Source organism: Sus scrofa, chromosome 14, assembly GCF_000003025.6.
Source record: "Sus scrofa isolate TJ Tabasco breed Duroc chromosome 14, Sscrofa11.1, whole genome shotgun sequence".
In the NCBI taxonomy this organism is placed as follows: domain Eukaryota; kingdom Metazoa; phylum Chordata; class Mammalia; order Artiodactyla; family Suidae; genus Sus; species Sus scrofa.
The window spans coordinates 38,675,957-39,200,978 of record NC_010456.5 but is presented as its reverse complement, the minus strand read 5'-3'; the positions used below and the strand labels follow the sequence as shown (position 1 = coordinate 39,200,978).

Here is a 525,022-nt window from a genome sequence, read left to right as displayed (position 1 = left end):
GAACCATGAGGTTGCGGGTTTGATCCCTGCGTTGCCCTGAGCTGTGCGTAGGTCGCAGACATGGCTCGGATCCCGTGTTGCTGTGGCTCTGGCGTAGGCTGGCAGCTACAGCTCCGATTGGACCCCTAGCCTGGGAACCTCCCATATGCTGTGGGAGCAGCCCAAGAAAGAGCAAAAAGACAAAAAAAAAAAAAGGGGGGGGACAGGGAGTTCCCTTCGTGGCTCAGCAGTTAATGAACCCGACTAGGATCCATGAGGATGCGAGTTGGAGCCCTGGCCTAGCTCAGTGGGGTAAGGATCTGGCATTGCCATGAGCTGGGGTGTAGGTCACAGATGGAGCTTGGATCTGGTGTTGCTGTGGCTGTGGCGTAGGCCAGCAGCTGTAGCTCTGATTCGACCTCTAGCCTGGGAATTTCCATGTGCTGCAGGTGTGGCCCTAAAAAAAGCAAAATAAATAAAAGGGAGACAGCTTATCAGTGCTTTCAGTGCTCTGTTTTTGGGCAGAAATTGGTGAAATTTCATGTAGTTCCTTGTGATGTTTGGCACAGAGAATGAAATAAAGTGGAAAATGAATGTAAAAAAAAAAAAATAAAATAAAGGGCAGAGCAGGAATCCCCATAACAATTCACTTGTGGACGGAGAGCTAAGGGTTTATTCAGCTTGGTCATCTTGTTCATGAAAAGCTTCTGAAGAAAGCACCTACTTATTATTGGATCAGATATATGTCTTGCATTCACCCATTTGCTTTGACTGTATGAGGTGAAGTGAAAAAAAAAAAAAAGGACTGTGACCTCGAACAGTTTTATTGCAGGTGTGTTCCACCCCCCCCCCGACCCCTGACCCCAGGAACCAGCTGAACGTCCAAACACTGCATTTGAGGCAGAAATAGAGATTTGCTATTTTGCCAATAGCAACAGTTGCCAATGAACTGATTGTCATGTCATTTGAGGTCCATTACTTATTTATTTTTGTCTTTTTAGGGCCACACCTGTGGCATATGGAGGTTCCCAGGCTAGGGGCAAATCAGAGCTACAGCTACTGGCCTACATCACAGCCACAGCAACACAGGATCCGAGCTGCATCTGCAACCTACGCCACTGCTCACGGTAATGCCGGATCCTTATCCTACCGAGTGAGGCCAGGGATCGAACCTGCATCTTCATGGATGCTAGTCAAATTCATTTCCACTGAGCCACGGCAGGACCTCCCAAGGTCGGTTTAAATCGCCAAATACCATCTTGATATAAAACATCATTACCAAAACAAGGGTTATAAGAAGGAATCTGCAGGCAGTTATCAACAAAGAAATTCATGTGTTGCTCAGATTTGATGTCATCTCTACCTGATAAGACCATAGGCCATTTGGGATACAAATTCTCTTTCATTTAGCGAAGATTAAATCCCCACAGGAGGCTAGGCACTGGGGAGTGAATGAATAAAACAGCTCCTGCCTTAGAGTTGTTCCGTGTGGTCAGGGAGACAGATGCATATACAGATAGTTATAATTTTGGTTGGAGTAGACAATGAGAATATTAACTAAAACTGATGGTTATATAGAGGATTCAGTTATGGAGGGGTCACTTATTCTTGACCAATGGGGAACGTGTGTGTGTGTGTGTGTGTGTGTGTGTGTGTGTAGAAAAAGAAGGAAACTGTCCTTTTGTTTTCTTGTGTGTTCAGTCAAGGCCGGTTTCTTTAGATGTCTTTCTAGAAATGAATGTGTAAGGCAAATAGCTTTTTCTCTGTTAACTCTTGCTTCTCCATTATCTCTGAGCAAAGGAGAATAACTCTCTGTCAAGATCTGTAACAATAGCAGTTCTAACACTCTTTTTGGAACATTTTGCAACAAAATATAGTATGTGTTTTATTAGTGTCTTTATTCTCTATTCATGCATCTGTTTACTGTATTTTTAACCATTCAGTTCTTGATGAAATATAAATTCACTCTGGATAATCTAGGCCAGTTTCATTAGGACTTCCTAGTATAATTTAGAGTGTAAATTACCGTTTGGAATGAGCCATTTCATTCTGAATGTAATCATTACTGAGATCACATTTTTCGAGGGAAAAATCAGGTTTATGTTGTAGGGCAAAGGGTTTTTCTTTTTAGCCTGCGTCGTATTTTCATATAAATTCACAAAGTCGATAAAGTTACATTGCATTTGAGTTTTACAATTAGTCTATGTCCTTTATTAAGAAAGATAACAGGAGTTCCCATCATGGCTCAGTGGAAATGAATCTGACTAGTATCCATGAGGACGCAGGTTTGATCCCTGGCCTCACTCAGTGGGTTAAGGATCCAGCGTTGCTGTGAGCTATGGTGTAAGTCACAGAGTTGGCTCAGATCCTGAGTTGCTGTGGCTCTGGCTGTGGTGTAGGCCAGCGGCTACGGCTCCGATCTAACCCCTAGCCTGGGAACCTCCATATGCCATGAGTGCGGCCCTAAAAAGACAAAACCTGATCCTTAACCCACTGAGGGGGGCCAGGGATGGAACCGACATCCTCATGGACACTAGTCAGGTTCGTTATTGCTGAGCCAAGAGGGGAGCTCCTCTTGTGTGCTTGTCTTGAGATTAGTTGTAAAATACGTATAACACAAATTTGACCATTTTAACCACTTTTAAGTATAAAGTGCAGTGACATTAAACATTCGCATTATTGTGCACCATTAACCACCATCCATTTCCAGAACCGTTTCATCTTCACACCTGAAATTCTGCCGTTAACCAATCTTTGTTTTTTAAAAATTCCCCCCCTTAGGCTTAAAGCTTTTCCGAATTTAAAAATTGTGTGTGTGTTTTTTAGTTAAAAAATTTGTGGAATTAGTGAATTTTATTGGATTTATAGGTGTACAACAATAATCACATCCAAATTTTACAGCATTCCATCCCAAACCCTCAGTGCATCCCCCCACCGCCCAACCTGTCTCATTATGTGTGTGTTTTTGAATAGTTAATACATTAACTAACAAAATGTGAAAGGTTCAAAAGAGCGCATCGTAGAAAATCTCCACACCTGTCTCACATGAACAGTATTTCCCGTTATCCCCAAGGACCGAGAGCAACTTAGAACATACTTTCCCGCTCTAAGTGCTGGTTCTCAGATTTTGCATTTGTTACTTGGGTATGTAAAGCTAAATTGTCCCCTGGTGAGGCTGAACCTAGTTCCAAGCCCTACCAGCCTCTTTCCTCACACCTTTACCAAAACTACCTTGTCAAACTTGAACGCTGACAGGTGAACAATGATGGTTCACTGTAACTAAATTTGCATTTCTCTTAAAAAGGAGGTGGGGCATCTTTTCAAATGCTTTGTATACCCCTTACTGTGAACTCTTTCTGTCGCTTGCCTTTCTTTTTTCTTTCGACTTCTGGATCTGTCTTGCTTTGAGTTTGGGATAACAGTATTTAATTCTCTATGGCTGACTAACTTGACTGGAATTACTGAGTCACCAGGATTGATTGCTATAAAATGCTCTTTGGGGGGGGAGTACACCTGTCTGTGCATTGTGGTTTTGGCCTTGCTATGATTGACATTCTTACTGGGGAACGAGGGACATCATTCTCGGCATTGACAGGATGCTGAAGCTCTATACCAGTCACCGTGTGAGACTAGTCTGCTGTAGCGTCACTTTGACTCCTAGCCTGGGATTTTCCGTATGCCGCAGGTGCAGCCCTAAAAAAGCAAAAAAAAAAAAAAAAAAAAAAAAAAAAAAAGCACCAGTTTGCATGCATGTATCTATTCAACCACTTTTTAATGAGAACAATGAGCTAGGTGCTGTGAGGAATGAAAACAAATGTCTGTCTTAAAGGACTTGATGGCCCATTTAGGGAAAAGAGACACACTCAGGCTGAATACAAGATGGAAAAAAACAGCTATGGATAAGGCTTGGATCAAGACTAAAAGACTAGAAGAAAATGATGATAATACCCATCATTTACTAAATGAGAGTTAAATGTGCCAAACTCTATCAGAGATGATTTCAAAACCTGCAAAGCAGGCACCATCTGTTTTGCTCACTGCCATATACCCAGTGGTAATTATAATCCATAACAGGGAGTTCCCGTTGTAGCTCAGCAGTAAGGACCCCGCCTAGTATTCATGAGAATGGAGGTTCAATGCCTGGGCTCAGTGGGTTAAGGATCTGGTGTTACCATGAGCTGCAGTGTAGCCCACAGATTTGGCTTGGATCCTGCACTGCTTTGGCTGTGGTGTAGGCCAGCAGCTGCAGCTCCAACTGCCATATGCTGCAGGTGCGGCCCTAAAAAGCCAAAAAAAAAAAAAAAAAAAAAGATAATCCAGAATAACCTCCTCATTTCAAGATCCTCAATTTTTGAAGCATATCGAAGTTCCTGGGCCAGAGATCAAACCTGTGCCACAGCCGTGACCAGAGCCATTACAGTGGCAATGCCAGATCCCTAACCCATTGTGCCACAAGTGAACTCCTAAAAAAATTTTTATTGTAGTTGATTTACAATATTGTGTTCATTTCTGCTGCATAGCAAAGTGATTCAGTTACATCTCTCTCTCTCTCACACACACACACTTTTTCGTATTCTTTTCCATTATGGTTTATCACAGGATATTGAACATAGTTTTCCGTGCTATACAGTAGGACCTTTTTTATCCAGTCTATATATACTAGATTGCATCTTCTAATCCTATACTTCCAAACCTTCCCTCCCTGATCCCCACACTCTCTTGGTAACAAATCTGTTATCTAGGTCTGTGAGTATGTTTCTGTTTTGTAGATATGTTGATTTGTGTTGTATTTTATTTATTTATCTTAAAAAAATTATATTTCTTTTTTTTTTTTTGCTTTTTAGGGCCGCACCTGCGGCACATGGATGTTCCCAGGCTAGGGGTCTAATTGGAGATGTAGCTGCTAGCCTATGCCGCAGCCACAGCAATGCCAGATCTGAGCCGCCTCTGTGACCTACACCACAGCTCATGGCAATGTGGGATCCTTAACCCACTGAGCGAGGCCAGGGATCGAACCTGCAACCTCATGGTTCCTAGCCGGATTTGTTTCCGCTGCGCCATGACAGGAACTCCTGATTTGTGTTGTATTTTAGATTCCATGTATAAGTGATATATAATATTTGTCTTTCCCTTTCTGACTTACTTCACTTAGTATGGTAATCTCTGGGTCCATCCACATTTTTGCAAGTGGCACTATCTCATTCTTTTTTATGGCTGAAAAAATATATATGTATATTTATATATATCATTATATATATTACATATTTTTTATCCATCTGTCGATGGCCATTTAATTCATTCCTATGTCTTGGTTATTGTGAACAGTGCTGCTATGAACACAGGGGTACATGAATGTTTTTGAATTACAGTTTTGTCTGGATATATGCCCAGGAGTAGGATTGCTGTCAAGATCCTTAATTTAATCAGAACCACAGAGTTCCCAGCCCATCTGCAAGTCAGAGGGTCAAGGGATCCACATGCTGCAGCCCATAGGGAGGAAAATGGATTGAGGGTGGGGACGGGGTGGAGCACATGGAGAAGAACAAGCCTACTGGAGCCTTGCCACTCAAGGTGTGGTCTGCCACCATCAGCATCACCTGGAACTGCTGGAGATGCAGGGTCTCAGGTGCTTCTTCAGCCCTACTATATCAGAACCTGTATTACTATCATTATTATTTTTACAAGATCACCAGAGGATGTGTGGGCATAGTGGAGATGCACTGAACTGGATGATTTCCATGTGGAGAGAAAGGCTGTTGGAAATTATACCCATGCTTGGGTCAGTTCACATCTGCAGACAGGGCTTTGGGAATCACCTGCCATCACAAGAATAGCCACAAAGAGTAAGAAAAAGCCAAAAACTGGAGCTCAAAGAACAAGACAAGCGTCATCCCATAAGGTCTTGAAAACAGCTTTGGATATTCTTAGACATTGCACCTACCAAAACCGAGTTTGTGAAATCCCCAGCATATGGTAAATCCATCAAACTGGGAAGAGAAAGGAAAAAAAATGTAAAGGAAGCAAACTCTAAAATTAAAGTCTGTTCGGGAGGTGACAGATGTCTGGGTCCTGATAGATTTCTAGACTTGTAAAAAGTAGGGTTTTTTTTCATCTTCATTCATATATGTTTGATCATTGCTTCCCCTATTACCATTAATTTTTTTCTCACAGGAAAAGAAATTTCCTTCCTTCTAAAGGGTGCGTTCTTGCAAGTGTTATTTGATATAAAGTCTTTAGAAAATTCTAACAAAGTTTTGAGTTATGGACAGGAAAGCCTCCGAGTGTCAGCTATACAAATGAGCCTCTTGCAGCGCCCTATTGTGAATTGACTTATTGGGTATAACTTTTCCAGGTTTGAAAGTGGGCTAAGAGCTCTGTTTGGAACCACAGAATTCCTATCTTTAGATATAAGAATAAACCATCGAGTTTTTGCTAAGGGTAAGTTAAAATACATGTTTTGGTTCAAGGTGTTAATTATGTTTGAGTTTTAGGCTCTAGAAGGAACATTCTGTTCCAGGCATGTGGATTTAGTGGGGAAAAGCAAGGCTTTGGAATCACACAGTCTTGAGTTTGTTTCTGGATTTATTACCTACTGGTAGGATTTTAGGTAAGTCAGTTAAGGCCTTTGATCCACAAATTCCTCTTTAGGAAGTCTGCCTTGTTGTGAAGAATTGTTGAGAAGTTTAATGGAAGTGGATGACTCGGCACATAGTAGGTGCTCACTAAACAGCAATGTTCTTCCTACAGGGCTTGGGAATGTCATGCAGGCCCTTGACATAGCCTGTTCCCTTGCTGTATGAATTTATCAGTTGATGGCAAAAAGTAGGAAGGATGTGAACAAAATTCATGGTTTGCATTAGAGTTTACACAGCCCTTCTAAGAGGTAATGGTTGAACAAAAACCTTTTACTTTTATTACGGTCAATTAGTTTCAGAAATCCTCAACCAGCTTTCCTCCCTGGCATGGGATGCAAAACTTAATTCAAACACACTTGGGAAGTACAAACATGCTTTTATTTGCTAACGGCTTTTAATCTTGGGAACAGAAATAGGTTGATCATTTACTCTGCTTTGGATAAGTGGGAAATTGCTTCAATTTGGGAAGGGGGTGATTTGAAAGCACTGAGAATGGGGAAAGGCTGAGAGTAAAGACTAGGTCATGAGTTTTGCTCTGTGACTTTGGTGAGTAACTTAACCTCACTGAGATTGGGGTGACAATTGTAATATACTACCTGTGCAGATAAAATGCGCTAACAGATGTACACAAGAGTGATTATTCATTTGTAGGAGCAAAACAATGGAAGACTCCCAAATACCCCTTTGCAGAGGAATGGATGGGATCAATTGTGGTGTTTTCTGTATACTGATTGATGTCTGATACAGAAGAGGAAAGCAGTGAGGTCATGTCAATATGCATGACTCCTACAAACAAGGGACAAGAAAATCATGGGAGAAGATGAAGGGGATGAGACCATTTATTTTGTGTGCTCGACCACATGCAAAAATAAACAATACAATGTTGGGAGAAAAAAATCATTTGCAATCAAACTCTAAAGGAAAACATGAGAATGATAATCCCTGCTTTCTGGATAGTTGTTGCTTTGGGCTGAGAAAGGGATGAGGTTGGAGCAGATCAGACAGGGCCAAGCAGGGTTCCAGTGGCTTCCAAGAGGCTTATTTTAGCTCAGTTTTTTCATGGAATTAATTTTTATATCTCATGTATCTATAGTAAAAGATTATATGTACCATATTTATGGATTTCATAGCATTTTTCCCATTTTTTTCTTTTTTGGCTTCCCTGAGGCATATGGAGTTCTGCTGGATCCTTTAACCCACGGTGCCGGGCCAGGGATCGAACCTGTGTCCTGGCACTGCAGAGACACTGCCAATCCTGTTGTGCCGCAGCAGGAACTCTTTTTTTTCTTTATATTTCCCATTTTTTAAATTGAAGTATAATTGATTTACAATTTTTTCAGCAAAGTGATTCAGTTTTACACACATACACACACACACACACACACACACACACACACACACACACACATTTTCAGCTGCATTTCCATGATAGGCTATTACAAGATACTGAATATCCTCTCTATATCATTTTTTTTCTTAAGAACCAGGTACAGACAGCATGACACTTCATCCTTCAACACTGCAGTGTGCAAATCCTAAACTTTTTTTTTTTAATTTTTTTTATTTATTTATTTTTTGTCTTTTTGCCATTTCTTGGGCCACTCCCGCAGCATATGGAGGTTCCCAGGCTAGGGGTCTAATCAGAGCTGTAGCCACCGGCCTACGCCAGAGCCACAGCAACGCGTGATCCGAGCCGAGTCTGCAACCTACACCACAGCTCACGGCAACGCCGGATGGTTAACCCACTGAGCAAGGCCAGGGACCGAACCCGCAACCTCATGGTTCCTAGTCGGATTCGTTAACCACTGCGCCACGACGGGAACTCCCTAAACACTTTCTCAATCTTCTTCATAACCACTTTTTTTTTTTTTCCTTTTTAGGGCAGCGCCCTCAGCATATGAAAGTTTCCAGGTTAGGAGTCTAATCGGAGCTACAGCTGCCAGCCTATGCCACAGCCACAGCAGTAAGGGATCCAAGCTGCGTCTGCAACCTACACCGCAGCTCACAGCAACACCAGATCCTTGACCCAATGATCAAGGCCAGGGATCGAACTGAATCCTCACTGAGCCGTGAAGGGAACTCCCGTTCTTCATAATTACAATACCCTGTTCACACTTAATGAAATTTAACACTGACACAGCACCATTGTCTAACATATAGCCAATATTTTAATTTCCCCAATCTTCCTCTAGATGTCTTGCTTCTTTGGGAACTAGGATCCCATTAAAGATCATGCGTGGCACTTAGTAGTCCTTTAGACTCAGGTCTCCGGGAACTGAGAATAGTTCCCTTCCCTCTTTACTTTTACAGCATTGGTCTTTGAAAAGCATGGGGCATGAAGTTCCCATCATGGCTCAGTGGCCAGGAACCCAACCAGTATCCATGAGCACATGGGTTGGCTCTCTGGTCTTGCTCAATGGGTTAAGGATCTGGTGTTGCCGTGAGCTGGGGTGTAGGTCGTAGGCATGGCTTGGATCTGTTATTGCTGTGGCTGTGGCCTTGGCCGGCAGCTGCAGCTCCAATTCGACCACTAGCCTGGAGACTGCCATATGCTACAGGTGCAGCCCTAAAAAGAGAAGAGAGAAAACAACAACAAAAAACAAGAAAAGCACAGGATATTTGTTTTGTATACAGTCTGTTGATCTGGATTTGTTTGATCTTTTCTTGTGTTTAGATTCGTGTTCAACATTCTGGGCAAAAACATGACATGGGCAAAGATGTGTCCTTCTTGATGCATCCCATCAGGAGGCATCTGTGTCATGGGTCTCGTTACTGATGACATTAACCTTGATCCCGTGGTTCAGGTGATATTCTTGTAAAGGAATCATTCTCCTTCATAAGGACCATCTGCCATTTTTAACTCAGGGTAAACATCATTTGGGAGAAGAAATCACGGAAGAGTGTAAAGAGGAAAAGACAAAGAGGTACAAGGGATCCTGTCTGGCAGACAGCTTGCCCAGCTTCCTGGTTATTACAGGTGTGGGTGTCACCAGATCTAACTGGTGTGTAGCTCACGGCTCCTTGCTTCATGACTTTATGTATGCAGGGCAGCATTCTCTGGCATCAACTGTGGGTTTATTGATTGTGTTACCTCTCCATGATTCGGTGGTTCTGGCGGGCTGCTGGGGACAGCAAATCTTGCCTTGCAGTTGCAGTAGGTTTCACTTCGTGTAGCTACAAACATAGAGCACGTGGCCAGCTTCCCCTCCTCTTGATGGTCTTTCCAAGGGCAGCTGTTTGGACCTGTGCCACCCTGTTCCAGGCCACCATCTTTTTCCCCTGATGATTATAATAGTCCCTGAATGGTCCCTCCAACATCTGCCCTGCTTGCTTCCTTACCCCAGTCCATTCTCCTTCAAGCAGCCCCAGTGAACTTCTCAAAATTCCAATCAGATTATTAACCCTCTCCTTCTTGAAACATTGCCTATTGTCTTTAGAACAAATATCTAAATACTTACTCTGTCCCACCCTGGATGGTTTGGCCCTTACCTTTCAGACCTTATTTTCTTCCACTCTTGCCTGTCACTGCACTCCAGCCATATGGTTTCCTTTCTATTTCACAAAAAGTCTTCTCAAAAAAAAAAAAAAAAAAAAAAAAAAGATTAAAAAAGGCTTCTGCCTCAGGGCCTTTGCATATGCTTCACTGGTCCACCTGAGATACTCTGTTTTCATTCTCCCACTAAGGTAACTACTTGTGTTATATGCTTTCTAGAAACTGGCCCAATTTCAGATATGGCTGGATCCAGAGGCTCTAATAGAGTTATCAGGGATTTATCTCTTGAGTCAGAGTTGGCTTTATTTAGGCTGTTTCTTTCCTCATGGAGGCAAGATGGCTGCCAATATCTCCAAGCCTACATCATACTCCCTCAGCAAATCCTATGAAAAGAAAGTATGTCTTTCTTGGAGTTCCTGTTATGGCTCAGCAGGTTAAGGACCCAACTAGTATCCATGAGGATGGGGGTTCAATCCCTGGCCTTGCTCAGTGGGTTAAGGAACCAGTGTTGCCAAAAGCTGTGGCATAGGTCACAGATGCAGGTCAGAACTGGTGTGGCTGTGGCTCCAATTTGACCCCTGGCCTGGGAAACTCCATATGCTGCAGGTGTGGCCCAAGAAAGAAAGAAAGGAAGGAAGAAAGAAAATAAAATCTTTCTTTTTTTTTTTTTTTTTACACCCAAGGCACATGGAGGTTCCCAGGCTAGGAGTCGAATCAGAGCTACAGCGTCTGGCTTACGCCACAGCGACAGCAATGCCAGATCCAAACTACGTCTGTGACCTACACCACAGCTGACAGCAATGCTGGATCCTTAAACTAAGGGAGGCCAGGGATCGAACCTGCAACCTCGTGGTTGCCAGTCATATTCGTTTCCACTGCGCCGTGATGGGAACTCCCCAAATATCTTTCTTAATAATCCTTATAAAACTCATGAGGTTGGTTTTAATGGGATCACCACCACAGCTCACATGCCCATTCCTGAGTAAATCCATATGGCCAGGGAGATGGAATATACTCATTGGTCTGGGCTGGGTCATTGGAAGGAGGTGTGCATTGGCTTTTCCCAAGCCTCATGGACTGAGAGTAGGGGGTGCTCAAAAGAAAAGGGTGCCGTAACCAGAAGGAAGGGTGTGGGTGCTGGGCAGCAAAATAAAACTGCTCTTACTGTTGTAAGGATTTAAAGAGATAACATTTGAAGCACCCCTAGCCCTTTTCTAGAAGATAATAAGCATTGCATAAAAAGCAAAAAGAGGGAGTTCCCGTCGTGGCTCAGTGGTTAATGAATCCGACTAGGAACCAAGAGGTTGCAGGTTCGATCCCTGGCCTTGTTCAGCAGGTTAAGGATCTGGCATTGCCATGAGCTGTGGTGTAGGTTGCAGACGCGGCTCGGATCCCGTGTTGCTGTGGCTCTGGCGTAGGCCGGTAGCTACAGCTCCAGTTTGACCCCTAGCCTGGGAACCTCCATATGCTGCGGGAGCGGCCCAAGAAATGGCAAAAAGACGGAAAAAAAAAAAGCAAAAAGAAATAAAATGAGAGTCAGGAAGATTTGGTGTAGTTTGTGAATGGATGTGATGGAGCCTCACGTCTTCAGTCTGGGTTCCTGGGAGGATGGTCTATTACCTTCAGTTAAGTATGTAGATAAATTTTGCCCTGTTAGAGCGTGTGTGTGTGTGTGTGTGTGTGTGTGTGTGTGTGTGTGTGTGGATGGTCTATTACCTTCAGTTAAGCATGTAGGTAAATTTTGCCCTGTCAGAGCACACGTGTGTGTGTGTGTGTGTGTGTGTGTGTGTGTGTGTGTGTGTGTGTGTTGCAAGTGGCAGGTCATTAGAGACCATTAGTTTCAATTCCCTGTATTTTTCAAATGAGGAATCCAGACCCTGAGAGAGGTAAAATAATTGGCTTACCTCTCACAGCGACAAAGCCCAACTCCTGGTTTCATTCTGCCAAGCCTAGCATTTTTATTTTCATTTTATTTGTTACTCTCCCTTTGTCCTGAGGAATGCACCTTTGAATTAATTTCAAAAGACAAAGGAGACTATTGCAGGCATTTTCAGTGACCCAAAACGTTGTGTTTCCTGAGGCTAACTGGGGCACTGATTGCAATCTACCAGTGTTCGTAAGCCCTGAGAGGGTTGCTAAAATCTTTGCTTTCACGGCTTTTTCATAAAGGCAGTTTAGAGAAGATGAAAATACTTGAAGATTCTGCAAATCATTTTGTGTAACATCCGTGGACTGCTTGTCAAGTTTTCGTGGAATTTTATAGAAGCCTTCTTTTGCATTTTGGGGCTTTATGTCCAGTGCTTGAAGATAGGAACCCACTTAGCAGAGCTGGACTGGGGCTCTTGGTTATCCACACTTAGGAGAGATTCCAGCAATCCTTGTTTAAAAAACTTCCAGAGTGGCTGAGAATGATCTCTGGATGAATTTGCGTGTGCCCTTGGGCAGGCCTCTTCTGTCTTTGGGACCTCTATTTGCCCCTGTCATTGGGAGGTAAAACCAGAGTGTAATAAAGTATATGATATGAAGATGATGGAGCTTTATATATCCCTGGGATCACCTGGTTAATGTGTTCTTCCTTGTTCAATTCTTTTTCAGTCTTTTCCATTACTCTATGAAGAAAAATTCACTGGAGTTCCCTGGTGGCTCAGAGAGTTAAGGGATCCTGCATTGCCACTGCTGTGGTTCAGGTTCCATTCCTGGCCTGGGAACTTCCACATGCTGTGGGAATGGCCAAAAAAAAAAAAAAAAATCAGCTTGGTGCTAATATGGTTATATCACCTGAAATTGGCTAATCTCCTTTTAACAAGGAAAAGTTAATAACATTGCTTTTCTTTCTTTTTTCACATAGTGATTCACAAGTTTTAAAAGTTATTCTCCATTTATAGTCATTATAAAACATTGGCTATATTCCCTGTGCTGAACAATATACCCTTGTAGCTTATTAGTTATTTTGTACATAGTAGTTTGTATTTGTGTGTGTGTGTCTTTTCAGGGCCACATCTGCGGCAGGTGGAGATTCCCAGGCTAGGGGTCTAATTGGAGCCGCAGCTGCCGACCTATGCCACAGCCGCAACAATGCCAGATCCGAGATGAGTTTGCGACCTTCACCACAGCTCACGGCAATGCTGGGTCCTTAACCCACTGAGAGAGGCCAGGGATCGAACCTGCCACCTCATGGTTCCTAGTTGGATTTGTTTCCACCGCTCCACAACAGGAACTCCATGTCTGACTTATTTTGTTAGGCACAGTGCCCTCCAAATCTATCCATGTTGTTGCAAATGGCAAAATTTATTCTTTTTTATGGCTGAATAGTATTTCATTGGAAATCTATACCAGATTTTCTTCATCCATTCATCTGTTGATGGGCATTTAGGTTGCTTCTATATCTTAGCTATTGCAAACAATGTTGTTATGATCATTGGGGGCATATCTTCTCAAATTAATGTTTTTGTTTTCTTTGGATATATACCCATAATAACATTGTTTCTATTTTGTGTTTATGTTTTCCTTTTCCTTCTCTCTATGTAGCCAGTGAGAACTAGTTTTCCATTTATTTTTAACACCAGTAACCACCACGACTAACACAGTGCTTACAAATTTAAGGAAATTTTCTAAAGATTTTACATAAATAACTCATTCAATTCTTGTAAGAGATAAGATACTATTATTTGCCCCACTTTAGAGATGAGAAAATCAAATCCCAGAGAGGTTGAAACATTTGCCCAAGGTCACACAGTTAATACATACCAGAAGGGGGATTTGAATCCAGGGACTCTGCCTCCAGGGACTGTGCCCTTAAGTATTCCACCTTGCTGATGCATGGCATATTTCCTTTTAAAATGTATATACAGGGAGTTTCTCTTATGGCAGTGAGTTAAGGCTCCAGCATTGCTACCGCTGTGGCTTGGGTCAATACTGTGGCATGGGTTCGATCCCAGGCCTGGGAGCTTCCACATGTTGCAGGTGCAGCCAAAGTAAAGGGGAGGGCAGAGAGTGGAAGTCAATTTAAAGGAAAGTATTAAATTAATAATAAAGCATGCATGAAAAAGATACAGCTAAATTGTGACCATGGCTTTGAATAACTGAATCTTGGGAAACGCTGGACGCTCTAGAAACCCAGAATTCTGTAAATGAGGAAAATGCTTGCATCAGGGAAGAAGCCAGATGGGGGCTCCTGAGTGTATTCTCAGCCACAGCGCTGGTAGCTTACGAAATTGCTTGTCTAAAATGAGAAATGTCTTCCTTTTGGAGCCACGGAGGCTGGTGACTTCCGCTAAGGGCGTCAAGCGCGCCAGACTCCTTCAATCTGACCTTGCTCCAGGCTGAAGTCTAGCGTCCTTTACTCGAAGTGCCGGCTGTCTCTTGAAGGACCATCATGTGACAGGTGGTTTAATGTACTGTCTGCAGAATGAGTGTGGGGTGTGCCGGCTGACCTTCGGCCAAAGTAATTAATGGGCTTTTTGGACAGTACAGTCATCTCACATCCCCTTGGGCGACAGAGGTGGGATGGAGGAGAGTGCATGCAGCTCCAGAGACAGTGGTGCCCGCTCTCCTTGCTCTCCGTGTCATCCCATCTCCCTTGGCTTTGCAAACAAATCCTAGCCCTAACCTTACCCTAACACTCAATTTACCCTTAACACTTGACCTAACCTCAACCCTAATCCTTACCCAAATCCTCTGCTTCTCCTCTATCCACTCGAGCATCTGCTCACTTCCCCTCCAGGTTTGCTGAGGTACTATTGGCCTGCATATTTTTATATTTAATTGCATGTATTTAAATTTTTATATTTAATTGCATGTATTTAAATATGTATTATTTTAAATATTTTTGTATTTAATTGCATGTGATTTGCTACACATATACATTATGAAACGACAACCACAATCAAGTTAATACATTCCTCACCTCACTCAGTTACTATTTTCATCCACTTATTTATTCAGTTGTTTTTTTTTTTTCACCCATATTTCTTGAGCACACACTCTATCAGCTAGGGTTCCAGCAGGAAAGAGAAGGCACACTTTGGGTAACTGAGGAGAGTTTTGGTAAAGAGACTATAATAATGTGGGTGTGGTCAAGAGAATTAAATCCCCCTCGAGTCACTGAGGGGCTAGAGGAGGGACAAGCTTTACCACCTCTGGGGCAAAAGGAGGGAGTGCAGTTGAGGGACTCACCGACAGGTGGCGCTGTGGAAAAGGGGCCACTGATACAGATGCTCCTGATAGGTCAGGAGATAGCAGTGGTTGTCATTGTTGGGAGATCCCGTGAAGAAGCACCCTGACCTCTTCCTCCTCCTGCCTTCCTGACATCTCCAAGATCACTTCCTATTCCCTCTGAACCTTGCAGATGGAGTGCCATTAATTGCTATGTATCAGCACATATGTGCTGTTACAGTAAAGGAGAAATGAAAATAACTTATTTTACCTAATGCCCCTTCAAGAGAGGAAGAACAAAAAGCAGATGGAGAGGCTTTGTCTTGGGAGCAGATGACGAATGAACATTTTTCGTTGTGGAAATAATGCTCTTCCTGAAGTTTATTATGCGAACGAAGCATGACTGTGACCAAAGAGTACTATCTAAGATGTCATTAGGAAACAAAGATATCTGATTTTGCTCCATATGATGTCTGGCTTCTGCAAGGAAGAACTCACTGTACTCATGGTAACTCATTTGCATCGAGGCTCAGAGAGGGCAAGTGGCTTGCTTTAGGACACACAGCATGTTGATCAATGCCGTGCTGGGGCTGAAACTCAGGCCTTCAGCTTCCTCCTTGTGTGCTTGTTCCATTTTGTCATCATCTCTCAAACTCTCCTCAATTACTACCTCTCTGGGGACAAGCCCGAGTCCTCACAGTCCCCGGGAAAAAGCACAGTGTTGTTCTTTAATCTCCTCTGTTGCGTTTCATCTTTTCCAAGTGTTAACAGCACTTCCTGTCATGCAACGCTCCAAGCAAACGCTGGTTATCTTCCTGGCCCTTTGCCAACTCAGAGAGTTCAAAAAATGGTGATTTTGTCATCTATCCCTGAATGCAAATTTTCCTTCTAGCAACCTGTGCCACAGGCAGCTTGGTCAGATCAGAACCTCTCATCTCTTGCCCTGCTTGGCTGCATACCCCAAATTTCCCATTTGTCAGGGCTCACTCAGGCTCCCAGGCTGTCAAACCTCAGATTGACAAGTTTTTGAATCTTTTCTCTTTTATTCCCTTTATCTCGGTCATTATAAACCCTGTTGCTTTTTGCTTTTTACCAAGCAGTGTAGACCAGTGGTTTCTTAAAAAAGGATGTGGTGTTGGGGAAATGGTGGCATCAGACAGGCATGGGTTCACATGTTGACTCTGCTATTTGTGTTTTGCTTGTGAGATGTTGGGCAGGTTCCATAACCTCATGACCCTCAGTTCCATGTGCCACCCAGATGCCCCTTCATGGAGGGTTTGTCGCCCCTGCTCCTGGGGGGCTGACAGCAGAGGGCCCTTAGCTGTTAATCCCTTCGGGGATACCTCAGCGGCAGAGCCTCCCTGCTCTTTCCCTTCCTGTCCTTTCACAGCTCCAGGGTGCTCAAGGTGGAGTATGAAGGCCTGGCCATCTAGACCCAGCTTTGAATGTCACCAAATGAACACCAGGCCTCCCTGTGCATGGGCTGCGGATGTGGCTGAACCTGCATCACAGCTCACCTTCCCCCTCTGTCCACTCTGCTTCCTTCTCCAGCCTTCCAGAGGGATCCATCCCAAGGGCCCTTCTTGTTAAATAGCCTATATGCTAAACTCTGTCTCAGAGTAGGTTTTCTGGGGATTCCAACTTGGGACAGTAGAGAATAATCACACCTATTCCCAGTGATCCAGTGGCCTTGGCTAACTGACTCTGTGACCTTGGCCACTTGATCTTGACCCCATCTGTAAAATGAGGATAGTAATGCCTACTGTCTCACTGTGGTGTGAGAACACATGCACTCAGGTATGTGAAGGGCCTGGGCACCAGAGCCTCCCTCTCCCTGGTCTTCTTTAGGCCTCAGTTTCCTGTTCTGTAAATCAAAGGGATGAGACTAGATCAGGGGTCCCCACATTTGGCTGCACGACAGGATCACCTAGGTAGCTTGTTCGGAAGATCTAAGTCCATGAGAATAGCGCCTGGCACAGAGTGGAGACTCAGTCCATCTTGAATGAGGAGTTCCTGTCGTGGCGCAGCAGAAACGGATCTGACTAGGAACCATGAGGTTTTGGGTTTGATCCCTGGCCTTGCTCAGTGGGTTCAAGATCCGGCATTGCCATGAGCTGTGGTACAGGTCGCAAACATGGCTTGGATCTGGCGTTGCTGTGGCTGTGGTGTAGGCGGCAGCTGTAGCTCCGATTAGACCCCTAGACCTCCATATGCCGAGGGTGCAGCCCTAAAAAGACAAAGACAAAAGAAAAGAATCTTGAATGAATGAATGAATGCTTCTTAAGTTCTTGAGGACGTTTGAAAACACTTCATTCCTTAAAAACATTTCCAATCTTATTTAAAAACACTGATATGAACTCTGAGTGAAGAAAACATTTATTAGATTTCAGTGGAAATTGAATTCATGAGGTGATGGTCAGGGACCCAGACAGTGTGGCCTGTGAAAGGGGCTCTGGATTCTGAATTAGTCAGAAGTTCTGAGTTTTGCCTTTTGCTCATATTCATATGGGTAAGCCTGGACCTCAGATGTCTATCTGCCGAATGGGGATAATGAATATCTGCCTGGCTTATCTCACAGCTTTGTTTTGAGGTTCAAGAGAATTGTAAAAGTTACTTGGAAATTATAGGACACCCTACCAATTAAGTGATTATTCATAAATTAGTGAATTTGTCATTGACTGCCCGTTTACTCTGGACCAGGCACTGGGCTAGATGCTGGAGATCAGGCTGTGAGCACAGTCCTGTCTTGTTGGAACTGACAATCTCCAATGGACAAAAAGATAAGACACAAATGAATATGTAATTGCATCTTGAGAAGGAAATAAATGGGCAGAGGCAGGGGAGAGGAAGTGTGTGTGTCCAGCAGAGATAAAGCATATTTAGGGAGTATGGGGTGGGAGGCACTGGTTTTAGGAGGTTGGGTCAGCCGGATGGGGCTGGGGTGGGGTCTCTGAGGAGGGGACTTGTAGAATGAAACCTGGAGGATGAGAAGGAAGCAGTCAGAGATCAGGGAGAAGGCATTTCTGGCAGAGGAAATTGCACCGACAAAGGTCCTGGGAGCCGTGCGCATTCTAGGAGTTACAGACATGGCTGTAGGATGGAGGGAGGAATCAGCAGCCTGGAAAGACACTGGAGAAAGAGAAAGGAGTCTGATCACTCGGGGAGGGGGAGTCGGGTGCCCGTGCGAGGCTGGTAGAAACAGGCTGGGGGTGAGATTTAGGCTGCCGCGCCATCAGTGAACAGGAAGCCTGGAAGCTGGGAGCATCACCAGCCAATTTCTTAAAAAACATAAAAAGAAAACCCTCTGGCAAAGGAATGGGGTTCTTATTAGTGGTATCAGCATCCACAGTAACAGTTATGGAGGTTGGTCTCGGTTGTGTCAGACATTCTGTCCTTTCCCCATTTACCCTGAGAGCTAACTTTTTTTTCAGGTGGTCTCCTCTTTACAAAACTGGGAGGGAATTCCATCCTTCCCAGTCTTTCCGAATATTTGGAGCTGTTGTTACAAGTACTCCTGATCTACAGCCACAACATCTGAGGGGTTTGTTTCCTGTGATTTGCAGGGGAATGACTCAGATTTATGCACAATTTTAGGAGAGAGGGATGCACAGGCAAACCTAATGTATGAAGAATCATCCCGCCGTGGACCGTTCAGGGCTTTAGTACCCTCAAGCTGCTCTTCCAGTGTCCCGATTATCTTGCTTCCTCCCTCCTGGTGCTCCACAGTGTGGTCTGCCCCGCCCCCCTCCCCAGCAAGTTCATCCAGTTGAGAGGATGATATTTGCATGATTTGAATAATAATTTTGCATAATAGAGGCTCTCATTTAAAGGATGTAAATTTCCTCCATCCTCCCTCTAGATTATTATTCATCCATTCAATGAGATCACTTTCAGGAGGATACACGAGAAATATTTACAAAAGACAGAGAATCAAGTGTGGAGGCTTTGATGATTTCCAGCAAAAATGAAAAAAAAACCCCATAAACCCAACCTTTGGCTCTGTCCTCTACCCCAAGGGGCCTCAGGTAGGTCCCCAGTTCACATGTCCAAGCTCTGTTTTCTACCCCACAACAAACAGCTGCCCCTTGGCCCAGGCAAGTGATGTCAGTGGGAGCAAGGGCCTTCTAGGTCCATTTTTCCAATCCTCCCTCTTGATCAGTCAGGGTCCCATCAGGAAACAGCTGGCAGGCCCTCGTCTGGATGAGGGTTTAATAAAGGGACTGTTTATAAAGGTGTGGACAGGCTCTAGGTAATCACCAGCTAATGCAGAACGTCAGGGCTAGTATAGCAGAGCTGTAACCATATCTACACTCAAAAGGCTGGGGAGAGGCGTTCCCATTGTGGCTCAGTGGAAACGAATCCAATTAGGAACGATGAGGTTGCAGGTTCGATCCCTGGCCTTGCTCAGTGGGTTAAGGACCCGGCGTTGCTGTGAGTTGTGTAGGTCGCAGAGGCTGCTCAGATCCCGCATTGCTGTAGCTGTGGTGTAGGCCAGCAGCTGTAGCTCCAATTTGACCCCTAGCCTGGGAACCTCCATATGCCATGGGTGTGGCCCTAAAAAAAAAAAAGCTGGGAAGAGAGTGGTTCTGTAATCTGGGATTGTTGGGTGATACAGAAAGGACCATGTGGGCTGGAGTTGGGGTTTTCAATGGAAGATTACAATGTGTCCTTGGTGAGCCCACAGGGCGATAGCCTGTGAAATAAAAAATCCCATTGCACGCTTTTTCTGCCTTCTCATCTTCTGTTGGCATGTCCCATTGGCAAAACCCAAGTGAAATCCAGCGGGCACGGGAGTCCATTGGCACTACCCAAGGCTCAGCCTCCAGGATGTGGAAGCGTTAAGTGACACATGATAGTACAAACAGTAACCGAGGTGTGATGGTAGGTGGTGATGGGTGCCTGCTCTTAGTGCTGGGAAATACGGGAGGTGGGGGCAAAGAGGAGTGGGCAGACCCCTTTTTGAGGACAGGAGTTGTAACCCAGCTCTGGCCAATGACTGCCCTGCAGGGGTGTGGGGCTGGTATTTCCAGGTGTTCTGAGTCTTGACAGCAGCAGGTAATTCAGATTTTTGAAAATATAACATTTCAAGATTTAAATGAGGAGTTCCCATCATGGCGCAGTGGTTAACGAATCCGACTAGGAACCATGGGGTTGTGGGTTCGGTCCCTGCCCTTGCTCAGTGGGTTAACGATCCGGCGTTGCTGTGAGCTGTGGTGTAGGTTGCAGACGTGGCTTGGATCCCGCGTTTCTGTGGCTCTGGCGTAGGCCAGTGGCTACAGCTCCAATTTGACCCCTAGCCTGGGAACCTCCATATGCCGTGGGAGCGGCCCAAAGAAATAGCAAAAAAAAAAGACAAAAAAAACCCCAAAACAAAACAAAAAAAGAAACCTTAACAACACAACAAAAAATCGAAAAATGGGCAGAAGATCTGAATAGACATTTCTCCTAAGAAGACATACAGATAGAGAGTAGGCACATGAAAAAAAAAAAAAAAGATTTAAATGCATTGGCGACTAATTAAAAAAAAAAAAAAAAAGATTTTAAAGAACAGTGCAGGCCCAATAAGTCCCATTCACAAACCAGATTTGGCCTAAAGCTGCCCTAAACAGAAATGAATTTGAGGCTATTGTCACCAATCCAAATCTCCTGGAGGGAGTGACTCTATTTGACCTATTGTGGTTCAGCTGTCCCTCTTTGGTCTAATCAGCCATGGCTGATGAGAGGTCATGTCACTCAGCAGGGGCAGAAGGGTCTGTCTAAAGCTGGGCAAGTTCCTTTCAGGGCAGCGATGGCGCGTGGATCTACCAGAAGCACTTATTCCCCAGTGATCGGGAGGCACATATTATTATTATTATTACTGTTATTTTTGCTTTTTTGGGGGGGGGGCGTAGGTGTGGCATATGGAAGTTCCCAGGGGTCAAATCACAACTGCAGCTGCCAGCCTACGCGACAGCTACAGCAAGGCCAGATCTGAGTCGCACCTGTGACCTACACCACATCTCAGGGCAATGCCGGAACCTTAACCTACTGAGCAAGGCTAGGGATTGAACCCTCATCTTCATGGATACTAGTGGGGTTTGTAACCCACCAAGCCACAATGAGAACTCCTGGGAGGCAGGTATTAGTTTCCTGCTGCCACTGTAACAAATGATCTCAAACTTACTGACTTAAAAAATACAAATTTATAATGAAATAATGTCATATGCAGCAACTTGGATGGACCTAGAGATTATCATACTGAGTGAAGTAAGTCAGACAGAGACAGACAAATTTGATATGGTATCACTTATATGTGGACTCTAATAAAATATGATACAAAAGAACTTATTTATAAAATAGAAACAAACTCACAGACTTCAAAACCAATCTTGTGGTTACCATAGGTGAAACCCTTGTGGGGGAGGGAAGAATTGGGAGGGCGGAAATAACCTGTACACTAGTGTATAAAATAGATGATTAACAAGAACCTACTCTATGGCACAGGGAAATCTACTCAATAGTTTGTAATAACCATACAGGAAGAAATAATGGATATATGTCTATGTATGACTGACTCACTTTGTTGTACACCTGAAAATAATACAATATTGTAAGTCAACTACACGCCCATAAAATTAAACCCCCCACAAATGGACAGTTTCACAGTGCTAGAGGTCAAAAGTCCAAAATGGGCTAAAATCAAGGTGTCACAGCAGGGCTGTGTTTCTTTCTAAGGCTCTAGGGGAGAATCCATGTCCTTGCCTTTTCCAGCTTCTGGGAGGATGACTACATTTCCTGGTGTGTGGCTGCTTCCTCTGTCTTCGAAGCTAGTGGCAGCTAGTTGAGTCTTTCTTAGGCCACATCACAGACACTGACTCTCCTGCCTTCTTAGCCTCCCCAGATAATCGAGAATAATCTCTTTATTTTAAGGTCAGCTGATTTGCAAACTTGATTCTGTCTGCACCTTCAATTCCCTTGTCATGTGAGGTCACATAGTCACAGGTTCCAGGGATTAGGATGTGAACATCTAAGGGGGACCATTTTCCTGCATATCACGAGCGGGTATATGAACTTTGCTGGTTATCTGAAAAACGAGGGTTGTTATGCTGCTTTGGAGTTGTTAAAGGGTTCAGATGATTGAACCCAGTCCCTGTTAGGCAGTAGGTACCGCTGATGATCTCTTTCCCTTCCCCTCCTTGAGCTATTTGCTTCAATCTGGATAAGTCTCAGTTTCTTCATCTGTTTAGTGGCAAGGATGTACCAGTCTCACCTACCTCGAAGGGTTGTTCCTTTATTCATTCTTTCCTGCATTCATCCACTCATTCAATATTTATTGAGGTCCTCCTATATGCCAATCATTTTGATAGGTGCTGGGACTGACAACAAATAAGGCAGACATTAGGTTTACTCTCAGGTGAAGGAGAAAATAGTAAATAAGAAAATAGACAATCAGGAGTTCCCATTGTGGTGCAGCAGAAACGAATCCGACTAGTAACCATGAGGTTGCGGGTTCGATCCCTGGCCTCACTCAGAAGGTTATGGATCCAGCATTGCCCTGAGCTGTGGCATAGGCTGGCAGCTGCAGCTCTGATTTGAACCTTAACCTGGGAAGCTCCATATGCCATGGGTGCGGCCCTAAAAAGCAAAAAAATAAAAACAAAACAAAGAAAATAGACAATCATAATTTCATGTAGTAATAGATGCAAGAAGACAAATAAAATAGGATAAAGGAACAAAGACTAATGGAGATAATGGGAGGGACAGTGAGGTGCTATTTTAATTCAGAAAAAAACGTCTGAGTGACATGTGGAATGACAGAATGTTTGTTGATTGACTTAATGACATTATGCTGATTTCTAGCTTGATTATGGCAGAAGTGGATAAGCTTAATTGTTGATAATCAGTGTGAATTATATAAGATTTGATCTGTAAGCATTTTAAGATTTCCTGGTTTCACTTTCTGTGTTGAATTTTACTTTTTTTTTTTTTTTTTTAAGGAAGTGACACAAAGGGCAGATTCATCCATCCTTTTAGAACAGCATGGACGTTTCTCTGAATTAGCTCATATTCCTCCTGGAGGGCTCTTGAGGCAGCAGAAAGAGAGACCCTGATAGCCCTGTCTATGACCTCTCCCCAGTGCTCAGCTGCTGGGAGTCTCAGCAGTCTCATTAATGTTGGAAAAGCACTTTGGGTTCCCAGCTGAAAAATACCAGGAAAGGCAGGGCATAATTATTTTGTTTTTCCCACATCTTCAGTGTGCAGAAAGGCCATCAGATGCAGCCAGAACTTTCTCCATCGAGAAGGAGAGGCTTCAGCTAATGGAGGGAGGAGAGGAGACTGGCAGAGGCAGAGAGAGAGGCGGAGGCTGGAAGGAGGTTTTCCTGGCCTCTAGCTGGGGATGGGTCCTGTGCTGGTGGTCGGTCCCCTCCTGTACCTGTGACCCATCATGTTTCTATGCTGCCAGTGACATCAGCTTCTTAGGTGCCACTCTGATCAGACCCATGTCGCTTTTCCACATCACAACAGGGCTCTGTGATGCCCCCGCTTTCCGGGGCCTCTAAATCTCTCTGGAGTGGTCAGTGGAACCACCAGGAGATGCACAGGGGCTGGAGCAGATGATAACAATAGCTGTGAGTTACTGTACACCAACTCCCTCACCGACTCCCCACCATAGCCCCTCACAGGAGAGATTATCCCCATTTTAGAGATGAGGCTTAGAGAGGGCAAGTGATATGCTTATGAAACTGGATGAGCTGGAATTTTTCTTTCTTTTTTTGCTTTATTAAAATATAGTTGATTTAACAATATTGCGCCAATTTCTGCTGTATAGCAAGTGACCCATTCATACATATGTATACATTCCCCCCTTTTTCTTTTTGGCTTTTTAGGGCCGCACCCACGGCATATGGAGGTTCCCAGGCTAGGGGTCCAATCAGAGCTATAGCCACCGGCCCACACCAGAGCCACAGCAACGAGGGATGTGAGCCACGTTTTCGACCTACCCCGCACAGCTCACGGCAACGCTGGATCCTTAACTCACTAAGCAAGGCCGGGGATCGAACCCTCAACCTCATGGTTCCTAGTTGGATTTGTTAACCACTCCATGATCTGGGATTTGAACTCAGCTCTATCTGGATTCAGCATAATCTATTGACCTCTACTACCTGCCCACTTTTCCCCAACCCCACTGCTATCACCTGGTCCAGCCACTATCACATCTCGGTAGCCTCTTCCCTGGTCTTCCTGATTATGTCCTTCTCACCACCCTCCACCCTCCAGTCTGTTCTCAATCCAGGAGCCCCCTCTGTGATGTCCCCCTCTGCTCAAAACTCTTCAGTGGCTCCCATCTCACCACGGTAAAATCCAAAATCCTCACCCTGGCTGACAAGCCCCATGCGTTCCTTCTTTGTTCTCATCTCCTGCCCTTTGGCCCTTTGCTCATTGTGCTTCAATCACAAAGGCCCCCTTGCTCCTCCTTAATCATACCAGGCGTGCTCTGCCCCAGGGCCTTTGCACAGGCTTTACCCTCTGCCTGGAATACTTTTCCTCCAATCTCTACATGGACTTGTTTCAAGCCTGCGCTCAGAAATCACCACATTGGCCCTTTCCGACAGCCCTTTTTATTTATTTATTTTTTTTGTCTTTTTGCCTTTTCTTGGGCTGCTCCTGCGGCATATGGAGGTTCCCAGGCTAGGGGTCCAATTGGAGCCATAGCTGCTGGCTTATGCCAGAGCCACAGAAACGCAGGATCCAAGCCGTGTCTGTGACCTACACCACAGCTCAGGGCAATGCTGGATCCTTAACCCACTGAGCAAGGCCAGGGACGGAACCCACAACCTCTTGGTTCCTAGTCGGATTCGTTAACCACTGCGCCACGACAGGAACTCCAGCCTACAGCCCTTTTTAAAACTGCAGTTTTGTATGTGTGTGTGTGTGTGACTTTTTTTTTTTTTAAATGGGGGCGTGTAGAAATTCCTGGGCTGAGGGTCAAACACTCGCCTCTGCATCAACCTGAGCTGCTGCATTCGGATTCTTGACCCACTACACCATAGCGGAAACTCCTAAAATTGCAATTCCTCCTACCGTGACCCCCAGTTCCTCCCTCTTTTCTTATTTTTCTCCCTGGCACTTGTTGTTATTTAACATACTTTATGTACGTACGTGTGTATTGCTTTTTAGGGCCACGCCCACGGCATATGGAAGTTCCCAGGCTAGGGGTCAAATTGGAGCTGCAGCTGCCTAGCCACAGCCAAGCAACACCAGATCCAAGCAGCATCTGTGACCTACACCACAGCTCTTGGCAATGCCAGACCCTTAACCCACTGAGAGAGGCCAGGGATTGAACCTGCATCCTCATGGATACTAGTCGGATTCGTTTCCACTGTGCCACAATGGGAACTCCTCTATCATTTATTTTTTTGTTGTTGTTGCTCACCCTTCCTCACTAAAAGGTCAGCTCCATGAAAGCAAGGTGTTTTGTGTGTTATGCTCTCTGCTGCCTCCCCAGCATCAAGAATAGTGCCTGGCACATAGTAGGTGCTCAATAAATATTTGTTGAATGAATGACTCCAAAGCTGTCTTTCTGTCCACCACACATATTGCCTTCCTGGACTGGCTTTCTTGCTTGTAAGAATTTCATATCCTTGGGAGTTCCTGGTGTGGCTCGGTAGGTTAAGAACCTGACATCATCTCTGTGAGGATGCAGATTCTATCCCTGGCCTCGCTTAAAGGTTCTGGCATTGCTGAAAGCTGTGGCATAGGTCACAGATGCAGCTCAGATCCAGTGTTGCTGTGGCTGTGGTGTGGGCTGCCAGCTGCAGCTCCAATTCGACCCCTAGCCTGGAACTTCCATATGCCTCATGTGCACCCCTAAAAAGAAAAAAAAAAAAATCACATTCTTGCCAACAGTGGCTATAGTCAGACATTTCAACATTCTCCCAAGCCTGGGTATAAAATAGTATCTCATGGTACATTTCCTGATGTGCCTGGGAGCCCAAGTGTTGACATGCCTGAGGGACAGTGGGTTTTTGTGTCCCCACATTATTTGAGTCCAGAGTTCCAAAGTAGACCATCTCTCGGGATTTCTTGCCAAAATGGGAAGTGGATATTTGTTTGGGGTTATAATAAGACAAGTGACTTATGTAAAACAAAAGTTAGCATTTGCTCAGCACACCGGCTTTAATATTTAGGGATAATTTAAATCCCAGGAAAAGGCAGAGTTATTAATAAACAGTTGAGGGGAAGTGTGAAGAGAGAGTATGAAAATCTTCAATTGAAAAAGCTACTGTAGTTAGCATCCAAAAATAAGACCATGGTTAGCATGCCGTTCTGCTCATTTGCAAATTAAGAGATGTATTGTTTTAAAAATAATGAAGTCTAATTTCTCATGTTTTGGGAGATGGCTCTCCACTGGCTTAAAAATCTTTATTTATTTGCAATGCTCTGAATACAGATTAATCTCCGTCACTAAACTAAGCATTTCCGGCTTTGCGTGCTTCCAAATGCTCACCAAGGGAAAGCTGGTATCACTAGGGAAGTGATATCCAGGGTCCTTAGAAGTTATATTTGGGGTCCTCTGTAGACCCCAGAATTCCTGTCATTTGAGAAGGAATCTTAGTAACCACTGAGACCAGTTTTCTTCATTTTTACATGTAAGGAAATGGAGGCTCAGAGAGGTGAAGGGACTTGTCAAAGCCACACAGCAAATCAGTGGCAGAACTGGGATTAATATGCAGGCCGCTCCCAGCTTCAGCAGTGGTATTTTCCACCTAACCTGCATATCCCATGCTTCAGTCACGCTTTTAACATATTCTTATACCCCTGTGCTGCTGTTCCCTTAATGTTTTTTCCTTTATATCCATTCACTTATAAAAATGCAAAAGTGTTTGTTTAGAAGAGAACCACTGCTCTAGTGCAAATGGAAAGTCTTATTACTCACCAAATTAGAAAAAAAAATAGAAAATTAATAGAAGGTAAACAAAATGTTATTAAGCTCTAGTAAGGCAACTGTGATTGATAAGACAGTGACTTGTGTGAAACAAAAGTTAGCATCTGCTCTGCCCATCAGTTTGAGTATTCAGGGATATTTAGGGCTACCGAGAGCTCTGTGCCGAGACCCCTCCCTCCTTTTAAGGAGGCAATAGCTAGTGAGAGTGGCATTCAGGACCTCTGGCATCAAACTGAGACTTCCTCCTTGTCATGCTCAAGGTTGGAAGGGAGAGGAAAAGGGGCACGTTCCTCTCAAGGTGATTATGAACTATGTAAAATCATCTCAAGCACCACCACAGTCCTTTATTTATTTATTTATTTTTTGTCTTTTATTTTTGCCTTTTCTAGGGCCGTTCCCGCGGCATATGGAGGTTCCCAGGCTAGGGGTCTAATCGGAGCTGTAGCCCCTGGCCTACGCCAGAGCCACAGCAACACGGGATCCAAGCCACGTCTGTGACCTACACCACAGCTCACGGTAACGACGGATCCTTAACTCACTGAGCAAGGCCAGGGATCAAAGCTGCAACCTCATGGTTCCTAGAGGGATTCGTTAACCACTTGGCCATGACGGGAACTCCCACACAGTCCTTACTTTAGATGAATCTGAACAGTGAGTGCTTCTATCTTTTTCTGTCTTTCCCTCCCTCCTCTGCAGTGAGATGATGCCCTGTAGTTGATGTAAAAGGGTCAGGTAGCAGCTTCCAGGAGCATTCTTAAAAAGACAACAGTTTGGACCCTTTGCTTTGATCTCTTCATCTTGTCCTCTTTTCTGCTGGATGGAATTTGGATGTGATGGCTGGAATTAGGCAGCCATAATGGACAATGAAGCGACCATGAGCATGGAGTCTAGTAGAGGAACAAGGGGAGACTGGCTCCCTGAGCCTCTGGATTTATTGCTTGCTTGATTAATTTGTAAAAGGGAAATGAGCTTCCCTCTTGTTAAAGTTCCTGTTGTGTTGGGTTTTTTGTTCATAGTCAAAGTTCATTCTAATACGAAAGGAGAACAGGTGAACTTTGGATCATGAATTTGACAACCTGGATTCTAGCCCTATTTCTCAAACTCATATTCCATGTGAATTTGAGGGTGAGAAAAAATGGTCCCTGCTTTACAATCCTCAGCACCCATTTTAAACTTCCATTGAGGTTCATCCATTGGGAACTCTCACTTCTGCTCAGAGTTCCGGTGTTTCTATTCTGAGGCAGTGATGGGGGCAGGGTGCCCAGGGAGGGAGCAGGGTGGGGACTGGTTTCCGCCTGAGTTTATCTCAGGTGTTACCCTGTTGAGTGGGCGACTGAGGTAACATTGGGACCTGGAGGTGTGACAACATTCTATGTTAGAGGGAAAGCAGTCCTTGATAACTGCTAAATAGCACCACACAGGGAGTGCATCTGTCCTTAAGCTGCCTTATCTCTTTCCTTCTGAACCACACCAGGCACGTATCCATAAAAGCACAAACAGCCTATTCCTCTCTTTCATAGCATTCTCAGCAGCTGCACAGTTGTTATGTATTTTAAATAAAGCGTTTAAAATCTCTCAGAATTTAGCAACAATCACCATGGATACTCATTACTGAAATCCTTTGTTACCATGGCAACATTCCACCCTTCACCCCACCCCCACCCCCACCCCCATCTTGCCTGTTTACCCTGAAACTGACACATTGGTTATGGTGAATGACAGGAAAAAATTTGAAAGGAACTTCCAAGGGCATAGAAGCATGAAATATCCTGCCAGAAAATAGGTATTTTTCCATTATTGTAATAAATATGTTTCACTCTCCTATTTTATCACGGATAGTTGACTACTATTATGGGGAGGGGGACAGAGAGGAAGAGCAATGATGAATGAAAGCTAAAATGTTCCCTTTTTTCATATCCTGTAGGTGTTTAATAGCCATTCTTGTTGTATTGAAAATGTGGTCAATAGCCATCCTGGAGTATTAAACTATTGGTACCATTTGACCCGCTTGCAGTTTTTGAAAACACTCCAAGACAACCCCTTAGAAGGAACAAACAATCTTTCCAAAGCACTCACAGCAGCCTTTATGGGAAGGTAAGAAATGAGAAACAACCGTGTGTTTGATGCTTGTGGAGTGGTTACGGGAAGCGGTCGTAATGCGAAGCAGTGCTATCTTTTGTAGCATTTACAAATGACACAGGGGATGTGGCTGTACATTTGCTGGTTCAGAGAAATAACATTAAGCAAATCGAGCAAAATACAGTTGATCCCATAACTATAGGCAAGTGCTCTGAAAAATGTTTGTAACCTTAAGTAATGGTGGGGAGAATCTGGAAATTCTGAACTCCCATGGGGTCAGTGACGTTTTAACAATTTGAGAATGCCTTGAACCATCTCTCCAGAAAAATCCCCAGACATACAATATTTTACATATAATTCTGGGAAATTTGTTGGTCCCTTGATGTCCATCAAGGGTCACTTCTCCCCACAATGGTTCATTAACTCCAGCTTTAGAGCATAGTGTTCATTTAGGTCAATCCTGGTCATTAAGTGATTTAATTCCATTAAAAAGCCAAACCCAAACTAAAACACGTTCAGAAGTTCCAGATATACTACCTGTTTGCTGTCTGTTCCCCTCACTAGACTGTAAGATCCATGCTGGCAAAGATTTTTCAAGATCTCATATACTGTCTGTATCTCCAGCACATAGGACAGGGTCTGGGACAGTTCTGGGAATTACTACTTGATATTTCTTGAAGAAAGGAATTATTTAATAGGATGTCCAAATGCAAAGTATTATTATTAGAATTATGATTTTGTATGAGATGTGTCCATTATCACATGTTGTTGTAAACTATTTGCTCACATTTCTAGACAAAGTACAATACTCCATTGTGTAAATTATATCACAATTTGTTCATTCATCCTACCATTGGTGGGTTGTCTCTGGTTTCTGTGTTTTGTTTGGATTTTTTGCTGTTATGAATAGTACAACCTTGAATACCCCAGCACACATCTTTTGTGAACAAAGGAATGCATTTCTCTTTGGAATATGCCTAGGAATGGAATTGCTGGATTAGAGTGTATATGTATGTTTAGTCCTCATAGATATTGTTGAACAGTTTTCCAAAGTGGCTGCACCAATTTGCACTCCTGTTCAGGTAACTCTGCATGCTTCTCCATCTCTAAGTCTATTGCATCATTCCATGGCCCTGTATTCCCTGTAAAGGCACTTGCGGACAGGATCACATCCCTTTTCTGACCCCTTCAGTGTCGTTTCTTTCTTAACTGTAATCAGGTTCATCTCTACCCATATGATCTAGCTCCTTGAGAAAGCTCTTCTTTCTCTACCAGTTTCCCTGAAAACATTCAACGCCGATGTCTGTTGAATACACGAGTGACTGATTCAAATCTTTTGGGACAAATCCCAAGCATGTGCTCCTCATGTTGATTTTTGGACCAGGTGTTAAAACGAACACTCTGAGCCATTTGAAAATACTGAATTAAAACCAGGTCACCAGCTGAAAGTGACCACATCGCTCCAATACTCAGCTTCTGGCACAGCAAGGAGGACAAAGATCTGGCCCTGGTGCAGCAGAACAAAAGGCGATTTCTGGAATTCGCTTGCAAAATTGGGTTGGGACATCATGTGGAATTCCAGGAACCTCCATGCTCCTTTTTGGCCCTGCAGACCTGAGAACTTTCAACAGCTGCACCTAAGATTTGCAGCCAAGGGCTTTATCTGGCTCTGTGTAGGGCAGGCTAGAAGTGTCAGGAGGCGACACCTCTGCCTTCTCTCCCAGCATGCCCAGCCTGCCGCAACTGATGACTGGTGATAGTGAGGGAATAAATACCTGAGATCCCTCACCCCTTGGTTGGGGTTACCTGGAGCAAGGATTTGGGCTCTGTTGCCTCAGTGGCAGTCTGCTCGGTGACACACTCCTTCCTTTGCCTTCCCCTCTCCTCTACCAGTGCTTCCCAAGGCCACCTTCCCAAATAATTTACTGGCACTCACATCTTTGTCTCATGGTCTGCTGTGGGAGGAGGTCATTGAAAGGACAAGACCACCCATTGACCTTCAATGTGCCCCCCAGCACTCAAAGCCCCCTCTCCCCCATGCCTGTCCTCAGAATGTATGTTCTGTCCACTGTTCCCACAGTGAGGGCCATTTTCAAGGACACGGCCTGGAGAGAGTAAGGTGTGGTAAGACCGTAGGTTGGCCGAGCCCAGTTTTGTCCTCTGTAACCTTTCAGATCTGTCAGGTCGGAGTGGCGATCTCCCCGTATTGTGTCTGCAAGACAAGCCTTGGAAGTGGGTTTCCTTGCTTATTAAAACTGCCACCTACCAGCCTGGAGTGACTGCCTCTCTCTTTGGTCTCTCCCTGCCCTCTGTGTATGGACCCACCTCTACTCTGGGGGGAACCCAAATTAGGATACTCCCCACCGCATTTAAGAAAATATCCGAACCTGTCCATCTACAGGGTAGGTGTGACCTGGTCCTTGCTGCTGTCTCCTCCAGGACTCCAGTGCGCTGGGCTTTTACCTCCTCAGACATGCTGAGATTCTGTGGCCTTGAGACCTTTCTACAGGCCCTTTTGTCCTTTTCACTTAGGAGCCATTTCCCAGAAGAGACATCTCTCACTCAGTCTGAATTTGTCACCCCGTGTGCTCCCCTCTGCCAGCTCCTGTTATTTTCCTTCCTAGCACGCATCACCATCCGTAATTATGTTTTTGTTTGTCTGCTTGTTTGTTTAATGCCTACATCCTTCCCCAAATTGTGAGCCTCTTCGAGGATAACCATATCTGTCTTATTCACTATTGTAAGCCCATATGTATTGTGCACCATCAGTACATATTCATTGAATGAATGAAGTCCATTGTCATCCCCATGTCACGGATGAATAAGGTGATGTTCCGAAGGGCTGAATCATTTGCTCAAGATTACACATTTGGAAAGTAAAAGGGTCTGGATTCAAACCCACTGTCATCTCTTGGGAAAATGTCCGCTTGGGGAATTGCTGAGTCATATGGTATCTCTTTACCTTTATAAGGGACTTGCAAACTGTTTTCCAGTTATTGAATCATTTTGCATTTCCACACATATGAAAGTTCTAGTTGTTCCATATCCTTGTCAACACTTGATGTTGTCAACCCAATTAATTTTAACCATTCTAGTACTGTGGTATCTGGTTGTGGCTTTAATTTCTCTTTCCCTCATGATTAATAATGTTGAGCATTTTTCACGGGCTTGTTGGCCATTTAGGTATCTTTTGTGAAATGTCTTTTGAAAAAAAACCCTTTATTTGAGTTCCCTGGTAGCTCAGTGGGTTAAGGACCTGGTGTTGGCACTGCTAGCACTCAGGTTGTTGCTGTGGCGCAGGTTCAAACCCTGGCCTAAGAACTTTTGCATGTTGCAGGCATGGCCAACAAACAAACAAACACACACACACACACACACAAAAAAAACCAAGAAAAACTCTGCAAAACCTTTATTTGCTGGGAAGATGGCTCAATCATGGAAGAGAGTGGAAGCAAAGTGTGAGATGGGAGAGAAGAAAGCAGGTCAACTTGGTGGGTGGAAGGAAAGAGGGAAGTTGTAAAATTTAAAAAAATAAAAGTTGAAGGAGGGAAAAGTATATCCCATATCCACGGAACAAGCTGGAGGCATGAGTAGGAGCAGGAGTCAGGGGGAGGTACTCTGGACTGAATGCTGTGACCTCCTAAAATTCATATGTTGAAATCCTAATCCATGCTGTGATGGTACTTGGAGGTTGGGGTGGGGGAGGCTCAGGTGATTAGCTTAATGGGACCCTACCTAATCTAATGGGATTAATGTCTTTTAAAGAAGATACCAGGGCTCTCTTCTCTGTGCACACACCAAGGAGAGGTTATCAGAGGACAGCAGACGGGCCCTCATCAAGAAGGCCTCATTGGAGTTCCCAATATGGCTCCCGAACCTGACTAGGATCCATGAGGATTCAGGTTTGATCCCTGGCCTCGCTCAGTGGGTTAAGGATCTGGCATTGCTGTGAGCTGTGGTGTAGGTCACAGACACGGCTCAGATCGAGTCGCTATGGCTGGGTGTAGGCTGGCAGCTGCAGCTCCGATTTGACCCCTAGCCTGGAAAATTTCATATGCGCAGGTACGGCCCTAAAAAGCAAGAAAAAAAAAAAAAAAAAAAGAAAGAAAGAAAGAAAGAAAAAAGAAATGCCTCCTGGTGTTCCCTGGTGGTCTAGCAGTTAAGGATCCGATCTTATCACTGTCACCGCTGTGGTGCAGGTTTGATCCATTTACATGCCCTCCCCCCCAAAAAAGAATGCCACCATACTGGCACCCTGATCTCAGACTTCCAGCCTCCAGCACTGTGAGAAGTAAATGTTTGTTGTTTAGGAAGTCTAGGCAATGGTCTTCTGTTAGAGCAGCAGGGAACTGTGAAAAATGCAGAAAGCATGGGTTTGTCTTCTGAGGAACCCACAGTCCTGCTCACCTCCCAGGACTGAGAAATGGCTGTAAAAAGACCCACAAACAAACACCCCATTGTGCATCAGTCTATGACAGGATCAAGAGAAAGTGCTATATAGCTATACAATTCAGCCATAAAAAGGAATGAAATACTGATTCATGCTACAACATGGATGAACCTTGCAAACATGATGCTAAGTGAAAGAAGTCAGTCAGAAGAGACCACATATTGTATGATCCCATTTATAGGCAACTCCATCAAGACAAAAGGTAGATTAATGGTTGCCAAGGGCTCAGAGGAGAAAAGGGAGTGGTGAGTGACTGCTTACTGGGTACACGATTCCTTTTGGGTGGTGAAAGGGTTTTGGAACTAGACAGTAAGTGATGGTTGCACCACATTGTGAATGGCACCGAATTGAACTCTGCTTAATTTTACGCCAGGTGAACTTTATTTTTAAAAGCGGGGTGCTCTAAATAGAAAAAAAAAATCTTTCATGGGGATTGTTGTGGCTAACGCCAGAGACCTTTGCAAGCTGGTGCCTGGTTCTCAAGTGGGGCCACTGCATTGCCCAGTTCTAGGGGCACCATTTATGTAATATTTCTTCTACACGAGTGGCACCCGCTAGAGTTGTGAGACCAGGCAGCTCTGCTTTTGTGGTCAGAACTGGATCAGACTTGCTGGAATCTCAGTGCCTCCCCCATCCAATGGCTTTCTTCTCTCTCCCAAAGGCTCAGGACCGCCCTAATGATCCCAACTCCAATTAGGAAAGCAGCATGAGAGGCTGGAGCACAGGGACCTGCAGGTGGCTGGTGAGAGTCTACAGGCAGCCCGGGAAGGATGGCTCCTTCCCTCTTTATAGAATCTCCATCCCCGGGCTGTTGGGCTGGTTCAAAGGGCAGAATGAGGAGTGCTTAGTAATTGCATTGAGCTGGGGAGCTCACTTCCCAATTACCGGGCGTTTCAAATTATTTGATGTGGGAAAAGTGTCTGCACCGCTGAACTGCCTCCAGGCTGCAGTGGGGACAGAGAGAGCACAGGTTCAGCGCTGAGATAGACCAGATGCCAACCGGAGATGCCTCTGTCCATTTTGGTGTTAGCAATTCCCTCCTGGGCCCAGCTGGCCCAGGATGGGGACTTGAAAATAATTGCCCGGATGGAAGTTCTTTGGCGGTGCAACTGGTTAAGGACCCGATGTCACTGCATCAGTTCGGGTTGTTGCCGTGGCGTGGGTTTGATCCATGGCCTGGGACATATGTGGTCAAAAAAACAACAGCCTAAAACCCCACCCTTATCAAAGTGTCGCTGACCTGCAATAATGCTAAAAAGAATCAGCTTTACAGAGGTGTGATTTCCATGCCAAAATGCACCCATTTTAGGTGGACAGCTTGATGGGTTTTGACAGATGTTTACACCTGTAGAACCACCACTCCAGTAAAGATACAGCAAATTTCCATCACCCCAGAAACTTTCCTCATATCCCTCTGCCCTAAATCACCACCCCCTCAGTCACAGACAACCACTGACTGATGAGCCATCTATCATGACAGGTCTCTAGAATTTCGTAGAAACGGAATCATACAATATATAACATTTTCTATCTGGCTTCTGGTCCTCAGCATAACTTTTTTTATGATTAAAAATACATTTTATAAATAATTTTTCCATGGAGGTGATTGAGGATTGTTGCGAACTTAGCATAACGTTTTTGATATTCATCCACTTTGGTGCGAGTATCAGTTACCTATTCTCTTTTCATTGCTAAAGATTATTCTGTTCCATGCATATACCAAATTTGTTTATCTATGCACATATTGATGGGCATTTGGGTCACTTCCAATTTGGGGCTATTATGAATTGCACTGCTGTGTGCACATCTTCATACAAGCATATGTTTTCATTTCTCTTGGGCAAATGCCCAGGAGTAGAACTACTGAGTCATATGATAAGTGTATGCTGAACTTTATAAGAAATTGCCAAACTCTTTTCCAAAGTTATCATACCATTTTGCATTCCCAGCAGTAGCTCATGAATGTTCCAGTTGCTCCATATCCTCACAGACACTCAATATTGTCAGTCTTACTAGTTTTAGCTAATCTGGTAGGTGTGTAGTGGTTACTTCATTGAGATTTTACTTTGCATTTCCCTGATAATTAGTGCTGTTTGAACACCTTTTCATGAGCTTATTGGCCATTTATATATCTTCTTTGGTGGACTGTCTGTTGAAATATTTTGCCCACATTTTAATTTGGGTATTTTCTTGAAATTGAATTATAAGATGATATATTCTGAAAGCGAAGGACAAAGTTATTCAAGATTCTCAGTGTGGTGGGAGGGGTTCCCAGTCTCCCTTTCTCTCTGGGCTCTGGCCAGGATAACAGAGAAGGGAACTTTTGGTAATGTAACTTAAGGTGGAGAAAGAGAGTTTGAAAAGTATAAATATCTGTAGCTTAAAGCATTCAAACTTCAGTATTCACGAGAATCACCTGGAGGACTTGTTACACTGTAGATTCCCTGGGAGCCCCACTCCAGAGCATTTGACTCAGTAGGTCTAGGGCAGAGCCCAAGAATCTGCATTTTTAACCAGCTCCCAGGTGATGCTGATGCTGCTGGTCTAGGGACCACACTTTGAGTAATACCTTAAAGATGCTTGAGGCTGAATACAGACCACAGTGAGGACCTCCTACTACCCCCTCTTCTGCAGTGTATAATCTCTGAAGCCCCTCCCTCTTCCTCTATCCACCTACCCATCCCACACTGCAGACTAATTGGACAGAATGGAATGATTGACAGCCCACATTGTTAACCTAGAGAGGATCAAAAGGGTCCACTGGCCGGAGGAGAAGAATTTTCCCCACCGACCTCCTAGGGGTGGTATACTGTAAGAGTCAAGAACAGAAGTCACCAACTAGCTGAATTTGGCCTGGATATGTGTCTCTTTTGGGGGAAGAAGAGAGTTGTCTCCACTGGGTTTAAGATTCTTCTGAATTAGTTATCAACATTTACAAATTGACAGTAAGTGTAGGGTCATTTTTTTTAGGGCCAATGGTTGCAACAAAATTCTTCTAAAACTTTGATTGAAAGGTAAAATTATGCTTATTTTAAAAACTTGTGGAATTCTTCTTGTGGCTCAGTGGGTTAAGGATCTTGCTCTGTCACTGGATTGCAGCTGTGGCTTGGATTCAATCCCTGGCCCTAGAACTTCTGTATGCCACAGGTATACTGTAGTGACTTTTGCTTAAGTTCAAGATCTTTCTTTTTCTTTTTAGGGCTGCAGGTGCAGCACATGGAAGCTCCCAGGCTAGGGGTCGAATTGGAGCTGTAGCTGCCAGCCTACACCATAGCCACAGCAATGAGGGATCCAAAGCAGGATGAGCGTTGGCTGGGGATCAAACTCGTGCCCTCATGAGTACTAGTCAGATTTGTTTCCACTGCGTCACAATGGGAAATCCCCCAAGATCTTTATTTATTTACTTTTTGGTCTTTTTTTGGGTCCTTTTTAGGGTCATACTAGTGGCATATAGAGGTTCCCAGGCTAGGGGTCTAATTGGAGATGTAGCTGCTGACCTAAGCCAGAGCCACAGCAATGTCAGATCCGAGCCACGCCTGTGACCTACACCACAGCTCACGGCAACACCGGATCCTTATCCCACTGAGTGGGGCCAGGGATCGAGCCCACAACATCATGGTTCCTAGTGGGATTCATTTCCACTGTGCCATGACGGGAACTCCCTCCCTCAAGATCCTTTTTTTTTTTTTTTTGTCTTTTTGTCTTTTTGTCTTTGCTAGGGTCGCTCCCATGGCATGTAGAGCTCCCCAGGTTAGGGGTCTAATCAGAGCTGTAGCCGCCGGCCTACGCCAGAGCCACAGCAACTTGGGATCCAAGCCGCGTCTGCGACCCACACCACCGCTCATGGCAACGCCAGATCCTCAACCCACTGAGCAAGGCCAGAAATCAAACCCTAAACCTCATGGTTCCTAGTCAGATTCGTTAACCACTGAGCCATGACGGGAACTCCACCTCCCTCAAGATCTTTAAATACAGCATTCGGCAGTGATACCTGGAGAGACATCAAGAGCTTATTAGGAGTGGGAGTGTATACAGATGTGTGTGTTTGTACACAAGCACACATTTCTTCTTATATGTGTGTTTATTGGCCCAAAAGACTGCACAGCCCTAATTGAAAACAAGAAAGACATTTTGATTTTGCAAATTACAAACTACAAAGAGTAAAAAATAAAGAACACCCCCCCAAAAAAAAATGAAACGGAAAGGACGCCCACGGTTGCCGGTAACTAGGGACGGATGAAATAAGAAATATTTTCGGTTTTAGTTAAAATTTTAGAATTTTTCCAAAGTGCTTAAATGAGATAAAAAGAAAAAGGAGGTGGAGTGAGCTGGGGAGAGGGCACTGCCAATTCAGATGAAGTTAAAAATTTAAATCCTTGTCAAACAATCCCAACAAATTGGCATTCAAAGCATGCTATTAATAAAAATGCTACTTTCAAAAAGATGGTTTGGTATAAACCACTTTTCTTCCTTTATGCTCTCCCTTCCCCCTCAGGCATTTGGGATATAAAGACTGGGTTTGAATTTCACTTTTGCCATTCACTAGCCGTGTGACCTCGGACAATTCACCAAACCTTTCTGATCCTCAGTTCCCTTACCTGTAAAATGGGGATAGTGACAATACTTTCTTGTGTGAACTGGAGAAAACTCAGGCCTTAGGCAGAACTCACAAGGTCCTCAGGGGCCAAGAAGACTTTGTAAATTAGCAGAGTGGGCCCAGTGAACCCTGAACAATAATAAGGAACATCTGTTTATAAGGAACACTGTTTCCAAGCTTCCCCCCTCCAGGAAGGTGGGCTCAGTGTGGCCCAAATGTTCTATTTATCAAAGAAGTACTGAAAATCCCCATACTTATGTGTTCTCTCAGTTTTTAAGTGTTGGCAAATAATTCACTTTTTTTTTTCCCCCTAAAACACGGGTAAATCAAACAGAACATATTCTGCAGGCTATGCTTGGCCACAATCCTTTGGTTTGCATCACTCGCCTTAAAGAGGAAGAGAAAGAGATGATTTGCACACCGGAAAGTTGTTCTTTTCCATTCTGGCTTTGGGGATAGGTGTCTTGCTGAAGGCAAGAGGCAGTAATAGGATAGCTACCCTGATTGAATGCCTACTCTGTGCCAGACATTATTCTAAGCCTGTTACATAAAACAATGCATTTAATATTTCCAGTATCAACTCTATTTGGTCACAAAGCGATTACATAAACTGGCCGAGAGTCCACTTTTGGCACCGTTTAAGTCATTGCTTAAAAATCCTGCTCATTTCAGCCAGCAGTTCCCTTAGAGACTAGAAATGAAGGTTGATCACCCCACCCCCTGGCCCAACTCCACCTTTCCTGATTTTTCCTTTAAGGACCCTTAGGAGAGGGGAAAAGTGCTCCTAGTAGAGGGATAGCAAGTGACACTCCCACCCCCACCCAGCCAGGTGGGGAAGACAACTGCGTCTTTGGGGGTCAGAAAAATGAGTGAACAATCATTCAGGTTGGATGGAGTGAGGACTGGCTGAATGGGTTCTCTTCATGGGGAAACCCAACTGCATAGACAACTTTTACAGCGACGGTGGTGGTGGAGGAGGGGAGGGAGGTGGTCTTTCTGACCTTTGAGCTCGTCTTATTAACCCTTTATGAGCTTCCCCTCGTCCAGTGCTCCCACATTTAAGGTCAGAGCGCGCGCGCGCGCGCGCGTGTGTGTACGTGTATGTTTGGGGGCGGGTTGGTGGGGGGAGGGAGTTGGTGATCGAGGGTCACGCGCAGGTGGCTCTGCCGTGGTGGTGGCGGCGGTCGCAGAGGCAAAAGCCGAAGGAGGAGGACGAGAGGCGTCAGCCCGCCGTCGCTGCGGGCAGGTAAGGTGGGGAGGGCGGGGGCTGCGGGGAACGGGGCGGGGGCTTTGGGGGTTGTCGGGGGCGGGGAGGAGGACATAGGTTGATGTCTCCCGGAGTGGGGCTGCTGGAGCTGGAGGATGCGGTAGAACTGAGGGTGGGGCGAGGACAGAATTGGAAGGTGCGGAGAAGGCACTGGAAGGCGGGATCCGACCGGAATTTGGGGGGCGGGTCCCTGAAAGGGTGCTCTAGTGGCAGCGTCTGCGCGCGGAAAACAGGTGGTCGCCGAGCGCTCCAGCGGTCTCTGGGGCGCAGCGCCTGGTGCCTCTGGCAGTGTTCCCTCTTCCCTAGGCGGGCAGGGGGTTAACACCTGGCCTGGGTGGCCATGCGGGTTGGATGTGAGCCTTTTCCAGCGGCCCCAGGGATTGCCTCTCCCTCCTTACGCCTTGGTCAAGGGTCTTTCTAAGGGATAGGAAGAAAGGAGATGCACAAAGTGCTGTTATCTGGATGCTTAAGAGACAGTTGGCATCTGCCAGTGTGTGTCAGATTTTTACCCCCATCTTCACTCCTCACCTCAGGGATGGTGGTTTTCCTAGCCAGAGGGGTCTTCCTGGCCTCATCCACTGACAATGTATTTTTATTTTTTGTATTTAAAAAAAATTAAAATACAGTTGCTTTTCAGTGTTGTGCCAATTCTGCTGTACAGCAAAGTGACACAGTCATACCTTTATACACATTCTTTTTCTCCTATCATCCCCTATCATGTTCTAGTCCAAGAGACTGGACACAATTCCCTGTGCTGTAAAGTAGGACCTCATTGCTTGTCCATTCTAAATGTAATAGTTTGCATCTACTAACCCCAAACTCCCCCTTGGCAGCCCCAAGTCTCTTCACATTGTCTGTGAGTCTGTTTCTGTTTGGTAGGAAGGTTTATTTGTGCCATAGTTTATTTTATTTTATTATTTTATTTTGTCTTTTAGGGCCACGCCCATGGGATATGGAGGTTCCCGGGATAGGGATTGAATCAGAGCTACAGCTGCCAGCCTATGCCACAGCCACAGAAATGTGGATCCAAGCCATGTCTGTGATGTACACCACAGCTCATGGCAACACCGGATCCTTAACCCACTGAGTAAGGCCAGGGATTGAACCTGTGTCTTCATGGATCCTAGTCAGATTCTTTTTCACTGAGCCATGACAAGAACTCCCATTTTGTGCCGTATTTTAAATTCCACATATAAGTGATATCTTTGGTATTTGTCTTTCTCTTTCTTTCATTTAATATGAGAAACTCTAGTTTTATTCACATTGATGCAAATGGCATTATTTCATTCTTTTTATGGATGAATAGTTGTGAATATATACCACATCTTCTTAATTCATTCATCCACTGATGAACATTTAGGTTGCTTCCATGTCTTGGCTGGACAACATCCTTTTAATTTCACCGTCTAAACTGGGGATTATAAACTCAGGTGCATACAAGGACCAGCAGATAAATAATGATCCCAGCATTTACCTGGTCCCAACTAGGTACCTGGCCTGTCTAGAGGGCTTTACATGTATTCGTTTACTTAATCCTCACAGTACCTCGAAGTTTCTACATGTTAACACTCCTAGTTCGTAGACAGGAAAACTGATGAAAGAAAGCCTCTTGCCCACAATCACATAGGTAGGAAATAGCAAGTCAGGACTGGATGGGCAGGATGGGTACAGACTCCAGGCTCTTAACTATTGCACTGTGGGACCCTAGGGACTGTGGGGCCAAGTGGAGCCCCAACAGGAAACTCATGTTGCCGGGTGGGATTGTGGGCCCAGTGTGGACAGATCATCTGATTTCTTGAGAAGCTAGAAATTGGGGCACTTATTCTGACAATTATTTTAAACTTAACCAATGCTTTTTATAATGAAAAGTTTCAAACATAAAGAAAATAGAGCAACTGGTATAATAATTTTTAAATTTATTTTATTTTTTAACTTAATGCATTTTATTCATTTATTTTATTCATGATTTTACCACGATCATCACAACCCAATTTTATAACATTTCCATCCCAAACTCCCAGCCCATCCCCCAACCCCCCAACCTGTCTCCTTTGGAAAGTCTGTGAGTCAGTATCTGTTCTGCAATGAAGTTCATTGTGTCCTTTTTTTAGATTCCACGTGTAAGTGAAAGCATATGACGGTGTTTCACTATCTGATTTCACTTAGCCTGATAATTTCTAATTAGCATAACATAGGTCCATCTATGTTGTTTCAAATGGAATTTTTTCTTTTCTTTTTATGGCTGAGTAATAGTCCATTGTGAATATGTACCACATCTTCTTCTTTTTTTTTTTTTTTGTCTTTTTGTCTTTTCCAGGGCTACACCTGCTGCATATAGAGGTTCCCAGGCTAGGGGTCTAATTGGAGCTGTAGCCGCTGGCCTATGCCACAGCCACAGCCACAGCCACAGCAACTCGGGATCTGAGCTGCGTCTTCGACCTACACCACAGCTCACGGCAACGCTGGATACTTAACCTGCTGATCAAGGCCAGGGATAGAACCTACAACCTCATGGTTCCTAGTCGAATTCATTAACCACTGCACCACGATGGGAACTCCTGTACCACATCTTTATACACTCCTCTGTCAATGGACATTTAGGTTGTTTCCATGTCTTGGCTATTGTATATAGTGTTACAATGAACATTGGAGTACATGTATCTTTTCAAGTCATGCTTTTCTCTGTATAGATGCCCAGGAGTGAGATTGCTGGATCAAATGGTAATTCTATTTTTTGTCTTCTGAGGAATCTACATACTGTTTTCCACAGTGGTTGCACCAATTTACATTCCCACCAGCAGTGTAATAGGGTTCCCTTTCCTCCACACCCTCTCTAGCATTTGCTGTTTATAGACTTTTTGATGATGGCCATTCTGGCTGGTGTAAGGTGGTATCTCATAGTAGTTTTGATTTGCATTTCTCTAACAATGAGTGATGTTTTTTGGCCATCTGTATGTCTTCTTTGGAGAATTGTCTGATTAGATCTTCTGCCCATTTTTTTGATGAGGTTGTTTGGTTTTTTGGTATTGAGCTGCAGAAGGTGTTTTGGAGATTAATCCCTTGTCAGTTGATTCATTTGCAAAGATTTTCTCCCATTCTGTGGGTTGTCTTTTTGTTTTGTTTAGGGTTTCCTTTGCTGTGCAGAAACTTTTAAGTTTGATTAGGTCCCATTTGTTAATTTTTGTTTTTATTGTCATTACTCTAGGAGGTGGATCTGAGAAGACATTGCTGTGGTTTATGACAGATAGTGTTTGGCCTATGTTTTCCTTTAAGAGTTTTATAGTATCTGGTCTTATATTTAGGTCTTTAATCCATTTTGAGTTTATTTTTGTGTATGCTGTTAGGAAGTGTTCTAATTTCATTCTTTTACATGTAGCTGTCTAGTTTTCCTAGCACCATTTATTGAAGGGGCAGTTTTCTCCATTGTATATTCTCACCTCCTTTGTCATAGATTAGTTGACTGTAGGTGCTTGGGTTTAATTCTGGGCTTTCTATCCTGTTCTACTGATCTATATATCTGTCTTTGTGCCAGTACCACTTGGTGTTGATGACTGTAGCTTTGTAGGATAGTCTGAAGTCAGGGAACCTGATTCCTCCAGCTCCATTTTTCTTTTTCAGGATGTCTTTGGCTATTTTGGGTCTTTTGTGCTTCCAAATAAACTTTAAAATATTTTGTTCTAGTTCTATGAAAAATATCCTTGGTAATTTTATATGGATTGCACTGACTCTGTAGTATAGTCATTTTGATAATATTGACTCTTCCAATCCAAGAGCATGGTATGTCTTTCCATTTGTTTGTGTCATCTTTGATTTCTTTCATCAGTGTCTTATAGTTTTCAGAGTACAGGTCTTTTGTCTCTTTAGGGAGGTTTATTCCTAGGTATTTTATTCTTTTGGATGCAATGGTAAATGGGATTGTTTCCCTAATTTCTCTTTCTGATTTTTTGTTGTTAGTATATAGAAATGCAGTCGATTTCTGTGTATTATTTTTGTATCCTGCAACTTTGCCAAATTCATGGATGAGCTCTAACAGTTTTCTGGTAGAGTCTTTAGGATTTTCTAGGTATAGCATCATGTCATCTGCAAATCCATGATAGTTTTACTTCTTCCTTTCCAATTTGGATTCCTTTTATTTCTCTGATTGCCATGGCTAGGACTTCCAAAACTGTGTTAAATAGTAGTGGCGAGAGGGGGCCTTCGTGTCTTGTTCCGATCTCAGCAGGAATTCTTTCAGCTTTCTACCATTGAGAATGATGTTAGCTGTGGATTTGTCATATATGGCTTTGATTATGTTGAGGTAGGTTCCCTCTATGCCCACTTTCTGGAGGGTTTTTTTTTTTTAATCAGAAATGGGTATTGGATTTTGTCAAAGGTTTTTCCTGCATCTATTGAGAGGATCATATGGTTTTTATCTTTTAGTTTGTTAATGCGGTGTATCACACTGATTGATTTGTGGATATTGAAGAATCCTTGCATCCCTGGGATAAATCCCACTTGATCATGATGTATAATCCTTTTACTGTATTGTTGGATTCAGTTTGCTAATATTTTGTTGAGGATTTTTGCATCTGTGTTCATCAGTGAAATTGGCCTGTATTTTCTTTTTTTGTGGTATCTTTGTCTGGTTTTGGTGTCAGGGTAATGGTGGCCTCATAGAATGAGTTTGGGAGTGTTCCTTCCTCTGCAATTTTTTGGAATAACTTCAGAGGGATAGGTGTTAGCTCTTCTTTAAATGTTTGATAGAATTCACCTGTGAAGTCATCTGGTCCTGGACTTTTGTTTGTTGGAAGTTTTTAAATCACAGTTTCAATTTCAGTACTTGTGATTGGTCCATTCATCTTTTCTATTTCATCTCGGTTTAGTCTTGGAAGATTGTACTTTTCTAAGAATTTTTCCGTTTCTTCTGGGTTGTCTATTTTATTGGCATATAGTTGCTTGTAGTAGTCTCTTATGATCTTTTGTATTTCTGTGATGTCCATTGATACTTCTCCTTTTTCATTTCTAATTTTATTGATTTGAGTCCTCTCTCTTTTTTTCTTGATGAGTCTGCATAAGGATTTATCAGTTTTATTGATCTTTTCAAAGAGCCAGCTTTTAGTTTTATTGATCTTTTCTATGTTTTTTTTTTCATTTTTATTTCATTTATTTCTGCTCTCATCTTTATGATTTCTTTCCTTCTGTCAACTTTAGGTCTTGTTTGTTCTCTCTCTAGTTGCTTTGGATGTAAAGGTAGGTTGTTTATTTGAGCTTTTATCTTGTTTCCTGAAGTAGGCTTGTATTGCTATAAACATCCCTTTTAGAACTGCTTTTGCTGCATCCCATAGGTTTTGGAGTGTTGTATCTTTGTTGTTATTTTCTTCTAGGTATTTTTTAATTTCCTTTTTGATTTCTTCAGTGATCCATTGGTTGTTTAGTAGCATGTTGTTTAGTCTCCATGTGTTTGTGTTTTTTGCAGTTTTTTCCTTGTGATTGATTTCCAGTCGTATAGCACTGTGGTCAGAAAAGATGCTTGATATGATTTCAGTTTTCTTTTTTGGGGCCACACCTCTGTCATATGGAGGTTCCCAGCTAGGGGTCAAACTGGAGCTGTAGCCACTAGCCTATGCCACAGCTACAGCAACACGTGATCCAAGCCAGATCTGCAAGCTACACACACAGCTCACAGCAATGCCAGATCCTTAACCCACTGAGTGAGGCCAGGGATTGAATCTGCTTCCTCATGGATACTAGTCAGATTTGTTTCCACTGAACCACGATGGGAACTCCTGATTTCAATTTTATTAAAGTTACTGAGGCTTGATTTGTGGCCCAGAATATGATCAATCCTAGATACAGCATATTTATGGGTCTTGTTTTGTGTGCTTTGAGAAGAATGTGTATTCTGCTGCTTTTGGATGGAATGTTCTATAAATATCTATTAAATCCATTTGGTCTAATGCATCATTTAGGGCCTGTGTTTCCTTGTTGATTTTCTGTCTGGATGATCAGTCCATTACTGTAAGAGGAGTGTTAAAGTCCCCCGCTATTATTGTGTTATTGTCAGTTTCTCCTTTTAAGGAGAACTGGTAGCAGTCGCCTTATATATTGAAGTGATCCTATGTTGAGTGCATATGTATTTATAATTGTTATATCCTTCTTGGATTGAGCCTTTGATCATTATGCAGTGTCCTTCTTTGTTGCTTATAATATTCTTTATTTTAAGGTCTTTTTTTTCTGATATAAGTATTGCTGCTCCAGCTTTCTTTTGGTTTCCGTTTGCATGGAATATTTTCTTCCATCTTCTCACTTTCAATTTGCGTGTATCCCTAGAACTGAAATGGGCCTCTTGAAGACAGCATATTTATGGGTCTTGTTTTGTATCAGTTCAGCCAGTCTGTGTCTTTTGGTTGGAGCATTGAGTCCATTTACATTTAAGGTAATTATTGATATGTATGTTCTTTTTTTTTGTTTGTTTTTTGTTTTTTGTCTTTTTGCTATTTCTTGGGCCGCTCCTGCAGCATATGGAGGTTCCCAGGCTAGGGGTCCAATCGGAGCTGCAGCCACCGGCCTACACCAGAGCCACAGCAACGTGGGATCCAAGCCGCGTCTGCAACCTACACCACAGCTCACGGCAACGCTGGATCGTTAACCCACTGAGCAAGGGCAGGGATCGAACCCGCAACCTCATGGTTCCTAGTCGGATTCGTTAACCACTGCGCCACGACGGGAACTCCTGATATGTATGTTCTTATTGCCATTTTATTAACTGTTTTGGGTTTGTTTTTGTTGGTCTTTTTTCTTCCCTTGTCTTGTTCTCTTCTCATCCGGTTTGATGACTGTCTTTAGTGTTGTGTTTGAGTTGCTTTTTCTTATTTGTGTGTGTATCTATTGTAGATTTTTGGTTTGCAGTTACCCTGAAGTTTTGATATAGGAATACACACAAACACACACACACACACACACACACACACACACACACACACACACAAGATTGTTTTAAGTTGTTGCTCTCTTAATTGTAAGTGCATCTCCAGTGTCCTGCATTTGTACCCTCCTCTTCTCATGATTTCTGATTTTGGTAGCATATTTGTGTATGGATGATTTCCTACCTTTACTATATGTATGCCTATACTGGTGAGCCTTGTCATTTGTAATATTTTTGTTTCTATTTGTGGCCTTTTCTTTTCTACCCAGAGAAGTTCCTTTAGTGTTTGTTGTAAGCTGGTTTAGTGGTGCTGAATTCTCTTAACTTTTGCTTGTCTGTAAAGCTTTTGATTTCTCCTTCAAATCTGAATGAGAGCCTTGATGGGTAGAGTAATCTTGGTTGGAGGTTTTTTCCTTTCATCACTTTAAGTATTTCATGCCATTCCCTTCTGGCCTGCAGAATTTCTGCTGAAAAATCTGCTGATAGCCTTATTGGGGTTCCCTTATATGTTATTCATTTCTTTTCCTTATCTGCTTTTAATATTTTCTCTTTAATTTTGGTCAGTTTGATTAATATGTACCTTGGGGTATTCCTCCTTGGGTTTATTTTATATGTTACTCATTGTGCTTCCTGGATTTGAGTGAGTGATTCCTTTCTCATGTTGGGGAAGTTTTTGGTTATTATCTCTTCAAATTTTTTTTCTGGCTCTTTCTCTCTTTTTTCTCTTAGATCTCCTATAATAAGGATGTTGGTGTGTTTAATGTTGTCCCAGAGTTCTTGTAGACTGTCTTCACTTCTTTTCAATCTTTTTTTCTCTTTTCTGTTCCACATCAGTGATTTCTACTAGTCTGTCCTCCACCTCACTTACTTGTTCTTCTGCCTCCTGTATTTTGCTGTTGGTTGCTTCTAATGAATTTTTTATTTCAGTTATTGTATTTTGCATCTCTGTTTATTTAATCCTTAAATCTTATATTTCTTTGCTCAGTGTTTCTTGCAGTTTCTCAGTCTTTGCCTCCAGTTTATTTCCAGTGTCTTGAATCATCTTCACTATCATCAGTCTAAAGTCTTTTTCATGGAGGTTGATAATCTCCAGATCACTTAGCTGTTTTTCTGGGATTTTTTCTTGCTCCCTTATCTGAGTCATAATTCTCTGCCTTTGTATTTTGTATAGATTTTTGGTATGGTCTTTTTGCAAACAATAGTGTTTTAGCCTCTCTTGCTTCTGATATCCGTCCCCCTTGTGGCTGAAGTCGGTACTGGGGCTTGCTATAGGCTTCCTGATGGGAGGGATGGTGCCTGCCCACTGGTAGGTAGAGCTTATTCTTATCTCTTTGCTGGGTGGGGCTCTGTCTCTGGATGAGATCAGAGGCTGCTGTGTGCCTCAGGGGTCTCTAGGCAGCCTGTTTGGTGATGGGTGGGGCTGCGATCCCACCTGGATTTTTGATTGGCTTGGGGGTTCTCAGCACTGATGGGTGGGGCCAAGTTTTTCCAAAATGGCCACCTCTAGAGGAACACACACTGATGATTATTCCAGACACCTTTGCCTCCAGTGTCCTTCCTCCACAACAAGCCATAGTCACCCCCTGTTTTCCCAGAAGATCCTCCAAGAACTGCAGTCAGGTCTGACCCAGATTCCTATCGAGTTTCTGCTTTGCCCTGGGACCCAGTGCACATGAAATCCTATGTGCGCCTTTCAAGAATGGAGTCTCCATTTCCCCCGGTCCTGTGGAGCTCCTGCGCACTGGCCTTTCAATGCCAAATGCTCTGGGGGCTCCTTTTCCCAGTGCCAGATCCCCAGGTGTGGGGACCTGATGTGAGGCTCAGAACTATAGGTGAGTCTTTGTGATACAGTTACTTTCCAGTCTGTGGGCTTCCCACCCAGTGGGTATGGGGTTGCTTATATTGTGTAATTGCCCCTCCTACCCACTTTGTCTTCTGGAGTAGGATATCTTTTTTGATAGTTTGCAATCTATTTGTTTGAAGATTCTTCAGCAGGGTTGTAATTTTCTTGCTTTTATGAGAGAAGGTAAGCTCCAGTCCTTCTACTCTGCCATCTTAATCCCATCTCAATATTTAATAATATTGTATGAGCCAAATAAGACACGTTCAGTGGCCATCTCTGCACTAAACACCTCTGGCTGTTCATTGTCCTCATCTGTGCCCTGGCTTTTCAAAGTGTGGTCCTGGCATAGCAGGGTCAGCATCAGCATCTCTTGGGAGCTGGTTATAAATGCTGAATATTATGCCCCACCACAGACATACTGAGTTAGACTCTGTATTTTGATGAGACCATGAGCTCATCCATATACATATTAAAGTTTGAGAAGCACTGCTCTAGACCTTTTTGTCTGGACAAGTTATATCAGCCTTCCTCCCTATAGGTCTTTCTGCCTCCAGGTTCATAATCTTCTCCTGATGTTATAGTTGAATTTCTTGCCTTAATACCCTAAAGTTCAGCTCTGGACCTGGATAATTTAGTGGAGGAAGCATTTTCTTTAGGAAGGTTTCATTACATTACACAATAGAACTGGCAGTGTTTGCTTCAGTCTTACCCTCTTGAGGGCCCTGAGCTGTTCCTTCTTGTAAATCTTTTTTTTTTTTTTTTTTTTTTTTTTTTTTTTTTTTTTTTTGTCTTTTTGCTATTTCTTTGGGCCACTCCCGCGGCATATGGAGGTTCCCAGGCTAGGGGTCAAATCGGAGCTGTAGCCACTGGCCTACGCCAGAGCCACAGCAACGCGGGATCCGAGCCGCATCTGCGACCTACACCACAGCTCATGGCAATGCCGGATCGTTAACCCACTGAGCAGGGGCAGGGACCGAACCCGCAACCTCATGGTTCCTAGTCGGATTCGTTAACCACTGCGCCACGACGGGAACTCCCCTTCTTGTAAATCTTAACAGAACTCTTTTGAAGATGAAATGAGGTAATATAAGTAAGAGTATTTGCATATATTTTTAAAAGCAAGGACATTTTCAGTAAAAAAAAAAAATAACTGAAACTTGCTTAGGCAAAACAAAGAAACAAACAAAAAGATACTTTACAGCTTGAAGGCTCAGAAAAGATTAAAGGGGAAGATTTCAGGCATGGCTGGATCCAGGGGCTCAAGCAATGAACTTGATCCCTTTTAGGAGACAGTAGGGGAGTGGGGGATATGTGGCTCACCTGGACCAAATAGCATGAGATTGGGAACATGATGTGGTGTTTACCTAAAAAAAGTGTGAATAAACCTTTGTCAGGGAAGTTCAGAAAAAATATGTAGTTGGAAACTATATTTGTTATCATTTTTTGAGTTTTTGTCTGATCTCTCTTAGTAGACTTCAAGTTCCTTGAGAATGGTGGCTCTGTCTTCCTCACCTTTGCATCCCCACAAGTCAGACATACTGCATATCACATAATGATGCTCAGGAAGTAGTGAATCAAATGTAATTAACTCAAGTAAAGTAGAGGTTCAGTCTCTTAGACACCAGCCTCAGGCAAGGAATTTCTCTCTCCCTTTGAGTCACAGTGGAAGTCACTGTTCTCAAGCTTGTAGGATAAAGAACATCACAGACTCTGACGTTGGTTGCCTTTGTTTTTCGCACTGCCACCCCTCAATTCCAAGTCATTTTGTCCCTTTGCAGGTGCCAAGCAGCTAGGAAAATAGGCCTAGCACGAGACAATTTCAAACTGCGCAGCATTTTATTATGCAAAGGTAGCAGGGTTTTTCTCAGCATGACCCCAGCAATAGTGACTGTCTGTGATTGCTACTTCAGAGCTAGGGAGGAGAAGTGAAGCTTTCAAAAGTATGTCAATCAAAGAGAGCTACTGATTCCCCATTTTCTTAGAGGCCAAGATTCTTTTGACAGGCAAAATGGTGATTGCCAGCAGCTAATAATTTGTCTTAAAAAAGCAAAACCAAAGTGGAAAAAGAAACAGACAAACAAACCTATAGAAAACAAACTCCTCCCAATCTGAAAATAAAATGAAAAGCTCCAAAATGAAAAAAACAAACCCCAACTAATCCAGAGCAAAGTAACAATAAAAATAGAACGTGGAGAAATCTGGGAAGCTCTGCAAAACTTTTTTTTGAGGTGGAATGCTTGGATTTCTGTTCTGTTGGTCCAACCTGAATGGGAGAGAGTGTAAAGAGTATAAATGCGGTGTGAGAGGAACTCAGAAATGTGTCTCCTATGAATTCCATCATTAGGGATTTTGATGGATTCAGTAAGCTCCTATTAAAAAGAACCCCACAAAACCATGCAAAAATATCAGCCACTCACATTTTAGTCTGAACTAGCCACTTTCTGACAGCTAGGAGTTGCAAACTCAATTGCTTTCAGGGTCTAGGCATGAACTGTCAAGTGCAGGAGGCCGGGCAAGGAAAGTACAAGAGTGGTAGGATGAAGTGATTTGCAGAACACATGCCTCATCTATAGGTGTTACAGAGCCCAAGTTCACACTGCTTACCACATGCCAGGCCAGTAAATTGAGGGATGAATTGTTGGGCCAAGGACTAGCAACTTTATTCAGAAAGCCAGTAGACCAAGAAGATGGTGAATTGTTGGAGAACCATCTCAAATCACAGAAGGAAAGGGAAGGGTGTGCTTTGGACTTCTCAGAAGATTTTGTTCCTTCTGAGGATTACTTGACAATAAAATCCTTCCTAAAGAAAAAAGAAAGAAAGAAAGAACAGTTTTACCAGAGTTAGAATTCAGGCTTCTTTAATGCTAAAAGGGAAGGGAGTGTGGGTGGTTCTTGCAAACTTCTTGGTGTCAGAATCCTTGGTTCTTACAGTTGTCCACCTAGGTCAGGAATGTTCCTGTAAACCTCTAAGAGACAGATGCTATTCTCTGGTCTGCAACTTTTTATCTCTGTATGATGGGAGAGTGTTAAACCTTGAAAGGTCAGAGCCTCAGACAATGGGCTATCCTGCATATTTCAGGCTGTAGGCAATATTTTTGACTTGTAACAAAAGCACCAGAATACAGAGGTTAAAGAAAAAGTGACAGATCCAACCTGAAGTCAACTTTGTTCTTCCCTATTCCTTGGGAGCAGCTGCAGCTCAGCTCTGGGCATTTATTACCACGAGAAATTACAGGCTAAATGTTATTGTCTTTGGGAGGGGGGAGACAGAAATTGGCAATCTAGATATTTTACATGAAATCTTTCCATTTTTAAAAAGATAAAAAATTTACCCTGTTTATTTACTAGTTCCTAACCTTTCGTCACAGCTTCTTTTGATAATCTGACGAAAGCCATAGAGCCTGGGAGAGTCATGCATACTTTATTTTTATTTAAATTTAAAAAAAAGTATAGTTGATTTACAGTGTTATGTCAATTTTTGCTGTACAGCAAAGTGACCCAGTCATATATATATACCTTCTTTTTCTCACATCCTTCATCATGTTCCATCACAGATGGCTAGATATGGTTCCCTGTGCTATGCAGTGGGGTCTCCACGCATACTTTATTTTGTAGACAGTTTCATAGAGCGCCTCCATCCAGTCCACTGTGAAACTCAAAGTCAGCACTGACTCCTAATTCTCAGAATTAGTTCACGAGGACCCAGATGGTTTGAACTGCATGGATTGTTGTGTGGAATGCCTCCTCACTGACGCCCTGCCCCCCGCCCCCGGCCCCCAATTCTCTTTCCATTTGGAAAACTTTCCTTCCTTTTCTTCTTATATTTTAATTTTTTTCTTTTTTTTTTTAATGGCCACACCCACTATAAAAAAAATAGAGGTTCTCAGGCTAGAGGTCCAATCAGAGGTATAGCTACTGGCCGACGCCACAGCCACAGCAACATCAGATCCGAGCCGAGTCTGCAACCTACACCACAGCTCATGGCAATGCCGGATCCTTAACCCGCTGAGCGAGGCCAGGAATCGAACCCGCAACTCATGGTTCCTAGTTGGATTCGTTTCCTCTGAGCCACTGCAGAAACCCCTCTTCTTATATTTTAAAAAATTCTAGTAAAGTCTAATTTTTTCTTTTCTTTTTACTGCTGCACCTGTGGCATGTGGAAGTTCCCAGGCCAGGGGCTGAATCTGAGCTGCTGCTGCTGGTCTACACCACAACCATGGCAACGCCAGATCTGAGCTCCATCTGCAACCCAAACCTTGGCTTGCAGCAATACCAGATCCTTAACCCACTGAGTGAGGCCAGGGATTGAACCCAAATCCTCACAGACATTGAGCCACAATGGAAACTCCATGACTTAATTTTTGTGATTTAATTGTGTTGACACGATGCATGCATGTCATTTAAAAGTCAGATTATAACATATTTATAACAAAATATTGATTTCCTACTTCTTTCCTAGTCCGTCCCTTACAAGCAACTACTTTCAGCTCCCTTAGCTATTTCTTATGGCACTTCACCATCTTTATACTTCTAATCTTGATTTGAACTATTTCTATTTGTTTCATTTGCTGTCACTCAATAATTAATTTATTGGGAGTTCCCTGGTGGTCTAATGTTTAGGACTCAGTGCTTTTATCACTGTGGCCCAGATAGAATTCTGGTCTGGGCACTGAGATCCCACATCAAGCTGCTGCATGCCATGGTCCAAAAAAAAAAGTAATTTATTAAGTAGGCCCCACCTGTTATGGGCCAGAGACTCTGCTGGGTGTTGTGGATAGAGGGATGAGCAAAAACAAATGCAATCCTTCCTTTAAGGAATTTTTCACTAGCAGAGGTTTTGTGATTAATCAAAGAATCACACAAAAATATGTAAAAGTGCAGCTGTAGTTAGTGAACCCAGGCAAGGTACATCATACTTTGAGAGAGCCTGATAGGGAACTTTGACCTGGCCAAGGAAGTCAGAGAAGGCCTCCTAGAAAAAAAGATGCTTAAACTGAGATCTCAAAGGTGAGCCTGTGGGGAAGAGGGGACGGAGGAAAGGAAAAGCATTTGGGTAGAGGGAACAGCATATACAAAGCCTTATTGAGGAAGGGAGCACGGTGGATTTCAGAAACCATTTCCCTGGCAACTTGAAACTACGTTCTTTAATTAAATGAACCTTCACAGCAGTGACTTGGAAGAGAGGCATTGTGATGAAGTCCTGGGTCATGGGTTCAAATGTTTTCTTCCCGACCCATTAGCAGGGTGCTCTTATGTAAAACCCAACTTCTCTGAGCCTCAGTTTTCTTTTTCTTTTAATTTTTAAATTTAAGAATAGTTGATTTACAATATTGGGTCAATTTCTGCTGTACCTACCTTTTCTTATGAAATGACATAATTCTTTTTTTTTTTTTTTTTGTCTTTTTGCTATTTCTTTGGGCCGCTCCTATGGCATATGGAGGTTCCCAGGCTAGGGTAAGTCGAATTGGAGCTGTAGCCACTGGCCTATGCCAGAGCCACAGCAACATGGGATCCGAGCCGCATCTGCAACCTACACCACAGCTCACAGCAACGCCGGATCGTTAACCCACTGAGCAAGGGCAGGGACCGAACCCGCAACCTCATGGTTCCTAGTCGGATTCGTTAACCACTGCGCCACAACGGGAACTCCAAAATGACATAATTCTTATAAAATTTTGGAGTTCCCGTCGTGGCGCAGTGATTAACGAATCCGACTAGGAACCATGAGGTTGCGGGTTCGGTCCCTGCCCTTGCTCAGTGGGTTAACGATCCGGCGTTGCCGTGAGCTGTGGTGTAGGTTGCAGACTCGGCTCGGATCCCGCGTTGCTGTGGCTCTGGTGTAGGCCGGTGGCTACAGCTCCGATTCATCCCCTAGCTTGGGAACCTCCATATGCCGCGGGAGCGGCCCAACAAATAGCAACAACAACAACAACAAAAAAAGACAAAAGACAAAAAAAAAAAAAAAAAAAAAAAAAAAATAAAATAAAATTTTGTTCCGTGCCTGCCCCGCATTCAGTGGTTAAAAAATGTTTGTGGAGCAGTTCCCTTGTGGTGCAGCAGCTTAAGGATCTGGTGTTGTCACCGCAGTGGCTTGGGTCACTGCCATGGCACGGGTTCGATCCCTGGCCTGAGAACTTCCACATGCCACGGGCATGGTGGAAAAAAATGCTTGCTAATATTATCGCTATCATTTTTTCCTGTCCCTGTATAACTATCAGCTGATAGAGCGACTCTAGGCCAAACCCTGAGGTTGTGAAGGCCAGTGTAGACGAGGAGGCCAGAAAAGCTTTGGTTTGAGCTAATGACCATATCTGATGTCTTTGGATCACAGTGAAGAGAGAACACATGGGTTTTGAAAGTCACCCCAAGCCTGGCATTTCTCTGGCCTGCAGCCTTTAGCCCTTATACTGTGAAGCCCTTCAGAGCTGTGTGAAACATTACTCTCTGGGCAGGAGGCAGAAAGTGGATGTTTTGAGGACCAGCTTGCCTAGAAAGCACCAGAAGACTACCTCTACCTCCAAGGCTCAGAATCTTGGGAGCCTAACCTTCTGCCAGGAAGCTGTGTTGGTCATTCTCTTCTTGGACCCTAACAATCCACTTTATTTTGACCTTGCCCCCAACCTTGGTGGACACCCTGAATCCAGGAGACAGGGTGTTTATGGTTTGTTCCTATGAAGATGACGAGGGCGTGATGTGGGCTTTAAAGTTGAAGGGAGACCAGCAGCCACCTTTCTCTTCCCCTCTTTCTCTGTGTCTGTCTGTCAGTTTCTTTGCCTTCCTGTCTGTCCCTGCCTCTGACTATCAATCTCCATTTCTCTCTCTTTGCCGCTATACTTCTCTATGTAGCAATCTTTTGTCTCTGTCTCTCTGCTTATCTCTCATTTCCCTCTGGACCTCACATTAAGTTCTCTCTCTTTTCTGGCCATGCCTATGGCATGTGGAAATTCCTGGGCCAGGAATCCAACCTGTGCCACAGCAGTGACCCAAGCCTCTGCAGTGACTATACCAGATCCTTAATCTGCTGCACCACAAGGGAGCTCCAAAGTCTCTTTCTCTTTTATCTCCCTGTCTCTTTCTCTCTTCCCGGCCTCCCCCGTCCCTTGCCACAGTACCTTTCCCATTAGCTCTTATTTAGCATTCTATGACTTTATGAAAATATTCCTCTCTAAATGAGGCCATTTTTAATCAAGGGCTTAGCTAACATCATTTTTGTATTTTGTATATGTAGGCGGGGGTGGGGGAGAGTTAGCTGGCTTGCATTTTGATCTACTTTAGTCAAGATAGCCTTTTTATTAGCAAATTTGTGCAGATTGGTTTGCAAGATGTGAGATGTGACTAAAATATTAAATTCCTGCACCATCAAAGCACTAATGGATTGGGAAGGTAAATTAGAGAAGCATGTTCTCCCATAGGAATTACACTGACATTCAAAATTAACTTTTCTTAATTCTGTGGCCACTGCATTACACGCTGGCTTTGAGGGAGAGCATTTAAATCCAGGTTCTTGGTGAGGCTCTAACAGACAAGAATAACAGTAATTAAATTAGAAGGCAACAATTGTCCTTTGGTTACTTCCTGCAAGTTTTCTTCCCTTGGGGAATATTAAGGAGATGAAATGTTTTGCAGAGTCTTGACAAAATTAAGATTATCAGCCTTTATGGAAATGAGCAGGTCCAGAGATAATTCAAAGTGTTTAGAAAAAAAAAAATAGGTAACTTGGGAAGAGTTTTAAGATTTTCCTTCCTTTCTCCCTCCCCCCTTCCTTCCTTCTTTTATTTCTTCCTTCCCTTTCCTTTTTCTTTACTTTTCCTCCCCTCTGTGTTATATGTGGGTCAGTAGCCTGCTGTACTTGAACCTGCAGTGACATTCAAGAAACCTTGGTTCAATCCTGGCTTTGCTACTCACCAGCTGTGTGACCTTGGGAAAGTTATTCAACCTCTCTGGGTTTCACTTACCTCTTCTGTTGAATGAGGAGTTTTGGACAAGATGACCACTAACATTTTTCCCAAATCTAAAATTCTGACACACACACACCAACAAATATTTAATTTTTAATTGTTTGTATTTGTTTCTATTGTAGATAATAAGACTTTCGTATGCTTTTCTTTTCAGTTAGCATTTGCGTGTGTGTGTGTGTGTGTGTCTTTTTAGGGCTGCACCCATGGCATATAGAGGTTCCCAGGCTAGGGATCAAATCAGAGCCATAGCTGCCAGCCTGCCCCACAGCCACAGCAGCAGTGCCAGATCTGAGCTGCTTCTGCGACATACACCATGACTCATGGCAATGCCAGATACTTAACCTACCGAGTGGGGCCAGGAATTAAACCTACATCCTCATGGATGCTAGTCAGGTTTGTTACCACTGAGCCACAACGGGAACTCCCTCAGCATTTTCCCCTAAGCATGTCTGTGTCCTTCCTCTCTTCCTGAGCAACATTTTTAATGGGCATATAATATTTCACCAAGCAGCTGAATTTACGTAACCACTCCCTAACTGGTGGCATGTTGGCTGATGCCAGCTTTTTCCTGGATGCTGAGTTAGAATGACTCAGATTTGCTTAAGGCTTCTGGTTGCATGGTTTTAGAGCTTGGAGAGAGAGAATTGGGGTGCTGCTTCACAGCAGCACCACTGGATGAATCTGGACAGCAGATAGGTTTTTTTCAACCAAAAGAGTTTTTAAAAATAATTTTAATTCTCACTTTAAAAAAATCTAAGAGATCTCATCTAAGCATCAAGATTTCCAGTGTCTCTTAGAAATTTAAAAATAATCCCAAGTAGCCATCTAGTAGCCAGGCTAGTAGGTGGTATTGAGGAGCAACTGCCTTTTCATTGGCAGTGTCTTCTTTGTCCCAGACCTACGAGACCACCTCTCTTGTTTGAGTTTGAGACCTCTGGTGAGTTTTACTGCACTTGAGCAGAACCTTCAGCATGGCCTGTGACATGCTGAGCTTTTTCCTCTCGGAACAGGACCTAGTAAATAAATCCTGGGCATTGTGCCATGTCAGGCTGTTTTTACAGGTGTTGTGGGAATTCTGTGGCTGAATGTCTGGGCTCTGCACTGTTTTTAGTCATTTGTGCTCAGAAATGAAATCACTGCTCAGATGCTGCGAAGCTGGACAATCGCTTATTTCTTTTTCTCTGTGGTTTTGTATGTGTTAGGTCTGTGGCCTTCTGAAGTCTTAATTCAGGAGCGTGGCCAAGCCATTCACAGTTAGACCCTCCCTGGCACATATTGGAGTTGTAATTATGTCCTTACTGGTGTGTGTTTCCACCACGGCTGGATAGTGATGCTCATCAAAGAGTCCAAGGGTGTCACCATCGTCTCAGTCCCCTTACACTTAAGTGAGCCATGCGGCTAGATCTGGCCAATGGTTTATGAGCAGAGTGTGTGTCACCTCCAGGCTTAAGTATGGGGAAGCGGGAATGAGTTCTCTTTTTTTGAGTTGTGCTTTTTTTCCCCCCTCTGCTGTGTGAATTGTGAAGGCCTCATGTCGAAAATGAGGAAATCAGAGTACCATTTTCACATGGATTTCTAAGTTACCTGGACCCACAGTGGACACAGTGCCAGGGAAGAGTCAACGTTTGTTGTATTAAGGCCCTGAGATTTTCATGTATTTGTTACGGCCACGTAACCTAACCTAAGCCTACTAATACATTCTCCATTAGAATCAATGAGGAGGGGAGTTCCCGTCGTGGCGCAGTGGTTAACAAATCCGACTAGGAACCATGAGGTTGCAGGTTCGGTCCCTGCCCTTGCTCAGTGGGTTGATGATCCAGCGTTGCCGTGAGCTGTGGTGTGGGTTGCAGACGCGGCTCGGATCACGCGTTGCTGTGGCTCTGGTGTAGGCTGGTGGCTATGGCTCCGATTAGACCCCTAGCCTGGGAATCTCCATATGCCGTGGGAGCGGCCCAAGAAATGGCAAAAAGACAAAAAAAAAAAAAAAAGAATCAATGAGGAGGGACTACCCAGCCATGTCTACAAAAGCTTTTGACAGATAGGGCTCAATGAATATTATAGAATAGACAAAGGAATAAATATGGCTCCCAACTCTTTTTCCTCAAAAGATGGCATGTTAGATTGGAAGGACACCTTCCTAGGAAGACAAAGAGAATGTTTATTTCTCTTTGTCCATTGTGTCATTTCTTTTCCCCATTTAAAGATGAGGAAAATGAGGTCCATGGAAATTAGGCAGTTTGCTCAGGGTCATAGAACTATTTAGTACATGGTTCTGCCAGAATGCTTCCTATCCATCTTTTCAGATGTCTTCAGATTTTTTTTTTAAGGCCACACTGCTTATCCAGTTGTCATCCATCCATCCACTCATACAACCATTCATCCATCCATATATCCCATCATCTACCCAAAATCCATCCAAACATCCATTCACATGCATTTATTCATCCAGTTACCTTCTCAATATCCATCTGTTCTTCAGCAAATATTTTTAGGGTGACTAATCTATGACAGGCCCTGTGCTGGGGTTCTGGGGGTCCAGCAGGAACAAAACAGATTCAGTTCCTGCCCTCCTGGTGCTCTCAGTCCAGTGAGTAGAGGGAAATTTCTCCTTAGTGGCTACTGACATGGGATGTTGTAATAATGTTTAGTGTAGTCAGCTGAGCTCTTTAGCTGATTTTATTGTATTGGTTTTTATATCCTCATGGATAAAATAATGCTGCCTTGTTTTTATTATTATGTATAAAGTTATTAATTCACCAATGTTTATTGAACACTTACTATATGCCAGGCACCATTAGGTGTGCACAAGATCCAGCTTACTCCCCAACTCCAGAGGGCACCACTTACAGTGTATTCTATGTGATCCTGGAGTTGCACAGTACAGTGGGGCTATGTATTTGTCACTGTCCTGAAGGGGTCCACAGCCTAGCATGGTGATGAAGAGCTTGGGCTCGAGGTCTGTACAGTCTGGCCTTGAGTCCCACTTCTGCCGCTGACTATCTATGCAAATCAAATCATTTCACCTCTCTGTATGTCAGTTTTCTCTGACATAGAATATGATAATAAGGATAGAATAAGGATAATAAAAACCATTAGTTCAGAAGATTGTTATGTAGCAAAGAGTTCACTTAATGTGAAAGTTCTCAGAATATTTCCTAACATATAGTAAGTGCTCAGTGAAAAGACTAGTGATCAGCTTAGGTATATCTCTCACTTGGGGGCTTTCTTCAACAGTTTTTCATATGGGGAAACTAAATCAGGAGGCTAACTGAGCCTAGCCTTATATGATCTGCTAAAGCCAGAATCTAAGATAAACCAATTAGTGACTACCTATTAATCTAAAGGGTATGTGATTTACCTACTCAAGCTGACACAAATCAAGTAGAATAGAGAGTCTGACTCTGTATTTGATGTTTGACAACCAACAGCTTTCAAGCCCCCTCCCTCCCCCTTCCGCCTTCACCCCATATCTGAGCAAGCCAGTAAGAAATCCTCAGTGCTGCCTTTTTGGGCACTGATGGGGAAGTTCAACTGTGTGTGTAGGAAATTTCAGCTAGTCCCATTCCCTAACCATTTTAAAACTCAAAGCCATCATTCCTCTCTTTGGTCAAGCCATTCCAGACCAGTTGGGTGTCTTCCCTGTTTTCCCCAGAAAGTCTCATTTCATTAACAGTAAGTCTTTATATATACTCCTGGTGCATGTTGGTGTCATCCATTTGATATCCAAACCAATTTTGGTTAATGTATTGATTCTACCCTTCATAGTCAACCATAAAACACAAATGCTCATTGGGAGTGAAATTTGGAAAAACCAAATATAATGGAGATGCTAATTGATTTGAAGAAGATGACCCAGTGATTCCACTTTGCGGACACTAGTGGAGAGAATATATTCACGTGGGCCTGGGGAACAGCTCAATGAACCATGATACATCCTGGCACAGGCCACTGGGGAGCCATTAAGAAAATTATATAGGTTGGTATGTATGCACAAGGGTAGATTCGCTAAACATCACTAAGTGAGAAAAGCAAGATGAAAAATATGTTAAGTATGTTTATGGTCTCTTTAGAATTAATTTTTCTGTATGGTGTGAGGTAGGGATTCAAGGTTTTGTTTCCTTTCTTGTCCTTATGGACAGCCAACTTAATCAGCACCATTTATTCCAATGACCCTTGCAAAATGCAGCAATACTTTTGTTGTAACTCTAGTGACTATATACTGCCAGACCTCACCTTATTGCACTTAGCAGATGGTGCCCTTTTTTTTTTTTTAAACAAATTGAAGGTTTGTGGCAGGCCTGCATTGAGCAAGTCTTTGGGACCATTTCTCCAAGGGCGTTTGGTCACTTCATATCTTTGTGTCACATTTTTGGAGTTCTCACAATTTTTCAAACTTTTTCATTGTTACTATATTTGTTACAGATCTGTGATCAGTCATCTTTGATACTACTATTACGACTTGCTGAAAGCTCAGATGATGGTTAGATTTTTTAGCAACGAAATATTTTTAAAGTAAGGTCTATACATTGCTTTTTTTAAAAGACATAATGCTATCACACACCAATAGACTGGAGTATATTAAAATATAACTTTTTTTTTTCTTTTTAGGACTGCACCCATGGCATGTGGAGGTTCTCAGGCTAGGGGTCCAATCTGACTGTAGCTGCCAGCCTACACCACAGCCACAGCAACTCGGGATCGGAGCTGTGTCTGCGACCTACACCACAGCTCACAGCAATGCCGGATCCTTAACCCACTGAGTGAGGCCAGGGGTCGAAGCTGCAACCCCATGGTTCCTATTCAGATCTGGTTCCGCTGCACCACGATGGGAACTCCTAAAATATAACTTTTATAACTTTGGTTTCTGGGAAACCACAAAAAATCACGTGACTTGCTTTATTGTGATGATCACTTTATTGCTGTGGTATGAAACTGAGCTTGAAATATCTTCACATATGCCTATGTGTGGGGTCTGCTTCAGGACTTTACTTTGTCCCCTCAGCCTATTTGTCCTTGTGCCACTATCACAATATCTTAATAACTATAGCTTTAAGTAAGGTTTGAAATCTAGGGGCATTAAAGTTTTCTAATTTTCTCCTCCTCTTTCTTCTATATTGCTTGATTTTGTTAGGTCCTTTGCATGTGCATATAAATGTTAGAATCTAGTAGATTTTTTGGGGGGAAAGGCTATACCTATGGCATGCAGAAGTTCCTCTGGCCGGGGATGGAAACTGCACCACAGCAGTGACCTGGGCCACTGAAGTGATAACACCAGGTCCTTAACCCATGTGAGCTACAAGGGAATGCCAGTAAATTTTGATTGGGAGTCCAGTGAAGCCATAGATCATTTTGTAGAGAATTAAAATCATAACAGTCCACAGACATGGGACATTTCTTTATTTACATACTTTTTTTTTTTTTTTTTTTTTTAACAGCCACACCTGTGGCATATGCCTTTGATTCCAGGCTAGGGATTGAATCTGAGCGGCAGCTGCCAGCTTACAACACAGTCACAACAAGGCCAGATCTGAGTTGCATCTGCAACCTATACCACAGCTCATGGCAAGGTCGGATCCTTAACCCACTGAGTGGGGCAGGGATTGAACTTGCATCCTCATGGATAGTAGTTGGGTTCATTTCCCCTGACCAGAGCAGGAACTCCTATTTATGTAAATATTCTTAAACTTTGGTCTGCCATGTTTGTAGATGTCAGTGTTGAAGTCTTGCTGTCTTTTGTCAGATTTGTTCCCAGGTTTAAAGCATCTTCTACTTCTATGGTAAACAACAATGCCTTTCAAATTTCCTTTTTCTATTGTTTGTTGCTAATGACAATATGTACAGAAGCTGCCATTTATGTTAACCTCCTCCGTCCCAAACTTTTTCCGTGACTTAATAGATCTGTGTAAATTCATAGGAAAAAGCCTGGAAATGTACACACCGAACTGATTAATATAGTAACTTCTGGGGAGAGGAAAGCGGGACTAGGATTCCTGGGGAAAGGTGGTATTCAAGATGGGCCTTACCTCATCTGTCATGTTTTAATTACTATAACTAGTAGAATGCTTTAATGTATTTAAAAATCTATTACAGGAAAAATGTAAATGACCCATCCTGAAGCCTGGATGGGAGTATGTGTGTGATTGATGAGCTGGGAGAGGCAAGGGACCCCTCCTCCCTGCGTCAGGAGGGTGCCTGGATGGGGAGTGTGATTAAAAACACAAAAGCCTGATCAGTTGGGTTGTCCTCTGAAGAAGGAATGTGTTTACTGAGGATCTATAGAAGTGGGTCAGGTTGATCAATGTATGTGTCCAGGACTGTCCAGAAAAGAGAGTTTCCAGATCTATAAGCAAGGGAAATTGCTTGTGCATCAGGCCAGCTCCTAGAAGGGAGGGACTCAATGTTATGATAGCCAACTGGCTCTTTTTTTTTTCCCCACAGCTGCACCTGTGGCATATGGAGGTTCCCAGGCTAAGGGTTGAATTGGAGCTGCAGCTGCCAGCCAATGCCACAGACATAGCAACATCACATCTGAGCCGCATCTGTGACCTATGCAGTTTGTGGTAACACCGGATCCTTAAGCCACTGAGCGTGGCCAGGGATCGAACCCACCTATTGGGTTCTTAACCTGCTGAGCCACAGTGGGAACTCCTGCAGGACCACCTACGGTGTCTGTCTTAGGCTGATTCCCCCCACCCAAAGGCAGACCCTGAGACAAGGGTTTCAATGCAAGGAATTTATGCGGCTGGTGATTCCACAAAGCACTAGTAGAGGAGGGAACTGAGACAGGGAAGGGCAGTAAGCAGTAGGGTTTTGCTGAGGGCATTGGTGGGACTGGGTAGCACATGCTTCAGCCTTGCTCCTGTGGTGCCAAGTTGTGTGGGTGAAGATGTACGTGTCCTTCACTCATACCAGTTGTCACTATAGGGCTACTCCTGGGGGCATTGTCTCATTGACACTTCTGACCTGCTCCACACCCTGGCTTAGCATGCTTTAGTGGCCAGAAAAAGCCCTCGCAAAGGAGCACAGGTGTTAACAGAAGTTGTCACATCAGTGTGCAAGGGATGGTGAGAGTGACCAGTGTGCCCTATGGCTGCAGGTAGATTTGTAACAGGAAGAAAATGTGCTTGGTGAAGATGAGCTTTTGTTCCCTGAGCACGTCTGGTTCTCAGCAGCAATCAATAAGTTGGCCCTCTGATTTCTACATTACGCTTTGCCAAGTTTGGCTGCTGTGAGTTGAGACTCCTCCTCTTGGGGGAGTACGTGGCAAAACTGGATTTACTTACAGAAACCCAGATCCAGTTTGGAAACCAAAGAGTGAAAAATTGTACCAAGCAGAGACCATGAATAAGCGAAGTGGGCAGGAGGAGGAGAATGCTCAGGAAGTGCTTAGCGTGGTGCCTGGCATATAGTATATGCTCAATAAAAACGATTTACAACAGCAGTAGCAACTATTTCTGGGGACAGCTTTAAGGAGCAAGTGGAACCGGAGTGTAACCTATTGAAAGGATGCCAAAGAGATTAGAAAACTAACCAGGAAAAGGTTAAGAAAGAAATCTCCTTGCTTAACCCTGGCCTCTTGTATAGACCTGGTAATTAGGATGACAGTCATTTTCTATTATTAGCAGCAATGGCAGTTTCTTAGCGGGTGAGGTTAATTGGTAATATGGGTGTGTAACATCTTCCTATCAGGTATTTTACATGCCAGTAATTAACTTTTCTCTTCCTGGGGTGGGGGGCTGGGTGGCCATTAATCATTTGTCTTCTTGGTGTTCTGCTATCAGCACTTTCCATGTTGCCTGCTGTGTGCGACATATTGGCTTAGACACATTAGAAGGACCAACACAGAGGAATATAAAAGCGAATCATCGTGTCTGTGTAGCAAGAGAAAAGTTGACTTTCTATTCATGTGGCTGAGATGAGATCTGGTTTATCCATCAGGTACTGTGAGGTCAGTGCTAGGAGCTTATGAGCCTTACAAAAGCCCATGGGAATATTTGCACCCTAAAAAGAAGAGTAGCCTCTGAAATATGAAGTGAAAACCATAAAATTGAGAAAATATTTTATTTTATTCTTTCCCTAGAATTACCCGAGGTGTAATTGACAAGTAAAAATTATGCATATACTCAGGTTGTACAATGTGATTTTAAGGTGTACAATGTGATGATTTAATATATGTATACACTGTGAAATGATTAACTCAGTTAAGGTAATTAACACACCCATGACCTCATACAGTTACCTTTTATTGTGGGTGTGATGAGAACCCTTAAGATCTACTCTCTTACCAAATTTCAAGCTGGACAGTACAGTAGTAATCATTATAATCACCATGTGGTATATTAGCTCCCTAGAACTTGTTCATAACTGAAACTTTCTATCCTTTGACTAATTCTCCTCATTTTCCCCACCCCCTAGCCTCTGGCAATCATCTTTCTCTCTGGTTCTATGAGCTATGGTACGTAATTGAAATTGATGTATGTTTCATTTCGTGAAACACTGTACACTTGGTAACATATGTCAGCTAGTTAATGAAACAGCCAGATGAAGAGGCTTCTGCCTCAGTGGAGATGGGATGTTACCACCCTCCCAGCATGTGGAGAGGGAAGCTCTCTGAACCCTGGGTTTAGGACTTTTATGGAGATTCCATCACATAGGCATGATTGATTAAATCATTGGCCATTAATAATTTTTCTTTTTTGGTCTTTTTGTCTTTTTAGGGCTGCACCTGTGGCATATGGAGGTTCCCAGGCTAGGGATCTAATCGGAGCTGTAGCCGACGGCCTACGCCACAGCCACAGCAACACGGGACCTGAGCCGCGTCTGTGATCTACACCACAGCTCATGGCAATGCTGGATGCTTAACCCACTGAGGGGGGCCAGGGATTGAACCCGCAACCTCATGGTTCCTAATCAGATTCGTTTCTCTGTGCCACAACGGGAACTCCGGCCATTAATAATTAACTCAAATCTCCAGGCTTTCTTCTCTCCCTGGAGGTTGGGATAGGTTTGGGGGCTGAAAATTCCAACCTTCTAATTATGTATTGATCTCCACCCCCCTTCTATCCTGACGCTCTCAGGGAGGGGGGTTGGACTCCCCCTCCCCCGCCCGTCGATTCAAGCACTTACCACTCCAGAAATTCCAAGGGTCTTAGGTGTCAGGAACTGAGAACTAAGCCCAGATATTATAACAAAAGATGTTCCAACACACACCTATCACTCAGGAAATGATCAGAGTTTTGGGAGCTCTGTGTAAGGAACTGGGAACAGAAACCAAATACATATTTTGTATTATACCACAGCCATTAACTATTCCAGTGACCTTAGGTAAGTCGCTTGACCTACCTGATGCTCAGCCTCTGGTGTATACCACGGGATCATAAGAGTTCCTGCTTCCTTGGTTGCTGTGAAGACTGAGTTAATGCACATGGAGGATTCAGTATTTATACCTCGTGCCTGCAATAAGTGCACACCATTTCTTTACCCTGAACTGTGAGCCTAGAGAACAGAGATTGCATAATACATATTTTGAATCACGGTAGTGCAGCTTCCCAGTGTTTGGGGATTTAGGGCACTCCCTGGGGGTATAATTAGAATCAGATTATGGGAGAGGTTGATCCACTCAGTCATCTATTTCCCTCCTCTTAATTTAAATATAGGCTAAACTGCAAGTTACTCTCCCCAGGTGAGCTGAATAATTAATGCCAGTTCTGATAATCCTGCCTGGCACAAAAATGGTTCATTATTCCTGTAACAGCAACTGTCATTTACTAAGTGCTTGTTCTATGCCGAATTCTGCCCTGAGTCCTTTTCTGGCGTGGGGTCTGGAGTTAAGCATCTTCAGGGAAATCTTAGTTCAAGTACCACTCTTGTCTCTTCCAAGAAATGTTTCTTCCGGCAAATTGCTTCCCCTTTCTCTGAGCCTCAGTTTCCTCATCTGTAAAATGGGATGATATAAGCTATTCCATCAACAAAGATGTGCTGAAGGTTAAATGCACAATAATGCAAAGCTCTTAGCCTGAAGCGGGGCAGGTTGTGAATGCTTGATAAATGTTAATTTTTATTATTACCATCATGTTCCTTAGTCCTTATGGGAACCCTTTGAGGTAGATATGACAAATGTCTGGCTCACGTCATAGGGCAAAGCTCTGAAAACCATGTGCCTTCAATGTGTAAATTTTTTTTTTTTTTTTGTCTTTCTGCCTTTTCTAGGGCCGCTCCCACAGCATATGGAGGTTCCCAGGCTAGGGGTCTAATAGGAGCCATATCAACCCAGGATCCGAGCCGTGTCTGTGTCCTACACCACAGCTCACGGCAATGCCGGATCTTTAACCCACTGAGCAAGGCCAGGGATAGAACCCTCAACCTCATGGTTCCTAGTCAGATTCATTAATCACTGTGCCACGATGAGAACTCCCAATGTTTAATCCCATTTCTTGTTTTAAGCTTTTTTTCACAATGTATTTGGGAGTGGGGATGTAAATTAGCCCCTATCAACTGGGCAGGGGATACATACATTAGATTTCTGCCACTGAAAGTGAATGAGCCAGGGCTCTGTGAATTAACATGTTTTCCTCCAGAAATATAATGTTGAGAGCAATAAAAGCAAGTTACCCCCAAATGCATATGAAATATAATTTCTATAAAGTATAAAACTATGCAAAGCAATTGAATAAGGTTAGGGATACATATGACACGCATGAGACTGAAAACACCAAATTCGGAGCAGAGGTTCCCTCTGGAGGGGCAGTGGGGGGTATGGTAGAGGAGAGATACCTAAGAACCTTCAGATATATTGGGGATGTTTCTTTCCTTTTTTCTTTTTTTAACTGAGTAGTTTTTTTTTTTTTTTTATTGGTCATGCTCAGAGCATGTGGAAATTCCCAGGCCAGGAATTGAACCTGTGCCACAGCAATGACCCGAACTGCTGTCATGACAATGCCAGATTCTCAACCTGCTGTGCCACAAGAGGAGGGATGTTTATTTCTTAATTTGCCATGGGGGGCATTTTTTATTCTTTATGCCCTTGGACATACATCTCAAGTTAGGTAATAGTTGTACGCTAGCCAAAGGCAAGGATTTTGGGGGCTCCCTCTGTATCCTTGAGGTTCCCCCAAGCCCATAAACCAGGTTCCTTAAACTTCCTGAATGCATAGCTTCTCTCCACCCACATCTGTTTCCTCCCTAGTGCTTCACTAACAAAGCCCCCTGCCCACCTGACTCAAAAACAGAGCTTCCTGGCAGCCAAATTCTGTTTACATGTTAAAGGTGCTCTTTCTAGCTTTCTCCAACTGCGTTTTAATTGCAGTTAATCTGCAGTTCAATCTGCCTGCCTCTAAACACGGCCAGACACCCACTGGCTCTTTTTTTGGGGGGGTGGGTAGGTGGGAGAAAAGGCAGGAGGAAAGAGGCACACTCGTTACTGCCCTGCCTCATCAGGGACAGGGCAGAGACAAGTCACGATACGTGATGGGGCTCCCCTACTCCAATCCCAACATCTTTGTAAAAGTGAAGTTTTACTAAGATGAATACCAACAGCAGTCTTGAAGTGAAAAGGGGATGCAATGTAATATACTTATCTCTTCCTCTCCATCATCCTGCCCGTGTGTGTGTGTGTGTGTGTGTGTGTGTGTTGGTTGTGGACGACACAAAGAGCCATATTTGCCAGGCAATCAGCTCTAGCCTTCATAACAGCAGATCCTTTGATCTGGAACCCCAAGGTAGGAGGAGCTCTTTTTTTTTGGCCTTTTTTTTTTTTTTTTTTTTTTTGTGCCGAACCCACAGCATATGGAAATTCCCAGGCTAGGGGTCAGATCAGAGCTGCAGTTGCTGGCCTATGCCACAGCCACAGCAACTCGGGATCTGAGCTGGGTCTGCGACCTACACCACAGCTCACAGCAAATCCAGATCTTTAACCCACTGAGTGAGGCCAGGGATCGAACCCATGTCCTCATGGATACTAGTCGGGTTTGTAACCCACTGAGCCAAGCAAATTTTCTTTTACATCACCTGCAAGGAGTTCTAAATAAGTACATTTTCCAGGTAACTGAAACAAACATATCCCCCAGAGGTCATCTATATTTAAATATAGATCATAAGGTTCAGAGAGGTTAAGTGATTTTCCCAAGGATACACAGCTGGTAAAGTCGCAGAACTGATACCTGGCACCTCAGTCTGTCTGAGGTGTCAACTTAAAAAAAATATGCACAACCTAAAAATTGAGAGTTAAGTTTTATTTGGGGCAAAATGAGGATTATAGCCCAGGAGGAAGCATTTCAGATAGCTCTGAAATACAGCTCCAAAGAGGTAAGGAGGGATATATGTGATTTTGGAGAAGGGGGGGTTATATGCAACCAAGTATACATTTTTACAGAAGGATGCTGCCAGTCTTGTGAAGGCTACTGCCAGTCATGAGGGGCAGATGTCACCATGAAGGATCTTAGTGCTTTTCTAGATAGGAGGAGATGCAAGAATTGGGCTCATAAAATCTTCTGAAAATATCTAACTATCTGAAGACGTGTTCTGCCAGTTTTCCCACAGCACAGAGCGCCTCACTCTTGATCTCCATCCTGAGCTCCTTTCAGGGGGGTGTTGAGGGTCAGCAGCTGCAGAGGCTCATGATTCAGTCCATGTACAGGCAGGTGGAAAGTGCCAATCTCCAGTTCACAGAGGGCAAGGGTTGTGTTTTTAACTATTTGCTAGTGCATTGTTAAAATTTTTCTAGTATACTGAGAGTGATTTTAATGGCAGTCATTCTAAGAATCACCCCCTTTAAAAGATTATTTTGCTTTTGAAAAGGGGGTACAGAGACAATTTAACTTTTCCCCATGTTATAAAATTCATCCATCCTTTCTGAAGTTGTACTCTCAGGTGTATTTGAGGAGCAGGTGGGAAAAGAAACTAACATGTATTTACTAACTATCATATGCCAGGCGTCTGTTAGATGTCTTACGTATTCTGTTCTCTGAGATTTTCCCCATTTTATAGATGGAGAAACTGTGGCTCAGTGTATTTTGTTATCTGTCACTGCACAACAAGTGAATAGCTTTAACCAACAAACATGTATGATCTTTCATAGTTTCTGAGGATTGGTGTTTCACAGGTATGGCTAAGCTTGGAGGTTCTGGCTGAGGATCTCATGAGGTTGCAGTCAGAGCATGGCAGGGGCTGCAGTTATCTGAAGGCTTGACTGGGGCTGGAAAATTTACTTCCTCTCACATGGTTGTTAGCTGGAGGCCTCAGTTCCTTGCCTCATGGATCTTTCTATAGAGCTTCCTTTGTGACCTCACAACCTGGAATGATCCAGGAGAGTCAGAGACCAAGATGGAAGCCGTAATGCCTTTTATGACCTAGACTCTATAGTTGGACACTGTCAATTCTGCTTTATTCTATTTGCTAGAAGAGGGGAGAATTAGGCTCTGCCTCTTGAAAGGGGTAGTATTAAAGTATTTGCATACATATTTTAAAACCACCACACTCAGGGAGGTAGCTTAAACTGCCAAAGTTCGTGGAGTTTATAAGTGGTAGAGGTTAGATTCATCCATTGTTCTAGATGGTGCCACACTCTTCTCTTTTCACAATATTGTGATTTCTTTCTGGCTGAGGAATAGAGAGCTATTTGCTCTTATGCTAATTAGCCCCAGGTTGCAAGCCTCTTTATTTGCTTTTAAAGCTCTTCCCCTTTCCATCTCTGCCTAACTATCATCTATCACTTCTAAGCAGCATTCCTCTTATTCCACATTGGCATTTTGAATCCCCTGTGGAATTGGGGAGCCTGGTAACTTTTAGTGCAGATCGTTTGTACACCAAGAGTTTGTAGGCTCTGAGTGAATATTTGGGGTTTCTCCTCTATCAGGTGTAACATTTTGGAGTACTCCGAGAGCTTTCTTCCTCTCTTCGTGATTCTTCACCTCTCAGATTACTGAGGTTGTTGGGTAACTTTTGGATGGAATACTAATAATTATAAGGGTCTGTTTTATTTATCCTTTGAATAACTCTTCAGAGTTTTCAAACGTCATTTATATGCAGCATATCACTTGATTCTTACATATACCCCATTAATAAAAGTGGGGGTAAGTAATATCATTTGGATAAGCTTAGTGTTGAGCCACCACTTATCTGGGTATGTTTGTTTTCTAGGTACCTGCTTGGCACTAGCCCCCTCTTCCCTACACATCACTCCTCTGTCTTTCTACTAGGGCTTACAGTAGGCAGAGCCATAGGAGCTTGTGGTCTTGGAGTTGTAGGGGAGGGAAAGCTTTTCTTCTACCCCTTAAATTCTGTCATGCAAGAATGCAAATTAAACACAAAAGGCAGATTAACAGGAGAAAAGACAGATTTTATTCATGTTAATTTTTTTTTTTAATGTTAAACTTTATTTATTTATTTTGTGTGTGTGTGTGTGTCTTTTTGCTATTTCTTGGGCCGCTCCCGCGGCATATGGAGGTTCCCAGGCTAGGGGTCGAATCGGAGCTGTAGCCACCGGCCTACGCCAGAGCCACAGAAACGCGGGATCCAAGCCACGTCTGCAACCTACACCACAGCTCACGGCAACGCCGGATCGTTAACCCACTGAGCAAGGGCAGGGACCGAACCTGCCACCTCATGGTTCCTAGTCGGATTCGTTAACCACTGCGCCACAACGGGAACTCCCCAATTCATGTTAATATTTTTATATGCACAAGGGCTTCACAGAAGTAAAAACCCAAAGAAAGAGATTAGACTCAGGGGTTTATATGCCATTGTAACAAAGAGTGATAAATTGTGGAGAGGTGACTAGACAAAGGAAAAGTAGTTTGGGCTCTAGGGGTGGTAAATTTGGGGAAGGGGATTAGGCAATATATGGCAGACAGGGGTTGTTTAGTAAGGTTAGTTATGCAGACTCAAGTCATCTCTGATGCTAAAAGCGGTTCTCCTTTTCCTGGTATGGGAGAGGGGGACACTTCTACAAGTGGAAATTTATGTCACCTCTACAAAGGGAAGTTTATGGCCTGATTTTAAATAGGAAAGGGAGGGCAGAGAACTCTTCTTGTGTTTGCTGTTTCCTCAGTACAGCTCAAAAGCATTCTTATGTCAAAGTGGCATACTTGGGGGTGGTATATTCTGATCCCCTTCAGAGTTAATATTCTAATTTGCATATACTCTTGTGAAAAGACCATAGGTGTTTATGTTAGCCTTGGGTTCCAGTTCCAGCTTTACCATTAACTAGCTGTGGGTTCTCAGGCAACTTGATTTCTTTGAATCTTGGTTTTCTCATCAGCAAATTGGGGATAAAAAACAGTACCTACATCATAAGACTGTTATAGGGATCAGATAATACATAAAAAGTGCTAAGCTCAGTGAGCACAAGACAGTCAACACCCGCAGGCACCTTACATTTCTAAACACATCTGCTCTTATAAACGCCAAGTCTCCCTATACCAAAGTCTCAGCTTGCTGTGTGACTTGGAGAAATTCCTTGGTCTCTTAGGCTACTTTCCCTTCTAAAATAAGTGGGTTCAATTGCATAATTTCTGAGGTTCCTTCCATCTTTAACAATTCACACCCTCAGATTGCCTATACAGCACACTCATACTATTCATTTTAAAAATCTATTCATTATATCCTGCTTGCCTTTGCTTGCTGTAATAATTTTAGATAATAGCTGCACAGAATTAATAGAAGCCAGAGGAATTGTTCAGAATTTTTTTTTAATGCAGGGATTGAGCAATATACTTATATACATAATTAGCTTTTTTTCCCCTTTGCAGTCTAAGAGGGCATTTTAAATATGCCCTCTCCTTTCCCTTTGGCTCAAGAAACTGGCTAATGCAGTTTTTTGTTCATTTGAAGACATGCTAAAAAGCATAGCTAAGAGAAAGAGAAGCCTTCAGTTATAAAAAGTGCTTTTTAATCATCCACCCGAATCTGGGTGTCTGATGGGTTTACAGGAAGGTCTGTGCCACCCCCCCGCCCCAAGGGACAGTTCCCTGCCCTCGCTGCAGAGTTGATGAATAACGGATCCCAAATACGGTTCAGAAAACACCATTGAACTATATTCTTCTTGACTTCTCTCTCCAGCTTCTCCTCCCCACGAAATGCTGAGCTGTGATTTTGGCCTGATCTCGTCTCTTAAATGCCCTGTTCTTGGCTCAGCAAGCACTTCATTTCACGGCTAACCAGAAAGGCAGTTTGCATTGAAGTCACTCTCCTCCCCCAAAACCTTCCATTCCTCCCTATTGCCTATGGCATTGAATACCAACTCCACGGCCCAGAATCTCTCTCTCTCTTTTTTTCTTCTTTTTTTTTTTAGGGTTGCACCTGAGGGATATGGAGGTCAAATCATAGCTGCAGCTGCTGGCCTACACCACAGCCACAGCAACACCAGGTCCGAGCCGCATGTGCCAACTATGCCGCTACTTGCAGCAACAACAGATCCTTAAGCCACTAAGCGAGGCCAGGGATTGAACCCACAACTTCATGGATACTAGTCGGATTCTTAACCTACTGAACCACAACAGAAACTCCAAAGGCAGTTTGCTTTGAAGTCACTCTCCTACTCTAAAACCTTCCTCGCCTCCCTGTTGCCTATGGTATTGCATTCTGACCTCTCAGCTCAGAAACTTAACTTTGCTAGGAAGCCAAAGCGGTTGACTTGAATCTCCCCATACATCCCTGGGATTTTCTTAAACTTGCCTCTATATGTTCATTCATTCTGTTCTCTCTACCTTCTATGCCTTTTTCCCCTAACCTATTTTTCTTCCCATCATTATCATACTCCAACTTCCAGGACCCAGAGACAAAGGAATTCTCTTTCAAGAAGATTTTGAATTCCTTCTCTCTCCTCTGATTCACTGTTCCATTTAATTTCAGGATCTCATTATCTAGTCAAGAGGTTCAGAGCATGGGCTTGTTCGTCAGAGAGACCTGGGATTGAATCTGGATTCTTTCACTTTCTGTGTTGTCTCGGCAAAGTCCCTTCCCTTCTGAATTTTATATTTAACATCCGTCAATGGGGATAAATGATGTTTACTTCCTTGTGCTGTTGTGGGGAGTAAATGAAATGATGCATATATGACACAGTATACTGCCTGGTTCGTGTTTATTTTCAGAAAGAGCGTTCATAATAATGGATTTTATATTTGTTTATATGTACTTCGTAGCACATACCACAATCAGTTGCCCACTTCCCTCCGTCCAACACTCCGACCAGAATGCCAGCCCCTTGCAGACTTAGCTCTGACTCACTGTCTGGCAAATTACGTCATGGACTTTGTTCCTTCTTTTATTAAATTTATTTTTTAAAATTTTGTTGAAGTATAGTTGATTTACCATGTTGTGTTAATTTCTGATGTACAGCAGTTATTCAGTTATACATATATATATTTATATTCTTTTCCATGATGATTTATCGCAGGATATTGAATATAGTTCCCTGTGCTATACAGTAGGACCTTGTTGTTTATCCATCCTATATATATGAGTTTGCATCTGCTAATCCCAAACCCCAGTCCTTCCCTCCTTCACCTTCCCCCTTGGCAACCACAATTCTTTTCTCTATATCTGTGCGTCTGTTTTTGTTTTATAGATATGTTGATTTGCGTCATATTTTAGATTCCACATATGTGATATCATATGGTATTTATCTTTGTCTTTCTGACTTACTTTATTTAGTATGATAATCTCTAACTGCATCCATGTTGCAAATGGCATTATTTCATTCTTTTTAATGGCTGAGTAATATTCCATTGTGTGTGTGTGCGTGTGTGTGTGTGTGTGTGTGTGTGTGTGTGTATGTGTGTGTGTGTGTACCACATCTTCTTTAACCATTCATCTGTCAATGGCCATTTAGGTTGTTTCCATGTCTTGGCTATTGTATATAGTACTGCAACGAACATTGGGGTACATGTGTCTTTTTGAGTGATGGTTTTCTACGGATAGATGCCCAGGAATGGGATTGCTGGATCAAATGGTAATTCTATTTTTAGTTTTTTGAGGAACCTCCATACTGTTCTCCACAGTGGCTGCACCAATTTATATTCCCACCAACAGTGTAATAGGGTTCCCTTTTCTCCACACCCTCTCCAGCATTTGTTATTTGTAGACTTTTTAATGATGGGCATTCTGATCAGTGTGAGGTGGAACCTCATTGTAGTTGTGATTTGTATTTCTCTAATAATTTGTGATGATGAACATCTTTTCATGTGCCTATTAGCCATTGTCTTCTTTGGAGAAATTTCTGTTTAGGTCTTCTGCCCATTTTTGGATTGGGTCGTTTGGTTTTTTGGTTATTGAGTTGTAGGAGCTGTTTGCAAATTTTGCAAATTAAGCCCTTGTTGGTTGCATCATTTGCAAATATTTTCTCCTGATCCATAGATTGTTTTTCATTTTGTTTCTCTTTATTCTTTCTTGTAGCCAAGCCCTTGGTCATGTGACTTTGCAGGGACTTGCTTTGGTTAACATTTTCCATTTTCAATGAGAGGGATGTAAACAAAAAATTAAAAGTATTTTTGGTAACTCTAAATAAGTACAAAAGAAAGTTAAATAAACATTCAAATATTGTAGTCTATAAGTCTGTAAAATTTATCCTCCCAAAGTTATTAAAGCTTAAAGCCACTCTAAAATTTTTGAGATACCATGTATTTCCCCACCCATGGACTTTGAGTTCAGCCAAGTATCTTGCTTGGGCACGAAGAGTGAGGAGGAAGTGATGGTGCTACTGGTCCAAAGAGAATGAGCAACATGAAGCAGAGCCACCAGCTGAGCCCAGACTTGATCAGCTGACTGCATATGGCTGAAACAACAAAGATTTGGGATGGTTTCTCACAAAACAATAGTTAATGAATACACACCATTAATTAGTGTCCTGCCCATGGTGGGGTCTTAATAAGTATTTATTGCACTAAATTAGCACATCCTTGTATTGTGCTTTAGAGAACACTTTTGTTCTCGAGGTTAATTATTTGTTTCATTAATTAAGGACTTCTTTCAACTGAGGTGTTACCTTATTAGGATATTTGGGGAAACTGGCTTCTAAGATGCTAGGACTTAACACCTGGCTGATGTTAGATGCAAAGTATTACATTTAGAATGAATAAGCAATGAAGTCCTGCTATATAGCACAGGGAACTATATCCAATCACTTGTGATAGAATATGATAGAAGATGATATGAGAGAAAGAATGTATGTATGTATAAAACTGGGTCACTTTGCTGTATAGCAGAAATTGACAGAACATTGTAAATCAACTGTAATAAAAATGTAAAAAAAAAAAAAAAGGGTTTGGCTGATGTGAGTCTGCTTATGAAAAGCAAGTGGTGGTTAATTCCTAAGGGCGTGAGCCTCCATATCAAACATGCAGTAAACTTTGCAAAGAGATGTGGAGCAGAAGCTTTTTTCCCTTTGTACTACATCTTTGAAATCTGGTGTGTATTTTACACTTACAGCATATTTCAATTTGGATGCTAAATTTCTATCAGGAATATTGGCTCTGGATTTAGATTTCATAAAGTTTACAATTGGCAAAGAAGGTTCACTTCACTAAGACCTCAACATAAAAAATTTCCATTTACTTGGTTTTGAAAGTAAAATTAAGTTGAACTAAAAATTCACTTTTTTTAGTTCCTTTGTGGTGCAGTGGGTTAAGAATCTGGTGCTGTCACTGCATAGCTCCCACCGCTGCTGTGGCATGGGTTCAATCCCTGGCCTGGGAACTTACACATGCTGTGGGCACAGCCAAAAAAAAAAAAAAAAAAAATTCACTATTTTAGTCACACTAGCCACAGGTTAAGTCCTCAACAGCCATATGTGGCTTGTAGCTACTGTATTGGACAGTGCAGGTCTAGATATTTCATGTGCATCATCTTTCCCAGTGCCTCAAGTGCCCCTCAAGTCCTCCTTACAGTGGTACTTCTTATCCAGAGGTACAACTGTAAATCTATAAGTTAGAAGTTCAAGTGTTATCCTTTTTGTATTTCTTTGGCCGTATCCACAGCATGTACCATTTCCCGGGCCGGACATTTGCAGCAACATATATGGACCTACAGATTATCATACTAAGTGAAGTCAGTCAGAGAGAGAAAGACAAACATCATATGATATCACTTATATATGGAATCTGAAAAAGGATATAAATGAACTTATTTGTAGAACAGAAACAGACACATAGACTTTGAAAACAAACTTATGGTTACCAAAAGGGGATAGGTAGGGGGAGGGATGGACAGGAAGTTTGGGATTGGCATATGCACACTGAGGTATATGGAATGATTCACCAGTGGGGACCTGCTGTATAGCACAGGGAACTCTAACCAACATTGTAAATCAACTGTATTTTAACAAAACTTAATTTTTTTTCCCAGGCCAGGGATCTAACCTGTGCCACAGCTGTAACCAGAACCATAGCAGTGACAATGCCAGGTCCTTAACCCACTGAACCACCAGGGAACTCCTCAAGTGTTATCCTCGACCTCTGCCTCTCCCCTTCCCAGCACCCCACCAGTCAGGAGTCCTGTTGAGTCCACCTCATCTCTGGCTTGCCAATCCATCCTCCACTCTCCTGTCAGCAGTGACACTTATCTACATGAGAATCCTGCTTTCTGTCCTACTGTCCTACTGAGTGACCATATCACTCTCCTCACTGAAGCCCCCATTTCCTGTGGTCACTCCACCCCCTGCCAGTCTGTTTTCCACCTGAGGACAGCTTGATCTTCCTAACAGGCAGATCTGGTCACTCACCCCTTCTCCTGTGGCTTGCATCTTTTTCATGGCTCCCTGTGTCCCCAGGGATGAATTCAAAGCCCCTTGATGTGGTTCATGAGGCTGTGCTGACTGCTCTGCTGTCATCTTCTCTGGTCTGTAGAAGTTGCAGTGCTGTCCCTTCAGTTTCGTCTGTGACCTCTGGGCCTTTGCACATGATATTCTGTCTATCTCGAATGCCATTCCTTTCCCCCTCCTCCCTCCTGCCTGTTATTCAGTTTACCTCCTTCCTCTAAGAGGCCTCCCAAATCCCCTCATGCCTGCATCAGGTGCTCCTTCATGGGTGCTCTCACATCTCTGGCACTTCCCCTCCCTGCCTCTTTCTGGCATTATTGACAGAGCTCTGTGTGGTGACAGACTGAATATGTGTTCTTCACTGCTTTATCCCCAGTCCCTAGAACAGTGCCTAGAATAGGTGCCTGGTAATACATGTTGAAAAGATTACAGACCTCGTTTCCCAAACCCACCTGCTGTCTTGTATCCTCTTGCTCCGTAGTAACTCAGTGATGACAAGCAAATCCAATACTACCTTCTGGAAAATAGACCACCACTACAAGTCTAACACAGAGTGAGTCAATAGTTTTGGTGACAGAACTGCTAACACGCCTCGCAAATTGTGTCCTTGGATCCATTGCAGTAGTTGCTCCACTTTTGCACTCTTGTTTGAAACCCATCAATTGCTTCCCAGTGCGTTTAGAATAAAGCTCAGGTTCTCCCTATAGCCTACAGAGAACTGAATGATCTGACTCTGCCCACTTCCCCTATGCTGTCCCCCCCCACTCCCCTTCTTCATTGTACCCCTTCCCTGGATCACTTGACTTCAGCTACACCATGCTGGTCTTCTCCCTGTTTCTGCCTCAGGACCTTTGCACTTGCTGTTCTTTCTGGCTGGCCCCTCTCCTCCTTCTAATCTCTGTTCAAATGACTCTCCCTTTGATAAGCCCTCGCTGATTTATCTAAAGTAGTCCCTTGCTCAGTCCCTCTGCACTCCTTTATCTTATTTTATTGTCTTTATAGTACTTATGGTGCTGAAACTCGGCCTCTGTAACATTGGCACTGAATTCAATGAAAAAGACAGAGTTTTGGGTGACCCAGAAAATAGTAGCTTTATTGCTTTGCTAGGAAAAGGGAGCCACAGCAGGCTAATGCCTTTAAAACTGTGTTGCATTCCAGGGGTGCTGGTGAGGAGTCTTATAGTGTACAAGGAGCAGGGCATGATCAGCTTGTGGACAGACTTCTGATTGGTTGGTGGTGAAATAACTAGGGATTCAGCATCATTGACCTTCTGGTTCCAATCAGTCTGGGGTCTACATGCTTGTGGGCAGCTTGCAGTTAACTTCTTCTACCCAGTGGGGGCTTCAGCACCTTCAAAACAGGTCCAGGGACATGGCTCAGAATATTATCTATAGTCTGTGAGGAAGAACTAAAGGTTCTTGACTTTGTTGAATGGTTAGACTATTATTAGTCTGTCTTTTTTAATCGGAGCTGTTGCTGCCAGCCTACACCACAACCACAGCAACGCCAGATCCAAGCTCTGTCTACGACCTACACCACAGCTCATGGCAACGCCGGATCCTTAACCCACTGAGAGAGGCCAGGGATCGAACCTGCAACCTCATGGTTCCTAATCGGATTCGTTTCTGCTGCACCAGGACGGGAACTCTGATTCTGTCTTGCTTAACCATGTTTTTCTTTTTGAATTTCCTTACTTCTCTCACTAAATTTATTCTTGACTAAAGTTTTTCTTCCTTCCTTCCTTCTCTTCCCCTTCCTTCCTTCCTTCCTTCCTTCCTTTCTTTCTTTCTTTTTCTTTCTTTAACAGATAACAGGCTGGTGGAGGACATGGGTGGGGTCTATTCTGGGAAGGCCCCATAGGATCCTGCTCAGTTACAGTTGGACTCATCTGAGATTGTTCTATGTACATATACTTTCTGTTACACTTTGCCTCTCCCTACTTGAATGTCATCTCATTCATGGCTCTTGCCCCAATGCCTAGAACAGTGCCTGAATCTAGTAGATGGTTAATAAATACTTATTCCCTGAATGTGCAATTAGAGAATTAAACTTTTCAGCAAGGAAAAATACTTCCAGGGACCAGTTTAGGCCAACTTGGAGCACTCTTTGTTCTTCCTTCCTATTTTTTATTTTTTGCCTTTTATGGCCACACCTGCAGCACATGGACGTTCCCAGGCTAGGAGTTGAATCACAGCTGCAGCTGCCAGTCTATGCCACAGTCACAGCAATGTGGGATTGTTAACCCACTGAGTGAGGCCAGGGATTGAACTGGTGTCCTCATGGATAATAGTTGGATTTGTTACCAATGAGCCATGATGGGAACCCCTGTCTTTTCATTTTTATGTAATAGACCTGGTTCAGGGTCCCATGGTTTTATGGGTTTAGACAAATGAATGTCATCCTGTAACTGCTACCATAGCTGGAGATGGTCAGCTGAGCATTCTTTTTACTCCTCCAGGAAAGGTAAGAATTCTGCCCTAGGAAAGTCCTTCTTGCTGCTCTTCTGGGAATGCTATATCCAGAGCATCTTGGAGAGAAATGGTTGTCATTATTTCTTCCTTTAATGTTTGGTTCTAGCAACCAGAAATACTCTTATATAATTGTTCTAGTCAGGGAGGAAGAAAAAAAAAAAAAAAACGGAAAAATAATTAGAGTCCTCACCATGAAATTAGCAGCCTACAGTAGGGTAACTGTCCTTCCTACTCCTTAATTGAAACGGATGTGCTTGTGGCTAGTGGTTGAAGTGTTTGTCAAATATAGGTGCACCGGCCAGAATTGTAGCTGTCGCTCCATTTCCCTCTGCTCTGCAGTGTGGCATTCTTGGAACTATAGTGAAACCTGAACTATAAAGATTCCGGTGAGGAAATAAAGTGGAAACAAAACAACCTCTTGCCTACCCACGCTCTGCTTTAAATAAGGAGCAATGTCTTTTGAATAATTCAGCCCCGCCTGTCAAAATATTTTTTTGGGGGGTGGGCTATTCATTAGGAACGACTCCAGGAGCTTTTTAATTATAGCCTTTAGTGCATTTTCAGGGCGGAAATGCATCAGCTCACTTCTTGTTATGTTTTCCCATCACATATCTGGACCTTGAAAAGCTGTTGGTGTGACTAAGGTTAAATACATTGTTACCTTAGTTCTTAGAATGCACACTCCTTTAATAGGGCTGGGAATCAGGATGGAAATCTCGGAATTGTTTTTCTCTTAGGAAGTTGTTAGCACTTCATATTTGTTCTGTTAAACATTTTGCCTGTGACTGGAGCTTTCTTGCCTACCCCTGGGGTTCTCTAAGAAGTGCCTGGGTCCTAAGAGAGTGTTTTGCTTTTTAACCTCGAAGATCTTCAAGGTGAAGTCCAAGGAGAGCAGCTGGGGTATAAATAAGATCATTCAAGGAGGGCTGACTGATCACAAAGTTCTACCTAGTCAATAAAATGATGGTGGTGATGATACTCCTCCTCCTCCTAATTCTTATCTATTGAACTCCAGCTCTGTGCTGGATCTGTGTTAAGCTCATTCTCGCCATAACCTCATTTATCTTGCCCAACAGCCCTGTGAGGGGGGGTCTAATCATGCCCACTTTACAGATGGAGAAATGGAGACTCAGAGAAGGCAAAGTGTATGCCTAAGGTCACAGAGCTGGTAGAGGTCATTGTGCAGATTGAAGCCCAGGACTGTCTGATCTCAAAGCCCGCTGTCTTCCTTGTTCTGCTGAATGTATGCTCCAGACTGGTGCATGAGAGTGCTCACCCGGGAGATCGGGCACCAGCAGAGTTTGTTTAGGGCCTGGCTTTATGGAAATCCCTGTGTGCTGGGTGGAGAGCCCAGGCATCTCCCGCTGGATGAGGTGTCAGGGGAGCTCTTGCTGGCCAGGTAGTTCACAGAATGGCCTCTGCAGTCAGGCAGATCTGGTTCTGCTACTTCTAGTTATGGAAGATTGAATAACAGCCCTTGAATATGTTCATGCCCTAATCCCTGGAACCTGTGAATATCCCCTTATGTGGCAAAAGGGAGTTTGTAGATGTGGTGAAGTTAAGGATCTTGAGATGGGGAGATTATCCTGGATTATCTAGGGGACCCAGTGTTATTATGAGGCACCTTATAAGAGAGGAAAGAGGGTCAGGTTAAGGAATATGAACATGTTTCATCCACTTGGGCTACTGCAGCCGAATACTACACGACTGGGTGGCTTATAAACAACAAACACTTACTTCTCATAATTTTTGAGGCTGGAAAGTCTAAGATCAAGGTGCCAGAAGATTTGATGTCTGGCAAGGGCCCAGTTCCTGGTTCATAGGTAGCTTCTTATTGCTGTGTCCTCACAGGGAGGAGGGGGTGAGGGACTCGCTGGGGTCTCTCCTATAAAGGGCACTAAGCCCTTTCATGAGGGCACCACCCTCATGACCTAGTCACCTCCCAGAGGCCCCATCTCCAAACACCACTGCACTGGGCATCAGGTGTCAACATATGCATTTGGGGGATACAAGCATCCAGTCTCTAACAAGACGGAGCAGAGATTAGGGGGACATGGTTTGAAGATGAAAGAAGGGGCTGCAAGCCAGGGAAGGGGGCATGCAGCCACTAGAAGCCAAAAAAGGCAGAGAAATAGATTCTCTCCTCAGAGCCTCTAGAGGGAACCAGTCCTCCTGTCACCTTGACTTTAGTCCTGTTAGACTGATTTCGGGCTTCTGACTTTCAGACCTGTAAGAGAATAATACTGCATTGTTTTTAGCTCCTAAATTTATGATAATTTATGATAGTGGCGATGGGAAATGAATACATCAGATGTTTGTCTTTGGATTAATGAATATAAACCTCTCTGAGCCTCAATTTCATTGTCTATGAGAAGGGGTTAATAGTAACAATGTCTACATCATAGCCTGATGCTGAAAATGAAATGAGCTGATGCATGTAAGTTCCTTCATGCTAGGCACGTAGTATGTGCTGATTAAATGTTAGTTATTACTATTACTACCACCACTATTATTATTATTGTTGTTTTTGGCTGCAGCATACAGCGGCTTGAGTGGGGATCTCAGTTCCCAGACCCGGGATTGAACCTGGGCACAGTGGTGAAAGTGCAAAATCATAACCACTAGACCACCAGGGAACTCCTATATTATTATTATTAATGTTAATATGAAAATAACCATGCCAATCAAAGAAGCTCAAAATGAAAACCAAACCAAGGGCTGTTTCTTGTTGGGCTAATTCACATCCTCTCTGCTAGAGGTTCTTACACTATTTTGTGTAGGAAACTTATTCTGTACTGGGGACTTATGGTTGAATTTCAAAGGATCTGTGCGTTGTCTATAATCATATCCCAGGACCCTGCATAGTATCTTGCACACAGTAGGTGTTGCGCAGATATTTACGACGTAATTAAAGACAGATAAAAATTGGCATTTCTGTGCTTTTTGTTGTCATCCTTGTTTCGTTTGTTTGTTTTTCTGTTTTGTTTTTTTCTGGTAGCTTTGAGGAGAGTCTGGCAGACCCTGGCACAACTAGTAACTTGCCTTATGGAGATGGGCTTGCCTCCTGCCCTCAGCCATCTGGCAAACCCTGGCACCATCTCCCCAGGGCCTCCAGCATTCACTCCCCTAACCCAGTGCCAGCCCTTTCCCTCCTCTGGCCACTGAAGACATAGTCTCCATGGTAACAGTTTCAGGGGCATTGGACCAACTGGAGCCAGAGGGATTGAAGAAGGAAAGGGTGTCCCTGCCAGCCAGCCCTTCTCAGGGACCCACTCAAGACAGGACGCTGTGTCTGCAATGGAGATCTCGGCTGCAGAGGGCAGCAGATCTGCAGCAGTTGGGGAATGGCTGGGGTTTGTCTTTCAGTGACTTCTTACCTTGCTCCCTCCTTTTGTCATGTCCTTTCTGCAACCTTGTGTAAGATCTCGGTGCCTCTGAAGAACCTTAAGTTGTCTGCTGTTGTCAACTAAAGTCTCTGGAATTTCAAGCTGGCTCCCTCATACACTGGTAGTGTGCCCTTGAGTAAGTTATTTAATCTTCCTGGCCTCGGTTTCATCATCTGTAAAATGAGGGTTTTGTAAACATAAATAGAGTATCCCTTACATGATTCCTGAAGGCTGGTAATACTCAACAAAGTTTACCCTATAGTCTCTGTTATTTGCGACGGGGAAACTGAGACCTGGATCCTGTCCCCAGAACTCTCTTGGTCATCAACTCTGTCCTCCCTTCTTCTGGGAGTAACTTTTTCCTTTTTCTTTTCCCCAGTCAATCCTGACCTGTCCTCTCCCATCATCAAGGCCCTGCTAAGCAACTGATTATTTAATTCTGATAAATGGATCCATTCTTGGATGTTCAAGTAAGATTTTTAAAGGGTTTTTTTGCATTTTAGAAGAGGATTCCAGTGATGACAGTGCCTTGATTCCAAGGCAAAATCTTGAGTGAATAAAAATTTCCAAGCACTAAACAGTGAGAGGATGTAAAATAAGAAAAAGGATGGTGTCACTGAAGCTCAGAGAAGTCAATTACCTTGCTCAGGGCCGGCCACACAGCTAGTAAGTAGTGAAGCTGGGATTTGAACCTCTGTTTGCTTTTCAATTGAGCTCATGTAACATTCTCCTTTTTTTTCCTCAATTGGTTTCTTAATTGTTTACCAGTAGTGATGCATACAGGAAAGGTAGATAGGCTGTCAGATGCTTTAAAACCAGAGGTCAAATGCAGATCCAGGAGCTGAAATTCAGGAGGTTGGAGGAGACAAACCTTATCAAAACCTTATGAAAACCTTATCAAAAATCTTATCAAAAACCTTATCAAAAACTTCCCATCTTCCCCAGGGGGATTTGAAAGGCATTTGTAATGCAGATCTGACTGTGGGCAAGGACCTAGCTTTCAACTGACACCTCTGGCTGAGCCATTTCCTTAAATTACAAGACATTTTTCCCCTCGAGGGTCCAGAGCTCAAGTTGAAAAGCCAGCCCCCTGCAGCCTGAGTCTTCTCTTCTTTCCTTTTAAAGAATTTTTTTTTTGTGTGTTTTTGTCTTTTTAGGGCCACACTTGGCGGCATATGGAGTTTCCCAGGCTGGGGGTCAAATGGGAGCTGCAGCTGCTGGCCTACGCCACAGCCACACAATTCGGGATCTGAGCCGAGTCTGCAACCTACACCACAGCTCATAGCAATGCCAGATCCTTCACGGGCTGAGCAAGCCAGGGATCAAACCCGAGTCCTCATGGATGCTAGTCAGGTTTGTTAACCACCGAGCCACCATAGGAACTCCTTCCTTTCCTGTTTGAAGCATATCTCTTACCCTTCTGCCTCTCCACCCCCATGCTTTCTCTGTGGAGCTGGATGTGTCAGAAGAAAAGGGGAAAAGAGTAACATTGGAGACTCTGGGGTCTGGGTTGGAGAACCAGTTGTTCCTGCTGGTCCCCTGCATGTAATTAAGACTTGCAAATCCATGTTGCTGAGGTGTTGGCGGCTGTATAATTAATCCCAGGCACCTCAGGGCACCCAGCATCTCCAAATGGCCACTTTGTCATTTAGCCAGTCTCAGTAGGGTGAGCTTGGGCAAAGGTAGGTGGGATTCTTTGTTGCTTGTGGGCATAGCCAAACTCATTCATTTACTCACACACTCCCCAGTCAGTCATTCCCCAGATAGTATTATTAAGTTCCTTTTATAGGCTGGGCACCAGAGATGAAGTAAACAATCTCTGTCCTCCAGCGCAACTGAACCAGCACTCCTTTGGATGGGACTCAACCCAGGTGCACTTCAGCTGGAACTCGAACCCACAGTCTTCTGGAACTGAAACCACACAACTCATCTCAGGGCTCAATGAAGCTCAGGTTCTTTATATCTCAGTGCAGAAGGAATTCAGCCAGAGGCAAAGTGATAGGCAAGAAATAGATTTATTAGTATCATTTGTAAAGAGGTTGCAGGAAAACGGGGCTTGAGAGGATGGTCCTGTCCCAGATCTCTGGTGAGTTTCTGGGACTGGCAGCCAGGTGAAGGTCCGTGCAGAAAAGAATTCAAGAATGAGCCAAGTGAAATCAGGTTTATTGAGAGAGACACACATCCCATAGACAGAAGCCAGACGGTCCAAAGCAGCCCTGAAAGATGGGGGCCTGGGTAATTTTATGGGCTGGGTAATTTCATTGGCTAATTACCCTATGTAATTAGGTGGGAGGGTTATTCCAACTATTTAGGGGAGGAGGGGGTGGGGATTTCTAGGAATTGGCCACAGCTCACTTTTTGGCCTTATAAAAGGTTGGCCTCAACTGTCATGGCGCTGGTGGGCGTGTCGTTTAGCATGCTAATGTATTACAATGAGCGCATAATGAGACCCAGCCCCCGGAAGTTGAACCTTCCGCCATCTTGGACCTGGTAAGTTCTAACTAGTTTCTACTGTGTCTTCGAAGCCTGCGTCATTCTTTTAAAGGTTGTGCCCTGCTCCCTCCGCTCCTGTCTCACAACCAGAACAGTTAATTTTTCTCAAGTGGCAAGTGCTGAAGCGGCAGAAGGAACAAAATTTAACTGCGATGCTGAGGAGAAATCCTGACGTGAGCCCCTGAGGCTTCTTGGAGGAGGTGGCCTTTGAGCGGACTTTTTTCTTTTTTTGCTTTTTTAGGGCCACACCCGCGGCATATGGAGGGTCCCAGGCTAGGGGTTGAATCGGGCTACACCACAGCCACAGCAACGCAGGATCCGAGCCCCGTCTATGACCACCCCAGCTCACGGCAACAGCGTATCCCTAACCCATTGAGTGAGGCCAGGGATCGAACCTGCAACCTCATGGTTCCTAGCTGGATTCACTTCTGCTGCACCACAACTGGAACTCCTGAGCTGACTTTTTTACCCTTTCAGAGTGACAAAATCGTTTATGCTCATGGTGACAAAGTCATACGAGGCAGAATTATGTAAAAGAAACAAATGAAAGTTTTCTTGTTCCTTGCTCTCAGTCTCATCTCCAGAGGTAACCACTGTTACTGATGTGGCATTTATCTTTTCCAAGTTCTTTCTGTGCTTATATGTCCCATATGACCTTGTGAACTAGAAATTGGCACTTGCCACCACTTGCCATCTACCTCTACATGTACTGAATCGTTGAATTTGGGTCCACTCACCCAAAGCCGATGCAAAGCAAATCTGCTGACTGTGCTGTGGTGAAGGAAGTACGGCGTTTACTGCAGGTGCCAAGGAAGAGCCTGGGAGACAATCCTCAGACCCACTCCAATGTGGTCTTTGAGGTAGGGTTTTTTGCTTTTTAAGGGAAAGAACAAAGAGGCTGGGGTTCATCACTGTCTTAGGATATTTTTGTTTTGTTTCTTAGTTGTAGTTTTAGGAATCAGGGTATCTGAGGCATCCTGCTTCTCTGGCCATGTGGTCTGTTGCTTTGGGGTATGTTAGCTCAGGTTGCCCTGGAGAAACAGCTTAAGTTGTTTGCTTTTTACAAATAGCTTTATTGAGATATAAGCTGCATGCCATAGATTTTATTCATTTCAAGTGTACAGTTCAGTGTTTCAAGTGTATTCACAGAGTTGTGCAACTTTAACCTAAATCATCGCCAAGTTAAATTTAGAACACTTTCCTCCTTCCTAAAAGAAACCTATACCCCTTAGCAGTCGCTCTCCATTTTCACTCACGCGCTTCCTCAGCCCCTGGTAATCTCTAATTCACTTTCTGTTTCTATAGATTTGCCTGTTTTGGACATTTCATATAAATGGAATAATATATGGGATTGGAAAAATAATTTTCCCTCTACCCTTCTAGGTTCTTGGCTGAGACACCTCTGTAATAAAAGACATTAACAGGAGAAAAACAAACTAATGTTTAATAATATAGATACCTCCTGTATGCATGGGAGAGACCTGGAAAAATTACAAGCTTCCCCAAATGGCCCAAGCTACCCAGAAAAATTTATAAGCTCCCCCAAATGGCCCAACATCTCTAGCTAAAGACAAAAAAAGATGTTGGTGGGGGGAGTCAGCTATGGAGGTTACTAGGAAAAACACAGTAAACAAGAGTAAAGTTGTTATGCAGGTATAAGTTATTTCCTTCTCCATCAATAAGAGTTTCTAGGGATTTAGAGTCACCCCCCTCCCTTCCTGGTACAGCATAGGAGACACCCTTACAAATGGAGATTTCCCTTATACAGGTTCACAGTCTCTTACAAAATGCTAACTTCTACTCAGTTTTCAGACCTTCCCCTAAGTCTGCTGTTTCTTAAAAATAATCAGCCTGAAATAATCCTTATGCCAAAGAGGCATATTTTGGGATTGTTTATTCTCCCCTTCACATACAAAATTTGTCCTTTTGTGTCTGGCGTCACTTAGCATAATATTTTCAAGGTTCATCTGTGTTGAAGCATGAGTCAGTACTTCATTCTTTTTTATGGTTGGATAACATTTTGTTATATGGGTAGACCACAATTACTTACGCATTTATCAGTTGATAAAACACTTGGATTTTTTCTGTGGAGTTCCCATTGTGGCGCAGTGGTTAACGAATCCGACTAGGAACCATGAGGTTGTGGGTTCGGTCCCTGCCCTTGCTCAGTGGGTTAACGATCTGGCGTTGCTGTGAGCTGTGGTGTAGGTTGCAGACGCGGCTTGGATCCCGCGTTGCTGTGGCTCTGGCGTAGGCCAGTGGCTACAGCTCCGATTCAACCCCTAGCCTGGGAACCTCCATATGCCACGGGAGCGGCCCAAAGAAATAGCAAAAAGACAAAAAAAAAAACAAAAAAAACTTGGATTTTTTCTACTTTTGGGCTATTATGAATAATGCTGCTGTGAACATTTGTGTATAAGTTTTTCTGTGGACATGTTTTCAATTCTCCTGGGAAATACACACACACACACACACACACACACACACACACACACACACACACACACACACACCATCAGGCAATGGTCTCCCTAGCTCACTATGATTATTTGTATATGACTTTAAGTACCATCTCAGTGTGTATTACTTCCAAATGTATTGTCTTCTGCTTCGTGGTTCCCCTGAATACTAGACTTGCATGGCCAATTGCCTACCCAACCTCTCCTCTAGGATGTCTCATAAGAATCTCAAACTTAACATGTTCAAAATCAAACTCAGTCTCCAGACAAAACTCTACTCCTTTCATGGTCTTCCCAATGCCATTAAATGGCAGCTCCTTCCTTTCTCTTGAACAGATCTCAAACCTGTCATCATCCTTGATTCTCTTTTCCTCTCATATCTCACATACGATCCATCAACCAATCCTGTCTGCTCCACATTTGAGCTGTTTCCAGAACTGAGCCCTTCTTACCGCCTCCACTCCCATCATCTGGGCCAGCCCACTGGCAGTCATCTCTTGCCCTCCATCAGCCTGCTCTCAACACAGCAGCCAGAGTGATCCTATTAAAGCCCATGTCAGCTTGTCATTTCTACTTATGTGCCATTGACTAAAGCAGGTCCATGGTCAAGGCCAGCAATCAAGGGGAAGGGGAACACTTCTTCTGTGGAGGTCAGGGAAGGGAGGGAGCAAATATTTGCTGAATAATGATTTATTCTACCCTAGGATATTTAAACTGTCCAGATAGGCTTATTGGATTCTACTATGGATCTAGGTACAGTAGGGAAAATAAGTGATAAATCCTGTAGCTTGGTCCCTCATCTCAGAACCACCAGTATTTATTGAGTTCTACTCGGTAGAGGCAGGCATGATTAGTACACATAGAATGATCAAAGAATTGGTAAAGTATTACATTGGACATGATAACATGCCAGCTTGCATGGCAGAGAGGGCAAATGCTGACCTCAGTTAGTAAAGGAGTCCATTGTTGAGGCTGGATTGATGAAAGAGTCTTCCAGATGACTTTGGTACTTGACCTGGGCTGGAGGGAGTGGAAGAGGAGGGTGTGGGGGCATTTGTGGGAAACTGGTAGGGTTGGTGCAGGAGGAAAAGAAATTTCAGAGCTTAGAAAGCTTGTTTTGGGCATGAATCTCAGCCATTAATTAGTGAATTGATTCCTTTAGTGAGTGTTTAAGGAGCAGCCATATTTTAATATTACTATTTATATTTTATACACTATATATTAATATTAGAATTATAACTACATTTAATAATGTTATGCTATATATGGTATACATTATAATTACATGCAATACATTATATATACTATGTATTGAATGAATTATTATGTTTTATCTGTTGTTATGCATGTGCCTCCCTCACATTCATATTTTGAAATCCTAACCTCCTAGGTGATTGTATTAGGAGGTGGGGCCTTTGGGAGGTATTTGGTCATGTGGGTAAAGCCCTCATAAATGGGACCGACATCCTTATAAAAGGGAGCTTCCTTGCCCTCTTTCTGCCATGTGAGAACAAAGGGAGAAGACAGCTATCTATGAACCAGGAATCTGGCCCTAATCAAACACTGAATTTGCCAGCACTTTGATCTAGGACTTTCCAGCCACTAGAACTGTGAGAAGTCAATGTTTGTTGTTTAAATTGCCCAGTCTATGATATGTCCATTATAGCAGCTTGAACTAAGACATATATATATAAAACATATGTTATAATGTAAATATACTGCACACATTTTTAATTATGTTATAATTGTGTGTAACATAATTATAAGCATATACTGATATTTCATTATTATACTTATAAATATATTACCACACATTTTACATATAATTATGTTATATATTATGTTATACTATTTGGTTTATATTATATACTATATTTAGTACAGTATTTGTCTATTGTTCCAGACGCTGTTCTGGGTGTTGCAGTTCAACAAAATAGAGAAAGATTCCTGCTCACATGGTGCTGACATTTTAGTGGGAGAGATGGTCATATATGGGGGGCAGTAATAAGGAGCTATGGAGAAAGTTTAAACTGGTAAAGGAGAAATAGGGAGTTGGGAGAGGGGTGGGTGTGTCTTCCATTTTAGACAGGGAAGTCAAGGGGTCTTCACTAACATTTGAGCAGAGACCTGAAGGAAGTGGGAGGGTGAGGCATTTCAATAACTGAGAGAGTGTTCCAGGCAGAGAGAACAGTAAGTGCAAAGGCCCTGAGGTCGAAGTGCCCCTGGAATGCTTAGGCAAAATCAGGGAGGTTGGTCTGGTTGGTGGTGGAGCAATCCGAGGGACAGGGGGAGAGTCATAAGAAGCAAATCCAGTGAGGTAATGAGGAGCAGATTGAGCAGAGCCTTGGGGCCACTGTGGGACCTTGACTGCCACTTCAGTTAACAGGAGGCTTTAGAACAGAAGAGTGACATGGTCTGACTTACATTTTGATAGGACTTCCGTGGCTGCTGTGAAGGGAATCAATCAATAGCAGTGGTGTGAGGGAGGAGGCGGAGGGACCAGGGAGGATGATCCTGACAGTTCTTTGGACCAGGGTGCTGGCAGTGCCCGGGGGTGGAGGGGGGGGAGGGGTGTTGGGGTCAAAGAGATAAACAGTACATCATGTGTCCTTGCTTGACCCACCAGGCTTGGCCCAGTGCCTCCCACTTTCAGCACTTCCTATGCTATTAATTGTTGGTGTTTAGGGCTAATGTGAAAACTTTATCTCATCTGCATGTAGCAAAACATAAATAATGAAAACAACTAACCACAAACCAGAGAGACCTGGAGACTCTTATCAATTAACTCTAGATGAAAAGGCCAGGCTGTGAAAATACTCATTGATAAACGTTTCTCTGGAGGTCTCAGGCTCACAGAATTCGCATAGGGCATCTTGCTGTGTGAGATCATTACTTTTTTCCCCAAGAAATTAACCTGATTTCTGTGTTGGGTTTAATTTTACCACAACAAGGAAAAGTTCACTTCCCTGAACCTAATCTCTCCCTTTTGAACAATTAGCTACTGGTGATTGCTTTTTTTCCCATTTTAAATGAGCTTTGCTTGTTTGCCTGTATTGTGACACAGTAGGGGGATGCAGTTTGTATTTGACTTTTTTTTTTTTTTTTGCTGTACCCATGGCATATGGAAGTTCCCAGTCCAGAGATCAAACTCGCACCACAGCAATGACCCAGGCAGCTGCAGTGATAACGTCAGATCCTTAATCTGGTACACCACAAGGGAACTCCCCGTTGGTACTGGTTGCCACTGAGTTTCTTTTTTTCCAGTGGGTTGAACAGTCCAGTTGGAGCGGTCCTCCAACTCTTTCTCAAAACTTCAAATCCAGCTCCTCACTCTTTCTTATGCCAAACAATTCTGCTCTGCCCCAACCGGGGCTCAAGCTTGCATGCCCCAAATCCATCACAGTGAATAAACCATATGTAGTCCTCTGAATGGTAGAACGTACTCTCGTTGGAGGGTAGGATGTGTTTAGAATGCTTCTGCTGTAGTGGCTTGTCAACATACATATTCAAACCAAAAACGGATACAACATTAGCTATATTGGTGCCCCCTCCGTCTCTGGGGGACATTTGGCAATACCTGGAGACATTTTTTTACTGTCATAACTGAGGAGGGTGGTACTCTTGGCATCTAGTAGGTAGAGGTCAGAAATGCTGAGGACCCTACAATGCATAGGACAGCCCCCTAAATCTGTCAACCAGTCCAGCAGGAGCATTTGGACAAGGGGGAGAGGGAAGAGGTGAAGTCTAAGAGGGGGATCCTTCTCGGCCATAGGAAGGCACGTATGTTTAAAAACGTGATCTATTCAAATAAATCTTTAAAAGAGTGATTGTTAGTTGTGTTTAACTTTATTTTCATAAGGAGTCATATTTTCATGGAAAGACAGCAAACCTTTCCTTATGATTTTGAGCTTGGAGACAATGTTTCTCAAAGTTTAGAACTGATGAATATCTCAAAATCCAGAGAAAGCCCTCGGGTCCAAATCTTGGTTCAGCCAGGTGGCCCTGGGCAAGCTATTTGAAATCTTTGGCTTCTCCCTCTAGACTCATATTGCATGTATTTCTTACTTTCTGATTGTCTGTGAGCTGGCATTCAAGTTCCAAGTCAAACAGTAAGTACGATCTTCCCAAAGCATGCTTCTCAGAGTAGCAGTGATGTTTATGGTTAAGGCCACTTAAAAACATAAACAAGGTCACCAGTTTGAGAGGATGGCATCCATGTCATCATTGTTTTCTTTGTGATTCATATGCACGATGTCCTTGCTTGGCGTGTGAGATGATTTTCGATGGGACGTGAGATGATTCGGGGCACTGTGTCACATAACCTCATGACTCACAAAGAGAAAAGCGTGTTCTCATTCCAATCACTTAATCCTCAGGTCGTGGAGGAAAGCTTAGTCCTGTGCTCTGGGCTCCCAGCACTTGCCCTAATCCCTCTCGTTAGCAAGCAGACAGCAGGCATTGGACTCAGAGCCTGGGCAGGTTTAACAGTGCTTGACTAGAATGTAATACCATGTTGTTTCCACTGTTTTTACATTTTTTTCCTTCCCTGCCTTTCAGTGAGTATTGGCTTTCCATTTATGGTAATGATAATACAATTTCTTTGTGGAGGAGGGGATGATGGTGGAAAATCTTTCCTTAAGATAATTTTATTGGAGTACAATGAGCTGATTTAAGAAAAAATAGTAAAAGACTAGATCAGGGGTCAGCCAACTTTTTCTATAAAGGGCCAGATAATAAATATTTTAGTTTTTTATGACCCATATGGCTTGTGTTACAGAGTCAACTAGGCCACTCTAGGCTGAAAGCAGCCATAGATAATAGAAACAAGTGGATATGGCCGTGTTCTAATAAAACTTTATTTACAAAAATCAGAACAGGATTTGGCCTTGGGCTGTAGTCTGCTAAGTCATGTACTAGATAATATCCTGGCAATATGACAGAGTAGTTAAGTGCTGGGCTCAGGAGTCAGATTTCTTGGGTTTGAATCTGGCTTTTCTGTTTATAAGCTGTACTTTCTGTGCCTCAGATTCTTTATGTGAGAAATGGAGATAATAATCCTAATTCATAGGATCTTTGTGAGGATTACATGAGTTTACTTAGAATAGTATCTTATACATTGTAAGGACCATGTAAATGTAACATTACTGTTATACACAGATAAGGACAAAAAATCTTGAACGAGATACATTGTTGCTTGGAGGTTGGGAAACACTAAATTTAATAGAAAATTTAATGATGTTTGTTATTATTCCTGAGAATTTATCACCACTCCTTTTAGTGCTTCCTTCAGATCCTGGGGTCTCTAGGGGGTAAATAAAATGGGGATGGATAGAGCTCCATCTGGCTTGCTGAACACTGGAGAACATATGGTCCTGGCTTTGAACAGATAAGCTGACTTCCTCTTCCCCAAGGCCTGACTCACTTTGGAAGCAGCAGAGGAAAGCATCTGATTAAGCAGGTGCCGCAAATGTTCATAACTAACCTATATCAACTCATGAAATCCATCAGAATGAGCTTGGCTATCCTAGGTAGTTATGTCCCCAGGTGGAAGAATGTAGGATAAAGATTCACAGACAGTTAATCCAAAAAAGGAACATCTTAAACAAAATAGAAGCTTCCTCTCTAACATAGGCTGGGTAGGTAGTCTAGGGTGGCTCTGTAGTCCCAGGCTCCTTCTGTTTTGTTGCTCAGCATCTAAAACATTTGGCTTTTACCTTATAGTCCAATACGGCTGCTTCAGCTCCTGCCATCATATTTGCATTCCAGCTAGTGGGAAGGGGGAATGCTAAATGGAAGCCTACCACTTTCCTTCAAAAGCAGGACCCAGAGTAGCACATATCACTTCTACCTGCATCTCATTGGCCAGAACTTAGTCATATGGCCTCACCTAGCTGCAAAGTGGCAGGTAATGCAATGTTTGGCTTGGTGATCTTGGGCCCATCCAAACATTTTATTATTACAGAACAGTGTTTCTCAACTGGAGATAAGACTAACTTCTTAGTGAGCATTTAGAAATGTATGGGGGCATTTTTGTTTTTTATGATGTCTAGGGAATACTCCTGGAAGGTCCAGACGCTGACCTTCCTGAACTACGTGGGACAGTCCCATGCGGTGAGAAATTGTCCCATCCAAAGTGCCAGTGGTACCTCTGTTGAGAAAGACTGCTATGGAAGAACTGAAAAACAGGCTGGGAGACAATTTGCCACCTGCCATACTTGGTTTACTTACAGTGATCAGAACTGTGCTGAAAAGCAATCTTGTAGAGTTTTTGAGGGTGCAGGCTTTGGTAGCCCTGACTTTGCCAAGTGATCACACTCTCTGTCTTCTCAGTCTCTTCCCAGACTACCACAGACCTTCTCCCAAGAAGATCTAGAACATCCCCTAGCTCTGGTCACCCTGCCCCAATTACTATTTTTCAAATCTGTGTAGAGCTTATTGTCACTCACGTGGAGGAGGGAGCCCATACCCAAGGCACCTGAGAGTGATGCCTCTACAGTTCAGCTTCCATCAGACCCTTCATCCTACTTCCCTTGCCAACCAAATCAATAGAGGTTTTATTGCATCTTTAAAATATTACAAATCGGTCTGAAGAATCATCTTGGCATCTTGTTTCCATAGCTGAACAACTCAGATCTTATTCATCAGCCTGCTGAACTGTTCCTTTTTCAGAAACATATATATCATCCCCAGATTTTCTGATATACTTGTTTTTAACTGTTGTGGCTTGCTGAATCAAAGAAGCTGAATTTAATACAAGTTCAATGTCATTTCCTTCAAGAATCAACTCATCTTTCTGGGTTTGAGATATTGAACAAGCAATGCCTGGCCTCATCCAAACGCTGTGGATGTATTTTTCACCCCCTCCCCCCAAATTTTGGATTTCCACAAGAGAACCGCTCTATTGAATAATGATATTGATGGGGAGGTAAGCATACACAGACCTTGTCTTGTAACGGAAGCCTAGTGTAACACACGTGATCATGTTGTGTACATGACTATAGATAGTAGGAACTGTTGCCACTTTCTATTTCCCCACCATTTGTCAACCTGGAGCCTCTTTTTCTTTCAGAGAAGACTGAGTCCTCCATTGATGTGGTTGAAGTCTCTCCTCAGGGTGCCTCTGAGCATCCTTTTAGAGTGATGTTGATGTTTTCTGGAATGTCAACCATCTGATGGCCGGGAATGTCTTCATTCTCGCAGTAGATGTGGCAAGAGGTCCACCTCACTTTGTTGAACCCTAACTATGCATCTCTTCTGGCCTTCCTCTTGCCATCCTATGTCTCCTAAATTCACTCCTTCATTGCATTTTATTTCTGTTAGCATAATATGAAGAATATTTCCAAACATATACAATCTTTCATAATTACATCTTTATAATCCTTGAAACAAAATATGTTTTTAAAAATTGAAGTATAGTTGATTTACAATGTTGTGTTGGTTTCTGGTGTACAGTAAAGTGATTCAGTTTATATAATATATATATTTAAAATCTTTATAAATATACAGATATATAATCTCTCTACATATATTCTTTTTCATATTTTTTCCATCATGGTTTATTACAGGATATTGAGTATAGTTTCTTGTGCTGTACAGTAGGACCTTATTGTTTATTAAACCAAATACATCACTCTTCTACAATGTTTCTCTTTATATAATCCTCCCCCAAACACTACTCATATAAATATACACTTTGTACTTTTTTATGGGCGATGTCAAACATGTGCCAAAGTAGAAGGAATATGATGATGAACCTATTACCTAGCTTCCATAGTTATCAACCCATGACCAGTGTTGTTTAATCTCTGCTCCTGCCCACTTCTTCCCTCCTGTGTTATTTTAGAGCATATTCTAGATGTGAATGGTATTTTTTGAATGTTGACTAAATCAACTTTTCTGGCTAGTAACTCTGTATCCATATTACATTAGTTTTTCCTTTTTCCTTTTTATTCAACCATTTCTTGTCACCAGCCATATCACACAATCATGATCAATAGCAAGGGTAGTGATGAAGTGAGCCTGAAGACGGTTTTTGATGATCCTTTCCTTTGGATTCTTGGCATCACGTGATAGAGGTGGTAGTACCTGCCAGTTGGCACCATAATATTCCCTGGATGGATCTCTTGTTGACTTATTGGTACCAAGTGTGCTTCTTAAACCCATGTATATATATATCACATCTTCTTTATCCAGTCCTCTGTTGATGGACCTTTAGAATTGCTTCCATATCTCGGTAAATGCAAATAATGCTGCCATGACAATGGGGTGCATGCATCTTTTTGAATTAGTGTTTTTGTTTTTTTTTTTAAATATATACCCAGGAATGGAATGCTGGATCATATGGTAGTTCTGTTTTTAGTTTTTTTGAGAAACCTCTGTATTGTTTTCCACAGTGGCCACACCAATTTACATTCCCACCAGCAGTGTTTGAGGGATCCCTTTTGTCCACATCCTTATTAACATTTGTCGTTTGTGTTCTTTTTGATGATAGCCCTTCTGCCAGGTGTGAGGTGTTATCTCATGGTGGCTTTGATTTGCATTTCCTGGATGATTAGTGATGTTGAGTATCTTTTCATGTGCCTGTTGGCCATCTGCATTTCCTCTTTGGAAAAAATGTCCGTTCAGTTCTTCTACTCACTTTTTAACTGGATTGTTTGCTTTTTTGATGTTGCGTTGTATGAGTTTTTTGCATATGTTGGATATTAACCCCTTATTGGTCATATCATTTGGAAATATTTTCTCCCATTCAGTATGTTGTCTTTTCATTTTGTGGATGGTTTCCTTTGTTGTGCAAACACTTTTAAGTTTAATTAGGTACCGTTTATTTATTTTTGCTTTTATTTCCTTCACTTTAGAGATGGAGTCAAAAAGCATTGCTATGATTGTGTCAAAGAGAGTTTTGTCTATATTTTCATCTGGGAGTTTTGTGATATCAGGTCTTACCTTTAGGTCTTTAATCCATCTCGAGTTTATTTTTGCATATAGTGTTAGAGAATGTTCTAATTTCATTCTTACATGTAGCTATCTGGTTTTCCCAGCATCACGTATTGAAGAAACTCTATAAGAATCTTGATGATTAGGAGTTCCCATCGTGACTCAGTGGTTAATGAATCTGACTAGGAACCGTGAGGTTGTGGGTTCAATCCCTGGCCTTGCTCACTGGGTTAAGGATCCAGCGTTGCCATGAGCTGTGGTGTAGATCACAGACATGGCTCAGATCCTGCGTTGCTGTGGCCCTGTCGTAGGCTGACAGCTACAGCTCTGATTGGACCCCTAGCCTGGGAACCTCCATGTGCGGCAGGAGCAGCCCTAGAAAAGGCAAAAAGACAAAAAAAAAAAAAAAAAAAAGAGAGTCTTGATAATTAATAACCCAGAAAAGATTTCATGGTTAAAAAAAAAAAAAGCCTGCAAAACATTGGGTTAAAAACGGTTCTTTGCTGCAGGACTTCTTAGAACCTTTAATATCCTAACGATGTTGGGAGGTTCCAAGAGAGGGTTAGCAAGGGATTTGCCCCACCTAATTTTACCCCTAGGACTCTTATTTTTAACACCACATCTCACAGGACCACTGCTTTGGGGAATGGGTATCCAGCAATGCCCCTTGAATCATCTATTCAAGTATCCTAGAGAAAGAATGTAGCTTATTGCCATATTGACCTCTGTTGAGATGAGGAAACTTGAGATGTTAGAGAAAGTGCATCAGTGGATCAAGTATAGGGTGAGGTTGGCAGCCTTTTCTGTTGAATGCTGGTATCCAGCAAAACCCCGCTTGATGGCTGCTACTGTTCCTAAGCATTGGCATATTGTTAGTTTTAGGGAGACCAGATGGCAAGTGATCACAGCCTTTAGGGAATGAGACTGATCTAGTTTAACCACCCTCCCCTACTCCCACCCATACCTTTATTTAATAGCTATGTGTTCTTGGGCAATCGCCTCAACCACTCTGAGCCTCTGTTAAGAAACTGATCCCAAGGCAAGAATTTCTGTGTTAAGTGGTTTATTTGGGAGTTGTGATGCCAGAAGAGTGTGGGAAGGGAAAGTCATTAAGATGGGGACAGCATTAAGCTAGTCTCCAGAGTGAAACTGGGAGTGGTAGATAGAAGGCTACCTCCTGGCTAGGGGTGGGACTGATGCCCTGGCACTTCCTGCTCCACTTGCTGACCAGAGTGGCTTCTGTAGTTCTGTCAAAAACCCCACAGAGATGCAGATGTTGGCAGTGGGAAATGTCTGGAAGACACAGACGGGCTAATGTCGAAGGATCAGTTCCAGCCCCACAACCAGATCTGCACACATTGCGCTGAGCCGTACCGCTGGCTTAAGTGGGGATGGGACTCAGAAGGGCTCAGCATGGGACCTGGTGACAGTCATAACATCTGCTGGTTATTAGGTACTGACTGTTGTACCAGGCACATGACTGAGTTTTCACAACAGCTCAAGCAGCTCTGGGCAATTATCTCCATTCTACAGTTGAGGAAATGGAAGCTCAGAGAGGTTTGGTACACTTCAGAGGTCACACAGCAAGGAGTAGTGAAGCAGTTGCTCAGAATCAGGCTCTGGTTAAAGGCTATGACCTCAACTACTACATTACACAGCCTCATTACATATGACACGTGGTACAGATGCCCATTCATTGTCCTTCCTCTTTTTTTCCCTTTCCTCTTTTCCACCTTCCTTCCTCTGCTCCCTCCTCCCTCTCGCGTCCTCTCTTCTCTCGCTCTTCTTAGGGTAGTTATCCTGGTGCACTCAAGGCCCAATATATATTTTTTGAATTGAATAGCACCACAGTTTGGAGCAATAGATGCTTAGTTCACTAAATTTTGATTGAATCAACTGTCAGAAAGATCAGAATTCGTGCAAGTTCTGCAGAGGTAGGGGATTATGGCCATGGAATTTAATACCCTTTGCAAATCTCAGTAACTTCCTGAGATTCTCTAAGGAACAAGGAGTGGAGGAGCATGAAGAATGATGAACGTGCCAAGTGGGAGTTCTTTAGTCTCTGATGTCTCCTTCTCAGTGCTGTAGATTTCCTCTCCTTTTCTTTGCCAGTTTTTCTCTCTCCTTTTCAGCATTCTCCCTCCCTCCAGCTTCCCAGCATGGCTGGTGGGAAAAAAAATAACTGCAGTGCAAATGCTGTCATTCTTGATGGGGCATTTGTATGTCTGGGGCATGGAAAGTGGCTGGGTAACATTGAACAGTCCAACATTGACAAAGAGGTCTGGGTGCAGTTAAGTTAGAGCACGTTCTGTTTCCCGTGCATTTAGAATTGTTTGACTATAAATCTACTAATCAGACCTGATAAATGTCTGGTTGCAGCCATGGGCTAGCATTTGCATCAGAGAAAGCAAATTTTGAAAAGGTCACCATTAAATTTTTGCCTCTTGCAGCCAGCCTGCACCTTGGCTCTATTAAATTCAAACCTACACAATAAATTCACTGTTCGCTTGTTTACTTTACTCTAGTGAGCATCTTTCAGGATTCTGGCTACTGCTGGAAACAGCATGCTTTAAGTGACCTGGGTCAGAGAAGAGTGTTACGTGTGTTTGAAAGTGGAGGTTAGACCCTTAATCTCAGAGAAAGGCTGGAAATTGTGGAGATCTGTGATTATATTGTTAAGACACAGGTAAATGGATTCTTGTATGGATTGAAATGTGGTAAAATACAGCTGCCCTCATGCACTCATTCATTCAACCAGGATTAGGTGAGCACATAACAGGAGCCAGGCACTAAAGGGTTTATATTTATTATTGACTCAGTTAATCTTTGCAATAATCCAATGCAGTAGGTTCTAATATTATTCTAATTTTCCAGGTGAGGAAATGGAGGCACAGAGAGATTAAATGACTTGCTCAAGGTTGCATAGCCTGTAAGTGATGGAGCTAGGTCTCAAACCCAAGGTGTTTGGCTTCCAAGCATGTGTGCTCTTCTCTGCTCCTTGCTTAATTCAGGGGCAGCACTAATGAATAAGACAGACAGAGTCTGCTCTCAAGGATTACCTTCTCTGTAAATAACAAAATATTATTTAATTCCCTGAGTATATAATTCTGGTTTCTATCATTTGTTTCATTGTAATGCTAGGCACTGCACTTCACATTTACTATGTTTTTCTATTCCTTGCAATAACCCAGTGAGGTAGGAATTTTTATCCAGAAGGTGAGGAAACTGCAACTCAGAGAGGTTAAATTAAATTGTCAAGTCATACATTTAGAGGGGTGCCAGCTTTAGCAAATAAAAATATAGGATACTCAGTTAAATTTGAATTTTTGATGGCAGATCATTTTAAAGTATAATTATGTTGCATGAAATATCTGGGAGTATACTTACCCCAATAATTCTTTAGAATTATTTGTTGTTTATCTAAAATCCAGTTTAACTGGGTGTTCTGTGTTTTGTCAGACAATATGCACATTCAATATATGGCACATTGGGGTTCAGTCGCGGGTCTTTCTGATTCTAAATTTTTCAGTTGGCCAATTGGGGTCAAGAAGAATGATTCCAAATGTGGTTTTAACCTTGAGCTTCACTAGTTGCTTTGGTCCACAATTTACCTGTAAATTTTGATAGAGCTGATAATAGTAATAATAATAACAATAATAGTAATAATATAATAATAATATACTCATCCAGTACTTACTATATGCCAGGCACTATTCTAAGATTTTCAATTATTTGGCTCATTTAATACTCACTAATTTCATGAGATATATTCCATTATTATCCCATTTTCTAGCAGTGGTTTTCAGTTGGGAGTGATTTTGCTCCCTGGGGACATTTGGCAACATCCAGAGGCAGTTTTCAGTTGTCTCAAGGGAGTACTACTGGCCTGTGCTCTGCAGAGGCCAGGAATGTTGCTAAACATCCTACAGTGAACAGGAGAGCCCTTCCCCCACCACAGAGATTGACCTGGCCCCAAATATCAATAGCTCCAAGGTTGATAAGTCCTGTACTAGAAGAACTTCAGGCATAGAGAGGTTTGGTAACTTGTCCACATTCACACAGCTAGTCAATGGACTATGTGAGATTTGAACCAAATCAACCTGGTTCTGGGATCTGGGCACCTCACCCAACTTACAGGTGAGGCTCAGAAGATTGCAATACCAAGGTCCCACAACCAGTCAATAGCAAGGTAGAACCACAACTCCTATATCTTTTTGTTTTCCTTTTTTTTTTTTTTAAACACAACTCCTATTTCTTGATTTCTAATCCATTCCTCTCTCTACCCTCAAGCACCATTATCCATAATTTCCCAACCAGTAGCTCAAGCATCTGTGTGTTTGTGTCATACTTATTTCAAAGTAGATTTTAAAGTTGACCCATTTTTTGTTTGATCTGTTTATTGATCCATTTTTCAGCCAACATTTTCCAAGCACCTACTATATGCCCAACCCCTGCTTGGTTAGTGAAGATACAAAGACAAGATATAGTTTCCACCACCGGGGGCTTTAAAAGTCCAGGCACATGTTCCATTCAGTTTAATATTCTATGATTCTAGGCTTATTTGCATTCATGCTTGTTTTAGGCAGGATTTCCACAGAAGTACACCCTGAGATTTGGTGCAGGTGGTCTATTTGGGAGGTGATCTCAGGAAAACACAGGGTATGGAGGGTTGGCATATGAGAGGAAGTCAGTAAAGGGTGAGGCATTAGGCTGATACACTGTAGGTGATTGGAGCCTGGAGCTCCATTCTGCGGAGGACTCTGGGAGACAGCAGAGAATACAAGCCTCAGAGTTGTCCCATCTGAGAGATGAGGAAGCTGAGGTGTTTATTTTCTAACACAATCTCTCCTTCTGAATTGATCGGGCTACATTAACTCCCTTTCGTTTCTGACCTGCCCTGTAAATGGGCCAAGAGAAGCCCTCAGATGCACAGTGACAAGAGCATGCTGTCTGACAAGTTCCTAGGGGATGTGGATGAACACTGACAGTCTCTGAACAACAGATTTGATTGAGCACCTACTATGTGCCAGGGACTTTCCAACATTAGCTCATTCTTCTGAACTCCACCAAAGATCCTCAAATCATTATCTTCCACAGCTTTTTCTCTGTCCTTGCTCATCCTCAGCTTTAGTTTGCTATGTAGGTGAGGTAAATATCCACAAAAAACTATCACAAGTGGGGAAGAGCTTCCCTCTCCACTAGGAGATAGGTGTGTTACCCTGAGTAATGGATTTACTGCAAGGAGGGACCTTGTTTAAAAATGAAGTCAGCACAGAGAAAAGCAGAATCATGACCAGGGAAAGACAGCTTTGGTCATATTATCTGAGTGCCTGGATCCAGCTTTACCTGAAGCAAAAGACTCCTGGTCATTTTATAACAGAAATGATAAATTCTCATTTGGTTTTTTTTATTTTAGGGGGGCTGTTCAGATATAACCGAAAGTCTTTCTACCCATAAGTCAAATATAGAGACATTGTAGAGCTGCAAAAATGAAGTTTACGAGATCTAGAATTTGAAATGATTATTCCTGGATCAAACTACAAGGCACCACTAATTTATTTTTATTTTTTTATTTTTATTTTTATTTTTTTGCCTTTTTAGGGCCACACCCATGGCATATGGAGGTTCCCAGGCTAGGGGTCGAATCAGAGCTGCAGCTGCCGGCCTACCCCACAGCCACAGCAACACCAGATCGGAGCTGCATATTTGACCTACACCATAGATCACTGCAACGCCAGATTCTTAACCCACTGAGTGAGGCCAGGGATCAGACCCACGTCCTCATGGGTCTGTTGGGTTCATTAACCACTGGGCCACCACGGGAACTCCAATCACTAATTTTAATGTCACCCCAGATTGCTTTGAGACCATAATGAAGGGTCACAATGTCTAGTATCAATCACTATGTCTGAGTTTCTGCCTGCTGGTTTCTTTGTTTTGTCAAGAGATGTTCTTATCTCTGTGGCTTTTCCTGGCTTCTCTGGATATAGATTGTCCAAGCCCTTTATTGGTCTATTCAGTTTATTGCCAGAAAGCCTTGTTGTTCTCTGAAAGGTGTGCTTTAAACACTTGAGCAAAGCACTTGAACTGTGTTTTAAGACTTTTATCCCAACTGAAAAAAAATTCTGCAAGCAGTGCTTGAACTAAATTGGGATCTCACTTTTGAGGAGGCAGGTGTATGATGTTTCAAAGCAGAGAGAGCTCTCCTCTGCAAATTTCATCTTTCCATTCCAGCTGGAGCTTGAATTGCCATCCTTGGGGGTAAATCACATCTGGTTTAGATTTCATAGTATGGCTCTTAAGTATCTTCACGGAATTGTTCAAAGATTGCAATTGCTTCCAGTAGGCCTGATTCATAAGCCCATGGCTGCAACAGCTGCTCTCTGAATCAACTTGTAAGTAAGAGTGGAGTTTTGAATGGAGGGAGCAGGCAGCCTGTGGACAGTCAAGGGAGGCAGTTTTATAGAAAAGTAGTGAAATACAAGGGCATCCACCCCAGGTTCGAATCCCCGCTCTGGCACTAGCTGTGAGCCCTTGGACACTTTTCATATTGTCTCTGAGCTTCATCTTCCTCTCTGTAAAATGAGGTTAATAACAGTGCCTGCCTCATGAGTTGCTGTGAAGATTAAATTTGGTAATAAATGTCCAATACTTAGCCCAGTAGCAGAACTCTGGTACCCTGTGCTGTGCTGTGGGTACATAGTAAATCCTCAATAAAAATTTTAGCTATTTGTTAACAAGTGCTGGAGGGGCTGTGGAGAAAAGGGAACCCTCCTGCACTGTTGGTGGGAATGTAAACTGGTACAGCCACTATGGAGAACAGTTTGGAGATACCTTAGAAATCTATACATAGAACTTCCATATGACCCCGCAATCCCACTCTTGGGCATCTATCCGGACAAAACTCTCCTTAAAAGAGACACATGCACCCGCATGTTCATTGCAGCACTATTCACAATAGCCAGGACATGGAAACAACCCAAATGTCCATTGACAGATGATTGGATTCGGAAGATGTGGTATATATACACAATGGAATACTACTCAGCCATAAAAAAGAATGACATAATGTCATTTGCAGCAACATGGATGGAACTAGAGACTCTCATACTGAATGAAATGAGCCAGAAAGACAAAGACAAATACCATATGATATCACTTATAACTGGAATCTAATATATAGCACAAATGAACATCTCCTCAGAAAAGAAAATCATGGACTTGGAGAAGAGACTTGTGGCTGCCCAGGGGGGAGAGGGAGGGAGTGGGAGGGATTGGGAGCTTGGGATTATCAGACACAACTTAGAATAGATATACAAGGAGACCCTGCTGAATAGCATTGAGAACTTTGTCTAGATACTCATGTTGCAACAGAAGAAAGGTGGGGGAAAAAAATGTAATTGTAATGTATACATGTAAGGATAACCTGACCCCCTTGCTGTACAGTGGGAAAATAAAAAAATTAAAAAAAAATTTAGCTATTTGTATCAATCAGAATGATTTTATTGGGACCAAAAAAAAAATCATGATTCATCTGACTTACTAAGAAAAATTTATTATCTCAAAAAACAGTGATTCCATGATTAATTCAGCACCTTGTTAATTTCACCAAGGACCAGTGTTCTCACATTTCTGCTCTGCCATTCTACTGTCTTATTTCCCCCTGGGGTCTTTAGAATATTTATCTTTTTTTAAAGATTTTTATTTTTTCTATTATAGTTTATTTACAATGTTCTGTCAATTTCTGCTATACGGCAAAGTGACCCAGTCATATAAACACACACACACACACATATACACAAAAAGAGTATATACACACATTCTTTTTCTCACAGTATCCTCCATCATGTCCATCACATGGCCTTGTACTATACAGCAGGATCTCATTGCTTATCCACTCCAAATGCAATAGTTTGAATCCAGTAACCCCAAACTCCCAGTCCATCTGGCTCCCTACCCACCCCACAAACCTGGAAACCACAAGTCTGTTCTCTAAGTACCTGAGTTTGTTTCTTTTCTGTAGATAGGTTCATTTGTGCAATATATTAGATTCCAGATATAAGTGGTACCATTTGGTATTTGTCTCTCTCTTTCTGACTTACTTCACTTAGTATGAGAGTCTCTAGTTCCATCCATGTTGCTACAAATGGCATTATCTTGTTCTTTTTTATGGCTGAATTGTATTCCGTTGTGTGTATATTCACACACGCACATGTACACACACATCTTCTTAATCCATTCATCTGTTAATGGACATTTAGGTTGTTGCCATGTCTTGGCCATTATGAATAGTGCTGCAATGAACATGGGGGTGCATATATCTTTTTCAATGAAAGTTTTGTCTGGATGCATACCCAGGAGTGGGATTGCTGGGTCATATGGTAGTTCTATATTTAATTTACTGAGATACCTCCAAACTGTTTTCCATAGTGGTGGTACCAATTTACATTCCTACCAACAGTGTAGGAGGGTTCCCTTTTCTCTCTCTCCAGCATTTGTTATTTGTTGACCTGTTAATGATGGCCATTCTGTCTGGTGTAAGGTGGTACCTCATTGTCATCCTATTGTCTTAATGTCAATAGCCCCAGTGGTCACAGGATGGCTCTCCCAGTTCTAGATGCCATTTTCAGATGCAAATTAATATTCAGTCATGGAATAAGTTCCATTTTCTTTTGTGTGTGTATTTCTCTCTCTCTCTTTCTCTCTCTTTTTTTTTGTTTTTTTTTTTTTTGTTTTTTTAGGGCCACACCCACGGCATATGGAGGTTCCCAGGCTAGGGGTCTAATCAGAGCTGCTGCTGCCGGCCTACACCACAGCCACAGCAACACCAGATCCAAGCCGTGTCTGTGACCTACACCACAGCTCATGGCATCACTGGATCCTTAACCCACTGAGCAAGGCCAGCGATCAAACTCGCAACCTCATGCTTCCTAGTCAGATTCGTTTCCGCTGCGCCACGACGGGAACTCTGTGAGTCTCTTTTAGAGAGCAAAAAAAGGCCTTTCTCTGAAAACCCCAGCAGACTTCTCCCTACAACTCACTGGCTAGAACCACATTGCATGCCTAAGCTCAGCAAAGGGAGTGGAACCAGAATGGTGATCCTGGAAGGGGGTCATTTTTACCCAAGAACTTGTGGCAGGTTGCATTTTCCAAGTTTTACAGCAGTATCTTCCATCTCAGATACTCTTCTCACGATGGGATTTTGATGGTCTCTTTGTTGAGTGGCAGTGTCTAGGTTTTTTCCCTTTGAATCTGGGTAAGCTTGTGACTATGGCAGAATGAAACCTTATATGACTTTTGAGGCTGGGTTATAAAAACCCAATAGCTTCATCTTATTTTCTTTGAAATGCTTGCTCTTAAAACATAGTCCCTGGCCCAGATTCTGGTCTGCCACTTCTTAGATATGAAATCTTAGATAATTTCCTTAAGTTCCCTTAGCCTCAGTTTCCTCATCTGTAAAACAGGAAGAAAAATATCTATCTTGTGAGTATTAAATATGAAAGCTCTGCAGAGGGGCATGTGATGGGCTCACAACAAATGCCAGATTCCTTTCCCCTTGGGGAGTAAAGTTCAAGAACCTGACAAATTTGCCTATTTGGAACATTTGATTCCTTCATGAGAATTGGTAAACGAGGTATATAATTTCTTGCTGAGAGATGTGGACACTTTGAGAGAAGATGGAAAGGAGAAAGTTTAGCAAATTTAAAAAATTTTAAAAATTGTTGTAAAATACACATCACATAAATTTTTCCATTTTTGCCATTTAAGTATACAGCTCAGCAGTGGCCAGTACATTCAGTGTTATGTAACCAGCCTCAGAAACTCTTTCATCTTGCAAGACTGAAACTGTGCCCATTTAACAGCAACCCTCAAGCTCACAATTTCCTGTAATTTCTCACTGAGTCTCTCCGTACCTGTCCTCATTTCATATTGGTCTTTCACTCTGGACAGGGCGCTCTGTGAGCACCGAGTCTGTACTTTGTCTTGGGCATCACTATATCCTGAAGGCCCAGATGATGTTGAGCATGTAGTAGGTACTCAGCACATAGTAGGTCTCTGCTGAGAGGATGAATGGGTGCATGAATGGGAGTGGGAGGGGACTGGGAAATGGGTTATACTGTTTTTTCAGAAGTCTAGAAAGGAGTTCCTGTTGTGGTGCTGCGGAAACGAATCCGACTAGGAACCATGAGGTTGTGGGTTCGATCCCTGGCCTCGCTCCCTGGGTACAGGATCCAGCATTGCTGTGAGCTGTGGTGTAGGTCGCAGATATGGCTCGGATCCCACGTTGCTGTGGCTGTGGTATAGGCCAGTGGCTACAGCTCCAATTCGACCCCTAGCCTGGGAACCTGCGTATGCCAAGGGTGTGGCCCTAAAAGGACAAAAAAAAAAAAAAAAAAGTCTAGAAAGAACGATAAAAAGAGTTTATCCCGCCAAAGTGGTGTGAAGGGAATGAAGGTGGGATGCACAAGACTGTGGCAATGTCAGGGTCTGGATTTTGTGTGCTTTGTGCCTGGGGGATCTAGAAGGGCAGCTAATGAAAGAGGCATGAATTTCTCCCCCAGCACCTCCCCCTAGACTCAGGAGCTTTTTAAACTCATGCAGAAAGCAAGCACCCCTGGGAACCTCAGCAGGCTTTCAAAATTAAATTTATTTTCTATTTGATGCTTCAAAGTTGGAAAGATCCAAAACTCAACTAGTTATTATTTCCCCTGAAAATCAGAGATGACTGTGTGAGTTAAGCACATGGATCTTCTAAGCACAGTGATTGAGGGTTCCCAGCTTGGAGTCAGACAGAAGTGGGGTGAAATCTGACTGTGTAGTTTCCCAGCTGTGTGATGCAACAAGCCATGCCACCTTCCTGGGCCTTCATTTCCTCACCTTGAGAATAGGGATAATTATCCTATCTCAGAGAGTAGTTAAGTCTTTGCCGCATGTGGGACAACTACTTCATTGATTCCCACAGCACCCCTATGAGTAGGTATTATTCCCGTCTCATTTGGCCAACAAGGAAACTGAAGCATACACAGAGAGGGTAAATATCTGGCTCAAGATCACACAGCTATCTGGTGGTAGAGCCAGGACTGGAACCCAGGAGTTCTGGTTTCAAAGCTTGGGCTCTGTCCTGTACTACCTCTGTGATACAAAGAAGGAGGAGTTAAAGCTTTTTCTTTTTTTTTTAATTTAAGAAAAATATTGAATGCAAATGGGAGATTTCCTTAGGCAAGAACCATATCTATTTTATTCTTGGAGGTAAATCTTGTATCTAGGCCAGGGGTTGGCAAACTGTGGTCTATGGGCCAGATGCCTGTTTTTGAAAATAAAGGTTTAGAGCACACCCATGCCTGTTCGCTCATGTCTTTTCTCCAGTTGCCTTCTCTTCTTCCTCCAGAGGCAGAGTTGAGAAGTTCTGACAGAGACCATATATCCTGCAAAGCCTAAAATATTTGCCATCTGGCCCCTTCCAGAAATTTGCTGTCCCCTGCTCTAGCTTAGCACCTGGGTTACTGGGCATGTGGCCGACTCTCAATAAATAGTTGTGCAATGGGTGAACTAAAATTAAATGCATGCAGATACCAGAGGTCTGTTTCTTCCTTTGAGGAAGGCTGGTTATCACTAGTCATTATTGTCAGCAGACTTTTCCCAGCCCCTGCTCCAGAGAACCCCTAGAGGCAGGTACAGCCAGCCCCATGATTCTGGGGGAGAAATGATGGCTCAGGGTGAAAGGTGACTTACCCAGGTTCACAGATAATGAACAGTGGCAGAACTGGGATTCAAAGGCAGGACTGGCCCCTGATCTTGACACTGGGAGTGTCAACAGATACATTCACTGTCTTGGGGTGGGAGTGGCTCAGAAAACCCAGGACAAGGTAAACTGTGAGCTGTGTCATCCACCATGCAGAGAGTAGTACCTCCTGTCTGAAATGCATAGTGTGAAAGCTTTAATCACAGTATTGTCCATTCCTGGCAGCAGCAGGACCATTGAAACATGGCCTAGTTAAGAATGCCTTAAGAATATAGCCTCATGTGATGGAGGAGCTACAGATTAAAACTTGGTTAATGTGACGATCCAGCTACCCCCTTTTACTTCATTATTGTATGAGTTTCCTATGGCTGCTGTAACAAATTACCACAAATGTTGTAGTTTAAAACAATACGAATGTATTCTTCTAAATTCTGGAGGTTAGAAGAATGAAAGCAAGGGCTTACCGAAAACTGAAACCAAGGACTAAAATCAAGATGTCACTAGGGGTGGTTCCTTCTGCAGGATCCGGGGGAGAATCCATTCCTTGCCTCTTCCAGCTGCTAGAGGTTGCTCCTGGCCCCTTCCTCCATCTTCAAAGCCAACAATGCAGCATATTCTTTTCTCTGTGACCTCCTGCCTCCCTTTTATAAGGGCTTTGTAATTACATTGGGTTCACCTAAAAAAGTCCAGGGATATTTTCTCTCCATCCCAAAATCCTTAACTTAATTTTATCTGCAAAGTCTTTTTGCTATAGAAAGTAACATATCCATAGGTTCCACAGATTAGGGTGCAGATATCTTTGGGGGGCAGAATTATTATTCACTCTACTGCAATTACCTAGTGTCCTTCAAAAGCCCATTGGATGGGAGTTCCCGTTGTGGCGCAGCAGAAACGAATCCATGAGGGTTCGAGTTCGGTCCCTGGCCTTCCTCAGTGGGTTGGGAATCTGGTATTGATGTGAGCTGTGGCTTAGGTCTTAGATCAGCTTGGATCCCGCATTGCTGTGGCTGCGGTGTAGCCTGGCAGCTGTAGCTGTGATTCGACCCCTAGCTTGGGAACTTCCATATTCTCTGAGTGCACCCTAGAAAGAAAGAAAGACAGAAAGAAGCCTATTGGATGGATCAGGTTCCCACTTGAGAATCCATCTTGCCAGTACAGGACCTGCAAGAGGCAGATGTTAGGAGACAATGAGGGGGGGTGAGTGCTTGTGAGAGGTGAAGAGGAGACAGGGCAGGAATAGAGTGAGATATGGGTCTGACACCTGTGAAAAGGGAGGAGCAGGAAGGAAGGTTGAGTGGAAAGAGTCTGAGACTCTGGTGCAGCCATGAGAAAGTCAGGGCCAGGCTGATGGGGAGCCCTGGAGCAAGGCTTGCCTGTCAAGGAGTCCTGTGTCTCTCTTGAGTGGCCCAGCTGTACTACTGTCACTGTGCTCAGTCAGAGGCTGGGAGCAGCCCTGGGAATGTGGGTCTCTGGAGTCTCTTGAAGGTGCAGCAGCTAGAGGCTATCAGCCAATCACACTCTGCAGATGAGCTTCCTTTTTCTCTACCTTAAAAACATCAAATGCACGGTAAGGTCTGGCTGTTTGAATTGTCCTTGTCCTGGCAGGAGAAACAATACTCCCTGGAGAGTTGAAGTGTCAAAAGGAACCAGCTGCCTGTTAGCTGTGTGACTTTGGAAAAGTGGCATCCCCTCTCTGAGCCTCTGTTTTCTCATCTCTAATATTCATTCCACTTCCAAGATTCATCTTTTGCTGATTGTCTGCCAGCTGCCACTTGAGGGTCTCAGGATTTGGCAAGGAACAGGACAGATGCGGTCCCTGTCCTCATGTTGCAGATGGCTGGCAGGAGTCCCAACCTGCAGGGTTGTTCTGTGACAGATGTGGAGATCATTTTGTAAATGGCCAGGTCTTAGCTGCCTGATCCCTTTTTCTAACACTAGAGGGTTCATATCTCATTATTTTGGGAACTACTAATTCTAGACCATGGGGAGCTCTGAAGTGCACATTTAGCCACAGATTAGCTTTGGTTCTTCCAGAGCCCAGGATACACCAAAAGTCAAGGCATCTGAGTTTGTTACACTTACACGTGCCAGTTTTTTTTTCTGGTTCAAATTTCATGCTTAATGAATGGAAGTTATGCTTCCCTTAGCCTGTCTTTCCTGAAGATGTCTCTTTAAAATCTGCTCCATTTCATCAATATGCTATTATTCTACTATCCTAAGCCATTTTGGGGTTAAGAATGTGGGTTTTAGAGCAAGATGGTTTATATTTGAACCCCTCCTCTGCCACTTTTGGCCCTATGACCTTGGGGCAAATAACTTAGTCTCTCTGTGCCTCAGTTTATAATCTGTAAAATGGAGATAATAAAGCTAATTACCTCATAGGATTTTTGTATTTATTCACCTTGTATTGAACACCTACTATGTGATAGGAGTTGTATTCTCAGTGCTGGAGGCAGCAGTGAACAAATCAGATAGATGTTCTAATAGGGGTGACAGGCAATAAACAAGTAAATGACATAATATGATGGGATAAGTGCCATGAATTAAAATAAACTAGAGTAATAGGACTAGAGAGGAAGGGTGTGTGCTGCTTTAGGTCAGATAGTTAGGGAAGGCCTCTCCAAGGAGGTGACACTTGAGAAGAGAGTGTGCAACGTGAGCCATATGGATGTATACCTGAGGGAAGAACATTTCAGGCAGAAGAAATGGCAAGTGCCAAGGCCCTGAGGTGGCACAGAGTTTGAGAAACAGCAAAGAGGGTAGCGCAAGTAGAACAGAGTGAGTGAGCAAAAGATTGAATTAATCTTTGACAAAGGAGACAAGGATATAAAATGGAAAAAAGACAGTGTTTTCAGCAAGTGGTGCTGGGAAAACTGGACATGTAGAACTGGTGCATCTAAACCAGTGAAACTGGAACACACCCTTATACCATGCACAAAAATAAACTCAAAATGGCTTAAAGAATTAAACATAAAACAAGACACCATCAACTCCTAGAAGAGAACATAGGCAAAACACTCTGACATCAACCTTACAAATGTTTTCTCAGGTCAGTCTTCCAAGGCAACAGAAATAAAAACAAAAATAAACCAAGGGGACATAATCAAACTGACAAACTTTTGCACAGCAAGGGAAACCATAAAAAAAAAGACAACTTATAGAATGGAGAAAATAGTTTCAAACAATGCAACTGACAAGGGCTTAATCTCTAAAATATACAAACAACTTATACATTTTAACAGCAAAAAAGCCAACAACCCAATGGAAAAATGGGCAAAAGACCTGAATAGACATTTCTCCAAATAAGATGTACAGATGGCCAACAAGCACATGAAAAAATGCTCAACATCACTGATTGTTAGAGAAATGCAAATCAGAACTACTATGAGGTACCACTTCACACCAGTCAGAATGGCCATCATTAATAAATCCACAAATAACAGATGCTGGAGGGGGTATGGAGAAAAGGGAAACTTCCTGCACTGTTGATGGGAATGTAAATTGGTACAACCACTATGGAGAACAGTATGGAGGCACCTCAGAAAATTAAACATAGAACTACCATATGACCCAGCTATCCCACTCTTGGGCATATATCTGGACAAAACTTTCATTGAGAGAGATACATGCACCCCTGTGTTCATTTCAGCACTATTCACAATAGCCAAGACATGGAAATAACCTAGATGTCCACTGACAGATAAGTGGATTCAGAAGATTTGGTATATATGCACAATGGAATACTACTCAGCCATAAAAAAGAACAAAATAATGCCATTTGTAGCAACATGGATGGAACTAGAGACTCTCATACTAAGTGAATTAAGTCAAAAAGAGAAAGATATCAAATGAAATCACTTACATCCAGAATCTAATATATTGCCCAAATGAACCTTTCCACAGAAAATAAACTCATGGACTTGGAGAACAGATTTGTTCTCCAAGGGTAAGGGAAAGAGAGTGGGATGGACTGGGAGTTTGGGGTTAATAGATGCAAACGACTGCATTTGGAATAGATAAGCAATGTGATCCTGCTGTATAGCACAGGGAACTATATCCAGTCACGTGTGATGGAACATGATGGAGGATAATGTGAGAAAAAGAATGTCTATATATGTGTTTATGACTGGGTCACTTTGCTGTACGGTAGAAATTGACAGAACACTGTAAATCAACTATAATGGAAAAAAATCATTAAAGCTTCATCTGAAACTGATCATATGTTTCTAACAAGACTTTTTTCTTTTTTTTAATGTGTAAAATTGTGTCTTCTCAGATATCAAATTCATCTTTTTTGGAAAAAAAAACACCTCATTTTGAGGGCATATCTAGGCTATGTGTTTTCCTGATATTACAAAATGCATTAAAAATAAATTTAGTTTTATTCTATGTTGAAAGGAATATATATTCCTCTCTATATAATATATATTCCTTTATGTGTATATATAATCATTCTAAATATATACACATATAATCACATACATGTATAATTATATATCATATACATATATAATCATTGTAAATAATTTGCAAAATACAAATGAGAGGACATATGGAAACAATCACCGTTAATGTTTTAGTGTTTTAGTGTATTTCCCACTGTCATTTTTTATGCCTAGTTTTTCATCAATCACAGTTACAATCACTACGGATACTATATGCAGTTCTATTTTTTTACTTGATTTGATGATATAAATATTTGCCATGATACAGATGTATCACAAACATACTTTGTTAGGGCTGAATAATGCTCTGCTGACTGTAACATGCTAAGCTAGTTGCCAGTTAATGGACAGTTAGGCTGGTTCTCATTTTTCTCTCTCTACATAATGTGCATAATGTTTTTCTCCCCTTTTACCCAGGGTTGTTTCCTTAGTTGACATTCTCAAATATGAAATTGCTGATTCAAAATTCAAGATGGTTTGTTCTTCACTTACCAAAATTTAAAACCTACAGTGTTGGAGTCCTCTTGTGGTGCAGCAGGTTAAGGATCTGGCATTGTTACTACAGCAGCTCAGGTTGCTGGTGTGGCATGGTTTCAACATGCTGCAGGAGCGGCCAAAAAAAAAAAACAAGGAAAAAAAATCCTACAGTGTTTATTTCGGGGATTATTTGATGCAGAGTAAATTAGATCTCTTGGTAGACTTCAGATAGTGTTACATTCCGTTTTATTCTTTTTTTTTTTTTTTTTTGGTCATGCCCGCAGCATGTGGAAGTTCCTGGGCCAGGAGTTGAACCTGAGCTACAGCAGTGACAATGCTGGATCCTTAACTGCTAGGTAACCAGAGAACTCCCTTATTTCCTTTTCAAGTTGGAAAAATTCATGTCCATTCACCTCTGAGAGTAATGAGATTTGCTGTTTGGTGCCCCTAGCATTTTTCATTTTAAATTATTAAAAAAAGATCTCTATCCAATGCTTTGTTGAGACCTTATGACTCTTGGTAATGCTGGAACTAAGGTGATGTAGTTAGTAAAAGCCATGGGGTAAAAGATGAAACTGCTAACCAGACCTGTGACCTGGGGCAAGTCTTGCCTTCTCTTTGGGCCACAGTTTCCCCACATGTAAAAAAGACCGCAGGACACCTGTGTTCTGAGCACCTGCATAATTTGCATTTACTGCCTCAAGTTCTAAGAGCAATTGGGCGCCTGCCCTTTGAGGATACTGAGTTAGACTGTGAATTCCCTAAGGTCAGATATCTTGTCTACTTTATTCACAAATGTGTCAGTCTGCTCAGGCTATCATAACAAAACAACACAGATTAGGGGGGCTCAGACAACAGAAATAATTAATTTCACACAGTTCTCGAGGTGGGAAGTCCAAGATCAAGGTGTCAGGAGCTTGGTTTCTCTTGAGAGCTCTCTCTGGCTTGAAGACAGCTGATTCCTCACTGTCTTCACATGGCCTTTCCTCTGGGCTGGTGCATCCCCGGTGTGTTTCTCTCTTTCCTGATAAGGGCACTGCCATATTGGATTAGGACCCCACCTCGTTGTCTTCCATTTAACTTAGTCACCTCTTTAAAGGGCTTATCTTCAAACACAGTTACATTCTGACGTATGAGGTGTTGGGGCTTCCACATGAAGAATTTGGGGGGACAAACTTTGGTCAATGTGCATTCAGCTTTTAGAACCAACATCATCATCATGTATTCAGCACCAAATAAATATCCACATCACCTTAGTACTTGGCACACACACTCTCAGAAAACATTTGTTAAATGAGTGAATGCATATATGAATGAGTGAAGGCAGCATCTCAGAAGTTTGGGAGAGCTGACATTTCCAGTTCCATCCAGGCAGCCAAGGCAGTCCCATTCGGCATAACCTCATCTCTGATATCACTCCTGTTCTACAGTTGAGGATGTTGGGCTGAAGGAGTTGAGACTCAAGTCCAGGCCTCCCTGATGTCAGGGCCGGAATGTCTCACTTTCCTGCCACACTGACAAGCTTGGCTTGATTATCGCCAAGCTCTCCTAATTTTAGAGTTTTCTAGAAATCTTCTCTTCTTCACTGAAAAAGACTTCCTTATTAGATTAAGAGGAAGCCAGGAAGAATTTCTTGCATGATCAGGGATGATTTGGAGGTCCAAAAGTGGAATCTTGCTCATCCCCTTTTATATATCTTTTTTTAAGAAAGTAAAAAAAGTAGCTTTTAAACTAGAACAGTAACACACATGGTTCAGTAACTCAAACAATACGGAAAGGCAAAAAGGATAAACAGCTCTTCCTCCTCATCTCCAGGCCCACTGTCAGAGGTAACACTGTAGACAAGAATACCGGTTCCACGAGACCTTGAGGTTTTGACCTGATTTCCCAGTTCTGTATCCTCCTACTGACAAGGGCTGGCACATACAAGGCATGCAAGAAATATCTGAATGTTTAAAAAATATATGTATTTGAAAGCATTCAATATACATGATAAGTGTTGAAGGTATTTAATAAGTATATGGAATGAATTAATGGATATATGTGCATTTAAATTTTTTTTAATTTTAAAAAATTGTATTGGTGTATAGTTGATTTACAGTGTTGTGTTAGTTTCAGATATACAGCAAAGTGATTCAGTTACTCATCTATAGACAATCTATTTTTTTTCAGATTCTTTCCCATCATAGGTTATTACAAGATTTTGCATGTAGTCCCTGTGCTATCCAGTAGGTCCTTGTTGGTTGTCTATTTTATATGTAATAGCATGTATTTGTTAATCCCAGATTCCTAATTTTAAAAATACAAATGGGTTCATATTATAAATATCATCTGACTTTTTTTTTCTACTTAACTGTATCTTGGTGCTTTCTTGCATTTTTTTTGCATGTTAGTACCCTAGATCCACCTTACTCTTTTTCCTTTCCTTTTTTTTTTTTTTTTGGCCATGACCACGGCATGAGGAAGATCCTGGGCCAGGATCCCTTGACACAGCAGTGACCTGAGCCACTGCAGTGATAATACCAGATACTTAACCTGCTGCCCTGCAAGAGAACTCTGTGATCCTACTTACTGTTTTTTTTTTGTTGTTGTTGTTGTTGTTGTTGTTGTTGCTATTTCTTGGGCCGCTCCCGCGGCATATGGAGGTTCCCAGGCTAGGGGGGGGTTGAATCGGAGCTGTAGCCACTGGCCTACGCCAGAGCCACAGCAACGCGGGATCCGAGCCGCCTCTGCAACCTACACCACAGCTCGTGGCAACGCCGGATCGTTAACCCACTGAGCAAGGGCAGGGACCGAACCCGCAACCTCATGGTTCCTAGTCGGATTCGTTAACCACTGTGCCACGACGGGAACTCCCGATCCTACTTACTGTTGATACCAGAGGCTGAGTGCCATGAAATGCATGAACTTTCATTTTTTTTTATTATGGTAAAATATGCATAACATAGAATTTACTATTCTAAACATATTTTAAGTGTATAATTGAGTTGCATTAAGTACATTCATGACATTGTGCAACCATCCCCACCATCCCAAACAGAAACTCTATGCCCATTAAACAATAGCTTCCATCCTGCCACTGGTAACCACTGTTCTACTTTCTGCCTCTATGAACCTGCATTTTCTAGGGACCTTATATAATTGGAACTAGACAATATTTATTCTTTTGTGTCTGGCTTATTTCATGTAAACATAATGTTTTCAAGGTTCACCCATGTTGTGTTTTTATTCCTCTTTAAAGGCTGAATAATACAGATTTTTATTCCTCTTTAAAGGCTGAATAATACAGATAAGACCTTTTGTTTATCCATTCCTCTATTGATGGACATTTGGGTTATTTCTGCCATTTGGCTATTATGACTAATGTTGCCGTGAACACAAGTTATTCAAACAAATAACTGTTTGAACTCCTGCTTTCAGTTCTTTGGGGAAATTTACCAAAAAGTGGAATTATGGGATCATATAGTCATTCTTTTTGAGCAACCACCAAACTGGAACCTTCATTTAAAAAACCAGTCACTTTTTGTATTTGTGTCCATAACCACAGGGCCAAAGGGGTGGGTAGGTGGTGGGGGAGTGCTGTTGAGTGACCCAAGAGAAAACATAAAGCTTTGGCCTTGGAGAGCCCCCATCATCTGGTGTGGTTCCTATGCATGTTTCTGCTCCTTCTTTCTTTCCTCTGCCCCATGCAAACACCCGTTCATTTATTCATTCCTTTTTCTTTTCTTTATTCTTTTTTGGTCTTTTTGTCTTTTCTAGGGCAGCACTCGTGGCATATGGAGGCTCCCAAGCTGGGGGTCTAATTGGAGCTGTAGCCGCCAGCCTACGCCAGAACCACAGCAATGCCAGATCCGAGCTGCGTCTGCGACCTACACCACAGCTCATGACATCGCTGGATCCTGAACCCACTGAGTAGGGAGGCCAAGGATCGAACCTGCAACCTCATGGTTCCTAGTTGGATTTGTTAACTACTGAGCTATGACGGGAACTTCCATTCCTTTTTCAACACATGTACATTGACTGATTTTGCCGTGTTTCAGATATAGGTTTAAGTACTAGGTAGGGGAGTTCCCGTCGTGGCGCAGTGGTTAACGAATCCGACTAGGAACCATGAGGTTGCGGGTTCGGTCCCTGCCCTTGCTCAGTGGGTTAACGATCCGGCGTTGCCACGAGCTGTGGTGTAGGTTGCAGACACGGCTCGGATCCCGCGTTGCTGTGGCTCTGGCGTAGGCCGGTGGCTACAGCTCCGATTCAACCCCTAGCCTGGGAACCTCCATATGCCGCGGGAGCGGCCCAAGAAATAGCAACAACAACAACAACGACAAAAAGACAAAAGACAAAAAAAAAAAAAAAAAGTACTAGGTAGGATATTTTGGTGCAAATAGGCATCCATTACTTCTGCCCTAAAGGAGTGAATATTATAATAATTGTAAATAGTCCAACAAACAAAATAAATAAATAACATAGAAATTTTAGAAGGTGACAATAGTTATGGGAAAAAATAAATAGGGGACTAGTGGGGTGTGCTGGGATGAGGGTGTTGCAGTTTTAAATAGGGGGTCAGATAAAGCCTCACTAAGAAGGTGGCATTTGAGCAAAGACTTGAAGGAGGAGAGGGGATGGTTATGTGGATAAGGGGAAAAGCATTTCAGACAGAGGGAACAGCCAGTGTGGAGACCCTGAGTTAGGATTCTCCCTGTGGGCTCTGGGAGCAGCATGGCTGGTACAGACTCTCCCCAAGAGGGAGAGTGGGAAGAGATGAGGTTAGGGAGATCAGAATATGTAGGGCTCATAGATCCCTGTGAAATCATCAGCTTTTGATCTGAGTGAAGTAGAGCAACTCTGGAAAGTTTTGACCAGAGGAGTGATAGGATCTGTTTTTTTCCTTTCCTTTCCTTTCCTTTCCTTTCCTTTCCTTTCCTTTCCTTTCCTTTCCTTTCCTTTCCTTTCCTTTCCTTTCCTTTCCTTTCCTTTCATCTCCTTTCTTTCCTTTTTCAAAAAAATTTTTTGCCACACCGAGGCATGAGGCATGAAGAAGTTCCTGGGCTGGGGACTGAACCTGCAGCACAACAGCGACCTGAGCTGCTACATTGACAATGCCAGATCCTTAATCCACTGAGCCACAAGAGAACTCCTCCTTTCTTTTATTTTTTAAAGCAGGATTATGTTGCCTATATGTTGAGAGTAGTCTGCAAGGGGGACCAGGGTAAAGGCCAGGAGACCAATCAGGAAGCTGTTACAATAATCCAGATGAAGACAAGGACATGTTCTGGGCTGTTAACTGTGGGAGGTTTAAGAAGTGTTTAGTTTCTGGATATATGTTGCAGCCTGAGCCAACAGAGTTTGCTGGTGGATTCTGTGACTCGTTTGTCGGTAAAACGCTCTAATGAAAACAAATGTTTGCTGCATCTGATGGAATGGCTGCTAAGTGTTTGATATATTGGGGCAAGATCAATTTGTTGATAGATGATGGCTGTTGGGCTAGTGCCCAGATGGTCAGATTAATTGACCTTCATCTGCTGGTGCCTCATGGTCTATCTACTCAGGTTCAGAGGAGGAAGAAGCAGCAGCTAATGATAATAGCTGATATTGATTGAGAACTTACTTTATGCCAGGCACTCTTTTTAATACTCATATCCCACAGAGTAGATATTCTTTGTTATATACTTAAGAGAAAAAATTATTTTTAATTTTTAATTTATTTTTAATTTAATTTTATTTTTGGCTGTGCCTGCGGCATGTGGAAGTTCTCAAACCTGGTATCGAACTTGAGCCACAGCAGTGACCTGAGCCACAACAGTGACAACACTGTATCCTTAACCCTCTGAGCCATTAAGGAACTTCTAGAAAAAATTTTGAGATAATCACAAAGCTATAAAAAAGTTGGGAATACAGTACCAATTTTTTTTTTTTTTTTCTGCTGAATCATTTGACAGTATGTTGCCTCACTTAGCTTTTTGGTGCCTCTCTTCCCTCTAGTGTAAAATTATTAGGATTTCAGCTCAGACCGGCCTACTTTCAAATCTTGGATCTACCATTGATTTTGTGGATGGCCTTGGGCAAGGCAGAGCAACCCTCCAAGCCTCAAATTCTTTTGAAAGAGGGGATGATTATAGCACCTGCTGTCTCAGATGGGGTCTGTGGATTTCATGGGGAGATGTGTAGATCACCTAGGAGAGAGCCTGGTTCGGGGTACGTGGCTGGTAAATGTACTTCTAGAGTCCTTTTAGGTCCCTGAAAATAGTGTTTCCTTCAAAAGGGGGAAAGAGTAATTAGAAATACAATTTAGTCTAATGCCCATGGAAGGTATCTTCATGGAAGTGAAGAGCCATCTTCCCCTTTTACAGATGAGGCAACTGAGTCCCACAAAGAATAAGAAGCTCTTGAGAGGAAGCAGCTTAACATTTTGTCTCAGGTTCAGTTTTCAGAATGTTCTGTTAAAAGTGGATGTGCTTCATTCTGTGAGCAATTAAGGAAGAGTTATTCTGAAAGCATTTCTGATTAAAATGAAAACACTTTGTTTCCACAGCAGCTTTAAACAAAACACCCCTCTGCCTCACCACCCCTCCCCACCAAAACAAGCAATCCAGTGCATTCTGGGTCAGTAAGCCACCTGCAGCTGTATCCGAACATCATGAGGTGTTTGAACATCAAAGCAGGGGCCATTCTCCCCTCTCTACACAATGGGGACAAAATTTGCTTTCTTCTGATTGAGGTGTAATTGCATCAAGATCTCAGTAGGGAGGAGGCAGGATGAAGTGCTGAAAGTCATTCTGTACCTTTACAAAGTAATTTACTCTGTGGTCATTCAGGGGGGCAGCTTTGCTTTCTTTGGGTTTCCTTTAGGTTTTTTTTTTTTTTTTTTTGGCTACTATGAATTGAATGCCTACTGTGTGTATAGCTCTGTATTAAACACTTTTTTTTTTTTTTTTTGTCTTTTTGCCTTTTCTGGGGCCGCTCCTGCGGCATATGGAGATTCCCAGGCTAGGGGTCTAATTGGAGCCGTAGCCACTGGCCTATGCCAGAGCCACAGCAACGCAGGATTCGAGCCACATCTGCAACCTACACCACAGCTCACAGCAACGCCAGATCCTTAACCCACTGAGCGAGGTCAGGGATTGAACCCGCAACCTCATGGTTCCTAGTCAGATTCGTTAACCACTGCATCACGACAGGAACTCCTTCCTGTATAAAACTCTTTATTGTACAGGAGCGTTTCCCTGGCATGTCTTCTATTCAACACGTTCCAGATTAACCATTTCCACAATGAAATCTAACTTCAAAGAAATGCAATACTGGGGAGTTCCTGCTGTGGCTCAGCTGCATTGCCATGAGCTGTGGTGTAGGTTGCAGACATGGCTTGGATCCTGCCTTGCTGTGGCTGTGGCTTAGGCCAGCAGATATAGCTCCGATTTGACCCCGAGCCTGGGAACCTCCACATGCTGTGAGTACGGCCCTAAAAAGCAAAATACAAACAAACCAACAAAAGCAATGCTGGACAAAGAAGTTTTAGTATGAGAATCTCTATGCATGCATGTATGCATCCATCCTTCCATCTGTCCATCTACTCATTCATCCTGTGAAGAAAGTTGTGTTATTTCCCTCTTATAGATAAAGAACCCAAAGCTCAGAGAGGTTGTGATATGTCTGAAATGATACAGCCAATAAGAGGAAGTACTGGGTTTTGCTATAAGCTTGAAGGGGAACCCACTCTTCTCTCATAGTCTATGGCAGTGGTCAGCAAACATTTTCTGTAAAGGTCTGGATAGTCATAATTTCAGGCTTTGCAGGCCATAGAATTTCTCTCATTGAACTTTGCCATAGCATGAAAGCAACCATAGACAATAGTTAAATGAATGTGTTGACTGCATTCCAATAAAACTTTGCTTACAAAAACAGGAGGCAGGCCACATGGGCTATAGTTGGCCAGCCCTTGCTCTGTGGTCCTGAGGGTTGTGAATCATGGTGACTCATTCTTCCTGAACCCCTAGCTACAGGGATGGGCACATGACTAGGCTGAGCCAATCAGAATCTTCTCTGGGATTGATAATGAAAGAGAGTTTCTTCATCTGTGAAATGGGCACAATAATTTTCCCTATCTCAGAGGTTGAACTTTGTGAAGATTGAGTAAATATAGATAAAGGACTTAAAATAATGCCTGGCACAAGGTTAGATAATCTATAATGTTTTAGTTATTATTTTTTGAATTTGAATGTTTGGTTGATTTTGGCTATTAGCAATCTTTCTTCAAATTTCTTTTATCCTCAGAGTTTATGGCCTATAAACAAAAACTTAATTACATAAGGAGATTACACTTATTTATTGGAACCTTGTTGTGAATTCATTTGAAAAAGAGGAAGCATCTTCTTACAATGCAAATAATAACCTTTGATTGTTTTTATAAACTCAGATTTTAAGAACATCAGATTTCCTGAAAGCTTCTTTGTTAGTGCAAAGCCTTCCTGAACCCCATGTGGCCTTTGTAGGGGGCACAGTAACTACAAAGGCAGAAAGCCACTTCCTGATCAGGTGAATCTAAGTGATTGAGAGTCAAAAGCATCAGGTTCAAGATTAGTAGAGCAGCCCCTTTGCTACTCATTTGGAGCCAGCATTGATGTATCAGACAACTCCAATTTCTCACATTTACCTGAACTGGGAGTCAGGTTCTGCAGATTCAGCCATGGCTGCAGTCACAATGTAGGTCACTGACAGGAAATTATCTTGCTGCTGTTTCAGGCGGAAATGGAACTTAATAGCTTATGTCTTTTTTCTCTGCTGTGTGGTGCCAGGGGCATTTTAATGGTTCAGGAAAAGTGGAGGTATGTCTGAAAGCCTTGTTTTGCAGGGTTCTGTTTCATCCACTAGATTGGTGATCATATTCTGAGTATTCTTCTCTGATCAGTCTTTAGCCCTCATTTTCAATTTTCCCTGCCTTTGGAATCACCCCGTGCCTCCCAGCTCTGACACCTATGGGGAAGGGGAGGAGTCTGTGTTCCTAAGTTTTCCAGTGCTGACCCTCCCCCCCACACACTTTCTTAGCCCCAAAGCAAAGGTCCCGAGAAGATATGCAAACCACATTTCTAGAGCCCAAATCTTAGTGTTATTGTCATAATATTTTTAGATGGGCTTTATATTTATATATGATTTATCTCTAGTCAGCAGGGACTTAATTTTAATCCATTCTCCATACCCTAACTGGCATAATTATTAAGAAATGCTGATCTGATTCTGTCTACCTAAAACCTTTTGATGCCTTCCAGGGCTCTTAAGATGAAGGCCAGAACCCCCTCTGTGGACTCCTGCTGCCTTATCCCTAGCCACTCTCTGGTTCTCTGCTCTAGTCACATGGGCCTTCTCCAAGTTCCTTGAAAGTAGAGGGTCTCACTCCCTTCTGCCACAGGGCCTTTGCACATGCTATTTTATCTATGCTTTATTCCTCTTTCTTTCTAGGTGATCTCATTCAGTCTTAAGGTCTTAAATACTATAGATGTGCAGGTAACTTCCAGATATGAATCTCTAGCCCCAATTTCTATCCTGCAATACCAAGGATATACCTAGGAATTTATACCTATATAAACCTACATCTTCGCTTGACTGTCTATTAGGAAGCTCAGATAATGTCAAAAATAGCTTTTGATTCCCTCTCCCACTCTTCTCCAAGTCTTCATCTCCGTAAAAAGAATTTACTCAGGCAGCAAAGTCAAGTGTCGTTCGTGATTTTTTTTTCCTTATCAGTCAGTATCATAGCAGGAAACATGTCATGTTCAAATAAGGATAATTTAATGAGGTGTTATTTATAAAGTGACCAGTTAGAAAGATGTGAATGAAGGTAACTTCTAGTAACAGTGTAGGAACCCAGGGGTAGAAGCAGAAGAGCTGTTAGTCCTAGCCCGAAACTAATGAAGAGAGAGGGTATTGTGTAGCATAGGCCACTTTGGAAGACCACTGAGGTCAGGGGACATAGTGATCCTGAGGAAACTTTGCAAAGAATGGGTGGGGAATGTATACTAACTCTTATGCTTCATCTGATCCCTTGCTCCCTATTGGGACAGTGGTTGGCCTGAGTAGGAACTAAAAAAATGTTGAATGAATAGATGGCAAGTCCTCCCCTGCTGCCTTTATCCAGTTAAGTCCTATACTTTCTTCAGACCTCAGCTCAAATGTCCCTTCCTCCAGGAAGCCTTCCCTAACCCTCCTAGACCAGATCATTCACCTAGTTATACACTTCCTTAGTTTCATTCACAGCCCCACCATGTTGTAATTATGTATCTGTGTGATTAAGTAGTTAGTATCTCAATTTATAGACCAGGCTTAAGATCTGGGGTGGCAGTGGTTGTATTTGTATCACTCATTATCCATCCCCTGCACTCAGCACAATGCCTGGCACACAGGTGCTTCCCCCCGCCCCCACACCTGCCACAGAATCTATGTGAGATGAATAAATAATAAATGAACTTTCTTTAAGACTGGTCCTCTTTAACAGGTAGGTAACTTTCTGTAAAGATCTCTTAGGGCAACCAATGATGCTTTTAGAAAAATCTCTCCCTGATTTGATTGCTCTGTAAACTTGAGTTTCCATGGGTTCATTTTTTATTATTTATTTATTTATTTATTTATTTATTTATTTATTTTTTGTCTTTTTGCCATTTCTTGGGCCGCTCCCGCGGCATATGGAGGTTCCCAGGCTAGGGGTCCAATTGGAGCTGCGGCCGTCAGCCTACACCAGAGCCACAGAACACCGGATCCGAGCCGCGTCTGCAACCTACACCACAGCTCACGGCAACGCCGGATCGTTAACCCACTGAGCAAGGGCAGGAATCGAACCTGCAACCTCATGGTTCCTAGTCGGGTTCATTAGCCACTGCGCCACAACGGGAACTCCGGGTTCATTTTTTAAAATGAAGGTGCACTTGGGCAGAGAATGAATTAGTACTGCAGAATTCTCAGGGCTTCCCTGATTTCACCCTCTCATATCTCCTTAGGGGTTTTATTCTCATGGGCTCAGAGCAGAATTCCAACATGGATATATATGCAGACATTTGTCTTCCCAGTGGCTTCATGTGCAATGAAAACTGAAGATTCTTTCTCCTTCTTTCTATTTCAGATCCCTAACTCCATCTAAATCCACCAAAGACAGCAATGCATCATTGATAACCAGGGTTGCTAGGTATATTTGTGTAGATTTCTCACTGAGTGAGTGAGTGGGGGTGGAAAAAGGACTCCTTTTCTTTTCTTTCTTTCTTTCTTTTTTTTTTTTTTTGTCTTTTTGCCTTTTCTAGGGCGACACTCGCGGCATATGGAGGTTCCCAGGCTAGGGGTCCAATCGGAGCTGTAGCCGCTGGCCTATGCCACAGCTACAGCAACAGGGGATCTGAGCCGCGTCTGTGACCTACACCAACAGCTCATGGCAATGCCAGATCCTTAACCCACTGAGCAAGGCCAGGGATCGAACCTGCAACCTCCTGGTTCCTAGTCAGATTTGTTAACCACTGAACCATGACGGGAACTCCAAGGACTCCTTTTCTTAATTTGTACAAAAGGCTATATGAACTAGCAGAGGCCCTGAAAGTAATAGTTGAGAACAAAGCTGGCCTGCGGTTAAAGAAATGTTAGCCAAAAAGCCTGATGAATGCATTGCCACCAACTCATTGTAGCCATTGCTGCCTAGAAGTTTTCCCTGTGGAGTTCCTGTTGTGGTTCAGCAGAAATGAATCTGACTAGATCCATGAGGATGCACGTTCAATCCCTGGCCTTGCCCAGTGGGTTAAGGACCCAGCATTGCCATGAGCTATGGTGTAGGTTGCAGATGTGGCTCAGATTCATGGCTATTATGGCTGTGGTATAGGCCAATGGCCACAGCTCTGATTCGACCCCTAGCCTGGGAACCTCCATGTGTGTGGGTATGGCCCTAAAAAGACAAAAAAAAAAGTTTTCCCTGTGATTTGTTTTTCTTTTTTGGTGGTACCCATGGCATATGAAAATTCTCAGACCAGGGATCAAATCCCAGCCATAGCTGCAAGTTCTGCTATAGCTGTGGCAATGCCAAATCCTTAACCTACTGCACTGGGCCAGGGATTGAACCTGTGTCACCTCAGAGACAATGCCAGATCCTTAACCTGCTGCACCAGAGTGGGAACTGCCTCTGTGATTTTTTTTGAATTACAAAAACAGTACCTATTTTTATAAATAAATCCAAATCACAAAGAAAGTAGAGTAAAATGGATCCCCCCATCTCTGCCAATCCCTTTAAGCTCCACAAGGCCAATTGCTATTAAGAGTTTGCTTGGTCTACTTCCAGATTTTTAAAATATTTCTATAAACATATTTTTCAAGAACATGCATTTGTCATTCATAATTTATATAAATGAGATAATACTAAGCATATTTTTCTGTTAACTTGTTTTCTTCATTAATATATCTTACACATTTTTTTATTCTTTTTTATTTTTTTCTGCTGTACAGCATGGGGACCAAATTATACATACATGTATAAATTCTTTTTCTTCCCATTGTTCTGTTGCGATATAAGTATCTAGACATAGTTCTCAATGCTACACAGCAGGATCTTGCTGTGAATCCATTCCAAGAGCAATAGTTTGCATCTGATAACCCCAAGCTCCCGATCCCTCCCACTCCCTCCCTCTCCCCCCTGGGCAGCCACAAGTCTCTTCTCCAAGTCCATGATTTTCTTTTCTGTGGAAAGGTTCATTTGTGCTGTATATTAGATTCCAGTTATAAGTGATATCATATGGTATTTGTCTTTCTCTTTCTGACTTACTTCACTCAGTATGAGATTCTCTAGTTCCATCCATGTTGCTGCAAATGACATTATGTCATTCTTTTTTATGGCTGAGTAGTATTCCATTGTGTATATATACCACATCTTCCAAATCCAATCATCTGTCGATGGACATTTGGGTTGTTTCCATGTCCTGGCTATTGTGAATAGTGCTGCAATGAACATGCGGGTGCATGTGTCTCTTTTAAGGAGAGTTTTGTCCGGATAGATGCCCAAGAGTGGGATTGTGGGGTCATATGGAAGTTCTATGTATAGATTTCTAAGGTGTCTCCAAACTGTTTTCCATAGTGGCTGTACCAGTTTACATCCCCACCAACAGTGCAGGAGGGTCCCCTTTTCTCCACACCCGCTCCAGCACTTGTTATTTGTGGACTTATTAATGATGGCCATTCTGACTGGTGTGAGGTGGTATCTCATGGTAGTTTTGATTTGCATTTCTCTTATGATCAGCGATGTTGAGCATTTTTTCATGTGTTTTCTGGCCATCTGTATATCTTCCTTGGAGAACAGTCTATTCAGGTCTTTTGCCCATTCTTACAGTTTTCTATGTAAGGACCTAAGGACCTAGCTCATTCTTTTTCATGGCTGCATGGTATTCCATTGCATGGCTATAGCATGATTTATTTAATGTCTCCAATTGATGGATAGTTGGATTGTTTCTACTATCAAGTTACATAAAAAATACTGCCTTGTTCGTCTTTGATACAGTTGGCCTTCTATATCTGTGAGTTATGTTTCTACAGAATCAACCAATTTTGGGTTGAAAGTATTCAGAAAAAAAAATTCCAGAAAGCTACAAAAAAGCAAACCTTGAATTTGCTGCATGCCAGCAACTACTTCCATAGCATTTACATTGTATTTACAACTATTTCCATAGCATTTACATTGTATTAGTTATTATAAGTGATTTAGAGGTGATTTAAAATATATGGGAAGATGTGTGTAGGTTGTATGCACATGCTATGCCATTTTATATCAGGGACTTAAGCATCTGTGGATTTTGGTATCCTCGGGGATCCTGGAACCAGTCCCCCATAAAAACTAAGGATGACTGTATTTAGACTTTAGTGCAGGCACAACTGTTTCTGTAGAATCTGTTTCCAGGAATGGGATTGCTGGATCAAAGGATGTATGCATTTAAAATGTTAGATATTACCAAGAGCCTTCTCAAAAGGTGATGTCATCCACCTGCAGGTCTTTGCTTCTGAGTTCTTGATTGGCACATGGAATAGGAAGATATACTGGTTGGCTGTTACACTGTAGCAAACCACCCCCCAAATTCAGTAGCTTAAAACAACAACCATTTATTTAGCTCATGACTTTGTGTTGACAATATACTTATTTATTTAAAAAATTTTTTAAATATTATAGTCGATAATTTACAATGTTCTGTAAATTTCTGCTGTATAGCAAAGTGACTCAGTCATATATATATACATTTTTTTCTCATATTATCTTCTATCATGTTTGATCACAACTGATTGGATATAGTTCCCTTTGCTATATAGCAGGACCTCATTGCTTACCCATTCTAAATGTAATAGTTTGCATCTACTAATCCCAAACTCTCAGTCCATCTCACTCCCTTCCCCTCCCCCTTGATAGCCACAAGTCTGTTCTCCATGTTTGTGAGTCTGTTTCTGTTCTGTAGACAGGTTCATCTGTGTCATATTTTAGATTTCACATATAAGCGATACCATATGATATTTGCCTTTCTTGTTTCACTTAGTACAAGAATCTCTAGTTGTATCCATTTTGCTGCAAATGGCATTATTTTGTTCTTTTTATGGCTGAGTAGTATTCCATTGGATATGTATACCATATCTTCTTCATTCATCTGTCGATGGACATTTAGGTTGTTCCCATGTCTTGACTATTGTGAATAATGCTGCAGTGAACATGGGGGTGCATATATCTTTTTGAATTATAGTTTTATCTGGATATATGCCCAGGAGTGGGATTGCTGGATCATATGGTAATTTTATATTTATTTTTCTGAGGAACCTCCATACTGTTTTCCATAGTGGTTTTACCAATTTACATTCCCATCAGCAGTGTAGGAGGGTTCCTTTTCTCCTTTGTTGACATTTTAAGCTAGACTAACTAGTTCTTCTGGTCTGGGCTCTGTTCTGCTGATCTTAGCTGGATTCTCATCTGTCTGTGGTCACCTGGGTGGTAGGTGATTTGGGCTGGTCTTGGCTGGGATGCATTACATTTGCTTTACCTAGTGTCTAGCTCTCTAGTCCAACCTTGCTCTCAGGATGACATGTCCCGAGAGAGAGGAGAAGGACACAAAATCTCTTGAGGCGAAGACTTGGAATTGGCACATATACTTTGGCTACATTCTATTGGCCAAAACAAGTCACAAGGCCAGCCTTGATATAAGTCTTTATATTTGTTAGGATGTAGATTTTGCTGCTATAATAAAGAGACCTAAAATGAGATAATAAATGTTTATTTCTTTCTCAGTAAAAGTCTGAGAATACAGTCCAGGATTGATGTGGTTGTTTCCCAATCATAGAATCCTAGGCAGGCAACTTCTGTTTTGTTTCTCTGCCATCCTCAAACTCATGGTTATCATTTCATGTCCCAAAATGGCTGTTCTAGGTCCTGCCATTATGTCTGCATTCCATCAGTAAGCAGGGAACAGGAGGTGGGAGCATGCCTCTTCCCTTGGAACTGCTCAAAAATTACACACATCACTTCTGCTCACATCTCATTGGTCAAGATTTATTAAAAAACAAATGAGCTAGGTCTAAGGGAAGAATAGTCCTTCGTTTGGGTGGTTATGTAACCAGTTAAAATTCAAGGAGTCTTTCACTAAAAGAAGAGGGGAAAAATGGATATTAAGGGACACGGTTTGTGTTCTTTTTTGTATTTTCCCCAGGTGGAGCAGAGCTTTATGAAGAATTATCAGTTGATGAACTAAAGACCAGAACTGTAGCATAGAAGTTAGAGATACTTTATTATTTACAAATTATAGAGTGCCAGAGAACATAAGAGCGCAGGCTTTGGATGCCAATAGACTAGGCTTGGTATTAGTGTTCTGCAAAAAAAGCAAACCCAATAAGGATCAGCCTCTCACTAGAGAGATTTTTTTTTTTTACTGTTAATTTTTTAAAAATTAAAATATATTAAAGATTAGGTGAAATAGGACACAACTGTCTGAGACTATTAGGGAATGAGAAGGGGGATCAACTAAATTAAGGTAGTCTTCCTTATGGTTATGTTAACATTTTCTTTTTAAAATTTCACATGGTCAGAGTTCCCACTGTGGCTCAGTGGTAATGAGCCCTAGCATTCATGAGGATGTGGGTTTGATCCCTGGCTTCGATCAGTGGGTTAAGGATCTGGCATTGCTGTGAGCTGTGGTGTAGGCCGGCAGCTGCAGCTCCAATTTGACCTACAGCCTGGGAACTTCCATATGCTGCAGATGCGGCCATAAAAAGCATTCAGTCATCAAAAAAATCAGTAAAGTTTCACATGGCAGTAAGAAAAACCAAAGGTAGAGAAGGTGAGAAATTAGTGGCAGCTGCCCACTGGGAAGTACGGGAGGTGGCGGGGGGGACAGAAATCCCTCCTTGAAGGATCCAGAATTGTGTGTATGGGGGCTGAGGGAGAGAAATCAGATGACAATCTTATATATTTGAACGTCTTGTTAAAAGACTTTGAAGAAACAACCCAAACCAGGAAGAGTACGTACACAGCCCTCATTCTAGGAACAAAGTCTGTGAGAAGCATGAATGCTTGAACAAACATAGGATGGGAGGGATGAGCTACAGAACCGAAGGGATGTCAGACCCAGGTGAGAGAGAGAGAGAGAGAGAGAGACATACAGACAGACAGAGAGATGGAGAGACAGAGACCCACAGAGAGATTGGTTGAGGCCCACCCACACTAGGGAGGGTAGTCTGCTTTACTCAGAATCTATTGATTTAAATGTTAATGACATCTAAAAGATACCTTCCCAGCAATGTCTAGCCTGGAGTTTAACAACCCAACTGGGCACAGCCTGGCCAAGTGGACACATAGAATGAAGCATCCCAGGTTTCAATTTGGTCTTGCTGGTGACTTGCTGTGGGATTCTCTGCACCTTGGTCACCTCCTCTGCAAGCTCACAGGGGTGTGCTGAGAATCAGCAAGATGCCTGGGGGGTGCTCAGTGCCAGGCTCAGCCCGAGGCATGTAGCAGTGCTGTTGCTTCCCTGCCAGGATCCTCTTAGCCCTCCCCTCGATTCCCAGGAGGCTGCTTGCTGTGAATACCTGTGACTCTGCCTCCCGGCTTTCATCGGACCCTGGGCCATGTGCACCTATCCTCAGGGTAGGCTGGCAGTTTCAGAGAGCTAGTGGCGCTGGAACAGCTCTCAGGTAGATTAGCTCTAGGGTGACCAGCCCTCTCCAAGTTCAGGACTGTCTCCATCTGCACATGGAAGGTCCTGCCTCCCAAGAAATCTTTTTGCCTCAGGCATCCCAGCTTGGGTGAGCATCCTCCGCTGGCTCCCAGGGTTCCCAACTTGCCTTTGCAACAGGCCAACTGGAAGTGTGATGGAGTCACAACACCAGATCAGCCCTCAACACTGATGGGCAGTTGGTGCGGAAGCATCAGCTGACTTACCCCTTGGTTAGGATTTCTTGTCCTATCTCATGTTCCAGATGTACTCAGCAGGAGTTACCCGAGGTGCCCGTGGCTCAGGACCTTCACGTTTCCTGGCTTCTTTCCTTTTCTGTCACACGTCCCAGCCCTTCCCGGATAAACCACTGTGGTGGTGTCTTTGTCTCAGCATCGGCTCCTGGAGGAAAGAATCTTGGGCAAAACATTTGAACAATTATTATTACCAGACATTTCCTCTCCATTCTCTCCTTTGAGCCTCCCAGTAACACTGTGAGGACCATGGCTTATTCTTATTCTTACTCTGGATGTATTACCATTTCTATATAGCAACTGAGAAAACTAAGGCTCAGAGACTAAGAGATGCGGGGAGCTTGCTAACAATTGAAGAGTGAGGAAGAGGAGCAGCTGAGATTTGAGCCAAGGCCTCCCCAAACCCAGGTGTCACCACCCCTGCCTGTCAGTATTTGCTTCTTGCACAATTAGTGAATTTTGCTCATATGGGCATCGCATGGCATGCAGAGGTGTCTGACAATGCTGGAAATCTCTTTTGTTGGATTTGCAACAAAACACCACCACGTGGTGGCAGTTTGGGCTGTGCCACCTGATGGGTTTATTTCGACAAAGGGAGTTCCTGACATGGCTGAGTGAGGGACTGTTTCTACTCTCCTGAGTGATACCAATCCTCCTGGGATAACTTCCTGTGAGCATCTAGAGGGAGAAAGTATGCATTTTTTTTTTAAATCTCTGACCTTGTCCAGGAATCCATTAAGATATCAGAATAAGTTTTCAGGAGTTCCCATTGTGGCTCAGTGGGGACTCCAAAGAAAACGTGGGTTAAGAACCCAACTAGTCTCCATTAGGATGTGGGTTTGATCCCTGTTCTTGCTCAGTGGGTTAAGGATCTGGTGGTGCCATGAGCTGCGGTGTAGATTGCAGATGTGGCTCAGATCTGGCATTGCTGTGGCTGTGGCATAGGCTGGTAGCTATAGCTCCGATTTGACCCCTAGCCTGGGGACTTCTACATGCCATGGGTGTGGCCTTAAAAAGAAAAAAAAAAAAAGGGTTTTCATCCCATACTAGGGAGGATCAGCTGTGCGTGTTTTTTCTTTAAGATGCCTCTGCAAAAGAGGTGCAGAAGCAGCAGGATAATTCATCCGATGGGGAATAGGAAATTATAAGTGGGGGGTTTATCTGGAAAAAACAAAAGACCCAATGGACCTTTGTGCTCAGGGGCTCTTCTTCCTTGGTTTATTTTAAACATCATAAGAGAAAGTCAGAGCTGGCTTTTCAGTTTTGTCACAGCAACGACAGACTAAAGAATTTTGAGCAGTGAGGTCCCACAGGGTAGATTGCAAGCCTGTAAAACAGTAGCAGTCTCTCTGGCTCCAAAGGGATGGCATTTGCAGAAGTGTCTTAGCTCAATCTCTTGTTCTTTCATCTCTCTCAAAGCGAAAACCACACTGGGTAGGTTTCATGTGTTAAAAGTTTTATTGTTTGCCACCAGAACTTGCTATTTCCCTGTTAAGGGAAGTTATTTTTTTCCTGATGATTTATCTCTAGAATTTTCTCAAGAGACACTATGTTTTTTTCTGAGGGGCTGAGGGCACCTTTCATGTTTCTTGAAGGCTCAGAAAGGACCAAAATGTCAGAGCAAGTGTCAAAAGTCAACTTGACATTCCCAGAATGCTTCTGTGGTGACTATAAACTTTATTTAGGTCCAGAGAACCAACATTTACATAACAGTTAACTCTGTGCCAGGAACTGTGCTCTGGGTTCAAGACAACCATAGGCAATACAGGTATTATTCTCCCCATGTTACAGTTGAGAAAACTGAGGCTCAAGAGGCTTAAATGACCTCTTCAAAGTCCTTCAGCTGGTGAAGGCAGAGCTGGGGTTCAAACCTAGGTTGGCTTGATTTGAATGCCCATTCAAGATTGATTGGAATTTTTTTTTTTAATCCTTGATCTCCATGAGGCCTTGATTTGCAGCATTGCCTCTGTCTTTAGGGTTGAACTCTTGGTGCAGATATTCATTGCTTTCTGTGAAAAAGAATGCATTCTTGAAAACCTTATATCTTCAGTGTTGTATCAGCCAGCGTCCTATTAGATTAGAAATGACTTTGAGTATTTAAATGGGAGAAAATTAAGTGTGGAATTGGTTAAACAGATGGCGGTGAGGAAATCAGAGACCAGCAATAGCAGGAGGCTGCTGCCATCCCTGGACTGGAGGCAAGAGAAAGGAGGAGGTGTTACTAGAGTCCGGGAGCTGAGATCTCCTGGAGGAAGCTGCACCCTGGGAGGCCTGCCCAGCCAGTGCTGAACCCACAGTGGAGATGCGGCTCCTTCCAGAGAAGCGGCCTGAGGCAGCTGCTTTTCCCTTCCTCTACCATGGTCTCCCCTCGGCAGAACCAACCTGAGGCCAGTTAGCAAAGGATTCTGGGAAATGTAGTCTGTGTGACACAGCAGAGTCCGGAAGGATGGCTCTGAGTGCAAACGGCCCCGGGCTAGCCAGACGTTCATAAGGCAAACTCCTTTTTCCTCCACCTTGCTTCCCTACTTTGTCCAGACTGTGTGTTGTTCCTGGTTTTCCCTTCATAGCCGTCAATCCTCTAGTACAAGGGCACTTGGCTGCTGACGACCCATCCAAACTGCTTTGGGCTCTCTCACCAAGCCGTTTCCTTGCTTCTTTCCCCAGCAGGGTTAAATGTACAAATTAAACTGTGATTTTGGTGTGACTTCATTTGATTTCAAAATTGGATTCTGGGCTCCAGATAATAACTTCAGATGCCAGTGAGAATGTGCTGGTTCTTCCTTTCAAATGCCATTTCATTCCCTCCTCTGGGCCGCCAGGTGCTCTTTGAGGAAAATCCGAAGGGGTGGGAGGAGATTGTGCAGGGGAAGGGCCCCTTTCCTGGGATCAGTTAATTATTCAGGTGCTCTAATGACATGGAGAAGGCCAGGCCTGGCTCTCTCTTAGAGCTCACTGCTGGAGCGTTAATGGTGGCTGGGAAAAAAGAACTTCTCTGCGCAAATGTCGGGAGACACATTCTGGTGTTGCCAGGAACAGTTCTCAGAGGCTGTGATGCACAGAAAGGGGACACTTGGAAATAAGATGACGATGTTAGGGAAAGAGGAAGAGAAGGAAGGCGGGGAGAAGTTGGCAGGAACCTCTCTGCACCCTAGTCAGCCTGGGATTTTTCCAATTCCTCCTGCGTAGAGTTCTTCAATTCAGTAATTACTGCAGGCTGCAGTGAGAGCTGGTTTTCTGTAATAGAACCTCCTCATGGGCTCATAGAAAGGCAGTTCCACTCTGATGAAGAGCCCATGAAGTCAGGCAACCAGAGGAAGAAGAATTACACCCAGCATAGTAACCCCCTAGTTTCTGGAGGCTGACCTATCAAAGCCCCCTTGGTAGGACGGGCCTTGCTTACAAGAGGGGGAGGGATTCCACCAGCTCTTGTCCAAGAGAACAATGAAAACAAAAACAAACCAAGCACTCTAAATATAAAAGTTTGCATGGATAAGCGACGAGGTCCTACTGTGGAGCATAGGAAACTATATCCAATTTCTTGCCATTGAATGTGATAGAAGACAGTATGAGAAAAAGAATATATATGTATATGTTTGCGTGAGAGAGAGATAGAGACTGGGTTGATATGCTGTACAGCAGAAATTGACACAACACTGCAAATCAACTATACTCTAATAAAAATAAAACAAAAAACAAACAACAAACCAAGCACAGTGGGACCAGGCCTTGAGAGCATGGGTTTCATCACAACGCAGGTGGAAGGGCCTGACATTTTCTCCCTGCGTGATCTTGCACAAGCTTTATAACCCCTCAAAGCTTCAATTCCCTCTTCTGTCAAATGGGAACATAAACAGTCACCACCTCATGAAGTTCTGGCTTCAATGGCAGGTAATGCTTGCAAGGCACATAGCAAGGGCCCAGCATATAGCAAATTAGTCATAGAAGACAACCATCATCATTGTTATTAATTAAATAAACCCAAGAAGGAATCCGCTCTCCAGGTGATAAAATCTATTTTTGGGTTTTCCGTAAAATTCAGAATCCAGAACCCCAAATTGCAGATACAATTGTAGCTATGAAGGGAAGAGGAAAGGATATTTGAAACTTGATCTGCCTTGGCTGTCTAAGATCTTTGCTCACTCAGCCTATAATATAGAGATAACAAAATAAATGCAGTCATCATCAACAGCAACAAAAATCAATGCCATGGAGGGTTTTCTATCAAGAAAAACACCTTTTTTCCTTCCTGTTTGGATTCATCTCATGTTAAAATCTATAAGGGTCTGGACATAGTTATTGTCACCTGTTTTGCAGAATAAGCCTCAAGGAGGGAAGAAATAAGATGAGGGATTTAACAGCCTTTCAACAAAAGATAATTGGGTGCCAACTCTATGTCAGGCATGTGTTCAGAGGGAAGAGGTGGAAATGGGAGCCAGCATCATTGTAGCATCTTCGTGTCTCCTTTCATAGCTGAGAGTCTACTCAGGGGAGCAGGACAGAAAACAAAGAGTCTTGGTTCTGGGTGATAGATTAGATAAGGGTCTTTCAGCCCAAGGAAAGGGGGTCCCGGTTCCCTGCAGTCTGATATTTTTCTACTGTTGCTTTTTGTGCTTTCTGTCTCCACTCTTGGACTGCCAGCAAGTCCACTTCCATTTTTCTCCTTTTTCAAACATCAGAATGCCAATTTATTCTCCACCAAGAAGTCTGGCTCTCCTGCAGGCTGTAACACACTCGTGCTGGCGTGATGCATTCCATTCTCTCTTGGAAGATAGAGTTTCATGCAGAAGCCACATTAAGATGAGAAGGCCCTTTGATGAACCTGGCATCCCTTCACCTATCAAGTGGTTAATGAAGTCCTGCTTGGCCAACTGCTTGAGATTCAAGGACAGGGGTAAAGCACAGGGTCATGCCCTCATGAAGTTCATAGTCCAACAAGGGCAGAGAGATGGACAAAACCTATGGAATACACATGTACATAATTCTAAGGAAATAAAAAGAGTGTTTGATAGAGATTGACAGTGGGTGGCTAGCTTTGGGGTGGGCTGTAAGGGAAGCCTGTGATGCGACATTTCAGGCAAGCTGTGCAAGACAGGGGACACCCAGGGACTGGAAGAGCAGTGGGAAGCGTATTCTAGGTAGAGGGCACAGCATGTGCAAAGATCTGAGGTGGGAATCAAAGAATGGGAAAAAAGTGCCTCTGGGGGCTCAGTGACATGCGTTGGGGAGAACTGAGCAAAGTAATGCTGGAGAAGTGGGCAGGCCTCAAGGGCCATGGTAGGAAGTTTGGACTTAGTTTTTATTGGAGGGTTTTAGGTGGTTGAATAATATGACCAGCCTTGGTTCTTAAAAGATTGCTGTGGCTGCAGGGTGGAAATTTTCTTCCTGCAATATTCAGGTGATCAGGAAAAAGTGATCTGTTATTAATAGCAGTGACACATTCACTCCATGGATGTGTCTTGAGCATTTACTGTGTCCCAACCACCCTAGGAAGTAGACACATTATTTCCCTCCCTCCCTCCCTTCCCCCCCCACTTAACAAATTTATTGAGGTATGCTTGATGTACAAAAAGCTGTAGATATTTAATCTCTACAACTCGAGGTTAAAATTTTGGTAGACACTCCAAATTGCTTTCCTAAAACATTGCTCTATTTTAAACTCCCACCAACAATATATGAGAATGTCCCTTTCTAATTACCCTCATCAGTTCTGCAAAGCTCTACCTCTTGCTAATCTGATGAAAAAACTAATTTTGATTCTTATTTGGTTATAAGGGAGGCTGAGCATCTGTTCCTGAGTTTGTCAGTTCTTTCTTCACTCTGCTTCCTTGCTCATTTTCTTTCTTGTTGATTCTTAGTTCTTTATGTATTATAGATATTAACCCATTTTCTATCACATGCATTGCAGATATTTTCTTCTGATTTGTCGTTTGTTGTTTACTTTTGTTTCCACTGTCTAATCTGTACAGAAAACAGTGTGTTCAAGCCTAAAACAATTTTTTTTCTTGATTTCTGGTCCAGTACCATGTTGACTGGCAAAATACTCAGAAGAGCTCTCCCTGGAATCCAGTTTAGCTACCATTAACAAATACCATATTGCCAGGGCAAATGAGAGAAATGACAGTGCTTTGGATGAGGAAGCAAGCCGGTGACTTCTGGCTGGAAATAAGAGGGAAGAGAAAATCTTCCTTATAAATGCACAACTTATAAGAGGACCTTTAGATTCTCTAGTGAAGCCTTCTGGATTAGAAGGGGAAGCTGGAAAGGGGCATGGGGACTACCTGTCTCCACGAGGCCAGGAAGGATGCCATCCCTGGGAGGGGAAGGATGGCAGGTTCCAGTTGGCCTTGGGGCCAAGAGACCTGGGCTTGCCTCTAAGTATCTGAGGCATTTATCACAGAGCACTGAGGCACTGAGGTTAAGTTAAGCACATCAGCATGTGCTCAGTTTTCACTTTCCCTGTAACAAGCTGTGTGCTGTGTGCTGTGTGCTGTGTGCCTCTGAGCCTCCGGGGCACAAATGAGAGTGATACTTTTACTTAGCAAATCCCAGTCATTGCTGTGCTTGTCCTTCTGTTTTCCCACTGCTGGGAGGAAAGGAAGATGGCAAATAGAAGTTCCTACCTCCTGCTTCTTTCAGGGGGGGTGATGTGAAATTCACTGGCCCTTATGGGGATGGAAATTTTCTGGACAACTTGGCCCCTGATACCAGTTAGAATCAAGTTTAGCTGCATGTATGAGAAAACCCAAATTGGTAGCTTATATTAGAAAAACGTGCACAGTTACTTGTACTCTTCACCAAATATTCTTGGCTCTTTGCCTTCAAGGCCCAAGGTGGGAACACTCTTCCCTACCCATTATGCAGTTGAGCATGTGAAATGTAAATACAAGGGACATAGAAGAATGCTTTAAAAACCAGGGCATGCAATCAATCAATGGAAAAATGGGCAAAAGACCTGAATAGACTGTTCTCCAAGGAAGATATACAGATGGCCAGAAAACACATGAAAAAATGCTCAACATCGCTGATCATAAGAGAAATGCAAATCAAAACTACCATGAGATACCACCTCACACCAGTCAGAATGGCCATCATTAATAAGTCCACAAATAACAAGTGCTGGAGCGGGTGTGGAGAAAAGGGGACCCTCCTGCACTGTTGGTGGGGATGTAAACTGGTACAGCCACTATGGAAAACAGTTTGGAGACACCTTAGAAATCTATACATAGAACTTCCATATGACCCCACAATCCCACTCTTGGGCATCTATCCGGACAAAACTCTCCTTAAAAGAGACACATGCACCCGCATGTTCATTGCAGCACTATTCACAATAGCCAGGACATGGAAACAACCCAAATGTCCATCGACAGATGATTGGATTTGGAAGATGTGGTATATATACACAATGGAATACTACTCAGCCATAAAAAAGAATGACATAATGTCATTTGCAGCAACATGGATGGAACTAGAGAATCTCATACTGAGTGAAGTAAGTCAGAAAGAGAAAGACAAATACCATATGATATCACTTATAACTGGAATCTAATATACAGCACAAATGAACCTTTCCACAGAAAAGAAAATCATGGACTTGGAAAACAGACTTGTGGCTGCCTGATGAGAGGGGGAGGGAGTGGGAGGGATCGGGAGCTTGGGATTATCAGACACAACTTAGAATAGATTTAGAAGGAGATCCTGCTGTGTAGCATTGAGAACTATGTCTAGATACTCATGTTGCAACAGAACAAAGGGTGGGGGAAAATGTAATGTATACATGTAAGGATAACTTGATCCCCTTGCTGTACAGTGGGGAAAAAAAAAAAAAAAAAAAAAAAACAGGGCATGATATGCCATGTTCTCTCCTCCCCTCTTACATGGTGACTAGCAATGTTCCAGATGGTGGCTGCCCTGCCACCCTGGATCCCAGAGTGAGTTAAACCATGATGCACATACAGAATGAATGAGAAATAAACCTAGACGTTTTAAGCCACCAAGATTTTAGGGGGAGCTTTGTTATTGAAGTGTAACCCTACTTACCTTGTCTGAAACAAAAGGTCTAGTCTCTCTCACAAAAAAAGAGCTAGGTCAGCAACACACCTGTGGTAACCCAAACTCCTTCTAGCTTCCTTCTCTAATATCCATAGCCTGTGGCTTTGATCCTCAAAAAATTTTTTTTTCTTTTTAGAGCGTCCCCTGTGGCATATGAAAGTTTCCAGGCTAGGGATAGAATTGGAGCTGCAGCTGTTGGCTTACACCATAGTCACAGAAATGCAGCAGGATCTCATTGCTTATCCATTCCAAAGGCAATAGTTTGCATCTGTTAGCCCCAGATTCCCAGTCTACCCCCTCTTGTCTTCTCTTCCTTGGCAACCACAAGTCTGTTCTCCAAGTCCACAAGTTTCTTTTCTGTGGAAAGTTTCGTTTGTGCCATGTATTAGATTCCAGATATAAGTGACATCATATGGTATTTATCTTTCTCTTTCTGACTTACTTCACTTAGTATGAGAGTCTCTAGTTCTATCCATGTTGCTGCAAATGGCATTATTTTGTTTGGACAGGCAATTCCTTTAATATCCTTGGCTAAGGTGCACATACCTTACAGTAAGCATCTGGCTACCATTCTCCAATTCTAGAAGTCTGCTCTCCATTCTGAATCTTGCCTCTGTTGTCTGTGCTGTGATCTTGGACTTGGCTTTCTTGGCTGTCTTTATCCAGACTGACCCTTACCCTTCTGTTTGTTCACAATCTGCTTGGCTCTGCTGAGTGGCCTCCAGGTCTGGAAACACAACATAAATGGTTTATTGATACTCCATTGCAATAGATGATAATATTATATATGGATAATTTTGGACATTATAAATGAAGATTCCACCTTCACTCAGTGATTTTCTAATTTTCTCCTTCCAGAAACAAATTATTACTATTTTTATTATTCTTAAAAGTATATTATTAAGTGACCTGCATACCTCCAGCCTCACAGATCTGTGACAACAATGAGATCACACCTCTTTTGCACATTCATTATTGAATGAGTCACCACCTGGTTAATTGCCAAAAATCAATGCCCTTTGAAGGATCCTCTAGCTTTTTCTGGGTATTTCCCAGAGTATGTCTAAAACATATTCATGAGGTCTTCATAGCCTTTGAGCTGGCTACTGATCCTCAAGGAATAGCTTTTCTCTGGGACACAGTTGTCTGTGACAGCAATCTCCTACTATGTAGCTCTCTGGTTGTGCCACCAGGGACACCACTAGCCCATATGGCTTGATCATGGGAGTTAGAGAAAGGTGCCCCTTTCTCTCAGCCCCCTACTTGCTGTCTTAGCTGGATACTTTTGTGCAGTGGACAACATATACAACCATATCTGGCAGTCCTATATGCCATTGAGTGCTTATGCTCTTCTTTGTCTACTCGATTCTCCATCCAAGTCCTGGTTACAAGTGGAAAAACTGAATCAGAGAGACATGTATCTATTCAAGTCTCTTGAATGCCTCAAACTGATCTTTTTATATTTTATCTCATTCTCTACCATTCCCTCTACACAATGTTTTTATCCTCATGCAATTCAAAGCACGAATACAATTTTTTGTAATTACTCAATGAATTTATTACGTTTGTAGTTGTACAATGATCATCACAATCCAATTTTACAGGATTTCCATCCCGCAACACCAGCGCATCCCCCCACCCCACCCCCCCAACTGTCTCCTTTGGAGACCATAAGTTTTTTAAAGTCTGTGAGTCAGTACATATACAATTTTGAAATACAAATGAAACAATGAAACAACATCTCTAAATTTGCTTTATTTGACTTAGGTGAGAAGTTGCACACTTAGAAATCCTTGCTGGTGACCTAAACAAATAAAATGATACAGGTATAAGAAGATAAATGGCGACTGAAAGTTGGTCATGGGATTGACAGACAATTAGGAATGGCGAGGACTATGGTAAACAGGAGAACCCTTATTATTTAAATCCAAGCTGGCATGGCCAAATGGCTGTATAAACCCAGGACTGTTATATCCTAAGATTTTTTTTCAAGAGAAGCCAAGAATCTGAAATGTGTGGAGTAAAATCTCCTCATTTGTAAATATTGAGAATAAATTCCAATTTAAGGCACTATGCAAGAGCTAAGTAAAACACACATGCCTGCCAAATTCAACTACCCAGACTGCTGGTTTATAAGCTTTGATATGGAGTTTGCCTTTTCATTAGGAAATTTGATATTTGATGATTTTCAGTTGCAAGATGGAAACCTGCATTAATTTTGGTCAGATAATCATCAGCTTCATTTTGTAACTACCCTTTGAAATTGATCGGAACAAAGATGAGAAAAAAAATTATCATTTGAGCACAAGCACAGACAATGCAATAATAATAACAAGGAGGCACGTCCAGCATGAGTGAATACTGGCTTTTGTCCTGGGCCTTTCAAAGGCACTTTGGAGCTGGGGAAAAGAAGGTGGGGGGAGACCAGAGAGAGAATTGATCTCTCTTGTTCCTGAAAATAAACATCTTTACAACAGAGCTGTAAAAGCAAATAAGGTAATAAAACATGAAGCTCAAAGATCAGGGTTTTTTTGGGATAAGGTTAAGTCTTGTGACCATCACACCATGGAGAAAGTCAGATCTGAACTTGTGGGTGCCATGCCTTTTGTAAAAGAGGAGACTCTTACCCTTCTGAAACATGGAGAGGGAACTTTTTCCTTTAGAATATTTTAGTTTTCTTCCCAAAATAAGAGGAGTCCTTATATCTCAATGGCATTGCCCCATCTAATTGTACATACCATCATCCTTTAAATTTATTTATTTTTGCCTTTCAGGTAACAAATATTACTTGCAGCAGAGTTGTAGAATATGGTTAAGCATAAGAAGAAAATATAAATTATCATATTCTTAGTTCCAAGAGATAACCATTTTTAAAATGAAGTTTGAAATATAGCCATCAGAATTTGTTCTATGTGCATTAGGAACCATTGTGAGCTTTGGGAAGCTTTAGATGGTATCTGATTACAGGACTCAGGAATGCCTAAACCAGTCTTCATTCAGCCACCCCTTTTCTCCCAATGTCTCAGATGGAGATAAGTGCACATGAGAGGGAATGAGTTGATATTTTATTTTTATCTGGGCTTGAGCTGAAAACCCAGTGCTGCTTTTTTTTTTTATTGTTGTTGTTTGTTTTGTTTTCATTCTGACATTTTAAATTTAACATTTTTGTACCATATATTTTTAAATTTTTGTTTGTTTTTTAAATTGTAGTTGATTTTACAAGGTTGTGCCATTTTCTGCTGTACAAAAAAGTGACACAGTCATACATATATATATATATACACATTCCCTTTCTTATATTATCTTCCATCATGGTCTATCCCAAGAGACTGGATATAGTTCCCTATGTTATGCAGTAGGACCTCATTGCTTATCCATTCTAAATGTAATAATTTGCATCTACTAACCCCAAACTCCCAGACCTTCCCACTCTCTCTTTCCTCCTACTTGGCAACCACAAACCTGTTCTCTGTGTCTGTAAGTCTGTTTCTGTTTTGTACATATGTTCATTTGTACCATATTTTAGATTACACATGTAAGTGATATCGTACGGTATTTGTCTTTCTCTTTCTTACTTCACTTAGTGTGAAAATCTCTAGCTGTATCCATGTTGCTGCAGATGACATTTTTGTTCTTTTTCATGGCTGAATAGTATTCCATTCCATTCCACGTCTTTTACTCTGCTCATCTGTCAATGGACATTTAGTTTGTTTCCATATCTTGGCTATTGTGAATAGTGCTGCTGTGAACATATGGGTGCATGAATTGTAGTTTTGTGTGGATATATGCCCAGGAGTGGGATTGTTGGGTCACATGGTAGTTCTATATATGGTTTTCTGAGGAACCTCCATGCTGCACAGAGGTTATACCAATTTACATTCCCATCAACAGTGTAGGAGTGTTCCCTTTTCACCACACCCTCTCCAGAATTTGTTATTTTAAGACTTTTTAATAATAGCCATTTTAACTGGTGTGAGGTGCTGTCTCATGGTCCAGTGCTGCTCTCTTTGGTAACCTGGGCTGGATCCATGGTTTATTACTAGGAGTTCTTAAGGGATCTTTGTCCTTGTCTAAGCCCAATATGAATCCTGGAATCTTATACACATGAGATAAGTGGCTGGAGGGAAGAGCCATGGTTAGGAGAGGATGACATAAGAAGAACACACTTCTTATGACATAGCTCCCATGCCCATCTGGGTAAACATGGGCTTATCAATGCTCTGGAGTCAAATCCAATGAGATCAGCATTTCGCTTGGGTTCTTTACTTCTCACCTGTTATGCAGCTCTGACTTCTTCACATTTGAAGTGACTTTTGGAAAACTTTCCTCCCTGCTGCCATCATTTACCCCTTTAGCCAAAGGCTCACTCTTGCACTTGGGGCAAGTTCACATTTCTTACCTTGGTCTGCAAGGTCCTGTGAGATTTGGCCTTTTCACACCAAACCAGCCTCAACCTCTTCCCCTCTCCCCTAACTCATTTTGCTCTAGCCACATTGCCTGTCTGTTCTCTCTTCAATCCCTTTTACCTACTCTTTCCTCTGTCTAGAATGTTCTTCTCCTGCCTCCTCACCCTGACCTTTGTTGGCTGGCTCCTTCTAATCTTTCAGGTCTCTGTTGAAGCCAGAGGTGCCTTCCCTGACTCTCTTTTCTAATGATGCCCCCTTTCCCTGTTCCCCATTATCCCATCAACTAGTTTTATTTTTTTTTCAAAGCACTCACTTCCAACTGAAAAAAATCATGCCTCCTTATTCACTTGTCTATTTGCTAATTGTCTGGCTCCTCACTAGAATGTAAGTTCCAGGAGAGCAGGAACCAGGTCTTTCTTGTTAGATGCTATATCCCTAGCATCTTGATGCAGCACCTTGCTCTGGGGCGCTACAGGTAGAAGATGCCCAATGAATATTTGCTGACTGAATGCCAGGAGTCCTGTGGTGGCCTCCTAATGGGTATCCAGTCTACCTTGCACATTCTTAGAGGAAAACTCCTCTTGAAGGTGAAGGTGTTTCATTAGCTGGTCCACAAGCTTTTGTTAGCACCTCAGCTCCTCTTAGCACAGCAGTTCCTTGTTCTGATACCTTAAGTGGTTCTTCTTTGCCTAAGGTGCTCTTCCATAGCTCGCTGTCATCTTCCTTCCAACCCCACCCCCACCCCAACTCCGACTCTCATCTCCATCTAGACAGACTTACTATTGTTGGGCCTTGAGCATATGGTGGAACTTGGTGGGAGGACCCAGGGGCTGCTTGAATCCTGCTCAGCCCAGCCACTCCATCTCCTTGCTGCAAGTTTACATACACAAGATGCAGTGATAAATGGGAAATCAGAGCTCTATTTGGTTATTAGCTGGCAAGTGCCCAATCCCTATGTAGGTTTTTCAGGCAAGTGACTTAATCCCAAGGCCTGAGTAGGACCTCTTCTTTCTTCCAAATGACAGGTTATCATGGGCTGACGAGCAAGCTGAGATGACCACGCAGTAGCAGCAAGGGGAAAGAAGGGACGGGAGAGAGAGGGAGAGGGAAAGAGAAAGAGCACTGCATAAGTGAGTGATCTAGGAAAGCACAGTGATGCAATTCATTAATAAAAGTGGTTCGAGCAGCATCCTGGGTTCCAGTGAGTCCTCAGGTCAGTAGCCACTCCCATGTGAGGTTTTGAGAAAAGTCTTCTTTCCTACACCCAGTACTGGGGCCAGCCATTCTCACTCTTGGACCCTCTCCTTCTGTTCATTCTTTTTGCTTGAAGTGGTCTCACATACCATGAAACTCTCCTAAATATTACTTTAGATTTAAGACAAACTGCTTAATCTTTCTCAGCCTCAATAGCCTCATTCGTAAAATGGGAGATAATGCCAACCCATATGGCTTTTGTTGAATGTGTGAATGAAGATTAAATGAAGAAAATATCTAAAATACCTAGCACCATCTATGAAATTCAGGAGTCACTCCATCTCTGCCATTCCCTTTTGAATTCTCACACCCTAGAAGTTTGTTGGAAGTTTTAGATGAAATTTGGGAATGAAATCCATAGTGGAGTTTTTTGATAAAATATAGGACTACAAGCTACATTTGAATTTCAGATAAGCAATGGATTTTTTTAATAATATGCCTCAAATATTGTAGGGCTCATACTTATAAAAAAGAATCCCAACCCTATTTATTATTTATCTGAAGTTCAATTTTAACTAGGCATCTTGTGTTTTTATTTACTAAATTAGCAACCCTTATCCATAGACAAGGACTGGGGATATATATTCTTAAGAGACTGGTGTTGCTTCTCATGTATACCCTATCCCAAATCCTTGGGACTGAGTGGCTTGTCAAATGCAAAAATGACATTTGCTCATTCCAGAGTAAGCAAATTAATCCTTATTTAAAAATTGAGGCCACTGCCTATCCAGAGTAATATAGGTCATTCAGAAGTTGATCAATAAAAAAACAAGTGCTGTAGCTTTGCAGGGAAATCAATTTTGAGTAAAAGGAACAAACAAGGATCTTAAACCTAGTTCTGATTTCTACCTTCAGTCATCAATCAGACTTTGTTGTTTGGCTCTGTCTTTGGTATTTATCCTCTTGTTTCATTTCCATGTAATCTTGGGAGACGGGTTGGTGTATCCTCATTTTATGAGATCCTAGAGGTTAATAAATTGGCCCAAGGACACGCAGTGACTGTTCACATTCATGGTGGATTTGCTATGTCCAGACAAAGTACTGTGCATACTACACCCATGTTTTACATCCCATGTATATATCTCAGCCTTGTGAAAACTGTGCTATTACCACAGGTCTTTTTACAGATGCATAAGTAGAGGTTCAGGGTGACCACATGTTAGTAAGAATTGCATTGAAGGTGAAACCTCAGATGGGTCTGACTCTGAGGCTGAGGCTCTTAATTGCTAGGCTGTGCTGACTTCTAATCCCCAGCCTTCTGATTTCAAGGACAATGTTCCTTGTCCTCTGTATACAGGGAAGACAGTTGAAGCAGAAGGAAAGAGAAGAATCTCCCCCATTGAAAAGATGTGCCACTCTAGATGACAGAAGTTATTTTTCCTTTCAAATAAGCATATATTCTTTTTGCCCCCTCTCTTTCCCAAACTCTTTCAGGCTCTATCTCTATCTCTTTCAGTGTCTAAATGATTATAGCAGTTACCTTGAGGGGAGGAGGATTGGTGTGATTGGGTCAGAGCATTTATGTCGTAAGATAAAGATCCTTTGGTCTTGTTTGCATGTTTTATGGTATATATTTATCTTTTATAATGTTAATAGTAACAGTGATACTATTCAAGATTTTCAAAAATGTTACGTGAACACATCTATGAAAAATCTACAATTAGCATCATACTTAATAATGAATGACTGAAAACTTTTCCCTAATATGGGACCAACACAAGGATGTCCCTTTTTACCACTTCTATTCAGTGTCATATTTTAGGTCCTAGCCATGGCAATAAGGCCAAAAGACATACACTTTGGAAATGAAGAAATAAAATTGGCTTTATTTTTAGGCAGCATGCTCATATATGTGGAAAATCCTAAAGAATCTATTTTAAAACCATTAGAATATGTAAGAGAATTTAGCAAGTTTGCAGGATACAAAGTTAATATAAAAGATGCAGTTGTACTATTATATACTAACAATAAAAATTGTAAAATGAAAAGTTTAAAACAATACCATCTAAAATAACATCAAAAACATGAAATGCTTAGGGATAGATTTAGTGAAATATGTGTAAAACCTACCCTATATTGAAAATGACAAACCACTGCTGAAAGAAAGAAAGGAAAACCTAATTAAATGCAGAATTATTCCTTATCATGGATTGGAAGTCTTGATATTGCTAAGACGTTGAGCCTCCTCAAACTGATCTATAGACTTAATCTCCTTCAAAATCCAAGCAGCCATCTATTTTTAGAAATTGACACACTAATTCTAAAAATTATATGGAGGTGTAAAGAGTTCAGAATAACCAGAAGAATTTTGAAAAGAACAAAGTCAGGGACTCATATTACGTGATTTCAAGACTTGATAAAATGCTGCAGTAGTCGATAACAATGAGATATCGGCAAAAGAATAGAAAGATAGATATAAATGGAGTAGAACAGAGGGCTGATTAATAGACCCATACAGATGTGGTCAATTTTTAATGAAGGTGCCAAGACAATTCAATAAAGAAAGAATGAATAGTCTTTTCAACATACTGGGTGAAGACAATTGGATATCCATGTGAAAATAAATGAACCTCCACCCATACATCACACCATATTCAAATATTGACTTGAAATGGATCACAGACCTGAATGTAAAGCCTGAAACTATAAAATGTCTTGTAAAACACATGGGAGAAAAATCTTTGTGAACCTGAGTTAGCCAGAGATTTCTTAGAAAGAACCAAAAAACAAAACAAAAAAAAAGAACCATGAAACTTTGATAAATTTGATTTCATAAAAATGTAGAACTTCTACACTTTGAAAAACACTGTTAAGAAAATGAGAAGGCGGAGTTCCTGTCGTGGCGCAGTGGTTAACGAATCCGACTAGGAACCATGAGGTTGCGGGTTCGGTCCCTGCCCTTGCTCAGTGGGTTAACGATCCGGCGTTGCCACGAGCTGTGGTGTAGGTTGCAGACACGGCTCGGATCCCGCGTTGCTGTGGCTCTGGCGTAGGCCAGTGGCTACAGCTCCGATTCAACCCCTAGCCTGGGAACCTCCATATGCCGCGGGAGCGGCCCAAGAAATAGCAACAACAACAACAACAACAACAACAAAAAAAGAAAATGAGAAGGCAAGGCACAGACTGACTCTTTGCAAAGCATGCATATATGTATACATATATATGTATGTGTATGTACATGTATATACACACATATATGCACCTATATAATCCCACCACACAATAATAGGAAACCAAACAAACCATAAAAAAAATGAGCAAAATATTTCAATGAATGAAATAAAATGTCACACAAACACATGAAAAAATGCTCAACATCACCAATCATTAGAGAAATACAAATCAAAATCATAGTGAGATACCAGTACACACCTACTGAAATATCTTAAAAACAGATAATTAATACTAAGGATTGGTGATAAAAAGCTACTGCAATTCTCATATATTACTGATGGGAATGGCACAGCACCTCCCCCCCCCCCGGAAAACTGTGTAGCAGTCTCTTACAGACTAGAATGTAGAATTACCATATGACCCAGCGTTCACACATCTAGGTTATTTATCCAACAGAAATGAAAACATGTAACCAGATTTATACAGAAATGTTTATAACAGTTTTATTCATAATTACCCCAAACTGAAAACAATCTGAATGTCTGTCAATAGATGAATGGATGAACAAATTGGGGCACATACATACAATGGAACACTACTGAGTGATAAAAATGAATAAGCTACTTATGCACAGGACAACATAATGAATTTCAAAAACATTGCATTGAGCAAAAGAAGCCAGACAGAAAAGAATATAATTCCATTTTTATGAAACTATAGAAAAGGCATTACTAATTTGTAATGACAGAAAGCAGACAAGTGACTGCCTGGTGGATTTGACTGTAAAGAGACATAAGAGAACTTTAGGGGGTAATGAAAGTGTTCTCTGTTTTGTTGGGGGTGTGGTTATACTTGTCAAAATTCATCAAACTGTTCATTTAAAAATCTATTCATTTTACTATATACAAATTATATTTCAAAAAGGTTAATATAAAAAATGAAAAATAGAAAATCTATATACACTTCCAGGAGTTGATAGGGTTTTCTGGCTTTTTCTCACTAAAAATTTCAGAAATTAATTTAACAATGATTTCTACTTTTTGTCTTATCCATTTCATTATCCCCTATGCCTGGCAACAGGCTTGGCACAAAAGAAGAGCTCAATATATCTTTGTTGGATGAATACTCCTGTTGACGCTTTTAAAATTTCCATTGACTTAAATGAATTCAACTTTATGAGATATTAATATGAGGATTTATTTTTTAGTCATCATAAATTGGCGAGGGAGGAGAGAGTTTTCATCCAAGCTTGTTTTCTTTCCATACTTGGACCCTTGTCATAGATTGAATAGTGGCTCCAAAAGACATGTTGGGAGTTCCAGTTGTGGTTCAGCAGGTTAAGACATAGTGTCTGTGAGGTTGCAGGTTCAATCTCTGGCCTCACTTAAGGTTAAGGATCGGTGTTGCCACAAGCTTGAATTCCGTGTTGCCATAGCTGTGGTATAGGCCAGCAGCTGCAGCTCCAATTCAACCCCTAGCCCAGGAACTTCCATATGCCCCAGGTAGGGCCCTAAAAAAGAAAAAGAAAAAAAGGACATGTTGAAGTCCTTACCCCTTGTTCCTGTGAATGTAAATGTATTTGGAAATAGAATCTTTGCAGATGTATTAAGTTAAGGATCTGGAGATGAGATCATTCTGGATTTGGGTTGGGCCTGAAATCCAATGACTGGGGTTCTCTCAAAAGGCTGGGAGATTCTAATCATATCCATAGAGACAGGGAAGAACAACCATGTGAAGACAGAGGTAAAGACTGGAGTGATGTGTCTGCAAGCCAAGGGACATCAGCATTACCAACAGTGAACAAAAGCTAGGGCAGAGGCATGGGATGGAGTCTTCCTTGGAGCCTCTGGAATCGTGAGAGAATAGATTTCTTTGTTTTAAGCCACCAAGTTTGTCATCATTCATCGCAGCCCTAGGAAACCAATACAACTCCTAAATCAAAAACTCCTATTAGAAACTCCTCCTATTCTCATATAAACTTCACAAAAGGGAAATCTATCTTGGTATTTCCTTCAAGCTTTTCTCACCTGCTACCATTTGGTTTCCCCAGCCCTCTATAGGAATCGCCTTCTCCAAGTTCACCCCTGATCTTCTAACAGCCAAGTTTGTTGGATATTTTCCATTAGTTCTTTTCTCAGACGTCACCACTCGTTTGACTCGCTGGACACCCCTTACTTCCCTACTCTCTACTCCTTTGGCTTTCATCTCACTAAATTCTCTTGGTTTTCCTGGTATCATTTCCGTCTCTGTATTACCTTCCCTTTACCTCTTAAAAGTTGAAGTCCCCCTAAATATTGTGCTTGTCTCTGACATCCTCACTCTTTTCAACCTCTTCAGGCAATCTTGTTCCAAATACCTTCTCTAAGCTGATGATTCCCTAATCTCCATCCCCAGCCCAAGCCTCCCTTCCAAGCTTTAGAATCTTATGTCCAGCCACTTGCTAGACATTTCCATTTGGTTGTCTCCAGACACCTCAAACTTGACTTGGCTCCACCTTGAATTCATGATCTCTCTTCCAAACCTGCTTCTCTCTCCTCCCTCTTGTAACTGATGGCTTCCCCATTCATTCAGTCGCACGAGCTATAAACTTGGATGTGAACCTTTCCTTCTCTTTTTTTGTTGATTCCCAAGTCCATTTCAATCCCCAAGGTAATGTGAGGGCAGGAAGAGATGGAGTGGAGAACATATGTGGAAGGGTTAGCTTTGAAAACAGAAAAGGAGGCGATTGTACTCTTCAGGTGTAAGGAAAGGGCATGATGATGGATTGGAGTGAGGATGGGGACCACATACAGGGTGAGGAGCTAAAAAAGATCGAGGCTCACAGCTTAAAATTTCTCAGTGAGGGGATGTGATAGTTGCTTTCTTATACCCAAAGGACAGCCCTAGGAGAGAAGGAATAAAGTTTGTAAAGACTCAGTGAACAGCGCCAGGGCTAAGGGAGCTGTGGACTGGTGAGCTGTGGTTTAACCTAACTAAAGTATGCCCTTAAGATCTCCTACAAGGGACTCTCCTGCTTTGAGATTTAGTGAGCTGTCACTGGCGGTGTTTCAGCAGAGCGTGGGGAAATCTAGCGGATTGATTTCAACTTTGGACTGGGGAGTGATGGAGAGGGCAAGATGCTGTGGTTGAGCTGAATGAGTTCGAATGTCTCTTCCAATCCAAGCAATGACTAACCCGTGGCTCAAAGGCACAGGACAAAGAGACAAGAATAAAATATATCAAAGAAGAGATGTGGTTAGAAGAAAGGACAACCAAGGTGCAAGAGCCCATCCTCACACTTCTTATTTTGAGAGTGTCCGCCCAGAAACTTACGCAGGTCCCACATCCCTGCAATTATGATGTCAACTACTCTGGGATACTAGTACATTAGCTGCAAAAAAGTATATATGCTGTTTCTCAGAAATGAGATGTCTCTCCCTTCCCCTTTCCCCTATTTTTGGGCTTAAGAACAAAAGGAGTTAGGGGACTCCACTTGGGATAAATGCTGGATGACCTCAGCAAGCACAGCCACCACCTGAATACCAACTAAGCTGCCTGTGTGTCTGGAAAAGTTTGGAGGACAAAAATTGCCATTGGATGCAGATGAATTGGCTCAGTTTCAGCATTTCTTGGGTTTGCTTCCCTTTCAACTTTATAGACATAAGTCACACCAAGGCTGTCTTAGGTTTCAGAATATTCCAGGAACTGTCCCCCACTTTTCTACTCCTCATTTGTCTTTGTGCAAGCAGTGAGATAAACAGCTTCCCCATTCCACCCTATGTCAAGGTTAAAGGAAATAGCCAGACTCCTAGACTTGCAAAAATTCCTCTTTGAGATAACTATGGGCAGAGCCCAGTATTAGGAGCTGGACTTGAGAGAAGCACCTTGAAAGATTTTCTCAGGAGCTCAGGAATAATTCTAGCATTCAGGAAGCATTTTTGCCAAGATGGTTTAATTTGATTATCCCAATGAAAATGAAGGAGAGAGATGAAGGCTGCTGTAATTGTATCTTTTATAATGAAGATATTGCAGCTTAAGGTGGTTGAGTGTCTTGCCCAAGACCACACAGCTGGTAAGGAACAGGTCTCCAGCCTTCAAGTTATTTCCCTTGTGCTATGCTGTGTTAAAGGACTAGCTGTAACTGTTGAGCAAAGATGGGTGACTGCAGAGAGGGGAGAAGAGCTGAGCTAAGATCAGCTGTGTTTGCCAAAGTCTCTGCGAGGAGCCTAAGCAACATTGGGGCAAACTAGTGTGGTCCCTGTCATCCACTGGAGATTTGAATATTAAAAGACCCACTAAGTGCCAAGATACAACTCCCTTTTACATCTAATTTTGCAGTGCTCTTTTACTCTGATGCTGAACCTCACTTGAGCAACAGAACAAGGTACCAGTTCTGAGCCTGTGCGTCAAGAGACCTGTGTGTTCCCACATATTCTCTTGTACCTTTGCTGTTGCCTTGAGCACCTGCTCCAATTAGTTGTTGGTTCAAGAGGGATGAGAAATAGATGGAGTTGAACCCAAACTAGATCAGCTAAATCTCAGCCGACCCCAGAGCGTGAGCAATAAATATTAATTACTTGCAGTTGTTTGGCATTATTGTGGCAGTAGATAACCAATACATAGGAAGTAATATTGTATTAATTTATTAATTATTAAAAGCATCAATGGTTTTCCAGTGGTGCTCCTCAGCATCCTAGGTGTTCTTTTCGCTTCCTTCAGAGTATGGCTGTATAGGAGGTGGGATGCAGATGCTCAGAGTTGTAAGATATTTGAAGAGAGTCTTCTGGTGCTAAAAGCCATCTGAAAATGAGCTAAATCTGACTTTGAATCCCATATTTGTCACTGATTAGCTGTGTGAGCTTAGGTGACTTAATTAGCCTCTCTGAATTGGTTTATCATACTTTTCTTCTTTCTTCTTGATCATCATCATCAACATCATTTACCTAAACATTGACTGTGGTAATTTTTTTTTCTTTTTGTCTTTTTAGGGCCACACCCTTGGCATATGGAGGTTCCCAGGCTAGGAGTCAAGTCGGAGCTGCTGCTGCCGGCCTACACCAGAGCCATAGCAATGTGGGATCTGAGCTGCATCTATGACCTACACCACAGCTCATGGCAATGCCAGATCCTTAACCCACTGAGCAAGGCCAGGGATTGAACCCTTGTCCTCATGGATACTAGTTGGGTTTGTTAACCGCTGAGCCACAGTAGGAAATCCCTGTGGTAATTTACTTGGATACATTCTGTTATTGACTCCCACAACAATACTTTTAGGCAGTTTTTTGTACCTTCACTTTACAAGTAAATTGGAAGTTGGGATCTAGGAAGTTTGCATCACTTGTCCAATGCCACCCAGTAGGCCACAGAACTGGGATTTAAACCGAGGTCTGACGTCAAAATTGTGGTTTTAACCACAAATAAAGTGGTTGTCAGAATAAATAAGAATGTATGTATATTGCTTAGCTCTGTGCCTGGCATATAATTGGCATTTAATAAATCGTAGCAATTATGATATTCATCTTGGTTACATCATTGGGTATTTGCGATCCCAGAATGTGACTGGGTCTTTGGGGACATTCAAAGAGCAGAGAGATTTTATATTCCCAAGAAGTATAGCTCATCTTAATTTCATTCACCTTTTTCTCCCAGGGGCGGTCAAGGTATTAATAGTACAGTCTAGGGCCAGGAGAAGAAGCAGCGCACATAATCTCACCAAGCTGTGCAGGAGGATGGCTGCCTCTATAAGACTATTGAGAAGAGAAAAGAGGCCAGCACTGGAACTGGTGTCAAAGATGGTAAACTGGCCATTAACGAGATGGCAAAGAGGGTGTATAAGGGATCTACTCCTCAGCAAGTGTTTACGGAGTGCCTACTGTGTGCTCAGCACTGTGTTAGGCTCAGTGGGTTGGGGGAGGTGGAGGGAAACGAAGAGATGGAGTTGTGGGTCTGTTTGCTTGTCCAGAGGGGCACCAAGTGATGCTCATCTGCAGTGATGAGCAGGGCCAGTACCCCTGGGCTCAGTGGGGACAACTTTGTGCCTAAAAGACTTAGTTGGTACATGAGTTTATGCATATCTAATCTTTGCCTTCGAGGAATTATCAAGCAGTTAAAGGAACAAGTTCCTCCATGGAAACCAAACTACCTAAAGTTGACAGGCACGAAGGATAGTGAACATGCTTGTTCTCATGAATGTGCTTCTTCCTCTTTGTTTCTTGATTTCTTTCCCTCCCAGACTGGATCCTATGAAGAATAAGCAAAAACTCTACTGCAGCTTTGATTTTTATTATCCTTTTTTGGAGTTGAGGATTATGCTATACAGGGAATTAAAATAAAGAGCAAGTATATGAAGTTTCTGTGAAATAATTCCCTTTAATTTTATGGCACCCCCCCCCCCAAAAAAAAAACCCAGACCAAACAACAGAAAAAAAACAAACCCTTAACCTCTTAAACTGTAGCCCAGTTTGATGGGTATGTATGCAAAGGCAACATCAGAGATTTTATTATGAGTTTTAAAAATGGACCTTGCAGGGAAGTTCCCTGGTTAGGACTCAGCTTTTACCTCTGTGGCCTGGGTTTGATCCCTGCTCTGGGAACTGAGATCCCACATGCTAAAAGTAAAAATAAATAAATATTAAATAAATAACCTCCCCAAATTAAAAAGAAAAACAAATCTAGCAGGATGTCTGCCACACTAGGTATTTAAGAAGTGTGCTGTGTAGGTTCAGAATCAATATTAGTTCTAATAATATTAAAGTTGGTAGCTTTACTCTGTGTCAGGGGCTGTGCTCTGTACTTGTCATTCATCCTACAAATATTTATTGAGCACCTGCTATGCCCCTGGCCCTGCACTTAGGATTGGTTGTCTTTCTTGTCCTTTAGTTGACACCTTGGGGGAGAGGGGCAGGCAGGGTGGCCAACTTGCTTTGATTTTCCTGGGACTTCCCTGGTTTTAGCACTTTAATTTCACGTACTTGGAACCCTGTCATTCCTGGACAAAGCAGAATGGTTGGTCATCCTGGGGTGGAAGGTTTGGCTGAGATAAAGCCAAGAGAACAGGGAGGGGAAGGTCTAAGTTCAGAGGAGAAAGAGAATGAGGAGAGAAGCTGCTCCGTGTGCCCCGTGAGGTCCCCAGGTGGTCAAGACATGTTCTAAGACACCAGTGCCTGGCCTCTGCTTTTCCCTTTCAGTCCCAATCATGTTTCTGGTGCTGTGACTCATCCTTAAGGCTCTTAAACGAGAAGCAAGAAATCCCTGGTGAGCATGCTCTCCAGCTGTAGATAACAAATGAGTTAGTTTTGCCTAGAGCTTGTCCTCTGGAAGAGAAAATCAAAAGGACCTAGGTACATGCTGCCGAAAGATATGTAAGGTAGTCATTATAAATCATGTACTATGTCTCCACTGTTGGCTGCCTGATGATTTTTAAAAATTCTTAAAATTTTTTTTCCTTCCTTTTTGTTGGTCTGTGTTTTTCTCTTTAATGTGTCCTTTTACCTCTCTCCATCTCTTCCTCCCTTCCTTTTATGGAGAACATGAGTCTCTTACTGTAACACAGTGTTTGGCACATAGTAGGTGCTCAGTATATATTTGTTGAATGAATAAATGAAGGAAACAGTTCTGTAGGCTGGCAACTCAAGTCACTTAGCTTAGAATGCTTTCTCAAGTTCAGAGTGAGTCCCTAGCAGCAGGCAACACTACTCTTTCGGGGTCAAGAACAGTGTTTGGGAGAATTCAGACAAGTTTTGGGATGGCCAGATCCTCCTGCCATGTTTCGCTTCTGCTGAAGTCCAAAAATTCCCTGCATCTGAATCACCTCAGATATTTGTTAAAAATGAGTAGTTCTTGGGCTCATGGCTGGACTTGTTGAATCAGAAGCTGGGTAGGGGCAGACATTCACATTTCTTTTTCTTTTTCTTCTGTTTTTTTTAGGGCTGCACCCACTGCATATGGAGGTTCCCAGGCTAAGGGTCGAATCGGAGCTGTAGCTGCTGGCCTACACCAAAGCCACAGCAACGCAGGATCCGAACTGCATCTGCGACCTACATCACAGCTCATGGCAATGCTGGATTCTTAACCCACTGAGCGAGGCCAGGGATTGAACATGCGTCCTCATGGATACTAGTCGAGTTCATTACTGCTGAGCTGCAACAGGAATTCTGAGGCATCCACATTTCTTTTCTTTTCCTTTTTTTTTTTTTTTTTTTTTTTTTGTCTTTTTGCCTTTTCTTGAGCTGCTCCCGCGGCATATGGGGGTTCCCAGGCTAGGGGGTCTAATCAGAGTTGTAGCCACCGGCCTACGCCAGAGCCACAGCAACGCGGGATCCGAGCTGAATCTGTGACCTACGCCACAACTCACGGCAACACCGGATCCGAGCTGAATCTGTGACCTATGCCACAACTCACGGCAACACCGGATCCTTAACCCACTGAGCAAGGCCAGGGATCTAACCCGCAACCTCGTGGTTCCTCATCGGATTCATTAACCACTGCGCCACAACGGGAACTCCAGCATCCACATTTCTAATCAGCTCCCCAGAGTGTTTCTTGTGTGCACTCAAGTTTTAAAGCCCCAACTGCCCTATATAAGCACAGTTTGTTTGCTTTGATCGTTAGTGCTGGAATCTTGGGCCTCCCTCCCTCTCTCTATTAATAAAGCTTTTTTTTTTTTTTTTTCCCTTTCCTTTAAAGCCTTGAGAAAAAAAAAGGAGCACATCTCTTTGGAGACAACTCTTAGTTGAAAAGAATTGAGAAGTGGGTGAAATGATGGCAATGCCACAGTTTTCCCATTATTCCTCTGTTCTTGGAATGAATTCCATTACTTGACATAAATAGATTTTTTTTTTTTGGGTACAGATAATGAAAGTCTACTCAAACACTTTAGAAATGAATGGCCTGTTTTGTATGTCTAGTAGAGCCTTCCTCATAGCTTTAACGGCCAAAGATTTGGACCTCAGGTAGTTGAGAAATGACAAATGACAGTTATTCCAGGCAGTTTGTTGGGTGGCCGCTGTTGACAGGACAAGAGGAGTGATAATCCACACTGATTGCTGCGGCAAATTTTTTCCTCCTTTTTGCTGTAATATCTCTTTTCCCATTCTCTTTACATTTTAGCTCTGAAAACTGTAGTTAATTGGAGTTCAAGAACACACACACATAAATCAGCCCACATCACCATTTTCTATTCTTAGTTATTCTTAACTGGGATTTTTTTTTTTGGAAAGGTTGATTGTAGATGAATTGATGCATTGCAGATCTGTATTCTATACTGATATATGAAATTACCCCCTTTGTAAGTCGGAAATGTTGAATGATGATGATTTCTTAGAGTTCATTCTAATAGAAACCATTATAAACTAATCTAGATGTCTATGTTAAAGTTATTATTTTAAATGTATGAAACATTCAGACATATAACAAGGTATAAAGAATAATGCACGGGACAGCCATGTACTCACCAACCAGTTTAAGAAACAGTACTCTTCGAAACAATTGGAGCCTCACCTCCCAATCGCCTTTCCCTTATGCCCCCACTAGAGGTAACCAACATCTTGAATTTGGTGCTTATAATTCCTGTCTGTGTGTGTATACATGTGGCATTTGGATGGTCGCTGGCCAAGGATCAAACCCTTGCCACAGCAGTGATCCAAGCCACAGCAATGACAATGCCAGATCTTTAACCACTAGGCCACTAGGGGAACTCTAATACTTGTGTCTCTTATGTATGTATCTCAAAATAAAACATATTGTTTTGCACATCACTTGATTTCAATGATAACTAGGTACACAGCTCCTTTTGTCCCTAGCTTTTCTCACTCAGGGTCATGGTTGAGATTCATTCATGTTGAGCTGCGTAGCTCTATTTTAATGTTATTTTCAAAAATCATGTAGCTGAAAGGATTTGCAGTAAAATCAACGGTGCGTGGAAAAGGAAGTACATTTCATTTTTACAATCTTTTCCCCAGCCTTCAACCCAAGATTGTTTCAACTATGTTTTCTGAAAATATTTGTATTGAGAAAGATTCTGTGAGATTTGCGGGATGAAAAATACAGCCTAACAATAAACAGCAGAGATATACCACCATCTTGGGAATCATGCTTTTGCAAGAGTAAGAGAATTTCCTGGTACAAAGTCAGGAAAGAGTCCCACCAGCTGTCAGTGCCTAGAATATGGTCGAGGGCCAAAAAATATTTGTTGCATGAACAAATTAAAGGGGCGAGGCACCCAAATTGAGAGAACTCAAGCGAGGGCAGAGGAAGCTCTGAATAGAAATCAGTTTTGTCCTTTGCTTTGAATTAGACTGTGTTATAGGATGGGGTAGGAGGTGGGGATGAGCAATAAGAGAGGAATTAAATTAGTGAAGCAGGACAACTGGGTTCACTGCTGAGGTCTGGGTTCAATTCCTGGCATTTATTAGTGACCATGGGCAAGTTGCCTAACCTCTTTGTTTGCCTCAGTTTCCTTATCTGTAAAATGAGGGTAATAAGAAGGTTTCATGGGGTTGATAGGAGAAATGTTCCGTGTGGGTTCTGACCCTTCATAAGTGCTCAGTCAATGTTATCCACGTGATTCTGTCCTGCCGTATCTACCCAGAGGGTCCAGATGGCAGGACAGGTCATAAGGCAGCCTCCTGGGAACTTCAGAACCCCTGAGAGCAGTCATCATTCAGGAGGGCCTGTGTGTCTGGAATTGGATCACAGCAGTGCATTTTGAGGCGGTGCCTTGAATGCCAAAGAAAATGATTTAGAATGTGATCCATGAGGCAAGGAGCTGGTGTGTATATGGAGATGTGGGAGGCCACACGGGTTATGGGGAAGGATTCCGGGAGTGGAGCCAAGGTTTGCTGGAACCAGACAAATTCAGCTTGTGCAACCATCACCATCAGAATGCCGGCCAGAGAGCAGAAGGGCAAAACCTCGGTCCAGTTTAGGGTCTAGGTCTCCGTTGTGCAGGGCTTAAGGCTGCATTTGCATATTACGGAGTAAGAGGCTCTTGCCTCAGTAGCTGGCAAGAAACTATAAAAGTCTAATTATGTTATTTTCAAGTATGGTTTCCCCTCCACCTTTCTTGGGCAGTAGAGGGATCCTTTAAATTCATTTGGCACTGACTCAGAGTTTTTGCCTCCTATACCACTTGATTGGAATTGATGGAGTGATGGGTGAAGATTTATGACCACACTCAGGCACTATAGGAAAAGTGCTGTGGTTGATTAGCAATGTCTGCCATGAATGAGGAAATGGCAAATAAAGGAATGCATGCTGACTGTCTGCCATCCCCATATCCATTTAAAGTAGAGCAGGTCCATTTTCCTTCTATACTATGCTCACCTTTCTCTCTCTTTTTCTAAAATTACTGCCCTTGTCTTTGCTGATCCCAGTCCCCTTCTGTCCTCTCTATACAGCTTAAGTTTCATCTCTTTCTCTGATGAATCAAATCCACACTATATTCTCCTTACATTTTTAGTGTTTGTACTATTTCATAAATATTTATATTAACTTTGCCTTCCCACTCCCCATATATTTTTTTTTCTGTCTTTTCTTCTTTTCTAGGGCTGTACCCACGGCATACAGAGGTTCCCAGGCTAGGGGTCTAATCAGAGCTGTAGCTGCCAGCCTATGCCAGAGCAACACCAGATCCAAGCCTCGTCTGCCACCTACACCACAGCTCGCGGCATCACTGGATTCTTAACCCACTGAGCGAGGCCAGGGATTGAACCCACAACCTCATGGTTCCTAGTCAGATTCGTTAACCACTGTGCCACGATGGGAGCTCCCAATATATATGTATTTTCTTTTAACCTCACTGGACTTCCTTCTGAATTTCAAGCATATTCAGCTTGCTCCTGCCTTAGGGCCTTTGAACTTTCTGTCCTTTCCACCTAGAACCCCCTTTCCCAGATCTTCACATGGCTAGCTTCTTTGCAGCATTAAAGTCTCAACTTAAATGTCACCTTATTGGGCAACCTTCTCTGAGCCCTCCATAGAGATTAATGCCCAAGTTCTCTATCAGACCACATTGTTTTATTTTCATGCAGGCACTTACTGCTGCTTGACATCTTCTTGTTTGTTTGCTTATTTGTTTGTCTTCTCTCCTGTCCCCTCCTCACTTGAACGTAAGCCCTCAAAGAGCAGGAATCCTGACTCTTCAACCCCCACCTACCTTTTTGCCATACATACCCATGGCATGCAGAAGTTCCTGGGCCAGGTATCGAACCCATGCCATGGCATCATGTTGAGCCACAGCAGAGGCAACGTCGGGTCCTTAAGCCACTGAACTACCATGGGACTCCTTACTCTTTACCCTTATTATATTCCCAGTATTTAAAACAGTGTCTGGCACTTAGAAGGTAGTTAAATAATAGTTCAATCAATGAAAGTTCTATGTCATTGCTTGCATTATCTCAAGATTTAATTTGTTTTTTTTTTAATTTTTTATTGATTTTTATTTTTTTCCATTATAGCTAGTTGAGAGTGTTCTGTCAATTTTCTACTGTGTAGCAAGGTGACCCAGTCACACATACACATATACATTCCTTTTTCTCACATTATCATGCTCTATCATAAGTGACTAGATATAGTTCCCAGTGCTATCAGCAGGATCTCATTACTTATCCATTCCCAAAGCAATAGTTTGCATCTATTAAGCCCAAATTCCCAGTCCATCCCACTTCCTCCCCTTCCCCCTTGGCAACCACAAGTCTGTTCTCCATGTCCATGATTTTCTTTTCTGTGGAAAGTTTCATCTGTGCCATGTATTAGATTCTAGGTATAAGTGATATCACATGGTATTCGTGTTTCTCTTTCTGACTTATTTCACTCAGTATGAGAGTCTCTAGTTCTATCCATGTTGCTACAAATGGCATTATTTTGTTCTTTTTTATGGCTGAGTAGTATTCCACTGTGTATATATACCACATCTTCTTAATCCATTCATCTGTTGATGAACATTTAGGTTGTTTCCATGTCTTGGCTATTGTGAATAGTGCTGAAATGAACATAAGGGAGCATATATCTTTCTCAATGAAAGTTTTGTCCAGATATATGCCCAAGAGTGGGATTGCCAAGCCAGGTCATATGGTAATTCTATATGTAGTTTTCTGAGGAAACTCCATACTGTTTTCCATAGTGGTTGTACCAATTTACATTCCCACCAACAGTGCAGGAGGGTTCCCTTTTCTTCACACTCTCTCCAGCGTTTATTATTTATGGGTTTATTAATGATGGCCATTCTGACTGGTGTGAGGTGGTACCTCATAGTAGTTTTGATTTGCATTTCTCTAATAATCAGTGATGTTGAACGTTTTTTCATGTGCTTGTTGGCCATCTAAAGATTTAATTTGTATGTTATTAAACTTTTTTTTACTTTAGATTTCCTCCTTCCCAACTACACTGTGAGTTTACAGTGGGCAGAGACCAGTCATAGACCCCTCGGCGCTCCTATAGCAGCTGTTAACAATGAAACATCCTTGGACGACTGAATGAAGGGACAGCATGTACAGTGGGCATCCATTTGTGTGGGTTAGAGTCTCGTTTACCTTTAACAAGGGCTTTAGGTAGATATAAATTTATTTCTTAACAAACTTGTGGTTGCCGAGGGGAAGAGGAGAGGGAGAGGGAAGGACTGGGAGTTTGAGGTAAGTAGATGCAAACTATTATATTTAGAGTAGATAAGCAATGAGGTCCTGCTATATAGCACAGGAACTATGTCTAATCAATTGTGACAGAAAATGATAGAAGGTAATATGAGAAGGAGTTCCTGTCGTGGCTCAGTGGCTAACGAATCCAACTAGGAACCATGAGGTTGCAGGTTCGATCCCTGGCCTTGCTCAGTGGGTTAAGGATCCAGCGTTGCCGTGAGCTGTGGTGTAGGTGGCAGACGAGGCTTGGATCCCGCGTGGCTGTGGCTCTGGCATAGGCCAGCAGCTACAGCTCCAATTTGACCCCTAGCCTGGGAACCTCCATATGCCATGGGAGCAGCCCAAGAAATGGCAAAAAGACGAAGAAAAAGATAACATGAGAAAAAGAATGTATATATATGTGTGTGTGTGTCACTTTGCTGTACAGCAGAAGTTGATAGAATATGAGAAAAAGCATATATATGTGTATATATATGTCACTTTGCTGTACAGCAGAAATTGATAGAATGTTGTAAATCAACTATAATAAAAGAAATTTTAAAAAGGAAAAAATATTTCTTGCTCATGAATAGTGTCTGCATATGGCAGGATGGACACCTCTTCCATTTTCATATGTCACTTTTATCTCTGGGTTCAAAGCAACGCCTCTAGTCCTGGCTCTCCAGCCAGCAGCCCACTCATCCTTTTAAGGGCACAAACTGGAAGGGTGCACCTTATATCCCCTGACACCTCATTGGTCATGTCGAGTCACTTGCCCACACTTGGCTGCAATGGGGTCTGGGAAATGTAGTCTCTAGCTAGGCAGTCATGTTTCCAGCTAAAACTCAGGAGTATTATTAAATAGAAGACAGATGTTGGGGGACAATTAGCAGTCTCTTCCCACAATATTTCAATTTGACAAAAATTTATTGATCATTTCCTCTGTGCAAACCATGGGACTAGGCACTGTGGTGTGTGTAGATAAACACTCTGTATGTTTCCTGCCCAATAGAAGTCTATAACATGGTAGACAAGGCAGGCAAGTAAATCTAATACTTGGAGCCTTGCCCAGGGTAAGGGTTGTTAAATGAATAATAATAAACATCAATTATTGAAGATTTATTACATGCAGGGCACTTTGTGTCTTGTTCTCATTTAATCCTTATGACAGCCTATGAAGGAGCTCAGATGAGGCTCAGACTGCCCTAAGATAGTTTGGATTTGTGGATGGGATAATCAGTGGAGAGACTACTCTCAATTATTTCGTTTTATTCATTTTAAAATTTATACAGAATAAATTTTACTTTTAATGGTACACAGGTCTATGAGTTTTGACACACAGTAATGCAACCACAGTCTCAATCAAAATCCGGAACCACCAACTTCCTTCTAGTTCCCTCACGCTGCCTCTTTGTAGTCAAACTTGTCCCCTACCCTTAACCCCTGGCAACCACTGATCTTCTCCTCATTCCTATAGTTTAGCCTTTTTCTAAATGTCATATAAGTGGAATAATTATGTATATATAATGAAAGGTGCAAGATTCAAAAGAATATATCTATTATCTATCTGTCTATCTACCTATCTATCTATCATCTATCTATCTCCTACATGTTTATATTTATCCATTCTCCACTTTAGTGACATTTTGGTTACTTCTAGTTCTTGACAATCATAATTAAAGCCCTTATAAGCATTAGTGAACAGGTTTTGGTACGAATGTTGAAGAACATTCATTTCACTTGTGTAGATGCTTAAGGATGGGATCGCTGGTTTGAATGGTAAATACTTAACTTTACAGGACATTGCCAAACTGTTCTCAACGGTGGCTGTACTGGTTTGCATCTCCTCCAGCCATATATAAAGGTTCCAACTGCTCTGTATCTTTGCTGGCCCTTGGTATTGTCATTCATTTGTTGTTGTTTTAAGTCACTTTAAGTGTACTATTGCCATCAATTTAAAAGACATTTTGGTCCCACTTTTAAACATGAACTTCTTCTTCAGGCAAACTCATTCTATGTAATTTCGTGCCAGCAGCTTTGATTCTCTCTATCAAATTGAGCCTGTCCTCTTTTGCTATCCACACTGGTAACAGGAGGGGAAATTTTTCCCTTTTCATTGTTCTTGGCTAATACAGCTCTTAGCTTTTCCAAGAAAAGAGTGCCATGAAAAATAAATTTATTTTAACCCAGAGCTTGAGAAAGATTTACCTTCAATTAGCCAGCAGTGTATGTTGACCTATTCAAATCAAACAGTCATAATTCAGGTCGCATTAAGTTAAAAACATATTTAAATACATATTTGGATTATTAAAGAAAATTGAATATATATATATATATATATATATATATATATATGCAAGGGCTCCATGCATAAGTAACATTCTCATATTTCCTAAAGGACAAACATAGAGAAAGAAAATTTTTTCTTCCTGAGGAATTATGTCTAGAGTCTTTAGCAATGATTTCTCAGCTGGGGGACAAAAGGGAGGGTGTCAAGTCTCTCAGGATTACATGCTGATGGGGGTTATTACATATGCACACATACTCCTTCCCCAGGATTTGGATCTTTCCATAGGGAAATGTGTGCCTTCCCTTCAGTTGAGAATTGTCATTATGCAATGCTAAGGGGAGTGGGTTGTACCTTCTGGCCATATTAAGGTAGAAGGAAGTTGAAGACCTTTTTCTAACAGTGTAATTCAATGCATGGATGGCAAAGAGAGCAACAGCACAACAGTGAATGTGATTCCCCCATACCAACTTCTTTCAATTGGCAATGGCTGCTGGCAGGGCTGCACAGAGAAAGGTAGAGGCTTAGAAGGAAAGAGGGAGAAGTTGATTGGTGATGTCTGCCTTGGGCATTAGCCAGGTGATTTGCAGGTCTGTACCATGCTCTCCTTAAAATAAGAATCTCCCAAAGCTATTTGGCTTCATTCTTTATACAGAATTTATGATTCTGCTTGATGCTGGTAGGTTTTCATCTTAGGGATGATTCTCTAAGGCTGGAGATAATTGGTAATGCGCTGTCCCAGTGGTTCTCACATGGAGGTGATTTTGTCCCCCAGGGGTGAATGATCAGGCAATGTCATTTTTGGTTATCATAACTGGAAAGGTGCAACTGGCATCTGGTGGGGAGAAGGATGCTACTAACTGTTCTGCAATGTATAAGACATCCCCACACAGCAGAGAATTATTATCCCCCATAATCAAAGATTTGAGGTTAAGAAATCTGCTCTGTCTCCCTTCTTATATCCAGTGCTCCTTGTTTCCAAGAAGGGCATTTCCTGTTTAGATGGCTGAGGGCAGGGAAGCTGGGGTCTGTGGATTGAAATATGGTTAAATTCATTCTTTTGGGGATTTAACATATGACCTGGTCTTCATTAACATTATGTAGAGACCACGAGAAGATATCCCTCGGGATTCCTGAGGATGTAGAATCTGTTCTTCACAGGCACAAGGTAGGAACATTTGAGCAAAAATAGGGCTCCAGGCACACTGAGCCCTTTCAGGAAAAATGTGGCGATATAACAATCCTCACACTCAAATCTTTGGTTGGACTTGGCTGTGAAGCAAATAATCTAGGCATGATTTCTCAACACCACTTCTTCCACTCTCCATTTAACTACCCTGATTTCCTCAAATCTGCCTCCATCTGCCCTTCTCTGTTCCACTCTCTACATGGCAGCAGTGTGAGCATGTGGCCTCCCCCACCCCACCACCGCCCCGTCCTGCTTAAAACCTTTATGTGGCTTCCCGTTGTCTTGAAGATAAAGTTCAAATACTTAATAATGTGAGAGATGGTAGAGTGTAGTGATTGGCAACCTGGGCTTGTACCCCAGCTCTGACACTCTCTTGTGTGACTGTGTGCAAGATACATACCCCCTCCGTGCCTTAGTTTTTTCATATGTAAAATGGAGATACTCAAGCCTCACCCATAATCACCTACCTCTATGGACACAATGCACACTGGCCCAGCTTCCAACTGCCAGCTCCTTCATTTCTTTCCCCAAGGTCTCTCTTTCCCTGTGCCCACCAGGGCTCACTCTTCCACCCCTGCAGCAGTCTAGTGCTGGGGAATTAATGCCAACTGGGAGCAACTTTTAAGTATTGAGTCTGGGGAATTGGTGTATACTTACCTAGTTCCTTTATCCCTTAGGCTGGATAACTGAGGCATTTGCTTCACATTGACTCCTGGATTTTCCCGGTAGGATTAAGCTCTGGTAGATGGTTTGACAATGGGCCCTTTATTGAATGCCTTCATTTTATTGTCTCACTTCCCCATTTCTTCTACCAGTGTTTCCTGGGATTGCCTCCTAAAAAAATACCTCAGGGTCTGCTTCTGGAGGAACCCTGCCTAAGACACATCCCTCTTCTAGAGCACTGTTTATTCTCTGATGGTAGCATGCCCTGCACTCTATGGAATAGCTTGTCTAATTGTCTCTCCCACTAAACTGAAAACTCCATAAAGGCAGGGACCATCTCTGTCTTATTCATATCTGCCTTGTTTACCATTGTAGCTCTGGCACATAGCAGACATTTGATAAAGATCTGTAGGGTGAGTGAATGATAAACAGACTCTTTGGGACCAGCTAGTCTGCATGCAAGAAAGCTGTGCAATAAATTAAGGCTGAGGTACCATAGCTGTTGGGTGGGATGTTACAACAGGAAAGAAGGGAGCAGCTGACCTATCTAAGTTTTTATGTTTTATTAAGGAATTGTCCATCTTGTACTAATAGGAGCTAAGTTAGATGCTACTCCAGAACTTCATGGAAATATCAGCCTCAACCTCTGTGTAACTTGAATCGAGCACTTCCCTGGTGCCAACGAAACTGGGAATGTTTTGGCGTCTTATTTAATGAATCTGACCACTACCTAGGTTTTCTTTCTTTATTCGTTTTCCCCTTGTGTATCACCTGTGTTCTGCTCTGAAGCAGCTTCTATTTGAACTTGCAGCTTTTTCCCTTTCTCTCTTTTCCTTATTGCTCCCAAAGACCTAGAAGAAAAGAACTGTTAGAATTATTGTCCCCACAACATATTTCAGGCTCATTCTGCACTCAGATTGTTTCTTGAATCTCTTTGCAATAGCAGAGAAACAGTTTGAAGTTTAAGGTTGACAACCATCTCCCTGATCTCCCTGATTGGTAGGGAGGTGTGTGTGTGTGTGTGTGTGTGTGTGTGTGTGTGTGTAGATTTCTGGAGGAAGTGATTAAAACCTACAAAGGTCAATTTCAGGCTAAAAGTTTCATGTAAATTAATCAAGCAATGCATTAAAACATAATGATAAATGACATGGGGCCAGTAGGTCTGAGGATATCAGATTATAGCAGGCAGGTGATATCTCCCCTATGTTGGTGGCTGTATAATGTCTTAATTCTATAAATATTAGTGGCTCACCCTGAATTAAAAGAACAAGATTTTCCTCCCAGCTATGATGAAATTCTATGATACATGTGAGAGAGTAAACTACGTTTTTTTTTTTATCAGTTAGCTATTGCTGTATAGCAAATGACCTAAAAATCTCAGTGGCACACAACGTTTAGTTTTTCCTCACAAATTTGCAGGTAGGTTGGAGTGGCTCTATTCCACATGTCTCTTATCCTCCTCCCGGGCCTAGCAAGGCAGCCAAGGCATAATCTTTTCTGAGTAATGGTAGAATTTCAAGAGGGACCAACTCTGCAGCACATTCCAAACCTATGCTGTCTTATCTGCATGCATTACATTGGCCAAATCAAGTTGCTTGGCCCAAAGTCAAGGGGCAAGGAAATACACTCTGTCTTTTGTGGGAGGAGCTGCAACATTACATGGCAGAGAGTATAGATTCAGGAAACGGTAAAGAGATTAATCTATTTCAGTGTGTAGAGCTGGTGTCAGGGAGATAGACCCAGATTTAAATCTTTTTTTTTTTCTTTTTTTTGGTCTTTTTGCCATTTCTTGGGCCGCTCCCGCGGCATATGGAGGTTCCCAGGCTAGGGGTCGAATCACAGCTGTAGCCACTGGCCTATGCCAGAGCCACAGCAACACGGGATCCGAGCCGCGTCTGCAACCTACACCACAGCTCACAGCAACGCCGGATCCTTAACCCACTGAGCAAGGCCAGGGATCGAACCTGCAACCTCATGGTTCCTAGTCAGATTTGTTAACCGCTGAACCATGACGGGAACTCCTGGATTTAAATCTTATAAAAGCTCTACCATTGACTGATTATGACTTGAGCAAATGACTTAGGCTTTTTAAGCTTTGGTTTCTCATCCATCTGACAAATGGGTATAATAAGATGTCCATACCTTGTTGTTGATTCACGGTTTAAGTGAAATAATACATATAAGCCACTTGTTAGAGTTTCTGGCATATGGCAAGTGCACAATAAATTGTAGCTAGAAACAAAAGCTGTAAAATGTAAAATAAACTCCTCTAGGGGTGTGCATATGAACTAGACATCTACTCTTGGCACTTGCCACCATGAAATTTACTGCTTCATTGCTCTTCCTGGAACTTCAGTGGCCTGAAGGAGTTTCTGAATCTCCAGTGATGCCTGGCTTGGGTCACAATGGATGATCTTAATATATCTGACCCTTGGAAATAGGAAGAGTGTTAAGCTTTACATTGATCAGCAGAAAAACAAACAACAGCAGTCACTTAGTATAGCAATATTTCTGGAAAGCAAACAGATGGAAGGCCAGATTGTGACTATACCACACCCTGAGGAATATATTAGAAACCATTAATGTATTTGTTCAAGTTAAATATATTAAACTTGCTGGGCTAACAATTGTATGCAAAATAATAACCTTTTATAAAAATATTAAAGTAACCCGCTGCGCTTTGATAGCTTTTGCAGTATAAATGAGTAATAAGATTATATCATGAATTTTTTTCTCATTATGGTCTACCTTATCTAGATATTCCATGGGCAAGAGCTGCTGATCTCAGTAATGCATATTATGGAACCCACCGTAGCCACGGTAATTGCATTCGAGATATGGCCATTTTAAATGTTGTAATCCCAAGTTACATGTGACCCAAGGAAATGAAGATGATAAGGCAGCTGAGAAGTGGAGCTTTTAATACTTTTTATCCTAGAGTTTTTGTCTCCAATTTTCATGCATTTCCCTGTTCCATTAACAAAAGGGAAAAAAAGCTCTTTTTCAGTAGAGTTGAAATAGATTTTTAAAAATAGTGAAACTTCCTTTCTCCAAACTCTTCTGAGATAAAATCTGTTTGCACCTGTGAAAATGTGATGAATGGACTCTATAAACGTGTTATAAAGTGTCAGGACTGGAAGGACTCAAAGAAATCTTCCATTCCCAAACTCCCTTATTTACAGTTGGGAAGACTCCTTGCTTTGGAGATGGATTAGAGCCTGACTGGGAGAACTTTGACCTGTTAGATTTGGATTTTTCTGGTAAGCTGTCTCTTAGGTTTGCCAAGGGAAGAAGGCGCAGGGCCAAGTTGGTAGAGCAAGAGAGATTTATGAAGGCATCAGAGGGGCATGGGCTGAGCTCAAGATGGCGCCAGCCCTGACTGTGAGGAGATGCTAGGCTTATAAAGGATCTGTGGTAGGAATCCGTGGTTGGAGTTCATGGCAGGAACGACAAAGAGGGAGGAGGGGAAGGTCAAGGGAGGGGTCGAGTCCCAAGACAGAGGGCAGTTAGTCCTTGTCAGTGGTTAATCTATGTAGGCAGTTGTTTTCCACAGGCCATTGTTTCTTGCTGCCCAACTTGAGCATCCACATTCTGGGAAAGTGTGTAGATCTCTGTGCCAGGCTGTACCCATGTCTGTAGTAGGTCTCCAGGGTGAACAGCCACATTCAGGGGGTGGTGGGGGGGTGCTCTGTCTCCATCTTCCTGGGAACCTATCACTTTCTTCTTCCTCTGATGTCTCTCTCAGAAAATGTGAAAGTTGGTCATTGGAATCATTTCTTTTGAAAGAGAATGGGTAGCTCTTCAGAGATGGTGTCCTAACTATGCTCTGTAGGTGGATCTGGGACTAAATGTGAACAGGCCAAAAAGAAATTCTCATTCAGGCATAAGGAATTCAGCCTATCCAAAGGCTGTTAGTTAGTGAATGGTTTAATAAAGTTGAAAATATAGTTTCTGGCGTTTTTACCTTCTGGGGAGTGCTACATAATACTCTACTAAGCTGGCTAAACTCTGAATCTATTCTCCACTTCTTAATCAGTAACAGACCCCTATATTGTTTGAATACCAGTATACTCAGCTGAAAAAATTATACTCCTCAACTTCACTTGTGGACAGGAGTGGCCAGTGAAATATAAGTGCTAGTGTTGGGTGGCACTTCTGAGAAAATGCTTTAAAGAATGCTGAACCAATTGGGCTATATAGAAATCCTTCAGCTATTTCATTTTCTTCTGGTTTTCCTGCCTGGAATGTGGATCTTGTGACTGGGGCTCCAGCCACCATTTTTTAACCATGGAACAACCTTGAAGATAAAAGCCACATGTTCAAGGTGGCAGAGAAGAAAGATAGGAGGAAACTGGATTTCTGCTGCCATAATAGCTCTGGACTCTCAATCTCTGGACACATTTTACACAAGAGATAAATAACCTCTATTTTTGGAGTTCCCATTGTGGCATAGCAGAAATGAATCTGACTAGGAACCATGAGGTTGTGGGTTTGATCCCTGGCCTTGCTCAGTGGGTTGAGGATCTGGCTTTGTTGTGAGCTGTGGTGTAGGTCGCAGACACATGGATCCCATGTTGCTGTGGCTGTGGGGTGGTCGACAATTTGACCCCTAGCCTGGGAACCTCCATATGCTGTGTGTGCGGCCCTAAAAAGACAAAAGACAAAAACAAACAGAAAATCACCTCTATTTCTTTTGAGCCTACCTTGGGTGGAGCAGAGGAATCCACTGCAATTCTGAGTATTGACTAGTGGTGTTAATAGAGTGGGGGATTCACTGCAAAGTGCTCAATTTATGACAGTTTGTAACCCAGTTAGTGGCTGTGTTGTCTTAAAAGTTGTAAGATCTCCCTTTCAATTGCAGTTCTGCTACTCACATCCTGTGTGGATGTGGGCCTGTTATTTAGCCTTTCTCTGTCTTATGGGTTGAATTGTGTCTCCCTTTGCCTCTCATACCTCCAAATGGGACCTTATTTGGAAATAGGGTCATTGGAGATTAGTTAAGACAAAGTGACACTGGAGTAGGGTGGGTCCTTTACCCAGTTTGGCTTGTGTCCTTATAAAATGGGGGAATTTGGACATAGACACACAGGTGTGAACACAAAATACAGGGTCTTGAGGGTTACAGCAGAAACTGAGGAACACTAAAGATGCTAGCAAACTACCAGAAGCTTGGGGAGAGGCATAGAACAGATTCTACCTTACAGCCCTCCCATACAACCCTGCTGACACCTTGATCTTGGACTTCTAGCCTTCAGAACTGTGAGACAAAAAAATCTTGTTTAAGCTCTGCATTTATGGTACTTTGTATGGCAGCCCTAAGAAGCTAGTACACTGAGTGAGGCAGACACAAAGATGCATGATTGGATTTGCTGTCCAGCTGCAGGGAGTGTGGCCAGCAGAGGGTCAGCCCTTCAGGGTTAGCCTCAGCTGCAGAGAGCCACCTTGCCTGAGGGCATGTCTTTCCTTAGAAGGTCAGCCTCCAGCATCTGATCCAGGTAGGGGCAGAAAGACCTGGCCATTTCAGCTTCATGTGGAATAACACTCATGGACAGTATTTATCCCAGAACTCCCCAGGGGGCTGGCATGGGAGGCTCAACTCTCTCTCTGCCCAGTCCTGCTTCTTCTCTTCCTTTGATAAGTGTTGATTCTTAATAAACATCTTGAACTTCCCAAGTCTATTTCAATGTCTGATTTTGGAGACTCCAACTGGTGACATGGGACTTCAGTTTTCCCATCTGTACCCCCTGAAAATCCCTGGCATGGCCCTTTGCCAATGTCAATGGAAGCCAGATCACTAGCCATTCCCTTCCCTCTGCCACCCAAGAAGGAAGTGAGAACCATGAAAAGGGCTTCCAAAGCCAAGGGAAGAGCCTAGCAGGGAAGAAGGCTGGCCATCTGTTCCAAGGTTGATTTACAGGGCATCTGGGGGCTCCAATCAGTGCAGTTCCCAGCTCCTGTGGGCTGCTACCCCATCCCCACCCGCTGGTGATAGGCTGGACAGGGAGGGTTTGGATGGCCTCGCCAAGAAATCCTCTGCAATTTCTGACCAGAAAAATTGTTGGGCAGTGTTCTAGAGTGACCCTGGCTTGCCATTAACCCTCTGTAAGAGGTTTGTGTTTGAGCCAGCTGTATTTTGAGATGTTAAATATTGAGGATTGGAGAATAATGAAGTGTTTCTCACTTTGGGGGAAGGGAAGTGCTAAGTTCTCTAGTTCATTTCAATTTATGGTGCATGTGTGTATGAAAGAGAGGAAGAAGAGGAGAGAGAGAGGGGAAGAAATTTCAAAGAGAGAAAGGAACGTGCTAATATATACATGCATAAGTTTGTATCACTGTCTTTTTGAAGATTCAGTGTTAGGCAGTCAGAGAGTCAGATAGTGACAGTCACTTTATCCATCCCCATGCATGTTACGAACTGCCAATCAGGTACAAAATATATGACCTATTATGCAGCATTAAATGTCCAGTTCTCTATTCCTTTTAAAATTAGAGGAAATGCCTGTCTTTTAAAAGCGTAATCACCCGAGGATGCATTTTAGAGACCTCATAATAAACGATGAATCGGGAAAAGATTTCTTAATTTCCTCTCTCCCCATCTTTGCTCTGTGGAAGGGGCTCTCAACAGCCTGCCTCCTGGTTCCTCCCAGTGGGTGTGTTTTGTGCTACCTCTCCACACTGAGCCCCACCCCCAACCCCAATTCAGTAGGCTCAGATGGAGGGATCATGTCATATCTGGTTGGGAGATTTCTCCCTTGAAGTTTTTCTAATTAAGTCTTCTAAAAAAATGACATTTCATTACGGAGCGAGGTTTTCTTTTAGTCCCAAAGACAGCAAATATTTCAATCAAATTGGTGCAGCCCTTGTACTTTTTTTCTCTTTCTCTTGCCTAGTGTGACAGTGGGGGAAAAAATCCATAAAGAAGCTACATGTTTTGTGTGTTTACTTGATGGCTTTGACAGGTTTCCAGTGGGCTGTGAAAAGTCTCAAGCTCATTCCTTGGTTCAGGCTTCCATCAGATAAACAGGTTTGATTAAACATCCCTTTAAAGCTGTTATCAGCTCGGCAGTGACTCCTTTCAAAATGACCTTTCCTGTTACCTGATTGGCATTCTTGGTTGGCTGAGGGTCCCACTGAGGCTCATTAGGGCAACAGTCAAGGAAAAGGCTGGGTTTGGGCAGTCAGGCGGCTGTGGCATTTGCCTTGCTTATTTGTGAGATTGGGGCTTGATTTTGAGACTCAGTTTGGAGGTGGAGAATGGCAACATTCATTTGCAAAGATGTAACACTTCAGGTTTTGAAGTCCCACACTCTTGGGCTTGTATCTCAGTTCTCTGTTTGCTAGAGCTGAGACCCTTGTGAACCCCAGATTTCTTATTTGCAACATGGGATGAATAATTCATGCCCCTAAAGTGGTAAGCATGCAGTGAGTTCCGGCAGGTGAATGCTTTTAGCACAGTTACATGGAGATGAGTCAGCAGAATGTTTATTAAGGAGACCTCTCTGTATCTACATCAGTGGGAGGGAGAGGGTGAGAACAGGAGAGAGCAGAGGTGGAGTGGGTGGCCTAGTGATGGCTCCAGTGGAGCCTGAGGGAGCTCTGGAGCTAGAATGGCCAAGATGACTGGGTCATCATTGGTGTGGGCCATCTCGGGATGCCTGTGGCCTCAGGTGTGGTGGCTCTGCACCTGGGGAAGCACATCCTTTCCTGTAGGGGGATGATGGGGGATGAGTCCCTGCATCTGCCACAGCTCTCAGTAGATGGTGGCTGCTCTAGTTATTACTGGGTCTGGACTAAAAAGTAATTTGACTTTTGAATGTTTTTCACATCTTAAGATGCAGAGCACTGTCGTCCTAGCTGTGTACTATATTATTGTCATCATTTCAGTCATTTATATAACAAATATGTATCGAGCAACTCCTACAATGGGTCAGGCACCATGCTGGGTGTGGGGACACCTCCATTGTTCACATGCATCTCACATTCAAGATGAAGGTCTCATTGCTGCATGGTTAACTCATTTGATTGACCAGGATGATTCCATGCTACAGGGAAGGAAACTCTTAAATATGTGCGTGCTCGCACACACACGCACACACACACACACACCATCTAGAGTTATTGTGAGGTGTGTTAGTGGATCCTCCGAGAAGCAGATACTGAGATAGAGTTAGGGGTGCAAGAGGTTTATCTAGGAGTTAACACTAGTGGAACATAAAAGGGGAGGAAGCAGGATGGTCAGGGAGAGCCTTCAGACCATGAGGCTAAATCTTGGCCAATCCAAGGTGCGGGGTGGGGGGGAGTTGCTCCAGAGTAAAGATCACCCATTAGAGGAAACCTACATTGGACAGAAGTAGTCAGACCCTGCTACCCCTGCCCTGCTGACATGTTGGTCGGGGCTGCCTGGGAAGAAGGTGACCTTGGCTTGAATGCTGCAGTGGATCCTGAAGGTTTCAGAGTTGAAGGAAAATCTTTCTTGAAGGAAAGTCTGAGCAACACATCTTCATGGCTGCCACATGAGGATCAGAGGAGGGCACATAAGCGCATAGTAGGTATGGCAAACACACAAAAGGACCTCGAGATATTTTTCCTTCCTATCCACCTTTTTCTTTTGAAATTTAGAAATTTACAAAATTTTTGTAATGTGTACAACTCTTTGGAATTTGTAGTAAGGAATAGGGGGGTATGAAAGCTTCTGTAGTGTTAGGTGGCTTGGTAATGGTAATATTATCACCATATAATCTATTGAGTGTGTATTACATGCCAACCACGACACTAAGCAGTGTGTCTGCATGGTCTCCATGAATTCTTACACAACTCTCTGAGTTAAAGACCTTATCATTCCCATTCTATAGATGAGGAACATGGGGCCACAGCAGAGCTCATGAGTCCCATCATGCTCCTGAAATGGAAACTCTATTGTTTGTGGCCTTGGCTGCCTCAGAGCAGAGATAAAGCCCTCAGGAAAATCACTCTGGGAGAAAACAAGATCTGAGAGCACAATATTGATTATGTGGGCTGATAGCAAAAATGGTGAGTAGCTGATTTGCTGGGAGGTTGGGAGTTGTCCATGACCCCTAGGGAGCTATAAGGCTTTCCACTGTGATCCTAAAACCACTTTGCAGACAAAGTCGATAGAAAGGCGGGGAGAAGGAACGAAGAGTGTTGAGGACTTCTTTGTGTCTGTGCTTGAGCCTCTAAGGAGAACTCAAATTAGACTGTCTTTTTACCTCCCTCATTAAGGGAGCAGGAAAAACTCTCTTCCAGATAAAAACCAGCTGGAAATGCCCAGAGGCAGGGGTTGGAAGTCTGCTGTGCTCTCTTTCCTGTTAGAGTCAGGATTTCCCAGGAAAGGCAAACATTGTCATTGCCACATTGGTGGAGGCTAATGGCTTTTTGAGTGTGTGCCTGGCAGAGTCTGGGTTGGAGAACCAAACTCTGAGGTTGGGCCTGCCGGAGATTAGATGCCCAGAATTAGGATTAACTAGTGACTGGGGCAGAGAAGGTGTGGGGAACCAGCCTGACTTCATGGCCTCTTACCCCTGGCTTCGTTCATACTCACTTAATTTTTCATACGAGATTATCATTCAGTTCTGACCCGTCTATTGTCCACTCTGTTCAAGTACCTTAAATGGCTCCCCATTGCTTACAGGATGAAATTTAAATTATTTAGTTTGGCTCATTGGGATCCAGCCCTACCCTACTTTATATACTCATACTGAGCTGTTCCCATTCTTTGAACATGCCTGACCTTTTACTTGCCTCCTTGCCTTTGGATAGGTTGTTCACTCTGCCTGGAATGCCTTTTCCCTCCTCTTCACCTAACAAACTTCTATACATCCTTCAAAGCCCATCTCAAATTCACCTTGACTTTGACTCTTTTAGCCTTTTTTCCAACTTAAGCATATTTTGGGATGGACATTTTTTTTGTTGGGGGACTCTCTTGGACATTGTAAGATGTTAAGCAGCCTCCCTGGCCTCTACCCAGTAGACACATTTATCTCTACCAGTTGTGACAACTAAAAAGGTTTCCAGACATTGCCCAATGTCCCCTGGGGTGTAAAATCACCCAAGTCTGAGAGCATTGCTTAGCCAATGCTAGCTGCTGCCTCTGTGTTCATATGGCACCTTATCTCACTGTGCTCTAATTATTTGTTATCTCTCTAGCTGCTCAGGGCTAAGAGCTCCTTTAGGCTGGGAGTTTATTGTATTCACTTTGGCAGCCTGGGCTCCTTGTATTGGACCCAGCACATAGTAAGAGCTGCATGAATATTTGTTGAACACATAAAGAAATGTGACATGGGATAGGGGGACAGCAGCTGTCTAACATATTTTTCTCCATAAATCCAAGGGCAACTTCTAATCCTAGTGGTGATAACAGTGACCACCTCATAGAGTCGTGTGGATTGGATGATTTAAAAGATTTAAAGCTCTCAGGTTAAGGCCTGACACATAGTAAGTGCTTAATGTGTGTTAGCTATTGTTATTGTTATTTTTCTTACTCTCCAGAGCACTCTGTTTCAGAAAGGCTGGTAATTTGAAGGTCACTCATGGCACAGATAAGGTGGAAATAGTAGGGAAGTTTCTTTTGAGATTGGACGCATTTAAATTTAGGCCATTTAAAAGGAAATAATTCTTTATAAAGTGAGCTTTAAATGGATATTATGCCAAAAGATGATACATAGACATCGTGTTTAAGGGTGAGGACTCTGGGCCAGAGTACCTGGGTTGGAATCTTGAGACCATTACTTACTTAGCCTCAGTTTCTTCATGGATAAGATAGGAACAGTAATAGTGTCTGCCTTATGAGGGTTACTGTGAGGGTGAATGAATGCACTTACGCAAAATGACACATAGCAATACTCTATAAGTCTTAACTATCACTGTCATCATTATTATCATAATTTTTAGATACACTCTTGAATGATGGCTCCAAAGTGGATCTTCCCCTAGGAGAAGCTGGAATGTTTTGGGGACTGTTTGAGAAGCATAGGCATACCAATACTCCCCATTTCAATCCCAGGCAGACATGACTAGTTGATCATGTAGTACTTTCTTCTCTGAGCCATGGAATCCTTCTCCAGACAGCCACTACCAATGGATCACTACATGCATACAGTATGAAACCTCTGCTTTAATTACCCCTCAGAGTCTTCATTAAGTACTAAATTCTTTTTTTTTTTTTATTTTCCCACTGTACAGCAAGGGAGTCAGGTTATCCTTACATGTATACATTACAATTATATTTTTCCCCCACCCTTTCTTCTGTTGCAACATGAATATCTAGACAAAGTTCTCAATGCTATTCAGCAGGATCTCCTTCTAAATCTATTCTAAGTTGTGTCTGATAAGCCCAAGCTCCCGATCCCTCCCACTCCCTCCCCCTCCCATCAGGCAGCCACAAGTCTCTTCTCCAAGTCCATGATTTTCTTTTCTGAGGAGATGTTCATTTGTGCTGGATATTAGATTCCAGTTATAAGTGATATCATATGGTATTTGTCTTTGTCTTTCTGGCTCATTTCACTCAGTATGAGATTCTCTAGTTCCATCCATGTTGCTGCAAATGGCATAATGTCATTCTTTTTATGGCTGAGTAGTATTCCATTGTGTATATATACCACATCTTCCGCATCCAATCATCTGTCGATGGACATTTGGGTTGTTTCCATGTCCTGGCTATTGTGAATATAAGTACTAAATTCTTAATGAAGGTACACCAAACCCTGGGGTCAATGGTATGAAGAAGAGTTTCCCTGGACCTCAGGGTTGAATTTGCTACCATCCCTTCTCCTGTCATTGTACTTGGGATACTGTCACCCGAAACTGCTCTAAAACGTCAGGTTCAGGTTCTAGGAAAGCCTAGGACATACAAGCTCCCTTGAGGGAGTCTAACTGCTGGAGAAAGATGGGGCCCAAATTCAAATTCATACTGCCTTCAGTCAGTGGTACTCAGAGCGTGGTCCATGTGCCCATGCTTGTCCTTAAACTATTTGTTACTGGGCTGTTGAAATAAATACAGAAACTGAGTGTGTTAGTGTCCAGGGGCTGTGGTAACAAATTACCAAAAACCAGGTGATTTAAAAACAACAGAACTGTATTCTCTCATCATTCTGAAGGCCAAAACTCCAAAATCACGGTGTTGGCAGGGCCATGCTCCCTTTGAGAGTCTGGTTAGAATACATCCTTTTCTCTTCCAGCTTCTGGTAGTTCCCAGCAGTCTGTGGCATTTCTTGGCTTGTCGAGGCATTACTTCAACCTCTGCTTTCATCATCACCTGACCTTCCTTCTTGCCTGTATCTCTGTGTGTCTTCACTTTCTTATAAGGATACCAGTCATTGGACTTAGGGCCACTCTAATCCAATATAATGTAATCCTAACCAATTACATCTGCAAAGACTTTATTTCCAAATTAGGTTACATTTAGAGGTTCTAGGTAGGCATTAATGTTGGTGGAAGGGACACAATTCAACATAGATCAGAGAGTAAGCATATATAATTATGCTCTCTGAACTATGTTGAATCACGTCCCTTCCACCATATAGTTGTATAGTCCAGAGGGTAAGCATATATAAATGTGTATATATATATATATATATTTAATATGTATATTTTATAGCCGCACCTGCAGCATATGGTGGTTCCTGGGCTAGGGTTTGAATTGGGGCTGTGGCTGTGGCAACACCATGCCCAAGCTGCATCTGTGACCTACACGCAGCTTGATCCTTAACCCACTGAGCAGGGCCAGGGATTGGGATACTAGCTAGATTCTTAACTCACTGAGCCACAATAGGAACACTAAGGGTAAGCATTTTTGAGACAATATTAAAAATTTTTTTTTAATTATAGTTGATTTACAGTGTTTTGTCAGTTTCTTCTGTATAGCAAAGTGACCCAAATACACACACACACACACACACACACGCATTCTTTTTCTCACATTATCTATGAGATGATAGGCAATATTGTCCCCACCTCATACACTCTATTATCTCATTGGTAGCTTGTGTTTCCCTGATCTCTTCTAAACCAAACGCTTACAACAGATCTACAGGTTCTGCGAGATGGGTTTGTTTGCTTTAGGTGCTTGGTTTTCTCTTCCCTGGTGAATAATTTTCAAAGAAAAGCAAAGAGGGTCATATGAGTGTGAGTAAATTCACTCATTAGGGAGAAGAAGCCAGAATAAGCAGAATTTCTGGCATCCCTAGGTAGTCTTTCCTGGGAGCAGCTCTAACTGTTAGTGAACTTGAATGAGTTTGCTTGATAGCAGAGGGGTCTCTGAGAGAATGCCCAGGACAGCTCTGTAGACATGACTGAGAAATTCATTTTTCTTCTCTGCCAGTCCTGTGTCCTCATGAGAGGGCCCTGCCTATAAATAGGTAAGTAGGTTACATAATATTGATGGTAGTGCTGGTGTAATTAGGTTCATTTTTGGAATACCTGCTGTGAGCCAGGTGCTCTGTAAATTTTAAATCAACTTTAGGAGGTGTTACTTCTATCACCCATTTTCCAGAGGAGGAAACTGAGGCCCAGAGAGGTGAAGATACTTGTTTAAAGTCACACAAGGAGCTGTTCTCTGAGATGGAGTTGGAACTCATGCCTCTGGGTAACCCCCTTGTGACTACAGGGAGCTTTGCTGAGAATCTAGAAGGCTCTCGTGAGCCTCCCTTGTTTCCATATGGGACTCCAGGTGATTCCTTGAAGAAATTCAAAGTTGGGTGCTGCATTCTGCCATGAAAGGAGCTGTGATTTACTGGGATGGATCAGATGTGGGTCAGATTCTGACTAAGGAAGGCTCTTACTAGCTCTCTTGGTCCTGGGGTTTCATCCCTGTGGGCTCAAGAGATGAACAGGACTTCCTTGTTAGCTGCTTCCTGCTGGGTCTGGCCAATGGGAGGCACTGGCATTACACTAAAATGTGAGAGGAGAGGAGAAACCAGGGTATCAACCCTCCTCCTTCTCTGCTTCCTTTAAGTTCCATTTCTACCAGGTGAACCTTGTCCCAGAGGCCCAGGAATACCACCTCCTCCCTCCATCCTGCCAGCCTAAGGGAAGAGCATCTCTCTGCTCTCACTAAGCTCTGGGTGGCCTGACCACACTTGCTCCCTTTTCACTGTGTAACCAATTCCTTGCATTGAATTCTCTCTGTTAAATGCTTAAAATCCCTATTGAGACACCAGCTAATGAATTCACTTCTCTGAGTCTTGGTTTCCCTGTCTGTAAAATGGGGATAGTAATAGTGCCTATCACCTAATGTATTTGTGAGGATTAAACGAGATAATTTTAGTTAAACCTTTGGCTCAGTTTCCAGCATAAAATAAGCATGGGTTTCCCGGCTCAGGGACCCTAGGCATGAGTTTCAGCAATTTAAGCAAATTAATTCTATAGTTAGCCACAGAGCCTTATTTCGTTTTACTTTTCTGAAAAGCCTTGGTTCTGGGTATGCATATTAATGAATGTCACCAGAAAAACACATTCCAGTGACTAAGGCTAGTGGTTCAATCTAACATCTTTGCCTTTCTCTTTTTCTTCGGCTTTTCTCACCACCCTGCAGAGCCAGGTGGCTGCAGAGAAAGTGCTGAACTTTCAGAATTTCTTGGGGCTCCTGAAAGGCTGCGTGTCATCATGAAACATAAGCTCATCTTATACATCTGTCTTTCATAGAAGCTTTAGTTACTGATGCTAAGTGTCAACATATCAGATTGTTGGCTAATTTTAGCCTTCTCACCCACTGTCTCTGTCTCGCAGACATGTAATTAACACCCCAGTTCGGCAGAGATTCACACATCTCTACTTTGCATTATGATTGTGAGGCCTTGACCATTAGTGCTCAAGTTCAAAGTCTGAAAGTGCCACCTGCATGTACCATTTGTCTCTCATTCCTCCACACTCCTGGGGAAACTTATCACTTTAAAGTAAAAATAAATATGGTCCAAGCCCCCATCCCATGTACCATGGGAAGTCCAGTGCCTTAGATATATCTGGGAAGTCTCAGAGTGCTTTTGGCCTCTTGAGCACTTCTTGTTTGGAATTCTAGATGGCTTCCTATGCCACGTGTCTTGCCTCCTGACAGTGTTATCTTCTCTTTGCTCTGCTTTGAGCACAATCCTTCTCTGTGCCTCAAAGAATTGCCAAAATAGGTGAGTTGTGTGTAGCAGACTTTTACTGAAATTTTAAGGGTGGCTAAGCTGGACCATAGCTCAAGACAGAACAGGTGGTGCAGCAGGTTAAGGATCCGGCGTTGTCACTGCTAGGGCTCCAGCATCAGCTGGGGCACAGGTTCTATCCCTGGCCCAGGAACATCCGTGTGCCTCAGCCATGCTCCCTGCCCCCAAATAACATAGGGCTATTTCTATTAGAGCAGAGTTGGAGAAATTAATAGGAAATAGTGCTGTATCCTGGGGGCTATTATTAGTGGGCGGCAGGGTGGTAGAAGTGGTGGTGTCATTATCCTTCCAGGTCTGAAGGAGAAAGTCAGGTTCTTGGGTAAATACTGCTCCTGATACCACAGTGCTGTAAGGACCAAGGGGGGCTGTGGGGTGGCATGATACATGCGTATTTGTGTCTCATGGCTGCTGTAACAAGTTATCACTGACTTAGTGACTTGAAACAATGCAGATTCATTATCTTAGAGTCATGCAGGCCAGAAGTCCAAAATGGGTCTCATGGGGCTAAAATCAAGGTATTGGCAGGAAGCTCTAAGGGAGAATTCATTTCCTTGTCTTTTCCAGCTTCTACCCACACACTTGCACCATAGCCTACAGCCAGCAATCAGATCACTCCAATGTCTTGCTCCTGTCATCTCCTCCCCTACTTCCTCTTCTGTAGTCAAATTTCCCACTTGTGATTACATTCTTGGCTCACTGGCACAATCCAAGGCAAAGGTGCAGTTTGGGGACCAGTGAGATTTCATGGGGAGGCGTGGGTGAGGTTTCCTTCTCATTCGCCTTCATCAGCCCTTTCTAATAATGGCACACACACATTCACATGCAGTCTTTTAGGTCTGATTATTTCTGAAACTCCCACTGTGACTAGCAATGGCCTTGCACATAGTAGGTATCAACTAAAATTTTAAGTAGGTGAGTCAGACTGAACTTGGCGAAAGCCACTTGACCTTGATAGCTGCAGGCTTCAGCTTCCTCATTTGTAAAATAGAAGGATTAGACTAGAGCACGCACATCTCTGTCTTTCTCGGTGGTATCTAGAATCCTGTTTCTTTACTTGGAGGGTATTTCCTAGTAAGACCCACATTTGAGAGGGAAGTCAGATGGAAAGATGGAGGATCTCATCCAACTCTGAGACTTTTAGCTTTAGAGCTGCCCCTAATGTCCTTATGGACCAGAGACCATGCTCAGACCTTGTGGTAGATTGCCTCATCAAATCTTCACAGAAATCCCATGAAGACAGGCACCACTGATAGTCCCATTTTAGAGATAAGGAAATTGAGGCTCAGAGAGTTGGGTGGCTTGCCCAAGGTCACACAGCCAGGGTGTAGAAGAACTAGGATTTGAATACAGCTCCCCAGGCCTCTAAAATCAGCCCTTGGAGTTCTTCATGGTGCAGCAGAAACGAATCCGACTAGGAACCATGAGGTTACGGGTTTGATCCGTGGCTTCAGTCAGTGGGTTAAGGATCTGGCATTGCTGTGAGCTGTGGTGTAGGTTGCAGACACGGCTTGGATCTGGTGTTGCTGTGCCTCTGATGTAGGCCAGCAGCAACAGCTCAGATTAGACCCCTAGACTGGGAACTTCCATATGCCATGGGTGTGGCCCTAAAAAGCAAAAAAAAATTTTTTAATAAATAAATAATTAACTAATTTAAAAAAATAAAACCAGCCCTTACCCTCTGCTTTGATGTTCACATTCTTCTAGTCTTTTTTTTTTTTTTTTTAACCACTAAATAACTCAGTGGGTACCCTAGGAAAAGATACTCTCTTACATAACCGTAATTCAGTTTTCAAAATCAGGAAATTTACCATCTCTATAACATGATTATTTAGTCCACAGTCCATTTTCAAATTTGGTCAACTGTCTCAGTAATATCCTTTCATTTTCTGTCCAGAATCCAGTCTAGAATTCTGCTGTACATTGAGTTGTCATGTCTTTTAAGCCTTCTCTATTCTGGAGTAACTCCTCAGCCCTTCTCTGTTTTTTCTTTTCTTCGCCTCTCCTCTCCTCTCCTCTCCTCTCCTCTCCTCTCCTCTCCTCTCCTCTCCCTTTGTCTTTTTAGGGCCGCCCCTGTGGCATATGTATGTTCCCAGGCTAGGGGTCGAATTGGAGCTAGAGCTGCAGCTGCCAGCCTATGCCACAGCCACAGCAACGAGGGATCTGAGCCACATCTGTGACCTACACCACAGCTAACAGCAGTGCTGGATCCTTAACCCACCAAGTAGGGCCAGGGATAGAACCTGGGTCCTCATGGATTCTAATCAGATTTGTTTCCTCTGAGCCATGACAGGAACTCCCCCTTCTCCATTTCTTGACCTTGACACCTTTGAACTGTTCAAGCCTGTTATTTTGTAGACTGTCCCTCAACTTGGGCTTCTCTGATGCTTCACTGAGATCAGAGTCAGACTACGTACTTTTAGCAGGAATAATGCAAATGCAGTGCTGAGTTCTCAGCAAATCATATCAGTGGGTGATGCTGTCAGTTTGTCCTACTCCTGGTGAGGGTCACCCTAATCTCTTGGTTAACTTGGTCAACAGGTAAGGTTGACTGATATAAGGTTGCTATTTTCCTCTTTGTATTTAAGAAGTCACGGGGAGATACTTTGAGAATTTGTAAAACTCATCAACCTTTTACCTATTAGTTTCACCATCCACTGAAGGTTTTCTAACTCCGTCACTCCTTTTATATCCCTTTGTTACATTCTCCTATAAGGAGGAGCTTCTTCACCCCCCCCCCACTTTATTCATTCATTCACGTTTATTATATTGACATGGGCTCATGGAGCCATCCCAGTCTTTATGAATTTGATCTCCCAATTGGTTGTTTTCCCGGATGAGTTCTCATTTTCTCATTTGTTCCCATTATCAGTTCTTTTATCCTCTGAAAATCCAAAGTTCTCCCACTGTCCAGAAATACTCAGTTTTAGCTGGAAAGGAGCAATTTCCCAGACTTCTACCCTAAGAAGGAAGAGGGAGAGGAGTGAACATGTAGGGATTTGTTGGGAATCAAGCCCCCAGGGAAGCTTGGGCTGGATTCAGAAAGTGTAGGAACTGGGCTGCTCACCTGTTCTCCTTCACCCTGTTGCTGTCACTCAGCCTGCACCTTGGGGTGGGGATGGGGGGCATGGCCACCCAGTTTTGGGGCCTTTATATGCTGGTCTTTCCTTCTTCTGCTCATGGTTGTGGATCTGTGGATGCCTCTCCAAGAGGCACAGAAATTTATAGCAAGTTCCTTGGTGGCTCAGTGGATTAGGGATCCAGTGTTTTCACTGTAGTTGTTCAGGTTCTATCCCTGACCCAGGAACTTCTGCATGATGTGGGCATGGCAAAAAAAAAATTTTTATGAACTTCCCTGGGGAACACGGCAAAGCCATTTTATACCCATCCTGCTGGCTTTCTCTTCCTAAAGATTTAATCCAGGAAAGGTTCCATCCCCTTGTATCCTATTCTTCTTGCTTCCTTGCCATAGTACTCATCATGTCTATAATATCATTTTCTTTCTTCGCTCTTTCCTTCCTCCCTCACTTCATCCTTCTCCCCTGTGCTTCTTTCCTTTCTTTTATCCCTCTTTCTCCTCCCCTTCCTTTCTTTAACAAGCCAGTACTTTTGAACACCTGCCATGTGTTCATCCGCAAGACAGACACACTTGTTCTCAAGCTCTCCTGTGAACATCTATTAAACAATTTCACAATTAAATATAGGATCACAAACCTTGATAAGTGCTGCCACAGAATGTCAGAGTAGGAAAGTATCCATGTGTATTACAAATGAAGAAATGGGCATGTAGACCTCACAGTCTCCTAGAGTCAGGGAGGGTCTAGAACTCAGGTGTCCTGATGCCTCCTGCCCTGTGTCCTTCACCCCAAGCTCCAGGCCATGGATTACAAACCTCACTGCTGGCTCTGCCCCAGCCAAGCACGGGTTGCTCTCAGGCTAATGAATAGTGCTCTTCTCACATAGGAGAAGTATTTGTAGGAGATCAAATATTTACCTTCTCAACAAATTAGGATAAACTTAAGTAAATGCAGACATCTATCTCTGTGTCAAGATAAAGCCCAGGAGGGTGTAGGGTCGGGGTGGTGGTGGTGCAGGGGGAGGTGGCTCTGCAGTGCCTGTCAGATCTTTTCTGCTTTGCTGTTTCTCCTGTTCTTTGTTTCTGTCTCAGACAGTTTCTCTGCCTTGCTCTGTCTCCATTATCTGTTTCTGCAAGTTTTTTTGTCTCTCTGGATTTCTCTTGGTCTGAATCTCTTTCTGTCTCTGTCTTTCCACTCATCACCCCCAGCCTCCCCCTCTATACTCCAGCCAGGCCCAATTACTTGAAGCTCCTGCAAACTGCAACTTCTCCCAACCTCACAGCTGTTGTGTGATGTACCTTTCCCCCTTCCAGGAGCCCTGATATCTATGCCCTGTCCCCATATTTCTGCCTACCTTATTCATCCTTCAGGTCTGAGTCTGAATGCCACCTTGTACTTTGAGGAGCCTAAACTCCATGAAGAGAGGGATTTTGGAGTCTTTCCTCTCTACTGTATCCCTTGCAACTTTTAAACAGGATTTGTATGACAGTTTCATTAACTGCATCTAGAACAGTGCCTGCTGCACAGCAAGTACTCAGTAAATACTTGTTGAATAAGCAAGTATGTGAATAAATGGGAGGCCTTCCCTGATCCTGCCCCCCCAATCTGGATTGTGCCCCGCAATATCTGATGCTATTTATGTCATAGTCTTTGTCTTTATTATAATTGCTTAGTGTATTGGTTCGGCTGCTTTAAAGGGATCTCAGTAGTTTAGTGATGACTGGTCTAGGTCAATAAGGGATCTTCATAGTTACTCACAGACCCATGGATCTGGGCTAACAGTGGCTCTGCCACCCTTAACCCATGGCAGGAGGAATCAGGAACATAGAAGTACAGACCTGGTGTGTTTCATGGGTCATTTCTGGCAGTGACACAAATGGCTTCTGTTCACATTCTCTTGGCCAGAATTCAGATTTATGGTTCTCTAATTGCAAAGGATGCTGGGATCTGGAAATTTAGTCCAGATATGCTCTGGAGGATGTTGAGGGGTGGAGAGAGGACAGCTTAGGTGAAGAGCTGGCAGCCACGGCCACATCTGGTTACCTATTTGGATCCCCCCTGGGCTATAAGCCCTGTGGGGGATAGGGACTACATCTGTCCTGGTCACTCTTGGTTCCCTAGTAGCTAACCCACAGCCTGGATCATTGTAGACTAACTTGATTGTACACTAGAATCATCCAGGTGTATTTAAAACATCCCGATGCCTGGCTCTCACTCCTGAACATTCTGTATAATTGGTATAATGTAAGACCTGGGCATTGGGATTTTTAAGCTTCTGAGGTGCTTTTAAAGTGTAGAAAGATTTAACGATCACTGCTATTGACCTCAAAGAAATGAATGTCTGCTTGAATAAATGAATGACCAGATCAGCCACCAAATGTTGATACCCAGTGCCAATAGTTACAAATTATATCAATTTGATATATGGGAGATTACGTGTTTTGTTTGGTTTGTATGGAGCTTAAATCTTTTATTTAAAACATTATGTCAGTTGCCAAGATTTAAAAGCTGAAAGATACCACGCAACACTTTTTTTACACCACAATTTGGACTTTTGGTCTCTCTTTAAAAATTTAGATGATCTGTCAGTGCTGGGATCCTTGAGATGGGCTCTTATGTTTTCCACAGTCCCCACCACTCCCTGAGGTGCACCTCCCACCTCTTCCACCCATTTGTTGCCTATCTGGAGCTTCAAGGCATTTACATTTGATATACCCATGGTATAAATAACCTTCTGTGTGTTATCTCAAGAATTCCAGTGCATCCCAGAATCAATCTCCTCTGAGCAAGAGAGAGTAATGTGTTTTCAAGGTCATTCTAGGCCAGGCATTTTTCCTGCCTCTGCCTTCAATCCATTTGATGGAACAGCCTACAGCCCTGTCTACTGGGAACAGAAATGTGTTTTTTCTGTTTCATCATTGCTCTGGGGTGTGGGCAGAGAGTTTAAAGGGACAAGCACTGAATTGGGAGTTAGAATGCTTTGGTTCTGCACTAACTCACTCAGTAATCTTAGAAATGGGGCATTTCTCTTTCCTGGCCTTCCGTTCTCTCATCTGTAAAAGGAGGCAGTTGAATTCAATCATCTTTCACTTCCTTTCCTACTCATATATTCAAGGAATTGGGCCTTATTTTAAAGAGTCTAGAGGTTTTTCCCTTCAAAAAGGGCCATTTCCGAGCTAGAAATCTGCTTAGTTTATGGCTCATCCCTGAAATGAGGCTGCTCACACATATTTTCCTGATAGAAATCAGCCATTTGCCAGTGCTGCATCCAGCCATGCAAAGCTATATGGCAATTAATTATAAATAAATGATTATCATACAAATCCCATTAACAGGTACAAAAGGGGAGATTACATCTTGGGGAGTGAACTTAAAAATTAATGTGTGGTATCTTTTGAGGAAGGGCTTCTTTTTTAATCTCTCAACCAGAATAATAGTTTGTTTATAGCAAATGCTCCCAGAAAAATATATACTAAAACCCCCAATTTACCAGGGGCTGAGTCAGTTTTTAGAGCTGTCTGTCTTTTTCCTCAAGGAATCTCGCCAAGGAGTCCAGATGTCTATGTCTGCAGGACAGTCTCGCAATGGGGTTCTTAATAATGCATTCTTGTCTGGTCACTGTTGAGGTAGTTGTGCGTGCAAAGTGAATTCTAAAGGAAGGGGGCCTCCTTTCTCCTTCACACTGAAGGTGAAGGAGGTAGCTTGGGGTAGATGTTGTTCTTTCATCAGTGTAGAGAGCTACCATATGAACATCTCTCCTTCTACAGAACACTGCAAATTTTTCTTTGTAGAAATGCTTAAATTGTGGAGTTCCCATTGTGGCTTGGTGGTAACAAATCTGACTAGCATACATGAGGATACAGGTTTGATCCCTGTCCCTGCTCAGTGGGTTAAGGATCTGGTTTGCCATGAATTGTGGTGTAGGTCTTGGACATGGCTCAGATCCTGCATTGCTGTGGCTGTGGTGTAGGCCAGCAGCTGCAGCTCCATTTAGACCCCTACCCTGGAAACTTCCATATGTCTTGGGTGCAGCCCTAAAAAGACAAAAAAGAAAAAAGTGCTTAAATTAGACAAAGACCAAAAACAATAATGTAGTGGACTTTGCAGTTGTACGACTGTCTTAGTTTGGGTTCCCAAGATGTAGACCCCAAGTCAGGGAGTCAAGTGTAAGTGGTTTATTTGGGAGGTGGTTCCAGGAAACCCTAGGAGGTATGTGGGGATAAGAGAAGGGAAGAGAAGGGGCCAAAAAAAAAGAATGAGTCACTAAGCCAGTTATTACTGTGGACAACTGGAGCTTAATCCCATTGGAAAACTCTGGGAGCTACTGTAGAACATGATGACCCACCTAAAGGGTGAGGGAGCTGGGGATTTATACACCTCCCCCATCATTATTGGTTGAAGGTTGTTCCTTGGGGATGTTAGTTCCCTGATACTTCTCCTTGCTGTGCACAAAGATAGAGGGGCATGTGGCTACAATGGTAAAGCCCAAGAGGAGAAGGCAGGGACACAGTAGTGTGTGCTGCAATCTAGTGTCCAGCCTTCCTTCACGCATGTCCTGACATTCATTCCACAGTTTTTCTCTTTAGCCTTTCTTTAGAGGAAGCTAAATCCACTGCTACTCTGGGTCTAGGAATGGAAATATGTAGCTCAGACCTAAACTTGTCATCATAGCCCTACCCCTTGAATTACTGGTTCAAGATTAGCATCTGGGGCAATTCAGGCCCCTGGGAAGCTGTGAGGCAAAAGGCAGTCTGGGAAATCTTTCCCACTCTTCTGAGAGGACGTCTAAAATCAACCTTCTCTTTTCTATCTAGACTTGGGGAATAAAGCACACAGCTTGGGGAATTGTTGGGGCCATCTTGAGACCTTGAAAGAGAGTCAAGTGGAGGATGAAGCCAGCACCCTAGGAGAAAAAGAGAAGGGACAAAGCCTGAAGCCTAGTCTCACCATTGTTCTGCCAAATCAAGTTGTCCTTGACATTTAGCCTTCCATAGGTCTTCCAATTATTTTGAACCAAATGATAAATCATTTTATTATTTAAGCCAGCTTGAGTGGAGTTTTTTGTTACTTTTGACAACATTCTCCCTACGTGATTCAAATGAGAATACTCAGTTTGGGTGAAGGGGGAGAAAGTGAGGACACAGGCTTTATCATGTGCTGTTGGGTGGATGAGGAAAGGATTGAACTATTCTGGAAGCCACATTAATAGCAGGCAGCACAGTGAAATGATTGTGAGCTTGCCCTTTGGAGAAATAAAACATCTGAGTTTTATTTCTGGCTCTGCCAGTTTTTAGGTGTGTCATATGGAGAGGTGATATATCTTTCTGAGTCTCAGTTTCCCCATCTGTAAAATGAGAGATAATAAAAAATACTAGCCTTATAGGATTATTCAGAAGAAGTGAAAGATTTGGAATGAAGTTCATGCTCAACAACTGATAATGCTAATGATTAGTCCTGTTATGGAGAGAAAATGTGATCGCAAGAATTAGAAGTCTTCAGAATGTGCAAACTTCTTCTTCTTTTTCTCTTTAGGGCCTTACCTGTGGCATATGGAAGTTCCCAGGATAGGAGTCAAATCAGACTGTAGCCACCGGCCTATGCCACAGCCACAGCAACGCAGGATCTGAGCTGTGTCTGCGACCTACACCACAGATCAGGGCAACACTGGATCCTTAATCCACCAAGCAAGGCCAGGAATCAAACCTGCAACCTTATAGTTACTGGTTAGATTTGTTTCCACTGCACCACAATGGAAACTCCAGAATGTGCAAGCTTCTTCACATAGCAAATCAAACTTTTAGGAATTTACCTGCTGTAAATAATCAGATAAATGCCTAAAGATATATGTATGAAAATTTTCTTTGCATCATTATTTATATTGCAAAAAATTAGAAACAATGTAAATGTTCAACAGTAGGATCTCAGACCAATTACAGTATAAAAAATGTGATATAATATATTGCGTCATTAAAATGATGATGTATATTGTAGTATTATGACATGCAAAGATATTATTTACATATTAAGATGGCCAGGGAGTTCCTTGATGGCTCAGCAAGTTAATGATCTGCTCACTGCTGTGGCTTGGGTTACTGCTATGGTGTGGGTTTGATCCCTGGCTCTGGAACTTCTGCATGTCACATGCACAGCCAAAAAAAAAAAGGGGGTGACAGATTGGGTTTTAAAACAGTCTGTAAGATTGGTGCTTCTTTTGTGAGTAAGGGTATGCACCCCAATGTTAAGATTCATTCTCTTTGGGGGTATAGTATGGGACTGTGGGTAATTTTCAATGCCAACAATGTTCTATGTTTAATTATACAATGAACACATATTACTTTTATAATCAGAAAATAACAACAAAGTTCTTTCTATTTTAAAAACACAAATGAGTTTCAATTCTCTTGACCCATCAAATTGTCAAATGCCCCTTTTATGTGCCTAATTTTCCTCAACACAAAGTGGATTTTTACTCTTCCCCACATAAGATATAGATCATAGAAAGGATTTTTCCTTAACCTTAATTTGTTTCTCATTACTAAAATACTATGTATCCCTAGTAAAAAATTCAATTGTAGGAATATATTACTTAGTTCCCACCTTCTGCTCTCCATTATTTCACTCCTAAATTCAGAATGCGTGCGTGTGTTTTAGCTTTTCAATGCATAGGCTTATCTTTTGTTTACTTTCTATGTATATGCTAATATATTTCCTTTGTGTTTCTTCTGTTCTAAATCACCATCATTGGTAAGCTACTCTTTTGCTCAGCCTTTTGACAAAACATGAAATGTTGCATTACATGAAAAGGCAAGTCTTAATTTCAATAACAATGTGAAAAATTGCTTCTTAAAATCAAAGAACTAGAAAGCATACATATATTGTTTTTCCTTTATTGAGTTATAATTCACATACAGTAAAATGCACAGATCTTAAAGTATACAGTTTGATGAGTTTTGAGATATATATAGATAGATAGATATAGTTTTTTTTTTTTAACATAGGACTATCCTTTTACACTTCCCTGCAACTTGATGATTTTACTTAGCAGTGTATCTTGGACATCTTGCCCCATCCATCCCATTCTTTTAATAGCTGCATAGCATTCCATCATTGTGACTGTACAGTCATTTATTTCCCCAAACCCCTACTGATGGACGTTTGGGTTGTGTCCAATTTTTTGGCTGTTACAAACAGAACAGTGAATATCCTTGTTCATCTATCTTTGTGCCCTTGTGGGAGAATTTTTCATAGGTGGATTGTTATTGATGTCTAAGCACGATCGATTCAGAATGCTTCACGTAGAATGTTCAAAAGATGTAATCTGTGTTCTCAAAAGGGCACAGCTAAGCAAACACCATCTCGCTCATGTTTCTCCCCACTGAGGTCCTGATCAGGGACCTCAGCTTTTATATTGGCTTCTCCCAAAGGTAGGGGATTCTGGGAGAGCCCACTTAAATCCTATCCATTGGATCAGGGCAGCTTTGGGCTTTGCATTCATTAAGGGAATGTTAGCTCTGTGCTGGGTTCTTTTGGGCTCTGGGACACTATGGTGTGATGGATATGTCCCCACTGTCCTAGGCTGACATTCTGGCAGAGGAGATAACAAGGAAACAAATGCATAATGGGCCACTTCTTGAAGCCTCAACTAACAGCAGGGGGAGTAGGGAAAATCCTGTGGTGCCCTACCTTAGAAATAGCCTTCCAGTTGGAAATGGGGGACATTTCTCTTTGGTAGAGCGTGTGTTATTCCTGTGTCTTGTCCAATCTGCAGAGAAACATGCTTCTCTCTTTTAATCTCTCTCTCTTTTCTTTTTAGGGCTGCACCCATGGCATATGCAAGTTCCCAGGCTAGGGGTTGAATCACAGCTGCAGCTGCCAGCTGACACCATAGCCATAGCAACACAGGATCCAAGCCACATCTGTGACCTCCACCCCAGCTCACAGCAATGCTGGATCCGCAATCCCATTGAGCAAGGCCAGGGATCATAACCCACTGAGCCACATGGGAACTCCCATGTTCCTCTCTTTGTAGACCCACAAAAGCCCTGGTATTAATGATGTCAGAGAAATAAACCCCAGATTTTGGGGAGGCAGGAAAGGGCAGTGAAAATAGCACATGATTGGGGGTTAGAGAGGCCTGGGTTTGAATCTCAGCTATGGTTGCCTGAGTAATGGGCACTCTAAACACATCCATGTCCTAGTTCCCAGAACCTGTTACCTTACATGGCAAAAGGGTCTTTGGTAGATGCCACTGAATAAAGGATTTTGAGATGGGAAGATTATTCTGGATTTTCTGGAGTTGGGGGGAGCAATGTAATCACAAGTGTCCTTATACAAGGAAAGCAGGAAGGCCAGAGTGAGTCAAAGGAGATGTGGCAATGGGAACAGAGGCTGGAGTGATGTGGGGCCATCAGCCAAGGAATGCAGGCAGCCTCTAGAAGCTGGAAAAGGCAAAGAGGTGATTCTCTGCTAAAGCTTCCAGAAGGAATGCAGCCCTGATCACACATTTGACATACATCTGACCTTCCAAATTGGAAGATAAATCTGTATTGCCCTAAGTCACTACGTTTGTGGTAATTTGTTATAGCATCAGTAGGAAACTCATACACCAGTACCACGGCTTACTGCTGTGTGTCTTTGACAAGCTATTAAACTTTCTGAGCCTCAGTTTATTTATCATCTGCAAAATGAGCTTAATGTTACCTCTCCTGTGGGTTTTCATTTTAAACAATTGGAGATAAAACATCTAAAGGGCCTACCTTGGTGCCTGGAGCATAATAAGTGATAGGCAAACAAATAGAAGGCATTGTTATTATTATTTTATTATTGATACTTTAATTCCTTCCTATCATAAAAAAATTGAGACATAAGCATCAATGGCAAAATAGAACCAATAACAAAATAGAAATAGAGATTCAGGATCAGCAAAGCAACAAAAAAGGCAGAAAGTCAATTCAGGGAAAAGATCATACATGTGTAGGCAATATGAATTAAAGAATTGCACCAGTTGAGTTTCAGATTTGGCACTGAGCTTCCTGGCTGCCAAAGTGAAAAGGGAATATATCATCTTATGCTTTTTATTTTTTATTTATTTAGGGTTTTTTTTTGCTGACTTTCTTTTACTCAAAATTATATTTGTGAGAGTCATCCACTTTGTAGAGTGTAACTGTAATCCATTGATTCTTACTGTTATACAGTAATTCAGTGGTTGAATATACTACAATGTATTTATTCTACATTATATATTCTATAATGTATTCTATAATATATTCTACATTATAACTTTGTTATAGTTTTTGTCTATAACAAAGAACGCTACTATAACATATTACTGTTATCTTTTTTTTTTTTTTGTCTTTTTAGGGACACACACATGGCATATGAAGTTTCCTGGGCTAGGGGTCAAATTGGAGCTGTAGCCACTGGCCTACACCACAGCCACAGCAACAGCAGATCTGAGCTGTGTCTGCAACCTACACCACAGATCATAGCAACGCTGGATCCTTAATCCACTGAGCAAGGCCAGGGATCAAACCTGTGTCCTCGTGGATGCTAGTCAGATTCATTTCCACTGAACCACGACAGGAACTCTATATTATGCTTTTTAATAGCAGAAAGAGGAAAAAAATTAATTATTCAAGGAAAGCAAAACTTTGCTTAGTACTCTAAGAAATCTATATATTTTTCCTTTGCTGTGCTTAGCCCAAGTGCATCCAACTAATAGTGTGATTATCTATTTAAATCTGTCTCCTCTTACTAGACTACAGTTATTCTTTTTTTTTTTTTTTTTTTTTTTTGTCTTTTTGTGTTTTTCTTGAGCCACTCCCGCGGCATATGGAGGTTCCCAGACTAGGGGTCGAATCGGAGCCATAGCCACCGGCCTATACCAGAGCAACAGCAACGCGAGATCTGAGCTGCGTCTGCAACCTACACCACAGCTCACGGCAACGCCGGATCGTTAACCCACTGAGCAAGGGCAGGGATCGAACCTGCAACCTCATGGTTCCTAGTCGGATTCGTTAACCACTGTGCCACGACGGGAACTCCCCAAGACTACAGTTATTCTTAAGCCCGAATTCACATTAAAATCACTTGGGACCTTTAAAAAATATCAATGCCTAGGTCCAGCTGAAGCTAATTACATCAGAATCTCTGGGAGAGGAACATGGCATTAGTATTATTTATTTATTTATTTATAAAAATTATATTGGAGTATAGTCGACTTACAATGTTGTGTTAGTTTCAGGTGTACAGTGAAGTGATCAGTTATACATATGCATATATCCATTCTTTTTTGGATTCTTTTCCCATATAGGTTATTACAGAATATTGAGTAGATATCCTTGTGTTATATAGTAGGTCCTTATTAGTTATCTATTTTATATAGAGTAATATGTATATGTTAACTCCACACTCCTAATTTATCCCTCCCTTGCCACGTTTCCCTTTTGGTAACCATTAAGTTTAATTTCAAAAATCTGTGAGTCTGTTAACTGTTTTGTAAATAAGTTGTTTTATATCATTTTAAAAATTAGATTACAGGAGTTCCCACTGTGGCTCAGCAGGTTAAGAACCCAACTAGTATCCATGAGAATGCCGGTTCAATTCCTGGCCTTGCTTAATGGGTTAAGGATCTGGCATTGCCACAGCTTTGACATAGGTCACAGATGTGGCTTGGATCCTTCATAGCTATGGCTGTGGCATAGGCCAGCTGCTGTAGCTCCAATTTAACCTCTAGCCCAGGAACATCCATATGACACAGGTGCGGCCCTAAAAATAAAAAAATAAAAATTAGATTCCACATATAAGTGATACGATATTTGTCTTTCTGTGTTACTTCACTTAGTATGATAATCTCTAGGTCCATCCATGTTGCTGCAAATGGCATTCTTTTACATGGCTGAGTAATATTCCATTATATATATACTTATATGTACCACAGTTTACAGCCATACCACCCTGAGCATGCCCAATCTTGTCTGAGCTCAGAAGCTAAGCAAGGTTGGGCCCGGTAAGTACTTGGATGTGAAACATCAGTAGTTTTTTAAAGGTGCCTCAGCTCTGGTGGCAGCCAAGGTAGAAAACCACTGAACCCAATGATTATCTACCTGGAGGCAGGACGTCAGATCTGTCTTATTTACAGCTTTATCCTCAGCACCTGGCCCAGCTGTCCAATATGTATTTAAAGATTTTTTTTTTTTTTTTTTTGCACAGGTAAATCCTTTATCTTATTTAAAAATATCAAAATACTTACAGTGGAATGTCTTCCTCCTTACCTAACCTCTACCTACCTGTTTCTCATTTCTCTCCATCTCCCAGTATAGGTTAACACTGTAACATTTTTTTGTCCAGTACACCTTTATGCAAAGACAGATAAAATTGAATGTATATATGTGTGTATTCACATAACATTAGATTCTGTTATTGGTCCCATTCTTCATTCCCCTCTGGTGGTATTATACATCCACACCCTTGCCATGGTCTCATGGTGGGTTTCTTTCACCCTCTTGACTTTTGACTTGGCCATGAGACTTGTTCTGGCCAATGGAATGTGAGCTGACAGGACGTGAGAGTCTTGAAATGTTTTCACTTGATTGGTCTTGCTCCCTTATGCCCCATGGTCTACCAAGAGAGGAGTATGCCATGGTTAACTATTGCCCCTTCACCCTGGCCCTTGAATGAGGAATGTGAAACAGATTCAAACAGGATCTGAAGGCAGCTCTAAGCAGAGCCACCCTGCTGAACCCAGCCAAGATCAGCAGAACCCCAACCAGCTCTTGGTTCCATGAGCATGAGAATGAATGATTACTCTTCTAAGTTTTTGGGGTGGTTTGTTAGTCAGTGTTATTGTGGGAATGCCATATCTGTGTGGAATGTCATTGTTTGGATATATCCTTATTTATTCAATTAGTCTTCTATTCAAAGCCATCTCTATTGTTCCCAGTATTTTGCTTTTAGAATTCTGAAGGGAATAACCTTGTACATACATTATGTTGCACAAGTCTAAACATCTCTGCAGGGTATAATTCCAGAAAGGAAATTGTTAATGTCAAAGAATACCTGCATTCATAATTTTGATATTTTCAAGTTACAAACCATAGGAACGCTCCAACTAGCAGTGCTTGAGAATAGCTATTTTCTCACAGCCTCCCAAACAAAGTGTGATGAATTTTGCCAACACAAAACCTTTTGAATTTTTGCCAATCTGATGGGGAAACTAGTACCTCAGTGTCTCTTTAATTGCATTTCTCTCTTTTTTAAATACGATTGAGCATCTTTTCCAACACTTTAGAGTCATTTGTATTTTCTTTTCTATGAACTGTCTGTTCATTACCTTTTAACCATTTTTCTATTAGATCGTCTCTCTTATTGATTCACTCAGTATGTATTTGCCGGATAAATGAATGAATGGAATAAGATGAATTTAAATACAGGACATGGAATGTCATGGTTCAGCATACCTAATAAAACCTGGTAGAAGTGAGAATAGATTTGATGTGGTTACGGTTATTCATTGTGTTCTTTGATGAAAAGCTGACTTTAAGCGTAACATAAAGGACAGCTCTGCCAGAGGCTGAAGTAACAAAGTCCAGGTAGGCAGTCTTATGGAGCCAAAGACTGAGAATATCCAGAGGGTTGTCTTGGTGGGAGTGGAACAGAGTGAGATCGTATGCTCCCCAGGCCTAGAAGACCTTATTCACGCTCTGAAATGGACAGTCTGTGCTTCATAGCTAGTTGAACAAGGGGCAGGTTGGCATCATAGTGTCAACACTAAGGTGGAGAATTGGGGCTCTCACCTGGATGGAAGGTGTAGTAGACCAGCTTATGTGCCTTTCATGAACCACGCACTTGTCTTGCTTTCTGGCCAGAGTGAGCTTAGCCATGGCTTATGCTATTCTCATGATGTTAGAGACGATGGTTTTTGCCACCGTTCTTGCTATTGTCATTCCTCCTCTAGCAGCTGCTCTGTCTGGTCCTTTATATCCCTTATATCCGCTGAGGCATGAGGCATTGTGAAGTTCAGTTGATTACCCACCTACTTAATCAAACTGAGCTTTCAACCCAGTTCCGCTCAGCTCCAAACTAGCACCTGTGTGATTCACCAGAATGGGTGTGTGTGTGTATCCTTTCAGAGATGTTCTATAAATATTCTGCTGTACGTGTCTTTATAGGACATCACTTAAAACACTCATATGACCCACACCCTGCTTAGAGATGGTTTCATTTTGGCGCATATCAATTGCCTCTCTTGTCTGAGTAGCATTTGTTGCATGGTATGGATGGACCATAAGTCATTTAGCCCATCCTCCATTGAGAGCAATCAGACTGTCATCTGCCTCCTGTTGTGCATTTGTAATTAGAGTGTCACTTGATAGATGAGAGGATAAGAAAGTGAAGGACTTGCCCAAGGTTGTGTAGCTCTTTGGTGGCAAAGCTAGGATTGGTACATAGGTCTTTTGACCCTGGCCCACCTTGTCTGCAGTTCCTCCACAAAGCTGCAGGGGCTCTGGGGAAAGGAAGGGCATGGCACTAAGCCCCAAAGGCCAGTTTAGTGACAAACCCCCTGCTTCTGGGTGGTGTCTCACTCAGCCATTCTCTTAATTCTCTGGCATGGTCACTGCCACCAACAACCTTCCTCCAGTGCGCCGTATGTCCCTCTGTTCCACTCCAGCACAGCAGCTCAGCAAGCCCCAGGATACCTCCCTCTGATGACAGGTAAATCATTGATCACTACTGAGAACCAGCTGAGAGCAGGATCTATTTAAAGAAGCACGTTTCCAGGTGCTGAGTCACATTGGGCTGGACAAAGCAGCCTGAGTCTAGGCAGTGTGGATGTTCATGGCACAATGGCCACTGCAGCCTGGCTCAGACTTTGGCAACCACCCCAAAGAGGCTCTGAGCTGAAATGCCACATTTAATGAAATGAAACATGGCACTTCAAGCCCACATCAATTTCTGTATTTCTCTGTTTTTGTTTTTGTTTTTTGTTTTTTGTTTTGTCTTTTTCAGGGCCTCCTGTGGCATATGGAGGTTCCCAGGCTAGGGGTTGAATTGGAGCTATTGCCGCCAGCCTACGCTACAGCCACAGCAACACGGGATCCAAGCTGCATCTGCCACCTACACCACAGCTCACGGCAATGCGGGATCCGTAACCCACTGAGCAAGGCCAGGGATTGAACCTGAGTTCTCATGGATGCTGGTCAGGTTCGTTAACCACTGAGCCATGCCAGGAACTCCATTCTGTATTTTAAATGTAGGTATTTTCACTACTTCCTCCCTGACCACTCCTCTTTATTATCATGGTGATCACTCAGCCAAAATTGCTGTCACAGAGATAGAGATTCAAATCCCAGCTCTGCTGGTTACTAGCTATGTGACCTTGGGCAAGTTGTATAGGCTCTCTGAATCTCAGTGCCCTCATTTGTAAAATGAGTTTAATAGCTACCTTGTAGAATGTAGAGGAAACATAAAGGCAGCAATATATGAGAAGCCTATATCATATATCATAGCACTGTGTATAGCATTCAACAACAAATAGCAAATTAAATTAAATACATGTTCAACACTATACTAGGCAATGTAATATAATGCCAGCTCTCATGAAAGTTGATTAAAGAAGACATAAATTTATGAAGCGATAATGAACTGATCTGAACAATGCAACATTCAGACAGTGAGAGTCTGCTTTGGTCCAGACAAGGCACTGACCAAAGGGATGCACAAATGGTTTGCATTCTCAAACAACTCACTATCTAGTAGGAGAGACATGCAAACATAGTTACAGCACAATGTGAAACTTTCTCAAATATATTGAAATTGGTCTGAGATACCAGGTCAAGAAGCAGCTAATTCTGCCTATAGGACATTTGGGAAAGGCTTCTGAAAGGAAAAAAGATGGCAGATACATGGCATATGTGACATCACTCCAATCTGTGTCCATGGCAGTCATTGGTCATCAGTCTTGGCACTGAGTGCAACATGCTGACCTTCTCAACACAGTGTTCCAGACAGCCATTACCAGTCAATCAACACTGATATGATGAACACTATCCTCCAGTCAGAAAGTGTTCAGGGGTAGGATAGAGATAATTAGAACTCTTGATCTCATGGAAGAGAATTAGCCTGGGGAGAGGTATGAAGACACTTGAAATCTAGTGTGGCTTTGACATTTTTTGTGCCATGTGGACCTGGGTCAGTTAATCTCATTGAACTTGGTTTCCTCTAAGAAACTCTGATTCTTGGAGATCTGAGGCAAGAGAGATGCTTCCTCTTTGGGTGTTCAAGGAAGGCTTACCACAAGAGGTGAGATTTCAGGGGCCTTTAAAGGATGGGCATAGTTTGCTTCAACAAAGAACTGTGTGTGTGCTGCATGCGTGCATGTTCTAAGAGTTTGAGGGAATCGGTGACTAAGAGTGGGTAGATTTCAGAATCTACTTCCATCTACCGTTTCCAAAATAAAAAGCAATTATACCCCTGTAGTCTATCTGTGGGGTGGGGAAACTACAGTTGGGGCCCAACTGCAATCCCCTCCAGGAGGCAGTCATAATCATGGAAAAAATGATGCTTTCCACTTTTTTTCTGGATGTGGGGAGGGATGTTGTGAGAGGTGGGGGCTGGTGGCAGCTGTCTGCTGCTCTTTCGTTTTGCATTGTAAATTCTCTGTCCCTCGACAAAGGTTCCATTTATCTTGTCTCCCCAGCAGGGCCAGGTCACCCCTAAGCCCACGAGGGTAGAAGAGCTATTTCCCATGCAGGCCTGTGACCCATAGCTATGCCCTTGGAGGGGCTGTCTTCCAAAATGAAACCAGGTTAGAGCCATTTATAGATTCAAGACTTGACATTCTGACTCCCCTTTCTTGTTTACTTTTCTCATTCTGTCTGTAACTTAACTGACCAGTCAGCAAAATGATTCCAGTATGTAGAATCCATAGTCACACTGCTCGGGTTCACATTCTGGCTCTGCCACTTCTACACTTTGTGACCTTAGGCAAGTGACTTGACCTCTCTGAGCCTTAGTTTCCTCACCAATAAATATGGGAATAAAAATAGTACCTATTTCATAGAGAGGTGTGGACTCATTGAAAAAACCTCGGTAAACACAGAGGAACTTAGCAGTGGGAGGACTAAAAGGTAAGCATCATGGAAGGGGTAGAGAGGAGGGTATGATGTTCCAACTGTGTGCACAAAACTGTTATGCCCAAATTCCAGTTTTTTTGGAATAAAGGCCAATTTCCCTAGATATGGACTCTGAGATGTTAGGGGTGACTTGCCAGATTATTTCTGCCCACAGCAAGGGTAGAAGCTGTTGAGTGGAGACTCTGCAGCTCTATGAGGTGCCTCACAGAACAGAGACAACAAGCTCAAGGGAAACTCAGTGCTTCAGACTGTGGCCCTTAGAGCCTATCACACCTAAGCTGGAGTGTGGGTTTTGCCATTTATCACACCATCCTCTTGTGTAAGGGACATAACATCTCTGAGCCTTCCTTTCCTCATCTGTAAGATGGAGCTAATTATAACATCCACCTCATGGAATGCATGTAAAGTGTTCTGTGTTGTGCTTGATACAACCTTCCATATGTATCTCCTATAAAGATTGGCTCAAAAAATAACTAAGTTCATCATCAGACTTGAGGTGGCCATAAATCTTTGGAGGGCTGGAACCATACTTTATCTTAGTATCTGCAGTGCCTGGCACATATGGGAATTAGTTTGGTTCCAAAGAGCAGAGATCCATTCAAAGTAGCTGAGATAAAAATGAAGGATTTTAGGTGAGATCAGGGAAATGTTTTAAAATTCAGTGGCAAGAATTATAACTGGACTTCATTACAACTAAAGATTTGTGATGACATCTTGGACCCTTCCCCATGCACACGCCTCTTGGTCTTCCCTCAAACTTTCTCTGAGTTTCCTCTTTCCCTCTATGAACAGATGCCACCTCTCCTCTTGCATCTGGTCCTTAGCAACCTCCCCACATGCCAGCTCCTCTCTCTTAGCCTGCACCACAGGTGGCATCATAGACTGATCAAGAGCCCAGGCTTGGAATCATGTTGCCTGGGTTAAAATCTTGGCTTTGCTGCTCACTGACTGTACAACCGTAACTCCATCACTTTCCTCATTCACAAATGGAGCCTGATAATAACACCTGCCTCATAGCATGTTGAGACGTAAATGACTTAATATGTGAAATACTTATAATACCTGGGTTAGGGCAGTGACATCCTAACTGGTCTACCTCTCCCTTTGCTCTCCTTCAGAGTATTCAGTGGTATGTGAGTTCATGTTCCTCCTCCTCTCTAAACTCCTCTATGGCTCCCGTCTCTCCAAGTGAAAACCCGAGCCCTTATAGTGGCCTGCAGGACCCTACACCATCGGGTTCCTGGCTTCCTCTCATAAGATCTCCTGGGATTCTTCACTTGGTCTCTCTGCTCCACCCATATTAGCCTCTTGCTGCCCCACAAACACAGGCTAGGTCTGTCCCTACCTCAGGAACTTTGCACTTGCTGTTTCCTCTGCCTAGATCAAACATCCCTTAGATACCAGGCTTGCTTCCTTCAAGGTGATGCTCAAACATCACCTTCTCAGTGGGACCTTCCATGACCACTCATTGTATTTAAAGTAGAAACCTCTTACCCGGTACTCCTTATTTACCTGCCCAGATTGTTATTACGTTTATTGCCAGAATGTCACAAAGGCAGGGTTTTCGTGTGTCTTGCTCACTACTGTCTCCCCAGCGCCTGACACTGTCAACTCAATATTTTTTGACTGAATAAATAAATGTTGGTGCATACTATAATTGCTAACAAACTTTCTGAGACTTTTGATCTTTTTATTTTCCTCTCACGGATGTCTCTTACAGATTTCAACCTGCCACTGTTTTGAGGCTTCTTTCTTCCTTCCAGCATATTCCTACTGGGTGTTTGTTTTAGAGGTAAACATTGTCCTTGTGGTATAATTACGAAGTTGCTCTAGAAAAATAGTTTCATCTCCCTTTGAAGTGAATCTTCTTCTTCTTTAAAAGGCATCAGAACCCCCTACTGAATTCTTTACCGTAGCAAAATTAGTTTCCTAAAGCTGATGTGGAAGCTAATTTGTGTATTGCTGTCAGTTGGAAGGCTTTGAAATTAATTGTCTTAGCTAACCTTGTTGAGATCTAACCATGTTATGTTTAGTGCATTATCTCCTCATTGGGTCTGGTGGGATAAGTCCTGCTTTATTCTCTCTTGAGCAGAGAATGTAACTTTTATTGGTTTCCAAATTAAGATGGAGAGCTAAATGGTTGTGGAAAAAACTCTCAGATTGGAAGGCAGATTTTAGAATTTCGATTCTAAAAATACCCCTGAAGTAGACTGACCTAGTGGCTTAGGGTCAGGCTATCCTTTCTGAACCTTTTGGAGAAGTACATCCTAAAATAATTTAAAATTATGGAAGTCCCTGCTGTGGCACAGTGGATTAAAAATCTGACTGTAGCAGCTTGGGTTGCTGCAGAGGTGTGGGTTTGATCCCCAGCCTGTCGAGGTGGGTTAAAGGGTCTGTGTTGTCACAGCTGTGGCATAGGTCACAGCTGCAGCTCTGATTCAGTCTCTGGCCCAGGAGCTTCCATGTGCCATAGGCACGGCCATAAAAAAAATAATAACAATAAAAATTTTAAGGGAGTTCCCATTATGGTGCAGCAGAAACAAAACTGACTAGTATCCATGAGGGATGCAGTTTTGATACCTGGCTTCAATCAGTGGGTCGAGGATCTGGCATTGCCATGAACTATGGAGTAGGTCACAGAGGAGGCTTGGAGCTTGTTTTTCTGTGGCTGTGGTGTAGGCCAGCAGATATAGCTCCGATTTGACCCCTAGCCTGGGAACTTCCGTATGCCTTGGGTGCAGCCCTAGGAAAAAAAACAAAAAACAAAAAGCAAAAAATTTTTTAAAGAAATAAAATAAAATTACACAAGTAATAGTGAAGTACATTTTTATAAAAATTTAAAATTTATGAGCAAAGCTAACATCCCTTTTGACCATAAATCTCCCACATACCCAAATTATCTTATTTGTTAGATGTTTATATTTCTAGACAGTTTTCTATGCATCTCTGTATGATTTTATAGTATTGTTACATGAATATCTTTTACCTAAGTGTACAACACTGTGATATTGTAATCATAACTGGCTTATTCCAGTTATGGGTCTTTAAGTTCTTTCCATGTCAGTACGTACATATGTTTTATACTTTTGAATGGCTTCATGGTACATCTATTAGTCAGCTCAGGCTGCACAACCAAATGCTATAGACTTGGTGGCTTAAACAATAGACATTTATTTCTCACAGTTCTGGAGGCTGGGAAGTCCAAGTTCAAAGTGCCAGATGATTTGATTCCTGATGAAGCCCTCTTCCGGCTCACAGCTGGCCTTCTTCTCTCTGCATCCTCACATGGCATAGAGGGTACAAGTTCTGGGTCTCTTTCCTAGAGTCCCCACCCTCATGTCCTCATTTAAACCTAAGTACTTCCCAAATGCCCCAATACCATCACACTGGGGGCTAGGGACCTAGCATATTCATTCTGGTGGGGGAAGGCAACAGACGTTCAGTCCACAGCGTATTCTCTAATACATTGCTTCCTTAGCCATTTTCTTGTTGATGAAAGTTTAGTCTGTTTTCAATTTTTCCCTAGTACAAACCATGCTGTAATGAACACCCTTGTTCAGACCTCCTCTCTCAGATGGACAGTGAGAAGGAATGGTTGTATTGTAGTTCTGTCATTCTTTTTTTAAAAATAAGAAAAAAAGTTTTTAGCCACGCCTGCAGCATGTAAATTCTCAGCCAGGGAATCAAACCCACACCAGTGACAACCCTGGATCCTTAACCCACTGAGCCACCAGGGAAGTCTATAGTATTGTTTTTTTACAGCCACACCAGTGGCATATGGAAGTTCCTGGGATAGGAGTACATTCTTTTTAGTGTCTTGGCTTGTTATCAGATATTATTTAGATTCTTTTGATTTCAGAGAGAGTTGTGTTCATCCTTATGGAGGCTGGCAAACCAGTTTTATTTCTGTTTAAAGGATGTAGGTAAAAGGTATAGATGGTTACAAAGTAAAAGGTAGAAAATGATATGAGGTTAAAATCCTCCCTCCCACATCTGTTCCCTGGCTCTCTTGCCAGAGAGTCATGCCCGCATTCCAAACTCTACATTCTCTTGTGTATGAAAGCAAATTAGCTTAAACATCAGTGGTGCCATACTGAACATAGTTCTGACACCTGTCTTTTAAATTTTTTTCTTTTTTTAAAAAAAGTTTTTTTAGGAGTTCTCATCATGGCTCAGTGGAAATGAATCTGACTGGTATCCATGTGGACGCAGGTTCAGTCCCTCGCCTTGCTCAGTGGGTTAAGGATCCAGTGTTGCTGTGAGCTGAGGTGTAGGTTGCAGATGCAGCTCAGATCCTACATTGCTGTGACTGTGGCATAGGCTAGCAGCTGTAGCTCCAATTCAGCCCCCTAGCTTGGGAACCTCCATATGCCGTGGATGCGACCCTAAAAAAAAAAAAAAAGACAAAGACAAAGGTGTTTTTTTATTATTATTATTATAGTTGATTTACAATGTTTTGTCAATTTCTGCTGTATAGCAAAGTGACCCAGTCATATATATACACACACACACACACACACATTCTTTTTCTCATATTATCTTCTATCATGTTCTATCACAAGTGATTGGATATAGTTCCTTGTGCTATACAGTTAGACTTCATTGCTTATCCATTCTAAATGTAATAGTTTGCATCTACTACCCCAAACTCCTGTTCATCCCCTTCCTTCACCTCCCCCTTGGCAACCACAATTCTGTTTTCCGTGTTTTAACTATGGAAAAATTCAAACAAATACAGGAGAACACAGTATATAAGTCCCTCTGTAGCCATTGCTCAGCTGAACAATTACCAGCATACTGCCCTTGCTTTTTCAACTCTAAGATACATCTTGGACCTGATTCCATTTAAGTTTGTGTAAAGGTGCCTCCTTTATGTTCATGGTTGCTTAGTATTCTACAATAAGGTCATCTTCTCATTCATTTCACCAGTGTCCTGTTGATGGACATTTATATTGTTTCCAATCTATATCACTATAAATAATACAGCAATGAATCTTCTTTTACATCCATCTTTGGGCACCTATGTAAATAAATTTGTGAGAAACTCCTGAAAGTGGAATTGCTGAGTCAAAGACATAATGCATTTAAAATGTTGTTATGTATTGCCAAGTGGCCCACTAATGGAACTGAATTAATTCTTGCTCTCCCTCATAGTACAGGAGAGTGTTCATTTCTCCTCATGTTCATCAACATAATGTATTATCACTTTTTTTTATGTTTAAAATACTCTCTGGTTGTATCTTCAGCAGTGTTTTTCAAGCAGAAAAGTGAGATCCAGTTAGTGGGTTGTGAAGTCAATTTAGTGGGTAGAAATCAGGATAGGATAGAATAGAACATATCAAAGAATATCATTTATATTAAGAGGAAGTGAGGAGATGGGATTAAGATGGCAGAATAGAAGGAATGGAACTCAACTTCTCTCCTAAAAACAACAAAATTTATAACCAAATGCTGAGCAATCTTCAACCAAATGGACTGGAAACTTTCAAAAAGATATCCCACTCCAAATGAAAAAGAGGAGGCCACATCAAGAGGTAGGAGGAGTGATTACACGATGTAAGCAACCCTATACCTCCTGGGTGGGAAACCCCACAGACTGGAAAGTAACTGGTTCACAGAGACTCACCTACAGGAGTGAGAGTTCTGAGCCCCACATCAAACTCCCATGTGTGGGGATCTGGCACTGGGAGAAAGAGCCCCTGGAGCTCTGGCATTGAAGGCCAGTAGGGCTTGTGTGCAGGAGCTCCACGGGACTGAGGGAAATGGAGACCCCATTCTTAAAAGGTTCACACAGACTTTCACATGCACTGGTCCCAGGACAAAGCAAAGTCTCCATAGGAATTTGGATCAAACCTGACTGCAGTTCTTGGAGAACCTCCTGAGAAAACAGGGGTGAATGTGGCTTATTGTGGGGGAAGGACAATGGAAGCAAATCTCTTTGGAATATTCATCAGCATGCCTTTCTCTGGAGGTGGGCCATTTTGAAAATCTGGCCCCTCCCATCAGTGCCGAGAAGCCCCAGGCCAAACAGCAATCCAGGTGGGATAGCAGCCCTGCCCATCAGTAAACAGGCTGCCTAAAGACCCCCCAGGCACACAGCCTCCTCTAATCTCACCCAGAGACAAAGCCCCACCCACCAGAGGGATAGGAATCAGCTCCACCTACCAGTGGGCAGGCACCAGTCCCTCCATCAGGAAGCCTACAGCAATCCCCCATACCAACTTCAGCCACAAGAAAGAGAAGACACCAGAAGTAAGAGAGGCTACAACTCTATTATCTGTAAAAAGGCCACCACACCAAAAACCTATAAAAATGAAAAGACAGAGAACTGTAACTCAGATGAGAGAGCAAGAAAAAAAAACCCAGAAAAACAGCTCAGCTTCCAGGAAAAAGACTGTAGACTGTTGATGCTGAAGATGATGCAAGACATTGGAAATAAACTGGAGGCAAAGATGGATAACTTACAGGAAACACTGAGCAAAGAGATACAAGATATAAAGCTTAAACAAGAAGAGATGCAAAATACAATAACTGAAATAAAAAATTCACTAGAAGCAGCCAACAGCAGAATACAGGAGACAGAAGAACGAATAAGCAAGGTGGAGGACAGGTTAGTGGAAATTACGGATGCGGAACAGAAAAGAGAAAAAAGATCAAAAACAAATGAAGAGAGTCTCGGAGAACTCTGGGACAATGTTAAACATACCAACATCTGTATTATAGGGGTGCCAGAGGAGAAGAGAGAGAGAAGGGGACAGAAAAAATATTTGAAGAGATAATAGCCAAAAACTTCTGTAACATGGGAGAGGAACCACTCACTCAGATCCAGGAAGCACAATGAGTACCATATAAAATAAACCCAGGGAGGAACACCCTGAGACACATATTAATCGAACTGACCAAAATTAAAGACAAAGAGACAATATGAAAGCAGCTAGGGGAAAAAAACAAATAACACACAAGGAAATCCTGATAAGGTTACTGGCAGATTTTTCAGCAGAAACTCTGCAGGTCAGAAGGGAGTGGCATGATACACTTAAAAGGAAAGGAAAAAACCCTCTAACCAAGATTACTCTACCCAGCAAGGCTCTCATTCAGATTTGAAGGAGAAATCAAAAGCTTCACAGATAAGCAAAAGTTGAGAGAATTCAGCAACAGTAAACCAGCTTTACAACAAATACTAAAGGAACTTTTCTAGGCAGAAAAGAAAAGGCCACAACAGGAAACAAAAATACCACAAATGGGAGTTCCCTTCGTGGCTCAGTGGTTCACAAATCCAACCATGAGGTTGCGGGTTTGATCCCTGGCCTTGCTCAGTGGGTTAAGGATCTGGCGTTGTCGTGAGCTGTGGTGTAGTTTGCAGACATGGCTCGGATCCTGTGTTGATGTGGCTTTGGCATAGGCCGGCGGCTACAGCTCTGATTAGACCCCTAGCCTGAGATATGCGTGGGTACCTATGCCGTGGGTATGGCCCTAGAAAAGACAAAAAAAAAAAAAAAAACCCACAAATGACAAGGCTCACCAGTAGAGGTATATATACAGCAAAGATACAAAATCATCCACACACAATTATGCCACCAAAATCAGAAATTGTGAGAAGAGGGAGGTACAAATGCAGGACACTGGAGATGCACTTGCAATTAAGAAACCAACAACTTAAAACAATCTTGTATATATATAGACTCTTATATCAAAACTTCAGAGTAACTGCAAACCAAAAATCTACAATTGATACACAAACAAATAAAAAAAATCAACCCAAATACAACACTAAAGATAGTCATCAAACCAGAAGAGGACAGAACAAGAGAAGGGAAGAAAAAAGAGCAACAAAAACAAATCCAAAGCAATTAATAAAATGGCAGTAAGAACATACATATCAATAATTACCTTAAATGCTAATGGACTAAATGTCCCAATCAAAAGACATAGACTGGCTGAATGGATACAAAAACAAGACACATATATATGCTGTCTTCAAGAGATGCACTTCACTTCTAGAGACACATACAAATCAAAAGTGAGAGGATGGAAGAAAATATTCCATGCAAATTGGAATCAAAAGAAAGCCAGAGTAGCAATACTCATATCAGGCAAAATAGACTTTAAAATGAAGAATATTTTAAGGGACAAGGAAGGTCATGATCAAAGGATCAATCCAAGAAGAAGATATAACAATTTTAAATATCTACACACCCAGCATAGGTTCACCACAACATATAAGGCAACTGCTAACAACCTTAAAAGGACAAACCAACAATAACACAGTAATAGTGGGGGACTTTAACACCCCACTTACAGCAATGGACAGATCATTCAGACAGAAAATCAATAAGGAAACACAGGCCCTGAATGAAGCATTAGACCAGATGGACTTAATAGATATTTATAGGACATTCCATCCAAAAGCAACAGAATACACATTCTTCTCAAGTGCACATGAAACATTCTCTAAGATTGATCACATCCTGGGCTGCAAATCCAACCTCGGTAACTTTAAGAAAATTGAAATCATATCAAGCATCTTTTCCGACCATAACACTTTACAACTGGAAATCAACAAGAAAAAAACTGCAAAAAACGCAAACATGTGGAGACTCAACAACATGCTACTAAACAACCAATGGATCACTGAAGAAATCAAAGAGGAAATTAAAAAATACCTAGCAGCAAATGACAACAAAGATACGACACTCCAAAACTTACGGGATGCAGCAAAAACCGTTTTAAGAGGAAAGTTTATAGCACTACAAGCCCACCTCAGGAAACAAGGAAAAGCTCAAACAAGCTAACTTTAATCTAAAGCAGCTTGAGAGAGAAGAACAGACAAGACCCAAAGTTAGCAGAAGGAAAGAAATCATAAAGATTAGAGCAGAAATCAATGAAATAGAAATGAAGAAAACCATAGAAAAGATCAAGGAAACAAAAAGCTGGTTCTTTGAAAAGATCAACAAAATGGATAAACACTTAGCCAGACTTATCAAGAAAAAAAAGGGAGAGGACTCAAATCAATAAAATTATAAATGAAAAAGGAGAAGTATCAATGGACATCACAGAAATACAAAGGATCATAAGAGACTACTATGTGCAACGATACGCTAATAAAACGGAAAACCTAGAAGAAATGGACAAATTCTTAGAAAGGTACAATCTTCCAAGACTAAACCAAGATGAAATAGAAAAGATGAATGGACCAATCACAAGTACTGAAATTGAAACCGTGATTTTAAAACTTCCAACAAACAAAAGTCCAGGACCAGATGGCTTCACAGGTGAATTCTATCAAACAGTTAGAGAAGAGCTAACAACTCTCCTTCTGAAATTATTTCAAAAAATTGCAGAGGAAGGGATATTCCCAAACTCATTCCTTGAGGCCACCATCGCTCTGATACCAAAACCAGACAAAGATTCCACAAAAAAAAAAAAAAAGAAAATACAGGCCAATTTCACTGATGAACATCGATGCAAAAATCCTCAACAAATATTAGCAAACCACATCCAACAGTACATTAAAAGGATTGTACATCATGGTTAAGTGGGATTTATCCCAGGGATGCAAGTGTTCTTCAATATCTGCAAATCAATCAGTGTGATACACCACATTAATAAAACTGAAGAATAAAAACCATATGATCCTCTCAATAGACACAGGAAAAAAAAAAGCCTTTGATAAAATCCAATACCCATTTCTGGTAAAAACCCTCCAGAATGTGGGCATAGAGGGAAGCTACCTCAACATAATAAAGGCCATATATGACAAACCCACAGCGAAATCATTCTCAATGGTGAAAAGCTAAAAGAATTCCCACTGAGATCAGGAACAAGGCAAGGATGTCTGCTATCGCCAGTACTATTCAACATAGTTTTGAAAGTCTTAGCCATTGGCAATCAGAGAAGTAAAAGAAATAAAAGGAATCCAAATTGGAAAGGAAGAAGTAAAACTATCACTATTTGTAGATGACATGATACTATACCTAGAAATCCTAAAGACTCTACCAGAAAACTGTGAGAGCTCATCCATGAATTTGGCAAAGTTGCAGGATACAAAATTAATACACAGAAATCAACAGCATTTCTATACACTAACAATGAAAGATCAGAAAGAGAAATTAGGGAAGCAATCCCGTTTACCATCACATCCAAAAGAATAAAATACCTAGGAGTAAACCTCTCTAAAGAGACAAAAGACCTGTACTCTGAAAATTATAAGACACCGATGAAAAAAATCAAAGATGACACAAATAGATGGACAGACATACCATGCTCTTGGATTGGAAGAGTCAATATTATCAAAATGACTATACTACCCAAGGCAATCTACAGATTCATGCAATCCCTATAAAATTACCAAGGACACTTTTCATAGAACTTGAACACAATATATTAAAGTTTGTTTGGAAGCATAGAAGACCCAGAATAGCCAAAGATATCCTGAGAAAGAAAAATGGAGCTGGAGGAATCAGGCTCTCTGACTTCAGACTATACTACAAAACAACAACCATCAAAACCGTATGGTACTGGCACAAGGACAGAAATATAGATCAGTGAAACAGGATAGAAAGCCCAGAATTAAACCCATGCACCTACAGTCAACTAATCTATGACAAAGAAGGCAGGAATATACAATGGAGAAAAGATAGCCTTTTCAATAAATGGTGCTGGGAAATCTGGACAGCCACATGGACAAGAATGAAATTGGAACACTCCCTAACACCTAACACCACTTTAGTCAAAGTGGACTAAAGACCTAGATATAAGACCAGATACTATAAAACTCTTATTAGAGGAAAACATAGGCCAAACACTCTTTGACATAAATGACAGGAACATCTTCTCAGATCCACCTCTTAGAGTAATGACAGTAAAAACAAACATAAACAAATGGGACCTAATCAAACTTAAAAGTTTCTGCACAGCAAAGGAAACCCTAAACAAAATGAAAAGACAACCCACAGAATGGGAGAAAATCTTTGCAAATGAAGCAACTGACAAGGGATTAATCTCCAAAATTTATAAACACCTTCTGCAGCTCCATACCAAAAAAAACAAAAAAACAAAAAACAAAAAAAAAAAAACAAAAACAACCTCATCAAAAAAATGGGCAGAAGATCTAATCAGACAGTTCTCCAAAGAAGACATACAGATGGCCAAAGCACACATGAAAAGATGTTCAGCATCACTCATTATAAGAGAAATGCAAATCAAAGCTACTATGAGGCACCACCTTACACCAGCCAGAATGGCCATCGTCAAAAGTCTATAAACAACAAATGCTGGAGAGGGTGTGGAGGAAAGGGAACCCTATTACGCTGCTGGTGGGAATGTAAATTGGTGCAACCACTGCAGAAAACAGTGAAGACTCAAAATAGAATTACCGTTTGATCCAGCAATCCCACTCCTGGGCATCTATCCAGAGAAAACCATGACTTGCAAAGACACATGTACTCCAGAGTTCATTGCAGCACTATTTGCAATAGCCAAGACATGGAAATAACCTAAATGTCCATGGACAGAGGAGTGGATCAAGAAGATGTGGTGCATATACACAATGGAATATTAGTCATTAAAAGGAATGAAATACCGGCATTTTTAGCAATGTGGATGGACCTAGAAATTATCATGCTAAGTGAAGTCGGTCAGACAATGAGACACAAACATCAAATGCTTCCACTGACATGTAGAATCTGAAAAAAGGACAGACTGAACTTCTTTGCAGAACAGATGCTGACTCACAGACATTGAAAAACTTACGGTCTCCAGAGGAGACAGTTTGGGGGGTCGGGGGATGTGCTGAGTTGTGGGACGGAAATCCTATAAAATTGAATTGTGATGATCATCGTACAACTATAAATGTAATAAATTCATTGAGTAATAAAAATAAATAAATAAATAAACCAGTGATAGAAACTCAAAATATATATATACTAAAAGGAAGTGTCATTTTGTGAAACTTTTGCTCAGCTGGGTGTGTGTATGTGTGTGTGTATGAAGTGGGTTGTGATGTAAAACAGTTTTTATCATGGGTCTTGGTCTAAAGAGTTTGAAAAAGATTTCACTACAGTGATGACAGACATTTTCTAGAACAATCTTCTCTCATTCTCTGCTCTCACTCTAAAATTAAAAAAAGAAGAAAGAAAATGCCCTCAAATCCTCTCTTTCTTGCAAGTCCCTTTCCCTTTCATCTCTGGTCCTGTCCTTTGAGAAAAATATACTGATGCAAATTCAGTTCAGCCTGTCTCCCTTCTGTCACCCGACCCCACCTCACCTCCTGTCAGATGTGAGCTGGTTTGTCTCACAAAAGGAGAGCTATTTACATTCAGAGCAGATGAGCCTTCCTGGTGAGGAGATGTCCTGTACATTACAGGGCATTTAGAATCCTTGGCCCCAGACACCAAATGCCAAGAGCTTTCTCCTAGTCCCTGCAATTAAAAATACCCCTTGTCCACTTTTCTGAGTTCTTTCTAAGAAGCTGTACCATCCCCAGTAGAAAGTCTTGCTGCTGGTTCTGGGGTGGTAGAAATAATGGCTGCAGATGTATGAACATATTTTGTCTCAGTCACCTTTGCTTTAAAGTCCTTCCTGCCTTAGGGACTGCAGCTGTGCTATTTCCCCTGTTTGCAACACTCTAAGCCCCCAATTCCCCTATGTGTGTGCACACAGGCAGTCAGACAGACACACACACACACATACCTTGGCCATTTCCTCCACTCGTCCTTCAGGTCAAAGTACCATTCATTTTCGGAGGTCTTACCTGTTAGAAGTTCTTTCCCTTCATCTTACTTTTCACAATTGCAATGCTATTCTATTCCTCATGTATTCTGTATATGACCTGATTCTCTCTTTAATGTTTATGCTCCTCCATGGGGGCAGGGACTGTGGTTGTCCTGTCTTCAGGTATATCCCAATGCTATGTCTAATATCCAAAAAGCAATCCATAGATATTTCTAGAGAGAATGATTTATATATGTTCTCATTTAATATCAGAGCAGGTGCTGATAGACTAATGACCATATCCTAAGGGTACTAAACATTCCTGCTTCCTTTGATGAGAGACTCTCTGCTATCTGTGAAGTGACAGTCTGAGAAAATTTTTGTATAGTTTATTTACAATGTTATGCCAATTTCAAAGTGACTGAATCACTTTGCTATACAGCAGAAATTCTTTTTTTAAATATATATTCTTTTAAAAAATATTATTTTCCATCATGTTCTATCCCAAGAGACTGGATACAGTTTCCTGTGCTGTACAGTAGGACCTCATTATTTATCCATTCTAAATGTAATAGTTTGCATCTATAAACCCCAAACCCTCAGTCCATCCCACTCCTTCCCCTCTTCCCCTTAGCAACCACAAGTATGTTCTCTATGTCTGTGAGTCTGTTTCTATTTTGTAGATAGGTTCATTTGTGCCATAGTTTAGATTCCAGATATAAGTGATATCATATGGTATTTTTCCTTCTCTTTCTTACTTCACCTAGTATGAGAATCTCTAGTTGCATCTAGGTTGCTGTGAATGGCATTATTTTGTTCTTCTTTATGTCTGAGTAGTATTCCATTGTATATATGTACCACATCTTAATCCATTCATTTGTCGATGGACAGTAGCTTATTTCTGTATCTTGGCTATTGTGAATAGTGCTGTAATGAACATATGGGTGCATGTATCTTTTTGAATTGTAATTTTATCCAGATATATACTCAGGATTTGGATTGTTGGATCACACGATAGTTCTATATTTAGTTTTCTGTGGAACCTCCATACTGTTTTGCACAGTGGTTGTACCATTACATTCCCACCAACAGTGTAGGAGGGATCCTTTTTCTCCACACCCTCTCCAGCATTTGTTATTTGTTTTTTTTTTTAGTATAGTTTGTTTGTTTGTTTTGCTTTTTAGAGCTACACCCATGGCATATGGAGGTTCCCAGGCTAGGGGTCAAATAGGAGCTATAGCTGCCAGCCTATGCCACAGCCATAGCAATGTAGGATCCGAGCCATGTCTGCGACCTACACCACAACTCATGGCAATGCCAGATCCTTAACCCACTGAGAGAGGCCAGGGATCAAACCTGCAACCTCATGGTTCCTGGTTGGATTCATTTCTGCTGCTCCATGATGGTAACTCCAGCGTTTGTTATTTGTATAGTCTGAGAAAATTCTGGAGACTTGTCCTAAGCAGGCCTGTCAGCGAGGGGCATGGCAGGAACAGACCAGGAACAGAGACACATTCAATCTAAAAGATCTGCAGAGTATGAAAGGCAGGATTTAGGGAATCTTCCAAAGATTGTGCAGCAACCCAGGGGCTTGAACCAGAAGGAGAAGGTTACCACCTCTAGTATTAAGGGGTGAGGGGAGGTAAAGTTGCCTGACCTTGAAAGAGAAAGTTTTAGAGGGGGCCATCTGACAGGGGCAGGGTGGTGTTTGGCTAAGGAACCTCACCAACCCATGGCGACCCTATTAGAAGTGGGCATGAGAATTAATATGTCAGCTCTCTTTCCTCCTAACCTCTGAGCTCTTGCCAGGGCCTCCCTGAGCCAAACCCAAAGGACAAAGGAGCCCAATGATGCAGTCAGTGTAGGTCAGCCTCCTGTGTGCTCAGTCCATACGCAGCAGGGTAGATAAGGGTGAAGGGTGTTCTCAAGGAGTAGAAGATGACTGAGACAGTAATTAATCTAAGGGGATAGTAATGCTATGGCCTTAAGAGCATATGGATGCCAGAGGCAATGTCCTTGGGCCTAAGTCCTGCCTCTTCTACCTCCTAGTAATGTCACTTCTCTCTGCCTCAGTTTCCTCATCTCTAAAGTGGGAATAATACTGGTGCCCAGCACCTCAAGTTGTGTGGGCCATTGAATATGTTATACAACAGGTCAAGTACTTAGACTAGATTGATACAAGGTGAGTGCTCAATAATCATTAACTCTCATTAGTATTGTCATTTGGGACATTGTCCTCCTAGGCTTGTACAGAAATTTAAAGGAGAGGAGAAAATAAATAAGAAAATAAATGAGAAATTTCTTTGAGGGATGGGGCTTTGCAGAAGCAAATAATGATGGTGGAATTGGTTCCCTGGTGTGGAAAAATCTTCTTCCTCTTTTCCATTATGAGGCTTGACCCCAGCTTTGAAATTTTGATTGCTAGCACAAATTGAGTTTATTTATCTTTTCTCACTTTCAGCACTGTCATCTTTAAAAAGAAATCTATAGGCTGATGGAACCTATCTGAAGGGAGAGATTAAATTAGTTTTCATTTGTTACTTTGAAATATTTTAATCCCCTAAAGAGAAAGATTAAAGCTCTTTACAGAGGCTAGGAGTGTATTTTTTTTAATTAATGTTAATATTCAGCATTTCATGGAATCTTCCTTCATTTCCTGGTGTCAGTGGATAAACAGTTTAGTTGCCCACATCACCACCAGGGGCTATGGTGAAAGAAGTAGGCATGGGGAAAGGACTGAGGGTGCTGGAAAAGAAAATCAGGTAATGAGTCTGCTTCTTAAAGAAAGGCATGAGGGAAGGGAAGGATACTGAGGAGATGTACAAAGCACATCCTGACAAAGGAAGCAGCCATGTTGTGAAAAAAATATACATTTCTATTTAGAGAATCTATAGATTAATTTGACTATAGAGATAGACATCTACAGAGTTAGACATAGGTGCAAAGATACAGATAAATATATAATCTGGATTAACACATTTTATTTATTTATCTTTTTGCCTTTTCTAGGGCCTCTCCCGAGGCATATGGAGGTTCCCAGGCTAGGGGTCTAATCGGAACTGTAGCCACCAGCCTACGCCAGAGCGACAGCAACGCGGGATCTGAGCTGCGTCTGAAACCTACACCACAGCTCACGGCAACGCCGGATCGTCAACCCACTGAGCAAGGGCAGGGATCGTTAACCCACTCGAACCCACAACCTCATGGTTCCTAGTCGGATTCGTTAACAAACGAGCCACGATGAGAACTCCCTAACACATTTTAAATAAGGGCAAAGTGTTTGGAATGAACAGAGAACTCTCTCAAGCATGAGAGACAAGGTCTCAGACTGTCACTACATACCAAATGTTATGATGATTAAATGTGAACAGAGTATTTATGAAGGAACACTAAAACTTGTCAAGCTGCCAATGCCCTGGAGACTTCAGAGAGCACTGAGTTGAGAGTCTAGAAATGTCTGTCTTTGGTTTATTGCCCTTCCAAGACACTGAGTCTTCTCAGCCTCAGATCCTGATTATACTCTCTCACTGCTTATCTTGCAAGGTTTGGATTAGTGACTGTGAAAATCCTTTTAAGAGTATAAAGTTGTATAAAGCACACAGTATATGTTCAAAGTGTAATAATAAGCAAATGATAAGTATCCATTCATAAAGCAGGATTTATTGTGTATGTACAGTGTGTCAGGTATTAGGCTAGGCCCTGGGGATATGGGGGTGACTGCTCTGAGGGAGAGAGAAAAACAGTGCTTGATGTGTAAGAGTGTTGATAGAGATTAGAATTTATTCTAAGATTTTGTTTTAGAGGAGGGTAGAGAAATGGATTCACTTTAGATTAAATCTCATGTGTATGTTAAAAAAATGGAAGGTAACCACTGAAAAATTAGAAAGAAAATATAACTTCCATACTAGCAGTGGAGGAAATAGAAAACAGGAGAGACAGAGGGAGGACTATGCAAAATGCAGGGCAAACAGAAAGCACAAAATAAGATGGTAGAGCAAAATTCAGGTATCTCAGTAATCATAATAAATATAAATGGTCTAAACTTTCCAGTTAAAAGATAGAGACCAAGGATGGAGGATGGGGAATATATATCTAACACATAAAAACAGGAAACATTGAATTGAAATAGATTCCCCCTACCACCACAGGGGTGGATTATAATTGTGTCCAACATTTTTTTATCACTACTTGCATTTCCTACTTTCTCTAGGGACTTCATAATAAAGCTGGGATTGAGGTAAATTTGCTGGGGAGAAACCAAGGGTGGCAGAGAAAAGAAATGAGAGAGCATCAGTTGAGTCAGTTCTGTGCTGGGTGGCTTTGAAAGGGAACAAAAATGTTTAGGATAGAAATGTAATTTCTGGTATAGCCTATTAGTCAAACACTCAAACTGTTGTGTTATACAGACCTGGACTTGGTTTCTAATTCATTTAATCATTCATTCACTCATTTAAATAATATTTATTGAATATCTACTATGTGATAAGAAATTTGCTGGGAAGGTGGTTTAATCTCTCCATGAATTACTTTCCTCATTGTGTATGTTATCTGTTTCTACAATAATGTTATGTATGAACAAGCATAAAACCCCAGTGACATATAGCAATAAACATTTATTACTGCTGACTAGTTTATGGGTAGCCTGGGTGGGAATGCCAATCAGGGCAGGGCTCAGCTAATCTTTCTAGGCTTGCTTAGGGGTTGTGGGTCTCAGGGAGCTGGCTGGTCAAAGATAACCTAAGCTGGGCTTAGTTTTTTCTCATGTGGACTCTTACCTTCCAGCAGGACAGTTTGGGCTTATTAGTGGGCAGGAGTTCAAAAGAGGAAGTAGAAGGTGCAAGGTTCCCTAAAGGGTAGGCTCCTGGCATTCTGTTGGCCAAAGCAAGACACAAGCCAATGTTATTCAAGGAGCAGAGAAGTTGACTCATTTCTTGATGGACAGAGCTGCAAAATCTCATTGCAATGTGAAGTCACATTGCAAGGGCTGTGAGTACAGGGAAAGGAAGCATTAGGGCCATTTTTGTAACCAATCTGCCACAACCATCTTGTTATGCTGAGATAATATTAGCACCTACTTCTTAGAGTTATTGTGAGAATTCAGTGAGATCATGCATATAAAGCAGTGATTTTGAGCCAGGCTTGCAGGAAGTGCTCAGCAAATAATAGCCATTTCTGCTGCCGTTGTTGTTGTGATCATTAATGTTATTATTGTTGTTGATCTGAGTTCTCCTCATCCCTGGGCATCTGCTCAGTGCAGTTCAGAGGTTCAGATCTTTTAGCCAAGCTTTGCTCCTGCATGCCTGATTGCTTTTCCTCTTAATAAAGGAGCAAGTCAGTTGATGGAAAACTTCCTTGATTTTGCGAACACAGATGCCACTGTGTGTTAGCATCCTTTGGCCATTAGCTGTCAAGGCAGCCGGGGCAGAGATCTATTTAAAGAACACATAGGTGCCTTTGCTTTTTGCCATCAAAGCTGTGCCAGGGATAGCGACACATCTGAAACAGGGGAAGAAGGGTCCTGATATGAGACAGACCTTTGTTTGCCATCTGCATTGACTCAGGAAAGAGGAATTAATTGCCTAGTGAGGTTTGGTCTCCTTGTATTAATTAATAATGTTGCAGCCAACTGTTAAAGGTTTGTTATTTGTTTTTATTTGCAAAGGAGAGAGATTGAGCCCCCAGATAGTAATGCCTCCCAGGCCACAGTTTTACTAAATTCTATAGTCATGCTCACAATGCCTCAGCAGGCTGGGTGCTCCTAGTTGAGCTAAGATAAAAGGGATCATTGAGTCTTGTTTTCTTGGGGTTCCTCTTTATTGCCGAGCAAAGAATGGCCAAGATGCTTTTCACCATGTGGGATAAACCTCAACAGTGGTTGTTATTATGGGCCCGATATTAGCCTCCCTTCCAAACGGGAGGCACTGGCATTTGCAAAAAAGAATCTACATTTAGGGAGAAGAGCAAACAACTTATTGATAGAAATCTCCACAAATTTTGATTTTTTAAAAGAAGGGAAACACCTTCTTTTGAGTTCCATCCCAAAACAGAAGAGCCAGAGATGAAATGTGTTTGTGATTCATCAGAAAACAGACAGATTTTATTTCTCTTATTTTTAGAAGTAGCTGTCTAGGTACTGGGTTCTGTCGAATGAGAGGGATTATATTTGGAAATCCTAATTGTGGAGAGGCTTTCTTTAAAAAGCAGCCTAAAGCCAAACTGGATTCCACTGATGCTTCTTTTGTTGTTTCTTTTTTCTCTTTAATCCTTCTGACACTCTGAAAGTAGTTCACACATGAAATTAAAGGAATCCATTTTGTCCATCCTTGATGTTTACTTGACTTTGTAGTTTCTCTCCAGAAGCACCAATCTTATCCTGGGTCATCACTTTGAATAGCAGTATCAGGAAATTTTGAATTCAGTTTTTTAGTTGGAACACTCAATTCAAATAGACTAAAGCAAAACAAAACAAAAAAGGAATGTACTGGCTTACATTATGGATAAGTATAGGAGCTTCAGGCATGGCTGGATCCAGGTGCTCAAATAATGGCAGTGGGAATCGATTTCTCACATTGCTCTCTCTTTTGCATAGATGTCAGTCTCAGGCTGGATGGCAAAGATGCCTCTCAGCAGCTCCAGACAAACACTCTACCAGCTTAGCAATCCAATGTAGAATGTACGCCTTCTTTCTAAGAGCACTAACAGAGGTTCAGATTGGGATCTTATTGGCTTGCATCAGGTTACATGCCCGTCTCTGTACCAAACATTGGCTATTGTGGCCAATCCAACAGATGATCAGTCAGGCTTGGGCATATGCCCACTCTTGGAGTAGAGGGAGGCATCACCTCCATCCAGACCTCATGGACCAATTACGGGGGGTAAGTGATTTACTTGAAAGGCACCCAGAGCCAAAGAAATGTATGCTTCTCAGGCAAAGGTAACAAATGATTTCTGGGATAATATGCTTGTCTGGGTCCTTTAGGAAGCAGTCACCAAGTTGAGATTAAATATGCACAAACTTAATTAGGGGAAACACTTATGGAAGAAAATAGAAAGGGAGCCAGGAAGGCTTGGAGAGCCTGAGTGAAGGGGAAAGGGAAGGTGTCCTAAACTCCTTTGTGTTGTAAAGAAGTTTCAGCGAGGCATCTGGAGCCCTTTCCTGACAGTCTCTGTCAGAGGAGTCCCATGTCTCTCCGATTAGGCCCTTTTAGTATTCCTGCTACATTCAGTTACTGGCTGGGAGTGGCCCTTGGGAAACATGGCCTCGTTTGCACCGATGGATTTGAAAGCACAACAGCTGGGGCCCTCAGTCAGTTAAGCTTCCTGTAGCTGGAGTTTTGTAAGGCACACTCTCATGGCTGCCACAGGTAATAACTCATATTTATAAAGTATATCCTAGATTAAAAGGTGCTATGATAGGTCTTAGCTTACTTAATGCCTATGATACATATAATATTGTCATCACCTTTTTAACAGATGGGAAAGGTAAGACAGGAGAGTTATTGATTTGTCCAAGGCCATTCCACTAGTCAGTGAAGGGCTAAACACAGATCCTGACCATTGCCTCCCACCTATCAGACCCCTTCTGCACTCAGTTGAATAGCATCCCCCAAATTCATATCCACCTGGAACCTCAGAATGTAACCTTATTTAGAAATAGAGTGTTTGCCGATATTATTAGTGAGGTTAAGATGAGGCCATATTGGATTAGGGTAGACTCTAAATCCAGTGTGACTGTTGTCCTTGTAAAAAGAAGAGATGAGGACACAGCCACAGAGGCCGTATGGTGACAGAGGTAGAGATTAGAGTGATGTAGCCTCAAGCCAACGATTACCAAGGATTGTCAGCAACCCTCGGAATGTAGAAGAGAAGCATGGGACAGATTCTTCTCTACAGTCTTCAAGAGAGAGCATGGCCTTGTTGACACCTTGATTTTGGACTTCTAGCCTCCAGAACTATGAGAGGATAAATCTGCTGTTTTAGCCATCCAGTTGGTAATTTGTTAGGGCAGCTCTTAGACACTGACACATCCTCTTAAAAGAACTTGTCACCTCTTTGGTTCTTCTCTCTGTTCATGCTGTGTGATTCTGTCCCCAGCTTAACCGCATGGGCACTACTGATTGGATAAATCCAAAATTACGGAATCTGTGGTTAGTTAGTAGAGGCATAGAAATACTGGGCCAAGAAGACTTGGGTCATAAGAAAATCCAAGGATAATGTCTGAAAAAGAGACATGATATCCTATACCTGCTGATGGGATGTGATGAGAAGGGATTCTTACTCAAAGTCCATAATTCCAGTTTAATCATGAGAGTCATTGGACAAACCCAAATTGGGGAGGTATCATACAAAATACCTGACTATTACTCGTCGAAAGTGTCAAGGGCAGAGTTCCCACTGTGGCTCAGTGGTAATGAACCCAACTAGTATCCATGAGGACATGGGTTCAATCCCTGGCTTTGCTCAGTGGGTTAAGGATCTGGTGTTGCCATGAGTTGCAGTGTAGGTCACAGATGAAGCTCGGATCTTGCATTGCAATGGCTGTGGCATAGGCTGGCAGCTACAGCTCCAATTCGAGCTCTAACCTGGGAACTTCCACATGCCATGGGTGTGGCCCTAAAAAGAAAAAAAAAAGTATCAAGGGCATGAAACATGGAAAGACTGAGAAATTTAGATTGGAGGAGACTGAGATATGATGACTAAATGCAACGTTGGATCCTAGAACAACCAAAAAAGACATTAGTAAAATCCAAATGAAAATAGTTAATGGTATTGTACAAATGTTAATTTCTTAGTTTTGACAAATATGCCATAGTAATGTAAGATGTTAACATTAGCAGAAGATGAATGAAGGGTATATGGGGACTCACAGCTTTTTCTGTAAATGTGAAATATTACAAGATTTTAAAACATTTATTTAAAAGAGAGAAAGACAAAAGGCAGAGAGGCAAAGCAAAGTACCTTAGGGCCATTTAGAGATAGAGAGAAAGTTTGGTTTACCACGTGCCTCTTCCAAATCACATGAGATATGGCTAAATTTCATATTCTATCCTTGGATATATCTGCCCATCCATCTACTTATCTACTCATTCATCCATCCATCCATCCATCCATCCATCCATTCATTCATTCATCTATCCAGTCATCCATTCATCTATCCATCTATCTAACAAATTTGTATTGAGCACCTATTATATGTCAGACACTATTCTAGGTCTTAGGGGTATAGCTGTAAAGGCTCTTAGGTGTCTAATCTCATGGAATGTATATTATAATAAGAGGGACAGACGTCTGTACAATTTAATAACAAACCATCAGATGGTGATCATGGCTATGCAGAAAACCAAAACAGGCAATGAGGGGGAGGTGATCAGAGAAGGGCTCTCTGAGAAAGTGACTTAAGCCAGACCTGAAGGACTGTAAGGAAACCTGCCATGCAAGGAACAGGAAGAAGTGCAGTCCTGGCAGAAGGAATGGATGGTGCAAAGGGTCTGGGATGGGAAAAAGCTTGGGAGTGGCCAGAGGACAAAGCATAGTAAGAGAGGAGAGCATAGTAGATGAGGGCAGAGAGGATGGGGTGGGAGTAGGGGATAGGTGGTGTAGGACCTGTAGGGCAGATAAAACCTTAAAAAAAAAAAAAGTACAGGGGGTACGTACCAGAGGGATTTCAAGAGAGGGAATGACATGTTGTGGTTTGATTTTGAGGATATGCCTTTGGCTGAGTGCAGGGAATGCACTGTAAGGAGCGATGACTGGAGGAGGCAACTGCAGTTTGCAGGTGAGTTGACAATGACCGAGAGGCTGGAGATGGGACTCCATGAGATCCATCTTTAGAGTAAACCTCTCTTTTCACCTCAGCCACTCAGAAGAATTTCTGTTTCTTGCAACCAAATACGTGCTGATTATAACTCAGGTCTTCTGATGCCACATCTCATGTCTCTCTAGTGTGCTGTGAGGTCTTCTGTGAAGTTAGCAAGTTTTTTTGTTAGTACTTACTTTTCTTGTTCCTCATCTCTACCCCTCTTTTCTCCCTTCTATGCAGCCAGCGCTGTCATAACATTTGTCTTTGTGGGGCTTGCTTTGGCCTGACCTCTGAGAAAATGCCTCATTTTCCTCTTCATCCTTTAACACTTATCTGCCCTGTGTCCATTCCATCAAGTTTCTTGAGAAGGATAGGCTGATAAGTATAATCTCAATACAGTTTTCCAGTTAACACTGGCCTTTCAGTGCTGATTTTTTACCGCCTTCAGACTCAGCAGGCATTCTTTGAACACTCACTGTTTACTGAGCTCTTTACTGGGTCTTTCATATGTTTCGATCCCCTTGGATCCTTATAAACATCTAGGAAGATAGATGCCTTTACTCCCATTTTACGGTGAGGATGGAGCACCTCAGACTCTCCTCTTCCTGTCTCTGCAATGAATTATGGTAAAATCAGGTTGAGCCAATGAGGAAAAATGATTTTGTGCATTGATGCCCCTCAAGGTTTACTTGAGAATGACATAAATTCTTATGAAAAGTACCCTCTGGAACTTATCTGGTTCTCCTGAAAAACCAGTAGGCATTTGCAAATGCAGCCAGACTCGTGTCCCCTGTGGCATTCTGTCTCTTTTCTGTGCTAGAATGGGCTGGCGTGAGGTTCCTGGGTTTGCTATCTGAGTGAGCAGGAATATCCCATGTGGCTGCAGCTTTAGAAGAATCAGCTCTGGGGCAGGATGACTTTCCCCCACAACCATCACCCTCATCTTTTCTCCAAGCCTCCTCTTCCATGGGTCCAGATCCATGAGCAGGGCCCTAGCTGAATGGGTAGCCTGAAGTTCTTTCTGATCAATTTCTTTGCAGTTTCCTGGGTGTGGTGAAGATGGTGGAAGGCTCAGTGAGCTATAAGCATCCAGCCCAAAGAAAGAACCTTTTATCCAGGAAATAAATAGCTGACAAAAACAATGTCACTTTTCATTCATTCATCAGCTATTTATTGGGTATTTTTCCTGTACCAGACACTGCATTAGGTGCATAAGATAGACATAGTCCCCTGTCCTCAAGGAAATGGCATCTGGATATAACCAGCCACACTGGCATTGATTTTCTGGAATGAGGGTCTAGTCTCAGTCCTTCTAAACTTGTTCACAGAGAGCAACATCTGAAAGACATGGGGCGTCTTGTAGAATCCATTTACTACTGATATATTCCCTTTAGGATAACTAAACCTGAAACATAGGGTGGTTGTATGTCTCCCTCCCCCAGGCCGGGGATCACAGGGAAACGAGATAGGCTGTTATGGTGGCTGGATTGTATGTACTGGGGGCAGAGAAGAAGAAGGTCCAACTGTGTTGGAAGGAGTTGGGAAAGGTTCTTAGCAGTTCCAGACCCAAGCAGGCTCTTCAGTATTTGCTCAACACAAACATGGTACTTAAAAGTATGGGCTCTGATGTCAGACAGAAGTGGGTTGAGTCCCTGCTTGGTTACTTGCTCATGTGTGAGTCTGAACAAATACCTTATCCTCTCTGAGCCCCGGTCTTCTCATCTGAAAAATGGAGATCAATCCTAGGATTTATTTTCCAGTATTGCTTAGTTATTAAGCAATACCCCACATATAAAGAACTTTGCTAAGATCTTAGGAAATTGCTATTATCATCCTTTATAAATTCTGGGATCAGACTACCAGGGATCAGAAAAGAGAAACTTCACTCTGGACTGGTGTAGTCAGAGAGGTCTCCCTGGAGGAGGTGATCTCTGAGTCTCTAAGCTTGGCAAGAACAGGGATGGTATTACTTTTGTATCATTCTTTATCCCTAGCGTCTGGCATATAATTGGTTCTCAGCATGTTTTTTGAGTGAATAAGTGAATGATTGGCCAAGACTTTGAAGGAGGGATGTAATGTGCATGTAGAAGGACCTTTCCAGCATTTCTTTCTTCCCAGGGACCATATTTATTAATGAGGTCAAACTATATATACCACTTTCTAGTATTTTTTAAAATGTAGAGATTACACATTGTGAGGGTTATACCAAAACTATCATGGCGTGGAGCTGCTTCACCTCCTTTGGTATGGAATATGATTTATTAAAAAGAAAAACCCTCCTGTTGTTGGACATTTAGATTGTTTCCAATTTGTCATCATTATAAGCAATGCCATGATGACAATCCTTGTACATTCATCTTATTATTTCTGTAGGTTAAATTCCTCAAGAGCGTCTCATGGGTCAGCATGGTAGGTGTATAAAACTTTTAAGGTTCTGCATGCAGAGTGCGAGATCACCTCCAGGAAGGCTGTGCCATTGTACCTTGCTACCCACCCATCAGCTAATCTGATCACGAGTCTGCTTCCTGAAAGTCACTCTCTCACTATTTCCATAGCACTTTTCACTCCTGGCCTGCTTGACCAAATGGGATTGATGGGGAGAGCTAGCCTCTTCCTTTTGGAAGCCTGCTGGATATCTGTCGTGTCATGTTAGGATTACATAAGTGTGATGTTGAGAAATCTCCTTAGAGGAGATGCTCCCAGATGTTGGAGCAAGTACTGGCTCAGGGAGGGAGAGATGCTTGGGGCACTAAGAGGTTGGTCACGTGGCATGCCTCCCTGCCACCCACCCGCTTCCCTGGTCTCCTGTGGAGGTAACCTTGTTCAACCTCTCCCCCTTCACATACACAACAGAAATAAGTGTCCTCTGTAGTTATGCATTTCACGGCTCTTTTAAAGTGCTCATCACACTGTTTTATAATCTGGGGATCTCTTTTCTATTTCTCTGGTTGGCCTGTAGCATGGAAGGGTAGAATCTTACTCATTTCCGTATCCCCAGAATTTGACAGAAAGTAATGATTAAAAATAAATAAATAAAATGAGAATAATAATAATAATAACTAATGTGTTGAGCCCTTACTATGTACCAAGCCTTTTACATATTGTATCTCATCAAATGATTCCCATAAAGGTATGTTGTAGGTATTATTATTTACACATGAGGCTGCTAAGGCTCAGAGAGGTGAAGTGACTTGCCCAAGGTCACACAGCCAGTGAGTGAAAGAAGTGGGACTCAAGGCTAACTTGCTCTTAGTCATTCTTCTAGATGCTTGGTGAATATCTGAGTCACTACTGGAGGAGCCAGCTTTCCATTTGCTCTCTCCCAATATGAACCAGACTAGGAGATGCTGACAGATCTCTGTTCCAGCAGAAGTGAGGAATCTCATTTATTTATTTCCAGGGAGAAGCAGACTGGGATTTTGAGAGGGTCTCCTTAGAGGCGTGCTTTGAAAGACCTAACCGGATATAGTTCTGCCTCTCGTGATCTCCCCACCTACAGTCAGTGCCTGGGATCCCTCCATAATGGATTCATTCTTTAAAAAAAAAAAATCAGAGCTTAAAACTTCTTATGAAAATGTGGATTCTTCCAGCAAATGTCAGCCCCCTCCATCCTTCACGCCTTGGTGGGCGTCAGGACAGCTGAGCTTTTTTCTCAAGCTGCTCTTCCTTACTCTACTCTTTTCTTCCCACTTATCCAAATTCAGCTGGTTCAAATCTCACCCCTCAGAGTTTCCTGGCTTCTCTTAGCTTGTTCTGCTCTCTGTCTGGGCAAGGCTCTAGCATTGATCATCTGGGGTGATGACCTAGCCCAGGTCCTCACAAAAGTATTCAAGGATAACAATATCTTCAAGATATGGGGCTCCTTGCAGAATCCCACCAACTGCTGACATGTCCCATTTATGATAACTAAACATGCAATTTCGGGTGGTCACATGCCCCCTTCCTGAGATTACAGTAAGATAAAAGATACAAGCATCAGATGGTCTAAGAATAACTCACTTATTCAACATTGACCAAATGTCACATTGGTTCTGGGCCCTGAAACCTTAGAGATACACAAGACTGAACTGTGTTCCTGCAATATCTAGTCTGATGAGAGAACAAGTTACAATGTAGGCTGGACCCAGGGGGAAGGTTAGGCTACACTGTAGGGGCTCAGATGAGGGAAAAACATTTGCCCGGTCTTCAGTAAGTATTATTTATTTATTATAGACCAGAAGCAGATTTTGGATGGGATCTGAAGAGGGTATTCTGCATGCTTCCTTTATTGTCTTGGCATTAGACTGTGCTTCTAGATTTTCTGGAGTAACTGGGAAACAGCCCCACTGAGAGATACAGTTGTTAGGAGTGGGGAGTGGTTAGGTAAATCCAGCACACTAAGAGGACTGATTCAGGGCAGATTATGCTATTGAGGTGCTGGAAATAAAGGAGAAAAATCAAATTTATTCTTGCCTCACATTACATCAACTTAAGTATATTTGCACTGAAGAAAACATTGTGTCACTACTTGAAGTGGAAATACATTTTTCTAATGCACTTTAAAATAGATATGTAACATTGAAACCTTAAAAATGTGGCCATACGCCACCTAACATCATCTTTTGTATCCCAGTTTAGCACCACCCTTTGGAAAATGCCTCTTTTCAGTACTAATCACAACACAAAAATAAACAAAGATGATACACTTAGGACTTCCCATATACCAGGCACTATTCTAAATGACTTACATCTGTTAGCTAACGTGATCCTGATGACAACCATATGAGGACGTACTGTTATTATCGCCACCTTACTGATGGGGACATTGAGGCACGGAGAAGTTTAGTAACTTCCTCCACCCACAAGTTTGTGTGCAGTAGAGCCATATTGGAACCTGGGTAGCTTTACCCTAAAATCTGGCCTTTTAACCATTTCATTATACTGTCTCTGCTGATGTTTCTTCCTGCAACACCTGTGGTAGTTTGGGCTGGATGCTTAACTACATTCCTCGAGGAAGTAAAAGTTAAGCACACAGCAAACAGTAGGTGCCTAATAAATGGTAGCTGTTATTTGTTATTTAAAGAATACAAAACTTGTCCAAATCCATTAGCTCAATGATTTGTCCTAGCCATATTGGCAAGTAGGTGGGAAAGGTGTTGCGGTCCCATTTTACAGTTGAGGAAACTGAGGTTCAGAGCATGCAAGTAACATGCCCATGGTCACACAGCTGCTGAGTGGGGGAGCCAAGGATCAAGCTCAAAACACCAGAAGGCAAGTCCAATTTCTTTCCTTAGAAAGCCTTGCCTGATAACACTGAATTGACTGATTAATAAATAATACTTGTTAACTTGTCTTAAAGGCATGTCTTGCCAAGACCTGCAGCACTGTCTCTGTAATTACCCTAGTTTCTCCTAAGGGGGCTAATGGCTTCCCCAAGACTTGCCCCTTTCCCAGTGGGACAGAATTTGTTGGAGCACATAGGCCAGGCTCAGGGTCTCAGAAGTTTTCTCTCTCTTTCTCTTTTAGCTCTTTCTCTCTTTTTCTTGCTCTCCTGTCTCTCTCCTCTCTCTACTTGTTTTGTCTTTGATTGATCCCCTATGATGAGTTGTACTCCTGGAAAGCTGCCCTGTGACATTTCTTCTCTTTTGTGTTCCTGATGATAGCATTCCCCTGGAGGCTCTTAAAAGAGAAGGAGGGAGTGAATAAAGCATGTCATGCCCTGACAGTGCCATCCAGCGACAGAGCTTGACAGTCTTGGCCTGATGCTTGGAGCATGAAGCTTTTCTCTTGTAGGACCTCCTGGTTTGGAACAGGCAGTGAAATGATTGAAGCACGGGGTTGTCTGGCCAAGAGGGAGCTCAGTTGTGATTCCTAAGGCGTGTTTGCTATGGCCTTCTCATTGGAGAGTCCTCTGGCAGAGTTGCTGTATTGGTGTCCCATGGCTGCTATAACAAATAACAAACTTAGTGGCTTAAAACAACGCGGGTTTGTTATCTTACAGTTTGGGAGGTCAAAATATTAAAATCAAGGTGTTGGCAGGACTGTGCTCCTTTTGGAGGCTCTAGGGGAGAATCAAATTCCTTGGATTTTCTAGTTTCTAGGGGTTATCCTCATTCCTTGGCTTGTGGCCCCTTCTTCCATCTTCAAGGCCAATAACAGAGTCTCTCTCTCTCTCTCTCCCTCTCTCTTTCTCTCTCTCTCTCTGTCCCCTGCACTCCATTATCACTTAGCTTTTCTGACCTCTCTCACCTCCCTTTCCCCTTATAAGAATTTTTATGACTACATTGGGCTCACCTAGATAATTCAGGGCAATCTCTTTATCTCAGGATCCTTCACTTAATCATAACTGTGAAGTCCTATTTGCCATATAAGGTAATATGTTCACCACTTCTGAAGATTAGGATGTGGACATCTTTGGGAGCCATTATTCTGTTCCACTTGCCAAGTGAAATGAGAACATTTGTTTCTTTCCAGGCTATCTCAGCTCCCATTCTTGGGAGACAGTAGAGCATGTGGGCCCTGAGACAAAATGTTCATATTCACACCTTGCCTTTCACCCTCTTCCTAGCTGTGTTACCTTAGGCACATCACCTGGTCTCTCTGTGTCTAATTTCCTCATTTTTGATGGGCTAATAATATAGTACAACTGCAATGCATTGTTATAAGTCATGAATAGTCCTGGGGTGATAAAGCATGTCACCCCTGGTGAATTATAAACACCCAAAATAAATGGGAAAGACGTTTATAATTAGGATGCCATATATCGTAATAGTTGTGAATTCACAGCATTCAAATACCAGTGCTACTACTTGTGAACTAAAGGGCTAGTTGTTTCAGGCATCTGAGTGTTAGTTTTCTCATTTATAAAATGGAAATAAAATGATTACCTTCTTAACACATAGGATTGTTGTGAGGATAAAATAATAATATGGTGCAGACAAGTCAACCAGAAAACAATGGATAGCTTTTGTTATAGCCATCACCACATCATCACTGCTTGTTTACTCTGAGGGCGATGGAAAGTCTTAATGGGCTGCCTCTGGCCTCAGCAGAACAAAACAGGGCAGCTTGTTGAATCCAGGGCCCTGAGAAATCCTTTTGCAGTTCTCCATCTTTGAGAGGATCAGAGCCTGGCTGGACTCACCCTTGGGTGTCTGGTTTCCAGGTGTCTCTCTGCTGCAGAGCTGTCAGAGCTAACGGAAGCAGCTGGTTCTTTGAATGAAGAGTTCTCCAAAAGCTCTCAAGCCAGAAGAGAGGTTTGGAGACGGTGGCCAGGGAGGTGGAGAGGGTGGGGGCAAAAACCCCCTGAGAAGGCTAGTTCCTAGACGGCATGGTCACCAGGGAAGGCGCAGTGCTCTGGTTTCAACCATATTATTATTTTTTAATTTTACTGCAAAGCTCTGTTCCAATGAAGGCTTGGGCAGATGCCCAGTATGCAAAACATTTAAAAGCACAAGTGCTCAGGTTGAAAACAAGGGAGGTAGAAGTCAAACAGGGGCCTCTTGAAGGAGCAATTTGAGAAAAAGCTAGCAGGGTGGCAAAAACCCAGGCCTTGGAGCCAGACAGATCTAGGATTTGCATCCCTGCTGTGTTACTCCTTGCCTGTGTGAGCTTTGAGGCTTTGCTCATCTGAGTCTCAGTCTTATCAATTGAAAAATGGGACAAGAATAGCTCCTACTTCATGTAGTTATGAGGGCTGAAGGCAGTAACTGAGTAACTGCTCAGTATAGGTGGTCTAGACTTGTAGCAAGGGGTAGTTATTTTCATTCCTTCAGGGTGATCTGAATTCATGATAGACCCTCCCAGAATATGTGCCTAATCCAAGGGAGCTGTGAGGTGAGGGGTAAACATTCCTTGGTACTGGGAGCCAAAAGGCCTGGGAATTAATTGGATTCTGACTCCACCACCAGCATCCTTTGTGACTTTAGTTCCTCTCTATGCTTCTTGATATTTATTTACTATATGTCTGACACTGTTTGGAAGCTAGAACACAGGTTCTAGCATCTGAAAGGCCTGAGTTCCAGACTCAGCTCTGCCACTTTCTAGCTCTTTGGCCCCGGGCAAGTCACTTGTCCCTCTCAGTTTCTCCATATGTGTAGTGAAGACTTTGAACCTATGTCATAGGGTCTTCCTAGAAAAGATTCAATGAGGTCCTGCCAAAAAAGTGTAGAATGCATTTGAACTTGACTTTGAGAGAGACATTCTGAAGCATGGGCTTTGGAATCATACAATCCCAGGTTTCAATCCTGTGTCTGCCACTTAACAGTGTAACCTTGTGCAAGAGACGTAATTTCTTGGGTCTCAGTTTCTTCATCTGTAAAGTGAGAATAATGATAGTACCCTCAAAAGGTACTGGTAAAGATTCAAGGAGATGACACCTGTGAAGTTCCTAGCAGAATGGCTGGGATCTAGTTGGTTCTCAGTAAATGAGAGCTGCCATCACCACCACCACCATCACCATCATCACCACAAGTCTATCACCACCACCATCCTCATCACCATTATCATGAGCATCTATAAAGTGAGGTTCTAAATGGTCTCTAATATCCTGACATTTTAGGTCCTACTTTATAAGGAGCGGAGGCAGATTAAGTGACAAATATGGTAGCTCACCCTGGGCCATCTAAGTGGGATGGTTTTGAGGAGTGTCACCAGTAAAGAGTTCCAGTTCACTTTGCAGAGAAGTTCTAACCAGATCTGGGTCTATTTGAGATTTCCTATCCTTTCTTCACAAGAAGCAGGAATAAGACCCTTGAAATCTGGAACATTGGAAGCCATGAGAATCAATTTCTCTTTGTATATTTCTCCTTTTAATGATTTTATTTTCTTGTCCATATAGTTATTTCACTTCAGAAGATTAGTCTGGATCTTTTGGGGACAGGTTTTTAGCCAGGGCTCAATTGTCTGGTTTAGACCTCTTATAATCTCCTAACATCATCCTATTCAAACCACAAGCCAGAAAGGTTAGGCTGGCACATACCATTCTGGATTGACTGTCAATTACTTTCTCCTTTTGGAAAAACATTTGAATCACAGGACATATTATGGATCATGAGATTATAGAAGCCCACAACTAGGTGTTCTTATTGTTGCTTTTTAACCTCTTGCTTCCTATCTTTAGGAAAATCAGATAGCAACATGCTCATTCTGCAGATGAGACTTGAAAACATTAAGTGACTTTTCCAAGGTTGTATGGGGGCTAGACCTGATTCCAGAAACCTGTCAAGTGCTTATTCAGCCAAGCCATTTTGCTCCATAGAAATTTCCATTTCCTAAGCCTCATCTTCCTGCTCTGAATTCCAAGGCACTAAGGCACAGGTCAGAAATCTGCAGTGAGCAGTGACAGGTCAGCTGGGCTGATTTTGAGAGGGGGGGAGCCACTTGGAGGCTCCCACGCTGGGGTCAAACTCTTTTCTGAGCAGAGACAGCAGTGAAGGTCTGGGGGCGTGTGTGGGGGGGAAAGGGGATGTGAAGTTACAGCTTTTTTGCTCCAAGAGTGAGCGACAAGATTAGAACAAGTGTGTGGTAGGTAGGCTGTCACTGACTTCACTGTGTGATGTCAAGAAGTCCTATATCCCCGCCTCCCCTGGACTCTCCTTCTTCTGCTCTAACCATCCAATAACTTAACTTCTCAGCCTGAGGGTTCGCTTCGCGCCGATCTCCTCCGCCGCCGCATTTTAGCGCTGTCCGCGGTGCTGATCGTCAATCTCCTGATTGCCGTTTCGACCAGCTGAATCTCTGGGCGCCCAACCTCTCCTCCCTGCCTCCCACCTCTCTTTCTCCAGGCACTTCACGCATAAATCACGGGTGGAAGGCAGGCTTGGTTCCCCCTGCGCCGGGAATCTGCTGCCCCCTTCCTTGTTCACACAGGGTTTTGCAGCAGTGGTGGCAGCCGCCACTGATTCCAGCACTGGGGAAACAATTGATTCGTCTATTGCCAGCAGCCCAGAGTTGCCTACGCGGACTACAGAGAGAAAGAGAAAGAGAGAGAGAAGGGGAGAGTAGAGGGGAGAGAGAGAGAGAGAGAGAGAGATCGAGATCCACAGAGCAAAAACCTTCATCCATGTGGAGGACAGTCTGAGGGAGCCACTGTCTTTACCTTGTCCACTGACTGGTCTGAGTTTTCTCATCTTCTGGCAGTGGTATTTCTTTTCATCTTGGTCCTGACTGATTTAGGGGTAGTGGTGTGTGTGTGTATGTGGTTGCTTTGATTTTATTTTGGGAAGAGTAGGAGAGTCAAATGAACAATTTTCTTGCAGGCACCTCCGCTGAGCTTTCAAACCAAGTCATTGGGAGTTAGCATCTTCCCACCCGACAGGGAAGAGAGGAGTTGGCAAGAATTTGGCTCACCCATTCCCCCTGCAATCCTCTGGTGAGGTGGTAAGTGATATTCTTCTCAATTGTGCAAATGGGCTGGGGGTATTGGAATCCCAGTAGTGATGAGGTGTGTTCATGAGCTGATGGGATAGAGGGTAGGTGGGAGGTGAGGGCTGTTGAGGAATGACCACATTTATTTGCCCACATTCTGCAGTGTTTGATTGCCTAAGTGGCACCCCAAAGCCAAATGAGATTTCGGCTGACTGCCCAGGGTGGGGGTAAAATATGCTCATGTTTTAGGCAATGTGATCAAAATTGTGGCTTCTTCCCAGTTTGTTCTCTCCCTTGCAGCAGAAGCTGTGGAAAGTAGCCGGCAGTTGTCTGAGTGAATTAACCCTTTGTGGGACTGGCCAGCCTGGCATGGAGGGTCTCCAAGTGTTCTGATCTCGGAGGGGGCACCTTGACCCTGGCTGGGAGATAGTCACCTAACACTGGGAGGTTAACCCTTGCTTAGGGTAATCTAGGCATACCAAGTGAGACTGGCATAGGACTGGGCTCAGATTGTACTATCTTCCAGGGACAGCTGAGTAATTTAATTGTACTATTGTTTTTTTTGTTTTTTGTTTGTTTGTTTGTTTTTTGCAAGCTTGGCTGTTCTAAGCTTCCTGGGATGAGAGACCTGGGAGACCACATTTTTCTTGGAATGAGTGGTCAGGCAGGCTAGAGGGGAGCAGCCAGCTGCCTGCTGAGCAGATAATGTTTTATTTTCACAGGTGGTATAACCTGTAAGTGATTATATAGAGGGTGCATCCTGGTGCCAGCCCAGGGGACTTCATCCTTGAGCCTATCCAGAGTAGAGAAAGAAGGGAATGAGATTTGTTCAGATTCTGGGGAAGGGCTCCAGGCTTCAGATCTATTCCAGGGCAGATTATACCTGCTCTAGTTTCTTTATTCAGATGAGATAAGCCTCACCAACCTGTTAGTGAGTGGGAAGGGGAGGTCCTTTGTAACTGAATCCAAAACTCACATTTAATTTTAAATGCCTTTGCTGCTAATCTGTAACCTATCAAAGGGGGATTTTCTCTGCTTCCTTCTTTGATTACATCTACCTTTCTGGAAATGAATGTCCTTATTTTTAGCATCTTTGCTATTATCTCAGGGGCCACTTCAGTCTTCTGCTCCCCCAAGGATTTCCTCTTTCAGTTCTTATTCTTAGAGGTGGGAGGAATAAAACATCAGCTGCAGAGACTGGCAAGCGTAAGCAGAGCCCACTCAGTCATTTTCTCCAACCCCAGAGCCAAGTGGGGACAGCAGAATCCTGGGGTGTATGACTCCTCAGGCAGGACATGTGAGGCAGGGGTGGGGGTTGCTTGGTGGTTAGTATCAAAGATTTGGTCCTCAAAATCCTCGGCTTTCCTTGCTAGGTGACCTTGAGTAGGAAGTTGCCTTAGTTTCCTCCATGGGAAGCCTAAATGTGAATGATGAATGTGGGGAAATTTGGTTCAAATAAGGAGCCACAGATCTGTCCATGGGTGATATTTAATATATTGAACTTCGGCACTAACTGGTCAGACTGGACCGTGGCTGGGGTGTTGGTTTGGGGATCTTAGGGGTCTCCTGATGTGCTGAGTGTTACCTCTTTAATTGCTGGATTATGGAGGGGTTTAGGGAGACAGGGAGTATCAAGGGAGCCACAGGGACCTCAATGCAATATAACCATCCAGGAGAGGAGTATTATAATATTTTATCAAGTGGTTCAGCCATGCAGTAAGTGCCAGCCCACCAGAGGTAGCTGGGACTGGGCTATCTACATATGGGTGCTTTTTGAACATCTGCTTGCTGCCTCCCAGCCTTACCTCCTTGGGGGTGGCTAAGATCCAAGAGGCTGCCCTCCCTCCTCCCTCATCACATTTGAATTGGTGCATTGTGGTGCACCAGGGAGAGGGAAACAGAAGCTTCTGGAAAGAGCCTTGGGCTTGGATCAGGAGACCTGGATTGCAGCCCCAGCTGCATCTCCCTTTCTGGGCCTCAATTTCCCTATCTGTTCAATGAGGTGGTCAGTCTAGGTAACCCCAATGCTCCTTTCAACTCTGAGGTTTCATGACTATGTGATGAGTGTGTATATGTGTATGTGCCCATTCATACTTCCAGGAAGGGTTACCACTGTGTTTGGGAATTTATCATATGTGTTGAAGAGATTTTGTTTGGGTGAATCAGGATGGGAATGGTCTCTTGTGAGAACTTTGCTAGGTTTCTAGAATCCTGTGCTCAGCTGGAGAGGGGTCTTCTTTGTTTATGGCTTCAGTTGTGTGAATGTACAGCTTTTGCAGCACTTGAAGGCCTTGTAGAGATTTATCCCAGGGAGGCACCCAGGACCTCTTTGAGAACATCTACTCTGAAAAGATGCATATACTCTATAGCCCACCTGAGCACTTTGAGTTCAAAGCCTCTGATCTGGTCTGAGACTTCAGGGGGCCCAGAGAGGGAAAGCAACACAGTAAGTCATGCACAGCAACATACAAATCTAGCATTATGAAGACAAGACATTATGTGCTCATTCCTGGCTTCAGCAACCCCTATTCCACCCCCAGCCCCCCTACTTCCAGCCTGGGTGTGGAGGGAGGACTTTTAGCAGCTCCTCTCCATCCTGTGCTGGTGATCAGGAAGCATAGCTGTGGAGACAAATGTGGACATTTCCTTTCTCACTGGTGGGAGGAAGGCAGCAGCCAGAGAGTCTGCAGTCCAAAACTGCCTGGGAAGTCAGTCTCCCCTCATTGCTCTGCCTTTTCTCTTTCTTGCTGCCTGGAGTACATCCTGGCTGCCTGTCCAAGACTGTGGATCTGGTCAGAGTGACTGCTTTGGGGGGTTATTTGTAAGATGTGGTATTTACTCTTTATTTAACCCTCTCTTCCTCTCCTCTCTCTGTGAGTCAAAAGAGAATGTGTGACTTTCTAATAAAAACCACCATGACATATGGACCTGTCTTCTGCTCTTTATCCCCTTCGAGTGGGAAGTTGGTCATAAATACAGACAAATCAGGAGTTGATGTAAAGGCGAGGGGAAGCGAACAGCGTGGTTTATTTCTGTTAAGCACTGTAACCTGGGATAAAAATAAATCCAGGACCCAGAAGTGGTGGGCTGGAGCTGACGAGCTTAAATTATTCAGCTGCCACCCCAGGATGGAGATCCTTGCTGTGCTGGGAGAATGAATGAGGCACCACAGAAATAGCCCCCTCTCCTTCCTGTTCCCCACCCCTGTCTGCTTCTTTAACCAGATTTTTGAACCTCCAAGATCTGTAGGGTGGGACCCTGGGAGCAGCCAGACCTGAGATTGAATCCTGACTCCAGTGCTTCCTTGCTGTGTGTCTTCAGGCAAGACCCTAAACCTCTCTGAGCTTCATTTGCCCTAAGTAACCACAGTGTGGTGGTTAAGAGTGTGGGCTCTGAAAATGAACCAATTGGGTTTAGATCTTGATTCTAGCACTTTCAAGTTATATTATGTCACCTCTCTGCACTTCAACTTCTCCATTTTTAAAGTGAGGATAATAAAAGAACTGTGAAAATTTTGAGTTACTGCCTGGAGAGTGCTTAGTCTGAGCCTGTCAAGGACTAAGCATCCAACAAATGTGAGCAATGGGGATGATGTTGGAGATCGTACCAGTGAAATCACCTCTGACAGAAACAAGACTAGGGTGAGATAGACGAAGGTGAAATCCTTTGTGCCAGGGATGCAGCTTTGGGTCCCAGGAGAGAGAGAATGTGCCTTGGAGACAGGAGACTTCCAGTCCCACTTACTCCCTATGTAGTCTTTGTGCAGTTGCTGAGGGTCCCTGGGCTGTAGTTTATTCACCCACGAAATGGGCATAATGATCTCCTTTCTTTAAAGCCTGTGAGGCCCCATGAGGCCCCAAGGAAACAGGGCCTCAGTGAGTATAGCGGGCAGGCTGTGGAGGAAGGCGTTCAGGAGAAACCTTCCGACTACTTAGGCTTTTGTGCCTCCAAATCCTTGGGAGGCTTTTGCTGAATCATCTCAACTCACCAGCTCAGAGCCTGAGGATTTTTCCCAGGAGACCTGTGTTTTCCCTCCCTTCCCTGCTATGGTGCCTTCCCTGTCATGGTGCTCCTGCATACAGCTCCTGAGATGCTATAAGGATAGATCCTTAAGGGCCAAGGCTGTGCCATCTCCCTTTTTGGAGTCTCGTTTGACACACAGCTGGTGCTCAGCAACAACTTGCATGAATGAATGAATGACACCTTGATGGTCTAGTGAACAGATCAACATAGGGAGGGGAGGTACCTTTGGTTTATGATCCAGCCGGAGGCCTGCATGCAGTAGGTGCTTAATTAGTGTTTGGTGATTATGATGAGTCATTGGTGAGGAGTTTAGAAGGGCTTGGCTTTTCATCTCAGATCTGCACAGGCAAAGGACTGACCCCTCTCTCCTCCTGCCAGAGCATTAATTGACATGTATTCATGCATCATACATTTATTGGATACTTATAGTATGCCTGGCGCCATGGTGGGCACTGGAAAAAAAAATGATGACAAAAACACAATCCCTTTGAGACTTAGATAAATAAGTGGCTGCTTACACAGTGTGATCTTTGGGGAGTTAGTACCAATAGACTTCCTTAGTTACCCTAAAACACTCAGCTCACAGACTTGTGAAATTCCATCTTTAACGTTTTGTTCTTTGTCTTCAGGCTTTGCTCTTGGATAAGGAGCAGATGCTTTGGGGTGAGATAATGCAGCTTTATTAGTCATTTACACTTTAGTGAGGAGAGGTTGTAAAATCCTTTCTGAAAAAACGAGAGGAGTGGGTTTTGGGAGTGGAGAGTGGACTTTTCAGGCTAAGCTTGCAGTCTTACCTGAGAGGGCAAAAGACAGAGAAAGACCAACATTGCTGGTTTCACATTCAGCTGTAAACCTCTCAATGCTCAAGAGACTGATGAGCCTGAATTGGGTGGTTTATCTAACTCAGTACTTCTCAGAGTGTGGTCCTCACCCACCACCTCACATCGCCACCCCCAGCAGAATCAATATCACCTGAGAACTTGTTAGAAAGGCAAATCCTTGGGGTTATACTCTGGACCTGTCCCATCAGAAACTCTGAGTACAGGACTCTGGGATCTGTGTTTTCATAAGCCTCCACTGATATAGATAAAGGAGTGTTTAAATGCAACCTTTACAGATGTTGTAACAGTTTACAGATGTTGTAACAAGTTCCCCCAAGTGGCTGAAAAGCAGGCCTCCTGCCTCCCCAGCACACACATTTCATGTGGGAGCACAAACTGGACCTAGCAGAGTTGACCCTATTCCCTGCTAATTTGAGTGCCTCCTTTCTCAGGTAGGACCCAGGGATTCAGGTTATAGGGTGGCTTATTGTCAAGGTGGCAAAGATGAGCCCTCCAGCCTGGCCAGGCCTTTGGTGCTTGAGGGAACAGACCTGATTCCTCTTATGTCAGCTCAGCTTCCCATTTGGGCCAGGGAAATGTGGGAGACCACGGTGCAGTGCTGAGACACCAGGCTGCCATCTGCAATGTCACTGTGGTTTCTTCGAAGTAATTGTCTTGCTGTCATTACTTCTAATGACATAATGCATGCTTAAATCTCATTGTAATGGAGCTGTGTCAGACTCTGGCTTAGGAATCCAGCTAGTGAGCAAGATAACATGCCTCAGGAAGCTGAGGTTTTTGCCCACCCCATGCAATTAATCAACAAGAGGAAATTCATCTGACAGCATCATAATGATGTTTGGTTTGTGAAGGATTTATTTGGAAAGCGGGAGGAAAAAAAAAAATCTCTCTGCATCTCTTAATATAGTCTTCATTCAGCTGCCTTTTTCTTTTTCATTTTTGCCTTTTCCTCTCTCCCCTCCTTTCTTTCTTCCTTTCTTTACCTTTCTTTCTTTTCTTTCTTCCTTTCTTTACCTTTCTTTCTTTTTCTTTTTCTTTCTTTCTTTCTTTCTTTCTTTCTTTCTTTCTTTCTTTTCTTTTCTTTCCTTCTTTCTTTTCTTTCCTTCCTTCCTTTCTTCCTCTTTCATTCTTTCTCTCTCTCTCTCTCTTTCTTTCTTTCTTTCTCTCCTTTCTTTCCTCTTTAATGAATCCACACCATGACAAGTAGTAACTTGTGACTGGAAGCCACTTTCAATAGAGAATATATTAAGTAATAAGCAGTTTTGGTGCCAGCCATTGATGATGAGGCAGCGTTCTGGGGCTGCTGAGAAGAAAGATGATTTCTCACAGTTGATTCGGAGGCCCTCCATGAGAGATGCCATCAGAAGGCATCTGTGTGGTGCATTCTGCCCCACAGCCTGCACTTGCCCTTGTTCCATCCTCCTCCACCGGTCAGTTTTTCCTCTGTCACCATGTGTCTCCAATTCTCTGTCTCTGTCTCTCTGGTTCTCTCTCTTTTCACACACACCCAATCCCTTTCTCCATTTTTACTCTTTAAAAATTTCCTTTCTTAGAGTTCCCATTGTGGCTCAGTGGTAACAAACCCAACTAGTATTCATGAGGATGCGGGTTCAATCCCTGGCCTCGCTTGGTGGGTTAAGGATCTGGTGTTTCTGTGAGCTGTGGTGTAGGTCAAAGATGTGGCTCAGATCTGGCATTGCTGTGGCTGTTGTGCTGTGGTGCTACAGCTCCAATTCAACCCCTAGCCTGGGAACCTCTATATGCTGCGAGTGTGGCTCTGAAAAGACCAAAACATTCCCTTTCTTTCTTGTAGTTCATCTTTCCTCCTCTTCTGATCTCTCCTGTCTCCCTGGCACTGACTTTCCTCTCAGTCTCTTTCTGTCTTCCTCCTCATCTCCTGCTCTTCCCCACCCCATCTTTAGCCTCATTCATGCAGGTATACCAAAGTGACTTGGGAAGGGAATGCATTTGGAGTCAGGCCTCCAAGTAGAGTGACCAACTGTCCCAGCTAGTTTGGGACTAAGGGGATTCTTGGCAGGCAGAACTTTCTGGGTTAAAACTGGGAGAGGTTCAGGCAAACCCAGATGAGCTGGACATCTTACTGCTAAGTCAAATGCTTGGGATTTTGTGGTGCTTTCAAAAAGCCAGAGACATGGCTTTCTGGGCAAAATGCCTGCCGTACTGTTCTGGGAGGGACACAGTGGTCTCTGAAGCCCTCCCTTTCCTTGGCATGCTCTGCCTGGCTCTGGGGCATGAAGACTACCTGGGCATGCAGAGGCCAGTGGTCAGTCAAGGGCACGGGGTGGACTCCTTCCTCCTTCCCTACTTCCTGACCACCCAGCCAGTTATGCACTCTTTAGTCACAAGAGGGGATCCTTGAGAGACTGCAGCAGTTCTATGACAGAGCTTGAGCCTGTGTCAGAATCCTTAGGAAGGCAGTTAAAACAGAGTTTCTGATTCAGTGGGCTAGGATAGGCTCAAGAATTTGCATGTCTCACACATCATTCCCAGGTGATATAGAGGCTACTGCTCCAGGCACCCCACTTTGAGAACCACTGCTTTCTGCGATTCATTCTCTTTTTCATTCATTTATTCCTTCTTTCATTCATTCTCAAATATTTATTGTATACTACATGTGCCAGGCACTGGGGACTCAGCAGTGAATGAAGCAGAGTTCCCTGCCCTCCTAGAGCTTACAGTCTAGTGGGGAACAAAGGCAATAAACAAGGAAATACATAAATGAGATAGTTTTAGATGCTAAGTGCCATGAAGGAAATAGTATGACATGATAGAAAATTACAGGCGATGGGGGGAAGCAGGGAAGAGAGCTATTAAAACTTAGTTATAAAAAGTATGGCCAGGGAATGGGAGTTCCTGTTGCAATTCAGCAGGTTAAGGACCCAACATAGTCTCCATGAGGATGCAGGTTCAATCCTTGGCCTGGCTCAGTTAAGGATCTGGTGTTGCTGCAAGCTGGGGCTCGGATCCGATGTTGCTGTGGCTGTGGCACAGGCCTCAGTTGCAGCTCTGATTCACCCCCTAGCCTCAGAACTTCCATATGCCACAGGTGCAGCCAGAAAAGGAAAAAAAAAAAAAGTATGGCTGAGGAGACTTTTGGAGGTGTGTGTTTGGATTGAGAGCTGAGTTTCTAGAAGGAGCCAGAAGGATCCAGGCTGAGGGAACAAACAGCAAGTGCAAAGGCAAAGATGACTGTGGTGTCTTGAGGGAATGGTAGGAAGGCCAGTGTAGCGGAATGAAGGTGAGGGGGAAGAGGTCAGAAGGGTGTGGAGGCTGTAGGACCTCCCAGGGTAGGCAAAGAATCTGGATTTTATTTCACTTAGGGGAAGAGTTTTAATTGGGAGAGTGACATGATCTGATTTACAATTTTGGTAATGGTTGCTTTGGTTTGAGTGGAGAGCAGATTGCAGGAAGCCGGAGTGGAAACCAGGAGATGGGTGATGAGGAGCAATCATGGGCCAGGAGGTGCAAGAAAGACTGTGGTCAGAATTGGGGTGGGTAGCTTGGTTAGGTCTTACTGATAGATCAGATGTGGGGGCGAGAGAAAAACCAGGGCCCACTCCAGGCGATGGCACTGGTCTTGGCAGTGGTTCAGTGGTCCTGATCCCAGGGACGTGGAGAGGGGCTCCTGGGTTAAGGGGCAAGACCAACAAAGTGTGCAGAGGGAGGGGCCTTCCTGGGAGGTCTGCAAATGCCCTTCCCACACTGGCTAATGTGCACCATCTCCCTCTTCCCAGAGGAAGAGGCAGCAGCTGGGGGCTTTTCTCCAGTGGATTAATCTGTCAGTGTTAAGCAGGATATTGGTGGAATTTGGCAAAGGCAATAAAGCCACTGGAAGTGGCTGCCATCACTGTGTCAGACTGGGGCATAAGGCAAGTCTCTCTCCCAAAGGTCTGGAGATTGGGGGCTTGTGGGAAAGGCTGTTGGACAGGATGGCAGACGTCTTCTGGGGTCTGCAGCCTCCCTTCCAATCTGTAGAGACCTACCTGTGACTTACCAGAGCCAGGAACCCAGGCCAGAGCAAATCATTGACACTGAACATGTGCTGAAGGGCCATCACAGGACCACCCTCTTCCAGGGGCGGGTGAAATGCAACATGAAGGCTAAGGACATGCTTCCTTTGCCTTTCAGAAAGGAATCTGCTGCTGTTTCTTTAGATTTGCTTGCTCACTCTCACTCGCTCGCTCTTCCCCCCCACCGCCTCCTCCACTTGGAAGGGTTGATCTGGCCAGGACCAACTCCATGTTATTCATGTATTCTCTCAAGAGCGGTCTGGCGCAAGGCCTCTTTTGAACAGTGTGTAAGCACTTTGGGGAGAAATCCCCAGACAAAAATAAATAGGACTCATCTGTTGATGGTCAGAAGAGGGCTTTGCTTCTGATTTTAGCGGGAGGACAGCTGGCCTCCTTCGTCGCTGCTCAGTTTTCCACAGAGAACTCATCTACTTTGTAAATTAGCAGGGAATTTTTGGGGGGCACCAGGTGCTGAGCGAAGTTATTCTTCTTTCTCATTTCCTAGTACATGACCATCACTGATCCTTGCAGGCTGCTTTCTCAGTTTTTCATTATTTATTCTCTTTTATCCCCATACGCCGCTCCCCTCCCCTCGTAGGTAACCCTTCTATTCTGTTTGACTATCATCTCTTTTGTTTTATATGTTCCTGAAAAACATGTATCTTTTTCTTTTTTTTTTTCTTTTTGTCTTTTTAGGACCACACCTGAGGCATATGAAAATTCCCAGGCTAGAGGTTGAATTGGAGCTGTATCTGCCAATCTACACCACAGCTATAACAACACCAGATCTGAGCCGTGTCTGCAACCTACAGCACAGCTCACAGCAACGCTGGATCCTTAACCCACTGAGTGGGAGGCCAGGGATTGAACCTGCTTCCTCATGGATACTAGTCGGTTTTGTTACTGCTGAGCCACAAGGGAACTCAAAAAACCATGTATCTTTAATTTATATGAATGGTAGGGTGCTATAGATCTCATTGTTTCTCTCTCTCTCTCTCTCTCTTTTTTTTTTTTTTTTTTTCCTCAGCAGTGTTTTTAAGATGTTGTGAGATGTGCATCTAATCTTTTGCTTCCCATTTCTATCCTTCAAAGCATAAATCCCACTTTCTTAAATTATGTTAGTGTCCCTCCAGCTATCCAGAACATTTCTGGAACTTTCCCTGCACTGGCTATACTTTCAGGACATAGAGACTCATTTTTAGTAGAGATTTACTGTCATTTGAGAGGTATGGGTTAATGCTTCTCTATTTTGCTTTTGATTATTTTCTCAACAAACATTTGCCCCAACTTATGATTCCGGACCCCTTGGGTATGTAGAGGGAAGCAGAGGTCAAGTCAATGGGATCTGGAGCCAGGGAGATCTGGGTTTGAATCCTGTCTCTGATACTCATTGGCTGTATGAACTTTGGCAAAGTGACTTTGTCTCTCTGAGCCTCAGTTTCTTCTGTGGGAATAATGATAGCATTCATTTTATAAGGTTGCTTGAAAGTGAAATGAGATTATATATGATGTGGTTTTTGTAATAAAACCCTTCTTAAATGACAGCCTGGGATGGGGTTGGATAAATAGATGTTTATATCCTCTCCACATTCTGCTGGATTTACCCTTTTTGTGGGGTGGGGGGCAGGGGCAGCAATTTCCTGTCTGAGGCTGAGGCAGTATCCACATATGGAGTAGTCATTTTCCCATTTATATGGAGAGACCCGGGTCTCATTCCAAAGTCAGCTATATGAGATGCTCCGTGCATTCCCCAGGGCCTTGGTTTCCTCCTCTAACACTGTTGTGGCCTCTGCAAGTGCACTGGTGGCAGCAGAAAGGCTCATCTTGGACCTGAATATGCTCAGAGGGAAAAATGCTACAGAGGCTGGTAGTTGGAGCCCTCAAATGGCCATAGAGCCCCCCAGAGCCACCTCAAAGCCCTGGGATTAAGCAGCTTCCGGCTCTGGAAACTTCTCCCTCTGGTTGTCATGGCAGCAGGTCTGGAATGGGAGCCTTTTTTCTCAATGGGGTAGCACAAGCTGTGATTTCTGGTTGACACAGACTGTAAGGGTGGCCGCAGGTCTCCACTGCAGGTGGAGAGCTCCCCACCTGCTTTCAGCATTCCATCACTCTCCTGTTAGAAAGATCTCTGAGCTAAAGTCTATCCAGCTGGGTTCAAGTTCCAGCCGTGCCACCTGGTAGTTATACCCTGGAGCTGTGCTTTCATATAGGAAGCAAATGGATGGGGGGAACTAGACAAAGCAGTCACTGGAGACTAGACCCTGTGCTTTGCATTCACATGAGTGATCACCTTTAATCCTCAGAAAGCCTTGAGAGGGAGGCAGTATTATTATGCCCATTTTGCAAACTAGAACTCTGAGGCTACAGAAGACCAAGAGGGTCATTCAGTAGAGGGTAGATGTAGCAACTCAAACCCAAATCTTTTGGACATTAAAGTCAAATTTTAATAGCAAAGAAATGGATTTCCCAGGGCCTCATTACCCTGCTCTGCAAAATGGGATGATTAGTTACCACTTCACTTACTATTCAGAGTTCTTGTGAAGATCAAGCAATTTAGGAAAAAAAATTTTAACACTAGAATTCTCTACAGAAACAGATTTCCTAGCCTTCAGCTCCTCCTGGTTTGTATCCAAAGCATGAATGTCATTCTTGTAAAAGGCTGGATCTCACTAACCAGTAGCAAGCAGTATGCTCAGTGGTTAAAGCACGGCCACTGCCTCTAGATTTCTTTGGAATTCATCTGTGCTACTTGCTGGCTGTGAGCTTGAGCAAGTTACTTGGCCTCTCTGCCCTCAATTTACTCACCTATAAGATGGGAATAATAATAGCACTGCCCTTGTAGAATTTCTGTGAAGATTATATGCATTAATATACACATGAAGCACTCAGAACAGTACCTAGTTCACGGTCAACTATATAAATATTAGCCGCTTATTTTTGCATAGGACTTACTTTTAAAATTACTTTTAAAGTCAATGGCATTTCACAATAACCTTCTTAAGAGGAGGGTGGAATACTACTTCCATTTGCAGATGAAGGAACTAAGCCCCATAAATGTGAAACAATTTCTCAAAGTCGCAAGGTGAGCTGGGGACTAAAAAAAAGTTCAGTTTTTTGAGATGACAATGGCTAAGCCACAAAGGTTTGAAGCAGAGCAGGTGTACCAGGCCAGCAACAAAGCATAAATCTAACAAAATGTGACAAAATGATGAAAAAGCAGATGGTTAAAACAGTGGCTTCAGCAACCTTCCTGATGGGCCCCAGCAGCTGGGGCTGTGAGCGCTTCCAGGTGGGGGCTCCAAGTCACAGAACACCTGGCCACCAGCAGGTGGCTGATATCCCATGAGGAGCTAGGAGTCCCAGGCTACTTCTCATGTTTTGGGGGAAGTTGGGTATCTCCCCGTCTGAGGCGTCTGTCCTTATCCCCCTGCACGTGCCATCAGCAAACCTCTGGGCTTTTTGTTTTTCAACACCCACCAGTTTGTTGGTTCAGGCAGGGGGTATGCATGTATCGGGCATTTGTAAAACCTGACTTGCTTGTGAGCTAGTCCAGCAGCTAGGGGCTCAGCATTGAGAACTAAGACTCCTTGGTTTCAAATCTCCACTTCATCACTTTCTAGCTGTACAGACTTGGCCAGTTAACAAAGCCCTGTATACCTCAGTTTTTTCCCAACTGTGAAGTGGGTATGCTGTTAATACAGCATGTATTTTATACGATTCTCATAAGACTCACGTGGGTTCACATGGGCAAAACTCCCAGAACACTAACGTTGTCACCATTGTTGTTACTTCTTGGTAGTCAGTACAAACTCATTCTCAGATCGTGGATCTTCATAATTCAGAAAGTCTCTTGAAGGTCATTTAACTTAATGCTAGTGGTTTCAGAATGTGGATCTGGCCTCTAATAAAAGGAGGACCCACTGGCCTTGATAAAAGGAGGACCATCAGGCCTGTACAGTTAGGCAAAATGTGGCCAACTAAATTTTTCTAGAAGAGATTTTCCTTTAGCCTGACATTGTCTTTAGGGGGATAATTCAAATGTGAATGTCTAGTCTCTGCATTGTAAGTTGGGACCTCCCGCAACCAACATACAATCAGTTATTCATTCAGTTGGTATTTATTGATTATCTACTACCATGTAGGCCAGTTGGCCTTAAAATCAAGGTGGACCTTCAGTTTTCACATTCTCCCAATGAAATGATCAATCCCCACCTGACTCCTACAAAATGTTTTGCTAGACTTAAATAAATAACCTATTAGAAACTGGAGGTAAGAAAACAAAACCTATTAGGGGTATAGAGGAAATGGTCATTTATGGTAATTGATTCATCAATTGTATTACACAAGTATACTTAAAGTCACATGTTATATAAAATTAGTTAATCCATATGGATTAAAAATAATCCATAAAACTATTTTTCTGCCACTAATACCTATTTTTAAAATAATTAACAAGCCAGAAAATAAGGAATGATTTATAACTTTAATAAACATCAGCTGCTGCAAAAACAGAAAATGGGGAAAGGAAGAGATACCATTTGGAGTTGCCTGATGGTTAAAAAGTTTAGAAAGAGTTTACTTAAATTATTTTGTTATTCAAAAAAGTAAATTGAAAGAGATGACGGGAGATGCTTGACAGTTTTTTTTTTAAAAGACATTTTAAGAGCCTGGATAGAAGATGGATTTCTGTTTTCTGAGGGGTATTTGCTTGGGGGATCCTTATCTTCTATACGGTCTTTTATAATATTTGTCAGGCACTGTGCTTACTGTTGGGATATATAGAAAACAATTTAGAGTTGGTACCTTCCCTCGAGGAGGTAGACGTAAATCAATAATGATACAAATGGATGTATAATTAAAACCTGAGGAAAGGGTTCTAAAGAGAGGAGCACAGGTCCATGAGAACATGTCACAAAGATATCCGATCTAATCTGGGAGGTCTTCCCCGAGGAAGGATGAATAGGAGTTAACAGAGTAAAAAGAAAAGAACGTTCATGGCAGTGAGAAGAGCATGTGTCAAGGCCCTAAGGAAGCATTCAAGGGTCAGAGAAGGCCAGTGGGTGAGCTCAGTGTGAAATGAGCTTGGGAGTACCTGCAGAGCCATGGTGTGACAACTTGTCTTTATTGTAAGAGCAATGAAGTTTTACAAGCAAAAGGATGGCCTGATCTGATCTTTTGAAAAGGGCTCCCTAGATGCAGCACGTGGTTCACACTACAAGGGAGGAACTTGGGGAGAATTGACATAACTTTGACCCAGAAAGAGTTTCATGCGTTGGTCAATCCCCCATGTCCCACCCTCTTTACAGCACTGGGTCCCTAGAAAGGAGGAGGACAGTGAGACCCCAACCAGAGAGAGATTGTGTTCTGCAACTAAGCATGGTATAGGGTCCCTTCCTGAAAATGAGGTGGTTGTGGTGGTAAGAGTGGAGGGAGGAGGTAGGAATAGTTGCTGGTCTGCCTTGGTTTGAATCCCAGCTCTGCTGCTGTATGTTTTTGAGCCAGCTACTAAAATCTCCCTGTACCTCAGTTTCTCCTCTGGAAAATGGGTATGACAATAACATCTACCTCCTGGGGTTGTCTTGGAAATTTAACAAGTCAATGTATATAGTCTTTGCTTGGACCAGACACAAGAGGTGCTCAATAAACATTAGTTATTGTTATATTGATGGTGATGATGCAGTCTCAGAGCTCACATTCTAGAGGGGGTCCTTTTAATCCTTTCCACTCTCTGCCACTGCCTCGCTGCCTTTTGGACTTTACTTAAAAATCACCTTCTCAGTATGGCCTTTTCTGACCATCTTATTTCCAATTACACCCCCTTCAGAATTCCACATCTTCCACCTCTGATTTATTTTTCTCCCTAGCACTTAGCACCTTGTGAAGCACAATTTTACTTATTTATTTCGTTCGTTGTCTCTCTCCCCCACTAGAATATCAGTGCTACCAACACTGGCATATTTGTTTTATTTATGACTGTAAGCTCAGTGCACTGTATCCCACAGCATCTGGCACACAGTAAGTGCTCAATAAGTGGTACGTGTTAGATAAATGAGCACTGACTGTGTCAATCTAATGCTCCTTGCTCTTGATCAAAACCTTACCCACTCCCCAGGCTGCGCTAACTCATCTTACGGTTCATTAAACAGCAAAAGCAGTGAAAGAAAAAACAATCCCCATGTTTTGGAAGCTGTGGGGGACAGTCAGGAAAGGTGTTGAGGCACCAGAGATCTTGGTGATGGAGAAGAAAGTGAAGGTCTTTTATAAAACCAGCTCAGCAACCTGATCTTTGCAACCCGATTAATCATATTAAGCCTTTGTCAATATCAACATTACCTCAGCCCTGGCTGTGGCAGCTGGTGGAGCAGCAAACTTATTCAATATTTAAGAAGACCTGCATTGCAGGAGAAAGGTTTGGGCTGCATGTGGAAGAACAAGCAGCAAATGCTCAGTGACAGACTCTTAAGTGGTGGATTATTTTTAAAAGGAGAGAAACAAGAGAAGAAAAAGCCCTAAAGCCCTCAGCCTCCCCCGATCTTCCTTGGTCTGGTAACATTTGCTCTGACTCAGAGCCAAGAGAGTGCTGTCAGCAGAAAGGAAACTGTGGACCAGGAAATTTGGTCTCCTGGGTTCCATATTTCTAGCATTGCATGCAGAGGTGGACCCCAGAGTGTGGTCCCCAGACCAGCATCATCAGTATCACCTAGAACTTAGAATTCAAATTCTCAGGCTCTGTTCCAGACTTCCCCGGATCAGAAACTCCAGGGCTGGGAGGTGGGCACAGTCTGCTTTCCTGAGCCCTCCAGGTCACTCTGATGTACATTCAAGTTGAAGATGCACTGGCCAGAGGAAAGGGAGCTTGGAGAGGGTATGGACTGGGGCACGTGGTTCTTTGCTGGTGGTTCTCAGCTCTGGCTGCATATCATTATCACCAGGAGGACTTTCAAAACATATGATGTGGGTACCTAGCATGAGCATCTTCTTTAGTTTGATTTGGTTGAGATCCTGGAATTAGCATTAACTCCTCTCATTCCCCCACCATGATTCTAGGGTGCAGCCAGGCATGTGATCTTTTGTTCTAAGGCAACCCCTCTGTTTGCCACTGATATGCCTTTAACAAATCGTCTTACCCCAGATCCTCATTTTGTGGGGTGTTGTTGTTGTTGTTGTTGTTGTTGTTGTTGTTTGGCCACACCTGCAGCATGTGGAAGTTCCTGTGCCAGGGATCAAAAGAGTCACAGCAGTGACCCGAACCATTGCAGTGACAACACAGGATCCTTAACCCACTGTGCCACAAGTGAACTCCATCAATTTTTGCATCTTTAAAGTGGGCCCTAAAACTCCCATCTTATGTGACTTGCAAGGAAATTACAATGCTTAAGAGAGATGCTCTCATGAAATCTTTACAGGGTGTTCAAATCTGTGCAAATAGGAGTGCAGATGGTGGTCTCCTAAGATGTGTCAGTGCCTTCTGGCTATTCTTGACCATTTCCTCTGGTTGCCCCATTGGCCCCCTTCACCATCTTGGAGATCTAGAGCCATGCTCACACCTAAAGATTTTTAAAAGAGCACTGAGGCCCCTAGTTTGGAGATTACTACATCTGGGAGAGGAAGGGTCAACACAAGGTACAGAAAAACAAACAAGAGGATGGGGGTTTAAATTCAAACCTTACAGGCTGTGGTTGGCCATGAGAACTTCATACTAGAAATATCATTCTGAAATGAGAGCTGCCAGGTACTGAGCATTTAATGTGGGCCAGCACCATGCTAGCAGCACTCCATGTCTGATTTCATCCAGTTCTTCCATCAGTTCTAGGAAGAAGGTACAATGATAAGCCCCATTTTCAAGGCAAGGAAAGTGAGAGGCCAAGGAACTCACCCAAGGTCAGGCTAGCAAGGGACAGAACCAGGACCAGAACCAGCCCCAGTCAGGTGTCTGGATTTAGATAGTTCATATCCAGCAGGTCCTTAAACTGAACACAGGTTGGCTTTGTAGGAGAGGTAGTTATTGAGGAGAAGTTCTGGAAATGTTTCCAGAAGCCCCAGGTGAAACGACGGTGGGAGGAGTTGAGCATTACCTCCTCTTCCTCTTGCCTCTAAATCCAGACTGTTAACATAGTGCCTCCTGCTGGCTTCAGCTCAACATTACAAGAGCTTGGTTTTTCACAGAAGACTTCTCTGTCCCCAGGCCCCACGAAGGCTTTTTGGGGCCACTGTACTTTCCTTTCTTGATTTTCCTTGCAGGTTGGCCAAGCAAAGACCAGACTAAAAACTCAGAAATAACCACAAAGCTTCGACTCTTTTTTTTTTTTTTTTTTTTTTTTGTGGCACCAGCAGCATGTGGAAAGTCCCAGGCTGGGGATCAAACCTGAGCCACAGCAGTGACAATGCTGGATCCTTAACCCACTAGGCCACCAGGGAACTCCTCAACTCCTCTTTTAGAGATAAATGACCTTCATGGTTTCCTTTCTTTCCTGAAGAAGGAACTGGAAATCAGGGCCAAGGGGACTCAATCCTCACTTGGCCTCAGCTTTGAAAGATGAGGACCGTCTTCTTCCCTCAAATCAGCCTCATCAGTGACCTATTTTATTGCAGAAACTGAGCTGGCAGCCTGGCTGGAGAAGAACCGCTTGCAAACACCCCTGGCTCACTGCCAGCCTTCCACCTCTGAGCATGCTCTACAGACGCTAGAAGCTGAAAATATACTTATAAGCCCACTTGCTCCCAGCCCTGGTTGGTTATCTGGTTAGACTCCAGGAAGGCTATGTACTAGATGATTCCTGCAAGTTTTCCATCCCCAGCGAATCCCCATGCCAATATGTTCAGTCTTGGCTCGTTTCCATTCTTCTGCTTCACCTCATTCTGCCCCAGAAAGGTGATGGTGTAGGAATAAGGTTTGAAATGCACCTTTGGTTTTTCATGGGAGAAACTGGCCAGGGAACAAGCCATAATGACAATGCTTTGTAGGTCCTTGGCACTTCTCCTCCCAGATTGCGTCTTTGCATCAATTATCTTATTATCTGCCCTTTGCCTCTATCAACACTCTGAAAAATAAAGTGGAAAACTGACCTAACTACTAAGCATTTGTCCCACTTAATAGACCTTATTATAAGAGGAAAGTGGAAAGGTAGGAGCGCCTGCTGATTAGTCTAGTATTTTATGTATATCTATGTTTACATATAATATGTGTATATATGATATCATTACATATTATGTATATTTTATATACACACACATATATATATGTACGTGTGTGGATGTGTATGTGTATGTATATATAGAGAGAGACAGACAGTTGATTATCATTTTTTTCCCATTTTTTATAGTTGATTTACAATGTTGTGCCACTTTCTGTGGTACAGCAAAGTGTCCCAGTCATATATGTATCTTCCTTTTATTATATTATTTTCTATCAAGAGACTAGATATAGTTTCCTGTGCTATACAGTGGGACCTCATTCCCTATCCATTCTAAATGTAATTGCTTGCAGCTACTAACCCCAAACTCCCTGTGCATCCCACTTCTTCCTCCTCCCCCTTGGCAGCCATAAGTCTGTTCTCTGTGTCTATGAGCCTGTTTCTGTTTTGCAGATAGATTCATTTGTGCCATATTTTAAACTCCACATAGGAGGTTTTTATCTTTATTTACAGTTGTTATGTTCTATGAAGTCACCATGATCCCTGAATTAGAGACTACCAGGCCATTGTTCCCAGGAAAATACAGGTTTAGGTTCCTGCAAGCTTCTGGTCACACTGCATCAACCAATCCATACATATCTTGTTTTGTGTGTGTTTCTGTTTAAAGACACCTTATTTAATATGTGTCTTAGTCTGTTCAGGCTCAACTCCCTTGGCCTGGGTGGCTTATAAATTACAGAATTTTATTTCTCACAGCTTTGGAGGCTGGAAGACCATGGTCAGATTGCCAGCATGGTCAGGTTCTGGGCTGCAGGGTGCTGACTTTTCATTATATCCTCATATCAAGAGCAGAGAGAGGAAGCACACTCTTTCGTGACTCTTTAAGGGCCCAGATCCCATCATGAAGGCTTCACCCTCTTGACCACATCTCTAATCCTAATTATCTCCCAAAGCCACACCTGCTAACACCATCATTTTGTGGGGTAGGGTTTCAACATACAATTTGGGAAGTGGGGGGACACAAACATTTGGCTCATAACAATGTATAATGTTGATTCATTGACGTTGAACTCATGGCTACCAGCATTATAACTTATGCTTAGCAAAGCTTATCTAACATGCATTTTCTCTATAAGGCGCATCACAGCTTTCTTGCACTTGGGAACACCAGACAGCACTTGAGCACTATGCCCAGGGGCATTTTAAAGAGCAAAATCCACTAACAGCACAGAAAATATGGGGAAAAATGGCACTAAATAGACCTCAAAAAGACTTGTTTTATGGGTTATTTTAAAAGAAGGAGAGAGAGAGACTTATTTACAGTATGAGAGCTGAAACAAGAAGGCAGAGAGTCCCCTCGGACTTCAGCTGGGAACATGTGCATTGGGTGAATCAATTCTTTTTCTGCTCTGTGCGTCTCTGCATATGACCATCAAAGAACTGCAAGTATTGCCTTTAGGGTTAAAAATAACTTTTAGTGACTAGGCAGATTCACGAATATGGAATTGACAAATATGAGAATTGACCGTGTGTGACTGTGAATCTGGACTGCACTGATGGCAAACCTAACTCAAACTAATTTAGGTGTGAGGAGTTCCCTGGTGGTCTAGAGGTTAGAACTCAGTGCTTTCAGAGATGCAGCCTGCATTCAATCCCTCATCTTGGAACTGAGATCCCACATCAAGCTGCTGTATGCCACGGTCAAAAACAAACAATCAAACAAACAAAAAACTAATTCAATGATACAAGGGACATCTACTGGCTAATGTAATTAAAGAGTCCACAACATAGCTGGGACTTGACTGGATCCCGCAGATTAACAACAGCTTGAGAGCTGACTTCTGATCATCTCTTAATTCTACTTTCTTCTGAGTTAGCCTCACTCTGAGGCAGGCTTTTTCTGCATGGTAGAACCTCACCAAGTCCAAATTTGTCTTATCCTATCTAAATCCCAGTAGGGAAAAAAAAGAGAGAGAAACTCCTTCCTAAGATTCCAGGAAAAGTTGCAGAATTGAGTCAAATAGACTAGTATTAGGTACTTTATACAACTCTGAACAGGAGAGGGGACTAGGCTGATTAGTCAGACCAGGCTCATGTGACTGCCTCTCAGGCTGGGAATTGAAGTCAGCCCCATCAGTATACCATGGGTGAGGTATGAAAAGGATGGTTCACTAAAACAAAAGAAAGGATGGTTCACTCCTTCTCCTGGAGTGTTGGTACCAGGAGAAGGAGGTACAGATGTCTACTCCCTGCCCCCTCCGTGGAACTTTCAGTCTTATAGAAGATGATTTCTGGGAACCATGGAAGGCTAACCCCTGAGTTTCTGAATTCCAAGTACATTAAAATTTCAGAGAAGAAAGGACTCAGGTGGCTGTAGAAGACTTTATGGGATGGTGAGAATTGAACTGGGATTTGAGGTGCTAAGTGGAGGAGCAGGAACATTTCAGGGGATGAAAAAAAGGCCTCTCAACACCATTCCATACCATCCTGGTAGCTTCTGTGCATGAACCTCAGGGAGAAAAGTGTGAGTCACATCATAAATTGATGATGTGTCCCACTTTTCAGGAAGTACATCAATGATTGCTTTCCTCTACACACACACACACACACCACACACACACACACACACACACACACATGCACACATTCATATATTCACTAAAACTGAGGAGAGGAGGAGTAACATACATGTACCACTGTCTGTGGTTCTGAACCATAGTTCTGGCCAAAGCTCTGCTGACATCTCCCCAATTGTTCTCAGGAATGAGGGCTTCTAGTTGGTTGCTGCTATTGTTTTCTGTTTCCATGAAATATATATGTTCTGTTGACACTGTGTCCATCAGGGTCCCAGAAGGAGACAGATGGCAATTCAAACTGTGTAATTTGGGGACAGTTTTTAAGAGGAACAAAGTATGAGTAGGATTAAGGAAAATCAACCATGGTTAGTGAAGCACCCTGAGGCTAGCAATGACAGGGAGCTGTTATGCCCCTATTCTTGAAGGGGGAGATAAATAGCATTATCAGAATTATGTGAGAGCTGGAGAAGTAGTTGTAGGAGAGGGCTTTCTGACCAGAGCTATGAACTTTGTTAGGGGAGGCAGCAGCCAGCCCATGACAACACTGTGGAAAGGGAGCCCTGACCTCACTCTCTTACCACCACCCAGCCTCCCCTAGTGCTCCCCATGGGAAAAAAATCTGAATGGAACCCAGAGGACAAGGGAGTTGATTGAAGTCATACATACAAGTCAGCCTTCTGCAGAATAGAAAAGGGTGGGTAGTAGATGTGGAGGGGCAAGCAGAAAATATGGCACATTACCCGCATCTGTTAACTATTGCTGCGTAATAAAACGCTCCAAAAGTTAGTGGATTAACACACGGCCATTTACTTACTTGTAATTCTACAGTTTGGGTGAGAATTAGTTGGGTGGTGCTTCCTGGACTCACTCATATGGCTACAGTCATCTGGAGGTTTGATAGCATAATACAAGATGGTCTCATGTACCTGTCTGTTGATTATCTGGGCTTTGGGGTGAGAACCTTAGTCTTCTCCCATGTAGACAGACTGGATTTCTAACATGGTGGTAGGAGCACTTTAGAGGGCAAGTCCCAAGAGGCAGGCACTTATCAAGCCTCTGCTTGTGTCATATTTACTGACTTCCTATTGGTGACAGAAAGTCACATGCTAAGCCCAGACTTAGTGTGGAAGGGACTGCACAATGTGGAGGCATGTTCATTGAGGACATCAATTCGATAGTCTGCCATACTGCCCCAGTACAAACTGAATCATGGCCAGTATTTTACTGTTTTGTTTTGTTTTGTTTTTGCTGCTGGTTTCATATGCTTTTGACAGTGCATGCAATTTTCTGACTATTAAAAAAATGACTCTGGTAAAGTTGGATGTTGAGAGGGTATGTGTGTCCATGTCTGTCCCTGGTGCAATATAGATGCTTCACTTTCCAGAGTGAGTATCTTCAGATCTAGTTTTGATATAATGTCTCTCCAGAAGGTCTTAAGTCAGGGAATGGATGATGGCTTATCTGGTATAGCTTAAAGTGGTTTGTGTGTGTGTGTGTGTGTGTGTGTTGGAACTGAAAGTGTTTGGGGTGTTGGTGCAGTGGGATAAATGCCCCTCTTTGCTCTGAGTATTTCATCCCTGAAGCAGAGGAATCAGGCCAACCCTCGTGGTCCCTGTGGCAAAGGACAGTTAGGGCTGCAGATAACTCAGTTCCAGCTGAGTTTTAATCAGAATGAGTGTCATTACAACTTGAGCCTGAGTGGCAGCCAGAGGCCATTAAGCTAAATGACTTGTTTTAATACATAGACCTGTCTAATAACATTTTCCTATTTAGGGCTGCATGTGTCTGTGCATGCATGTGCAAGTGCAGAAATCAATCCTGAGTTTTTCCCCTTCTCCTTGCTCACCACAGTGCAGTTGGAGCAGAGATTAGCTCGATCAGCAACACAACAAAGGCAGGTTCCCACTTTATCAAGGAATCAGGTAATTGGCTGGACTGTGCAAGAAGCCCTGAAGAGTGTTCTGTTAACAGTGCCTGCCTTTGCATTTTTGTGGCTCAGTATTTGGGTTTGTTGACTCGAGGTTCAAAGGGATTCATAACCCAGGGGAAGAAGGAATTGTTGGGGGTACGCCTGTCCAGCAGGAGACATTCTCCCCAGGAAGATCAATTCTGAATGCTCCGCCCTGCCTTTGGTGTGGGCCGCATATGTACTGCCGTGGACTCATTTCAAATGCATGTACTGTGGTGACTTACTGGCTGTGTGTCTTTGGACAAATGACCTTACCTCTCTGGGTGTCAGTTGCCTGATCTATAAAACTGGGTAATAAAAGATCATATTTTCTAGGATCATTATGAAGATCCAATGAGATGTTGCATGTGAAACAGCGCATTTCCTGGCCCATAGTGAGCACAAAGAGGAGGGTTAAGTTATGCCGTAGAGACAATCGTCAACATTTCAGGGGCTGAAACAAGAGAGATTTGTTTCTCACAGTTCCTGTCATGACTCAGTGGAAACGAATCTGACTAGTATCCATGAGGAGGCAGGTTCGATCCCTGGCCATGCTCGGTGGGTTAGGGATCTGGCATTGCTCTGGCTGTGGTGAAGGCCAGTGGCTACAGCTCTGATTTGACCCCTAGCCTGGGAACCTCCATGTGCAGCAAGTACAGCCCTAAAAAAAAGAGAGGGAGAGATTTGTTTCTCTCTCATGCTACCTGGATGGGGTTAGCCGGGGGTATCTGCTTTGCATTTGTCCTCACATAGGGACCCAGACTGAGGGGGGATCCATCTTCATACATCCATGATTGTCAAGACAGGAAAAGGGGAAAGTGGTGAAGTAGAGTTTCCATCTGGAAAATTTTATTGGCCAAAACAGTTCATGTGACCACTCCCAGCTTTCCAGGGGAGAGAAGGGCACTCCTGTCACATGAAGGAAAGCCAGAAATATTTAGTTATTAGTCAGCACTAATGACACCCATAGCACTCTCAAATGACTCTTTCTTTAATACAACTATGCCATTATTATCAAAGAACATAATACATTTTGTTGTTGGTTTTATTTCCATCATTCATCATTATCATGCTTCACGTACCTAATCTGGCTTCAAGAATTGTGAGACATTTCCTTCCAGTGCCAAAGTTGAGTTCCCATCTTTTTAAGAAGACATGACTGAGATTATTATTAATAATAACATAAATCAATGATAGCTCCCAATTGACAAGGGAGTGATTTGTGTCAGGTGCTAGACCAAGGATTTCACATATATCATCACATGTGATCTTCACAATTCTATTTTTAAATGTGTCTTATTAACATCCCCACTTTATAGATAAGGAAACTGAGGTGCAGGAAGGTGAATCCACTTGTCAGGCTCATCAGTGGAAGAATGGACTTGGCCCCCAAACCTATACCCAAGTTGCCTTGCTAAACTGTTTGCTAAGAATTTGTGGTCTTAGCCTCTGGATCTTTAAATTGAAGCACGGGGTAGTCAGGGTGAGAATGCTGGAACTGCTGTGCACTGTCGTTGTTGACCCACAGAAACAGGGGTTCATCACTGGGCCACGTTCTCTCTTTTCTGTCCTGTGTTCCCCTCCTTCTAGCCCTACAATCACCCCAGGCTCCATCCCCATAAATTTGTCCATTTCCTAAGCATACCATGCCCATCGAAGCCTTTGAACCTTTGCTCACTCAGTTCCCTCATCCTTTTCTCCATCCTTCATGTCTTGCACACCACAGCTTATCCTTCAGGGACCAGCCCCAATATCCCCATTTCAGGAGGACCCACCCTACCCCCACCCCTAAATAAAGCAAATCCCATAACGTATCTGCTCCCATGGCATTTTGTACATTAACAAATCTAAACCTTTCTAGTCTTTCTCTCCATCTCTCTCTTTCTCTCCTCCGCCCCCCCCCCACAAACACCACAGTCTTTTTAGAGGAGGGAAAAAATTAGTCTTTGTTTTTAATTAATGCCAGTTCTCTCATCCCGACTTTTAATGCTGCCACCTCATTTGTCTTATTAAGCACTTAGTTTTGCTTTTAATTAGTGCTGTTTATTGTCACTGAATTTTAATTGTCAGTGCAGAGTCTCAGCAGGCCTTGGTAAGGATGCTTTACAAATGTTTCTTGTCCTCCTGCACCACCTCAGCTTGGGTGGCAGTGTCTCTGAAGTAAAGGAGGGGGTTGATGGGGGATGGGTGAAGCTGGGTGTATTTTTTTCCAGACCTCAGCAAATTCTGGTTGCCTTTGAGATCCTTGTTTTCTCCAAGGTACTGGTCTATGAAAACACATAGAGAGAGCTCAGAGTGTTGCAGTGGCAGAAAAATCAGTTCAAATTTGTCTTCAGGAGGAAAAAAAATGGAACATATTGGTTCATATGTTTAACATATGGTAGCCAAAAAAGACCAGTATAAATTCAGGTGTGGCTAGATCCAGCATTCCAACAGCATCATCAAGAATCAGTCCCTCTCCATTTCTCAATTCTGTTTTTATCCCATGACAGATCTTTCCCATCTAGTGGCAAAAGTGACCAATATCAGCTCCAGGCATCTGTTCTACCAGTTTAGCAATCCTAATGGAAAGAGAATGCTTCTTTCTATATAGTTCCAGTAAAAGCCATAGGGCATGCCTTCATTGGGCCAGCTTGGGTCATGTGCCTATCCCTGAACCCATGGGATATAATATACTTATTGGTCAAAGGCAGATGATTGGTCTATCTCTAGGGAGCAGATCTGGGTTACAACCCCCCACCCATCTGAGCTAAGAGAGGGATGGTTTCCCAAAGGAAAATTGGAGTGCTGTTACTCAAAAAAAAAAAAAAAAGAAGGGGTAAATGCTAGACAGACAAAACAAGAAATTTCTACCCCAGGAAGTTCCAATTCTGGCTCAGTAGTAACAAACCCAACTAGTATCCATGAGGATGCAGGTTTGATCCCTGGCCTGGCTCAGTGGGTTAAGGACCTGGCATTGCTGTGAGCTGCAGTGTAGGTCACATATGCAGCTCGGCTCTAGCGTTGCTGTGGCTATGGTGTAGGCTGGCAGCTGTAGCTCCGATGAGACCCCTAGTCTGGGAACTTCCATATGCTGCAGTTGTGGCCCTAAAGAGAAAAAAGAAAAAGAAAAAAAAAGAAAGAAATTTCTACCCCAGATATCCACTGCCATGTGTTGTTACTCAGGCCTAAACATACACCTGGAACTTAGACATTTGTTCTCCTCCCCAGCCCCAACCTCAGATAATACTAACTGACCTCCTTGCCTATTACTTAAAAAAGCATTTTATATTACCAGGCCCCTGCACACGTTAACCCTTTGGCTCTTCCTAACAAACCTGCAAGTTAGGCATGGCAAGGATAGGAATTTTTATGTCTTCATTTTACAGATGCAAAAACTGAGGCCCAGAATAACTGACTTGCCAGGGTCACACAGGACATGAATAGGGGAGCTGAGGTTGGATCCCAGGACTCTGTGTCCAAAGCTGTCAATTGTCCTATGATAAGGGGATGCACTATCAGTCAGCTTCTGCTGCTTAACAAAGCACCCCATAGATTAGTGGACTAGAACAATAACCATTTATTTATCTCAAGATTATTTAATTCAGAGATTAGGTTGAGTTCAGCTGGATGGTTCTTCTGGTCTAGCCAGACTTGGATGATCTTGGCTGGGCTTTTTTATGTCTGTGATCAGCATGTGTGTTGGCTGGGACTGGCTGGTTTATGATGGGGCAGCTGCAGCAGCGAGGACAACAGTGCCACCGCCCCCGGCCCTGCCCCATCACATCATGGTCTCTGCAAACTTCCCAAGTTACAGAGCAGTGAGGGATGAGCTCCGTGCCTGCCTTAAAAACCTGTAAAAAGGGGACTGCCCATGGGATTTCTTAAACACTCATGGCAGGAACCATCTGTTATTGCTTTGTGGTGATGGGAGAATCACGGGGAGGTGACAGTGAATTTGCTCTCTTTCAAGGCCAGGCGCACAGAGGGGCCTTCATCTTGAGTGTCTCCCAGGCCTATTTCTGTCCTTGTCTTGGGACACCAACTAGCTCTGTGTGCCATTCCAGCCTTGGCCAGTTTCAAAGGAGGCTGGGGAGATCCTATTTGGCTCTAGGAGCAAAGAGAACCCAGCCAGCAGCCTGCACCCTCTGGATATTGCTAGATGTGTAAGGGATGCTGGTGCCCTGAGAGAAGATGCTGGAATGGGCAAAGCATGCAGACGAATGGAAGGGCACTCAGCTCAGTCAAGTATAGTAGGCAAGGCAGGAGACCTCCATTCCCCTCTTTGCTGGACAAGTGAACTTGCCTTGGCAAAGGTGGGTAGGAACCCTAAGTGCCTGGCAGATAGTTCAAGCTGAATGCATGATTGAGACAAAATAGAACATATTCAGCTCACTTCTCAAAGCCCTTCTGTGGCTCCCACATCACTCCATGTAGAAGCTTAAATAATCCTGATGATCTGACGTGCCTCCTACCCCCATACTGTTTCAGCTCCCACTCATCTCCCACTTGCTCACTCACTCCTGCCACTCTGCCCTCCTTGTCATTTCTCCAACTTACCAAGCACATACTCACCCCCAGGACTTTGCACTTGCTTTCTTCTCTGCCTACAATGCTCTGCCTCAGATAGCCACATGGCTCAATCCATACCCCCTTCAGGTCCTGGCTCAAATATCATCTCTCAGTGAGGATCCCTGCTGACCACCTATTTAAAATCAAACTTCCCTCTTAATAACCAGTCCTCCTTCCTGTTTTTCTCCAAAGTTCTCATTACCAGCTAACATGCTTTACATCTAACTTATTGTTTCCCCAGCAGAAGGTGACCTCCATGAGGACAACAATTTTCCTCTTTTTCATTGGTTTTAATGCTGTATCCCCAGTGCCTAGAACAGTGCCAGGCACATAATAATAGCTTTTTTTTGGGGGGGGGGTGTCTTTTTGCCTTTTCTAGGGCCCCTCCCGTGGCATATGGAGGTTCTCAGGCTAGGGGTCTAATCGGAGCTGTACCTGCTGGCATACACCACAGCCACAGCAACATGGGATCCGAGCTGTGTCTGCGACCTACACCACAGCTCACAGCAACACCAAATCCTTAACCCGCTGAGCAAGGCCAGGGATCAAACCCGCAACCTCATGGTTCCTAATCAGATTTGTTAACCACTGAGCCACAACAGAAACTCCAGTAATAGCTATTCTATAAATTTTGTTTTTATTCTTCTCATTTCTTAAGAGAAGCTGGCAATCTGTATTTTAAATTAAATCCTGTGCTTGTGAAATATTGGCTTAATTTTACTTTTGAAGAATACTGCTTTGGGAGTTTCCATCTTGGCTCAGCAGTAACAAACCCGACTAGTATCCATTAGGACACAGGTTCAATCCCTGGCCTCGCTTAGTGGGTTAAGGATCCGGCATTGCCATGGGCTGTGGTGTAGGTCATAGTCACGGCTCAGATCCTGCGTTGCTGTGGTTGTGGTGTAGGCCACGCAGCTGTAGCTCTGATTTGACCCGTAGCCTGGGAACTTCTCTATGCCACAGGCATGGCCCTAAAAAGACAAAAAACAAACAGACCAACTGCTTTGGCCAAACAAAACACCTTTTCAGCCTGGATCCTGTTGGTGGACTTCCCCCACCCCCACTCCATCCCCCTTTGGAGTCCTTGGTGTAAGTTGCATTTCCCACCCCATCAGATAGTCTGAGTGATTTTTTTCCAGATTTCTAATTAGCACTGTTTGACTGGACTCAGGGAAAAGGGAAGGGGAAAAAAAAGAGACAGAGAGATGGAACTGACTGGGCACTGTCCAAGTGGTGGCTGCAGGTTCTGCTGTGGAGCATCTGGTTTAATTCCAATACTGTGGGTCTGGGAGGCCGACTGTGCATTGAACTCCACGCAGACAGCTGCAGCTCTCACTGGTTCCCTGCAGAGCCCTGAAGTGCCACAAACAGCCCCTGCCAGCCCAGCCCTGCCCCACCACATCCTGCGTAGACACCTGCTGTGGCTCTGGAGCTAAATGGGCTTTCAGGGTTATTTATGCAGTTCAACAAAAACCAGCAGAAGACCTTGAAGATTCTGGGGCATGGAGGCACAGTTCCATAACAGACAGTGCTAAAGGGAGCCAGGGGAGACATAGGTAGGACAAAATGCAGAGGCAGAAAGGCAGGGTTCTGGAATCTGGCTTCTTTGGGCTTGGGACAGAGTCCTCGTGTTATTTTAAGATGCAGATGCCATAAGGATTAGTACCAAGCTGTGGAGGTGGGCAGATTTGTTACAAGGCCTGGCTCTGCCACTTATGTAGATTTATTGAGCTCCCACTGCACTCACTGAGCTCCGTGACTGGTGTGAAGATTTACTGAGCATCTACTATATACCACACTCGGGACTAGCTGAAAAGTGAAAATACAGGGTCCTTTGTTCAAACACTATAAAGAATTTCAAGATGATGACAGCAGAACATCAAGCCAAATATGGGCATCTAAGGTCCTACTAAGCTCAGGATCCTTCTATGCTTGGGGCCCTTTGCGACTGTATAGGTGGCAGGCCCATGAAGCTGGCCCCGAATGCACTAGAGTTACAACTGTTAACAAATATAGACCCAGACCCTGATCTTGTGGATCTTATGGAATAGGTGGGGAGACAAGAGCAAATAAAAAATAATAATAATTGCAAATCATGATAAATATTATAAAGGAAACAAATAGGATGCAATGAGAATAAGGGGTGAGAAGAGGTGACTTAAACAGTCAAAGAAGGCTTCTTAGAGGAGGTGACATTTGAGCAGAGACCAACAGAAGATGAGAAGTAACCAGCCATGTGAGAGTGAGAGGAAGATGCTATTAAGGCAGAGAAATAGCAGAGGCAAAAGCCTGGAAGCTGGAAAAACCGTCTGGAGTGTGTACTGGAGCATGGTCTGAGAAATAGAAAGAGTAGCAGGCAGAGGGTCATGACATTTCTTTGAGGTCACGGAAAGAATCTTAAATCTTTTTTTTTTTTTTTTTGTCTTTTTAGGGCCACACCCACGGCATATGGAGGTTCCCAGGCTACAGGTCTAATCAGAGCTGTAGCCACTGGCCGACGCCACAGCCACAGCAATGTGGGATCCGAACCACGTCTGTGACCTCATGGCTCACGGCAACAATGGAACTTTAACCCACTGAGCAAGGCCAGGGATCGAACCGGAGTCCTCATGGATGCTAGTCGGATTCTTTTCCTCTGAGCCATGGTGGGAACTCCAGAATCTTAAATCTTATAGGCAATGGGCAGCCACTGAAGCATGTTAGTATTTTTAAATTATCGTTTTTAAAAAGTCATTTATTTTTAAATAGCTAACATATCCACATGGTTGCAAACACTAAGGGGTATCATGTGAATATTCTTCCTCTTTCAGTCCCAGCTACCCAGTTTCCCTCCACAGAGGCAAACAATGCTGTCCATTTCTTGTGTTCTTTTCAGAGATACTTTTTGCATATACAACCCCAAATCACATGCACATATACTACTTTCTCTTGTGCACACAAATGGTGCTGTTCTGGAACATTGTCCTACATCTTGGCCTTTCCACTAGACAATTACTCTTGGTGATCAACCCACATCCCTCATAAAGAGTCTCATTATTCTTTACAGCTGTGCAGTCTTCTGCCATACAGATGCACCAACATCCAGCTAGCAGTGCTTATCATCAGGCATTTAGATTCCTTCATTGAAAGACTTTATGCTGGTCCTCGGGAATCCCACTTGAACCCCCTGTGACTCAGTTACTCATCTGTGGAATGGAAGAAGAACAACATGTACCTCCTGAGGCTATCATGAGGATTAAGGAAATAAAACCTGAAAGGCACTTAGCGAGTACCATGCCCTTGAATTTGAATCAGAGATTGTTGCTATTGTTGGTTTGGATCCTTGCACCAAGGTTGAGGGTGACCTGTGCCTAGGAGAAAGAGCTGGAGCTTCTGGCTTCCAGGGGAGGCAGTTCTTTTATTCCTTCTGAACTTGCAGCTGCAGTTCTAGCTTTAAGCCATGGCTTTGGCCCTGGCAGAGCCAAAGCATGTGATCTCTCGTCTCCAGGCAGGGGTCTGGGTGGGCAGGTCTCTGTTCATTGCTGAAGCTGAGAGACTGGAATGCAGCCGGGGCCCATGGCCACCAAACACTCATCAGAACCCAGCAATCTAAAGTCCAGGGAGAAATGTCCTACAGGTGTGAACAGAGTCATGCATAAGCCCACAGGCTTTGGAGACAGGTTTGAGGCCTCGCTCTGCTACTTGGTAGCTGTGTGATTTTGAGCAGGTTGCTTAGCCGCTCTGGGCCTCAGCATTCTCACCTGTAAAATGAGGATATTCCCACTTGCCTGGGAGTAAGATTGTAAGGATGAAAATGAATCATGAAGTTATGGAATTTGGCACATAGTAGATGTTCAGGAAATATGAGTCATTACTCTTGGATAAACTATAAGAAAAGTAGGAAAGGGAATTGTCATTCTACAAGTGCTTACTGTGCGTCAGGGTCAGTGGAGGTGCTTAAACTCATCATCTCATGGACGCCAAGGTTTTGCTGTGGTCCTAGGGCTGGGAGCCTAGACATTGCATCTGACACACATATCTCTACGCTCACTCCTGGGGTCAATGGCTGGTTTCCCTCTGCAGATCCTCCCTGGCTTCCTGTCCATCACAGTGATGCTTTCTCCAATGAGAAAGACGAGATGATTTGAAAGTGTCAGAGGCTCACCACTGGACTTTCTCTGTTTCTGCTAACTCATCCTCAAATCTGATATCTTGGCTGGACCTCATGGAGTATTATTTGCAGGCAGGCAAGCAGGGGATAGCTTAGGATCCCACTCTGTCAGCTTGATAATGATCAAGCAGCTTGCCCTGGGGAGGGAGTGACAATGAGCTTGGGGATCAGAACTCCACTTTCCTAAGATTCTCCCTTCTACACCCATGTGAAGAGAAGTCCTCTAGAAGTAGAACCTGAGGTGGGGTTTCTTGTGCTAGTGGTGGGCTCAGGGGAGCAGGACAGGGCAGAGGAAGATTTGGGGCAAAGTTGTGGCTTCACCTCGAGTCTGGCCCCAGCCTGATGCCATGGGGAGCTCTGGAGCATGCTGGCACCACATAGCTGTCCCACCATGAGACAGAGGCTGCACTTTATACCATCCCCTTGTTGGTTAGTCATTGGCTTTGCACTGCTCCCTGGGGTGGGGGTAGCCTCCTAGATAGCTCTGGGCAGGACAGCTGCTCTTGGCTAAGAACATTTCTCTGGAAAATGGGAATACGATAAGCCCCTAGTTGCTAACACTCCTAGAGGTTGGGGTAGTCCCTGTCACTCAGGCTTCCCTCTTCAAGGCCCTTGACCAGGGCAAGAAGTCCAGTCCTGGGATGTGACACTTTGAGAAGCCTGTGTGGCAAAGCTGAAATAAGGGCTTTCCAGCATGGCTTCTGGTCTGGGGACAGACAGGTGGTTTCCATGGGGGTGGCCAACCAGTGAGTTTGGATTTGCAGACAGAATTTTAATAGGAAATGAATTTGAATTCCTGGTGTGCATTGCTGAATACAAGAAAGGATGGGCAAGCCATGTTCTGCCTCGAGGGCAACAGAATTTGGAGATCAGATATCCCTTGTCCCAGCCGCCCCCCCACCCCCTGGGGATCCTCCAAGGGCAGTGTTGCATCTGCGCCTCAAATCAGGAGGCATTGAAAAGAACATTCGCTGTCCAGACCAAGGGCAGCTGAGGAAGCTCATTACTGGGACTGAGGCTCTCAGTACCCAGCAGGGGCTAGGGGTCCCCAGGGGGCCCAGGGCAGCCTCATTCAGCTCTTGGCACAGGCAATAATGAAACGTTAAGGTTGTTTTCAGCAGATTTCCTTCACAACAGGAGCCATCTCTCCTTTCTTTCTGTTTTCAAAGTGGAAACAAGGAAATGGCCGTATTAATCTGGGAAGATTATGTTAACCACACAGGAGCAGAGGAAATGGAGTTTCTGTAAGGGGCCTTTTCTTCCCTGTGTTCAACCATCAGCCCCCCTCTGGCCTCACTCACACATAGATTTAATAATTGCACTGGCTGCAGAACAGGAAAGACAGTTCTCTCCCTCTTCACTTTCCAACTTCTTATCTATTCAGCTTCTTAGAAAAAAGACTGTATTGTAACAAGACCTTCCGGGAAATCAGGACCCACTGGACACCATGATCTACCTTCTAAAGCTTTTTTAAAAAAATAAATTAAATGTAATCTCCATGGTCTCTTTCCCCTCACTCTTTGGCTAGACCTTGGGGGAGGGGAGGAGGGAAGGTTCAGAAAGGACATAAGCTTAGACGAGTTCAGCTGAACTTAGCATTGATGGAGACTCATGCATGCATTCAAGAAATATTTTTTGTAAGATTTTTATTTTCTCTATTATAATTGATTTACAATGGTCTGTCAGTTTCTGCTGTCCAGCAAAGTCACCCAGTCACACATTCTTTTCTCACATTATCTTCCATCATGTTCCATCACAAGTGACTAGATTTAGTTCCCTGTGCTATACAGCAGATCTCGTAAGAAATTTTCTTCAAGTATTATATACGTGATTGTTTATTTTTTCTTATTTATTTTTTAATTGTTATTTCCCCAATACAATTTTTTTTCTACTGTACAGCATGGTGACCCAGTTACACATACATGTACACATTCTATTTTCTCACATTATAATGCTCCATCACAAGTGACTAGAGATAGTTCCCAGTGTGACACAGCAGGATCCTTTATTAAGTGCCTTCTATGTGCCAGGAGCCATGCTAGGTGTTGGAGATTCAGCAGAGGACAAAACAGAAAGAGTTCTGCAAAAGGCTTACGTTTTAGCAGGAAGATTCCCACCATGGTGGTGCTGTTTTCACAAGCTGCAATTTATGTTTAAGATCTCGCTGGCCACTATGCAGAGCATGGATTAGAGCAGGGACCGAAGTGGGCCAAGGGTAGAAGCAGGGAGATCAGTGAAGAGGGTACTGTAGTAAGCCAGGCCGGGATAGTAGTGGTTTGGATTAGCAGAGTAGCAATTCAGGTAGAGAATATTGCGAAGATTCTGGATCTGTTATGAAGATTGAACCAACATAAGTTTCTGATGGCTTATGTGTAGATTATTAAAAAGAAAGGAAGGAGTTCCTGCTGTGTGCAGTAGGTTAAGAATCCAACTGCAGGAGTTCCTGCTGTGATGCAAGGGGATAGGTAGCATCTCTGTAGTGCCAGGACGCAGGTTCAATCCCCATCCCAGCACAGTTGATTAAAGAATCCAGCATTGGAGTTCCTGTCATGGCTCAGTGGTTAACAAATCCGACTAGGAACCATGAGGTTGCAGGTTCGATCCCTGGCCTCGCTTAGTGGGTTAAGGATCCAGCGATGCCGTAAGCTGTGGTGTAGGTCACAGATGTGGCTGGGATCCCTCAATGCTGTGGCTGTGGCTGTGGCTAGCAGCTACAGCTCCAATTAGACCCCTAGCTTGGGAACCACCATATGCCATGGGAGTGGCCCTAGAGAAAGACAGAAAGACAAAAAAAAAAAAAAAAAAAAAGAATCTCCAGCATTGCTGCAGCAATTAATTAATTATTTAAATAAATAAAAAGTTTTAAAAATTGAAGGAAGGGGTGACACTAGTATTTGCTATAAAACTCTGAGAGATAGGTTTGGGGTTTTGCGGGGGTTTTTTTGTTTGTTTGTTTTGACCTGATCAAGACCAAGTTGACCAGTATGTAAGTCAGATGACATCCTCCAGTAGAAAGACCCTGACGTGGAGTGAAGAGCTTTGACCCTCCCTCCTGGGTTTGTGGCTTTGCATCAACAATGAATGGGAGGAACATGGATTAAAGGATGGGAGCTCTTCGCTCTGATCCATTTCTGCCACAAGGGAGCTGTGACCCTTTCCATCTTGGGACCTGCAGGTCCCCATCTGGGAAGTGGAAAAGCTGGATAAAGTTCCATTTCTTCTCTGTATCCCCCAGAGTGCATGGCATAGAGCAGGGACCTGAGAAATAAGGAGAGATTGAATGTCTCTTTGTGTGATGACCTTTCTGGGCTGATGTTTTCCAGGAGCACCGGACTTCTGCCATGACTGACACTGTGTTCAGCAACAGCTCCAGCCGTTGGATGTGCCCCAGTGACCGACCCCTTCAATCAAAGTAAGTTGCTGGGTCTTCTTGAGAGTGGTTTGCTTTGGGGCAATGAGCTCCTGATTGTCACCTGAAGGAGAGAGAAATAGCAAGGAAAGAAATAGAATTTCCCTCCCTGGAGTGGGGGAGGAACCTGGTGAGGGTTTAGCCATGGAAACTTCTCCACTAATTTTACTGCTTTGCAAGGTGAGAGTAATAAGATTAAATTCTGATCTCCATGCCCTAAATTAGAGGCAGCCTGATGGAATGGAAAGAGTGCTGGGCCTGGTGGTTAGAATCAGACTTGGTTCCGGTTCCAGATCTGAACTAATTTACTGGGTGATCATAGGCGAATCTCTTTCCTTTCTTTGGGCCTCAATTTCTCCATCCAATGAGGAAGTTAGACTAGATCATAGGTTACAAACTGACAGGCCACCAGCTGACTCTGACTTTCAGAAATGTGTTTTTTATTTTTAGCCTAATCATTTAGAAATTGGGAAATTTTATACAACAGTAAGTTCACATTCTATATCCAGGAATTATTTATACCTAAGTCAGTGGTGTGCTGTAGCTGTTCCATAGTGGTTCATGAGAGCTGATGTTAAATTTTTAGGAATTTTGCAAGTCAGTTGTTAAACATGGCCATTGTTAAAAATTAAGTTGTATAGTTTTACAATTAAATTATATTAAATACGAAGGTGGTGAATGCTCAACATTAATAATTTCTTAATGATTTTGCTATATTCTATTATTCTCTATGTTATTTGTGTCTATTATACCTGTATGGTAGAATACTATAGAAATACTATAGAAAACATTGCATGTTTCTTTGCATTTAGTGACATCATGTAGGTACTCAAAATCAGCCACAATGGGGCTTTTTCTCCAGATTCAACTGTTAAACATTTATCAGCCCACCACTGCCTGAAGACCTTGACAATCTAAGTCTATTGTTTATTATTCCTGCAGATTTTCACTCATAGGATCTTGCTTCTTGAATGCTTGGTAACTTTTTTTTCCTTTTTTTTTAGGGCTGCACTTGTGGCATATGGAAGTTCCCAGGCTAGGGGTCAAATCAGAACTGCACCTGTGACCTACACCACAGCCACAGCAACACAGGATCCAAGCCGCATCTGTGACCTACACCACAGCTCATGGCAATACCAGATCCTTTACCCACTGAGCAAGGCCAGGGATTGAACACACATCCTCATGGATACTAGTCAGCTTTTTTGCTGCTAAGCCACAATGGGAACTTTGGTAATTTTTTATCGTGAGCTCAATCTGTGAGAATCTTGGAGATCTACCATGGGAATATTTTCTTCAGAGAGTTTTGCATTTGCTTCTGCCACTCTCATGTGTGCTTCTCACCCAGGATGACCTGAGCTCCCTTAAATGGTCTTGGTTCAAGGTGAAGTTCTCAAGCTCCCCATCTTATTAGGAGTTCAGAGTCACCCTTTGGAACACAACACAGGTGTTTACATTGGCTTACTGATCACAGCTTTCTGTTCTGGATTCAGCTTGCTGGGTTTTCCTTTACATTTTTAAAAAATTGCCTTCCCTGCTGCATAGTATAGGGAAATCTAATCAATGTTCTGTGATAACCTATATGGGAATGGATATGTATGTTATATGGCTGAATCACTTTGCTGTCCAGCAGAAATTAACAGAACATTATAAATAAACTATACTTCAATAAAATTAAATTTTAAAAATTGCCTTGTAAACATATAAGTAATATACCTCCAACAGTATACATTTAAAGTACAGTTTGATCATTTTTACTCATATGCATATACTCATTCCCCTTTGCATTCTCTTCTTTCTGGCCCTCTCTCTCCACATCCATCCCTAGGTAATTACTTCTTTATCTAAGCATAAGTTAGTCTGTACTTTTTAGAATTTTATATAAATGGAATCATTCAGTGCATAATCCTTTTTGAGGGGAGATGTCTCTTTTCTTTCACATGGCGTAATTATTTCATGATCCATCCATATTGTTTTGCATATCAATATTTTATTTCTTTTTATTGCTAAATCATATTTCATTGTGTGGCTATACCACAAATTTTTTATCCATTCATCTATTGATGGACATTTGGGTTGTTTCCAGTTTTGGGCTAGTACAAATAAAATTTGTATATATGCTTTCGTTTCTCTTGAGTAAATACCTGGGAGTAGAATGTCTCCCTGGTACAGCAGATGTATGTTTAACTTTTTAAGAAACTAACAAACTGTTTTCCAAATTGGTTGTACCACTTTAAATTTCCACTAGAAGTGTCTGAATGTTCCATCTCTCTACCTTTTTACCAACACCTGATATGATTAGTCTTTTCTATTTTCACCATTGTACTGTATGCAAAGTGGCATTTCTTTTGTGATATTTATTTATTTTATTTATTTATTGGCCACACTTGCAGTAAGTGGAAATTTCCAGGCCAGGGATCAAACCTGAGTCACAGCAGTGACAATGCCAAATCCTTAACCACTAGGCCACCAGGGAACATCCTGCTTTGTGATTTTAATTTGCTTTTCCCTAGTGGCTAATGATGTTGACTGTCTTCTTATGTAATTTGCCATTCATACAACCTCTTCACTAAAGTGTCTGTTCAAATATTTTGTCCATTTAAAAATAAGGTCATTTATCTTCTTGTTATAAGTTTTACAAGTTTTTTTCTCTCATATGTTGTAGATAAAAGTCCTTTGTTGGAGATATATTTTGCACATATTTTATTCTGTCAGTGACTTGCATTTTTTCATAACAGAATTTTTTGAAGAGAAACCTTTTTTATTTTGACGAAGTCTATTTTGCTTATTTGTTTTGAAGTGGGGTGGGGTGTTGGAGAATTCCCTTACTTTCTAGCAATCCTAGAACTGCATTTTAAAAAGGCTTGTCCTCTGAGTTCCCACTGTGGTGCAATGGAATCAGTGGCATCTTTGGAGCACTGGGTCACAGGTTCAGGTTTGATCGCCAGCCCAGCATAGCAAGTTAAGGATCCTGCATTGCTGTAGCTGCATCATGGGTCACAACTATGGCTTGTATCTAATCCCTGGACTGTGAACTCCATTTGCCACAGGGTGGCAAAAAAAAAAAAAAAAAAAAGCTTGCCATCATTTATAGAACCCCTAATTATATACTAGCGAAAGGTCTTTCAGAATATTTAGTCCATTCATATTCTCTGTGGCAAAAGCCCCTGTTTACTACTCCTACCAAAAACCACCTCTAGTTCTATGAGTTTCACAATTTTGAAGGCATTATTGAACTCTGTTGGTTTCCTTTTTGAAAGGAAACTTCTGGTTTCTAAACCCTTCCCATGACATCTTCTTGAAGCCAAACTTATTTGGCAGAGAATATTCTATCAGCCAAAAACTGAGTCTGTAAGATAAACAGTTGCCTGAAGGTAGATGGGATAAAATATTTATTTTATTTTAAAAATGTCAGTTAATTAAAATCCCATCCATCAGAGTTTACTTTAGTCAATAATGAAGCCAAACAATTTGCCTTACAATTAAATTAGAATTATTCAGAGTCTGGATGCAGTTTCATTAAAAGTGCTCCCGGGCTCCTATGAAACATATTGGCATTCTGAATGCATCCGGCCGGCTTGATTGCTACTGCATTTTCTTCAGATATTAAAATTATTTTCCAGTAAATGCTAATGGGTGAATTATAGTCATTGCACATGCTATCTAGTCTGCTGCAGTGCTGATGTGCTAATGCAGACACTTCTAATGTCTTTCTCCAGTAAATTAAGAAATCTAGTCTTAATTAACTGCTGGCTAACCAGATACACTTACTGCTTTTGTGATTTTCAAATGCCTTCCTCTCTCAGCCTCCTTGAATCTAACAATGGTGTTTGGAGCACAATTGTGATTGTGTTTGAATGTATCTGCCTCTTGCATGGATAGGGCAGTGTTTTAGCTCTCTCTGTTGCAAACACATGGAGAGAAATGCTGGTCTCTGATGGTTGATATTTCTCTATAGCTTTCAAGTCTGCAAGCCTGGGTGGAAACTGAGGCACAAAGAGAAGATATGACCTGCCTATGCTAACACATCTAGTAAATGGAGATGCTAGTCTCCTTTTTAGAAGGGAAGGACTTGCTTCCCCAAACAGACGCCCTGCAAGTTCTGCTATTGGATGATCCAGTTACTGTTCAGGGCTCATTGCCCCATCTCAACATACTCCTTATCTCCCAGTGTTTGAAACAACAGAAGCCAAGAGTGATAGTGGCCCTCTTATCATTAAGTGATACCTCTTTAGGACCAAAAACCATTGTGTAAATACATAAATAATCAGATGGGTTAATTAATAAGCTGAGTTCATCAATCATTTAAATCAAAGCCATGAATTATACAACCTTACATTGCAGCAGCCTTGTTTTAGATGAGCTGGAGTAAGATAATGACTGGGGGAATAAATGGAAGTAGGTCATTGTAATTTAAACTGTGTGGTTGTTGCATCCAGACAGTGTTGGTATTGTTATGAGATTTTTTCCCCCTAATTTTATTCATTTTTTTTTCTTTCTCTCCTTTCTTTGCCTTCCTCCAGTGATAAAGAACAGTGAGTATTTTATGCTACTTTTATTTTTCTACAGACTGAATTTTATCTCTTTTCTCATAAAAGTGGCTTGCCCCTAAAGAGAGATGGCCCAAAAAGGAGCTAGCATGTTTTACATATCTTTAAAAAAAGATCCAAGTTGTTTTTAAAAAAATGCACACCCCTCTTGAGAAAAAAATTACAAAATTTCAAAAACTTCTTGATAAAAAATGAAAATACCCCTTAGGAGAACTTTCCATTTAATTCTTATTAGCAATGTGTGGGATTCAGCAAGTTTATTAACCATGCTGTGTCTCTGTTTCTGTAACATTTTGCCTGGGAACACCATTCTTAGATAAAGAAAATATAACTGCTACCACTAATCAAGATGATGATGAACAGAACAGAGCTCGTGGGACCTTATGTACTCTACCTATGGTCTTTGTCACCTCATGGGAGGTCAGCCTGATTTTCCAGTGAAATGCCTTGGACTCAGAGGTCCTATCTTTGCTCATAACTTTTGTTTTAAATTGGATTCATTTTCTAAATACGCGTGACGGATTGGATGCTGAGCCCAATATACGAACAGAGTACAAAGCAGACGGGTCTTCAGTGGTGTCTACTCATTCAGAAGCTATGGAAATCATTTTTACCCTCCCCATGATGAGGAAGTTATCACAGAGCCATAATAAGAGCGCTGAGTCTGGCCTCAGAACACCCAGGTCTGAATCCTGCCCTGGGACTCAATGTCAGTGTGGCTTGGGGGATGTCCTTTACCTCCTTGAACCCTGGCCATCTCCTTTGTAACATGGATGTGAGAACCCTGCCCTTCCACCCTCACTTGGCGGGGATACAATCGAATGAGATGCATGGGAAAGTTTCGTAAACTGTAAAGCACCAAACATAGAGGAAGGTATGGACTTGCGTTACCCTTGTATGATCAGAATCTTACCAGCAACAACAGAGAATGCAAAACACATATCCTGTATATACATATACACACACACACACCTTGTACATATGCATTGGTGTGTGCGTATATACAGGATATGTGTTTTACATTCTCTGTTGTTGCTGGTAAGATTCTGATCATACAAGATCTTTTTATGAATATCATGAGTATTTCGTTCAGACATCCTGGGGAGAGGCACTGAGATGTTATCTGATTATAAATATGAACATCACAAGAGAGAAGTTCATGACTTTAGAGAGTCCCAAGCACTTAAGGCTTCCTGAATGCTGAAGGTTGAAAGGTAGGGTGTATGTCCATTGTCCTTCCCTCCCTCCTTCATCCTCTCCCTTCTCCCTGCCTCTCCTCCCTTTCTCCCTCTCTCCCTTCCTACCTTCCTTCCTTAACAAATACTTACCCACTGCTTACCACATGTCATGCACTGTGCTAAGACATGCATGACGTAGTAATTGTAACCTTACTACATGTAAATAAATACTACTTGTAGTAACTTGCTATAACCTTACTACATGTAAATTAGTACCACTTGTAGTAAGGTTACAAGGTTAGCCAAAGTCTGAGTGCACGTCCAGAGGGGTTTACAAGCAAATAAATAGCCAGTTATCAACAAATACACCTTACTGTGCAAGAACCTATAATAGCAGGATCACAGTGGCCCAAGGGAGTACAATAAGGGGCCCCTGGCCCAGACTTTGGAGTTATGATGGGAGGGCTTCCTGGAAGGAGTAATGTGTAAGCTGAGACCATGTAAATGAGGTTCAAGATAGAGAAAGGACAGAGGGGTTCCAGGTAAGGAAACAACATATGCAAAGTCCAAATAGAAGAGAGAGCGTGAAGTTTTAGAAAAACTGAATGGAATGTAGTCTGAATTAAAAATTAGCAGCAGCCTGAGATCCCCTTAGCTTTCTGAAGGGAGCTGGGGAAACACAGCATCCTTTTGACACCCCCTTTAGTCTGGTTGGGGTACATTTCATCCCAAAGGGCCTTATATCAGCATGGCTTATGTAAAATGTTTTGTGGTCTGGATGTCCCTCCTTCCACACCCTCCCTTCAGGATTCATTAAAATCTCATTCACTGAGGTGTAAAGAGACTTCCTGCTGACACTTGCTTCTGTTGGCATCCTGGGGGAAGGGAGGGGATAAGGAGAAGAAGGAAAGAAAAAGGATTAATTTTCTGTACACCACCACTGTTTAATGCTTCAGAGCATTTGTGCCCTGCATTTTCATCATCCCACTCCTTTGGGGAGTTATAATATATTAATAGAGACATCTGGTGGGTATTTATTACGTGACTATTGTGTGCATGAAATGAAGAATCAAGGTGGGAGGCAGGAAGAAGATGGAGTCTGCCCTTTGCAGTATTGTAGAGGGACACATCTGTGAGGGGCTTCTACCTGGAGTCAGGACTAACTTCCTTTTGTATCAGAGGCCACTGGTTCTGGTTCGGTGGGAACGTCCCTTCTGACCATCTCTAGATGCACCTAAGCAGGTACATTCACGTCGCAGATGAAGCACGTCCAGGATGCTGGTTTCTCAAGCCTCTGGCCATACTCTCTCCACACACCTTTCCTGCAATTCCTTTCCGTCTTCTGAGTGTTGGGCACCTGGAAGATGAGCAGGTCAACTGCAGTGATCTTCAGGTTTCTGTCAACAGCAAAATTCTTTCTTTGAATACTGTTTTATTAAGAAGCAAAATGCATAAGGCGGATAAAGCGTGGAGCTGGGTAAAGACCTTTAGTGGCTGAAAGCATTAAACATATCCCAGTATACTTAATGCCACTGTAAGTTAAAATAATACCAAACCATAAAGCAAATGTAGAGAGTTTAATAAGCATCACTTTTTTGTTGTTGTTGCCACAGTGGATAGTATATCAATTATCTTTTGCTGTGTAACAAACCACCTGAAAGCTCAGCGGCATAAAAAGAAACAATGATTTATTCTCAGGGATCTGGGCTTGGCTGGTGGTTCTGCTGATCTTGGCTGGTCTCCCTCTTGCATCAAAGGGTTGGCTGATCTAGGATGGCTATGGCTGGAATGCCTCAGCTTTGATCCACATGCCTCTCATCCTCCAACAGGCTGTACTGGCTTTTTGTCGTGGTGATGGCAGAGATGTAAAATAGTAAGCAGAAACATACAAGGCCCTTGTAAACATAGCTCCGGGAGGGCACGACATCTCTCTCCTGCATTTTACTGGCCGAATCCAGGCAGAATTCAAGGGGTAGGGAAATAGACTCTTACCTTTTGATGAGAGCAATTTCAGTTTCACATGGCAAAGGGCGTAGGCACTTCTAAGAGTGACATATGAAGGCCATCAGTGCAGTAAGCCACATTTCATGATTTTATTAAATATCAAATATCAAAGTCTTGATTTTTTTTTCTATTTTTTTTAAACTGATACCCTTGCTTTGCTAGTCTTGGGGACCCAGGATTGCCATCTGGGCTGAGGTGAGGATGGAGGGTTTCCTACCCCCTCTGTTCCTCTACAGTGCACTTACTTGCAGCCCTTTGAGACTCCCCTCCCCCCATGGAACTACAGACAACAGTTTGAAAACTATGGCTTAGGGAGTTCCCCTTGTGGCTTAGCAGGTTAAGAACCCAACATGGTATCTATGAGGATGCAGGTTTGATCCCTGGCCTCACTCAGTGGGTTAAGGATCTGTCATTACCACAAGCTGTGGCATAGGTTGCAGATGTGGCTTGGATCCTGCATTGCTGTGGCTGTGGTGTAGGTGCCTAGCCTGGGAACTTCTATATGCTACAGGTGCAGCCCTAAAAAGAAAAAGAAAAAGAAAACAAAACAAAAATAAACAAAACAAAAACAAAAACAAAACAAAACATGGCTTAGACAATTTGGGGGAATAGGAGGCAGGTGCCCTTCAATGATTCTCCAGGAAGTGTTGTTCTAGGTATGTGATTAAAAGCAGAGATGGACCAGCCCTCTTCGCCTGATCAGTCTCAATTGGTCTCGCCTCATGCAGCCACTGAGGATCATTAGTAGCCTCTGAGGGTCCCAGCAGGAAACAGACATGAAATCATTCCCATCTCAGAGATATGGAAACACATTCAGAGTGGCACAGAGCCCTCATACATACTGCTAATAAGCCACAGATCTGGGATTTCAGTCTTAAACTCCACCAGGTCAAGGAGGGCTCAGGTTGGCATACAGTAGGCCATCAGGGCATTTACTAGATTGAATACAATGCTCTAAGTAATTTGTCCAAGGAAGCAACACTTTGGTCTCCACCTTTGGTCTTTAACAAGATCCCAACACTGGTCTCCAGTCTTAAGGATGGGGAGCTGGAATCCTGTGCCCAGAAGCCCTTGGCAAGGGCACCCCATCTTGTAACAGGAGCATCTCAAGGCCCCCATGCTCACAGGTCTGGACAAGCCCATTCTTTCCCTTGAGAGCAAAGGCTTTGGTTTAAAAACCATCTCATTTCTCTCTCTTTGCTTTCGGAATTAAAACATAAAAATCCACGGGAGGGTTGTGAGTCCCCACTGAGACCAATCGGTGACATTTTCAAACACAGGATGAGCTGTTTGTCAACAGCATGCTTTGGAGCAGAGGAAGGGGGCAGGGTCTAGAGAGATGCCGACAGCCTCCAGCAGGCCTTCTGTTCATCTGCAGATAGAGGCAATTATCTTGGGGGCTTCTTGGGGCCCCCATTCCTGCTTATGTTTCTGGAGCTGTGCATTTTCCATGCATGCTGATCCCAGAGAGTTGTGTGCTGGGGTAACCAGCATTGGCTTCAGGTCAGACCCATGGCCAACTATACCCATGACCAGATTGTGAGCTATTGAAATGTGTCCTTGAAAGGGTCTCCGCTGGGTGTGAGGCCTAGCATCTCACCTGTGCTCTGTCTCTGTCACTGAGCTGCTTTGTCAAGGCAGGAAATAAAGGGAGGGGTATCAGAAGAGAATAAGGAAAGAAAAGTAGGGTGACAGAAGAAAGAATAGGGGCAATTGAGACATGCATTTCCATGGAAAACCAGAGGGACCTGGGGAGTTGGCTGGATGAGGTTATGACTAAAGCTCTTTGGAGAGGATGGGTGGTTTTCCATATGCTGCAGGAGTCCACTGTATCCTTCAAAATTAATGAGAAGAAAAATCAGGCTGAGAGATATTAGCATAAGGAAGAGCTTTCCAACGGAAAGGCACGGACCCCTTATGTGATAGTGAGGTGTTCATGACAGGGAGCATTCAGGCAAGGCTGAAAGGACCCCCGGAGGGGGGCTGTGTCAGACGGGCTTTCAGGTGACCCCCAACGTCCCTTCCTCCCTGGTGCTCATGCTTTTGTGTAACCTCCTCCCTTTGGGTGTGGGCAGGACCTGGGATGTGTTTCTAACTTAGAGAATACAGCAAACAGGATGGGACATCATCCTTGTGATTACATCATGTTATATAAGACTCTGTCTCATTTGACCGGAGCTGAAGATTCACCTTGCATACTTGATGAAGGAAGTTGGAAAAGTCTGCTTGGTTAGGAATTGTAGGCTGCATCCAGGACAGGCAGGTGACCTTTTGCCAATAGCCAACAAAAAGCTAGGGTCCTAGGTCACATGGCTGCCATGAAATGAAATCTGCCAACAACTCAAATTTACCTGGAAGCTGATTCTTCCCCAGAAAGCTTCTAGATGAGAACATAACCCAGATGACATCTGATTGTAGCCTTGTGAGAAGCTGAGCAAAGGACCCAGCCAAGCTGCGCCTGGGTTCCTGTCATGGAAACTGTGAGATATAAATGAATGTTGTGTAAAGCCCCTAGGTTGGTACCAACTTGTTCTACAGCAATAGAAAAAGAACACACGCACACTGTAGATGGGGCTTTGTGCCACCTCGTCTCCATCTTCCAGCTGGCCTGATTTTTCTTGTTATCTAATGCTGCAGAACAAATCACATCAAACTTAGTGGCTTAACAGAAACCGCTTATTACTTCCTGCAGTTTTTGTTGGTAGAGTGGCTTGGCTGGGTAGTTCTGGCACAGTTGTAGTCATATGTCAGCTGGGACTACAGTTATCTGAGGGCTTGAGAGGGGATGGAGGATCACATAGCTGACAAGTTGGTGCTGGCTGTTGGCTGGGGGCCTCGGCTCCTTTCCCCATGGGCCTGTCCACAGGGATATTTGAGTGTCCTCATGACATGGCATCTGACTTCCCCTAGATAGAATGACCCGAAATAGAGGCAGAAGTTGCCATGTCTTTTGTGACCTAGCCTTGGAAGTCACCCACTGTCACATCCATTGTATTTAACTGCTCACACAGGACCAGCTGGGATTCAGTGTGGGAGGAGATGACAGGGAGGGTTGAAAACCAGGAGGTAGAGATCACTGGGGACCATCTTGTAGGCTGGCTACCATATTAATCTTCCTTCACCTCCTTAGGCACACTCCCTGCTCTCTCAACTCCAGGCCTTTGCAAAGACCGTTCCACAGCCTGGCCAGTCTCTTCCTTTGCCTTCTGCTACATGATTCTATCTTATCTTCAGGATCCCAGTAGGAGCCAGCCATAGCTTTGGGGCATTTTTCACATGCTGTGGGCATAGCCAAAACATATATATATAAAAGAGGTAATGAGAGTTCTCTTGTGGTACCATAGTTTAAGGATCTGGCATTGTCACTGCAGTGGCTGAGATCGCTGCTGTGGCATAGGTTCGATCCCTGGCCCAGGGACGCCATGGATTTTGGGCAGAGAGGTTTGAGTATGTTTAGCATTTGCTCATCCTAGAGGCCCCTAATCCAAGGCAAGATGTGTTTCCATCAGAAATTACCCAGACTACCCCCTCCTCTTTCTTGCAACAAAACTTGCCCCCAAGACATCTGCTTCCTATTGCTTTCAAACTCGTCTTTCTCTGCTCCTCTGAACAAACCAGCTAAGGTGGGAGGATGGAAGAGGAGGTGGAGGGTGGGAGGAAGAGGAGGTTTTTAATTTCCAACTTGGAGTGTCAAAAGGCAATTTCATGCCTGCTGATGTGATTAGAGCAGTGGAAGTAATAGAGGCTGGCAGCTAATGGGGTGCTGGCTCCAGGGGATTCATAGTTAACTGATTTTTTTCCCTAGCAGGGACAAGAATTTCTAGTAGTGTTTAACCCTGCATTCCACTCGGCGATGCACCTCAGTGCCTTGGGGTATAGACTCTGTTATTAGTGGAGGTAATAATAATTTGCCATGGATCCCAACATGAGCTCTCTCCCTGGCAGCTTCTGATCTACTGCACCATCACCAGGACTATGCAGATAGGGATTCAATTCTCTCTGTAGGTTAAGTGTGCAGGCTTCCAAGGTCTGAATACCACCTCTGCCACTTCCCAGCCATTGACCTTGAGCAAGTAGGCCAATTTCTCTATACCTGTGTCTCCCTGCCAGAAAATAGACAATAACCATCCCTGCCTTGTAGAAATGTTGTGAGAACTAAATGAGATAATATGGATGCCCAGTAGGGCTGTTGTGAGGATTAAATGAGGTAATGTGGGGAGTTTCCACTGTGGCACGAGTTGGGTGGTGTCTCTGAAGTGGCAGGACACAGGTTCAGTCCGTGGCCCAGCACAGCTGCAAAGGTTGCAACTGCAGCTCCGATCTGATCCCTGGTCCAGGAACTCCATATGCCTGTGGGGCAGCCAAAAAAGAATGAAAGAATGAATTAATGAATGAATAGATTAATTAATTAATTAATGTGGGCACCCAATAGGTGCTATGTCAGTATTTGCTTAAAAAAAAAAAGTCAGGAAGAGCACAGGATGGAACTCAGCAGCTTTGGAGGCAGGAAACCTAGATGTTTATATGAAATAGAGAGATTTTTATAAAACTAGTTGGCAACTAGTTTAAACTTATTCTTTAGAATCTGTGGTCCACACAGACATATTTGTGCCAGGCAAGGGCTGGGGTCCACCTAGGATCCAGGGCTTCCGACCACCCTCCCAGAAATATTTCTACTCCAATTATAGAAGTTTACTATTCTGGGTTCTTTTCCTGAGAATGCCATTATCCTCCAGGTTTCCATGACCTTCCGCAAGTGCCACTTCCAGAGTGGCATTTAATAAAAATAAAAAAAAAAAAAAAAAAGTGGGGAAGTTCCCGCCATGGCCAAGCAGAAACAAATCTGACTAGGAACCATGAGGTTGCGGGTTTGATCCCTGACCTCGCTCAGTGGATTAAGGATCTGGCATTGCCGTGAGCTGTGGTGTAGGTCACAGACGCAGCTCAGATCTAGCATTGCTGTGGCTGTGGTGTAGGCCGGTGGTTACAGCTCCGATTAGACCCCTAGGCTGGGAACCTGCATATACCACGGGTGTGGCCCTAAAAAGCAAAAAATAGCAATAATAATAATAAATTCATCAGAACCCTATGAAGGAGGTATGAGTGTCCCATTGTACAGATGAGCAAACTGAGGCTCTGAGAGATTGAATTCTTTTGCACCAAGTCTCCCTGCAGGGATTTGAACTGAGGTTTACTGACTCCAGGGACTAGAGCCTGACCTCTACTCTAAATGGCCTCCTTTCCAGCCTCACACAGTCCCAAATTACCTTTCAGGCTCCAGACAGGATGGTCTGTCCACCCCAGCGGTCAGCCTGACAGACAGAGGAAGCAGGAAGAGCTGACAGATGAGGAGAAGGAAATCATCAACAGGGTGATTGCTCGTGCTGAGAAGATGGAAGAGATGGAGCAGGAGCGAATCGGGTAAGGCCTGCTGCTACTGATCCATTCTGAGAGCCATCAGCAGAAGGCCCTGCTACTCAGGGCAGGTGTGCTGGGGTAGGGCAGGGCTGCCTTCTAAGTCTGTGGTCTGTGATGGACCAAGCCACCCACTCAGGCAGAACTAGAGTCCTTGGTGCTTGAGATGGGAGAGCTGGAAGAGGAGAAAAGAGAGCAGAGCAGAGTGGGAAGGGAGCTGTCTGGGGAGGGGGCTTCTTGGCTGGGGTGCATTAAAGGAGAAGGGGGGAATCTTCTGAGAGGGGAATGGGAAGTTGTCACTGGAAGCTGGAGGTGTGGGGGGGGGCACAGGTGTTTTACCAATTCCAGGTGCATAGAAATGTGTTCTAGAGACATTGGCCATGCAGATGCCAGAATGTACAGCTAAGATACTTTAGGGGATAAAGTGTACATCAGAGAGACAGTACATAGGAGTTCCTGCTGTGGTGTAGTGGGCTGAGGATCTGGCATTGCCGTAGTTGTGGCATGAGAGCTAGGTAGTACATAAAGAGAGAGCACATCTGAGATGAAGTCTATGAGAGAATCGAAAAGTCCATCCAGAAGGAGAGCTAGCGTCAGAGTGAGGTAGCAGATGTTAAGCTGGTGGTCTAGACCCCAGGAGCCCTGGGTTTCCTCCCAGCTCCCCAGTTGCCGGCTGTGGATCCTGGGCATGCTGCTTCATCCCTCTGAGCCTCAGTTTGCTCACTCATAGAATGGGGGAAATGGGAGGAATTGTCCCACAAGATTGTCATACAGAGCAAGTGAAATGATGCATGTATGGTTCCCGGGCCAAGCCTGGTCATACTTTGTGTTTAATGAATGGTAGGAGGAAGGGAAAAGTGGGGCTTGGAGGGCAGCAGCAACAAAAACATGTATGGGAGAGAAGCATGGGAGGTAAGGAAGATGTGTGGTGTGTGTGTCAGAAGTGATGCCCTCACTGAGCCAGGGCAGTGATAGAGACGGGGAGGAGTGGTGAGTGGGCTTGGGAAGGGCTGAGTGGGCAAGATGTGGAGGTTCACCAGAGTCAGGGAAAGGGAGAGGGAAGGAGGGCCTGGGAAGAGAGTGAGTATGTGGGGGGCTCTTGGAGTTCCCATCATGGCTCAGTGGGTTAAGAATCTGGCACAACTGTGGCTGTGGCACAAGCCGGCAGCTGTGGCTCTAATTCAACCCCGAGCCTGGGAACTTCCATAAGCTGAAGGTGCAGTCCTAAAAAGAAAAAAAATAATAATAATTTTTTTAAAAAGTATGGGGGAGCTCTTGGCAAGGGGTGCAGGGGGGTCAGTGAGTGGTCCTCTCAGCCTGAACCTCAAATGGGAAGTAAGAGGGATTGCTAAGATGCCACCTCCTCCTCCTGCCTCTTCCCCAGACCCCTCTGCCAGGAGCAGCCTTTGCCAACTGCATATAACTGATTTGGACACTGAGGTGCCCTTTCACCTCCCTGCCCTCCCACTCAGTGGAGGGTGAACAAGGTTTTTGGATGGAAAATGATGTTATTATGAACACACAGGAAGTAATGCCTTTGATTCGAGCCTCTGCAGATAATCTTATTTAGGGTGGGCTGGGGAGATCAGAGGTGCCGTTGATAAATGACAACCTAGCACAGGCTGAGTCAGCTTTACGTCGACCTCCATCAGCTTCCTCAGTAGGTTGCTAAAGGGGTAAGGTCTTGAGGGGTCGCTTATAGGGTTGAGTTTTTGTTTGGCTTTTTAACAGATGCGTCAGGAGAGGGTTGGCCGGGCTGGAAGTCTGAGAGCGTGTGTGTGTGTGTGTGTGTGTGTGTGTGTGTGTGTGTGTGTGTGTGTGTATTCACTTCAACCAACAATGGGTCTCAGCCTTCCAGGAAGGAAGGATATGGATATTAAATTCTTGCTTGGAAGCAAGACCTCCTTTCAACCTTTTCCTGCCTAGTGCTTTCTACCAGCTAACACATTTTATATTTTATTTTGAGTTTGATTATTGTGTAGTCAAATCAAATCAATCAATCTCTCCTCATTAGATGATAAGATCCCTGAGTGTACAGATTTTTGACTGTTTTGTTCACTATGGAATCCCCAAACCTAGTATATAGTAGTTGTGCAGTAAAATATTTGTTGAGTGAGTGATTAAACATAGTAGACAATGCTTCCCCTCAATTTCTTTCTGCATCTCCTGCGGCCATGAGGCTGGATAGCTTAGAATTTTGTAATCCAGGGTCCAAATTCCCAGGGGAGGCACTATGCTTGGCTGGTTTATATTTATATCAGATTCTATCCCTTGTCTAGTCATCTGTAGCCAAGGGGTGCTGGCCACATTGTGCCATCGTGGCCACTGGGCTGCCTTTGGAGGTAAAGTTAAGGGGACCTCTGTGGACTGAGCACTCTAGATTGAACATTCTAGAACAGGGAGCATGGGTTCCCTGCTTTGTCCCCCATGTCTTGCCACATTGCCTGACCTGGTGACCTGGTGGAAGAGCACAGTTGTTAATCTGTGGGGCCCCAGAGTCAGAGAGACTAGGTTAAAATTCCAGCTCTGCCACATACTCCCTGTGTGACCTTAAGTAAGCCCCTTTACCTCCCTGTGCCTCAGTTTCCTCATCTGCAAAATGGGGGTAACATTAGCACACACTTCCCAGGGAGTGTTTCATTTGTTCGCGAAGGATTGTCTTGGTGCTTGGTGCTGACTGAACACTCCACTAATGGTGGTGATTATTTAATGATGAATTTGCTGAGGAAGCTTTTTGTTTTTCTTACACCACCTGAGGCTTTTGTTCTAAAATTATGCCTGAGATTCCTGTTTGGCAAGCCCCTGGCTTCCCCTGGAAATTAAAGAGCCTTCCAGGGAAGCTGGGACCAAGCACATGGTGACAGAGTGTCTCTTTGCTGAGACAGTATTTTCTGCCAGAGTAGGGAGGTCAGTCCTAGAGGATTCTGGCTGTCACTGTTTCCCTGGGCCCTTCCAGCCACCAGCCCTCGCTGGTAGCGTTGCCAGGGGCAAACCCCATGCTGTTTGTGTCTTATGAGCTCCAACCTGCCCCCATTCCTGTTCTGCCCACGCTTCCCTAGGAGAGGATCAGAGTGGAGGCAGATGAAAGGAGGATGACAGATCAGACATGGAGCGAGGCTGAAAATGGGGTGCCATCAGAGCTCCCACTCCAGAACCTGTAACTCAGTTAATGAGTCTTGGGGGCTTCATTCCCCACCCATCCAGTGAGGCAGGTCAGTGGGAGTCTCGGGATCCTGCCTGACCCAACTCTACAGTATTGAGGGTATTGGGTGGGAGACCTAGTACCATGTTGTTGGCTGCACCTCTCAGCAAATGAGCTCCTTATAATGGTTAAAACTGCAGATGTTATCTGTGTCTCCTTCTGGGTCCAGACATAAGCTCTATGAGGCTAACTTTTCTGTTACCTGAGGAGAAGTCATCTGAGAGACATGTGAAGTCATTGTTTACATAATAAATTATCAACTGTAATGGGTACCATTTATTGATGGAGTGCTTACTAATGGCCTTACACTAAACCTAAAAACTACATTTGGGCTTAACTCATTAACTGCTCCTCTCAGCCCTATCAAGTAGATGCTATTATTATCCCCATTTTGTAGATGAGGAAACTGAGGCTTAGAGAGGTTAGGACATTTGTCCCAGGTCACACAGAGCTAAGATACATGTCTCTATGTGGCTGACTCTCAGAAGTATGCTCTTAACTACTAGATATCTTTCCTGAAGGGCTGGCCTCAAATTCTTAGACTCCACAGAACATGAAATTGTTAAAGCTCAGATTTGGAAGGAACATTTGGGGAGCTAGAATCTAGAATCCCCTCTGTGCTGGCCCAGTGATTCTTTCCAGATCTTACTAAACTGTTTGTACCTCCAAAGTGGCCAGAAATGGTCTCCATGGTCCTATGGTCCTAGAGAGTTCCAGGGTAGAATCACCCTCAGGCCTCCCAGGGGTTCTATCTTCCTGGGCCAATTTTGTTAGAATTAACTGCCAGGGAGCCCCCAAGGGATGCAGCAGACCAGAGGTGGTTCTCCCCTTGGAGCCTCTTTGCTTCTGCCCAAGGGGGTGTCTAAACCTTCGCTCACTACTCAGCTCTGCTCTCTTCAGCATCCCCAGAGGGAAAGATGATGGCCGGAAGGGAAACTCCTTAAAGAGCCTCATTTTGCCCCACATTCCTTATTTGAGGCTAAGTGGGATGTTTTGTATCCCCTGACTGCTGTAGACTTTCTATACTAGTTAGGACGCTTGGCTTACAAGAAAGGAAATTAGTTCCAGCGAGGTTGTTTCAGTTGTCTATCACTGCATAACAAGTCACTCGAAACTTACTGACCTCAAGTATCAACAATAGGCTATTATTCATGATTCTGTGGGTTAAGAATTTAGACAGGGCTCTGCTAGGTCCATTTTCTGTTCCATATGACCTGGGCTGGGGTCACTCACTCAGCCATGTTCAACTGATGGCTTGGTTGGTCTAGAAGGGCCAGGAAATCTCCAGTCCTGTGTCTTTGCCTCAGTGCCCTAAGCATGGCTCCTCTCTGTCCATGGAATTTTTCCTTATTCAGTAGTCTTGCCTGAGCTCCTTTAGGTGGCAACTGGCTCCCAAGAGAGCAAAGATGGAAGTCACCAGGATTCTTAACACCTAGGTCTGAAGCTGGTAGGGTATCACTCCACTGCATTCTATTAGAGAGGGTAAATAGATCCCATCTCCTCCTCCTCAAGGAATGACTTCTGCATCCAGGAGAGGAAGATGTTAATGACGACCATCTTTGGAGACTCTACTCATTAGGCAACACAGGGGCTTTAAACATAAGGATTCAGAGATATCTCAAGGGATCCAAGGTCAGGAACACAGCCTAACCTCGTGAAAGCTCTGCTTCTCATCCTGCGTCTTAGAAAATATAATCTCATATTGTGCCTCTCCAGTTGTTATAGCTCTTCTTAGTCCTAGTTCCAAAGTCCCAGGGAAGGAACTCTGAACCAGGTCACTCTGAGTGCCCACCCCACATCCTGTCAGCCGTGGCTAGAGGTGCCATGCTCTGCAAGCAAGACTGCTGAGTGCTTCTCCAGAAAGCAAATGGCCTTTGTGATTTGAACAGACACCACTGGGGTGTCCATAGGACTTTTAAAAACATATTAAGTCTGGAGTTCCCATCATGGCCCAGTGGTTAACAAACCCGACTAGTGTCCATGAGGATGCAGGTCAATCCCTGGCCCTGCCCAGTGGTTTAAGTATCCAGCATTGCTGTGAGCTTCAGTGTAGGTTGCAGACATGGCTTGAATCTCTTACTGCTGTGGCTGTGGTGTAGGCTGGCAGCTACAGCTCTGATTGGACCCCTAGCCTGGGAACCTCCATATACTGCTTGTGAGATTCTAAAAAGACACACATGCGCACGCACGCGCACACACACACACACACGTTAAGTCTGGAATTAAACATTTGCCTGGGGAAATTTGTGTGTGCAGGTTTTGTTTTGTCCCCCCCCCTCCCCCAGTGGTAGGTTCCTCTCTGTCTTTGTCATATTTCTTTCTATCCAGAGCCTCTCACAGGCATTTGCTCATATATTCTGCCTGCAAAGGGACAGGCAGCAGGGTGGCTTCCATTTGAGGTCAACGTCCCTCAACAGATGGGCCCCAAAAAGTAATTAGGACTTGTCATTAACCTTGGTGTCCAGACACCATGATGGAGAAGGAAGTCAGAGAGACACAAGGAGACCTGTTGTTGACACAATCTGTTGGATTCTTATCACCTCCCCACCTCAGTTCCACCATCTCCTGTAGTTTTTGGCACAGAATTTTTCCAAAATGTGGACAGAGGGAGAAGTGAGTAGTAATGCCTGGAATTTGCTACATCTAATTAGGTAGGTGTCTTTCCTATGGTATAACAAGCTGACAATAAACCTCATCACATTCTCTTCTTTCTAAAGGAAGATCCACCCACCCACCCGCCACTTTTTTCTTTTTTTGACTTGGAGTCTTAGACATTTTGTGGGTAGGACTCAGGAGTTCCGGGGCAGCCTGATATCATAGACATAGCTATCCAGGTGTTTATATGCATTTTTAAGAAGAAATTTGTGTAGATTTCCAGGTCTGGGGGTACTCTAAACCCCCTCCACAATGTTTAGAAGCACTAAGTAGTACCTCAGTTTCCTCAGAGATCAGATCAGTGCTGTCTCATGTCCATCCATCCTTAATAATTTATGGAATCTGTTTGCACAAGATGAAAACAGAAGTCTTAATTTCTTAAGCAGCCCAGTGCCTGGCATAAAAGAGAGAGTAAATGAAAGTAGATTGAATGCTAAACCCAGCTGAATAAGCCTCTCATTGAATGATTTTAACCTCACAGCTTCCCAGACAACATCTGTAAAATGGGGAGTTGAACTAGGTGGTCTCCAAGTCTCTCCAGCTCAGGGTTTCTGAACTGTTTACATTTGTTTGGGAAAAGTGACTCTGGCTCGGATCATCAGTGTCAGAAAGTAAAACACATGAACATGGGGAGATCTCGACAAGGCTCTTTACCTGTGCAGAAGGGCACAAGTGCTCACACAAGATGAAGGAAGACCCCCCTCCTCCGCATTTATCCCTAACACAGGCAGTACATCTGTCCCCTTCCCATTGGTCAGGTCAGGGCACACATTCTTCTAGATTGGCTAATTTGAAACAAATTGTTACTGGGAGAAGAGGGGAAAAATGGGGTGGAGGAGGGTGTCTCAGACAAAGCAGAAACAAAGTGGAGTAAAGGAGGCTTCCTCTGATAGAAAAGACATATGTTAATTCTCACACATTTGGGAACAGGTAATTCTTTGTGGTGGGTGCTGTCCTGCTCACTGTAGGAATTTTAGTAGTATCCAGCAGCAGTGGACCCCCAGCTTTTTGCCATTCCCCTCACTGATTAAGGAACCACATGTCAGCCCAAAATGTCTCCAGACATTGCCACATGCCCAATGAGGGGCAAAAAATCCCTCCATGTTGAGAAACACTACTATAGGCTTTTTGATGAGTGGCTCAAAAAAGGAAGAAGAAACAAATGGGAATTTCTCTGCAACTATACTCAACTTCTAGGAAAGTAATAATAGCCCACCCTTACAAAGCACCAGGTATTGGTATTGTACTCAAATCTTTATGTGGATTCATTTATGTAACCCTCATGACAACCCTATGCCTTAAGCCATATTATTATCATCCCATTTTACAGATGAGGCAACTGAGGCATAGCGAGGTTAAGCAACTTGTCCATGGTCACACAGTTAATAAGCGATAGAACTGGGCTTACAAACTCAGGCTGGCTTGCTCCAGGATTAGAGGCCTATTCTGCTATTCTATAAAGAGATACACATTTATAGCCAAACATTGTGTTAGGAATTTTCAAATATGTATTTTTCTTTAATCCCTATCATGCCCCCACGGAGAGACAGACTACTGTCTCTACTTCACAGATAAGATATCTGAAGTTTAGGGAGGTTAAGATACCTTCCCAGGGGTACACAGCCTTTATGAGACCAAACCAGACCTTGAACTCGAACCTGTCTTTCCACATTATCCTATTGCCTTTTGGTGGTGCCGGTAGGGAAGGCAATTGACAAATGACCTCAGGGTTTCTGGGAAGTCAGTGTCTTACAGGGTGTCTCACATATTCACTCAGGTTAACTGGTTTCACCTCCTACCCTTCTTCCTACAATGGGAGTCCATCCCCCTCCCCCTGATGACCCTTGTCTCCTATGGGCCTCAGCACCACATCCTCTCATCTCTGCTTTCCACGACAGAAAAGGGAAGGTGGAGAGGTTAGAAAGAGCCCCAACTATAAGCACTGAAATAAAACAAAGGCTTCATTCTTCTAAAGCATGTACAACATCTGGGTAGCTAGACCTATCCTCCAATCCTATCCTGTCACTCACAGTCCATGTTCCCTTGGGTCAGTGACTTCCTCTCTGGTTGCCCTGGCTTCCCTAGCTGTGAAATGGGAGTGAATAATAGAACTGACCTCACTGGTCATGTGGCTTAAGGAAAACAATGCACATGGAGCATCTAGCACAGCACCTGGTAACTGCTGCTATTACTGGGGTTAAAGGACCCAACTCCTTGCCTGACTGACTACATTAGCCCTGCTGAGCCCTCTAGTGGCTTTTCTCTCTTGGCTCCAACTCTGACCCAGGGTGACCTCCTTCCCCAAAGTGCTGAGGCCCAGGCAGGAATCCCACTCACCAATCCATCAAGGAAAGAGATTGGGATCTACAGCTCCCAGGTAGCGACAGTAATAGACAACAGTGGGAATTAACCCAGCCGCATGGGTTCATGACAGAACAGCTTAGTCATTGAAGGACAGGTTCCTGAGAGACCCTGGCATTGGAGTCTTAGACCAGCCTCCCTCAGAGCAGCCATGTCCCTGTTCATAGCAGATGGCCTAATCTAGAGTTCAGAAAATATCAAGTTTAATAAACTTAATGGTAATATCCGCCCCCTGCCCCCACAACAACATTGCGATGATGGCGTCAGGAGAAGCAACATGATTCTGAAATTAATGAGGTGTGTGTGTGTATGTGTGTGACAGAGAGAGAGAGAGACACAGGGACAGAGAGAGACAGAGAGACAATGTGATATCCACCCTCCCACTTTGCTGCATTTTCCAAGATGTTGTGCAAACATGGTCAATCACTGCTGTAAAGGCAGTTGCTCTGGCTCCCAACCAACAGCAATGGACCCCCAGCTTTTTGCCATTCCCCTCACTGATTAAGGAACCACATGTCAGCCCATCACACCTTCACAGGTAGGGTGTCCTCAGCTCTGCTTATGCCATGTTAAGCCCACTTCCTGGAGCCATCATCCATCCATTAACCTTCCCATCAACATTCATCCAAACATTGTAGCAATACTGGTTTGAAAGTTAAGATCAGTTGCCTGAATGTTTCCAGACACAGTTTGGACTTTTTCAAGGGAGCCTGAATTTAAGAAATAAGCACCGTCAGATCTGCAGTTGGCTTACATCCTTGTCTCCAGAAGGCAGCCAACTGGGGCTGGGCTCCCTGCAAGAGCAGAGTGTGTACAGCCATGCGTGTGAAGTCATGTGCTACATGTGGGTGCTGATCACGCATGGGTTTATATGTTGGTATGTGTGCCCTATGTTGTTGGTGTGTGTATATGTGTGTGTGTATTTAGAGATGTGCATACAAGTCCAATCGGTTTTCAGTCACGGCAGTCCCTTTAAAAGCTTTAGAAAGACAGATTTCGTGGGAAGATTTCAGCACCCTGGTTACATAGGGGGAAAATGTGAGTATAGGGAGCTATAAAAGCCACAGATCTCCAGAAGAAATAATTAGCAGCAACCATGAACCATGACTGAGTAGTTACCATGTTCCAGGCATTTTACAAACACTCTAGCTTTATCTTTGTAGCAATCTTAGGAGGCAAGGACTTTGTTTTCCCTAATTTACAAATGAAAAACAGAAGCTCAGAAAGGTTAAGTAACTTTCTTGAGGTCACAGAGCTAGAAAGTAACAAAGTATACACATGGATCCAGGCAAGGTTGCTCCAGAATGGACACCCCAACACCTGCATCACAACTGTCCCATATTTCTAAATTCCAAAAGGGGGTGTCATGCAGGTGTGTGGGTGTGTAGAGAGAGTCTGTGTTTTCCTGGGGTTGAGCACCTAAAGAAGGAGATTGGAACCTCACAGAGTCCAAAGCCCGATTTGTCTGACATCCACAACCAGCCAGGAGGAACTGCCCAATCCTTGCTCCGGAGAGGAGGACTTGAATCCAATTCAAACCTAAGTCAGGTGGAAATAGAATTTGGGTGGCAGATGGGGCAGGAATATGGGTGTTGGAGGTAGAATAATGCCCCCCCCAAAGATGTCTACATCCTAATCCCTGGAACCTGTGAATATGGCCCCTTACATGGCCAAAGGGACTTTGCAGATGTGATCAAGCTAAGAATCTCAAATGGAGAGATTATTCTGGATTTTCTAGGGGAACTGCAGCCTTAGAAGATGGAGGCAGGAGAATAAGAGTCACAGCAAGACTGGAAAATGCTACATTGCTGGCTTTGAAGTTGGAGGAAGAGGCCACAAGCCAAGGCATGGGGCAGCTTCTAGAAACTAGAAAAGGCAAGAGAACAGAGTCCCCCCTAAAGCTTCCAGAAAGAACACAGTCCTGCCAACACCTTGACATTAGCCCAGAAAACCTGTGTCAGATATCTAATCTCCAGAACTGTTAAGATATTAAATATATGTTGTCATAAGCTACTAGATTGTGGAAATTTGTTACAGCAACACTAGGAAACTAACACACATGGTGACCCCTTGAAGCCTGCTAGTGTGCAGAGGTTATTTCATGGCCCTCCTGCCATTTTTCACCTTCACCAATACTGGGTTATACCCACCTGGTACAATCTTATAGTTCCAAGAGACCCAGTCCAGCCCCAGACCTGCCCGCCTCATTCTACCTGGAACCGCTACAGCATCTGGAATTCTCACTACTTTGAGCCTCCCAGGGGCTCAAATGTTGTCTTAAAATGGGGGAAGTTAGGGGTTCCCATTGTGGTTCAGTGGGTTAAGAATCCGATTAGTATCTATGAGGATGTGGGTTCCATCCCTGGCGTTGCTCAGTGGGTTAAGGATCTGGCGTTACCGTGAGCTGTGGTATAGGTGCCAGATGCGGCTTGGATCCTGTGTTGCTGTGGCTTTGGCGTAGGCTGGCAGCTACAGCTCTGATTATATCCCTTGCCTGGAAACATCCATATGCTGTGAATATGTCCCTAAAAAGCAAATAAAAGGGGGGGGTGGAGTTAAAGCCTTTCACACCGTCCTATCACTCTTAGACTCAAGACCCTGCGTGGAGAGGCCCTGCCTGCATCCCCTGCCTCATCTCCTGCCGTCCAGCGCACCAGACCAGCTGAGCATTGTCTTCAACAGGCTGTTTGCTCTTTGTCCAATCTTTTCCTCACCCTCTTTACTGGGCCCAGGTCTCAGCCTAATGACCACTTCCTCTGAAGCCCCATCCCCACTCTTCATGTCCCTCCTTTATGAGTTGCCACAGCTGCTCCTTTTCGTCCTTCAGTGCTTACTCTGAGCATAATATGATGATCTATGTGATCATTTAAATAATGTCTGACTCCTCATTAGAATGCCAGCTCCAGGACAGCAGGGACCTCATCTGTTTTGCTCCCCGTTGGGTCCTCCTTGTCCACTGTCACATGGTAGGTTCTCCATAAGTATCTGTCAAATGAATGAATGGCCTATTTCCCTCTATTTGGACGGCAGGGTCAGAGCAACTTGGGAATCCACTTCCCACCACCTCCAGAGGTTGTCTGTTGGTGCCCAGAGGAGGGGGCATAACCTTTCCAGTGCTCCAGTGCCTCTGGGAGCATCCTGGGAACTGGGAGGTGCCCACCCAACTTCACACAGGCTTCCCTTAAGCACCCAGCCTGGTGGTGTATTTATTTCCTGGCTCTGAGGCTTAAGCAGTAGTCATAAAGCTAATCAGGCATGTAAAGACATAACTAGAGAGTGACAGCCACTTACAGTGTCCAGCTAATTGGGCACTTAATGTGGAGACATTAGACAGGCAAACAAAACTAGTTTGCCAATGCAGACAGGTCTTCTCGTAGTCACTGAAGGTCCTTCAGCTTCAAAACACACAGGGAAATCTTGATGTTTCGGTCTCAGGATCTGAGAAGCCCTGAATGTTGCCCATGGGAGGAAGCTTGAGGTGCATCTCAACTAACCCCTCAGTTTCTAGTCTGCGAAGAGGGCACCCAGAGAACAAAGCCTTTTCAAGGTCATTGACATCTCTTTTAACCCTTGGCTTACATGTTCTCTATCTTCAAAAACACACTTGTCTAACATCAAGTAATACATGTTTATTGTAGAAAGTTAAGAAAGTATGGAGGTAGAGTTCCTGTTGTAGCTCAGAGGATTAAGAACTCTACATAGCATTCATGAGGATGCGGGTTTAATCCCTGGCCTCGCTCCGTGGGTTAAGGATTCAGCATTGCTGCAAGCTGCAGCGTAGATCAGAGATGCAGCTTGAATCTGGTGTTGCTGTGGCTGTGGTGTAAGCCAGCAGCTGCAGGTCCAATTTGACCCCTAGCCTGGGAGCTCCCATAAGCCACATGTGCAGGCATAAAAAGAAAGGCGGGGGGGAGGAAAGTACAGAGGAGTCCAGGTAGTTGGGTGATTAAGGAGAAGGGTAGCAGAGGCATCACAGAAGGAAATAAAAGTTACTCATAATCCTACCACCTGGCTATACTCATTTGGAATATTTCAGTATTTCCTTTCCAATTTTTTTTTCATCCAGGATACACCATGCAGATATTCACATGACCATGTTCCAAATCCAAGCTCATATCATGGTCACCATTCTACATCCTGGGTTTGAGGATTTTCCCCCACTTAGCATAATAAGGAGAACATTTTGTCATGTGATTTGTCCCACTGCTTCCTTTCTCACTGCAGCATTTCTCAAAGTGTGGCCAAGAATTCACCAGCATCAGGATCATATAGGGAATCACTTCAAAGGGCAGACTCTTGGGACCCACCCAGTCCCATAGAATCTTTGTCTGAATATTGAACCCTCGACCCAGGTGATCTAGATGGTCTAGATCATATATCCTGGAAACATCCCCCCACGGACTCACAACAGGACTGCGTGCCAAACTGCTGGTTTCCAGGCTTAACCAGATCCATAGCTGAGAAGTTTTAGAGTTGGGGCCCTATGTGTTGTTGGTGGTGGTGGTTTTTAATTCTTTCTGGGTGATTAACATGCATTGAGAGTTTCGGGCATCTTTCATAATGCATATAGGTCTCTCCTGCCAAGACTGGTGACAACAAACATTCCTTATGGGGTAAAGACACTGTTGAAATGTTTTATCACTAGGGTAAAGACCCATCTGTGACTCCTGGTCTTGCATGACATGATTTGGATTTAGCTTCCTGCAGAGTTTTATTTCCAAGTTTATGCTCTTTGGTGGTTGGACCCTAGCTTTTGGGGCTGCAAGAGGATGTGCAAATGGGCAGCCTACAGGAAGCTCCCCTGCTCATCCCAATCTTTGAGCAGAGAAGCAAGGTCTGCCCATCACCACTCCACTTCCTTCTCTCTGTGTTGGTCTGGTCTCTGTTGGTCTGAATCCACAAATTGCAAGCATCTCTAAGCTAAGATATCTGAATAATGATCTTCAATCTGTTGTTTTTCCATGTCACTTGCTGCCACTGATAGAAGCTAATGAGACACTCAGGGACCATGCGTGTTAATGGGGCCTTTTGGAGTTGAGGTTTGTTGAATGGTGGAAGGAACAGGCACCTTGGTAGAGAAGCTGGAGTGTGGGTTTGCAAGTAGTGGATGAAAATGCATCCTCATTTTCCAAGAAGAGGCAGGTAACTGTCTAAGTTTCCCGAGCAAAGGGCACTGCAGTTTAGAATTGGGTCCTCTATCCCACGCTCTCTTCCTGAGCTAGGCTGGCAAAGCTTGACTTGAGGCAAGAGGCCATGAGGGGACTTCACGGAAAGAAAAGATGATTTACTTTGCAGAGAATTAGATTCTAGCCCAGGCTGAGTGACCCAAGGCAAGCCTCTCGCTCCCTCTGTGCTTTGGGAGCCCCCACCGATAGAGTGAGAAGGACAAAATCTAACCACTTTCTAGAAAATAGGTAAGAACAGGAGTTCCCTTCATGGCTCAACAGTTAACGAACCCAACTAGGATCCATGAGGATGCAGGTTCGATCCCTGGCCTCACTTAGTGGATTAAGGATCTGGCGTTACTGTGAGCTGTAGGCTGCAGAGGTGGCTCAGATCTCATGTTGCTGTGGCTGTAGCTGCGGCCGGCAGCTGTAGCTCCAATTCGACCCCTAGCCTGGGAACCTCCATGTGCCATGGGTTCGGCCCTAAAAAGCCAAAGGAAGAAAGAAAGAAAATAGGTGAGAACAAAGGTGTCTACAAAAAAAAAAAAAATCACTATATAATTCCTATCCCTTGCCTCCACCATTAGCTTACCTCATTGTCTCATAACATTTTATAATTCTGAGGCATTGAAAGGCATCCTGAAATTTATCTGCTCTAGACAACTTCAAACTGTTGCTTCAGACTGTGGAACAAAATATCCAAAGGAAATCTAATTCAACAGCCCAAACAAATGAAAGATAAACGCAGGTTGCTCTGGATGAAATGGGGTTGGGGGCCCTCAGAATCACTCCCACCATACCACTGTAGTGAGTGGCCTCAAAACAGTCTCTAAGGAACCTCTGGGGTGCCATAAGGCACAATCTGACAACCACCAATTTTAGCCTAATGTTTTCCTGTTTACAGATGAGGAAATTAAGCCCAGTGAGGCAAAATTCAAGGCTTAAATCCAAATTTCTCAACCCAATGTTGAGGATTCTTTAAGGGAACAAGATGACGGTGCAGCTGTTGGGTGTCTTGTCACAGTCTCAGGGAAGTCAGGGGCAGATGGTATTGCTGAAACTTGGCCTCTGTCTACTGTTGCCGATTAGAAATGTGGAGACAGAGTTTTGGGTGAAGGGGAAAAAAATAGCTTTTATTGCTTTGCCAGGCAAAGGTGGCCACAGCAGGCTAATACCTTAAAGATTGTGCCCTCCTTTGGGAGAGAATAGGAGATAGCCCTATAGTTTGAGAGTGGAAAAAATAGGGCCACAGATAAGGATTAGAGTAGGTGCAAGCAGCATTCTTCAAAGCTGGTGTTTAGTGGCCCTGGGACTCGTTCTGGTGGTCCTCCTTCATTCTGTAATGAAGAAGCCTTCATCAAGTCATTAACATTTTTCATATGTTGGGGGTTTGAGTTCTGCAGACCCAAGAGCTCAAAGATATTGTTATGAGTATCCCTTGAGGGGGAACCAGGTCCCTACCCCAAGGCTGCACTACTGTTGCTTGACTGCTCCTCCCTTGTCTCTGCATCCCCTCCCTTCCCTGAACAGCAACTGTTGAAACTCCCCTTTGGAACTCAGGGAGGGTCATGAAGGCTGAGGCTTATGCCCTAAAAACAAGAAATGGGGGACACAAAGTCTTTTGTGCCCAGGAACCCCGCAGGGCCCTGCTCGCTTTCAATGGGATAGAACCTGCTGTGGTGACTGATGTGTGCAAGTTGATACTCACCGGTGATCGAGGGTCCCTTGGTGTGGGGAAAGCAGGGAAATCAAGCAGGGTGGAGATTGAGCTATGCAAGAAGGTCCCCATGGCTCTGCTTGGCAATACACCTGTGGCAGCAAGGTATAATCAATAACAGGACCCTGAAAGCCAGACTGCCCGGGTCTGAACCCAGGCTTCTCCACCTCCCAGCTGTGTGACTTGAGTAGCTCACTTAACCTCTCTGTGCTTCACTTTTCTCATTTTGAAAATAGGGACAAGAAGAGTCCTTAGCTTACAGTGCTGCTGGAAGGATTCATTAAGAAAATCCATATGGAGGGCTTGTCTCTACACCTGGCACATCTATGTGCTCAGTAGACACTGGCAGCTATTCTTCCAGTTGATCTGAGACCCGGGACTGGGAGCTCCTGGTTTCTGCCACCTCCCATAACCCTATTAAAACAGCTTCTAGGGAAAACACCTGGAGGAGTAGGGTGGAGGAAGAGGAGGAGGAAAAAGAGAAGAATGTGCTGCCTTTGGTTCTGCACAGCCTGCATCCCTAAGCCGCTCTGTCCCATCTGGGTCACAGTGGAAGCCTACCGGCTGCTTTTGGCTCCTCCTTGGGCAGGGTGGCTCTCTGTTGAATGGAACACAAAGGGAGAGGCTGCTATTTATAACACAGCGAGTGCAGTGCTTTGAGGGGCTGGCTGGAGTGAGGAGGGCCTGTGGGGACAGTCAGCATGAGGTGGCTGCCAGCAGGGCTGCCAGGGACCTTCTGGAGCCTGTGATAATCCAGTCCCATCCCAGTGGTTCTCATGCCTGAGGTGTCCACAGCCGAGATCCAGTCCATGGAGGGGTGGACAGGGTCCGGCTCCATCTGGCTCCATCCATCTGGGTCCACTGGCTGTGGCTGGAATGGGAACAATAGGTTTTGTTAGTGGAAAAGGCTATATGACTTCAGGCTGGTGGGAAGTGTCAAAAACAACCCACTTGAGATTGAAGCAGGATGATCCACAGGTGTGGTAGTTATTATGTGTTAGCCTTTCTATTAAGAGTGTGCCCTGGGACCAATGGCATCATGTGGAATCAGTCAGGAGTTTTCTAGAAATGCATCACTTCAGGCTTCAGAGACCTGATGTCTCCGAATCTGCATTTTAACAAGATGCCAATGTGATTTGTATGCATATTAAGTTTGAGAAGTGCTCGTGTAATGCACAAGAACCATGGGTCCTGGTTTTAGCACTGCTGTATCCTAACTGTGTGACCTTGGGCAAGTTATTTAACTTCCCTGTGCCTCACTCTCTTTACCTATAAAATGGCTTACTAATAGTGCCTACCTCCTAAGTTTTGGGTGGCAAAGCACTTCCTACTGTGCCAGGTATATAAAAGCACCATATAAGTATAAGCTGTCATTATGTGTCACTTGACGTTCAATTCAGCTTGCTTTTACTGGATGCAATTTTAGAAAGTGGGCTGCCTTCATTCATTCATTAGTTTAACCATCATGTGTGAACACTCACTGTGGACCAGGCATTGCTCTGGCCCTGGGGACATAGCAGGGAACAGAATAGACAATATCCCTGGCCCAGGGGAGCACATAGTCTAGAGAGGCAGCCAGAGATGGACTCATGATTAACTAATTACTTAATGTAGATAATCCCGCAATTATTTACAAATGTGACAAGTGCTGTGCAGAAGGGTTGCTGCTAGAGTAAATGGATGGTCAGAGAAGGCTTCTAAGAGGAGGTGATATTTCAACTGGAATGTAAAGGAGAAGGGGAATCTAGGCCAGAAAATTGTGGGTGGGGGAGGGAGACAAGAGAGATGGAGAGGGAGAGCGAGAGAGATCACAAATATGTGTAATGAGGGGAGGCTGTATTCCAGGCACAAGGAACAGAGTGTGCAAAAGAGCTGAGGCCATTAGGAGAACTAGAACACAAAGGCCAGTGTAACCAGAGCAGTGGTTCTTAAAATTTTGTCAAAATCCCCTGGAGGGCTTGTTAAAACAGATTGCTGAGCCCTACCCCCAGAGTCTCTGATTAGGTTGTTCTGGGGTGGGGGCCCAAAAATTTGCATTTCTCACAAGTTCCCAGATGACACTGATGCTGATGGTCCAGTCATCACACTTGAAGAACCACTGAAGCAAGACCAAGAGGGAGAAGAGGTGTGAGGTTTCATCTGGGGCCAGACCATGTAGGGTCATGGAAACCTCCTGGAATGAGAACCAGCTAAAAGTTTTCAAGGAAAGTGGGAGGGCCATGATCAGGTTTATGTTTTAGGAATATCGCCATGGCTGTGGTGAGGAGAACAGATTGTAGAAAGCAATGAGTGAAAGCAGGGAGACTAAGAGGTTACTATATTCGTCTGGGGGAGAGAGATCTGTGGCTTGGTTGAGGTGAGGATGGAGAGAAATGTTAGGGAGTTAGACAGGATAGAATTTGGTTGAGTCATTGAATGTCAGGGGAGGAGGTGGTCAGGAAGACCCTCTAGGTTTCTGATTTGAGCAAGTTAGTGGATAGTGGTTATTTCCTGAAAATGGGAGCAGGTTTGCTGGTCATGAGGATGGAGAGCAGCCACGATGAAGAGTTCAGTTGAAGCACAAATCTGAGACCCAAGTGAATCCATCATGTACACAACAAGATAAAAGAACTGGAGCTCAGAAGACAGTTTCCCTGGAGGCAGTGACGTGAGAAAAGACTAAATAAGATTCTTAATCTGAAGTCATTAGAATAGATGGGCTTTGAGGAATATGAGAGGGGTTCTATGATGTTCTGAAAATATATCAGAATTTTATATGCATGAGCCTTTTTGGGGGAGGGGTCCAATAGTTATCATCATATACTCAAGAATTGGACTTCCTGTGTGGCTCACAACATATACTCAAGAATCTATGACTTAAAGAAGGTTAAGGCCATCAGCCAGATATATACTGAGGGAGATGCTGGTGGTCCCTGGTCCTATAAGGTCCTCATTACCCTGACTCTGCTTCCAGGCGCCTGGTGGACCGTTTGGAGAATATGAGAAAGAATGTGGCTGGTGATGGGGTGAACCGCTGCATACTGTGTGGAGAACAGCTGGGGATGCTGGGCTCCACCTGTGTAGTGTGCGAGGACTGTAAAAAGGTACCACCACCCTCCCCTTCCCTGTGTCCCCCCCTCATCACATAGAGGGTCTAGGCCTGGGCTTCAGAGACCTTGGGTTTGGGAGACAGAGACTGGATCCCGAAGGATGGTTGCCATAATGTGATTCCTTCTGGGATGCTCCCAGGCCTAGCTGTCTTCCAAGGAAACCCTATCCTGGTTCCTCCCTTAGAAGTCACTCTGACCCTTCTGGAGGGTCAACTCCACCTAGGATGAACTTGGGAGTCTGAGGTGGGACATGAATTATGGTTGAGCCTGCAAGTATCCTGGTTGTGGGTTAGCAAGTTCTGTGACAAGCTAAAGAGCATGCTGGCCAGAAGTTCCCATCGTGGCGCAGTGGTAACGAATCCGACTAGGAACCATGAGGTTGCGGGTTCGGTCCCTGCCCTTGCTCAGTGGGTTAAGGATCTGGCATTGCCGTGAGCTGTAGTGTAGGTTGCAGACGCGGCTCAGATCCTGCATTGCTGTGGCTCTGGTGTAGGCTGGCAGCAACAGCTCCGATTCGACCCCTAGCCTGGGAATCTCCATATGCTGCGGGAGCGGCCCAAAGAAATAGCAAAAAGACAAAAAAAAAAAAAAAAGAACATGCTGGCCATGTGTCTATACACATGTGCACATGGGAGGCTTACCCAGCCTTCTGTACCCTGGGTTATAGCACAAGCCACTTAGAAAGCCCTTCTCTAGCCCAGTTAGGCCAAGTTAGATGTTGGTCTTCTTAAACACTCATCCTTGAAGGGGAGTCTCCTTGTGGTCTCTCCACCGTGCACCCTCTTCTCAAGTTGTCTGCATTTGACAATTCCAGGACAGAGATGCCATTGTCCTTGGGTCTGCCTTATTCCCAGGAAAGGAATTCAGGGGAACAACCTAGCTGGAGACATTCATAATGTCACTTGGAATCTCCTACTTGAGGTCTTACCTAACATTTAAAATGTAATATTGGGGAAAGGTTATCTATTCCAAAAAACTTACCTTATATCATCAGCTAGATTGTAGGAATGCTGTCACCTGTTTGTTTTGACTGCCAGGAAAGAGCCAAAAATATGTTTCATCATATAGTCATGGCATTTATTCTGATAACTTTCTTTTCCATAAGCAGCAGAACCTGTAGGTATAGTCTTAAGTTGTCTCAGATTCATTTATGAAAGAAAAAAGAAAGTAATAAACAAAATGGATAGTCTTTCATGATTAAAAAAACATGTCAATGATCTGCCCTGTATGAAGGCTGAGAATTCAGACCCCACAGGGACTCTTGGAGAATCCCTTCATCCAGTGCAGTTCTCACTATCAGAAATCAAGGAGTCCCTGTTGTGGCACAGCGAAAACGAATGCAACTAGGAACCATGAGGTTTTGGATTTGATCCCTGGCCTCGCTCAGTGGGTTAAGGATCCTGTGTTGCCGTGAGCTGTGATGTAGGTCGCAGATGCAGCTCGGATCTGGCATTGCTGCAGCTGCAGCATAGGCCATCAGCTGTGGCTCTGATTCGACCCCTAGCCTGGGAACCTCCATATGCCAAGGATGCAGCCCTAAAAAGCAAAATCGAAAAAAAGAAAAAGAAAAAGAAATCATGACTCAGATTGGAACTTAGTTCTAACTGACCTTGGTCATGGAAAGGAGGCAAGGGGAGGAGAATTCTGTCTATTCGTCCACTAAGGAGAATGGGGCTTCAGTGCCTCCCTTCCCAGCCACTTCTCCTGATCACTGGCAGCTCTGAGCCTGGCATATCTATCTGAGTGTGCATTGAGCTGTGTTTTGTCCCCAGAATGTCTGCACCAAGTGTGGGGTGGAGACCTCCAACAACCGCCCGCATTCTGTGTGGCTCTGCAAAATCTGCATCGAGCAGAGAGAGGTGAGTGGATTGGTCTCATTTGTTTCCTGGAACACCCTCCTTTCTTTGGATGGTTCCCCCTTCCTTGCTGTAACCAAGGGAACGGAGTGGCAGTTGAGGAGCTGGAGAACCTGTTCAGGTACATGGCTTAAGCGGTTGGTATAGAAAGAACCAGTTTGGCTGTGAATCCTGGTGGAACACAGTGTTTCAATAAATTTCTTTTCTCCTCTCCCACTTCTGTGACTTCTCTCCCTCCCTTCATTCCCTATTCCTCACTTCTCACCTTCTGGGTCTTCCTCTACTACTATCTTTTCTTTCTCTTTCCCTCTCTACCACTTCTTATCTCATACTCCCCCTCATTTCCTTTCCTTTCCCTGTACAGATCTTCCTCAACTTACAGTGGGTTACATCCTGATAAGGGTAATGGGTTACTTACCATTGTAAGTGGAAAATCCATTTAATACCCCTAAACTAGTGAACATCATAGCTTAGCCTACCTTAAATAGGCCCAGGAGGTTTACATTAGCCAACAGTTTGGCAAAATCATCTAGGACAATATCTATTTTATAATAAAGCATTGAATATCTTCTGTAATTTATTGAATACTGTATTGAAGGTCAAAAAGAAAGAAAGAATGACTTCATAGGTACAGAATCATTGTAAGTGTATTAGTTGTGTCCCATCATGATCCCAAGGCTGACTTGGAGCTGAGGCTCACTGCCACGGACCAACGTTCCAAGGTAGTATTGGACCACATATCACCAGCCCAGGAAAAGACCAAAATTCAAAGTATGGTTTCTACTGAATGCATATCACTTTTGCACCAATGTAAAGTTGAAAAATCATAAGTCAAACCATTATAAGTTGGGGACCATCCTTATCTGAGTTCTTTTCTCCTTCTCATCCTTATCACCTCTTTTTTCTTTCTTTCTCTCTTCGCCTCTCACCCTTCACACTTCTTCCTCTGCACTGTCTTCACTTTGTTTCTTTCTCCCACAGAATCCTTCTCTTATTTAGGCTTGCTTTTTATTACCCATCTTGTCCCAGTGAAGCCCTCTCATCTTTTCCCGATCTCGACATTACCCACCTTCTGCTGCATATTCTTGCCTTGGAGACTGTTCCAAGGATCACATTTCCCTCAGTACCAGGCAGGAGGAGAACAGACGGCACAGTCCACCAAGATTAGCAAGGAGACTTTAATAAAGATCCTGTTTACAAAGGTGTGGGCAGGGATGAGGGACATCAGCAAGGCATGGGGAAACACCAGCACCAGCAACAGCAGAGTTGCTGTTACCACTCCTGAGACTGAAGGAGTGGAGGAGGAAGCAGTTACCAGACTGGATGCTAGGTATAGACTAGCAGGAATGCACCCACTGCCTGTCTTGAAAGGAGGGAACCAAGGGAATAAATACCCTGACTTCACTCTCTTCTTTCCTCTGACCCCCGACTCGTGCTCTCCTTGACCAAATCCACCTGAAAGGTAGAGATCAAGTCCAGTTACTGCAGTCCTTACTGGTCAGCCTCCTGGGGCATAGAGCAGGGTGAAAAAAGATATAGAAACAATCTGAAAGATGTTCGGCACACTATTCCCAGATGGAACACTAATCCACAAGGCAAGAAAGAAGGCCAGAGTCTTGGGAAGGGTGTGACTGGATCGTCCTCTTTACAGCAGCCAAGTAGTAGGGAGCATATCACGTTGAAGAGGTGAAAGATTTGGTATCACTCTACTCTCTGGCTCTGTAACCGTATACTGGTTCATAGCCTTTCTGATATTCAACTTTTTCCATCAAGAAAATGATCGTTCTCAGGCCCTCTCTATTGAGTGTTCAGAGATACTGCCTGAATCATGTAACAATTGTGAAAAACTGCATACTGGTAAGAAAAGCGTGCTGCCTATTGTGTTAGTGCTCTGAAGGCAGGAAGTAAAAAATTGGCTTTCATGAAGAAGAAGCAGTAGTCCTTGGCTGCCATGTCTTCATCTTCTACCTCTCCTCTCCCAGGTGTGGAAGCGTTCTGGAGCATGGTTCTTCAAAGGCTTCCCCAAACAGGTCCTCCCACAGCCTATGCCCATAAAGAAGACCAAGCCCCAACAGCCAGTCAGTGAGCCCACTGCCCCTGAGCAGCCCACCCCTGAGCCCAAGCACCCTACCCGGGCCCCAACTCGAGGTAAGAAAATACAGCTTCTCCTTTCAGAACCAAGGATGGGTTTTGGCTAACTGGTCTACCTGGAAAATATTCTGACATCATGTCTGTGTTCCTATTGAGTTGGTGGACATCCAGCCTTGGGTCTAGGATTCCTGTGTCCCCTTTGGAGCTCACCATGAACTCTTATCAAAAGGTAGCACAAGGAACTCTCCAGCAATGCCAGCCTGCCAAAAGGTTTTGTTGTCATCCTTAATGGAGCATATAGAAGTACAAAAGAGGTGGAAATTGAAATTAGAAGCTCAGAAAGATTCCCAACACTGAAATACATGCTGGAGCCATGGGATTTGGGGCCTGCTAGGAAAGCCTTATTCTATCAGCCATCAGCAAATCTGAAATTGGACTAATTAAAAATGAAAGATGAATGGAAAGGAAATTAGTCAAAGAAAATTACCACTACTATGGATATTATCACTGTTATCTAAGTATTATTATTAATTATTAAAATGATAAAAAGGGAGTGACAAAACAGTAAAAAGAAAAATACCACCCCAATGAAAACATATTTTAATTGAATAAGGCCACTAGGACAGACCAGATAAAGCCCTTGCAGTACTTTTAATTAACACTAAGTGATAAAGTCTGGTCTGAATGACAGTTCTGGAGTTGAGCACAGGCAGTGCTTCTGAAAGGAACATTATAGTTAAAGGTCTCAAAAATCTAAGTGCCCAACTATAACTTCTCAAGGTGCCCAGTACAGTGCCTGGCACTCAAAAGCATTCAATAAGTTCTTTCATCCTGGTGAGGCATTAGCAATTTCTCATGAGCGTTTCCTTGCAGAGACACACCAGATTGTCATATACACTATCCCTGAGGCATCTCCGTTCCACCCCTAGAGCATCTTTCTTCCTGGTTAAACATTACTCCTTCTAGGCCGAGAAGACTGTATAGCATAACTATCAAGATTCGGAACATCTGAGGGCAGGAAGACCTGAATTTGAATTCCAGCTCTACCACTTACAAGTTGTGAGAGCTTAGACGAGTATCCTAGCCTCTCTGAAATTCTTTCCTAATGTATAAAACGAGATTAATAACTCATTGGGTTATTTTGAAGAGTAAATGAGGTACTATAGTTATACTTCATTTTATTGTGCTTTGTTTTTGTGCTCTTCTCAGTAATTGTGTTTTTACATGCTGAAGGTTTGTGACAACCTCACGTCAAGCAAGTCTATTGTGCCATTTTTTCCAACAGTATTTGTTCATTTCGTGTCTCTTTGTCACATTTTGGTAATTCTCAAAATATTTCAAACTTTTAAATTACTATTATATTTGTCCTGGTGATCAGTATCACCTGCATTACCTAGTGACACCCAAAAAAATATTGGCAATAACATCCACAGCTGGTGAATATGTGGATAAATGTTGGTATAAACTGTTGGTAAAACTATAAGTCACCTCCAGCCTTTTGAAACATACTATGGCAAACATTATGAAAATTTGCAGTGGGAGTTCCCATTGTGGCTTAGTGGAAACAAACCCAATTAGTATCCATGAGGATGCAGTTTCGATCCCTGGTCTCTCTCAGTGGGTTAGGATCCAGCATTACTGTGAACTGTGGTGTAGGTCGCAGACACAACTCAGATCTGGCATTGCTGTGGCTGTGGTGTAGGCTGGCAGCTGCAGCTCCAACTAGACCCCTAGCCTTGGAACTTCCATCTGGCACAGGAGCCCCTAAAAAAATTGAAATGTATATATTATTATTTCCAACACTCTCTCTGGGAACATATGTATAAAAGCAAGTACCGGAGTTCCCGTCGTGGCGCAGTGGTTAACGAATCCGACTAGGAACCATGAGGTTGAGGGTTCGGTTCCTGCCCTTGCTCAGTGGGTTAACGATCCGGCGTTGCCATGAGCTGTGGTGTAGGTCGCAGACATGGCTCAGATCCTGCGTTGCTATGGCTCTGGCGTAGGCTGGTGGCTACAGCTCTAATTCGACCCCTAGCCTGGGAACCTCCATATGCCGCGGGAGCGGCCCAAGAAAAGGCAAAAAAAAAAAAAAAAAAAGCAAGTACCAATATAAAAGGTATATGTATAAGTATATTTATTGCATCATTATTTATGGTAGCAAAAATACTAGGAGAACCTAAGTGTTCATTAATGGGGGAATTGTTGAATGGATTATGGTACATCCATGCCATGGTATACTGAGCATCTTTTTAAATTGAATGACGTAAATGTGTATTATAGATTTGAAACTATGCCCGTGATGTCAGCTTTCAGTATTCTTTAAAAAAACACTTACTTAATGAGTTCCAGGCCCTAGTCTATGCCCCCTGGAGTCAGTATAAGAAACAGATAAAATCCATGCTCTTATGTCATGCAACTATAATTCTAGCAGGTGAAACAGATATTTGACAAATAGCAAATGCAAACACAATATAACATCAGATAGTAATAAGTGCCAGAGAGAAAAATCAAACAGGTAGAGGGAATAGAGGCTTCACGTTGAACAGAATGGCCAAAGAAGGGCTCTCTGAAGAGCTGATATTTGGGGAGAAACCTGAATAAGGCGATAAAAAAGTCATAGAATCTTCAGGAATATTGTGTACAAAGGGCTTAAGCTTGGAGCATGCTTGGTGAGTCCTGGGGAAAATCACATCAGATGAACAAAGCACATTCTAGAAGTAGTACAAAGCAAGTATTCCCAATGCAAAGCAAGTATTCCAATGCATTTGCAAAGGAAATAACATGAAATTGAAAACAGTGGCTACATCAAAGGGGAAGTTGGGAGAGAAAACTTATTTTTTTTAAAGTTCTTGAGAGTGATACATGGGCCCTTTTGTGAATTCCTTAACTGATGGGTCTCCGGAAAACATCAAATATGTACTCTGCATCAACTTTTTTCTCTCTCCAGGTGACACTGAAGACAGAAGGGGCCCAAGTCAGAAGGCAGGTACGTTCTGCCTACTCTGTCTTCTACTTTGGGGACAGAAGTCCCTTCCCCAAATCCTCCATTGCCCTTTCTCCATTCAATTCATGCTTTTCTTCCCAGCACCTGACCTGGCCTCTGCTCCTGGGAGAGGAAGCTATGGGCCTCCTGTGCGCAGGGCCTCAGAGGCACGAATGAGCTCATCTGGCCGGGACTCAGAAAGCTGGGACCAGAGCCACAGTGGGGCTGCCAGTGACCCCAGCCGGAGCCCAGCAGGTGAGAGAGATGGGCAAATCCAAACAGGTTTCCTGAATGAGGAGACTCAAAGGATTGGGGAGGACAGTGTTTTATTCATTTATTCATTGGCATTTGGTAGACATTCAGTGAATACTAGTTGAGTGAATAAATGAACACGTGAATGAATGAATGAATAGATGGATGGATAAACAAGGGCTCAAATGAACAAGCACATGGCAGTGCTAATGCAGAATGCTAGGATAAGACCTGGGGATTGGTAAGCCACAGCCAGAAGTAAGCAAGCAGTTTCTGTCCTGAGCATTCAGGCATCTCTCCAAGGAAAAGATCTGATCAGGAAAGGTAGTATCCAGCCCAGTGAGGTGAGAGAGGACAGGGTATTCTTTCAGAAATGTCATACCTTCTGAGTACCAGGAACTGCTGTGTATATTATCCCCATTTGGTCCCCCAACAGCTCTGCAGGAGGCAGTAGCATCTAATAAACTCAAGAGGACTCCAGAGTCCAAACCCTGGCCCTACTACTAACCAGCCAAGGGACATTAGATGAGCTCCTTAACCTTTCTGTGCCTCAGTTTCCCCATTTGTAAAATGGAGCTAATTGAGTGTCCACCTCATAAGGTGTAGAGATTAAATAAGTTCTTATAAATAAATGTTAACTCATTATTATCAACTGGGTAGAGTTTTCACCTCCATGAAACATCTGAGGTTTGGGGGATGTAAGTGGCCAACCAAAAGACACACACCTTATAAAAGAAAAAGCTGGGATACAAAGCTTGTTCTGTGTGAAGATAAGAACAGTCTTTCAATAATTAATAAGATAATAGCAATATGTGCCAGACATTGAATGTTTACCACATGCCAGGCAGTGTTCTGAACACTCTGTATTATGAGGTAGGTACTATTATCGAATTTGACAGATGAAGACACTGAGGTCCAGAGAGGACAGGTCATTTGTGCAAGGTCACAAAGCTGGACGCAACATCATAGAACCTGGGCTTTTCGATACTCCCGATGCTGCTGTGACTTCCCTCGGGGATCTGAGTCCTGGGAAGAGAGAACACACTGAGGGGAGGAGAAGAGGGTCTGAAAGAGCTGAGAACGTGGTGGGGGCTGTATCTGGTTCACATCCAGAGGACCTTGCTCATGCCAGCTGACCAATCCAAAGTCTTTATGCATTGACTGTGTGTGTGTGTGTGTGTGTGTGTGTGTGTATGACAGGCTGTTTCCTTTCCTTTCCCCTGCAGGTTTGAGACGGGCCAACTCAGTCCAGGCCTCTAGACCCGCCCCAACCTCGATGCAGAGCCCAGCACCTCCCCAGCCTGGGCAGACAGGTACCTACCACCCACTCTCCCACCCAGGCCATCACTCAGCTGTGACCCCAGTACCTCCCATCTTTGCTTGCAGAACCCGCTGGGCTTTCTGCAAAGCTGCAACTACCACCTAACCCAAAGCTCTTCTAAGACCCTTAGAATGACTAATACTCTGGGCTGGAAGTCAGCAGGGGCGGGAGGGAGGAGATCATGGTACCCACCTAAATGCAAGAAATATTTCATCCCTCAGTGTTTCCCACCTTCCAACATTGTAACTTCATTTTCACCACATGTACCCACCATCTGCCCTCTTATTTCCTTAATATTTTCTTCAAACTGACCTCCTTTAAAAATGTAACTGTCAGAAGTTGTTATAAACTCTCTCAAGGAAATTTTAAGGACCTCAGACTTTTTAAATAAAGTCAAATGTTCTCAGAAGAATACGTGAGGTTCAGAAAGAAATGATGGGCAAAAAGATCAGTAAGATGAGAAAATCTAAACAAATATGGCTTATGTAAAACACTAGAAATTATGCCTAACTGTTACAGTTAAAAATCTACTATTTTAGGAGTTCCTATTGTGGCTGAGTGTTAAGAACCCGACGTAGTATCCACGAGGATGAGGGTTCAATCCCTCATCTCAGTCAGTGGGTTAAGGATCCAGCATTGCCACAAGCTGCAGCATAGGTCTCAGATGAGACTTGGACCCTGCATTACCATGGCTATGGTGTAGCCTGGCAGCTACAGCTCCAGTTCAGCCCCTAGCCCAGGAACTTCTATGTGCTGCAGGTGTGGCTGTAAAAAGAAAAAAAAAATCTGCTATTTTAAAAGAAACCTATAATAATGGCGTACATGAGAAATCAGTATTCCATACCAGAAAGAGAGAATGTATTAGTTTACTAGGGCAGCCATAACAAAGAACCACAAACTGAGTGGCTTAAAATATCAGAAATGTATGGTTTTCTAGGTCTATAGGGGACCAAAGTCCAAAATTAAAGTGTTGTCGGGATTGGTTCCCCCCCAAGAGCTATGAGGGAGAATCTTTCCATGCCTCTCCCCTAGCTTCTGCAAGCCTCAAGCATTCCTTGGCTTGTCTTCCTATCATCCCACTTCTATTCATGGGTCCCTGTGTGTCCAAATGTCCCCTTTTTATAAGGACCTAGTCATAGGGGATTAGGACCCCCCCCATGACCTCATCTTAATTTAATCATCTGCAAAGTCCCTCTTTCCAAATAAGATCACGATTACAGGAACTGGGGGTTAGGGCTTGAGCATCTTTTGGGGAACACAATCCAACCTATTGCAGGGGGGCTATTATAAAAATCCATGTACTGGCGTTCCCATCGTGGCTCAGCAGAAATGAATCTAACTAGCATCCATGAGGATGCAGGTTCGATCCCTGGCCTCACTCAGTGGGTTAAGGATCCGGCGTTGGCGTGAACTGTGGTGTTGGTTGCAGACACAGCTTGGATCCTGTGTTGCTATGGCTGTGGTGTAGGCCAGCATCCATAGCTCTGATTCAACCCCTAGCCTGGGAACCTCCATACCATGGGCGCAGCCCTAAAAAGATTTTTTTAAAAAAATCATGTACTGAAATTAAAACAATGCAATGACATTCTCACTACCCTGGCCTGCTGAAGGTTTGGAACCCGAGACCTGTCCTCTTTTGCTCAAAAGGGACATGTACAAAGGCTAGAGACGTGTTTGAAAAAAGTAGCCCCTGGTGAGACTTTCCCTGTAGTAGGATCAGTATTGAGAGGCCAGAGACTCCAGAATGACTTTCTCACCATGTCACTGAATGCTATTTCATTGCCCCATCCCTGCAGCTCTCCTCCACATCCCAGGCTTTGGAAATGTAGTAGTAGAGAATTCCCCCAGCCAGTAATGACCCCATAACAATGGCAGACTCAAAACATAAACTTGCCCATTACCTTGCAAATGACTCTTGGCTCCATTTGTTCATTGACCTCCTAATAGCCAGCAAAACATGAAGAGCAAGTATCACCATTCCCATTTCACAGAGGAGGAAGCTGAGGCCCAGGAAGGAAAGACTGGGGCTTGAAGCCAGGCCTTTCCAACCCCAGAATCCCCCAGTGGGAGCATTCCTGCAACCCCAATACCTCTGCACATCACCTGCTGCCCCTGGGCCTGTGTTCACCCCTATGAAATGAGGGGGGACTTGGGGCAAACACCTAAATGATGCTGCCTTCTCTGTTCCAAACTTCTTTCTCTCTTTGTTCCACTCAGGGCCCCCAGGAGGCAGCAGACCCACTCCTGGGCCAGGGGGACGCTTTCCAGATCAGAAACCAGGTAAGGATTTGCTTCTTTCTGTGACTGTGCAAGTAACCACCTCTCTCCCACTAACCAAGGGACGGGGAGAGAAGGAGAGAGGGATGGAGAGAGAGAGCGTGCCCCCAGGGGCTGCCAGACTTTGGCCCATTCTGTATCCTGAGATCTATCTGATGAGCTCTAAGGGATTCCCCCTAATTCTAAAACTTTAGAGAGTCTGTACGAAGACTAGATAGAAAATGACAATACATACAGTGGTTAAGAGCCCAGCCTGCTTGGATTCAAATCACTGCCTCCTCACTTCCCAGCTGTGTGACCCTGGGCAAGTCACTTAACTCCTCTGAGCCTCAGTTTCCTTTTCTCCAAAATGAGGACAGTACAAGGACCTACCACACAGAGTCATTGGAAGGATTAAATAAAGCAATACATAGAAAGCCTGAGCTTGTGGCCTGCAGTGTGTGGAGATCACACCAAGTGACAGTGATTCTCACATATGATACATATGCGCAGCAGTAACACGAGTCACTACAACATATTCATTGCTTTCTAAAGCACAAGGTACTGCACTAAATGCTGAGAGTACATTAGAAAATATTTAAAATAATAGCTATTACTATTTGAACACCTTCAGGTCTTAAAATTCCCATTTTACAGATAGAAAACTGAGGCTCAGAGACAAGTAACTTGCTCCAGGTTGCACAGCTGAGATTCAAATTCAGACTATGGCTACAGAGCCATACCACTGAAGGCTCTGTTTGGCCTCCATTTGAATCAGCCAATGGGACTTGTTAAAAAGCATAGATTTCAAGGCCCCACTGCAGGGTCTACAGATTCTAAGTGGGGCCTGGGAACCTGCCTTTTTGCAAGCCTTCCTAGGTGGCTTTGACATGGACAACATTCTGAGAACCGATGAACAGCATGCTGTGGCCCCTTGTCAACTGGCAGTGGCAGTCCTCTATTGCAGGTCTGCGGGTGACTCTGGTGCAAAGCTAGCCAAGCACCTGGTACACAGTAGGTGCTCATCACTCACGGTTATGCTGCAGCAGTTGTTACTGTTGGGACTCGGCTGCTTCTGTCCCACCTCTCCCCATCTCCTTTACAGAGGTGGCTCCGAGCGACCCTGGATACACAGGGGCCACCGCCCCACCCCGGGAGGAGAGAACAGGGGGAATTGGGGGCTACACAGCAGTCGGAGCCAGGGAGGACCGAGTGGGCCACCCATCAGGCCCCTATTCCCAAGCGTCTGCTGCTCTGCAGCCGGCTGTGGCCCCATCCCGCCAGCCCCCACCCCCAGAGGAGGAGGAGGAAGAAGCCAACAGCTATGATTCCGATGAAGCAAGTAGGTGACGTGGAATGGAGGGGTGGCTAGGAAGTTGCTTCAGGGGTCACTCCGAAACAGATGTGGCTCTGGGGACAGCCCTGTACATTGCTAGCCTCCTAATATGCCAAACCCATAAACATATTAACAAAGATAAAAATACAAATCTGTGTTACTAAATTCACAAAATCGCATCAGCTTTCTAAACTATAGGTGCTATTTTTGTAATGTTATAAAATACATATAACGTCAAGATTACCATTTACCTCATTTTTAAAGAGTACAATTCAACTATATTCACAATGTTCTACCTGGTGGTTCCACAGAATTATCATATGACCCAGCAATTCCACTCCTAGGTGTGTATATAAATACGTATTATTTTACGAGTTCCCCAAACTTTTTAGTGTGTCTTCTAAAAGTCATTTGTCAACCATTATTTAAAATTTCTGATATTTCCCCTTGCATCCATTCATTCAATGATTTATAAAGTGCCTACTCTGTGCCTCTCTCACTCAGACCCAGAGCCCTAGGGACACACACACATATACACACACCCCAGTGGCTCTTCTCCTGGGTGCATCGGGGAGCAGCAGGGGAGAGCTGGGGTGGCCTTTGTGAGCTGGAAGGAAACATGGGTGGGTAGTGTCTGGACCCAGTGCACACCGCAGGGCTGGAGGCATTTCCAAGAGCTCCCAGTCAGATGGAGAGACAGACCTACTCGGAAGAAATGGACCAAGGGCTATATAACCAGTAAAATGACTTTGGCCCATCATGTCACCTCCTCTCGTAAAAGGGGAAGGGAGTACTGCCTTCCACGCAGGCTGAGGGGAGCATAAACTGAGGTACCTCCTGAGAAAGGGTTTTATAACCTGGAAATCATTATGACTATACAGTGTGATACACACATGAGGAATTACTATTAAGTGGCATGCATATCAGAAATAATCATAGTCAACATTTGTTGAGCACTTATTCTGTGCTGGGCACCTTTAGAAGTGTGCTACATGGGTGTGCTCAATGTAATTGTCCCAGTGAGCCTGGAATAGTTGCTTTTCCTATTCCTACTTCACAGAGAGAGAAACAGAGGCTCCGAGAGGGTCGGGGACTGGTCCACGTTCACAGGGCCAGTGAGTGGAGGGGCTGACAGTCAGTCTTATTGCTGTAGCAGATCAGAGGGCAGATGTGGAGGAAATATCTGCTGCCCCTTCTCTTCCAGGGGTCGTGGGTCTGCAGGCTCAGGGGAGAGGAGTCTGAGGAGCCCAGCCCACCTTGTCCGCCATGGGCTGTTTTGACTCTATAAATGCACCTTGTCTATCCCACCTTTCTGCGTTCCCAGACCTTCTGGTCCTTTCTCCCCGGAGCAGCAGCCGATGGTCCTTCCATCTGCCTTAAGTGTCTCTTCACTGATCTGCCAAGCCTAGACAGTCCCTCCCAGCCTGTGTACGTCCCTGTTAGGAGCTGACCCATGATTTATAATAAGCCTGTCTCTGTCTTCAACTCATTGATTCATCTAGATTTGACAAGTATTTATTGATTACCTGCTGGGTGCCCCTAAAAGTACTAGGGATACCATGGCAAAAAAAAAAAAAAAAAAAAGACAGACAAGGTGGCTGATCTAATAGAACATTCCAGTGGAGAGAAATAGTTGACATACCAATGAGTTTATTTCAATTAAGGTTAGAGTCACCATGAAGGAAATAAACTAGGGCGAAGGACCATAAGGGTGGCTGCTTTAGATGGTGTAATCAGGGAGGGCTTCTCTGAGGAGGTGACATTTACACTGAGATGTGGATAATGAGAACACACCAGCCATGTGAATCTAGAGGGAGAGCATTCTAGACAGAGGCAACAGCAAATGCTGACTTGTTTGTTCCTTCAGCAAGTAAGCGAGCCCTGCACTGTGCCCCGTGGGGACGTAGCAGTGAACGAGACAGTCAGAGCCCTTGCCCTCCTGGGACTCTCAGTCTAGACATTAACTAAGCAATTGCACAGATGATGAATGGATCGCAGGTATGCTGAGAGCACCAAAGGAGAGGAGGGTCTAGCAGGATGGGGAGTCCAGAGAAGGAGCTGAGTCTTCCTCTGCTCGGTAGGCCCAGTGTCTAGCCCAGACTGGGCACATGCTAAGTGCTCAGTAAGTGTTTGTTGAATGACTATATGAAATGTCTTCTTAGTACCTGCCTCTGTCCTCTTCAGCCACCCTGGGTGCCCTGGAGTTCAGCCTTCTCTATGACCAGGACAACAGCTCCCTGAACTGCACCATCATAAAGGCCAAGGTGGGTGAGGGGGCCAAGCTGGGGGCCACTCGGGAGGCTCTGACATTTTTAGGGGACTCAGGGAAGGCACTGATGACCATGCCTGTCTCCTGTCATTGCCTTGTCTATCTGTGACAGTGACAAAAGAGAAAAGAGCAGGAATTAGCCATGGCCAATTCCTTTGGGGGAAGACTTCCTCCAGGGATAGTCCCAGAGGGGTTTCACTTTACTGCAACTGCCTCCCTGGAGCAGAATAAGCCAGGCTTCAGGGCAGAGCTGAGATCTGCCCGGAGCCATCCTCAGCTTCTGGAGGGGACAACTGAGGTGTCGCCCAGGAGGCTGTGACAGCCTGACTCCACAGCTGACATGCCCCTGAACAGCTCCTTTTACTGTTGTGGCTGTCAAGCGGGAGCAGCAGACTGAGGGGAGGGGGGGGGACTGTTGCAGATACCAGGACAGTAATGTGGGCTTCTGAGGGGGCAGGAAAGGCAAACCAGCTTGGCAGAGCATTCTGCAGGCTCCATGAGGAGGGAGCCAACCCATCTCCAACCCCAGAGGAAACCTGGTTGACGCCAGTGCAAATCCTAGGAGGTAACTAACCAGGACCTCCCCCGACACCAAGTCTGGTCTATAGAGAAAAGGCAAGGTTCAGGAACCAGACTGCCTGTGTTCAAATGCCAGCTCTACCGCTCCTGTGTGATTTAAGGGAAGTTATTTAACCTCTCTGGGCCTCAGGGTGCCCATTTGTAAATTAGGGATAATAATAACAGAGCCTCTCCCAAAAGAATGGTAGTGTGTATTAAGTGGAAGGAGGCCACATGTCCCAGTCTGTACAGATGATCCCCAGCTGTGTGTGTTGCCTTTGCTGAAATAATCAAGAACTCTCCCTTTCACTCACAGCCTGTCCCAATTTGGATGATCTGATCAATGACGTGTGAAATGCCTAATTCAACTTCTAGATCAACACACCCAGGTCCCTTCAGCAAGTACCTGTTGTGTATCAGTCACTGTGAAAGCACTTGTTACACTCCCTCTATAACACAGTGAGAGATGATCCTACATTATCTTGTTTCATCTTCCCAAGAACCTCTGAGGGAGGGATTATTATTAGCTCCATAGTACAGATGGGAACACTGAGCCTTAGCAAGTTAAAGCCTGAGACCACACAGCTGGTAAGGGATAGAGCTGGATTTGAGTCCACATGTAACCAACCCCCAGCTCTAGAATGGGAGAAAGCCACATCATCTCATCCCCCTTGATACAGGGGCACAGAAAACGCAAAGGCTTATGGGCTGGGCTGCTAATAGTGATGAGAAATGTTATGTGAGAGTTTATATGAGCTAGGGAGTTATATGAGCTAGGGAGTGCTAGTTAACTTTGGCAAACTGGTATGAGGAGGACCCAAGCAAAGATGTTCAAGTTCAAATTTTAAAAGCATGGCATCTGCCAATTTATAACCTCCCAATCTAAACAGACATTCCAGAAATGTTTACGAAACACCTGCTCTGTACTAGGCACTACCCTAAAAGCTGGGGATATTAGAAAAAGTAAGAAAAGGCTGTGCCCTCATGGACTCTGTTGGGAAAATGGACAAGAAACCATCACTATAGCAACTCCTGAGTATTACACACCATCTGGGGCTTTCTCCAGATTAACTTGTCCCATTTAATCTTCACAACGCACCTATGAAGAAGCCTCTGTCACCATTCCCATTTTATGGATGGGGAATTGAGGCATAGGGACATTAGGGACTTGCCCAGATCACACACCAAGGAAGTGGCGGAGCTGGGATTTGAACCAATATTGACCAGCTCAAAAGCCTGTATTCTTACCCATTAGGCTACCCAGCCAGATTTCCCCCTTGCCTCTCACTTTGTGGCCTCCTCTCCCCATCTAGTAGTAGCAAACATTACTTGCATAGGGCCAGAGTGAAGCCTTCACGGGTGAAATCTCATTTAATCCTCCAAGAATCCTATGAAGCAGGGGCTGTGATCAGCCCCATTGAACAGATGAGAAAACTCAAGTTCCCTGAGCTCGCAGGACATAATACATGGGATTGGGGATCAGTGCTGTGAAAGAGGACAGAGGGAGCCTAGAGGTAAGACACCTGCCTCTGCCTGGATATAGGGGGATGGACAGAGCACATCTGAGCCCCAGGGGTGTTGGAATTGCTCACATTAACAAGCCCAACTAAACTCCTACCCTAGACAAACTCCTCTCCCCTGCAGTGTCCCATTTGAGCCTCGTTCCAGCTCTGTGAGGAGGGACAGGCAGAGACTGTGATCCCCAACACATAGATGGAGAAACTGAGGTCTCAGAAGTGAGTGCAGGGGCCAGGGCCAGAGCTCAGGCCCCCTTCCCCTAGCCTTTGTTCCTCTCCCACCCATTCAGGGATACATCCTCCCATCCCAGCAATAACAATCCTACTTTGATGGAGCACTTCCTGTGTGCCACACACTGTGCTGAGCACTTTGCAGGGAAGGTCACGTTTAAATCTCACCACCCCATGAAGCATCCCATTTGACAGGTGAGGAGAATGAGGCTCAGAGAGGTTAAGAAACTTGCCTAAGGTCACTCAGCCAATAAGTGACATGGCCAGGCTTTAAACCCCACCTACCCGATTCTAGTGCTTATCCCAAGATATTGCATTTCCGTTTTCTTCTTTTGGAAAAGGAAGCACACAGAGCAGACTGATGGCTGTCCCTGTTGCCTGTGATAGCCCAGCCCTCCCCAGGCCCTCATGCTATTGCCTTCTCTTACAGGGACTGAAGCCCATGGATTCCAATGGCTTGGCCGATCCCTACGTTAAGCTGCACCTCCTGCCAGGAGCCAGCAAGGTACCATATGGCCTGGTCCTCTCTGCAAGTCGGGCACATGGGCTCTGGAAGGCACCCAGGGTTCCCAACTCAGAGCCTAAAATAGCCCTATCTGTCCCCAAAACCCCTCTTCCCTGATTGGCAAAGTCCTTGCAAGAGGTAAGGGGCAGGCCACAGCCATTCTCCTTCCAGAGGTAGGGGTCTGCTCATTTCTCCAACTCAGAAACCTGGGATCCGGGAGAGAAGCAGATGCCCTGATTATGCCCTTGACCGGCCCAAACACCTTCAGTGGCTCACCATTACTGACCATGGTCTGCCTCCCCAATCCATTTTTATGCCCAACCAAACATCCTCTCGACAAAAATGAGTAACTCTCTCCAGGGAGTTCCTGTTATGGCTCAGTGGTAACGAACCCAGCTGGATGTGAGTTCGATCCCTGTCCTTACTCAGAGGGTTAAGAATCTGGCATTGCTGTGAGCTGTGGTGTAGGTCACAGAAGTGGCTCAGATCTGGCATTGCATAACCTGGCAGCTACAGTTCTGACTCGACCCCTAGCCTGGGAACTTCCATATGCTGTACCTGTGGCCCTAAAAAGCAAAAAGAAGAAGAAAAAAGAAATGAATGATTCTCTCCATATAACTTGAGAAAATGTTCTGTCGTTAAGAGAAAACGTACCGCCGTCCCTCCCACCTTTTTCTCTTGTTCCAGCTCGCTTGCTGATTGTCATTTTCTCTGGGGAGAAAGTGGGATTAGTTTTCTTTGGATTGACCCACTCAGAACACATGGCTGGAAGTGGAAGTGTGCCTTCTTGGGTTATATTTTTTACTTCGTTGTGTTATTTGATACGGATGTCCTAAAAATGAGGCTGATTATATGCTTGTTTACCTGATCTTAGAAAAATGCCTCTCAGAAACCTCTGCAAGTATCAAATGTCCCACAGGACAAAAAAGGACACATGTGTGCGTAGCATGCCTGCACACACACACACACACACACACATTTATCTCACTCTTTTTTTGTTTGGATCAAGGAAGACACTGCCACCTAGCCATGGCCAAACTGGTTGGACACTGCCTCTAACTGCTCAGTGACATTTGCTTCTCCTTGGCACTCTCTTCTTTGCCCACTCCTAAATCCAAACCTGCTTCGCCAAAGAATCCTATCAGTCATTTGCATGTTAGTATGAATTAATTTGTCACCAGGTACATTTCTAGCCTTCTCTCTTAGAGTAAAATGAAAAGTGTTGTATCCTTTAAGGAATTTCAGGTATGGAGGATGCTAGTTGAGGAAACAGAGGGAACCATCCCAATATCCCCAGAAATTATTTCTTCACTGCCTAGGAGTGGAGGGGCACTGCCTCCCTGGCCTAGAAATAGTATTTTTTCTCAAAGAAGGATATCTTTGTTTTTTAATCTTAATAAGTTCAAAGAGAGGGCCCTGTGCCTGGAGGGAGGGGCAGCCCAGCATCCAGTGTTGGTGATGGGACCCTAGAGGATGCCCCCCACTCCCAACAACATGCATTTGGGAGCAACAGAGCCCCTGGACACTCCTTAAATGGAGTGGACTTCTAAGTTACCACCCACCCCAAATGAGCCCAAGGGCTGGGGCTGCAGGGCTGGCTCCCCACTGAGGCAGATGTCTGTCTGTCCATCTCTCTGGGTTCTAGTCCAACAAGCTTCGTACAAAAACCCTGCGGAACACCCGAAACCCCATCTGGAATGAGACTCTGGTCTATCATGGCATCACGGACGAGGACATGCAGAGGAAGACCCTCAGGTGCTGGCTGGGTGGGTGGGCAGGGGTGCTGAGGCTGGGAGACTGAGGCCCATGCTATTCCTGGGGGCCACTCTTTAAAAACATCTCTGTGTGGTTGTTTGTTTCTTTTTTTTCTTCTAAAAAACAATATTTCTGGTAGACAGTTTTGAAAATACAGATAAGTGAAACTGGTAACATCTTGGTGTATGGACATTCAGGTTTAATGTGTATCTGTATTTGTGTGTGTGTGTGTATGCGTGCAAGCTTTTTTTAATAAAGTTGAATGTTTATAAAAATGGATCATCCTATTGCATCATCAGCCATTTTCACTTAACAATGTACTGATGCCACTTCATATTCTTTTACAATGTTGCATTAAAATGCATTTTACATTATATAAGTAATAAATGAGTACATTCTTCTTGTAAAGAATTATAGAAAAAGCAAAGCTGCTTTTAAATGCGAGTCCCTTCCCCCAGCCTAAGGAGTCTTCTCCCTTCTGTGGGTGTATGTATATTCACTATATACATACATACACTATATATATATGTGTGTGTGTATGTATATGTATATTATATGTGTGTATATTATATATGTGTGTATATATACACACACATTATTTTTACAACATAAGAAATACGTTGTATATATCTAGAACTTGCCTTGTTTCTTATCAGTATATCTTAGGGTTATGGCCATGAGAAAAAATTTAAATCTACCTAATTTTTAACTGATTCAGACTATTCCACAGCATGGATTTATCACAGATTTTTTTTCTTTTTTTGGCCTCCCCATGGCATATGGAGTTCCCAAGCCAGGAATTAGATCCAAGCCGCAACTGCAATCTATGCCACAACTGCAGCAATGCCAGATCCTTAACACACCATTCTGGGCCAGGATGCAAGCCTGCATCCCAGTGCTGCCAAGACTTTGCATCAAGCAGGAACTCCTATCACAGATTTTTTTAAATGTTTTATTATTAGGTATCATGAATAGACATAAAAGTATAGGATGTAGTGAGAGCAAATACCCATGAACCCAAGACTCAGTCTCTAAAAATCTTAGTATTTTGTTGTATTTGCTTCAGCTCTTTTTTTTCAAGATGTAAAGCACTACAGATGCAACTTCAAGCTCTTCTTTTTTTTTTTTTTTTTTTTTTTTGGTCTTTTTGCCTTTTCTAGGGCCGTTCCCACGGCAAATGGAGGTTCCCAGGCTAGGGGTCCAGTCGGAGCTGTTGCTGCTGGCCTATGCCAGAGTCACAGCAATGTGGATCCGAGCCACATCTGCAACCTACACCACAGCTCACAGCAACACCGGATCCTTAACCCACTAAGCAAGACCAGGGATCGAACCCGCAACCTCATGGTTCCTAGCCGGATTCCGTTAACCACTGAGCCACGATGGGAACTCCACTCTTCTTTTATAGTCCATCCCTACCCCCTTTCTCTCCTTTCCTCCCAGATCTAAACACCAACCTAAATTCTATGGGAATAATTCCCAAGCATGTCCTATACTTCAGCTACATAATTATGTATCTATAAACAATATATGGCATTTTTTGATGTCTCAAAATTTTTATGTAACTGTTTACCACTTTATCCCATTCCCTGTGGATGGACATTTAGATAGCTTCCAGCTTTTCTCTATTATAAATTTGCAATAAGCATCCTTCATGCTTCCTTGTATTCATATTATTTCCTTAGGGTAGAAACCAAGGAAGAATATTTGCTGGATCATAGGACATGTGGTATGGGTCTTTTTGTTTTTATCAAAATATGGTTGATTTACAATGTGGTACCAGTTTCTGCTATACAACAAAGTGACCCAGTCATAATGTATATACATTCCTCTTCTTATAGTATCTTCTATCATGGTCTATTCCAGGAGACTGGATGGAGTTTCCTGTGCCGTACTCTAGAACTTCATTGCTTATCCATTCTAAATGGAATAGTTTGCATCTACTAACCCCAAACTCCCAGTCCATCCCACTCCCTTCCCCTTCCCCTTCCCCCTTGGCAAACACAAGTCTGTTCTCTATGTCTGTGAGTCTTTTTTGTAGATAGATTCATTTGTGCCATATTTTAGATTCTGGTATGAGTCTTTTTAATTCTGCAAGGCATAAAAACTGCCCCTTCCTACAATATTATTTTACGTAAACATTATTATTGCAGTGTAACATCCATTTAGAAAGTGCACACAGAAAAAGTGTACAGATTGACGAGTTTTCACAAAGTGAACACACTGGGGTAAGAGAACAGAACGTCTCCAGACCATGGAAGCCCTCCCCTGGGGCCCCTTCCAATGACGAACCCCCGCCCCTGGGGATTCACTACCTTAACTTCTAACAGGACAAATTAATTTAGTCAAGTTTTGTGCCTTACAGAAATGAAATCCTACTACATGATTCTTTTGTGTCTGTCTTTTAAGAGTGTATTTGTGATATTCATCCAAGCTGTTTTGTGTTGTTATAGATCATTCTTTCTCATCACTGTTTGGTGCTCTGTGGTGTGAATGTAACACAATTTTATTTGTTCATTCTACTGTGAATGGGCTTTGGTTGGTTTTCTGTTTGGGGCTATTACAAATAATACTGCTGGGAACATTCTAGCAGCTATTCCTTGCACATATTTCTGTTGCATATACACCTAGGAGCATAATGGCTGAGCTATAGTGTATGTGTATGTTTAGCTTTAGTACAAACTGCCAGTTTTCCATAGTGATTGCACCAATCTACATTCCACCAGCAGTGTCTGAGAGTTCTAGTTTCTCCACATCCTCATCAACCCTTTTCCATTTTGGCCACCCTGGTGAGTGTTTAGTTGTGTTGCATTATAGTTTTACATTTCCCTGATGAGTAATTACAACATGTTTCTTTTTCTTTTTTTTTCCTCTGTCTTTTTAGGGCTGCTCCTGCGGCATATGGAAGTTCCCAGGCTAGGGGTCGAATTGAAGCTGCAGCCACAGCCACAGCCACAGCAACACCAAACCCAAGTCACATCTGTGATCTACACCACAGCTCACAGCAACATTGGATCCTTAACCCACTGGGCAAGGCCAGGAATTGAACCCGAGTCCTCATGGATACTAGTTGGGTTTGTTACCACGGAGCCATGATGGGAACTCCCTAATTACAGCATTTTTCAATGTGTATTTTACATGTTTAGGGTTATTTCATAATTTTCTTAAGAAGTCCCCCAATTGCATATGTTAAAAGCAAAAAAAAAAAAAAAAAAAAAAGTCCCCCATTACAGACTACTAAAGTTATTTCTGTTTTTTCACAATTATAAACAAAACTGTGGTAAAACACAACATTGTAAATTAACTATACTTTGGAGTTCCTGTCATGGCTCAGGGGTGACAAACCCAACTAGTATCCGTGAGGACACAGGTTTGATCCCTGGCCTCACTCAGTGGGTTAAGGATCCGGCATTACCATGAGCTATGGTGTAGGTCACAGATGCGGCTCAGATCTGGCCTTGCTGTGGCTGTGGCATAGGCAGCTGTAGCTCCGATTGGACCACTAGTCTGAGAACTTCCATATGCTATGGTTGCGGCCCTAAAAAGGCAAAAAAAAAAAAATTAACTATACTTCAATTTTTTTAAAAAAACAACCAAAAAACTATGGTAAAGATCTTTATAGTTACACATTTTTGCACTTATCTTCTAATGTCTTCAAGACAAAATTCCTAGATGTGCATCACTAAGTCAAAAATAGTGATTGTTCTCAAGTCTTTGAAGACACATTGTTCTGCAGAAAGGATGGTGTGGGTTACACCCTCAGTAACTGAATGGAGACAGTTTCTTTGTCCAGCAGTGTACAGTGTGGAGCTCGGCAGAAGGGTGTTCTGGCCCTCCAAAACCTTACACTTTGTTCAGCAAATGTTGATGGCCAAGGAGCAAGGTGCCATTAGTTCTGGTGTGTCCCCCATGCCCTGGAGGGGAAAGTCCCTTCTTCCTTTTAGGATCTGTCAGGATGAATTAGCATGCCTTGACTGGCCTTTTTCAGGCTCCTGAGGGACCTTTCTCATGAGCTTTCCTTTTTGTGCCTCTCGTCTACTCTGTGCTGTGCAGAGTGGATAACAAATGACAATGCAGTGTTCTGGGATTCAGGAGCGTCAAATCTTGGTTCTGTCTCTTACTAGGGAAAAATCATTCAACCTCTCTGGGCCTCCATCTCCTCTCAAGTGGGAAACTCTGAGGTTTGAGGGAAGGAAAAATTAAATGAGAAGAGGTCAGCTACGTTCCTAGCCTAACTTTGCAAAAGATGGTGCTCAGTGGGTTAAGCATCTGACGTTGCCATGAGCTGTGATGTAGGTCGCAGACATGGCTCAGATCTGGCATTGCTGTGGCTCTGGCATAGGCTGGCAACTGTAGCTCTGATTAGACCCCTAGCCTGGGAACCTCCATATGCCACAGATGCAGCCTTAAAAAAAAAAAATTTTTTTTTAATTTTTAATTAAAAAAAAACAAAAGATGGTCCTCAAATGGCCATAAAGTATATGAAAAAGAGGCTGAACTTCATTAATCATCAGAGAAATGTGAATTAAAGCTAAAAGGAGAGGAATTCCTGCTGTGGCACAACAGGTTAAGGAGTAGGCATTGTCTGCTTGAGTCGCTGCAGAGATGGAGGTTCAGTCCCTGTCCCAGAAACTTCTATATGCCCCCCCAAAAAAAAAAAAACTACAAGGAGATACTATGGCCCAGTTAGAAAGGCTAAAATTAAGACCAAAAAAATCAAAGTCAGATTGAAGAGCAGCCAGAACCTGCATAAACTGCTGGTAGGAGTATAATTGGTGGAACCACTTTGGAAAACTGTTTAGAAGTTTCTACTGAAGTTAAACTTGTGTGTAGTCCATGGCTCAGCAATTCTGCTCCTAGGAAGATACCCAATAGAAATATATACATGTGCACAGGAAAAGACGTGAACATGGATGTTCCATTGCAGATTTATTCTTAACAGCTAGAGACAGCTCAAAACTAAATGCCCATCAGTAGCAAAATTATTATCATATATTTACACAGTGAAATACTATACAGCAAGAAAAGGACAAATATAGTAATTTTAGTAATATAGTCTATATTTTTGTAATATAGACTGAATGAATCTCACAGACATAGTGTTGAACAAAGGAAAAAACCGAGTCTGTATATCTGACTTTATTTGTATGAAGGTCTAAAACAAGGCACTGAATCTTGCCAAGAGGACAAGGTGGCGGTTATATTTGAAGTCAGTAGTGACTAGGAGGGTTCATGAAGGTCTTCTGGGAGCTGGAATGTTCTATATCTTGACTTCTCGGGGTGGTGTTTACATGAATGTATGCATATGCAAAAATGCAGCCACCTAGAAATTTAAGATTTGTGCATGTTACTGCTTGTCAAGTTATATGGTGATAAAGAGGAAATAGAAACTACCTGGCGTCATGCTCAGCAAATAGGAACCTGTATAATTCCTGTGCACATTACACATCCCTTGCCAGCGTCAATCACAGCTCTTGGTACACAGCAGGAACTCAATATATGCTCTTCTTTCTTTTCCCACCCTTTATGTCAATCATAGGATCTCTGTCTGTGATGAGGACAAATTTGGCCATAACGAGTTTATTGGTGAGACTCGATTCTCACTTAAGAAACTGAAGCCCAACCAGAGGAAGAACTTCAATATCTGTCTGGAGCGGGTGATCCCGGTGAGTGTCTCTGCCCCAAGGGGGAGAAAAGTTGGAGGGTAGGGTGCTGCCTTCTTCTGGACCTGTGAAGGATGTGGTAGATCTGTAGGGTGCCAGATAGGACAGGGCCTGTGGAAGCTGTTGGGAGGAGGGTGAAGATTTCTGGTCGGAACACTGGGGTTGCATCCTGGCCATGCCTCCTACCAACCCAGTATTAGCCTCACTTCTGGAGGGCAGTGTGGTGTGTCAGAGTGGCCTGCCTGGGTTCAACCAGCTCTGCCATTTCCCTGCTTCCCGGTCTTTGCCAAGGGTCTGAACTATTCTGGCCCTCAGTTTTTCTTGTCTATAAGATGAGCGTTACAACTGCCTCATAGGAGGGTTGTGTGAAAGATCTAATTAGAACAGAACCTGGTACATAATAAGCAATCATAAATTAACTGTTATTACAGAATATAATAACTGCCTTACCGACCTTTAAGTCATTAAGTCATAAAGCATCATAGAGATAAACAGGAAGCAGGATAATACACTCCTTTAGAGCATGCACTCTGGAGCCAGACTTCCCTGGGTTTGAATCCCAGTCTCTGCCACTTATAGTATAACCTGAGCCAAATTACTTAAGTTCTCTGTGCCTCAGTTTCCACATCTGTGAAAATAGGGTAATATAATACCAACCTCATAGGGTCTTTCAAGGATTAATATAAGAGTACACATAAAACATTAGGATTGTTATTGTTGGATGTGATGCTCACCTTTTGAGAAGGAACAAGAACCAAAATGAGGTTGTCCAATTAGGCTACACCTCAGAATCAGCTGGAGATTTTAAAACCAGAGCTTTATAAATTAGGGTTTATGGGACTCTCCCTAGAGATTCTGACTTAGGGAGATAGTGTGGGACCGAGCAATCTGAATCTTTAGAAATAATCCAACCTATCCTTTTCTACATCTAATCCTCCTAGGGCCCAGAAAGAGGAGCGAGTTGCCAAGGTCACATCATGGGTCAGTGGTTGTGCTCTCAGGCACTGGCCAGAGCTCAACTTTCCTGCAATGACCAGAATGCCTGCTCCCCCCAGGCAGTGGCCAGCTCCCCGTGGGGAAGCCATAGGGGGTGGGACAGGGAATCCTGCAGCATCCTCCCACCAGATGGCCAGCCTAAGGATGGACTCTTTGTGTGCCACACTGTATTTTATAGCACAGGCAAAGGAATGAGACAACAAGGAAAATTACAAGGAGGAATTTATACAAGCTCCCAGTATCTCATTTAAGACCTGCCTAGGCGTGAAGCCTTTCATCTGGGTCTTTGCCTGGTAACAGTTGGCTCTTTAGACTTCCTCTTCTTTCCATCACTCAATGAGTCCAGGTGGTCAGGACAGAAGCCAGGTCTCTGTCTGGGTCATCAGCTCCTGGGTCGGTGGTGTGCTGCTCCTGGGTCTTGCAGTCATGGATGCAGTCCACCCCGGCAGCATGCAGGTGGCAGGACAGGCAGCAGCCTGCAACAGCCCCTGAACTCTGCTGATCGTCTCCTTTGCTCTTTGCTCTTAACCCTCCCACCACCAACTCCCCCTCATGTGTCTATCAAGGAGAGGGACCTCATAACCGCTCTCCTCTGGACCTAAGGTTTCCTCATTTCTAAAGTGGAGGGTTTGGATTGAACCAGTACTTTTCTCACTGTATTCCCCAGAGCCTTAGAATTCTTAAGGCAAAAAGGCCTTAAGGAACCATGGGGGAAGAAGCACCTGTTGGGCCAGACCTGTGCCACTTCAACCAGAGCAGACACAATCTTGACTGTCTTATATATGGGGTTCTCTGCCACTTATGGATTGTATGACCTTGGGCAAGTGGTTAAATCACTCTGTGAAATGGGGATAGTAGCACAACCTATGTCTTAGGCTGTTGTGCATTAACATCATCTCTAATGGTTAGCATTATATGTGTTTTAGCTCAAAGGGCGAATGCTGGAGGGCCACAGAAGCTTGGAGAATCTGTCCTCAAGGCTCTAGATACTAATGGAGGGGTTAGGGGTTTCTGATCTTTCTTATGTAGGGAGATGAGCCCCCATAGACAATGTTATCTTTCCTTTCTGTGTCCTCCCTCTAGATGAAGCGTGCAGGAACCACTGGGTCAGCCCGAGGCATGGCTCTGTATGAGGAGGAGGTAAGCATAGAGTGGGTATTAAAACCATGATCAGGGTCTGGCATCTCCCTTTTCTCTCCCTCCCAGCCTCTTTCCCATGCTTTCTTCCCAAACCACCTGCCTATTGGTTCACCGTGAGACTTGCCTTTGGCCAAGGCATTAGAACGTGAGACGAGGTCGATGCTCTTCACATCTGGAGCCCCCAAGGTGGGGGAAGCCCCACCCTCTCATCCCTGGGAGACATCCTCAAGTTTCTTGGCCTTGTTGGCAGAAGCTCTGCTGACACTTCTGTGCACTAAAACAATGCCACGCTCCCTCCATGAGATGTAAGGAAGACTATTTGAGCTGTGTGTCTGGCAGAAGCTGTAGCTGGGCTTCACATCCATGCCCTGGGCCCTGGGAAATACTCTTTTGAGAAGACTGGTTGGATGTGGGGAGTCTGAGCTCCAAGTCAGACTGAGATCAAGGTCAAGCTCAGCCTATGATCAGAGTCAGGCTCAGTCGGAATCTCAGTCAGAGTAAAGCCACTGGCCCCCATGTGCCTAGGACTGGGCCCCTTGTCTTTCATCATTTGCTCCTCCCTGGAGGCTGGGGCAACTGCTGTCCGTGGTGTTGACTGCACTAGTGCTGGCCCAGCTCCTCCTACTTTCCACAGGCTCTCTCTTAATGATCACCATCCATGTTGCCCAGGCCCCTCCCCTCCTAGGCCCACACACCCTCTTCTACTGCAGCAGGTGGAGCGTATTGGTGACATAGAGGAACGCGGCAAGATCCTGGTGTCCCTCATGTACAGCACACAGCAGGGAGGCCTCATTGTGGGCATCATACGCTGCGTGCACCTGGCAGCCATGGACGCCAATGGCTACTCAGATCCATTCGTCAAGCTGTGAGTCAATGCCTTGGGACTGTAAATGGGCCCCAGAAGGGGTCATGGATCCTTGCAAAGGGAGAACCAGAGAGCTTCCCTAAGATCATTGTACATCGAGGCCCAGAGAGGGCAGCAGACCCACCCAAGGTCACACAGTGAGAGGGATGCTCACACACTGGCTAGGGTGTGTGAGTCTGGAGTCTCAGACTGTCAGATTGGTGTGTCCCCCACCCATATGAGAAGTTTTGTGGCTCTGTCTTTTCCTAGGGATGAGGAGTGGTCAACATGGTTGCAGTAATCCCATTGGTAGCTCCTGGGAATCAGCAACACATTCCTCCAGTAGCCCAGAGCTCCACCACCAAAGCAGCAACCTGGCTTCTTCTGGATTCAGTCTGGAAATGTTCAAAGGAAAAATCTTAGATTTGGGGGTTATTCTAGTCGTCTCAATCATGAGGACTAAGAGAGACGTTGCTATCTGGGTCCCTGAGAAGATGCCAAGAGGGGATTAAACAGACAGGATATTGTTAGGAGAAATGCCTATGTGAGGGAAAGTGGAGGGAGAGTCAGGAGAAATGCCTATGTGAGGGAAAGTGGAGGGAGAGTCAGGAGAAATGCCTATGTGAGGGAAAGTGGAGGGAGAGTCAGGAGAAATGGGACAGCTATTAGACAGCTATTCAAGTCTGGCCCTAAGTGAGGGGAGAGAGAGGGAGGGATGGGTGGAGGCATCCCAGATTCAAGTTCAGCAAGAAGCATGATCAGATGAGACCCATGTCTCCTAGCAACAGGCCTTCCCTAAGTACCCCTGCCATGTTCAGAGGTCAGCTGGGAGCATGCCTTGGTGCAAACATGGCAAAGCTTTCCAAGCACGTCACCTGGAGCCTTGGTTAGTTATGCTCCATATAGTTGGAGATCCTCCAGGCACATCCTTCTGACTGCTGTTGAACCAGACGTGGGATGCAGTGCCCATTTTTGCCAGCTGCTAGTGTGTAAATATAAGGAAGCCGTTTGACCTCTTTGACCCTCAGATTCTTCACTGGTAAAATAAAACAATTCCATTTATTTCCAAGAATGGCCCTAAGGCTCAAATTAGATAAAATATAAAAAGGACTAAAATTGCTCCTGGTACAGAAATATTTAGCTACTCTCAATAGAATTCTGCCTTGCCTATGGCAGTAAAACATGTGTTTACATGGTTGTAGTTGAGAGCCTGAGTTCTGGATCCAGACTGCCTGGGTTTGAATCCCAGGGCCAATAGTCTTCATTATTCTCTAGCTGTGTGACCTTGGGCTCATGCCTTAACATCTCTGGGCCTCACTGTCCTCATCTATAAAATTGGAAGTGTAATATTGGTCATTAAGTCCTGTCTTCCAAGAAGTAGGCACTAAGACTGGACGAGATGTTTAAGAGATTTGTTGGGGAAAGTGCCTTGGATAGAAATTTGAGACAGAGCTGGAGAAGGACCATAGAGACAACAGGCCTGGTTTGGATCTGATCCCCATGGAGGAGGGTGAGGAGTGGAGGGAGGATGGTTGGGCAGGAAGAGCCTTAGTCTGCAATGCAGTTCTGCAGAAGTTTCAACTATAGTGATGGGGAATCTTGGGTGCAATATCTCTCATTAATGGAGCCCTGCATCTCCCAGAAATTGGGAGGCCTATTGTTGCTACTTGCTGAGAGCAGCCTGTGGAGCACATGGCCCCATGAAAACATAGTGGTGAATTCAGAGCCCAGCAGCTTATTAGTCAATCTCCCCCTTAGAGATCTGAGAGGTGGTTTTTCTTGGAGTCTGGCATATAGTAAGTGCTCAATAAATACCTGCCATTGTGGTTATAAGTAATTATCATCACTGTCTTACTCATGCTGAAGAGTTTATTAATGATCTCTTCAGCCTGGGAGATGCTTCCTCCCTCCCCCCATCCCAGCCTCTGATAATAGAAAGCAATGCTTCCCTCAAGGTCATGGCTAAAAATCAGGCCAGGGTGGACTGTGCTCCATATTTTCTTTGAATGAGTATTTAGTTAGCTAAAGAACACACATGTCGCGGGGAGTCTGATTTCTAGGAGTAATTTGGTATAATTTTCTCATATGCTCCAATAGAGAACATTAGCTCATGGGCTACTGTTCTGCACTTCATTGAATTCTAGCCACATGCAAATTGCCTTTCTTAAATAATTCTCCCCACCATGCCTCCTCCCATCTAACCAACCTTCCAGAAGAAGTGGATTTTGCTTTGGTCACCAATGAAACAGCTGCCCTGGTGGCCACTGTGAGAAAGAAAACAGAAGATCGTTTATCGTTTAAGATCCAGTAAGGATTTTTAAAGTCAGATATGCCCTTTATTTTTACACAGCATTTGGTGCCTTTCAGTTGCCCTTCTGTGTCTCTTCTTTTAGATTATCTTCAAAAGCAGTTCTGTGAGTGAGAGAAAATTTGCCTTCTTTACAGATTGGGACACTGAAGCATGGCCAATTATACTTGTGCTCAGAGTTGCACAACCAGTGAGAGCTTGCATTAAAATCCAAAGGTCCAAACTCCTAAGAGTTTTTAGCCCACTTTGTTTATTTACCCAGAAAATATTGATTGAGCACCTACTATGCATCATGCATTGTGTCTATACTGGGGAAGAGCCTTCTAGACAGAGGAAATAGTATATGCGAAGGCCCTGTGGTGAAAGGGAGCATGAATGGGGGGTGGGATGAAGCACATGGCACAAGATCAAGCTGAGCAGGAGCAGGGAAGCAACCACACAGAGCCTTAAGACCACATCCAGGATTTTGAACTTCACCCTGAGGTCAAAGGGGAGCCATTGAGTAGTTTTGAACAGGGGACTGATCATAATCAGATTTGCCGTCTTCTCCTTTCTGTCCATACCCTCATCATCTCCCCAGGACCTGGAGACAGCTTAAGAAATAATCAGTAGTGAAGCCTCAGGCACCGTCATCCAGGCTCTCAATGATCCATTGGGAGAAAGTCATGGCTAAGAGCACAGACTGCTGAGGCAAGAGCTGGGTTGAGTTCCAGGCTGTGTAACCAGAGGCACATGTCTCAACTTCTCAGGACCACAATGTCCTTATATGTAAACAGGTGTTTGTACCATTTAGGGTTTGTTGAGGATTAAATATGCATAAGGAATTTAGGTACGGCCTGGCACCAGGTAGATGCTCTAATGCACATTGCTCATTATTAATGTTGATTCACTTTCTGATCTGTTCATTAATTATTCTCCTGACACTCGAAAGACCTTTAGGGTCATCGAAAGGCTGTTCTTATTCATTAGGCTTCATCCAAAATAGCTTCTCATGTTTCTTCTCAGTTGGCTGAAACCGGACATGGGAAAGAAGGCCAAACACAAGACTCAAATTAAGAAGAAAACCTTGAATCCCGAATTTAATGAGGTAAGATCAGTTTAAATTATCTAAAAATATAAGAAGAAGAAGTGAGAAGAAAAAGTTCCTCATCACCAGGGGGAATCAAGCCTAAGACAAACACCTTTAGATTTGGAATGTCATAGCCAAGATGCTGCATTTGGAAAGAGAATGAATTAAATCATCTCCAATGTCTCTACCAATTCTAATAGTACATAATACTGATATTTGGGGAAATAAATAGGGGAAACTGTCCCCTTTACCATCTGCCCCATTGGCACTGCCCTCTCCCTCAGTTCCCAAGGACACCCAATGCATCAAGTCCTGCTAAAGCCACTATCTGGACACCCACCAAATGTGCTCCTTCATCTGTATTCTCACTGTTACTTGTCAGACACCTAAATACTCAACTGTTTGGCACTAGGTTATGGTCCAGCCACACAGCTCTTTATATTTATTTATTTATTGCTTTTTTAGAGCCGCACCTGCGGCATATAGAGGTTCCCAGGCTAGGGGTCTAATCGGAGCTAAGGTTGCCGGCCTACCCCACAACCACAGCAACGCAGGATTCAAGCCATGTCTGTGACGTACACCACAGCTCACAGCAATGCTGGATCCTTCCCCCATCAGATTAAGGATCCCCAAGGCCAGGGATCAAACCCGCAACCTCATGGTTCCTAGCCAGATTCGTTTCCGCTGTGCCATGATGGAACCCCTGGTTTGGGGATTTTTGTCTTTCCACCTCCTCGTTTGTTTTAAAGGTGAATATGAATGAATTTTATGATTAGGTAGAAGAGTTATAGACAAAATCAGGTTATCTGAAAACATAAGCACCTAAGCCTCACATCAGTATCAGTCCCCTCAAGTAACTTTCATTTCTGAATGATGGAGAGCCAAGGAAACCACTTCAGGAGCTGAGAATGGAAGGATTGAGTTCATGGCTATCTACCTTCAAGGAAACTTAACCAGAAACAGCCATCTTAGAAAAACCCCACCAGACTTCCCAATTTCAAGCAGAGTCACTGAAAAGAGAATTACAGGGTTTGGGGGCTTTGTTATACAGAGTGTTTGTTGAAAGGGGACTGTCAGGTCTGGGGTAGAGGCCCCCTTGGCTCCAGATATGCCAAATACAAGGGCCTCCCCTTGGTCCATGAACTCTTAGGACTCAGCCTCTTAGCTCCCAATGCTGAAGGCTCAGAGAACCCTCTCACTCACATATCTTCCTCTGCTGCATCCAGGAGTTTTTCTATGACATCAAACATAGTGATCTGGCAAAGAAGTCACTGGACATCTCAGTCTGGGATTATGACATTGGCAAGTCCAATGATTATATCGGTAAGTCCTCCCAGCTCCCAGGAAAACCCCATCCTGTATCCCCCCGGGAGAGGAGGGTCTTACTCAGGGATGCAGAAGGTTGAAGGCACTGCTTTACTTTGGCAATTACATTGTCCAAATGCAAAGTCAGGACCTGTGGTCTTCATTTGGGTCCAGTTTGGGTTACAAAGCTGGGAAGATTGAGTCATAATTGGTTATTCGCTGAACACATCACCTCCAGTGGAATCATTGAGTCCCAGAAGAGTGGAGTGTGTGGCCTCTGCAAAAAATAGGGTGCAGAAGAAGTGTCCTTAATCTATTTGCAAGTCCAGGATGAATGTTTCCAGTCTACCTTCAAACAATGAGGAAGAACAGTCATTACAGGTGGAGCAAGGAGGAAATTCTAGGCGACAGATACAGCATGAGCAAATGTGTGGAGGCAGGATGGAGCAGCGGGATGAAACTGACTCTTTGGGGGTTTTTTGTTTGTTAGTCTTTTCACTTTGTTTTTTTCATACTTTAATAGTTTTATTGAAGTAGAAACTGACTCTTTGGAAATAGATGATGAGTATTTAGAGGTAGTAAGAAAGCATTTCAGTGTAGGGTGGTAACTTGAGGGTCTCATAAAATAGACAATGAAGTTATGACTTGATGCCACAGTCAGGAGCCATTGCAGCTTCTTGAGGAAGGTAGTCTGTAGGCAGAGAAGACCGGTAATGATAAGAACATCATAACAACCACCTCCAGAGAGAATGGATCCCAGGTGGTGGGAGGCGGCATCACTGCTTGGCGGCAGTCTCTCCCCAGCTAGACATTTGGGTCCATAATGAGAGTCCCATGCATCCCTCCACTCTAACCACCTCCCCCTGTCTTCTCATCTCATCCAACAGGAGGCTGTCAGCTGGGGATCTCAGCCAAGGGAGAGCGCTTAAAACACTGGTACGAGTGTCTGAAAAACAAGGACAAGAAGATTGAGCGCTGGCACCAGCTGCAGAATGAGAATCATGTGTCAAGTGATTAGGATGGTGCCCAGGTCCCAGCTCCATGCCCCAGCCTGTGCCCTGTCACCCTCAGTTCCCAGTGCACTCCGATCTCTCCTTTCTACACCTTCCACCCCACCCCTCCCAGAGCGAGCCTCTGAGGTCTCCCCCACACCTCAGACATTACCATCAAAGGCTCCCCTCTGTGTGCAGCCCCTCTCTGATCCCTCCAGAATGGAGCCGTAGGGACGGGAGTGGGGAGACTTTCACGAGGATGTGGTCGATTTATAACCTCTCAGCCTGCGTAATTTACAGAGGTTCTTCATCATTTGGGACTGTTTTTAGACCCTCCTGGCCTTGTATACACACGCAACTTGTGTCTCCTATGTTGCATCTGCCTATACCCTCAGCTGTCAGCAGGGCCAAACAAGGCTGTAAGAATGAGCATTGGGGCAGAAATAGAGCACCTGGGCTCCTACCACCTCTTCCACATTTGCCATGAAAACAGATCCCCGTGTTCAAACTCTCCACTGACTAGGAACTCACCCTTCCAGCCCCAGACACATCAGGACATGACCATGCAGAATACCTGAGGGGACTGGGTATAGCCCCCCTCTTTCAAGATGTCCCCTGTTTGCTTCCTGGCAGGAAATAGCTCCCATTCTTGACCCCCCCTCTCCTCTTTCCCTTCCCCCATCCCTAGCCACATTCAACTCCCCCTTCCTCATCTCTCCCCTCTTCTCTACTCTCACCTGTCCCCCTCTCCTTTCTCCCTCTCCAAGGGGGTAAAATAGCAAAAGCAAATAAGTGTATCTTAACGCAGCCTGACTTCCTTGCCTCCTCTCACCAGCCTGACCATCAAACGCTGAGAAACTGGCAAGACTCTGACCTTCTGTGCAGGGCTGTGCTTCTATAACCACCCACTTCTTCCCTTGGCAGAGCCAGGTGTCCTCAGGCCTTGGGCTGGCTGCTGGGGCTGCCCCAGGTGTATGGAGGCATCCCACGAGCTGTGTAGATGCTCTGCAGAGGGGCCTTCTCAGCCCTGGCCTCCCCAAGTGGGCGCAGAAGGTGTTTAAACCAGAGCTCTAGGTCCCAGGGGGCCTCTCCATAGCCCCCAGCCTTTCTCCTTCCTCCATTCTTAGTTAATGAACAAATGACCCTCTCCATTGGTCCATCGCTCAGAATCGCCTCTGGCCTGTCTCTGTCTCTATCTCTTGCACCCTCTTCATTGCGTCAGGAGAATAAGACACCATGAAGGATCTAAAACTTTAGAGAGTGACAGATCCCGACACCAAGGCATCGTTAATTGTTCAGTCTTTCTTCCTTTAAAAAAAAATTTAAAGAAGGAAAAAGCAATGAGGATAAACATTATAAGGTTCAAGGTCAGGTAATCTTCAGTGCCTGTGAGAAAGACTTGATTTTCTCCTAATTTCCAGTAAGTCTTCCCCTGTGAAAATCACCCCCCTCTGTCCAACACCCCAACATTATATATAGAGGTCATCAGATGGACATTAAACCTCTCACTTTCTCCAAACACACAGCTTTTAACCTTCTGTTTCAGTGCCCTCCACCAGTAGCTCCCTTGACAAGTCATCAGAAGTCCTTGAATTCTTGCCTTGAATAACCATTTTCTAGACACCCAGTACTTCGCCTTCTCCAAGATGACCAACCGCTTCCTGGCTGCCATCTTCCCTCCCAACCCTCTCTCTTCCCAGTGGCCCCCTCGGCACCACTTGTAGCCCGATTCCTTTTCACGGTTTGCCCTTAGGAGAAAGCAGGCTGCCTGAGTCACCCAGGCCTAACACTGGTATTGGCACTGGAATCAGCATGCAGCTCGCTCTCAGTGCCCATAGTCCGGGCGCACGCTCTCTCCCAGACAAACGTAACCGCCTCCCTGCCTAGTGCGCACACACGCCCTCTGGTGCATGCAGATCCACCCATCGCCTATCTCTGTGATGATGTAGCCAAAAATAAAGTAGGAACATCCGGGAAAACTGGTGGCCTGGGTTTTTCCTTTCTGGTTTCTGGAAGTTCTTTCTCCCTACCAAGATATATTAACATTACTTGGATATTCAATGTTTTTTTTTTTCCCTTTCCGTTTCACTTTATATTTTATTGGTGTATGGTTGACTTAACAATGTTGTGTTAGTTTCAGGTGTACGGCAAAGCGAATCAGTTATACTTGGATACTCAGCACTTAATGAACATCTACTAGGTTCCAGCCTCTGGAGATACAGCAGTAAACAAGGCAGATGTGGTCCCTGCCCCTGTGAAGTTTGCTAACTGATGGATTTATCTTGGGCAGGTGGGCTCAAGCCACCTTGGCTGACTTCCTATACTCCTGGTAGAATGCTTTTTGCTGGTGTCCACCCAATAAGAAGGCGGCAGCCTCCTCTTCTCCTTCCTACCCCAGCCTTGAGGAAAAAGTCCCTAGTGGTTGTGGAATGAGATAGTGTCAAGATTCAAAGAGACCATAAAGTTGAACCAGAACTTAGTTCAGTCAGCTCACTTACCTGACAGATAACCCAAAGCCCAGGAAAGAGAACGGCACATCCAACACCTCATGGCAGCAAAGCCAGGAAAGGAGCAGGGTCACTAGACCCCTTGGGCAACGCTGTTAATACGCTAGTTATAAGAAGGCAGATCTCTAGATGCCTCCTTTGCATTCTAGTGCTTTCCATCCTGCAGTGAGCCTTTTCACAGGTGATCCCTCACTTAGATTCTCAACAGTTCTGAAAGTAAGCTGAGCAGGTAACTAGCTTTCCAGAAGGATTCTGGGGTTTTTTGGTGTTTTTTCTTTCTTTCTTTCTTTCTTTTCTTTTCTTTTCTTTCTTTCTTTCTTCTTTTTTTTTTTTTTTTTTTTTTTTTTGTCGACTGCACTCGTGGCACATGGAGGTTCCCAGGCTAGGGGTCGAATCAGAGCTGGAGCTGCCAGCCTACACCACAGCTACAGCAACTCAGGATCTGAGCCACATCTGCGACCTACACCACAGCTCACGGCAATGCCAGATCCTTAACCCACTGAGTGGGGCCAAGGATCAAACCTGAGTCCTCATGGATACTAGTCGGGTTTGTTAACCACTGAGCCATGATGGAACTCCCCAGAAGGATCTTAAAGCTCACTATGAGTGAGATTTCTGGCCAGAAGTGCTTACACAATTCATCAGGAAGGTTGGTCCCTTCTCAGAAGGAGCTGAAAGTTCCATCCAATGGAAACTTCTTTTCCATGTCAAGTTTGAGACGGTTTCCTTTTCTCACCCCAAAAAGAGTGCTTCTCAATATTGAGGGCAAAAGTTGGCATTTTAGAATCCCCTGGGAAGATTTTTTTTCAAACACCATGCTCTCCCTTCAGATTCTGCTATATCCTGCTGGGAACAGAGGTATATGCAAAATATTTCCTGGTTGATAGCTTTCCTGGGCTTCCCACCCACATCTGACTTTGCAAACCACCGCCTAAAAGTCCACCCATTTTTTTTTCTGCAATTCAACCAGCTGCCACCAGGTGGAGAGAGGTACCATTTAGGGTTATGCAGGATTCTCAGGAAGGGCTAGAGACATTAATTGTCACTCTTTCCTGCGCTCACAGCAGATCACTAATCAATATAGCATCTTTCCCATGGAACCCACTTGAAGCATCTGCTTCCTTCTGAACATAGCACTCTACACACAGCAACTAGCACCAGTAGCTGAAACGGAGCCTAATTTCCACCTCTAAAATGGTTGTTCTGGGAGTTCCCATCGTGGCGCAGTGGTTAAGGAATCCGACTAGGAACCATGAGGTTGCGGGTTCGGTCCCTGCCTTGCTCAGTGGGTTAAGGATCCAGCGTTGCCGTGAGCGTGGTGTAGGTTGCAACGCAGCTCGGATCCGCATTGCTGTGTTCTGGCGTAGGCCGGTGGTACAGCTCCAATTCAACCTAGCCTGGGAACTCCATATGCTGCGGGAGCGGCCAAGAAATAGCACAACAACAACAAAAAAAAAAAAAAAGACAAAAGACAAAAAAATAAATAAATAAAATGGTTGTTCTCCTTCCCAAGGCACGGGGACATGCTTAACAGGCTAGGATGACTATACATGAGGAAAGTTTTCATAAATAACAGTACCCTGACTGGGCTAATTGTCATTTTATCCCCATTTAAACCAAACCAAAATTGTTGTAAGAGGCAATGTGGTGTGGAAGAGAGTACCTGACGGAAAGCACACCAGCTTTTTAATCCTTCTGTGCAACATCCAGAGTTCTCTTCTAGATTAGGACATTACCTGAGTGAGTTTCCATCGGAAAATGGGGACAACATAAGACCTCAAAGAGGTGGGACCTATTGCCAAGCTGGTCTTCCCTCAGGGTGACAAAGGTGAGGGGAAGGTCAGGCCTGTGGTCTGGTGAAAGCGGATAAGCTGGGCATTCAGCCTAGTGGATTGACCTCGGTGCTCTGAGCCCATGGATGGCCTCCTCAGTCAATCACATTTGCAAGGCATTGATCTAATAAGGATAATAATAATCCAAGCACCATGGGACAGTTGCTGTGCATGCAAAGGGATTTTTGCTTGCTCTGGCCCAAACTTGCTATGTGACTTGAGGAAGTTTTCTTCCAGTGGGTCTTAACTCCGAGCAGGATTCAAAGTGTCATGATCTTAATCGGTCCCGGGCCACAAATGTGCCTTCAATTTCCAGTGGTTAAAAGGACTTGGACTTTTCCCTGAGGTCCTGCTTATCTGTCTTGCATAAAACTCACAAGAGTGAGCCATCGATAATTTCCTGTCCCTGTTTCCTTAAAGGGAACAAGAACATAAGCCACTGCAAAGGCATGAGGGCCTAATTCTGGACTTTTCCAATTATGCACTCAAGCTTTTATGATTGTCACTCATACCTAATTCTATTCAAAGTTTTAGGGAACTTGCCTTTATTACATCTTTCCAAAGAATTCAGGGTTGGTTTCTAAGGCAGATCTCTTCCACATTCATGTTGGATTTGTTGCATATATTTTGTCGAAAGTATTTCATTAGCAAGAACAATTGCCAGAAGGCATTTGGGAGCAAAGAGAATCTTAGATATACCACAGTTTTCTATATGTAGAGAGTGTCGCATAGATGGATGTTCATCCCCTTCATGATTCCAAATGCCTTAGGCCTCAGTTAACATGTTATATAGAAAGAGTGGGAGTGTCAATTAATTGATGAGCCGGTTAAGACAAGAGTTATTCAGAAAGTTAGCTAATTGGCACGTGTAGAGCACTTCACCCAGCAACAGCGGAATATAATTCTTCTCAAGCTTCCAGACAGACCACCTTTGGGGCATAGAACACACCTTAACAAATTCAAAAGAAGATATAGCATACAAGGTATGCTCTCTACGAGACCGGAATTCAACAAAAAATCAATGAAAGAAGGTATCTGGAAAATTCCAAAATTTAGATTAAATAACACACGTCTAACTAACAGTGGTCAGAAGTCTCAAGAGACATTGAAAAATCTTTTGCACTCAAGGAAAAGAAAAAAAAATCAATTAAAATTTTGAAATGCAGGAGCTTCTGTCATGGCTCAGTGGGTTAAGAACCAGACATAGTGTCTAAGAGGATGCAGGTTTGATCCCTGCCCTTGCTCAGTGGGTTAAGGATACGGCATTACTGCAAGCTGCAGCATAGGCCACAGATGCCGCTCAAACATGGTGTTGCTGTAGCTGTGGCTTAAACCTCAACTGCAGCTCAGTTCTACACCTAGCCAAGGAAATTCCATATGCCACAGGTGCAGCATAAAAAGAAAAAAAATTGAGATGCAGTGAAAACAGTGCTAGAGGAGAATTTTTTAGCACTGAATGTACATATTAGAAGAAATATCAGAGAAAGATGAATTGGTGGAGCAAGAGGTGAGACTACTCTGCAATGATTTCATAACTGATGGAGAAAGACATGATGACTTGGCAACTCATAAAATGTTCAACACAGTGAACCTAGTATAAACTTTGAACTTAAGTTAATACTAACGTACCAATATCAATTCATTGTGCAACAGATACACCACACCAAACTTAATACAGGGGAATTACGAGTGGAGGAGAGGGGACAAAAGCGAACTCTGTACTTTTCTTCAGTTTTTCCATAAACCCAAATTCTTTAGCAATAAAGTCTATTAGTCCAAAAGGGGGAAAGTATAGACAGTGTCATTTAAGAAAAAGAGGAGTTCCCGTCGTGGCGCAGTGGTTAACGAATCTGACTAGGAACCATGAGGTTGCGGGTTCTGTCTCTGCCCTTGCTCAGTGGTTAAGGATCCGGCGTTGCCGTGAGCTGTGGTGTAGGTTGCAGACGCGGCTCGGATCCTGCGTTGCTGTGGCTCTGGCATAGAACGGTGGCTACAGCCCGATTCGACCGCTAGCCTGGGAACCTCCATATGCCACGGGAGCGGCCCAAAAATAGCAAAAAGACAAAAAAAAAAAAAAGAGAAAAGGCACACATGGTAAGAGTTTTTGTGGATGTGAGTTAACCAGAGAAAAATACCAGAAAATATCTATATCACATGTTTATAGTTGTAGTCTTTGAGGTTAGGATCATGGATGATCTTTGCACTCCTGATTTTTAGAACTTTTCTCATGGGCAGTATGAGGAAGATCATAGAGCCTGCAAAACAATTTGAAGGCAACTAAAAAAGACAATGGAAATTGTTAAAAATGTTTTACTTGCAATTTCCCTTGGGTAAAGTACTAACCTGGGTAAAAAGCAACATTTTCAGAACAAAGAAAGGCCTGATATTCTAGCTGCTGGTTAAAGCAAAGTAAGTCTCAGAAAGTAGGGGAAAGAGCAGGAGACACAGGTAGAAGGGTGTTGGATTTATGAAAGGCAAAGAACAGGGGTGTATGGCCCCCCCTTGTAAAGAAAGGGAACCAGTATCAGCCCAGACTCAGGAACAGCGCCTCCCTTTCAAGGAAGGGAAATAACAACAGCCTAGACCTAGGCCGCAGAAGAGATAGAAACTAACGGGTTTGCAGGCCACCTGTCTCTCCCATTCCTGCTTGAGCATCAAGAAGAAGCTCAGAAATACCCAAGCCATCAACGGGACAAGTTCATCGAAGACCACTCCTGCCAAACACGTGTTTCCGACGCAGGTCAAGGAAGCCATCGACATCGTCTGCGGTTTCCTGAAGGAGAGTGCTTCTAGGGGACCGCCGACCCTGTTCGCGTCTCCAAAGTTGTGAAGGTGAGTCTGGACTGCCTGGCCGGGAGAAGGTGGCGAAATGAATGTCTCTCTGGCCACAGACACAGACAGACAGACAGCAAGACTTGAGGTCCTGGGGCTCGTGGCTTCTGCCTGCTCCACGACAAATACGTAAGCACAGCTTGGAGGAGGAAGCAGCTTCTGGGCTGAGGCCTCCACTGGGAGTGTCTACCACATGCCGTGCACTTTGGACCCGTCTCTGTCGCGCCACTTCAGAGACAGGACTAGGGCAGCCAGCTCTTGCTCAGCTGCTCACCAGTACCGGCTGGGAATCACCATTTCTGCACAGCCTGAGCTGGTGAGGAGCGTAAGCTGGGAAGGCAGACAGCCCTACCGGCTGTGAAATCCTGGCAACTCACTACTATCCTCTCTGTGTCCCAGTTTCCTCACCCATAAGTCCCAGTACCTTCTAGGCTCGCAGATCAAGTGAAATAAGGCTGTCACCCACCCTGCAGGGCCAGTCATGTGCATACCACCGTGATATGGCATCAAAAGAGACAGGGAGGACAGAACACAGGCCCTGGGAAAGGCAACCAGGCTGTGAACCGCATCTCTGCCCCCTACTAGCTGTGTGAGGGGGCTGACACATCATCTCTCTCAGCGTCTGTTTCCTTCTCTGGATATGGGAGCAGCTATTAGGAGCAGCGGCGTCCCAGGGTCCTTGTGCACATTCGAGGAGTTGAGACTGGGAAGGCCTTCAGGACAGGGCGAGCACTCCAGACTCTTAGCGACTGTGCTCAGCATTTTGCTCAGGGAGGCTCTGCTCAACAATCAATGTCTGTTCTCTTTCTCATCACCTGCCTTAGGGTGGCTCCTCGGGCAAAGGCACGACCCTCAGGGCCGATCAGATGCTGACCTCGTCGTCTTCCTCACCAAGCTCACAAGTTTGAGGATCAGCTTCGGCTCCGAGGAGAATTCATCCAGGAAATTCGGAGACAGCTGGAAGCCTGTCAAAGAGAACAAAAGTTTAAAGTGACGTTTGAGGTCCAGATCCACGACGGAGAACCCCCGTGCTCTCAGCTTCGTGCTCAGCTCCCCCCAGCTCCAGCAGGAGGTGGAGTTTGATGTCCTGCCCGCCTTTGATGCCCTGGGTGAGTGCTCCCAGCCGCAAGGCGTCTCAACCTTTGTCCTATGTCAGGGCCTCTTCCTCTCCCTCTGTCTCTCTCGTGTTTCTGAACAGCAATCTCCCTTAGTTCTAAAGTCTATTAACACAGAGCCTCCGTTCTTCATGGGAGGAGATCTTAGAATCCCTCTTGGAGCGAGATAGCTGGGTCATAATCAGCCATGACCATGAATAAACAACAATGTTCACAATTTGGAGGCAACACATTCTTACAGAACACCGGCCAGGCTCACAGGTTCTACTCATGACAAGGTTTGTGAATCTATTTTTCTAAACATGAGGCAGCAACAGATGCACGCTATTCCATATGAAATAGGTAACTAGCACAGGAAATATATTCAATATCTTATAATATTGTAATATATATATATGTAGAACTGAATCACTTTGCTATACACCTGACACCAACACAATGTTGTAATCGACTATACTTCAATGAAAAAAGAATAGATAGGCATTCCCTTGTGACTCAGTGGATTAAGGACCCAAAGTTGTCTCTGTGAGGATATGGGTTCAAAGCTGCACACCTGGGGACACTTGGAATTGTAAAACTGCTTTAAGAAATAAAGTCTAGGAGGAGTTCCCGTTGGTGGCTCAGTGGTTAACAAATCCAACTAGGAACCATGAGGTTTCGGGTTCTATCCCTGGCTTCACTCAGTGGGTTAAGGATCTGCTGTTGCCGTGGCTGTGGTGTAGGTGGCAGACAGGGCTTGTTCCCGCCTTGTCATGGCTGTGGCGTAGGCTGGCGGCTACAGCTGCAATTCCACCACTAGCCTGGGACCCTCCATATGCAGCAGATGCAGCCCTACAAAGACAGAAAAAGAAAGGAAGGAAGGAAGAAAGGAGAAAAGAAATAGTCTATTAATCAAAAAGTTAAAAGTATAGTCATGACATTAAAAAGAAAAAGATCTCTGAGTGTGTGTACATGTTGGTAAATCTAGAAAAATGTCTGAAAAACTCTACACCAAAGTACTTGCAGCTGTACTCTTTGAGGTTGAGGACCAGGGTGGTCTTTATGCTTCCTGATCACTCTGACTTTGTTTCTGTTTGCAATATACATGCACTGCTGCAAAGACCATAGGAGATTATAAAATAGTTTCGTCAGCAACAAGAAAAAGGACAAGGAGGAGTTTTTCTTGCGGCTCAGCAGTAATGAACCTGACTAGGATCCATGAGGACATGGGTTCCATCCCTGGCTTGCTCAGTGGGTTAAGGATCTGGCATTGCCCTGAGCGCTGGTGTAGGTCGCAGACCCAGCTCAGATCTGGCATTGCTGTGGCTATGGTGTAGACCAGCAGCCACAGGTCCAATTCAAGCCCTAACCTGGGAACTTCCATATGTCGCCGGTGGGGATGGACCTCAAAAGACAACAAAAAAAGAACGGAGAAACCAAAAATACCTTGTTACTCCAGATTACTCTTGGGGGAAGTACCAACCGAGGTTACAAAGTACCTTTTCAGAGTTGAGTCTGAAGAAAGACCAGATGTCTGGATTGCCTGATGAAGGCACAAAGTCTGAGATAGTGGAGGAAAGAACTGGAGCCAGACAGCGTCCCGGATCAAGGAGTGTTGATTGCACAGACCAAACTCAGGACAGAGCTCCTCCCTCCCAAGGAAATGAAACTTACAACAGCCCAGACTCAGGGCAGGGCTCCAACTTCAAGGAAAGGAACCAATAGCAGCCCACACACAGGGACGAGCTCCACCTTCAGAAAGGAAACCTACAAAAGCCCAACACAAGCAACAGAAGACAGAGGGACAACACCTTCAGACAGCCTACTCACAACTCCACTCCCCTCCCGACTCTCTGCCCCAGGGTCCTGATGGAGCTGAGGCATACCCCTGCTAGGGACTAGACAATTCATCGAAGACCACCTCCTGCCAAACACGTGTTTCCGAACGCAGGTCAAGGAAGCCATCGACATCGTCTGCAGATTCCTGAAGGAGAGTGCTTCCAGGGACGCCGACCCTGTTCGCGTCTCCAAAGTTGTTGAAGGTGAGTCTGGGACTGCCTGGCCGGGAGAAGGTGGCGAAATGAATGTCTCTCTGGCCACAGACACAGACAGACAGACAGCAAGACCTTGAGGTGCCTGGGCTGTGGCTTCTGCCTGCTCCACGACAAATACGTAAGCACAGCTTGGAGGAGGAAGCAAGCTTCTGGGCTGAGGGCCTCCATCTGGGAGTGTCTACCAATGCCGGGTGCACTTTGTGACCCGTCTCTGTCGCGCCCACTTCAGAGACAGGACTAGGGCAGCAGCTCTTGCCTCAGTCTGCTCACCAGTGACCGGGCTGGGAATCACCATTTCTGCACAGCCCTGAGCTGGTGAGGAGCGTAAGCTGGGAAGGCAGACAGCCCCTACCGGCTGTGAAATCCTGGCAACTCACTTACTTACCTCCCTGTGTCCCAGTTTCCTCACCATAAGTCCCAGTACCTTCTAGGGCTCGCAGATCAAGTGAAATAAGGCGTGTCACCCACCTGCATGGGCCAGTCAGTGTGCATACCCACTCGTGATATGGATCAAAAGAGACAGGGAGGACAGAACACAGGCCTGGAAAAGGCAACCAGGCTGTGAACCGCATCTCTGCCCCCTACTAGCTGTGTGAGGGGCTGACACATCATCTCTCTCAGCGTCTGTTTCCTTCTCTGGATATGGGAGCAGCTATTAGGAGCAGCGGCGTCCCAGGTCCTTGTGCACATTCGAGGAGTTGAGACTGGGAAGGCCTTCAGGACAGGGGCGAGCATCCAGACTCTTAGCGACTGTGCTCAGCATTTTGCTCAGGGAGGCTCTGCTCAACAATCGATGTCTGTTCTCTTTCTCATCACCTGCTTAGGTGGCTCCTCGGGCAAAGGCACGACCCTCAGGGGCGATCAGATGCTGACCTCGTCGTCTTCCTCACCAAGCTCAAAGTTTTGAGATCAGCTTCGGCGCCGAGAGAATTCATCCAGGAAATTCGGAGACAGCTGGAAGCCTGTCAAAGAGAACAAAAGTTTAAAGTGACGTTTGAGGTCCAGAGTCCACGACGGGAGAACCCCGTGCCTCAGCTTCGTGCTCAGCTCCCCCAGCTCCAGCAGGAGGTGGAGTTTGATGTCCTGCCCGCCTTGATGCCCTGGTGAGTGCTCCCAGCCGCAAGGCGTCTCAACCTTTGTCCTATGTCAGGGCCTCTTCCTCTCCCTCTGTCTCTCTTGTGTTTCTGAGCTGAAATCTCTCACACTGAGAGTCCTATTAAGACAGGGCGTCTTGGAGTTCTCTGTGGCACCCAGGGTTAAGGTCTGGCATTGTCACTGAAGCAGCTCGGGTCACTGCTGTGGCAGGGGTTGGATCCAAGGGAGGTGACATTGAACCTGAGCCCGAGGGAGGAGAAGCAACCAAGCCAGAAAGATCTGGGGGTTCCAGGAAGAGGAAACGGCAAAAGGCCAAAGGCCCTAGGACAAGCATGAGGTTGGCTTCTGTGTGTGTGTGTGTGTGTCTTCTTTGGTCTTTTTAGGGCCACACCTGCAGCATGTGGAGGTTCCCAGGCTAGGGGTCGAATGGCAGCTACAGCTGCTGGCCTACACCACAGCCACAGCAACGCTGGATCCTTAACCCACTGAGCGAGGCCAGGGATCGAACCTGCAACCACATGGCTCCTAGTCGGATTCGTTTCCACTGCACCATGATGGGAACTCCGAGGTTGGCATATCTGAGGAAGAGACATAACCAGGGGAGTGAGCGGCAAAGGACCAAGGCAGGGAGGTGAGGTGGGAGGGGCGGCGGGAGACAGGTCACACCAAAGCTCCTGGGCCACTGTGAGGACTTAGGGTTTGATCCAGATGTCCTGGGAGGCAAGAGTGGAATGATTAGGTTTTAAAGGCCTCTGGGGCCCTGGGTGGAGAGTGGGCTGTGGAGGACCCAGCGAGGAGGCTGCTGCCAGGTCTGCTGTGTCCAGGTGAGAGGTGATGGTGGCTTGGGTGGGGTGACAGCAGGGGCGATGGGAGAGGGGACACTAGGGATGGACTCCAGGCCTCCTGGCTCGGGGCCTGCTGGCCTTTCCACTGCACCCTGGGCCAGGGAGCTTGTCTCCCCGCCCCCAGCCCACCCCACCCCACCCCAGGGTGACTGAAGGAACCTCAGAGAAGAGCCGGCCTCTGCACATTATGGCTTCATTCCCAACAGGTCAGTGGACCCCGGGCTACAAACCCAACCCGGAAATCTACGTCCAGCTTATCCAAGAGTGCAAGTCCCTAGGGAAAGAGGGCGAGTTTTCCACCTGCTTCACGGAGCTGCAGCGAGACTTCCTGAGGAACGACCAACCAAGCTGAAGAGCCTCATCCGCCTTGTCAAGCACTGGTACCAGACGGTATGGTGGGTCCCTTCTAGACAGAGAGCCGAGGAGGAGGAGGGGGAGGAGGAGGGAGAGAAGGAAGAGAGTGAGGACCCAGGGTGGGGGCAAGGAGGAGGGAGGGATGTGGGGAGAAAGCAAGGATGAGACAGTGGGAAGCGGGAAGAAGGAAGTGACGGAGGAGAGAGGTGTCGGGAGGAGAGGAAGGAGAAGAGGGACCAGGAAGGATGTGGGAGGTGGGAGGAAATGAACAGAGAAATGGAGAGGAGGGAAAGAGCATGACGGAGGGGAGAGGGCAGGGAGCAAGGAAGGAGAGGATGAGGGGAAGAAGATGGAGGAGCAGAGGTTGTGGAGGTGGGGGCGGGGGGGTGGGGGGGAGAAGAGGGGACAAGGGTAGGGCCCAGGACAGGTGCCAGTGAACCCAGGTCCCTCATTCCTCCTGATCTTCCCACATTGGGAAATGACAGAGAACCCCGTCCGTTCAGTTACTCCCGACTAAACCATCATGCGTTCTTCTCTCTTTCACACACACACACACACAAACACACCCATCCAACCAGTCTGCAGATGACTTGGTCTTTATCTAAACTATATCCTTCATTGTCATCAACTGTCACCCGCTCTGTCACTCACTTCCTGATCCAAGTCTTCTTAGGAGGCTCACAGGATCTGCCCTTAACCTCTCTGAACGCCTGTCCCTGCTCCCACCACTCCCCAAGGCCATGCTCTCCTCCTCATTAATCTTCCAAAAAGGAAATTCTGCTCCAGCCTCAGGGCCTTTACATGTGCTTATTTATTAGTTTATTGTCTGACTCCCCACTGAAATGTACACGTGAAAAGAGATTTGTGTATTTCAGTCACTGCTGTGTCCCCAGACATGAGAGCAGTGCCTAGCACATAACAGATACTCTGTAAAGAACTGTTGATTGCATAAGTGCTATGACCACACACACACACACACACACATGCACACCTTTATGTCCACTTCCAAGCTGTCTGAATTTGGGCAAGTGACTTAGTCTCTTATGCTTCCTGTTTTCTCACTTGCAAAGAGGAAGATGGCACAGCAATGGTACATCCCATACTGTGGTCCCTCACATGCAGATTGCTTGGGTAGTATGCACACTGAGCAATATTAATTCCTCAAATCCATGAGCATGGTGTACCTCTCCATTTATTATTGTCGTCTTAAGTTTCTTTCATCAAAGTATTATACGCTTCGGGGTACAGGTCTTTTACCTCTGCAGTTAAACTTATTCCTAGTTTTTTATTCTTTTTTGATGTAATTGTAAATGGGATAATTTTAAAATTTCTCTTTCTGATAAAGGCTTGCTTTTCACATAGAGAAATGCAACCAACTTCCTTGTATTTTGTTTGTATCCTATAATATTCCTGTAATTAGTTCTAGAAGTTTTTTGGTGGAGTTTCAAGGGATTTCAATATATATTATTATGACATCTGCAGATAGTGACAGTTTAACTTCTTCCTTGTTTAATTTGGATTCATTTTGTTTCTTTTTCATGTCAGGGAACACGACTTGCAATACTATGTTTACTAAACATGGGGAGAGTGGGCATGTTTGTCCTGTTCCTGACCTTAAAAGACAAGCTTTCAGCCTTTCGCCATTGAGTAGGATATGATCTGTGGGTGGATCATATACGGCCAATACTGTGTTACCTTCCCTCCAAACCCACTTTGTTGAGAACTTGTATAATTAATGGATGTTGGGTTTTCTCAAGTATTTTTCCCACATTCTGTGGAGATGATCACATGCTTTTTATCCAATTGCTTGATTTGTGGCTATTGAGCCATCCTTGCATCCCTGGCATGTAACCAGCTCTTCACAGTGGATGATCTTTTAAGATATTGCTGAATTCGCTTTGCTAATGTTTTGCGGAGGATTTTTGCCTCTATGATCATCGGGCCTATAATGTTCTTTTTTTGTAGTATCTCTGTCTGGTTTTAGTATCAGGGTACTGTTTTCATAGAATGAGTTTGAAATCGTCTCTTCCAATTTTTGGAACAGTTTGAGAAGAATAGGCATTAACTCTTCTTCACACAAAAGCTGAACAAACCCATTTTTCTAATTTTGTTTCCCTTTCTCAGTGTAAGAAGACTCATGGAAATAAACTGCCCCCACAGTATGCCCTGGAGCTCCTGACAGTCTATGCATGGGAGCAAGGAAGCGGGAAAACAGATTTTAGCACAGCTCAGGGATTTCAGACTGTTTTGGAATTAGTCCTAAAGCATCAGAAGCTTTGCATCTTCTGGGAAGCATATTATGACTTTAAAAACCCTGTCATTGGACGATATCTGACGAGCAACTCAAGAAACCCAGGTACTCTATCCCCGCATGGCTCGGCTCCCCCCATAAATGAACCTCTGATTACAGCTGTGGCAGCTTGGAAAGGGAGCAAGTGGGACGGTTCCACATTTATTGATCATGGCCTTCCAGTCCCTGTTCTGGGCTCTTTTCTCCTACCATCTGGTTTAAATAATAATAACCTCCAAGCCTGTGAGGCAAGCACTATGCTACCCACTCTACAAGATGACTGACGTTGGAGAAATAAGCGCTTGCCCAAGCCTCAACAATAAAATGGGTGGAAGAGCTGAAATGTGACTGAAAGAACAATAGCCACAGCAATGATAATAATTGTTCCCAGGAACTAAGAGCTTGCTGTAAGACTAACACACTCTCATAGGAGTGTAAAATGTTGCTTTTCAAAACTGACATGTGGAGGTCCCGTGGGCGCTCAGCGGTTAACGAGTCTGACTGGCATCCATGAGGACGCAGGTTGGATCCCTGGCCATGCTCAGTGGGTTAAGGATCTGGAATTGTTGTGAGCCGTGGTGTAGGTCGCAGACGTGGCTCGGATCTGGCATTGCCGTGGCTGTGGCGTAGGCCAGCAGCTACAGCTCTGATTCGACCCCTAGCCTGGGAACCTCCATATGCCTCAGGTGCAGCCCTGCAAAAAAACAAACAAACAAACAAAAAAACCACTGACATGTATTGACGCCTTATTATGTTCCAGTTACTGTGCTGAGCATTCCACTTGCTTGTCTAGCTCCTCATACAACGTCCTTTGAGGGAAGTATGTGCAAACCTCCCCATTTCACAGATGAGGATACTGAGGATTCGAGATTCAGGGTGAATCTCACTGTAAGTCTCACCAATCAGGGTGAGAAATGAAATTCAAAGCCAGGTCTATCAAGGCCCAAGTGCAAGGCTCTTCCTTCTGCTCACTGCCCTTTCACAGGGCAGGGCACCAGGACACATACCAAGGAGCAGTGCCCTGCTGGGCCCCTCCTGCTGCCCTGAGTCCCAGTCTGCCCAAGGTTGGGATTTTGCTCTGCCAGGAGCCCTAGACGCCCAGACACAGCCCAAGTACTCATCTCTCTCTATCTAACTGTTGCTCTTCAGGCCTGTGATTCTGGACCCGGCTGACCCTACAGGCAACGTTGGTGGTGGAGACACATACAGCTGGCAGCAGCTGGTAGAAGGGGCACTAATCTGGCTGAATTATCCGTGCTTTTTGAAATGGAACAGGTCACCGGTGGGATCCTGGAATGTGTCGGTGAGACCTTCTGCTTCTTCTCCATTGTCCTCCCCCACCCCCACACAGCTCGGGGTGCGTAGATGGGGACCATTCTCTCCAAAGAAATTGCCTCTTGCTAGAGGTCCCTCATATTCATAGAGTTTCAGGCTGTGCTCTCTCTTTTACAGCCATTTTGGCCCCATTCAGAGGGTTCCTGGATTTCTCACATCCCTTATCCAGAATTCGTTCTTTAAGGAATGCCTTCTTGGCCAGTACTAACATTTTTAATAGCTCCAGTTGGCTCATTCCACTGAGAAGAAAAACAAACAATAACAACCACCACTTAATGAATACCTGCTTTGGACTCAGGTTCTGTTCTAAGCCTCTTAAAATGCATTGTTTCATGAAATCCTCAGCACACCCTATGAGATGTGTCCTCTCCTCCCATCTAACAGATGAGAAAAGGAAGCTCAGAGAGGTGAAGTCAGGAGTTCCCGTCATGGTGCAGTGGTTAACAAATCCGACTAGGAACCATGAGGTTGCGGGTTTGATCCCTGGCCTTGCTCAGCGGGTTAAGGATTCGGCATTGCCGTGAGCTGTGGTGTAGGTTGCAGATGCAGCTCGGATCCCGCGTTGCTGTGGCTCTGGCGTGGGCCGGTGGCTACAGCTCCGATTAGACCCCTAGCCTGGGAACCTCCATATGCTGTGGGAGCAGCCCTAGAAAAGGCAAAAAGACCAAAAAAAAAATAAAAGAGAGAGAGAGAGAGGTGAAGTCACCTGCTCAAGGCCACTCAGCTGGAGTGGGTGATCTAGGATTCCAACTCGGTGGACTCCAAGCCAGTGCTTATTCCACTGAGCTAACCAGCCTGCTTGGCATCCTCCTCCCCCAAAATCATGTGACAAACAAGGGACTCGGTGCAGCTGAGGTCCTGGGCATGTCACACAGCTACCTAGGGGCAGAGAGCTCCCTCTTTCCACCCCAGGAATAGGGTGTCTTGCGCATGCCGGGGTCAGAAGTATTGATGATGTCATAGGTGGGTTTCCTAGGAAACAGAGTCTGGGGTGAAGCTCAGTGTTCAGGATGTCTTGGGGGCAGAGCAGTGGAACTGACCCCCTGTGTAAAGGAGGGTTGCAAGGGGAGAGGCACAGCTGGGATGAAGCCCCCGCCGAGCTCAGCCCACCCCACTGGGGAGCCCTTGAGCTCCAACAGCCTTCAGAGTTGTCCTGAAGGACCCGACTTCCTTGTCCTGAGTGGCCAGGTCTTCATCGCCCCACATGGATTAGCCACTGAATGTGGACAACTCAGGAGAGGGTGTGGCCTTCCTCATGGGGGGCCCAGGTGGCATGTCACAGTGTCCACCATAAATGTTCACTGGGACCAAAGCCACGGTGGGATGGCTGGCTCATCAATGTGATCATGTGCTTTCCCTTTCAGCCTGAGGCCAAGGCCCCTCCACAGGAGGAAGATATCTAGACGTGCACCAGAGCATCTTAAGAGTGAGGTCCCTGGAGCCGCCTGGACCAGCCCCCTCATCCCTAGGGTCGGGGCCCGGAGCCTTCATCCCTAGAGGGCCATGAGTTGGTGTCAGACCTGGCACCAGAATCCAGGTCTTTGACCCCCTTGCTGCTATTCCGTGTCTGTCTCCTTTCACAGAGAGTATTTCCCCATAGGCCTCTCCCCACCAGAGAGGAGAGGTCTCTAAGCCACAACAGGAAAGACTTAGACAAGAGTGGAACCCCAGCCTGGACTTTCTTCTGTGTACCTGGTGGAGAGTTATGGTCCAAAGTATCGTCATTACAATAAAAATAGGAGTTCCTCTTGTGGTTCGGTGGTAATGAATCTGACTAGTATCCATGAGGACCAGGGTTCACTCCCTGGCCTCACTCAGTGGGTTAAGGATCCAGCGTTGCCATGAGCTGTGGTGTAGGTTGCAGACACGGCTAGGATCTGGCATGGCTGTGGCTGTGGCTGTGGTGTAGGCCGGCAGCTGCAGTTCCAATTTGACCTATAGCCTGGGAACTTACATATGCCACATGTGGGGCCCTAAAAAGACAAAAAATAATAATAAAATATAACATAATACAATATAATATAATAAAAATAGTATCAAATACCATTTGTTGGGTGTTAATTAACCACAAGGCACAGGGCCAAGAAGTATCTCTGCATAGTGTGTGCATGTGTGTGTGCGTGTGTGTGTGTGTGTGTGTGTGTGTGTGTGTATCCAGTGATTCAGCTACAAATATTGAGCACCTGCTATGTGCCAAACATCGTTCTGAGCACTGGAACATAGCGATGAGCAAAGCAGACACAAATCCCTGCCTCATGGAGCTGTCATTTTGTGGAATATTTACTATTGGATAGACTAGGATCCTTCCAGTTTTCAATTACGAATAATCCTTGAGACAAACATCTTTGGTTCATCCTTTGTCCACATCTCTGATTATTTATCCAGGGAATATTTTAGAACTGCCCTGTTTAATACAGTAGTCACTAGTCATACATGTTGATTGAAATGTAGCTCGACCCAATCAAGATGGGCTCAACTTGGAGTTCCTGTCATGGCGCAGCAGAAATGAATCCAACTAGGATCCATGAGGTTGTGGGTTCAATCCCTGGCCTTGTTCAGTGGGTTCAGGATCCGGGGTTGCCTTGAGCAGTGATGTAGGTCGCAGATGTGGCTCAAATCTGGTGTGGCTGTGGTGTAGGCCAGCAGCTACAGCTCTGATTCAACCCCTAGCCTGGGAACCTCCGTATGCCACAGGTGTGGCCTTAAAAATTGAAAAAACAGATAAAAGATGTGCTCAACTTTGTTTCTTAATTTTCTGATCTCATTTTTTTTTTTTTGCTGTAAATTTGTACTGCTTGTACGACCCCAAGAAACAATAAAGCAGTTTTTCTTGCACAAGAATTTTTAATAAGTATATCTCTCAACTGAGCTCTGATAGTCTGTGCAAAGCCGGCCAGCCTGGGTTATAGACAGCTCTAGGGTGCTGGTATTGGGAGCTCTTGGTTCAAGTCCAGATTCGTGAGATTTGGGAACAGAGGAGCAAGCTCTGTGGGCTGGCAGAAATGCTGATATGAAAACAGAAGCACCTGAGGCAGAAATTTCTGATTCCCCTGAGAGAAAGCCCTACCAGGAGCAACGTCCTGCTGGGAAAACGAAACTGGGCAGAGCTCCTGTTTAGCCAAAGGAGATAAGGGTGGAGTCCTTCCCTGCTCCCCACCCCACCCCCCTTGAGGAAGCTCCTTGCTGTATCCTATAGCAGCTGCACCGTTTACAACCCCTTCAGCAATAAATGGGGTTTTAGTTTCTCCACATCTTTGCTAAGACGTTTTGTTTGTCATTTGGATTATAGTCATCCTGGCTGGTGTAAAAGTTATAGACTCAAAATAATCAGGTCTGCTACACAAGGTCAGGACCCTACTTGGGAAAGAACGGGATCCTGACACATAGACTAGGGGAGTAAGGGTCAGAGTCCCTGAAAATCTTGAATCTCTAGATTCCTCTGAACCTGGGGCTCGTAATAATCCCAACCACCCCTCTTGTTAAAAGTTGACAGACAGGAGTTCCCTTAGTGGCTCATGGTTAACGAACTCGACTAGGATCCATGAGGATTCAGGTTCGATCCCTGGCCTCACTCAGTGGGGTTAAGGATCTGGTGTTGCCGTGAGCTGTGGTGTAGGCCGGCACCTGCAGCTCCAATTCATGGGTGCAGAGCTAAAATGCAGGAAAAAAGAAGTTGACATATGAAATTCATCATCACAGCAGAGAAGGGGTCTGTGTGTGCTTTCTGGGAGCTGCCTGGGAGGTTCATTTTCATGGGTCTGGACACAAGAGTTGCATGTCTGTCTCCCCTCTAGCCTGTGCACTCCTGGGCTTGTTTTTCATCCATGCTGGGTGGGGTAAGTGCCCAGGGAAATCCAATAGGTATCCATGTGTGTGCTGAGGAACGAGGCACACAGAAGCGGACCTTTTTTGTTGTTGTTGTTGTTGTTGTTGTTGTTGTTGTTGCTATTTCTTGGGCCGCTCCCGAGGCATATGGAGGTTCCCAGGCTAGGGGTCGAATCAGAGCTGTAGCCACCAGCCTACGCCAGAGCCACAGCAACGCGGGATCCGAGCCACGTCTGCAACCTACACCACAGCTCACGGCAACGCCAGATCCTTAACCCACTGAGCAAGGGCAGGGACCGAACCCGCAACCTCATGGTTCCTAGTCGGATTCGTTAACCACTGCGCCACGACGGGAACTCCAGAGGCAGACCTTTTGAGACCTGTGTTTGCTCAGTGGCAGAACTGAAACCTGAGTGACTGAAGCTTTGCCTTGCTGTGTGTCCCTGAACAACAGACCCGCTTCAGGGTCTCTTTTGTCTCGCTGTGCTCATTGATTCTGAGTTCCAAGGCCACTGGGAATGGGGAGAAGGGAAAGAGCCTCAAAAGATGACCTCTGGGAAAATAATCTTTTTAAAATTATAAATAGAGATATAACTGCCTCATTTTGCTATACACCTGAAACCTAACACAATATTGTAAATTTATAAGTTATAGTTCGATGGAGAAAAAAAAAAAAGATGTCCTCTGGCCCCCTACGAAATATTGTTAAAAAGTATTTGCTTAACAAATACTTTATAGCCATCGTGTGCCCGGTTCTGTTCCAAGCAATATGCAAGTATTTAATCCTTACATTAAAGCTATGAGGAGTTCCCATCATGGCGCAGTGGTTAACGAATCCGACTAGGAACCATGAGGTTGCGGGTTCAGTCCCTGCCCTTGCTCAGTGGGTTAACGATCCGGCGTTGCCGTGAACTGTGGTGTAGGTCGCAGACGCGGCTCGGATCCCGAGTTGCTGTGGCTCTGGCGTAGGCCGGCGGCTACAGCTCCGATTGGACCCCTAGCCTGGGAACCTCCATATGCCACGGGAGCGGCCCAAGAAATAGCAAAAAGACAAAAAAAAAAAAAAAAAAAAAAAAGCTATGAGAAAGGTACTGTTGTTACCCCCATTTTACAGATAGGGAAATCAAAGCACAAAAAGGACCAACAATGTGCTCAAGGACACAGATCTAGTGTGTATCAAGCCCTCATGAGCCAGCGCCGGTGACTCCCCTTTTCACTACAGCAGCTGAGAGGCTGGCCGATAGTCATAGGGGCGGGGAAAATCCTGAGGCAGTCAGCTGGAAAGGCCCTGTGAGTTTCCTTTTCCCCTGTGATGAGTTTCGGTTTTCTGGCTCTGGGCATAAAAGTTCTCTTTCTCTTCTGCCTCCAGCTCAGCCATTAGCTGTCTTCTCAGCAGCCAGCCAGAGCAATGGGAAACTGGGGGTCCCATCTCTATGACCGGCCTCCTCAGAAACTGGGAGAGTTTGTCCAGAACAACCTGAGACCCTCTGAAGACTGTCAGAAACAGATCGACCAGACCGTGGACACCATCTGCAAAGTCCTGCAGGATGCTGAGCAGTTGCCCCTGGTGATAAGCGTGGCCAGAGTGAGTAGAGGGCTGGGGTCAGGCCTTCAGGGAGCCAGAGGGAAGAAAGACTTGGTGCTGAGCACCTACTGTGTGCCAGGCCCTGGGCACACAGACATCATCATATTCCCCATGCTGCTCAACTGAGATGGTGGGATACAGTACAGAGTTTAGGAGTACAGGTTGGGAGCTGGTTCTGCCTCTTACTACTGTGTGACCCAGAGCAGTTTGCTTAACCTCTCTGTGCCTTAGTGTCTGAGTCTATAAAATGGGAGAGCAATAATACTCATCACAAAATGTTAAGAGGCTTGAGCATATAATGTTCTTGCACAGGGCTTGGTACAAAGTTAGCACAAAAGAAGTTCCCATTTGGGGCAGCGGGTTAGGGATCCAGCATTGCCGCAGGTTGCAACTGTGGCATGGGTTCGATCTTTGGGCCGTAAACTTCCACATGCTTTGGCACAGCCAAAGAAAAAAAAAGTGAAATAAATTAGCTGTGATTACTGTTATTGCTTCTAATCTCCTTATTTTCCAGAGGGGTAAACTGAGGCTAGAAGACTTCAGTAAAGCTTCCTACCGATGCTCTGTGGTTTCAACAGCCAGGGGTGGGGCGCTCTCATCAGTTAGAAATGTTTGGTGCTACAGACACAAATCCTGGGGCTGAGACGGAAGATTCTGGACCTTTGGAGAAGAAAGGATGCTGAGAAGGTGCTAAGACCCTAGGGTAGGGAGAGGGCATTGTAGATGCCCAATCCCAGGCTCTCCAGCACTGGAATCCCGCTTCTCTGCAGTCACAGCGCTTTCTGGCTTCTGCCCTTACATGCATCCACTAGCCCCAGCAGTAAAGACATCCGAGCCTTTGGCGTCTTCTGCCTGGGCCCAGATGAGGAAACTGAGGCACGGGGAAGTTATTTAATAGTTGATATCCAATTTGGGATTGTAAGCGCTAGTGATCCGTTTGGGAGCTTGCACCCTTAACCCGAAGCCATCCTACCTCTCAACATTGTTAACTTTTTTCTAACACACGCAGCGCCGGGCGGCAGGGGAGTGGGGGCGGGGGCGGGTCGCCAAGCCGCGCGCGTGCGCGTGTGAGGCAGGGCGCTCCGCGGCCACCCCAGCGGAAGCGGAAGCGGAAGCAGGTGGAGCGCTAAGACCGCGCGGCCCCCGCTGCAGAGGCTTGAAAAATGCTCTCCTGCAGCTACCTGCTGTGTGCACAGATTTTGTCGGAGACTTGAAGGGGACGGAGCTTGACGCAGCTCTCTCCAACAAAGACCGAAATCTCCTCTCCGAGGCCTAAAAGAACGTGGTCGGTGCCCGGCGGTCTTCCTGGAGGGTCCGCAGCAGCCTTGAGCTTTAGAAAAGCAAGGCCGATGAGAACGGCGAAGGTGCAGGCTTATCGGGAGAAGATGGAGAAGGAGGGCTGGAGACGGGGTGCAAGGACGCACTGGCTCAGCTGGACGACCTCCTCATCGACAACTACACAACGGTTTCCTGTGCAAGGAAAGGTCTTCTACCTGAAGTTGAAGAGCGACTACTCTCGCTGCCTGGCCCAGGCGGCTCCCGGCGAGAAGGAAAACAGCGTGACCTAAGCCTTGGAAATCGGCAAAGAACATGTGCACCTGACGCACCCAGGCGGCTGGGCCTGGCCCTCAGCTTCTCCGGGTTCTATTACGAGATCCAGGAGGCGCGCAAGCAGCCCTGCCTCTTAGCCAAACAGGCCATCGAGGATACCAGAGCCGAGCTGGAGTCCTGCAAGGACTCCACGCTCATCATGCAGCTGCTGCGAGACAACCTCACCCTCTGGGCCAGCGACCCGTAGGACTGGGAAGCCAGAGAAGGCAACCAGGCGCCTTGCTGGGCTGACGGTTGCCCCGAGCCCAGGGGAGCTCCCTTTTCGAATCGTGCAGACAGGTGCGTCCAGCTGGTTTTACCACAACTGTCGGTCTAGGTAAAAGGCAGGAGATAGCAGTGGGGAAGTTAGGAAGGAGAGTTAGCCAGACAGGCTGCAGTAAGTATTCAAGGAATTCAGTGGGTAAAATAAATACTACTTTGGGGATATGATTTCCAAAACAAGCTGATAGCATTTCCTTAAGCAGTACTGCTGTGCATGCAAAAATGAATTCACCCCTCTCACCTCTTTCTTCAGCTAATGGAGAACAGGGGAAGCTGAGACCCTTGATTCTGTCAGTCAGCTTAATAACCATTTAATGTGCGGTTTCAGTAGTGCCTTGTTTGTTTTTTTCCTTTATACAGCCACACCTAGGTCATATGGAAGTTCCAGGCTTGGGGTCCGATATGACTGTAGCTGCTGGCCTTCACCACAGCCATAGCAATGCCAGATCCAAGCTGCCTCTGTGACCTACACTGCAGCTTGCCGCATCCCTAACCCACTAAGCAAGGCCAGGGATCGAACCCGCACACTCATGGAGACTATGTCAGGTTCTCAAACCACTGAGCCACAATGAGAACTCCCAGCACCTATTTTCCCTCTTTAAATTATGACATGGACAAACCTTTTCAATGCAATGCATCTAAAATTTTGATACCTGTGACTTTGGGAGTGTGTATGATTGTTTAAGAATCATAGATTTTCTGGAGTCCCCGTTGTGGCACAGTGGAAACGAATCTAAGAACCATGAGGTTGCGGGTTCCATCCCTGGCCTCGATCAGTGGGTTAAGGATCTGGCGTTGCTCTGAGCTGTGGTGTAGGTTGCAGACACGGCTCGGATCTGGCATGGCTGTGGCTTTGGCTGTGGCATAGGCCAGCGGCTATAGCTCCGATTCGACCCCTAGCCTGGAAACCTCCATATGCCACAGGTGCGGCCCTAAAAAGACAGAAAAGACCAAAAAAAAAGAATCAATGGATTTTCTTTTGTAACTCTTTGGCTATCGTCCTTGTGTATCCTGACAGCGCCAAGTGTGTCAGCCCATGTCAATCATGATGGGTGATTACAAAATGCCAGACATATATTAAATGTTTTGGAATTCAGTGGGTAAATAAATGCTACTTTGGGGATATGATCTCTTAAAAAATAATACATACAAAAAGTACACAGGAGGTTCCCATTGTGGCTCAGTGGGTTATGAATCCAACTATCCATGAGGATGTGGGTTCAGTCCCTGGCCTTGCTCAGTGGGTTAAAGATCTAGCGTTGCTGTGAACTGTGGTGTAGGTTGCAGATGCAGCTCAAATCCAGGATTGCTGTGGCTGTGAGGTAGGAAGTACAGATCCAAGTGTACAGCCTTATAGATTGCCACAAACAGCATATATGTGTAACCTACAGCCAGATGGAGAAATGAAATGTTTCCAGCCCCCACCCAAGAGCCCCTGAACCTCGCATCCAGTCACTACCCCCAAGCCCAAACAACCACTCTCCTGACTTCTAACAGCATAAATTCTTTTGGCTGGTCTTTAAACTCTGTATAAATATAAGGTGACCAGCTATCCCATTTGCCCAGAACTGAAGGGTTTTCTGGGACATGGGCCTCTTGGTGCCAAAACTGAGAATGTCCAGGGTAAGCCAGACAGGTTGTTCACCCTATGTAAAAGAAATCGTGCACCATGCAGCTTTAGTGGGGTTTTGGACCCATCTGTTGAAGAAATGTGTGTGGTTATGGGCAGCTGTTGTTTATCATTTCGTTGTTGTCCTGTATTCCATCATGTCGATACACTGCATTTGTCCATTCTGTTGCTGGTGGCCATTTGTGGCCTCCAGTCTGGAGCTGGAATGAAAAGCGATGCTGGGGGCGTCTTGGGTGGTCACATGAACCAGACTTTTAGGCTCTGGTGACATGGAGCTTTTGCTTGTGTTGAGAAACATTTCTACCTGCTGGGGCACCCTGTGACCCCCCCCCCCCCCACACACACACACACACAAATGGTTCAGAGGCTCACATCGGCTTCTCTGTTGCTGACAGGGTGGCTCGTACGGCCGGAAAACAGTCTTGAGGGGCAACTCTGATGGTTCCCTTGTCATCTTCATCAGTGACCTTGAGAAATTCCAGGATCAGAGTAAAAACCACTCTGAGCTCCTCAGCCAAATCTGGGCACAGTTGAAATGCTGTCAGCTCACAAGGAAGCTGGAAGCCAAGATGGAGATCCAGAACTTCAACAGTGGGCCCACCACCATCCAGCTGTTCGCTAAAGAGCAGAGCATCACTTTCAAGATCCTGCCCGCCTTCAATGCTCTAGGTGAGCCCTCCTGGGTGTGTGTGGGGTGGTGGGGTGTGTAACAGGTCTGGAGGGGCTTGTGCAGAGAGCAAAGCCAAAGAAAAGGGTGGTGGATAGCCTGAGGGTGGCATAAATACCATTGGTGCTTTCCAAAATGAAGGACTTTCAAGAGAGGCGCTTCCTCCTGCCCTGAACTTACTCTCTTCTTTAGAATGACTCTCCGTCTTCTAATTAGGAGAAAATGTTCTAGACTCTAGAATCTAGAGCTTCTCACACTGTGACGTGCACACAGATCATATGAGCAACTTGTTAAAATGCAGGTTCTGATTCAGAAGATCTGGGTCCGGGATTCTGCTTTTGTTTTTTGGTTTTTTGGGTTTTTTTTAAGGGCCGCACCTGGAAGTTCCCAGGCCAGGTGTGGAATCAGAGCTATAGCTGCTGGCCTACGTCACAGCAACAGTCACAGCAACAAGGGATCCGAGCCATGGCTGTGATCTACATCGCAGCTCATGGCAGCAGTGGATCCTTAACCCACTGAGCGAAGCCAAGGATTGAACCCATGTCATCATGGATACTAGTTAGTTTCATTATAGCTGAGCCGCAATAGGAACTCCAGGGATTCTGTATTTCTAACCAGTGCCATGATGTTGCTTCTGGTCTGTGTACCATACTTGAGGATTTAGACTAGAATAAATGTTCATTAGAGGAAGAAGATGGAGCAGACATCTGGGGAGAGTTTGGATGGGGCAGATTTTTGACATCTGCCTTCTAATCAGGTTAACATTGATGCAAGGATTTTCCATGGGTAGCTATTTGAATGGATAAATGTTGGGGAGTTCCCATCGTGGTACAGTGGAAACAAATCCAACTAGGAACCATGAGGTTGTAGGTTCGATCCCTGGCCTCCATCAGTGGGTTAAGGATCGGGCCTTGCCGTGAGCTGTGGTGTGGGTCTCAGACTCGGCTCGGATCTGGTGTGGCTGTGGCGTAGGCCAGCAGCTGCAGCTCCAATTAGACCCCTAGCCTGGGAACCTCCATATGCCGTGGGTGTGGCCCTAAAAATACAAAAAAGAAAACAAAAAAAAAGGTAAATGGTTGGATGTATGGATAGGTGGATAGTTGGATGGATGGATGGTTGATTGAATAAACAAGTCTCAGTAGTTATAGCTTAGTCTATAGGTACATATATTATCACAAGCTGAAAATGCACTAATTTATAAGGTAGGCAGCCCCGAATTCTTATCCTGCTCCCACTATAACCCACTTTTGCCATCAGTAAGATCAGGCTAGAAACGGCTACCTTCTAAGCCCTTTAGGACAATAAGGGTTGAGAATACTTGCCTGCCTCAAACCGGGGCTGGAGTCAAGGTGAAGGGGCACAGTGTCACTGAGAATTCTTGGAAATCCTGTTCTTCCCTCTGGTTCAGAGCCGGGTGGTTGGAGATGAGGCCCGGGCGCCCTCTGCTGGGTTCGCCCATCCTTCGAGGATGGTGTGAGAAAAAGAAATCAGCTCTTCCTCATGTGTAAGAATCAGAAGCTGCCACCAGATGGCGGTAGAGCTACACATTCCAAACATCCCTTTTCTAGAGGAAAACAATCATGGTTGCTTTCTGAGAAAAGTAACCTAACTGGGGGATTTTAAAATTACTTTTTACTAAATATGAGCCTAACTAATCTGGCCTGCTCTTCACACCAGCTCCAAGCCAACCTCTTTCACCTCTACGTCCCTTTCCACAGCCATGTACCACCACTGCTCTCTCCCCAGGGTCTTTGACCCAAAGCACGACTCTTCTATTTACTTGACTTCTTGGTGTTTCAGCTTCCTCATCTGTAAGTGAGCAGCTGATTGCACGAACCACATGAGAGTTTTGTGAGGCTCACATATTTCCCTCTACAGGAAGGGCTTAAACTGTGCCTGGCATAGAGTAAGCACTCAGTCCATGTTAGCTGTATTATTGTTGTTATGAAGACGGCGGAATGCTTTTTCCGTCCGCCTCTCTGCCGCAAGTGCACAGAACCATGCCTGGCTGATAGTAAGACGTCAGTAAGTATCTGTCAAGGTGAATGATAAGAATAATCCGGCTGCTGTCTCCTGGTTTATCTAAACCGTAGGGCTCAGCTGGCAAGAAAGGAAACCCTATGATTAAATTCTGGACTCTCTTGCCATCTCCTCCACTGTCCTTGCTTTCTCGTTTCCCTACCAGTGGTGTTCAAACTCCGGTGAGTATCAGAATCAGAAGGGAAACTTAGTAGAAAATACAGAGGCCCAAGTGGGGATACTCTCTCCCACTGGAGTATCCGATCTGCAGAGCTAATATGGAAAACTCTGAGTCCCAGGCTCACTGACCCAGGAGGCTCCTGGGCCTGTGTTCCCCGATTGGCTCCACAGCAGGATTCCGGGAGGCACCCAGTTTGCCCCTCGTCAGCCCCATCTCCTGGGGTTCCACTCTGCAGGGCGTGCGCCTGCCCACAGGCCTTCATCCCCAGCCTCCAGCACTCTGCCTTCACCCTGCCCGCCTGCACCCTTGACCCTCTGATTTAGAAATTCACTGGACAGGCTCGATAGCAGAATATACCACATGAGGTATATAAACATTATTGTCTTCCAGATGGGTGCCAGCGGCGCCAGGGCCATTTTTTTAAAGAAACCATCCTTTCCCTACTCATTTGGATCCCCCCTTTTGCATTTGTAACTGTGTCTCCTGTCCCTCCGTTTGGTCCTACTGACCTTTCTTAGGACAGCCCCATACCGTGTCCATAAGACTCATTTTAGAGTCTATGCTTTATTGTCTAGCAGGACAAGCCACCCCTCACCTTTTACGCAAATCTACCAGTTCTCTTAGGGACGAGGCAGGGAATGTGTGGGCTCACCAAGGTCAAGTTCCATGAATACTAAAAGTTCCACGGGTCTCTTTGATACCAGGCTTAAGTGAGAAGCCCAGCCCCTGGACCTATCGAGACCTCAAAAGATCCTTGGATATGATGAAAGCCAGCCCTGGCGAGTTCTCAGTCTGCTTCACTGAACTCCAGGAGAGGTTTTTTAATAACCTTCCCAGAAAACTGAAGGATTTGATCCTCTTGGTAAAGTACTGGTATCAACAGGTAAATTTCAAAGTGCGCGTCTATTGCTACATCCATTTCCCTTTCACTGAGATAATTCACATCCGGCAAAGTACAGCAAGCTGAAGAATACGGCTCTGCGCCTTTTTCTGTCCTTTTAGGCAACACCCAGATCAAGATGGGGCACATTTCCTGCACCCCAGCGGGCCGCCTACTCACAGGCAGTCCTCGCCCCAAACGAACCCTTGTCCTGACATTGGTCACCACAAATTAGTTTCACTTGCTTTTCACTCAGTGTCAATAGAATCAGACTATGTGCGTCACATCTGCCCTCTTTCGCTCCATATTATGCCTAAGAGGTTCGTCCATGTTGTTGCATGTGCTAGTGGGTGTTCGTTGCTTTGTTCTGGTCCCTTGCATTAATACACTGAACATTGACACATTCCACTGCTGAAGGAAATTTAGGTGGTTCTCAGATTGGGGCTGTTATGAATTAGGTTATGATGGATATTTCCCTACATGTCTTTTTGTGACTTTGAGCACTCATTTCTCTTGGGTAAATATGCAGGCATGAGACTGCTGTGCTGTAAGGCATACCATATGCATGTGTGTGTGTGTGTATGCACCTTGTGTATATGCGTTATAGGTATACACATACAATTAGGTGTATATGTAAATATACACGTACACGTACATGCCATGCCGTGTACCAGATCACACTGCCAGCAGCAATGTGTGACAGCTTCAGGGGCTCAACATTCTTGTCAACACTTGGAATTGTCAGTCCATCGAATTTGAGCCATGGTGTCATTTTGGTCATCGGCAGGGGACAGTGACTTCCTATAGACTTCCGGTTCCTTGATTTCGGACCCTTAGCATGGAAGGAACGGTCCCCATTTAACTGCTGCCTTTTTCTTTGCCCGCAGTGCCAGGAAAAGCTGGCGGTTTCATTCCAGCTGCCGGTGTATGCTCTGGAGCTGCTCACAGTCTACGCATGGGAACAGGGCTGTGGAGCAGAAGACTTTGACATAGCTGAAGGCCTCAGGACGGTCCTGGGGCTCATCAGGAAGCCAGGAGAGCTGTGTGTCTACTGGACAGTCAACTACAACTTCGAAGATGAGACCGTGCGCAACGTCCTGCTGGGCCAGCTCAGGGCGCGAAGGTAGCACGCCTCCCACCACCCCCTCTCCTTGCCTCTTCATCTGCAGGCCAGGCTGTGCCCGCTTAGAATAAGGGCGCTTCCTCATCCTCCCCCAGCTCATTTCTTCTCCCACCAGCAGCCCAACTGATTTTTTTTTTTTTTAATCCAATGGAATTTATAGGCCAGTAATCCTGGATCCAACGGACCCAACCAATAACGTGAGCCAAGATAATTCGTGCTGGCACCTGCTAAAACTAGAAGCTGAAACCTGGTTGTCTTTTCTGAACGAGTCACCTGGACCATCTTGGAATGTTCTGGTGAGAGGGCTTTTCCAAGCCAGTGCATGTCCTGCTGTGGGCAGCACACCCCCCCCCAGTCCCCTGCCCCCCACCAACACTCGGCCTGCGGCTTCATCCAGGCTCTCCATGTGTCAGTTTCCTAGAGTTGCCGTGAAACCACACTGTACACCGGTGGCTTAAAGCAACAGAAGTGGATTCTTTCACAGGTTTGGGGGCTCCAAGTCCAAGATCAAGGTGCCAGCAGGGCCGCGCCCCCTCGAAAATTTCCAGGGTCAAATCCTTCCAGGCCTCTCCCAGCTTCTGAGGGTTGCTGGCATCGTGGCTTGTGGCAGTAGCCCTCCACTCTGCCTCCCTTGTCACACAGCCTCCTCTTGTGTGTCCACAGTGCCTCCTGTCCCTGTGTCTCTCTCCTCTCTTCTAAGGACACCAGTCATACCAGATGAGGGTGCATAGTGGTGACCTCGTCTTAACTTGGTCACCTCTTTGCAAAGACCCATTTTCCAAATCAGGTCACATTCATAGGTCCCGGAGGTTGGGCTTCCACATGTCTTTTCAGGGGACACAATCCAAATCCATAACACTCCACGAGGAGCCTGCCCTCCCACTGAAAGGAAGGTCAAGTGCAAAACTGAACAAAGAGAAAAGGGGGCCACAGATGAAATCGAGCGGAGGAGTGGGTGGCAGTCACCCCTGCAGATGCCAGGATAGGCTCTGAGCTCCAGTCGGGCAGGGGCAGAGGACCAGAGTGAGACGGGAGGCTGGAAAGGGGAGGACGGTCAGAGGGGCAGCCGTGAAGAGAGGCACTGGCCTCTCCCCGCCCTTCCCCAGAGGAAGAGCAAATCTATCCGCACCAACTGCCTTGCACTCTTGGGGCTTAGCAGAGGACAGTCCCACAAGAATGTTCTCTGGTTACACCAGTGAACCCATTCAGCTTTTATGGGGGTCATGGGGTTGAGGGGTGGGGGTGGCAGATGCATCATTTGAAGCCCAATAGGTCAGTTGAATTTCACATGGCACAGATATGGGTATGGGACCAATTTACATCCAAATTATGGGAGGCAGGCATCTGCACATCACTTACACAGGAATTTGAGGGCCCGCTGAGCAACGATCTGGGATAGAAATGGTAGACGTAAATTGAACTTGCCAAATTCACAGGGCCCTGGAAGTGAAGGAATCTGTGAACAGGACGTCCTTGGGATAATCGGCCAAATCTGAAAATGGATTGTTTCTGGACAGTAATAATATCTGAATCTCTTGCCTCCCTCTGCTGAGGACCCTTGTGATGACACTGGGTTGCAGCACCCTGCCCCCCACCCCAGGATAAGCTCTCCATCTCAGGATCCTTAACTGGAATGCATCCATGTAGTCCTAGACTAGGATGTGGACGTTTGAGGGGTATCGCCATTCTGCCTCCCACCAGCAAGGTGCAGACAGGCCTGCGGGAGTCCCTGACCGCAGCAGGTGGAACAGGGGAGAGGAGATGCTCAGGTGAGGTATCGTGACCCATGCTCCTCAGAGCACGTCCTCTCCCAAAGAGGAACCGCACTTCTGTGCAGGTGTCAGACCCCATCTAGACAGCAGAATATGGTTTCTTTCCAGAAGTGGCTGCAAGGGCCAGGGAGTGAACAGGTCCCACCCTCCAGGGTCTTCCGCTCCCTTCGAGGGCACAGCTCCCCCTGCTGTGGAGGGTTGAATAGTGTTCTTGCAAAATTCAAATCCCCTGAATCCTAAGGATGTGATCTTTGGAAGTAGAGTCTTTGCAGGTATCATTAAAATGAGGTCACCCTGAGTTCCCGCTGTGACTCAGTGGTTAACGAATCTGACTAGGAACCATGAGGTAGAGGGTTCGATCCCTGGCCTTGCTCAGTGGGTTAAGGATCCGGCGTTGCCGTGATCTGTGGTGTAGGTCACAGACGTGGATCAGATCCCACGTTGCTGTGGCTGTGGTGTAGGCCGGCAGCTACAGCTCCAATTTGACCCCTAGCCTGGGAACCTCCATATGCCACGGGAGCGACCCAAGAAATGGCAAAAAGACCAAAAAAAAGGCGCGGGGTGGGGGGAGAAGGCCATGTGACAGCAGAGGCAGGCACAAGACAAGGATGACCATGGACTGGCAGAAGCTGGAAGACACACGGAAAGTTTCTCCCCAGAGCCTTCAGAGAGCAGGGCCCTGCCCACACTTGGATGTCAGATGTCTAGTCTCCAGAATCATGATGTTATAGCAGTGCCTGGAAACCAGTCCACCTGGGCTCAGGGTGTTTAACAGAGGCTGATAGAACCTTAAAAAAGCAATGCGTGTGGTCATCAGACGTCAAAAATACATGGAGTTCCTGCTGTGGCTTAGTGGGTTACGAACCTGACTAGTGTCCATGAGGATTCGGGTTCAATCCTTGGCCTTGTCCAGTGGGCTAAGGATCTGGCGTTGCCATGAGCTGTGGGGTAGGTCCTGGACTTGACTTGGATCCAGCATGGCTATGGCTGTGGCTATGGCCGGCAGCTGCAGCTCCAATTCGACCCCTAGCCTGGGAACTTCCATATGCTCCTGAAATAGGAGTGGAGTTCCCTGGTGGCCTAGTGGTTAAGGATCCAGCATTGTCACTGCTGTGGCTTGGGTCACTGCTGTGATGAGGGTTCAGCCCTGGCCTGGGAACTTCACATGCCATGGGTGCGGGGAAGGGGGGTAGTGAGTGGGGAGGGACCTACAATAAATGGGAAAATAAGGAACAGAGCAGGAGGAGAAGCTAAGAGGTGCTGGCCATTAGCAGGTGTTTGCCACAACAGGAAGTGGAAACTGGAGAGTAATTGAGAGCCAGGGGCATTACATCTGTGAGGAGAAGGATCCAGATCTGTCCTTAGAGATCTAGTGAGGAGGAGCAACTAGGAGAATTTTTGTTTCTGGGAGATCTTGGGGTGTGTCGATGCAAGAACTCAGACAAATGTGCCAGCAGGAGGGAGATGGCGGGTGGGGCAGGGGAAGAAGCTGGGGGTTGGGGGGCGGCTGGCAGGAGCCACTCATGGTGGGGGTCCTTCCACAGCCTGCATCACTCTACTCGACCCCAAGCCATCATCTCGATAAGTTCATCAAGGACTTTCTCCAGCCGGACAAGACTTTCTTAGATCAGACCAAGAAGGCCGTGGACATCATCTGTAAATTCCTTAAAGAAAATTGCTTCCGCCATTCGGCTACAAAGGTTCAGAAGATTGTCAAGGTGAGCCCTGGCGTTTCTCTTCCAGGGTGTTTCTGGTGTGGAACTAAGCGGGCTCTGCAGCCCTGGCACTCGTGACCACCGCAGTGTGCGGGCGGTGGCTGAGGGCGGGAAGCTGGGGAGATGGGAAGCTAGGACACTGGCTTTCCATGAAGGGTGCTATTGCACTGCCTCTGTCAGTGATACTGGACTTGGGATCCTGCGCTAACCTCCGAGGGCTGCTGGTGGCGCATCCATTCTGACCTCCGCCTCCTCTTCCCATCGCCTTCTCCTCTGGGTCTGTCTTCTCGTCCCTTCTAAGAACATTTGTCATTGGACATAGGGCCCACAGTTCCCTAAGTTAATCACATCTACAAAGACCCTTTTTCCAAATAACTTCACATTCACACAGGTTCCCAGCAGACGTACCTTTTGGGGGCCACCTTTCAAACCACTGCAGATTCCAGGCTAGGTGCGTACGGAACCAAAAAGTGATGGTCTTCCTTGTTTTGGTGACTGGAGCCCAATTCATCCCATCAGCTGAGTTAGAGGTTCAGCAGATTGGGCCACTCTTCTCCGTGACTCAGCAGCCACAGGGGCTGACGCACTTCCCTCCTTGTGTTGGCCAATAGCCAGATAACTGCATGCTTGTGGCCACAAGAAGGAGAGAGGAAAGGGTTGACACTAATCTGTTCTCTCTGAGTCTGCAAAGCTACGTAGTCCTCAGGAGACGGCTTTAGGAAGTGGACTTGAGAAGTAGGTAATTTGGCAGTTGCCATCGTGGCTCAGCAGAAACGAATCTGACTAGTATCCATGAGGATGTGGGATTCGACCCCTGGCCTCGCTCTGTGGGTTAAGGATCTGGCATTGTTGTGGCTGTGGTGTAGACCAGCCACTACCAGCTCAAATTTGACCCCTAGCCTGGGAACCTCCATATGCTGCAGGTTTGGCCCTAAAAAGACCAAAAAAAAAAAAAGAAGTAGGTAATTTATTTCTGTTTTGTAGCCATCGCTTGCTTGTGGGTAAATTCACACATCCAAGGGCATGAGATGAACCACCTTTGGAACCATATGGTTCTATTCACTTGAAAATAGACCCTGCCCTAAGTGGAGACTTTTTTTTTCCTTTTTTTTTTTTTATTATCACTCAATGAATTTATTACATTTATAGTTGTGTAATGATCATCACAATCCAATTTCACAGGATTTCCATCCCACACCCCCAGCACATCCCCCCACCCCCCGAACTCTCTCCTTTGGAAACCATAAGTTTTTCAAAAGTCTGTGAGTCAGTATCTATTCTGCAAAGAAGTTCATTGTGTCCTTTTTTCAGATTCCACATGTCAGTGAAAGCATTCGATGTTGGTGTCTCCTCGTCTGACTGACTTCCCTAAGTGGAGACTCTTAACCTGGAACTACCCTTAGCCCAAATGGTGCCAGGCCCTAGGGATGGGAGGGGCTCGAGCGCTAGAAAACACTGTATCTGGATTTACCTTCCTTCCTTCACTAGGGGGGATCAACTGCCAAAGGCACAGCTCTGAAGAACTCCGATGCTGACCTCGTCGTGTTCACAGACTTGCTGAAAAGCTACACCTCCCAAAAAAATGAGAGATGCACCATCATCAAGGAAATCCACAAGCAGCTGGAAGCCTGTCAGCAGGCGCAGGATTTTGAAGTGACGTTTGAGATCTCAAAATGGAAGGCTCCCAGGGTGCTGAGCTTCTCTCTGAAATCCAAAGTCCTCAACGAATGCGTACACTTCGATGTGCTGCCTGCCTTTAACGCACTAGGTAAGACCCCCAGCTGTGAGCTTCTGGAAGAGGAAGATGGATTCTGGTGCGACGGTGGAAGGAGTAGGGGGCAGGTCACGTGACGTACTAATGGGTCATGGGTCCAGCGCCCTACCAGGGGGCATTCACAGTGACAGGATCTGACATCTGTATACATTTTCATTGTCATTTCTCATTTAAGTGTCCCAAGGAAGGCCAGAAGCCACATCTTATCCTCTCACGGTATCATTCCCAGCATCTATCAAAGAGTGGGGTACACAGGAGTTTTCTGTGGCACAGCAGGTTAAAGATCTGGCATTGTCACTGCAGTGGCTTGGCTCACTGCTGTGATGCGGGTTCAATCCCTGGCCTGGGAATTTCTACATGCCTCATTGTCTCTGAGGATGCAGGTTCAGTCCCCGGCCTCACTCAGTGAGTTAAGGATCTGGCATTGCCAAGAGCTTGTGGCATAGGTTGCAGATGTGGCTTGGATCTGGTGTTGCCATGGCTGTAGCCTAGGCTGCAGCTGCAGCTCCAGTTCGAGCCTTGGCCCAGGAACTTGCCTATACCACAGGTGTGACTGTAAAAAGAAAGAAAGAAAGAAACCAAGGCTACTTCAGACATTTTCCAAATCAAAATCAGAAGACTCTGGTACCTTCCTTCTGAACAGTTCTTAGTGTCTCTAGTGAGGAAATGACCATATCGATTGGGGGTAGGCTAACTTTTTCTATAAAAGGCGAGATAGCAAGTATATTTAGCTTTGAAGGACCATAAGGTATCTGTCATAACTACTCAACTCTTCCTCTGTAGCTTGCAAACACCCAGCAACAATGTACAGTAACAAGTGGGTATGACTGTGTTCCAGTAACACTTTATTTACAAAAGCAAGCAGGGCACCGGATTTAGCCTGGGGGTCGTGGTTTGCAAACTTGAGGTCAGGGCTGTCCAGAAGGTCTTTCTGTGATAATAAAAATGTTCTATGTCTTAGTTCTGTATCTGTTGAGACTTTGAAATGTGGCTAGTGCACCTGAGAAACTAAATTTCTCATTTTAGTTTCCTTTAATTAGTTTGAATGCAAATAACCATGATGGCTAATGGCTACACTATTGGACAGCGCGGGTCTAGATAGCACTTTAATAATACTACTTACACTCATATAAACCATACAATTTTTAATATCTCATTACACCGCAGATGGCCCCAATATCTTAGATATCAGTCACTTCCAGACACTGACAGAGTTCAAAGTCATGTCCCAGAATTAGATTTGTCAACAATGTTTTGACGTCTGTTACTTTCTATACAGATTAAAACATAACGCCAGTTTCTCCTCTCCCCACCCATCCAATGCTAGGTGACCTGAAGTCCGGCTCTGCACCCAGCCCCAAGATTTATGCTGAGCTCATCTCCTTATATAAATCCTCAGACATCCTGGGGGGAGAATTTTCTACCTGTTTCACGAAGCTGCAGCGCGATTTTGTTCGCTCCCAGCCCACCAAACTGAAGGATTTAATTCGCCTGGTGAAGCACTGGTACAAATGGGTATGACAGCCCTTGTCCTGGCCGCCTGGTTATGACTTTTACCAGTACCTGTGTCCGAGACAGTGCCTAAGCAGGTGCTCCTGGCACCCACGCGCTTCCGGGCCTGGGGCCGAACCACACAGAGGGAAGGGCTCTCCTCACTCCTCACCCTGAGTGTCTTGGCCAAGGTCCCATCACTAATCCTGTTGAGTTGGGTCGGAGGTAGGCACCTCCTACTATCAGAGCTGCTACACTGAGTTTATTTTGCCTTTGCTCTGACATCCAAAGCATTCTGCAGGAATCCAAGTTATCCCGCCTCCAGAGGGCAGGCCAAGTTGAGATCTGCATGCCTTCAGGTCACCAGCACGGCTTCTCTGCTGCCGGGTGCCCATCATTAATAGACACAGACGCTCCCTCCTGGAAGGCAGGCTGAAGCGACATGTGGGACCTGGGGTGCATCTCCTCTACTGGTTCCCCTGCCTGCCCTTCCCTCAGCTGTCCTGCTTGTGGGCTGGTTTCCGAGTATTTTCATGACAGCAGACACCTGGCACAACAGCAGCTCTTTCAGGAGGTCACTCCCTTCTGTGTCCAGCTCCCTGAAACCTGAGGAGACGGGTCTCTGCGGGTTCCATGTCTGCACTCAGGGTGCTCAGAGCACTCAGGGCTACGGGGTGACCTTGAGCATGTCACTTCGCTTCCCCATGACTTCATCACTCTGCCTGCTGTGTAGGCATGTTGGAGGGTTAGGAATGATGACATAGGTGAGATGCCTGGCCCCATAATTAGCCCTTAGTGGGTCTTTAGCTGTAAATAGTATGAACGGTAGCTATGTTATAATTCTCGGAAGTCACAGAGGGCCAAGGCACAGCTAAGAAACCTGCGTGGGCTGCTTTCCAGCGTCAAGGAGCACCACTCAGACCCCCAGCAGGCCAGCCCCACCCGTGCTGCGCCTCGTGACTCGGTTGCCCCGTGGCAGCCCCACCGTCCTCGGTGTGCGTCCTCTGCGGCTCTTGCTAAGCTCGCTGCCCCTCCCCGCTTCAACCAGTCTCACCTGCTGTCTCCACTCTTCCCTCAGTGTGAACGCAAACTGAAGCAAAAGGGGTCTCTGCCCCCGAAGTATGCCTTGGAGCTGCTCACCATCTATGCCTGGGAGAAGGGGAGCGGGGTCCTGAGCTTTGACACGGCTGAAGGTTTCCGGACGGTCCTGAAGTTGATCACAGAATATCAGCACCTCTGCATCTTCTGGACGGTCAACTACAACTTTGACAATGAGATCGTGAGGAACTTCCTCCTGGCCCAGATGCAGAGAACCAGGTGCCCCAAAGCCCAGCCCCTCCTTTTCTTAACCTGATTCCCTCCAGCTCCCTTCCGGGGGCCTGGATTCACCTCCCACGGGGTCCACATTCACTCTTCCTCATGTGAAACAGAAGGGAACGTGACGACCAGCAGGACCTCCCAGTCTCCAGGGTTAAAGCCTAGGGAGGCAGGGGAAACGTCATCGGGGGAAGGGAGAAGGCAGGACCAAGGTACCAGGTCCCTGAGTTGCTGTCATCTTTCTAGGTCAGAAGGGAAAGCGTGGATTCAGCGGGTCTAAGGTGTGGAGCTTGGAAGTGCGTCCCTGAGAAATAATGCTATTATTCGCTGCCAATGTATCCTGCAGGCTATTTATTAGACGAGGTTTTATCTACCCTCCTTCCCACAAAACCTTTATCCTTCCAGAATAGGAAGGAACGTCCCCTTGTGGCGCAGCAGAAACAAATCCGACTAGTATCCATGAGGATGCAGGTTCGATCCTTGGCCTTGCTCAGCGGGTTAAGGATCCGGCAATGTCATGAGCTGTAGTGTAGGTTGCAGACATGGCTCAGATCCAGCATTGAGATCTGAGGCGTAGGTGGGCAGCTGCAGCTTTGATTCGACCCATATCCTGGGAACTTCCATATGCCACACGTGCGACCCTTAAAAAAAAAAAAGGAAGGAAGGAATCTGTGTGTCTACTCAGAGCCACCCTCAGGGAACAAAACAATGGAAGCAAAGGAGAAGAGAAAAAGGAACATTGAGAAAGAATAGAAGGAAGACAACCATTAACCGTGGCTCACCTACCACAGGCGTGACCTGCTTGACCGTCTGGCTGGTGGGGACCGTCATCCCCCAGTTGACATAGCGTGGAGCAGGTGTTCATGTCGTGCCTTTGTGTGCAAACTAACGGACAGCTTTCCAAACCTCTCCGAGGAATATAATTTAATTCTAGGAAATCACCATGAACCGTGTTGGTGCGTTTGCATTACTGACATCTCAGATAGACACATTGTTTTATTACTGAGAGTAGACTGGCCCCCAGTTCTGAAGCTGCCGGTTCTGAAGAGCATGCCTCTAATGACTTCTCACCTCTCCTTTAGGCCCGTGATCTTGGACCCCGCTGATCCCACTGCCGACGTCGGCGGAGGGAACCGCTGGTGTTGGCATCTTCTAGCAAAAGAGGCTACTGAATGGTTGTGTTCTCTCTGCTTCCAAGATGGGAGTGGATATCCCATACAGTCTTGGGACGTGCCAGTAAGTGTCATCTAAAGGAAGTGTCCTCTGAAGGTGGCCCTGGGACTCGCTTCAATCAAAGAGCTTCTCCTGCGGCAGCACTCGGACACACTCAGCCACAGATTCAAACAGACCAATTAAACAGTTGGGTTTTTCCTCCCCGTTAGACGAAATCCAAAGGCAGGCCGTCTAGGCCTCACACAGCCGTTCCCTCGGCTATCCCTGTGAGCAGGGTCCCTGGTTTCAGCCCACGAGAGGCAGTAGCGGCGCCCCCTAGCTCAACAACCAGAAACCTCTCCAGAGCTGGCCAGGTGCCCGCCCCCCCAATCCCCCACTCCTCCCTGGCTCTTTCTGGAGCCACCCCTCTGGTGGATTTGCATCTTCGTGGCCCTGAAAGTGGCTCGTGCCCCTTCAGGTGGCAGGTTCACAGACAGGCAGCAGGAACGGAAAGGGGGAAGTTAGCTGCCCAGGGTGTCTTACTAAAAGCCTCCCCAGCAGCCTCCCTCACATGTCATTGTCCAGAATGGTCCCGCGCTACCTGTAACTTCCTTCAGAGTAGCTCCAAAGCGGGGTGCAGACAGCTGGGGGTGGGGCCAGCCAGCCAAGAGGGCCGGCCACACACACTGTCCCAAAGCTCCACCTCCACCCAAGATACCTGCTGCCAAGTATACTTGCTTTTCAGCCAAGTCCTCTCTCCACAAGTGCCCCAGACTGTCCCTGGTCATAGTGACCTGCACAGCTACACTTCCTTCTTTCTTCCTTTTTTTTTTTTTTTTTTTGTCTCTTTTAACCAGTGTTTCTAACTGCTTGGGTGTACCGTTCTTGCACATGTATTTCTTTCTAGGCAGTACAGACACCAGGAAGCTGTGGAGCAGGGCTATATCCTCTTGTCAGTGAGCTGTTCTTTAGACGTTGGAGATTCATGGACTGATAGTGCTGGAAGAAACCTCTAGAGGCCATCAGGCAGTTGCTTTTAAAGACTCGGTTCACTGTGTGACAGAGTGACCCAGCTCCATTCTCCCTTGACGCCCCTACTCCTTCTTCCCTTGCTTCTCTTACTCCTCTTGAATTGAGACCGCCACACCCTGCCTTGTGTCACCTCCCTTATGGCAAGTACCAGCTCTCATCCAGCTTTATGTGCCCTGGTCTTGTCAACCATGCTATGTTTTCCCAGTTGACTCCTTCCTCTTCCTTCAAGTCTCAGCAGAGGGTTCTCCCTGTATTCCCGGAAGTGCATTTTACCCAGCCCCTGGTTCCCCTAATGCCACGGTCTCTTTCCCTCTGCACACAAAACCCCGTCTGCCCCTGCCCAGTCGAGGTCTCCTAAACCAGTAAAGAGCCAGGCTTTTCTTACACCTGCAGACTCTCCAAAGGCTTGCATTGTAACGGTTGATAGATGTACATAAAAGATACTTTGAATACATAACGTACATATAATTGTTGTCTTTTCCTTCTGAGCCTCCCTTTTCTGCCCCATCCTTGAGTATCTTCTTGCCAAATCCAAAGGCTTTGTCCTCCGGCTTTAGCTTCCAGGGTATTTGAAGGTCTAAGTGTGTTAACCGCATGTATCCACTTACCTTTTCACGTACCAGCTGTCATAAGCACGCATAGATCTGGTCTTTGTCCCCAGTTCCTGGCACAGAGCTTCTAAAACCCTTGGACTCTCCTGATAGGAGTGTGTTGTGTATTCATAAGGCACCCCTCCCAACCCCCCTGAGTTATGCTAACGAGGTATGGGCCCTTAGATAGTTTCAAGAGAGGGGTTGGCAGTGCCAGAAATGCCAAGCCTGTGATGAGAGAGCAGAAACTTTCAGCTCTGTCCCCACCCCCACCCCCAGCCTCCTAAGCGGGGGGGGCTGGAGATTGAGTCTAAGCACATAGCCAGTGATTTAGTCACTCGTGCCTTTGTGATGAAGGCCTGTTTAAAAACTCTTGGGATGACAAGCCTTCCTGGTTGGTGAGCATCAGGAGGAAGGCATACTCTGACTCTAAGAGGAAGGGAGCTTCTGTGTTCAAACGCCTTCCAGCCCTCGCCCCTGTGTCTCTCTTCATCTGGCTGTTCACTGGTATCCTCTATAATAAAATGTGATTGTACAGATAGCACTTTCCTGAATTCTGAGTCATTCTGATGAATTATTGAACCTGAATGAGAGTCATGGGAACCCCTGAATCTGAAGCCAAGTCAGGCAGAAGTAAGTTGTCTGAGAACTCCACTTGCAGCTGGGATCTCAAGGGGGGACAGTCTTGTTGGGACCTTGCCCTTTAAACTGTCTGGTCTGCATCCCCTCCGGTTGGTGTTATGAGTTGGTGTTGGATGCACCACTTCTCTTTTTTTTCTTTTTTTATAGTTGATTTATAATGTTCTATCAATTTCTGCTGTACAGCAAAGTGACCCATTTATACATGTGTATACATTCTTTTTTTTTCATATTATCTTCCATCATGTTCTATCACCAGTGATTAGATACAGTTCCCTGTGCTATACAGCAGGATCGCATTGCTTTTCTTTTTTTTTTTTTTTTTTTTTTTTTTTCTTTTTTCGTCTTTTCTAGGGCCGCACTCACAGTATATAGAGTTTGCCGGGCTAGGGGTCTAACTGGAGCTGTAGCCGCTGGCCTACACCAGAGCCACAACAATGCGGGATCCGAGCCACGTCTGCAACCTACACCACAGCTCACGGCAATGCCGGATCCTTAACCCACTGAGCCAGGGCAGGGATTGAACCCGCAACCTCATGGTTCCTAGTCGGATTTGTTAACCACTGCGCCACGGCAGGAACTCCCGCCTGTGTCTTTTTGAATGAAAGTTTTTTCTGGATATATGCCCAGGAGTGGGATTGCTGGATCATATGGTAGTTCTATATCTAGTTTTCTAAGGAACTTCCATACTGGTTTCCATAGTGGTTGTATCAATTTACATTCCCACTAACAGTGTAGGAGGGTTCCCTTTTCTTCACACCCTTTCCAGCATTTGTTATTTGTAGACTTTTTAATGATGGCCATTCTCACTGGTGTGAGGTGGTGCCTCATTGCAGTATTCATTTGCATTTCTCTAATAATTAGTGATCTTTTCATGTGCCTGTTGGCCATCTGGATGTCTTCTTTGGAGAAATGTCTGTTGAGGTCTTCTGCCCATTTATCAATTGGGTTATTTGGTTTTTTGCTGTTGAGTTGTTTGTATATTTTGTAGATTAAGCCCTTGTCAGTTGCATCATTTGCAACTATTTTCTCTCATTCTGTAGGTTGTCTTTTTATTTATTTATTTATTTTTGCTTTTTTAGGGCCACATCCGCACCATATGGAGGTTCCCAGGCTAGGGGTCGAATCAGAGCTATAGCTCCTGGCCTACACCACAGCCACAGCAACACCAGACCCGAGCCACGTCTTCGACCTATAGCACAGCTCACGGCAACACCGGATCCTTAACCCACTGAGCAAGACCAGGGATCGAACCCACAACCTCATGGTTCCTAGTTGGATTCGTTTCTGCTGCACCACAATGGGAACTCCTCATTTTTATTATTATTTTTTTTAATGGTTTCCTTTGCTCTGCAAAAGCTTGTAGGTTTAATTAGGTCCCATTGGTTTATTTTTGTTTTTATTTTTTATCACCTTGGGAAACTGGCCTAGGAAGCATTTGTACGGTCGATGACAGAATGTTTTGCCTGTGTTCTCTTCTAGGAGTTTTATGGTGTCATCTTACAGTGAAGTCTTTAAGCTATTTTGAGTTTATTTTTGTGCATGGTGTGAGGGTGTGCACCACTGCCCTTGCCCAGAACAAGGATAAAGGAAATTGCTATGGCCTGAGGCTGAGGAATGAAAGAATGACCGTGCTAAGTTCACCTCTACTCGGTCTGCAACTAGTTAGCAGAGCCTTCTAGACCCCTGAACTTGCACTAGATCCATGATAGGAAACTGTAAGACACTGCCCCATCCTCACAGGGCTTATGATGTACCTGGAGGGACTAGAACACATAACCCAAGTCCCTTATAAGACAATGAAGGGCAGTTTACAACCACGTGCCAAGTGAAATGTGCAGAGTGGACAATGACCAGGAAAGATAAAGTGAGCAACTCAAAACCCCCCAAAGGCACAAAGGCACAATTTCAGTATTTTTTGACAATGTCTTCTCAGCATTCAGTAGGCTTTTAAGTTCATTAAGAGCAAAGATAAGGAAAAGCTTCCGCAATCAAGAAACTCATGGTTGTGGATCATCACTGAAAGTAGCTAGAGGAGCTCCCATCATGGCTCAGTGGAAATGAATCTGACTAGGAACCATGAGGTTGCAGGTTCAATCCCTGGCCTCGCTCAGTGGGTTAAAGATCCAGCGTTGCCATGAGCTGTGGTGTAGTTCGCAGACACGGCTTAGATCTGGCATTGCTGTGGCTGTGGCGTAGGCTGACAGCTATAGCTGGGATTGGACCCCTAGCCTGGGAACCTCCATATGCCATGGGTGTGGCCCTAAAAAGCAAAAAAAAAAAAAAAAAAATTAGGTCACCAGAGTCCTAACCCTTTTTTCAGAAAATTGGCAACTAACAACAATGGATAGGGAAGAAACCCAGCCTTTCCTGCACAAACTTTATTTCACTATAAACGAACAGCCCTAAGGGATGAGGAAACAAAAATTTTAACAGAAAAATTCGATTTACTATATGCTGAAAGATTGATTAACTTGAAACATGGCCATTTGGCAACCTCTGATGAAGTTGATGATTTAGGCACAGATTGCCAGTGGATGAAACCGTGAGACTAAGTGCCTATGGGCAGCTCTGTGACAGTAGCAGGGGAGACTGTCACCTCCACATCCAGTTTAATTACAGCATCAGTAGGAGTGGGACAGCCAGACATGTGTGCCTGCTGGTGTGGGGCCCATGGAGCACACAGCACTAGCCATTAAGTATTTTCACCAAAAAAAAAAAGCTATATGAGACAAAAGGAATTGAGTTAGCAACCTCCAGAGAAAACTGTGTAAGCCAGACAGACTTCATCAGAAGAAAACAACAAAGTCAGGAAAAACAAAAGAAATGTGGAAGGGCGTGCAGGCTTACAACCACAAAAGGGGAATGAGCCAAGAAGAATCCAATTAAGTAGAGTTAAAGGCCAAGATCCAAGGCCTGTGGTCTACTGGTTACCCTGGCAACAAAGTCCCCACTTACATCAAAAGAAGTAAGTGATGATCGGAAGCCGGGTTACACATGGCGAGTGGTCAATGGCCCGGGAGGAGTTTGGGAAGAGAGTTTGAGTGGCAGACGTGAATGAGGATCACCAGTGGGAGAATTTGTGGATAAAAGGATTATCTGGAGCCTGGGTTTTGGCTGCTATAACCTGAGGCTTCTCCAGCTGAGTTTGGTCAAATCTGAGTGGATAAAATGTTATCACTCTTTGGTTCTGTTTCTGGGTATCAGCGCCTGGGATGAACCTCAGACGAGGAAAAAGTGAAGAAAGTTCTCTCTGTCCTGGGGCCACCCTATGCGAACTGGCCTGGGGCCAGGAAGAAGTCAGCACGGGGAGCAAAATGTGAGGATCCCAGTAACTGAGCCCAACCCACCCGACCCAACGCAACACAGCTCAACACAGCACAATTGAGAGGGTTCTATCTGAGCACAATAGTGCCCACCATGCTCGTCTTGGGCGAAGTTCCTCAAAGAGGTGCCAAATCTAAGTTATTTCCCTTCATTATAGGGCAGGCTGGGAATTGCACCGGAGAACGTCTCATGTTCTGAGAACAAGGCTCTCCAGCTTAGAGAGCAGGAGGTCATCACAAGAGAAGGGAGAGGACTCCATGGTTGGGGGCACTGGGTGGTGGTCAGGAAAAGGGATCCTTCCCCAAGGCTTGGCCAGAGTGATGCCAGAATAATAGGAGAATGAGCTAGCCAGGGGGTGACCCCTGTGAGCTCTGATGGTGAGGGGGAAATGCCACAAACCACTAGAGGCCTGGGAAAGCAAGATCAGATGTAGCAGGTGGAATAATAGCCTCCCAAAGATGTCTGCATCCTAACCCCTGGAACCCGTGAAGGTGGTCCCTTTGGTGGCAGAAGGGATGTGATTTAGTATCTCAAGATGGGAGCTGGTCCTAGGATCATCAGGTGGGTCCAATCTAATCACATGAGCCCTTAAAAGCAGAGAAGCTGTCCTACTTGTAGGCAGGCGAGGGATCTGAGTTGCTGGTGCTGCCCTAAGGGGCCGGCAATCAGGGAATGCAGGACAGCCAGCAGGGAACCAGGGACCTGCGTCCTACCGTCACGTGGAACCAGACTCAATAAGCTGAGTGATGCTGCAGGCGGACCCTCCCCAGAGCCTCCAGGTAGGAACGCAGCCCGGGCCAACACCTGGATTGGGGGAACAGAGAAACCAGCCAGGCCTGCTGGGCCTCTGACCACAGAACTCAGATCCTGGACTTGCATGGTTTGGAGCCACTAAATGTGTGATTGCTGGTGTTCAGCAGCCTGTATCTCATGGGGGCAGGGGAGCCACTCAGGGCCTGGGCCCACAGGCGAGTCAGCCTCCCCACTCCGGGACCAGTCACTCCACACCTGTGTCCAGGGAACGCAGCTCACACGGGAGAGGGAAAAACTCCTTTCTCCTCCGCCCTTAATACTTCTGACACCAGACTTGGGGAGGGAGGGATTTTCTCACACTGAGCTGTTCTCCGACACTGGCCTTGTGGCCACAGTTCAATCAGTTCTGACCCTTTACCTGGAGGCAATGTTAGAGCCCACAGGTTAGCGGCTTAATCCTGCAAGACTGCCCCCACCTCCATGTCAGGGGCCAGGCCTCCCACCAACCCGTGATATGTCAGGGGTTCCCACGACCCCCCCTCCTCCAGTTCAGTCATCTTCTAGAATGGTTCCCAGACCCAGGAAAAGTGTTTACTTACTAGATTACCGGTTTATTATAAAAAGCTATAAACGCAGGAACAGCTGGCGAGGCCCCTTTCCTGGTTCGCAGGTGGCTGCCTTCCCGAAGTGCCCTCACATGGGGGAGGAAGAAGGGGGGGCAGGGAAAGAAAGATATTTACTGTCTCTCATTTCCCCCATTTCCTCCAATCCCCGGAATAAAGGGAAATGCTGGCTGTCTTGAGTGGGTGTGTGTGCATGTATTTTTTTCAGATTATACAGTTAATTCTGGTGTATTAGGGAATTTTGAAAAAATGAAATCCACTTCTAAAAGTCACCCCTGGGAGTACCCCTTCTGACTCAGTGGTAGCCACCCCGACTCATATCCATGAGGATGTGGGTTCCATCCTCAGTAGGTTGGGGATCCAGTGTTGCCGTGAGCTGTGGTATAGGCCAGCAGCTATAGCTCCGATTAGACCTCTAGCCTGGGAACCTCCATGTGTCACCAGTGCAGACCTTACAAAAGAAAAAAAAGTCACCCCTGATCCCCACCACCCAGGAAGGATCTCTGTTAACTTTCCGTCTGTTTTGCTGTGCATCCATGCACACACATAGATGGGATCATCATGCATGTGTTATGGTATGTCTTGCAATTGCCACTTAGTATGAATCTTGGCTACACTCTCATATCAGCCAATGTTCTTTGAAAACACCATAATATTCCATCATATAAATATGTCATCATAGGGATGCAATATGGTCATTCTCTTTCATGGAACACTTTCAAAAAAGATTCACCACCCCCCCAATTTTTTTTTCTTCTTTTTTCTTTTTCTTTCTTTCTTTCTTTTTTTTTTTTTTTTTTTTTTAATTTTTATGGCCACACCTGTGGCATAAAAAGTGGAAGTTTCTGCCTAGGGGTCGAATCAGAGCTGCAGCTGCCAGCCACAGCCACAGTCATGCCAGATCCAAGCCACATATGTGACCTACACTGCAGTTTTGTGGCAACGCTGGATCCTTAACCCACTGAGCAACGTCAGGGATCAAACCCACATCCTTGTGGTCACTATGTTGGGTTCTTCACCGGATGAGCCGCAACAGGAACTCCTGATCTTTCCCTTTTGAAAAATCGCCAGGATACACCTTTCTATACATAAGCCTTTGAGTTTCTTTTTTTGTTTTTGTTCTTTTGTCTTTTTAGGGCCACACCCATGGCATATGGAGGTTCCCAGGCTTGGTGTCGGATTGGAGCTACAGCCACCGGCCTACGCCACAGCCACAGCAACGCCAGATCTGAGCCGCGTCTGCCACCTACATCACAGCTCAGGGCAATGCCGGATCCTCAACCCACTGAGCAAGGACAGGGATCAAATCCACATTCTCGTGGATACTAATCAGTTTCTTTAACCACTGAGCCTCAACAGGAATGTCTCTTTTTTTGTTTTAATTGAAGTACAGTTGATGTGCAATCTTATATGAGGTGCAGGTGTATAATATAGGAAAATGCTGGTGTTCTACCAATTCCGCACCCAATCCTACATGAGCGTGTCCACCCACTGGCGTCGGGTAGCTTCCTACTCGGAGTCAGTGCCCCAGGCCCACCCACTGTGCGGCTCAGGGGCACCTCCACCAACCTATGTCTGTGCTGCTCACACCTGCACCTTGCATCGCCCCCTTTTCTTTCCCTGACCTTTGCCTCTACTGGACTCTGCAGCCCCACTCCTGCTGCCATCTCGTGATATTTGAGAGAATTCATTTAGCCTGTGCAGAAAGCAAGAAGTCCTAGGAAAGGGTTAGGGATGCTTAAAGCCACTGCGACCCATAGATCGGGAGGGAGGTTCATTTTGAATCATGATCCATGCAATAGGGCACCTTCAGGCAAGCTCTTGTTTCCACCTACTGTTCTTGAACTGCTCACTCATAGAGAAGGAAAAGTGGACCAAAGGCTCTGAAACAACTTTTTTCTTTGTTTTTTTCACAAGCCTAGGGACATTGGATAGATTCTACTGAATTAATCTGTGGTATTTCTGAAATCATTCTACACCATGTATATTAGAGTCTTTCCCCTTGACCTCAAATTTGACCTTAGGGATTCAAGCCTTTGAGTTCCGTAGGCATTCCCACTTTTAAGAATCCCCTATTAAAATGTTAATCAGGGATGGATCCTATACAACTCTTCAGGAAAACAGAAGCAGAACCCTCTCTGACATAAACTGCAGCAGTATCTTTTTGGATCTACCTCCTAGAGTAAAGAAAATAAAAACAAAAATAAAGAAATGGAACCTAATTAAACAGGAGTTTTCTCACAGTGAAGGAAACCATCAACAAAATGAAAAGATATGGATTTCCCGTTGTGGCTCAGTGGTAACAAATCCAAATAGTATCCTTGAGGATGTGGGTTCAATCCCTGGCCTCGCTCAGGGGGTTAAGGATCCGGTGTTGCCATGAGCTGTGGTGTAGGTCACAGAAGCAGCTGGGATCTGGTGTTGCTGTGGTGTAGGCCAGCAGCTACAGCTCTGATTTGACCCCTAGCCTGGGAACCTCCATATGCCTCAGGTGCAGCCCTAGAAAAGGGAAAAAGACCAAAAACAAACAAACAACAACAACAAAAAACTTTAAAAATGAAAAAATACGGAGCTGAGAATAAAAAATAAAAAAATCAGATGTTAATCAGGAGATCCTAAAAAAATAGAGTCGTGTTCCCAAATTGGGAGACTTAATATTATTAAATGACAATATTACCCAAAGGGATATGCAGATACAATGAAATTCCCAACAAAACCCTAATGGTATTTTTTTTTTTTTACAGAAATGGAAAAACTCAAAATTCATATGAGGTTTCAAGGGACCCAGATTTCAAAACTTGGTACAAGGACAGTAATCAAAACAGAGTGGTATTTGCATAAGAATAGACATAAAGACTAATAGAATAGAATCAAGAGCCCAGAAATAAACCCTACGGTAAACTGATTTTCAACAGGGTGCCAAGATCATTCAATGCAGATAAAAAAAAAAAATGTTCTCTTCAACAAATAGTGCTGAGAAAGCTAGATATCCACACGAAAGAATCAATGCCCTTCCTTATACTACATATAAAAATTAACTCAAAGTGGATCAAAGAACCTAAATTTTAAGAGCTAAAACTATACAACTTGTAGAAGAAAACATAGAGGAAAATCAGCATGACCTTGGATTTGGTAATGGTTTCCTAAATACGACACCAAAAGCATAAGAAACAAAGGAAAAGGATAAATTGGACCTAATATTAAAAATTTCGGAGTTCCCATCGTGGCGCAGTGGTTAACGAATCTGACTAGGAACCATGAGGTTGCAGGTTCGATCCCTGCCCTTGCTCAGTGGGTTAACGATCTGGCGTTGCCGTGAGCTGTGGTGCAGGTGCAGGTCGCAGACGCGGCTCGGATCCTGCGTTGCTATGGCTCTGGCGAAGGCCGGCAGCTACAGCTCCGATTGGACCCCTAGCCTGGGAACCTCCATATGCCGTGGGAGTGGCCCAAGAAATGGCAAAAAAAAAAAAAAAATTTCATGCCTCAGAGGACACTATCAAGGGAATGAAAGGACTACCCACACACAGTGGGAGAAAATATTTGCAAATAATATTTGCAAATCCAGAATATATAAAGAACTCCCACAACTCAGCCACAACAATACAAAAACCCAACTGAAAGGTGAGTAAAGGGCTTAAACAGATGTTTATGGTAGCTCAGCAGGTTAGGAATCTAGCGTTGTCACTGCTGTGGCTCTGGTTACTGCTGTGGTGTGGGTTTGATCCCTGGCCCAGGAACTTCCACCTGCCAGAGTTGTGGCCAATACACACACACACACACACACACACACACACACACACTTATTTCTATATGAGAGAAAAAAAGAAAAATAACAGTTGTTGAAGAGGATGGGAGAAATGAAACTCTTATACATTGCTGGTGGGATCTTAATAGGTGTACTGCTATTTATATGTCTATAAGTATCTCCATTTGTCTATCAATGTTTTTCTCTATATGTCTGTCTATGGCCCCATGTCTATCCATATGTCCACATCTTTAAGCGATGGTAGTTTAGATCGATCCCACCCTGGTTTCCTGCAGCTGGTTTCTGCCGTTTCTAACTTCGGATAGAATTAGGCAGGGTTAGAATGAAAGTGAGGGGAGGGCATCCCGGGCAGGGGGTAGAGCCTGTACACGGCGGAATCTGGGGCAGGGAGAAAACTGGCTTGGCTGGAGGCAATGATGAGCCCCCATCTTTAGTTTCCTGCCTGCCCAAAGCCTGGCTCAGAGCTTGGCACTTGCAGTGTGGACTTGCTGCAAGTGGAGGGCAAAGTGGGAGGTAGAGTTCAGAAGGGGAGGTTGAAGGTAGATGGTGGGCCATGAACTTTGGGAGCCACGGATGGTTTTCTGAGCTGGGCAGTGAAGGACATGAGAAAGGCAAGCTAAGTACTTGGTCACAGTCTTGACGGGGGAGGCAGACTGGACTGCTCTGATGAGTCCCGGTGGTTGTGATTTTGGAAGAACAGGAAGGAGGCCTGTGAAGGAGCAGAGAGGGTGGCTTGAGATACCGAGATGGTCATTAATGTGCCCTAAAGTCACTTTTTTTTTTTTTTTGTCTTTTGTCCTTTGTCTTTTTACGGCTGCACCCATGGCATATGGAAGTTCCCAGGCTAGGGGTCTAACCAGAGCTGTAGTTGCCAGCCTATGCCACAGCCACAGCAGCATCGGATCCAAGCTGCGTCCACGACCTACACCACAGCTCATGGCAACACCAGATCCTGAACCCACTTGCGAGGCCAGGGATCAAACCCTCAACCTCATGGTTCCCAATCGGATTCATTTCTGCTGCACCACAATGGGAACTCCCAAATAACTTTCTAAAGCTTTGAGGGGAACTTCCACCACTCCCCACGCCTTTGGTGAACTGCACCGGAGCTCTGAGTCAAGTCTACAGGTCCTCTTCCCATTCCTGGGCATTAATAACCATCATTGCTACCTTTTGTCAATCATAACCTGTGAACACTTTCTATTACATAATACTCACAACTACCCCAAAAGTCCTTACTGTTACTACTCCTATTTTACAGATGGGGAAATTGAGGCTCAAGCAGGTGAAGTGACTTGCCCAGGTCACACAGCTAGCAAATCTAACACGGTGGGCGTTGTGTGCAGTGGCCACCACCAGGGGGCGCAGTCCACCAAGTCCCAACTACTTTCCCAATCAATATCCTTTCATTCCTCCCTCAGAAAGGTGGTGCAGTGACACACTGGGGCCTGTGTCCCCACTCCAAGCCTCATCTCCTGCGGGTCCTTGGTCAAAGAAATGTGCAATTCTGTGCCTCGTTTTATTCATCTCTATAAAGTGGCCCAAAACAGGGCCTACCTACATCATAGGGCTGCCAGGAGATTAAATAAGACCCTTGCACAGCACCTGAAACTTGGTGGCACTCGGTAAATGTCCCTTATCAGCGTTCATGCCTTCTAAGCATATTGAACTTGTCTAAAGCCGCTCCAGGAGAATTCTGGGTGATACCTCCCACTTCATTTGGTTCATGTGCTCACTGTTGGCTGATCTGCCGGAAGCAAAGCTTTCTCATTAGCCAGACAGCGAGGGGTAATGGTTAGGACCATGGAGTTGGGATTCAGACAGACTCGGGTTCAAATCCCACTTCCATCATTTGCTGTGTGGTCTTGGGGAAGTAACCTCACCTCTCTGAGCCCCAGTAAAAATGGAATAATCTGTTGCACCATATGGGCTTCTTGGGAAGATTGTGTGTAGTGCCAGGTACTACAGAAGCTAGAAGAAATAGGAGCCTCTCCCATCCTGCCCTCTGATGCCACCTAGGGCTCCTCAGCTTACTTGGGGCCCCAAGCAAAGTGGCACACCTCACATCTCAGAATCCTGATCTGTCCGTCCCCTCCCTTCGCTCCACCCCACTATGGCCCCTATCTCAAGGCTACCCTGTTCCAGCTAGTTTTTGAGGTCCCTGTCATTCAAGAGGATGGGGCTTGTGGGCAGAGAGCCCCTAGGCCCAGGAATGGCCCAGTCAGCATGAAGAAGGTCCCTCTGCTGTGACAGCATTGCCCAGGGCCTTTGACCCTCCCTATGGGTCATATGACTCCCTGTGGCCATTGCTGACCAAGCACCCAGGTGTGCTGCGTGACCACCGGGCAATTCCATGTTCCTGTAGACTTGACTCCTGAACCACATCTGACATCCACTCGCTGAGCACATGACATGTGTTTCCTCCTTAAATCTTCACAACAACCCTAAGAGATCCAGGAGAGCCTCAACCTCATTTTAAAGACAGGAAACTGGAGTCCGAGAACAGACAGAACAAATGCAAGTGAGCAGGGGAGACACATCTTGCTGATTCAAAGACCTCATTTTTTTTTTTTTTCTTTTTTGGCCACCCACAGCATGTGGAGTTCCCGGGCCAGGAATCAGATCCAAGCTGCAATTGTGAAGTACACTGCAACACACAAGATCCTTAACCCACTGGGCTGGCCCAGGGATCAAACCTGCATCCTGGCACTGCAGAGACACTGTTGGTCCCTTTGGACCACATGGGGAACTCCCAAAGACCTAATTCTTTTTTTTTTTTTTTCCTTTTTAGGGCCACTCCTGCGGCATATGGAGGTTTCCAGACTAGGGGTCAAATTGGAACTACAGCTGCCGGCCTCCACCACAGCCACAGCAATGCCAGATCTGAACCGCATCTGCAACCTACACCACAGCTCATGGCAATGCCGGATCCTTAACCCACTAAGAAAGGCCAGGGATCAAACCTGCATCCTCATGGATACTAGTCACTGAACCATAACGGGAACTCCCCAAAGACCCAATTCTTATCTACTGCATATGGGGGCCCCTAAATGGGAAGTGTTTCATGATCAGAGTTCTACCGAAACTGATTTCATAATTTTGTTGATGGCACAATGGCAACGGCCCCAAAGAAAAATATTCAAAGAGGAGTTTCCTGGTGGCTCAGCAGGTTAAGGATCTGGCATTGTCACAGCTGTGACTCTGGTTTGATTGCTGACCTGGGAACTTCTGCATGCACCAGGAACAGCCAAAGGAAGAAAAAGAAAAATACTCAGTGTGAGCAGACAGTTCACGGAGAAGAAAATGCAAGTGGTTACTAAGTTGATGAAAACTTGTCAGCTTTGTCAACAGGGAAAAATGAAAATTAAAGCAATGATGAGAAAGTATTTTTTTTAACCATCAAGTTGGCAACAGTTAGAACCCAATTGTTAGAAATTGATGCTAGTGAGAAAGCAGGGAGACATTGCAGGTGGAAGTGTGCCTTTTTTTTTTTTTTTTTTTAGGGCGTCACCCAGGACATATGGAGATCCCCGACTAGGGGTCTAATCGGAGCTGTAGCTGCCGGCCTATATCACAGCCACAGCAACGCCAGATCTAAGCCTTGTCTGCGGTTCACGGCGCCGCAGGATTCTCAACCCTCTGAGCAAGTCCAGGGATCGAACCTGTGTCCTCATGGATGCTGGTCAGATTCATTTCTGCTAAGCTACAATTGGAATGCCTGGCTTGCTTTTTTTTTTTTTTAATTTTTAATAATTTATTTATTTATTTTGTCTTTTTGCCTTTTCTAGGGCTGCTTCCCACGGCATATGGAGGTTCCCAGGCTGGGGGTCCAATCGGAGCTGTAGCCGCTGGCCTACGGCACAGCCACAGCAATGCAGGATCCAAGCCACGTCTGCGACCTACACCACAGCTCACGGCAACGCCGGATCGTTAACCCACTGAGCAAGGCCAGGGATCGAACCCTCAACCTCATGGTTCCTAGTCGAATTCGTTAACCACCGCACCACGACAGGAACTCCCGTTGCTTTTTAAAGGAAGTGGTCTGCTACAGCTGTTGACATTTAAAATACGCATGCCTGAAAAAAAATGCATGCCTGTTGCTCTGCCATCTTCAGGATTCTGTCCTACAGAAATAAAAGCACCTGCACCAAAGGAAATGTCCTCAAAGATTGTATAAAGAGCATTGTCTGCAAGGGGCAAAACCCTGAAGCATATCCACCAATGTGGGAGTGTTTGCTCAGTTATGGCGCCTTCCCTCAACCACCCGAATATCAAGCGACTAGTAAAATAAATAGTTTTGTGCTTGCTTAGGCAGCACATATGCTAAAATGAATGGTTTTAGAAGTTCCCATTGTGGTGCAGTAGAAACGTATCCAACTAGGAAACATGAGGTTGTGGGTTCAATCCCTGGCCTCCCTTAGCAGATTAAGGATCCGGCATTATCATGACCTATGGTGTGGGTCGCAGATGTGGCTCGGATCTGGCATTGCTGTGGCTGTGGTATAGGCTGGCAACTACAGCTCTGGTTAGACCCCTAGCCTGGGAACCTCCATATACTGAAGGAGAGGCCCTAAAAAGACAAAAGATAAAATGAATGGTTTTATACTTAAATGTACCAGCATGAGGGGCTCCCATGAAGCAGTCTTACTTTTTAAAAATGCCAGTTACAGAACAACTTCAATAATGTGAACCCACTTTCTACAAAAGCGAAATGAAATTCAAGTTGGAATCCCTACATGCGTGTACTTGCCCACACCTGCTCTTAACTTTGGTTATCTGAGTCGGGGCAGGAGCAGAGTAAGTGTGTGCTGGGCCCTTGGAAGGGGATAGAGGGCAGAATTAATTTCATTATTTATTGATTTTCAGACTCTAACGACTTTCTTTCTGTCCTTCCAATAACCAAGGAAAGCCATCCTTGTGATAAAATGAAATGATACTATGGATAAAATTGCACACTTGCAACTCCTTTCCCTCTGACCCCACTCTGGGGTTTATAACCGTGAAGGGGTCATTGTTACGTGTTAACTTGGGATTTTGTAGATGTGATTAAAGTCCATCATCAGTTGATTGATTATATAAGGGAGGCTGTTCTAGATCATCTGGGTGAGCCTGATCCAATTGGTTGAAAGGCCTTAAATGCAGAGCTGAGGCTTCCAAAAGAAGCGATTCCACCTGTGGGTGGCTGGTGCCCCAGAGTTTCCAGCCAGCCCACCCTCTTGCAGACTCGCCTAGCCACCCCCCGCCCAGTCATGGCAATTCCTTCCTTGCCATAAATCCCTTAACGTGCATCTCCTACTGGTTGTTTCTCTGGTTGAACCCTGACTGACACAATACCCTAAAAAATGTTTTTACAAATGTACAAGGAGACATGTAAAAAATGCCATCAGTAGCAAAAATTTGGTAACTACACATATATATCCATCCACAGAAAAATGGATAAATGAACCTCAGAGAAGTCATGCCATAAACTCTTTATTACAGAGCATGGAAAATGCACAAACTGCAGCTGTAGCGATGACAAGGAGAAGCTCATGAACTGGATGATGAAAGAAAGAGGCAAGTCACATAAGAATATATAAAATACTGGATGTTCCCCTTGTGGCACAGTGGAAATGAATCCAACTTGTATCCATGAGGATGTGGGTTCGATCCCTGGCCTAACTCAGTGGGTCAGGGATCAGGTGTGGCTGTGGCTGTGGTGTAGGGCAGCAGCTGTAGCTGCAATTCAACCCCTAGCCTGAGAACTTCCATGTGCCGTGGGTGTGGCCCTAAAAAGCAAATAATGATAATAATAATAAAATAAAAAGAATATATAGGAGTTCTCATCATGGCTCAGCATAAATGAATCTAACTAGTATCCATGAGGATGCAGGTTGGATTCCCTGGCCCCCCTCAGTGGGTTAAGGATCTGGCATTTCCATGAGCTGTGGTGTAGGTTGCAGATGCGGCTTGGATCTGGCGTTGCTGTGGCTGTGGTGTAGGCTGGCAGCTACAGGTCTGATTCATGCCCTAGTCTGGGAACCTCCATATGCCACCGTGCGCCCTAAAAGAAAAAAAAAAGAATATATAAAATACTGCTTGATTTATACAAAGACAGGCAAAACAAGTCATTACTTAGGAATATTTATATAGTGGTAAAGTATAGAAGCAGACAAAATCTACATAATTATAGCATATATAATTATATGTATTTCATACTTGATAATATATCTTAAATATTACACATTATGATGTATTTTTTATGTGTATTATATATAAATGCTATATTATAGAGGATACCTATACAACAAATGGAAGTTTTAGACGTAGTGAGAGGGATTTACAGCATCAGCAGGTACATGGTGATTTCAGGGACTTCTAAGGTACTGATGTTCTGTTTTTTAATCTAAATGGAGAGTGTTGTTCATTTTATTTTACTTTTTTACTTGTAAAGAAAAAATGTTGCCTGCCATTCAAGTTCTACAAGGATCAAGTCATCAGCTAACATTGTCACCCACCTCCAGTGCACCCTGAGGGGAATTCAGGATGCAGAGAAACAGGAAGAAGTGTTCTGTGCTTTGGATCCATGGCCCTAGATAGTCAAGATGTATATCTAGGGGAAACATTTTAATGACTCCAGATTCTTGCATCTTCCCATACATAGAAAGGCACTAAAATCATTAACTTGAGATATCTGTTGTTTATGATTAGCAATCATCTTTTACCATAACGTATGCGAGACTACACGTATTTCCCAGCAAAAAAAAAAAAAAAAAAATCCATATTTGAATTCCCTCGCCTACCTCTTTGGAACAGTTCTGCGGAACTATCCAAGAGCTGTCTCTCTGGCTATGGTCCTCAGGAGAAATTGGCTTAATAAAACTTACCTTGCAACTTTTATGCTGTGAGGTTTTTTTTTGCTTTTATTTTTCCTTAGGGCCACATCTCGGCATATGGAGGTTCCCAGGCTAGGGGTCGAATTGGAGCTACAGCTGCCAGCCTACACCACAGCCACAGCAACTCAGGATCTGAGCCGTGTCTGTGACCTGCACCACAGCTCACAGCAATGCCAGATCCTTAACCTACTGAGCGAGGCCAGGGATCAAACCCTCAACCTTATGGTTCCTAGTTGGATTCGTTTCCACTTCGCCACAAGTGGAACTCCATATGTTGTGAGTTTTTGATTTCAGTCAACAAACTGTAAGCAACTTTTGCCCCATTTTGCAAATATCATATCGTCCTGATAAAACTTTTTTTTTGCACCGACGGCACATGGAAGTTCCTGGACCAGGGATAGAACCTGCACCACAGCATCGATCCAAGCTGCTACAATGACAATGCCAGATCCCTACTTAACCCACTGTGCCACAGCGGGAACTCCAAATGTCAGTCCTACGAGCCTTGAAAACCTGTGCTCAGCAGTAATGAACCCAACCAGTGTCCATGAGGATTGCAGGTTTGATCCCTGGCCTTGCTCAGTGGGTTAAGGATCCGGCATTGCCGTGAGCTGTGGTGTAGGTCACAGACACAGCTTGGATCAGGTGTTGCTGTGGCTGTGGTGTAGGCCACCAGCTGTAGCTCCAATTTGACCCCTAGCCTGAGAACTTCCATATGTTACACCTTTGGCCCTTAAAAAAAAAAAAAAAAAGACTGACATTTACAATTGCCAAGTCACCTTCTAGAAGGATCATTCCCATGCAGACTTCTGGCAATGGCAATGAAAATACTTCCTCGCATGCAGTTGTGCAGTTGGTACTGTCTGCTGCTAATTGGGCTGCTGTGGGAGGTAATGAGCACCCCGTCGCTGGGGCGGCGGTTGGGGGGTGGTGGTTAAATGGATGCAGCGTGACTATTTGCCCAGTGCTGCTAGGATCAAGAGGGAAACCTATGTTGGTTGCAGATGAAACTCAAGGTACATCCCCTTGAGGAAGCTTCCAAGTCTCTGGGCCTCTTTGGCTAAAACCGAAAGTTCAAATTTTCCATGTCTTTCCTCTTTTAAGTTCCCCTTCAAGCCTATTACTTCTGCTCATGCTTTCCCCAGGCACTTGCCGTGTCCCTGAAGCTGTCACTGTAGACAATCATCTCCCAGTTATGCTAAGGGTTAGGTCACAACCCACTGCAGTTGCCCACTGGCAGCGCTCCCTACGGAGGATTCAGGATGGAGAAAAATGGGAGGACGCTTTCTGTGTTCCAGATCTGTGGCCCCTTGATAGTTAGGTTGTATATCGAAGGAAGGATTTCAGTGGCCCCAGATTCTTGCATCTTCCCATGCCTAGAAAAGCACTGAAATCATTACCTTGAGATGTCTGTTTTTTTTTATGATTAGCAATAATCTTTTACTAAGATTAGTGATAATCTTCACTAAGATGTATGATTGACTACGTGTATTTCCCAGCCAAAAAAATTATATATATTCTGGCTTTTCTCCTGCCTTTTTGGAGCCGTTCCTTAGAGCTATCTGAGAGGCTGTCTCTCTGGCTATAGTTCTCAGTAAGGTCCCAATAAAACCCGGACCCAACGGTTGTGAATTTTTTTCAGTTGACACCACCCAGGCCCTGGGCCTTCTGAATAGGGGTGTTGAGTAGCAGGCGGATCTGGCCTTACCTTTGCTTGATGAGGGATGCTCAGTCCATGGCGATGAAGGGAGACCCACTTGGGGTCACAGAGACCTAGGTGCAGATCTTTGCCACCTCCTGGTGGGTGCCTCGGGGACAGGTTGCATCATCTCCTTGAACCTCTGATTTCCCTCCTTGGTGAAACGGGGATCTTGGTAGCCCTCACCCTAAAGGGCTGTTAAATGGGACAAGCAGGTGAACACTCACTGGAATCTACGCTACTATACTCTGTAGTGATCATTATAATCTACACGCTGAGATTCCAAAGATGTCACACTTGAGACCACAGTGTCATCCTCCTTAGGGTGGGGAACTAGAGTGCTCAGTGCTCTGGAAGTAAGGAATGTGGGGACTGGGGTGGGGGGGTGAGGGAGGGCGGGCAGCAAGGACAATGGAAGATCACCCAGAGGAGTTGGCACATGAGCAGTGGGCCTGGCACAGGAGTTGGAGGTGGTCAGGTAGAAAAGGGAAAGGCTGGCATCCGGGGCGGGGGGCTCAGAGGGAGAGAGGTGTGGCTGGGGGTAACCTCTCCACTTCTGCGGTCAGAGTGGGAGAGGGTGGAGGTGGGGATAAAAGATGAAGTCAGAAAAGTGGGCTCGGGCTGGACATGAAGGGCCTCCATCTCTGGGCTCAGTTAGACCTCAGTCCTGAAGGTGATGACACACTTTGAGAGAGGGAAGCGGCGGGACTAGATGTGTGCAAAGTGTGGAAGTGGAAGCAAGGCTGTTGGAGCGGCTTGGGAGGGCTGAGCCGCCCTCAGTTTCAGCATCCCCAGTTCCAGCCTTGGTGCCCTGCCACACCCCACCCCAATGGAAGGAAAGACAGAGAGGATCAGAACTTGCCCAGGAGGCTGGGAAACTGGAGAGGGGGGACTACATCTATCAGGGCGAGTAGATCACTAATGCCCCTGTTTTGACCTATTTGCCATATTCTTCTTTCAAAAGCCACACTACTAGGGAGTTCCCATTGTGGCTAGCCATTAACAAAACCGACTGGTATCCTTGAGGACACAGGTTCAATCCCTGGCCGCACTCAGTGGATTAAGGATCCAGCGTTGCTGTGGGTTGTAGTGTAAGTAGACCCAGCTGGAATCTGGCCTGGCTGTGGCTGTGGTGTAGGCTGGCAGCTGCCACTCTGATTGGACCCCTAACCTGGGAACTTCCATATGCCTCGGATACAGCCATAGAAAGAAAAAGAAAAAAAAGGAAAAAGAGAAAAAAAAAAAAAAAAAAGCCACCCTAATAGAGGGAAATGAACCCAATTAGGAGATCTCCCAAACAGGCATTTCAGGCAGGACAGCCGAAATATTGGTGTGTAAAACGGAGCGTTCCCTGCCTGGGATCTTCTCAAATACTTCTTAGCACTGATTACCAGAAGTATTTTTTTTTCAATTTTATTTCATTGGAGTTCCTGTCGTGGCGCAGTGGTTAACGAATCCGACTAGGAACCATGAGGTTGCGGGTTCGGTCCCTGCCCTTGCTCAGTGGGTTAATGATCCGGCGTTGCCGTGAGCTGTGGTGTAGGTTGCAGACTCGGCTCGGATCCCGCGTTGCTGTGGCTCTAGTGTAGGCCAGGGGCTACAGCTCCGATTCAACCCCTAGCCTGGGAATCTCCATGTGCCGCTGGAACGGCCCAAAGAAATAGCAAAAAAAAAAAAAAAAAAAGTCAATTTTATTTTATTTTATTTTATTTTTGTCTTTTTGCCATTTCTTGGGCCACTCCCACGGCATATGGAGGTTCCCAGGCTAGGGGTCGAATCGGAGCTGTAGCTGTCAGCCTACGCCAGAGCCACAACAATGCGGGATCCGAGCCGTGCCTGCGGGATCCGAGCCGTGCCTGCGGTCTACACCACAGCTCACGGCAACGCCGGATCGTTAACCCACTGAGCAAGGGCAGGGATCGAACCCTCAACCTCATGGTTCCTAGTCGGATTCGTTAACCACTGCGCCACGACGGGAACTCCCACCAGAAGTATTTTGACATCAGCGTGCCCACACCTCCCTTGGGAATAGAGCCCTTTAGTTTCACCTTATAATGAGCCTCTCCGATCTCCTACCGTTTATAACCATTAGGTTTCATCTCAGCGTCTGCTTTAGAGGCGAAAGCAGAACCGACAGGCAAGGGGCACTGAGAGGAGGAGAGTGGGGAAGACCCGCAGGACCTCCCAGGGGGCCTGTGCCTTTAAGGGAAGGGGCGGGACGAGCCCTTGGGGGCGTGGTGTCTGGGCGGGGTTGTTAAGGGGCGTGGCCGGCGCGGGGCTCGCCGGGGCCAAATCAGGGCCGAGCCTCGGAACCAAACTCAGACGCTGCAGCGGGCTGGGAGCTCTGGTCTGCTGCCGCGTCGAGGGCGGAAGGTCGGGCGGCGCCTGCCAGCGCGCTGGGACTGGAAAGGCCTCGAAGCCCGGCGGGGTCGAGGTGCGGAGTTTGCGGGTTCGAGGCCCAGCCCGAGGTAAGCGGAGCTTCCCCGCCCAGCTGGGCGCAGCAGGAAGACCAGGCACCCGAAGTTGAACTCAACGTCCGCGCAGATTGGGAAACGGAGTACATTGACCTTCCCGGGGTCTCGTACCTAGAAAGTGCAGCGGCAAAAGTGATTGAAGCCCGAGTTTCCTGACCTCTGCCTCTTCCTACCAGGTCTGCATATCTTCTGAGCCTCTGAGCACCTGGCCTCGGACAGGCGCACAGGCGGCGCTCCATAAATGCTTCCTCATGAATGAGTATAAGAAATCGGCCGGCCGGTAGAGAGGAGACACGTGCTGATCCTCAAGTTGGGGTACATCTGAGGCGCGAGCCCTTAGCGTTTGCTCCGACGCGCCACCATTTGTCTTCGTTTTACAGATGAGGAATCAGAGGTTCAGAGAAATGAAGTGACCTCTCCAAGGCCGCACAGCTCTTAAGTGGCTGAGACTGAATTGCGGAGCTGGAGTATCTCGCCCCAAGTCTCTGCCAGGTGCAGTTACGGAGAACAACAGGAGGGAGGAGGCTATCAAAGGTGAGTTGAGAGTGCTGGGGCTGGTCCTTCCGCCCCCTTTTTTCCATCCCCACCGCACCCCCGCCGCCAACCTCTTCCTCCCCTCTTCTGCCCCTGCCAGGTGAGCAAAGAATTAAACAAACAAAAAACCCAAAGCAAAATGTTTTCTGGGCTTTGTTTTCCTTGAAGCCAAAACAAAACATGCTCATCTACAACATGTGGAAGAGCCAAAAGGAGGAAATTAGTGTGCCAAGGACTCTTTTTTTCTTTCCTGTTTAATTTCTTTGGAAGAAAAGCAAAGCTGGTTTTTCCCTGGTGCTGAGGGAAAAGACAGAGCTAAAGTTCAGCCCCACTCTGCTGCTAACCCGCTGGGTGACTTTGAGCAATTCACTTCCCCCAGGACCTGATTTCCCCATTAGAGGAGTTATTGGCCTAGGTTTCCTTGGAAACACTACCAGGGGCTCAGGAAGAAGGGCTAGCCAATCTGCATGCTGATTGAGTCAGGCCCATCCAGAATATGGGTTTCTACACTGGCTCTCCTTTGGTGAGGGGAGGAGAAAGGACAGTTTTTCAACTGAAAAAGTTTTCAGGGCCTTCCTGTTGGGTCCTGCAGTCATGGGTTGACACCATTTCTCTCTCTCTCTCTCTTCTACCTTATAGGCCATTGGAGGTGCCAGCTGTTTGAAACGAAAACGCCATAGAAAGGGAAGAAGAGGGTGAGGGCCAGGCCCCTTGGGGCTGATGGCTGGAGGACTGCTGAATCTGTGCTGGGTGCTGAGTGTGCTCCAGGTGCTGCTGATGGTGCAGACAGTGTCTGGAGCCAGGGGCCCATCTACAGGGCCCCGCGGTAGCTCCCAGTTTCCAGCCTCAGGTGTGAACCAGACCCTCCTGGTAGATGTAAGTATCCAGGCAAGACAGTGGCATCAGGTGGGGGGTATATTCAAGTATTTATTGAGCATTTACTATGTACCAGGCACTGAGCTGAACCCTGAGATATGCCAGGGAATATATACTGCAGACAAAAGTCCCTGTCCTCATGGAGTGAAGTCTCCTGGGAGGATGGATAAAGAAGTAAACATATAAATTTCAGTTGGTAAGTTGCTAAGCACTCTGCAAATAATAGAATAACGTGACACTGGGGAGTGGGAGCCATGAGAGAGAGGGATTGTTTCCAGCTATTTCAGATTGGATGATCCCAGATGGCTTCTGTGAGGAAGTGACCTTGAGCCAAGCCCTGAATGGAGAAAGGAAGCCACTTAGATAGACATCAGGGGGAAGAACATTCCAGGCAGACAGAATATAGCCCATGCAAAGTCCCTGAGGCAGGAATAAGCTTAGTGGGTTTCTGAAGCAGGGAGGAAGCCAGAATGGCTGGAACTGGGTGAGTGAGCCGGAGAGTGTTCAGAGTGAGGATGGAGGTGTTCCTGCTCTGGTGAAGTGGGTTAAGAATCCGACAGCAGAGGCTTGGGTCACTGTGGAGGTGTGGGTTTGATCCCCAGCCAGGTGCAGTGGATTAATGGATCTCAAGTGGCCACAGCTGTGGCATGGGTCACAGCTACAGCTCAGATTCAGTCCCTGGTCTGGAAACTCTCATATGCTACAGGTGTGGCCATTTAAAAAAAGAAAATGAGGATGGAGCTATAGTGGAGGTCAGATTACAAAAGATCTTACAGGCTGAGGCTAGGAGGTGGGATCTGTTTTATGACATGAGGGAGCCAATGGAAGGTTTTAAGCAGAGTGTTGTCAAAATCTGATTTATTTCTTCAAGGGATGTCTCTGGCATCTCTGGGGAGAATGGATTGAGAGGGTTGAGGGCAGCAGGGAAGCCAGCAGAAGGCTCCTAAAACTACTGGGTCAGTGATGGTTGTAGGAGAGGAAAGAAGTTGTGGGATTTGGAGCAACATATACTGACAGGTTAGATGGAGGGGCATGGTGGTAGAAGAAAGAGACTCTTGATTTCTGGCCTTAGCCTCAGGGGTGGGGGAGGCGGGGATGGTAGTGCCCAGAGGGAGAAGCAAGAAGGATGCTTGGTGAGAGCAAGAAGGCTTCCTCCCCAGACAGGGAGGGTATTGGCCATTGAGATAGGCTGCAGGGAACTTGCATCATTCAGTTCTGTTGTCTGTAAGGGGAAGAGTGGTCACAGTAGATCCGGAGTGAAAAACTGAAGGCAGGAGACTGCTCGAGATGACCCCCTGTTGGGGGCTGGGGGCTGGAGTTCTTGCCTTATGTTTTCTTTGGTGGGAGAACAAACAAGCAACAAACTCCAGCTGCCCCCCTTTCCCACCTTAAACTGACAGCTAAGAATGTTTAGTCCCCACACCAACTTTATGGGGTTGCAAAGTACTTTTGTGTCTATAGTTGGAGGCAGGCAAACAGGTAATTATGCCCATTTTACAGATGGGAAAGTGATTTGTGGTTACTGTGGTTATAAAATTGACTGCTGCCTCTTGGGGGCCAGAAAACAGGGCTTATCTGTGACTTGTGTCAGATATCCTCTGAGCTGCTGAGCACGCAGGCCGGCACTATGCCTAGCTCATCAAATCCTGCCCCCCAGCTGCCGAGATGAGTACGATGGTCTCTGTGCTATAGATGAGGAACCGGAGGCCTGGGAGGGGAAGTTGGCCATGAGGGAAGCAGCAGAGCCAGCGTATGTGGACTCATGGCTGCCTCATGCGAAATCCAGACCCTTCCGCACTAGTTCACTGCAGCCCAGGACTGACACATGCGGCTGCCCTTCTGGGAAGTCCCGCCAGCCTCTGGCCGCTCACTGTCTGGGGAGCCTGCCGATTGAGAAAGGCCAATCTTCACCTAGGTCCTTTTGAGTAGTCACTGCGTCTCTGCATATTTACTGAGTACCTGTTAGGTGCCAAGAACTGTGCCACATGTGAGGGGGAACTCAGGGAACATATGAACTCGGTTCCTGCATTCTAGTGGGGGACACAGATGAGAAACAAGTCAGCGGGTGAATCCACAGAATTTCACTCGGTGATGAAGAAAGCAAAGCAGGATAGGGATATGGGGGAGGGGGAGGGCAGCCGCCTTTCCTCCAAGGACAGAGGCCTGAAGTTTTGCAAAGATCTGGGGGAACTGCAGGTGCAAAGGCCCTGAGGCAAGAGCATGTCACACACTTCTGGAGGCCAGAGTGGCAGGAACAACGAGCTAGGGGATGAGGGATGAGAGAGGAGACAGGAGAGGTGATGGGGGCCAGATTGCCTGGGGCTGGGGAGCCACTGTGCAAAGTTGGCCTGTCCCTAGAGGGAAGATGGGAACTAGGGTAGGATTTAGAAGCAGGAGGGACATGATGTGATTCGGTTTTCACAAGGGTCCCCCTGACTGTGTATGGGAGCATCAACTTTAGGGGCAGAGGTAGGGAGCAGGCTGGCAAAACCGTCCAAGTGAGACGGTGGTAGCAGCTTTGGGACAGGGTCCAAAATAAGATATGGGGAGGAAGTCTTAAGACAGGGTTCTGCCGGGCTACCCAGTGCCCCATGCCCTTAGCCCAGGCTAGCCCACGTGTGGCCTCATAGGGCCCAGGGACAGGTTTGGCTTCAGACCACCAGGGCCCAGTGGTTCTAGGACACTCCTTTTGGACAAGAGAAGGGTCTGGGAAAAAACATCCATTTAGATCTGACAGGCTGAACATTTAGGCCTGACTCTTGAGGACCTGATGGAGCCAAGTTAACAGGTGCAGGGCGCCCTTTATCTTTAGGTTCAGTTCTCTCCTCTGGAAAAATGAATGATCAAAGCTCATTGTACTGAGTGCTAACTATGTACCAGGCACAGTTCTACGCACACAGATGTGCATTTCATCCTTCATTTCAGGACCTGGCAAACTTCAGCATGCAGATCAAACCAGGTCCATTGCTGCGTTTTGTACAGCCTAGGAGCTGAGAATGGTTTTTATACTCGCAAATGGTTGAAAAAATTTCTTGAAAGAATGCTGTTTCATGACACATGAAAACTGTGTGAAGTTTAAGCTTTCGTATCCATGAGTCCAGTTTTATTGAAATGTCATGACTGTTTATTTATTATTATGGGTGATGCTTTCCACATGACAAAGTGGAGTTGGATGTTTTCAGTAGAGACCCTCTGGCCCCAGAGGGGAAAATATTTAGCCCTTTACAGAAAGGTTGCTGATTCCTACCTCATTTTATAAAGGAGGGAACTGGCACACAGAGAAGTTAAGTGAGTTGTGCAGAGTCACACAGCTATGAGTGGGGGAGCAGGAATTGAACCTAGGCTGCATGGTTCCAGAGCTCTGTCCGCATAAGCACTGCGCCACCCAGCCTTGCTGAGCTGTTGTCACAAGGCCGAGGGGCCTTTGGGAAATGCCTGGGTTCATTTTCTGCTCCTGGGTTGGTGTCCTGGTGGGAGACCTGTGACTTTCCATTCCTTTGACAGCTTGCCCTGCTGGGCTCCAGCTGCAGGACTGGGAGAACAGGAGGAGGTGTGGCTGCAGTAAGTAGGAGAGACGGGTCATGGCCCCTGGTCTCGTTAGGGCACTGATTGAACAAGGTTAAGAATATGAGAGAAATCTTTGAAAGTGTTATAATGTCTCCAGTCAACTGACTCAAGAAGAATATATTTATTTCCTATGGCCGTTGTAACAAATGACTACAAACAAGTGCACATTTGTTATTTTATTATATTATTTTATTTTATTTTTTTGTCTTTTTGCTTTTTCTTTAGCCACTCCCACGGCATATGGAGGTCCCCAGGCTTGGGGTCGAATTGGAGTTGTAGCCACCGGCCTATGCCACAGCCACAGCAACGTGGGATCCGAGCTGCGTCTGCAACCTACACCGCAGCTCACGGCAACACCGAATCCTTAACCCGCTGAGTGGGGCCAGGGATCGAACCTGCAACCTCATGCATGGTTCCTAGGTGGATTCGTTAACCACTGAGCCAGGATAGGAACTCCACATTTGTTATTTTAAAGTTCTGGAGTTCAAAAGCTGAAAATGGGATTCACTGGACTAAAAGCAAGGTGTTGGCAAGACTGTTCTTCTGGAGGTTCCATGGCAGGATCCATTCCTTTGCCTTTTATAGCTTCTTGAAGCTTCCTGCTTTCCTTCCTGGGCTTGTGGCCCCTTCTTCCATCTTTGAGGCCACCACCTAGCATCTCTCTCTCTCTTTCTCTCTGACCTCTGCTTCCATCACATGTCTGTGACTCTGACTCTCCCGCCTCCCTCTTAGGAAAACCCTTGTGATGGGGGTTCCTGTCATGGCGCAGCAGAAATGAGTCTGACTGGGAGCTGTGAGGTTTCGGGTTCGATCCTTGTCCTCACTCAGTGGGTTGAGGATCTGGCATTGCTGTGGCTGTGGTATAAGCCGGCAGCTGTAGTTGCGATATGACCCCTAGCCTGGGAACCTCCATATGCCACGGGTGCAGCCCTAAAAAAGAAAAAAAAGAAAGAAAGGAAAACCCTTGTGATGACATTGAAAACCCTCTTCCAGAAAATTCAGGACAAATCACCTCCCATCTCAAGATCCTCCATTTAATCTCGTCTGCAAAGTCCCTTTTGCCACATAAGGTCACATCGTCACAGGCTCTGGGGATTAGGACCTGGACTTCTTTAGGACCATTATTCAGCAGGGAGGATGAACCAGAAACTTGTGACCTCACACGTTCCCTCCCATCCCCTCAACCCCCGGGTCCTGCCTGTGCACCTGTGCAAGAGGTGCTTTTGGCTACAAGTGACAACATTTGGAGAGGGTGGCTAGGTAATAAAAACCCGAGCCTTTCTTGATGGGCTCCAAATAGCAAAACAGACACGATTTAAAATTCTTGCCTCGATATGGTAGTTGTTTAATTTTTTGCCTTCTTAATGGAGCCAGCATGGATTTTGATTGTCTGCATTTTTTAAATTGATTTACAGTGTTGTGCCAATTTCTGCTGTACAGCAGCATGACCCAGTCACACACACACACATATCTTTTTCTCATATTATCTTCCATCATGGTCCATCCCAGGAGACTGGATAGAGTTCCCTGTGCTGTACAGCAGGATCTCATTGCTTATCCATTTTAAATGGAATAGTTTGCATCTACTAACCCCAAACTCCCAGTCCATCCCACTCTTTCCCTCCTCCCCCTTGGCAACCCCAAGTCTGTTCTCTATGTCTGTGTGTCTGTTTCTGTTTTGTGCATAGGTTCACTGTGCATTCAGATATTCAGTAATAAAGGGGAGGCGGAGAAGCACTTTAACAAACCACATGTGGCACCAAGATGCCAGTGACCAGAGTGGGTTTGATGAAGACTGTTCTGCGGGTGAGGAAAGCAAGGCCCAGACACCTTGAGCGGCTTTACCAAGGTCACCCTGGGTCTCAGACCCAGGCTTGCTTTTCCACTGCCCCCATCTTCCACATCAGTCTCACCGGTACAGGACTGAAAACTGACAGCCCCTGGGCCTGTCTAGCTGCTATGGTTTTGGTTTTGGTTTCTTTTTTTTTTTTCGGTCCGGTCAGGAGAGGGGTTGTCTTTCGCGTTACAACTTGGAGGCCTTTCAGCGGGGCATGTACCCTCCAGCACATCACCATTCCCAACATTTATATCATCTGCCTGCTCCCAAGGCTTTGAGTTTGCAACCCTTTCCTCTCTAGCCTGATCCTTGAAACTTGCCCCCAAAGGGGAAGATATTTGGCCCTCTCTGGGTTTCTGGGGTATCCTTAGGGACTCAGGGAAGAGGATGAGAAGGGAGTGAGACGAGGCTGAGAACTCACCCACCCCCGACTCAGAGCAATGCGGCTTTAACTCTCCCAGCCCTGGGCAGAGCTGGTTCATGTCCCGATGGGCCTCGAGGGAGGGCATGGCCAGCTTGGGGTGTGGGGGCAGGAGGTGGGGAAGAAGGCAGGAGGAGGAGGCTGCCCCTGCCCATTTGGGCTGTTTCCCCAGGAGCTTCAGCTGGTAACTTTCAGGCAGAGATGAGTTTGGAACCAACTTGTGGTGCTGGGCTGTGTGCCTTGGGACAAGTCACCTTGCTTCTCTATGCCTCAGTTTTCTCATCTGAAGTGGAGACAGTTGTACCAACTTCCTGGTCTATTATGAAGACTGAGTGAGCTGGGGTCTAGCACAGTGTGGGGCAAAACAATTATGAGGCCCTATTGTGTGCAATATGTTGGTGGGAGAGGCAGACATTAAACAAGTCTGTGATCCCACAAATAACTGGGAATTTCAAAACATGAGAAGTACTTTGAATAAGAAAACCTGGGGTGAGGAGAGTTTATAACTGGGAAATCTGCCCTAAGCTAGGAGTGGTCAGGGAAGGCTTCCTGGAAGAAGTGTCTAAGAATTGGTGGATGAATGAGTGGTGTTTTGCTGAGGTGTACCAGGCCAAAGGAACAGCTTGGAATAGATACGGTGGATTCAGTGTGTGTCTATAGAGACCCAGCAAGCAAGGGATTGGGGGATGGCCTGGGGACTCATCAGGAGCCAGAAATCTCACCTCCAGTTTGGCGTTGGTGGAAGTTCAAAGTGAGTTCATGGAGGGGGTTCAACTATGATTTGACAAAGCTTTTTTTTTTTTTTTTCAATTATAGTAAAATATATGTAACCTAAGATTCACCATCTTAATCATTTTTAAGTCTACAGTTTGGTGGCATTAAGTATATTCACACTGTGCAACCATCATCACCATCCCCCTCCAGAATTTTCTCATCTTCCAAAGCTGAAACTCCACATCTGCTAAACAACAGCCCCCCATTTCCCCTCCCCCCAGCCCCTGGCACCCACCATTCTGATTTCTGTCTCTCTGAGCTTGACTCTTCCAGGCACCTCATCTCAGTAGAATTATGCACAATTTGTCTTTTTGTGACTGGCTTATTTCACTGAGGTATGTTCTCAAGGTTCTATTTGCTTCTATGTGGGAGCAAATGTCAGAATTTTCTGCCCTTTTAAGGCTGCATAGTATTCCATTATCTGAATATGTTGCATTTTGTTTATCCATTGATGGATACTTGCGTTGCTTCTAAACCTTTTGGCTCTTGCGAATAGCGCTATGAACATGGGTTTGCAAATATCTCTTTTGAGACCTAACTTTCAGTTTTGTTTTGGTTTGTTTTTTGCTTTTCAGGGCCGAACCCTTGGCATATGGAAGTTCCCAGGCTAGGGATTGAATCAGGGTTTCAGCTGCTGGCCTACGCCACAGCCACAGCAATGTGGGATCCAAGCTGCCTCTGTGACCTGCACCACAGCTCACGGCAATGCTGGATCCAAAACTTGCTAAGCAAGGCCAGGGACCGAACCTGCATCCTCATGGATACTAGTCAGATTCTAAATCTGCTGAGCCACAGCAGGAACTCCCTCAGTTCTTTTTGACATATAGCCAGAAGCAGATTTTATGATAATTGTGGTTTTTTCCCCCCAGTTTTTTTTTTTTTTTTTTTTTTTTTTTTTTAGGGCTGTATGTGCAGCATATGGAGGTTCCCAGGCTAGGGGTCAAATTGGAGCTACAGCTGATGGCCTATGCCACAGCCACAGCAACTCGGGCATCAAGCCGAGTCTGCAACCTACACCACAGCTCACGGGAACGCTGGATCCTTAACCCACTGAGACAGGCCAGGGACCAAACCCACAATCTCAAGGTTAATAGACGGGTTCGTTTCTACTGTGCCACAATGGCAACTCCTCCCCCCGGTTTTACTGAGATACAATTGACCTACAGCATTGTAAAAGTTTAACATACACATTGTAATGATTTGACTTACATATATTATGAAATGATGATGATAAATTTAGTTAATTTCCATCATCTTGGATTTCCTGTTGTGGCTCAGTGGATTAAGTCTGGTTCCAACCAAAGTGGTGGGAAATCTCCCCTGTTGTTAAATTGCAGGTTCCAGGAGTTCCCATCATGGCTCAGCGGACACAGTGTCTGTGAGGACGTGGGTTGGATCCCTAGCCTTGCTCGGTGGGGTAAGGACCTAGTGTTGCCACAGCTGCAGCTTAGGTTGCAGACTGGCTCAGATCTGGCATTTCTTTTTATTTTATTTTTTTGTCTTTTTTTGCTATTTCTTGGGCCGTGCCCGCGGCGTATGGAGGTTCCCAAGCTAGGGGTCGAATCGGAGCTGTAGTCACCGGCCTACGCCAGAGCCACAGCAACACGGGATCTGAGCCATGTCTGTGACCCACACCACAGATCACGGCAACGCCAGATCGTTAACCCATTGAGCAAGGGCAGGGACCGAACCCTCAACCTCATGGTTCCTAGTCGGATTCATTAACCACTGCGCCACGACGGGAACTCCAGATCTGGCATTTCCGTGGCTATGGTGTTGGCCAGCAGCTGCAGCTCTGATTCATCGCTTAGCCTGAGAACTTCCGTATGCCAAGGGTGTGGCAGTAAAAACAAAACAAACAAATCTGTTTTATATAGATACAAAAGAAAAAAAGGGTTTTTCCTTATGATGAGAGCTCTTAGGATTTACTCTCAGAACAACTCTCATCTAACAGTGTTAACTAGAGTCATGACCTTAAAATTACAGCCCCTGCCCTGGGTTATTGCATTTTTAATTCTAGGGGGGGAACTGCCCTGCTGTTTTCCACAGCAGCTGCCCCATTTTTAATTCCCAACAGTTGCACAAGGGATCCAGTTTCTCCCCATCCTTGATAACACTTGTTATTTTCTGGTCTGGTTTGTTTGGTTTCTGTAGTGGCCGTCCTAATGAGTGTGAGATGCTGCAGACAAGCTTTTGATCAAAAAGTTTGAGGAGTTCCTGTCCTGGCATAGTGGTTAACGAATCTGACTAGGAACCATGAGGTTGTGGGTTCGATCCCTGCCCTTGCTCAGTGGGTTAAGGATCCGGCATTGCCATGAGCTGTGGTGTAGGTTGCAGACGTGGCTCAGATCCCGCGTTGCTGTGGCCCTGGCGTAGACTGGCGGCTACAGCTCTGATTAGACCCCTAGCCTGGGAACCGCCATATGCCGTGGGAGCGGCCAAGAAATGGCAAAAAGACAAAAAAAAAAAAAGTTTGAGAAGGGAACGTCGAGGCTTCACCTAAACAAATGCATAGCCTGGCAAAGAACTACTATCCATTATATAAAGAGCTTCTGTAAGTCAATGAGAAGAAGCAAACATTCTTTTTTTTTGGTTATTATTAAAGTATAATTGATTTATAATCAACTTGCTTTATAGTAAAGTGACCCAGTCACTCATACACACACCCCACCTTTTTTTTTTTTCTTCCATTTCCATCAGGTTTTCACCCAAGAGACTGGATACAGTTCCCTGTGCTGTGCAGCAGGGTCCCATCCCCGATCTGTTCTAAATGTAGCAGCCTGTGTAGAAGCAAACATTCTAACTGAAAGAACTGGCAGTTTAAAGAAGGAATAAAAAATGGCCACGAATACATGAAAAAGGGTACTTTACATGTCCCCTGGAACTTGCTTTTATTTATTTATTTATTTATTTATTTATTTATTATTATTTTTTCCTTTTAGGGCTGCACCCATGGCATATGGAAGTTCCCAGGCTAGGGGTCCAATCGTACCTGCAGCTGCCGGCCTACACCACAGCCACAGCCACGCCAGATCCGAGCCGCATCTGCAACCTAAGCTGCAGCTTGTGGCAACACCAGCTCCTTAACCCACTGAGTGAGGCCAGGGATTGAACCCGCCTCCTCACAGACACTGTGTCGGGTTCTTAACCCACTCAGCCACGACGGGAACTCCCGGTACCTGGAATTTTAACAGCAGGGGAGATTCCCACCATGTTGGTTAGAACCAGACTTACCGCAGCCAGTGGGGGCACAGGTGAAAGCTTGCTCTTTGCAGTTGCTGGGGGGGGGTGTGTGCATAGGGAGAGCTTTGGGGTGGGTATTTTGGCAAAATCCATCAAATGTTCAAGTTATTCTCCCTCTGCAGCAGACACTAGCAGGACCCTGCTTATATCCTTTGGACCCTACCATTTTGGTGGGCTTCTGTTGACTTGCAGTTGCCAGTGTCTCTCCCCCCCCCCAAAAACCTCCCATTAGCATGGTAGACCAGAAGTACCTGGCAGTGCTCACTTGATGACTGTTAGGAGGTGGGTGTATCCATACCCCAGCTCCCTTGCCCTGGGATTACCAGCCGAGGGTGGGAACTGTCTCAAACCAGCCTTTGCAGGTGGCTTTCCCATCCCTGTCCCACTTCACCCTCTTAGAACTTGTGTCCCACACTCCTTCCCAGTATGCTGCTGACTTAGAAAGCCTTGACCCTGGGTCGCTGCTGGAGGAGCTCAGACTGGGATACTCTGACTCGGCACTTTCGCTTCTAGAATTCTCGCCGACCAAATATTCTCACATGTACTCAGTCACGTGCAAGGAAGTGATGATCAGCAATATTGAAAAAGTAGACACACCCGACTGCCCGTCAGTGAGGAAATGTTACCTCTAGTCTGTATCATCCATGGTATGAAATTCTAAGACTTTACAGTGAGGCAGGAGGTGGGGGGCGGGTGGTGGTGATGGTTAAGGAAGGGGTTCCAGAGCCTCAAACTGCCTGAGTTCCAGTCCTGTCTCTACCACCAGTGGACTCAGATATTGCCTGAGTCTCCTTATCTCTATAATAAGCATGATAATAGTACCTTCCTTGTAAGATCATTGTGCAGATTGAGATACATTTTAAGCTCTTAGCACTGTACCTGACATACAGAAATCACTCAGAATGTTTTGCCTATATCATCCTCTTCATTATTATATGTGTCAGTATATTAACATATGGCTCCCATGTAAAGTGGTACAAGTTAAGTTGCAGAAACAAGAGCTTTGGGACAGACCCATTTCTATAAAATAAAACAAACTAATAGGATGTATATATAAATGTCATTAAGCTGAGAAATGCCTGTAAGGTCTGCTTCAAACTGATCATGCATGGTAGCACCTCTGGAGAGAGGTGAGATTATGGAGGGCAGGGATGAGAAGAGGGAATTTCCAGATCTTTATATTTTTTTTTTTTCTTTTTTTTAATGGCCAGGAATTGAATCCGAGCTGCCACTGTGGCAGTGCTGGATCGTTAACCTACTGTGCTGAGGTGGGATCGAACCCTCACTTCTGCAGTGATCTAAGCTACTGCAGTCAGGTTCTTAACCCATAGTGCCACAGTGGGAATGCCTATATTGTTTGTTTTTGTTTTGTTTTGTTGAGGTTTTTTTTATTTTGGGGCCACATCCATAACATGCAGAAGTTCCTGGGCCGGGATCATATCCATGCCACAGCAGTAAAAACACCAGATCCTTTACCCACTGAGTCACCAGGGAACTCTATCTTTTGGTTTTGTTTTAAATGTATGTATTCATGAATTACTTGTGTTAATTTCAAACACAAGGTGTTTTTTGTTTGTTTGTTTTTTGTCTTTTTAGGGTCGTACCCGCGGCATATGGAGGTTCCAGGCTAGGGGTCTAATCGGAGCTACACCTGCTGGCCTACACCACAGCCACAGCGATGCAGGATCTGAGCCGAGTCTGTGACCTATACCACAGCTCACAGCAACACCAGATCCTTAACCCACTGAGCAAGGCCAGGAATCAAACCTGTGTCCTCATGGATGCTAGTCAGATTCATTGACTACTGAGCCACTATGGGAGAGCCTCAAACACAAGCTTATTTTTAAAAATTAGTGTGCAGCTGGCACCTGGCGCGTCTGGGAGGCTCAGAGACCAGGCCAAGGAGGTTATCACCAGCTGCTTAGATGGGGCTGGTCCAGCCATCTACAGCATGTTGGCCCCTCATATCCCCTTCCTTTCCCACAGTGTCGAGAAGTGTGTGGCCTGAATGCCTCTGACCGCTGTGACTTCGTCCGGACCAACCCTGACTGCCGCAGCGACGGGGGCTACCTGGACTACCTCGAAGGCATCTTCTGCCACTTCCCACCCAACCTCCTCCCTCTGGCCATCACCCTCTACGTGAGGCCCCACCCTAGGAGCTGGTGAGAGGGGCCGGGGCCCCGGCTGGGCTTAATACTCTTCCCTCTTCGGCCCCCCACCCAGGCTCTCTGGCTGCTCTACCTGTTTCTGATTCTGGGAGTCACCGCGGCGAAGTTGTGAGTTTGGCCGAGGGCTCACGTCCAGCTTATAGATGGGAACGTGGAGCCCCCGGAGGTTGACGTGGGCATGACTTGGGTTCGGGGGAGGGATGGGGGCAGGAGCCACTCATTATGGAAACATTCACTGTTGGCCTTTTCTCCGTAGTTTCTGCCCTAACTTGTCAGCCATTTCTACCACACTCAAGCTTTCCCACAATGTGGCAGTATCCTTTTGTCAGGTCATGCACCTTGGAAGGAGGGAGGGCGGCAGTTGGGGCAGGCGGCTGGGAGACAGGGTGGCAGCTCATGGCCAGGAGAGGCCTGGGTGGGCAGGGTCCCTGCACTGAGGCCCCTTGACTCACTGTCCCCATGGTGTCACCTTCCTGGCATTTGGGAATGGTGCCCCGGATATCTTCAGCGCCCTGGTGGCCTTCTCAGATCCTCGCACGGCCAGCCTGGCCTTGGGGGCACTGTTTGGTATGAGCGACCCCGTTGCGTGGTGGGGGGGTGGGGGGTGTGGGCGGCAGGAGGGGGCACAGGGTGGACCAAGCTCGGTGTCCTCTCCTCCAGGCGCAGGCGTGCTGGTCACCACCGTCGTGGCAGGTGGCATCGCCATCCTGCGCCCCTTCATGGTGGCCTCTAGGCCCTTCCTCAGAGACATCATTTTCTACATGGTGGCCGTGTTTCTGGTCTTCACCGCACTCTACCTCGGCAGGGTCACGCTGGCGTGGGCCCTGGGTGAGCAGCCACAGGGTGGGGGCTGATGCGGGGGAGGCACAGGGGGACACGAGGGAGTGGTCAGCAGGGCTCAGGGTCACCTTTGGTTCCAAGAGATGGAAATCCTACTCAAGCAGGCTTGAGCCAAAATAGGGACTCGTTCAGATAACTAAAGGGGACAGGACTGAGTTGGGGGATGTTCCACATTTTTACAATTTTATCTTATTTTATTTTTTCATTAAAGTATAGTTGATTTACAACGTCATGCCAATTTCTGCTGTACAGCAAAGTGACCCAGTCATGCATCTATATATGCACATATGTATACATACATCTTTTTTCTCATACTATCTTCCATCATGTTCTATCCCAAGAGACTAGATATAATTCCCTGTGCTGAAGAGTAGGATACAATTTTGAATGGTAACAAGCAGTGTAGCCAGGATGCTGACTGACCATCAGGGTCCTGGCAGCATATCCGTTCCACGCAGATGGTTCAAATGACGTGGATGGAGGGACAATTTACAGAGAGTTAAGAAAACCAACAAAGGATGCTGAGATGCAGAGACATCAGGGATCAGCTTCAGTGGGGGCCCCTGTAGAGGCAGAGGATGGTGTGACTAGAGCCTGGGGAGGCCTGGAGGCCCAGATCCGGGGCCACCCAATGTGAGCAAGAGTTACGGAGGGTCACAGGCCCTGCCAGGGACAGAGCACCACAGCAGGGAAGGAGCAGGGAAGAAGTGCCCCAGACCCTCTCCTGCCACCTTTTGATGTGCTGTCGGGGCTCAGCGGGCTGGCCCAGTGTAGCCCAGGTTCAGGGGGTGCAGTCTGCAGGGCTCAGCCTCCCAGGACACAGAGCAGGACTGTGACCCTTAGCACTTGAATTGGGTCCTGGGGGCCGGTGTTACCCCTTAGTGGCAGACTGGTCCAAGGGAGACAGGGTGGAGTTGGTAGAAAGGGAGAGATGGGCCAAGGGAAGGGGTCGGGGCTCCAGGAAATGGCCAGCCACCTCCTGGTGCTGGACTGGGCTTACCCAGACAGCCGCCACCACCAGGCGCCAGCAACAGAACTGGCCGCCCTCTTCTCTGGGTCCTGCAGCCAGGATGCCCCTTGGTGACAGCCTGTGCCCTTTTTACAGGTTACCTAGGCCTCTATGTGTTCTATGTGGTCACAGTGGTTCTCTGCACCTGGATCTACCAGTGGCAGCGGAGGAGATCCCTGGTCTGCTCCGTGCCGGACACCCCAGGTAAGGTCTGAATGGAGCCCCCGAGGGAGGACCAGCGGGCCTGATACCCTCTGTGCCCTTCACCACTGCTTTGTGTCTCCTGGGCCTTGGCCAGGGCCCAGCTCCTCTTCCTGCTCTCTCTGCTCCTTCTGCCAAGGCCCCACCTCCGTGCTTTTTCTTGTGCTCATGAAGCCGCCTCATCACCTGCTCATCCAAGTTCACTAGTGCTTCATGCTGTTGCTGCAGCAAACCTCCCTAAGAGCTATCACCCCTCACGCCCAGGAATACATCTCCTATCATCGGAGTAAAATTCAGACGCTTTCATTACATGCAAATACACGCACACACGTATCCACAAACACACATTCACATGCATATTCACAATACATATCCACGACTCACACACACGCAAATACTAAATTGCACATGTGTACAACACATATATGCCACACACGTACACAAACACATAATGCATAAGACATATTCAGGAATTCCCGTCGTGGCGCAGTGGTTAACGAATCCGACTAGGAACCATGAGGTTGCGGGTTCGGTCCCTGCCCTTGCTCAGTGGGTTAACGATCCGGCGTTGCCGTGAGCTGTGGTGTAGGTTGCAGACGCGGCTCGGATCCCGCGTTGCTGTGGCTCTGGCGTAGGCCGGTGGCTACAGCTCCAATTCGACCCCTAGCCTGGGAACCTCCATATGCTGCGGGAGCGGCCCAAGAAATAGCAACAACAACAACAATAACAATAACAACAACAACAACAACAAAAAAAAGACATATTCAAATACGTGTACCACACATGCAAATACATGCACACATTAGTACAAAAGGCATACACAGAGCCATACACAAATGTATATACTACACAAATATACATCCACAAATGTGTATACACATTTACAAATATATCTATACAACACACACACAAATACCTGCATGTGCACAAATACGTATACACATATTCCACACACATACACAAATTCATATATGAACACGCACACACATATACAAGGACAACACACATACACAAATATATACACAGCACTATACACACAAAACACACATATACAAAATATATACACCCAAGGAGTTCCCATTGTGGCTCAGCAGTAACGAACCCAACTAGTATCCATGAGGAGATGGGTTCGATCCCTGGCCTCGCTCAGTGGGTTAAGGATCCAGCATTGCCGTGAGCTGTGGTGTAGGCCACAGATGGCTTGGATCCCGCATTGCTGTGGCTTTGGTGTAGGCTGGCGGCTGACCCCTAGCCTGGGAACCTCCATATGCTGTGAGTGCAGCTTCCCCCCCCCCAATAAATACATACACACATATCATTTATCGAGTGCTCACTACCTGCTAGGCACATGTATCATTTTATTTATTCTTGTCAGCAAGACTATCAGGTAGGGCCCATTATAGGGAAGCAGACTCAGGGAGGTCAAATCTTTCCCAAGCCATAGGTGCTGGAGAGGGGCAGAGCCAGGACTTGACCCCTGTTCCCCAGACCCCCTACCCACAGTGCCAGAGGCCCCATCTAGGAGCCTGCAGACCACCTCTTCGTACAGAAGTATTGTTTTTTGTGGTGGGACCAATGTGTTCTTTAAAAAAAAAAAAATTAGGCCACAATTCAAAGTGAAAAGATTTGATATAAAAAGCCCACGTTTTGGCATCTCTTGAAACACCTGAAATGATCTGGTCCCACATCCCTGCCTGGCACAGTGACTAGAGCTGAATGGGGCTTCCCCCTTAGAGGAAGGCGTTGTTTTCCAGTTTGCCCCAGTCTCTTCCACTCTCTGTTGTCACCCCACACATGGAGAGGTCAGATGATTGCAGACCTGATTATGTTGGAAAACCGTAATTCTCCACGCATCCTATTTCACTTGTTCCCGTGATGTGCTTGGCCCTTACTGGCCTAGGAGCCCGTAAAGCTTGCATTTGATCTGTTTTCATTTGTCCTGGTCCTTGGCTTTCTTCTCCAGACTCGTTTCATACCCCAAACTCAGTGCCCCGGCTATGCAGGGCCACCCTGTGTCTGTGAACATGTCACACTCTCCCTGGCTTTCTCTGGGCCTTTGTGTGTGCTGTCCCCTCTCCCTGGTGTGCCTTTCTTCTGACTTAAGAGCTCAGCCTGGAGGGAGCTGTGCAGAGGTCCCCCCGTGTCCCTTTTGGGTTTGCACAACCTTTGGACTCACCGTGGTACAATTTTTCTCTTTCCATTCTGTTATTAATTTGCTTATATTTCTGTGTACTGAACTGTGAATTTCCAGAGGGCAGAACAGTGTCTCCTTTCCTCTCATATCTCTGGGACCCTGACGCAGGTGCTAGTGACTCCTCCTACAGGGAGTCTGCCATGATTTTTCCTCTCTTCCCCTCTTTATCAACTGAGGCTTCAGAATTCAGCACATATTACCTTGAGCTGTCTTTTTAAACTCATCATATCCCAGCAGGCTGGAACAGAAGGGAAAATGAAGCCTTGGAAATGGGCCCCAAATCACCCAGAGGCAGAATCAGGGGCTGGGTCTGACTCCTCACCTGAGGAAGGCCATATTCCTTTTAGGAAGCCCTTCTTTACAGGGCTCAGGCCTCTTAATTTTTCCCAAGGACTCCCAAGAAAAGTTTCAGACTAGAAGAGAAAAATATGGTTTCCAAATTCTGAAAGGTACAAAATTGAAGTCAGTAAATGTTTGGATTATGTCTTCAAATGCCCTTATTAAATGGAGCATTATTGCTGCATCATTACATTTGAAAATGTTTTGTGAGTTAGACCTTCCTTACTCTGTAAGAATTCCTGAGTGGAGTTCTCATTGTGGCTCAGTGGGTTAAGAACCTGACTAGTATCCATAAGGATGCTGGTTCAATCCCTGGCTTCGCTCAGTGGGTTAAAGATCCGATGTTGCCAAAGATCCGACGTTGCCGTGAGCCGTGGAGTAGGTCGCAGATGTGGTTCGGATCTGGTGTTGCTGTGGCTGTGGTGTAGGCTGGCAGTTACAGCTCTGATTCAACCCCTAGCCTGGGAACTTCCATGTGCCACAGGGGTGGCCCTAAAAAAAAAAAAAAAAAAAAAAATTCCTGAGCATGAGTATGCAGGGTAATTGCTGAAAAACCCAAAATATAGTGGACACTTGCACCCTGAGACCTGTCTTGTCCTGGAGGCGCCCTACTCTAGATCGGTGATGGGAGGTTCCGGGCGCCCTGCTGCCTCATGAGAAACACCCTTCTCTCCCACAGAGATGCTCTCAGACTCCGAGGAGGATCAGGTGTCTTCCAATACCAACAGCTATGACTACGGTGAGTCCAGTGCCCGTGCGCAGCTGGGGTCGGGGAACCAGGGCAGCTCTGGGATGGGCCCCAGGAATGAGGCAGCAAACAGCCTTACCTCTCACTGCACCTCAGCTGAGCTCTGGGCCGAGTTCCCCTGCTCCTCTCCCAGGCTCTGGGCTTTTCTTTCTTCTCAAGGGTTGTGGGGAAGGGTAGGAGGGTTGGTTCCAGCCACAGACACCTGCCCCTCCCCTGTTGCTCACGCAGGTGAAGAGTACCGGCCGCTGCTCTTCTACCAGGAGACCACGGCTCAGATCCTGGTGCAGGCCCTCAACCCCCTGGATTACAGGAAGTGGAGGAACAAGTCGGCGTACTGGAGGGCTCTCAAGGTGTTCAAGGTAAGGGGTGGGGGCACCTCTGGAGCCAGGCTTCATGCCAGCACAGGACAGTGGCCCCTCAGCCCTCTGCAGAGCTAACCCTAACCCTAACCCTAACCCCAAGCTGAGGACTTGATGGGGAAATAGATGAGCCGGGACTTGATGGGGAAGCTGAGTCACGGAGCGTGGCTGGGGCTCTGCCCCCCACGGAGGAAGGAGAGCATTTTTCCAGGGGTGGAGAGAGGAGACGGGGCCCCCTCCTGACCAGGTGAGGGCAGGGGGACAGAGCGGGTCATAGCGAGTCCAAAGGAGGCTGAGATTGAGTTTTTCTATACCCCTCACTGCTTCCCTGGGCTAAATGTCTCCTGAGGTCTCCATTCGAGCGGGGTACCCAGGCTGGTTTATGTGAGGCTCAACTACAGCTGCCTTCCACCACCCAGACCAAAAAATTTAGGGGTCTCACCTTGTAGTCGCTCCAACATGGATAGCTCTCAGGTCTCCTCAGACCCAGGGGGCAGGTAATGAACTATATTTATACCCTCAGTGCCTTTGGCTGCATTGTGACCTTGGGCAAGTTGCTTCATGTCTCTGAGCCACAGTTTCCTTCCTTGGAAGTGGGGGATAACGTTAGTGCCTTTCTTCAGGCGTGGTTGTATGACTAAGTTACGGCTGCAACAATGCTGTGTAACACACAGCCCCCAACATCTCATTCACTTATGATGACAATGTTGATTCCTGTTCAGAGGCCTACGAGTCATCAGGGGTGACTCTGCTTCAGGCTGTGGTTGGTGATTCAGGTCTGCCTCACGTCTTATTCTGGGGCCAGTGGGAGGGTGCTCTTTTCTTGGGAGAAGAGACTGGACTGAGGCGAACTTCCCAAGCACACTTTACACCTCTGTTGACAACACATTCACCAACAGCCCATTGAGCAAAGCAAGTAACATGGCCAAGTTCAACATCAGTGGGATAGGGAGATAGATTCTGCAGACTCTTGTCATTTGACAAAGTGTGGGGAAGTGTCGGGATGTGTCATTCTGTTACAGGAAGGGATTGAAGAGTTGGGAACAGTATCCAGCTGACCGCAGTGGTCATGACAATTTATGTGAAGGGCTGACTCAGGTGCTTAGCATATAGTAAGCACATCATAAGTATTATTACTCATTTAGTTACTGGCTGCAAACACAAGGTGTGGAGTCAGAGCCAGCCCTGTAGCCTGGCTTCATGTACCCTTCTATGTGGATTTGGAGAAGTTTTCTTTTCTTTCTTTCTTTCTTTTTTTTTATTTTTTGTCTTTTTAGGGCCACACTTGCAGCACATGGAGGTTCCCAAGCTAGGGGTCCAATCAGAGCTGCAGCTGCCAGCCTACGCCACAGCCACATCAACACCAGATCCAAGCCATGTCTGTGACCTACACGCCAGCACTGGGTCCTTCACCTGCTGAGCAGGGCCAGGGATCGAATCCACATCCTCATGGATACTAGCCTGGTTCATTACCACTGACCCACAATGGGAACTCCTGGAGAAATTTCCTAACCTCTCTGAGCCTCAGTTTCTTTATCTGGAAGGTAGGAAAATCAGAGTTCCTATGCTCAGTGTTGTCAGGATTAGCAGACGGGGTGCTATGGTAGCGCTGGGTTTGTGGCAGTGTGTTACAGCAGCAGGAGGTGTCTCATAAAGATGCTTGGGGACCTGCACACAGTAGATGCAGGAGCCATGTTCTTGAGTAACTGAGCTCGGGGGTTAGGGGTGGCCAGCCAAGCACAGGCCTCCCTGGTGACACCCTCCTGCCTTCTCACACTTGACAGCTGCCTGTGGAGTTCCTGCTGCTCCTCACTGTCCCCGTCATGGACCCTGACAAGGAGGATGGGAACTGGAAACGGCCCCTCAACTGCCTGCACCTGGTCATCAGCCCCCTGTTTGTGGTCCTGACCCTGCAGTCAGGGGCCTGTGAGTATCCCCTCCCCGAGGCCAGCCTCCCTCCTCCCTCCCCACACAAGGCGCCCTGGACCAGCAAGGCAATCTTCCATACAGCAGGTGCTTAATATGTGCTTGCGCCGTAAGGGACGCTAGCCTCTCACAGTCTGTTGGTCCAGTCCTACTGGCTCCAGATGGAGACTGCACCCGGGTGACCCTCGGACCAAGAACAGCCCTCTGGCTTGTTTGCTTACATTACCCAATTTGAGGATTTCATGTCAAAATCCAGGGTTGGGCTTCTCAAAAAGATCTGAGCCAAGTTGCTGAAGGTAAAAATTGGCTGGAGCTAAGAGGCACCCCTTCCTAATGTGGGTGCCCACTGACCAATTCCTCACAGGCTCATCCGTTGCCTCTTGGGTGCCCTCGGTGGGTTACTTCACTCACCTGTGTGACCGGGCTGGTTCCCACTGGCATTTGAGTCTGCCTCCTCCCTCGCCTGCCCCAGGCTTTCCTTTTTTGACCTGCTCTGGCTAAGGCAATGCCCAGTCTTATCAGGTGTCTTTTCATTCCTGCTGCTCAGGTTCTTCCTGTTGTCTGACTTTAGTATCTCATGCTGCCCAGTCCTCTGTCATTTGGGCTCCTGCCCCTCAACCCAGGGCCACCTCCTGGAGGTGGAAGTTGGGCTCTGGTAGCAAATGCATGGGTGAGAGTGGCTCTTTTGCCCAAGAGTATCAGGATGAAAAGGCTGCCAAATGCTCTGTGTTCCCCTTCCAATTTATGGGGGGGTGGGGGGGAGACACAGGAACTGAGGGGAGGAGAGTCCAGCAGGGCACAGTGTGGCCTCAGAGCTGGGAACGGTGCCCCCCTGAGGTGCCAGCTGTCTAGATTATTACGGCCCTCTGTTCCTTCTTGAACTGGAAAGCCCGGCCTCTCCACCTGGGCACTTGCTTCTCCATCTTTGTGGCGTCTTAAAAGAGGGGTTTCCAAGCATTAGTCATTCAGGAATGATCTTGGTTTTTCTCCCACTCTATACTGTTATCTTTTTTTTTTTTTTTTTTTTTTTTTTTGTCTTTTCTAGGGCCGCACCTGGGGCATATGGAGATTCCCAGGCAAGGGGTTGAATCGGAGCTGTAGTCGCTGGCCTACACCCCAGCCACAGCAATGCAGGATCCGAGCCACGTCTGCGACCTCCAACACAGCTCACGGCTACAATGGATCCTTAACCCACTGAGTGAGGCTAGGGATCAAACCCACAACCTCATGGTTCCTAGTCGGATTCATTAACCAGTGAGCCACGACGGGAACTCCTATACTGTTATCTTTGATATTTTTCTTAAATCAGCTCTCTCTTTTTTAAACTTAAATTTATTAGAAAGAAATCTGTATCACTTGCACTAAAAGGAAACTGGCATCATTTCCAATACATTTGAGGCATCTACATGTATTAAAGTGAGAGAAGAAATCCATTTTCTGAGGTGTGATTCTATGTCCATCTGTCCTTACACCATCCATGGCAGCAGGTCCACACCGGGGAAAGACTGGTCCGTGTCCACCAGCCAAGCCTCTCAATAACACCGCCAAGTTTCATCCTTCTCTAGGCCACCCGAAGAGCTGTCTGCCTTCCTCCCTCCCTCCCTCCTTTTTTTCCTTCCTTCCTTTCTCTCTCTCTCTCTCTCTCACTCTTCCTCCCTCCCCCCTTTCTTTCTTCCTTTCTTCTTTTTTGGCCACCCCACAGTGTCTGGAGTTCCCCAGCCAGGGATCAAATCCAAGCCGGAGTAGTGACCTACGCCACAGCTGTGGCAATGCTGGATCCTTAACCTACTGTACCGAGCCAGGGATTGAACCCAAGTCCCTGCTGCTGCAGAGACCCTGTTGATCCCACTGAGTCACAGCAGGTACTCCCAAACTGTCTTTTTTTTTTCTTTTTCTTTTTGTCTTTTTGTCTTTTCTAGGGCCGCACCCGTGGCATATGGAGGTTCCCAGGCTAGGGGTCAAATCAGAGCTGCATCTCCCAGCTTACTCCACAGCCACGCCAGATCCCAGTTACATCTTTGACCTACACCATAGCTTGCGGCAATACCAGATCCCCAGCCCACTGAGAGAGGCCAGGGATCGAACTCGTAACCTCGTGGTTCCTAGTCTGATGTGTTAACCACTAAGCCACAACAGGGACTCCCAGAGCTGTCTTTCTTAAGTGTCAGTTTCGTTTTTTTGTTTTTTGTTTTGTCTTTTTGTCTTTTCTAGGGCCGTACCCACGGCACATGGAGGTTCCCAGGCTAGGGCTCGAATCGGAGCTGTAGTTGCCAGCCTACGCCAGAGCCCCAGCAACGCGGGATCTGAGTCACATCTGCAACCTACACAACACAGCTCACGGCAACACTGGATCCTTAACCCACTGAGTGAGGCCAGGGATCAAACCTGCAACCCCGTGGTTCCTAGTTGGATTTGTTAACCACTGAGCCACAACAGGAACTCCTTAAGTGCCACTTTTCACATGTTGTAGTCACTCCTCCAGTCTAAGACCTCCATGGGCTCTCTGAAAAAGATGACATCCTCCAGCTATCAGTCAAGGCCTCTGAGATCCTGAGCCAGCCACCCTCCCCAGCCTTTTTCCTGCTGTTGATGGCATGAACCTGCTCAATGCCTTCCCACCCATCTCCTCCCTCTCCCTGTGGAACCTTGTGCCTCTTCTCTGCTTACAGCTCAGCTCCCCTCCTCAGCACTCCAGAAGCTCTTCCTGGCCATCCCATGCCCCAGCCACCTCCTGAAATTCCTCTGCACAGGATTGGGAAATACAGCGAAAGGACGAAAGGACCTGTCACCCAGGCATCAGGTTCTAGAGGCAGCACTATAAATAAAAGTCACATCCATCAAAATGATTCCTTGAAAAACTCCCACGATGTATTGTGCACACGACTTTATATATTCAGCCCCTCATGTAATCCTTATACCACTGATGTCTGAGAGCCAGTGAGCTAGACTAAAGGAAGAACAAAAGCAAAATCTTGTTACTTGTGTCCGGGCAGTTGAACCTCCACTGCCTTTAAGACTAGTAGTGAAATTCTAGAGTGTTCTGCCTACCTGCGGGGTTTCTTCCCTTCAGTGTTTTAATTATGAACCTCTGGAACTTTCATAACTTTATAATGGATTGGTTTGTGGGGTGGATTTCTCCAGAGAGCCAGAATCAGTGGGTAAGTTTGGGTTCAAATGTACAGTTCATCTCATGGAGTGATGCCCATCCATTGCCAATGCCTGGCTGGAAGGTGCTGTCTTGCAGCTCAGCTGGACTAAAGCATAGTGGTTGATTAGCAATGTCTGCCACGGGCATGGGAGAGGATAGTGGTGGTGAGTAGTCTTAGCCATTCTGCCTGGTTCCACAACAGAAGTTTGGAGAATGGTTTCTATATGTCTTTTCTGATGTGAGTAGCTTGAGTAGGGACTGTGTCTTTTTTTTTTTTTTTTTTTTTTTTGAATAGGGCCACACACACAGTATATGGAAGTTCCCAGGCTAGGGGTCAAATTGGAGCCACAGCTGCTAGCCTACACCACAGCCACAGCAACACAGGATCCAAGCCACGTCTGTGACCTACATCACAGCTCATGGCAATGCTGGATCCTTAACCCACTGAGTGAGGCCAGGAATTGAACCCACATCCTCATGGATACTAGTCAGATTCGTTTCTGCTGAGCCACAGTAGGAACTCCTGGGATTGTGTTTTTAATTTCTCTGTCCACCTGAAATGCCTAAGACAAGGCTGGGCTTATAAGAGGTGTCTACATCCAAATAATCGAGTTTTATCTGTGCATTTTAACCACGAGTCTCCTCTCCACAGCCTCTTAGTCCTTCCTGGAGGGCTTCCAGGGGGAAGTACCAGCTCCTTTTCTTGTCCCTCTGCAGATGGCGTCTATGAGATAGGTGGCCTCTTTCCTGTCTGGGCCGTGGTGGTGATCGCGGGCACAGCCTTGGCTGCAGTGACCTTTTTTGCCACATCCAACAGTAAGCCCCCCAGGCTTCACTGGGTAAGAACCCTGGACTCTCTAAGTCGGGGTGGGGACACTGAGGTCTCCTGGGCTAATGTCCTGGACAGTTTGGCCACTAATCACTTTCTGCGATGACAGGTCTTTAAAGCCACCTCGGGAGTCCCCATCGTGGTGCAGCTGAAACGAATCTGACTAGGAACCATGAGGTTGTGGATTTGATCCCTGGCCTCTCTCAGTTGGTTAAGGATCCGGGGTTGCTGTGAGCTGTGGTGTAGGTCGCAGACGCGGCTCAGATCCTGCGTTGCTGTGGTGTAGGCCGGTGGCTATAGCTCCGATTCAACCCCCTAGCCTGGGAATCTGCATATGCCATGGGTGTGGCCCTAAAAAGACAAAAAAGACCAAAAAAAAGCCACTTCTCAGGGGGTTTGTGCCTGTGCAGGGTCCTCTTTTTTTTTTTTTTTGGTAACAGCTTTTTTTTATATTGAGCTGTAATTCACACACCATACAAGTCACCCATTTGAGGGGTACGAATTAATGGTTTTTATTGTATTCAGAGAGTTGGGCACCCATCACCACAATTTTACAGTATTTTCATCACCTGCCAAAGAAACCCGTCCCCAGTAGCAGTCCCTCCGCACCCCCCCCCCACGTCCCCTGGCCACCATGCATCTGCTTTCTGTCTCTCTAGATGTCCCTGTTCTGTGTGTTTCAGAGAGATGGAATTGTACAATAGGTGCTCTTTTGTGACTGCCCTCTTTGACTTAGCAAAATGTTTTCAAGGTTCATCCATGTTGTAGTGCGTGGCAGTGCTTCATTCCTTCTCCTGGCCAAACACTATTTGATGGTACAGATATAGCACATGTCATTTACCCAGTCATCCATGAATGGATGCTGGGATGGTTTCCACTTTTTTAGATATTATGAATAATGCTGCCCTGACCATTGGTTTACATTTTTTTATGAGTGGCAATAATTCTCTCATTTCTCCCGGGCATATTCCTGGGAGTAGAAGTGCTGAGTCCGATGTGAACTCTTTACCTTTTTGAAGATCTACCAGCTTGTCCATCACCCTAACCAGGAAGCATGTGGGTTCCTAAGAGTCACACCCCAGTGATGAAATTGTTTGGCCTTGGGGAGTGTTTTTTTCCATTCTCTTCACTCTGTTAAAGAATTTTTAGCCGTTTGTCCAGAGACTTTTTCTTCCAAAGCTTCCTTACATTTTCTTTCTTTCTTTTTTCTTTTACTAATTATTGATTTTGAAAATTAGGGTTTTTTTTATTTTAAAGTTTTTATTGGTTTTATTCGAAGATTCATGATTCAGGCAGGATCCAAACTAGCAGAAAGAAAGGAGCTCAAAGGAGCTGTGCAAAGGGAAAGACTTTTCTAGGCAGAAGGGAGGGAGACAAAAAAATTACCCTAGGCAAAATGCACATCAGTTATTGCAAGGTTGCCTTCCTTTGGGGGATGGTTGGGTGAAAATTATAGTTTTTATTTTCAGACACTCTGGATGGATGTACCAGCCCAAAGCAAGATGAATTTTTAGCACATTGATTATTTAAAGAACTGGTTTTAGCTGGTGTTTCTTAACTATCTTTGAAGTACCGTCACCTGTTCCAACATGGATGTGCCTTGGAAACATGTGCTAAGTGCAAGAGGCCAGTCACAAAAGACCATGGATTGTATGAGGCCACTTCTGTGGCATGTCTGGAAAAGTAAATCCATGGAGACAGAAGGTAGAGGAGTGGATGCCAGAGGCTGGGAGGAGGATTAGATAGGCAGTGACTGATAAAGGGTATGGAGTTTCTTTTTGTGGTGATGGTGTGGCTTTTGGCCTGTAGACTTGAAATCTGATGAAAGCTATGATTAACCCCTTCCTGACAAAATTGTTTTTGTTTTTTGTTTTTTTTTTAATGGCCGCACCCACGGCATATGGAAGTACTCAGGCCAGGGACTGAATCCAAGCCATAGCTCCAACCTACACTTCTGCTGCGGCAATGCTAGTTTCTTTGACCCACTGCACTGGGCCAGGGATCAAACCCAAGCCTTCACAGTGACCTGAGCCACTGCATTCAGATTCTTTTTTTTTTTTTTTTTTCTTTTTTGGCCACCCCACAGCATATGGTGTTCCCAGACCAAGGATCAGATCTGACCTGTGGTAGAGACCTAAGCCACAGCTGCAGCAATGCTGGATCCTTAACCCACTGTACCAGGCCAAGGATCAAACTTTGTCCCCGCATTCCTAAGACACCATGGATCCCATTGTGCCACAGCGGGAACTCCTGCAGTCAGATTCTTAACCCACTGTACTACAGTGGGAACTCCCCCTCTTGACAAAATAGTAATATTAAACTAACATTTAATTGAGCACTTACTATACATATGCCAGGCTCTAACTTCTCATGACAGTCTGACAAGGTGGATACTATTATTGCCCCATTTTATAGCTAAGGAACTGAGGCTGTGGCCCTGTTGGGGGCCAGCCTTGGTCTCATCAGCGCACTGTTTCCCCCCCCTCCAGCTCTTTGCTTTCCTGGGCTTCCTGACCAGCGCCCTGTGGATCAATGCAGCTGCCACAGAGGTGGTGAACATCTTACGGTCTCTGGGTGTGGTCTTCTGGCTGAGCAACACCGTCCTGGGGCTCACACTGCTGGCCTGGGGGAACAGCATTGGAGGTGACTTGGGGCCGGGACCGGGTGGGGGCGGGGGCGCAGGTGGCCTCTGAGATGAGCACAGTCACATCACTGCTTATTGCTCCCCAGCCAGAATTGCACATGGAAAGAGGTGTCCAGGGCATGTGCTTGGAGCAGGTGCTCAGTGCCCGTTGTCATTCTGGAGTAACCATCACTGGGCATCAGGGTGGGATGGCCTGGATTGGACCTGAGCCAGGAGACTCTGTAGAAGCCCTAGCCTCTCCCCTGCTCTCTGATGCACGGACACTCCCCAGAGTTCAGGCCGTACGTGGAACTCATTGCAGCCAACCAGGCTGAATGTGTCTGTGGGTGTGTGACAAGGGGAGGCATTTACTCATGTATACGTATATCCTTCCCTGCAGCTGCCAGGTAGGGTTGGTCAGGTTGTACACTGCCCAAGGCATCCTGACAAGAGGTCAGGGGGCCCAAAATCTAGCTCTCCTTCCACTCACCTTTTGGGCCCTTTTTCCTAATTTGGATGGAAGTGTGTACTAGCAGCAGACAGGACACAGGTGAAAGATGGGTGGTAGTATGTCACACCCACAAAGTCACCCCTGGTAGGAAAGAGGGGGGAAAAGGAATTGAGGAGGGAGTATTGCTTTATGGGACACTGCGGCCTCCCATAGCACTCAGCTGCGTGCCAGACCCACGTGGACATTCATCAGTGTTTGTTGACTGAATAACTGTGAGTGAGAATGAAGGTGTGAGTGGTCAAGGAGAGCCAGGGGGAGTCTCTCACCACTCAAGGCCTTCTCTTGTTTCCACGCAGATGCTTTCTCAGATTTCACGCTGGCCCGCCAGGGCTACCCAAGGATGGCGTTCTCAGCCTGTTTTGGTGGCATCATCTTCAGTATCCTTTCTGGGGCTGCCCTCCCCTCAGTGCTGGAGCCAAGGGTGTGCTCCATGTCCCCCCCTCCCCCGGGTCTGGCTTTCACTGGAACACCTGGGGCAGATGATGCGGCTGCTTGAGCCTCAGCTCCTTCATTTATAAGACGGGGATATTGAGGAGACTGACCTCTTAGGTTATTGTAAAGATTGAATGAAGTGACGGAAGTTCTTGGCACCCGGAAAACAGCAGCGATGGCAAATGTTTTTATTGTTAGGCAGAGGAATTATTGTAGGTGGCCACACTCTCTGCTTATAGATGTCAGGGTTGGCAGATGTTTTTCTTAAAGGGCCAGAACGTATTTTAGATTTTCAGGGGCCATAGGATTTCTTTGGCAACCTCTCAACTCAGCTGTTGTGATATGGAAAACAGCCATGGGCAATATGTAAGTGAATGGGTGTGACTGTGTCTCAATAAAACTTTATTGATAAAAAGCAGGCAGTGGGCCAGATTGCCCTGCAGGCTTTAATTTGCCACCCCTTGATCTATGTAGAAAAGACAGGGTCAGGCAGCCTGGGGCTGTGACAAAAACAGGGCTTCGAGTCCTGACAGTCTAGGGTTCCAGTGCCACCACGTGCTATAGCTGCAAGATCTCAGGGCTTTGCATTCCTCTTGCTCAGCAGTTGCCTCTGCAAATTAGAAATGGGTTGGCTTGCGGACTGATGATGAGTAAAGCACCCAGGGTACCGTGACCAGTGCACGGCAGATACGCAGCAAGTGGTATATAGTGTTGGTGGTGAAATAAGCAGTTATTTAAAGGCACTTAAAGGGCAGTTCTCCCTGAGTGTCACAGCGAAAGGACTGCAGGGTGAGCTGCTAGGTGGCACAACACAGTCCAAACTGGCAGAGACTATGTGTCAGACCTCCTGCCGTTTGTCCCTTGCAGGTGCCCCCTGTGACCTGCTCCTGGCTTTAGGGCTGTGGCCTCTCCTGACCTCTTAGATTGGGGTAAGAAGGAGGGCACCCAGGCTGGAGCGGTGTCCCCCAAACAACACTTTGGGGTGACCGGGAGCCATGCTCTGTCACTAGTCACCCAATGGACTGTGGGCAGTCACTTTGTCTCATCTCTGTTTCTCCATCTTTGGAGTGCCTACCAGGTACCAAGTGTTTCTGTCACCTCCTGTGATCCTTCCAGGTTGAGGCAAAATATGCACTGGACATTTTCTTAGAGGAGCAAAAACTGGATAGAGTCTCCTTATATAGGTTTTTTTTTTTTTTTTTTTTTAAACAGGGTGCTGGGGGAGGTGGGAGCACAGGCAGAGATCAGAAAGAAATCCCATGGGCTGTGTGGTTGGGCTTATGGGGCGCATGTTCCAGCAAACTTCCTGAGCTGGGCTGCAGATATCCTGGTGGGCGTGGGGCTGGGCTGCCTACTTCAGATCTCCAGGGGCCACACGGAAGTGAAGGTGAGTAGCCAGATGCTTCTGCAGGGGACTTCCTCATAAGGCGCTACCTCACCCTCCTCTTGTGCCTCTGCCCTCCTCCACCTCCCCTCTGCCCGGGAGACCATTCACTTCTCAGTAGATTACACTTACTGGGGAGAAGACTTGTCCGAATTTGTGACAAGTCTGATTTGTAGAATGTCCTAAAAATATTTTGCACGTACTGGTTAAAAAAGGGGGAGGAATTCCTTGCCAGATCTCAGAGTCATCAAGATGTAGCTTTGAGGGAAAGGGGCAGGAAGGCCCAGGATCGGGATCCCAGTCCCATCACTGGAGTCTTGCTGCATGACTGTGAGTGTATTAGGACTCTGAGAGTCTCTGAGCCTCAGTTTTCTCACCTGTGAAATGAGGTTGATATCCCCCCCACAACAAGCTTCCTGGATAAGTGTAGATGATGTAAGGGCCAGGCTGAACACCTTATCCCACAACTGCTCAGAGAGGACAAGTTGGGATGAGAGAATGTGGGCGAGAGCCCCCAGAAGCAGGGAGCTCCATAGATTTGGAGAAGGTTCTGAAATGCACTGAGCAGCAATGGTTCTGTGGGTTCAAGGGCACCCAGGGATTTCCTGGGGGTGCACAAGACCTCCTGACCTGGCATTTCAGGGGGCTGGGGGCTGAAAACATGCGTCTTTTTTTTGTTTTGTTCTGTTTTGTCACCCCACAGCATATAGAGTTCCCAGGCCAGGGATCAGATCTGAGCCACAGTTGCAACCGATGCCACAGCTTCGGCATCACTGGATCCTTAACCCACTGTGCTGGACTGGGGGATTGAATCTGTGTTCCAGAGCTCTAGAGATGCCACTGATCCCACTGCACCACAGGGTGCATGCCTGGAAATCTGCATTTTTTAAAAGGGCCACACCCACGGCATATGGAGGTTCCCAGGCTAGGGGTCAAATCAGAACTGCAGCTGCTGGCCTACACCACAGCCACAGCAATGCCAGATCCCCAACCCACCGAGCAAGGCTAGGAATTGAATCTGAGTCTTCGCAACACAGGATCCAAGCTGCATCTGAGAGCTACACCACAGCTCACAGCAATGCCGGATGCTCAACCCACTGAGCAAGGCCAGGGATTGAACTTGAGTTCTATCTATGCTAGCTGGGTTCGTTACCATTAAGCCACCATGAATACACTCTGTGGGCACTGATGGAGGTTAGGACACTTGAGAAACACTTTTTCCAATAAGGTTTGTTTTTTGTTGTTGTTGTCTTCTAGGGCTGCACCTGCGGCATATGGAGGTTCCCAGGCTAGGGGTCTAATTGGAGCTGTAGTCACCAGCCTAAGCCACAGCCACAGCAACACCAGATCTGAGCCATGTCTGTGACCTACACCACAGCTCACGGCAAGGCCGGATCCTTAACTCACTGAGTGAGGCCAGGGATCAAGCCTTCAACCTCATGGTTCCTAGTCAGATTCACTAACCACTGCGCCACAACGGGAACTCCCTCCAATAAGGTTGAAAACAAATACTTCTCTGGGTGGGGGGCCAGGCAGGTATTGGAAGCATGTGGATGATTCAGGTGGGGGCCTGTGTGGACTGATAGTCCAGCCCTTCTAGATGAGAAGAAATTGCGATTCCTAGGTGAACTTTTCTCTTTGGAAATAGTGTGCAGGGCAAACAGCCCTGGGTGCAAGGCAGATTCAACCAGATTCGGGCCCCAAGTTTGGATTCCCAAGGACTTGGCCTCAGAAGCCAAACCTGGGAAAAGAGGAAGATAGAAGGGAGGATGTGGCCCAGGGGATGGTTTTAATACTTAGCGTGTTGAAAGCCCTTGGAATGTGAGGCCGAATGATGTCTTTAGTGGGAACAAAGTTTCCCACCTCTTCCTCTAAGAGGCTGCTGTCCTTGAATAGACTCCTGACTTGTGTCTTTAACTGGCAGCAGGGCCAGCCTTTCACAGTGGCCACACCCATAGCCAATAGCTACTTACTGCCTGAAAAGTTTGCTTTTTAAAGGGTAAGCACCCTCCGTCTGCACATTTTGTTTATGCTCTTCGTGGGTTTAGTAGGTTCCTTTCATTCTCCCTTCTCAGGCAGCTCCAGATGATTAGGCTTTAGGGTTGGCCCCCTGAGGGCCCTGTTTTCTCTGGCTCCCCATGGAGTGTGTGTGTGTCTGTATGTCTGTGTCTGCATTCCACCGCCTTTGTGCTGAGTTTAGGAAATGCTCCTGCTGGTAATTGCATAAGGCAGGCCTCCTGAGAGCTCATCATAGAAGGACGTCCATGGTGTACTGTTGGCTGAAAAACAGGTTGCTCTTAAACAGGTGCCGACTGTGTGATCCTCTCTCTGATGTCAGATGGACAGGCCTCTGTGTACATGTGTGTACCCACACATCTGTGTGTAGAACTGTTGACAGGGGAGTGTAAGAGCTTGGACCTTGGATTTGGGTTCTGTCACGTACTACTGTTGATCCTTGAACAATATGGGAATGGGGGCACTGACTTTCCCTCGCCGTCACAAATCTGCACACCATCTTTGCCTCAAAAGCAAAGGAATTGATAAATGACTTGCCCAGGGGCAGGAGGCTGAAACAGTTTGGATAGAATCATGACTCAAACCCTAGCTCTTCTGATTCCACATCTCTCATTGAACACAAACTTTTCCCCCGTGCTTAAAAGACTGTGAAATGAAAATATAGGTAGTTCCCATTGTGGCTCAGGGAGTTAAGAACCCGACTAGGATCCATAAGGATGTGGGTTCGATCCCTGGCCTCACTTGGTGGGCTAAGGATCCAGCATTGCCACAAGCTGCAGTGTGGGTCACAGATGTGGCTTGCATCCAGTGTTGCTGCAGCTGTGGTGTAGGCTGGCAGCTGCAGCTCTGATTCGACCCCTAGCCTGGGAACTTCTGTTTGCATCAGGTGCGGCCCTAAAAAAGCCCCAGCAAAACCAGGTACTATAGTACATGGGTCTGCATACAAGCGGACCCATGCAGTTCAAAGCAGTGCTGTTCAAGGGTCAGCTGTACTCGGTTTCCTCCACTGTGGATTGGTGACACTCATCTCAGTCCCTTAGGTGACAGGGAGATAAAACACCATGGTGAGTGTCACATACCTAGGGGAGTACCTAGGATTAAGTTTTCCATGTATGTTAGATAGATGCTAAGTCTGGAGCGGGGAGAGGCGGGGAGGGCGCAATTTTACTTGCTTTTACTCTTCTGTATTGCTGGGGAATTTTTCAACAACTGCATGTAGTGTGTGTGTGTGTGTGTGTGTGTGTGTGTCTGTGTGTGTGTGTGTGTCTAAAACTGCATGTAGTGTGTGTGTGTGTGTGTGTGTGTGTGTATAAAACATATCCTAGGGATGTCATGACAAATTACTGCATACTAGGTGGCTTATAACATCTTACTTCCAAAAGTCCCTCCCTGGCCCCTAACAATGGGCCCTCAAACATGGACTTGACTGTTGGTTGCAGTGACCCAGCCTCTCTCCCGGTCTCCCCTCCACAGCTGGAGCCGGATGGACTGTTGGTGTGGGTTCTGGCCGGTGCCCTGGGCCTCAGCCTCGTCTGTTCCCTGGTCTCGGTCCCACTGCAGTGCTTCCAGCTGAACAAAGTCTACGGCTGCTGCCTGCTCCTCTTCTACTTGACTTTCCTCGTCGTGGCCCTGCTCACCGAATTTGGAGTGATTCACTTGAAAAGTGTGTGAGTGACGCTGTGGCGGGGGTCCGCCTGCTGGTCGGGAAGTGTAACTTGAGGGGGCGAGAATGGAGGATGAGGCGCCTTCAGTAGGGCCCGCCTGGCCGTGCGTGGCCGTGGCCATGAACGTGAACATGGTGAGGGCTCTGCGGGGCCACGCTCTCTGCCAGAGCTTCCAGTCGCCGAGGTGTGTAGCGAGCATGGCTAAACCTTGTTTCTGGGACTGTGGAGGCTGGGCCTCCCTGTGGACAAACTTCCAAACAAAACGTAGAAGACTTGCTGTGTTACCTCCAGAGCCCCTCTTGAAAGTTGGGGTCTGGGGCGTAGGGGATGACTGGGCACCTTCCAGGCTGGGGTTGGAAGACTCCAAAGAGCTCAGGGCCAGAGGCCCCGGCACCTCCCTCTAGTCACCCCTCGCTGCCTTCCTGCCTCTTCTCAGGGCTCAAAGGGCTGCCAAACCCGAGTTTAGGGAGTCAGGCTGACTTGGACCCGGCAGACAGAACATCTTGTGTGCGGTGGGCCTTGGGCTGCCGCGGGCTTAGTTCTAGAGCCACACTGTCCAACAGAAGTAGAATGTGAGACATATGCCTGATTTTGAATCTTCTAGTCGTCATGTTAATAAAGCCAAATGCAAAAGGTGAAATCAGGGATAATATATATTGCTCCAAAATAGCAGCCATGGTACTGGCCCATTAGTGGCTGCCATATCAGACGGCACAACTCTAGACTCTGCCTCTAGAAGTGTCTGCTGGCTTCAGAGGTTTCCCCAGCTGCAAAACAGGAGTTAGTCCGTGCCCTGTGCCTACCTCAGGGGAGCCCTGGGCTGGGGTCCCCAGGCCTGCAAGCTCCTGGGAGGGGTGGTGAGCGCCCCATAGTGCCTTCCTGCTGTCAGTCTGTGACCCGCCTTTGCAATATTGCAGCTCTTGCATTTGCTTGATGCCTTAATGCCGGCAGTAAAGGGATTCAACTGTCTTTTTCCAATGAAAAAATTAAATATTTCAAATATGCAGAAAAGAACATACTCTCAACTGTTATCAGTTCTTAACCTGGGCCAGGTGATGAGTGGTTGGGTCCAGAGCCAAAGGCCCTTGAGCCTGACAGATCTGGGCTTTGTGGAAGGGCTGAGCGGGGTTGAGAACGGCCCCAGCTCGGTCCTCTCCCTCTTCCCTCTGGTCTTGGAAGCCCCCGAAGGGCCTGGTGGAAGGTATGAGGCAGCAGCCATATGTACAAAGCAGAGACTCTTTTATTAATATGCCAGAAATCTGGAGCCGTGGTGGGTTTTCTAGGTAACAAATCACCGATGTACAAAACCTTACAGCGTCGCTCCTGCTATCTGTACAAAATGATTGTCGCGTGGTGTGGAGTAAGGCTGGGGCGGGGGGTGGGAGGGAAGCAAGGAGGAGGGGCCAGATGGCATCCCCTCTAAAGTGGGGCAGGGGCATAGGGCCATTGCTGCCACTGCTGGGTGGTGTGACCCAGAGCAAGTCGTGAGTCTCACCTTGGTTTCATTCAGCTGATGTGGAAGGCGAGAGGGCCGCTGGGCTGGGCATCCCGGGGTCCCACAGAGCTCACAGCCCTGGGGGGACACCTGTTTCCTGCTTGACGGCCTGTGTGCAAGTTGCAGGGTGAACCTGAGGAGGCTCCCACCCAGTGACCCCTCGAGGGCAGCTGTCTTTAGGCTCAGTGATGGGGACTCCCACCGGTGGCTGGAGTCTGGTCCATCAGCACTGCTGCCACTTGGTCTTCGTCTCATCCCTGGCTAGAAACAGATCCTTTCTCAGGACAGCGTTGGAAGGCCTGGGAGAGATCCCACCCTTCCCAGTACTGGCCTTTATCCCAACGTGGGAGAGGATGAACTCAATCTCTCTGGCACCCCTCCCAGGTTTCAGCCTCCTACGGGCAAAGGAAGGGATGAGAACAAGGTGCAGGCGCTGAGGTTGGGGACTCACGCACTTCTCTAGAGGCCGCCCCCGGATTCCTGCTTCCGAAATGCCCATTTCAGTACACAAAGGCTAAAAGGCACCCAGTTGTGCAAATAAAGTTCCTTCTCTGGAGAGGGGATGGGGTTCTGGCCCTGGTGCCGAGCTGCCCCCATGGCTGCTGGCCCTCCTGAGACAGAGGACAAAGTCCAGTCCTGGTTCCCTTTGGGAATCTCAGTGGTTCTTAAATGATTTGTTGTCTCCCCAAAGGGCTGTGCTTTAAAAACAAAAATGCCCACTACCTCTCCCCTGGTAAGGGGCAGAGCTGTGCTGTGCTGGCTCCAGGATCACCCCTCTGAGGCTGCAGTTTGGAGTGGAGATGGGGGGGACCCTGTCTGTTTGGGAAGAGGATACAGCGAGGGGGAGTCAGCCCGCCTGTTCCTCCTTCCTAAGTCACAGAGGCAGAGAAGGCAGCTCAAAGCTGGGGTTGGGACAGGATGGCCAGCGGGGACTGCGTCCCCTGCCCTCTCCTCCCTCCCTGCCCCCTGCTCGGCTTGCAGCCTAGAGGAGCTGAGCCACAGCCCCCTCTGCTTACCCTGCTGCCACTGCCACCACCAGCACCACTCACCAGGGCGGCCAACCCTGACAGCCTGCTGTGGATTCAAGCAGCAGCCCTTTCCTGATCACACACCGATCTCGGAGCACTCCCCTGAGGCCCCTGGGGAACTTGGGCAACCGAAAGGCCACCTGAACCCACTCCCAGGAGTGGTCAAGTCCAAGGAGGGGGCTGCTCAAGGTGAGGTGGGGAGCTGGCCAAGGGGACCCACAGGTTCAGCCACAGGGCAGCGTGGACGGCCCGCGGTCAGCGTCAACACTTTGTTCCCGTTTCCAGCAAATACACACACACCAAGGACCTGCTATTGGCTTTAGCAGAATCCTGAATTAACCAAAATGTCTTTTTGCTTGAACAGGACAATCCCAAGGCAAAGGAATTTAAGGAGAAAGCCCATTTCAGGGAGGGAGCCATTGGCCTGGCCTCGTGCCTATTCTCCTCCTCCCGCTGGGCTGTGAGTCCAAACGCCATTTCAGGAGGATTTTCAGCAACAAGGGCTGAAACCAAAAGAAGGGTGGGCGAGAAGGCTCGTGGAGCCAGGACACAGCATCTCTTGCTGCCCAGCACTGAGATCTGACCATGTGGAATAACCACAGCCCTGGATTACTTGTTCTGGTAGGTGCCAGGTATGCCCTATGACATTATCACAGAGATAGAAATGCCAACCTGAAGATGTGGGCTCTTTCCTTCCTAAGTGGCTTTGTCCCCAAAGCAGGACACAGAAACCCAAGGACCTGGGCTGCAGGGAAGGTTAGTGGGGAAGCTAGCTGTCAGCTGGGGCAGGTTCTGGAAGCAGCGTCAGGAAGATGGTGTGGATCTGGCTTGGGGACGCTGGCCTACTTTGAAGGCAAGCCCTGCAGAGACCAGCAGAATCTATTCAAGTGCTCTGGTGAAGGGGCCTTCTGGAGCTTTCCATGTTAAGAAGAGCTCCTAGTGGCTTGACCCCCGTCCCCAAATGAAATTGATTTCTGGGGTTAACAGGGCAAGGTAGTTAAAAGCCAACCCCAACTCGTCTGTCTTTTCTTCTACATATAAATATGTGCATATATATGAATATGTGTATATATATATATAATATATGCTATACATACATATACACACACATTATTTTGATACATCGTAGTAAAATAATACTATTGTTATTGCATAGAAGAGATGGCTTTTGCAGGCTAGAGTTAGGTGATGGTCTGGGAGCGCTGGCGGCTGCCTGGAGGCTGCTGGGTGGTGGGGACCACACAGCCGCTGAGCTGTCGCTGCTGTTCTTCCTGCTTCTGGGCATGTTCCTCGTACCACTCCTAAAGCAGAGAGCAGACAGGGTGCTGAGCGCAGCCTGATGGGACCACCCATGCTGGGCAGGGCTGTGACCCCGCCCAGCACACAGTGGGCAGCAGGAGGAAGCCTCAGCCAAGGAGGCAGGGCCGCCAGTCCCAACCAGCTGGGACCAAACAGCCCCTCACGCCCATACCTGAATATGGCCCTAAATAGAAAAATTATGGTGCCATTGTTCCCTTTTGAATTTGGTTTGCAAAATTCCTTGTCAAGGTAGTAATTAGCACCTCTGTGAACACAATCTGGGTTGTTCATAAAGGGAGGATCCCGACTCCCTGAGTTATCCCTTTTGAGCTGGACAGAAACTGTATCCTCATTTTACCCCCGGGACAGCTGATGCTCAAGGGTTGTTTAAAGTTGTACGAGGCCTGCGTGTCTCTCCCAGCTCCTTCATTGCTTTTGCTGCCCTTCAAACAGGCTGCGAGGGCATTTGGAAAAAAACCAAACAGTTCACTCACCTAAGATTATTATTATTATTATTATATTATCTGACATCTTCAGGTAATTGAGAAATTATTTTTTTGTCTTTTTGGTCTTTTTAGGGCTGCACCCATGGCATACGGAGGTTCCCAGGCTAAGGGTCAAATTGGAGCTGCAGCTGCTGGCCTACACCACAGCCACAGCAATGCAGGATCTGAGATGTATCTACGACCTACACCACAGCTCACGGCAACACCAGATCCTTAACCTACTGAGCGAGGCCAGAGATTGAACCTGTGTCCTCATGGATGCTAGTTAGGCTCATTAACTGCTAAGCCACCGTGGGAACTCCCAGGTAATTAAGAAATTGAAAAAATTAGCCCTAGGTTTTTAAAGAGTCGAAATCGCAAACTTTAGAGTTTAAAAAATATTGAGGTGGCCTAGTTCTGTGCCCCCTCTTTATACAGATGGGGAAGCTGAGGCTGGGCATGGGCGGACAGGGAGAGGCCAGGACAGCGCCTGAGCTCACATCCAGTGCTTTGTGAGGCAGGGACTGACTGTCCCCCTTTTGCAGGTGTGGGTGGGCTGAGTGACTTGCCCAAGGTTACAGAGCCTGGAATCAACCCAGGTTTTATGACACCAAAGCTCAGAGTAGTTCCTTTATCTGTGACACCAAGTGCGGGGAGCCCCAGGTATCCGCCCACACCCCTTGTGTTTTCATAGAGAATGTGCGAGTCACGTGAGGGGACTGCAGCCTTTCGGGCATGGACACTGGTCCTCCCTGTCCCAGGGAAACAAGGGTCCAGCCTGCAACCAGCATAGGCTCAATGGCTGGCGAGGGACCCTGAACAGACAGGTGGCCCATGGTCCGTAGTCTCCGTCTGGAGTGCAGAGTGCCAGCCACATGGTGCTTTGTAAACTACTTCACTCAGCTACCAAAGTGGAAGGATGGGGAGATTTTGCAAAACAACATCTTACCCTTAAGAGGCACAGCGGGCCCTTGCTCCTATCGAGCAGCGTTTGGTTGGACGTGGGAAGGGCCACCCTCTTTGAAGAGGCTGGTCCTGGCCAGCTGGCCAGGGGCCCCACGCTCCCCCTGCCCAGTATGGCTCCTGTTTTCTTTGTGGTTCTGGCTCAGAGTAGGAGCATGAGATGAAGTTCAGTGACTTGTGTAAAACTGGACAGGGGGGCTGCCTGCATTGGGAAACACTTCAAGGGTTCAAGGCTGAACCCTAAAGCCCCCCAACCCCACCTGAGTCCCAGGCACCACCGGTAGTGGTCCCCATGGCCGACTGCACAGCTCCCCTAACAACTGAAGATGGGGACCGGAGAGGAGCCCCCGCTCAGCAGTGGGGAGGACCACTGTCCCAGCAGCAAGGTCAGGGGTGCTCTTACCTGAATCTCCTCTTGGTACATCTTTAGGCTCAGATCGCTTTTGGTCCTTGACCTCCGTCCCAGAAACACCAGGGCATTTTGCTGGACAGGAACAGAAAAAGGCTTCAGGGACTGGCCCGAGGCAGAGCCCTGGCACCAGGCCTCGGTGGGCCCCACCTGCTCCTCTGGCTTGTGCATTGGTGTTCCACCCCCTAAGAAGTGTCACCCAAGACCTGAGGGGATGGGCAGTGGGGGAGGGACTGCACTAAGCTATGACCTGCCGCCTCCATAGGATGAGACCCTGCCTCTCCCACCTCGTATCTCTCCATCTGGGAAAGGATCTTGAGTAGCTGCGTGATGTCCGAGGTGGCTCCCCGTGCTTCTCGGTAGAGCTTCAGGACAGCAACCAGCTCATCTTTGGAGAGTTCCTTCTCCAGGGTGATGCCGCCGTCAACTGCAGCAGGGGAGGGTGGCGGTGGGAAGGAGCCTGGGTTCAGAGCCCCCACTCTGCTGGTTTAGCATCCTCCCTGCTGCTAAAGGTTCCCTCTCCAGGTAAAACGCTGGCTCAGCACGACACGCACCCTCCCAACCCTCCCCCCAACACACACCCACTGCTGGGGATGTCAGGGGCACTGGTCAGGCCAGCAGCTTACAGGGCACAGAGGGTTTCAAGAGGGGGTCTCTGAGCAAAGAGAAAATGATCGAGTGCTCTGAGAGGATAGAGATAAGAGATCTAGAAAGATGAGTCCGATGGGAAAGCTGAATGGCCAGAAGACTGGACAGCTAAAAAGCTGACCGCTGGACAGACACACGAGCAGCAGGCAGCACATGCCCCCGGCCCTCGCACGGACCTTCTGAGTCCTGGTTCTTGCGGCTGTAGTTCATTCGGAAGACGAAGGCTTCGAGGATGAAGGCGACGATGATCGTCATCACCACCTGGCCAGGCACAGAGAAGGGGGAAGAGAGAGGAGGGCGTGGCGGGGAGCTGCTGTGCGGCCCCAGAGCCTGGTCAGATGTGTCCCTAGCCCCTGCTCCCTGAGCTGCCACCCAGGGAGTGGGGATGGCTGGAGGCTTTGAAGACGGGAGATGGGGCGCCCTGCAGCTCAGACCTACCATGGTCACGATGTAGAAGGTCATGAAGTAGAGGCGGCTCCAGTGCGAGGTCTGAGAGGTGACGCCTTCCTGGAGGGGGAGGAGGGCAGGCAGTGGGCAAGCGCCTGGGGCGGGGCCCGGTCACCGTCTACGGGGGCCACAGAGAGGCCCCTGCTCTTTAGAGACCCCTCCCGCTTTGCCTTCCCTTGGGGGGACAAAGGAGGGGATCTCACTCCCGTGGGCCTCAAAATTCCTCTGTGCTCCTAAGGCCTGACGGTCCCCAGGACGAACAGTGCAGGATAGCCTTTGGAAGAGTCTAAGGATGGGGAAAAAGAACCACCAACCAACCCTGCCACCCTGTTTCTTGATTGAAAAGTTTCTACCACAGAGGTGGCAGAAGGACAGAGACCCAGAGGCTAAATGGCCTCTCCTGGCTGCTAGGGGTTGGGTGGACAGGGTGGCTCCTGGGACTCAGGCCATACTGTGGCCTCCCCGGAGAACCCTGCCCCCCGTGGGGAATGGGAAGACCAATGCACCCCATGCTGGACAAAGGGAGAGCCAAGGCTGGCCTCAGAGAGCGGTGGAAAGATGCCCCCAGGAGCTGACGGCGGCCCTTACCATGATGATGTACCAGTTGTTGACAACTGTCAGCTCAAACAAGGTCACTGCCAAAAGGAAGGAAGAAACAGACATGTCTCGATCACACCTGCTTTCACAAAGTGAGTTTCAGGTGGCCTCTCTCCACCTATCCTGGGGGCTGTGCACCTGTCTGTCCGCTTGGGCTGTGAGCTCCAGAAAGAGCAGCCCAGGCCCATCCCTGGGTGCCCGCCTTCCAGGGAGTGCTGCCATCTTGGCCTGTCCCCCAAAAGGCACATCCCTTGCCTCAGCGGCTCATGATGGATCAGGGCTGGGTGGGGATACTGGATCAAGAGCCCCAGACCTTCCTCGGTGTAGATCTGGGGTATCATGGGGGGGAGGTCCCTTCCTCTTGAGAAGCTGTGACTGGAAGGACCCCTTCCCTCCGTGCCCCCGGCCTCCCAGCCTCTCCATGGAACCGAGAAGCAGAGCTCTCTCTGTGGGCCTGGCCCAGGTCATGCAGGGCACTGTGGCCGGCTGGCATGGCTGGGTCCCATCCTGTGACTGTAGGGTATGACAAAGGGAGGTTCCCTAGCATCAGGCTGCACCCTCTCCCAGCCAAGCAGGAAGTTCTTCTGCTTTCCAACACTGAACAAGCGATGGGAAAAGCAGTACAACCTGGTGGCCACGTGAGCCCTGGGGCCTGGCCTGTACCCCCGAAGCCGGGCAAACCTCCATCAGGGCCGGAGAGGACTCGAGGAAGTGTGGCAAAGAGCTTGGGAGTGGAGGCCTCGGACAGCTCTACCCACCCCACCTGGGACCTGTGGTGACAAAGGCGGCATGCCTGCCCGGGGTTCCTGCACTCACCGAAGCTGTTCAGGATGTTGTCAAAGTTATTAAGATAGTAGTAACCTTCCTCTACGACGGTCCTGTTGCCCATGGTGCGATTGAGCCAGCGGTAGGCATCTGCCACGGTGCTCGTGCTGGCCGGGGGGACAGGGGGTGGAAGGGAAAGTCACAAGACAAAGGGTCACCTCGACAGAGGCCAGAAAGTTTAACCAAACTGAGGTCTAGCCGGGGAGTGTCGGTCCTGGCCCGGCCCCCAGGCCAGCTCTCTTACCCATCTTCCTGACTCGAGGGGAGCCCCCAGGATCCTGCTGGAAACCCCCAGACTTGCTGCCTCCCCCATCCAGTTCCACTGGGCATCTCTCTGCTGCCAGCCAGGCCTTCTTCCTCTCAGTGGCCCAAGGGAGGTGCAGGGGTTGGGGGGTGAGGTGGGGGTGGCAGAGCCTCCTCTGGACAGCCGCCCCCACCAGTCTGGGATTTGCCTGGAGGCCGGGTGCCAACAGCAACCCTGGAGAGGGTCCGCTCCGCGTGGGGCTTTCCCCAGCACGGGGCCTGAGAGTTCTTTCCTGTTCTGATCGGTTGCCCCTGTCCTGAGAGCTTATTTTCTACGTTTCTTACAACCCTTTGTGGCTGCTGCATTCGCGCTGATGTTTTGATAAGTCTGGTCCTTGGGCCCCTGGGAGCCTGTTCAGAAGGCAGAGTCCTGGACCTCTGCCCTGTGTCAGCCACATAGGGTAGGGTTTGGAGTGTGCACTTTACAGCAGCAGTTGCCCTGGTGCCTGAAGGTCTGGGACCCACTGCTATAGGGTTGAGCTCAGCCCGGCACTCAAAGCAGCGACCCGAGTATCTGGGAACTTCATCAGCGCCTGAGGCCATGAGGACCAATTTGAAAAGAACACTGGGAGTTCCCATGGTGGCGCGGTGGAAATGAATCCGACTAGGAACCATGAGGTTGCAGGTTCGATCCCTGGCCTTGCTCAGTGGGTTAAGGATCCAGCGTTGCCGTGAGTTGTGTAGGTCGCAGACAAGGCTTGGATCTGGCGTGGCTGTGGCTCTGAAGTAAGCCGGTGGCTACAGCTCCAATTAGACCCGTAGCCTGGGAACCTCCATATGCCGCAGGTGCAGCCCTAAAAATAAATAAATAAATAAAATAAAATAAAATAAAGAGAATGCCGGATGGAGAGTGAATGGCAGAGCACTGGGGTTTCACCGTGAGGGCTTAGGACAGAGGGAGAGGGTGAGGTGATGGAGGCTGGTTGGAGAGTGGCTCCGAGTCCCTGCCCAGGGGATCAAGCAATGTGCTCAGATGTCCTCACGACAGAGGCCCCTCTGCTTCCAGGCCCCTCCCCTAGCTACTGACTGAATTAATAGGCCCTGGAAGCAGGGCCTATTAATTAAATCAATTTATTTTAGTTAATTAAATTAATTATTAATTAAAGGGCACTGCGGCTTGGAGAAGCAGGTTCCCAAGGACCCTGAGGCCGAGGGCCGAGGGCTCAGAGGTCAGTGTGCCAGTCCTGGCTCAGCTGCTCTGGAAAGGCCAGCTGCCTAGGGCTGGGGGCCCCGATGCGTACTCACTTGCAGCAGTTGGGGTAGAGGATTCCGCAGAAGAATTCCATGCCCACGATGGCGAAGGAGTAGTAAAAGGTGAGCAGGGTGAGGCCCAGGCTGGGGAGGAGGGGCAGAAGGGAGAGGATGATGGAGGGCCGGGCAGGAGAGGCCAGCTCGCCCGGCAGCCCTGGCCTCCTGAGACCCCTGCGCTGACCGCTGGAGAGGCATGCCCCTAGCCGGGTCCACCAGCTGGAAAGTGCCTGCAGGGGAGGGGCCTCGTGACTCAGGTCTGGGGTCAAAAACGGTGCGCATCAGGACTCTAGTACCAGACGCCCCTCTACCAGCAATTCACCCCTTACCTGTGAAGGTAGACTCACAGGTGACCCTTACCTGTGAACGCAGACACAGGTGGTGAGTGAGTTGACAGCTCCCTGCCCTCCCTACTAAATATTTCAGACAGGTCAGTGGAGAAAAGTGGAGCCAGGGAGACCCTTGGTGGTCAGGAGAGCTCGGTCTCCGTGAAGACCTGTCAGACCCTCGATTTCCATCCTTTCCGGGACTCCTCCTTGCCCTCCCATGACCACCCAGCGGCCCTCCCCGAGGCGGGCACAAGCTTCACGACACCTGGCCCTGGGGGCCAAGAGGCAGGGCAGTACCTGGCCATGCGGGGCAGCAGCTCAAACATGGTGTCCAGCACGTTGCGGTAACGCTTCTTCAATTTAAACAACCTGAGGGAGAAAAGAGGGCCAGGCCACTTATAAGTGCCGGGCGTGGCCGCAGCCCCGCCATCCACAGCTCCAGGAGGGGCCAGACAGACCTGGCGCATCTCTGCCCCCAAAGGCCTACTTCTTTCAGAGCCGCCAGCCTGGCACCTGGCTCAGGCAAGCGGCACCCTGGGAAGGGACAGTGGCAGTGCCAGGCCTACAGGGCTGGACGGGCCCCTCCCTGAGGGGGTGCCGGGCAGGCCTCGGGTGCGGTGCAGCGGCTGTTCGCCACGGCTTATGCATGAAGCGGGAGGCTCAGAGCAGGGTGAGGCCTTGCCCGAGATGATGCACCAACCCTGGGAAGAGGGGAGAAGGCTGCGCCCCAGAGAAGCGGGGAGGGGGTAGCCCCTCCTGGGTAAGAAAGGGCGACCCCACCCCCACCTCACCTCTCAGGAAGGGTGGGAAGGAGTGAGAAATGTGAGTGGGGTTGTAGCCGGACATCCTAGAGGAAAACCAGCTTCGGAGGACACCAAGAGATCCCCAACTAGAAAGGGCCACCACCATCCAGGCCTTTCTACATGTTTTTACTGATATCCTGCAGTGGTCCCTGGCAGAAAGCTGAGACCAAGTGAGGATTTTTCTTTTTGTCTTTTTAGGGCCACACCCACAGCATAAGGAGGTTCCCAGGCTAGAGGTCCAGTTGGAGCTGTAGCTGCCGGCCTACACCATGGCCACAGCAATGCGAGATACAAGCCATGTCTGCAACCTACACCACAGCTCACGGTAACGCCAGATCCTTAACCCACTGAGCGAGGCCAAGGATCAAACCTGCAACCTCATGGATCCCAGTTGGGTTCGTTAACCAGGCCATGACGGGAACTCCCAAGTGAGGGTTTTTCTTGACAAGCAACTACGCCAGAAAAGCATGGTTGGGGTGCAGTGGGTTCCCCAAAGTCTCTTTGGACCCTCAGAGGCTGTGGCACTCCGGTTTATGACCCTGAACACATGGGTTTCTGTGGGTGCAGCCAAACTAGCACAGGCCAAGTTCACCTGAGCCATGTTTCCTTCCCATAGTCAGAGGCAACTGGTCCCCAGATGCAAGGATGCAGGCAGTCTGCACGCCTGCACAGGTGGAGACAATGCCCCCACCCCCAGTGCTCCAGCAGGGGACGTGCCACCTCTGACACCAAGCCTGTGGGCCTCCTGGCTCCTTCTGGTCATTCCCTGGACCACTCCAAAGGCACCCTCTGCACACCCCCACCACCCACCGCCCACCACTCCCAACCCCAGCCCTGCCCTGTCACCTCAGCAGCTGGAGGGGACGCAGGACCACTATGAAGTAGAAGGGCTCCATGTTGAAGGCCAGAGCCAGCAGCCCCAGGAAGGCGAATGCTGTGACAGAGAAGTCGAACCTGGGAAGGAGGGGGAGAAGCCACTGTTTTTTTGTTTGTTTTTTTTTTTTTTGTCTTTTTTGTTGTTGTTATTGTTGTTGTTGTTGTTGTTGCTATTTCTTGGGCCGCTCCTGCGGCATATGGAGGTTCCCAGGCTAGGGGTCCAATCGGAGCTATAGCCACCGGCCTACGCCAGAGCCACAGCAACGCGGGATCCGAGCCACGTCTGCAACCTACACCACAGCTCACGGCAACGCCAGATCCTTAACCCACTGAGCAAGGGCAGGGACCGAACCTGAAACCTCATGGTTCCTAGTTGGATTCGTTAACCACTGCGCCACGACGGGAACTCCAAGAAGCCACTGTTGGTTCAGCCCACCCCCAGTCTCTCCCCAGGAAGCTGGCCGCTCCCCAGCCTGTGCCCACTGCTCCCTTCCAAGGAGCCCACACACCAGCCATGGCCAAGGCGGCAACAGGCCCATCAGTGGCCTGCGGCTGGCCAGATGCCTGCCACTATGGGGTTTGAGGCTGGCCTGGCTGGGTCCCTGTCACAGCATACACCTCAGGTCAGAAATACCTAGAAAACCCCCTCCTGATGGTCCCACACTGGTCTCACATAGACACGGGTTACACCAGTGATACTGATGGAGGTATTGAGGGCTGAGGCAGGGTCGTAGGTGAGTCCCACCTGGAGACCAGCTAGCCCTGCTTAGGACAGAGGGGCCTCTCCCTCCAGATACACATTCATACTCTATAAACAGCCTGCAGACACTCTATTGTCCTGCTGCTTCTCTACTTATTAACGTGCTTTACTTTCACGACCCAAGACCTCGTGAGTGCCGCCTGACTTCCCGGGTGAGTTAACTTTCACGGGTGGCAGGCGACCTCTCGGGGACTCTGGCTGAGGCAGAAGGGCCGCCAGCTCGATGCTGACCAAGCAGCAGGACGTGTGGGACTTCCTTCTCTGTGGCTGTCGGGGTTTTCAAGGAGGAGAAAAGTGCTTAGTTGTCAGGGAGGGGTCTGGGGTTAAGTGACTCAGAAAGAGCCAGCCAGCCTAAGGACCCCTGAAGGGCCATGTCCGGGAGGGACTGGCGGGGACCCTGAGGAGTCCTGGAGCCATGAGCAGAACTGCTCCAGGGCATGGAGGCCCCACCCGGCCAGGGTCCTTCCCTCAGACAGTGGGCAGTGGGTGCAGAGGAAAAAGGACCCGGGGCTTTCATTAGAGCCTCTGACGTGGTTAAGAAACATGCTCTCTACTCACAGATTCCACCCGGAGGACAGGTACTCAACGGGGCCCAGGCCGGCAACCTTCAGGAACAGCTCCACCCCGTAGACTGTGAGCAGGAGGAGCCCGTTAGCAGCAGCCCCACCACAGCCTCTCCCACCCCCGGCCTGGCTCCGTCCCTCCTCAAGACTCCTCTGAGATCCCTCCAGACATGTCACACCCCTGTGAGAGTGGGGGCTCCAGGGCAGGCCTGGCCCAGATGCTCACAAGAGAAGCACTCGCTCCCTATCCCTGGGAGCGGCCCAGGCATCGTCTGTCCATCCTACAGATATTTCCTGAGTACTTCTTCCAGGCCAGGGAAAGATGATGAATGGGGGAAGGAGGCTGGGGAAAGAGTGTAACATCTGAAGGGATCAGGGGCCAAGCTGGATAGGATCTTGGCCTGCTTGAAGGGAAGGTCAGTTATCGTTGGAACATAATGAAAGAAGGAAGTGAAGAAGCGGGTGTAGAGGGGGCATCAGATCACCAGGAGACACAGTCACGAATAGATCCCAGGTGCTTCTGACCCCAGAGTTTGTGCAATGAATCACTACGCTACTCTGAACTCTGATGAAAAAGCCAAAGGGTAAAGGCAGTAAAAGTGATACTTTTAAAGAACAATGAAAACACCTTAGGACACAGTGTGTTTGGGATGTTTAGGCGTAAAAGGTAGATAGGGGTGTTAGGAAGAGCAGTGTGGTGTGGAAACGAGTGCACTGGACAGAGGAAACACCTGGGCAAAGGTCCAGAGGTAAGAAAGGGTAGGGAGCCCTGGGGAGCAGGATGTGTTCAGGGGCATTGCAGGTGGGGCGAGGGTGGAGGTGCTGGCAAGAGATGAGGCCTGAAAGGAAGGCTGAAGGGGCCCCATGTAGCTCCATGAGTTGCACCCAGCACAAGAACCTGGTCCAGAGGGCAGTGGGGAAACCACCAGTCTGAAACAGGGGTAGGATAGAATCAGACTCAATTACTGCTCCACTCTCGTTAAGCTTTCCCGTTTCAGAGAAGAGCCGTGAAACCCGAAAGGAAGGTCTCGCCAGTTGGTCAATTGACAAGCCATTGATCAAAGCCATGTCAGAAACTTACTAGTCAGAAAGACGAGGTAACTCCAGGGCACATGCTTGGAGAAGAAGTTCCCACCTGGAAGAGAGGCGGCAGTTCAAGAGGCAGGCCAGGTGTCCCCACAGGATAGGCCAGTGCCCCGGCCAGGCTCACCTTTCATCATGAAGGTCTCCACGAGGATCCAAACCCCATTGACTGCCACCACCAAGTCTGCAACAGACAGATCCATTATAGACAGAGAAAGCACAGGTGGTGTGGAAAACTACAGGTCATAGCTGCAGCCCTTGGTTAGTTTCTAAGCAACTCTGAGATACACAGACAGCAGGGCTGCTCCATATGCCCACATAATAGGTTAACTTCCTGCTTAATGCTTTTGCCATAAGCCAAATCGATCAGTGGTTTCGCTTAGAAAACAAACAGCTAGATATCTAAGAACACTCTGTATGTCACTGGAGGGATACCAGTAAAGATGTTTAGGTAAAACCTACCGATTATTCCAAGTTGGTGTAAAAGATGAATGGTATGTGAAGGGCTTGAGTATTGGAAATGTTTGTTTTTCCCTAGGCACATCTGATTTTTAAATAACTGCAGGAAGTAGTTACCAAAATTGCATGTGCATTTGGCCTTTCACCCAGCAGTCCCAATTTTAGGGATCCATCCCAATGAGATATTAGGAAAAGCACAAAACAATGTATACTGAAAGCTATTCACTGAAGAAATATCTGTGATAGCAAAAAAACTAGAAAGCAACCTAAATAATCAATAGGGGACTAGATGACTAGGACACGTTCATGCAATGGTGAACTGTCAACTATAAAAAGTAATGAACATCTCTAGATGTTTAAATGGTGTGGTCTCTAGGATGTACTGTTAACTAAAAAAAAGCAAGGTTGAAACTGTGTAAACTATGCTAGTTTATTTAAGACAGGGAAATGTGCACATATGCATTTACTAATAGTTTTTTTAAAATGAAGGATAGGAGTTCCTGTTTTGGCTCAGTGGAAACAAACCCTACTAATATCCATGAGGACACAGGTTTGATCCCTGGCCTTGCTCAGTGGATTAAGGATCTGGTGTTGCTGTGGCTGTGGTGTAGGTCGAAGCTGCAGCTCCAATTCAACCCCAAGCCTGGGAACTTCCATGTGTCGCAGGTGCAGCCCTAAAAAAAATTTAAAGATGGAGAAATTTAAAAATTAAAAAAAATAAAAATGAAGGATAAACCATGATAAAAATTACCTAGTTGGGGAAGGGACAGGATGAAATGAGACTTCCTTGAATTTACTCTGTTTTGTAGACCTGACTTGGAATTGTGTGTGTGTATATACAATAACATAATTATAAAGCAAAATTAAGTGTAAAGAGCAATTCCTAAAAATAATTCTGGAGAAATAAAGAAATCTAAACTTGTATTTATTTCATGACACATCCCCATGGAGAAAAATGATTCCAGGTGACCTTAAAACATAGTCATCTGACATTATCAATGGAGTGGTATTTTAGCATTTTTCTTGTTAGGGTTGTATTGGTATTGTTTTTTGGAGACTGTTATGTGTGAACTGTGAGAAAAGGCAAGTGAGTGATTATGTCAGTGTTGTTGGGAACCAGGATTTTAAGACCAGGACTCTACATGTGAAAGAATGATGAAGTTAGTTAAAAAACCCTATAGTCTGGAATTTGAATTAAAAATTTCAGAATAAAGAATAAACCTACCTAAGGAGGCAAAAGACCTGTATTCTGAAAACTATAAGATGCTAATGAAAGAAACTGAAGATGACACAGATGGGAAGATATACCGTGTTCTTGGACTGGAAGAATCAATACTGTCAAAATGACTATACTACCCAAGGCAATCTAGATTCCAGAGCAATCCCCATCAAATTACAATCCAAAGCAATCTACAGATTCAGCGCAATCCCTATCAAATTACCAACGGCATTTTTCACAGAACTAAAACAAAAATTTTTTTTAACTGTAAGGAAACTCAAAAGACCCTGAAAAGCCAAAGCAATCCTGAGAAAGAAAAACAGAACTGCAGGAATCAGGCCCCCTGACTTCAGACTATACTACAAAGCCACAGTCATCAAAACAGTATGGTATTGACACAAAAACAGACATAAAAATCAATGGAACAGGACAGAAAGCCCAGAGATAAACCCATGCACCTCTGGCCAATTAATCCATGACAAAGGAGGCAAAATTACCAGCCAAGACAGGGAAGCAACCTAAATGTCCATCAACAGAGAAATGGATTAAAAAGATGTGGTACAGGAGTTCCCATCATGGAGCAGTGGTTAACGAATCCAACTAGGAACCATGAGGTTGTGGGTTTGATCCCTGGCCTTGCTCAGTGGGTTAAGGATCCGGTGTTGCCATGAGCTGTGGTGTGGGTCACAGACGCGGCCCGGATCCCTCGTTGCTGTGGCTGTGGCGTAGGCCGGAAGCTACAGCTCCGATTAGACCCCTAGCCTGGGAACCTCCATATGCTGCAGGAGTGACTCAAGAAAAGGCAAAAAGACAAAAAAATTTAAAAATAAAATAAAAACAAAATAAAATAAAAAGATGTGGTACATACATACAATGGAATATTACTCAGCCATAAAAAGGAATGAAATAATGCCATCTGCAGCAATATGGATGGACTAGAGATTATCATATTAAGTGAAGTTAGTCAGAGAAAGACAAACATCATATGATATCACATGTGGAATCTAATAAAAAATGATACAAATCAACTTGTTTATGAAACAGAAAGAGACTCACAAATTTCAAAATCAAACTTATGGTTACCAAAAGGGAAAGGCTGGGAGAGGGAATACATTAGGAGTTTGGGAATAATATATACACAATACTATATATAAAACAGTTAACCAATAGGGACTAACTGTATAGTACAGGGGACTCTACTCAATATTCCATAATAATTTTGACCTATATGGGAAAAGAACCTGAAAGAGAACAGATTGATTTATGTATAACCGATTCACTCTGCTATATACCTGAAATTAACAAAACACCATAAATCAACTATACTCAATACATTTTTTTTTAATTAAAAAAAATAAAGCTTTTAGAGTTACCATTGTAGCTCAGTGGAAACAAATCTGACTAGTATCCATGAGGACACAGGTTTGACTCCTGGCCTCGCTCAGTGGGTTAAGGATCTGGCGTTGCCATGAGCTGTGGTGTAGGTCACAGACATGGCTTGGATCTGGTGTTGCTGTGGCTGTGGCGTAGGCCAGCGGCTATCCCTCCAATTCATCCCTTAGCCTGGGAATTTCCATATGCTGTGGGTGTGGTCCTAAAAACAGACAAAAAATAAATCAATAAAAATAAAATAAGGCCATCAACTGACTCCTAACTGGAAGAATAAAATATTAATCACATTCTTTTTCTCTGCATGCAATATTAAAAAGAATCATTAAATCTTTTTGAAATAAAAGGAAAGAGAGAATCCTTTGGGAAAATGGAAGGAGAGGATGGGATTAAGATGGCAGAGTAGAACTAGAACTAACTTTCTCTCATAAAAGCAACAAAATTACAACTAACTGCTGAACAACCTTCAACAAAATAGACTGGAAACAATCAAAAAAGATATCCTACTCCATAAGACAAAGAGGCCACACTGAGACAGTAGGAGGGGTGATTACACAATATAAGCAAACACATAACTGCTGGGTGGGCGGCCCACAGACTGAAAAGTAACTATATTGCAGAGGCTCACTGATGTGAGTGAGATTTTTGAGCCCCACGTCAGGTCCCCATGCTTGGGGATTTGGCACTGGAATGAGGAGGCCCAGAGCATTTGGCATTGAGGGCTAGTGGGGCTTGTGTGCAGGAGCTCCATGGGACTGGGGAAATGGAGACTCCACTCTTGAAAGGTGCACGCATACTTTCATGGGCACTCATCCCAGGACAAAGCAGAGACTCATTAGGAATCTGGGTCAGACCTGCCTGTGGTTCTTGGAGGACCTCCTGGGAAAACAGAGGGTGACTGTGGCTCACTGTTGGAGAAGGACATTGGAAGCAAAAGTCTTGGGAATAATCATCAGTGGGAACTCCTCTAGAGGTGGTCATTTTGGGAAAATCTGGCCCCACCCATCAATGCTGAGAAGCCCCAGGCCAAACAACAAACTGGGTGGGAACAGGCAGAAGACCCCCCCAGACACACAGTCACCTTTAATCACACCCAGAGACAAAGCCCCATCCACCAGAGGGATAAGAATCATCTCCACCTACCAGTGGGCAGGCACCAGTCGCTGCCATCAGGAAGCCTACAGCAAGCCCCTGTAACAACTTCAGCCAGAAAGAGGGCAGACAACAGAAGCAAGAGAGGCTGCAAACCCTACTGTCTGCAAAAGAGACCACACCAAAAATCTATACAAAATGAAAAGGGAGGGAAGTATGACTCTGATGAGGAGAACAAGAAAAAAAAAAAACCAAAAAAAAACCACGGAAAAAAGCTAAGTGATCTGGAGATTACCAACCTCCATGAAAAAGACTTTAGACTAATGATAGTAAAGATATTCAAGATCTTAGAAATAAACTGGGAGTTCCCGTCGTGGCGCAGTGGTTAATGAATCCGACTAGGAACCATGAGGTTGTGGGTTCGATCCCTGGCCTTGCTCAGTGGGTTAAGGATCCAGCGTTGCCGTGAGCTGTGGTGTGGGTTGCAGACGCGGCTTGGATCCCGCGTTGCTGTGGCTCTGGCCTAGGCCAGTGGCTACGGCTCCGATTCAACCCCTAGCCTGGGAACCTCCATATGCCGCGGGAGCGGCCCAAGAACTAGCAAAAAGACAAAAAAAAAAAAAAAAAAAAAAAAAAAGAAATAAACTGAAGGCAAAGATTGATAAAAGAAACATTGAGCAAAGAAATAGAAGATTTAGGGATTAAGCAAGCAGAGATGCAAAAAAAAAAAACAAAAAACAAAAAAAAAACAATTGAAATAAAAAAAATCCACTAGAAGCAACCAACAGCAGAATACAGGAGGCAGAATAATGAATAAGCCAGGTGGAAGACAGACTAGAAGAAATCACTGACACAGAACAAAAAAGAGAAAGACTGAAAATAAATGAAGACAGTCTCAGAGAAATCTGGGACAACATTAAATGCACCAACATCCCAGAAGAAGAGAGAAAGGGCCAGAGAAAATATTTGAAGAAATAATAGCCAAAAACTTCCCCAACATGGGAAAGGAATCATTCATTCAAATCAGGAAGCAAAACACATACCATATAAAATAACCCGAGGAACACCCCAAGACACATATTAATCAAACTGACCAAAATTAAAGACAAAGAAAAAACACTGAAAGCAGCTAGGGAAAAGAAACAAATAACATACAAGGGAACCCCAAAAAGGTTATCGGCAGATTTTTCAGCAGAAACTCTGCAGGATAGAAGGGAGTGGCATGACATATTTAAAGTGATGAAAGGAAAAAACCTCCAACTAAAATTACTCCACCCAGTCGGGCTCTCATTCAGATTTGAAGAAGTCAAAAGCTTTACAAACAAGCAAAAGCTAAGAAATTCAGCACCACTAAACCAGCTTTACAACAAATACTAAAGGAATTTCTCTAGGTGGAAAAGAAAAGGCTACAACTAGAACAAAAACATTACAAATGACAAGGCTCACCAGTAACGGCATACATATAGTAAAGGTAGGAAATCATCCACACCCAAATATGCTACCAAAATCAGAAATCGTGAGAAGAGGAGGGTACAAATGCAAGATACTGGAGATGCACTTGCAATTAAGAGACCAACAGCATAAAACAACCTTGTATAGATATAGACCACTATATCAAATCTTTATGGTAACTGCAAACCAAAAATCTATGATACACACATAAATAAAAAAAAGCACTCCAAACACAACACTAAAGACAAGTCATCAAACCAGAAGAGAACGAGAGAAGCAGCGAAGACAAAAGACCAACAAAAACAAATCCAAAACTGTTAACAAAATGGCAATAAGAACATACATATCAATAATTACTTAAATGTAAATAGACTCAATGCCCCAACCAAGAGACACAGACTAGCTGAATGCATACAAAAACAAGACCCAGGAGTTCCCGTAGTGGCGCAGTGGTAAACAAATCCAACTAGTAACCATGAGGTTGCGGGTTCGGTCCCTGCCCTTGCTCAGTGGGTTAAGGATCTGGCATTGCCATGAGCTGTGGTGTAGGTCGCAGATGCTGCTTGGATCCCACTTTGCTGTGGCTCTGGCATAGGCCAGAGGCTACAGCTCTGATTCGACCCCTAGCCTGGGAACCTCCATATGCCACAGGAGCAGCCCTAGAAAAGGCAAAAAGACAGAAAAAAAAAAAAAAAAAAAAAAGCAAAAAAACAAGACCCATATATATATATATACTGTCTTCAAGAGGTCAAATTCAGTTCTAGGGACACATACAAATTGAAAGTGAGAAGACGAAAGAAAATATTCAATGTAAACGGGAATCCAAAGAAAGCTGGAGTAGTAATACTCATATCAGACAAAATTGACCTTAAAGAATATTATAAGAGACAAAGAAGGACATTACATTATGATCCAAGGCTCAATCCAAGAAGGTATAACAATTGTAAATATATATGCACCCAACATAGGATCACCTCGATATATAAGGCAACTGCTAATAACCTTAAAAGGAAAAACTGACAATAACACATAATAGCAGGGGACTTTAACCCACCACTTATAGCAATGGACAGATCATCCAGACAGAAAAATCAACAAGGAAACACAGGCCCTAAATGATGCATTTGACCAAATGGACTTAATAGACATTTATAGAACATTCCATCCCAAAGCAGCAGAATACATTCTTCTCAGGTGCACAGGGAACATTCTCTAGGATTGATCACATTCTGGGCTACAAATCAAACCTCAGTACACATACACAAAAATAAACTCAAAATGGATAAAGACCTAAATATAAGACCAGATACCATAAAACTCTTAGAGGAAAACATAGGCCAAACACTCCCGGACATAAATCACAGTAATACCTTCTCAGATCCACCTCCTAGAGTAATGACAACAGAAACAAAAATAAACAAATGGGACCTAATTGAACTTAAACGTTTTTGCAAAGCAAAGGAAACCCTAAACAAAATGAAAAGAAACCCACAGAATGGAAGAAAATATTTGCAAATGAAGGCACTGACAAGGGATTAATCTCCAAAATATATAAACACCTCCTACAACTCAATACCAAAGAAACAAACAACTCCATCAAAAAATGGGCAGAAGATCCAAACAGACAAGTCTCCAAAGAAGACATACAGATGGCCAAAAAACACATGAATAGATGTTCAACATCACTAATTATTAGAGAAATGCAAATTAAAACTACTATGAGGTACCACCTTACACCAGCCAGAATGCCCATCATTAAAAAGTCTATAAACAATAAATGCTGGAGAGAATGTGGAGAAAAGGGTACCCTCTTACACTGTTGGTGGGAATGTAAACTGGTACAGCTGCTATGGAAAACAGTATGGAGGTTCCTCAAAAAAACAAAAATAGAATTACAATATGATCCAGCAATCCCACTCCTGGACATCTATCCAGAGAAAGCCATGACTCGAAAAAATTCACATATCCAATGTTCACTGCAACACTATATACAACAACCAAGACATAGAAACCACCTAAATGTCCACTGACAGAGGAGTGGATAAAGAAGATGTGGCACATATACACAATGGAATATTACTCAGCCATAAAAAGGAATGAAATAATGGAATTTGCAGCAATATGGATGAACCTAGAAATTATCATGCTAAGTGGTTAGTCAGACAGTGAGACACAAACATCATATGCTATTACTTACACATGGAATCTAAAAAAAGGATTCAATGAACTTCTTTGTAGAACAGAAACTGACTCACACTTTGAAAAACTTATGGTTACCAGAGAAGACAGGTTTGAGGGAAGGATGGGCTGGGGGTTGGGGATGGAAATGTTGTAAAATTGGGTTGTGATGATGGCTGTACAACTCTACATATAATAAAATTCTTTGCATTTATAAAAAATATCAGGATAAACTCACAATATAGCTTATGTATTAGAAAAAAATAAAAATAAAAATCCTACCTCTTTCCATGGAAAGCCCTGGAAACAATAACCAACTCCAAACAATGAGCACCTCTAGCATCTCAGATTGTGGTCTCTAAACACAATTTCCCACTAAAGGGAACCACAGATCCTTAGAAAGAGTGAGTCCAATCAAGCCTCAAGATTAGCAGAAATTTCTGCATCTGCTGTCCAGTTGGTCACCATTAGCCACATGTGGTAACTGAGTTCTTGAACTGCAGCTACTATGATGGGAACTAAATTTTTAATTTTAGTTAGCTTCAATTTAAACACTTGTGGCTAGAGGCTGCCACACTGGACAACACAGCTCTAGCTATAACTATCAAGTTACAGGAAATGAGCAACAAAGGAACTTGCAAAATGAAGACTGAAGGCCAAACAATCCTGTTCCTTTGACTAAACATTACAAAGGGAAGAAAATGGATGAGTAGTTCCAGTCATGGCTCAGTGGAAATGAATCCGACTAGGAACCATGAGGTTGCAGGTTCGATCCCTGGTCTCGCTCAGAGGGTTAAGGATCCGGTGTTGCCGTGAGCTGTGGTGTAGGTTGCAGATGCAGCTCGGATCTGGCGCTGCTGTGGCTGTGGTGTAGGCTGGTGGCTACAGCTCCGATTAGACCCCTAGCCTGGGAACCTCCATATGCTGCAGGGGTGGTCCTAAAAAGACAAAAGACAAAAAAAAAAAAAAAAAGAAAATGGATGGGGGAGAAACCTATGGATTGAAACAGGCTAAAGTGACATATCAACCAACTGTAGTTTGTGGCTCTGGAATCTGCTTCCAAAAACTCCAGGTCTAGAGTGGAGGTAATAAGCTGGAGTGAGGGGACAGATGGACAAGAAAGACAGGCCATGAGATGGTAACTGTTGAAGCTGGGTGATGGGTATGTGGATGCTCATTACACTCCCTCTACTTTTCTACATGTCTGGAGTGACTGCAGGACTTAGCCCTTGCCTCTCTGTACCTTCTGAAGCAGTAAGACTCAGGAGGAAAGGGACCTAAAGCTGTGATATTTCACACTTACACATGAAATACTGGAAGGCCTTGGACTTCACAAGGATGTTAATTCCTATTTGAAGAGAAGAAATGTTAATAGCAATGTTCATATACAAATATATGTTCCCCTACCACGAACGTCACACATGTAAGCAACCAGGACGTTTATACCAGGTGGTAAAAGGAAAAGGCCTGCTCACAGAGGGACACCCACACTTATGTCCAGACCCCGAGACAAGACTGCACTGCCAACAGGCACTCTGGAAAGAGCCTGGGCAACCGGAGCCGGGACAGAGCCGAGCAGAACAAAGCTCTGCTGGCCATTGCTCCTGGCTTAGACCCAGCACTGTTTATTCATCCATTTGAGTAACTATCATCCCAATAGGATGGAAAATTTGCTAAAAGAACATGGAGTAACATCAGCTGCATTCAAAGCCCCAGCTGTGGGAGAAATCACAAAATAGGCTATACCATCTGAACTCTTGTTGACAACGGCCTGGACCCCTGTGAGCAAGCCATACCCACTGAGGAACTCCAAAACTGGCATTAAACTCGGGGAAAACTATTAGGTAAATAACATAGAGTGCTCCACTCTTTAAAATGTTGAATTTTATATGACGCAAGTACCATGTAAGGGATCGGGTACACTAGCTACATCCTGCTGCAGAAGGAAGGTCAAAATCCATTATTAGGTAAAAAGGCAGGTTTCAGAACAGAATATGTAATGTAATCCCCACTGCTGTTTTTATTTTTATGGGGGTTTTTTTGGGCTACATCCATGGCATGTGGAAGTTCCTGGGCCAGGGATCAAACCAGTGCCGCATTTGCGACCTGCGCCGCAGCTGCCACAATGCCAGATCTTTAACCTGGTGCGCCACAGGGGAACTTCCTCCCCACTACTGTTTTTAAAATGCATAGAAAAATAACCAGCAACAGAAGGAAACACATCAGAAAATGAACAGTGGTCACCTCTGCATGGGAGGCTTATTTTCTTCTAATTATCTGATTTTGTATCTGTTTTCATCACTGAATAAATATTCCATAATTTCGGGGCGGGGGCGTGGGGGTGGTGGTGGTTTTTAACGTTGCTGATTTCCTTCCTAGTCCAACACTATTTCCCTGCCAGAGTCATCACACTCTCTTGCACACACACAGACATTTAGGCCTACACACACACCCCTCTGGACACGCCCTTTAAATGCCCATCTGTGGTCTTGGGAAACCTCCGTTCGTCCCCAGCTGCCAAGACACCACATTCAGGTCAACCTTACCTTTGAAGATGAGGAATGCTGTCCTGGGAAGCTCATCAAACCAGTGCTCTCTATTTCTCTTTGCCTGGCCAAGGAACGGGGCCATGGGAGAGAGGGCGTTAGGACCAGTGACCAGAACCCAGCCCTAGGGGCTAGGATGCCGCCTTCCTTTCCTGCTCTCCCAGCTAACTCGAGAAACAATGAAAACACTCAGAGATCTACAGAACAACAAAGCCAGCCAACGTCTGCTGAACTTTTCCACATGCCACGCACAGGTATTATTTCTATATAATCCTGAAAGTAGCTCAGCAGGGAGGGATTCTCGTGATCATACACTTCCCAGGTGAGACAAGCCTTGAAAAGGTCCCATAGCAAGCCTGATGTCACAGGGTGACTAATGGGGTCTGAGAGTCTGTGCTCTTTTTTTTTTTTTTCTTTTTATGGCCACACCTGCAGCATATAGAAGTTCCCTGACTAGGGGTTGAATAGGAGCTGCAGCTGCTGGCTGCACCACAGCCATGGCAACACCAAACCCAAGCCGCATCTGTGACCTACGCTGCAACATGCAGCAATGCTGGATCCCCAACCCCCTGAGTGAGGCCAGGGATCGAACCCACATCCTCATAGAGACAATGTCAGGTCCTTAACCCACTGAGCCACAACAGGAACTCTTGACATTCAGCACTCTTAACCAGGACACCACATTGCAGACAGACAGGGAGATGCAGGGCCAGGGGCCACCTGTTACTCCTACAGTGCGTGGCTCCCAGCAGAGAGCTAAGCCGCCCCAGGAGGAAAAGAGCTGGATGGCCAGGTGCCTCCCGGTTTCATCTCCCTCCTGTGGAGCCATCTGCCTGGTCCCTTCCTGGTCTCACAAGAGCACCTACCTTCCACTTCAAGGCAGCCACTTCATAGATGTCATAAAAGTCCTTCAGGCTGTCAAATGCAACATGAAAAGGCAAAAAGAAAAAGAAAAAAAAATGGGAACACAGTCCTGATTTCAATCCTCTCTCTCGCCTGCCTATGGTCACCTTTGGGGGTGCAGGGTGGGAGGGGAGGAGGCGACATCTGGGCGTCCGAGCACATCAGGGCCTGGGGGACCTGTACCTTAAGGCATATGATCTCTTTCCTCCAAGTATTACAGATACTTAATCCACTCAGTCTACACTGACTACTGCCAGCTTCCACCCCCCAGGGAGGTGGCCCCTGGATGAGCACCATTCTCCAGCAAACAGGGACTGAGTCTCCATTAGCAGAGGACTTAATAGAACAACTGGGAGCAAGAGCTCAGCCCAAACGGGGGAGCTCACTCACTCTTGTCTCTACAGCAGGCCTGCTGCTTCTCAAATCGGAAAGAAAGCTTTTGATCATCAGCAGTCAGAAGACCAAGACTGCCCATGGAGAGCTCAGGGCCCATTTGTTTGTTTTGCTTTCTGGCCATGCGCTTGGCATGTGGAAATTCCCAGGCCAGGGATCAAACCTGTGCCACAGCAGCAACCCAAGCCACTGCAGTGACAATGCTGGATCCTTAACCTGCTGAGCCACAGGAGAATTCCTCAGGGCTGGTTCTTCGAGACTGTGCCAGGACTGTGTGTGTGTGTGTGTGTGTGTGTGAGAGAGAGAGAAAGAGAGAGAGAGAGAGGGAGGGAGAGGGAGAAGGAGAGGGAGAGAGAGAGTTTCATGCTGCTCTGTGGATCTGCTCACCTGCAACCACCCCACTTCACTCATGGGTCAAGGGTGAGCAGTGGGCAAGTCTATTCCAAAGGAAACCAACATGTCCCCCTTTTTGTCGCTAGTTTACACTGGATTTAGGTTGGCCGTTTGTCATTGGTAAAAAGAATCTTGAGAAATAGAGCCTACATGTGTAAGAATCTCTACGAAGAAAACTAAAGCCTCTAAGGGCCTCCCCCCGGCTCTCTGGCCCAGCTGGCTCCTGTGAACGCCGTGTCCGGCCATACTGAACCCACCTGTGTCTGCTCTCACCTGAGCAGAGGCCTGTTGCTCTGATTCAGGGCCTTGAAAGTGAGATAGCGCTCCCCAGCGCTCATCCGGGGCTTGTAGAAGCGCATCAGGCCTTCAAACTGCCTGTAGGAGATGCCGGCGGGCCTCTGGGGGAAGAGGGAGGACGGCCACATGGAACACAGGACAATGCAAAGCTCCGACCACTGCTTCCCTTGACAGCAGCCACACCCGATGCCCAGCTTCACATGGGACCCCAGAGTGCCCTGTTCTTTCTTGTTCTCCCAAGGGCAGGACTCCTGGTTTCTGAAGCTGCTGACCCTCCCACACTTAGAGAATACAGGAGGCAAGGGCAGGTGACCAACCAGGGACCAAACCCCCTCCCCCTTCCCTGGTCCACACCCTAACCCCCTACCCGATGGCTGACAAGCAGGCGGTAGGCATGCTGGATGGCAGTTCGTTTGTGCAGCAGCAAAGACTTGAACTTGCGTTTCTCAATGTCATTGAAGGTGTCGAATACCACGGCCAGAAGCTGTGAGGCAAGAGCAGAGACTTGGCTCCTGTGCATGGCGGCAGAGCCTGAAGGAGCCAGGGAGCCGGCCCCTGCCTCTAGGAGGCACTCTTCTTCTGCCCAGAAAGGCGGTTGTTGAGAAGAGCCTCTGGCCTGCCCCAGGGAGGGCAGGATGTCATCTCCAAACCTCAGCAGAGGAAGATCATTCACTGCCACTTGTAAATTTCCCCTCTGGGGATTCGTGAGGACATGGCTATTGCATTCTCCCCAGGTTTTTCTTCTCTCTGCCTACAGCTCGTCCCTGGCCAGGCAGGGACCAGAGGCAGTGAGGGGGACACACCAGGTTCTTTGCCCAATTCAGCTCCTTGCGATGGCGGGGGAGACTGTGTGTCCATCCTGTGCTCTCCCAATGTCAGAGCAGGAAGGAACTCTCCTTGCCAGACGCTTCCTCCCCTGACCCCTTGTTCCCTTTCCTGCTGGGTCTGCGAGGCCCCAGGAATCAGGATCATGAAGGTGGCCAGCACACAAGGGCTCAAGGTTCTGGAAATGCCTAATTCCAAAGTGAGTACGTGAACAACACAGTCTGTGTTATCAGAGGGTGACAGGAGGGCAGGAGCAGAATTTGAAAGACATTTTGGAAACACTTTTTTTCTGTCAAAAATATTTTGAGGGGAACTCTTTCCATCCCTTCAAACTAGTCCCCCATATTTCCCTTTAAATCAAGGGAGAATCAGCACATCTATTCCTGCAAAGGGTCAGAAAGCAAACATTTTAGACTCTGCAGACCAGATGGTCTCTGTGGAAACCATTCAGCTATAATATGAAAGCCACCGTAGACAATATGTAAATGAACGGGAGTGGCCATGTACCAATAAAACTTTATTGACAAAAACAGGTGGTGGGCTGGGATTTGGCCTCGGTTGCTGACCCATACCCTAGAGTCTCTCAGCTCTAAATATCTTACAAGCTAAAGCAATTACACATAACACTATTTTATGATTCTGAACTAATAATAGAATAAAAGAACTGTAAGATGTATGAAGAGATATCCAACATACTTACTTTGGGTTTTGAGGAATTAAAAGAAAATATTTTCCTTCTTTAAGACATCACATTTTCAGATTTCACAAGTCTACCCCAGAGAAAGTGTTTTCTATTTTTATACTGGGCCTGACGGTGGTCACTGGTGTGAGAATGAATGCATGCCCTTCCGAAGTATAAAAATAAATGCAAGGCTTGTTAAAGGGCTCTCCCTGATAATTCTGGCACTGCTGTGGTCTCAGCATCAGCCTGGTGGCCTGGTTTGGGAGATGATCCACCGATGACAGGTGGCCAGCTGAGCCTTTGCAAACACCTCCAAGATCCCCAGTGTGCACAGGGACTTTATGTTCTCCTTAAAGGAATGTGTCCCAAAGGCTCAGGATAAACGGGGTGGGAATACGCAAGACATCCCCAGCCGGTGGATGCAGTAGGATAGAGTGATTGAGAGCAGGGCCCTGGAGTCAAACCAGCTCACCTGGCCACCCCAAGATGTGTAGCCACGGGCAAATCACCCTCTCAGTCTGATCCTCAGTTTCCTCAACTATAAATTGAGAATCATCGTAAGACTTCCAGGATTTGAGTGTTAAATTATTTAAACCTCAGAGTTCCCTCCGCGGCACAGTGGGTCAAGTATCCAACTGCAAGTGCTCGGGTCACTGTGGAGGTCTGGGTTTGATCCTGGCCCAGTGCAGTGGTTAAAGGTTGCCACAGCTGTGGCTTGGATTCAATCCTCGGCCCAGGAACTTCATATGCCATCAGGTGCGGCATATAAAGGAAAAAAAAAGTAACCTCATTCATAAAGCACTTTGCAGAATGCATGGCTGAAGCTTAATAAGTGCCAGCTTTTATAGCTATTATAATATGTCTGCTGTGAGAAGGAAAAGGTCCCAGCACAGCTCTGGTTTAAACTCTAACTCTGTCGTCAGCAGGAGTGGTGGCACTAAGGCAGGGAGGCTGCTACCGCTAGTAACTAGCTGAACTCAGGTCCCAACAGGGAATTCCTAACCACGCCACACTAACTATAGTCTGGGACTCGCTTACCTGATGTCCTTCCCCTCCCTCTCCATCCCTATGGCATGGGCTGGGGCGGCTCCAGCGGAGCACAAGGCAAGGCCACTCACCAGGTTCATGATGAAGTACAGCTCGATGGAGAGGTACACGATGAAGAAGACGCAGGACCAGGGGTTGCGGGAGTAGGAGGGCATCATGACATCTGGGAAACTATATGTGCAGAGTGTTACCTGCAGGACCTGTGTCCGCTGGTTTCTGTCTTCCGTAAGGACAGCTGTCCTTCTGCCTCCCCCAGCCCCATGCCCCTGGTCCTACTCTCAGCTCACCAGACCACTCCCATCCCTCATGCGCCCCATCCCACCCTCAGCACTTGCCTGGGACAAGATGTGGAATATTCTTTGCTGAAAAGAGGAGACCCCGGGCACAAGCAGAGGGCAGAAGCCAGAGCAGAGCCCAAACTTACTTGGCTGTGGTCAGAAGGACAAACAGACTGACGATGCTGTCCTCCAGGGTGCTGAAGTACTGCGGGAGGGAGAGGAGGACATGTGGGCGACAGGCTGAGGGCCACCTCTGGAGCCCTGCCCTCCCCCTCGCACCCCACTCACTCCTCCCTCCTCCCCAGGGATCCCAGAAGGACAGCAGAGGAACAAGCAAACATAGGGTCCAAGGCCTTCTTCCTGAGCTCAGTGCTTCCCGCAGAGGCAGACAAGTGGCTTTGGGACTTGGCTCCCAGAGAAGCACATGTTTGCACAATTAGTCGGGCTCTCCTTCAGTGCTCCTCTGCCAAAATGTTCGTGTTCCAAATCTGAGCCTGGAAGAACCCCTCTCAAGGGCAGGACAGGGACCCCCTTGGCGCTCAAGGAAGGAACCAGCTCCAATCTGGGTGACAGGGAACTTGCAGGTGCCACATGCTATGATGAGAAACCAAGCAGGGCAGCCCTTCCTAATGTGGCTGGAGGGGGGGCAGAGGGGGCAATCCAGCCACTTTGTCTGAGGGGAAAAGGCCTCACATAAAGGAAGAAATAGCCAAACATGTTGATCAATTACTTACGGGGTCTGAAGGATTTGGGGAGAACAAGTAGAAACCTAGAAAATGGTGGGAAACAGATTGAAAAAAGAGAGCAGCAGTCCCACGCCTGATGTCAAAAGGACTGGATAAATAAATGTAAATGAGTGCAGTGGGCAGAGGGAAAGCATAGGGAGTGGTGGGGACTGTGGCAGAGCCCAACACGGGCTCTGTCTAAAGCACCAGATAACTGCTGCCATTTAGGAGTGTGATCCAAGGACCATCAAGTTGCACGTGTGGCTCAGATCTGACCCCTGGCCTAGGAGCTCCAAAGAGGCTGGCTGGGAGTTATTTTGTGGTACAGCAGGTTAAGGATCCTACATTGTCACTGCAGCGGCTTGGGTCGCTGCAGGAACTTCCACATGCTGCAGGTACAACCCCCCTCCCCCCAAAAATTTTTAAAAGTCTGGATATACAGCATAGTGACTATTTGACAAGACTGTATTGCTTATTTGACAGTTGCTAAGTAGCCATTAAAAGTTCTCGGTGAGAATGAAAAAAATTTGTAACTATGTATGGTGATGGATGTTAACCATATTATGATGACCATTTTGCAATATATACATATCAAATCAAATTGTACACCTAAAGCTAATACCATACTATGCCAATTATACATCAATTTTTTTAAAACGCAAGTTAAAAAAATTTTTTTTAAATCTTTATGGCTAGAAACCTGTGTTTTTGTGTAAAAAAATCTAATTTTTAAATGCTGATTCAATACTTTCAGACCAAACGAAACTCATCCATAGGCTGGACTGGGAACCCAGACTGCTGGCTTACAAATCTTAGGTTTTGGGAACATGACAGCCAAGTAACAACTCCAAAGGGACCCAGTTGTTCCCTGCAGCCAAGGGTCCAAGGGTGGGAACACCATTCATTTCTTCCCTCCTGGAAAGGGCTATTCCCCCGAGGCCTTGAAACCTTGAGCGGGAAAGGGTGAAACTCTGCCCTCGGGGTAGTCAGCCCCCTCAGAACACGGAGGAAAATCTACCAAGGGTGGTATGGAGGGTGGGGTAAGAGGGAGTCACTGGCTCAGAACAGAGTAGATGTGCAGGCCCAGGGGTCTCAGCACTGGTGCGGGCCTGAGATCAGGGCTCTTTGGTTCCACAGTATTTGCCAGCTAAGTGCTGGAGAAAGGACCTCAGGCTACCTCATCGTGTTCCGAGATCTCCACTGTCTAAACCCTGTGTCTTGATGTACATGTCACATAAATCCTCGATCTTATCTGAAGGGGCAAGACCTCCTCGGAGTGAGAAGAAGGCCATGATCTTGCTGTTACATTTAGTGAAGCTGAAACGTGCAGACCACAAGGTCCTCGGCATATACTGCAGAGAAACTCTCCCGCAGGTGTGCCAAGAAACACTCGAGGATGCTGGCTCCACTGTGATCTCTGAGAGTGAAAAATGCCCACTCACGGAAGGACTGATAAACAAACTGGGTGTATTCCCATATTGGATCATGACACTGCAGTGAAACTGAATAACTCCATCTAGGTGCATCAGCATGAATAAAGGCTGGGGGGTAGTATTTCTGGGAGCACAAAGGAATTGAGATCATGAAATGCCACAAAGGTGGCCTCTGTTTTTGTTTTTTTGGGTTTTTTTTCCTTATACTGCACTTCCTAAATTTCAGTCCACAGGTGTTTATTTTTTATTTTCTTTTTACGGCCACATATGCGGCATATGGAAACTCCCAGGCTAGGGGTCGAATCACTGAGTGAGGCCAGGGATTGAACCTGCAACCTCAAAGACATATGTCAGGTTCTTAACCCGCTGAGCTTCAACGAGAACCCCCATGGGTGTTTCTACCATTTTGAAAACCTCTCTAAATGTCTAAAACTGTCCACGTGCACTTTTCTTAAACTGTGAGTCTGCTCTCAGAGAGTGCCGGGGTGCTGGCGTTCAGGAAAACTCACCGAGGATGGCGAAAATGATCATGAAAAAGAGGAGCAGCAAGAGGATGTCCATGAAGGGCGGCAGGGACTGGAAGATCTGGCGCAGGTTGCTGAGGAAAAAGATGGGGCCAGGAGGGGTGAGGCGAAGCCCAGGGGACTCCGACGTCTGGGACTCCTCCGTGGGGTACGCGTCTGTCAAGATAGGGGCCTGATGCTCTGGACTCTCAGAACACTAAATCCTATCGCACCCTGGCTTGTGACATCATGCTCAGTGATTTCCTAGGACTTCCGCTCAGTGGGTGATAGGGAAGAACCAGGGCAGGTATAGTGTTTACTGAACCCAAGTAAGCAAGCACCCCATAAGAGACTGAGACAGAAGAAGAAGGCCAAGTCCATGGCCTTGGGGGCCAAGGTTAGCGTGCACAGGATGTGGGAAGACATTTCAGGGCCACCCAGTTCCAGGACACTTGTCTCTGGCTTTGAGGATGGGCATGATGAGTGGCCAGCCCACTCTCATCAACATTACACTGGCCAAGAGATTTTCCAGATGGACTCGGAGAACTCAATTTGACAGGTTAGACTAGGCTAATGGTCTGGTTTGAGATCAGTCTCCAGTTCCGGGGGATGTGTCAGGACAGCCAGCTGAGTCGCAGGGACTTTGCAGGGCTGCTGCTTTTGGCTGCTGCTGCTGCTGTGTTTGAGCAGACACTGTGCTTGGAGAGAGGCCCAGCCCCAGAGGAGCGCAGGTAAGACGGGACAGAACCCTGGCCCTGGAGTCAGGCCTGCACTTCAGCAGGAATACCACCTTCCTCTGTGCGGGCCAAGTGGCAGAGGCAAGGGGGCACGCCTATATCCTACCCAAGTGCAGCAGTGACCTCATCTATATGTGACTCACTGGCCCTTGCTCCGCTGGCCCAGAGGCCCAGGCCAGGCCATGAAAGTGACTGTCTGAGCAGCTCCTCCCCCAGGCCTTACCGCCGGACACCACCGCAGTACCGACAGTCCACCAGGAAGATGCAGCGCAGCGCCCGGGTCACCCGCACGTGGGACGTCTGCCGTACCAACACCACGATGGCCTCCACGAACTGCACCACCAGCACGGAGGTCTGGGGGTGGATGAGCGGGTGTGCCGTCAGCTCCTCCGACCCAGCCCCTCCTGTGCACCCTGATCAGGGGCCTGGCTGCATACTGCCCACTCTGAGTTTGGAGAGGCCCTTCTCTCATTCCGGCTCTTTCTCCCCTCCCCCAACTTTAAGCAGGCCCCAGGGAGAAGCCCTCAGTCTGCTGGCACATATAGGCGGTCCCAGGAGAAGGAGCACCAGGGCAGGGCTCCCAGCAGCTCATCAGATGGTACTGGCTGAGCAAAACTGCCATTCGCTGGCCACAGCCACCCACCCTCTGCTTCCCGCTCCCCCGCACACACCGCGGGGCCCCTGAGGCCTGCAGCACATCCTGATCTCCCATTCCTTGGGCACTTTTTTCCGGACAAGTGTGGGTGCTTTTTATACTGCCAAATGCCACCCTGACACATCCCTACTGACGCCTCTCTCCGCTGCAGAGAGAAAACGTACAATACAGTACTGACCAGTGTGGGCGTGGAGGCCACACAGAGCTGGCTTTGAATCCCAACTCTCTGGGAGTGAGATTCCATTATCTTCAGACTGGCTGAATGTAAACTACTAATAGTAATACATCTCCTGCAAAGGTCATCGTGCCAGTGCTTGGCACACACTAAATACCGAATCACATTCACTATTGTTAGCATCACAGTGACATCCAGAGCAAGGCCCTGGCCAGGCTGGAAGCAGGGCAAGGACAGGGGCCCAGGCTATGCTTCTGAGCACAGGCCTAGGCCCTCGGGGGATTTGGACTTGAACTGAAGATACAGGCTTGGAGGTGAAGGGGAGAAAATGATGTAGGGAGATAGACGCATCACCTTGACCATGGTCCGTTTGTGCCGAATGAAGGTGTGAAGGCCCAGCCACCGCAGCTTCATGCAGAGTTCAAACACGACCACCATCAGGGCGAATAGCTCCAGGGTCGCATGAACCTGCAGACAAAGGGCATGAAGGAGACATGGCCTCACCAGTCCCTCTCCTTCCCCAGCAGTGAGCACACCTGCCTGCCTTTTTTTTCCTCTGATGCTGAAGATGGTGGGCAGGGCTTCTAATCAGGTATGCAGCCTACCTGGAGCCAAGGTGTGGCCACCTGTCCTAAGGGAGGCAAGCAGATGGCGACCCACCTTGCAATTTACAATGTACAAGGGAACAGAATCCCAGGGAGACTAGGAAGGTGCATTCACTGCGGTGGGGATCTCTGGGAAGACTGGGGAGCCAGCTGTTCCCAGGGCCTCCTCCTCTAAAATCCGTGTGGTGTCTGCCCTTCTAGAAGGTTCCCTCCCAGGCTTGAGTTACTGTGATCCCCACCCCAGGAGCGGCGGCTCCCAGGCACAGGGCCACTCACGTAAATGCCCAGCCGGAGCGCGGGGACGGCGGGGGCCTCGCACAGGGAGAGCAGCAGCAGAAGCAGGGCCGTGGACAGCTCCATCAGGTAGAAGAGGTGGTTGTGTGCGAAGAGGTAGGCCGCCAGCGCTTTGGCGTTCTTGGGGTGGGTGAAGAACTTGTCGTTATTCTCACCTTCCTGAAAGAGCAAGAGCCGCGTGGGCAAGGGTGCAAGGAGACGGATCCGGCACCACGGCTGCGCCGTGGGCGGGGAGAAGGGGCAGCCCTTGGCGGAGGAGAGGAGATTTAGGGCAAATTCAGAAGATGATGGAAGATCAAAAGGGTTCTCTTCACAGAAACGCACACCTGTCAAGCCTCACCCTTGCCTGCTGATGGGACTCCAAAGACTGCTGCTTCCCCAAACTGCGCGGACAAATCAAAGAATAAAAAGTCCAAAGGCTCCAAGAGAAGCGGGCACACGTGGGTCTCTTTGAGGCCAAATTGCTCCATCTCAGTGTGTTGGTGGGCTGTTAAGCGTTCGGGGTCTGGGGTAGACTCCCAACGGCTGAGCCCCGGCTTCACCATGCCGCCCTGGGTAACACTGAGAAGGTGCCTTCACTATTACAACCCCCGACGGGATAAGCGTCCTTACTCTCAGGGTTCCCGCATGACACTTGGGCCAGAGCCTGGCACACAGGAAGCTCCCCGAAGAGATTATGATTTTAACCTGTCATTACTTTAAGTTATAGTAACATTGAGAGAAAAAGAAGTACGAGGGTACCTCCTGCTTAGCTCAGCTTTCCCCATCCCACTTCTTACTCATTTCTGCCTAATTTCCCAACCTCTAGATGCCTTCACCCCAACTTCACCCCCACCCGGTGCCCTCTAGACCCCGCACCAGTGCTCACCCCTGACACTCCTTTTACTCCTGACGACTTCCCTTCCAGGCCGGGGCTTCTACTTCCCCACATGACAGCAGTGAGAAGATGGAGCTGGTGGAGCCAGGCAGCCTGATTCCAGGAGCCCTGCTGTATCCCTGGCCTCCTGCTAAGGATGCAGAAAAGAAACCCTGGCATAGCCCCAAGAATAGTCCATGTGGGAATCCAAGCAGATGACACCCTAAGGCCATTGCTTACCCTCCCTGTTAGGATTGGCCTTCTGGGGAAGGTGGGGGACCTTCATTGCCTCCCTGGGGTTGGTGGGCACAGGGATAAGTATGGGACACCCCACCTCATCAGCCTCCTCACATCGGTACCCCAGCCAGCAGCCAACACAGAGAGGGTACTTAACTTGGCTCGTGTTTTACATGCATCACCTCGCTTCAGTGCTTCTCAACTGCAGGCAGTGACGACCACCTGCCCTCCCCTGACTCCACCCCAGCTTGGTGGCATGTCTGGCTGAAACTCCTGGCATCAAAGGTCTAACTCCAGGGATGCTGCTAAACCTCCCAAAGCACACAGGCCAGCCCTTCACAACAAAGAATCATCCACTCCCAAGTGTCAGTGATGCCGAGTCTGAGAACCTGTTTCATTCGCTCCCAGCACAAAAAAGAGAGGCTCTTTCCCAGGGCTCCAATTCCTAGAGGAGGAAATTGGCAGAGCCAGAAAACCCCTCTGAGAGACAGCATTCCGGCTGCTGGGGAGCCAGTCAGACCTTCGCCTAGTCCAACGAGTTGATGCTTCTGGGGTGAGGCCACACTCACCCATCCTCATAAACCCTTATTCCAGGGAAGGTGAAACTAACACCCACCCAGTGATTCCTGCGAAGTTGCAAAGCCGGGCTAATGGGAAGAAGCGTCTCTGAGCCCAGAGGTGGCACGTGGTGCCATAGAAAGAGCTCTGGCTGGTGGACTACTGCGCCAGCCCGAGGTGGCTTCTTTGGCTCACCAAGCCTGTTTCAGAGAACAAGAAGGCAAGAGGTACTGTCAAATCCTCAGCTGCCACAGTGCCTGGTGCACACAGTAGGCTTTTAGTAGATTTTGATAGGGCAAAGTGCTCCTGCAAGAGATCATTCTCCAGGTCCCTGCTCAGCCTGGGGACTGCCCAGTAGCCAGGAGAGGGGAGCTCTGACTTTGACTGGTTTGCAGGAAAACTTCAGGCGAGTCACTTCCCTAAAGCCGGATACATGACTATCCTCATTCTCAAAAAATAAAGACAAACCACAGACTCAACAGGGCAGGGAACAAACATCCTGGCAGTCAGACGAAAGGCAAGCTCGACAAGCATTGCTCATAGTCCTGTGATCTGTGCCAGGCTGTGGTTTTCACCATCACCACCGCCACAGCCACAGGGGACACACATGGTGGCCTGGGATGCTTCTCTCTGGATGACTGAAAAATGCGATTCTCAGATAATTTCTTCTAAGAAGTAGCCAGGGATGAAGGTCTAGCTTGAGGAAACCACTGGTACGGGGGACTCAGATGTGACATCTAGATCTTGGAACTGTCACAAAGGAAATGGAGGATGAGGCTTCTTCCAGCAAGGATAGTGTGAACTACTACCTGCGTCTCTGGATTCTGACCCAGACCTTAAGGAGAACACTGGTACTGGTTCCCAGCTGCTGATCGTAAACTAGGAAACTCATGATTAGGAAAAATAAAAAGGCAGGCCAGTGGTACATGACTTCCAGGCCTTTGCTCTCTGCTCCCTGGGGCAGAAGTCCACACAGAAAACTAGGACTGTCTCGGAGGCGGCAGGACCGCTGAGCACGCGACTCCTGAGGGCGAGTGAGTTAACGGGTAAAATTTGGAAGAGAGGAGACTGCAGGCACCACCTAACCTCAAAGCAGCAAGGGGCCAGTCCCCCAAGCATGCCAACACCCTGGGTCAGGCGCTGTGCCACAGCTGCCCTTCCTAGCATGAACAGGACTACTGGACACCAGCAAAACTCATCCTCCAGAAACAGCTGTGAACTACTGTCCATGGGGATCCAAGTTTTGCTTTTATTTCATTTTTTTTCTTTTTTGGCCACCATGAGGCATGTGGAATTCCTGGGCCAGGGATCAGAACTGTGCCATAGATGCAACCTAGGGGTTAAGTGGGATCCTTAACCCACTGTGCCTGGCCGGGGATCGACCCTGCATCCCAGCGCTGCAAAGATGACGCTGATCCCGTTGCACCACAGAGGGAACTGCTGCTTTTATTTTTTTAATTTTATAAAATGATGCAGTTTTAGTAAAATAATCAAATAATACAGAGAATTATAAGGGGATAAAAATTCCATCAGCTAAACATAATCACCTTTAATATTTAGATAAATAACCTTCTTGATGTGAATGGGTATAAGTGCATACACACAGAGACACACATGCTATATACAATTATATATAATTTATGTATTAAAAAATCATCATACAATACTTTCTGCTCTATGACCTCTTTTCTCACAAAGACATGGCCCATTTTCAGGTGAATACATGGGGTCAGGTACAGAAATGAGGCACCGCATAGAGCAGAAAGAACATCATTTGGAGGCCCATGGACATAGTTTAAATCCAAACTAGCTGGATGGCTTTGAACTCACTGAGCTCCTGAGCGTCTCAGGTGTACAAAGTAGATGACCAAACTATCTGGTAGGATTGTTAGAAAAGATCAGCAAGTGCCCACTTAAAAGGAAAATTTGTTTTCTAGATGTTCATTTGCATGGTTTTTTAGGTTCCACATATAAGTGATATATATTTGTCTTTCTCTCACTTATTCACTTAGTACAATATTCTCTAGATCCATCCATGCTGATGTGAATGGAAATATTTCATTCTTTTCATGGCTGAGTAATATTCCAGTGTGTGTGTGTGTACACCACATCTTCTCAAACCAACTGTCTATTGAAGGGCACTTCAGTTATTTCCATGTCTTGGCTACTGTAAATAGAGCTGCTATGAATGTTGGGGTGCGTGTATCTTTTTGAATTAGAGTTTTTGTCTTTTTCTGAATATATGTCCAGGAGTTAGAATGCTAGATCATATGGTAGCTCTATTTTTAGTTTGTAAAGTAATGTCCATACATTTTCCATAGTGGCTGCACCAATTTGCATTCCTACCAACAGTATAGAAAGGTTCCCTTTTCTCTGCACCCTCTCTATCATGTATTATTTGCAGACTTTTTTTTCTCCTGCGGCATGCAGTGCTTTGACGTGGGATCTCAGTTCCCAGACCAGTGATTGAACCTGGGCCACAGTAGTGAAAGCACTGAATCTTAACCACTAGACCACCAGGAAACTCCCTGTAGACTTTTTGATAATAGCCATTTTTATTCCTAATGTTATTACCTGCTTAGTAAAGAAAGAATTACCAAGTTATTCTAATTCTGTGTTCTGACCCATCCCACCCTCTTATCTAGCCCTATTCGACCCTGGAAATGGTGACCCTGCCACAGCAATAGGCATGACTGAGCTTGCTAAAATTTCCCTAAAACATTTCTATTGCCTTAACCTGAATCAAAATAATTTCTTGAGTACAGTTACCTGTGACGCTGCATAAAATGTGAGAAACAGGGAGTTCCCGTTGTGGCTCAGCAGAAACAAATCTGACTAGTATCTATGAGGATGTAGGTTCAATCCCTGGCTTCACTCAGTGGGTTGAGGATCTGGTGTTGCTGTGAGCTGTGGTGTAGGTCACAGATGCAGCTCGGATCCTGCGTGCTGTGGCTGTGGTGCAGGCTGGCAGCTACAGATCCAATTCCACCCCTAGCCTGGGAACTTCCATACGCCTCGGGTGCGGCCCTAAAAAAAAAAAAAAAAAAAAAAAAGAAACATATAGACAGCAGAACAACTATCAAATAAGTATTGGAATTTAATTAAAAAATTTTAATAGCAAATCAAATACAAGGGAGAGCTGCTTCAAAGAAATAAAAGATTAGAGGGAAATGATCATTCAAATAAATTTGAGAAAAATTCCCTTTCTGCATCCAAATGCTTACTTCAATGCAGAGCAGAAACTGAAAATTTATAATGGCAAAATTGGCAAGATTAAGGTGAAAATGCCATGAGCAGTGGCATTGGCAGTTAATAGGCAATATCCCCTTTGGAGAATATTTGATACTATATAGCAAGAGCCCTAAAAAATGTTAATTCCTTGTACCCAGTAAGTCCACTTCTTAGAGTCTTTACTAATAAAATAATCCTAGATATAGAAGAAAAAAAGACAGAAATAGCCATAGGCATAGATTGTCCTCTGATTATAATTTATAATAGGGAAATGCATAATAAGGGAAATATGTAATATATAAGAGAAGTATACAAAGAGAAAATATCAAACCTTATCAGGATAGTTAAGTAAATCAGGATACACTTACCAGATATAATGTTATCTTTAACATTTGTTTACAAGACTTATAACAAGAGAAAAAGCTTATGCCACATGCATGCTTTGGGAAAAAAAAGGCAGACTGTACAACTGTAGATACCACATGACTTTAAAATTATTTTAGAGAGCACATGAAACCACATCATTCTTTTTTTTCTTTTTTTAGGGCCACACCTGCCTAGGGGTCAAACTGGAGCTACAGCTGCTGGCCTATGCCACAGCCACAGCAACAAGGGATTGAACTGCATCTGCAACCTACACCACACCTCGCTGCAATACCAAATCCTTAACCCACTGATCAAGACCAGGGATTGAACCCACATGGATATAGCTGGGTTCGTTACCACTGAGCTACAATGGGAACTCCTACATATTATTCTTATATAATGTTGGCAGCAACTGCCTTAGGTGAATTTTTTTTCACATCCCTTTTGTACCCAAACTTACTGTAATGACAATGTGTTACTTAGATTAAAAAGCATTATTTTTATTTTTAAAAAACCAAAAACTGGAGTTCTGGTTGTGGTGCAGCAGAAACGAATCCGACTAGTAATTATGAAGTTGCAGGTTCCACCCCTGGCCTCATTCAGTGGGTTAAGGATCCAGTGTTGCCGTGAGCTATGGTGTAAGTGGCAGACATGGCTCAGATCCCGAGTTGCTGTGGCTGTAGCTGTGGCATAGGCCAGCAGCTGTAGCTCCAATTCAACCCCTAGCCTGGGAATGTTCATATGATGTAGGTGGCCCAAAAAAGCAAAAAAAAAAAAAAAAAAAAAAAAAAACTAAACTAAAAACAAAAAAACAAAATTCAAAAACCAAGCATGAAATAGCAAATACAAAAGCAGCGGCAAGTTAAACAGGAAAGAAATAAAGACCTCTGGGCTCCTCACACTAAGTCAGGAGTATTAAGCATAGGAAAGAATTTCCTCCTGAGAACTGGCCTCTCAGTGTGCCTCTGAGAAGAGGGAGCAGGGCAGGAAAGGCCAAGTGGACAGACTCAGGTGGGGAGAGGCAGAGCCACAAACTGAGCATTCTGAGAACAAGCCCTTCCCGTATGGGCATAATCATGTTGGCTCTCCCAACCCGATCTGACAGATAAGAAGCTCACACACGGAGCACTAAAGCCAGACATGAATTTATGGGCATCCAACAGAGCCCCAGCTACACTACTCCACCAAGATGTACCAAAGATGGCCAGATCTTGACCAGGAGATACTCACCTGGAGGTAGATTGCTGCCTCTTGATAATTCATCTCCCAGTTGTGTCCGGTGGGGCTGGAGGGGGAACTCTCACCCCCTGAGCTCAGACTGGGGGCCGGGGAGTCGTGGATGGCATATTTGCCTCCATCTGCATTGAGAGAGGAGATTCACTTACAACCCAGGCTTAAGAGAATAAAGACAACATTCACCAGAAGAAAATGCTGGCAGTCACCTCACATGCTCACACATATATCCTATTATCTGTAAGCCAACATGCAATCCCATGTACTAACAACAGCAAGAATTAGAATGGCTAGTTAAAAATGTTTTTCAGGAGTTCCCGTTGTGGCGCAGTGGTTAACGAATCCAACTAGGAACCACGAGGTTGCGGGTTCGGTCCCTGCCCTCGCTCAGTGGGTTAACGATCCGGCGTTGCTGTGGGCTGTGGTGTAGGCTGCAGATGCAGCTCGGATCCCGCGTTGCTGTGGCTCTGGCGTAGGCCGGTGGCTACAGCTCCGATTCGACCCCTAGCCTGGGAACCTCCATATGCCGCGGAAGCGGCCCAAAGAAATAGCAAAAAGACAAAAAAAAAAAAAAAAAAAAGTTTTTCTTGGAAGTTCCCGTGATAGCTCAACGTCCTAACTAGTATCCGTGAGGCTGCAGGTTCAATCCCCGGCCACACTCAGTGGATTAAGGATCCAGCATTGCTGTGGCTGTGGTGTAGGCTGGCAGCTGCAGCTCCGATTTGACCTCTAGCCTGGGAACTTCCATATGCTGTAGGAATGGCCCTAAAAAAGAAAAGAAAAAAAAAATCTTTTTCTTACATGGATGGATCTGGAGGGCATTATGTTTAGTGAAATAAATCAGACAGAGAAAGACAAATACGGTATGCTATCACTTATATGTGGAATCTAAAAAAATAAAACCAGTGAATATAACAAAAAAGAAAGACCCACAGATACAGAGAACAAACTATTGTTTACCAGTGGGGAAAGGGCAAGATAGGGGCAGGGAATTAAGAGGTACAAACTACTATGCATAAAATAAATAAGCTGCAAGGATATATTGTATAGCGCAAGGATATTTTATAATAACTATAAATGGAGCATAACCTTCAAAAATCGTGAATCACTACGTCACATACCTGAAATATTATACATCAACTATACCTCAATTTTTAAACAGTTTTTCTGTCTCTTGGTAAGTGAAAAAAAGCAAGTACCAAAAAGCACATATGGGGTGCTATCTTTTGTATAAAAAGGGAAAAGACAATGGGAAACACACAGATATCTACATATCTTAACAAAAGAAACAAGAAGAGGGAGTTTCCATTGTGGTGCAGCGGAAACAAATCCAACTAGTATCCATGAGGATGCGGGTTTGATCCCTGGCCTTGCTTAGAGGGTTAAGGACCCAGCATTGCCATGAGCTGTGGTGTAGGTTGCAGATGTGGCTCAGATTCTGAGTTGCTGTGACTGTGGCATAGGCTGGCAGCTGTGGCTCCGATGGGACCCCTAGCCTGGAACTTCCGTATGTCACAGGTGTGGCCCTAAAAAGCAAAAAAAAAGAAAAAGAAATAGGAAGAATAAATTAGAACTCCATGAAATTGCTTACCTACAAAGATGTAGGGAACAGGGTAAAGGTCGCTCAGACAGAATGATCTCTTGGGTTACTTTTGACTTTTGGAAGTATGTTAATATACTACCTTGTCAAAAAATAATTGGACTTTTTCCCCTGGTCCAGGGTCATCTATGGCTTTTCCTGCTGGCACCCATGCCCTTTTCTTCTGGTAACATACCCCATCTGCCCTTGAAGAATGTCCTCTCCCTATTTGTATCCATATTCGTTGGCTTTGGTCAGCTCCATCCCTGGCTCCCAGGCAGATGATCCACTGAAGTGAGATCCTCTCAGCCCCATGGGCAGGCATTGGTGCATGCAGTAGGGCTGACCCCAGCCCAGCCAATGAAGCTGAACTTGGAACTTTTCCTGGACCAGGGAGAAAGGAGGAGCTCTCTCCCTGTTGCTGCTGATGTCTGCCTCAGCCACCACATAGGGAAAGCCTGCCTGATTTATACTCCTGGGATTGAGCTGTGCCTGAAAGCTACCTCTTAGCATTTCTAAAATCTGAGCCACAAAGATCCTTTTATATTTAAGCCTGTTTGAATTGGGCTTGTTACTGACACATGGTAAGCAATGGCAGTGAGAAATGACCCTCAGAATCTAGGGTGAGAATTTGCTTCCCACAACCCACATTTCAAATGACCCACCCAACAGGAAAATAAAGATTCAAATGTTTGGATAGTGAGTTATGCACAGGTGGCAGTTAGCAGGTGTGCAAAGCTCATAACCAAACAGGAAACTGGCAGGGTTCAAAGGGCTGTTGGGTCACAACTGGTCCTTCTGACTCTGAACTGCTGAGCAAGGGTAGTCAGGTCTGCCGGCTGCAAAGCTCTTCTCTACTCATTTTTTAAAAAAATTTTTACTGCGAGATATTTGACACACAATAAACTGCACATGTATAATGTATACACTTTGATATACTTGTGAAACCACTACTGCAATCCGTCACCCCTTCAATGCACCCTTACCCCCCATCCATCCTCAGATCCTAATCTGCTTTCTGTCACTCTCAGATGAACAACGCCAGATCCAACTTACACCACAGCTCACAGCAACAGTGGATCATTGATCCACCCAGCAAAGCCAGACATCAAACCCGAAACCTCAGGATTCTTAGTCAGATTCGTTTCCATTGTGCCACGAGGGGAACGCCTATTCTCTTTTTTTCTGCCTTCTTTTGGATGACTGTATATTTTTTATGGTTCCACTTTATCTCCTTGTTGGCTTATTAGCTACAATGCTTTCCTTTGTTATTCAGAGGCTGCTTTGAGATTTATGGTATTCACTTTAAATTTATTATGGTCTACCTTCAAGTGATATTATGCCGCTTCATGTATAGTTTAAGATTTTTGTTTGTTTGCTTTTTGGCTACCCCATGGCATACAGAAATTCCCAGGCCAGGGACTGAACACAACGCACAGCTGTGGCCATGCCATATCCTTAACCCACTGTGCCAGGCCAGGGATTGAACCGGCAATGCCAGAGACAAACCAGATCATTAACGGAACTCCTATAGTCTAAGACTCTTAGAGCTGTATAGTTCATTTTCTCCCCTCCCAACCTTTGTTTCTGGGCCCAAAAGGACTTCCAGTTCACAAACGTCTTCTGGATGGAATTTCACCTCCATGGCTAGGAGTGTAACCAGCAGAGTCTTTCTGGAAGGGACTGTACCAATGAAGCATATAAGAAAATTAATGAGTTAACACTACTTGCAGGCCCTGTGCTAAGTGCTCCATGCTGATTAACTCATATAATACAATTCCATGAGGTACACACCAGCATAAATTCTGCTGCACAGGGAAGTTAACAACTTGCCCAAGGTCACACAACTATAAAGGGCTGAGCCAGAGTTTGACTCCAGGCAGCCTGGCTCCAGAGCAGCTGCGTTTAACCACTGTGCTATATACTCCCACACTCTAAGAAAGAGGAGCCTAAGGTGAAAGACAGCAGACAGTGGTTTTAAACTAGTGGTAGCAAATATTTACTGAGGGCTTATTACATGTCAAAATCTATTCTGGGGCAGATTTTACTTTCCGAAAATAGCCACAGTGTTATTTTTTCATCCCACATGCTCTTCTAGAATCTCGACACCTCCCTACAAAATGGTAGAGCCCTGTGTCTCCTCCTCTGGAAACCAGGTGCACCTCTGTGACTGTCCTGACCAATAGAGGACAGAGGACATAGCACTTACGGTTTCCCAGGCTAGGTCATAAAAATACTTCCACCTTTTCCTCTGGGGTGTCTTGCCCGTGCATGTAGCTATCACGTTGTGAGAAAGCCCATTCAGCAAGCAGAGAGGCCTATAGAGAAGAATTGAGGTGCCTAGTCCACAGCCCAGCCAAGCTCCCAGATAACGGCCAGCACCAACTTGTCAGTCATCTGACTCATGACTGACTCAAGATGTCATGACTCATTTTTGTTGGTGGTGATGGGTTTTTTTTTTTTTTTTTTTTTTGGTCTTTTTAGGGCCACACCCTCAGCATATGGAAGTTCCCAGGCTAGGGGTTAAACTGGAGCTGCAGCTGCCAGCCTACACCACAGCCACAGCAATGCCAGATCCAAGCCACATCTGTGACCTACACCACAGTGCACAGCAACGCCAGATCCCTGACCCACTGGAAGGCCAGGGATCGAACCCGCATCCTCGTGGATACTAGTCGGATTCGTTTCCTCTGTGCCGCAAACAGAACTGCTAAGTCATTTGTTTTTGAATGAGTTATCTCAAAAAACAAACCCTCCAGCCCCCGTCACTGCATGGAACAGAGAAGCTGCCTCTCCACCAAGCCCTGGCCCAATGGCAGATTCCTGAGCAGAATAAATGCTGTTGTCATCTTAAGGCACTCTGTTTTGGGGTAGCTCATTATATAGCTATAGATAACTGATACATATCTGAGTACTTTATACAAACCAAGCTATTTAATTCTCACAACAGTCCTATGAGGAAGGTATTATTAGTATTCCCACTTCAGACTTGAGGAGATTAAGGTGCAGAAAGGGTTAAGTACCTTCCTGAGGTTGTGCAGCCATCAAGATATGGGGCTTGGATACCAAACTAGACTGGTTAGCTCCTAATGGTAGGCTGCATACTCTTAAAAATTGGAAGCTCTTGAGAGTTCCCCGGTGGCCTGGTGGGTTAAGGATCTGGTGTTGTTGCTGCTGCAGCGAGGGTCACTGCTGTGCCATGGGTTTGATTCCTGGCCCAGGAAAAAAATTTTGGAAATCCAAAAAGGGTGGCAAGGCAGTGCTAAAAAGAATTAAAAATACAGCAGTGGTTCCATCACTCAAATGGGGTAACAAACAGGAGGCAGGCCATCTTGTCTATAGCCAGCATGTGATCATACTGGGTCCTGCCCTACCAAGGCCAGCATTTCCCAGCTCTGACCCCAATGTCCATTTCTGAAAGAGCTAAGCCCTAGGCTGATATGGGAGAAGGTCAAACCACTGTTCTCCAGCCTCTTGCATGGACCAGGGAAGCCTGAGCCAAAACGTGACTCCCAAGTAGGAGAAACACGAAGACAGGCAGCTGGATGGTGCCAGGATCTCATGTGCCTGCGCCTGTCCTCCACAACCTTCCTGCACAGAAGCCAGTGCAGTCCTAGCTGGAATAGATAGCGGTGTGGTGCGGGGTGGGCGGCAACAGACTGGCACAGATGGCAGCGGACATTAGAGCCAGTTTCCCTGCCTGCACTAGACATAAGTGTCTGCATGAGCCCTGCCTTAGAGACCCCCTGTATGAGTCTTCCTAGCCCTTGCTCTCATGTAGGGGGTCTCAGCAAATTGATCCAATTTCTGCCTCCCACCCGGAGCTCTCTCAGCCCATCCTGCTGGGGAGAAGGCACGTGGTCCCCCCCAACTTCTCCACTTTGTCCTCACCACTTACACCAGCATCCCACAGTGCAGGTGGGTCCTCACCACTTCCGCCTCATTCACAATCAAGCCAGTGAGTCCTGCCTAGGAGCAGGTGGCCCTTGGTACCTTGAAGGGCCCTCGTTTGGGTGACAGAGAGTCTCTCCCCCCGCCCCAGTGCACAAACAATTCCGTCCAGTCTTGGAAATCCATGGGGACTGCTGGGACAGGGAGAAGGACCGGCCTTCTGGTTGCCTTGGGAGGACAAGCCCCACAGGAAATCTCTGCCATCACCTTTTTCCTCCACCTGTCACAGCCTGTAAGTCACCAGGTCTGGGAGGGTCTCTCCCTAATCCATCTCTACTCCCCATTCACAGAAGCCTCCTGCCTTTCACCAGAAAGATGGCAACAGCTTTCAGACTGGTCCTGGCTGCCTGCGCCTATCCTGGCCATCTTAACTGTGGGAGAGTCTTGTCGTAGGATGAAGTCTGTAAAGCAGAAATCTGATCTGACACTGCTGCTTAAAAGCCTTTCGATGGCTCGCCCTTGTGAAAGGCTGAGACTCAGCAAGGGTCTTTAGAATCTGGTTCCTGGTGCATCTTTCTCCATTTCCTGTCCCTTCCCAAACTCCTGACAGACAAGGAGATCTTCAGAAGGCAGCTGGGGCTGCTGGGGCCCTCATGTGACAGTGAGCATCAGAGACAAAATGGATGTGCTCTGGCCATAGATCACACCTGGCTGGCCAGCAGGTGAGAGCAGACAGGTTGTGAGGCTATAAAGGGTGGACCAAGGACTTGAGAAGGGGTGTTGCAAGTTGGTCATTTCTGCCAGATCCCAGGAAGGCTTATCTAACAAGAGCTTCCCCAAATGCACTGGACAGAGGGGTTTTAACTCTGCCATGTTTAATTTATTTAAATAAGTAATTACTAAACTCTGGTAAAGCTGAGTACATATGTATTTGTCATTTTATTCCTAATGGGATCTGTAAGTTAGAAATAATTCTTTTTTAAAATTTATTTTCACATTATTATTATTACGTTTTGCTTTTTAGAGCTATACGTGCAGCATACAGAGGTTCCCAGGCTAGGGGTCAAACCGGAGCTATAGCTGCTGGCCTAGGCCACAGGCCAGTATCCTCATGGTTACTAGTCAGGTTCATTACCACTGAGTCACAATGGGACGTCTGAATTCTTAATAAAAATATTTTAAAACCAAGAATGGGAGTTCCTGTTGTTCAGCAGGTTAAGAACCCAAGAGTATCTATAAGGACACAGGTTCAATCTCTGGCCCCAATCAGTGGATTAAGGATCTGGTGTTGCTGCAAGCTGCAGTGTAGGTCGAAGATGAGGCTCAGATGCAGTATGGCTGTGGCTGTGGCGCAGGCCTGCAAGTACAGCTGTAACTCAACCCCGAACCTTGGATCTTTCATGTGCTACATGTGCAGCCATTAAAAAGAAAAACAACAATGAATGCCTTTGTTCTGTTCATTGGTTTGTTGGGCATCCCAGGGGCAGAGGGCAGCTCCTAGGTGCGGGGGCCCAAGGCAGGGACCAGAGGTACCTGGACAGTCCCTGCCCTCCAGGGGCACCTATCTGCTAAGGCAGCAAGTACGCCATCAACACAAGCCTCAAGAAGATGCTTCAACAGAGGGAGGTTCACCCGGCAAACCGGGAGCTGGACTAGCTGCTTTTGCAACTCAGCATCTTTGGATTTACAGATACACAGAGACAGTGAGGGCACAGGCAAGTGGGTACAGATGGCTTGAAAAATGACTCCCAGGAGTTCCTGTTGTGGCTCAGCAGGTTAAAAATCCAACTATTAACCATGAGGATGCAGGTTCGATCCCTGGCCTTGCTCAGCGGTATAGGTCACAGACGTGGCTCAGGTCTGGTGTTGATGTGGCTGTGGTGTAGGCTGGCAGCTATGGCTCCAATTCGATCCCTGGCCTGAGAACTTCCATATGCCACAGGTGTGGCCCTAAAAAGACAAAAGACAAAAATAAAACAAATATAATAAGCTTAGTGTAACAATAATCCTTAAAAAGCCTACACCACTGGTACCACTCCTCTGCCCAAAATATGCCAGCCTCCGACTCTTGAGAAAACACGCAAATCCTCTTCTGGATAGAAGGTCCAAGGAAACTCAGTCTGAGACCTCTTGCTGTCACCTCACCCACTCACCCCTCATTCTGGCCACATAGACCTCCTCGTCATCTTGGGGCAGGCCTGGGACGTTCTGCCAAGGCCCTTTGCACTCACTGCACCCCCAGGCCTCCCCCAGATCTTTGAACTGCTGGCCTCCTCGCATCTGTCAGGTGCCAGGCCAACGTCATCTTAGCAGAGGCTGCCTCTGGGTCCCCTGTCACACCTCCATCCCCTGTCTCCCTCACACTGCCCCCTGCTTCCTCTTGGGCCTGGATCACCCCCTTGGAGGGCCTTTATTTACTCATCGGCCTGACTAGCGCCCGTTTCCCTGCCTGGAATGTCAGCTCTGTGAGATCAGGGGCTTTTGTCCTGGTCCTCATGGTGTCCCCAGAGCCCAGAACAGTGTCGGCACGATGCACGAGAGCTCGGCAGACATACCGGAATAGAAGTCAGATGGAAGGTGCCCCGAAGATTCCAGAAGCCCACTCTTTGGTGGACAGGCTCCACTGTGAGTGCAGTAGGGAGTGCCTGTGGGCACTAAGAAGGGTGTGATGTGACCTCCCTGTGTTTTTGAAAGATCATTCCTAGAAGGATTTGATGACGAGGGACTATAGTGCCCAAAAGTCATCCAGGGCAGAATCTTGAATAATTAAATAAAGGGAAATAGGACTCAAAGAGCTGAAGGGAAAGAACGGAAAATTCTCCCCTCCAGGGAACACTTTGTTCCAGACTTCTGACCGGTCAACCTTAACTCGCTCTGAACACAGAACCTGGCCTGCTTTCCACATCCCCAAAGGCAAAGCCTGATTGCTTGTTTGTGGCTCTGGCACAGGGAGAGGGGCTGAAAGGCCCTCAGCGACAAGGGCCGCTGTGGGGCTTTTCAGGAAAGCCACAGGTGACTTCCAAGAGTCTCTTCACCCTGGGCTCGAGCAGCTGGCTGGGCGGCACATCAAGGAATTAAGGAAAAGGCGCAGATGGAAGGCAGGAGCCGTGGCCCATCCCCTTCCTTTTATCCACAGCCTCCACACCAAGGCAGCCTAATTCCTAATTCCCTGGACCGGTTTGCTTTTTCCCACTTCCTGGGTTGGAGAAGCCGCCAAAGCGACGATGGAAAAGCTCCAACTCCCAAGTGCTTTATTGTCCAGTATAAGTAATGCTCAAAGGCTTGGCGGCCTCCCAAGAGAAAGGGCGACTAGGGTAAAAGAGAGGAAGGTGGGGGGCGGGGGTTGTAAGGGGACAGGTCAGAGGTGAGAGGGCCCAGACGGGGAGTCTGTAGTTCAGGTGGGGTGGTGCCTGGGAATGAGTGCCCTCAAAATGGACAGTGAGGCTGTGCAGGATTCCCCGGTCCCCTGACTAGCATGAAGTCCCAGGGGATGGGCTATCCCTATGTCACCCCATGCATCAGGCCCACTGGGTCTGCTCCAGGTCATACCTGGGGAGCCTCAGACCCCGGGGGCTGTGAGCACCCACCTGCCCTGGAGACCTGGTGCCCTGGCCTGGTCTACTCCTACCCACCTGGGCTGAAGCTGCACTTCCTGGGAGAAAGAGAGGCCCCAGATCTCCAGATAAAAGTGGATGATGCAACTTTCAGGATATCCCCTGCCCAGAGAAGGCTGGACAAAGCAGTCTGGGGGCTGGGCTGTCACCACAGCACCTCAGGTCCAGCCCTCACACTGCTGATTATTAGAGACCAGCAAGAATCAACATATTCACCCTCCACCTCTGGCACCGACCCTGGCACCGTACTCGCCCAGAGCAGGGTAGGTGTTTCCAGCTGAGCCGGAAAGGCAAGATCAAGGCATACCGCAAGCGCCCAGCTGGAAGACCCGGGACGACCTCACCACCGGGCCATCAGGGAGCTGGCCCTCCACTGCCTCCTCCAGAAGGATGAGAGCTGGCCCTCGCCTCTGCATCTCTGGCTTTCCCGGAGGCAGCTGGCCCGGAAACCCGAGAGAAGAAGGGGGATAAAAAGATACACAGAAGCGCAGAAGGGTGGGAGCGGCGGTCTTCCTGCTTCCACAGCAAACCAGCTTCTCTGCTCGCAGAAGGGTTTAAAAGGGCCAGAGGAAGCTGACCAGGAACATTCTTGACAACCAGCAAGATCCCATTCTGCGCCTCTTGGGAAAGTTTGCCCAAGAGAAACACTTTGTTCTGCACGCCGATGAGCTCTCTCATGAAACCAGTCTGCAGCCTTTTCTGGCCCGTCGACCTTCGCCACCAAAGATTTATGCAACACCTACCCCTGACTCCCCTCCTGCATCCTGGCACTTGGCCCAGGGAAGGTGAACATAAAATCACTCCCAGAAGGAGAAGAAGGGACAGAAAGAAAAGTGCTGACCTGCCAGGCACTGGAAGACAAAACAAGAACCAAAACTTGCCTCCAAGCAGGAGAAAAGTTCTCCACACAGAGGACAAGCAGACTAACCAGGATGACCTGTTTGCACAGATGGTAAGGCTTCCTCTGCGCTGATGTAACAGGGCCCAGACGCTCCCTCCAAAACAGCTGGCTGCTTTGCATGCGGCCTCTGAAACGACCCCCGCGGGGAATCCAAAGTTTCCGTTTGCTGAAGCACAGCATGCAGCAGCATCCCGATGGCGCTGCGTAAATAGAAACAGTTTCCATATGGCAGCTATAAAGCCAGCCCCGCCAGGGACGAGAGGGAAAGAAAGGGCAGGAGAGGAGGGCTTCTGGAACCCACCCCCACGCCCCTTCCAGCACGAGCAGGGTCCCGAGGCTGGATAAACCACTAGGGCCTTCTTTGGGGGCCTGGGCAAGAGGTTGCTTTGGCTAAAGGTCTGGGAGCTCCTCGTGGGGTGTAGCTCTAATCAGAATGAATGCAAAGGCGTTCCCGTTGTGGCTCTGTGGGTTAAGAATCCAACTAGCATCCATGAGGATGCGGGTTCAATCCCTGGCCTTGCTCAGTGGATGAAAGGATCCAGTGTTGCCGTGAGCTGCAGTGTAAGTTGAAGATGCAGCTCTGATCTGTGCTGTGGTGTGTGGCAGCTGCAGCTCTGACTGGACCCCTAGCCTGGGAACTTCCATATGCCTCAGGTACGGCCCTAAAAAGACAAAAAAAAAAAAAAAAAAAAGAAAGAAAAAGAAAAAGAAAAAGAGAGAATGTAAAACAGTGACTGTTCTTGGGCAGGTTATATTGAAGACCCGACTCCCATTCAATCTCACTTCTTTCCATTCTCATTCTCTAAAATGTATACTACCTCATGCATCCTCTCCCTCTTTCTCTCTCTCACACACAGCATATCCTCTTAAAGACACAACATAGCCCTGAACATCCAAGTTCACTCGCGGCTATGCCCCTCCCCACCCTTGCTTCACAGTCTTAATCCCCAGGGCCTCGGTTTCTTCCTTAACTGGGACCAGGGCCAACTGTGCTCTGGGCATCTCAGAAACAAATGCCGATACCCACAAAGCACTTGGAGCCCTCCTGACGCCAGTGCCCACCAGAATGACAATGAGCAATCGCCCAACCGTTTGCCAGTTGTCGCTGAGAGCCCCACTCCATGGGAAAAGCCTGACGAGGAGAGGAAAATAAACCACAGCGACACTGATGAGTTTTCCAGGCGCAGTGTCGCCACCCCGCTTCTGTGCCAGCTGCCTCTTTAAAGGCCCCCAGATAAAAATCAGGCAAAAGACATGACCCCAAAAGAAAGCAGGGCACACATTTCCCTCTGGTCAGGGCTTCTCTGCTGATGACCAGTTCCAAGATGGCGTGGGAGGCAGACCCGTGTCCTCCACACACGTTAGGAAGGGCTGTAAACCCAGGCAGAGCCCCCGCAAAGAGACGGACCTCCAGAAAGGGCAGAGCTGGCACACAGCCCTCCCAGTTGAATCGCTGGTCTCAAGCCCAAAACCTGGCCTGCCAAAGGCTTAAGCCAGAGGAGGAAAGGAAAGATGGAAGGCTCACCCAAGCCAGGGCGGGTCAAGCCCTGTTCTGGAAGGAGGAGCCCGGGTTTGGAAGCAGCCAGGCTAATGCCCTGCACTAGCTTTGCTTCCAGTCAGCTGACAGGGACCGAAGCGGCCAAATCCAGAGACTGACTCCCTCTGGATACAGAGGCCAGCCATGGAAGGGCTCTGAACTGGCCAGAAAGTTGAGAGCAGCTGCTACAAACAGAGATGGATGGAAAGGCAGGAGGGGTAAAGACCAGAAATGACAGACTCTGGGCAGAGGCCAAGAAAATAAGCATCTCTTGGTAATTTAGGGTGGCAACTGCTGTGCCGGGGGCCCACTGACCACACAGAGATCTCGAACCCTGAGGTTGCACATGTGACCTTGGGAGCAAGTCTCCAGTCTTCTTAAATCATGCTGTTATTGGGAGGGGGGGAGAGAGAGAAAAAGGGAGGGCAAAGTTTGTAAATGGCTGACCTTCCAGATGCAAAGTAATACAGTTTAAGTTGGGAGACATTTATTCAGCACCTACTGTATACCAGGCATAGGGCTAAGTGCTGGATTTGAAAAAGTAAAACCATGAACTTCGCCCTTGCTGAGCTCACCATTGGGAGGCGGAAGAAGTGACATGATTCTGGAGCATTAAAGGCATTTATTAGTTGCAACAGCTTGGAAAAGGAGGTGACAATGACTACTGTTCACAGGGGCTGGAGGAAAGAGGCAGGAAGGGATGCAGGGGCCATGTACCTGGCAGCTTTTAAAGGATGAAGGATGTTGGATTAGGAAGATGTGGTATATCTGCACAATGGAATACTACTCAGCCATAAAAAAGAACAAAATAATGCCATTTGCAGCAACATGGATGGAACTAGAGACTCACATACTGAGTGAAGTAAGTCAGAAAGAGAAAGACAAATACCATATGATATCACTTATATCTGGAATCTAATATACAGCACAAATGAACCTTTCCACAGAAAAGAAAATCATGGACTTGGAGAACAAACTTGTGGTTGCCGAGGGGGAGGGGGAGGGAGTGGGATGGACTGGGAGCTTGGGGTTAATAGATGCAAACTATTGCCTTTGGAATGGATTAGCAATGAGATCCTGCTGTGTAGCACTGGGAACTATGTCTAGTCACTTATGACGGAGCATGATAATGTGAGAAAAAAAGAATGTATACATGTATGTGTAACTGGATCACCATGCTGTACAGCAGAAAAAAAAAAACTGCATTGGGGAAATAACAATTAAAAAATTAAAAAATAAAAAATAAAAATTATATAGATATGGCAAAAAAAAAAAAGGATGAAGGATGAAAAGGTGTTCAAAGGGGGGGATGGGGGTGGGGTGACGGTACATTCCAGAAACAGGAAGGTCATGCATAAAGCACAGAGAAGCAAACAGCCAGCCATGTTTGAGAAATTGCAAAGGGTTTGGTAATTCTGAAGCTGAAAGGGCCAGAGATAAGGCTGATGTGTACAAAGGAGAATAAGACTAAGCGCTCACACTGAGCGCTTTAGGTTTGTTAATTCTTCTAAGTATAAAAATGCCCCATCAACTAAAGACTACTACTATCTCCAGTGTCCAGAAGAGGAAACTAAGGCTCAGAGAGGCTACGTGATTTGCACAAGGTCACAGAGCAAGAAAGGAGCCAGGCTGGGATTTGAGCCCAGGCAGCTTGACTCTTTAGTGAAGTGGCTGTAAGCCACATAAAGGAAATGATTTGAGCTGCTGGATTGGAACAAAACGGAGCACCTGGACCACGTGTACCAATCGGAAATGTGCAAGGTGAGGGGGGCAGTCCTGGTTAACGTCATAACCCTATCTACAATTTGCACAGACAAAAGGGCAAGGTTCCTTTCCCCGGGGAACCCTGGTGATCCTGGGGAAGCCAAGGTGAGCACACATTTACAGAGCTGTTAACTCGCCAGGAGCCCTGGGGTCATTTCCATTGTTGATCAGTCAACCTCACCACCCTGTTGTCCCTTCCCTGCTACACAGTCCACCACCACCTTTTGCTAAGGCCGAGAGAGAAGGGGTCGGCCAGATGCCTGCAGGCAATTTCTTGGTGAGACTGGACATGATTTCCACCTTCTTTAGCCTGTGAACCTCGAGGCTTGACTTGCACAGGACTTCCTGCTCTTGGGCCCCTGGGTTTATTATGAAACAAAAAGCTTTTACTCCCACCAGTCACTCATCACCAAGTACTTACTGAGCACTTACCATGTGCAAAGTGCGGCGGATGCTTTGAAAAAACATTTTGTAAAGATTACATACATCTCCAAGGCCTAGGCTTCTCACACACACAGAAAAACATGCAAACTCCACCGTTTACCCAGCAAAGAGGGAGGCACCTGGGCAAACATCTGCCCTGTATTCACTGGAAGCACTGGAAATGCTGACTGTGAAACGCACAGGGATGGGGAAGGGAGCAGTACGAGAGCAAATGGAGACAGAGGCATTTTTCACTGCACATTGGCGTTCCCTGGGCCTCTGCGGGGGGTCAGCAGACAAGCTCAGAGGAACAAGTCTGGCTGTGAGACTTGCTCTCCATGTGTGCTACAGAAGTGTCAGCTGAAGGTGTCCACTCAGCATGGACCAGACGGCTGCTCTGGCCCCTACCTGTGAGCACCTGGGGGGCCAGCCAGCTCCCATGAACACTGGCCACACCCCAGCATCTGAATTGTCTGAAGCAGGTGGCTGTGCTCAGAGGAGCAGCAAGAAGGGGCTGAGAGGCGCAGGCTCCTTGGGGGAGTGACAGCTGGGAGGAAGTCTACATCCCGCAGACAGCTTGGTGGCCTAGGCATGCCACTTCTCCAGGGACCTGGCCTTGCCTGGCTGGCACTGTTCCTAGGGGAGCCAGCAGTACCTGAAAGTCTGTGCCGTCAGTAGCCGGCACTGGGCTCAGTCTCTTCCTCCTCTTACTCAGTTTTCCTTTTCACCCAGTGGGAAAGGCAGCTCCAAAGAAGCATCATGCATAAAAGAAAAATACAACAGAAACCAAAAAGCCACCACCATAGGAGTTCCCGTCAGCAGAAATGAATCTGACTAACATCTATGAGGACACAGGTTCGATCCCTGGCCTTGCTCAGTGGGTTAAGGATCTGGCATTGCTGTGAGCTGTGGTGTAGGTCATAGACGCAGCTCAGATCCCACACTGCTGTGGCTAAGGTGCAGGCCAGCAGCTACAGCTCCAATTTGACCCCTAGCAATGGGAACCTCCATTTGCTGTGGGTTCGGCCCTAGAAAAGACCAAAAAAAAAAAAAAAAAGCTACCATCACAAAGCCTGGGCAGGAGGTGGAGCTACCTGAGTTGCATGTCCCTGCAACGCACCTGGGTGGTCAAGGAAATTAACACGTTGCCCCCCTATTTGCCACAACAATATCCTTAGGAAAATGCAAAATTCAGCTAACATTCCTTAAGAGGAAGTTGGAAGAGGTAATAGAAGGAAAGGAAGGCAAGCTCAAATCCTCAATTCAGAGAGTCCTTAGATTATCTATTCAGAGCCTCGAGAAAGGACATCATTGCTGCTTTGTTGCAAATGAAACCCTGATAGAGTACTATCAGTTAGTTTCCACTCAGTTGGTATGGGAGATATTATATGAAGTTCCCATTTAATCTTCACATCAACCCTGTATGGAGATAGCCTTATCCCTGTTTTATAGATGAAGAAACTGAAAGACAGGGAGAAACTGAAGCTCAGCTCTTCATTCAAGGTTGCACAGCTGCTAAGAGAAGACGCCAGAAATTCGACCCCATCCTTTGCTGTAGATGGAGAGGCTGAAGAAATGTTAGAAGGCACTAGGTTATCAGCACGTGTTATCACTCCACCACCGCACACACATTTCAACCTGAGGATCCTCCCAAGCCACCCCCAGACTTGGGAGCCCCTGCTCCTCGGACAATGTCTGAGCTCCCAAAGGAAACAGCACAAAACGTGCCACCAAAGTGAACAGACCACCTGGCCTGAAGGCTGAGCGGGCTCTGGGAACGTCTGAGCTCCATCAAGGCAACCAGACCGGCTCCTGGGTGCACAGTAAAAACTGTCATTCGCAACAACAAGGCAGGCCAGCCAAGTGTGAACAGCCGAGCCTGCGAGAAGAGGGGACCCTGGGGAGCCACAGAGAGCTGGCATCACGCTTGTCAACGACCACCCACGAGCGAAAGCCAACGCATGTGGCGGCTTGGAGTGGCTCCAAGCCATTAGCCAGCGCTGAGCACCATCGCTCTGCCTGAGCCGAGTTCCAGCAAGAGCTACAAGAATAAGAAAAAAAGGAAATAAAATCCCAGCCTAACAGAGAGATTAACCAGAAGGAGAGGCGGGCTATGAGTGTCAGGGTGGGGGGGAGCTCAGATGGAAGGAAAGGTGGAAACAGAGCAGCCTGGGCTGACACGACAAGTATGGGACTCGTGTGGGGCCCTGGGGAACTCCAAAAGCAGAGACCAGAAACATCCACAAATTAGGCCACTCTAGGGGAAGCAGAGCTCAGGCCCCTCTTGGGTTATTTCTGACCTAATCACAGTGAATGAGTCTCCTTGTCATCCCAGATGGTTCTAGGGGCTGGTTAAGCTGTGACAGAGTCACTTGAGACGCTGAGTGTTTTAGGAACCTGGTGATTCATTCCCAGATACGTTACTTCATGCACGTCTGTTTATTAAGGACCCGGGATGTGTGCAGAAAAGATGTGGTCTGTGCCTTTGCAAAACCTGTGCTCTCAGAAAGAGGCACAGTTGTGTGACACAGAATAGCACCTACTCAGGTGTTCCCCTGGGTTGGGCGCGATCCCTTCCCACCTTGTCCAACCAGGCCACCTCAGATGGGTGTCACAGAGACTTAAGAATGAAATCTATTGGAGTTCCCGTCGTGGCACAGTGGTTAACAAATCCGACTAGGAACCATGAGGGTGCGGGTTCGATCCCTGTCCTCGCTCAGTGGGTTAAGGATCCTGCCGTTGCCGTGAACTATGGTGTAGGTCGAAGACTCGGCTTTGCTTCTGCATTGCTGTGGCGGTGGTGTAGGCCAGCAGCTACAGCTGCGATTGACCCCTAGCCTGGGAACCTCCATATGCCGCAGGTGCGGCCCTAGAAAAGACAAAAAAAAAAAAAAAAAAAGTGAAATCCAGGAGTTCCCATTGTGGCTCAGTGGGTTACAAACCCAGCTAGTATCCATGAGGATGGAGGTTCAATCCCTGGCTTCACTCAGTGGGTTAAGGATCCCCTGTTGCTGTCTCGATTCAACCCCTAGCCTGGGAACTTTCATTTGCCTCGGGTGTGGGCATAAGAAGAAAAAAAACCAAAAAAAACCAAACCAAACAAAAAAATCCACCAACGGGTTAAACCCTGATTGAAAGGAACGTGGTTTACAAAGCCCAGCTCAGTGCCAGATGAACTAAGGAGTATTAATCATACTATGAAAGGAGGCTTTGCCAAACTTGGGCTTCTTGCTCATATTTTAAATTATCTACTTCACCAAAGTTCCATTTTCTCATAACCTTTAGAAATCCGTCATGGCACAAAGCAAACCCTGACTTGGTACGCAAGACATTAATCAAATCTATCACATGCAGGGGTGGGTGTGGGAAGCGAGCCTCTGAGCAGCATATTCAGAGGGTTCACGAAGGTGCAGAAGTGCAGCCACTACTCTAACCAGTTAGGGAGGGTTAGGGAAAGCTCCATGGAAACAGAGGACAAGATCTTTCAGCTGAAAGAAAGCTGAGGTGGGGACAGATCAGAAGCAAGAGGTGGCAGCCCACGGGGAGGTTTGGTAGTCAAAGTAGTTCAGATGAAAAAAATAACTGAGGAGTTCCCGTCATGGCGCAGTGGTTAACGAATCCGACTAGGAACCACGAGGTCGTGGGTTCGATCCATGGCCTCGCTCAGTGGATTAAGGATCGGGCTTTGCTGTGAGCTGTGGTGTAGCTCACAGACGTGGCTCGGATCCCACATTGCTGTGGCTTTGGTGTAGGCCGGCATCTACAGCTCCAATTAGACTCCTCGCCTGGGAACCTCCATATGCTGTGCGTGTGGCCATAGAAAAGACAAAAAAAAAAAAAAAAAGAAAGAAAAGAAAAGGAAAAATAACTGCGATTATATGATGATTAAATAAAGGAGATGATGGAGTTCCCATCCTGGCGCAGTGGAAATAATCTGACTAGGAACCATGAGGTTGTGGGTTCCATCCCTGGCCTCGCTCAGTGGGTTAAGGATCAGGCGTTGCCGTGAGCGTGGTGTAAGTAGAAGAGGCAACTCGGATCTGGCATTGCTGTGGCTGTGGCGTAGACTGGCGACTATAGCTCCAATTAGATCCCCAGCCTGGGAACCTCCATATGCCGCAGGTTCGGCCCTGAAAAGACAGAAAAGACAAAAAAATAAATAAATAAAACTAAATGAGATGATAGGAACAGACCCATGTTTAAGACTTTTGCTTGCTGGTTCTGATTTTGGGGGAGCGAGGGTAAAAGAATGAAGGCTGGTCAGCCAAGGGTGGGACTGGAGACAGAATTTCTCATGGCATGGAAAGTGCTGGGGCCACTGCCAGGTGGCTGGGGCCAGACCAGGAAGGCAGATCAGAGGACTTGGCCTTCGAGGGCTTCATTCTCATTTGATCCAAAAACGTAGCCAAAGCTGCGTGAAGTGAATGGGTCTGAGTTTACGGTTTCCTTACCTATACTCTGAAGTCAATGAAACCTTCAAGGCCACTAGAGCTTGGTTGGAGAAACGTTCCCCCCGGGCAAGACCTGGAAGCAGAACTGGCAGGTCTGTGACCAGAGAGCAAGAGGGCACCATAAACCTGCCTGCCTGGGGCATGTGCCGAGCACACAGCAGCCCATTAACATTGACAATGAGACAGGGCCACCGCCTGCCTGTGCAGGTCACTTCCCTCCACATCCCCTCAAACCGCACATCTGGAAAATGGGGATAAATACTATTACTCCACAGGGGCTCTTAGGAGCAACCGTCTATGTGAACATGACTGCACACATTGCTTCCAACTGCATCAGCTGTGATAGCGCTTGCTGCCTCTAAAGGAGAGTGACAAGAACAGCTCCAGGGACACTTCTACTTTAAGGTGGCATAAAGGATGCGCTGATTGGCAGCTCTCAGATTCACTGCTGGGTCAGGGCGCAGGAGTGGCACCCACAGAATGCTCATGGGAGATATTTGCTAGTGCCATTCCAAATGCTGGCTGAAGCCTCCAAATGACCACCTAGGAGATACCCCGCACATAACTGAATCTTCCAGGGAAAAACAAAGGCCCTAAATCATGCCTTAAAAAAAAAATTAAAAAGACGCTGCTATCATGTTATGTACTTGCTTGTTCTATAGCTAAAATACATAGGGAAAGAGAGCTTAAAAAATATTTTTAGGAGTTCCCGCCATGGTGCATAGGGTTAAGAATCTGACTGCAGTAGCTCAGGTTGCTGTGGAGTTAAAGGATCCAGTGTTGCCGCAGCTGCAGTGCAGGTTGCAGCTATGGCTTGGAGTCAATCCTTGACCCAGGTACTTCCATGTGCCGCAAGTGCAGCCATTACAAAAAAATGTTTTTAAGTTGTCATTGACATACTCCAGTTGTATTCCAAGATGCTAATTCCTCAATCCACAGAGGGTGGTACTGAGGACAGAATCCAACATTCCTTTCCTCAGCTGAAGGGAAACACAAGCCATCTAGGCATTACCATGAGGGACAGACAGAGTTCGACAAACACTCCCTGGCTGGGCAGACTGAGAACTTCCTGATCAGCTCTCCGATTAGGATGGATTGTTTAGGGGGTTGTGTCAGTGCCCTGGAACAAAGCAGAAACTTATCTGCTGGATAGAGTTAGAAGCTGTGCCATTTTACAGCAGGAACGCAGGTCCTTTCTGATGCTAAGAACCTGGCATGCTGGGGTGTGGCCAGGGCTCAGCACAACACATGCACTCTGCTTTTCTTCTCTTTTTTTTTTTTTTTTTTTTTTTTGGTCGTTTGCTTTTTCTAGGGCCACTCCTATGGTATATGGAGGTTCCCAGGCTAGGGGTCGAATCGGAGCTGTACCCATTGGCCTACACCAGAGCCACAGCAACGCGGGATCTGAGCCACATCTGCAACCTACACCACAGCTCACAGCAATGCCGGATCCTCAACCCACTGAGCAAGGCCAGAGATCGAATCTGCAATCTCAAGGTTCCTAGTCGGATTCGTTAACCACTGCGCCACGAAGGGAACTTCACACTCTGCTTTTCTTTCACTATCCTTGCCAGATACAGCTCCTGATGTAAGACACACCCGCCTGCCTATGTATCCCAGGCCAGAGGAGCCTGTGAACGGACTCCTTGGCTCCAGATCATCCCAATGCTTCCCAAGTGCCAAGGATGAGGCAGGAATTGCATGGAGCTTCAAGGCTGGAGGGATGGGGCAACCCTGGATAAGTTCAGAAGCTGGTCGGGGAGACAGACACAGAAAGAGAGATGCCCAACCTGGCTCCTATAGAACATGCTGGATGTTTCCTCTCCACCCACCTCCCAATCTCCAGAGAGAAAAGTCATCCCTCATCAGGGGTGACCACCCCACCCCCACTCCAGGGTCTATCAGGGAGGTTTAAGGTCTATCAGGGTGTGCAGAGACAGGATCTGGAATTAGCAAGAGGTCAGCATCACTGGCTGGTTGCTCAACCAAGTCTCAACTGCGGCCAGCACTCCAGGCTCTGCCTAAAATAAATCCACCCGCTCTGACCCCTCCCCTAATAAAAATGGCTAACAGCCACCCAGTGCTCCCACTGCTGTAAGCCAGGCAATGTGCTTGTCTGAGATACGCTGTCTTGTTTCAACCTTGGAACAGCCCTCAAAGGTGATACTGGTATTGTTTCCTTTTACGGATGAGGAAACAGAAGCCCAGAGTGGTTATGTCAAGCACCCAAGACTGCACAGCAGTAAATGGCAGGGTGGGACTCAAGTCAGTGCATGCTCTTAACAACCCTCGCCCCAGTCTACCCCTGGCACCCTCGTCTCTGGCCTGTACAGGACAGCGCATACCCCCTTTTCCCCTCTGCCCAAGTATTAGGTCCTCTCCCCAGTACCCCTAACTCCCAGCTGTGCCTAAACTCCACTTGTCCATAGGCTCCTTTACTCCCTTAATCAAGCCTTCACTGTCCTTTGCGCTCTCAACTCCTGCTACAGTGCCGTCCTATCATAATTTACTGCCAGGCTACAAACTGCTCCCTGATCATCTTCTCTGGAAACACTGAGCACAATCAAGCTTAGTCTCTCTGAAGCCTTTCCTGATCAAGCTGCTCCCTCCCCAGATCAAGCCGATTGACTCTATCTCCTACCGCCATATTCCACCTCCTTGGGGAACTACCTCTACCTTCCCGACTCATCCTCCACTCTCTCCTCCTCTAAATCCTTCCACTGTTATAATATAAGCCACAAAAAGGGCATGTCATATACCTATCTATCTTACTGCCAACCAGACTACAAATCTTTCACAAGCCATAACAGGATCTGCTACATTTCTGTAATCGCTGCAATGGTTGTTCTAAGTTTTGAAGAAATACATTCAAGCCAGCTGGAAAATTCTACCTAGCTTTTCAGTTGACAGGATGAAAATAATTAAAAAAAAAAAAAAAGACTAGCTATTAAACCATTACTTGAGTTCCTGTTGTAGCTCAGCAGAAATAAACCTGACTAGTATCCATGAGATAGTGGGTTCAATCCCTGGCCTTGTTCAGTGGGTTAAGGATCCAGTGTTGCCGTGCCTCTGGCCTAGACCAACGGCTATAGCTCTGATTCAACCCCTAGGCCGGGGAACTTCCACATGATGCAGGTGTGGCCATAAAAAAAGCAAAGAAAATAAAATTAAAATAAACTATTACTTTTTTTTTAACTGCTAATGCCCACTCAAATCTTAAATACACATCTCAAAGTCAGAGCCAAAAAAAAAAAAAGGCCTAGCCAGACCCAGGATGGATCAAAGAGCTAAGAAAAGAGAAGACAGTTGTAAAGTTCAATGCCAATAAGAAGAAAGACCGGGAAGCTGGCCCTCCAGCAAAGAATCAGGTGAATCAGACCTGGTCTTTCCTTAGGCAAAGCAAGGGGGGGCAGAGATAAGTTCCCCAGGCCAGTTATGATTCCTACGGAACAGCACCCAGAGGTGAAGAGTCTCTCCCAGGCCGTGGAGGGCTTGTCCATTGGTTTTGTACTGTTTCCTTATTTTGAAGGAGTATTTTTTTGTTTGTTTGTTTTTTATCCTTTTAGGGCCGCACCTGCAGCATATGGAGGTTCCCAGGCTAGGGGTTGAATCAGAGCTGTAGCCGCTGGCCTACACCACAACCACAACAACGCTGGATCCAGGCCATGAGTGCGACCTACACAACAGCTCTTGGCAATGCCAGATCCTTAACCCACTGAGTGAGGCCAGGGATCAAACCTGAGTCTTCACAGATACTGTCAGATTTGTTTCTGCTGAGCCATTACGGTAACTCCTGAAGGAGTTTGTTTTGAACAAAGGCTGGATGGGTATGTTTGATGTCCGAGGTTACAAAGTAGCAGCTGCTGACTAAATTTTACTCAATTGGCTATGTTTAAGAAATAAGAATTGGGAGTTTGCTGGTGGCCTAGTGGTTGAGGATTCGGTGTTGTCACTGCTGTGGCTCAGGTTAGATTCCTGGCCCAGAAGTTTTGGTATGCTACAGGAGCAGCCCCCCCCCCTCAAAAAAAGATAAAAAAAGGATAAAAAAAGAATTGGTTGCCAAGGTCTACAAGTCAGAAGACTTTCAATGAAAAGCGTAGGTTTTTACTTCTCTTGAAACACTAGAAAATGTGTTAATGAGCAGCCCGTGAGCCTACACAGTAACAAATGGTCAAACTGAAGTAGCAGCTGCCCCATCAGACAGCACACCCGCTCCCCACAGCCAGGCCCAGGGCAGCCACATGCTCAGGTCCTTGCTACAAGGTCACTTCAGCTGAACCAGATTCTCACAAGTGCTTTGGGCAGAGAAAGAGCTGTCCATTTTTATGAGTAGATAAGCACCTCCAACAAAAAGCAAATAACGTAAAGGGGGCTCCCCAGTGGGAAAGGCAACCCAAGTGCCATGGCCTGAAGCAGTTCTCCCGACCAGGGCCACCCCTCCAGGCAAGTGACGATATGGGGTCACCTGCCCCTGGGTACCCATGATCTTGGGAGATGGCCTTCCTCAGACATCCCAGCTGGCCTTTTGAATCTCATGCCCCGCTCCAAGGCTGGTCCTCCTTTGCCCTTCCTTTCCCAAATCTTGACTCCTCTGAGTTCCCATTTTCAGCCCAAATTGTCTTGTTCCAATCACCATGATGTAAAATTTAGCCAAATGCTTGTGCAGAGGAAAAGCTGGGGAAGGGTATGCATGGAGGAAAAAGCTGCATGAAATCATGACTGTCCTTCATGGTCTGTTTTTTTTTTCACGTGCCGTTTTTTTCTAGTTTCTCTGCAGTGATCTGATACCCCATGTACAATGAAACCTCATTAAGTTCTGCTCTTTCTATAAAATGAAAGGGAGCTTCAGGTACAGAGCTCCAATTTTTTTCTTTTTTTCTTTTTACAGCCACACCTGCAGCACATGGAAGTTCCCAGGCTAAGGGTCAAATTGGAGCTGCAGCTGCAGGCCTACACCACAGCCACTGCAATGCTGGATCTGAGCCGCATCTGTGACCTACACAGCAGCTTGTAGCAATGCCAGATCTTTAATCCACTGAGGGAAGGCAGGGATCGAACCCACATCCTCGTGGATATTCCTCAGGTTCTTAACCTGCTGAGCCACAACAGAAACTCCCATAGCTCCAATTTCCAATGCCTTGTAGGAAATAAAGTTTCACTGACAAGAAAAAAAAAAAAAAAAAAAATGGTGATAGGGATAGGAAGCACCTCCTTTTGGAAAAGAAACTCTGCCCTAAAATTCTACCTCTCTCACAAAGCTTCACTTCACAGTGTTCACACATCAGCTCAGAGCCTAAGTTCTAGGATCAGAAGACCCAGGTTCCAATGCTGTCAGTGACACTTCCTGGCTGTGTGACCTGGGTTAAGTTTCAATCTCTCATAGGGTCAATTTCTTCTTCTGTCAAATGCAGATCCTGAACATATCACACACATCTGCTGGAAGGACCCAAAGGCAGAGAGGGCACAAGCAAAGTGCTTTCAGACGCTGCCTATTAACACACAGTAGGGGTTCAATACCCGTGAGTATTTTTTTTTTTTCTGGCTAGGCCTTCAGCATAGGGAAGTTCCCCCGCCAGCTGCAGCTTCAACTTAACGTCATAGCTGCGGCAATGCTGGATCTTTAACCCACTGCCCAGGGCTAGGAGTTGAACCCACACCTTACCAGCAGCCTGAGTTGCTGCAGAAACAACGCCAGATCCTTAACCTGCTGTACCTCATCAGGAACTCCTGTAAGCTGTTATTTTATTGTGAACGACCTTACTCAGCTTTGACTGATGGGAAGAGAAGGGAGAGAGGCAGGAAATGTCCAAATCAGGGAGTTCACCCGCCAAAGGGAGTCCCATGGGCTCCCTGAGCAGGAAGGTGGGATGGGGTGGTCTTTGGGACCAGGGTCCCCCCAGGGGGCTGGATCCCTAGGTGCTTCCTCTAAGTTTCCTTCTGGGGCCTCCATGCTGTAATTCATAAGGCAGCCCCTAGGAGGGCACTGCAACCAGCAGCCATCAGAGCCCATGCATGTGCCCTCTCCGATGTGGGGGCTCACGGGTTGACTGTTCTGCCTCATGAAGCGCTCTCGAGCAAATGTGAACTCAGACCCCCTGACAGCGACGGGTAAAGAGCAGTGCAGCAGCCGCTCCAGCCTGCGCTCAGCTGCCACTACCGCCATTTCCACCAGGCAGCTTTCTGCGTGCAGAGGGGAGGGATGGCTTTTCATGACAGGAGGTCCCGGAAACAGATAGCATCCCCCACGAAGACTCGGGAGGCGGAGGAAGCTAAAGGTGTCAAGTATCGGTTACCAGGCTGGAACTCAGCATGCCTGGTACTTGCTCATTTTAATTGGTGCCTCCGCTGGCCTGGTGACACGGGAATTCTGCCTTGGCGAGACCCTGGGAAAGCCGGGGGACCGACTCTGGCGGAGGCAGATACCCAAGCTCCCTGGGAGGCTGTGAAAATCTAATTGCTGTTCAGTCTCCAGCTGCCATGCTGCCTCTGCTTCCCGGCTCAGCGGTGGCCACCTGCTGTGCCAGGAGGGAGGCAGAAAAGAATTCAGACCTTGGTCTGGGTGCAGGACCCCTGCTCCTGCATAGTGGTTTCCAAAGCAGCAGTTGGGTTGTGGCCATGACCACAATGTCTATGACTGGCTAGGCAGTTACTGTGGGACCACCCACACGATCTCACCAAATCCCGCGATAACGCTACCGGAAGCCGCTATCACGATGCAGCCCTACAGACGAGGAGGCTGAGGCTTGGAGAGAAGTCCCGTACTAGGCAAGGAGTAGAAGCCTGTAGCTGGGCTCCAGAGCCTGAATGCTCAACCATTCCACCACCCAGGGTATCACGAGTGACAGAAGCGACCCACGCCACCTTTAGGTTTTATTTACTCTTTGGCAAGTATGCTGGGGAAGTTCGGTTAGAGACAGAGCTGCAGACACAGGCAGCTAAGATGGAGAGCCTCCTGCCGGGTTGGTCACCCCTGGGGACGTAGCCCCACGGGCTCTTTCCCAGTTCGTTGGCTCCATCTGTCCTGAGGCCAACAGCTCTGGCTCACCTTGACTGAGCCTGGTGCCAACTGGCTACGGCTGCATGAAGACTCTGGAAAGGGGGCAAGGGCGTATGCCTGGTGTTGGGCCCTGCAAGGGGACAGTGGCCCTCCACCTTGTACTGGGTCCCAGGGAAGTCCTGATGGTGTACTAGGTACCAGGGTGAAGGAGGGAGAAGGAGTCCTCTGCTCCATCGCCTTGAGCCTTACCCCTGCATGGCTTGTCGCCAGGTAACATAAACCATCAGCACCAAAGTGGTCCATGAGACAAAGTGCCCAGCTCAAGTCTCAGCCACCACCCTGCCCACAATTCTCTTATCACCCAGAAAAGGCAGACAGTACAGGCCCATCTTAGGCAGCTGATGGGTTTAAGGGCAGTGAGAAGGCAAAAGCTGAGTGTGATCAGAATCCCCACAGGAAATCCCTTGTATTGCCTGTGACATTCAGACTCTATGGTCTAGGGACAGTCCAGACCACTAGCTAATATGCAATCACTAAACCGCACTGTCAAAAACGCCAGCCCCACTATTTTCAAGGTTATTCCCAATTTCCAGGCTTTAAATACCTCTGCTCACACCTGCCTTCTTTATCAACCTGACATCTCCTGCCTGAGTCATTCATTAGCATTTCAGCAGCCACTCTTATAGCCCAGAGATGTTTGAGTCTTGGATAGAATCCATCCTTGTCCATATAAGGAAAAAATAAATCCAAGCCCTCCTGGTTTCCTGTAGGGATAATTCCCCAGCATCCACCATCCCTAGCCTAGGGTCAAAGGTCACAGGCGGCACAGTGGGGACCTCACCTAAGGAGTTATGGGCTGAATTGTGTACCTCTAAAATCTCTATGTTGAAGTCCTAACCCCCACTGCTGTGGAATGTAACTATTCAGAGATGGAGCCTTCAAGAGGGAATTAAGGTAAAATAAGGTCACATGGGTGAACCCTAATCCAATAGGACTGGTCTCCTTATAAGAGGACACACACACACACACACATATACTGAAGACATGATGAGAAGGCAGCTGCCCAAGAGCCAAGGAGAGAAGCCTCGACAAAGCAACTCTGCTGACACCTTGATCTTGGACTTCAAGCCTCCAGAACTGTGAGAAAATAAATTTCCACTGCTAAAGCTCCGTGGTTTGTGGAATCTTGGCATGGCAGCCCCAGCACACTGAAGACAGGAGTATGTGGCAGGCAGCCGGGGGAAGCATCCGCGACAGCTGCTGGATCAGGGCGAAGACCTGGGCTCCATCAAGGCTCATGCCCTCCACTGGCTCAGTTCTCAGTGGCTGTCAGACCCACGTAGTTGCCAGCTCTGCTGAAGGGTTTGTATTCTGCCAACTCTTTAATACCTTAAGGGTTTCCATCCGCCACAGACTGAGGGGCAGAATGGCAGCCCCCTGGTAATGAGCTGTGCTGGGAGTAACGAGACTCAAACCATGGTGAGCAGAAACAGGAAGGGACATTGCCCACCTTTGATGGGGACTCAGACAGCCCCTCCCATGAGCTAGGCCCCAGAAACCCAACCAGGTTTATCTGGACCACGACCTGTTGAGCGCTGACACATGGAAGGCACCAAACTAGGTGATATGAAGATGAATGAACATTCAGGGCCTTGAACATGATTAGGTGGTTAAACAAGTCCTTTCCACACAGTAAGCTACTATAAGAATGGAAGTCTACTATAAGATGAACCTATCTACAGAACAGAAACAGGCTCACAGACATGGACAGCAGACTTGTGGTTGCCAAGGGGGTGGACGAGGGAGTGTGATGGATGGGGAGTTTGGGGTTAATAGATGCAAACTGTTACATTTAGAATGGATAAGCAATGAAGTCCTGCTGTATAGCACAGGGAATTATGTCCAATCATTTTTGATGGAACATGATGAAAGATAATATGAGAAAAAGAGTGAATAGATGTATGACTGGGTGACTTGGCTGTACAGAAGAAATTGACAAAACAATGTAAATAATGCATAATACAAGGTACTAAAAAAAAAAAAAAAAAAAAAAAAGAATGGATGCCCAGCCCAGTTACCAAAGCAGAAAAGGACAGAGCATAATTAGCCCCATCAGGAAGGGGAGGTTCAGAGAAGGCTTCAGGGAGGTGGGATTATCAGCAGGATTTTCAAGACAGAACTGAAGTTCATGAGCAAACAAGAGGCTGGGAAAAGCATGCCAGACAGTTACCAGCAAGGTGGAGAGGTTTAAGAATGTACCAGGGATTCACAGAACTAGAATTGTGGGCTAAGGCAGGAAATGGAACTGGTCAGGCAAGAAGATTCTAGAACATACGTATGCTGCTGGCTAAGGAGCTTGGCCTGCATCCAGTAGGGGATGGGAAGGTCCTGAGAGCTGCAAGCTGAGGAAATTACAGGCAGACCTCAGATACTGTGGTTCAGTTGCAGACCACAGTGGCAAAATGAATATCACAATAAAGTGAGTCATATGACTTTTTGGTTTCTCAGTGTATATAAAAGTTATGTTTACACTATACTATAGTCTATTAAGCAACGCATTGCACTAAGAAAACAATGTACAGAGTTCTCACACTGGTGCAACGGGATCAGCAGCATCTCTGCAGCACTGGGACGCAGGTTCCATCCCCACCCTGGAACAAGGGGTTAAGGATCTGGTGTTGCCTCAGCTGCAGCATAGGTTGCAATTGTGGCTCAGATCTGATCCCCAGCCTGGCAACTCCATATGCCTCGGGTGGCCAAAAAAGAAAAAAAAATTGTAATTAAAAAAATTTTTTTAAAAATAGCCTACCGGGGAGTTCCTGTTGTGGTGCAGCAGAAACGAATCCGATTAGGAACCATGAGGTTGCAGGTTCAATCCCTGGCCTCGCTCAGTGGGTTAAGGATCCAGAGTTGCCGTGAGCTGTGGTGAAGGTTGCAGATGCAGCTCAGATCCTGCTTTGCTGTGGCTGTGGTGTAGGCTGGCAGCTGTAGCTCCGATTTGACCCCTAGCCTGGGAACCTCCATATGCGGCGATTATGGCCCTAGAAAGCCAAAAAAAAAAAAACCTATTGTAGAGCACAAGGAACTATATCCAGTCTCTTGTGATAGGTCATGATGGAAGAAAATTTGAGAAAAAAAAAAAATATATATATATATATATATATGTGACTGGGTCACTTTGCTGTACAGCAGAAATTGACACAACATTGTAAATCAACTATAACAAAAAAATTTTCTAAAAGTTCTGGTGGAAGGTTTGAAGTATTGCAAGAATTCCAAAATGTGACACAGAAAAAGGAAGGGAGCAAATGCCATTGGAAAAACCATGCCGAGAGATTCGTTCAATGCACAGTCAACACGAACCTTTAATCTGTAAAAAATGCAGCATCTACCAAGTGCAGTAAAACAAGGTATGCCCTACCAAATGCCTCAGGTAGGATCTGAGTTTTAAACAGACTGCTCAGGAAAGCAGGGATGGGGACCTTGAGAAAGTCAGTGCCAAATACCAAGTGCGAAATAAGAAAGGCCTATTCAGAGGAGGCAGAGCAGGCAGGGATCTGAAATCTTTTCTTTCTTCCAAGAGGCTACTGTTTTTTTCCCAGCTGAGCTTGGTGGGTTACACCCATTAGTTCCTAGAGGTTTTAGTAAATATCCCAGGAAGGGTGTGGGAGAGGAAACTGAGGCACTAATGTACTCTGCACACTCTCCCTGGACCCCGTCAGTTTTATATTTGGCTTTTCTTTCTTTTTTGTCTTTCTAGGACCACACCTGTGGCATATGGGGGTTCCAGTTGGAGCTGTAGCCACTGGCCTACACCACAGCCGCAGCAACACAAGATCCAAGCCACGTCTGTGACCTGTACCACAGGTCATGGCAACACTGGATCCTTAACCCATTGAGCAAGGCCAGGAATTGAACCCACATCCTCATGGATGCTAGTCAGGTTTGTTAACCGCTGTGCCACAACAGGAACTCCTACATTTATTTGGCTTTTCTTAAATAAACTAAAATGAGCCACCAACTTCACCAAGAAATGAACAGCCTTACCAGCAGCCTATCCAAGGCTAGTTTCTTGTCTACTTGGCCTATTTCCCAATCAAGCACCATCATCAGTTCGGAATATGATCCTGACACAGAACTGAGCTGCTCTTCCCACTTTGATGCTGCAGGAGGGCCAGACACCTACCATCAGCTCTGATACTGTGGGGGGAACTTAAAAGTGGCACCCAAGACAATGATCAGGATTCCCATTTGGAACCATGAGCCTGGCTATTTCCAGAATAATCCATACCCTCCAAATGTCAACCACCCTCCCTCCGGCCTATTCCCTCATTGGCCATGGATGTAACTGCTCTCCTCACTAGGAGTTCTCCTCCTCTGAAGCTGAGACTATTTCACATTCATTTACATCCCTTTCTCCAAAGCACCTTACACAGGGGCATTAGAGGGAAGATCAGAGAGGCACTGCTGCTGCTTTGTGTGACTCTGGACAAGTCACTTAACCTCTCTAAGGTTTTCCTTCCCCAATAAATATGGATAATAACAATAAGTCCATCTTGAGGTTATATGATGAAATAATACATATAAGTGCTAAGGGCCAGCACTCACACTTATTAAGGGCATGGGAAGAAAAAAGAAGGAAAAGGACAGGGAGGAGGGGAGAAGAGGAAAAAGGGAAGAGGTGGAGGGGAGGAAGAGGGAACAGGAGAAGGGCAAGGAACTTTGGGGTCAAAAGGCCTTGGGTTCAAATCTCTGCTCAACTGTTTGCTTGGCTATGTGACATCAGGCAAGTTCCTTGATGTCTCTCTCTGTGTTTCCTCCTCTATAAAATTATCATACTCCCTACCTTGCAAAAAGAATCTCAGTTAAGATAACAAGGAAGAAAGAGCCTAACACTGAGATTGCCAACTCTAGGGTATTTAAGAAGTGGGCCTGAAGTCACAGCCACTGATTTCTTGGTCCTGAATGGCGCTTAGGGAAACATCTGGTCTACATCCTAACTCTCCCGGATCACCCAGCTCTGCCTCTCTAGATGGGTGAACACACTAAAGCAAAGACAGGCCAGTCTGGAGGGCACCATCCATGGGAACAAGGCTGTGCTTCACCACTTCCACGGGGAGGCTGTCAAGCTCCCTGCAAGGCAACTGTGTTCTCTCCAGACAAAGGAGATGGGGGAGTCAGGCTTGTCTTTCCCTGGACACAAGCAACAGCCCTCTGTCCTGGTTCAGGAGCATGGCTGGTGGGTAGAACTTTCATCTGCAAAGGAGACCCTAAAGCACTAGCCTCTGACATCTTAGGCCCCGCCATAAAAGGCGAGTTATTTTAAGCCTCTCCTGGACCCAAGGCCTGAGCAAATGAAGCAAATGGCTTTGGGACAAGGACCAGAAAGGTTTTTAAGGCCCCTTGTACTGCCAGAAGCATACTTAAAAATCTAAAAAATTTAAAAGCTCGCAACCTCTCTTGGGTTCACTTTGTGCTGCTGGGCTTTGGTTTAGAGGAAGACAAAGCAAAACCCCAAACCCTCAAATCAATGGATCACGACAAATGCTTGCCACCTTCCACCCTGTCCTGGGCAGTGCAGGGCCTGAACACCAAACAGGAGAAGCAGTCAGCTCCCACTTTCCTGCCAGAGGTTTCAGATTGGGGCAGACAGAGGCCGATATGGAAACTGGTTTCTTTTTTTAACAAGGAATGGGGCAGGGAAGCTAGCCAAGGAGCAGGTTTGTGTGAGGTCTCACCAGGCATCCATGAACAAAACCAGGGTACCACAGATGCAAGAGAGGGCACAGACTGAGGGAAGTGGAGCAGGCTGGTCCCAGAAAGCATCCCTAAATTGGGGGTGCAGCATTAGGACCCCAGAGGATTAGTTTCCCAGCGGTTTCTGTGTCAGAACTCGGGGGTCAAAAGTGGGGTCAAACTTTTGGGTACGTGCATCTACCACCAGACCATCAAAACCACAACTCAATCCCCAAAAGAGAAAAACTGCATCCCCTCCCCCAGCCCACCCAATCAAAATCTTACTTCTGCTAAGATCCTCTTGGCCCAGGCCGTTGGAGGGAGCCAGTGGGGCGCTGCCACCCTCGTCCAAGGTCAGGATGAGGGGAACGTCGTCATCTAAACTCACAGCCATGTTCTCCGCTCCTGCAGCCCTCAGGATGTGATGTCTAGTGCTTTAAATAGTCTCTGCTTTGAGCTCCAGTTCAAAGCCACTGGCCCAGAGGTGCTTCTCAGAAACTCCTCCATCCGAGGCATCTTCTAGAGTTTGGGGGATAAAAGGGAAAAAAAAAAAAAAAAGAACAATGATCAAAATACAACAACTATTGATGAAAATGTTCTGGAATTAGATAGTGGTGATGGTTGCATAACCTCACAAATATACTAAAAACCACAGAATGCTCCCCTTTAGGGTGGTGGGTTTTATAGTAATGTGAATTATAGCTCAATTTAAAATAGTGTATTGCAGGAGTTCCCGTCGTGGCTCAGCAGTTAACAAACCGGACTAGCATCCATGAGGACGTGGGTTCGATCCCTGGCCTCACTCAGTGGGTTAAGGATCCAGCGTTTCTGTGAGCTGTGGTGTAGGTCGCAGATGTGGCTCAGATCCAGCGTTGCTGTGGTGTAGGCTGGCAGCTACAGCTCCAATGTGACCCCTAGCCTGGGAATCCCCATATGCCCTGTATGCAGCCCTAAAAAGACAAAAAAAGAGAGTATTGCAGTATCGTAGCACTAAAATGTGTGGGGGAAACTTTGCAAGAATAAACAGTGGAGTTCCCATCCTGGCGCAGTGGAAACGAATCTGACTAGGAACCATGAGGGTTCCTATGCGGGTTCGATCCCTGGCCTTACTCAGCGGGTTAAGGATCCATTGCCATGAGCTGTGTGTAGGTCACAGATGCAGCTCGGATCCAGCATTGATGTGCCTCTGGCTTAGGCCAGCGACCATGGCTCTGATTTGATCCCCTAGCCTGGGAGCAGCCATATGCCTCGGGCTCAGCCCTAAAAAGAAAAAAAAAAAAAAAAAGAATAAATACTGAAAAGTTAAGGGTAATTATGTCTGGAGATTAAGATTATGGCTAATATATTCCACCTCTACCCTCTCAACCCTTACTCATGTGTGAGTTTCGTAGAGGTCTTAAAACCTTACAAATATACATACAACCATTAAAGTAATAGCAGTTAATACTCAGTGAGTGCTTACTCTGTACCGGGCACTCTTCTAGCAATTTTCAAAGCTGAATGAAACTTCATAACAGGTAGGTAGGATTATTATCCTCCATGATAGAGGGGGAGACTTAAGGCTCAGAGAGGTTAAGTAACTTGACCAAGAACCCACAGCTGGAAAGCCAAGCTTTGAACTAAACAGTCTGACTCCAGACCCGTACTCCCAGCCACCATTCTACATTTCCTCCAAGACCCTGCCCTGGTATTTTGGCAGCACCTAGTCCCATACAGGGACTACACCTGCCCATATCATTCTCACATAGGCATTATTCTTCTAGCTTTAGGTATTTGGGGAGGAAGGGGAAGAGACTAGAATACTTCATTTTGTTCTTTTTACAGCCACACCTGCAGCATATGGAAGTTCCCGGGCTAGGGGTAGAATCAGAGCTGCAGCTGCTGGCTGCCTACACCATAGCCACATCTGTGACCTACGCTGCAGCCTGCAGCAACGATGGATCCTTAACTCACTGAGCAAGACCAGGGATCTAATCTGCATCCTCATAGATACCAGTTGGGTTCTTAACCCACTGAGCCACAACAGGAACTCCTAGAATACTTCTTAAAGTGATGTCCAAAGTCACAGAGCAAAAACGCTCATTCTGAACTCCCAATTCAAAACAGTCCAAATGAGCCTGTTACAGTTCCTATTTATACACGTTCCCATTTCCGCTGAGGACCAAAAGCAAACACTCAGCAGATCAGACAACAAGAACTTTGAACTTGAAACCAGCAGCAGGTTCCTTCCTCAAACTGTGGCCTTCTGATCTTGATCAAGTTTGCCTCCAAACTAAATGAATGGCAATCCAGCAATTTACTTCCTTCATAAGTCACCACAACAATCAGGAGCAGGCCCCTGTGCGTCAATATCTTCTCACAATTAGGCAAAGTGAGCACTATTCTTTGCTGCTAAGCCTGCAGTGCTCTGCCTAGTAAACTTCCTGTGAGATTTTTTTTCAAGTTTCCTCCAGATCTGGGGATTAATTTTACTTTTAAATCTCAGCAGTGGGAAGACAGAAAAGGAAATCCCAAATGAGACGCTACCATTTGGCAGTCTTAAGGATTTTTTTTTTTCTTATTGGCTTAACTTTTTAATCACAGATAATTTCAAACACTCAAAAGTAGAGAGGCTATGTAAATGAACTTCCTTGTATTAATCACTCAGCTTGGACAATTCTTAACATCTTGTCATTCTGGTATTTTGAAGGCTGAAGTCAACTCACCAAGGTTTTTCTTAATTTTATCATCATTATAATAGCTTATTATAACTTATTTTAACTGTATGACTATGTTTATTTTAACTGCATGACTGCTTGCTTGCAATGGATGCATGAGTTCTGCAGCTCTCAGATGAAGTGATTTTTGCCTCTCAGGGGACACTAGCAATGTATGGAGAAATTTTTGATGGTCACAACTAGGGATGGGGGTACTGGTGGGCAGAGGCCAGAGATGCACCAAAACAACCTACAATACACAGCTGAGACCCATCAGAACCTAGAAATATGTAGCTCGAAAGGTGAATAGTGCTGCTGTTAAGGAATAAAGCTAATGTCTCCATTTCACAGGTGAGGAAACTAAGGCTTAGATGGGAAGTGATAGAGCCCAGATTTAAACCCAGGCAGTTTGAATTCTGGGACCTTCTCTGCTTAACCATTACCCTTCATCTCTTACCAGACCAGTTCCCTCATCCGAATTCGAGCCCATCATTTCACAGAGAGGGAAAAGTGAGGCCCACAGGAGAGAAGGGACTTGCCTGTGGTCACAGTGCAGGACTCCTGAGTCCTATCCCAGCGCTCCTGCGGGCTTTGCTACCCACTCTACCGAGTACCCAGAAGGGAAGGGTCACCCCTAGGACAGGTCCCAGGGAAAGAGGGCCAGCAGCCATCCCGCCATCTAGGAGTCTCTAGAGGGGTGGGTAGCCTGAGGGCGCCTGGGAAACGAGCAGATAAGGGAGGAGGGGAGCGAAGAGGAGTGCGAGCTCCTGCTCCACGTGCGCAGCCTTGCGACCCCTCTCCCCTTCCCGGGCTTTCCCCTGCTATACCCATGCGGGGGCCCCCAGACCAGGGCTGGAGGGAGAGAAGCCCATCGATGACTTCCCCACAGCCCTTCTGGGCCCGCCTGCCCGCCTCCCACATCCCTATGCCCAGCCGCAACCCCGCACTACGAGCCCCTTGACCCCTGACCCCTGCCCTTTCCCTCAGGCCACCCTTCGCACCCCTTGGATTCTTACACGCGCCGCCCCGGCAACCCGGACCGCGCGCCGGGGTCCGCACTGCGCAGCCCAGCCCGCCGGCGCCGCCGCCAAAGCCCCAAGCCCGGAGCTGTTGCAGCTGCAGCAGCCGCCGCAGCCACCGCCACTTCAGCCGCCGCCACCACAGCAGCTGCGCCAGCTCTCCCATCCACCGCCTACTGTCCTCTCCACCCCCGCCGGCCCCGCCCCATTCCCCGTTTGCTGCGGCCTATTGGCTATCAAGCTGTCATGGTGCGCTCTGACTGGTCAAGCCTCAAGTCCTTCGCAAGTTCTTGCCCTCTGTTAATGCAGAACTCTCTGCCCGCCTCCTCGAGGAGAGGCGGGACGAAGAAACTCCGCCTCTTTCCACTACCCATTCTCCCCTCCTTACTCATTGAGTCCAACCCGGAGGGTTCGGGCCTTCCAATTGGTGGAGGGTTAGAGAGGTTGTGGTTCTGATTGGTCAGTCCAAAGGAGGTGGAGCGAACTGAGCGGAATAAGGAATGGAATGGCGAAAAGGAAAGTCAATCAGACTCCGAGTCCCGCCTTCTGAGGTTGGCGAGTAACCTAGCAACGCAGGCACCTAAGTGGTAATCACTTAGTAGAAAAACTGAAGCCCTTGGAGCAGGTGAGTGACCCCGTGGGGAAGGGCTGGATTTGATGAGGGGGGGGGAATGTCGAATGGAGCTCTCTATCCTTTGGTTTTCTTAGGAATCAGTAGTCCCCCACCGGCGAACCTGTCCCCGCCTCAGGACCCTGCTCTCCAGCACTGGCCCCAGTCTGGATCTCCACTTGTCCACTTCATGGTCCCACTTCCTCATCCGTAAAACGTGGATGATACTAGTCAAGTGGAGTCAAATCAAGTTTAATTACTTTCAAGTCAGACACAGGTGCTAAGGGTCAGAGAGTGGTTTATGAGTCCTCTTACTTTCCACTCAACGGCTGTACATCCCAGGGTGAGCATGCAATGAAAGTGAATGTTTAGATAATTTTGATTATACCAAGTCTATGCTAACTTTAGAACTTCACTCCCGGCTGGGTACCTAATATATGATTTTATTTACATACTTAAGACAAAGGGTTTGTTGTGAGAATTAACCAAGGTAGAAAGTAAAACAGAGGTTTAATGGGGGCTAGAGGAATGGGGAAGCAAGAAGTTATTATTTTTGAAGTTATTATTTAATGAGTATAGAGTTTCAGTTTGGAATGATGAAAAATTCTGGAGGTGGATGGTGGTGATGGATGCATATAGATGTGAATGTAATAACCTCATGCCACTGAATTTAAAATGGTCACAATGGACCCCCTTGCTGTACAGTGGGAAAATAAAAAATATATATATTTAAAAAAAATAAAATAAAATGGTCACAATGGTAAACTTTATGTTATGTATATTTTACCACAATGATAATTTTTAAAAGCAGCTATAGGACTTCCCTTATGGCTCAGCAGCTTAAGGATCCAGTGTTGTCACTGCAGCAGCTCGGGTTGCTGCTATGGCATGGGTTTTATCGCTAGCCTGGGAACTTCCACATGCCACTGCTGGGTACTGCCAGAAAAAAAAAAAAGAAAAGAAACAGCTGTAAAGCTGGATAAAACTATCTAGTGCTATTTTAAAACTCTGCAAATCAACCAAAGGCATACAGCAAACTGAGAGCTTTTATTCATAAAACTACTGAACTTCAAGTTTGTGCTGTACTTATGTAAGACTTCTCTGATTTCCCAACCCCCAGTTCTATTGGCATAATAATTCAACCAGGGCAAGTAGCCCTGGAAAACGAATAGTTTCACTGTCACTGTCTGATGGGGCTCCCTTGATCTGGAGGATTGCAGGCTAAACTGGCAATCTTGGTGGGAAGAGAACAGGGGAGGCCAGCAGCTCTAGCAGTCCAAGGTTGTAGTCCTATTTATTGCAAACAATAGGCTGAGAAAGCTCAGAGTTCTGGGGAATAAGACAGCCATAGAGGGCTTGATGAACTTTCTCTATATCCTGGTTGAGTAGAGGTTATGCACAGGTGTAGCAGAGACCAGAGCTAGCCCAAACCACTTAGACATCCCTGGCCTTTGGAGCCTTATAGAAGTACATGCTAAGTGTGTGCTGCCCTTGTCAGTGAAGAATAGAAGCCTTACTGGCTCAAAGTTTGAGCACACCTCTAACTGATTTTTGGCCAGATATTAAACTATGTGGATGCCAAGGCGACCCCAAGGAAGCCAGGCTTAAAAATAAAAAATATGGAGATGTTCCCATTGTTGCTCAGCAGGTTACACCCAACTAGTATCCATGAGGATGTGGGTTTGATCCCTGGCCTCACTCAGTGGGTTAAGCATCCAGCCTTGCTGTGAGCTGTGATGTAGTCTGCAGACTCAGCTTGGATCCCAAGTTGCTATGGCTGTGCCTAGCCTGGCAGCTGCAGCTCTGACTGGACCTCTAGCCTGGGAACTTCCGTAAGCCAGGTGCAGCCCTAAAAATGAAAACACACACACACATATATGGAAAAAAAAAATAAGCAGAAACATCAGTGGCTGCACATTGTGGAGGAGACCAACTTGACAAATTGAATCCAGGAAATAATTACGAAACACCCAAGTGAAACAAAAATGAGAAAAACAACCATTAGCAAGAAAAAAATACAGAGTTTCTCCAAATAAATAATCTTCCCTCTTAAATTTCTAGTGTTCCATAAAAATTGTGAGATGTGTGTAAACATACTCAGGGGGAAAAAAGCAATCAACAGACACTGTCTCTTGGTGTCCCCAGATGTTGGCTTTAGCAGACAAAGACTTCAAAGAAGCTATTATAAATTTGTTCAAAGAGCTACAGGAAACCATGTTTAAATAATTAAAAGAGGGTTTGATAACAGTGACTCATCACATCAAACAGAAAATATTTAGCATTCCAAAGTAGATTACAATAAATTGAGATGCACATTATAATCCCTAAATCAGTCACTAAGAAAAAACTCTAAAATATTTTTAAAAATCAACAGAGAAATCAGAAGTGTGAACTAAAAATACTTATTGAACGCAATAAAGGGCATTAAAGAAAAAGCATGGAGGAGTTCCCGTCGTGGCACAGTGGTTAACGAATCCGACTAGGAACCATGAGGTTGCAGGTTCGGTCCCTGCCCTTCCTCAGTGGGTTAACGATCCGGCGTTGCCGTGAGCTGTGGTGTAGGTTGCAGACGCGGTTCGGATCCCGAGTTGCTGCGGCTCTGGCATAGGCCGGTGGCTACAGCTCCGATTCAACCCCTAGCCTGGGAACCTCCATATGCCACGGGAGCGGCCCAAGAAATAGCAACAACAACAACAACAAAAGACAAAAAGACAAAAAAAAAAAAAAAAAAAAAAGATTAAAAGAATTGAGAGTCCAGAAATAAACTCTAACATTAAAAAAAAAAAAAAAAAAAAATTTAAGTTAGTAGGAGTTCCCGTCGTGGCGAAGTGGAAACGAATCCGACTAGGAACCATGAGGTTGCAGGTTCGATCCCTGGCCTCGCTCAGTGGGTTAAGGATCCAGTGTTATCTTGAGCTGTGATGTAGGTGTGACTATGGCTGTGGCATAGGCCAGTGGGTACAGCTCCGGTTAGACCCCTAGCCTGGGAACCTCCATATGCTGCAGGTGTGGCCCTAAAAAAAAGACAAAAAATAAATCAATAAATAAAGTTGTTAGTAGAAAGCAAAAACCTAACACACTATTCCCTTTCTTAGACTTCACCCTCTACCCAGAAAACCCCCGACAGCCTTTTGATTGAAAGAAATGGTAACGGAGGCTACAGAGTCAGCATCAGTCTCCTCGCCTCCAGCCTCCAGGCTGGGTGGGCTGCCCAGGGCCTCCTGGCCACAGCTCTGCCCTGGCTCTGGGCAAGGTGTCCCTTGGGAACACATTCCAGGAGTACATGGTTAGATGTCAATGCCAGGGTTTTAGCTTGGGGTTTTCACTTGATTTACAGATTTACACTTAAGAAAAAAAATGAATGAAATGGGTGAGTCTTTCCCGCTGACTCCGTTGCTAATCCCCCACACACACATACACTCATGCCTTTTTCCCAGAGAAAAGATCCCTGAGGCCGATGCACAACCTGATTTATCCCTCAACATGTAATAATCATCATTCCCCTTTGAAGAGAACTTTTAATTTTCCAAAGGGCTTTCCCATCTATTAAATCATCTCTCCCCTACCCAGCTCCCTTTCGACGTGGCCAGGACAGGTGTTATGTCCCCAGGGGCGACAAGATAAGGGACTTGCCCAGACCTATTCCAAGAGCCCCTTGGCAGGGGAGAGTCATGCACCCAGGTCTCCTGAGACCCAGCCTGTGAATCTGCTCTTGATCCTGTAACTGATGGTAGTTTCAGATGGTACTGAGGTCAGCTTGTCAGCCAGCGCTGGGCTTGAGCAAGGCTTTCTTTGAATCTGGATAGAGCACTGGACTTAGCAATGGGGGAGGCCAGAGGTTTTACAGGGGAACCAGACCATTGTGGTCCAGACCAGTGGTCCTCAACCAGGGGCATCCCACCCCCACCCCACAGAGATATTTCCTCTTCAACTGGTCAGAGCGAAGGGTGGAAGAAGGGTAAGGAGCACCCTGGCATGAAGTGGGTAGAGGCCAGGGGTGCTGCTAAACATCCTGCAACAAACATCCTATCTGAACCCAAATGTCAATAGGGTGGAGATTGAAAATAAATAAATAAATATTCTACACTTGTATTTTCACACAAGTGCCACACACACACACACACACACACACACACACACACACATCCTACTCCTTTTCCCTTCAGGCCCTAGTTAGTGCAACCAAAAGCAAAAGGGATTAAAAATCAGGATCATTTGAAATACAGAGCATCAAGGAAAAGTATCTTTTTGACACTGCTCTCACGTAATAGCAGTAGGTTACACACTATGACCAGTCAACTGCCTTTTTAACACGGGGTATTTTGACCACAGGTTGTTTCTTTTAACCACAAGCCAAAGAAATACATTTTCCTCCTCAACCCATCACACACACCTGTTTAGGTACAAAAGAATATTTACAACAGGCAGTGCACTCTAATATTTTCTATTTCATTTATTTTTATTTATTTATTTATTTATTTATTTATTTTTTGTCTTTTTAGGGCCTCACTTGCGGCATGTGGAGGTTCCCAGACTAGGGGTCGAATTGAATATGTAGTCGCCGGCCTACACCAGAGCCACAGCAACACAGGATCCAAGCCGCGTCTGTGACCTACACCAGGCCAGGGATCGAACCTGAAACTTCATGGTTCCTAGTTGGATTCGTTAACCACTGAGCCACGGCGGGAACGCTTCTATTTCATTTATTTTTAATGCTAGTCTCGACCGGCAAATTGATTTCACCACTTAGCAAAGGTCATAACCCTCAGTTTAAAAAAGACTCTTCTTCAACGTAATCTGTCAGTCAGGAAAAGCCAGTGTTTTGCATCTGTTAGAATACAATTTTTTTTTAAGTGGGGGGAGTTTATCTTGGAAGTCTCTAAATACACTGCTTGGAAATTCTTCCTTCTGTCTGCACAACCAAAGTGATACTATCCACAGTTGGATTTAACCAGAAATAAATACTTGAAAAGCTATGCTGCCAAAAGAGGAATTTAAAATTGTGATGAGTTAATTTGTAAGGAGGAAGAGCCTGGAAAGTGGTGAAAGGTTTAAGGGATCTCTGTCCTCCTCCATTACTAGCAGAAAGTCATGAATAATGCAGAAACCCACAAAATTAAAAACAGAGATAGTCAAAGGGAGTAAAAAAAAAAAAAATGGATCCATGTTGGCTCTTTATGAACCTTTCTGCACAAAAAAAATATATATTATTTTGAGGAAAAATACATGTTCTACTTTAAGAAGTATTCAAATGTTAATATTAAATTGTATCATTTTTGGAGTTCCCTTGTGGCACAGCAGGTTAAGGATCCAGAGTTGTCACTGTTGCGGCTCAGGTCACTGCTATGGTATGTGTTGGATCTATGCATTCCATCCCTAGCCCAGGAACTTCCACTGCCTGAGACCAAAAAGAAAAAACAACATATTTATATGTGAAGGCAGGCTTGCCACCCTTCATTTATTCAATATTGATTTCTTGAGTGCCTATATATATATATATCACTTGGAAGTCATCCTGAAAGCAAAATACGATTGAATCAAGACTTCGTGTCACACTCAACAGTTTTATCAAATGTGGGTTCTGTTACTGTCCCCACGTTACAGATGAAGAAGCAAAGATGCCGAAGATGGTTAGAGACATTAATTGACTTGCCTGAAGCCACACAGCAAGGAGGTGGTGATCCCCTAGGATTGAACTTCAAATTTGTCTGAGAGCAGAACCCACCAACCTTGATCGATAGACACACATTTCCCCTTTCAGCTTCTGAGATGAGGGCCCAGAAGGTCAAGTGAACTGGCCCAGGACTGTAGCCATGGCCAGTGGCCATAGAGAGTTGTTCATTATAACCAGCAGCTTAGAAATCTATCCCTGGGAGCACATTCCCTCCCAACCTCTGTCCCTTTTCAGGGTCCTCTGTCTCCAAAAGCACAGGATAACGTTAGAGCCCGCAACCAGAGCCATCTCCACAAATGACATCCAGTCTGTTCATGCCTCCAGTGTTCACTGCTCCAGCTCCAGCCCAGGGACTCTTGCAAGCCAAATGTCATCCCCAAAACATGGGTTCTCAAAAAGGGCAAGAGAAGATTGGGTAATACTTCAAAAGTGGTGACAGGAAAAAAAACATACACAACTAAACTATGAACAAAAAAACCCAAAATAGATTCAAATTTTTTGTTTTAAAATTCCAAGCCCTGTGTCCAGGGATAGGAAACAACCCATAGGCCAGATCTTTTTTTTTTTTTTTTTTTTTTTTTTAATGTTTACTTGACATAGGCCAGATCTTGATGTACCATTTTTGCTATCGAAATGTGACACTAGGGAGTTCCCGTCATGGTGCAGCAGAAACGAATCCGACTAGGAACCATGAGGTTGTGGGTTCAATCCCTGGCCTTGCTCAGTGGGTTAAGGATCCAATGTTGCATGAGCTATGGTGTAGGTCGCAGACACGGCACGGATCCCATGAGTTGCTGTGGCTCTGGCATAGGCCCGTGGCTACAGCTGCAATTAGACCCCCAGCCTGGGAACCTCCATGTGCCGTGGATGCGGCCCTAGAAAAAGAAAAAAAAAAATGTGACACTAGGAGTTCCCTGGTGCCCTACTGGGTTACAGATCCAGCATTGTCACTGCTGTAGCTCACGTGGCAGCTGTGGCACAGGTTCAATCCCTGGCCTGGAAATTTCTGTATGCTGCAGGCACAGCCAAAAAAAATTAAAGTATATTTATAAAGGGAGTTCCTGCTGTGGCAGAGTTGGTTAAGAATCCAACTGCAGTAGCTCAGGTCACTGCAGAGGCATGGGTTCGATCCCTGACCTAGGAATTTCCATGTGCCGTGGATGGAGCCATTAAAAAAATAAATTTAAAAAAATGTGACACTTGGAGTTCCCTTCGTGGCTCAGTGGTTAACGAATCTGACTAGGAACCATGAGGTTGCAGGTTTGATCCCTGGCCTTGCTCAGTGGGTTAAGGATCCGGCGTTGCCGTGAGCTGTGGTCTAGGTTGCAGATGTGTCTCGGATCCCGCGTTGCTGTGGCTCTGGCATAGGCCGGTGCCTACAGCTCCAATTAGACCCCTAGTCTGGGAACCTCCATATGCCACAGGAGCAGCCCTAGAAAAGGCAAAAAGACAAAAAAAAAAAAAAAAAAAAGTGACACTATTTTCTGCTTCTAATTCAGGACAGAATGCATTTTGTGAAATACCATTATCCTATGATGCCAGTACATCCCCGTGAGGAAAGCGGCCCATTGTTAAAGCCGGACTTGCCACCCCTCCTTTATTCAATAGTGATTTCTTTAGCACCTACTCTACGACAGGAGGTTACTTGGGAGACAGCAGTCTTCATCATGAATTTTCTGCCCCTTTCCAGCTCCTCACTTTCCCCACTCTGGACTTGAAAGGCTCAGATAAAGCACAGAGAGTTTTGCAAAAAGCCAGATGGGTGGTTCACAGTCTGGCAGGATCTTCCCCAGTGAGACTAAAAGGAAAGTTCCTGCTGCTTCAAAGGCAAAAACTCTGCCCATGAACCCTGCCAATAAGTGGAGGACTCAGAACTAAGTGACCAGGAGTCCCTTACCCATCAAGGACTTGAGTCCTAAGCAGAACATCAGGATACAGGTGAAAATAGGGAAGGTTAGGTCTTGAGGGTGTGGGGTGGCTGAGAATTGTACCTCTCAGAAGCATGACAGGAAGTTCCCGTCGTGGCGCAGTGGTTAACGAATCCGACTAGGAACCATGAGGTTGCGGGTTCAGTCCCTGCCCTTGCTGAGTGGGTTAATGATCCGGCGTTGCCGTGAGCTGTGGTGTAGGTTGCAGACGCGGCTCGGATCCCACGTTGCTGTTCTGTGGCTCTGGCGTAGGCCGGTGGCTACAGCTCCGATTGGACCCCTAGCCTGGGAACCTCCATATGCCGCGGGAGCGGCCCAAGAGATAGCAAAAAGACAAAAAAAAAAGAAGCATGACAGACCTGTCAAGAGTACATAAAATCAGCTATGCAAATTGTGACATCCACCACATGTTATCAAATTTATGGCCATAGAGTTGTTCCTAATATTACCTTTTCTTTTTGTCTGTTTAGGGCTGCACCCATGGCATATGGAGGTTCGCGGGCTAAGGGTCAAATTGGAGCTGCAGCTGCTGGCCCACACCACAGCCACAGCAATGTAGGATCCGAGCTGCATCTGGGACCTACACCAGAGCTCATGACAATGCCAGATTCTTAACCCCCTGAGCAAGGCCAGGGATCGAACCCTAGTCTTCGTGGATACCAGTCGGGTTCATTACTACTGCACCACCATGGGAACGCCATAATATTTCTTTATTAACATCCACAGGATCAGTAGTGATGGCTCACCTTTCTTTCCCAATATCAGCACTTTGTCTCTTCTCCCTTTTCGTTAGTATGTCTTTTTTTTTTTTTTTTTTTTTTTTTGGTCGCTATTTCTTGGGCCATTCCTGCGGCATATGGAGGTTCCCAGGCTAAGAGTCGAATCGGAGCTGTAGCCACCAGCCTACACCAGAGCCACAGCAATGCAGGATCCGAGCCGCGTCTGCAACCTACACCACAGCTCATGGCAACGCCGGATCTTTAACCCACTGAGCAAGGGCAGGGATTGAACCCGCAACCTCATGGTTCCCAGTCGGATTCGTTAACCACTGTGCCACGATGGGAACTCCTCGTTAGTATGTCTTTAACATCTCCCTGCCGCTTGCTAATCTTGTTTTCAAGGTCAGAGATCTGGTCTGGAGCTCATCTTTCCTAGGTCACAGTTTTTAGTTGGAATGAAATAATATCAGGATATAGGCACTGTTATCTTCTATTTAATGAAAGTGAAGCAGATTTTTCAGCTACAGTGGAGATATAAATCTTCCTTTTCAATGAAAAGGTCTTAAGAATGAAAGTGTACTTGAAAAAAATAATTGCGTTCATAATAGTACAGTTTGGCCTATAGATTTGGCAGAATCACAAAAGTGGCATTCTAGTGAGAGCGATGTGGGCAACACTGAATTAGAACTAGCCCTTATGGGGAGTTCCCTGCGTTAGTTGTGCTTTCACTGCTGCGACCCAGGTTCAGTCCTGGTCTGGGAACTGAGATCTCATATCAAGACACTGCTCCAGGAGTTCCCGTCGTGGCTCAGTGGTTAATGAATCCGACTGGGAACCATGAGGTTGCGGGTTCAATCCCTGGACTTGCTCAGTGGGTTAAGGATCCAGCATTGCTGTGAGCTGTGGTGTAGGTCACAGACTCAGCTTGGATGGCTTGGATCCTGCTTTGCTGTGGCTCTGGCGTAGGCCGGCGTCTATAGCTCCGGTTAGACCCCTAGCCTGGGAACCTCCATATGCCGCGGGAGCGGCCCTAGAAAAGGCAAAAAGACAAAAGAAAAAAAAAAAAAAAAGGCACTGCTCCAGGAGTTCTTGTTGTGGCTCAGGGGGTTAAGAACCTGACATAGTATCTGTGAGGATGCCGGTTCCATCCCTGGACTCCTTCAGTGGGCTGAGGATCCGGCATTGCTGAAAGCTGCGGTGTAACACACAAATGTAGTTCAGCTCCCATGTGGCTGTGGCTGTGGCCAGCAGTTGCAACTCCAATTCGACCCCCAGCCTAGGAACTTCTGTGAGGACTTTAAAAAAAATAATAAATTAAATAAATAAATATATATATAAATAATAAATGGCATTTCTTAAAATGAGATCCCCCCCACTCCACATAAACACACTCCCCAGTTTTTTTTCACACCCTCTGACTTCACTGGATTTGTAGGGTAGTTATAGATGTTTATTTTTCTCCCCTGGGAGGAAAATATAATTTACTTCAAACTTTTTTTTTCCTTTGAAATGTTCTGAGAGGGAAAGTAATAAAACATCCCACAAGGCCATTTGAATGAAAACTAGGTATAATTTGCATGATAAAGATATATTTCCATTTATAAAGTTCATCAGCAGAATTAATGACAAATAAAGGAACGATCCTATTAAGGTTCCCCATCCATGAACAACCTTGCTTCACTCTCAGGGCAGGAATTTTAAAAAGAGAGGCTTAAGTTGGAAATGATTTAAATATTAAGGTTGGTGTCATTAAAAAGGACATGAAATGATCATATTAGAATTCAAGGAAAAGAGATTCTCCAGTGACTTTGTTTTTTTTTTTTTTTTTCTCATCAGTGTCAGAAGCGTTTTCCCCAATCCTAGTTCCACCGGCTTTCTCTTGTTCAGCCAAATGAGCTGTCAGGAACTGATGGGCATCATCGTAATCAAAGCAAACAAGTTTGCCCTTTAAAGCAAAAGAGGTAATTTGGCTGCAAGCAAATTGGAAACATTTCCTATAACGCTGCATTTGCAGCCGCACTCTAAAGAATTCCAGCGTTTTGATTTATGCTTGAGAGCTTCGGGGGGCAAGGGGAAGAAGTGTGTTCATTCAAGACTTTGTCCACGCTCATCCTGTGGCCATGGGGCAAAGATCCTTCATCCCCAGAGAGGCAGAGGAAGCTCCGCTGTGGCCCCTACAATGTTATTTTCAGGAAAAACCTTAAGGAACTCACGAGCCAGACAGGGAGGAGGAAGTGGGTGGGAATCAAAGCGATTGCAAGATAATGCACTTCTGCCCCCAGTCCTCAGCTCCCAGAGGCTTCTGATCTGGGCTCTGTTTGTCCTGGCCAAGGAACAAATCATCCTTAGCACCTGATCTGGCTGCTTTTCTTCCTGTTCTTTGTGACTTTAGGTGTTTCTTAACTTCCTTGCCTTTCTCTCTATTGACTCTTTGCTCTGCTGAAAAGAAGATAGCTTTTGTGGCTTCAGAGATCACTTCCTCTCCCTTGCATTCCTATCTCACTCCCGAAGGCCTCTTTGGAGCCCTGTGTTGTCAGCTGCCTAGAATATTTGGTCAGCTAGGGTTCCTGGATGGCAAGCAACAGCAACTACCCTGGGCTAGGCAAAATGGTGAAGGAGAAGCTGAAGAACCAGGCCTCGCTCAGAAATGACAGCAGCCAAGGAAGTTTTGGGGCTCCTGGTAGCAGAATCTCCAGGAACCCATTGCTGGCATGAATCAGGTCCTACCATTTCCCATCCAAGAGTCACTCAGCAGGGTTCCTAGGAGGCTGAGAGCAGGGTTCTTTGATGGGCAGTCCCACCAAGATGGCACACAGTGGGAGAGAGGATAATTTCCTCAAAGGAAAAGTGGGGTGTTGTCACCTGACAAAGAGGACACAGGTCACAGGAAGGCCAAGACACCCTGGCCCACTGTCTGTTCCAATTGTGGCAGCTGTGGCTCAGTGAGTTCAAAACTGAACTCTCAGAGTTCCTGTCGTGGCTCAGAGGTAGTGAACCAACTAGTATCCATGAGGGCGCAGTTTGATCCCTGGCCCTGCTCAGCGGGTTAAGGATTCGGCATTGCCGCGAGCTGTGGTGTAGGTCACATTACGTGGCTTGGATCTGGAATTGCTGTGGTTGTGGTGTAGGCCAGCAGCTGCAGCTCAGATTCGACCCCTAGCCTGGGAACTTCCATATGCCACAGGTGTGGCCCTAAAAAGACAAAAAACAAAAACTGAACTCTCGAGGTCCTCTCAAACTTCCTCTCCCAGTTTCCCTAGTTTCTCAAGGGCCCCACCATTCTCTCCCATCCCCACCCAAGCTCCAAACTGTCCTTCACTCATCAAGTCCTGATGATTCTTTCTTTAAAACATTCCTCACATCCATAGGCAGACTATGATAATTGAAATAGGAGTTCCCTGGTGGCTCAGCAGGTTAAGGATCTGGCATTGCTACTGCTGTGGCTTGGGTTGCTGCTGTTGGGAGGGTTTGATCCCTGGCTCAGGAACTTGGGTGTGGCCAAAAAAAGAAAAAAGGAAATTGAATTGGCCTAGGTAACCTGTACTGGTAGCAACAGAGATCTCCCTGAACTGATTAGCAGGTTTTTTTAGTGCTGGGTATTCAATAGTGATCAAAACCGATAAAGCCTCTACCTTCGTTGGAGCTTACTTTTTAGGGAAAGGGAAAGGCAGACAAGAAACAAACAAACAGGTCCATCTAGACACATCATAGGGTGAAAATTAACCTGGGAAAAACATAAACAGGATAAGGGGAATGGGCAGGTGGGGAGAAGGAGTGGGTTTCTATTTTAGGTAGGGAGTCAGTAAAGCACTCACTGTGACACTGATATTTGAGCAGAGAAGAAGTGAAGAAACACATTCTAAGCCCAGGCTTGGGATGAAATCACTAGCCCAGGGTCTCCCAGCAAGAATCTGAACTCAAGCAGGGCTAGTGCAAAGCTTACTCGTAGCCATCATGCCATGTATGCAACCTAGAATATTGGTTTCTGATTGCCATCATAAATTTTTTGAAAGTCTTTTATTTTTATTTTTTTGCTTTTTAGGGCTGCCCCACAGCATATGGAGGTTCCAGGGCTAGGGGTCCAATTGGAGCTACAGCTGCTGGCCTGTGCCACAGCCACAGCAATGCCAGATCCTTAACCCATTGAGCAAGGCCAGGGATCGAACCTGCGACCTCATGGTTCCTAGTCAGATTCCTTTCTGCTATGCCACGACGGGAACTCCGAAAGTCTTATAAATAAACTTTTTTTTTTTTTGGCCATGCCCAAGGCATGTGGAAGTTCCTGCGCCAGGGATCGAACTTATGCCATAGCAGCGACCCAAGCTGCTGCAGTGACAACACCAGATCCTTAACCCACTGAGCCACACAAGGACTCCCTAAAATCCAATCTTAAAAACTGATGCAAAGGGAGTTCCTGTTGTGGCACAAGGGATACGAATCTGACTAGGAACCATGAGGTTGCAGGTTCGATCCCTGGCCTCGCTCAGTGGGTTAAGGGTCCAGCGTTGCCACAAGCTGTGGTCTAGGTCACAGATGCAGCTTGGATCCTGTGTTGCTGTTACTGTGGCTGTGGTGTAGGCCAGTACCTATAGCTCCAATTCAACCCTTAGCCTAGGAACCTCCCTATGCCACTGGTACGGACCTAAAAACAAACAAACAAATAAAAAAACAATGCAGGGAGTTCCTGTTGTGGCTCAGCAGGTTAAGAACCTGACTAGTATCCATGAGAATTTGCCTTTGATCCCTGGCCTTGCTCAGTGGGTTAAGGATCTGGCGTTGTTGCAAGCTGCTGTGTAGGTCACACATGCGTTAGGATTTGGTGTTGCTGTGCCTGTGGTGTAGGATGGCTTCTGCAGCTCAGATTCCACCCCTACCCTGGAAACTTCCATATGCCACAGGTGTGGCCCTAAAAAAAGAAAGAAAGAAAGAAAGAAAAACAATGCAAATGTGCTGTGATAAGCCTAGTGCTGTTCACTCTCAGCTCCCTCTTCTGCTCTGCGTTTCAGGCTGCTGACCCCTGCAGGCTGAGTTGCCCAAGCTCCCTGGTCAGCAGGTTTCCCACTGGGTTTGGTCAATGGGAGGCACTGGTGTTAGACTAAAGAGCTGGATGAAGGGAAAAAACAGATTTCTCCCCTTCTCTACTTTGGGCTGTGTTTCCAGCAGTGACCACAGCCACCATAGTGACTCCTGGACAGGAAATGGCTGTGACTCCAGCTTCCCCTGGTGACCCTGGTGACCCTGATCTCTAAGCTCGCCCGCCTCCTGTGTGGCTTCCTGCCATTGACATTTGCTGGGTGGCTTCCGCTTCCCCGACTGGCCTCTCAACTCCTCCATCACCCATGTAACTGGTCTGCTGTGTTTAAATAATTAGAATGGGGAGTTCCCATTGTGGTGCAGTGGAAATGAACCCGACTAGTATCTATGAGGATTTGGGTTTGATCCTTGGCCTCTTTCAGTGGGTCAGGGATCCAGTGTCGCCATTAGCTGTGGTGTAGGTCACAGACATGGCTCAGATCTGGCACTGTGGCTGTGGCATAGGCCAGCAGCTGTAGCTCCAATTTGACCCCTAGCCTGGTAATTTCTATATGCCGCAGGTGCAGCCCTAAAAAGCAAAAACACCTCTTAGAATGGAGTTCCTTTGTGATGCAGCAGGTTAAGGATCCAGCATTGTCAACTGCAGTGGCTCTGGCCGCTGCTGTGGCATGAGTTCGATCCCTGGCCCAAGATCTTCCACATGCTGCAGATGTGGCCAAAAAAAAAAAAAAAAAAAAAAAAAAACTTAGAATAATGTCTGTATTCCTGGTTGGTCCCTGCCTGATGCATGTGCCTGAGATCTACCTCCACACTTGATCCCCTAACCCTTGGGGCCCTGACACTATCACAAAGCTAAAAACCGATTTCCATGAAAGGTTCCATGTAAAAGCTGCACACTTTTACACCACCCAAGAGGAACTCCCAATGTCCACGGTTTACAGCTGCTGTGGCCACACCGGCCACCTTGATGTCAGCATGTCAGCGTGACTCTGCTGACTGCTTACTCCATCTTTTTTCAGGGCTGCCAGGGATGATAAAAGCAGGAGGCCCAGAGAGCCTACCGAAGTCTCCATCTCTGAGGGCGTACAAAGGCGGAGAAAGCTGCTCATAAAATGGCTCTGGACATCCTCGCTGTGGCCCCTCTCTACCAAGGCCCTGACATAAACAAAATCAGGCTGATGGCAGAGACGACCAAGAAGTCCACCACCCCGCCCAAACCCTTGACCCCCTCTAGGACCAAACTCACCACCATTGAGACCAAGAGGATCATGTCCGTTCTGGATGAGACCATTCACAAGGTGGAGTTGGTGACCCTGCTGTCAAACGTGGCATCCAGTTCCCAGAGTCTGGAGGGGATGCTGGGGGAGGATATCATGAAGGCAGTGAGGGAACACGTGGACCTCTGCCAGACCCTCTTGGATCACGTCAATTACCTTCAGGAGGAAGAGCAGCGATTGCAGGAGGAAGAAGGGTTCGAGGATGAGCCATGGTTCCGAGACCTTGTCTTCTCCATAGAGCTCCAGAAATCCCGCCTCCCTCCGCTTAGGCAACAGATCAGAGAATCCACCAAGAATGTCTTGAGGCTCCTGCTCAGGAACCCCCAGGCGGCCAGTCTCTTGCAGGTGCAGTCCCTGGGCAGAAGTGAGGAAGCCCAGAGTTTTATTGACAGTCTGGTAGAACTCCGAGGTTTCCTGTTTGAGAAGCTACTCACTAGTCCCATGGAAGCCAGAGACAAGACTCAGTTCATCCAGGACATCACCAGACGGAATCGGAGGAACCAAGAAATCATCGACACTCTGGAAAATGAATTGGCAGCCTGCATGAGGAACAGGGATGCAGAGGTACCCGCACAGAGAACCCCCAGATCATTTGGCAGTTGGGTTTTTCCTCAGTGATTTAAATGGCCGTTTTCATAAAAAAAAAAAAATTGTTTTGAGCACTTACCAGTTTCCAGGTCTTATAAATTATAAGTCCACATGGTCCCAGCCTCATGGAGTTCACTGGTAGGGAAGGTAGGTCTTAAAGAGCTGATTTAATTACAGTTTTGAGAAGTACAAGGAAGGGTAAGTATAGGGTGCTATAAGAGAGTATTATAGGATGGAGCTCCCTGGTAGCTCAGTGGGTTAAGAATCTGGCATTGTCACTGCTGTGGCTCAGGTTACTGCCCTGGTGCAGGTTTGATCCCTGGCCTGCATGCTGCTGGCATGGCCAAAAAAACCCCCCAAAGATAGTATTAAAGGAGACCTGAGCTTGGAACTCAGGGACACAACCCCAGCACATCCCCCCACCCCCCACAGAAAAATTTTTAAGAGGGGAAAGGATAACATGATCCCAACCTAATAATGACCATCTGGGGACACATACTATGTGTTATTCTTTTTTTTTTTTTTTGCTTTTTAGGGCTGTGCCCATGGCATATGGAGGTTCCCAGGCTAGGGGTCAAATTGGAGCTACAGCCGCTGGCCTACAGATCCAGCTACAGCAACGCAGGATCCAAGCCGAGTCTGTGACCTACACCACAGCTCATGGCAACACCAGATCCTTAACCCACAGAGGAAGGCCAGGGATTGAATCCGCAACCTCATGGTTTCTAGTCAGGGATTCGTTTCCAATGTGCCAGGATGGGAACTCCAACTATGTTTTATTCTTTACATAACATTTTCTCGTTAACACTGTACAAAGTCCTTGTGAGGTGGTGTATAAGTATAGGTTCGGCTGCTAAAACAAAGAGACCCTAAATAATATTGGCTTAGTCAAGGCAATGTATTTCTGTCTAATAGAGAGCTGGCGTGGAAGCTCTGCTTCATAAATTGTCAAGCTTCCTTCCAGCTGGCTTCCCCGCAGTTCCCCACATGGGACTCCTAACCTTGGACCCAGAGGGCTGCTCCAGCTTTCCTCATCAGGTCACCACTGGTCCAGCCAGCAGGAAGGAGGAAAGAGGACAGGACTTTGTCTAGCCCTTTGGGGGCACCACCATGAAGGAGCATTCTTGTAGTTTGTAGCTCTACCCAGTGCTGGAGATGCTGGGAAAGTGGTCAGTAGGTGCCAAGTCCCCAGGGAAACATTCTACTCTACTCCCTTTTTGGGGAGAACAGATCCTGGGAGACACCTGGCAGCCTGTGCCGCCTCAGGTATTTTCCTCCCCCCTGCCTCCAATAGATGAAAGGTCAAGGTCGCCCTCCCTTTCCTGACTCACTAGCTACCCCCTTCCTTTTGTTCTCTCTGACTTTGTCCTCTAAGGCATTTATCAGAGTTTGTTGATGACTATTTGTATGATTTGATGTGATTTGATGATTTGATTGGGGTCTGTCTTCCCACAAGAGGACAGGGATCTCGTCTCTCTTGGCCCTCCATTGTGTCCCCAGTGGGCCTGGCACAAAAGGAGGACACGGTAATTATTCAATGAGGGGAGAAATGACAGGCTCCTGGGTGCTCAGTCAGGGGAGATCACTCATAGGTGGAGGGGTGTCACCCAGGGACCGGGCTGGGACCCCCAAGTGGCTTTGCTGGTCTCATTCAGGTGGTAGAAACAGGTTGGGACTACCAAGGGCACAGATCTGGGGTGAAATTCCATTTGTGCCTGGTGGGCAAGTTTCATTAGGTCCCTGGGTCTCAATGTAAAATAAGGGGGTGACAAGAATAGGGCATGATGAGGATCCACAAGAAAAGCTCTGACTGCTAATACTACTACCTGCTTCACACCCTACACCTGGGCCAGGAGGCCTTGCCCACAGCTAGGCTTGCCTCAAAGCCCCTCCTCCCTCTCCCTGAACAAGAGACGTGAGCTCAGACGGCCTGCTGCCCAGCTGCCAGCTGCTTCCAGCCCAGGCTGCTGGCCCGAGCCAGCCACAGCACTGGCGGGTTCAGAGGAAGACTCTAGCACCTGAGATTTGCCTTCAGAGTTTATTTAAGAAACAGCCCCGCCCCCATGCTCCACCTCCGCCCCAATTCCAGTTTTAGAACCAACAGAGCGCAGGGGCCAAGCCTGGCCCTTAAGGGGAGAGCTCCTCCCCGGTGCCCCAGGCCAGAGCATCGTGTAATCCTAGCTCTCCTTATGGCCTGTGCACTTGGCTCACGACAGGAAATAGAAGGTGGTGGCCAAGAACTCTGGCACTGGATCAGACAGACCAGTTTTCAAATTCCAGCGCAGCTGCACAACCCCAGACAAATTCAAACCCCCTGAGCCTCAATTTCCTGGTCTCTAGTCTGGCCGTTCCTGTCCTCATGGTGGGGCGGGGAGCAGGACTTGGTGACATGTTAGCGCCGCGCCCTCAGGGAGCTGAAGAAACGCCAGCCTTCCCGCGATTACTGATGATCTTGGAGGTATTATTATGGAGCCTCTCTTCCTCCTGGCCCAGGTGGAGAAGGAGAACTTTGTGGTCCAAGAACTGAAAAATCACCTGCACCAGGTGCTCAAGTTCTCGGAGAATAGCCTCCTCCGCACCAAGCAGGAGGCCGAGAAACAGCAGAAGGCGGACTTCCGGGCGTCGCAGGCCAGGGTGGCTAAGATCCAGCAGGAGATCCTGCTGCTGCGGTCACAGTTCCACAACCTGGTCATGGAGAACCGGGAGGCAGAGCAGGCGCTGAGGAAGGTGCCCTGGGGAAGCAGGGAGGCGGGGTGTGGACCGGGGCGGAGGGAGGGCTGGCATGGCTGCTACTACAGCCCAGAGCAGGGAGCGGCTGGCCAGGAGTTGGGGGTGGGGGGAGGGCACAGGAGCTGGAAGCCGGGCATTGAGGCAGCATCACCAGGGAGACGGGAGGGAGCAGCACGCAGGCCCAGGGACGCTGCTCTGGGACCTCGGGCACGTTCTTGAACTCCTCTGAGCCCTGCAAGTAGGATGATGCCCACCTGTTCTCCAAAGGAAGTGAAGGTGCACAGAAACTTCTGGTGCCCAGCATGCATCAGGTTTGCCTCTGAATCCCCTTCCTCACCAAGGGCATCCTTTCTAACACTTGTTCCCAGATTCATTTTGTGTCACAAGCCTTCTGAGCATCTGATGGAAGGGAGGGGGGGCTCTCCCCTATGAAAAGGCACAGATACACATACACAAGGGGGTGGACAATTCTTGGGTTGTAGGCCCCCTGAAGCCAGCCCGTTGGTGGTACCCAAGTTAAGAACCCTTGCCCTGTAGGACAAAGGAGCTGATTTTTCTTTTCTTTTGCTTTTTAGGGCCGCACCCACGCATAGGAAGTTCCCAGGCTAGGGGTCAAATCAGCTACCGCTGCTGCTGCTGCTGGCCTATGCCACAGCCACAGCCACAACCACAGCCACAGCAAGGTGGGATCCAGGCTGAGTCTGCAACCTACACCACAGCTCACGGCAATGCTGGATCCTTAACCCACTGAGTGAGGCCAGGGATCAAACTTGCATCCTCATGGATCCTAGCTGGGTTCGTTAACTGCTGAACCATGAAGGGAATTCCCTGATTTATTTTTTTAATTGAGGTGAAATTCCCATAACATAAACAGAACCATTTTAAAGTGAACAAAGTGAACAATTCAGTACAGTGCATTAAGAATCCAACTGCAGTGGCTTGGGTTGCTGCAGAGGTGTGGGTTCAATCCCCAGCCCAGCACAGTGAGCTAAATGATCCGATGTTTCCAAACTGCAGCATAGGTCACAGCTGTGGCTCAGATTCAGTCCCTGGCGTGGAAACTTCCATATGCCACGGGTGCAGCCATGACAAATAATGTGAACAATTCAGTGGTACTCCGTATATCCACAACCTCTACCTAGTTCCAAAATATTTCCACCACCTCCAATAAAACCCTTGTACACATTAAGCAGTTTCTTCCCGCCTCCCCCTCCCCGCCTCCCAGCCCCTGGTAACTACTAACCTATTTGCTATCTCTATGGATTTGCCTATTCTAGACTCTTCATGTAAGTGGAATCATACAGTGTGTGGTCTTTTGTGTCTGGCTTCTTTAACTTAGCATCACATTTTCAAGGTTTGTCCATGTGATATTTACCAAACCTCATTCCTTTTTATGGCAGAATAACAATCCACTGTATGTACAAGAGCTATCTTTGAAATATGAAATCAGATCGTGTTCCTCCTCTGCATCTTAATCCACCCAGTAACTTCCCTTCTTCTTTACACTAGAGACCCAAACTCCTTCCCCTGCTGACGCTTCCTCTGTGACACAGCTTCTCACTCTGACCTCAGTGGAACCATGCTCCTCCCCAGCCACACCATTCCAGCCACACTGGCTCAGTTCCTATTCTTTAAACATCACAAGCTTGTTCCCACCTCAGGGCCTTTGCACCTGTTGCCCCCTCTGCTTAGAATGTAATGGAGCCAGACTGCTGCCTTCAAATCCAGGCTCTACCACCCATTATCTTGGGCTGAGTGAGTGAGCACATCTGATCCTCCGTGTCCTCACCTGTGAAATGGTGGAGACCTTGTGGTATGGTATAGACAAGGTGTAATGCAGGGCCTGCTGAGGCAGAGCGGGCTCAATGCTGTTTATCGTATGTATTGGTCCAGCAAACAATGACTAATGTAATTTTTTTTAGAAAAAATATAAAGTGGAAACAGAAATTGAGAACTGGATCCAGAAATACGATTTGGAGATGAGTGAAAAGCAGGTATTTGTCTAAGTCTCTCTCAAGTGTGTCCCCAAATCCTCTAGGAATGGGGGGTGGGGGGAGAGAAGCCCTAGGATGGTGCCTGGTCTATGCTAAGTTCTGGGCCTTCCTGCCCTTTCCTTGGGCTCCAGGTTAGACAGACCCAGGGTTAGCCTGGGGCAATGAGAGGAAGGGTGGGAAGGGAAGGAGCTGGAAGCTGGAAGCCACTAAGATATGCTTGACCCAGGCCCAGAGATCTTGGCTCCACCTAGGGTCAACATTCCAGAACCCCTGTTCCCTCCTGATCAGCTCCTGCTAACACCCCTCAAGCTGGGGCTCATTCCTCATCCCCGCCAGATTCAGGCTTGAGCTCACTTCCACCGCTTCAGTCCATCACTCAGGAACCTTCTACCAAGTGCTTGAATGTGCCAGGTGCTGGGCTCCAGCAGTGAGGAAAGCCCCCTCTGTCACCTGGAGGGAGGTTTTACTTGCTGCATGACCTTAAGCAAGGGACTTGACCTTTCTGACCTGTTTCTGCATGAGATCAACATAAGTAGTAACACCCATGCTGGGACCATGGTGGGGACTTGTCACAAGGCCCTGTACAGCACAGGATCTGGCTTGGAGGAGGTGCTCAGGGAATTAATTAACAGAATACCCTGAAGCCTCCGCCCAGCTCTGCGATAACATTGGTGGCCCATAGCCCCAACTTTGGAGTCAGGTAGGCCTGGCGAACCCTGGAGGTGACATCAGCCTCCGAGTAGTCCAATGCCAGATGTGCTGTTCAGAGAAGGGCAAGCTGGGGCCTTGCTCTGTCTGATCCCACGTGCTCTGGGAAGGCAGAGACTTTGGAGGCTGTGCTCTTGTTTCTCTGGTCCCAGTGAGGGTGGTGGGTTACTTGATGGCAGGGACCGAGTCCACTTAACTCTCTGTCCTCTGGAAGTACTTTGCTTCTGGTAGGTGCTTGGTGGGAGGAAGGGAATGAGATAGCTGTAAACTGTGGTGAGACCTAAGGAAGAACTGTGGGACTTAGTCACCTGAAAAAGGTCTTCTCTGGATCTCTTTGTGAAATGGACAGCTTCAGTGGCAGCAGCTGGCCTGGCGCCACGGTGTGCCTGGCACCACATCTAGGACATTGTATCCATCTTGCCATTTAATCCATCCCTGCTCCTGGGTTTGGAACTGTCCCCATGTTTCAGATGAAGAAAAATGAAGGCTTGAAAGGTCAAGCCCCTCAAGACGCAGCTGAGCTGGGAGTAGAAGCCCAGGTGCCCAGCCCAGAAGCCGTATTCTTTCTTTGTTCCTGAAATTATTTCAGCTGGGTCTCATTGCAAGCTCGGATGGACCACATCCCCTCTCCCATTCTCATCTGGGCATCAGATGCAGAAAGGCTTAGTGTAGGCGTCATTGCTGGGGCGGAAGAGCCTCCAGAAGGGGTGGGAGCATGTGCAGAAGAGGGTGGCAGGTGGCGCTCTGTGCCTGGAGACCCCCTACCCCCGATTCTTACCCCAGGATGAGTACGAGGAGCTGGACATCATCCACAAGGAGGAGAAGCTCCAGCTGGAGGAGCTGAAGCAACGGCACAGCGTGCTGGTGGAAGAGTTCTCCCAGATCCAGGCTGAGAGGGAGATCAAGGCCAAGGAGAGGCTGGAGGCCGAACAGGAGATGGTGCGCATGGTGCGGGCTGCCACGCTCATCCAGGCCCTGTGGAAGGGCTACCTGGTCCGCTCCATGCTCAGGTCCAAGAAGAAGAAGCGGAACAAGGGCAAAGTGAAGGACAAGGAGAAGGGCAAGGGCAAGGAGAAAGGCAAGGGCAAGGGCAAGGAGAAGGGCAAGGGCAAGGAGAAGGGTAAGGGCAAGAAGGGCAAGGGCAAGAAATGAGTTGTCCCCCCACCCCCCACCGCCTTCCCTGGCAAGCCTGCCCAGACCCCCACACTCCCCATGATGTCACTTCTCCAGAGCTGGCCTGGAAACCCCTGGGATGGGCAGTCCTGCGGTTCATGGCTTTAATGCTTTTCCACGATTAAAAATCACTTTAAACCACAACCTACAGGAGTGTCCATTGTGGCTCAGTGGAAACGAATCTGACCAGTATCCATGAAGATGCAGGTTTGATCCCTGGCCTCACTCAGTGGTCCCAGACCAAAAGCTGCCTTAACTGGATGGACAAATCACCCACCAGGATGGCAGGGTGTGGGTCACAGCTGCCCAAAACGGAGGGCGGGGCACAGAGAACTCCAGAAGGAAGAGAGGTTTCAGGCTGCCCTCAGCCCCTGCTCTGGGTATCAATTTGCCCACAACTTCTTCTGTGAAAGCTCAGGGGTTCCCAAGGTCATAAACCAGCAACCTCACATTGGCTTTATCTGGAGTCCAGGTAGTTGAACAATATATT

General features: G+C 45.5%; 6 protein-coding genes and 1 pseudogene across 20 annotated transcripts; 5 read left to right on the top strand and 2 right to left on the bottom strand.

Annotated features, from left to right (window-relative positions):
- RPH3A (rabphilin 3A) lies at window positions 38,927-333,884 on the top strand. Of its 5 annotated transcripts, none has more exons than XM_021072396.1 (22): window positions 39,442-39,559; window positions 232,553-232,673; window positions 267,240-267,328; window positions 271,849-271,860; window positions 280,332-280,478; window positions 298,526-298,655; window positions 300,434-300,520; window positions 302,500-302,665; window positions 305,556-305,594; window positions 305,694-305,846; window positions 307,070-307,156; window positions 309,382-309,444; window positions 310,526-310,762; window positions 312,941-313,020; window positions 315,762-315,836; window positions 317,482-317,591; window positions 323,128-323,254; window positions 325,331-325,387; window positions 326,098-326,252; window positions 329,545-329,626; window positions 330,835-330,931; window positions 331,801-333,884. In XM_021072396.1, exons 3-22 carry the CDS (start codon window positions 267,258-267,260, stop codon window positions 331,929-331,931), a joined length of 2,106 nt encoding a protein of 701 aa, XP_020928055.1. In that variant the 5' UTR covers window positions 39,442-39,559; window positions 232,553-232,673; window positions 267,240-267,257; the 3' UTR covers window positions 331,932-333,884. The 5 variants fall into 5 exon arrangements, with proteins under 5 accessions (XP_020928053.1, XP_020928054.1, XP_020928055.1 ...); XM_003483431.4 differs by lacking the exon at window positions 39,442-39,559 and adding an exon at window positions 231,815-232,435; XM_021072394.1 differs by lacking the exon at window positions 232,553-232,673 and having other exon boundaries at window positions 38,927-39,559.
- Window positions 91,603-266,036, bottom strand: LOC110256675 (annotated as a pseudogene).
- Window positions 333,552-349,896, top strand: OAS1 (2'-5'-oligoadenylate synthetase 1). The gene is given in 14 exon segments (XM_021073680.1): window positions 333,552-333,625; window positions 333,793-333,865; window positions 338,850-339,024; window positions 339,027-339,076; window positions 339,901-339,928; window positions 339,931-339,972; window positions 339,975-340,083; window positions 340,085-340,185; window positions 344,371-344,496; window positions 344,499-344,554; window positions 346,643-346,850; window positions 346,853-346,874; window positions 347,958-348,111; window positions 349,508-349,896. Coding segments are annotated over 14 exon segments (1,257 nt in total). The 3' UTR covers window positions 349,547-349,896.
- OAS2 (2'-5'-oligoadenylate synthetase 2, 69/71kDa) lies at window positions 353,282-373,312 on the top strand. Of its 2 annotated transcripts, none has more exon segments than NM_001031796.1 (11): window positions 353,282-353,553; window positions 357,451-357,724; window positions 360,627-360,805; window positions 361,690-361,925; window positions 362,086-362,221; window positions 365,242-365,415; window positions 366,901-367,180; window positions 368,514-368,701; window positions 369,756-369,994; window positions 371,077-371,230; window positions 372,054-373,309. In NM_001031796.1, coding segments are annotated over 11 exon segments (2,124 nt in total). In that variant the 5' UTR covers window positions 353,282-353,376; the 3' UTR covers window positions 372,141-373,309.
- Window positions 392,718-427,583, top strand: SLC8B1 (solute carrier family 8 member B1). 4 transcript variants are annotated; one of them, XM_021073269.1, is made up of 17 exons: window positions 392,718-392,918; window positions 393,305-393,458; window positions 394,098-394,334; window positions 406,163-406,315; window positions 406,400-406,452; window positions 406,601-406,658; window positions 406,806-406,911; window positions 407,005-407,172; window positions 408,290-408,397; window positions 411,607-411,666; window positions 411,904-412,034; window positions 413,819-413,960; window positions 417,826-417,924; window positions 420,427-420,580; window positions 421,368-421,448; window positions 422,826-422,890; window positions 426,377-427,583. In XM_021073269.1, exons 3-17 carry the CDS (start codon window positions 394,179-394,181, stop codon window positions 426,655-426,657), a joined length of 1,815 nt encoding a protein of 604 aa, XP_020928928.1. In that variant the 5' UTR covers window positions 392,718-392,918; window positions 393,305-393,458; window positions 394,098-394,178; the 3' UTR covers window positions 426,658-427,583. The 4 variants fall into 4 exon arrangements, with proteins under 4 accessions (XP_020928928.1, XP_020928930.1, XP_020928929.1 ...); XM_021073271.1 differs by having other exon boundaries at window positions 392,719-392,918; window positions 417,826-417,947; XM_021073270.1 differs by lacking the exon at window positions 392,718-392,918 and adding an exon at window positions 392,925-393,100.
- On the bottom strand, window positions 427,790-502,299 carry TPCN1 (two pore segment channel 1). 5 transcript variants are annotated; one of them, XM_021073264.1, is made up of 28 exons: window positions 502,095-502,299; window positions 498,668-498,901; window positions 467,487-467,614; window positions 460,991-461,167; window positions 460,464-460,577; window positions 459,503-459,633; window positions 458,549-458,637; window positions 456,616-456,650; window positions 456,028-456,086; window positions 455,675-455,774; window positions 453,417-453,533; window positions 453,026-453,150; window positions 451,930-451,978; window positions 451,064-451,127; window positions 449,821-449,865; window positions 440,856-440,912; window positions 440,727-440,780; window positions 439,641-439,713; window positions 438,293-438,400; window positions 436,941-437,012; window positions 436,312-436,401; window positions 434,755-434,870; window positions 433,930-433,976; window positions 433,333-433,401; window positions 433,071-433,155; window positions 432,534-432,673; window positions 432,241-432,321; window positions 427,790-430,391 (listed from the first exon to the last, which is right to left on the bottom strand). In XM_021073264.1, exons 2-28 carry the CDS (start codon window positions 498,774-498,776, stop codon window positions 430,272-430,274), a joined length of 2,454 nt encoding a protein of 817 aa, XP_020928923.1. In that variant the 5' UTR covers window positions 498,777-498,901; window positions 502,095-502,299; the 3' UTR covers window positions 427,790-430,271. The 5 variants fall into 5 exon arrangements, with proteins under 5 accessions (XP_020928923.1, XP_020928925.1, XP_020928924.1 ...); XM_021073266.1 differs by lacking the exon at window positions 502,095-502,299 and adding an exon at window positions 485,650-485,722 and having other exon boundaries at window positions 429,017-430,391; window positions 498,668-498,803; XM_021073265.1 differs by lacking the exons at window positions 498,668-498,901; window positions 502,095-502,299 and adding an exon at window positions 476,881-478,003 and having other exon boundaries at window positions 429,017-430,391.
- Window positions 502,530-524,680, top strand: IQCD (IQ motif containing D). Of its 3 annotated transcripts, XM_005670690.3 has the most exons (6): window positions 502,533-502,722; window positions 512,865-512,989; window positions 517,082-517,903; window positions 520,421-520,654; window positions 522,580-522,651; window positions 524,143-524,680. In XM_005670690.3, the coding sequence occupies exons 3-6, from the start codon at window positions 517,175-517,177 to the stop codon at window positions 524,509-524,511; spliced, it is 1,404 nt and encodes a 467-aa protein (XP_005670747.2). In that variant the 5' UTR covers window positions 502,533-502,722; window positions 512,865-512,989; window positions 517,082-517,174; the 3' UTR covers window positions 524,512-524,680. The 3 variants fall into 3 exon arrangements, with proteins under 3 accessions (XP_020928933.1, XP_005670747.2, XP_003132957.5); XM_003132909.5 differs by lacking the exon at window positions 512,865-512,989; XM_021073274.1 differs by lacking the exons at window positions 512,865-512,989; window positions 520,421-520,654 and having other exon boundaries at window positions 502,530-502,722.

Bases quoted from the DNA above. Each gene is read 5' to 3' on its own strand.
- IQCD (XM_003132909.5), top strand. From the start codon at position 517,175: ATGGCTCTGGACATCCTCGCTGTGGCCCCTCTCTACCAAGGCCCTGAC. The intron at 517,904-520,420 runs GTACCCGCACAG...CTCCTGGCCCAG, and splicing joins TGAGGAACAGGGATGCAGAG to GTGGAGAAGGAGAACTTTGT. The intron at 520,655-522,579 runs GTGCCCTGGGGA...AATTTTTTTTAG, and splicing joins CAGAGCAGGCGCTGAGGAAG to AAAAAATATAAAGTGGAAAC.
- TPCN1 (XM_021073264.1), bottom strand. From the start codon at position 498,776: ATGGCTGTGAGTTTAGATGACGACGTTCCCCTCATCCTGACCTTGGAC. The intron at 458,638-459,502 runs GTAAGGCCTGGG...CTTTTTCCTCAG, and splicing joins TACTGCGGTGGTGTCCGGCG to CAACCTGCGCCAGATCTTCC. The intron at 455,775-456,027 runs GTAAGTTTGGGC...CTGCACATATAG, and splicing joins GTCCTTCTGACCACAGCCAA to TTTCCCAGATGTCATGATGC.
- SLC8B1 (XM_021073269.1), top strand. From the start codon at position 394,179: ATGGCTGGAGGACTGCTGAATCTGTGCTGGGTGCTGAGTGTGCTCCAG. The intron at 406,453-406,600 runs GTGAGTTTGGCC...TTTTCTCCGTAG, and splicing joins GGAGTCACCGCGGCGAAGTT to TTTCTGCCCTAACTTGTCAG. The intron at 417,925-420,426 runs GTAAGCCCCCCA...CCCCCCCTCCAG, and splicing joins CTTTTTTGCCACATCCAACA to CTCTTTGCTTTCCTGGGCTT.
- OAS2 (XM_021072182.1), top strand. From the start codon at position 357,625: ATGGAGATCCAGAACTTCAACAGTGGGCCCACCACCATCCAGCTGTTC. The intron at 357,725-360,626 runs GTGAGCCCTCCT...CTTTGATACCAG, and splicing joins GCCCGCCTTCAATGCTCTAG to GCTTAAGTGAGAAGCCCAGC. The intron at 371,231-372,053 runs GTAAGTGTCATC...ATTTCTTTCTAG, and splicing joins TACAGTCTTGGGACGTGCCA to GCAGTACAGACACCAGGAAG.
- RPH3A (XM_021072394.1), top strand. From the start codon at position 39,341: ATGAGCTTCCCCTCGTCCAGTGCTCCCACATTTAAGGTCAGAGCGCGC. The intron at 300,521-302,499 runs GTGAGTGGATTG...CTCCTCTCCCAG, and splicing joins TCTGCATCGAGCAGAGAGAG to GTGTGGAAGCGTTCTGGAGC. The intron at 313,021-315,761 runs GTGGGTGAGGGG...CTTCTCTTACAG, and splicing joins GCACCATCATAAAGGCCAAG to GGACTGAAGCCCATGGATTC.